Source organism: Mustela erminea, chromosome 16 (genome assembly GCF_009829155.1).
Source record: "Mustela erminea isolate mMusErm1 chromosome 16, mMusErm1.Pri, whole genome shotgun sequence".
In the NCBI taxonomy this organism is placed as follows: domain Eukaryota; kingdom Metazoa; phylum Chordata; class Mammalia; order Carnivora; family Mustelidae; genus Mustela; species Mustela erminea.
In genome coordinates, this window is record NC_045629.1 from 66,015,409 (window position 1) to 66,592,124 (window position 576,716).

General features: G+C 41.2%; 3 protein-coding genes across 6 annotated transcripts; 1 reads left to right on the forward strand and 2 right to left on the reverse strand.

The window, feature by feature from the left end:
- Positions 1-17,388: 17,388 nt before the first annotated feature.
- Positions 17,389-65,307, reverse strand: MRPL13 (mitochondrial ribosomal protein L13). Its single transcript, XM_032316329.1, has 7 exons — positions 65,025-65,307; positions 62,610-62,733; positions 49,472-49,565; positions 42,509-42,569; positions 35,660-35,746; positions 29,669-29,790; positions 17,389-17,678 (listed from the first exon to the last, which is right to left on the reverse strand). Exons 1-7 carry the CDS (start codon positions 65,049-65,051, stop codon positions 17,657-17,659), a joined length of 537 nt encoding a protein of 178 aa, XP_032172220.1. The 5' UTR covers positions 65,052-65,307; the 3' UTR covers positions 17,389-17,656.
- Positions 65,308-65,374: 67 nt separating this feature from the next.
- Positions 65,375-141,247, forward strand: MTBP (MDM2 binding protein). Of its 4 annotated transcripts, XM_032316324.1 has the most exons (22): positions 65,375-65,542; positions 66,392-66,472; positions 71,096-71,169; positions 71,265-71,413; positions 73,066-73,124; positions 75,441-75,585; positions 76,773-76,890; positions 79,421-79,555; positions 81,384-81,478; positions 82,283-82,355; positions 87,770-87,887; positions 103,193-103,366; positions 104,890-104,997; positions 112,638-112,799; positions 117,447-117,564; positions 123,744-123,899; positions 127,054-127,149; positions 133,701-133,967; positions 135,823-136,072; positions 136,666-136,779; positions 140,149-140,214; positions 140,980-141,247. In XM_032316324.1, exons 1-22 carry the CDS (start codon positions 65,425-65,427, stop codon positions 141,016-141,018), a joined length of 2,715 nt encoding a protein of 904 aa, XP_032172215.1. In that variant the 5' UTR covers positions 65,375-65,424; the 3' UTR covers positions 141,019-141,247. The 4 variants fall into 4 exon arrangements, with proteins under 4 accessions (XP_032172215.1, XP_032172216.1, XP_032172217.1 ...); XM_032316325.1 differs by lacking the exon at positions 127,054-127,149; XM_032316326.1 differs by lacking the exon at positions 104,890-104,997.
- A 12,322-nt stretch (positions 141,248-153,569) lies between these two features.
- Positions 153,570-384,550, reverse strand: SNTB1 (syntrophin beta 1). The gene is made up of 7 exons (XM_032316662.1): positions 383,654-384,550; positions 286,178-286,397; positions 243,036-243,243; positions 183,621-183,760; positions 165,688-165,884; positions 159,926-160,116; positions 153,570-156,828 (listed from the first exon to the last, which is right to left on the reverse strand). Exons 1-7 carry the CDS (start codon positions 384,204-384,206, stop codon positions 156,736-156,738), a joined length of 1,602 nt encoding a protein of 533 aa, XP_032172553.1. The 5' UTR covers positions 384,207-384,550; the 3' UTR covers positions 153,570-156,735.
- Positions 384,551-576,716: the final 192,166 nt, after the last annotated feature.

Below are 576,716 nucleotides of genomic sequence, written 5' to 3' on the forward strand. Positions count from 1 at the left end.
TATCAGAATATATAGCCTTTCTGAGTTTGGTGATTTTAAAAATAGATTTAGTATTTTCAGTGGCTTTACATGTAAAATAGTGACTTCCCACCAGTTCTGATGCAAAGAGATCCAATCTTGATGAACAACTCATCCAGCGGTATTCCAAGATTTGCCCTCTTTATCTACATGGATTACTTTGTACATGCAGATACGTTTTTTTTTGCAAACCCATTTCCATTCTCTTTTATAAGCAAATAAAAATTTAAAACAACATTGTGGATTCTTTTTACTGCATTAATGTCACCCTAAACTTCTATAGTCTTAGCTGATTTTCATTTTATTTTATTTATTTATTTATTTTTATTTATTCACTTGAGAGACAGAGACCGAGAGAGCACAAACACAGGGAAAGGCAGAGAGAGAGGGAGAGGGAGACGAGACCCCCCCCCCGCTGAGCTGGAGGCCTGACATGAGGCTCCATCCCAGGACCTGGAGATCATCACCTGAATCAGAGGCAGACACTTAACCATGTGAGCCATCCAAGCACCCCAGTCTTAGCTGAGCTTTAACCAGAAAAACAACAATTGGCTTCCTTTAGATGGGTATTCAAATTTTCATTCATTCATTCATTCATTCATTCAATCATTCCTTCTGAGTGTAGTAAGAAGTGTAACAGAAGAAGCGGTTGATTTGGGCCAAAGAAAGTGGTAGGTTTTTTTTTTTTTAAGATTTTATTTTATTTATTTGAGAGAGAGAGAGAGAGAAAGAGGGGAGGGACAAAGGGAGAGGGAGAAGTAGACTCCCCACTGAGCGGGGAGTCCAAAGTGGGACTCGATCTCAGGACCCCAGGATCATGACTGCAGCCGAAGGCAGTATCTTTACCGACTGAGCCACCCAGGCACCCCAAGACTGGTAGAATTTTATGACTCCTATATAACCCACAAGAAAATGCAAGACTGGTGCTAAATAAATGTTCTCCAATAACTTACCAACAGTTGACTGAAGAGCCATCTTTTTTCTAGTATTAAGAAGAGTCTGAAAAACTCTAGAAAGGAAGAAAGGAAATGAGATTGAACCCAACACACTCTAACACCTGAACTATAATATATTTTTTGCTCACAAAGGAGGAAAAATCTAGACACTTGAGAAAAATTTCAGTTCTATTATTTGCCTGTTGAAAATAAGATGGAAGAGAGTCATAAACTTAGTGTATGCTCCTTTTCCTGGAGCATCTCCCTAGGAACAGATAATTTTAAAGAGTAGAAATGGGGTCACTTATAACCAAAAGTTGGATTCTTCCTGGATCAGTAAGGTCTTCTGACCTTCTTTGGTTTCCTTCACTAAACAGATCTGATTTAAAACCTTTCCAGCCAAAGGATTCAAACAGTCAGTTCTACTTATGTGCCTTTGGGGATTCAGGCAAAGATTTTTTTGGTGCCTTTGCAGGAAATGAAAGAAGACTGTGAGCAGATAACCAACAGCTGTTCCATTTTAGTTATGGCAAATCCTTCCACATGTAGGAAGAAGGACTGATGAGATGGAAAGCTTGCGCAAGGTTGATCAGGATGACTAGAGCCAGAGTCACTTAAGAGAACTCCTCTGTAAAAGACTAGGTTATGTCGTTAGTCACTTCATACCTTTGTGTTCCATTCGTTTGGAATATGTCATCCCTTGGACCCAGTATTTCAGATTTCTCTTGAGTGAAATGTTCAAAATAAAAGGTGTAACTCAGATTCAGGACTTTGGTGGTTACAATAAATTGCCTTGTGAAAAACTGATTTTGAATTGTATTTTTATTGCCTTACCTATTTTGGCAGGAATATGCTTCTATCTTAATTTATAGTTTATCCTCTTTCTGAAAGTAAGAATATATTATCTCACATAAAGAAAAACGTTACTTTTCAGAATTCTCATCACTTCGATTAGAAGCTCTCAATGACTTGAGAAATAGTCCTTTTAGGGTAGTATCTTGTATTCAGGAAAACCTCAGTTGAATTGCAGGACAACACTCCCCCTTTCTTTCCTACCTCCTCTGCCCCCTCCATCCTCTCCTAACTAATCTTGCTGTGTACTAGGAGCTGTTTTTGTTCTCAGGATAAAAACATTAATAAGAGAAATGTGGGCTTGTCCTCAAGGAGCTTCCTTTCTAGTGCTAGAGAAAGATGGGAAATGAGTGAGTGAATCAAGAAGCAAAATGAATCTCAAATTGCGTCGGATAGTAGGAAAGACTCAGGAAAAGTGCTGAGAGCGGAATATGAAGAGATAAGGGCACATCTGCTTCCATCTGGGGGGACAGAGACAGCCTCTGTGAGGGGCTGATGTTTAAGCAGAGACATGAAGCTAAGAAAAGGCTTGGGAGGAGAGTCCCAAGCCAAGATCTCATCACATACAAAGGCCCTTTATCAGAAAGGTGCTTTCAAGTTCAATGAGCTAAAAGGGTAATGTGACAGGAGAGTGAACAAGATAAGGCTGACACCAGAGTAATGAGGGCAACGGGCCAGTTAGTGATTTAGATTTGAGGCCTTAACTAACTTAAAACATACACCTGAGGGGCGCCTGGGTGGCTCAGTGGGTTAAGCCGCTGCCTTCGGCTCAGGTCATGATCTCAGGGTCCTGGGATCCCACGTTGGGCTCTCTGCTCAACAGGGAGCCTTGCTTCTCTCTCTCTCTCTCTCTCTCTCTCTCTCTCTCTCTCTCTGCCTGCCTCTCCATCTACTTGCGATTTCTCTCTGTCAAATAAATAAAATCTTAAAATATATATATATATATATACCTGATTACGTCAGTCGTCTGCTGAACCCATGTTTCTCATGGAACTTCAAATCTCAATCACTAACTGGCACACTGCCTACCTTGGCCTAAGGCTTGGAGACTTTGGTCTCCAGCCTTATCTTGTCTCAGACAGAAACAGTGAGGAACAAGGATGAGCCAGGACATGGAGGACGGTTTCCCTGCTCTCTTTGGTAACCGAGAAATAGATGCATATTGTGTTAAGCTCTTGAGACATTAGGACCTAGAAGAGCCATGTTGCTGAACTTCTCTTCTGAAGCTTCCATTGAGCAGTTACTCTAGGCTGGGCCTACTCCAAGGGCTTTAAAGTCGAACCAGTGAGGTTGGGTTCTACTCTGCTGCGGTAACAACAATTTCTTTGCTACTTCCATATCAACATGTACCTCCATGATTGCCGAAAGAAGAGAAGAGGCGCCATGGAGAATCATCTCCCCCAACTTCCTCCAGAAGTGACACACGTGATTTCCACTCACATTTTATTGGTCTATGTAAATCACATGAACTCAGTGAACTTCATCGGGGTGAAGTATAATTTTCCCACATGCCAGGAAGCAGACAAGAACCAAAAATATTGGTGAGAAGCAATAAAAGCTACTCCTTAGGTCTTAATCATTTGGTCATCACTGCAACCAAAGAGCTAGTTCACTGTTGTCTTGATTGTCCTGGTGAAGAGACAGCAGCACAGAAAAGTTAAGTTACCTACCTGAGAACACACAGCTAGAAAATCAAATGTAGACATTCTGACTCAAAGTATCCCCTCTATCCCTGGGATACTCTGCCTCCACATATTGGTAATTCTTACACTTTAATGGTAAAAAGGGATGGAGATAGGGCTTATTCAAGTTCAGATTCCTGGGCCCTGAGGAATCACCAAAAACTGTGCTTCAGTAGTCTGGGTTAGAAACTCTGCATTTTTTTTTTTAACCAAGCACCTCAGTGAACTACAGTTTGAGAAACACTATTTTGACATCATTCTGGTTGCACAGTGGACAATGGGTTGGTTGGAGGAGATCACAGTAGATGAGGCAACGTGAGTCACACCATTGTCGTGGTCAGAGGAAAGCTTGTGGAGGACTGAACCAAGGAGGTGGAATTGACAGGTCTTGTTAGAAATGGAGATGAGGGGGAGAGATGTGACTAGGAAAACCCAGGTGTCTGGCATAGGTGACTGGGAGATGGAGACATCCAGCCCCCTGAGAATCACAGATTTGGGGCAGGGAAATGGAAGAGTTCAGTTTAGCAGAGAAACTGAGAGTTAAGTGCTAAATAGGTGATTTGGAGCTTCAGAGAGTCATCTGGGTCAGAGACATATACTTCAGGGTCATGTACATGTAGGTAGCATTTAAAGGCCACAGGAATGAAGGAGATCTCCTGGAGATTTTTCCCCATCCTTCTCCCCCTCTTTCATTTTTGTTTATGCAGACTCTTCAACCTGGTTTTTTCCTATTCTCTTTTGAAATATATTTTTCAGCCAAGTAGTCTCCAAACTACAGCCACAATGAACTAGTTGCAAAACTCCTGGTGCATGTTCTCTCTTGTTTCTCTTTGACTCCTTGCCTATTTTTCCCCCACTTGGAAAGCCCTTTCCTGCCCCACCTCAGTTTAAATGACGTATTTATATTTATACTCAACCTCCAAAACTCACCCACGTTCCTCTTCCAATATGAAGCCTTCCCTGAAACCCACAATGACCATCGGGACAACCTTGACAACCATGACATCAAAGTCCCCTTTTCTAGTTAGTTCTTTAACCTCTGTGCCCCCATACTATTTGTGTGCATTCTCTAGGAGTTCAACTGCCCACAGTGTGCTTAGCACTTGACAGCTGCTCAGTAAATGTCTGTAGGATCATTTTGTCCTGGCACAGTTTCATTTATAACCTGCCTGCAGTAAGAAGAGTTTTCTCTCTATATTAACAATAACATCTGGGAGACAGGAATAATGTCTAGGAACAAATGATCAGCTTCTATAGGGACTTGCAAATTGAGATCTAGTGAGTATTTCAGAATCTGAAGAGGAGGTAAATAAGCCATGTCTTCCTGTAAATCTAGTCATTCATGGGCTCATGTACTCCTCCCTCTCTGTGCACACAAGCGTGCATCCACCCATCCATCTGATTTGGAATTAGTATCTGCCATGGGTTCAGCCATGGATTGGGGTGATGGAGAAGAAAAGATGAATACGGAGTCATAGGAGCTTCCTCGCCTCCTGCTGGAACTGGAAGCAAGTAAGCTCATTTGTATCAGAGTGGAAGATCTATCCCAGGCTAACATGTTCGGAACTCTGGCTGACAACAGTAGGAAACCAGTGGGCACCTAAGCAAACGAATCATCTGGTTGTGCTTATTTTTTGGAGGCCAAATTTTGATAGAGTGTGTGTGTGACAGACTGGTGTCAGGGAAGAACAAGGAAGGAAAAAGACATTTAATGAAGACTTAACATTTGCTAGCTTCTGTTCTAGGTACCTGATATTCAGTTGATTTGCACAAGTTACTCCAAGTATTCCCTTTTTACAAAGGATCGTGTAAGGTAAGTAACACATCCCATGTTACGCACATACATAAAAAAGGCAAAGAAGGGATTCTTATCTGGTTGCCACCATAGCTCATGGCCCCTTGCCTGTGCATCTCATGCTGCGGTCGATGGGATGGAGAGGGCCTGCCCCCCACAGCCCTGCCAATGGGAATAGGAGGAGGGGCCAGCTCTGAGAACTGATGAGGAAGTCTGAGGAGCAGAACTCCATGACTGATGGGATGAGGGGCGACGGTGACGGGCAGAAGGTGAGAACGGCTTCCAGATCTGAAGTTTGGGAGATGGTGCGAAGGGTGATATCACTCAATGAGATAGAAACTTGAGGGAAAAAAATAACTTCAGCATGGCACATTGGCTTTTGAGGGTTTTTTGCATTTTCCAGAGTAAGTACAATATGAGCAGACAACAGGGATTTAAGGACAAAACAGGGCAGGATGATTTGGGATGACTAATTTAAACTACAGCAGCCGGGCAGGACTTAATCTCCTTGGGCTGTCCCCAACAGAAGGGCTGTTCAGATGCAGAGTGGAGGTTTCCAAGGTGTGAACCAAAATATTTAGTTCAAAAAAAAAATCATAATGTCATATTCTGATTTGATGTGGCCTTGGAAACACTGACGTAAAAGGTTCATTTGTGCTGGACAAGCTCCGAGTTCAGAGAATTCTTTTGCTACAAAGTCTGGGTTCTTCTTGACTCTTTAGAATGACTCTGTCACTAAGAAAAATTAACTACAGGAATGAACTTGCAATAATTTTACATTTGAGTAATTTGATCAAACATGTGGCCGACACAAGATATTCAACTGAATTGTTAAATGAAAAAAGCAAATTCCTGAACAGTATGTATGCTATTTATTGATTATTCTGCTCATCCATCCATAATGAAAGATTGGGGTGAATAAACTCCAGACACTTAGCCATGGTTATGTCCTGTGTACAGGATTTGGGGGAGCTTTTTTTTTTTTTAAGATTTTATTTATTTATTTGACAGAGATCACAAGTAGGCTGAGAGACAGTCACAGAGAGGAGGAAGCAGGCTCCTGCCGAGTAGAGAGCCCGACGTGGGGCTCGATCCCAGGCCCCTGGGATCATCATGACCTGAGCCAAAGGCAGAGAGGCTTTAACCCACTGATTCACCCAGGCGCCCCGGGGAGCTTTGTTTTTTAAGTAAAGTATTAATTTCACTGAAATGCTGATTTTTGACAATACTGTGCATGCAACAAACATGTGCTCTCGGAAGCTTAATACTTTACAGGGAAATCACAAAAGATTTTAAAATAAAATTCTGCTTTATAAAAACTTCTTAATATCCTCATCATAACTAATGACTTGGAAAAGATGAAAAATGAGTCATTTTAGACTATTTAGAAAGATCATAAGCAACGATAATTTTAAAAGCAGAATTAAAGGGGCAGGAGGCTAAACACATTACCAGGGGTAGTGGAATGATTTTCTTGTTTTGGTAGCATTTGTAAATGCATAAACGTTGGTAATGATTTATTTTTTTCTCTGTATCTTGCTGAGTAATAAAAAACATATGCTGCCATGACTTTCCATATTTTGTTAGTTTGTTTCTTCATTTAATTGTGTTTTATCTCACTGATTAGAAAAGATCTATGATCCATGTGGTGAAATTCGGCTTCATTAACTTAACCTAAAATAAGTTTTATAATGAAATCCAGGGAAGTAAACGTACTTTTTTTTTTTTTTTTCCCCAGATCTAAAATGAATGTTGTTGGTAACAGAGCAAAACTAAGTGAGCCCAACAGCAAAGTCTAATTACTGAAGACATTTATCTCTATTTTTCATTCTCCTGTCATCTGGCCCAAATCAGTGAATCCTGATGAAATTGTATCCCTGTTATGCACTAAAAACCATGTCACAAAATCATTAACCAGCTCAGCTTTCACTGGGAGGAATCATTTTTATTTGGATGTGTTAACGACGAGATGTATTGAAGAGAAATCAGTTCTTAGAAAATGCCCGTGTTTTCACTCTACCTGTCCTTTCTCACGTCCTGCTCATACAATACCTGTGAACTGGCAAGTCTGGAGCCGACAGGGTCAGACTTCACAAACCGAGTTCTTTTTTCGCACGTTGCAGCTGTCCTATTTGGACACCCCTGGTAGAGGGCTTGCTAACTAAATCTCCGTTGTCCACTGGCTGCCTGCTCATATCCTTGGAGCACAGCCAACGGGTTCTATTCCATTGTCAAGTGTGAGCGTGTCTTATCAAACCAGGACAGAGCCTCAGCTCTCGTGACTGTGAGAGCAACAGAAAAGCTGGAAAGAAAACAGATGCAACTCAAAAATGGGTTGTGCAGGGAGCAGGAACCTTCTGTCCACATTCTACAGGTTTGGGGAGGTTTACTTTTCTTTTCCTGAAATATCTACCATTCTGTAGCTGGGTGTTTTCCAAAGGAATTGTAAATATACCTGCATGGCTAAAGATAGCGTTCAAGGATGGGGAGTGATCTAAGGGACCATGAACCCAGCAGCCTGGCAGTGTGGAAATAGGCTGATGGCTTCTATCATCATATTTCTAGACAGCGGAATAATGACGTTTATGCTTACCAGGAAGACCATGGCTTGGACACCATTTTTGAATCTTGACATTTACTTGGTTTTTGAATTTTTGTTCCTATCAAAGCAAGGCCTAACTACAGCAAAGGCAAGTGTATCTGGAAGCAGTCACCTGCTTTGTTACTTGTTAAGGATTATATCATCTTGGACTTCTTGTCCACACATTCTTTCCTTAACTGATTAAAGTCAAGATTTCTTACCTTCCTGACTCTAATATCACCAAAGAGACAGTTATATTGAGTGTACCAATTATTTCCTATTGGCTTCTGTGTTAGACACTGGCTAGCTTCTGCCAAAACTTGATTCTCTTCTTCTTGAGTACGAAGTAGATTTTTTATTGCCCAGACCCCCTCAGTGTGGCTATATAACGTGTTCTCAACCAATGAAATGTATATGTGACTTCTGAGTCAAGGGAGTTAAGATGTGTGTGTATGTTGTCTACTTGCTTTTTTTCCATTTGATACCTGAATGCAGAGGACTCCAAGGCCCTTTAGGAGGCGGGAGTCATAAGATGGAAGGTGTTTGGGTTCCAGAATGACTTTGCGGAAGGCCAGCGACTGATCAGGAACATCTGCATTACATTGTTACATGACCAAGAAATAAACTTTTATAGAGTAACAACAGCCCAGAAATGTGTGTGTGTGTATTACATTAGCTAGCCTTACCGTGGCTAATATAGCTGCCGTTACTCATGTCACAAATATTTATTATAGGCCATGGGTTTATTATGTGCCAGACACTCTTTTGGGGGATTCCATGAGCCACACACTGTGTTAGATGCTGGAATACACAAGAGAAAAGACACTCTGCTTCAGTAAGCTCAACTCACCAATGGAGCACGAAACAGTTACAGCACAATAAGACAATGGTTATGGTGGATATATTACATGGGGCAGAGATAGCAAGGGAGAAGAAATACTTAAGAATGCCTGGAAAGAACAGAGGTATGAGCATTGGTGGAAATAGGATTGTTAGAGGAGAGTTGAAAAGAGTTTATTCCATGGCATAGAGACGTGAGGACATGCTTGTTTGGCAATTACCGATGGTTAAGAAGGACTGAAATGCAAAGTCCTACAACAGAAGTAGATGGAGATGAGCATGGAGAGATGGGTTTACAAAAATCTGACAGAGTCTTATAGGCATTATAAGGTGTGTGGATTTTAGGCCAGGTGGTAGGGACTCTCCAAATTAGTTTGGTTTGGGACCTCTATGTTAGAAGTATCTATTTGGCTTCAATGTGAGGATGGATATTGGTATGTGTTGGCGCGGGTTCTTTGGGATGAAACAAGGTTTTCGGGCAGGTAGATTATTTGGGAGATGATCTCAGGAGCAAGCAATGAAGAGCAGGGCAAATGAGACAGGGAACAGGGAAAGCCAATATAAACATATATAGCCAGGGTCACCATAGTAGGCTGTGGAGATTCTGTTCCTTCATGTCCTTTGAGGAGTGGAAGACCACTTTTTAGAACTGTCTCCAGAGGGCGGGAGGCTGAAGCTTTCCTCCTCTGACTCCCTGTGTCCCAGGGGTTGAGCCTTGGTTTGGGGGGTATTAACTCCTAACGTCGGGACTGTCTTTGCATGACAGTACTATGAGACAGAAAGAAGTTTCTAGCATACTCATGAGATAGGATGCTGCCAGCAGGGCTGAGTCTGAACTCGCAGAACTATCCACCCCAAGTCTGGCTAAGCCACGGGTGAGCAGAAGGGGTATGTAGTGTGAGGGTAGAAATGTGAGTCCGGGAGACAAGTCAGGAACCAGAGCGATTTGCCCAAGTTACTATGTACATTTGAACTATAGGAATGTGTTTATGGCACAACAACGATATCTCCCTGGCATATTTCAAGCACAATGGAATGTGCACGCAAGAGTGACACACAAAAACCGCTCTCTCATTTGAGCTTGTATTCTAGTGAGAATGACAGAAAATTAATAATAAACCTCATAAGGAAGTAAATGACACACACATAGGAAGAATGGGTTATGGAAAAGTAAAGGTAAGAAGATGGAAGGAGCTAAGGGTGAGAAGGGAGAGGGTTATAGTCAAATAAGGTGGCCTGAGTAGACTTCATGAGTACTGACATTTGAGCAGAGACCTGAAGAACGGAGAGGAGTAAGCCTGGAGGAAGAGACTTCCTGGCCGTGGGAATGGCAAGCGCACAGGGGCTCTCGGTAATAAGATGCCTGCAGTATTGCAGAAGCACTGAGGAAGTGAGCGTGGCCAAGCAGAAGGAGCAGAAGAATTGCAGGAGGTAAGATGAGAGTGGCCACTGGGGGCCGGATTACATTTATACCTTGGCCTATGGGCCGAGGTATACATGCTGGCTTTAATTCTGAGATAAATAGAAAGTGTGGAGATCATTTGAAACCTTCAAGAAGGAATTTTGGTAGAACGTCAAAGGCAAAAGTTTGAGAAAATTGAAGAGAAAAAGAGGGACTAAAAGAAACGGGGATAGCAAGTATATCCCACTCTTCGAATGAGTCTTGGTGCAAAAAGGAGCAAAGAAATAGGAGAAGGTGTGGTACAACAGCAGGGTCAAGAAAACCACATATATATTTTTTTTCACTCCCTTAAGAAGACTCAAGTTTGGGGGCACCTGGGTGGCTCAGTGGGTTAAAGCCTCTGCCTCCACTTCAGGTCATGATCCCAGGGTCCTGGGATCGAGCCCTGCATCGGGTTCTCTGCTCAGCAGGGAACCTGCTTCCTCCTCTCTCTCTGCCTGCCTCTCTGCCTACTTGTGATCTCTGTCTGTCAAATAAATAAAATCTTAAAAAAAAAAAAAAAGAAGACTCAAGTTTGTTTCCTTTTCCTCCTTATTTCACCGTCTTGGCATTCTGGGGTGAGGGAAGCCGCAGGCGAGTGCTCAGAGGTTTGGTTAAAGGGGCAGAGTGGATCACCTCTTTCCTTCCGACTCTTTCAATCTGTCAAAAATCCTGCTGGCTCTGTCTTAAAAACCACAGAATCCGACATTTTCTTCCCTTTGCACTTTGGGTAAATTGTATATAAAATATAAATATATAAAATATCCACTTCCCCACCCAGTTCTTCTATCTCCAATGTAGCAAAATACCTCCCAGTCCCTCAACTTCGCCTTGGAAGACATCGGCCAGCATGAGACACAAGCATGACACACACTGGATGTCCCCGCACATCTCACCAGCAGGGGTCTGACATTTGCTTGCATGGTAGGCTTGCTTTCTTGTGTTTCTGCCTTTCACCATGAGAACGTGCCTCATGCCTCGGGGAGCCACTGGCCCAAGGATGGCCAGAGACGTGTGCAACAGACCCAGACTCAAACCGTGGCTGCACTCCAGCCGACTTGCACATGTGTGAGAGGAGAAAAAGCTGATGATCGCTTTGGAGTGGTATTCTGAAAAAGGGCTCTGTCGATAGCCGAGCGATCTCATACTTACCACCTACGAATATGACTTGTCTATAACCTCTCTCTAGGTCACGTATCCCATCTGCTCTCCGCATCACTTCACTAGAGTACAAGAGGCCAGTGCGAAACTGACAATGATTCCAACGTGTGCTTTTTCTTGAACACCTCAAGTAATGAACTCACTTCTCTGTGGACACTGATCGCGTCCTACAGATTCAACTCGGTTCTGATGCCGTTGACCTGGTGACAGATCCTATAGGCTAAGGGCTCAGTCCCCCACTCCATACCAATGACAAATCTGCATTGTCACCTGTGCCTCCTGCCTGGCTATAAATCAGAGGTTCCCACACCTCCCTCCTTGGGTTTGATTGCTTTGTTAACTGGCTCACAGAACTCAGGCAGCTAGTTGACTCTTGGGATCACCAGCTTATTAGAGAGCGTATTAAAAGGATACTAATCAATAGTTGGATAAAGTGACACATCGAGTCAGGTCCCCAACAGAAGATCTTCTGTCCCCATGGGGTTTGGGGCCCGGCATGTCGACCTGTGGCTGTATTCTGATTCACCAATCTGGAAGCTCTCAGAGCCCTGGCCTTTTGGGGTTTATGGAGACTTTTTTACAGAAGCACCACTAATGAACTCACTGGCCATTGGTGATTTACTCAACCTCCAGTCCCTCTCTCTTCCCTGGAGGTCAGGGTGGGACTGGCGGGTCCAATCTTCTACTTATGTGTCTGGTTCTCCTGGTAACCAGTCCCCATCCTTAGGTGGGAGCCCAAAGTCATCTCATTAACATAACAAAACACATATTTACTACTCTGCTCAGTCAGGAAATTCCAAGAGTTTTAGCTCTGTGCCAGAAACAGACCAAATATATACATTTCTTGTTATAAATCACAATAGCACACCATGAGAGCAGGAAACTTATTCCCATATCTATTTCAAACACCTAGAATAGTTTCCGGAACATAAATACTGTTTGAATGACTGAATGAAATACAGCAGCTGATCCTTTGTTAATCTAGACCCGAGAGCAGGTTGATGAATGGCCATTTCCAAAGTTTAGACTTCGGGGTCCAATTTTCTGGAGGATACACACATGGACGTTTCTCCATGATTTACTGCCCTACATATACATGGTGCTGGTAACGGTGCATAATAATGAAATAACGGGCCATATTTTCTTCACAAGTTGTAAAAATATTTTATTTGGATTTTGTGAATTTGCCAAAAAGTCAGACAGTTGCTTACATTATGCTCACAATTTTCTCCAAATACCAAGACCCCTTTTAGTTTTGTGATTGCGAAGGAAGGTGTCGGATGGCACCCTCATTCCAGAGTGTGAGTCTGAGCAGTTTAATGTAAGCTGACGGGCTGGAGCCCTGAAGCAGCAGCCCGGAAAGCACGGGGGTCGCACTTGAAACAGTAGGGTCTTCTAGCGACCTCTGTTTGCAAGGCTTCAGCGAGTATTAACTTTGGACTTGAAAGTGAGGGCAGTAAAAGCAAAGTTAAGCCTTGAAATAAAGATCTGTTTGAAATCAAAGGGTTTCTCATGGACCAAATGGCGTGGATACAAACGCATGTCTCCTTCTGAGATCCTGTTTGTGCTGTCTTCGTGTGGAAAATGTATCCGAAAACTTCTTGGCTGCCAGCCCACTAGATGTTGGGGCGCGGGTGGGGCCCCCGTCTGTTTTACCAGTAGCTGGTCTCAGATTTCCATTCTTCTAAGGTGAAGCCCCAAGCAGTCACGATGCTGCAAAACTATTCAACTCTCTTATTTCAGATTTTTGGACCAAGAGAAAAATACCATTTCTCTGTAAGGGCCTGTTTAAGTTGAAATGTAGCCTTCATGTCTGTCTTGGAAAGAGCCTACCTTCTTAAGGAGGGTTCTGTCCAATTCAAACTCAGCATTGTGGAGCTTGGCAGCACAACCCCTCCTGGGACTCGAAGGCTTTGCAGATTCAGACCTTGCTACCTGTTCCGCCAGGAAGTTTTCAGCCAGGAGGGACGTGGACAGTTAATGTTGCTCTTGGCTACACGTGGTACTAAGCCCCTTCTCCAGGAGGTCAGAAAACAAATGCAGCAGAGAGGAAAAAAAAGATGGGGCACAAGCATAGGGATGGTGTCTGAATGCAGCTAGCAGGGAATTCACGACGGAGGAGGAAGGAACTATGCTGGGAATCTGATCACGGCAGTTTGTATGCATTTTTTCAATCTTCCTTCATTTAAATTAAACCTTACAAGTAAAACAAAATGCTGCTTTGAAATCATTTCTTTTTTAAAGATTTTATTTATTTATTTGACAGACAGAGATCACAAGTAGACAGAGAGGCAGGCAGAGAGAGAGGAGGAAGCAGGCTCCCTGCTGAACAGAGAGCCCGAGGCAGGACTCGATCCCAGAACCCTGAGATCCTGACCTGAGCCGAAGGCAGAGGCTTAACCCACTGAGGCACCCAGGTGCCCCTGCAATTATTTTTAAAGATGGCAGCATTTCTTTGTGACCACAACCTTCGCCTCTGGCTCAGCACATGGCCCCACCTGTCTACACCAAGGGACATGATGAGTCCCACGGGTCCCAGTTCTTTAAATTAAACCTTACAAGTAAAACAAGTATTCACTTTGTAAATTTGGAGTAGCAATTAGGACAGGGAAGAAAAGGATTGCGTTCTGGTGCTTTTAAAAGGCCTGCGGTAGAACCGATGCCTTTAAAAGGCGTTCTGTAGAACCTAGTGTTATGTTGGCCCACCTGCGAGGGGCTGATCGAATCCCGGAGATGGCCCCCGCCTGGAGGGGAGGGCAGGCTGTGGTAAGAGCACCATTGTGCCTATAAGAGAGGCACCTCACGGGAGGTGCTCCCGACTCAGGCTCAGACTTGACAAGGGGATGGCACCGGACTTGAGCACGGTATCTCCCATGTGGCCACTTCTGTTGGGCTTGGAGAGTGTGACCTCTTAGGACCCTGCGAAAGTCGGCCTGGCAGAAGGAGGTGCCAAACCAGAGATTATAGTAAGTACAGCCGTATGCGTTCCTAAAAAAATAATCCCTGAATGGCGGAATTTTGCACTCCAAAAATAACAGGGCTTATGGGAAAAAGCGTTTGGGGCAGAAAGTTCAGAACTTGTACTGTCTCAAGAAAACTACCATAATTTTAAACATAGTTTCTAATAACCATTGTAGTAAATATAGAATGTTGTTTTGACAAGACATGAAGTTTGCTTAGTGGACGTGTTGATAGTGAGGGGTTGTGACTTTTGAACTATGGAAAATAAGTAAAAGGAAGATTCAGGTTTTTTGAAGGAATGGGATACCGGAGGTACATGGCTGTGGCTTGGTGGCCCCGCTTTTGTTCCTCTGCATAAGCTTCAAACAGAAATCCAACTTTTATCATTTTGTTAGTTTCTGCCTCCCATAAAGAAGCTGTTTGTGGGGCCCCACACGAGAGGAGATGACACAAAGTGCTCTCATGCTGCCTCAGATTTGGGGTCATCTTCAAGCCACAGCAAATGAGCGCTTTTCAGTTTTCAGTTGCCTGGAAAACAGGTGACTCTTGGGAAGTTTAGATTACGCTCTTCTTTTGTTTTCGGTGTTGTCTCCTATGTTTGTCGTCGTGCTGGCTTAAGGCTGACTGCCTACTGCAATGGCACAGTCTGATTTCAGAGCTTTGCAGTCCTTTGCAATCCATTAGGCTTTTCCTCTGCTGCTAATGGTCAGGACGCCTCCTTGAGTTATACTGAGAAAATACAGCAGGCAATGCACTTGGGCCAAACTGAGGGAGGTGTTTCGTATTATTCTCCCACAGGTCATTACGCGCAGCTGGGTGGTGTTTTTCACGTTTACCTGGTGTTGGCTAATAGTCCAAAACTGCATATAACCAATATAATTTTGGTTTTAGTCATTTGATTCCTTATCTGCACCGATTTGCATATTACACATAGCCATTATATCTATATATATTTTAAAGATTTATTTATTTGACAGAGAGAGAGATCACAAGTAGGCAGAGAGGCAGAGAGAGGTGGGGGGAGGGAAGCAGGCTCCCCGCTAAGCAGAGAGCCCGATGCAGAGCTCGATCCCAGGAACCTGAGATCATGACCAGAGCCAAAGGCCAAGGCTTAACCCACTGAGTCACCCAGGTGCCCTATCTAATCTATTTTGTCTACCAGCTTTCTTTTCCTTCCCATAGGACTCTTGAGATAATTACGGCTTTCTTCTTTTTCTGCAAGAACTCTTATTTTTTAATGCTCTCTTTTGTTTCTTCTATTCATTTCAGTCATAACTTCAGTGGGAGCCAGTGGGATTCCAGTGGGCCAGCTTGTCTTCCTGGCTGAGGTTACTGGGTCCCCTACAGCGAGCTGTGGTTTCTGTTTGGCTGCTGTGGCTGTGCTCTCGTAGTACATGCACAGGTCAGGCTGTTATAAACTCTCGGGCAATGGCAAAAGGGCAGGCAGCGAAAGGCCTAATAGAGTCGGCTTCGGAAGGCCATTTACCAAGTGCAAAAGCCTCCCGCTCTGCTTCTCTCCGCATGCAAAATGGAGTTAGCACCTAATGGTAAGGAGGAGCCACTCAGTCCAACATAGCCTTGGTTTAGTTCTAGATGGTTCTGTAAGGTCAGGTGGCCCCTCCCCCACCAAACAGGGTCTCCCATAGTAAGTGAGAGTGAGATTTATGGCGGTCAGTGTCCATCTTCTTACTGAATGTGATGAGGACTGGGCTCAATGTTATTGTAGAGCACATGGCTCTGTTCTCACCTCTTCAAACTCTGCGGCTTTGTCAGAAACCAGGGCTTTCCTCAGTGAGCCTTTCTCAGCCAAGGAACATGCACGAGACATTGTTTCAGGTGTTCAGGTTATACCAGCTCCTCTCTATTAAAGCTACTGCATCAGGAGCTGGAGGCTTGTTTCATACTGACTCACACCTACCCTTACCCCATCACGAAGGGAGGAGGCTTCTTTTTGGTCCAAAAGTTTAAATAGAACTGCCACTTCCCTGCGAATGGGAGCTGTCGACCTGTACCAGGTTAGGCTTGCTTTACCACAGACTTTGTGAGACCGAAACAAACACTCATGATCTCAGCTGGCAGCGGCTAAGTCCATGGGCTCGTGAACCAGACTGCCTGGGCTCAAATCCTGATGACCACTGAGCAGTTCACGTTTGTGACCTTGGCCAAGTCGCATAACTTGTCGCTACTTCGGCATCTCTGGTTTTAAACGGGGAGGACTGCGTTGTGTACATTATAGGGTTGCCGTATGGATTAAATGAATTTACATAAAGCTGCTGTGTTTGGACGTCTGCAGGTGCTTACTAGCAATACTTCCTCTTCTAAAAGTTACTGAATTTTCCCCTACACATACTTACATCTCAGCTTGTACGTGTTTACCTCTGTGTCTCTGACGCCCAAGTGCACTTATTGACAAGTCGCTCTAAAGCTCCTTTTCCACTCTGCAGGAGACTGTGTGCTCTTTGGTGGGGCAAGAGGTGCTGGGGGAAGAAACACGTGATTTCTGTTTTCCCAACACCTAGCACTGTGCCTGGCAAATATGTGTTTGCTGAATGAATGGGAAAAGTGGTGTGAAATTCACTCTTTGATTGGCTACGATAAGGGAAGAAAAAACAAAAACAAACTCCCACAAAAATGCCCAAATACAATGGTTTGGCATCTTAATTTCTAAAGAAGAGAGTCTGTGAGGGCTATTTATCTCAGCAGTCCAATCGAAGTGTCCAGCACAAAAGTGAGCCGGAGCCAAGAGGAGAAGATACGGGGGCATCGTGCAGGGGTCTGCAGGCGGCACCACAGGCAGGGCAGTGAGATTTCCAGGGAGCAGACAGGCCATAGTTTCTTTGGCGTCCTGGAGACCAAGAAGCTATATGGAAAAAAGATGACTGCACTTTGTAAATACCTTAGCGCAAACCCTACGCTTCTGAGCTGGAAGGATCAATGTACCGTGGGAGGTTAGACACAGTCATCGCCGAAAGGAAGAGCGGAGGTGGGGCTGTGTCCCCGGGGTGCGGGGCAGAACAGCGATGGCGGAACTTGAGGGAATCCGCACGGACGGGCCCTTGTCGGCAACTCTACCTGCACTGCTACCCAGGACGTGTGTTTTCATTAAATGAAAAATTGAACAGTTACACAAGTAAGCAGTTTTATTCTTAGCATCCCTTACAGCAATTCAAATTGGACCATATAATAAAATAATTCTATAAAATAATGTATTTTATTGCAATTTCCTATTAAGGAGTATCACCTCCAGAGCCTTCTCCATAGGCTTTCAGCGCCCATGTCAAGTTCCTTGTCAAAACGCAGCGGCTGTCTCCCTCCGCCTGGAGCTCCGGAGAGACTCGTCAGGCAGAGGCTGCTGTCACCGCGTCGCTCCTTCCTGCCATCGTCATTCTTCTAGAGTCGATAATCTTCAGGTCTGAAAGACAAAATCAACAAGTCTTTTCTTTGTGAAATCATTTTCTCCTGCCTGATGAAGAAGATTAGTTTTCAATTTAAAATGAAAGTAAACTGTTCATTGAGAAATTCTCTACAAATAGTAGATTTTTGGTGAAAACCACTAGAATCAAATCATCATGAAGCAACAATTCCCAAGCTCTTTTGAGAGTATAAATGTAAGCTGCCTTGTGCCTGTGCATGAAGGCAGTATTTAAAAACTTGAATTCAATTTCTGTTCCTTTTTTGAATACATACTTTTTTAAAGACCTTTTGATGGAAAGGACTGCTATGATCATTAAAAATCCATATCAGCATATGGATTTACCCAATCAAGGCAATTTCTGAATGAGTAATATCCCCATTTATATTATTTTATCAGGCAAAATTTAGTTTTCATTATGATACATACACAAATGTATAAACACAAGGCCTCTGATATTTTAATTACATACACATAACTGGTCTTTTCCTCATTCATGCATTTATAGGATTAACCATACTCGAAAGTTACTTCCAGCAGTAAATTAAAACAAAAAACACTTTTTCATTTTCTCCGTTGTTATGATTTAAAAACGGGAAATTACAAGATGTGAAAAATGTTAAAGTGTCATTTTATCTTTTCCATAGGTGTGTTTGTAGGTGTTGAGCTCACATGGGACTTTCAGAAGGAAGTTTGTAATCAGTAAACTAGATGTTTTTGAAACAGCTGTAAAAATATGATAGTTTGAATTCCTTTAAAAAGTAGATAAACTCTGTTTGCCCTGAAATAGCTTATCTAGTCCCTTTCTCCACTCACAGCATGTTTTCTTCAACAGAATACGCACAAGATACCAGACAGCTCAGCTATGAAGACCAACAGTCTAGTGTCTGAGTAAATAAACGACATTACAATTTCAAGTTAGTATTGAACTCTGAGGAACAAGGCTCTGATCTGGGAAACCAGCCAAATACGCTTCACCGTAGCAGCCATTCTGTAACGACTAGAGGAGAAACTGCAGAATTTTGTCACCGTTTCTGAAGTCTCTTTCCAAATGTAAAAACTGCATCCGAAGTCTGGGAAACGACAGTGTGGTCCGAGGGCGAATGTGGCTCCGAAACGCATCCTTCTCATCTTTGGCTTGTCGCTCAGTTTGGTGGGAGCAGTTCCCAGTCAAAGACGCCAGCACATTTCAAGAAACCACTTCTGCTGTCGAGCTGGTTCGTGTGATTATGACGAGCGGGTGGTGATGAGGCCACCAGAAAGGAATCTTCGAAGCTGAGGTCCCGACAAGAAGTCGCTGCAACTCCATTCAAGAACCCTCCACGTGCTTAGTCACAGTCTAGTTGTTTCCACACCAAAGGTTAATTTAGTAAGTAACAATGAGATGACAAAAACACCTTTTAGTGGGATTTACAAATAAAATTGGAAATGTGTGTGAAGGGTGTCATCTGTGATATAAAGAGTATGTAGTAGGCAGTGACCTGAAAGCTACAGGGGGCTAACAAGGCCGCAGTCTGTTTCCAGAAGATTTTCTGGTGGCAAGTGAGGAGGATAAAGAAGAGGGCTGTGCTGGGGCTGTAGTGGCGCTGAGCGGGAAGAAAGGGCTGGTTCAGGACTGAAGAGGCATAAAGTACCACATCGGTGGGGAGGGTGGGAAAGGACGGGGAGAGCGAAGGGGCCAGGGGGAGGGAGGAAGAAGAAACTGCTAGAAAATGAGGATTCGGGGATGGATCTGGATTCTTCCCTTCAGCTTGAAGACCTCTGTGAATGGCAACGGTGCTGATTTTTTCAGGATCGGGAATACAGGCAGAGGGACAGACCGGAAGGGAAGGACCTTGGTTTTGAATAGGGTAAGATTTGGACACGACAAGCACTAGCAGTTAGGAGGTGGAGATTAGGAGAAAGACATGTCAGAGTCTCTACCACAGATTCCTTCTCTTTCAGCCCACTTCTGCATATCAAGTGGCTCTGCCTAAAAAATCTTCAGGAGTCCTCCGCTGCTTTGTCACGAGTCAAACACCCTGGAAACCAGCATCTAACCCTTCATGCACGGCCTCAGCTAACATTTCTGGGTTATTCCTTCTACATCCCTTTCCTTTACATTCTGTTCCCATTACACGACTTGCTACCGCCCAGATTAAAACTTTCACACGTCTCGACCTGGGTACTTGAGCGTTTTTCTGCCTGGTAGACTTGACTAATCCTTCAAAATCCACCTCAAAAATCACATCAGCTGGGTAGCCCTCCACGACTTCCCTTTCTGACTTCGGGCTCCTCTTTGTAAAATTGCCAGAGGATATCATGCATACTTCTGTTACAGTGTTTCTCAAATTATACTTGCCTTTATTTATGTAAATAAATGTTACTTACGTAAGATGTGCTGAAGGTTAATAAGCCGTGAAGTGTACTAACCACTTCACACACATTATCTCATTTTATTCTGTTGTGAAAAAGATACTTTTATCAATCCCATTTTATAGTTCATAATACTGAGGCTCAGAGAAGCTGGATAACTAGCCTAAGGACACACAGCTAGGAAGTGGATGATAAGGACCTAGAGCAGACCTTCTGACTGCAAGTACTTGCATGTACCATTTCATTCTGACTTCTGGTGGGCTGCTGGTTCGTTTGAAGGCAGGGTCCCCATGTAACTGAGCTTAAGCTTCCAGCAATTAGCACTGGGCCCACCAAAAAGCAGACACCTGTAAGATACCTGTCATTACAGTACAGTCACTGCCTTGACAATGCCACTTTGTTTTACAAACTCATCCTTTCCTTTTTTTAATGGAAACTAATCAGCATCTTTTATGGATGGCTGATCTGCTTCCAGGAAGGGAAAACAGTATCATGGCCAAGGGTACTTCAGATGTTGGCAGAGCCAGAAACATCAACTCCTACTGGAGGCAATTAATGATATTACATGGCGTTCAGGAGGTACCGTTGTGGGGAAAGTGAGGTTTTTACACTAAATACGGTTTTATTTTTCCGCATGCACGAGCGCACACACACACATACATACACGCAAGGCCAGGCACGCATACAATGCATTTATACCGCGTACCTTCTCCCACTAAAAGAAATCCAAGATAAGAAAGGGAGAGGAGGTCTGTTTACCTGAGTGCCCCTCCAACTTCAGTGGGCATACACATCGCCTGGGCTCTTGTAAAAATGCTCAGTTAATCTGTAGAGGGGCTCACGATTCTACATTTCCAGCAAGCTCCCACGTACTGCAATGCTGGGTCCATGGACCACAGCGTGACTTAGCAAGTCTATAAGGTGAACGTAGGCCACGCACACAAAGCTACTCATAAGACAGAGGGGATGACTATTTGAAGATGCTGAAGGAGCAAATAAAGTAAATTTCTAAAACCATGCTGTGCCTAAGAGAAGGTAACACACTTCTTCCTTAGCTAGAGCTGATTTCATTTGCTATACAGTATCCTTTGTAGTTCTTTACCCAGGAGAGGACTTTATTAATAGACAGTTTTATGCTTTTCTGATGCAATAGTTAAGGAATTTTAAATTATGGTAACAGGTACTGAGGCTGGATATCCTTTTGGTATCTATCATCAAAGAAAGATTAAATTGTAGTCAATGTAGTTACTAGATTAAATAATTATTAAAAGGAAGACATCTAGCTTCTAGTATATTGCTTTTCATAGTACGGATGCTTAAATGTTGTTTGAAACTTTAATGAAGTTAAATAGCTTAATCCTTTGCTAGAAGGATGATGAGGAAATTTATATTCTGTATTTCTTTGCCTTAATTATTTGTCGCTGTTTCAGTGCAAATAAAAAATCATTAAGTTTTAAAATAAAAGATAGTCTTATGTAAGGTTAATGTTTTTGTAAATAACAGTATTCTAAAATAATCTCAGGAAATCTTTGAAGAGACATTTCAAATGCTGTTATAGAAAGGTAATCTCTATTGATTTTTATAGAAATGTTTTTCTTGACAGAAATAAGTTATATTTTAACAAAATTACCATAACCTTTTCTTTATATATGTAACACAAAGTATCCAAAATTAAATATATCAGAGTTACACTAAAGCACGGACTTTTAAGGAAAATTTCTATTTTAGCTGTAACTGTTAAGCTAGCTTTAAGAAAGAAGCAAGGACCAAAATAAGAATTTACCATACTTAATGAATTAAGTCAATTCCTCTTTCAGGAGATCAGATTCCACTCCTTTATTCATTCAACAAAGATTACTGAGTGTCATGTCTAGCTGTGGGCACTGGGAACACAACATCAAGCAAGACAAAGTCCTGTCTTTAGATCATGCAGTTTCCCTTAGAGGGAGATGCACATACAGTCACACACAGTTACACACACACATATGTACACTTTTACTTCTGAGATGAAGGCTAAAAGTGTCAAGCTTGCATATATACATTTAGGGTAATTTGGGAGATTAATGAATCTTCAAAGAATTAGCCAGCAGAAGACTTTCCTTAATTCATTTTCTAAACTGTGCTAAATTTAGATAGCTACTATATGTTCTCCAGCAGTAATTCATTTTGTACTGAATTCTTGCCACTAGCAGAAAACTGCCTTCAAACACTATAGCTTGAAAAAAAATCACTTTTTTGAATGAGGAAACAGAACTTAAATAAGGGCTGTCTGAGCAAGTATTCTATGGTACTTGTGATTGCTCAGAAACTTGAACGTTAAAATCATACCACCTCTCACAAAATTCTCTCTTTTCTATAGAAAATCCTTTACCACTGACATCTCTATTCAAAATGTTGTCAGCCACTCACTAAATTAAACAGGTAAAATACAGCAACTCTTTAAAATGAAACAAGTACCTCTCAGGAATTCAGAGATTCAAATTCTTAACAAAAAATGACAGAGGCCAACACATTTTAATTATCCTGAAAATGGGGACATTCCCGTAAGAGAATTTATCTTTTGACTTCAGGAAAAATCTTTAGGGAGACTTCAGTTTTCATTGTAAAATGATGAGAGAAATCCATTAGGTTTGTGAACAAATGAAATATAAAGCTATAAAACACATAGTTTATGTGATGTTTCAGTTAGATACTTAATATTATTTGTCCCATTAAGATAATTTATTTTTCAGAAGAAAAAAAATTTGAATTCCAGTTGTGAAACCATGAAATTTTGTGTAACTTAAGTGTAATAAATCTCAAAAATATCTTATTCTCTCTTGGGTCTTATGTCTTTTCACGCATAAATAATATTCGCCAGTATAATGCTTATTCCAACAAAATATTTAAACAAGAATATTTAGACAGTAGAGTAATCTTAAGAACAATAAAAGGTCAGTTTGATTGAGTTTTAAGTCATTTCCATTGTACTGGTGAAACTATTTAGAGTAAACAATGAGAGGAAATCTGGTGACATCGCATATTCCTTGAACTAAAATTCTTTGAACTGAAGATGTCAGCCATACAGGAAATTGTGAGGCAGAATAATGGCGCCTTTATCCTCATTTCTCCAGGCACTGTACCATGCACCACATCCTGATTAGAAAAAAGCTCAACTGTGCTTTAAAAAACAAACAAACAAAACCCAAAATTAATAGGACTGTTAAATTTTTTTAATCTACTTACTGCTTTTTTCAGTTAAAATAAAGAGGAATTGCTCTTACATTCAATTATCATTTTTAAGTCATAAGCTCTATTGGCTTGGAAAAACGGTTTGGTTGCTCAAGTAGAGATTCTTTTTAGTCCTAATCTGTTCATATCCAAAAGAACAGTAAAGTTTAGAATGTCTAATTTGAGCAAAATTCAGCACTGGAAATACTGAGGTATACAGTTTTTGCCAGTGCTGAGCTGGTTGAAATAATGGGAAAATTGGAATGTAACCCTGCTCCTCAAGTCCGGCTAATAACTTCTGTCTGCGAAGAGCAGCAAATTAAGTTAAATCTTGTAGGAAAATGCCATATGACCAGACTAGCATAAAATTATGGAAAATCTTGAAGATGTCCAGATCCCAATTCCTTATGGGTTTTGAAAAGGTAAAAATCCTTCTTTATGGTCTTTAAATATAGCCTCTGATGTGAAGCACTTTTATAAGAGAGGCATAGGTAAAAATACTGTTTTCTGGGTATTAATTTAAATACAACTGAAAATCTGGAGATTTTTCGAATTCATACATTTCCTATGGGAGGGCACGTATAAATTTGAATCACTGCTCTCTTCTAGAGCTACAGACTAAATTATACACGATGCTCACCACGGTCCTTTTCCAAGGCTAATGTCCCCGCACCTGTGCTCCTTCCACAGTGCTGGAGGCATCACGCAGGAAACACGCTAAACCGAATCCTGCTTTCAGCAGAGACAATTCAGGGCCAATCACGACTCTCTTCCTATCTCTCCACTTCCATCCCTGCCACCCTCTTCTTTGTAGGCGCACTTCCAACAGCACACTCTGTAGAGGATGTTAAACGCTGGGGACGTGGTTTTCTTATAAACATCTCTTTTCAAGATTTAGTGACGCTGAACTTTCCATACTTAGTTTCTATACAAAGATGAGGGTTTTGCTTAAAAGAAAGCATTACAAACTTAATGAGTGAGGAACACAAAAATGTATTTCTTTTTGGTATTGTTTCACCACTCACTCTGTGGACTATGTGAAGCAACTCAAGATGAAATTTTTACATACCTTATTTGTCCTAAGAAAAGCTCTCCTACAGAATTTTGTAAAAATGAAAATAAAAAAGTTTAAAATGATCCAAGTTTTATTTTTACCCTACATAATGAAAAGTTTCCATTACAGTGACAGCATTATAATTTCTATGATTACTGTGGTTTTGTAATGTGTTGGCAAAACTACAATGAATATGGAAATAATTATTGACAGCTTTAAAGTAAGTTGACCATTTGAAAGCTACAACCCAGGGAAATGAATTGTGAAGAAAAAACAGTGCTGTTGCTTTTTCTTTGACAAACAAATTCTAAGTGCACACCCTCCAACTATCACTTGCACATGGCAACCACACTTTTATTTTGTACCTTTAAGAAACAACGGATAACTTCGTAACCTATTCTAACACAATCTATGTATGTACATACGAGCTATAAAAAATACTAATACACCAAGTATATCGACTAATTTAAGAAGTGAGGTTTATAGGCAATACTTCTCATAGAAGAAAATGACTTTCAGTTATTAAAAAAAGTTGTTTTCTCATAAATATCAGTTTCTTTCCTTCTTGTTTAACATTGTTTTAAAAATGGCTACACAACTAGCATAAGAAAATCTGCATAAATTAGGCCTCAGAGGCTTTTGTAAATGATTTAATTTAAATGAAATCCCAAAAATGGAGCTTTCAATTAAGATTAAAAAAACTTTGTCAATCACCTAAAGGGTTCAAGGCTTAGTTTTGACTATCATCACTCTTTGATCATTGCTCAAAAGCTTTAGTTTCTACTAGAAAAGCTAATAAACTTACATTTGACGAAAAGCTAATAATAGTTCCAATTTTAAAATGTACATTTCTATACCATAAACCCATTTAAAATTTTATTACTAGGGAAACAAAAACCAAAGCAAGCTAGTTTTGTGTCTGCTGACTTAGGTGCAATCCAGGTACATCTGTTTCAGTCAAGTCTCTGCAGATTACACCATCAGATCTATCTTGACTAAATTCCAAAGACTACATTCCAAAGGAAGATTATATTGTTGGCTTAGCTATTTTGGGTGGAATGAGAGTGTATTTTAAGTAGCCTCCTTCTCCAAAAGGAGAAAAAAAAAAAACAAAACATTTTTCTCATGAAAGCAAATCTACCAGTAATGAGAAATCCCATTTTCAATGGATAGCCCTGCATAGTGTGTTAGGTATTTTCATTTTTACTCTAATGTCTGTAATATTTAATACTAGAACTTTATGAAATGGTAAACAACTAAAATGGCAACATTCACTAAAGGGGTCAGTAGCCACATGGGGCTAATGAAACTTAATTAAAATTACATAAAATAAAAGTATTTTATTTATTTATTTATTTTTTTACTTTAGTTTCTCAGTCACACCAGCCACAGTGTAAGTGTTGAGTACTTGAGTACATGTGTGGCCAGGAGCTACTGTATTGATAGCTCAGATATAGAGTTTTTTCATCACGAGGGAAATTCTATTAGACAGCCCTGACCATCTAAATTGTAATACGTAAGTATATACCACATTATCATCTGGGGAAGTTATATGGCTACCTGTAAGGAAAGATCATATTTTAATAAAGCCCAAAGGAAAGCCTGGTGCCTTAATGCATATTCCTGTCAGAGAGAAATCTGGGATGAAAAGAAAGGGCAGGAAAACACATCTCCACAGTAGTTACTAAAAAAATTCATCAGTTTACTCTAAGTTTCTCTAAAAGTCTCCTTAAAAATAATTACAGAAAAGCCCTTCCTAATTCCATTAATATAATAAAGGCACTTAGTCATCTTCTGATTTGTTTTAAATGAGCCAGGAATCACTTCGTGAAATAAGCAGTTTCATCAGTGCTCTTTATTCATGATACACAACTCCGAATGCATAATCTATTTGGTCACATATCTGATTAATAACACTTTTAGTATTTCTAGATTAAAAAAAAATAAAGGTACCACATATCCCCTTTGGTTAGGAATCTAAATTTATTTATGATGGTGTTTCTATAAAAAAATCAGGAATGACATTCTTAGGACCTCCAGAATTTCATACAGCCTGATAAACTACCAAAACCCAAAGACTACGTAAAATACTTTTTTAGGATGTCACTTTATAAAGCAAACTATCTGAGAACTACATATGACTTAAGTATACTTAACCAAGATGCTACAAGAGGTACTCAGGCAGAGTGGTTGGGACCATGACCCAGGATCATGACCTTAGGCTTGAATCCCTAACCCACCACTTAACAATCATGCAATCTTAGTCAAGTTATTTTTCTTTCTGTGCCTACATTTCCTTTTTAATGGGAAAAAAAAAAAAAAAAGACATTGATACACAAACACAAAGAAACAGTGGAAGCTAACACACCAAAATTAGTTAACTAAAGTGAGATTATTTACTCCCTTAATTTTGTATCTTATGCATAGTTTCTACAATAAACATTTAACACTTTTTAAAAAAAAAGATTTATTTATTTATTTAGTGAGAGAGCACAAGAGCAAGGGGAGGGGCAAAGGGAGAGAGAAAAGCTCAAGCTGAGGCCCTGCTGAGGGCAGAGCCCGTTGTGGGACTAAATCTCATGATCTGAGATCATGACCTAAGCGTAAATCAAGAGTTGGACAGTTAATTGACTGAGCCATCCAAGTGCCCCAAACATTTAATACTTTCTATTTATATATTTTTTAAAAAAATTTATTTATTTGAGAGAGAGAAAGATAGCACAACCAGGGTAAGGGGTAAAGAGAGAGGAAGAAGCAGACTCCCCTCTGAGCAGGGAGCTGGATGTGAGGTTGATCCCAGGACCCTGAGATCATGGCCTGAGCCAACGGCAGACACCAAACTGCCTGAGCCACCCAGGAGCCCCCATTTAATACCTCTTAACTTCCCCAAAGTGCAAGTGAATTTTTAATTGAATGCTTGAGTTTAAAGTCTGTATTATGTGAATTCTTAGTAAATTAAAGATTCAGGGTGGTAAATTTAAGCTAGTAAATGTTTTTCATAAATTAGAGATTAATTTCAATTTGTACATCTCTTTAAAAGAAGTTATAAATGTTTGTCTTCCTAGAAAAATGTTCATATACGTAGGTTCAGTTGTAAATGTAAATAAAAGTTCTATGTAGTTTAAGTAGGAAAAGGCACAATGAATATATTTGCAATAAATGACTATGTAAATCTCTAAGAACAAGTTAAATCAAAATTATTTTTATAAAAGTACAGAATTTATCCAAGTACAGAAGTCTCATCTCTCAGGTGCCAAAGCAGGAAGAACTGTAAAGATCATAGCATGGAAACCAAACGGTAAAAACTTTTATTTTCAGAAACTACTGATTTATCTAAATAAGTCACTATAGGGGCGCCTGGATGGTTCAGTGGGTTAAGCCTCTGCCTTTGGCTCAGGTCATGATCCCAGAGTCCTGGGATCGAGCCCCGCATCAGGCTCTCTGCTCAGCGGGGAGCCTGCTTCCTGCCCCCTGCCCCGTCTCTCTGCCTACTGTGACCTCTGTCAAATAAATAGATAAAATCTTTAAAAAATAAATAAATATAAATAAATAAATAAGTCACTACATAATTTGGATTAAAAAATGAATTTAAATAAAAAGAATTAAAATAGACTCTTGGGTTTTGAAAAGAAGGCAAATTATTAAGTAGGTATCTATAAAGGTCAAAAGAAGGAGAAAATCACCCTAACTAAACTTAGTTGTTAGACTCAAGTCATGTCATATAATGTATAGTTCTGGTCCTTGTCAAGCAATGAAAACCAGAACCTAAGGAGCGATAGAAAATGTACTTCTTTATTTTAGAGAAAAGTATTTATCAAGAGGATGTATCCTGATAACTAGCTGGTATGGATATCATTAGATATTATAAAATTGTTTTTTTCAGTTTTTCATCGAGTCTGTTAATCACTCATTTACTATCAACTGAAAATTGATAATTCAGATGATACAGTGAACAGAAACAAAAGTAATAAAGTGTTTTTAAAGCCAATCAATTTCAATGATTCTAGCATAAAAGACTAGTATTAAATTGGAGTATTTTACCACCGTCACTTCGTATCTTCTAGAGGTTCTTTCCTAATGTCATTTATAAAAGTTGATACCAGGAAACCTACTTTCTTCATTTATTTATTCAATAATTATTTGCTGAATGCCTACTGAATGTGCCAGATGTTATGCTCAGGTAAATAAGACAACCTGGAGTTCCCTCATAGAATCTAATTAGAGAAAGACATTAAAAAAAAATCACACAGGTACTTAATTACATTAGAATAAATGCAGTAAATGAAAAGGAAAGTGTACAATAAGTATACTTTATAGCACAGAGGGTAGTGTTTAGGTGAAGACAAGATGCCCAGTGTAGATCCAACAACAAGGATGTGTGGTTCCCTTTTTGATCTACTGTGTAAATTCTGTAAATGTTCCCGAGACCCATCAGATGAAGTACTGTTCTACGCACTGAGGACGCAGTGATGAACTAGACGCAGCCCCTGCCCCTCACGAGCTGACCATGGTAATGACAGAGTTACACAGCAGGTGCTATGGCAGAAGATGGCCAGGCGCTTTAGTCTGGTCTTGATGTTTACACAAGGCTTCTTAAAGGTGGTGGGATCTGAACTAAGGTCTAAAGAATGAGTGAGAGTTATTTCAGAGCATGGGGGAGGGACATGTTGTTTTAGGCGAAATAATGCAAAACGAAGACAAGGAAGATTAAATTGTGTGAAAAGGTAGACAATCTTCAAAGGCTGCTATTGTTAGACCAGTCAAGTGGAAAGAACTTAAGCTTCAGGGACAGAGAGGAGCCAGGTCACGAAGACCCTGGTAGGCCAGATAAGGAAACCTAGAAGTAATTAGATGGGAGGTAGTACGTCAACAGGAAGCAGCTTCCCGGAACTCAGAGGAAACTGTGTAGAGGATACCAAGAAGTGTCTGTTATTTTGTTTTTCTATTTGAATCAAGACTATTAATTATCCAGAATTGATGACTTTTCATTAGATGATATTCTCAAGTTTAGTGAAGCAATCTGGAAAATGGAGAATCACTCTGTTTTAGGTAATTATATGATTTATGATTCTAAGAGACCATAATCAACCCAAGTATTGTCATCCCAAACAAAATATCTGACAATTTATAGGCACTTATGAACACCCTTGCATGTAATGTACATAGCAAGGTTTTAAGACTTAAGAGACTTTTTGGTTCTAATATCAAAATCTAGAATTTATTCACAGGTAGAAGACGGAAAGAGTATCCAAGGGAGTAAAAAAAAAAGTTCACTCTTCCCATCTTCAAGATCTTTTCATCTGGTTAAGGAAACAGACAGGATAAACTGAGCTTAAAAAAAAGAAAAATAAAGGAAAGAGAAAAGACTTACGGAGACCACAGTCTTGGGAAAGCCTCTATTTCTTCCTGTGTGTACTCATCTAGACGTCTGGGTACTTTTCGTGGTTGAGGCAGCTCTTCTACTAAATTCTTACGAATATCTTCTGGTATGTCCTAGGTTAAATAAAATTTAGGTTTAATTTTCTTAAAATATATCCCTTAGTAATAAATTAGTAATATTTAATAAATATTGAAAAATAACAAAAGAATATTTACAGAATGAGGAAAACAATATAATCTTTACAAATCCATGAAAATCCCTGAAAAGTATCTTAATGATACAAGTAATTCATTATAATACTGTACCTTATATTTTAATTTTGACTAACCTTTTTCTCATGATAAATTAGACATCTTCAATTCTGAGGACCATTGAGTCACTAAATTCTATCTTTTTTTTCCTCAACTGTTTAATTTATTCCCTTCCTTTCAACCGCAGAAGGCACTGCCTTGGCTGATTCTTATGATTTTTCATCTGATTGAGTGGATGTACTGGGTCTGTGGCTTCCAGGGACACAACCTTTCAATTCAGACTCCATGTTGTTGCCAGAAAAACTTTTGGAAAATGAAAACCTGCTGGATCCTTGAGTCATTGAGCCAACAAACATTAACAGAACTCCTTCTACGAACCAGAAACTATGCTAGGTGCTCAGAATATAAAAGGAAATGAAAAGACAATGGCCTCTACAGGGCTATAATTTTAAAAATGTCACTTCTCAAACCAGTGTCCTCACTCCTAGGCCACCCCTGTGACTTCACCTCTTCCCACACAGCCGTCCACGGCGTCTGAGTCATCAGCCTCCTTGTCTCTCACGTTCTGTTCCACTCGGAAACCCTGGTGCCTTTACTGACAGCATTCCCTCTGCCCACAATGACTTTCCCCTGGTTAATATATTCAAATATTCAGAAAAATGAAAGGAAAGGTAAAATGCAAAAAAGTCTGAATTTGGGTAGTGAAAAGCCAACTAAAGAGTAAAGCATATAGTTGAGAGCTATTTCAAAAGAAGAATAGATGTTAAAGCAAAGGAAAGGATAAAATGAAGAGCATGAGTAACCAAAAGAATTTACATTTATATTGTGCTCATGATACAGAAATAGGAAAAGGAAATTGTCCTGGGAGTCTGGATGGTTAAGTTACTTTTGGAAACTCTACTGAAATAACGGTTGGATGTCAAGAGGAAAGCATCTGATGAGTATTTCCACAGGGATAATAGATATATTTCCCTCTTTTCGTAACTGTATGTTCCTAAACATTAAAAAAAAAAAATTATATAGTAAATTACAATTCTCTGCAAAGAGCTTATCATAATTGGGAATCAAATATCTGGGCAAGGACAAGGGACCAAAGCAGTCACTGTTTTCTATTCAATGTCTTACAAGTCAAAATATAATTTTACAATTAACTTTAAAGAATCTGAGCTCTATGGCATTATAAATGTATTCTAAAATCTAATATGGCAAAATTTTAATAATATTTTTAAAAAGTTAGGTGGGCTTTTTAAAATTATGGTTTGTACAGGGTGAGTCACTACCAGTATATAAAAAATACAATAAATACTACTGACAATGTGTTTCTTCACTGAGAAGCATTTTAAAAATACTTAACTTCCCTCCCCTGATGTATTCAAATCTTTAAGTTTAACTGCACAGAACTGGAACACGGAGAGGATGTCTGGACATATAAATATTAAGTTGCTCTAATTTTTTACTTCCTGGAAAAGTCTACTTGCCAGTTTGATATTTACAAAAGTTTATGAATATTTCACACTCCTTTGGGGAGCCATTAAAAAAAAATCCCTCTATCATTCACAATTTTAAAAGTTGCCAACTGCTTACACAGCAGAGGGTGTGGAACGTAGTGGGTTAGTAGATGTTTGCTGAACTGAAGGAATTCTGACTGAAATGAGCTTACAAATTTTCTCTACCAGTAGAGCAATTTACTGAAAGAATGGATTAAAACACTGCAAAATGAGGAATGAAAGTTGTTGATTGGGCATTACACATTAAACCAGGAAGAGGGGAAGCGTCTCCTTTAATCTGCGCACCAAGAAAGTAACCCACACACGCTAAGTGAATGTGCGCGTGGAGATGTGAGAGATTTCACCGTTGCTGCTGCATGGAGGGACTGATCAACCTAAATGGGGGGAATAAGGAGAAGAATGAGTGAAATAAAGAGGGGCAAGGTGATCAGTTATTAATGTTTTCAATTTCTAGAGAAATTTCAAACCTACAGAAAAATTGTGAGAATTTAGTGAAGACACCTAAACTCACCTAATTCACCAACTGTCAGAATAGGACATGTTTGCTTTCCTTTTCACCTATATACAAACCTACACACACAAACTTTCATTTTGGCTGAACCATTGGAGAGTTATTTGTAAATAGTTCATCCCTAAGTATTTCAGTGTGTATCTCCTAAATATAAGGCTTGTCTCCTATGTCACCACACTGCAAGTTCATGCTTCAGAAAACAGTGATGAAATACTTTCTATCTGATATATAAGTACATATTCAAGTTTTCCAAACTAGTAAAATATTGTCTTATGTATCTTTTTTCAGTCTAAGATCCAGTCAAGGATCACAGGCTACATGCAGTTATGATGCTGTGACTATGTTGTTTCACATACTTACGAAGTTCTTCAGTCTAGTCTCTCTTAACACAAAGCCTTTCCCTGCTCTTTGTCATTCCCTGAAATTAACACTTTTGAAGAGTCCAGGCCAATTATGTGGTGGAATGCCCTTTTCTTTGGATTTGTAGGATTGTTTCCCCATTAAAGTCAGGTTAAACATTTTTGACAGAACGCTATATATAATGTTGGGTCTTCGGTACTTTATTCATAGTGGGAGGCACGTGATGTCAGTCTGTCCCATACTAATGATATGTTTGATCTCTTGGTTATGTTGGTGTCCACCAGGTATCTTTAAAATAAAAAAGTATCTTCTCTCCCTTCAAATAAAGTGTCTATGACACGATGTTTTGAAATTGTGTGAATATCTTGTTCTACAATAATCTATTGTAGTGACTACAGAATATGCTGATAAAATGGTGGCTTTTCTAATTCAGTGTTATTTCTACATTTTTTAGATGATATTCTCTACGGAGAAGCTTTTCCTTCTCTAGAAAGGAAAGGGAAATTACTAAGTGTTAAATATAATTTTGGGGGGCACCTGGGTGGTTCAGTGGGTTAAAGCCTCTGCCTTCGGCTCGGGTCATGATCCCAGGGTCCTGGGATTGAGCACCACATCAGGCTCCTCTGTTCCATGGGGAGCCTGCTTCCTCCTCTCTCTCTGCCTCCCTCCTGGCCTACTTGTGATATCTGTCAAATAAACAAATAAAATCTTAAAAAAAACCAATAATAATAATTTTTGGACTATAATCGTGGGCTCACAAATTTTCACCTTCTACTCAACATAATCCATTATTATTACCATTCATTTTGAGGCTCACACTGTCCCATATGTGGTCAGTGGTCACCAATTCAAAATGCCTTCCATGTTCTCTTGATATTTTTGAGCACTGCCTCACTTTCTATTACTTATTATTTACCAGTATAAACAATATAGAAATAAATTAAGTGCATGTGTATACTCCATACTTTGTTCTTTCTCTGCTCCAGACCTAGAATCAACCATTCCTCCAATGAGAACCTGGTTCCTTTTAAAAAGGAATAGCACTTTGGGGCGCCTGGGTGGCTCAGTGGGTTAAGGCCTCAGCCTTCGGCTTGGGTCATGGTCCCGGGGTCCTGGGATCAAGCCCCACGTCGGGCTCTCTGCTCCGCAGGGAGCCTGCTTTCTCGCCCCACCCCTGCCTGCCTCTCTGCCTACTTGTGATTTCTGTCAAATAAATAAAATCTTAAAAAAAAAATAAAAATAAAAAGGACTAGCACTTAGAAAACAAGATCTGGGTACTAGTTGTGTTTACTTCTACTAGTCCTGTCATATAATATTTATTTATTTATTTTAAAAAAGATTTTGTGAATTTATTTTTAGAGAGAGAAAGAAAGAGAAAGAGAGCACAAGAGCATGCGTGAGCAGGGGGAGGGCAGAAGGAAAGGAAGAGAATCCCAAGCAGATTCCAAGCTGAGAATGCAACCGCAGGTGGGGCTCGATCTCACAACATTTTTAGATGATATTCTCTAAGAAGAAGCTTTTCCTTCTCTAGAAAGGAAAGGGAAATTATTAAGTGTTAAAAATAATTTTAACATCATGACCTGAGCTGAAATCAAGAGTCAGATGCTCAACTGACTAAGTCACCCAGGTGCCCCTTGAATAAAAATCTTACCATGAAAAGAAAGTTAAAGTAAAAAATAAATAATCTGTAAGGCATTCTCCAAAACATCTTAATTCTCTCTTCTCTAGTTCATTCCATCTCTTTGTCCCCATGCTTCAGTAAGTAGCCAGTTTCATTTTCTCTTTTTTCTTCCTGAGTTTCTTTACGCAAAAAGCAGCAGATATAGTATATATGTGTGTATGTGTAAACATATATATGTATAACACATACAGAAGGTAGTATGCTATCTGCATTTTCTCACCTTGCTTTTTTTCACTTACTAATGTATCTTGGAATACATCAATTCACAAGAATATATGGCATTCTTTTTTTATAATTACATAGTACTCAACTGAATGGATATAATATTGTTTATACAATTACCTATGAATAAACTCATTTCTATTATTTTATTACTATAAATAATGCAGAAACATTAATCTTGTGTATCTTCAGAGTAAACCGATTGCTGGATCAAGTGTGGCTCTCCTTATGTATGTCTGGTATTATATGCAATGTTACCTCATTCTCAGATTCCTTATGGGTTGCACTGTTTTGGACTTCTACCAGCAATCTATGAGTGTCTACTTCCCTTTGGCCTGGACAACAAAATGTGCTATAAAGCTTCTGAATGTTTGACAGTCTGTTTTGGGGGAAAGGCCCATTAATTTTATCATCTGAAATTATTTAAGTAATTTGATGTTCAACTGAACTACCATGAATACTTAAAACATCCACATTCAAACCTGACTACCTTACTACTAAAATTATCTATTTATATATACACATTTTGTGTGTGTGTGTCTTTCAGAAATTACGGACTCTAAAAAATGGGACAGTACAATCAGAAACAAGTTTTAATAATTGTGATTTCATGAAAGACAGTTATTCTTAGATGATGACATAGCTCCCATACTTGTCATCTAAGAGGTAAAGTGAATACTGGAAAATTCTACTCATTCATGCAAAGCAAAGGTAATATATTAACCATTTTGATAAAAGCATGAATAATTTACTCATGCAGTAAGCTAACTAAATAGAGCACTCAGTGGCTTAAATAGTTGATACAACTTGGTATTCTGGAATTAGTTTCCATGTTATTCCTCTAGCAGGAACTCTAAGGACAACAATCACAACCGTGGTAATGACAGCCACGGCACTTCCTGTGTCAGGCCTGTTCTAAGCATTCCACAAATGTTATCTCATTTAACCCTTACCACAATCTCGTAATCCAGTCAGTACCCTTATTTCCATTTTACAGATGAGAAAACAGGGATAGTAAGTAACCACCCATGGCCATAAAGTCAATAAATGGTGGAGTATGAATTCTACTCCAGACAGTCTGATTCCAGAGTCTGGACAATTATTTTATTATAGAACTTCTACTGTTTCATTACATTATACTAAAGAGAAAGCCTAAGGACTTAAAATAGTTTAATAGTAATAAGTAGAACTATTTTTTTCCCAAGTACGTTTTTAGCTGAATAAATTTTGAGTTAGGAACAAGTATTCTAAAATTAAATCAAGGAAAATAATTAGCAACCAAAACTAAGTTATTAATCCATGATCACACAAGATTTGCTACTAGTTACAAAAAATGTAAATGAAATTCATGCTTTTAATAGCTGATAAAATTAGCAATGAGTACCCTCAATTTAACAGGCTCTGGTCATGTTCCTGCAGCAGCATCGTTACCAACGACCACTGACTCACCTCATCTGGGAAAAGATGCAATCTCTGCATCAGAGTTCTTCTGTGAAGGTTTTTTGGCAGCATGCCATAAATAGCTAGTTTCACAATCTGAAAAACAGATATATGCAAGACTCAATAAGAAAAATCTGACTTGGGATATAAGAAGGCAACCACATTTAGAGATCGTGACGAAAACAAAGTGGGTTAAGACTCAAAAGAAATGAAAGAAATTAGGACCTAAGTAGATATGTGGCAGCAACAAAGGAACTGTCATTGTTTTGTGCATTCCTATTTTCTTTAGGCTCTATCTGGTTTAATTTATGTTTAAAGGATAAGGACAATAGGAAGAGGTTAAAAATAATCTATATATGTGATGTTTGCTAGAAGAAGCAATTCTCTAGGCTTGTACGAGAACCTATGGCTCCAATCTGTCATATACTGAAGAGAGCAGAACCCAGGGAGGCCTTAAGTCCTGTTTCCTCCAGGCAGGTCAGGAGGTTTCACATTCATAAAGTAAGCATGGCCAGACAGTTCTGAAACGGACTCCCTAAGCTGCAAATCTACAACAATGGTAACAGTTAACATTCACTGAAAACTTACTGTGTACACAGTGGCCAGCTGCACCCCATTTATTGTCTTGTTTGTGACGCTGAGTCTCATTGCACACACAAGAAAACAGATTCAGTGAGGTCAAAGAGCCTCCCAATTTCACGTTAACAACTGGCAGTGCTGGAATTCAAACCAGGCGGTGGTCTTACTCCCAGAATAGACACAGTACACGCAATCACGGCCATCATGTGTTTGTCTCTCTAACTTCTCAAGAAGACAAAAAGTCCCTTTCTCTCTACCATACCCATTCCCAAGATGGCAAACTAATCTTGCGCAATTTACTTTTCTCTTTTTAAGATTAGGACCTAAGTAGATATGTGGCAGCAACAAAGGAACTGTCATTGTTTTGTGCATTCCTATTTTCTTTAGGCTCTATCTGGTTTGTCTTTGTTGGTCTGAATGTGATTTGATATAAACGTTGTCAAGAGAAGGTCACACAGAGTCACGCTATGTCCCATAATCTCCTGGGGGCCTGCTGGTATACAGTATATACAAATACACTGCGAGGTCTTCAGTAAGCCACTGACAGGGACATTGGAGCGCTGCATCAATTTTTACCATCTATACACATAATCCAAGAATGTAACTTGACATACATTAACCCCACTAAAACTATACATGTTAGAACAGTGTTGCACTATAGGAAGATTTCTTATTTCTTTAATTTTAAATCTTCAACTACATACAAAAGCAAATGCAATCCTATATATATTTCCCAGTTTAGTGCTGTTAATACTTTATGCACTGGAGATCTTAATAGAGATTTCTATTGTTAAAATTAAAAGCAATTAAAAATTCGGGGCGCCTGGGTGGCTCGTGGGTTAGGCCACTGCCTTCGGCTCGGGTCATGATCTCAGGGTCCTGGAATCGAGTCCCGCATCGGGCTCTCTGCTCAGCAGGGAGCCTGCTTCCTCCTCTCTCTCTCTGCCTACTTGTGATCTCTCTCTGTCAAATAAATAAATAAAATCTTTAAAAAAAAAATTCAGTCAGTCACACAAGCCACATTTCAAGTGGCCAACTGCCACATGTGTCTAGTGGCTTTCATGTTTGACAGTGAACATAGAACATCATGACAGAAATTTCTATTGGAAATTTGTGTCTAGTGGCTTTCATGTTTGACAGTGACATAGAACATCATGACAGAAATTTCTATTGGACAGCAGTGGTCTAGCTTTTCATCTTTAAAATTTTAATTTTTAAAAATCTTAAGCAGAAACTGACAGTGTTAAGTCTACTGAGCATCTTCTCTGGCTAAACTAGTCATTATGTCCTCAGAATATCCCAACAGCAATTTTATTGTTATGGCAGGGTTATGTGGCATTTAGGGTTCATGTTCTTAAAAAACTGTAGTTGTAGTCACCCGAATTAATAAGTTGGTTTTTTTGAACTTGCCCTATTAAAAAATGCAAATGTAACAGTCAAATTAGAGAAAGCTAGAAAGTGTAGAAAGGTTTTAAGCCAACAGGGAGAGAGAAAAAAGGAAGACATACAAACAATATTCACTCCAAATAATAGAATACAACATGTGCATGCAATCAAGTAATTATAGCTGTACAGGCTTAAGTGTTAAGTTCTAAGGAATTCAGAAAGTGAGAAAGACAGAATAAAACGAGGTTAATAAATATTAAAGAACTTCCACATCTGTAGACCAGGGCATATACCATTTGTTTCACACAAAATAACTTCATTAACTATGGGGGTGGGGGGAAGATAAGAAAGAAACCATGTTAGGAAAAAATATAAGGACAAAGATGTGGAGCATCTGGTTGGCTAAGTCAGAAGTACATGTAACTCGATCTTGGGGTCGTCAATTGAAGCCCTACATTGGGTGTAGAGATTATTTAAATAAATAAAAACTTAAAAAAAAGAAAAAAATGTAAGCACAAAGAAACTATTAATGAAACTAAAATATATGATAGAGGGATAAGGAAATGCTGAATCAACATATTTATTTTAGTTTACAAATAAGGACCTGTATATTTATAAAAATACTTTGAAATATTTAATAACCTACTAATAACTATTTAAATGTATTAATTAATGTATTTTACAAACAATATTCTAGGACCATACTGAAATGAGAAGCACGCATTATGAAACAAATTCTCTTACAAGCCCATACACCAAGTACTGATTAGCAAATTATGTCTGCTGGCAGAAGACCTACTGCTCCAGACAAACACTTAAATATTTGATTTGGAAGTAAAATAACTGACCTCTTCCTTAACAAGCCATTCTTTTTCAAAATACAAAGTCAAAGTTAAGATACAAAAAAAAAAAAATTAACATTGTTTAAGTGAGGTAATAATTCAAACGGATTTAACTTTAAACTATTTTCAAGGCCTTCATAAACATTTTGTAATACATTTTAATCTTTGTTTATAAAACATAACTTGAAACAATTTCTATAAATGTTATCTATTGCCAAACCCTTATAAAAAAGTTGGAACTATACTGCCGCCTAGTGTATAGTGAGTATGCCTAAATAACACAGAAATTTAAATTTTAAAAATATTTATTAAATATTAAAACTACAATATGTTGTGGCACTTACGGTATATAAGCATGGTACATATGGCACCACATGTAGCACATATGGTACAGAAGCCCTTATAAGTTTTTAATACCATTAGATGCAATCCATAATAACAGGATATTTTATTTCCTGTAATAGTCTAAAAACATGTTTTGAAACAGAACATCAAATATTTCTTGAGCAACTTCTGAGCATATTTTTGTAAAACACCTATAAATGATAAGAAATAAAAATAAACAGTAAAGCATGGAACTTCCAAATGTTACTTCAGGACTTACTATAACAAAATACGTCCTTCTCCCTCATCTCCAAGAAAGTTTTAGGCAGTATTACACCAAACAAATGACTGTATCCTGACAGTAGATAGCTATTTTTATTCACCATCGTAGGGAAATAAAAAAGAATGTCTTCACAGCATAACACTTTTTCATTTATGAATATATTTAGGTATAAAGCTAAAATAGTTCCTAATGGGGAAAACTATTATTTATTCTATGAGTACAGTTCAAAGACTGAGTTATGAAGAATTAAGGAAGGAAAAATAAAATTGTGAAATGGCAACGGGAGACTTTGTTTTTAGTAATATCGACAGCTAATATTTAGATTAGAAACTTCTAGTACATAACTCAAATGACAAATAAATATTAATGAAATTAATAATACTGTTTTAAAAAATCTTTTCTAAACCATGGAAGCAACTAGAGGCCAGAAGTAGGAGAAAGTAGTACAAAAGAGTCCTAAGGCTGGCATTTGCCCAGAGGCATCAGCTTAGTGCAGGGCTTGCATTTCAAAGGACTACCCCTTTTTTGGTCAGGAAGTAGGATCAAAGACTTCCTCATAAACCTAGATTTTCAACAGAAGTCAATACCCACGGTACAGAGTAGGGAAATTAAAAAATCAAATCTTTACTGATAGGAAACATTAGAACTATGAACCTGACTGCACAAGGCCTCAAGGCCCCAAATTCACCTTTTTTTAAAAATGGGGATCAAAACCCAGACGTCTATAAAGTATAGCTTAAAGAGGCCTTAGGTTGGTATAGCCCCATGCACCTGTCAGGAGCTAAGACAATCTTTTTTTTTTTTTTTTTTAAAGATTTATTTATTTAGTTTAGAGAAAGAGAGTGTGTGCACATGTGCAAGGGTTAGGGGAAGCGGCAGAGTGAGAGGGAGACTCTCAAGCACACTCCAGTTGAAGCAAAGCCCAACCTGTGGCTCAACCTCACAACCCCGGGATCATGACACGGAATAGAAGCAAAGAGTTGGGCACTTAACTAACTAAGCCCCTGCCAAGTAAATTTATGACAAAATCTACTCTGGAGATATAGGTCCTAAAGAATTCTCAGGGATGAACTTTTAAGGTGCATGAGCTTATCAAGTATCCTGAGCAGAAACAATGTATTACAGACCCACAAAGACCACAAATATCAGAATCAGATATAAACACTAAGAATTATGTTTACTCTGCTTAAAAAAATAAGAAGGAACCAAAGTATGACAAAGAAACAGAAAAAATATCAAAACTGACCAGCAAACTTGAAAAAAAGACAAACAGTAAATCTTCAAGAAAAAAAATAAAAATTCAAATTAGGACTCAATAAAAGGATGACACATAAGTAAAAGTATGTCTCAGATGAGACATAAGCAAAAAGATAGAGAACTAGAACACAGAAATAAAGAAATTATTGGGTGGGTTAAGTGGGTTAAGTGGGTTAAGTGGGTTAAGCTCTGCCTTCGGCTCAGGTCATGATCTCAGGATCTTGGGATCAAGCCCCGCATCAGACTCTCAGCTCAGCAGGAAGCCTGCTCGCCACCCCCCCAACCCCGTGTCTCTGCCTGCCTCTCTGCCTACTTGTGATATCTCTCTATGACAGACAAATAAATCTTAAAAAAAAATTATTGACAATGCAGCAAAGACAGGGAGACACAAAATATGAAAGAGAACTAATGAATCATGTACAATGAAATAATACAACTACTGTAAATTTATCATATTTCCAAAAGGAAGGAACAGATAAAAAATAAAGGCACCAATATTTAAAAGACCTAAGTGCTGACAAATTTTCAGAACTGAAGATACCAGTCCTCAAGCAAAATAAATAACAAGACTTGAATAGAAACAGAAAAACCAACACCAAAAGAAACAAGACAAAATATATACAAAGAAATAGTTACATTGACATGTGACTTGTCAACAGCAATAACAGACGCTAAAATCTGTTTGAACAATAGCTTCAAAGAGGTGAGACCAAAAAAGTTATGCTAGAATCGCATATATTGAATAAGCAAAACTAACTTTCAAGAAAGAAGGCAAAAATAAGATAGTTTCAGACAAAAATGAGTTTACTATTAAGAGAATGTTATGACAGGAATGCCAAAAGAAATATTTCAAGAAGGAAATTAATCCCAAAGGAAGGCTGTTATGTGAAAGGATTTATAAGCAAAGAGAATCATAAAACATCAGTAACTGTGTAAAACAGTAACAAGAATGTTGAACTGGAAGGGTTTTAAGAATTTCTGAATAGAGAAAGAATCATAACTGTGAGGGAGAATAGGGGCTGAAAATCTTCTGAGGATCTTGATTTGATCTGGAGGAAAGTAAAGATACTGATTAATCTTAGACTTATAATAAATAAACTCAATCCAAGAGAAGGCAAGAAAGATAGAGAGGGAAAAAATAAAACAAAATCTCATTCAATTTAAATGTAAAGTAAAATGACATTTCAGGCAAACACTACCAAAAGAAGGCTGATACAGCTTATTAATATAAAAAATATATATACCTGGAGTTAAAAAGCATTACTGGAGATAAAAAGGGCCAGTATATATGCTAATTAATTCTTAGGAACAGGATAATTCCAAACTTAAATTCATCTAACACTAAATCTTCAAAACATATAAAGCAAAAATTGACAGAACTACAGGGGAAAAGTAAATCCGCAATTGAGATTGTAACATAACTCTTTCATGTAACCAATACATCAAATGAACAAAAAAAGGGAAGACTTTTTGTTTTGTTTTGTTTTTAAGATTTTATTTATTTATTTGTCAGAGAGAGAGAGAGAGAGAGAGAGCGCGCACAGGCAGACAGAGTGGCAGGCAGAGGCAGAGCGAGAAGCAGGCTCCCAGCTGAGCAAGAAGCCCGAGGTGGGACTCGATCCCAAGATGCTGGGATCACAACCTGAGTTGAAGGCAGCCGCTTAACCAACTGAGCCACCCAGGCGTCCCAAAAAAGGGTAAGACTTTTGACTGGAACATATTTTGCATATTTGATATAATGAATATATAAGCATACATAGATACAAACAATGCTCTGCAAGATGTTTTCAGTGAACATATCATATTCCAGGTAATCAGGCTGGTATCAAGTAATTAAAAAGAAAAGCAACAAAGCTGTTTGGCTACATGTAAAACATAGTAAATAGTGCTTAGAAAATATACAGAATTGAATAATAATATATATAATTGAATAACTGAAAACAGAATTGAATAATTCAATAATAATTTAATATATAGAATTGAATAATTAGAATTTGAAAAATATATAGAATTGAATAATAGTAATAATGATGGGTTAATACTTAGCAAAACTTGTGAGACACAGTTGAAGTGCAGAATTTATAGCCTTGCATGCCAGCTACATTAGAAGAGAATCAAGACTGGAAAAATAGTTTCTGAACCAGTTTTTCCACAGATGATAAACAATAAAAAATACAATAAACTTACTGCTACTGGATCCTTCTGGTGTAGCTGAGCAGCTGTTACTTGTTTAAATCCACCTGGATAGCTGTGAAAAGCAGCAAAGACATTAAAACTGAGAGTAGGCTATGACATAGTATTCTTGAAATGAATACTGTTTTATAATATGAAAACTATTTTTATTATGAAATTATTCTTGTTTTAGGAAAACATGATGTTCATTAGTGTCTTAAAAAAATTAAGTAGTGGGGCGCCTGGGTGGCTCAGTGGGTTAAGCCTCTGCCTTTGGCTCAGGTCATGGTCTCAGGGTGCTAAGATTGAGCCCCGCATTGGGCTCTCTGATCAGCAGGGAGCCTGCTTCCTCCACTCTCTCTGCCTGTCTCTGCCTACTTGTGATCTCTGTCAAATAAAGAAATAAATAAATATCTTAAAAAAAAAAAAATTAAGTAGTAACCCGATGCTATTTGAAGTGCTATTCTTTTTAAGTGGTCAAATATCATTATTTCATAAAAGTTCCATATCTTGGGAGATTCTTGACATAATTATCTTTCTAGGGAATTAAAGTTTTCATTCATTCATTCACTCACTCATTCATTCATTATGGGGCAGTTTATCATTCTTGAATTAAGAAAGAAAAAGCAGTAAACCAATATGCTTCACATTTCCTACCAAGTCAGAATGTCTATATAACCTAGGGGTCAAGTTTGGAGAAAATAGTGGTAGACCACTTTGGTTCTAAAGTGGAGTTCAGGGCGCCTGGGTGGCTGAGTTGGTTAAGCAACTGCCTTCAGCTCAGGTCATGATCCTGGAGTCCAGGGATGGAGGCCCACATCAGACCACAGCTCCAGGGAAGTCTGCTTCTCCCTCTGACATTCTCCCCTCTCATACTCTGTCTCACCATCTCTCTCTCAAACAAATAAATAAAATCTTAAAAATAAATAAATAAATAAGTAAATAAAGTGGAATTCATACTCTGAGCAGGGAATGATCCTGTTTCCGATTAAAAGGTGGTAAAAGATCACTAAGAATAATATGCTGGTCCTAAGTAATAAAATATTGCATTGCATTCATATAAAAATATATATAAAATGGATAAATTAGAGGTTAATAACTATGTATGTATATATATGTGCATATATACATATACACACATATGTATATGGGATACACACACACACACACACACACACACACTTGGGACTGTACTCGTTGCAGCTTGGTAACTTGGATGCCCCATACCCCAGTCTAGAATCTAGATTTGCCAGTGGCTACCAGTATATTATTTAACTCATTTTACCTTTTCATATAAGAGTTTATTCACATAAGAAAATGAGGGGTGCCTGGGTGGCTCAGTGGGTTAAGGCCTCTGCCTTCGGCTCATGTCATCATCCCAGGGTCCTGAGATCGAGCCCCACATCAGGCTCTCTGCTAGGCTGGGGGCCTGCTTCCCTTCCTCTCTCTCTGCCTGTCTCTCTGCCTATTTGTGATCTCTCTCTCTCTGCCAAATAAATAAACAAAATCTTAAAAAAAAAAAAAAAAAGAAAGAAAATGATACTATCTGCTCCATCTACCTCTCAAGATTTTTACAAGAGTCAATGAGAAAATGTTTGTGAAAGTGCTTAAGGAATTTAAAACAAAAACAATATATAGATGTAAGGTTTCCTTAAGCTGAATGGATAAATACAGCCTAAACAATTTCTGAGGAAGGGGAAAGGAAAACATAAACTCAGTGCACTCTACAGAAGAAGTTAAAGATTACCTAAATGTAATTCCTTTCATAAGTTTCTTTCGACAAGACTTGAAAACATTTGAAAAAACCACATTTCAGGAATAAAATTTAAGAAGCAGATTTAGAAGTCTGCTGAGAAAGACGGATAATTTTCAAAGTGATACTCTTGCATTTGTTTCAAGGAATTTCAGTTTCAGAAAAAGAAATATCTGTCTAGACTTCAATTACTATATTCATTCTCTCCACGGAAAAAAGTACTTATACCTTCTATGCTAAAGATCACCTTTCTGTTTTGAACACTGGGATGCCAAATTCTAAAGCATAATACCATCTACATTTTATTTCAGGAGAAGAGCATAAAATTCCGAGCAGATGAATGACTTGAAGAGTATAATAAATACTCTGTTGGTTTTTAACTGGTGAAAAAGTAATTACACTTCCTCCTCCAGGGATAGCCTGAAGGAAGAGAAGAAACTTTGTTTAAAGTGAGATTTTTTTCAATTCAAATTAATTCAGTAAATACCAAATGCCTATTGTGCTGAGTGCTGGGGATATACAATAAATATAACAGTATCCTGTCCACAGGAAAAATGACTGAGTTAGATGCCTTCTGAGGCATCTAACAGTAGGCTCTATTTCTAACTCATACCAATACATTTTAGATGACTGAGCAGTTAGATGTCAAAGTTCAAGGTACACACATAACACATCTTGCCTGACCTCTAAAACCACGAGAAATGAATGTTTATGAAATGTTTAGATGAGAAAAGATTTTCTGAGACTGGAAAACACAGAAGAAACTATAAAGGAAAAGAAATTTAATTATATAAAAGTTAAATAACAAAGCACAACATACAACAAAGCACATCATAAAGAAAATTCATAAAAACTACATGCTAATGGTGGAATAGTATTCTTAATAGATTAAATATGCACAGAAAGTGCTAAGGAAAGTATTGACACCTTATTATAATGCAACGTAAACAATCAGATGCCCATCAAAGTAGCAGAATCTTATTATTAAATCGTTTTTAATGACAGTACTGTGTCAGCTGTTCTTTACCACAGACACTTTTGCGCTCCTAGTGCAATATTACAGTAATGTTTGGAAATACCTTTTAAAAGGTATTTTTAAATAGGTATTCTTTTCAAAGATCTATTATCATCCCTTAAATCTTGAAATTCATTACATTCTTCTTTTTATTTAGAATACGCTATATACTGAAAAAGCCTAATGGATAAAAATGTTTTTCAGCTCTTTATGAAACTAAAAATATTAATTAAAAAAACAGAACAACATTTTCTATGCAAATTGTACTGTGTACTACTACATAGTGACTAATAATAATATTAATCAAAAAGCTTTCTGGGAATTTTATATAAAATGAAAAAGGGTGTAAACTTGTATGTGAATTAAAATGTTTAGTCCACAGGATGAAAATGATTTTTAGTTCCTTCTTTTACATTTTTCTGCATTTTCTAAAATTACCATATATTAACATTTTTACAACTAGAGAGTTAACTTTCCAATACATGATGTAACCGTGTTATGAGCATATTAAGAGTGGTACCTCTAGTGAAGTGAAGGAACAAAGAGTCAAGAAAAACAGAAACAAAAAGTGACTAACCCTATGGGGGATGAGGAAATAGGGAAGGCCTTCCAGAAAAGGTGACACCTGAGTCAGGTTTTAATAGGAGAAATAGGAGAGGTCTTGAGAAACATTCCTATGAAGGAGAATAACACATGCAAAGGCAGAGAGGCAAGAAATAGCAATATGTTGGCTAAAATGAAGGATTCTGAAGCAGCAGGGGTAACTGGGTACCAATAATTTACAATAGTTTAGGTTTTCATCCTTAGAAAAGAGAACTTGACTGAAGAGGACACTGCCAGCAGAGGGCATGACACCAGCTATTTGCTACTTGGCGATGCTATTACTTTCCTTCATTTGCAGTTATTACTACAGAAATTATTGCTACAGTAATTACTACAGCATTTTGGTCAATACATCCCTTTCTGCTCTTATCACATTATGTTATTCTGACTTTTCATATTTCCTTCCCCCCATTATCTTTTAATTTTATAGAATTTGGTTTATCCGTAGAGATTTCCCAATAGTAGAAATTACTAAAGCTCAATGTGAATTGTTTTGGTTATGTTAAATAACAATTTCATAATAAAGCATACGATGGCTAATGGAAGCAGAAGTTACTGCCAGCATTTGAGACTTACTTAGGCAAGAGATGAGAGGAAACAGATGGGGACATAAAAGTCTGCTTGTCTAAGAAGAGGGTGCAACTGGAAATAAAGTAATTTTAACCAGGAATAAAGGCCAACATTTCTTTCTTTCTTTTTTTAAAAAGATTTATTTATCTTGAGAGAAAGAGGAACAGTATGAGTGGGGGAGCGATATAGAAGGAGAGAAAGAATCTCAAACAGACTTAACACTGAGCATGCAGCCCAATGCCCGGCTGGATCCCAGGACCCTGAGATCATGACCTGAGCTGAAATCAAGAGTCAGCTACTTAACCTACTGAGCCACCCAGGCACCCCTTTCCAGGATATCTTGCATGATAGTATGGAAGGAATGCTTAATTCAAAGTGTATGCGACCTGAAGCAGGAGGGTTAACTACCACATTACATGACACACTCAAGATCTCAAAACATTTGAAAAGGCTGGAGATAAAATTTAACTTAAGGTACTGCATTTGTGTTAAAATGTAACTAAAACACACAGGATGGAATATACATGGCTGAACAGCAGCATGTTTAAAACAGACTCGAGAATTTCAGCTCATCATGAACTCAGTATACTACTCAATGATATGGCCTTGAAGAAAAGTTCTATTGCAATAAAGGGCTGCATTGTACTACCCATTATACTGTATTATACCAGACTATCCCACTATACTTACTAGAAAACCATCAGAACATAGCCAGGTGAGTATATTTAGTTAAGAAAGACACTGACAAGAAATAAGTCTTTCTAGAGTGACCAGGATATAAATGTGATAGCTGAAATGAGGCCATATGAAGAACTCTGAAGGAGCTACAGATGTTTAGCCAAAAGGAAAAGACAAATCAATGGGCTCTTACTGATCCTTGTCTCAAAATTATGTGAAGGATGCCCTGTGGAAGAGATAGATTTTTATACTCTCCGAAGAGGAGAACTAAGACCAGTAGGAAAGCTAGAGAAAAACAGATTGTGATTCAACAGCATAAAGATCTTTCTAAAATTTAAACCATTTTTGGGCTCTTGGGTGGCTCAGTCAGTTAAACCTCCGCCTTCAGCTCAGGTCATGATCCGGGGGTCCTAGGATTAAGTCCCACACTGGGCGCCCAGCTCATCGGTGGTGGGGTGGGGGGTGTGCTGCTTCTCCTTCTGCCTGCTGCTCCCCTGCTTATGTGCTTGCTCTCTTTCTGTGTCTGTCTCTCTGACAAATAAATAAAATCTTTAAAAATATAAATAAAATAAAATTTAAACCATTTCAAAGGTGGAATGAATGGGCTGCCTTACAAGCCACGAAATGGCTGTTATTCCAACATTGGCAGGGAGACCCAGATCTTGAAAGGTACATTGTGGGGATTCTAGGTTATCTTCCAAATTTGGGATTTTGTTCATCACTCCTTAAACATCTCACGTGTTTTCAGATATTGAAGGTGGTTCAGGAAATAGCAGTAACATGAATGATTTATAGGAAACAAAAAGAAGACTGACTAAAAAATGAGAATAATTTAAACCAGAGAGGTTACATCCACAGTTTCTAGGAAAAACAAATAACTAGTTCTGTGGGTTTTTTTGATTGAGTAAATGTAGCATATGCAAAATTAGTATTTTCTTAAATGCCAATTTTTGAAAATAACTCTTTAAATTAGATCTATATTACTTTTTTAAGGGTTGGGTTTATTTATTAAAAAAAACATTTTTTTTTGACTTTTTTTTTTTTTTCCAGCATAACAGTATTCATTATTTTTGCACCACACCCCGTGCTCCATGTAAAAAAAACATTTTTAAAAAAATTATCTCTACTTTGAATATGGAGCTCACACTCATAACCCTGAGGGGAAGAGTGATACGCTCTTTGAACTGAGCCAGCCAGGTACCCCCTGGTAAGACCAATAGTATTTTTACAGTAATATATTTTAACTGCTTATTTTCCTTGACAATGGCATTATCTTTTTTTTTAGTTTAGTTGACAAAAAAGATTACATTAATTTCTGCTGTACAACTTAGTGATTCAACAACTCTGTATGTCACGCTGGGCTCACCACCAGTGTAGCTACCCTCTGTTACCATACACTGACTATATTCCCGTTCTGTGCCATTTATCCCCAGGACATAGTCATTCCGTAAATGGAAGCCTGTATCTCCCATTCCCCTTCACCCACTTTGCCCATCCCCTCCATTCTCATCCTCTCTGGCCATCACTAATCTGTTCTTTGTACTTATAGCTCTCATTCTTTTTGTTTATTCATTTGTTTTTCAGATTCCACATATAAGTGAAATCATATTATATTTGTCTTTCTCTGACTCTTCACTTAACATTATACACTCATGTTGTTGCAAATGGCAAGACCACATCCGTTTTTGTGGCTGAGTAATATTCCAGTGCATGTGCACATGTGTACATCATTACCCATTCATCTATCAGTGGACACTTGGAGTGCTTTTCTATCTTGCCTATTATAAATAATGCTGCAATAAACATGGGATACATATGTCTTTACAAATTAGTGTTTTCATTTTCTTTGGGTAAATACCTAGTAAAGGAACTACTGGATCATATGATAGTTCTATTTTTAATTTTTTGAGGAATCTCCATACTGTCTTCTACAGTGGCTGTACCAGTTTGCAATCCTAATAGTTCACGAAGGTTCCTTTTCCTTCACATCCTCACCAACATGTATTATTTTTTGTCTTTTTGATTTTGGCCATGCTGACAGGTGTTAAGGTAGTATCTCTTTATGGTTTTTTTTTTTTTTTTTTTAAAGATTTTATTTATTTATTTGACAGAGAGAAATCACAAGTAGATGGAGAGGCAGGCAGAGAGAGAGAGAAGGAAGCAGGCTCTCTGCTGAGCAGGGAGCCCGATGTGGGACTCGATCCCAGGACTCTGAGATCATGACCTGAGCCGAAGGCAGCGGCTTAACCCACTGAGCCACCCAGGCGCCCCCTCTTTATGGTTTTAGTTGGCCTTTCCCTGATGGTTAGTGATGCTGAGCATCTTTTCATATGTTTGTTAGACAATGGCTTTATCTTACCCAGTATGTGAGGAGTAAACTTTTTGTTCCCATTTATTTCCAGAAAATGCAATGTGCCTTGTGTTCATTATGACCACATGATCCCCACAGTCACCTAGATTTAAAAAGAACAAAGAAAAAAAGATTTTATAATGAAAGTCATGACTTTAAGAAAAAGTGATCTTGGTTATTTATAAAGCTTTTCAAAATCTAAACAATACATTAAAAAATATAAAGCAAGTCACAGTGCAACACCAAAATCCTTGAACAGGATTTTGCTGTTCTGTTCCTCTTTAACATAACATCTAAGTATAGAAAGAATTGGCCAGACATTTGGAAAATCTCAACACTGGAAGGTAAAAGAGAATATAATAAAGATGCCAATAATAACAACACATCTTTGAAAGGCAAACTATTGTTTTTTTTTGTTTTTTTTTGTTTTTTTTAAAGATTTTATTTATTTATTTGTCAGAGAGAGAGCGAGCGAGAGCGAGCACAGGCAGACAGAGTGGAAGGCAGAGTCAGAGGGAGAAGCAGGCTCCCTGCGGAGCAAGGGGCCCGATGCGGGACTCGATCCCAGGATGCTGGGATCATGACCTGAGCCGAAGGCAGCTGCTTAACCAACTGAGCCACCCAGGGGTCCCAAAAGGCAAACTATTGTTATTCCTATTGTCTTTTCCCATTAATAATCACACTTTGCTAAAATGTTTATATTAACATACCTTTAAATATCTAATACAAACTTTCCCTTAAAAATACACGACAAAATTAAAACAATACGCATATAGAAGTAAAAAGGTGTTTTACCAATAGGCAAATTGAAAACAAATGTAAAACATCACAATTGAGTATTCTTCCCAAATTCAGAGAACAATAGAGTACTATGATCTTATGCTTAACTACTAACCCATGGCTTTTTCCACCTATATTTTAACTAGCTACATTTAAACTGCCACTCTCAATTACGACAACATGCATATCTGAGAAGACAGATGACCTGAAAATGAAAATATATGGATTAGATTAATTTTCCAGTGAAAATACCCCAAATTTGCCTGTTCATCTAAAAAAAAGTAATAAAATAAAAAGTCAGCATGCGGTTTTCACAGAAGTCACTATATATCATAAGATCAAATAATCAGAAACTTTTTTTAAATGTCTATTTTAGGGGTGCCTGGGTGGCTCAATCATTAACCATCTGCCTTCGGCTCAGGTTATGATCCAGGGTCCTGGGACTGAGCCCCACATCGTCAGGCTCCCTGCTCAGCAGGAAGCCTGCTTCTCCCTCTCTCACTACCTAGCTGGTGATGAAGTTCTAGAACCTAGGTGAGGTTCGGTGGGATATCAGAGGCCTACTGGAGGCCTTGCCCTTGCAGGCCTTGCCCCTGTGGCTTGATCAATGTTGTCTTCAGACCAGCCATTAACATTAAAATAGTTGGGAGACTTTTTGGAGGGATGTCACAATCCTGCTATCAATCGTCTTTGTTAGTGAGATTTAGGACATTTGCAAGCCAAGGGAGACTCCTGTCTAGCAGGATTGTGAGCTCTGCAAGTTAACTATTTGCTTATTGTTCATGGCAGTCAGGGCTGCCTGAGGGATGCTACACAGAGGACTGAGGGGAAGCGGATGGAGGGGGGGTGTACAAGGCGCCAGCTTCTGCTTTGTCCTCAGCCAGCCTCGTGCTCCCTCATCACTAACAGGGAAACTTTTAAAAAGATTCTAAAAGCTTATTTATTAAAAAAAAAATGAAAAAATAAGTATAAATAAATATCATATATGGAAACTAAGGATTACATGATCAGATCTATGCAAAGCTCTGAATTTGAATGATTGCAATTTCAGAGAGAAGTACATAGTCTGTGGAACAAGGGTAAAGGAAAGAGGATAAAGCAGTAGGTTTTCTTTACCACAGTGAAAGGGAATCTAGAAATATAAAGGAAAGACCCAGGAACCTTACTGTGAGTGGGCTAAAAAAACTAAAAAGAAAGCTTTGTGTTTGGTGAATTGCCTGAAGTTCCTAAAAGTGACCGACAGTAGACTACAAAGGCAACTGGGCAAATGAATGAGAAAAACAAAGATGGTGAGAAGAGATCTACACCTTTTCAGAGAATGCTGAAGTTACCTTAGTTTTGGAGCAGACTTTTACAGCTGAAGAAGCTAAGGCCTGCTAAGATTAAGTGCTCTGCCAAAGCTCATGCACTGTGTTATTTAACACCTGTTCTGGCTCTTTCAGTGACACTTATGTGGAGGAAAAATGAAATTTTTACACAAACAAAAGCTGAACTTACTTATAAAATGTTACTTAAGCTTTGAGGATGCAAAAAGCACCTTAAGCTACTCCAAACAAAGCTACTCTCATTTGTAGAGATCAAAAAGGATCTTTCAAAGGACATTAGAAAGAATACCACAGAGCAGATGAAAATCACGTTTTTTCATCTCTAAGGTATGAACATCTAATCTGGGAAAAGTTAATCTCCCTCAATAACTTACGCCAGATCTCTATTAAATATATTCTTAGAAGCACTTCTCTGACTCTAAATAAAACTAAACAGCAATTAAATATTTGGGTTTTTTACTGCATTACATATTAAAACAAAAGCCAATATCATTAAAGGCTAAAATCCTGAATACAGCATAATCATTTCTGTTTAAATTTCAGTTAAATGGACAGATTTCATTTTAAAGTTTTAACTAAAAAATTATGCTTTATAAAATGCACCAAATGAATATAAATTGGAACCCTGTTGCCTGATGAAGAGATGTTCCAAGAGAAATTTCTTCCAGATTAAAAAGAGTTCAGTAAGTAATTTTTAGAATAGGAATTGTGATTTTAGTTGTAAAAATTCTCACCTTAGAGAATTTTTTGTAATGTTATTTGACTCTTTTTTATAATATTCAGTGGTAAACTAAATAAATAAAATTAATTAATTACTTTAAAAAAACAGGTGCCGAATAAATTCAGACCAAATCAATCCAATGTGAAGGTCTCATGAGGAGTTACAGATCAGGGGTGTTTCTCAGTCCTATAGCTTCAGTATTTTGGCTCGTTTTCTCCCCAAAGCCAGAACTCACATTTTTTTCCTCCAAATTGCCTGGGAGAAAGGAAGTAACATTCAGTCTGTATCCTCCACGTGCGAGGGCCTATGGAGGCCTCTCATGTTCACTTTCTGGCACTGTAAGTCTCACAATCATCGAAGTGGGCTTTATCCACCTCCTCCCTCCCAGCAGCTTATTTTTTAATAAGCAAACGGAGTCAGAGGTTGAACAACTCCACTATGATCGCATGGTTAATTAAGTGGTGAAGTTAAGATTCAAATACAATTCTAGTGACTTCAAAGACAAATTTTATCCTCTTTACTACACCAGGATGGCAAAGAGGTGGCAGGGGGAACGGCATTTGGAGGCAGTGATCTCAGTCACTAACTGATCACGCACACCTTTCCACTAAGTTCTGAGGACAGCTCCGAAATCCTTCTCATCGGACTCCTCCTAGCTTCAAGTTATGTGTCACTGATGGGGGAACAGAAGGCTGGCTGAGGACAAAGCAAAAGCTGACACCCTGCAACCTTCCCCCCACTCCCTAGACATATGTGACATTCTTTAGAAATCTCCCAACTATCTTAATGTTAATACCATGCTAAAGGAAAAAACCTTGATGATGACAAGGCCTCAAGGCATCCAGTCTCTTATAGGTCCTTGTGAGCATATGAAAGTACTACTGAAACCTCCCTTTTCCTTACCTCCCTCTACCCCACCCTACATAACCTGCCACCCCTCACAACCCTGGGGCAGCAGCTCTTTCTGCCATGGGTCCTGTCCCGGTGCTTTAATAAACCACCATTTCGTACAAAAGAGGTCTCAAGAATTCTTTCTTGGTCATCTGCTCCGGACCACACCCCACCAAATCTCACTTATATTCTAAGACTTCATTATCACGTTTGTACTTCACCACGTACCAATTCTTCAGATAAGGTATTCAAAGAGACCTAGAGCATAGCCTCAAAATTTCTAGTCTTACTTACCAGTTCTTTCCTACACCAAAGTTCGTAGAAGGTAAGCCATACTACTTGCTATACTTGCTATTCCCTGAAGCATTATTCCATTACTTCTATTCAAAACACACACACACACACACACACACATATACAGTCCTATCTTTTCTTTGCTCCTTCTACTAGAAATACTCTCCTGACTTATTTCCACTTGCTGAATTTTAGCCATAAAATTTAAGTTCCACATAAATATCAAGTTCCAAAATAAACACCAGTCCTTCCATAAAGCCTTTCTTAACACCAAAGCCAACGTCCTTTGAGTCCACAAAGATGCCTGAATTTCTCTTACGATACTGATTTAACTCTATTTTGTCCTATCATTTGCACATTTTATTCTCCACCTATATCACAAGTTTCCTTCTGAGGATTCTTAATGTAGACTCTTACATAATGGTAGTTACCAGTCACAATAAGTGTCAAAAAAAATTCCTGGCGTTCACTTTAATGTAAATAGGGCTTGTTCTATGATGCTTGGCTCCCATTCAATTCCTTTCCTAGATTACATGGGAGACACTCCTGGTTCTTATCTTTGAAATAGGACCATTCAAAATTGTCTGAGCTACTCAGATTCCATACAAGGGTAGACTCAGATGGAGACGTATGTAAGCTTGGTAGGATTCTCTTCCCAAATCTGCTTTATATTCCTTTTCCATTGACTGATTAATTAATCCACTTACCACTTACTAAAGCCAGGTACTGACTGCTCTTGATGTTGGGAATATAGCAATGAATGCAACCAAAATCCCTGTTCATAGTAAATCTTACATTCCAGTGGGATGAGCTAGGCAATAAACAAGTAAGTAAAATACACAGTATGCCAGGAGCTGATAAATATAGGGGGATAAAGAGTAATACAGAAGTATTATTAATTGGCACAGGATTTTGTGTTTTAACTTCCCTGGGACAAAGGTCCAGAAGTGCAACTGATATATGGTAAACTTATGTTTAGTTTTCTAAGAAATGGCCATGTTCTTTTCCAGACTGGCTCTACCATTTTACATTCCTGCCAGCAATGTGTAAGTAATCCAGCTTCTTTGCATCATCAATAGCATCTGTTGTTGCCACTATTTTTCATTTCAGCTGTTCTGATAGATGGGTAGTGATATCTCATTGTGGTTTTAATCTCCATTTCCCTAACTAATAATGTTGAATTTTTTTCGTGTTTATTTGCCAACATGACCAACATAATTGGTCATGTCCTTTGCTCATTCTCTAATTATATGTTTATTTCTTGTGGGCTGTATGGTTGGCAAATATTTTCCTTCAGTCTGTAGCTTATCTTTTCATCCCCATTCACAACACCAAATCCTTATTTAAAAGTTCTTTGGGGGTCGCCTGGGTGGCTCAGTGAGTTAAAGCCTCTGCCTTCAGCTCAGGAAACGATCCCAGGGTCCTGGGATCAAGTCCCGCATCGGGCTCTCTGCTCAACAGGGAGCCTGCTTCCCCCTCTTTCTCTGCCTGCCTCTCTGCCTACTTGTGATCTCTGTCAAATAAATAAATAAAATATTTTTAAAAAATAAAAAGAAAAGAAAAAGAAAAGTTCTTTGGTTTAGGGGTACCTGGGTGGCTCAGTCAGCTAAGCATCTGCTTTCAGCTCAGGTCACGATCCCAGGGTTCTGGGATTGAGCCCCGCATTAGGCTCTCTGCTCAGTGAGGAGCCTGCTTCTCCCTCTCCCTCTGCTGCTCCCCCTGCTTGAGCTCTCTCTTTCTCTCAAATAAATAGAATCTTTAAAAAAAAAAAAAAAAGTTATTTGGTTCAGCTCAGTGGTTTTAAAACTGTATTTGATAGAGATCTCAGGTTCTGAGGTGACTCACAGGAGCAAGGATCCACCATCTTCTCCCTCCTTTGGCCAGCGCAGCACTGCTTTGCCTGGTTTTATTTTTTTAAAGATTTACTTATTTGAGAGAGAGAGAGAGAGCGCGAGCGAGCGTGTGGCGGGCAGCAGCAAATGGAGACGGAGAAAGAGTCTCAAGCAGACTCTGTGCTGAGCATGGAGCCTGATACGGGGCTCTACTTCATGACCCTGAGATCATGACCTGAGTTGAAACCAAGAGTCAGACAGACACTTAACCAAGTGCACCACTGATGCCTCCCAGTGCAGCACGGTTTTTATATACTGGGTCTCTGTACTTCAGTTTCAGAAATGTTTAAAAAATAGCTATTTCAATTTAGTGATAAATAACAAAATTCGCTTTGGTCATTATGTTTGTTTCCAGCCTTGAAAGATAAACGTCAAAATGCCTAATTCAATGTTATTTTTGGCATCCCTGAACTTGAGCATAGCCAGCATGACAGATGACCATGTAGGTTACCACAAAATCTACTGACTGTAAAGACACTGTGATAGGAATTAAGGTGTGTTGTTTAAATTTACTGTTAATATCTAAATATTCACTTCCTAAAGGAGTTAAATATTCTGGATGTAACCTGGAACAAAACTCTCCTTCACTGTTTGGTACCATGATATTCGAGGAGTGGAAAAATAAATGTGTAATTAAGACTGCAAAATTAATGGGGCGCCTGGTTGGCTCAGTTGCTAAGTGTCAGCCTTTGCTCAGGTCATGATCCCAGGGTCCTGGGATGGAGCTCCACATTGGGCTCCCTGCTCCTCCCTCTCCAAGTCCCCCTGCCTGTGTTTCTGCTCTCGTTGTCTGTCAAATAAATAAATAAATAAAACCTTAAAAAAAAAAAAAAGATTGTAAAACTAAGATGATGCAGTAATTGATACCTGAAATAAATTGACACTTGAAATAAATTGACACTGAACTCAATACTAAGAGAGAAAGATGTTAGCTTGGTACCTTTTAAAACAGCATCCTAAATTTTTTTTCTAAAAAGTTCTTTCAGGATGTAAATTAGTAATACAAGACAGATGCTAGATGTTAGACTAGAGCTAATCTAATCTTTGTTAAACTGGTGTGCTAACATTCATAAAGTTAAGAACTGTGTGCAACTTTTATTGTTTCATTTCATGCAGATCAGGAATATTTTTAAGATAATCTAATAACTAGAAAATGCTGAAAAAAAGTTTCTGCTTCTTTTTAAAAAATTATTTATTTATTTATTTTTAAAAGATTTTATTAATTTGAGAGAGAGAGAAAGCATAAGCAGGGAGAGGGGCAAAGGGAGGGGAAGAGGGAGAAGCAGGCTCCCCACTAAGCAAGGAGCCCAATGTAGGCTCGATCCCAGGACCCTGGGATTATGACCTGAGCTGAAGGCAGACATGCTGAGCCAAGCTGCCTTTCTCTGCTGCTTTTAAATGATCAGACAGTCCTCCTCAATATTTTGATCTGTAAGCAGCAAAAAGAATGGAATCCTCATGAAGAGGAAGTTGTAATCCTAAATTACCATGTGTCCTTTCTTTTCATTTACCAGTGACAAAGAAACATGCTCAAAAAGCTCTCGGGTCCCAAATTCAGAAGGACAGCTCTAATTAGAAAGAGGAAGGAATGCTTTTCCTAGTTCCACATTATTTCCAGCTCAACCCAGACCACATTTTCCATAAAAAAAAGAAAGTCTTGTAAGTGAAAAACTGGTTTTCTACAACACTTGACAAAGTCGACTCAACCTATAAAGGAATTCAAATGTTGTATATATCATGTTTAGATATATTACTGGCTGACTTATTTTTTATTTATTTATTATTTTGTTGGCTAACTTTTAAAATCTCCTGGATATACGACCGTCACTTATAGTGTTATTCTTCTGGGAAACTATGTCAATTTTCAAAAAAACATGTTTCCAGTGATTGTGAGCACATAATACATGCTTAATAAGTGCTTATTAAGCCAATAAAGCACTGGGTGTGGTGCATAAACAATGAATTTTGGAACACTGAAAAGAAAAAAAAAAATGCAAAAAAAAAAAAAAACCTTAGAACGTGAACTGTTTATTAAGTTAAGAATTGTTTGGGCGCCTGGGTGGCTCAGTGGGTTAAGCCTCTGCCTTCGGCTCACGTCATGGTCTCAGGGTCCTGGGATCGAGCCCCACATCGGGCTCTCTGCTCAGCAGGGGCCTGCTTCCTCCTCTCTCTCTGCCTGCCGCTCTCCCTACTTGCGATCTCTCTCTCTCTGTGTCAAATAAATAAATAAAATCTTAAAAAAAAAAAAAAATTGTTTGCAATTTAAGTCTTGACTTTAGTGACATCTTGTGGATATAAAGTTTTGCTGATTATGTTATGCATTAAAATGTATAATGAAACAAAAATAACTCTTTGTCTTTAAAATGTAAATTTTTAATTTCAGAGAAATGCTATTCTCCTTTACTAGAAAAGGATGAACCAGATAGGCAGCCACAAAAGCTCATCTGGTTTTCTAGCAGAATGTTCTCATTAGGTACCTAAGGAATACATTTCCAATAATGACCTGCTTACCGGAAAGCAGAACTTGAATTCAGTGAACCGGTAAGTGCTATACTTACTACTATTTCTACTTTTGCCAAATTTTGTACTGTTTCTATTTCCACAAAGACAACCTAAGAGATCTTGTATATCACCTTGTTAATAACACTGCTAAGGTTAAGAAGAAAAAAAAAAAAAAAACCAAATCAGCAAGAAAACACAGTTTAAGCAGCTAAGAATCAGCATACTAAAGTGGAATGGGTAATATTACTACCTGAGGAAACAAAGTACTTGGGTTCTGGTCCCAGTTCTATTATAATCTAGCAGCTAAGTGACAGTGAGAAAATCACTTTATTCTTCTGATTTTAGTTTTCTCATATAAATGAGGCAGGAAAACAAAATATCTGAAGGCCTAAGGAATTAATTTCTATGACTTGGTAATTTGAGGACTATAGCATTTTCCTTGTCTGCCAAAAAAGATTTTTAAAGTAAAGAAATTTCTAATCAGTCATGTATAAGTTTGCTGGTCACTATTTTACTTTGGAAGTCCAAGTGCTCCTCATTATTCACAGATTCTACACTACGAATTTGCCTATTCTCTTCAAATTTCTTTGTAATCTTAATGCCTACAGTGTTTTCTCAGTCATTTGCAGACACATGCACATCAGTGAAAAATGTGAGTGGCTTGATGCACTCGTTTCAACTGAGGTCAAATAACGTAATGCACTGGCTGTCTTTTGTTTAGACTCTTTTACCATAAACAAGTGTCTCTTTATGGTCCATTTAATCCTAGCTTTTTGGCATTTTAGTGCTTTCTAAAGTGCCTTTACTTTTTAAATATCCCTTAAGTCTGATGCTCAAGTGCTATGTAGTGTTCCTAAGTGCAAGACGGTTCCAGTATGTCTTACAAAGAAAATGTGTGTTCGATAAGCATTATTCAGTCATGAGTTACTCTGCGGTTGGCCGTGAGGTCAACAAAATGTGTATTAAATAAGGTGTCTTTAAACAGAAACACACATAAAACAAACAAGACTATGTATTGACTGTGACAAGCATCTCTGAAGGACCAGACATTGTACTATGTGCTTGCAGAGCAAAGATCACCAAGACAGAATCCTTACGTTCAAATTCCGTACTTAAAGACTGCACGGGCTGTGGGCTTACTGTGAAATTTTCATTAAGGGAAGAGAAAGATGAGAGCAGCAAGTAAGAGAAATGGAGGAACTCCTATGTTCTTGCTCTTACCCAAATCAAACCATCTACACGTCTTTTCCTCCTCGGTCCACAGATCCCAAATCTAACTTAGCTGAAATGCTACAGCCCTGATTAAAAGTAATTTCTTCATTCTCAAAACTGGTATTCATGAATGCATATATCCACTCAGAAAACATTTATGCTGTCCAACTATGTGTCAAACACCATTCTAGGCATTTCTAGCTGTGAAAAATTCAGGCAAAGTTCCTGTCCTTTTAGAACTCATCTAGTAGAGGGAGGTGGATGATGCGCATTTATATAATATGTGTGATCAGTGAATGCTAATGTTTTTTAAAAGGCAACATAAAGTATAGTAAGTGAAAGGGGGAGCTGACAGAGGAATCGGGTAAGGCCTCTCTCAGGATGTAAGTAGAAGTCTGAAAGATGTGAAGGAGCAATGCATAAATCTGGAAAAGCCATAAATCTGGAAAATCCCATGCAAGCAGAGAAAACAAAATGTAAAAAGGCCCTAAGGCAAAAATGTGTTGGCAGGTATATTAATGAAACAGTAGTAAGCCTTAAGTGGATTACTCAAGAGAGGTAGGAAATAAACTCAGGGAGGTAACAGGAGCCACACCATGTAGTTCCTCGTAAGGTACTGACAGAACTTTGGCTTTTGCTCTGACTCTCATTTGGAAAAGATAATTGTAATTGATCTGGGGAGAAAAGACCCTACTGGGGCAAGAACAGAAGCAGGGAGATCAGTGAGGAGGCTTTTGGAATAATCCAGAATAGAGAGTACAGTGGTTTAAAATTACAGTAGAAGAGAGAGTTAATGAGAAGTGACTGAATTCCAGATATATATATATATATATATATATATATTTCTTTCACGTACATATATTTTTTCATATATATACACACACACATATATATACATAGAAACACTTTACAGGGAGTTGAACAAAGAGCAGTCAAAAATGAAGATAAGACTTTTGACTAGAGTAAGAAAAAGACTAGAGAAGCTGTTAATTGAGATGGGGAAACTAGAAATAACAGGTTGGTATGAGTGGGGGAAATCCAGGAAGTAAGTTATCTCCAAGTTAAATACACAAAACATGCTAGAGATGTCTACCACACACCTAAGAAGATCTGCTGAGTAGCAATATGGTTATATGAGTCTGGAATACAGGAAAAAGGTCAAAAATGAAGATATAAATTTGGGAGCTATAAGCATAATAAAAGATATTAAAGATAGAGATACGAAACTGAATGTGACTGCTCAATGAATGTGACGGTATCCAAGGACCAGGTTCCAGAGCACTCCTAATTTTTAATGAGAGAAGACTGGGCAATTAGAAAGTTGAAAAGAATAAAGGAACTGGGAAGGAGGAACTAGCAAGAGAATGCATCCAAGAACAAATGAAGAATGTGTTTAATAAGAAAGTTCTTTACACGAAAACTAGCCTGGACTCCCCAGAAGGTTAACTGCAAGAAGAAAATAAGACAGGGGTTCTTCTTCTTTTTTTTTTTTTTAAGATTATTGTGCTTGCTTCGGCAGCACATATACTAAAATTGGAAAGATTATTTATTTATTTGGCAGAGAGACAGGCAGAGAGAGAGGAAGGGAAGCAGGCCCCTGCTGAGCAGACAGCTCGATGATGCAGGGCTCGATCCCAAGACTCCAGGATCATGCATGACCTGAGCCGAAGGCAGAGGCTTCAACCCACTGAGCCACCCGGGCACTCCAGACAGGATTATTCTATATTAAAAAAGACTAGGGGCGCCTGGGTGGCTCAGTCATTAAGCATCTGCCTTCCGCTCCAGTCATGATTCCAGGATCCTGGGATCAAGCTCCCACATCGGGCTCCCTGCTTGGCAGGAACCCTGCTTCTCTCTCTCCCACTCCCCCTACTTGTGTTCCCTCTCTTGCTGTCTCTCTCTCTCTCTCTGTCAAATAAATAAATAAAATCTTAATAAATAAATAAACAAATAGACTGACTACGGGAACATAACGACTGACGGCAATACATAAACCTTGGCTGGATCCTGATCTAAAAAAAATTCACAGCTATAAAGAGCATTCTTGGAACTACTAAAGAAATTTGAAAATGCACCAGATATTAAACTATACAATTAAATCATGTTTATTTTGTTATGTGTGATAATGGCTTTTTGGTTATATAGGGAACTATTCTTATTCTTAGAAGACATAAGCTGAAGCATTCAGGGGGATTTACTATGACATCTGCAACTTATTTTCCAATGATTGTGTAAAAAATTACATGACAAATTATGTATTAAATATAACATATATATTAGGTGGTAAATTATAACTGTAATCTGGCTGGAGGGTATAAAATCACTGTACTATTCTTCGAGCTTTTCTGAAAATGTGAAAACTTCCACAATAAAAGTTACAAAAATGTAAAGGGCCAATAACTCAGTGGAAATATGATCAAAAGACACGGACATTTCACAAAAGAAATGATAAAAGGCCAATAAAGAGAAAAGGATACACAGCACCAATGCAATCAGAACAATGCAAAGCCATCAAGAGAGTGTATTTCCCATCTACCAGAGTAGTCAAACTTAAAGAGAATGAAAACATCAAGTGTTACTGAAGAGGAGGGATAATACAAATTCTCTAGGACATCAGCATAAAGACTAACTAGTTCCCCATACACTTTTGAACCCAATAACTCCTGTCCTGCAGACACACCTTAGAGAAATTCTTCCACATATGCACTGGGGAAAAGGTACAAGAATGCTGACAGTAATATTGATTGTAATGAGAAAAAATATTGGAAATAACCCAAATGTTGAGAATGTGTGTGTTTACTTCGTCATTGTAACTGCTGATTTTCTTTAAAAATGTTACCTATATTTAAATAGGGATTTATTTACAACTTCATGATTCAAAAAGTTAAAACTATGATTAACTGCAAAAAATGTTGTTGACAGGTCAAAAAAGATGGAACAGTAAGAGTTGACACCTAGATCTTACTGGATGGTCCCTGAACTGCCAGGTTAAGTGAAATCAATCAAAACATGTAATAAGAAGTCTTTTAGTATCAACACAACTTTTTTCTTTTGTTTTGGAAAAAGGTTACAGAAAATCAAATTTATCAATTAAAAACAGTAAACTTTTCCTGTCGAGTTAGCTCTATCCATCTTTCTAGAGAAAAAGGTTTTTTAGAAGAGAGGGCAAACTTATTTCTTCATTTTCAGAAACTCTACTCAAATGCACATAACCATATGAAGAAACACGTAAGAGTGAACATCTGATTTATAGTCCCAATCAGGATATCTGAGAATGAAAGGAGGGCTTCTGATAATTTGCTACTGTAATGGCATGAAATGGGGTTGTCTCAGGCAAAGTGGTCTGTATGGTTTTTTTATGAATAAACCAAACTCATTTTAGTGCCCCAGTAGGTTTTTTTGCAAGAATGGAATAAGGGATCGTAGCAAAAAAAAGAGGTTCCTCAGGAGTAGTTCTGGCATATTTCTTCAAAATTCTATTCTGGGATGAAAATTATGGTTACTAGTGACAGATCTAAAATGATACTCACTCAGTTGATGGTATATAGGTTTATGCAATCCTTGAAGTTTAATTGATGCCACAGCAGCTAGTTTGCCAGGGGGCTGCATTTTCCCATCTAAAAGATACCAAACCCGAGCAAAAGTGGCCCATTGCTGGGGGGGGGGGGGGGGTGGAGACAGAGAGAAAACAAAGAAAATTCTAATTAAAATGGAAATAATCAAATTTATTATTATATACTACCACATAATATTCTGCAGTTAACATCAGTAATAGATCAAAAAGATCCTTTGATTGCTTAATTAAATTTTTTTTTTTTTTGGTTTTGTTTTCATCTCTATTTCTGGAAAAGGAGGTTCTTTTTTCGTTCTACGAAGTTTAAACACAGTAATTTTTCCTGACTGCTTTTCTATCTGCAATGTGGATGCTTTATTTATTTATTTATTTATTTAAGTTTTTAAAAGATTTTATTTATTTGACAGAGAGACAGCAAGAGAGGGAACACAAGCAGGGGGAGTGCGAGAGGGAGACACAAACTCCCCGCTGATCAGGGAGCCCGACGTGGGGCTTGATCCCAGGACCCTAGGATCATGACCGGAGTTGAAGGCAGACACTTCATGACTGAGCCACCCAGGTGCTCCCAATGATGCTTTATTTAAAACATTTCAAAGATATATTTTCCTTTATACTACGGCATTTTCTGGAATGGTAATGAGAAACTCTTATGAAAGTAGAAACTGTTTATAAAGGTCTTCAAAACTGTTTCGAGACTGAAACATATTAAATGGAAAGATGAGTGACCAAGTGGGAACTGAAGACTATTCAGAAGTTCAATTCCATGGGAGAATACAGTAACAGAAAATAGGTAGACAAGTATAGACGGATGGTGCTGAATAAACTTAAATTTTAAATAGCTGCTTAGACATTTTTAAGCTGCCTCAGGCACACACCATTGTCTTTGCGGTACTCACCAGTAACTTCAAATTCTAAGAAAATTCCAACCCAGAAAGATCTCAACCAGATGTTTTCTCTATGCATATAATAAGTTGCTGAAAAATGCTGGAAAAAATACAACAAGACTAACTGGTTTTACTTTAAGTTTTATTACAAACTTCAAATCCGCTTCTAAACTGCTCACCATTTCTGTTTTTCTCCTCTCTCACTTTTCTAGTTTCTATCTTGTTCTCTTCACACATCTTTTGTCAGGTTTATCTCTTAAGTATTTCGTGTATATATATATATTTTTTTTTTTTAAAGATTTTATTTATTTGACAGACGGAGATCACAAGTAGGCAGAGAGGCAGGCAGATAGAGAGTGAGAGAAGGAAGCAGGCTCCCTGCTGAGCAGAGAGCCCGATGTGGGACTCGATCCCAGGACCCTGAGATCATGACCTGAGCCGAAGGCAGCGGCTTTACCCACTGAGCCACCCAGGCGCCCAGTATTTCGTATATTTTGATGCCACTGTAAACAGCATTGTATTTTTAAATTTGATTGACTGTTGCTATAGACATGCACTTCATTTTTCGCATGTTGGTCTTATAACCAGCAGCCTGCTAAACTTATTTATCAGATCTAATAGCTTTTCTTAGATTCCATCTGATTTTTTACATAGATAATCATGTTATTATGTTATCAGCTGAAGGGAGAGAGAGGGAGGAGGCTCCCTGCTGAGCAAGGAGCCCAATGCATGGTTCGATCCCAGGATCCCAGAATCATGACCTGAGCTGAAGGCAGATGCTTAAACCGACTGAGCCACCCAGGGACCCCCAAATATTATGCATTCCCTATCTCAGCTGAGGGCACACCCTTCCCCTCACCGAAACAGAAAACCTTGGGGTAACCCCGGTTTCTTCTTTTGCTGTCAGCTCACATTCAATCCTTCAGGAAATCCTTTTGCCTCCACCTTCAAACAGAACCTGACCGCTTCTCAACACTACACTGTTCCTAGTTTGGTTTGTGCCACCATCACGTTTAGCCTCAATTACTGCAGTTGGTCTCCAGACGGATTCTTCCACCAATCCCCGTTTCTGAACAGTCTAAGCTCAGCGGCCAGAGCGCCCCTTTTCACACCTAAGTGACATCACGTTACTCCCTGACTCCAATTCTTTTCAGCGGATCCTCGTTTTACCCAGTAACGAAAAAATCCTCACCATGATCCACAATGCCCCTGTCTGATCCACCCTATGACTCTGACCTTCTCTCCGAATACCCTATCCGGGGACGGGGAGCGGGGAGACAAGAAAAGTCCTGGCTGAAAAGAGAAGAAGCGCCCAGAGCACGACGAGCAGCAGCCACAATCACGACCCTCGCTGGTGCTCTCCCGAGGCATCCTGGCCCAGAGACTCAAGCTTTCCTACCGACTCAGCATCACTAAGTCCACCTAAGCCACTGCCTTCCTTCTGCCGGAGTAATGCATTCCTTCAAGCTACAAGATTTCGAGCTCACCTGTGGAGCCTTAGAAAAACTGGACATGTTCCCCCAGGAACAGCACCGTCCTGTCCTCGGGATCAAGGCCAGACCTCAGCGTCACTGGCCCGGCGGGAAACGTATAAACCCAAGCATGACAGTTCCTAGGTCAGCCAGGCTTCGTCGGCTTCTCTGCTCTTCCTGGGTCTCCTCCAATCTTCCCATGGTAGCAGTTTCATTATGAAAGGAGCAAATAATGCGGTTACAGAAAGAATAACTCCCCGAAAGAACCCACCGGCCGGAAAAGCTGCAGCAAACAGACGGAAAGTGCACAATTTCCAGCCGACCTAAAGTGGAAGGGAACCGGAAGTACATCAGTAGCGCGCGACGATTTGGATGTGGAAAGCGGGACTTGACACAGTAGTTCAGCTCTGAGGAGATGGATCGGTACCTGCTCCTTGTGATCTGGGGGGAAGGAAAAGTCCCGTCCGCAGCAGGTGGGGAGGCGGAGCATGGGCCTGGAGGGTCGTCCGTGGAGGGTACCGAGAAGCTGCCGGGTAAGCGCGGGGCTGAGGATGAGCGGGAACGGCTTGCGGGGAGGGAAGAAATTTAAGTTTGCGATCAAGTTCTGCAGGGGAGGGACCTATCTCGAGTTCTCCCGGGCATTTGTTTCTCTCTGCGGTCGGCCCAGTAAGGGCTGGCAAATGTCGTTATCTTCATGGAAAAACAGGGACAGATGTGTGGATGCAAAATTCCAGCGCTCAAGTTCTTAGCACAGTAAAAATTTAACTGAACAATTCTCTGCGCCTTAGCAGTGGAATGTGTGCTTGTTGGAAATATATGCATTCAGTAGCGTTTCCGCCTCCTGTGTGTTCCAAAGGCGGGTAATGCAAAAAGGAACAAGATGGAAAAGGGTCTTACTCGCCTAGATTTTACATCCTAATGGGAGGAGACATCCCACACATAAACTAAGCTAAAAAAAAAAAATAATAATGGTAAATTTAAAAACAGTTGTAACCGTTTGAGATTGCACTCCCTTTTGGTGTTTCTGTCTGTAATCCGTATTGCATTTTATTTGTTTTGACTGAGCAAGCGTTTTGAGGAGAAAATGAATGTGGTTGTGTACAGAGTATTGTGACAGTTTCTATTCTCCACTTTAAATTCTTCGGGGAGATTGTTGGATTGCTGTTAACTGACTAGCATGTACAAACTGGACACCTTTCCTGTTTTCTCTGTTTGCATTTAATTTATTATATTGAAACTAAGATAGTTTGTAGTTCTTTTATGTACAACATAAATTTTTATGTGTACCACATATTCTTGAGAGTCTCTGATGGTGAAATTGGAATATGCCTAGATTGCATAACTCTCGAGCCTAATGAGTTAGTATGTCTTTGCTTTTTCAGCTTTAACAGCAGCAAATGTTTATCATCTCCTGAAAAGAAGCATTAGAGCTTCAATGAATCCAGAAGATAGTACTTTTCCCGGTAAGTGTAACAGAAACCTCTTATTTCTCTGACTGTGCCTTTGTACTGGAAGTAAATGTAATGAATTTGATCACTTAAAGGTACAAGAGATATTTGTTGACTGTGCATAAGCCACTGGGATAGTGGCTGAAAAAACTGAACTGAAAACTGAAAAAAATCCCTCTCGTTGCTGCTTGAATGAAATTAAGTTGTATGAAATTTATTTTAGGTTCTCAGCTTAACTTTTGTTCCCTTTTTTTTTTTTTTAAAGATTTTATTTATTCATTTGACACAGAGAGATCACAAGTAGGCAGAGAGGCAGGCAGAGAGAGAGAGAGGAGGAAGCAGGCTCCCCGCGGAGCAAAGAACCCGATCCCAGGACCCTGAGATCATGACCTGAGCCGAAGGCAGCGGCTTAACCCACTGAGCCACCCAGGCGCCCAACTTTTGTTCCCTTTATAGAATTTTCTTGCCCATCTTTAGATCCATATAAAATAGGGTTAAATGGCATTATAAGAAGGATTTGCAATTTTTTCCTAAGTACACATACATTATTAATGTTTTTACATCCATTTCTTACCATTTTTTCCACCCTTACCTCTTACTGATTCTCTTAAAAGCACAATGATCTTATCTCCATTCTTATCTGTTTTAAATTTTTCTAAGTATTTGTCTTTTGTGACCACCATTTGTTTTGTAAAAATCTTTTTCTCAAAAAAAAAAAAAAAAAAACCACAAAAAACGTTTTCTCCTGTGGTTTCTATTGACATTATACAAATCCATCAGCTTATTTTTTTTTTTTAATCAATATCTTCTCTTTTACTCCCTCTTCTTGGCCTCTGAGAGTGTCATGCAAAGACTCAGAGAAAGAGATAAGCAAAACAGGCCAAGGCCTACAAGCTAAAGGAAGCTTCTCGAGATGCTAGGATAGGGTGCTCATTTTGATAATGTTGTAATTCTCGTGACTGGACTGCCTGTTCTTTTCTGTCTTCTTTCATTAGAGAACCTCTAGTTTGTCAGGTTTAAACTGTCACCCTTGGGAAGTTATTTCTAATGTTTTTGTATTTCCCAAGTCCATTTGCCCAATTGCGTAATACTCATTAATTTTTCAAGTTGGTATGATTTACGTCAGTAGTACTATTACTGCAAGAAAGATTTTTCACGTGTGCCTTGAAAGTATATGTTAAAGAGCTTTGGGAGCATTCTAGGAATTCTCACGGTAACTTTCACTTCCTATTTGGGTGGATAGACATTTCTTATCCATTCAGTCCTTGTTTGCCCAGTAATCTGAGCCTATGTCGGTGACTGCACGCTGAAGCCATGCAAAGCAATCCTAATATAAAATCAACGGGACAAAAATCACAATTGTTCCATGACATTTTTTTGTCAAAACATTAAAAACTCTCTCACTGTTGGTTATACATGTAGAGGAAATGGAGGGAAAAAAACCCACAGTAAAACTTATACTTATTTCATAGGCTGTAATTGAAGCATTAAAAGCATTGAGAATTAAACTTTTTTCTTTTTCTTTTTGTAAAGACTTTATCCAGAGTAGTTTGAACAGTGCTTGTCACTTTCTTGTCATCGTATAACTTAGGATATAGAGTGAGCATCTCTTCTATGTTTTGGTGAATTGCCGTACTCCTGAGTTTGTATTGGCTTCTGAGGTTTTATCCTTTGCACTTTCAATGTTGTGGCATTCCTTTAATTCAAAGGTATTTGCCAGCGTCATTTTCTCTGAAACGTTTTTGTTCTTTTTGTCACAATGTGGTTTTTGTTGTTGTTGTTGTTGTTTTAATTTTTTATTTTTTATAAACATATAATATATTTTTATCCCCAGGGGTACAGGTCTGTGAATCGCCAGGTTTACACATTGCACAGCACTCACCATAGCACATATCCTCCCCAATGTCCATAACCCCACCACCCTCTCCCTACCCCCCCCAGCAACCCTCAGTTTGTTTTGTGTCACAATGTTTTTATTACAGCAGCTATTTCTAGAATCTATTTACATTAGATTTGAAAATCACTTTTGGCATTACCACTTTTTGTGGGTTTTTTTGCTGCGATTTTATTTGTTTTTTGTTTTCCTTTTGCCCATTTCCTCTTCCTATTACCTATTTTTGTAAAATATCGTAGATTTATCACTGGGAGAAAACAAGGAAACACAATTACACATTTGTCCTCTATTCATATGAACTGAATGAATAACAGATGTGCAGTGATCAGTCAGCAAACTTGGACAGTAGCAATGCGATTGGTCGCTGATCGTGATACACATCTTTGATTTATGTAGTGATTTGCGATCCGAGAAGCTAGCAGTGAAGTTTTACTTTATGTGATTATGGTTAATTAATAAGCCTTGGTAACTGGAGTTTGAACCATGTTTTGGGAGACCAGGAGTTATTGAAACCATGGTAACTGAAATCTGCTTATTGGAACCATGCAAAGAACTGCTCGCATTGAATTTCTTACCCTGGGAGCATTACTGCTTTCAGTAATACGGCAAGTCTGAGAAACTGAAAGTGTAGTATGATTATAATTGAGCTAGGGCTGGAGAGGTAGGCATAGCTAGGTGGAGGACTTTGTAAATCATGTCAGGGTGTTTGGACTTTTTCATAACAATAATTAGACATTAAAGGCTTTAAGGAAGGAGGAGACGTGGTGGCATTTGTGTTAGTGAAGTAGTCTGGCTACAGCAGAGTAGACAGAGTTGAGAAGAGTGTAGTTATGAGTGGGCTGCTGCAGAAGACCAGCTGAGAAATGAGAGAGGCAGTCAGGGTAGAGGAAAATGGATAGATCTGAAGGAAATTATAGAGGTAGAATCCACCTGACTGAGTGTTACACTGGTGTGGTTTAGGAGAAGGGGAAAGGGAGAAAGCAATCAAGAGTGATAATAGGGGACGTCTGGGTGGCTCAGTGGGTTGGGCTACTGCCTTCGGCTCGGGTCATGATCTCAGGGTCCTGGGATCGAGCCCCGCATCGGGCTCTCTGCTTAGCAGGGAGCCTGTTTCCTCCTCTCTCTCTGCCTGCCTCTCTGCCTGCCTCTCTGCCTGCTTGTCATCTCTCTCTGTCAAATAAATAAATAAAATCTTAAAAAAAAGAGTGATAATAGGTTCCAGGCTTGGCTATACTGTAAATGGTGGCATTTAGTGACCTGTCCAGTTTAGAACATGGAAACACTTTAAAATGTCAAAGTAAAAATGTTTTTTAAAAGTTGGATACATGTGTTCAGAATTCAGAAGGCTGGAGATAAAAAAAGAGTATAGAATCATCAGTGTATAGATATCAGTTCAAGCCATGAGGAAGAATGGGATTGCTTAAGGACAGTGAAAAGAGCAGAAAATCTTGAACTGAATCCCAGTATTTAAAGGAACTGAGCACTGATTTTTAAAGGCATGAGGAGCAACTGGAAAGATAGGTTCCAAGTGTTTTAAGGAGAAAGATGACAACTTTGTCATCCTTGATTCCTTTCTTACTCTTAAGTTGAAAGGTCAAGTAACAACAGCAGTAAAAACTGTCACATTTAGTAACATGCCTTTGTGGGTGTAGTTACAGTGGCATGTTGGAGACAAAAAACAAAAACAAAAACCGACTGAAATGGATTTAGAGGGCAGTAGAAAATGTGATGAGGACATAGGGACTGTCAAGTGTTGGCAAAACTTCCAGTTTATCCTTGAAGTAAAGAAATGGATATTCCTCAATAATTTGAGGAATATCTGTACAAAGTTAAATGCTAGTGGGAAGGAACTACAGAAAAGGAGAGCTGGAAGGTGCAAGAAAGATAATCTAATCAGAGTTTGGGATCTCTGGAAGACTGAGGGATAACTTTGAATTGAAAGGGCAGTGCTCCTCATGTAGTCCCAGGAAGAAATGAGGGAAGACTAGTGGGAATGCGAATAGTGTCCTATGTTTGCTGATGGCCTGTTTGGGAGTAATTACCTAATATGGTTTTTATTTTCTTAATGAAGTAGGAGGTAAAATCTTTTGCTGAGGCTGTTGGCAGAAAGTGGTAATAAGCACTTACCGTGTTACCTGGCTCCCATGAGTTAAGCTTCAGTTACCACATTTCTCCTCCCTCCTGGGAATCCAGTTTCTTTACATAGTTCTACATTCTTTGTGGCTCTAAATGGACAAGCATCCCGGGGATGACTCTTAACTTCATATCCTCATGTAACATTCCGGTCTCCAAGAAGAGAATCTTCCCAACGTTTAGGTTGTAGTTTTATCTCCTCTCCCCCTAGCCGGGATGAATCAGACCTTCATGGTCTTTGAAGAGGGAATCGCTCTTCCTAAAATGACTGACACACTTTTGTGTGACTCAATAGTAAGTGAGTGGGTGTATTTTGGGGGGTAAATTTTAGTGTTTAAAATGATGAATAAAATAGTATGGGTTTTGATTTTGACAAAATAAAAGTATTCATTGTGAATGAATGCTTTTGCTCATCAGGCAGATTGTTCTGTTTGAATTTTGGGGGATTTTAAAAAGACCCATGTTATGTATTTGTAAATGCATATATGCACACACATATCTTAACTATGTAGTATGTATCAAAAATTACATAATTCTCTAAGTATATATGCTATAACATCTGCTTGTTTGTGGTATGCCTTTCTTCTGATAAGCATTGTTTTGTTTTCAAGCATGTTCTGTAGGTGGCATACCCGGTTCCAAGAGGTGGTTCTTTGCAGTGCAGGCAATATGTGGATTTTATCAGGTAACAGAAATGCAAAAATAGCCATTAGCAAATGTCTTTGTTAATATAAATAATTTCAAGAACCCATCATTTAATGCAATCTTTTCATGTGTTAGTTTTGCAGTTCTGACTGGGAAGAGATACATTTTGATATAGAAAATGATGAAATTGAAAATGTGCTTCAAACAAATATTGAAGAATGTCTGACTGCTGAGTGTTTTGAGGAAGAAGATAGTAATAGCAGAGAATCATTATCCTTGGCTGAGTATGCTTACAATATCTTACTTTCTATAATATATTTCTATAATGTCTTTTTTTTTCTTTCTATAGAATCTTTAAAATGCTTAACATTAGACAGTATTTTAGCCACAAGAGTGAAGGTTAAATGTTTTAGCAGCTATCAGAAGGCAATTTTAGTTAATTGAAATTGTCAGTTCTTTATCTTGGAAGATAGGCAATTTGGGCCTTTTATTTGAATAAAACTATTTAAATTGGAAAACTGGGCATCTGAAAATGTTTAGTTTCTTAAGCTTACAAAATTGCAGGAATCATAAAAAGTGATACTCTCATTAATATGTTATTTTCCTAAAGATAAATTCTGCCTGGGATTATAAATTTTAAGAGCTCAAATAGAAACTTTATTTAAAATTAAAAACTGGCATTCAAACTCACTCTAAAAATGTGATTTTCATTTTGCTATTTGAGGTTGAAATATATGATTTCTTCAATTTATATATATCTTGAACATTTAGACACTTTAAAATGCGTAGTTCCTGAGGATTGTATAGATGATTGGGTTCACTTTCAGGTCTTTTGAATTGTGGTACAATATACAAGTTGGTCCAGGTGACAAAAGTTGTGATTATTTTTTCCTTCATGAAATGTCCCATCTTGAACTCATCATTAGTACCTTTCATTTTAGTCTTCTATAATATTTCATTACAAAGCCCACTTCTGTTTCTTGCAGGATTCATGTATTATAATATTTCTGTAAATTACTGGACACTTTAAAAATTCTGTTTTCCTCTTTTCAAATTATATTTGTTTGTACAATTAATGAAAGGAGATTTTGTAGAACTGAGCAAAAGATATTGAACCAGGGGTCATTAAAGGTGGTTTCTAGGTACATGATGGTGGGCCGGTCACTCCATTTCTCTGGTCCTTTATTTTCTCGTTCATGAAGTGTTGAGATCCTTTCAGGTGATTTCTAAGGTGCCTTCCCCTCTTAGAGTTTTTATCATCCCAGGTTTTCCCACCATTATTAACAGATGGTGAGTAATTATTTCTAGTAAGTGACCTAATAATTATTTCCACAAGAGGGAGCTTGAAAACTATACTTTATCAGAAGATACCTTAAGTTTTCTAGACAAAGGATTTAAGTAACTTTATGTTATGTTTATGTTTATGTTTATGAATTTTTGAGGAAAAAAATCATCATTTGGATAAAATGAAAAGATTTTGAGGAATTGGAGGACATCATCATATTTTCCAACTGGGGCTATTTTATGCCTTTCAGAGAAAAGCAGTATCCTTCTTTATTAAACCCTTAGCAATACTTACTTTTAGGGTTCAGAAAAATGTTTGGTCTATTACTTAGGATTTATGTTTCATATACTAGGTATAATTTAGAGGTTCCCCCCACCCCCGTTTTGTTAGTGTTGTTTGTTTTTGATGGTGTGGCTAAAAACTTGGACTCAGTGTGTAAATCTTAGCTTCTACACCTACTAGTTATGCGACTGAAGCAAATTTGTTTAAGGATAATAATAGTAGTAGTGTCTCATGGATTGTCATGAAGATCACATAAGATAATGCATTTAACATACTTAATAGTATCTGGCACATGGTCCATTTAATATTACCTATTATTATTATATGTAATGTGAGGATGTGTTTTTCTAACTTACCCTTTTATTTTAGCCTATATGAAGAATCTGCAGAAAATTTGCATCAGCTGTCCGATAAACTTCCTGCTCCTGGTAATATTTTCTGACTGTTTTCAATAATTCATATCTTATCTTATACTTTCTGTGAATGAGTGATAAATTCAGTCTTTATGCTAGTGTTCTCACTTCTAATTTCAAAATTCAAAATGAAAAAAAAAATTTTTTTAGAGGGAGTGAGAGAGAGAGAATCTTAAGCAGGCACCACACCCAGTGTGGAGCCCAATGTGGGGCTCCATCTTGGGACCCTGAGATCATGACCTGAGCTGAAATCAAGAGCCATGGATGCTCAACCTACTGAGCCACCCACGTGCTCTGAAAAATAATTTTTTAATTGAAGTTGATACAAAACACAATCCACTACTTTAATAAAGTATATTACTGAGACATTATAGTTCTCATAATTGTTTTTATTTAAACAAAAATTAGAACTTAGAGAATTAAATACCCATCGTTTCCTTATGTAGTTATTACTGAGGAATGTTTCCTCTACATACCCTTGTTTTCCACAGTATGTTCTATAGAATACTAGTCCTATGAACACCTCTAGGAGAAAGAAGTTCTTTAACCTACATCGTTTGGATAACATTCTTATAAGATGTGAGGTCACTGTATACATTATCGAGTAGAATGTTATACGATAAAAGAAGCCCTTTAGTCAGTTGTCTTTTAAAATGATTTTATTTATTTGTTTGAAAGAGAGACAGCAAGAGAGGGCACAAGTGGTGGAGAGGGAGAAGCAGGCTGCCAGTTGAGCAGGCAGCCAGGGCTCGATCCCAGGACCCTGGAATCATGACCTGCACCGAAGGCAGCACTTAACTGATTGAGCCACCCAGGTGTCCCTACTCAACATCTTTTTTTACAGAGCTCCCCGCCTTTTTTTTTCTACTATAATGGAAAGCATATTTTTTGAAATACTGCACCATACTTTTCTTAAAACTGTATTCTGTCTTAAATTTATCTTTCTTTGTGTCAGTCACGCAGCTGACAGCTAAAGCTCAGTACAGTTTGGCATCTATAAATAATTTTGAAGAGATTTCTTGAATATTGTCGTCATTGAAGGTCATTTATTAGGCAAATGGTTGTTGTGTCTATTATATGTAATGTATTGTACTGGGAGCAGAGTATGTGATGAAGAGTAAAGCATATGTGATACCATGAAGGACTTGATAGCTTACCATCTAATCCTTATATTCAAGATCCTATTTTAGTGTAAAGGTCCCGTATGGAAAATAACTGAATACATAGATAAATAAACATCAGTTTTTTAAATGAAATGTGTAAAATTAAAAATATGTGTTGAAATATATAGTTGCTGTTTTGGCAAATTAGAATGCTTTCATTATCAAATTTCTTTTTTTTTTTTAAGATTTTATTTATTTATTTGACAGAGAGAGATCACAAGTAGGCAGAGAGGCAGGCAGAGAGAGAGGAGGAAGCAGGCTCCCTGCTGAGCAGAGAGCCCGATGTGGGACTCGATCCCAGGACCCTGAGATCTTGACCTGAGCCGAAGGCAGAGGCTTAACCCACTGAGCCACCCAGGCGCCCCCATTATCAAATTTCTATTTGGTTTCTGTTTCATTTATATTATCTTGGTCCTTTGGCAAATTTATAATTTTATAAAATGTGAAGTTTCATGTAATTATACTTTTTTTCCTTAAGAGCTAATGATGTTGTCAGTGTAACTGAGTTTTCTGAGGGTTTTATTGTCCTATAAAAAGAAATAATGTATTTGAACCTTATAATTTTATATTACTTCATTCTCTTTTGTGTAAATTAAGTGTAGAAAAATATACTGAAATTGCCCAGGTTTTTTTCTCTGTTCAGTACAACAATAGCATTGGTGATCTCAAGAGCAACATATATAATTAAGCACTGGCACATAATTGGCAAGTAATTATGATAGACTCCATTGTTTCCTAGTATATGCTAGCTATTAAAGATAACATGCCTTTAAATCAAATGATTAACATTTAGAACTTTTGAACTTCTAAAGATATGTTTTGTTTTAAAGAATTTCAGAAGTTAAAGTTAAAATCCTTCTTTGTCTTCCAAATAAACATAAAATTCAGTGTTTAGAGTACTATTTTGAGACATATATGATTTTTTTTTTTTTTAAAGATTTTTTCTTTATTTATCTGACAGAGATCACAAGTAGGCAGAGAGGCAGGCAGAGAGAGAGGAGGAAGCAGGCTCCCTGCTGAGCAGAGAGCCCGATGTGGGGCTCGATCCCAGGACCCTGGGATCATGACCTGAGCCGAAGGCAGAGGCTTAACCCACTGAGCCACCCAGGTGCCCCGAGACATATATGATTTTTAAAAAAATTATGAAAATGCCTTATTCTCTTTCTAGGTCGAGCAATGACAGATATAGTACTGTTGCCTTCTGAAAAAGATCCTCCTAGATTGAAAGACTGTCTGCCTGCTGTAGGAGCACTAAAACATCTGAAGGAATGGTATTCAGCAAAGGTTACCATAGCAGGAAATCACTCTGAAACGTAAGCTGCTTTGTTCGTATTTGCTCACAGTGTTTCTGTTTTTACAGTTAGCATGGTATCCTGTTTTTAACAGACTTAGATTTCAAGATAGTTTTATGTCATACTGTTCTTAGAGGTTTATCTATTGAGAAGAATCTAGATTTTTCTCGTTTCGTACTTTATAGTCCTGAGACATTTAAGTTTTTAGTAAATATCATCAGTGCTGTTTTATAACTATTATTGAGCATTAATTATCTAAACACACTGTGTGCCTTTAAATAGGTACATATTGTCCATTGAGCACCAGGATGAATACCCTGGATACAGGGATACACAAGATTTGTTACTTGTTTGTTTTATGTGAAATGTAGAAACAAGTATGTACTGTTATGTTTTATATTTTAGTAAGGACTAATTGTATCCTTAAAGTATTCAATTGGACTTAACTTCATGATTTTATTCATTTAACAAGTGTTTATTGAGCACTGACTTTATGCCAAGCACAGCAATAGATGCTGATGAGTTAAGAAAGCGAGATTTGATCTAGTTCACTGAAATACAGGGAGAACTAGGAATGCTAATAGCCATCATCATCTGTGGTAAGTGCTTCTATGCAATTCCATACAGAGCTGTAGGAGAAAAATTTTAGGAGCACCATTCTCCCTTTGAAGATAAAGGACTGATAACTAAGTCTGTGTATCTGTGTACATGTGTATATATCAGGCACACTTCAGCTAATAAATAGTAATAGGAGAATCTGTTCCTTCATCTGTAGTGTTAAGAGTAATTCCTCTTGGGCGCCTGGGTGGCTCAGTGGGTTAAGTTGCTCCCTTCGGCTCAGGTCATGATCTCAGGGTCCTGGGATCGAGTCCCACATCGGGCTCTCTGCTCAGCAGGGAGCCTGCTTCCCTCTCTCTCTCTGCCTGCCTCTCTGCCTACTTGTGATTTCTCTCTGTCAAATAAATAAATAAAATCTTAAAAAAAAAAAAAAAAAGAGTAATTCCTCTTAACAGGATAATGAGATTAAACAGACATGTAATAGTGACTCCCTCAGAGACTGACTTAAGGAATGTTTTATAATATTAGTAGATAAAAGCCATGATAGAAACTTTGCATTTTTGCCTGTTAGGATTATAGTTAACTATAACCGTTAAATCAAAGGAAGATATAAAACCCTGTATTTAACCATCATAATCTTTTATTTGTAGAAATTGTCAGAAAATTGCAGAATACCTCTCTGCTAACGTTGTATCTTTAGAAGATCTCAAAAATGCTATTGACTCAAAGGAATTATGGAGGGGAAAGATTCAGATATGGGAAAGAAAGGTAAGTGGATTTCTCAGTTATCACGGTTTGTAAAGCAGGCCTTTTAGCTTTATTTACAGCACAGATACTTGAAATGAATTTGAATGACAATGTACCTCATATAGATGTTCTAGAATAGCTCTAAGAATTTTGTGTGATAATAGGAATGTTCTGCCTGTGCTAATAATACAGTAGTCACTGGCTTTATAGTGCTACTGAGCACTTTATGTGTGATTACATTAGTGATTATTTCAACCAACAAATAGAATTTTTAACTTTATTTTAATTATATAGTCACCATGGTTATCTTTTGGACACTGCAACTCTAGAATATAAGATTCTTTAAAAAATACAGAATTTGACATTAGTTGAGTTCATGTCATTGATCCAAGATGCCTTATTTCATTACATGTATAGACTATTAGAAACCTGCTTAGAACATCTCTTAACTGTAATACCACTTTTTTTTTTTTTTTTTTTTAGATTAAATATTTATTGTTAGGGAGAGAGTGGGAGGGAGCAGCAGCCCGGACATCGGGAGAGGGAAAGAAAAATCTCAAGCAGACTCCTCACTGAGTGCAGAGCCCAGTACTAGGCTCAGTCTTACCACTCTGAGATCATGACCTGAGCTAAAATCAAGAGTCAGACGCTTAACTGAGTGAACCACCCAGATGCCCTGTTGTAGTACTACTTTAAGTGTTCATTACTTTCTACTAATCGGCTCTCTGATTTTGAATAACTTTTTTTTGACCTCACAAGATCCTAGATTTCTCAACTACAAGATGAAAATATTAGATTAGTTTAACTTCTCTAATCTTAAATTTCTATGAGGTTCCAATTCTATTTTGGCATCTTTTATGATGAATGAATATGTTTAGTGGCTTTTATAAGTTGTGTGCTTGTTAAAGCATGCATCTAGTATTTTACATATTTTTGAATATAGGCAAAACTAAATAAAATTTCTTGGGACACCTGGGTGTCTCAGTTGGTTAAGCATATGCCTTTGGCTCAGGTCATGATCCTGGAGTCCTGGGATCGAGTCCCACACTGGGCTCCTTATTCAGTGAGGAGCCTGCTTCTCCCTTTGCCTGCTGCTTCCCCAGCTTGTGCTCTCCCTCTCTCTCTGACAAATAAACAAGTAAAATCTTTAAAAAAAAAAATACCAAAAATCATAAAGTTTCTCAGTGTTTGTTCAGGGTGACTTGGGAATATGAGTTGAGTCTTGTGTTTCTATAAAGATTTATTGCACTAATTACTAGATTTTTTTTCCTTTTCAATTCACCCTTGACTATGGCTTAATAAAACTTCTAATAAGACAATAGGACTTAATGTGATTGGGTCCTTCTTGCTGATTTACATGCTGTCTCATCCTTACCTTAGGAAATACCAGTCTGCAGGTAATCCTTCTGTACAAGTGGTTTTAATGTAAACAAACCACATAGCCATCTGGAAGTGTATAGGATAGAATTAGCTAGAATTGTTTTTGTATACATTTTTTGAAACTACATGTTTGCATATACAAAATAATGGCAGAGTTCTCCTCATGTGATTCTTTTACTCTTTTATGAATAGGAAATTAAATGTTTATATCGCCACAAGATGTGTGTAGAACTTGAAATCACTTGTTTTGGTGGAGAATAGCTTTTAGGGTAGAGGCATTATAATGATTAAAGACATAGATTCTGGAGTTACATTGTCTGCATTCAAATACCTACTCTATTTCTTGCTAGTTTTGTGTGACACTTTGGGTAATAGTTAGCCTTTTGGTGCCACAGTTGCTTTCATGTGTAAGATAGGTATCATAATAGCTCCTATCTTATAGATTTTTATGAATGTTAAATTATGTAAAGCACAAAGTAACCACTCATTAAATGTTAGTATCATTGTTACCATTACTATGAGTACCCCTACTAATACTGCTTCTGCAGGAATTGATCTTTTCATCAACAACTTATTTTGAAAGCAAACTATGTGTTAGGCCCTGTCCTAAGAATTTGTTTAAATAAGACAGACAAGCGCTGTTAATAGGAAGTGATAGGAAGTGATAGGAAGCCAGATATTGAACAAGTATATGTAAAGGAGATTGTCTGGCTCTGTGGTTGCACAGAATGGGCTTAGTATACTCTTGTGGGCTGGTATAGAGCCGAGGAGACCTTTTCATGAGAAGATCTATATGTAAGTTAAAACAGGAAGGATGTGTACATAAATGGAAGAACCACATTTTGAGTTGAGGAATCGAAAATGTTATTTCTTGGGGCACCTGGGTGGCTCAGTGGGGTAAAGCCTCTGCCTTTGGCTCAGGTCATGATCTCAGAGTCCTGGGATAGAGCCCCTCATCAGGCTCTCTGCTCAGCGGGGGGCCTGCTTCCTCCTCTTTCTCTCTCTGCAAGCCTCTCTGCCTACTTGTGATCTCTGTCAAATAAATAAAATATTTTAAAAAAATGTTTTTTCTCGTGGTTTTCTTCTCAATTTTTACATTGCAATAAGATGTATTGGTCTTTGCAAGTTTATTCATGGTATTTATAACTGTGTTCTTTTGGTTTCTTTTCAGTTTGGATTTGAAATTAGTTTTCCTGAATTTTGTTTAAAGGGAGTCACACCTAAGAATTTTAGTACATCTAATTTAAATCCTTGCATTCTTGCCAAAAAGGTAATACCATCAAAGGATAAGAATATTTTACCAAAGGTAATCTATATTTAATTCATTTTGCAGTCATTCATTCATGCACATTTTTGTTCTTAAAAGACATGTTTGACTCTTGAAATTACTGTTTCTAATATATGTGCTTAAATGGGCTCACTGGTGTAATTATTATTATAATTATAATTAAGCACTTAAATTATACTATGTTATCATCATTGAATGTTGGCAAAACTATTATTATTTTATTTTTAAAATGGAATGATCCTAACTTTAGATCATTATAGGCCTGAAACTTCCTTTGGTGAGGCCTTTGCTATGGGAACTTTCTGAGACTCAGTGTGGAGGGAATATGATACTCTGGAAAGAGAACAGGCTTTGATGTTAGGTAGACCTGGGTTTGAAATCTGACTCCGTCACCTCTAAGGCGTTGTAACCTGCAGAGATTGACTAACTCATTTGTGAAATGAAGACAGTAACATACGTACCTTACAAAGTTATTATGAAGCTTAATTGAGGAAAGGGATCACAGTACCTTCATTCACAGTTTAATAAGTATTAGGTTGTATCCCATATCTCCATAGATTCATTCTTAAAATGTAAATAAATATGAAATACAACAATTTAAAAGGGTTTAGTTAGTTGACTTTTTTTTTTACATTTGAAAAAATAACATAAGAAGAGGTGTTTATATAGAAGCCTTTAGAAATTCACTTTAAAAGACCCAGTTAGAAAAAAATTTTAAAAAGACAAAAAAAAAAAAAAAAGACTCAATTCAAGAATGTGCAAAACAATAGTCCTTGAAGTTACAAGGATGTCAGATCAATGGGTAATATTTTCTGATCAAAGTGTAATACAAAAAAGGGCATATTTCTGATGGGAACATATTTCCCGATAGTTGTTTGGAATTGCTTACTTTAAGTAACCTACCATGGCCATCTTTCACAGGAATATTAGATTCTTTTCTAAAGATTGTAAGATCGATGACCTCAATGTCTCTTCTTTCGTGGTACGCCATTTAAGTATGAATAATGTATTTAAATGTTGCTGCTATTGACAGGAATCTTAGGGTACCATCTCTCTCTCTCTCTCTGTCTCTCTGTGTGTGTATACATATACTGTATATATATGTGTGTGTGTATTTATGTACACATAATATACACAGAATTATAGATGGTGAAATTACTCTGCTTTCTTCAAGTTTAAAACTTTGGGTAGTCTCCTCAAGATGGTTTTGTTATTCTTTGCCCTTCTTGGGAAGTATTGTAGCCTCCACTTCTAAAATATTTGTCCTCCTTCGCTAGCTCACTGGGAGCTTAGTTTTAGACTCTGCCCAAAGAAATACTGCAATTTTATTTCTCTGAGTGGAGCTGTCTTTGTTAATTAGGACACTTGGCTTCACTAGCGCTGTTAACTTCTTCAGCATTTATTTCAAGGATTTTTTTTTAATCTCATCATACCACTCAATCTAAGTTCATCCTGGAGAATCTTCTCTTTCTCTCAGTCTTGCAAATCCTCTAAGTCTGGTTTCTTCGGTATCCTAGCCTCTTGGGCCACCTGTCTGTCTTGCTGAAAATAATCACAAAAAGTTGAGAACTCTTGTCTTCCTTTGCTTGTCTCTTTCTGGACTCATTTTTTTGTCTGTCAAAACTCTTTTCAGTTACTGAGAAATGTCTATGTCTCTACTCTGAAAGACAGAATTAAAATAGAAAAAACTCTTGCCTGCTATAAAGGATTTAATTTTTGGCTTGCATAATTTGTAAACACCTGCTTTTGAAGATCCATTTTAAAGTTTTAAACTCTAATCACTAATTTGTTTGCCTTTATTTTATTTATAGAATTTAAAGTTTACATAATCTTATTTCTTTCCTAGGTTTTCCATTATTATGGCCCTGCTTTAGAATTTGTGCAGATGATAAAATTATCAGATCTACCCTCCTGCTATATGTCGGATATTGAATTTGAGTTGTATCCTTTTATTTACATGTTCATTTTAGATTACATTTTCTTTGTCAAGTGGAGTGTTGGAATGTTTCCTCCACATCTAGATATTTGACCATGCTGGGTTTTTTTTCCCCTTTAATAACATTCAGTATGTTTTTTGTTGCCATGGCTTTAAGAGAAGTTGTGCAACTTTCAAAAGGAAAAAATTCTCCTTCAAGTACTATATGCTTCTAGAATAGGCATGATATTGCTACTTATTGCTAATAGGGTAGGGAGGATAGAGAAATGTGAGGAATATGTGGAGAAAAACAGAGTAATTTACAGACTCCTGAAATGTACACGTTTCTCTTGCCATTGGCAGGATGCATAGATAAGCAGCAGTCCACTGTATCTTCTTATATACTTCAGTAAATACAAATGCCATCTCATATATCTGCAAATATTCAACATATTTTAGACTCTCTTTTAAGACAAATGATTTTTCTTAATACACCTAAGAACAGAACATTTTATATAAAAAGAAATTGTTGCCTGGAAATGGAACACTAGCATAGTGTTCTTAAAATTTGTGTAGAAATTAAGGTTTTTACAAATCTCTTTTTCTGATAGTTTCTAGGGATGCTCTTCATAGAAGCACTTTCTTCTTGGTGTATTTTCAGCATTAGAAAATTACTTTTCCTTAAGAAAAGGAGCAATTGTGAATTCCTACAGTTAAAATTTTTAGTAAATTAATCTAAGCACCTTGTGAATTAGACCACCAGACTGGTTTTAAGGAGTAGTATTGTTTCACAGTCACCATTCTATCATTTCTTTAACTCCTTAGTTCAGAGGGTTGACAAAAAACAATACCAGACAGAATTCCATGTTGTTTCTCGAGCAGATTTCTTCTCTGCGTGGGAAGGTATAGGTTTTTCACTTTGGTTTTTTTTTGTTTTTTTTTTTTTTTAAGATTTTATTTATTTATTTGACAGAGAGAAATCACAAGTAGTTGGAGAGGCAGGCAGAGAGAGAGAGAGGGAAGCAGGCTCCCTGCCGAGCAGAGAGCCGGATGCGGGACTCGATCCCAGGACCCTGAGATCATGACCTGAGCCGAAGGCAGCGGCTTAACCCACTGAGCCACCCAGGCGCCCTTCACTTTGTTTTTAACTTAACATTTAAGGGTGGGTGAGAAAAGGGACTATAGTTTGTTAATCTGTTTTTGCATAATAATTTTGCTTCTTTAATTGAACAAAGGATTTTGGTCCTAATAGATATTAAGGTAACTTTGAACTTCCCATAATAGCACCAAAGTCCTCTGCAGACATGAAATGATGTTAAGTTTTTAGAAGAGATTTTCAAAGATAAGCTTCATGACTGGTAATTTTGTTAGTTTTACATTTTTTTTTTGTTCTTTTTTTGGTTTATTTGTTTGTTTCGCTTTGTTTAAGATTTTATTGTATTTATGTGACAGAGAGAGAGAGACATCGAGAGAGGGAACACAAGTAGGGGGAGTGGGAGCAGGAGAAGCAGTCCTCCTACTGAGCAGGGAGCCCCATGCAGGGCTTAATCCCAGGACCCTGGAATCATGCATGACCTGAGCCAAAGGCAGACGCTTAAGTACTTACTGAGTCACCCAGGCACCCTGTTAAGTTTTAAAATTTGAAGACATGTTAGATTATTGTTAACCTACTCCTTCAACATCTGATTTCAGTTATGTGAGAAGATATTCTCATGCTTGCATTATCTTTTTTATGGTAGGCAGGTGGATGGAAGTGAGAAAAACTTCTAAAGCCTCACTGTATTATCATTTGTAAGTTTTCAGGTTTTTTTTTTTTTTTTAAGAACTTATTTATTTATTTGTCAGAGAGAAAGAGAGAGAGAGAGCAAGCACGGGGAGCAGCAGGCTGAGGGAGAAGCAGGCTTCCCACTGAGCTAGGAGCCCCGTGCAGGGCTGGATCCCAGACCCTGGGAACACGACCTAAGCCCAAGGCAGGCACTTAACTGACTGAGCCACCCAGGCATCACTCCATTTTTCTTTCTTCATTCTGGTGGTGTTTATGAGATTTGTGGCTATTTCAGTAATTTTATATATATATATATAAATATACTTGACTGAATATACTACTGTACTTGACTTTACTAGATTACATATATATAATTAAAATTATATTTTTATATATTTAACATATTAAATATATAAAAATATATATGTAAATATATAAATATATATGTAAATATATTTATATATTTAATATGTTAAATATATAATTAAAATTATATATAATAATATTTAATTTTTATTTTTTAATTTTAAAGATTTTATTTTTATTTATTTGACAGAGATCACAAGTAGGCAGAAAGGCAGGCAGAGAGAGAGAGAGGAAGGGAAGCAGGCTCCCTGCTGAGCAGAGAGCCTGATGTAGGGCTCAGTCCCAGGACCCTGGGATCATGAACTGAGCCGATGTCAGCAGCTTAACCCACTGAGCCACCCAGGCGCCCCTATAATTTTAATTATATATATGTAATCTCTGTAAAGTCAAGTATAGTTTTTAATGGAAAAAACTAAAAGTTTGCTTTTCTTTCTGGTTGTTTACTGTGTTTTTTTTTTTAAGATTATATTTATTCATTTGACAGAGTTCACAAGTAAGCAGAGAGGCAGGCAGAGAGAGAGAGGAGGAAGCAGGCTCCCTGCTGAGCAGAGAGCCCGATGTGGGGCTCGATCCCAGGACCCTGAGATCATGACCTGAGCCGAAGGCAGAGGCTTTAACCCACTGAGCCACCCAGGCGCCCCACTGTTTGTTTGTTTGTTTGTTTGTTTGTTTTAAAATTTTATTTATTTATTTGACAGAGAGAGATCACAAGTAGGTAGAGAGGCATGCAGAGAGAGAGGAGGAAACAGGCTCCTCCAGAGCAGAGTGCCCGAGTCGGGCCTTGATCTCAGGACCCAGGATCATAACCTGAGTCAAAGGCAGAGGCTTTAACCCACTGAGCCACCCAAGCACGCCAGTTTACTGTTGTTTCTATGAAAACAATTTTTAATGTACAGAATATTCATGGGCAGTATTTACTTAACATTATCTTACTGCTTTAACAACAAATAAACTATTTCGAACAATTCTGTAAGGAGGAAAATGATTATTATAGTTTCCCCATGGCACTATAGTCAAATACTGGGTTATAATTCCCTTAGAAAATTGACACAGTAAAAGAAATACAATTTGAGCCTTAAGATGCTTGACTATAGATAATTTAAAATTTTGACTTTCTTGGTTAAGCGTCTGAGTCTTGATTTTGGCTCAGGTCATGATCTCAGGGTCATGTGATCAAGCCACATGTTGGGTTCCATGCTGGGTGTGGAGCCTGCTTAATATTTTCTTCTCCCTCTCCCTTTCCCCCTCCACCCTTGCATGTTCTCTCTCTCTGTCTCAAATAAATAAATCTTAAAGTTTTGACTTTTAGCCTCTTTTTCCATAAAATTAAGTTTTTGAATAGTGTGCCTAAGTGTTTATTTGATGAAGTATAATATTAGCCTGTATTTTCATCCTCTAAAGAATACCTCTAAAGAATGTGAATTTTTAAAAATTTATATTTTCTTATTCTTCCAACATGTATCCTATTATGTGCTAGACACTGTGCTACTAGATACGAGGGATCCAGTGATGGATTGCACAAATGAAGACTATCCTCACAGAACTTACATGTTGGTGGGGAAAAGAGAAAATCATAAGAACTATGAAGAGGGGAGCCTGGGTAGCTCAGTCAGTTAGGCAGCTGACTCTTGGCTTTAGCTCAGGTCATGATCTCAGGGTCGTGAGATCCAGCCCACTGTGGGGGTCTGCACCGCGTGTGGAGCCTGCTTACGATTCTCTCTCCCTCTCCCCCACCCCTCACACTCCCCACCCTGCACCAAAGGAACTATGAAGAAAACAAGCAGACTGCATGCAGTAGAGTGATCAGGTGGACTTACTTTAAGCAGATTAATAAGATCATATATCTCTATAAAAATATGCACATAGAAATCTTGCAGAGTTGTATAGTTAAAAAAAAAAAGAAAAAGAAAAAAAAAGCACAAAGAATTTTAATAAAAATCTGTTCCTATTTTAACCCAATTAACTAAATAGTTCTCCATGTAACCTCATCTAGTTCACCTAATGGGGGGGCTCTCCATTCTAGGAAATGAGAATATCATTGATCATTAATCATTTCACCTATGTTTTCAAATAGGGAAGGAGAAGAGTATGGTAGAATAGAAAGTCTCAAGTAAGAATGAATGTACTTTAGAAAACTTAGATTTAAATCCTAGTTCTACCATTCACTGGCTTATAGCTTTTTAAATTGTGAATTCTAAGTAATAATCCCTGTTTTACCTATTGCGAAAGTTACAGTGAAAACCAAATTGGAGTATGTTTTATAAACTGTCAAGTATGTTATAAATGATGGTTGATAACTGATTTTAGTGTCTTTGAAGTTTATCTAGCCCAAATGATAGGCAGGCATATGTGAAATATTTTCCTTAAAGGTATAAAGCTCCAAGTATCCTCTAGATATTTTGAAGATAAAATATAATATTTAGGAATTACTTTTATAGGTAATTTTTCAAGTCAAAATCAGACACATGGGGCACCTGGGTGGCTCCGTGGGTTAAAGTCTCTGCCTTCGGCTCAGGTCATGATCTCAGGGTCCTGGGATTGAGCCCCACATCGGGCTCTCTGCTCAGCAGGGAGCCTGCTTCCTCCCTCTATCTCTCTGCCTGCCTCTCTGCCTACTTGTGATCTTTGTCTGTCAAATAAATGAATAAACTCTTAAAAAAAAAAAATCAGGGCGCCTGGGTGGCTCAGTGGGTTAAGCCGCTGCCTTCAGCTCAGGTCATGATCTCAGGGTCCTGGGATCGAGGCCCGCATCGGGCTCTCTGCTCAGCAGGGAGCCTGCTTCCTCCTCTCTCTCTGCCTGCCTCTCTGCCTGCTTGTGATCTCTCTCTGTCAAATAAATAAATAAAATCTTTAAAAACAAAAAAGAGAAAAAAAAATCAGACACAAACCTGTAATTTGTTTAATACAGGTATAAAATAATCCTTAATGCATCTCGTTATTGAAGATAAGGAACACTAATATTAAATATATATATATAATAAACATTTAATTTTCCCTTTTTTTTTGCTCCTAATATACTTATTTGTATATCTAAGGACGCATAAGATAACAAATAGCAGTAAAACTAATACATTAAAGTATTGACTTAGTATCATATATATGTCATGAGACTCATTCTTCTACAAGTGCTGATTAAAAGTGATTTTTCATTAGATTTGAGATCTATAAGATATCTTACTTAAATTTCCCCGGAGTTTAAAAAAATATTTATTGGGATTTGCTGATTGTTGTAGCTTATAGTTCTAAAATAACAGGCAAATGTAGCTTTCAGAGTGTAGTTCATTTTATTCAGTACTTAATCAAATTGAGATTTTGCCTAAATATAATATGCTGGCTTTGGGAAAAAAATATTTAATAAACATCTGTATGCCCATTCCTGGCAAGGCAAAGATGAATAACCTGAGTTTTCTCATAAATCAGTCAGAAGCTGCTGTAGGTTTTCTGGCATATGATTCATGGTTTCTTTGCATTTTATACCTTGTTAGGATTAATTCTCTGATTTCTGGGAATAGACGTTGAAATTACCTACAGATGTATTGTAATTTTGAAACCAGAACAATAATTTATCCAGACAAAAGGTTATAAAATTATAGCTAAGTATGACAAAATCTTTTGATGATGGCTTTCCCAGGCTCTCACTGGTTTGCAGATATACAAAGAAATATACCACAACCTGAACTTGAAGCAAAATTGTGAATAATGAGGTGCCTGGGTGGCTCAGTGGGTTACGCCTCTGCCTTCAGCTCAGGTCATGATACCAGGGTCCTGGGATCTAGCCCTGCATAGGGCTCTCTGCTCAGCAGGGAGCCTGCTTCCTCCGCTCTCTCTGCCTGCTTGTGATCTCCGTCTGTCAAATAAATAAATAAAATCTTAAAAAAGACTTGATGAATAACAAGGTTTTCAGAGATCTATAACTTAATGGAAAAGGGAGCCTATGTTTGTCTACCTTTGTCTAGTTTTTTACTTTTTTTTGACAGTTTAGGTATTGTTTTTGTTTTTCCAGGGGCCTTGTGAGAGAGCATTACAAAGTACATATTAGGTGAAATTCAAGTGAAAAATTGTCAGGTGACACTATTTAAGAATTAATCTCAGTGTGTAGTCACTTTTAGTGATATATATTTATATATATATATAATATATATATTTATATATGTATATATTTTTTAACATATTCTGTTTTATCCAGGTTGGTGCTCTTTTTGTATTGCCATGTACTATTAGTAACGTACTTATTCCACCTCCCAGCCAGCTCAGTTCAAGAAAATGGAGAGAATATATAGCTAAAAAGCCCAAGACAATCATTGGTAAGTAGTAAATACTTTAAGTTGTTTATGAAGTGGAGATGACATTCTTGATGAGAAAATTATATTTATTACTACTGATTAAAAAGAACCCACATCATTTTAAGATTTTTTATTATCTCAGTAACCTACTGTTAGTATTAAAGTGTATGCTACCTTATTTAGTCAAAAAAATATCAGTAATCTAAAGGCAGAAGTTTTGATTAAGTAGATAGCTAATTGTATTGAACATGGGTTTCTTAGAGACCTTTCAAGAATGAAATTGATGAAAATTAAGTGGTGAGGGGTACCTGGGTTGCTCAGTAAGTTAAGTATCTGCCTTTGGCTTAGGTCATGATCCCAGGGTCCTGGGATAGAGTCCTAAGTCAGGCTCCTGCTCTGCAGGGAGTCTGCTTCTCCCTTTGCCCCTCCCCCTACCCATGATCAATCTTTCTCTTTCTCTCTTTTTCTCTCTCAAATAAACAAAATCTTTTTCTAAAAAAAGAAAAAGTGGTTGTTTTATTATATGGTCAGTATATAAAAAAGCAAACTTGTGATTACAGTTTTCTAGAGAAATTAGAAAATATTTAACAATTACATGTTATGCAGTGTTCTATGTACTTTAGAAATATTGGCTCATTTAATTCTTATTAGTCCTATAAACTTATTTTTATATCCATTTAACAGACTAGGAAATTGGAGCTTGAAGAAGTTACAGAGCTGTTAATTGGCAGAATCTTGGTTAAAATCCTGGCTCTAACAGTTAATAACTCTCTAACTTTTCCAAGGATTTGAACCCAGGCCCTATGCTCTTAAGTACTGCACTGTATTGCCTCTAGTAATTTATTACATTCAAAATGTCATCACACAACTGAAATCTTAATTTCTGTTGTAAAATCAGATCATTTATATCCAAACTTTAGTATTTTATGAGGTAATTACAGCTCAAAATATTATTACTTGCCCAAAGTCATATAACTAAAGAGTCATACTTTGCTTATATGTAAGTGTTGTTTTTATTGGACAATAATTTGTTTGAATTATTATTGAGCTTGTAGTTAGTTTTCATCACCCATGAGTTAGTTTTCATCACCCATGATATGATGGGACTAAGAACTGAAATTAAAACATGTCCACCTGCGTTGTTCTAGAAGAAATCTCTAGAAATAGTCCAGAGCCATAGAATCCTGAGGAATACACATTTAAAATCAGCAGCTTACACAGTATTATATAGGTAAGATACTGAAATCCATTTTAGCAAATGTTGAATTTGAAATGGAGATAATATCTATGTGGAAATTTAAATTCAGAGTTTGAAATTAGGTCCAGTATCTCCAGAGGGTGGTCAGGGCTAGAGATTTAGATTTTGAGTTTACCAGCCATTTTATCTGTTTTATAACAAAGCAGTGTAAGACTAAGTGGCTTCAAAGAACAAATGTTTTTATTTGCTCACAGTTTTGCAATTTGACCCAGGTTCAGCTGGGCGGTTCTTCCATTCTCACCAGTGGTCGCTGATGTGGCTGCACTGAACTTGTGGATTGTTCAGAAGAGCTGGGTTTAGCTGGCATGCAGGGACAACTGTCTTTCTCCAGGCAGTCTCAGAGCCTTTTCCCTTGCCCCATGGTTTCTTCATGTGATCTCTAGCAGGTTAGCTGGAATTTTTACATGGTGTCATAAGACTCCAAAACATACAAAAATCAAGCTGCCAGGACTTTTAATGCTTAGTCCCAGAACTGGCCCAGTGTCACTTCTGCTGTATTCTTTTATTTAGAGCTACTCACAAGAATGGCCCAGATTCAAAGGGAAGGTGACTAGACAAGGGTGTGAATACTAAGAAGCCACCAATGTAAAAGCCTGCCATGACTGTCTTTAGGTAATAGTTGAAGCCTTAGGAGTGGTTGGACAAAACCATACAGACAGCATGACTAGAAAAGAGAACCATGGCTAGGATCTTCAGAAATACCTGATTTAAGGTAAAAGTGGAAGAAAAGTTAGGAAATGATTTAATAAATAGTGGTTTGAAGACCCTAGATAGCTATAGTCATTAACATCAACATCAAAATACCATTTATTGCATGATACAGTGTGGGAAATAAAGGGGAGTCAAACTGGGTCCTTACACTTGAGGAAGTAGTTGCACAGCCCTTTTGTTTGTGAAATTTATAGTCAAGTGATGAAAGCACTTTGATAAATCATTATGAATCTGTTTAGTGGACACTGTGAAGGTGAAGTGGAGGGTGTTTCCAGAATGTATGACCTAACATAGTCTCAGGAATTCAGAAAAGCTTCCTGGAGGAACAGATATTGTTAATATAGTTTGTTGCATTGTGCTAGTACATAAAGAGATGCAGCTTTGACCCTTCTCAACTCCTCCCAGGGAATAGATGTATATGTGATGATTCTGGCAGAAACAAAATCAGAAATAGATTTGCTAGGTGGCAGCAGAGCCAATTTCACTTATTTTACATGAAATCATAGGATAATATTTATCCATTTCTCAATATTACACATGTTTAAGGCTTGAATTGAATATTAGTATCTCCTAACTAAACTAAATATTAATATGTCCTAAACTAATAGGAATATTAAGATCTCCTAACTAAACTAAATATACTGTCCAGTATATTCTGGAGAGCCCATTATTTATTTTGCCTTTGTAACTTTTTCTAACATAATTTATTGATCTAAAATTTATTCTTAAGTGGGTTGTTTTTTTTTTTCATGATTTTTATTGCAACTTTAAGAAACTACCTTAGTGTGTGGCTTGATTTGATTTCTTTAAATTATCGCCTCTTGAAATTTGGAGTTTAATATTGGTAACTTCTGAAAATGAGACATGTATCACATGATAATCTTCAAAGGCAAGTTGTTGATTACTGATTAGGCTTTATCATTAAGTGCTGATTAAGCTGACACTTTACAGTATTTTTTTTTAATCTTAGAAGTAGAAACAATCAAATTGTACAGTTGATTATTAAGTTCTTTTCTACCCATAGCCCTTTCTGTAGGGGAAATTCTTTATTTATCTCATTGACAGAACTCCTTTTGTTAAAGAGGAGCCAAGTTTTAGTGAGGATAAAGTTTTAATAGCTCTCACTTAGGAAAACCTCGTATCGCATTCATAGTGCCACTACCAGTAGCCTCTCACTATTCCAAATAAGATATCAGCTTTCAGATCAGACTCTTAAATCAACATTGTTTCCTATAACTTACTGCATTGTGTCCAGCTGTGCTGTCCTGTTGGCCCTGCATGTCCCCTGTCCTCCAACCTAAACTTTAAAATGTTTCCTTCAGCTCTTGTCTCAATTTAGTCCTTCATGACCTTGTTACTCATTCATTCATTCCTCCAGTCAGTCATACCTTTCCTTCATTTTTTTCTTTTGAGATTGAGTAGATACTGTGTATCAGGCATGATACAATAATATGGAGATTAATAATGAGCAAGATAGACGTGGCTCGTCCTTTCCTGGAATGTGAACTGTAATAGAAAATAGATATTAAGAAGTCATTAAAAGTCTGAATTATAACATTGTATTCAGTAGCAACCAACTATAAATCCACAAGAGATAGTATCTTGAAAAAAGTGAGATGTGGAAAGGCTATTATGCTTACATTTGTGGTAAAAACAATTTGAGGGGGTGTGTAAGCACTCATACGTATTTATTTATATAAATACTATTTTGCATTAATTATTCAGTTTTTCAACAGATATTTTTATCAGGTGTCTGCAGTACAGCAGGCACCGTTACACATGTTGGATGAGCAGTAAATGGAACACAGTTCATGCGCTTAGGACGCTTACATGACAGTGGAGGTATTGGGTTTAGATTTTAGATTTTTTCAGAAACCCATATGTTTATGTCTTTCAGTTTTGATAGGCCTTTACTCCGGACATTTTCTCATTCAGGACCTAATTTGCCATCCCATCTAAAATTGCAAATAGACTATTCTCTTTACATTATATCCACTTCCCCAGCTTTATTTTTTCTCTTTAGTACTTATCACTATCTAATATACTAAGTGTCTTTTTCTCTCACTCAAAGTGAGGAAGAGACAAGATGGAATTTTTAAATTTTTATTCATTTCTTTCTTTTCAGTGCCTGGAACAGTACCAGATACTTAGTAGGTACTCCAAAATAGTTGTTAAGTAAAACATGAAATATATATTTCCAGGTAGTAATAACTGTTGTCTGAAAAAGTAAAAAGATTTTGAATGGATTCCATCCATGCATTGTGAATCAAAATTTGTGCCCCAATTTTTATCAGTTCCTTAGGTTTAACAAATCATCTCTGATGAAATAAAATACGTACATAGTTTGAAACATATGGTATTGCTTATTTGTATATCAAAAATTGTCAAGTATCAGCAATTTCAGATGACTTGACCTAAAATGAAAAACAATGTGCCATTTGAATTATGCCTAAATTAAGCATAGCCAAAGAATGATTTTTTAAAAATCTTTCTTTTCAGCATAACAGTGTTCATTGTTTTTGTACCACACCCAGTGCTCCATGCAATCCGTGCCCTCTCTAATACCCACCACCTGGTACCCTGACCTCCCACCCCACCCCCGCCCCTTCAAAACCCTCAGATTGTTTTTCAGAGTCCATAGTCTCTCATGATTCACCTCCCCTTCCAATTTCCCCCAACTCCCTTCTCCTCTCTATCTCCCCATGTCCTCCATGCTATTTGTTATGCTCCACAAATAAGTGAAACCATATGATAACTGACTGTCATGATTTTTAACAGTGATTTTCAGCGAGATACTCGGAAAGTATTATGATACTAGGAAAAATGCAAAAGAACTATGTGAACAAAGGCAACTGAGCTAAACCCAATTACTCTGAAGAAAGACTTCTATATTTAAAACGTGTACTGAACAGCCAGTTGTATAATGAAAAGTGCCTGGCTTACCATATGTTCACAGAGAAGTTTTACAGAATTGTCAAAAATTTAGATGTTGCTCTTTGCCTAACTGTGCATTACAAATGAATAAGCTAAAGTATAGAGAAATCAACAAACTTCTCTAATATCACAGGGTGAAGTCAGAATTTTCACCCAAGTCTCAATGCATCTGCAAACCATCCATGATGGTTACAATCTTGAGTCCTGTTGTTGCCTCATTTTGTTTAAATTGGAATTCTTTTGAAAGGAAATATATTTTTAAAGGGTTTTATTTATTTATTCGACAGAGAGAGAGATTACAAGTGGGCAGAGGGGCAGGCAGAGAGAGAGGGGGAAGCAGGCTCCTCACTGAGCCACCCAGGTGCCTATGAAAGAAAATATTTTAAAGGCACTCTTGAAAAAAGTTACTGTTTTGTTGACTGACAACTCTCCTAATAAAAAATATTTTTAAAGAGACTAGATTAGTAAGGACTAATGAAATGTTTTGAATTGATGAGGCATGTACCTTTATTCTCAAATCAGGGTGATAACAATGTTTCAAAATACTGAGCTGAAACTAGTAAGGTTAAAATGACACTGTGTAACTGATCTATAAATTCCACCTTGAGAAAAGGTAAAGGACTCAGGTAAAGATTTTGAAAGAGACTATAGTGGCCAAGACAAAGTAATCTTTTAACCAGCAAATATTTATAGTTTGCCTGCTGGGTTCAGGGCATTTTTCTAGGTGGTAGGAATTCAGTAATGAACACTATCAACCAACTTTACTGTACTAACTTTTATTGAACACACCATTCAGCAGCGTCCTCGTTCTCTTCAAGCACATATGAAACGTTCTTGAGAATAGACTGTATATATCGTAGGCCATTAAATGAGGCTAATAAATTTAAAAGTGTGTTCTTCAGTTACAGTCGAATTAAATTAGAAAAGACAACTATCATATGATCTCCCTGATATGAGGAAGTGGAGATGCAACATGGGGGGTTAAGGGGGTAGGAGAAGAATAAATAAAACAAGATGGGATTGGGAGGGAGAAAAACCATAAGTGACTCTTAATCTCACAAAACAAACTGAGGGTTGCTGGGGGAAGGGGGTTGGGCGAAGCGGGGTGGGGTTATGGACATTGGGGAGGATATGTGCTATGGTGAGTGCTGTGAAGTGTGTAAACCTGGTGATTCACAGACATGTACCCCTGGGGATAAAAATATATTATATGTTTATTAAAAAAAATTAAAAATTAAAAAAAAAGAAATCAGCAACACAAATGTGAGGAATACTTTAACTATTGGAAATTAAATTAAATTAAATAACACACTCCTAAATAACCCATAGGTCAAAGAAGAGAAACCAAAGGGGAAATTAGAAAATGTTTTTAATTGAAAATAAAACCAGGGCACCTGGATGTGTAAGTGGGTTAAGCCTTTCTTCGGCTCAGGTCATGATCTCAGGGTCCTGAGATCTAGCCCTGTATCTGGCCTTCTGCTCAGCAGGGAGCCTGCTTCCCCTCACCCCACCCCACACCCACCTGCCTCTCTGCCTACTTGTGATCTCTATCAAATAAATAAATAAAGTCTTTAAAAAAAAAGAAAAGAAAACCAAAACTTGTCAAATTATGGAGAGCATCTAAGGCAGTACTAAGAGGATTGTAAATGCTTATGGAAGATACGATCTAAAATCAGTTATCTAAACATCAACCTCAAGAAGCTAGAAGACTAATTCCAAGTTTAAGTAGAAGGAAGGAATTAGACTAGAAGTTAATGAGGGCTACATCTAACAAAAGAAGTGCAATATCTATACACTGAAAACTGTAAAACTTACTGAGAGCAATTAAGAACATATAAGTAAGTGGGGAAATGCCATGTTTGTGATTTGGAAAACTCAGTATTATTAAGATGATACTTCCCTCCAAATTTACCCATAGATTTAATTCAATTTTTAGCAAAATCCCAAGAGGACTTTACATGGAAATTGACAAACTGCTGCTAAATTTATATGGAATTGTAAAGGACCTGGAATGGCCAATTTTGAAAAGGAAGAACAACTTTGGGGAACTTATAGTACTTGATTTACATCCCAAATATAAAGCCACAGTATTCAAGACAGTATGGTATTGAATTAAGAATATGCATGCATTAGTGGAAAAAATAGAAGTAAAGGTGCCAGTGGGAAAAAGAGAGTCTCTTTAACACAGTGCTAGACGAACTCGATATCCGTATGTAAAACATATATATATAAGATTTTTGTATAAAAATTAACTCAAAATGGATTATATAACTAAATGTAAACACTAGAACTAGAAAATTTCTGTAAAAAAATACAGCTACCAAAAGGATCTATAAAAAGAAAAAAATCTATAAATTCACCAAAACTAAAAATGTCCACTTTTTGAAAAACACTAAGAAAAAAATTTTATTTATTTTTCAATTTTACTTTATTTTTTTAAATTTATTTATTTTAGGGAGAGCTCATGTATGCTTGAGCAGGGTTAGGGGCAGAGAGAAGGGGACAAGCAGACTTCCTGCTGAGCGTGGGACCTGATGTGGGGCTCCATCCCAGGACCCTGAGACCATGATGTGAACTAAAATCAAGAGTGAACGCTTAACCTACTGAGGCAGCCAGGAACTCCAAAAACAATTTTTAAAGGTTACTTAGAGAAAACATTTCCAGTCATGTCCAACAGTAGCCAGATACATTAAAAAAAAAAAAATTCTTACAACTCAATAATAAGGAGACAAGCCAATTAATAAGTAGGTAAGAGACTTGAATAGATATTTCATTAAAAATACGTGAATAACTAATAAAGCATATGAAAGATGCTCAACATTATTTGTCTTTCGGGAAGTGCAAATTAAAACCACAATGTGATTCTATAATACACTTACTAGAATGGCTTTATTAAAAATAGTGACTATCAAATCTTGAGGATGTGAAGAAACTGCAAATCTCCCACATTGCTGGGGATGGTGTAAAATGGCTTCGATACTCTTGAAAACAGTGTGGCAGCTAAACTTATACTTCACTCTGCAACCCAGTATTTCCAATCCTAGGTATTTATCCAGGAGAAATGAGAACATATGTTCACATAAACACTTGCAAGAAACTGTTAATAAAAGGCATATTTATAGTAGCTAAGAATTGGAAACTATGCAAACATCCATCAGCTGGTGAAGAGATAAACATAGTTCGTTTTGTCCAGACAGTAGAATATTGCTCGACATATTGCATGAAAAGTTTTGGGTGTACCTATATGTGTTAAGTTTATATGGAATTTCTATAAAAAGCTTAAGGACCAGAAAGCAGATCAGTGGTTGCTTGAGGCCAGGAATAGGAGGGGAGATTGACTGCAGAGAGATAATGGACATTCTCCAAAACTGGGTTATAGTGATGGATGCCTAATTACACAATTTACTTAAATTAATCACATTTATACTCTGACATATGCATATGCATATGTTTGAGGGAGAAGGGAGGAAGGAGAGAGGCAGGGAGGGAAGGCAGGAAGGAAAGAAAATCAAAAAGGAAGAACATCAAACAGGGACCGACGGAGATCAGTTAAATACACATCTCTGGGGAGGAAACCAGACCCTCAGTAGTTTATAAAAGTACCCAAGTGTTTCAAGTGCATCCAGTATTAAGAACTTCTGCCCTAGATGTGCTCTTTTCAACCCTAGGCTAGAGAATCAATGTTACTGAAGAGAAAGACCTTCAGATGCTCTGAGGCCAAAAAGGAAAAAAAGAATCGCTATTTTAGGCTTTTCATTCCTTGGCTAGAAAATCAGGATAGTAATACTTGCTCAGTGTATCTCACAAACTTGTTTCAGTCACAGTTAGTGATGGTAGACACTTTGTAAACTCTGCGGTAGCTTTTTGTTATTCTGTCCAACCTTAAGGATTCATCTGTGGAACAATAGAGATCATTGTTCTTCATGATAATAAGATCTTCAAATGTCTTCTGAAGTTTCTCTATTCATTGTAGCTTTCAAATTGTCTATTTTACTGTGTTGTAACTAAAGGGAAATATACACTGTTTTTGATCTGAACGTTTCTTGTTTAAAATAGTCATGGTGCAATTTATAAATTTTTCTGCAGTTTTGGAATCTTCACAGTAGGAGGTGTCATACAGCCATTCAACAATACTATCATTTCTTAAACCATTTCAAATTATCTTTAGAGTTGAGCCAGGGCATTTTCTTGGCTAGTCTCATTGAAGCTAAGTTTTATGCCTAATCGCTCAAAGCCTGGTCTGATGAATAAAGTGGAAATCAAGGAAGGCAATACATTTTTTGAAAATGCTTCGTGAATATAATTACCTCATTGTTGTCGGTTTTTTTCCCCTTCTGATTCCCCAGCTGACCCTAAGGACCATTTCAAAAAGTTGAGTCTAGAATTGTTTGAACAATGATATCATTGATAGTGTGTAGCCTCCTAAAATGCCTACGTTGAAGGCTGGATTTTATTTTACCATTTAATGTTTAACTTGATTATCAAAATAATTACGTTTATTATTTTGTTGTTTCTTGAGACGTACGTATATATAAAATATTTGTCAGTAAGTCAGAAGATTTACTTAACTAGAATACTTTACTACCCTCATCATCCTGAGATATTTTTCAATATATCGATATTATTTCTTCTTTACATAAATACTATCTTATATTTTATATTGTTAAACTTTTAAAAAGAGGGGATATTACAGAATTTTAAGGACCACTGAGAAACTTACTGGTATAAAATATGACTTTATTTTTATTTTGCTAGAATTTTGATTGCTAATGAAACTAATAATGATCTATCTCTTCATTATAGTTTATATGTTATTTGTAAAATTTGATACAATTAAATGGCACTTGTATTCTGCCTCTCTCATTTTACCTGTATAGTAGATCCAAAATAGGTGTTTGTTTTGGTGAAGAGAGGGCATGCAAGCCAATCTCTTACAAGTTGATGTTATAAAAAATAACAGGAAAATATATAGGGACCCCTGGGTGCCTTAAGTCCATTAAGTGTCTCAGACTTGATTTCTGCTCTGGTCATGATCTCAGGGTCATGAGATGGAGCCCCACACTCTCAGCGGGGGAGGGTGTCTGCTTGAGGTTCTGTCTCTCCCTGTGCCCCTCGTCCTGGTGTGTGCTCTTTCTCTCTCTTTCTAAAATAAATAAATAAATCTTAAAAAAAAAAAAGGAAAAAGAGAACAAATTTTCTGTTGTAATCACTTACTGTTATTTCATTAGGGAGAACTATGAAATTTGAGTGACAATGCTAATTGTAAATCTATTACTCTCCGTGATATTTACATAGAAATTACTTAATAAGTCTTCAATTAACACCTGCCAAACCTGGAACATTTTTTAAATGACTTCATAGTCATTATGGTTAGGGGAGTTCTTTAAAATAAATATTTTTCTTTTGAGGAAAATAAGATTGCTGTAATTATAGGCTTCCATGATTAAAATGCTAATAGAGGGGTTGGGATTTAAAATAAACGTGGAAAGAATGCCATGGATTGAAGGGACACCGGTAACTTGAATTGGCTAAGTGCCAAGTTGGTAAACAAATTAAAAAGTCACTATAAGTCTTAGCAAACCTTAGTTTCAAATGCAACTGGTAACAACAGTGTTTTTCCTTCCTAAAACCTCTATTTAAATTCCTTTTTTATGATTGATGTTTATGAACAGTATTAATATCTATTGCATAAATTTATTTTTGTACTTCATGGTTGTTTGGGGGAATAAGCTTTAATCACAGTATGTTCATCTGTGCAATAAATTGTTTTCTAATAAAATTACAGTTTTCTTAGTGTACAGTTTTCATAGTGTACATACACATACACTATGTTCATACAGATATGTACATAGAAGCGTACATATGTATACTTATATACACATACAGACACACACACGCATATAAATTCCAAAATGCTAAGAACTTCTTTTGTGAGCAGACCTTACATTTCTAAGATTATTATAAATTAAAACAAAAAGCTATGTTAAGATACAGTTCACACACTGTACAATTCAATCATTTAAATCATACAATTCCATGGTTTTTAGCCTAATCATAGGATGGATTGTTTAACCATCACCACAGTCAATTTTAGGACATTATCTCGTCTCCAGAAGGCTACTCCAAACCCTTGAGCAGTTCCTCCCTATACCCATTGGCTGCTCCTCCCCCCAACCTTTAGGCCATCACTCATCTACTTCCTTCTGTATAGATTTGCCTATTCTGGATATTTTATTTAAATGTAATCATACAATAAACAAGTCATCTTTAATGTTCGACTTCTCTCACACATAGCATAATGTTGTATGACAACACCAATACTTCATTCTTTCTGTTGCTGAATACAACTCCTCATTTGGATGTATCACTTATTATTTATTCATACATCAGTTCAAGGACACTTTAACTGTTGACCCTTTCGGGTAAATAATGCTGCTGTGAATATTTGTGTACATGTTTGTTTGTTTGTTTAAAGATTTTATTTATTTATTTGACAGAGAGAGAGATCACAGATAGGCAGAGAGGCAGGCAGAGGGAGGGGGGGGAAGCAGGCTCCCTGCTGAGCAGAGAGCCCCATGTGGGGCTCGATCCCAGGACCCTGGGATCATGACATGAGCCAAAGGCAGAGGCTTAACCCACTGAGCCCAGACGCCCTGTGTACATGTTTTTATGTGAACATATGCTTAAAATAATTTTGGATAAAAACCTGGGAGTGGCAATTTTGAGTCATATATTGATTATATGTTTAACTTTTTTGAGGAACTGTCAAACAGTAGCTATATCATTTTTATATTCCCAACAGTATGAAGAGTTCCACTTTTTCTGCATCTTTATCAGTACCTGTTATTGTCTGTGTTCTTTGTTACATTCATCCAAGGGAGGTGAAATGGTACTTCTTTGTGGTTTTGATTTACATGGCCTTTTTAGCTAATAATTGGTAGTGCTTACTCAATAATTAGCATATGTCAGGCATTGATCTAAGGACTTTCCCTACAGCATCTTGTATTTAATTCTCATGTTTATCCATGTCACATAGACACTTTTTAAAATTAATAATCTTTATTTATTTAGAACAGTTTTAGATACTCAACAAAATTGAGTAGAAAGTACAGAGTGTTTCCGTATAGCCGACGTCCTCACACACATATAGCCTCCCCTATTACTGACAGTCAACCCTAATGGTACATTTGTTAAAACTGATAAGCTTTCACTGACATATCATTATTACCCCAAGTCCATAGCAGGTTGACTTTTTGTTCTCTTGATGGTGTACTTTTAAGCCCAAAAGATTTAATTTTGGTGAAATTCAGTTTTCTCTCTCTTTTTTCTTTTCTTCACTGTGCTTTGGATCTCTTCTTTAACAAGCCATTGCCTGCTCCCAAGGTCAGGAAGATTTATGCCCTTGTTTTACTGTAAGGTCTTTACAGTGTAACTCCTAAATTTATGTCTATGATCCATTTTGAATTAATATGTGAGATAGGTGGGTAAGGGTTCAACTTCATTCTTTTGCATATTGGTCGTTCGGTTGTTCCAAGACCATGTGTTGAAAAGACTATTCCTTCTCCCATCATATTTTCTTGGTGCCTTTGTTGAAAATCATGACTGTTTACTTTTGGATTCTCAGTTCTGTTATCCTGTATGTTGTTAACACCAGCGCCTCAGTGCCTTGGTTACAGTAGCTTTATAGTAAGTTTTCAAACAGGGAAGTATGAATCCTCTAAGCTCCTTTGCTCTACAGACACTCAAATTCTTGACATTTCCCTCTCACAGTAATTTTTTATTTTAAATTAATATTAATTTTTCAATTATTATGATTATATAATCACTCTTCACAGTTGAGCCATGTAATATATCTTATTTTCCTTTCCTGTACAGTATTCCATTTCAGCTAGATTCAGTGAATCTTTTTTTTTTTTTTAAGATTATTTATTTATTTATTTGAGAGAGAGACAGTAAGAGAGAGCATGAGCGAGGAGAAGGTCAGAGGGAGAAGCAGACTCCCCATGGAGCCGGGAGCCTGATGTGGGACACGATCCCGGGACTCCGGGATCATGACCTGAGCTGAAGGCAGTCGTCCAACCAACTGAACCACCCAGGCGTCCCTGAACCTTTTTTTTTTTTTTTTTTTTTTTTAAATCTAGCCACAAAGCCTTCCCCCAGCGGCGAAACTCCTTTCAGTACCTTCAGGCACATTAGGTATTCTATCAATCATGGATATGTAAGAAATCTCTTCCAGCTCTTTGTGACCTGTCTAATCCAGAATGGTTTCTCTAGCTTTGTTCTATAGCTTTGGATTTAAAAGACTATTTTTTCATCGTCATGGAAGTTTCTTTTGCCCTTTCTTTGTTGGTGCCTTTAATCTAATTGTCCTTATTTTGGTGGAGCAGATATGTTAAAATCTTCCTGAAATTTTGAAGGTATTGCCCCGTTGTCTTCTAGCTTTTAGCACTGTTGTTTAGAATTCTAGTGCTCTTCTCATTCTTATTTTCTCTAAAGAAAACCCATATTTTCTCTGGAATTTTGTAGAATCTTCTCCTTATTCTTAGTCTTCTGAATTTTCATGATGATGCACCTTGGTGGGTCTATTTTTATTCTTGTATTGGGCTCTCAGCATGCCTGGAAGCTTGTCTTTTTATGGAGGAAAGTGTTCTTATAGCTGTTTTGTTGGAAATTTCCTTCCTTCTGTTTATGTTCTCACTTCTGTTAGTGCTATGTAGCTGTTCCTCTTGATTTGTGTGTCCTTCTTTATCTTCTCTTTTATTTTCCATTTCTTCATATTTTTACTTTACATTTTGTACATTCCCTTAACTTTTTCTTCTACCCGTTTTCTTAATTTTAATTTCCATGAGCTCTTTCTTATTAATGTTCTTATAGTCTCCTGTTCTTGTTTAATGTATGCAGAATCTTCTCTGAGGAGTGTAGTGATCCGATTGGTTGGTTGGTTGGTTTTGTGTGTGTGATTTCTTTTTACTGTGTATTCTTTATTTCCTTGCAAGTCACTTTTTTTCCATGTTGACATCTAGTTCTCATACTAGCAACCTTCCTTGAGATCTTGTAACATTTGTCTGCCTGCTCACATTTAAGGGATAGTACCAGAAAGCTAATGGGAAGATTTGGGTGCATGAGTGTAGCTTGTTGACTCTGATCTTTGTTTTAGGGTGAACTCACCTTAGCTGACTCCAACGTTGGGATTCTTCAGTCGTTTTTCTAGGACTGACCACATTTCCAGGAAAGCTCAATTCTTTTATCTAGCTTGCATAATTCTAGAAGTTATATGGGTGAAGAAGGGTACAGGGTCTCAATACTCAATATACAAGTACATGCTTAATCCACTGAGAATTAACTCTAACCCTGCTCTCTGTCCACTATCTCTCAGGCCAGAGACACCTTGTTTTACTTTCAGCAGTGAATAAACCACTTGTTTTCTGGACTAGGAAAAGGACAATCATGTGCCTCAATAGAATAAGGACTGGCCAGGAGGCCAAGCTGCTCAGACACTTCAACCTATTTTCCTGTTTCACCTTCATGTTGCTTCCAGTGCCTTCTGGGACCATCAACCCAGAGTCTTGTCAGGGGTTGTAATATAAATTATGTTGCTTCTAAGCCTTCTCCACTGTTTTTCTCAGCTTCCTTAGCAGTCTGTACCAATTATTCATTTGCTTTCCTGCTTTCAAGATTAGTTTCTGTTGTCTCTTCTGTCAGATATTAGTCCTTGTAGATTTATGCTATTTTTAAAATCTCTTTATTCTCATTTTGTGGAATTTCAAGAGATAGTGAAAATGAATGCTTATGTCCAATTTACCATCTTCAACAAAAAAGGGACTCTACTTCTATTTTTAATCTCAAAGGCTTCACAGTTTTTCTTTGACCTTCGCTATAACCCTCACTTGATTTGTTTTTAAAATACACAAGAAGCTGTCTTAAGTGACCTTCATGTAACTGGAACACCAGATTAATGAATGCTCTCCATTCCCTCTGTAAAATACATTATGGATGGCCGCTGCAGGGACCAAAAAGCTACCCTGGAGTGCATCTGTATACTTCTTCTCCATCAGTGGAATTGTGTGTGTGCTCACAGGGTCAGTTTATTCTCTTTTAAAGAGACAGAAGTTGGAAAGAGTAGTTGATACGTTATGAGTGTGGTCATGTAAGAAAGATATCATGGAACTCTAGTGGGCAACATCAAAAGTTAATGAACAAGGACACATCATTTTAAGGTAAAATGTGTACGCTTTATATCATTTTGTTATGATTGTCTGCTTTCTGTTTTCTGAGTTAAATGAACAAGTGCTACTTAAAATGGTTGCTTAACAGCTTGTTTTTAAATAACAGAAAGTCATTATGCCCTATGGGTCAAATGACTGATTCTGCCCTGTTGCATGCATACATGCACATACTTAACATGATCATTGTTTTTGCTTAGTTCCAGATGTTGAAGTGAAGGGAGAGTGTTCTAGCTATTATCTCCTGCTACAAGGTAATGACAACAGAAAATGTAAAGCCACATTGATTCACTCGGCCAACCAGATCAATGGCTCGTTTGCACTGAGTTTAATTCACGGAAAGATGAAAGCAAGGACAGTAGAAGCCAAACTGAGTAAGTGTTAATTTTAGGTGGAAAATATTTCTATATTTGTTAGTATATGCAGTTAACTTCTGTGGTTTTTAATGCTTTTATTTTCCCCAAACTCCATTTCATTTTCAATTTACCTTTTATTTCGAACATATTACAGCATGTACAAACAGTTTAGAGTACAGATAATTCATCCATTTTTCATTATACTTAGTATAATTTAGTAGGTCAGCTTTTGATTCCAAAAAAGGAAATGTTTAGTATTTTGCACTTATTTATTTTTAAAGATTTTATTTTTTTACTTCAGAGAGAGAGCTCACGTGTGGAAGCATGAGGGGGTGGGGCAGAGGGAGAAGCAGACTCTCCACCGAGCAGGGAGCCTGACAAAGAGCTGAATCCCAGGACTCTGGGATCATGACCTGAGCTGAAGGCAGATACTTAACTGAGCCACCCAGGCACCCTGTTTGTATTTCCACTTTATTTTTTTAAGATTTTATTTATTTATTTGTCAGAGGAGAGATAGCACAGTCAAGTAGAGTGGCAGCAGAGGCAGAGGGAGAAGCAGGCTCCCCACCGAGCAAGGAGCCCAATGTGGGACTCGATGCCAGGACGCTGGGATCATGGCCTGAGCTGAAGGCAGCCGCGTAACTGACTGGACCACCCAGGCATCCCTGTATTTTCCACTTTAAACATATAATATTTTTCTATAATTTAGCTCTCATTTTACTTCCTTCCTCTCAAGTATCTTGTTCCATTTTATTGCCCTTTTTTTTTCTCTCCAAGTTCCAAGTTTTTCTTATCCATCAGTGTATGCCAAACCACTCCAAAGTCAGCTTAAAAAATGACTATTTATTATTTTCCATAGTCCTTTGGGTTGACTGGGCTCAGCTGGATGGTTCTATTTTGAAGTCCCCATACATGTGCAGCCACTTAAAAAGCTAGGGCTCTATTCTCCTGCAGACTTAATGGAGGTTGTGTAAGAATGCTTCTTCACCTACCTGTTTGGCTCCTGGTCTATTTTCTCACAGACAGCTTGGGCTTCCTTACAACACTATAGTCTTGGGATAGTCTGATTTCTTACCTGGTTGCTATCTTCTCTTAGAGCATTGTTCTAAGAAGCCTCCAGGTTTTTTGACCTAGTCTGAACTCATTCACTGTCACCTTTACTGGAGTACCTTATTGCTTTCATAGAGCTAGCCTGGGTTCGTTGTGGAAGGACACAATGGGTGACTAGTAAGTGTGGTTGATTAGGGAGTGGCCATACTCCCTGCTTTGTATAGGAGTTTCAGTAGCTGAAGCCATAAAAGAAAATGTGATGGAGGAAATTCTACTCTGTTATCTAAATTCCCTCAGTTGAAGAGGGAGATCAGAGTTTAAAATGCAAAATAATTTAGTATGCTTAATTTCTTCATCTTAATTATTATTTTGAGATGAGCAAGAGAGATGAGTAACTGACTTTTATTTTTTAAAATTATGTAATAACACATTTTCTGGGAACTGAATATTATTGTCATAGAACATCCTTAACACTTTTCTCTATTTCTCAGGCTTTCCTTTTGACTTCTTGTCACTTCCACATTTTTCTGGTGAACAACTTATACAGAGAGAGAAACAGTTAGCTAATGTTCAAGCTTTGGCTTTGAAAGAATGTCTGAGTAAGTAATGATTTGTACATTTCATTTTACTGTAAGAATGTTGACCTGTTCAGACATAATGCATTGTTACTGTCATTCTTTTCTTACTTTGTCTTTTAGGTATAATCCTCATTTTTAGAACTATTCTTGATAGAGGTGATGCAGAGTAGAAAAGGTCTGCAACATTTTTTCACCAGATTCAGAATCTTCCTATTTATTCATACATTGCTAATAACATTTATAAGAGTGTATTTCTTAAAGACTTATTTATTTAGGGAGAGAGAAAGAACAAGGGGAGGGACAGAAGGAGAGAGAGAGAGAGAAAATCTCAGGCGGACTCCTTACTGGGTACGGAGCCTGGCGCCGAGCTCGATCTCATGACCCTGAGATCACAATGTGAGCTGAAATCAAGTGTCAGACCCTCAACTGACTGCACCACCTAAGCACCCCATAAAAATATTTCTTTAGGAAAATTTTGTATTCCATTCTTTTTAACTGTGTACTGGAAAAGGTAGCTATGGTTTTAAAATTCTGATTAATATAGAATTTTTGTAAAATTTCTCATTTTATATTTTTGTTATTAGGAGGATAAAGACTAAAAATACAAGGAAATACAACTATAGAGAAATTAATGTGCTAACTTAAGCATTGATTCTTAGACTTTAACCATGACTATTAATAATAACAAATATCACATATGTGCAGAGTGAAGTTAACATTATGGGTTTTTCCTTATTCAGGAAATTAACACTTTTTCCAAGGGTCATAGTTGAAGTTTTACAGCTATTATTAAATGTTTAGTTCGTATCAGTCTTAACAATCTTCAATAAATAATCATTCATTAGTACCTAATGTGAACTTATTTTAAGATAACTGATAGGGAATTTTTTAAGAAATTGAGTCAAATTGTGAGGCCTCTTTAGTAGCGTATAGAAAAGCGTGATACTAGAATTAAGTAGATACATTATAAAATAAAAGCTATCATCGTTTTTGTAAAAGCATTTTAAAAATATCTGGAATTCAGTAGCCTATTTTATTCAGTGGAAAATAATTTTAGAATACTTGGTCTCAATTGTTCTTTATATTAACCTACTTTTTCAGTTGTACAAATCAGTGTAATTGTGTAGTCTTGAACTCCTCCAACCATTGATTTTTTTTGTTTTAGTGATACTAGCTCAAGGAAAATATAGTTGGAAAGGCAAATCAGTTTCAGTAAAAAATAGTACATGTTAAAACCAAGAAAAAGGAAACATACTGAAATAGTACTTTTGTGGCTGGAAAACCCTAATTTCAAATATCAGCCTGCAGTGTTACTCATCTCTTGACTTCGCTCCGTCCCTGCCAGAGTCAGCAGGCCCTGCTCCATTGCCTTAAGCCTGCTGCAGCTTTGTAACTCTGTTCCCTCACCGTCTCCTCTGTCCTTCCTCGTCACCTCTCTCCCTTAGCCTCCCAACCAGAAAACCTGCCAGAGTGGAAGAATAGGCTGCTCTGGAAGCTGACTCGTTTCTCCTTTGGGTAGGAAGGGTTAACCTTCCTGTGGCAGGCCTGACTGACCGCTCTACCCAAGCGCTAAGTAAAGGCTCCACGTGTAGGAGCAGGAGCAGCTGAGCCTTAGGTATTGCGGCTGTTAAGGGTGCCACAGCTCCGCCCCGGGAGCCTGGTGCAGAGGCAGGTGGGGGTCTGAAGTTGAGGGAAGGCTTGCAGCTAGTCGCTGCTGGAGAAACCAGCTCTGGGCCTATCCACGAAATGACCAGTTTGCAATCCAAGGCATGTAATCTTGATGAAAATTAGTAACCCAGCTAATCAGTTTATGATGGAAGTACTTGCTGAACCAAGCTCTGCTCTATCCGGAGAGTTAATACTGGATTAAAAATGTGGGGTAAGGTTGCATCTGTTAAGAATTCCTGTATCTTAAAAGACAAGAAAATGACAGCAAAACAAAGTTTCTTATGTAAGCATGTCTGACTGTATTTCAGTGATCTTCAGAGAAGTGAAATGTAAATATAAAAGTGCTGAAAATGGTATAGTTAATTAACTTACACATGGTGAAAACTACTCTACTAGGAACAGCTTTCTTTAGAAAAAAATAAACAATTCAGAATCAATACAAAGATGATAGCCTTTGGTATAAAATAAGAAGTTGTTCAAGAAGATTTTTTTTTTCCCAAAATTATCAACAAGATAAGGAGTAGACTTACTATCTCTCCACTATTTCTCTGACCAGTATTGAATCAGAAAGAGCAACTGGACAAGTTTGCATGAAAATGTACATACATTACTGAGACACTTTGTTGCTTAAAATAACACAAACATCAAAGTTTCTGTTCTGATTTAATTTTTTAGAATAATTACTTCCAGTAGTTTTATTTTATTTCTTAAGATTATATTTAATAACATCATATTAGAATGATATTTATAATTTTATAAGTTTTTCTACTTGATTTTTTGGTAGTTTACAGTTTTTTTATATTTGGAAATATCAACTGTCTTGTTTCACTGATTTTTAAAGAAAAAGTTTAAGAATGCTAGACAGTTTTTAAATTAAAGACCATTCAGCATGATGCCAGACAAATAGCAAAGCAACAACAGTGTTGTCATTTTGCTCCAGTATTCTGGTCACACCTCTGAATTCCCCACATCTTTTTTAAATACATAGAACCTGGGGTGCCTGGATGGCTCAGTGGGTTAAGCCTCTGCCTTCGGCTCAGGTCATGATCCCAGGGTCCTGGGATCGAGCCCTGCATCAGGCTCTCTGCTCAGCAGGGAGCCTGCTTCCTCTCTCTCTGCCTGCCTCTCTGCCTACTTGTGATCTCTCAAATAAATAAATTAAATTAAAAAAAAAAACTTTAAAAAATAAAATAAATTCATAGAACCTAGTACAAACCTGATTGACCCTCAGCCTCCAGTACTTTTGGATATTCCACTGTCTTTTTCTTTACTAAATCCTAAGTAATTGCTAGCTTTTTTAGGAATAACATTCTTTTGCTGATCCATTTTTAAGACTTTAGTCCAATGTTTTTCTCCCAAACCTTTGCCACTTATGTGTACATTCATTAGTGTAGAGAATAATTTTTGCTTAGGTAAATTATTTTGCTCATAACCCTGTTAAACTTCATCTGTTTCCTCTTCTTTTTTGGTCATTAAGGCCAGGAGGAAGTCTTACCCCGCTTTCCAGATAGCCCGATGTTGTAATATAATTGACTATTTTAATAAGCATGGGTCTGGTTCATGATTTAAGGTTTTTTTTTAACATTAATAAAAATATAGAGCTGAGTTCCAAAGCGCATTACCTATTGTGTATATTTCAGATGAAAACAAACCATCGATAACTTTTCGTTTAGAATGGCTCCCAGCAGATTGTACAGAAAATAAAAAGCTTCATTACTTTTTATTTTCTCACTAAGAAGATGTAATAACAGCAGCATATTTTACAATCTTACTTTACCATTACTAATGTTCTTGAGTGCAAGAATCTTGTGTTCCTTATCTTGGATCACAACTGGAACGACCCTACCAATATCCACATTACTATAGTGGGATTTTTCAGAGGTGTCCTCGGAGAGCCCATGTTCCAAAGTAGAGCCTCTAGGCCAGCTGCTTCCTTCTCAGCCTACTCTCTTGCATTATTTGTGTGTCAACCTCATGAAATAATAGGTTCTAATCCTCTCTGTCCAAGGGCACAGCATAGTGCTTTATAGACAGCACATAATGTTGAATTGACTTCTGTATGAATTTATAATTTACTGTTTTATTATAGAAGAAAATGTTATTAGTCCACAAGTGTTTAGAAGTGTAATATTTTTATAAAAGTAATACAGGGATCTATGTTTAAGATGCAAATGCTACTGAAAAACTTCATGTGGAAACCAGCAGTAGCCTACTGCCTCCTGTCCATCTTTTAGTCTTGGTAGGCAGCGACCCGCAGCTGTTCCAGCTGGTTTTCCTAACATTTCCGCCAGTTCTGTTAATAGTAGGTGGATGCTGCTGTTTCTTAATTTGCCAGTTTCAGACATTATCTTAGCACCTAGCTCTGAAAGATAAACACTTAGCTTTCTCCTATCATCTTCACATTCTCTTTCCACCCTTTACAGTGAAGTCATAAATTTTGGTTAAATCAGTGGCTAGTTTTAACATTATTACCACCGTATACATAAGCTTACCACTGAGTCATGTAATATATGACGATGATCACCTCTTGTATTATCTTTGTTTTTCTTATGGTTGGTGATCATTTTCAATTTACCCACTCCTCTGTACAGGCAAATGTTTTTCTAGAGGCTCCAGCATTTTTTACACACTTAACATTAAATTCATTGTATGTTCAAACACAGCAGTTCCTTTTTACTTCTCTATTTCTTTCCAGAGTGTTTAATATTTCGTTCTGATAACAGAACATCTTAGAGACTTCTCTTTCTTCTTCCCTTCTTTTAGATTCTCCTTTTTTCTAGACCACCTGTCCTTCTTGGTTTACTCCCTTGTTTGCTTGGAGCGTATCTTTCAGCAACCACTTTGACTAAAACTTTGTGGAATGTAAGTTTTTTTAACCTCTTGCATATCTGAAAATATCTTTACTTGACTGATAGGTCATAAAGAATCCTAGGTTGAAAATCATCTATCTTCCGAATTTTGAAGACATTGCTTTATTATCTTCTGTGTGACTATTCCTATTGAGAAACCTAATACTATTCTTATCCTTTGTAGTATTTTATTTTTGGGATATTTGTTTTTACTCCTTTCTCGAATGTTTATCTCCAGAAGCCTTGTCCCTGGAAGCTTTACTCTGATTCATGGTGTGTATGTATTCTCCATGCTCTCCCTCTGTCCTCAGTTTATTAAGCTGTATAAATGATGAGCCATTTCAATAGAAGATTCACATTCTTAAATCTGAAAACCTTTATCTTTAGTAATTTTTCTTTCTTTTTCAATTTTTTTCTTTCTTTCTAGAACTTTTATTAGTTATATAGAAAAAAATACCTGGACAGAATACCTAATTTTCTGGACAGAATACTTAATTTTTTTTCCTATTTCCATATTGTTTTCTTTTTGTTCTAGTTTCCAGGCAATATCTTCTGCTTTATTTTAAGCCCCTTTATGGAATGTTTAAAATTTGAGCTCTCATGTGCTTAATTTTTAGAAGTCTTTTCTTGTTCATCATCTGTTCCTTTATTAAAGAACCCTGTACTTGTTTCATGGGGTGTAATAGATTCTCTTAGTTCTATGAGAATATTAATCAGAGCAAGCTTTCTTTTGTTCCCTGCAGTGTTTTTGTTTCTGCTGGGCTCCTTTTTCTTTTTTGCTGGCTTTAGTCTCTCTTTTTCATCTTGGACTTTTGCTCTTTTGAGGGTCCCAAAAAATAAACCCCTTTACTCTCCCAAAGTTGAACCGATTGAGAAATAAAACTGAGCAACACACGGATGGAGATAAGCAACAGGTAAAAGCTGTATTGAAGGATATGACTTTCTAGATCTATGCCTAGGTGAGTTTTCTGATACACCCAGAATTGAATTTCCTCCCCTTGAATGAAGAACTAAGCAAATGAAGATCAACCTTGGGAGAGCAGGGCCTCTTACCACATAGAGAGCATGCGTCCTGAGGACTTGCTAGCTCAGAGGAAAGTTGGAGAGAAGGATCTGATCAGAGCATGCCTTATTTCTTCTCCAGGCTGGCTCGGTGAGGGAGGGAGGGCCATGGGAGCTGGAAGTATATACTGGATCCAAGTCCGTCCTTCTAGTGTAAACATAAGACTATGGAAATGCAGAGTCCCCTCTTTCCTCAACACGTTTTCTTTTTTGTTTTTAATTCTTTATTTAAATTCAGCATAGCTAACATATACTGTATTATTCATTTCGGGGGTAGAATTTGATAATTCATCAGTTGCATACAACACCCAGTGCCCATTCCATCGGATGCTCTCCTTCCTGCCCATCACCCGGTGACTCCTTCCCCCCAGCCACGCCCCTGCAGCAATTTCCAGTTTGTTTCCTGGAGTTCAGCGTCTCTTATGGTTTGCCTCCCTCTCTATTTTCATCTTATTTTTCCTTCCCTTCCCCTGTGTTCATCTGTTTTGTTTCTTAAATTCCACATATCAGTGAAATCCTATGATATTATTCTTTCTCTGACTGGCTTATTTCACTTAGCATTATACCCTCTAGTTCTATCCACATCATTGCAAATGGCGAGATTTCATTCTTTTTGATGGACACACGCGCGTGCGCACACACACACACACACACACACCCCGTATCTTCTTTCTGTACTCATCTGTCGAGGGACATTCCCATTATTTGGCTATTGCGGACATTGCTGCCATAAACATTGAGATGCCTGTACTCCTTTGAGTCACTATGTTCCTTTTTTTTAAAAAAAGATTTTATTTGTCACAGAGAGAGAGAAAGAGAGAGCACAAGCAGGGGGAGCAACAGGCAGAGGGAGAAGAAGCAGGGTCCCCACTGAGCAGGGAGCCTGACAAGGGACTCGATCCCAATATCCTGGGATGGTGACCTGAGCTGAAGGTAGAAAACTTAACCAACTGAGGCACCTAGACTTTCCAAATCACTGTTTCCTAAATGTCCGGTGATTCTTTTCTGTCTGTTCTGTTTTAGACGGGAAGCCTTACGTACCTTGCTCTAATATACTGTCTGGCAAGCTGTGGCATACAGCAGGTGGAGTGACAAGACATCCTTGGTCGTGAGCTCCTTTCCCTACCTCCACTTCAATATCAGGATCGTGCTCTTTTCTCAAGGGGCATTCAGTTTTTCCAAAGGGGAACCCCTTTGCTCTTTCTAGTGGAGCATTTATATTATAGCTGCTAGCTTCCCAGCTCCGGGGCTTGGAGTCAGACCTTTCAGTATGTACACTTCCATTTTGTCCCCCAGTTTTAACCCCCATTTCAGGGCTGCCTTTCGGTGTGCCTGATGCTCCATGGGCTGGGACTCTTTTTCAGCTTCTACCAAAAAAAAATAAAAAGAGAGAGAGAGAGAGAGAGAGAACAGAGTTTCCAAGCTGTGAGGGATGTAGGGTGGTGTAAAGACGTTTAGTTCTAAGGTCTTTACCCTGCCCCTTCCCTAAACATCCATGCATGCTGTCCTGTTTCAGCCTGTCCCGCCAATCATCTTCCTAACACCTCACAGCAGTGCCTCTGCGGGGACCCACTTGACTTTCCTCTGCTGGACCAACTCGGCTACCCCTCCACCATCATCTTACCTTCCAAAATGTCCAAAACTGTCATTATTTATTGTTTCCGCTTTGGTTGTCCTTTTTTAAATTCCTTTGCTGTGAGTTTAGGTTTGGGGAAGAAGAAGAAAAAGATGGAAGTGGCCAACCTACCACATTTAACTCAAAGTTTTACAGGTTTTACTTTTCACATAAACACCAGTGTTCTTAATGCTCTGCGGTATATTCTGAAAACTTGCAAACTTGCCTTTACCATTCATCACTTCATGGTGTGAACAGATTACTCTATTTTTGTTTATCTCGTGTAGCTGGGAATTCTATCATTACCTACAGATGGGCTGAAAATGAAAACAGGCCTACATAGGAATGTTGATTTGCTGGAGAAATTCAACTGTTTTACTTTTGAAAATATTTATCGTAAGAGTAGTAGATGCACTTCTTGAGAGTTTTTTAAAGTAATAGTTGCATGGTTTTCCTTTATCTTACAGAAAGGAGAAAGTTGGCCAACCTGCCTGAAGTAGTTTCTATTGATGAACTCAAAAGTCTATTAATACTCATAAGGGAACGCTTTTTAGATCATTTTGACGCTTTTATTCCTAAAACAATTCCAATAAAGACGGACAAAATTAAAACCGCCAATATGTTAAATGGTAAGTTTTTTGTTAGTTTAAATATTAGTTCTTTTCGTACGTATTTCTCATCATTTAGACATTAAAAGCTTTCTGGCACTTCTTTCATTAAGCATGTTTAATATAATTGTTTTGAGCAGAGGGAGAAGCATTTGAAGGTGAGTCCTCTTAGTAATTGTACTCAGCTGGATTTCTACTAAGCTATATTTTCCTAAGATGAGAACAGTAGAACCTACACAGTAAGTTTACCATAGTTAAAACTACCTGCATTAAGATGCTCCCTATTTGCTGTTCATTGTAGCAGGAATAGTCCCCAAACTTCATCGAAGGAACAGGAAATCATTTCTCTATTAACTTACAGCTCTGTCTTCCTGGTTCCTATTCTTGTGATATGTTTGAATACAGTGAAGCTTTACAAGATCTAACAAGAAAGCATTTGATGATTGCCCTGCATTTTAAATGTACAGGGTAATTTTTTTTTATTATTCCATGAGAATCATTTTTATTCCATTGGTTAATAAGAAAATGACCAGAGTCAAGTTAACAGTAATGTTTGTCAGATGCCTTTCTCTGTTTGACATCATAGAGGTACACAAAGAAATAAAAATGTGGATCCTTGACTTTCAGCAGGTTATGATGTATGTCGGAAGCTAATTACAGATACAGCACGCACTGCCGTTTCAAGAGCCCAGGCTCTGGAGCTCAGGTGCCAGGGCTCAAGTCTGAGTTTTGTTACTTGTTCGCTGGACATCATTGGGCACTTATTCCACCTCTCCCTGCCTCTGCCTCTTCGTGTTTAAAATGAGCTAATAATGTCTCCCACTCACTAATTGTGAGGATTGGATGAGTTGATGTATGTAAGAACATAATAAATGCCAAAGAACTGTTAGCTGTTTGTATTATCATGATCATCATCATGCCGTACCAGGAAGAATGTTCCATAACAGTGCGGAGTAATCGGACGGGTGTTGGAGGCAGTGTAAGAGTCCTTGTGAATGGGGGGGTGTGTTCCGTAAATGAGAGACACAGCTTCTTGGTTGCAGCATGTGCTCCGAAGCCAGACGGACGAGGCTGGATGCGGCTCTGCGGCTTACTTGCTGTGTGACTTTGGGCAAGTTTTCTAACCTCTCCGAGCCTCAGGTTTTTTTCATCTTTAAATTAGAGATGACATAGGTTGTTAGGAGGATTAAAGGAGTTATTTATAAGTTGCTGAGAAAGTTGCCTGGTGTGAAATGCTGTATATTTGTTTTTAAATAAATGAATGTGAATTTAGAGGAGAGGAATAGAACTAGGGTAGGAGAGTCACAGAACACTTCGTCAGGAGCAAAGGGACTTGGATGTAGGTCTTGAGCAATGCACAGGGTCTAGGTAGAGTGGCGAAGATAGGATTTTCTTGGGGGTAGAAGCTGCGTGCCCGTGGAGTATGGAGGTAAGAAAGGGCAGACTGAGATCCAGACAGAAGCTGGCTTACTCAGAATTTGTGCAGGAGATAATGGTTACAAGGCAGGAAGGGCTGCAGTCATTGCATGGGTTTTTCTGTAAGTATGGACACGTGTCTTACAGTTATTCATACAAGATCAAGTCCTAGAACACTATTAACACCCTGAGCTTACTGGGGTGCTCATCTTAAAATGTAAATCAGATTATATCACTCCTTTGCTCAGAGCTTTGTCATTGCTTTCCATTGTACGTAGAATGTGTCATCCTTAATACGGCTTACAAAATTCCTAAATGATGTCCACCCTCATACTCATTCTGGATTCCTCCAGTGTCACATTTCTGCTTCCTTGGTGCCACAGTCTTTCCGTTCCTTGAGCACGTCACCTTCCTTTCCACCTCAGGACCTTTACACATGTGGTGTCCTCTTTCTGGAATATCCAATCTTTATCTTGACTTAAATGTTACTTCCTCAAAGAACCTTTTCCAGACTTTCCTCATTTTAAATTGTTTCCAGTGGTCCTCATCTTCTGTATCTTTCTTTTTATTATTTTTCCTATTTTAAATTATATACTGTAGATGTAATTATTTATTAATAACAGTTTGTCTTCACTGTGAACCATATGTTCTCTGAGAGTAGAGTGTGTCGGCTTGCTTTCTCCAGTGCCCTGGAGCCCAAGACCGTACCCAGCATAGAGGAGTTGATTCCTCCCAAAATAACATTTAACAAATGAAAGAAACCCTGAAGGTTTTTTTAGAGCCTGAACTGAAATTTGACAGGTTATACGTTTGAATATGACTCCTAATAATGAAGCTGTGATTTTTAATATCCTTGGTAGCTTTTATTTGAGTAAATACATCTAGATGTAAATTATACAGGAAAAGAAGCAATAAAGTCAATCATGTTTCATATTCTGATCCCATTATTTAATAACCATGCTCATTATGAATTATTGGCAATCATCAGGATTATTGTTGTCCTTTTTTTTTAAATAAAAACTCTAGCACTCTAGCATGTGTAACATGAAAATCAGCAGGGAGAAAATGTCCTGATCAAACCATTTTCTATACTCATTGCCACAAAGTTGCTAAAAACTTTCACAATGCCAAGTGTCATATCTGGACTCAAAATACAGCAACTGTCTCCTTTACCTCAGGCCATGGGGGCACATAAACACACTGCATAAGTGAGTTTTCTAGGTAATTTTATAAGATCACGGTTTTATTATTTTAGATATTTTAATAAGAATCTTCTAGTATATGTTTATAATTCTTACTTTATTAAACAGAATATGCCGACTACAATATAACCTTTTCTTTGTGATTTATTCGTATTTATATGTGTAAGGCTGGGATGGCTGTGCACGTATTATCATCTGTAGTATTACTTCTTTTTTGTTGGCCTTGATTTGTGTAGGGCAGGTTTTGAGTCCCTATTTCCCTACTGCATTGCTTTCATTTCTTTGTTTCTCCTGTAAAGTAAAACACTTAAAAAAAGAAAAAAAAAAGCAGCATTCTTGGTTTCTCAGAGGCCCTTTTTGTGCTTTTTGGTTATCAACATGTCCTAGTGTCCTGACTGCCACATAAATAAAATATTGTGTCTTGCTTTACTGTAAGAATTATATTAAATTATACCCCAAAAGTACATATGAATGTTTGTCCATGCACTCCTTACTATTTAGTCTATGTCATTTATATTTATGTAAATTGTGTAGTCAACAATAATTAATAATTAATTATATTGTCATATTTAGAACAATTAATGTCTACTTTTATTTAACCTGACTTGTGTTCTTTTGAGTTCTCAGCATGTATCTGTTCAGATCTGCTAATGATATTTGCTTTGCACTTCTAGTGGAAAGCCATGTCAACATTAAAAAGTAGATTATTTCATCTTAAATTTTATTGCCATATAAAATAGCATTTCACTGCCCTTATTATGAGATGGGAAGTAGTATATTTAGATGGTGTTTGGAGGGGGCAATCCAACGTAGTCATTAAAGGTATTTTTAAAATGTTCAAGGTTGAGTAGTTTAATGAATAAAGGGAAAATAACATGCAGTTGGCTTTGGTTTTATGTTTTTTCTTTTTTTGTATAAAAATGCATTTACCAAATTATCATTTTGTAAGACTTCAAAGTATAAAATGGATATTTTAGTCAGAACTGTTGGTTAGTCAGACCACTAATGTCCAGTAATTTTCAGCTAATTTATTAGAATAGTATGTAGTAGTTCAAAACAATATTAAAAACCAGATGGTTTGAGAATCCCCAAAGTAGTACAGTTAGTAATTTTGACAGTGCTGAAATAGTTTGGATGTACTCATAATTTATAATGCAAATGGAAACTGTCCCCTTTTTTTTTTGTAAATTTTTTTTAAAGATTTTATTTATTTATTTGGCAGAGATCACAAGTAGTTAGAGAGGCAGACAGAGAGGAGGAAGCAGACTCCCCACTGAGCAGAGAGCACAATGCGGGGCTCCATCCCAGGACCCTGGGATCATGACCTGAGCTGAAGGCAGAGGCTTTAACCCACTGAGCCACCCAGGCACCCCTGTCCCTTTGTTTTTGATACAGACTGTAGTGTTATTAGCAATCTCGGTTCATTGCAGCATACTAGCTAGAAGAGTAAACACAGTTAGTGAAATAACATTTAATGTTAGTGATTTACTTGAAGATGTATATGTATATAATGTATAATATATGTATAGTATACATAAATGGATAAGTGAAAATTCTTCCTAAGGTAACCTTTATCTGAGAACATCTTATGTTATCTATTATATTATTATACTTTTGAGAATGAAATAATCTCTTTTAAAAACATGAACTTTTCGGGGCACCTGGTGGCTCAGTGGGTAAGTATTGCATAGCTTATCCAACACAGCTTTTTTTTTTTTTTATAATCAAGTATTTTGTTCTTGCCTTTTTTTTTTTTAAAGATTTTTATTTATTCATTTGACGGAGATCACAAGTAGGCAGAGAGAGAGAAGGGGGGAAGCAGGCTCTTCATTGAGCAGAGGCTCCATCCTAGGACCTTGAGATCATGACCTGAGCCGAAGACAGAGACTTAACCCACCAAGCCACCCAGGCACCCCCTAACACAGCTTTATATACACGTGTGTGCATGTACACATGGATGGATGGATAGATCTATATGTATATATTTTCATATAGCAAAATTCAATATGTTAACAATTTCCAGTACTTACTTAGATTTCTTTCCCTTTAGACACCAGTTCAGTGGAACCTACTTCTTCAAATCTAATGGAAAACAACCCTCTAGAATGGCCAGAAAGGCATGTTCTTCAAAATTTGGAAAATTTTGAAAAAGCTAAACAGAAAATGAGGTAACATTTAAATAACTCAGTATTTTTAAATGAGCATTTTTTTCTTAATCCTTACATTGTGTTTATGAAATGTACATACTTTCTAGTTTTCGTAGGAAATAACATTTCCCTTATTAAAGGAATGTATGCATACTATAAGTAGATAGAGCATTACAGAGTAGGATGTTGAGACCGTGCTGCCCCTTCTCACCTCTACTTGTACTTTCTGTGTGTACATATTCACTCTTAACGTTTTAGTGGATCCCTTTCCAGACTATCTTTACTGCTGTATGTTCTGGGTATTAGAAGGTGGAAGAGGGACAGTAAAGTATCCTCCAAACTGAGAAGGCACTCGGAAATGTAAAAACGAAGCAAACCCTTCCATACCTTCTACACAGTTTTATTCAGAGTAACTTACTGACGGGGTTTCAAGCAGATGACAGTCCAGCCCTGGGCAGCTGTTCTCCACAAAGTCCAGACCATAATCTGCAGACTTTGTAGAGTGAGGAGGTGAGCAGAGGTCGTCGTAGTGAGGTCAAAATGTTTAGCATATCTGGTGGGACCATCTGGGTGCCAGAAAGGAGAAAGGGGAAGAAACTAGGCTGTCTCTGCTAGTTACCTAAACAGTTTCAGGGATGGTCGGAACAAGCCTTTCCAAATCCTGGTCAGGGCATTCATCAACCTCCAGGGGACCCAAAACACATAGTCCCAAGAGAGGTCATTGCATGAATGGGATGGAGGGCCAAAGATGGAGTCAGTATCATCAGCACTCCCACATCTGGCATATTTTCTTGACCTATGCTTTCATCTTTTAGTTTTTTGAAGGTTATATTTTAAATTCCTAAAAGGTTTTTTTTTGTTCTCAACTCTGTTTTTTCATTAGCAATCTCTTCTTTTATTAATGATGAGAATTCCGAAGATACTAAAAGCATGTTAATTGGAAACTTCTTTTAACTTGTTTTCTCTGTTCCTTAGATGATCTCATTATCCCTGGACCTGTTCTGTTTTTAACTCTGGTGTTTTTTTCTTATGTGTAGCTTTCCTCCCATGTCTGATGGTCCTTGATTGTTACTAGGTTGGAATTTAGTACGAAGCTGCTTTGTATAGGTAGTTGGTGTTAATTTTCTCTCTATATGTGTCGTCCTGTTTCCTGCCTGTTCTCATCTGAATGTCATGGGGAGGGAGATGCAGGGTGGGACGTACCTAGAAGACTTCACGTTGGGACACCTCTGGGGGTATCAGAAGGTAGGCAGCCTTGGTCCTTCACTCAATACTGAATAAATACTGAATTCACTTTATGCTGGGGGCATCAGCACTGAGACTGGTACAGGCACCTAGTTTTGGATCTTCAGAGAGCAATTTCTCTGTTTTTCACTTGAGGTAAAATTGCAGGGATAAGGGGAGGTGTGGTAGCATGGTACTTGAACATTTGTTCTAGTAGGGCTCTTAAAATGCATTGCTGGATTTCTGCCCACTGCCACTCCGCCTCTCTGTCGAGTCTTACCTGTGGCATTGTGGGATGAGAAGAAGACAGAGGCCACATTGTTCTGTTTCTTTCTCTAGCTCTAATTTACATGCTTGCTCTAGTTTATCACTTTTTTTTTCCCACCATTTTTTCATCTAACATTTCTCAACCTTTCTATGAATTTAGTGTTTGGTACTTCCTCATTGTGATTTCTATTTGTTCGAGTGGAGAGGTTAATGTGTATGTTTAATGCACCATCATTTTGAACTAGATTGTTTGTCACTCAAGGTCTAGACCAAATATCACGTTTCTCTTAAGCCTTTTATAAATGTTGCAACTCAGTGTTCTCTTCCTTCATTAAGCACCCAAGGACTAGATCATTACCTCTGTCATGAAGCTTATTTTATTGCACCTTTTTTACCTCATTCTACATTGGAACATCTATCTCCTTTTACTCTCCTTACCTCCTTTCTCCTACTCAAGTCATACCTATATTACTAAATTACACGCAGTGTTTATGAGTCTATACATTATCATCAGTGAACTCTTTTTAGTGTCTTCCAGTGATATTTACAGAGTCAATGCTCAACTACATCTCAGTGCGTCACAATATGGGCAGATATCATTGAATTCTTGGTTGGGAACAAAAATTACTTTGCATATTTTCAGAATTTGTATTGTGTTAAAATAGACTTCACTGGTGAATTAAGGAATCTTTACATAGTGAAATTCAGAAGGCAAGAATTTGATTTTGGACACATTCACCTATTCTGTCACTTTGTTACCTCATCCTTAAGATGGGGATAACAATTCCAGTTCTAATTCAAAGTTGTCAATGCTTAAAGAGATGATTTATGAAAAAATACTTTGTAACTTTGCAAACACTGGACAAAATAACATGCTATTATTTTATTGATTGATTGATTTTAAACTAAGACATATCTTGATGGTGTATTTGTCACAAACTGTGCTTTGAAATTGCTTTGATATCTTTGTGTCCAGGGTCCTATGTAAATGCAAATTACACATGCCCCCAATGCATCTGGCCTATAAAATTTGACTGGGAGTAATACTCATTAAGAAACCTTTGTGAATCACAATTAGAGAATAGCTGTGTAGAAATTAAATTAAACTCATAATGTAGTTCCTACCCTCTTAGGGTATGAAGTTCAGAGAAAACATTTGTGTATTTTCTTGTTTGACTGTTTTTATTAGATTTATATTTTCAATTTAAAAGTCAAGCTGTATTCCAAAGCTGTAATCATCTAAACAGTATGGTACTGGCACAAAAACAGATATACAGATCAGTGGAACAGAACAGAGAGCGCAGAAATGGATCCTCAACTCTATAGTAAACTAATCTTCAACAAAGCAGGAAAGAATGTCCAATAGAAAAAAGACAGCCTCTTCAGCAAGTGGTAGTGGGGAAATTGGACAGCCACATGTAGAAAAATGAAACTGGACCATTTCCTTACACCACACACAAAAGTAGACTCAAAATGGATGAAAGACCTCAATGTGAGTCAGGAATTCACCAGAATCCTTGAGGAGAACATAGTCAGCAATCTCTTCCTCCTCGGCCTCAGCAACTTCCTCCTATAAACATCTCCAAAGGCAAGGGAAGCAAGGGCAAAAATGAACTATTGGGACTTCATCAAGATCAAAAGCTTTTGCACACCAAAGGAAACAGTCAACAAAACCAAAAGACAACTGACAGAATGGGAGAAGATATTTGCGAATGACATATCAGATAAAAGGCTAGTATCCAAAATCTAAAAATTTATCAAACTCAATACCCAAAGAACAAATAATCCAATAAAAAATGGGCAGAAGACATAAACAGATATTTCTGCAGAGAAGACATCCAGATGGCCAACAGACGCATGTAAAAGTGCTCAACATCACTCAGCAACAGGGAAATGCAAATCAAAACCACAGTGAGATACCACCTCACACCAGACAGAATGGCTAAAATTAACAAGTCAGGAAATGACAGATGCTGGCGAGGATGCGGAGAAAGGTGAACCCTCCTACACTGTTGGTGGGAATGCAAGCTGGTGCAGCCAGTCTGGAAAACAGCATGGAGGTTCCTCAGAAAGTTGAAAATAAAGTTACCCTATGTCCCAGCAATCGCACTACTATGTATTTACCCTAAAGATACAAATGTAGTGATTCTAAGGGGCACGTGCACCTGAATGTTTACAGCAGCAATGTCCCCAATAGCCAAACTATGGAAAGAATTTAGATGTCCATCAACAGATGAATGGATAAAGAAGATGTGGGGTGTGTGTGTGTGTGTGTGTGTGTGTGTGTGTGTGTGTGTATGCACACACACAAATATATATACAATGGAATACTATGCAGCCATCAAAGGAAACGAAATCTTGCCATTTGCAACAATGTGAATGGAACTAGAGGGTATTATGGTGAGAGAAATAAGTCAATCAGAGAAAGACAATTATATGCTCTCTCTGATATGAGGAACTTGAGAGACAGGGCGGGAGGTCGTGGGGCTAGGGTGGGAAAAATGAAACAAGATAGGACCAGGGAGGGAGACAAACCATAAGAGACTCTTAATCTCAGGGGCGCCTGGGTGGCTCAGTGGGTTAAAGCCTCTGCCTTCCGCTCAGGTCATGATCTCAGGGTCCTGGGATCGAGCCCCACATCGGGCTCTCTGCTTAGTGGGGAGCCTGTTTTCCCCTCTCTCTCTGCCTGCCTCTCTGCCTACCTGTGATCTCTGTCTGTCAAATAAATAAACAAAATCTCAAAAAAAAAAAAAAAAAGAGAGAGACTCTTAATCTCAGGAAACAAATTGAGGGTTGTGGGGGTGGGAGGAGGGATAGGGTGGCTGGGGTATGGACACTGGGGAGGGTATGTGCTATGGTGAGTGCCGTGAATTGTGTAAGACTAATGATTCACAGACCTGTACCCTTGAAGCAAATAATACATTATATGTTAATAAAAATAAATAAAATTTAGATAAATAAATAAAAATAAAGGATAGGAGGGGGAAAAGGACACACTGTTGGTACGTTATTGATCTTTATAGAAATAGAAGTCTAAAACCATAATGTCAACATTTTAATTATATAATAACCAATAATATGCTCAATTGGAGTGATTAAGTAATCAGGAAGTAGTTGTAGTAATAGAAAGTCATGAATTTAATTTTTTGTGCAGGTATTGAAAGATTTTATTTCTGCTTTGTGGCAGATCGATAGCATGATCTGTGACTCAGTGCTTGATAAAACCACTACCGTTCTCTGCAAGTATTTTCCTTTTTCTGGTTTTTAAACTTCCCGTGAGCTTTTTGGGTTTACAGAGTGAGAGTGTAGGTAGAAATAGTACCTAATTCAGAGTCAGTCTGGTTCTGACTGTCATTTTAAATGGCTCTGTTGTCCTGGGCTTGTAATAAAACTAATGTGTGGTAGTATCTTTTTCTGAAAATTAGTAATAATGATTCTTTTCTAGATCTGGTGACTTTCACTTTAGAAAGTACTAGTTTTCAGGTGTTCATTTTGAGATAAGAACTGTTCTATCTTTGTCAAGGAAATTTGTAAGGATTAAGAACAAATAGTTTGAGAAGTATAAACTCTTGTCTATATTTCAGGTATAATGATTCAGTGCTTATTTGTAATGTTATAATCATGGCTAGGAGAGACCTTGGGAGAGATTTCTGATTACTGTCTCATTTCATGGTTGTGCTTCAAGTAATCTTTCAAGTTCATAGAAAATTGGAACACTCACTTTCTACCATCAAAATTTTTGAGATTATGGGGTTTCAGAACATACAAAAACATTTAGATTGAAATTTTATAGAATGGATAACTTCACATTACTAAATAATCATGCCATCATTTATTTATCTTTTAAAATTTTTTTAATTTATTTTTTTTCAGTGTTCCTAAGTTTATTGTTTATGCACCACATCCAGTACTCCATGGAATACGTGCCCTCCTAAATACCCACCACAAGGCCCACCCAACCCCCCACTCCCCACCCTCAGTTTGTTTCTCAGAGTCCACAGTTTCTCATGGTTTGTCTCCTCCTCTGATTTCTCCCAACTCACTTCTCCTAGTTTGTTTATTTTAGAGAGAGAGCAGGGGTGAAGGGCAGAGGGAGAGAGAGAATCTCAAGCAGACTACCCACTCAACTCAAAGCCCAGTGCAGGGCTTTGATCCCATGACTCTGAAATCATGACCTTAGCCTAAATCAAGAGTCAGATGCTCAAGGACTGAGCTGCCCAGGTGCTCCTTATGCCATCATTTATAAAGAATGTAATTATGCGGGGCGCCTGGGTGGCTCAGTGTGTTAAGCCTCTGTCTTCGGCTCAGGTCATGATCTCAGGGTCTTGGGATCGAGCCCCTCATCGGGCTCTCTGCTCAGCAGGGAGCCTGCTTCCTCCTCTCTCTCTGCCTGCCTCTCTGCCTGCTTGTGATCTCTGTCAAATAAATGAATAAAATCTTTAAAAAAAAATTTTTTTTAAGAATAATTATGCTTATTTTAGTCAAGTAGTAGCATTATTGACATGGTTAACTATAAGTTTCACTTTGACTTACAGATTTTTAAAAATATACTTTTATACTAAATAATTCACAAAGATTTTACTTTATTTACTTTCCTCAGTATATAGTTCTGTAGTTTTCTTTGTTCTGGTTTCTGCTCATATCACCTTTTCCTGACTATGGTGAATTCTGATCTACTTTTAACAATCTATATAACGTTATTTTTTCAGAACTGGTTCATTACCTCGTTCATCTGAACAGTTGCTGGGTCACAAAGAGAGTCCACGGGACTCGATCACATTATTGGATGCAAAAGAATTACTAAAATTCTTTACCTCAGATGGATTACCAATTGGAGATCTTCAGCCTTTACAGATCCAAAAGGGGTAAGTGAAAAACATAATTGCCAATTAATTTTTTTAAAAGATTTTATTATTTATTTAACAGCTAGGGATCACAAGTTGGCAGAGAGGCAGGCAGAGAAAGAAAGAAGCAGGCTCCCTGCTGAGCAGAGAGATGGATATGGGGCTCGATCCCAGGACCCTGGGATTATAACCTGAGCTGAAGGCAGAGGCCTCAATCCACTGAGACACCCAGGCACCCCATGCCAATTAAATTTTTTTTAAAGATTTTATTTATTTATTTGACAGAGCGAGAAATCAGAAGTAGGCAGAGCAAGCGGTGGGGAGGGGGAAGCAGGCTCCCTGCTGAGCAGAGAGCCCGATGCGGGGCTCTATCCCAGGGCCCTGAGATCATGACCTGAGCTGAAGGCAGAGGCTTAAACTACTGAGCCACCCAGGTGCCCACCAATTAATTTTTTAAAAATCATTTAAAACACATTGCATCTCATTTCCTTAGTTAATTGATGCCTATGCTCCTTGGGCTCCAGGGATTATCGGTTGGATTTAATCCTCACATTTTACTTTAGCCAATGTCCTGTTATTTGGTATTATTGAATATAAGGAAAACAAGGATAGTAAAAGCGAAAGCAACCTCAGTTTATTCCCTATAGAAGTCAGTAGCTTCTACTTTGTATACAAAGAAGAAAAAATTGTAATTTGACTTGCAAATTTTTTAAACTTTTTTCTACATTATTCTCTAGTTCTGAGTTTTGCCATTACCTGTTATGACATTGTCATGTCATGCCTAATATTAGTAAAAAGCACAGCCTTCAGCTGAAGAGAACAGAAAAGTATAATAAAAATGCTTTTGAAACTATAATATTACTGAGGACTCAGTGTCTATGTGAAGAGTTTACTGCTAATTTGACTTCCAAGACAACTAAGTTACTAGTTAATAAATACCAGATGTTGCTAAAGCTGACTTAATTACAGGTAAAATTCTGATGTCAATTACCAGTGAGATTTGAATCGTTTGATCTCCCATCTTAATCATTAATCCATTATTTTGAAGACCTCCCAGAGAACCTTAAAAATTATAGATCATTTTAATCACTTCTACAAAACTTGTTTTGGCAAATATTGATTTTAAAGGTACACTTGGGAAGCGATTTATTTGACATTAGTTCTATCTCATAAATCATCCCGGAGCTTATTGCCTTCATGTGAATGTTCACTCGAGAGAGAGAGAGAAGAAGCAACTTTGAAAACTTGAGAATCTTAGTAATTATGGGTTTTAATGACTTAATGATCTTAATGACATAAAAGTTGTATAATTTTTCTTTCCTCATAGCTTTGAGATATTGATACTCTTTTTAATGGGAATCAAGAGAGTGAAGAAGTATATCCACATTTTTCATCTTGTTAGCTATTGGATATTGTCCTTCCGGATCATTAAGTGTGAATTGACAAAGTTGAACAGATTTGCCAAAACTGAATTTTATATGTTGTACTCTTTGAAGAGAGCATTTTTCTAGATGCAACATTAGGGGATATACTTATAGAGGAGATACTATTTTTTCTGTAATTTATAGGTATTTTATTTAGAGAAATTTGATACAGTTTCTTCATGTTAATAAAGAATGACAACATTACCCAATAATCTTCTATTAACATTGAAATTGAAGAATGAGCTTTCCTAACAATGAATCAGGAACCTGTGGGCTCTTATTAAAATGTCTACCTGTGTAAGGAGCTATTGAAATGTTGAACAAACCACAGGCATGACTCCTGTGTGTTTACCAAAGAAATACTAAATGTCGACAAAATACATATTTGCTAAAACATTTCCTTTAGAAAGAATAGGTTATGAGTAAATCTAAAGAAAAATACATAAAGTTGCTGAGAATATTGAAATAAGAAATGGAAGACACCGTGATTAGGGAAGGAAGTGAAATGCTAGGTACCTAAATCGTTTTACATTAGGAAATTATTCACTTGAATAGTGAGTCATCAAAATACTGGGGTCATTGCAATTTATTAGTGTTATTTTTTGTGGAACACTTAAATGGGTGGATTAGATTATAAATTCTATTTTCTAAGGTTCATACTTGGTATATGCCTTATACTTTAATGTAATAATTTCAAATGCTTATTATAGTACCCTCAATTTTCAGTGGCAAGTGGGTAGTTTTCATTATTAAACCATAAGGCAAAAAATGTGAGGGTGTACTTACTCATGGAACTATACTATCTGCTTGCATTTCCGTATACCGTCTCCAAGTCTTCTGAATTCAGGCGTCTGGTATTGCATTCTCTTGACTATGTTGCATAGTCATAGAGGCGCCGTTGCATTCTTCTCCCATTTCCATCTAACCTGTTCTGAGCTTCAGAAACATGATCCGTTGAATTGGAACAGTGCCTCTCAACTCAGGAAGAGAAAGGTGAGGGTTGCAGGGAGTGGGCACCTCTTAGAATAAGCAGGAGAGTTTAACCTAATTGCAGTGACCTTCTTCTTCCTGAGATTTTGATATACCCCTGCGGGTCTGAGTATGGAAGGGGTTGAGCATGAATATTTACTGTAAGCTCACCATATGATTACTTCTCCCATACCTGCTGATTGGAACCTACTTCAAAAGCATAACCGAAGTCAGCAGTTTCCATATCCTTTGATATCTAACGGGTTGCTAACTCTTAAAGTAGGTGTCAACATGACTATATTCCCAGGGGAAGAAAAATCTGGATACTTCATGTGTTACAGTAGAAAGTAAATACTTTTGTTACCAAAAGATTTGAACTGACTTTAATTATCCCCCTCCTAAGAAGAACCTAACTAAATGCAACAACATTAGTTCACTATACCAACAACAACAACAAAAAATTCTTCTGGAATAATGCTGCTTCTTGAATTTCCACTACAAATCATTTTTCATTCTTGATTTAGCCATTTCTCCGAATAGTCTTGTGAAATAAATAACATCATAACTTCAGAAAGTTGACGTGCACCGGAAATGTAAGAGACAGAACCTACTTAGGCTTAACCTTGTTTGATTTTTCTTATGCTTTCTTGATGTTACATAATTTTTATCCCATGTAAGATTCACTTATAGAGAAGGAAGTCAGATTTTGTTTTCTAGATGCTTTCTTGAACTCTATTTTTCACTAAATAAACTAAATACAAATGAAAACTTTTTTGTTTTAGGGAAAAGACTTTTGTTCTGACACCAGAACTTAGTCCTCGGAAACTTCAGGGTTTACCTTTTGAAAAAGCCTCAGTGTGTCATTATCATGGGATTGAGTAAGTTTTTATTTACACTTTATTCTTCTGCATGTTGCTGGTGAAGCTTTTCTTTTTTCATTGTGAAGAGTATCTCTAATAAAATATAAAGATAAAAAGCTAAAGAGAAAGTGTATCACTCAGAGAACAAAGCAGTGTGTACACAAGTAAGAGTTTATCTTCTGTTGTTAAAAAAAAAAAAAGTATTTGATGATTGATCAGTTTTGTAGCATTTAAATATTATATTATTAATTACCAGGCATTTTAATCAAAAATATTTTCATCCCTATGTTATAAATATGTATTTATACTACTGGTTACATTAATAATCCTTGGTCACTAATTACATTGTAATTACTCAGAAACTATTAGATGAAATGTGTTCCCATTTGCACTATGTTAATTATCTGTAAATTTTTCTAGAATTTTTATTGACCAGTTGAATAAAAGTTCAGAGAATTCTCTTGTATAAAGGGATTAGCAGTTTCTGAGGCTATGTACATGCACATCTACCATTTTCACAAGGACAAGAAATTCAATAATGGTGATAAAATATTTTATGATGAATTTTTAAGACCTTGGTGATTCATTTTGTAAAATAATTTGCCTGAAACATCCTATTTTGATCGGCTTATAAACTTAATCTTCATTTCATGTATACTTTAAAAATACTGACCGTCTTTCACTCAGAAGCTAAAGATACAATGGACAATTATTTCTGCCAGTTAGAAGCATATACTCTACAGGGGAGAAAGAAAACACATAATTTTAGTAGACTATAAATATGTTAAAATACAGATATCTGCCCAGTGGTTGGAAGAATTAAATGCCAAGAACTACCTGAGAGTGTTTCCAAGAAGAAATCTGAACTAGGTTTCAAAGAATGAATTGGAGTAAACCTGGCAGAAAAGGCAATGTCTAGGAGAGAAACAAAGTACAGAGTTACAGATTCTAGGAAGATAAATTACATTTTTTATTTTTTAAAGATTTTATTTCTTTATTTGAGAGAGAGAGCTTGATTGAGCAGCGGGGAGGGGCAGAGGGAAAAACAGGGAGCCTGCCTCTGGGCTCCGTCCCAGACCCTGGGATCGGGACCTGAGCCAAAGATACTGCTTAACCGACTGGGCCACCGAGTCACTAGATTTGTATTTCTGAACAGGAGTGATAAATGTATTGTACTATAATAAGATGAAATCATGAAGTCACAAAGGTCACTAGTGACATGGGAGGGAGATCGATCTTTTTTTTTTTTTTTTTTGAGGAGTAAAAAAGCCTTTATTTTTAAAGCATGAAATTATATGCTTGGCTATCAAGGCCGTGGAAATAGGAAAGAGAATACAAACTTATACCTGTCTAAAGAACCTTAGACCAGTTAGATGTTAGAGATGAGAAAAAGGAGATGACAAGAATTCAGGGTTTCCAGCTTGGGCAGATTGGAGAGATGGTGGTACAATTGAGAAAATATGGAAGGTGTGGAGGGCCAGCCAGCAAGTCATTCTAGAAATGTTTACTTTCCTTGTTGTGTTTAAATAAGATTTATTTCATTTAAAGAGTTTGTATGTAAGTTTGACACTAGAGGCAAAATATTTGGTTATTTTATTTTCAAGCATCAGATTTAAATTCCCCATTAAAGTCAGATGCAAGAGTTTAAAAGATACCTATGATCACTGCTTTTTTCTTTTTTACCCATTGTGCTGAATGTTTCTGTTTTAATCACTGTTTTGGCTAGTCAGTTAAAATAAGTAAATCTAGATAGAGAGCTTTGAAGAGTTATAAACTCAAAAGAGTATATATATCGAAAAGGAGATCGTAGAAGTATTTTTTTGTTTTTATTTTTTGTTTTGCTGAGAAGAGACCTGAAAGATGGTTAGAAGTAGTAAATTTGAAAAGTGACCAGTGATAAAATACATGCCTAGTTTACCATGTCCAATTTTAAACACTACGAAAAAAGATCTTATTGAAAATAGCAATAAAACCATAAATATTAGAAGTAGTTTTGCAAGAAATGTAGAATGGAAAAAATTGCAAATAACCTATATCAGGGGCATAAAAGCAGCGTTGATTACTTCAGGGAAACATGCCTTGTTTCCCTATGCACATATCATATTCTAGAGGCATTAGTTCTTGTGGAATAAATGTAAATATTTAATATAATTTTTAACAACTTTGAAACTTTGGCTGAAATAGTTCTATAATTAATCTGGTAAGAAACCTCCTTCCTTTTATTTAAAGAATAAGATTAATTTTATCATATAACCAGAAAATTGTATTTTAAAGCTATTATAATTACAGTGTAGAACTAGAACTAAATAGGAAATCCAAGGAAAAAAGCAAATATGCATAGGAATTTGATCTACTAGAAGAAAAATTTCAAATCATAGGGCAAAAGATGAAATATTCAGTAGATAGCAGTGAGAATATGATTAAATATGCAAATAAAAATAAATTAATTTAAAATGATTCTTGGTTCACACCAAATATCAAAATAAATCACAGAGTATTCAGAATTAAAAGTGAAAATCTGTGGAAGGAAAGGACTATCATGAAATTTAGGGGAAAATCTGTTCTAGGGGTGGGGAAGACTTTTTTAATACATTGTCAGGAAGAAACCAAACAAGAAAAGAATGATAGATTTGTCCTGATTTTGAAACAGCAATGTCAATAATTGATAGAAACCAAAGAAATCCTTAAATTAAGGATTGAGCTGAGGAGAGTATTTTTAAGCATAAATTCGGAGGTATTTTCTTTTGTAATTAAAGAATGCTGGGGCACCTGTGGGGCTCAGTCAGTTAAGCATCTGACTCTTGATTTCGGCTCAAGTCATGGTCTCAGGTTCATGAACTTGAGCCCAGCATCAGCTCCATAGTCCACTTGAGTCCACTCCGCAGCACTGAAGTCCACTCAAGATCGCCCTCTGCTCCTCCCCCTGCCTACGTACCCTTGCTTTCTCTCTCTCAAACAAATAAATAAATAAAATAAAAAATTTTTTAAAGAGAGATTGCTTACAAATCAATAAAAAAAAATAAAATAAATGCTCCTATGGAAAAGCTGGCAAAATCTTGAACCATTTGTTTACCCAAGAGGAAGTACAGATCACTGATATACATGACACGTTTTTATCAACTTTTTAAAATCTGCTTTTTAATTCACGTTCTTAATGTGAATTGAAACAACAACGAGGACACTTTTCACTTACGAAGTCATGTTAGTGGTGAAGAGACATGAATGAGTAAGCCAGCCCATAGAAGTATAAATTGCTACAACCTGCCTGGAGGGCTGCCCAGTAATTTACCAAAACCCACGCAAATGTTCATAACATCAGATTGATTAATGTAGCTTAATGGGAAAAAAAGTGTGTACACTGAAAGTTATTATGCAAGGGTATTTTCCATAATGTTATTTAAAATAAGAAACATTGGAAATGTTTAACCGTAGGGGCTTGGTTAAATACATTATAGTACATCCATAAAATTCCGTACAGTCACCAAAATGGCTGAAATTGAAGACTGATAGTGACAAGTACGCGCAACAGCTAGAACTGTAGTACATTGCTTGCGGGACTATGAAATGATATCTCTACTCCAGAAAAGGATCTGGAAAGTTCTTATAAAACTAAACATACTCAGATCCTGTGGTTCAGCAGTTCTAACACTAGGCATTTTCCCGAGAGAAGTGAAAACACAACTCCACAGAAGACTGGACCAAGGAGCAGTTTTATCTGTAACAGCCCCAACTGCAGACAGCCTAGGTGGATGTCAACAGAGTGGATAGACCAGCTGGTGTATGAATACAGAGCAGGACTGTCAGCAGTAACAAGGAACATACAGTAACATACATGTACATCAGTACATACAATAACATTACCCTTCTGTCTGCATGTGGAAACAGTTGAAGTCAGAATCTGAGGACTTTAAAATGACTAAGAGGAACTACCTACCCCTTTAAACGAATAAGTCTTTCAGTGACTCCGTTTTCTTTACTCTGAATTTGTGTTCCTTAACCTGGGGGGCATTGAGATCGAACTAGGGAGGTTGTAGGAGGCGAGCACAGTGAATCCAGGAACGTGTTTTTTTTCAAGAAGACTTGGGCATGTGGGGGGCGGGGAGGGGGCCTATTTGTTTTCAACATAGATAATGACTCCACTTGTAACAAAATTCGAGTGTGATGTCAAAGTAATTATGAAGGTGAAGAAGAGTTCTGTCTTCCTCATGCTGCTGTAGCCATTGGAATCTTTGAGCTCTTCCTATACCAAACGTAAAGAATATTTGGAAAATAGATATATATAACTGCTCAAGCACAAATCAGTATTTTCTTAAGGCAAAATAAAACATATCCCATGTAGCTTGTTTTGTTTTTTCACTCATTTTATCCTGGAGCATTAGATACCATTGATTGTAAGATGCACAGTTTTCTTTCACAAGAAATTAAATTCTGCTGTGAAACTATGACGGGTGGCCACACCAGCCTCCTTTTGGTTTCAAATTTATTTCATCTGTTCCAAGAAATTTGGCAATTTCTCCTGCCTGCATTGACATTGGTGTGTGCTGGGCAGTATCATGCCTCTTATGTAGTTAGCAAACAAAATAGCTTCATCTTCTTGAAGATATTTTTCTTTCTTTGGATGCACAAAGCATTTGGTTATTGTTTTGCAAGAAAATACAGAAGTGTAGTCATTTATTACTTCACTAATATCAAATATCCACCGTTCCTCTCTGTTTCCATTGCTTTATTATTTACAAGTACTTTTTGTTTCAGTGCCAGGTCATAGTGTAATCATTTGAAGACATTTTAAATGGCAAAGTCAACCGGCGCAGTACACATAATTCATTTGAAGGAGTGACATTATGAACAGCTGTGATCAAGAGATATTAAAACTGGAAGGAAAATACCTGCATGTTAGATTCAAAATCCGAGTAGAAAAAAATACTCATTTGAAGTCAGACTGTATCTTTTTTTTCTCAAAAACTTTCTATAGGCTCATCAGGCATTACGTTGCCTCTTGCCTAGAACCTTTCTTAACATTCATGGTTCTTGATTTTATTTTCGATTCCATCAGTTGCCCAGGAGAGAAATGGAACTCATCTGTAATCCTTAGAATTACTGTTGGTTTTCAATGACATGTGTTTTATTAAAAAACAGACTAGAGCAAGAATGTCACAGAACTGAGAGACCTCGGTTCTAGTTCGAGTTATGTCATGGCTGCACGTTCTGACTTAGGATCTCAGTGTTCTCCCCTGTTAAATCAAATTGTTGGGTTAGATTGGAGATTTTTCAGGCCTAGCTATGCTTTAAAATCACCTAGACAGCTTTTTAAATAATGTGCATACTATAAAATTTGGTGTGGTGGCAAATAAACCTGCCAGTAATAATAGTAACACTAGCAACAGTAGCACGCATTTTCTGACTGCTTTGCTTCCATGTTCTAGGCACTGCTTCTGAGTGCCTACAGGTGCCCAGGGCACATGCAAGGAATCCTCATGGTAGCTCATGGAAATGACTGCTATAAATCTCAGATTGCAGAGGAGGCCAGCAGAAGCATAGATAAAGTTAAGTAATTTGGCCAAGTGTAAACAGCTCATCAGTAGTGGAGCCAAATTTAAATCCAGGGATTTTAGCTCTTAGAAATCAAATATGAAAGTGGCAAGGGAAAGAAAAAGTCCCTACACTTTGACCAGGCAGGCATCAGATATTAGGGTAATGATACACTCGTTAGGAGCTGAACTAAAAGCTTATGGACCCAAAGTTCTGCTTTTAGGGAGCATCTTAGAACTTTACAAGGCAAGAGGATGGCTAACGAGGAAGGGTTTAATTTTGATCGCCTCCCATGACATCCGTGAAGCCGTTTGTGTTTCCCTGATGCAGCTGTAGCAGAGAAGAAAGTGAAGAGTTGTCCAAGGTCACGCATCTCATAGGTGATGTTCCTGCTGTGCCTCTGTGTTGTACTTAACAACACGGGATTTCTTTTAGTCCAAAAGCATTTACTGAGCTAACATCTCCTTGATTCCTTGAATCGGATTTCGCTAGAAACCAGATGTACAGGGACAGCCAAAGTGTTTGAAGAAAAATCTGTCAATCAAGCAGTAAGAGGGGAAGGGAGTTTCAAAGAAAAATTCCAGATGTTCTGAGCTGTCTTTTTTGAGCCAGTTAGAATACCTTTATACCCTTTTCATCTTTTTGTTGAAAATAAACTTGCCCTTTCTAACAGAAGTCAGCATTTCACGTTGTTACATATTAGCTGTGCTGAGGAATCAGAGGTTGGCAGAGATTTAAAGAGTATTAAAACAGCAACTCTATTATTCTGAAAATAAGCCAGAGCATTAACTTAATCTGTTGCCCAGAAATAGTCAAAGAGGAATCAGATTATACTTCAGATTTTTAAATCTTTTGCCATATCATCTAGCAGGCTAGGAAAAAACTGAACTTGTAGGAAAGTCGGCCACTCATTAAGCCCTCCAACAATTACTAGGAAGTTAAGAGGTTTTCAAGTAGGTATTTTGCTGTTTCCTCATTGGCAGGGAAAAGGCTATTGCTTTCGTGGAGCCTGTGATTTTAATGGTCTTTCTCTTGTTTAGATACTGCTTGGATGACCGAAAAGCTTTAGAAAGAGATGGGGGATTTTCTGAACTTCAGTCTCGTCTTATCCGTTATGAAACCCAAACCACCTGCACCAGAGAGAGTTTTCCGGTATCCACTATGTTGAGCCCTCTTCCATCCCCTGCCGTCTTGTCAGAGCCTGGAAGTGTCCCTGATGGAGAAGCGTTACAAAGCGAGCGCCGAGCTGAAGTTTCTCGATTGAAAAGGAGATCAAAAGATCAGAATTGCTTTTATCCACAAAAAAGGTGAACTATTAAATGCATTAAAAATAGTCTCATGACGGGAGCACCTGGGTGGCTCAGTGGGTTAAAGCCTCTGCCTTCGGTTCGGGTAATGATCCCAGGGTCCTGGGATTGAGCCCTGCGTCGGGCTTTCTGCTCAGCAGAGAGCCTGCTTCCCCCTTTCTTTCTGCCTGCCTCTCTGTCTACTTAAAAAAAAAGGTCTCATGACAGAAAGTATGCTAGTGTCCACCCTTTTTTTCAAATTAGTCTTTCCTGTTTTTAAGTAGCTTTCTGCATAGATCTTAGATTAATTCCTTCATATCAGGAATTTTGGGGGTTTTTTTGCGCACTTATCATTATGCTCGTAAGTTCTAAAAGAAATGATTTGGGAAAAAAACACAATTTCTTGCTTTCTGTTCTAATATATAATCCATTTGCATGATGGATCGTCAGGTTGTTAAGCCCTGGAACACTAGAGATCTGGTCCAATAGATTCAGTAGCAGAGCTGCCCTACTGAAGAGGGTCTTTCTTTTTTTTTTTTTTTAATATTTTATTTATTTGACACAGAGAGATCACAAGTAGACAGAGAGGCAAGCAGAGAGAGAGAGAGAAACAGGCTCCCCGCTGAGCGGAGAGCCCGATGCAGGACTCGATCCCAGGATCCTGAGATCATGACCTGAGCCAAAGGCAGCAGCTTAACCCACTGAGCCACCCAGGCACCCCTGAAGAGGGTCTTTCTTGCTAGCTCTTCTCTTCCTGGCTTCTTGCACTGCTTTCTGCCTGCCCAGGCCCCTGAAACATTGGTTTTGTAAAATATAGCTTTAAACACTTCATAATATTATATGAAACTTTTTCTGGTCCTTTTTTTGCTATCTAATAAGTAAAATGTCCATATACTGGAACAGAAGTTTTCATAAACACTCTCATTCCCATTGAATTTATATATCTTTAGAACCTTGGTCAAAGTTAGGTCTTTAGCATCTAAAGCACTTTAAATTTTTACTGTATGTAAATCCTTCAAAAAGTATAAGATATTATTAGAATGATACTTTTAAATCTTTTTTTACCATTTGAAAATGTGACAGTATTTTTTAATATTCTATTATATTCCATTATAATAATTCTACTATATTCTCTTATAATAATAGAACTATTTCTCTAATATGGAATAACTAAATTATTTTTATGGGGACTTCACAAATTCATGGTACTTTTTAAATGTGATAAAGCTAAAAAGCAAATCCATTAACATTTCCAATACTGTACTTTATAACAATAACTTCCTTATTTGTGACTTGTGACTAATAAAAAGACATGTGTTCTAGAAAAGAAAGTACACTGTGGCCTGTGGTTTAGCAGAATTGAAGGATGTCGGACCCTATCTTGTGAAAGGAAATTTAAACATTTTAGAAAGAGCCAATTTTATAGTTTTATTTGTATTTAATACTTACTTATTTTGTCCACGTAATTGCATAGGTACAATAAGTATAGACTATGGTGTTTTTGTCAAAATTATCTTCATAGAAAAGTATTAGTACTTAACAGATGATTATTAAATTTTCACATTTCACCACCTAGAATGCCAGAGCTGATTTATGTGAGAAGTTATAAGGCAACGGTGACACTGCTTGTTGCTTTTCCTATTGACTGAAATTCTAGTTATTCTTTGCTTTGTATGTTTTAGTCACTCATTTGAAGAACAGAGCAACTTTATAGTATGATGTCACATTACTTCTTTAAAGCAGTAGTAGCAAGAAATTTTGTTTGCTTTTCTTGGGTTTATGTTTCAGTGAACATACTTGTCACGTTTAGGACAGAAAAATGGACCTCATTGTTGATTCACTTAATCTGTGTTTTTAATGTATTTTTCCACAATAGACTTGTGAAGTCTGAAAGTTCAGATTCTCTTCTTTCTCAAACAAGTGGCAATACTCATCATCATCATCGTGCGGTGACATCCAGAAAACCCCGAGCAGAGCCATCATTACCTGTGACTTGTCCATCAGTTCCAGTTCTAAGCTGTGAAACTCCAAAAGTCACTACAAAGGCCAGGTCAGGTCAAAAAAGTGTGCATGGACCAAAAACATCAAGACAAATGAAGGAATCGAGATCACAGAAGCACACACGGGTAAAGATTTATTTCCTGTTTCTTAGTTCTACATGGGAAGAAATTCCTTTATTTGGTTCACTTAAAATATATGTCTAAAATTTTATGAGTGAAATGAAATGGTATGTGTAATGTACTTTAAAACAACCCTGAATAAGAAGGACAATGGATAAGTGGGCAGAGGTATAAATGAAACCAAATTAGCCACAAATTGATCCTCATTGAAACTGGTTGATCTACCAAGATAGAGATTTGTTAAAAAATGTTCTCTCTACTTCTCAGTGTTTGAAATTTTCCATAATAAAAAATAAATACACCCCCATATTTATCCCTAATACATGTAGCTTTTACACCCAGATTTTGATTCAGAACTCATGATTTGAATTCCTCTTCAGATACTGCCATCATTTCTTTCTAATAGGTATCTGGTGACATGTATGACCATGTAAATGTTCCAGATTTCTTTTTTTTTTTTCCTAGTTGTTTTGTCCTAGTGAACTTGTCTTTCACATAGTTACATGATGATGTAATTCACACAACTGAACTCTAAAGATGAAATAATAGGTTTGTACCTTTTCCAAGAAATATTAGTCATATGTTATGTTCTATCCAAGATACTGAAAGAGGTGGTTACAGAAACCCTGAAGAAACACAGCATTACTGAGGCCCATGGATGTTTCTCTGCATGCAGCCAACGTCTCTTTGAGATCTCCAAGTTCTATCTGAAGGTATGGTGTCTTCTCTACTAACAGTAAAATTGAAGTCATGTTCTGATGTTCCTCGTTGACATAAAGTCATTTTTAGTGAGTTATTTTTATACTGATAGCTAATAATCTTTCCCAGATATTTTTTTAAGTGGAGATAGAAAAATTGGAGCCAAAGTATATCAGACTTGTTTCATTTTTGTCTTCATATGAAGAAAACTATATTTAAAATGTATCCTCAGTATTTCCCTAACAAGTCTTTGACTTAAGTTGATAATAAGGTTTAAAACATGTTTTTTTTCTTTTTTTAAGATTTTTTTTAATTTATTCATTTGAGACAGAGTGTGAGCACAAGCAGGGGCAGAGGCAGAAGCAGGCTCCCCACTGAGCTTGGAGCCCTACGTGAGGGTCTGTTCCAGGACCCTGAGATCATGACCTGAGCCAAAGGCAGATGTCCAACCATCTGAGCCATCCAGGTGCCCCTCAAAACATGTTTAATTAGTAGTTTTAATGTATAGTAAAAAGGCAACTGGAATGGGTATCAGAATACCTCATTTCTAATTTTGAGTCCATTATCGCCTAGTTGTAACACACTGGACAGATCAGCGATTCAGATGACGCTTCTGTACAACTTAGATGATGTTAGGTTATGTCCAGTGAAGAGTTTTTGACTCAAATCGCAGTTTTGTGTGGGTTCTTAAAACTGCAGATTGACCACATGCATTCAATTCACCTTCTTTTTAAAATCTCTCAAGAAAGATGGTATTAAAGTGCAAAAACAAAGAAAAGAAGAGAGAAAAAAATGTTTAGTCCCTTGTGGATTGGACAAGACAAAGCACACACAAGTGTGGTATCTCAGAGTTAAGGAAGTTAGAACCTAAGTGCCTGTGCCGTGGAGCGCCAGTGAGACCCGAACCTCTTCAAGGGACCGTCTCTGAGGTGCTTAGGATTTGAAGATACCGGGTATCCTGGAGAGCAGGGGTGTGTCAGGTGGAAGATAGGGGAATTGAATAAAACTTACAAAGTGAGCCCTCAGCTTCCTCCACAAGCCCTCCCACGGAGGTCACTACGAGGTACGCTGCACGTTCGTCTCTTCCCCCACCTCTGTGACGCTGCCGGAAAGAGCCTCTGGAGAAGAAGGAAGTAAAGGTCCCAAGGGAGAAGCCGACGGCCGCCTTAGCACCCTGCCTCGTGAAGCCGCCAGACAGAGCTTCCACTAAGATTCAGGTCTCATTTTTGTGTATGATTGGACTGCCAAGGATTAGCAGACTTTTGAGACTTTTTCAAAAAAAGAGATATCAGAACATAAAGGAATGAAGGGAACTCTTAAGGGGCAGAATGCTATAAAAGACTTTAAAAAACTATAATTTTCTCAGAAAGAGAAAATGTAATGTAATTGGATCCATAAAGCTAGAACAGGATGCTGTTTCCAGAATCTCTGTAGAAGATGGAGGCTCTTCGAAATTAAAAATACAATAAAATCAATCCAACAGAGAGGCTGAATAGTTGAGATTAAGAAAGTTACCAGAAATTAGAATCATATGACAAAAACATGAAACATAGGATCAGAAAATGGCAGGACTAATCCAGAAGATCCACTATGCTACTAATAGAAGTTTTAAAAATAGAGAATAAAGGAGAGCCAACTATCAAAAATCTAACCAAGTTTTCCAGAACTGAAGAACACAGGAGCCATGGTGGCACACAGCTTGTCCAGCCCAGTGAATGGCAGTTCTACAACAAGCTGCCTCATTGTGGGATTCCATACCTCTTGCAATAGAGAGAACACTTCTTAAAAGCTTCGCAGAAGGGAATTTTGCATATGAAGAACTGAGACTCAGAATGGCCATGGATTTCTCCACATTGAGTAATGTCGTATGCTAGAAGACAGTAGAAAAGTACCTTCCAGTCTGAGGGAAACGGAGTGACCTACTTTGTTATACCTGGTCACAAATTCAGTCAGGTATGAGGATTCCGAGATAGTTCAGATGGGGAAGGTCTAAAAAAAGCAGTCATTCGTACACCCTCAGAAGCATGGGCAAGAGAACGAAGTTCTGCAGAACAGGGATGGAGTCCAGAAAGAACTAACCCAGGGAGCAGTCAGACCAGATCAGAGCAGACTGTGGGAGAAGGATCACCAGAGGGAAAAATCAGAATAATAATGAAAAATCAGATTTTTTGAAAAACTGAACCAAGAGGTTAGCCAGTGTATTTGAGCATTTGAAACAACTTTGCTATTTGTACATTTAATCAGGCGATTGTAGCATTTGGCAGGGGGACCCAGAATTACATATATGTCAAACGAAGCAAATATTATTTAAATAGAGATTAAACAAACATTAGATCATTAGAATTAATCGAATCATTAGATCATTAGATTAAACATAAGATAATTAGAATACCATCACTTAGCTCAGGACTGAGCTGTATGTACCTAGGTTTAATCATGCAGACATGGACTGTTTAGTGATCGAAACTGGTGTAACAGTTACTGAGAAGGAGAGCGAGGTGGCCGGATTCAGAGACCGGAATCCACTACCTTTGTAACTGCTAACCACGATCATCATCTAAAATTGCGAAATCCAAAAGCAGCAGCATAAGCGTATTATTTAGAAACATGCAGGTGTACATAAGGGAAACAGCTGAAAAAACTGAAAGCGGCTTTCTCCCCTCTGGGAAGCCTAACTTAGAAGGGAGAGCCAGAGGACTGCTTTTTTTAAATACAATTAGATTTTTTTAATTTACTTTGTAATCTAATTTGATACAATCATATTTTCTAAAAGTCAGAGGTTTCAGTTTCCTTTCCTATGTGACTCCCTCTTTGTTGTGGAGTAAAATAACCAAAAAGAAGAGAGAAAAGATATTTTATCTGAAAAGTAGGTATAAATGCTGTATATTCATTTCCCGAGTACCAAAGCATTTGTGGACATTTATAATCAAGGATGGGGCTTCGATTTGGTTAGTGCTTCTGGGAATAGGAGGTTAGAATCACAGAAATGTGGGGGCACCTGGGTGGCTCAGTTGGCTCAGCATCTGCCTTTGTTTCAGGTGATGGAGATCCTGGGGTCCTGAGATCTCCTCTCCCTCTGCCTCTGCCACCCATGCTCCGCCCACCCCAACTTGTGCTCTCTCTCTCTCTCAAATAAATAAATTAATTAAAAAAAAAAAAAGAAGGAATGACAGAAACTTATATATGTGTGTTTTGTTGTTAGAGAATCTTGATATTTGGGAATAAAGCTAAATTATAATAATACTTCAATTTTTTTGTAGTATTTCCTGAGTCACACTGATACTTGTAGAATGATTTAGGATAATCTCAAGTTTATTTAATAATGACTTATTCTCTGTAATTTAACGTACAACTTGTGAAATACTTTATTTTGTTATTTTTAGGATCTTAAGACTTCAAGGGGTCTATTTGAAGAAATGAAGAAAGCAGCAAACAACAATGCTTTGCAGGTAAATAACTGATCCCTAAGAAACTCCATTCAATTAAATTGCTGTTTTATTTCAGGACAGCTACGATGCAGTCACATATGCTGTGTGAGAACTCTCTTTTACATACTTAATAATAGGCTAATGCGAACAGAGCATTTAGGAGTTCTTAACAGACAGCTTAGTTAACAAAAGGGTTTCTTTTTTTTTTAAGATTTTGACAGACAGAAATCACAAGTAGGCAGAGAGGCAGGCAGAGAGAGAGAGGTGGAAGCAGGCTCCATGCTGAGCAGAGAGCCCGATGCGGGGCTTGATCCCAGGACCCTGAAATCATGACCTGAGCCAAAGGCAGAGGCTTTAACCCACTGAGCCACCCAGGCGCCCCAACAAAAGGGTTTCTAAAGGTGATGTTAAGAAAGAAAAACTGTTAAATAATCCAAAGTGCTGGAAAAATTAATCCAATATCCATAGTTGTTTTCAAAGTTTGATTTAATTTCTTTCTGGTGACCCTTGGGAAACAACTGGAAAAAAAGGTGAGAAAACAGAGCAGAATCTTCATTGTGTTGGGTGAGGGTGGTTATCGTACTCTACAGTAGGAATCCAGCTTCAGTTTTATTTTCTTCAGTTAGAAAATAAAATGTGTTTTTTAAGATAAATTGTGTTTTGAGATTTTGACATGTGACTTTGTTTAAAATTTTCTACCACACTTTAAAAGTTTTAACTGTATCTTTTTCTGTCCCTTGTGTTTTCAGTAGAAGTAAACAATTATCTTATTTTTTCTCCTTCTAGGTGATTGAGTGGGTATTGGAAAAGACAAGCAAGAAATAGCACAGGATCTTTCTCTTTGGACACTTATAAATTGGACAGAGCTATTGCTACTTCGTTAGTTTGAAAATTATAAAAATATTTTAAACTTTATTCAGAGAATAGATATTGCATCTCTAAAGAATTTCATAAATATCCAATATTTATATAGTTTTGAGGATGCTCAGTTAATGCCTTCTTTAATTGTATACTTATTTTATAGTTTCACCATATTTTAATTTTTAAAGTTAATATTTTTATATATGTGTTTAAAATTTTACTCTTTGTTATTTAATAATTTCCAATAAATTGAAAATGGTATTTCTTTTCTTCTTGGTAAATGTCTTTGTTTTTAGGCTTATTGAAATTACTGAATTTCAAGTGAGATATTGCCAGTGGCTTTTCTTATGTGACCCAACAGCATACTTAATTGGACGATTCCTGGTTTAGAAAATATTGGTAAAAAAATTCACACAGGTAGCCATCTTCCCTTACCCCTGCTCCAGAGCCACTGCTCTTGGAGCTATCAATGTTTATTTGGGATTAAAAACAAAGAAAGGGAAGAAATTGTGAAAATAAGATATAGTGAGAATGACTAAGTAGAGATTACCAGAAAATAAGACCTTTTCCCATGGTACAAAATCAGGGAAATGCAGAAAATACAAAACAGAGTAAAAAACAAATTCCAACATTGCCTCACTGTCTTATGTAACCACTGTTAATATATTTTTTAAAGATTTTATTCCTTTATTTGAGAGAGAGAGAGAGAGAGAGAGCAAGCATGAGCTGGTGGGGGAGTGTCAGAGGGAGAAGCTGACCCCCTGCTAAGCAGGGAGCCAACTCTGGCTGGACCCCAGGACCCTGAGATCATGACCTGAGCCACCCAGGCACCCCACCACTGTTGCTATTTTAAAAAAATATATATAGGGACGCCTGGATGGCTCAGTTGGTTGGAGGACTGCCTTCGGCTCAGGTCATGATCCCGGGGTCCCGGGATCGAGTCCCGCATCGGGCTCCCAGCTCCATGGGGAGTCTGCTTCGCTCTCTGACCTTCTCCTCGCTCATGCTCTCTCTCACTGTTTCTCTCTCAAATAAATAAATAAAATCTTTAAAAAAAAAAAATAAAAAAAAAAAATAAAATTAAATTAAAAAAAAAATAAAAATAAAAAAATATATATAATTATTTTTAAAATATTTTTTAAATGGGGGTCATCCATATGTGTGTATGTGTGCTCATACACATATGTGTATTAATTTATAGCTTGCTTTTCACTTAAAAATGAACCATGAATTTTATATCATGTATCATTTTAATTACTGCATAATACCAGGGAACCACAATTTGTTTAACCAGTCCCCTTTATTGGACATACAGGCTCACTTTTTCCCTATTATAAATAAAACTCTAATGAATCTTCTAATACATCACCAATTATTCCTTAGTATAACTTTTTAGGAGTGGAATCTGTGGCTCTTAAGATTGATGGTAATATTTCCAAATTGCCTGTCTGAGAAATTAGTTTGGACACCGACCAGCAGAGTCCCTGTTTCCTTTTTTTGAGGACGGAAAATAGTGATGATGAGCATTTTATTTAAAATATATAAAGAACCTTTACTGTTTTACATTATCTAAGTTTTTGTTTTCGTTTTTTTTAAATAGGCAAGGAGTAGAAAAAACATTTCACAAAAGAAGATATAGGAATGGCAATAAACACATGAAGTGATGTGCAGTATCATCAGCCATCAGGGGAAGGCAAATTAAAACCATAATGAGATGTCACTAAATACCCACTAGAATGGATCCAATTTTAAAACTGATGATACCATGTCTTGGTGACTATGGAGCATTTGGAAATCTCATGTATTGCTGGTGGGAAAGGAAAATGCTATAATCATTTTGAAAATATTTGACTTTCTTATAAAATTCAACTTGACACTCATCCATCCCCTGTTTACCCAAGGCAAATCATTACTAAATACTCACACCAGCTTAATTTTTTAAAAATTTTGTTATTTAATTTTTAAATTTGTTATTTAAATTCAATTTAGTTAACATACCCTGTATTGGGGCACCTGGGTGGCTCAGTGGGTTGAGCCTCTGCCTTCAGCTCAGGTCATGATCCCAAGGTCCTGGGATTGAGCCCCACATCGGCCTCTCTGCTCAGCAGGGAGCCTGCTTCCTCCCCCGCCCCTGGCCTGCCTCTCTGCCTACTTGCAATCTCTCTCTGTCAAATAAATAAGATCTAAAACAAAAAACAAAAACAAACAAAAAAAGAAAACATACCCTGTATTATTAGTTTCAGGGGTAGAATTTAGTAATTCATTAGTTGCGTATAACTAACCCCCGGTGCTCATTACATCAAGTGTCCTCCTTAATGCCCATCACCCAGTTACCCCATCCCTCCTCTCCTCCCCTCTAGCAACCCTCAGTTAAACAAACTCTTATAGTTAAGAGTCTCTTATGGTTTGCCTCCCTTCGATTTTTATCTCATTTTATTTTTCCTTCCCTTTTGCTTTGTTCATCTGTTTTGTTTCTTCCACATATGAATGAAATGATGCCATTTTTTTTTCTCTGACTGACTTATTTCCCTTAGCATAGTACCCTCTAGTTCTATCCAAGTCCTTGCAAATGGCAAGATTTCATTCTTTTTGATGGCTGAGTAATACTCCATTGTAGAGGTATAACATCTTTTTTATCCATTCATCTGTCAATGGACATCTAGGCTCTTCCCATATTTTGGCTATTGTGGACATTACTGCTATAAACTTTGGGGTGCGTGTACCACTTTAAATCACTATGTCTGTATCCTTTGGATATATATTTAGTGCAACTGCTGGATCATAGGGTAGCTCTATTTTTAGCTTTTTGAAGGACTTCCATATTGTTTTCCACAGTGGCTGCACCAGTTTGCATTCCCACCAACAGTGTAAGAAGGTTCCACTTTCTCTGCATCCTCGCCAAGACTTGTTGTTTTCTGACATCTTAATTTAAGCCATTCTGACCAGTGTGAGGTGGTATCTCACTGTGGTTTTGATTTGTATTTCCCTGATGTCGAGTGATGTTGAGCATGTTTTCATGTGTCTATTGGCCATTTGTATGTTTTCTTTGGAGAAATGTCTGTTCATGTTTTTTGCCCATTTCTGGATTGGATTGTTTGTTTTTTGGGTGCTGAGTTTGGTAAGTTCTTTATAGATTTTGGACACTAGCCCTCTATCTGATAAGTCATTTGCAAATATCTTCTCTCATTCTATAGATTGCCTTTTAGTTTTGTCAACGGTTTCCTTTGCTGTGCAAAAGCTTTTTATCCTGATGAAGTCCCGATAGTCATTTTTGGTTTTGTTCTGCTTGCCTTTAGAGATGTGTCTAGCAAGAAGTTGTTGCAGCTGGGGTTAAACACGTTGCTGCCTGCATTCTTCTCTAGGATTTTGATGGATTCCTGTCTAACATTTAGGACTTTCATCCATTTTGAGTTTACTTTTCTGTATGATGTAAGAAAATCATCCAGTTTCATTCTTCTGAATGTGGCTGTCCAATTTTCCCAACACCATTTGTGGAAGAGACTGTCTTTTTTCCATTGGATATTCTTTCCTGCTTTGTTGAAGATTAGTTGACCATAGAGTTGAGATCAGTTTCTGGGTTTTCTTATCTGTTCCACCGATCTGTGTTTCTGTTTTTGTGCCAGTACCATACTGTCTTGATGATTACAGCTTTGTAATAGAGCTCAAAGTTCAGAACTGCGATGCTTCCAACTTTAGTTTTCTTTTTCAACCGTACTTTGCCTATTCAGGGTCTCTTCTGGTTCTGTACAAATTTTATAATTTTTTGTTCCAGCTCTGTGAAAAATGTTGGTGTTATTTTGATAGGTATTGCATTGAATGTGTAGATTGCATTTTTGTCTTTTATCTCTTATTATAGTCTTTGGTTTAAAATCTAGTTTGTCACATATAAGGATGGCTGTTCCAGCTTTCTTTTGATGTCCATTAGCATGGTAACTTGTTCTCCACCCCCTCACTTTTAATCTGTAGATGTAAGTCTAAAATGAGTCCAGCAGCATATTGATGGGTTTTGTTATTTTATCCAGTCTGATACACTGTGCCTTTTGTTTGCAGCATTTAGTCCATTTACACTCAGAGTAAGTATTGATAGGTACAAATTTAGTGCCATTGAATTACCTATAAAGTCACTGTTCCTTTAGATTGTCCTTGTTCCTTTCTTATCTTTGTTACTTTTGGGCTCACTCTCCACTCAAAGGATTTTAATATTTCTTGCAGGGCTGGTTTAGTGTTCACAAATTCCTTTAGATTTTCTTTGTCCTAAAAACTCTTCACTCTCCTTCTGTTCTGAATGACAGCCTTCCTGGATAAAGTATTCTTGGTTTACCATTGAGCACACTTAATATATCGTGCCAGTCCTTTCCAGCCTGCCAGGTCTCTGTGGACAGGTCTGCTGCCAGCCTTATGTGCCTGCCCTTGTAGGTTAAGGACCTCTTTTCCCAAGCTGTTTTCAGGATTTTGTTTTTATATTTGAAATTTGCAAGATTCTCTATTATATGTCAAGATGTTTACCTATCTTGATTGATTTTAAGAAGGGGTTCTCTGTGCCTCCTGACTTGAATACCTGTTTCCTTCCTCAAATTAGGGAAGTTCTGAGTTATAATTTGTTCAAGTAAACCTTCTGCCCCTTTCTTCTGCTCTTTGTCTTTTGGGACCCCTACTATATGGATATTATATCGCTTTCTGAAATTGCTGTGTTCTTTCAGTCTCCCTTAATGATCTAATAGTTTTCTTTCTCTCTTTAAGTTCCTTATTTTCCATCATTTTATCTTCTATATCACTGCTTTGCTCTTCTGCTTCATTCATCCTCATTTTATTATAACCTTTACTTGGGATTGCATGTCAATAATAGCATTTTTAATTCAGGTCTGACTAGATTTTAGTTCTTTTATTTCTATAATAAAGGGTTGTCTAGTGTCTCCTCTGCTTTTTTAAGCCCAGCTAGTATCTTCATAATCATTGTTTTAAATTCTAGTTCTGACATCTAACTTATATCCATGTTGATTAAATCCCTGGCAGTGAGTCCTACCTTCTGTTCTTTCTTTTGGGGTGAGTTTCTGTGTCTTGTCATCACATCCAGAAAAGAAAAAAAAGAAAAGGCACAAATAACAACAATGACAGCAGAAAAAAATGAAATAAAACAGAAGAAACAAAACAAAAACTACACCCTGAGTGTATTTTGATCTGCTTGTGAAAAGAAACTAGATCTTAAATTAATAAAGGAAGAGAAACATATGTATAGTATATATTTAATAAATTAATAAAAAGTATTAATACTATAGTATATAGTTATATAATAACAATAATTTATATATAATAAAATAAAAATAACATAAAAGTAATACAATGAAGGGGGACAAAAATAAAAATATCTGTATACAACATAAAATTTAAAATTAAAAAGTGATAAAAATGAATTGAAAAAAAGTACTGAAAAAATAATACTGAAAGACTAAAGAATAAAAGCACAAAGAATGCTATCTAGTGTTTTCCCCAGGAGCCGAAGCTTTGCAGCCCTCTATGATCAATAAACTTGCTGAGAGCCAGCTGTCCTGGCTGGTTTTCTGAAGGAGGGGCTGTTGGTGGACTTGCCCAATTGCAAATGCACCCAAGGCCAGTGTGTAGGGAAGCGGGGATCAGTGTAACAGGCTCCCGTTTCCACTAGGTGGCGCTGTTTTGCTCCCCGAAGACTTTCCGCACTGATGGGCGGGATGAATATGGCAGCCCCCCCCCCCCCCATTTAACCCCAGGACCAAAAGTTCATGCTCCCCTCTCTTCAGTGAGCCCTGACAGAAAAGCAATCACTCTTGTCTCTCCAGTTTGTCAGGACTCTGTGTCCACCCAGCCTGTAACAGTTTTGCCACCGAGTTTCAAAACCGCAGGGTTTGTGGACTCCTCTGGCGCGCACCTGTGCTGTTCCTCCTCTGAGGAAGGGGGTGACGGTCCCGCTGCGCTTCTGCCTCCTGCTGGGCGCCTGCCAGGACAGCGGGCGCCGGACTGTGGAGCCCCTCATTCCGCACAGAGCAGAATGCCGGCGCCTCGATTCACTCTTCTCAGCCGGCCTCCCTGCTCCTGTGCGTGGAAACGGCCACACTCAGGCACCCCCACTCTTCTCGTCCTCAGACAACGCCGCCCACCTGGGCTTCCGTCCCCCTTCGTCATCCGAGCACCTTTAAGCCCGGGACATCCCCCTGCAGCAGGCTTCCAGAAGGTCCGACTTTGTGCTCCGCTGCTTGTAATACTTCGCGTGGCCTCCTTGCGCAGGTTGCCTCCCCTCCACCGTATCCTCGGCTTTGTCACATCGGATTCCAGTCCCCACACCTCCTACCCTCCTAAAGGTAGTTCCTTTTCTCCTGGGAGCATCGCAGCATTTCTTTTCTCAGGTCTCCCATTGATTCCTCAGGTGTTCGGATGATTGGAGAACTCCCCGGCTATATCGGAGGCCCCAGACGGACTTGAGCGTTTCTCCTCCCCCACCATGTTGGCTTCTCCTCCCTGGCTTAATCATTGTTTCTTTTTAATTCTTATTAAGTTCAGTTAGCCAACACACAGTACATCATCACTTGGGCAAACCGGGCATGGGTTGGCCAAACAGCCCAAAGGCACGTCAATAAGGGAACGGATAAACAAATCATAAAATGTGTATATAATGAAATACCACTTACCAGTACAATAAGACAAACTCAAATCATCAGCCGCATGGATGACTCACAATACACTGAGAAGAAAATGTCAGATACGTGAAATTCTAGAAAAGAGAAATACAGGGTCCAAATAGTTTCCTGGGGCCAGAGGTTGGGGTGACTGGAAACTGGCACCAGGAAACTTGGTGGTGATGTAGATGTTCTATATCATGCATGGGATGGTGGCTACACTGCCTACACACATTTTTTTCTTTTTTAAATATTGAGTACTTTTATTATTGTGCTGCATTTTTTAATTTTTTAAATTTGACTACATATGCATTTATCAAAACTCACCAAACCGCATACTTGCAATTGGTGCATGCTGTGTAACACGGCTACTAGAGTGTTCTCTGATACTTCATAAAATCACCCTGCCTTATTTCCTTTTAAAATACCATTGTCCTATCAAAGTCATAGTCCCAGATGATTAGTAGTAGATCCAATCTACTTGATGAAACTTGCGTATTCTCTGTTAGGTTGAACTGTATGAAACTGCTGATCCCTAACCAATTTTGCCCCCGAAAGAGTCATCAAATGCAGTTTCCAAAGCGCTGCGCACTCGCTACAGCTCTGTTGGCTGTGTGAGGCCTGTGAGCCTGAGGAGATGACTGGGTGGCGAAGGGTGGGGGGTGAAGGCTGTGGAGAGAGACAAGGGAGACCAGATAGATCCTCGCCAAGAAAACACAGTAACTCCATCCGTGTTTTGGAGATTTTGTTGAGCTCAAGTTACATCCCCAAAGCGAACTGGTTGTTTTGACTTGGAAAACTCTGTTGGTCTTGTCAACTGATCGGAGAAATCGGTTCCTAAACTTTGAGTTGCCTTCCCGGCATGATCTCCACATTGCCTACCTCAGGGCCTGAATTCCCAAGTAAAAAGTGGTTCAAGAGACTTCAAATAAACGTGAAGATAAGCACAAAGGAGAGACCTAACAGGTCCAGAGACGTAGGTCAGCTTTTGACCGTGCAAAATTTTTTAGCCGGGGAGCTTCGGGCAGATTGCACTTCGTGCAAGCTGAGCTCCCAGCAGAGCGGGCTGGCCTGGAGGGCAGCTGTGCGAACTTGGGGGCTCTGCTTCCCACGAGGAGCCCCGCCTGCCAGGCAGTTGCTCTGCCTTTACACAGGGCGAGCATCACAGGGACCTTCCAAGGGAAACGCAAAAGAGGGCAGAGACGGGGCTTCGACGGCAGCTGTGCTGGGGCATTATTTCCCAGGGCTGGGAATGATGCTGAAAGCTCTCACTCCTTAAGATGAGAAGTTCAGAAGGAGGGAAAGGAGGAGCCACTGGGTCCCTCCGGCTGAGCTGCATTGTGCAGAGATGGTACGTTTGGCAACACTGTTGTCTGCTGGAGCTGGAAAATATGTTGCATCTAATGAACTCCTGGATTCTTCTGGTTATTTCTAGACAGAATGTTAAAAAAAAAAAAAGTGTCAGTGGACCCTTTGTTCATTCAGCTGAATGTGGTATGATGCAGGAAAAGAGAGATGAGCCAGAGAAGGAACTGTGCGGCTTTCCAGCGGCTTCAGAGGAAATCCTGAGGGATGAGGGCATTACGGATCTGAAAATAAAATGGTTTTCCACGTCCAGCATCTTTGATAGCGAAAGTCTCTCAAAGGAAAAAGATCGAATTTAAGGTGTGCTTATATAATCCTTGATTAAGACCTTAGAAATATTTATAGCTAGTAATTTCAAAGCAGACCCTTCTTAAAAGCAGAAGGGCTTTTAAGAATCTCGGTGGGGGGCACCTGGGTGGCTCCGTCGGTTAAGCCTCTACCTTCGGCTCAGGTCATGATCTCAGGGTCCTGGGATCGAGCCCCACATCGGGCTCTGTGCCCAGCAGGGAGCCTGCTTCCTCCTCTCTCTCTGCCTGCCTCCCTGCCAACTTGTGATCTCTGTCAAATAAATAAAATCTTAAAAAAAAAAAAAAAAAAAAAGCCCACAGCGTATATGTTTGAAATGTAACTCACACATCATGAAACTCACCCTGTAGAGTGGATAACTTGGTGGGTTTGGTACACTCACAAAGTCGTGTGGCCATCACAGCTATTTCCAGAACATTTTCATCCCCCAAACAGACATGCCGTATCTACTGGCCGTCATTCCCTAGTCTCCCTCCTCCCAGCCCCCGGCAGACACTGATCTACTTTATGTATCTCCAGATTTGCCTCTCCCGGACATGTCATGTGCCCTGACTCCTACAAATTATGGCCTTGTGTGTCTGGTTTCTTTCTCTTAGCGTGAGGTTTTCAAGGTTCCTCCGTGTTGTAGCCTGTGGCAGGCCCCGTCCTGTTTCAGAGCTGAATCGTTCAAGGTGTGAATCAGCCACGTTTTGCTGATCACCAACTCGCAGACATCTGGGCCGCTTGCACTTTTCGGGGATTACAAATAAGGCAGCTATGGACTCTGTGAACAAGTGTTTTGCAAGGACATACATTTTGCATTATCTTGGGTAGGTGCCGAGTAGAACTGCTCAACTGTACCATAACTCCACGTTTAACCTTTTTGTTTTCATGGTTTTCCAAAGCAGCTAGCGGTACCATCTGACCTTCCACCGGCCATGAACGTGTTAGGGTTCCAAATTCCCAGCATCCTTTCTAGTACTTGTAATTATTTGTCTTTCTGACAAATGACATGAAGTGGGAGGAGGGATCTCACTGTGGTTTCGATTTACATTTTCCAGATAACTACTAATGCTGAGCATCTCTTCATGTGCCTGTTGGTCCGTTTACGTATCTTCTTTGGAGAACTGTCCACGCAATTCCTTTGACCATTTTTAGTTGGATTATTTGTCTTTTTGTTGTTCAAATGTCAGAGGTCTTTACATATTCTGGATTCAAGGCTCTTCTCAGATATATGACGTATAGACATTTTTCTCCCATTCTGTGGGTTATCTTTACACCTTATAGTTTTATCTCCTATATTTAGGTCTGTGATCCATTTTGAGTGGATCTTCGTGTAAGGTACGATTAGGTGCTCACGCTGGTTGTGGAATGTCCAGTTCCAGGTCCCCAAGAAGTGAAGGGGAAAAGGGAGAAGAGGTGGGGAAGGCGGCCAGCAGAGCAGGTGACACATGACTCCTGGGCCACGGCTTGCCCTGTAACCGGCTCAAAGAACACAGCCCGTCGTCCCCTGGCGGGCGTGTTCTCAGTCACAGGGAGTGTCTAAGGGCACACGGAGTATGCAGAAACCATGTCTTGGGGGAAGTACACAGAAGGACAAAGAACATTCTTTTCCCACTTGGCTCCTTCCTGTTATGAGCTCCTGTTGGGCCCCCCAAAGCTTGAAATCCTGTACAGTGCCAGACTGCTCAGGTCATTCGTGGCCACCCAGGACACAGTTCTTAGGGTCTAGGGTGTGTGGCTTTTCACCCAAGTCTGGAATTGATGGCAAAACCCAGAGATGCGAGGATGCATCTCCTCTGCTGGCTGCCTGGTGGCGGTAGCCAGCGGACACGGGGCTCGGAGGGGCAGCATTTCCGAGCAAGCGGCCAGTTGGGTCTCAGCGGCACAAGCCCTCGGGGCAAGCAAAGTCGGCTGTGGTGGGGCCTCAGGCTGGGCCAGCAGCGGAGCATCTCGGACGCCAGACAGTGGCCTGGAGGGAATCTGCTGTGCCCAGTAGTAAGCCTCCGTACGCTCGGGATTGTTTAAAATCGATATTCCCTAACTGTAAGGTAAAGAAGTTTAGGAAAGGAAAGTCATAATCATAAAATACGATGCACTTCAATATGGAGATGCTGGGGCACAACCACACTGAAAGGTAAAATAACTCAGATGCTGAGTCTCTGAGGTGCGTGTACACGGAGTCCGGTGTTCCGTGTCGATGACTCGAGCACCGCGTACACACTGGCTCTAGGTGACTCGTTCTGATAAAATGTTTGATAAAATGCCCTTAACGAACCAAAACCACAGTCTTCCTTCCATACACGTGCTAGGTCCATACCTAGAAAATTCAGAATGTATTGAATCGGTCAAAACATGTTTTCCTGTGTCAGGTGTAGTCAGGGTCTAGGCTCAGATAAATCATGGGTTTCACCTACCCGAACAACTCACAGGACAAAACAGTTGTGTGGGAAACAGTCCCCCGGGATGCGGGGACTGTCCTCCTGTTGCAGGACATCTACTGGCCGTGGCTCCTGTTCAGTGAAGGCCAAGTGTCTCACCCGCCCCCCATCATCGTGAAGACAGCACGAGCACAGATTCCCAAAACGTCCCGGCAGGTGCCGTTCTTCCGGAGAATCACCTTTTAAACAACACATGGACTCCATATCCGTATCCATACATCTGTGTTTTTATCTGTATTTTGCAGAAGTTGCCCTTAGGAACTTTGTCACAGTAGCACTTAGGAGATGGGTCCTTGTCACGCTGCGGAATCTAGTGCATCTAAGCGCTGGGATTTGTTTGGCTTTTAATGATCTTCCTGACCTTTTTAGCTTTATTTTACAATGAATGCCACCAGGATGATTCTTCCATGTTAGTCTTTGTGCACTTTATCTCTAGAATAAATTCTTTTTTTTTTTTTTTTTAAAGATTTTGTTTATTTATTTGACAGACAGAGATCACAAGTAGGCAGAGAGGCAGGAGAGAGAGAGAGAAGAAGAAGCAGACTCCCTGCTGAGCAGAGAGCCTGATGCGGGGCTCGATCCCAGGACCCTGGGATCATGACCTGAGCCGAAGGTAGAGGCCTTAACCCACTGAGCCACCCAGGGACCCCTCTAGAATAAATTCTTACAGTGAAAAGGTACATGTATATTAGAATTTTTCTAGATATTGCCAGATAACCTTGCAGATAGTTGCCAAATGTAGACCTACTAACGGCCTTATAAATAAATGCCTGCTTTCCCATTACTCTCCACCACTAAGTAGTATGGAGAGTTTTAATCTTGGCCAATCGGTTCTTTAAAGATAAAAAGAAGGAATTTGAGGTGTCCTATTTAAAGCCACTTTCAGATCATTTTCTATTCCCTGGTTTCCCCCAGCCCTGATATGTCTTTTTATCCTATAAGACATTCATGTGGAAAAGAGATCAGACTTCCAGTGTTTTCTAGGGTAGAACAGGGTCATGACTAAAAGGCAGACCTAAATTTTGGCTCTAAGAATAAGAACTTTGCAACAACTCTCATTATCCAGCAGTGGAAGGACCTGCCTTGGGAAAGAAGCTCTCATCCCATAGCTGGGAACTTTCCATGTCAGGCAGAATGAACCGTAAGGGATACATATACAAGGTCGGCATTCCCCCAAATGTACTACTTAGACCAGGAGTGTATGTGGGATGACTCTGGGTGGTACAGACTTCTTAAAAAATTTTAATTGGTGCACATTCATTTTTATATGTATATATTATGTTGCACTGTTACTAGCAAGTCATATACCCTAAGATCCTAGGGTAGTATTGCTAAAATTATAAATAAACTTAGGGCACTAATGGGCTTGATGACCTCTGAAGTCTCTTCAAAAGTGAGATTCTACAGTTCTAAATGTAATCTCACTACTACTCAATTTTCAAATAGTAGAAAGACTTCTCAGCCGTAGACTAAGATTAATAATAAGCAATTGAAACACAAACCAAGTTGTAGTAGGACAGAGAACTTAAGTATTTGGAGCTTGGCGTACAGCTTAAATTCCATGAAACTTTTTAGTTAAAATGAGAGCCAAGATCCCCAAGTCCCAGATGCAGACACATCCTGAAATTATACACAACCCTACTCCCCCAAAAAACCAGATTTTCCAGTGGCATCCTCCTTTACCCATTAGCACCTTCTGGAGCCAGTCCTGGAGGAAGAGAAGAGCAGGTTGTGTCTTCACACTCCCTCTATGGCTTTGATGAAACCACCAGCCAGCCGGTCCACCATATTCAGAGGTGAATATTTATTTAATTCATATATAAATTTTACATGACATCCATGGTGCTATAAACATAGGCACATTTTTTTTAAACTCAATGTACATTCAAAAATTACTCCCTCACCCCTGTCCACTCCAATCCCCTCAAGATGGAATACCTCGTATTTGTAAAAGGCAGGCCAGAAAGGCTTCTCATTAATTTCAGGCGAATGCATTTTTTAGCATTTTAATTTTATCAATTGAAAGAATTAATTAAACGCCCTACCTGGGTGTTTTTAAGAGGTTTATGGTTTTTTTCTTCTACTTAGTTCAAGTCGGGAAGGAGATTGGTAACTATATTTCTATTGGCCTTCTTTAAATCCCTGGGATGCTTAGAGCTCCCTGAACCTCACCAAGAGCAAATGGGTGGCTTCCCACAAGTACAGCTGAAACATCAGTCATTAGTATTGGTTGACCCTTAAAGGGACAAATGCGAATTTAATAATTCATTGATACCAATAAGAAACGGATTAAACACAGAGCAGATTGGACAAAAACAAATTCCCCCAAATGAATCAGTTGATTCTCCAACTCTACCCAGGCATGATCCAGACATCTGATTGTGTGTCATTTACAACATTCAAACACACATCAAGACAAGATTAAAATCTACAGTGTAAAATCATTATGTAATTTCTTCAATTCAGAAACAAGGAAAAATGAGTATTTGAAATCGATTCACCATAGCCACTCTGATATGACACACTTAACTTTGAAGGAAAAAACAAGGATTCATATACATAATTCTCTTAGTAAAATCGTCTACTTCTTGCTAGTACATTTTAATTCAGAAAATGCATTAATTTATTCAAATGTATTTTTTCTAAAATATAAATATTTAAATTAAGTTTTTATAAATGCAGAGAATGTAATTTGTTGACCCCCACCCAGATATTAATCAGTCTAAAACTCAAGTGATGAAGAAATATTTGTAATTATGATCATTTTAATTCATCTATAAATATAGAATAGGATCTTTGCAATTTAATTATGAGTAATTAACTCATACTTCCTGTAGTACTGAGCACCTCAGATTACATATTGTTGAACTATTGGCCTTAATATATGTATTTTAATGTTATTTACAATGCATAATTCTCTTGTATGACAACATTCCAGTGACTTCAAAAATACGTAATGAAAGAGTGCAGTATAATTCACAAACGAATCAAAGCTTCCCTATAATATTCAGGTGGGACTTCACTCTTGAGCATTTTAAAATGGGAAACGGAAACAAAAAAAAAATCAGTGACCTAAAGCTGTGTTTCCCAAAGTGTTTTTTGTATTTTATTTTATTTAAGTAATCTCTATACCCAACATGGGGCTTGAACGGAAGACCCCGAGATCAAGAGTCATATGTTCTACTGACCGAGCCAGCCAGGCACCCCTGGTTTGTTTGTTTGTTTTAAAACACCTGCTTCCCAAAATGCTGTCAGAAAGGAGCTCTGTAAGCTTTAAAGTGTAGGAATGGTACAGGGGGTCCCCCCTTGAAGAATCACAATGTAGACATTGACGTCTTTGAGGAGGCCCACAGTCATGATATCTGTTTCACTTTCTTACCTCTATTATTTAACACATTTTTGAACATCAAACCTCTTATTCTCACTGCCTCCCTCCCCAACAAAACACAACAAAACACCACTCAGTCAATGCCCTTTGGAACTAGTATTACTTGATACACACTTTGGATGCTGCTTTGTAACTCAATAAACGTATGTGTCTCCGTGGGCAAAATTACATTCCTTTAAAACAGTTTTGACTTTAAAAGCTCTTTGCATAGGTAGTTGCTGAAAGACAATTCTGAAAAAAACACACAGATCGAATCCAGAGCATTTGTTTACGTAAAGTACGAGGAAAAGGAGAGTTACAAATGCTTACAGAAACTCTAGAGCTAATTTTTAAGTTTGAGGAAGGCGACTCCAAAATCAAATAATACAGGTGTCTTTTGAGTGAATTTGAATTGAAAGGTAAAAATAAAAGCATTAAATCAGCAATACACTCTATGTTGTCTGAAAATATTCTTGTAGAAAAATACTAGGTCATTATATTATTTCCCTGCAATTCCTAAGAGCTGTGGAAGCTGTCAGAATTCTATGAGGCTACTCTAGGACTGGTCTGAAAACACATGCACGCGAGCACAGGCAGAAACAAGGGTCAGTCAACTGCTCAGTACTTCTGCTGAAAACCACAAAATGGGGATAATTAGTTAACCTCATGTGAATTGTTTATATATATATGTATATATATAATATGTTACATATATGAGATATATATGCCACATATATCTCAAGTGACAATCTTTTAAAAAAATATCCGTAATTTCCTTTCTCTAAGTGAAGCTATCAGTCTTGGCTCGGAGACAGCACGCGTTGGTCTGAGTGCAGGCCCCCGCTGAACCACTTCTCAGGCACACCACCCTTCTGCACCGCAAAGCTTTGCGACATAAACAGTCTACTTCGGCTCAGATTCCACCAGCTTCCAGCTCAGATCAGTAGCTGAGGCTTTATTTAATTCTCACTCAGCATACGCTAATGAGAATACCGCAGGGTCATTCCACGTCACTGAAAGGTAAGTCATTAGGAAGAGAATTATAGCCGCTTCATACTTAAAATTGAAAAGGTGGGTTTCCCTTTGAAGCACTGCTCTTTCATTACAAGCGAAAGTCAACTCAATTGGAAGGAGGCAGTAAATCACAATAAAACAAAAGATCACTGTCACTGGGGACAGAGAGGTGAAATGTCCATTCTTCATCTACTGAGTTCTTGCTTAGCTGGGTGAACCAGTTGCCTAGGACTGGTAGACGAGTTCTCGTGGTCATGATAGCCTTGACTGTCATTAGTTCAAAACCAGGTTGTGTATTTATTCCCATTCGCCCTCACCTTGTTACCCTTCTACTGTTCTAGAAAGCCACTTTTCTTCTGATATTCCTCGTGGTGTTTTCTTGCCCTCCCCTCCCCCACCCGTTGTTGGCGAAGCGGACAGAGAAGTCTGGGGCAGTGGAGAGAACTCGGGGATCCAACGCCGACCTTGGCATGCCACACCTGGTGCGCCGTTCATGGTGTCTGATGGCACCCGCTGGGGGCGCAGCCGCCCTCCTTTTCTCGAAGGCAAATCCCCCCTTGGTTCAGGCCACCAAGCCCAGTCTTGTGATCTTCGCCGACAGGAAGGAGTGAATGATGAAAACAATTGGCTTGGGGCAGGAATGAAGGTCCAGTTGCTGAAATCCCAAAAGAAGAGAGCATGTGAGCGATTCTAAATCAACGCTTGATGCAGAATTACGGTTTTTAAATCCTTGCCTCGCCCCCCAGTGAGGTTTAAAAAAATAACTCTGTGAACTTATTTTTTACATCCATCTTTGTTCCTGAAATAGGTTCTGTGAAATTTACATATACCAATAGCATAAATGTTGATGTTGCCTTTCTTGACTATCGAAACTGTTTGTTTTTGGTATCCCAATAGTGAGAGGTAAGCTTGAAGCAGGACTCAATGTCACATCAGAGGATTCAGTTCGAGTCCCGGTTTTAACATTTTAGGGAAAAAAAAAAAAAAGCTTTTGAGATATGTAATCTTGAACAAGTCACTTAAAATTTTTCCTAGTCCTACCTAATTCACAGGGTAATTAGAGTATTCAATGAGATAGCGTGTGAACCCTCAAAATGGGGAAGCCACACTGCTCAGCGGCTGTGTCCCCAGTGTCCTGTGCCCTTGGACTGTTGTAACATGTGTGTCGCCTGTCCATTAAAACCCCACTAAAGTCTTTCCCTTCTTAGCAGTTCCTACATGTGGCCCAACCTGTGATCAGAGAGAATGAGAGAGAGGAGTTGTCCCCAGTCCTCTTCTGCTGACGACACTGTTGGGGGACAGCCACCTGAGTGTGTAATAACACCTAGCAAAGTTAGGGTTGTATTAATTATGAATCAGGCTGAGTATTTCCTCTACATCATCTTATTTAATTCTCACAAAACCATTATGAGCTAATGGCCATTATCTGCACGTTTTATAGGGGAAATTGAGATCTGAAGAAGTTCTAAGACTTTCTGTGACGCCAAAGTTGGGGAGAACCACAGTGTTCTGTTTCACTAACACGGAACGCAACTTTTGGAAGGAATCTAATTTTATGGACTGAGACCCAGCTCCAAAGACATAAAAGGACGTGCCCAAGACATTTAGTGAGTTAGTTACAGAGACAGAAAAAGAACAATTTATTCCATTTCCTGCAGCCCATGTCTGCTCCCTTCTCCAGAAAGGGAGAGGGAAGGCCTGGCGGGGCCTGCCTCCTGGGGCTGGAGAACCAGGCCTGGGGAAGCTGTGTGTGAACTTGCCCTTCTCAGCAGGATGGACTGGTGGCAAACGCGAAGTCCTGCCTACATCTTCCAAGTCAGGTTGTAATTACAGGCTTCAGAAAGGCAGAAATTTAGACATAAGTGATTTTCCTCACTGGCAAAAAGAACCTTGGTTTTTCAAGCCAAGGCTAAGGCCAAGAGCCTTTTGTTTTTTTGGTTGTTTTGTTCTTGTTTTTGTTTTGCTAGGGAGCCGTCACCTTCAGGAAAGAGCACTGGGTCGAACAATGGATAGAGCAGCAACTGAATTACAAGTATTTCGAGTAAAATGGACTTTCAGATCACTTGTGTCTTTCCAAACTGCTGCTTCAGGCTGAACTTACTGAAATACAAACAATAAGGCAAAAATCCTGTAAAGCCCTGCAGATCTATTTTTTAAAATATTTTTACTTATTTATTTGACAGAAAAAGGCAGAGAGGCAGGCAGAGAGAGGAGGAAGCTGCCTCCCTGATGCACAGAGAGCCCGATGCGGGGCTCCATCCCAGGACCCTCACTGAGATCATGACCTGACCTGAAGGCAGAGGTTTAACTCACTGAGCCACCCAGGTCCCCCACAGATCCATTTTAAAAGGAAGATGATGGGCTGGGAAGTGTTTTCCGAAAGCAAGTTCTGATGGGGGGGTTGCTGTGAGGCGCCCCTTCCACAACAGCCCTGCTCAGACTTTGAAATGAAGGCCTCGTGCTCTCGAGTGTGGTCTCGGTTCCACGCTTCCATCAGCCCCTGAATTCTTTCCAGAGAAGTCCCAGTCCAGTCCCACTGGAGAAACCACTGAAGGGGCTGGAGGCGGAGGGAGGGATTGTGGAAGGCCACAAGTTTCACTGAAATTACTTTGAAATTGAGGTTTACCTGCATTTTATATATTCCCCATCCCTGTAATCCACAGGAGTCAATGAATATTTGTTGACTAACCTAGTGACTTAGGAAGGACTTAAAGAGAGCCTAGTTATTACAGAATCAAGGTCCTCTTAAAAGTTCAGCATTTGACAGCTTAAATGAGATGCTATGTCTTCCTGAGAATGTCAACAGCTGCGCTGGCTGGAAAGAACACGTAATTCTCACCCTTCACGGAACTGAAGAAATACACTTTTTTTATTGTAATAGGCAGTGACGATCGATCGCAGGAAATCATGAATTTAAATATCCTGGCTATTTGCATATTATTGATAGAACTCTAAAAGCTACTTTAACTGACAAATTTGCTAATTTTGTTAGGCATTATTTGCCATTAGCCCGAAACTTCTGGGCCCTCGTCTGGCCTTCTCTGCACGCGGGTATCACTGACCAAGTTTCTCTTTGTTCCCCGCTGCCCCTTCTGCTCCGCCCCTGTTTCCAACCGTCCACCTCTGTTCTCCATGTGCTGTGCTCCTCGGAGACCTGCCCCCGGGCTGGCCCTGCTCAGCGTCCATGCTTGCACCCCCGACACGAGCACAATGCCACGGCTAGATTAGAGACTTGGTACTTTTTAAAAATGAATGGTGCAGGGGCGCCTGGGTGGCTCAGTCAGTTAAGCGTCTGGCTTCGGCTCCAGTCAAGATCCAGGAATTATGAGATCGAGCCCCATGTCGGGGCCCCTGCTCGGTGGGGAGTCTGCTTCTCCCTCTGCCTTCTGTGTGCTCTGTCTCTCAAAAAAAATAAATCAATCTTAAAAAAAAAAAAAAAAAAAAAAAAGAATGGTGCATTTTGAAGCCGGTGGGACCCCATCTGATAAGAATTTAATTTTAACTTTCTGAAAGACTCCTTGGTTCAAATATTTAGGTGGTATGCTAGTGGGAAACAAGACCGCAGTAAGGAACTTTGGAATAATTGGATCTCATAGTTTTTCAAGGATCAAAGAAGACATGAACTTGCAAGTACTTCGTAAACAGTCAACGGCCACATAAATAATAAGGCCATGGTGCATTCACAAGCCCTCACGGATGTGCTGCCCAATGAGTAACATAGGAACTCAGGCTGTCTGTAGAAACACACTTACAATCTCTCCATCCTTGCCTCCAAAATCTAGATACAGCATCCTGATTCCATCGTCTGAAGACATTTTCAGCTTTTCATAGGGAGACTGGATGATTGTCTTGGGAAAGGAACCCTCCTGTGGCTCAGTGGTAATGGAAAATCCGTTCTCATAATGTACGGTCAGGCGGCACTCCTGGTTTTTGTAGGTGCAAGCTGCAGGGGAGAGAGGAGAGAGTGCAGTGGCCACAGCCAGGTCCGTCCATTTTCCTACGCGCTTACCCCAGCCCATCTCCTCGGTCCCGGGACCGGCCGCCCATTTCTCCCCAAGTTGAAAATTAATCGTTGCTCACGAAAATATTCTCCTTGGACTGATTTGGATACTGTCATTTAACTTGACCCATGAAACCAAGGGAAATAAGCTGAAAGAATGCCTTTTGCTGGGATTTACTGAATTTTGTCTGGGCTCTAGCCTTTCCCTGACCGTACGAGGGTACCTACCTTCTGCTGGCCTTGTCAGGGGAAAAAAGACCTGACATCTGATAGAGGGCGAGCCAGCTCTGAGTCGTCGTCATCACACACACACACACACACACACACACACGCAGGCACGCACGCCCGTGCCCCCCCTTGCCACGCCCCCACCCGGTGAAAGGAGTGCGCATTCCTCCATCCTGTTACTAATGTGACCCACCGAAGAAGTCGGGAGTGAGCAGCTTAAAAATCATCCCATTTTTATTTTTTATAAAAAAGTCCAACAAATCTCATCTTATAAATAGAAATGAGTGTTTCAGAAGGTCCCCTGGCGATCTGAGGATCGTGGGTCCTGGGGAAGTTGGACTGCAGAGCGATTCTCAGACGGGGCCCCTTCCATGGAGGAGGCTGCTTCCCGTCTCTGCTCAGGGGGTGGTCACAGGGGACCCTCTGATCCCGAGGAACAAAACTAACACCTCTTGATCAGAACAGCCGTCCGCTTTCATGTGTGGTCCTCACTGCGTTTAGGAAAAGATATCAGTGCTCGAAGCATCTGAGCTGACGGAGGACTGCCCCAGAATCCTAGTTCCTATTTAGGAAGACGTGCAAAGGTTTAAACCTTTGATCAAAGAGTTCTGGAAAAGGTTATTAAGTATCAGGTTGGATTTTTCGGCTCAAAGAACAACGCATTTAACAGACCCCAGCAGGCAAGTAAATTGGCTGAGACCTTCATATACATCTGAAAGCTCTTTAGGGAAACCAGACGTTTTCCTGGGAGGGGAACCGAGTCAGGGATGGGGTGGAGGGTGGGGGTGGGCGGGGGGGGGGGGTTGGGAGGAGTAATGGAGCATTAAGACTGCTCTGTCCCATCCTTAGCTCAACTCAGCTTTATAAACCTCACCTTACCACCTTACCACCAACTTCTAAATCAGGACCTTAGCTAATATATTATAGGTGAAATGTGGCCCAATTGAGGTGGCTTAGAATTCGAAATTCAAGCTCTTTCCACTCCGTGTCATGTATCTTTCTCAAACTCTGGCAGTCGGGGTGGAGAGGGACCTTGAGAGTTGACCTTTGGGGACAACTGTAACGGCTGGGGGACCTTCCAGGTTTGGGGGAAAGGGACAGGGGACTCTATCTGCTCACAGAATAAGGTGGCCTTTAATTGGAGCTCTGGTTAAAAGTGTACCCCCTCCTCCGACTTCCCACAGGCATCTTTCAATTTGTAACTAAGGATTACTATTTCCCAAAGATCCACTACATTCTCTACTAGAGTTCTGAGTCCTTCTGAGCAGAGCCCCTCCACAAATCTCATCTCAGAAGTCCCCAGACCTCCGCCATCCCTGCCGTCCCGGGATGGCCAGAGACAGTGGCATGGGTCTAGGTATGGTTTCCCATCTTGAATCCTTATTTCCGACCCTCTTTACTTCTACTACCTATAGAATAAGTGCGCGAATGAGCTTTAAACAGGTTTTTCTTTTTTCTGCCTCTGTATTTGAACTTTAAAGCTATGCCCTCAGACATTCCGAATCAACTGATCGTGGTTACTTTCAATTCTAGCTGACCTCAGCTGGTGTTCATGGCCTTCCTGTAATGGAACTGATTATCTGAAGATGTTCTCAATCCACACAGGACAAATCCAACACATTAGCAAGTTAATTGAAGCTCTGATTAAAACACAAGGCCCATTCCTCCACTCCCACAAGGCATCTTTCTATCTGTAACAGGGATGCACCTGCGGTCACCGCAGAGAATTTCTTCTCTCCCACCACCGGGCTAGCTCAGTGCACACAGTGCTTTGTTGTTTCCTTTGGCTGGTCCACCAACCGCTCCGTGGCTTTCCTGTCTAAGTAGAGTTCAGCATACTGAGAAAGAAAGATTTTGCAAAATCTGCGGAATGTAAACTAAACCAAATCCACTTGGCCTTTTCCATTCTTTCCTAGAACACTCCTGAATTTGTGGCAAGGGGCGTGGAACTTCTCCAGCATTTTCACGTGTCAGTTCATTAGGTCTAGTTTTCTAACTCTCAGGTCCAAAGCTCTAATTTTTCTTGCTGTACAGATGCAGCATAAGAGTAAGAGCTTTGGGGACACTCTCAGAAGGTTTCCAGCAATGACGGGAAATGGCACCAATCAGTTTCAGGGTAATTACAAAAAGGCAGCCATTTTGTTGGAGTTTCTGCAGCAGACAGTCGACAAAACATCTGGTTTTTCATGTTTGCATGCGTAGAGATTCGGAATGTGGAGAAACCCTGCCACACACTGACGCGTGTCCCGTCTTTTCGACTACTCCTGAGTGGGAGTTGCTCCTGGGGGAGGCTGCTCCCTGGGGTGGTGCTGCTCCCAGAGGGCCCCACGGCCCAGGAGCAGCTGTACCACCTGGGATGTTACCAGGTACAAATTCTCAGGCCCCAGCCCCAAACGGCTGAATCACAGCAATCTGAGGTTTTAGGAGTAAACCAAAAAGAACTTTACTTCTGTTTGGAACTGCTGCACCTAAGATGTCTTACGGGAAATCTGTTCCTCTAGAGCACAGCAGTACAGTAGCACTCTGGGCCATGACGGAAATGCTCTAGATCGGCACCACCTTTCATGGGAGCCGTTAGGTAGACACAGGGGGTGACTGAGCCCTGGAAATGGGGCTCAAGTGATTAAGGAATTCATTTAGTTTTAATTCATTTAGTTTTAATTAATTACATTGAAATAGACACACAGGACCAGAAGCTAGCATACTGGACAGCACAGGTTTGGGGACATAATGACAGGGTAACAACTAATTGTTAATAATAATATGTAGAGAGAGCTTATGTGTCAAGCACTGGGCCAGGAGATTCATGTGGGTTATTTCTCTTCGTTCTCGACAACAACTCTGTGAGGTAGATACTATTATTTCCTTCTTTTTACAGATGAAGAAAACAAGAGATTCGAGTAAGAGTAAGTAAGAGATTAAGAAAGAAATAGGAGGCATCCCTGGGTGGCTCAGGTTATGATCCCAGGGTCCTGGGATCGAGCCCCACATTGGGATCCCCGATCAGTGGGGAGCCTACTTCTCCCTCTGCCTTTCTCTCTCTGTTTGTCATGAATAAGTAAATAAAATCTTAAAAAAAAAAAAAAAAAGAAAGAAAGAAAGAGAGAGAGAGAGAGGACTGGAATTTGAATCCAGGGCTTTCTGGCTTACATCCCACACCATGGCTGTTTCCTTGTACTGGCTCCCCAGAGACAAAGAGAAGTGAAAGCACAGGAGAAAACACGACAGAAGAGAGAAAGGGGACAGTATTGTAAGAAGCAGCCGGAGAGACTGAAAGGCGGATTTTCGGGAAGACTGCTGCTGAGGAGAGCAGCTACTCCGTCACATACGCCCTTGCTATGAGTGACGGCAGGAGACATGGAAGAGAGGTTGGCCTTCAATCTCAGAACCAGAAACAATCCTAGATCTCAGGACCAGGAGCAACAGCATCAACGACACTGTTAACTGTACATGGTGGGGGCTGCTGAAAATCACCGGGTTCATGTGGACTCCACCTTAGCAAATATACACCATTTCTTAAAAAAAAAGATGTATTTATTTATTTTAGAGAGGTGGGGAGGACCCGAGAGAGAGGGAGAGAGAATCTGAAGCAGACCCTGTGCTTAGTGTGGATCCCGATGTGGGGCTCAATCTCATGACCCCAAGATCACGACCTGAGCCAAAACCAAGAGTTGGTTGCTTAATGGACTGAGCCACCCGGGTGTCCTGATGTCCAAGATTTTACAGTATATACTTAGCTTATTCACTTTAGCTGAAATTCATATTAGTTTCTAGTCTCTAATTTTATCTTTGGCCAATAAAAAATTAAATTATCTATATATTTATATACAGATGCATTTCTATCTATCTGTCTGTCACCTATCAATCACCTATCAATCATCTGATTTGGAGAGTGGCATGAAAATCATTCATCACAGCTGCCTGAACAGAACTGCTGGGTTTTGACCAGCGCTACAGCAGTGCGTCCAGGCCTCGGTAGGCCCTGGAGTCAATGAAGAATGGGCTTTAGAAGGACACAATGTAGTGTTCAAGTTGGTCCGGACATTTATTAGTTGTGAGATCCTGGACAAGTTACTTAACCTTTCTTAAGGATTTGCTTCCAGATTCGGTAAAGGCAGACTGGCAAGGGAATTGTGAGGATTCGATGAGAGAAGGCAATGATTTGTGTCGCGGGACACACGCAGCCCTGAATCCAAAGTTCCACAAATCTAAGCAGTATTTACACTGATATGTGCATTCCATTTAATTTAATTTTTTAAATGTTGGTCTTGCCTCGACTCATTGAGTTCTGGACCCATAATAGGATTGTTTCTCATAGTGTGGAAAACACCAAGAGACATTATATGAAATGCCTGGCATGTCCTGAGAACACTCAATAAATAGGATGGTATAGAAGGAGTCTTCCTGGGGCGCCTGCGTGGCTCGGTCCTTAAGAGCCTGCCTTTGGCTTGGGTCATGATCCCAACGCTGTGGGACAGAGCCCCACATCAGGCTCCCTGCTCAGCGGGAAGCCTGCTTCTCCCTCTCCCACTCCCTCTGCTTGTGTTGCCTTTCTCACTATGTCGCTCTCTGTCAAATAAAAAACCAAAATCTTTAAAAAAAAAATGTGTGTGTGTGTGTGTGTGTGTGTGTATACATATATATATGTGTATATATATGTATATATATATATATGTCTTCCTTCTACAAACATGTAATCCATGTAAATAACCCATGTAAATAGTCCTTTCTCAGAGCTCTGCATGAACGGGGCCGCTGTGCGCTCCTTCTGTCCCGCCTTGGTGTCAACACTCAGACCAGGGGCACCGGTGTCTCTTCTCAAGGCTCTGCCCTTTGCTGTTGAAACCCACCCCCCACCCCCAACCCATGCCTCTGCTTTCTGCTTTTTCAGAAACTGGTGCCCCAGTTTCCCCCATCAACTCCGTGAGCTAGCAGAATTATTATTTCCAAGAATTTTACTCTGTGATAAATGACTCAGAGTCAGTCTCCGCTGTTAAAAACAAGAACCCTGCTAGTCGGTCTGAGTGCCTCAAAGCTTGTGCCTGCAGGAAGCCCCCCGGGGGGTCATAGGTAGGAAAATGACCTCTGACTCTCTAGGTGACCAACTCTTTTTTGAATGGAGATGGGAAAAGACTGACATTGGAATAGGGCACACGGTGCCCTAATCTGAAAGCATTTAAGGTCACTTCTAGAATTCCAAACAGCCCAGAAGGCCAAGCCTGGAACTACGCTGAGGAGGGGTGGAGGACGGGGCGCGCTGTTGCCCTGAGATCCGGTGGGACTCACCTGTGGTGACTTCGGTGACCAGTTCCGCCGAGTTGTGGCAGCCCTGCACGATGGTCCTCGTCCAGTGGGAGAGGTCCCTGCTGGTCTCGGCCCTGAACAGGTGCGTTTCAATCCCCTGCCTGGTGCCCGTTCGCGTCGCGAAGGACAGATCCACACCAGCCTGGGGCGAGCCTTTGCCCGGACCTGAATGGACCAGCCTGTTGAGACAGAAACAGATAAAGAGAGAGAGAGAGAGAAAATCATCAAACCGAAAACCACTGTGTTCCCCTGACTTGTCACCTGGTAAAAAGCTCCCAGATTGGTGATTGGCTCTCGGTTTTCCGCCCTAAACCCAGAGGGTCTGGTCTCGTGCTAGTGTTCCTCGTGGTTTTTCTGCCTTCTGTGGAGCCAGCTTGTCTCCAGGACTAGAATGGGACTTAAAGGTGCCCAGGGGGCCTGCTTCTGGTGACACATGCAGAGGTGTTGAATGACATGCTTTTAACGAGACAAATTCAACTACGCTTGCTCTGCCAAAAAGAGAATTAAGAAAGCGCAAAAGAGAACAATTGGAAGAACGTGTCAGTTCCTTGCTCTGTTCCATTCCTGGGCATGTGTATGTCCCAGGGAGAGCGTGACACTGTTTCCTGCATCAGACTGCCTTCCCCTGTGTTCCTTGTGGTTCGCAGCATCTGGCTGCGCCCAATGTTCTTCTGGGGACAGGTCCAACGGGCGCACAACGTCCAAGTACAAGCAAACCAGCAGGAGTCTCAGTGGAGGAAGCAGCGATCTGTGCCCTTGTGAGAAGCGATCCTGTGTCCAGGAAGAGCTGGTGATACTGGGCTTCCTGAGAAAAGGAGAAAAGTGGGGCACCTGGGTGGCTCAGTGGGTTAAAGCCTCTGCTTTCAGCTCAGGTCATGATCCCAGGGTCTTGGGATCGAGCCCCGCATCGGGCTCTCTGCTCGGCAGGGAGCCTGCTTCCCCCTCTCTCTCTGCCTCTCTGCCTACTTGTAATCTCTGTCTGTCAAATAAGTAAGTAAACCTTTATTTAAAAAAAAAAAAAAAAAAAGAAAGAAAGAAAGAGAAGCAAGAGAACTGTACTTTATGGGAGATTTCAGGGGATTCCGAGGGTGATCTTTACTGCGTGATGTTCACGCTGGCTTTAAAACACGCCCAGCATAAAATGTGACTCGCGCAGTAGATATTTTCCGAGAAGCCAGACGGAAGAAAAGAGAACTCTCAGATTCCAAGTGCTACCCTTCTGAGCAGCCACTGGCTCCTACTTCTCACGTGTCCCCTTGAGCCCCCTGGGTCTCTCTCTCCTGCTCTGTCCTGCTCCTTGATATCTCAACCTCCTTTGGAGAGAAATGCCGCTATCAATAATTTGCAGGCTGGCACGAGTATAATTTAGTAAATGTTACCTCTCCCCAGGATATTTGCATTTCCAGCCTTATCTTTTAATACAGAAAGAAACACGACGATTTGTTAGAGGAATTCCTGGTGTCTATTCACTTGGTGCACGGGAGAGGTACTTTCTTAGGCAAAGGGCTTATTCTCTCCAGATTAAGAACTGCACAAAGGAAACCCAAAAGCTTATTTTCTCTCGTAAGCTTAAATATTGTAAAGCAAATGTACTGGTGAAATAAAACATTGCATGCTGTTGAGTTTCTAGCAACGAGCTTGCGGTATAACTCCGAGGAGCTTTCTTTTGTCCACAAATTGGTGGGAGGGTTGTTTGGCAATGCTGACCTGAAGAAAAAGGTTCGCTGAAAAGCTTTTTGGTTGCAAAATTCATTGAGGATAGAAAAGTATCCAAGAGACAACGAATGTGGGCAAGAATAGGGAGAAAAGGGACCCCCTGCACGCTGCCGGTGGGCATGGAAATTGGTGCAACCAGATTGCAAAACAGTATGGAGGTTCTGCAAAAACAAAATCAGAATTAGCACTACCAGATCCCCCAATGCCACCTCTGGGACTATGTCTGAAGGAGGCAAAATCAGTATCTGAAAGACAGATCTACAACACCACGTTCTCTGCAGCACTATTCACAAGATCCAAGATACAAACAACCTACATGACCACTGATGGGTAAATGGGTAAACGGGGCACGTGTGCCCAAGCATGCTCACCCGCACACATGACATGTAGTAGTCAGCCTTAAAAAGGAAGGAAATCCTGCCATTTGCAACAGGATGGATGAGCCTCGAGGGCATTATGGCTAAGCAAAATAAGGCAGACAGAGAAAGACAATGTTGGGTGTGACCATTCAAATGTGGGATCTGAAAAAGGTCCGGCTCATAGAAACAGAGCAGAATGGTGGCTGCCAGCTGCTGGAAGGTGGGAGAAATGAGGGAGATGTTGGTCAAAGGGTATAAACTTTTAGTTATAAGAGGAGTAAGTCCCGAGGATCTAATGTACAGCATGATGACCCTACTTAATGATAATACTGTATTACATACTTGAAATTTGCTAAGAGAGTAGATCTTAAGCATCTCCCCACACATACATGCCCCAAAAGTAACTAGGTAAGGTGCTAGGTGTATTAATTAACTTGACTGCAGTAACCATTTCACTATATATGTATAGGAAATGATTATTTTATGTATTTTAAATTTTATCGATTACACCTCAACACAAAATAATAATAAAAGAGAAGTTCCACGAATCTCATGGAGAGAAAAATCTGGGACGGTGTGCTGACATGGTTTCCAAATTCTAGGAGAGACTAAAGGAGAAGTAAAGCATTTCTCAAAAGCCTGCCATAGGTTTTAAAGGGACTGAGGGCCGGGTAAAAAATCATTAAGAACAGGTATAAAAAAGTGAGAGTTTACAGTGTTTTCTGAGTTGCTCAGAAGTGCTTTTATACTGAATGGTGTTTACGTTTTAGTTGCTTCAGGAAATACACCTAGTTCTTCCTTTTTTAAAATCTTAAAATCTGTATCAGTTGGGGCGCCTGGCTGGCTCAGTCAGAAGAACATGCAGCTCTTGACCTCAGGGTGGTGAGATCGAGCCCCACGTGGGGTGTACAGATTACTTAAATAATTGAAATAATTTGTGAACTCTATGAAATAACAGTATTAATAATAATACTGTAAACTGTCCACGTTTGGCACAGACCTAGCGTACGGTTTGTACTAAGTATCACTCCCATAACCCCTTCCCTACCCTTCATGCCTCCACCTTCAGAATCCTTATTTTTAAAAATGCAATTCTTGCCCCCATGCTTGGGATTCAATAACATAAAATACATTAAGCCCTTCATCCAGTGTTTAGTGATCATAAGAAGCATTCCGTAAACAATAGTTCCCTTATGCCTTCTCTAGCCTGGCATGTTCTCGCTTTCCATCCCTAAATTTCCACCGAGGGGACGTCAGCTCTGCCACAACCCAGGGCCAGCAGAAATGTAACAAAGAGGCACAAGTGAAGGGAGAAGATACACTGTCCTCGTGGAGAATGTCACTTGTTTGTGAATTTCCTACCAATATTAATTTTCCTCCAGGCAGACTATAAAATTGAAGCCAATAACTGGAAAAATGCGATTTATTGTAAAACTTGCTATTGGCAGATCTGGGTATAGGGAATGAAATTATTAACCCAGTGAAACAAGGTATGAGAAAGGCCTGTATCCAGCTGTTGGGTACAGGGCACAGGGAGTCCTTGACGGGGAGACTTGGGGTGTTACAGGCAGCAATGATGAGGAAAGAGCCGTCGGAAGGAAGGCTGCTGCCGTAGTATTCGTCTCATCACCAAATTTCATTCAGTGAAAATAAAAGAGAAGAGGAGAAATGGATTTTTCCACTAATCAAGCATGGATTATCTAGTCTCTCGGTCAAAGAACAAGTTGATTTGGTATCTGAAGAACAGACATGCTGAATAACGCGTTCCTTTGAATACACCAGCACCGGTTAATGAAGCGTGCAGCGCTGTCTGTAAACAATCGGAGAAAGCAAATTTCCTTTTCCGCTACCTAATGTGCATATTGGTAACAAAAAGATACTTTTCTAGATTAAAATCGAGTGATCTACAGGCACACCTGGGTGGCGCACTTGGATAAGCATCAGACTCTCGATTTCAACTCAGGTCCGGATCTCAAGGTCCTGGGATCAAGCCTTGCGTCGGGCTCTACACTCAGCACGGAGTCAGCCTGGGCTTCTCTCTCCTTCTCCCTCTGTTCCTCCCTATTCCCCCCTCAAATAAATAACTAAATCTTTAAAAAATATCACGTGAACTACACCCAATATTCACACAATGCGTATGGGTACACTCCTCTGTGTGGAGTATTACACAGACCTTGAAAATTATTTTATAAACACATATGACCAGTGTGGGGAAATGTATATAGATCGATGGAAAATCTCTGGGTATGAAATTCAACTATGTACAAGAAAAACTTGGAAATAAATCCATGAAAACGTTGGGCGATTTACTAGGTGATTTCATTTCTTCTATAAAGTTTTCCATTCCACTGAAAATTTCCACTCCGCTGAAAAATACATACGTTCCAACACCGAGCGTCATACGTGTTTTGTCTGTCGTTTGTTTAACACTGGTGTCAAGTCGGGGTTGGAATACCAGATGAGCTCTTCTATGTTCTCCTGCACGTGCTTATGTCGGGGTGGATCTAAATGATCCCCGTCTAGCTCTTCAGACTTAACACATGCAGTGGAATTGCCTAACTCAACGTGAAGCTAACTGAGCCACATGGGATGAAACCTACACATCATTAATCCCTTACACAAACCAACGGGCCTCCAGCAAATGAGACAGAAGAGATGCTGAGACCTGCCAGTTGAAGTTACAGGGCACTTTTGGATTTGGGGGTGCTCCGAGGGGCCTTAGAAGAGCTTCCTGCTCTGTTCAAGTCTTTTCTGTTCAAATGACTACTAAAAAAGTCCCAAAGTCATTCATTCATTCATTCAATCAATAAAGATCTTGCCATTCGCCCACTGACAGAAGAGATGCTGAGACCTGCCAGTTGAAGTTACAGGGCACTTTTGGATTTGGGGGTGCTCCGAGGGGCCTTAGAAGAGCTTCCTGCTCTGTTCAAGTCTTTTCTGTTCAAATGACTACTAAAAAAGTCCCAAAGTCATTCATTCATTCATTCAATCAATAAAGATCTTGCCATTCGCCCACTGATATATCCTACCCACATTTATGGGACACTGCTATGGACTGAATTCTGTCCCCCTAAAACTCATAGGTTGAAGCCCTGACCCCCAGTGTTGACTATATTTGGAAATAGGGCCTATAATGAGCTAATAAAGGTTAAGTGAAGGCACAGGGATGGGGCAGGGCCTCAGCCAGTAGGAGGGAGGCTTTTTATGAGAAAAGAAAGAGATGCCAGAGATCTCTCTCCCTCTACACACACACAGTGGAAAGGGTAGGTGAGGACAGAGCAGGAAGGCAGCTGTCTATAAGACAGGAAGGAAACGCTCACCAGAAACCAACCCTGATAGCACCTTGATCTTGGACTTCTAGTCTCCAGAATTGTGAGAAAATAAATTTCTGTTGTGTGTGCCACCTGCTTTGTAGTATTTTGTTATGGCGTCCTAGCCAACAGTAAAAGCACCTCCTCTATGCAAACCCAAGGCTAGCCATGGTGTGAGTAGAAAAGATGAGTCCAAGTTCAAGAGGAGAAGTGCCCTCTTCCCCCTGATTCTCATAGACTCGTCACTCCAGGTTCTGTCCCCGTTCTTGGGAGTCTCACTCCTAGAACATGGAAGAAAGTCAGAAACAGCCTCTGGCAGATGTCAAGTGGAAGAAACGAACCAGGGTCAGGTGGCCGGGTGGAGAATTATTCCTCTTCAGTGGGGCAACCTGATTACTATGGAGGTCTTTCTCCAGAGGGTGAAGCTGAACCTGGAGTAAAAGCCGTCCCATCCCAACAACGGAGAGCAGTGGATTCTGGCACACGGACAGAGAAGAACCCTACATTTGTCAACATATTTGTCATTTCATTCCTATCGAGGTGTTGGAAGGATAGATTTCTTTGCTCTTTATATCACTCCCAACTAATTGCTTCTGTCAACAGTAGTAAGCCGGAGACAAGCCACAGAGATGTGGACGTGTACTGCTACGCTATCTTGAGAAGTCCAAACAGAGAGGTTTTATAAATCAGTGCAGAAACGAGACAAGGCCACCTGACAAGGTAAGACCAAGATCCTTTCTCTTCCCTCTTTTTAGTCATGTGGGCTGCCACGGGAGTAAGTGGCAGCTACAAGGAAGATATAGAGGAAAACAGTGGCCTGATGACATTTTTAATGTTCCGTGAAATCTTTCGCTAGATGAATTTGTATTGGCATCCGAATCCAACCAATTAAATAATAATCAGCTGTACAACAGTGGATACTGTATTGTCCAACTGTTCCCTGAGCATCACCACTCAGGGCTCGCAGGTACCTCCAATCAACAGAGGCTGAAGCCACATTGCCCAAGTTCCTTGAGATCTTAAGAACCCAATACCTGGGTTCCAAATGAAGAAACACCAGGACCCACAAGCACCACGTCCACTGCGAAGGACAGGTTGTTTTCACTGGGAGTCAAACCGCTACTCAAAAGAAACAGTCATGCAGAGGGGAGATGGAGGCTCCACGCAAGGGAAGGTTTCCTGACGATGGTAAGGATGACTCGAGTCGCTCTGTTTAGATGTCGGTGGTGTGCGACGATAAGGAAGACGCAGCTGGCCTCTCCAGGCTAACAGGGATATTGACAGATGCCTGAGGGAAGATAGGACTTGAAAATCCTTGCTTTGCTGCTTTAATGAAAAGAATGCTTTTGAGATGGGAGCCTGAGTGAAGTGACACAGAAGCGGAGAATGGAGTGGCACTTGGAAAAGAGCTGCCTGCTGCTTCCGATGAACTCGAGTCCTTGCGGGGAGGCTTATATACACCAAGGAACTAACTGTAAGGGCTCACACGCTGCAGAAGGGAAACTCGGGCCGGGGCAGGGCGCTGATCTTTAGGAACTCAGGGAGAACAAGTCAGAGGTTCCAAGACTGGAAAAGTGAAAACGATATCCTGATTTTCAGAGCATGGAATAAAGTAGATTCTTAGACCTCATTCCCAGGCCAAATTCAGTAATGGATTCCTTTAAAGTAGCCTTTAGTAAGTAGACTTACGGCATCTCTCCCTGATTCTGTTGGCTGAGTAACTCCATGAATACAAATTTTCAAAAACGTTCTAAATATGTGATGAGTTCAGGGGCGCCTGGGTGGCTCAGTCCGTTAAGCCTCTGCCTCCAGCCCAGGTCATGATCCCAGGGTCCTGGACTGGAGGCCCGCCTCGGGCTCCCTGCTCAGTAGGGAGGGAAGTCTGCCTCTGCCTCCGCTCATGGGTGTTCTCTCTCAAATAAATAAAATCTTAAAAATAAAAAATAAAAATGTGAGTTCAATTTTGGAAAGGAAAACACACACACACACACACACCCCGACCTATTCTGAAATGCTACAAAACACGGGGCAGCAAAAAGCCCCCCCCCCTTAATGGGGTCTTTGTTTGCAGGCCATACTGGGGAACACATCACTGTAGCTGGATTCTGGACACTAAATAGCAGGTGAAGGTCAGGCGGACATTAAGATTTTTTAAAGTCATCAGGTGCCCATTCAGAAAGGCAGGGCGTCAGGAAAGAACGCGTCCGCCAGAATTTGTTCCATTCTGCCGGGAACAGCCTTTTGACGTTCCTCTCAAGATTCTTCCCAAAGATTTTTTCTGATCTGCAGTCTCAAGGGAGACTCTGAAATAGCTATTATTTATGTTTCAATTATTTTACATTTTAAGCTATTTGTGTAGTTTAAAAATACGACCATCTGTCTCTTATCTGTGGCAGGGACGAAGCAACAGCAACCAAGAAAATGCTCTCTCCCCAGAGAAGATAACTTTCTTACTCAGTTGGAAGAAGACACGGGCAGGCAGCCCGGGACAGGCTTTCAAGTTGCAATTCACACCCAGTTTCTAAGTTTTATCGGAACCTGCGTGAGAAGCCCAAGGACAGGCTTTGTTCCCTGGTTATAGAATTCAAACACAAGTTCCCATGGTTGGAACCAAAGCCACGGACTCCAGCAATACTCTATATTTCCTATTATCGGGTATATGAGTTACTGAACCACTGAAAGGTCCATATAACATGAGTGGGGCAGGAGAATGAAGACTTGGATGTGAGGGGACAGAGCAGAGTCAGAGAGCCCAACCCGGCTCTCTGCCAATCGGGTGACCTTGGCAAGTTACCTACACCCTCCATGCCTTCGATTCCTCGAATGCAAACTGGGGATAGCTGTATGCCTACCTCATTGTGTTGTTGCTAAGGATGAAATGAGTTATGTGAACGCTGCATGGAACAGCACCTGGAACAGAATACACAGGTGAAGCAACTGTTAACCATAAACTCCATCAGGGAAGCGATTTTTATTGGATTGTTCCGTGCTGTACGTGTACAACCCAAAACAATTCCAGGTCCGTGGCAAGCACTCAGTAAATATTTGCGAAATGAGTAGCCAGAATACAAGGTGGACTCTTTTCCAAGAAGTCTGTGATTAAGGGCTGCCATGAGATACCCTGACTTCTCTCCCACCCCGGGTCTTCTATCCACGTGAAACAGTAGCTGATGCTGGATCCAAAGACTTGGATTTTGATCCACGATATGCTCGTTTCCAGATTAATTCAATCCTGGTGAAAGGGATCTAGAAAGGTAACTAGGATGTGATGTTTTATGGGATTAGCCTAACATTCATTTCCTATTCCTTCCTTCCAATCTGCCTTTAGCAACTAGTGTTTTCAGCAGTGACTTGGTTGTTTAGGGAGTCAGAGTTATCTTCTTTTCTTCTTTTTTGGTCTTGGAGTAGAAGGTGACCATTTTGTCAAAAACAAAAACAAAAACAAACAAGTCCTTAAGATTTCACATTCATGGTTAGCTGGATCCAAGCCACCTATATTTAAATATAAATGGGTCCCTCACCCACATTAAAAAAAAAAAGGGTGAAATGTTTCTAAATTACTGCAATGGCCCAAAGTGGCTCACAAGGAGGATTCTACATGGCTCAGTGTGGCTGTGGGATAAACCCATTCACTGGTCAAATTCTTTGTCTGAGACTTGTGGGAACTTGGCAGTAGGAAATCCTCTCATTCCCACAGAAGGCCAGGCAAAATGCATCTCTACCAATAACCGAGGTACTAGACTGCACACGGTTTCTGCCTCTTCAGATATATCCCTCTGCCTGACTGGTTTTGAGAAAAACAGAAACAAAAAAAACCTGTCTCACAAAGGATGCTCATGCACTAATCTAATTCTGGATGGGTGTTAGAGAGTGCTGCATAAAATGTTCCATACAAAAACATTATTATTAATATCCTTAATTAAAACAAAAACAGTTGCAGCACACAGATTCCGCCAAATTAGTGAAATTACATATTAGGTAACTGGGTTGCTAAGCAATATTACATTCTCATTTTACTTAATTGCTGTAATTAGCATCTCCCGGCAGATGTCACAATGCAAGCCACACACACACACACAAAAAAAAAAAAAGAAAAAGAAAGAAAGGAAAACAACTGGTCCGATGTCGTAAATGGTTCAGGTGCTCTTGAATACTTCTATCCGTTGGCCACCCCAGTGGGACCCAGCCATCAACAGGGTGTCTAGGCAGGTGAGGGGAGAGTCACTAAAAAGCCCACAATACCAGGAAGAGGGGCCACACTCCAGCTTGTCAACTATATGCAGAAAGGAAATCACAGTGAGAGACACTAATGAGCTCTTCAGGTCACCCACAGATTTAATTCACCTCCACACCCACACACTTGCTATGTCTAGAAATGAACAAGGGTTACCATCTGATGGGTCATCTCACATCGTGACCGTCCATGGTCTTTTTATCATTTTAAGTTAATAGCTTTTTTTATCATTTAGCGATCTTAGAACTTTTTTTTGGGGGGGGGAGCATGTGGAAGGAGAGGAAGAAGCAGGGGGAGGGGCAGACAGAGGCAGAGGGGGAAGCAGACTTCCTGCTGAGCAAGGAGCCTGATGCGGGACTCGATCCCAGGACCTTGCGACCATGACCTGAGCTGAAAGCAGATGCTTAACCAACGGAGCCACCCAGGTATCCTGCGATCTTAGAACTTTAATTTTTAAATATATTCTTTGGGTTTTCTGGTTATCTCTTCTATATTCCCTTATCCCATCCATGTTTTAATTACTTCAACGTACATCACCATGAGTACTGAATATGTATTATAAAAAGACCTTCAAGAACTCCATGGAAGAGAATGACAATTAAAATCTGTTCTCTTTTACTGGGAAAACGAAACCACGAGTGGATAACCTGAACAATGAGCTTTTATAACTCTTGGCATATTCAGCACTCTTTTAAATCCCCTTACCATCGGCACTTGGTACAATGCTGGCCCCTCACAGGAGACTCTTAAACATTTCTTAAATTGAACCGGACATCCCTGCTCCAAGGAAGAAGCCATCAACAGGCCTGCCGTGTTGTTACAAGCATCATTCAGAGCTGGCTTTCTGGAGCAGCGGGGGTGAGGAGTTCCAGTCTCCCTACTCACCTCTCTACTTATCTCCCCCACTCCTCACTCACCCAACTCGAAGAAGCTGCTGGATTAATAGGAGGCAAGACAGGAGGCCGGCAGCTAGTGTGAACCCCAGGATCCCGGGGCCAACGGGATGGGCAGATGTGAAGGCGGCCTCTGCACTTCTCAGTGTGACAGAGTGTGGACCTAGGGGCCACGCATGCTACCCTAGGGAGTGCCCATGGTGTACCCTTGCCCACCTTCCCTCCCTAACAGAAGAGGCCTCCCAGGTTTAGCGTGAAAACCACAAGCTGATTGTAATTTAATGTCTGACCCACACAACTGGCCCAACTTTCCCTGGTGTAAAGAAAGCATTCCTGAAATTTCCAGGCTGGCCTGAGGCAGAAACTACTTTTAGCACTCAGAAACGGGTTAGTTCCTAAGGCACCGAAGATAACCCAGCGTGGTTAAGCGAAAGGCCAGCATCTTTGGCTCCCTGTGGAGTCAGAGCAGAGAAGGACACATTCATCCACTCCGGTCCCCAGCGACCCCAGCCTTCTCCGGGGCCCCCAGGTGGGAGAACCGGACACAGAGCAGCATCCCCACCACCGCCCTCCACCCCCGCAAGTTCTCTGTCGGCCACCGGGACCGGGTGTGGCAGAATTTCTGGGTTGCATCTCCTCTAGCATTTCAGAAGCACTGCAACCTTAATCCTTATTCTCTGTAGGCCTAGCTCACTCGCCAATTCTGACGACGGTGACAAAAACAATAAGCTTCCTCCATATGGGCAAGAGTACCTTTTTTTTTTTTTTTTTTTTAAATGTTCAGCAACATCAAAGCAGCTTTGGCTAAGCAAAAAAATGTTTTCCCAAGGACTCATAAAAGCTGAGGGATGAGAACAGCTAAAATTCGTGTTTGAAGACTTCCCAAGCACACTGTTACCAATAATGGAGCTACTGAGGCACACAGGTGCCATCCCTGTTTTCCGGCAGGAGAGGTGACGGCTTGGAAACTTCGCCACATAGGTGTTGACACCAAGAACACGTCACGAGCAAGGCTAGTGCCCCTCTTATGAAACACAATCAAATTTTCTCTCTTCCAGAAAAATATAAATTAGATGTGCCTGGGACTACCAAAACAAAACAAAACAAAAAAAAAACCCAAACAAACTAAACAAATCAACTATGAACTGTCTGAGGGAATAACTCGATTTTCGAAGAACCCTGTTTCCTTCTGGCTCTGGCCCTGCCGGTTCTTGTACAAGAGGAAAGACCATGTCTGACCTTCTGAACGAGGCTGCCCAGCCCTGCTAAGGGGGAGGGAAGGGGACTGGAGGTTGCCCATCACTGCTGGGCCCCGTGATGCTAAATAAGGCGGTTCTCCTGTCATGGCTGTGGACTGAATCCTTTCCCGTTGTCACCCCGTCGGCTCGTAGGTTGAGGCCCTAACCCTCGGTGCGTCTATGATTCAAGATAGGGCACGACAAGGTGATCATGAAGGTTAAATGAGGTCCTAAGGGTGTGGCCCAGCTCCAGGGCAAAGAAGTCACAGCGGCACACAGCAAGGGGGCAGCCACCTACGTCCCGAGGAGAGGGCTCTTTCCGGAAACCAACCATGCCGGCGCTGTGGTCTTAGCCTCCTTAGCCTCCAGGACTGTGAGAAAAGAATTACCAGTTACTTCAGCTCTCCCGAGCTGACCGACACAGTCATCAATTCCGTCATTTTCCTGATCACTGCAGTAGGGATTCTGATCCCAGTTTTCAGGTGAGGAACCAGGATCCGAGGGGCGACAGGATTTGCTCACGGTCACACAGCCTGTAAACTCTGGGGCTTGACCGGGCGAGCCCGGAACGTGAAGCCCGGGCTGTCAAACCCAATACTGTGACCTCTCCTCTCCACCAGCAAGTTAAGTTGCCGTTTTTCCTTTTTTTTTTTTTCTCTTAAATATTTTATTTATTGGACAGAGAGAGAGAGAGAGAGAGAGATCACAAGTAGGCAGAGAGGCAGGCAGAGAGAGAGAGACGAAGGGAAGCAGGCCCCCTGCCAAGCAGAGAGTCCCATGTGGGGCTCGATCCCAGGTCTGTGAGACCATGACCCGAGCCGAAGGCAGAGGCTCAACCCACTGAGCCACCCGCTGTTTTTACTTTTTAAGGAGTTGTTTTTTCAGGCTGTTTGCTTGCTTGCTTGCTGACTGACTGACTGATTGATTGCTAGGATGGGCTTTAAAAGGTTTCTTCCAAAATGCTCCAATGATAATCTGTGCATTTCAGTTGCTCCCAAGTTTTTAGTGTGATGAAGTTGTTTTTCAAATGTGGCCATTGTACTGTTAACCCCCCAAAATAGAGAAAGGGTTTAAAAACAAGAGTAATAATAACTAAATTTATTTAGCACTTAGCAGGCAACAAGCATTACCTTATGCCTTTATGTTATCTAATGTAACCTTCTAACACCTTACCAAGGTAGGTACAAATATTATGCCCGTCACAGAGGAGGGACATGAGGCAGTAAGAGATTACAAAATTTGCCCAAGTTTCCGCAGTTGGTACGTAGCTGGGATTTGGAGCCACGCTCGAAGTTTCCAGAATCTGTACCTGGGAGCATCTGTGCAATGGAACGGGATGCAGGGTGTCAAAGAAAGCTAAGGTGGAGTACAAAATATCAGTGGAAAATTCCTACAGGATTATGTCAAGTGAAAAAGCAGGACGAACAAACGGCACATTTGAGGAGCTTCCGATGACTCGGCGAGCACTGGATCCAGGACAGCCTCTGAACGCATGCATCGGCGGTCGTCACTACGTGGGGCGAGACGGTGCTTCTGCAGGACCGCAGGGAAGGAAGATCCACGTCCCTGCTCAGGGTCTTCCAACCGGAGGCTCTCGAAATGGAGCCTGGGCCGGAAACACCTGGGGGGCCTCGACTCGCAGCGAGGCTGGGCTCCGCCTCCAGTGCCTGAATCCACTGGTCTAGAGCCCCGGCCGGGGTGGGGGGACATCTGCACCCCTAACGAGCTCCCAGGTGGTGCTCGTGCCCATGCTGAGAACTGGTCACAGCCCAGGTCTCCGATGGCATCTACAGCCCTGTCCTCACTCTGTCGTGTGATCTGGGTGGCCACCTTGTGCATGACACAGTTGTCAGGAGGGTGGAGGAAAGATCTACATAGCTCTCCTCAGCTACTTCAAAGAGCCACTAAAACTCCAGGGAATAAGAAGGTGCTCTTTTGGGAGGCTGCAGGGAACAGTGGTTAAAAAAAGTTTGCTCAGTTTGGGGCACCTCGGTGGCTCAGTGGGTTAAGCATCTGCCCTCAGCTCCTGATCCCAGGGCCCTAGGGGATCGTGACCGCGCTCAGCGGGGAACGTGCTTCTCCCTCGGTCCCTCCTGCTCCCTTTCTCTCACTCGCTCTCTCTGTGTCCAATAAATAACATCTTTAAAAAAAAAAAAAAAAGGTGCGTTCCGAATCTTAGGTCCATCTCTTACTAGCTTATGACTTAGCCTCTTAGCTCGTCAGTTTACTTATCTGTGAAACAGGAATAAAACCTACACCTGAGAGGGCAAGGGGTGGGGGGTCAGTTAAACGCGGCCATTTGCCTGATGCTTTCGGAGAACACTTGCTCCTGAACCTCACCTACTGAGCCACATCTCCAGGGCAGGGTCCCCAGGACCGGCCTCTTTAGTAAACAGCCAGGTGATTCTTAAATTGGGCATGTTTTGCAAAATTGAATCGAATCCATGTAAAGCGCCAGGCCTGTATGTAGCCTCCTTCTACGAAGGTCAGCCACTGGCTGATTAGCACCTGGGCCTGTTTGCAAGTAGTCTCACCAGAGCCTTCTGGATAATGTCACTCAGCATGATTAATTAGTAGATACTCTGTAATAAAATTTTAGAAGACATAGCTCTATATCCATAAATAAAAATTACTTGAAGTGTACATTTTAGATTTGTGTACATTACTATTTACAAATCATATTTCCTTTTAAAAGATTTTACTAGACAGAGACACAGGGAGAGCAGGAACCCAAGCAGAGGGAGTGGGAGAGGGAGAAGCAGGCTCCCCGCTGAGCAGGAAGCCCGATGCGGGGCTCAAACCCGGGACCCTGGGATCAGAACCTGAGCAAAGGCAGACACTTAACACTGAACCACCCAGGCGCCCCTACAAATCATATTTTTTTTAAAAAAGATTTTATTTTAGAGAAAGAGAGTTCGCCTGTAGGGAGAAGAAGAGGGAGATAATCTCCAGCAGACGCTGCACTGAGCTGGGAGCCTGACAAGGGGCTCAATGGGGGCTCCATGTGGGGCGGGACGCAGGGCTTGTTCCCACGACCCTGAGATCATGACCTGAGCAGAAACTAAAGTTGGATACTTAACCCTCTGAGCCACCCAGGTGTCCCTATAAATCATACATTAACAAAAGGTTTTAAAAGGAAATTTTAAAAAGTCATTTGAAAAATGCACTCGGGGTACCTGGGTGGCTCAATCAGTTAAGCGTCTGTTCGGCTCAGATCATGACCCCAGGGGTCCTGGGACTGAGTCCACATCGGGCTCCTTGCTCAGCAGGGAGCCTGCTTCTCCCTCTGCCAATCTCTCTCACTCTCTCTGTCAAATGAATAAATAAAACCTTTAAAAAAAGAAGAAAAATGCATGCAAAGACAAATCACGCTACTAGACAGGCGACGTGTCTGAATGCTCATCTGTGCAGGAAACACTGCCCCGTGCGACCGCATGGAACATGGCAAGTCACTCGATGGACTTAAATATGTGGTTTTGGGAAGCAGCCAGTGGAAGTACTGGGGTAATGTGGTAATAGAAGGATCCAGAATTTCCCTTTGACTTCTCCCTCCTGTGGCAGTGAGTTCTCTGCTGGAAGTGAACAGCTTCAGCCCAGCCTCCCATCTCCAACAGCCCAGGGGGAAGCACTCTCCTGGTCGGAGGAAAACAAAGATGGAAACTCCAGCTCCTGCAGGTGGCAAGTCCACCATGAACTCTAAGGGACGAAATAAGAAGGAACCACCAGGGCTGCCATAGCAACTTGGATGTCCTCTACCTCCCGGGCTACAGCTGGAGGTCAGGGGCATGTCGATAAGCCTAGGCTCCCCATTGCCCACAGGGCTCATACGTGCCAACAACACAGTCTTATTCTGCAGTTCAGCGGCGAGGCAGGGTGATGAGGGAAAGAGACAGTACACTGAGAGGTCAGTTACCGTCGCTGCATCTGCTTTGCATTTAGACGGTAGGTGCCGATTTCTTATGATGCCTCTTGTTCTAGACAAGGCCAGGTGGCACTGAAAGGGTTTCCATTTTTATCTCCACGGTGGATGCAGGCTCCTGGTTTCAGGCTACTCCTGTGCTTTGCTCACAGCCCAGACAGACCTGGCATGCCCGTGGCTCCTGAGCCTGTCACAGGTACTTTCGGTGCCCCCAGCCGAACCTCCTCAGATGGCCTTGGCTGCACCTATGCACCCCTCTCCCCGGAGACACTGATGGTCTGCTCTGTGGATGGCCAGAAGGCCCTGCAAGGTGACCTCCCGTCAGGCAGCCTGAGCTCTGGACATACAGTCACTGGAGTGAGTCAGTCCAGTCACTCGCCTGAATCAGGACAAATTCAGAGATAGTCTGAATTAGTCACCACCTGAGGCTGCAGGGTGGTGCTGTCCATCAGAACTTTCTGTGGGGATGGATATGTTCTAAGATCAGTGTTGTCCAACACAGTAGCCACCAGCCACAACTACTGAGTGCCTGGAATGTAGCTAGTGTGGACTGAGGCGCTGGATTTTTAAAATCCCGAATGCAAGCCTGCATGAATAAAAAGGCAGCCTCCGAGTCAGAATGCCTAGAAACTATGAGGAGAAAGCTATGCCTGAGGGTAAGTTTTATCTTCAAGTTGCCTGAGAGTTACAGAGAAACTTTACCTTTCTCAGACTTCTGTTCCTGAAAATCAGTCTAGGAGGCATGAGGCCAGTTTCTCTTCTTAGTACCTGGAAGGCAGTGACTAAGGTCTTATCTTTCTTTGGTTCCAGTTGGGAGAATGTCTCAGAATCTGCACATCAGTGCCCGTAGGCGAGGGCTATGGAAAGTGCTGGTGGTTGGGCTGAATTTGAACGGACCCCAAGACACAGCCCAAAGCTCCAGAGGAACATTTTAGGATGTCTGGACTCTGATTGTTGTGATTTTATTGTAAGCATCCAGAGTGTTTTCATAGCTATCCTGACAAAGATTTTCAGGCTTAGGATACTCAAAAATTAAATTACTGTTTCGCTTCATTTCATTTCATTTCATTAATATCTGAATGATCTAGGTGTGGCCCCGACCCCTGCCTCCTTGAAGGCCTCCTCCTCTACTTACCTCTGGGGCCAATAATCGCCTTCTTCGGGTCACCCTAGCTGTTCTCCATAATCACCGTAAGTGGAAGTAAAAGGGCTGTGAAAGGCGTTTCGGCTCCACACATCATTGCCATTTTACTCTCCTGTCCCCTCATGTTCTGCCCCTGGGTCTCATTCTGCTCCCTGCGCCCAAGCCTTGGCTATATCCCGTCTGGCACAACTCAGTCCCTTCAGAACTGGAGAACCCACCTTGCTTCTATCTCTCTCTCTTGCTCAGGACTGATGCCCCCAAACCTCCATCTGCTATGTTCTCTGTCTGTCGGACCAAACTCCTTCTAGAATCTGTCCCACACAGTAATTCATTCCACAGACATTTTAGGGCCCTATATCGCCAAGCCCAATACCGGGGAGGCCATAAGCGTCACGTTGGCATGCCTGCCTTCTAGGTCAAGAAGGAGAGATAGAGGGGTAATGAAAGCTATGCCCATTATCCTAAAGCACATACGGAAAGAGCCGGCAACAGGAGCCAGGAGCGGTCAACTGCCTGGACCAAGAGACTCCGATCTGATGCGCTTTTGTGCTCAGAATACAGACCTTCAAAAAGAGGGTGAGCCCATAGTGCATTAAGACAGTATGTCACATGAACAATAAATAGGCACTGAAGGTCTTACGAAACAGAAAGATGTGGCAGCACCACCAACCAGAAGCTGTGGGATCTTGGGCCGAGTAAACTGTAGAAAGCCCAGTCCCGGCACACTCCCGCGTGACAACCTCTGCGCCCCACGTTTGAAGACCCTTGCTTGACCATGCTACCTGAATCTCAAGACTGCGAACACAGGGGCATAGTTCGTCTCAAAGGAACCGGGGAAGGTGACAAGGTGCAGGCCATCTCCCAGATGTCACCGCTCCTTCACGATGGACAAGCATTTTGTTCTGTGGCCCTGTGTGGCCCCACGCTGGGCCATAAAGGGTAATTCACCTATCTGGGTAGAAATGTGTGGTTACATTCTGGAAGACCTCTCTGTTCCCAATGCAACAGGAGGCGGGAAGGTAACATGCGGATATACTCGTAATTGACTAGAAGGGTTTCAAATAGAAAAGACATCAGACTCACACACAAGGCCAAGGCTACCTGGTGGCAAGAAGAGGGTACGTGTGAACTGGGCTGAACCAGGCTTCCTTCCTCCGCGGCATGCTGTCATAGATTAGAAGGTCCTTCTCGGTCAGCACCACCAGGGCTGGCTTCCACTGCTTCTCGCTCTCCCCGGGCACCTGGAACAGAAAGCAGGGTGCTGCTGAGTCACAGCCTGAAAGGAGCGGGGACTGGAAAGGAGAAGCTGCCTGCCCCCACTCCCCCAACACCAGTCAGAAGACCCGACCACAGGAGCCTTGTGTTCAGGTCATGAAATAAAAAAAGAAACCATGCTTGATTCCGGAAAAGATGTTTTCTCCATGGCCCTGGTGTGGATCCTCAGTACAGCAAGAAGGAGCCCAGCTGCCGAACATCTGTCACTGTTTCTCACCTGCCAGTCAGCACTGAAATCATTATTTCAGAGTGGGATGCAGGTGCTTGGGGGAATAAGCACGCCCAGATGGTTCTCTGATAGAGCGCATTGTTTTTATTAGGAAACGGTGAGGTTTGAAAGCTTTTGAAGAACTATCCAAAGGCTCCGAAAATGTATTATGGAGGCAAATGTCTGTCTGTCTGGAGAGGTAGGAGACATCACAGCCTTTCATTGACACTGTTTCTGCAACTCAGGCACCACCTTAAAATTCTTTTAGTTCCACATGGCACAGAAATGAGGGGGTGAAATGAGCCAGTGGGGATAGGAGAGGATTCAAACGTCTAGTTGGGTGTTTGGATCAGGTGACCCTTAAGGCCCCTTCCCATTCTGGGAGTCAGGTAGCTCAGGTCTTATGAGCCAACCCCCACTCCCACCCCGGTATTGATCATCCCAAACTCTATACATGTTTTTCATCTATGAAAATTCCCTCTTTCCAACGTGAACTCTGAGCCCTGTGATAAGTCTTTATGCTCAGTCTGAACACACTCAGTGTGTTAACCCTGTGACTCGAAGCTCAGATCCTACGGCAGAAGCATGAGCTTCACATGGGAGCCTGCTAGAAATGCAGAGTCTCAGGTCCATCGCAGACCTATTGAATCAAATCTGCATTTTAGCAAGACCTCGGGGTGGCTCATTAAAGATTAAGAATCACTGCGCCAGATGAGGTCAAGGTCGTCTTTGACGCTGGCGATTCAGTGAAGATTCCACCCTTTCATGACAAACCACAGTCCAAAATCTATTCAAAATTAAGCTAGGCAGCAAGCTGCCTAAGTGATAAAGCTAATTTCTTCCCTTTGTATTTTATCGTTACTTTTCTTAAGTGCCACAGTGACATCTGTATTGAAGTGACTTTAAGACAGAACGATCAAAGCCGAGAAGATGGGCAGGATGGCAGAGGGGGGTTGTGGAAGGATCCGTGGTTTTTATGGGCTGCCTGAATCTGGGTCCCTGCTCCATTATTTATTGCCCGGGTAACGCTGGGAGACTTATTATTCTCTGTCCTTCTATTTCTTCACCGATAATGATAGTATCATTCACAACAGTGGTTTAGAATGTTGCTTCTGGAGCCGGAATGCCTGAACATAAATCATAGCTCTTTCCAATTTACTAGCTGGGGGATCTCGGCCAAGTCAGCTCATCTCTTTGTACCTCAGTTTCTATACCTGTAAAATGGGGAAATAACAGTATGCATATGAGAGGATTGTGGCGAAGGTTGAGTTAAAATGTCTAAAATGCTTCTCACATGCAGAATATGCATACCTCTTAGTAGCGTCTACCTCATAATGCTAGAGGGGAGATTAAATGAGACGGTACTTGGGGGTGCCGGGCTAGCTCAGTCAGTAGAGCATGTGACTCAATCTCAAGGTGGCAAATGCAAGCCCCCAGTTGGGTGAGAAGCCTAATTAGAAAGAAAGAAAGAAATACAGAGAGAGAGAGAGAAAAGAAAGAGAGTCTATAGTGTGCTTAGCATAACATCTGGCAGATGGTAAGGCCCTCAGTGAACCAGAGGGTGGGAAACTGACTCACTGGTTTCTAAACTTGTCAAAAGGAATTCTTTGGATATGGCAACAATATGTCAAAGTACAGACTTTCCTTGGAAAAAAACATATAAGGAAAACCAAGAATATCTTTGGTGCTGTATAATTTCTACTCATGCTTTTCCCATCCATCCCAAAGTTCTTCCAGGAAGAATCCATAACACAATGACCATGCATCCCTTCCAACAATTTCAATAAAAACTCCCTTTCAGGGGCACCTGAGTGGTTCAGTCAGTTAAGTGCCTGCCTTTAGCTCAGGTCATGATCCCGGGGTCCTGGGATCAAGCCCCACGTTGGGCTCCCTGTTCAGTGGCAAGTCTGCCTCTCTCTCTTTCTCTGCTCCTCTCCCCTGCTTATGCTTTCTTTCATTCCCTCTCTCAAATAAATAAAATCTTAAAAAAAAAAAAGCCTCCCTTTCTAGAAAGAAGAAACCACTGTAAAGTTATTTATACTAGAATGTGAATGACTAACCTGATTCATTTCTTCCATTAAGCATTTGATACATAATTTTAAAAATCTAGTTTTAGCTTAGTGCTTTTTCCAACAGAACAAAAGCATCTTTTTTTTTTTTTTTAAAGATTTTATTTATTTATTTGCGAGAGAGACAGTGAGAGAGAACATGAGCAAGGAGAAGGTCAGAGGGAGAAGCAGACTCCCCATGGAGCTGGGAGCCCGATATGGGACTTGATCCCGGGACTCCAGGATCATGACCTAAGCCGAAGGCAGTCGTCCAACCAACTGAGCCACCCAGGCGTCCCAGGAATTGTTACACCGCATCTTTAAAGAGATCAAAATGAATTGTTACAGCAGACAATGTACTAGACCTCACAAGGTAACCAAGCTATGTTCTCAAGACATAGTATCTGGGGGGTTTGGAATAAAATTTTTCCAGTCTATATGTTACACTTAGTAAATTTCCTTTCCAGTTCATTAAATTGGACTGAAAAAGATACAAATGATCCTCCCAAAGTGCCTTTCTTACCTAGTCAGATCTGATCCATTAACTTTGCGATCATTTAAATGTGAAAACAACTAAGTATCATTCTTCAGAAACAGTTTTAAGTTTGCAAAACAAACCCCAACAGTGAATGCCAAGAGTAAAATGCAGACCTTTCTAATGGTGAAATCACCAGCTCAACCACATGTCAAATAGTATATATAGGTATGAGTAATTCTAAAGCCCTATAACATTTTTTGTCGTTAAAGAGAGCTTCGTGGATTTGTTACCTGTGCTGTGAGAATACTCAGTGAGCATTTTCCACAGCTTCTGTGTGGAGAGCTTTCATTTTAATACTGTGTGAATGCTCGAAGCTAGAAATCTGCCCATAAGGACAACCGACTTTGCAAGGAGAAAAATGTTATGCTGAAAATGGGGTTTTAATACCATTTTTTGTGCTCTGTGAGCTTACACTGCAAAGTCTTCCAAGAACACTTTCTTTTTCAGGCTGGAGCATTTGTGCTATTGTTCGGTGACAACTTCCATGACAAATCCCAATTTCCAGGCACCCAAAGATTCTCCAGCATGAATGCAACCATTCTGGGATGTGTCTACATTTTATTAAGACGTGACTCCTGAAACAGATGTGACAACTTCCATCGCGATCCCAGCCACCTGCCGCGGCAGTATCTTACGAATCGAACGTGCTTCTCATGAAGAAGGCGAAGGAGAAGACACGGAAACAGACAAACTGTTCTGAAATGACCCTGAAGCACAACCGGGTCTGAGCTGAATGCTGTCCCCTCAGTCCCTTTGGCAGAGCCTGTTTACAAAATGACAAGAAGAAGGTGGGGCGCCTGGGTGGCTCAGAGGGTTAAAGCCTCTGTCTTCAGCTCCGGTCATGATCTCATGGTCCTGGGATCGAGCACCACATTGGGCTCTCTGCTTAGCAAGGAGCCTGCATCCCCCCCATCTCTGCCTGCTTGTGATCTTTCTCTGTTAAATAAATAAATAAAATCTTTTAAAAAAGTGATAAGAATAATTTGAGAGAGTGGGAAGAAGTCACTGGTAACAACTGAGGGAAGTAGAAATAAAGGTAGGAAATCAGCACATTTTATCTCTCAAACTTACAAAATGTTACATGTCAATTCTATTTCAATTAAAAAAAAATGAAGGGAAGTAGAATCATTAAATCCTCTATTTGAGACAGGTCTCATACATCATCTACATCAGCAGCTTTCAAACATTTAAAAGTCTTTGATCGCTCTGATCAGATTCAATCACTGGTCAAAGAGCAAAATATAGGACAATTGAAAGAGGCTCTATATGAGGTTACAGCCTGGCGGAGATCTGAGACTTCATGTCATTCTTTTTCCTACCATGTCTTTCTTTGTCCTACCGCCAGCCACACGCCAGCCACACCTCTGAGCGAGCTTCCTAGCAACCACTGGGATACAGCTGGAAAATTTCTGACCTCGTTTTCCCTAAAATATCTAGAATCTGCAGATCACTTTTAAAGAGACTGTTGTGCCAAAACCTCTCCCTACCTTTTCTGTGGTTATTTCCAAAAAAAGAATACTACTGCAGTTGCCTAGACAAAGTTGTAATGATACAATCAATAATACATATGGAAAGCTTAGAAAAGTGTCTCGCATACAGTAAGCAAGCAAACCTTTAAAAATAGTAGTTATTCCAAATTCTAAAAGATAGACACCCCTATATTTATAGCAGCATTATTTACAAAAGCCAAAATATGGAAGCAATCTAAGTGTCCATTGCCAGATGAATGGGTCAAGAAGATACATGTGTGTGTATACACACATATATAAGATGGAATATTACTCAGCCGTATAGAAGAATGAGATCTTGTCATTTGTGACAACTTGGTTGGACCTAAAGAGTATTATGTAAAATGAAATAAGTCAGACGGAGAAAGACAAATAATGTAAGATTTCACTTTTCTGTGGAATCTAAAATACAAAACAATGTTAAAAAATACAGAAGCAGACTTAAATATAGACAATAAACCTGTGGTTGTCAGGGGAGGGGGGATGGGAGAATGAGGAAATAGGTAAAGGGGAGTAAAAGATAAAAACTTTGGTTATAAATAAGTCATAGGGATGAAAAGCACAGCACTGGGAATATAGTCAATAATGTAGTAACTTTCTATGGTGACTGACAGTAATGGCACTTACCGTGGTGATAATTTTGTAATATATGTAACTGTCCAATCACTATGCTACATATCTGTAACTAATACAGAATTGTATGTTGTCGACTATACATTAATTTAGAAGAAAATGCTAGATATTCTACTACCACATCAAAGTAGGAGTAAGTGTTCAAACAAAAGATCTGAATAAACGTGGGCATGAATTCCTTGCCTTTCTGGGTCTAATGTCCTCCTTGGCCAAAGAATGTGGTAAGACAGGGGCGCCTGGGGGAGGGGGCTGTCAGTTAAGTGTCCAACTCTGGGTTTTGGCTCAGGGAGTGATTTCAGGGTCCAGAGATCGAGCCCCGAGTCAGACCAAGCTCAGCGCGGAGTCTGTTTAAGACTCTCTCTACCTCTCTCTCTGCGCCCCCCACCCCCCCCCACCAAAATAAATAAATAAATCTTAAAAAAAAAAGGGTAAGACAAAGTTATTGCTAACAGCCTTCCAACTTGAAAGTCAGACGGTCTTTTTCAGTTTAAAATGCCCTGCTCCCAGGCTTGGACTGCTTTATAGGACTCTTGCTTTATTATCTCTTCTTTGTTCTGTGGACTCTGTTTACAGGGCAAAACCCCCAATGTATGGATTCTTTTTTCCCCACCCAGGCCAACCCACTCTTCCTAACACGGCGATTTTCTGCCTTCTACTTGAGCACAGGGCGGAGGTACAGCTCCGAGGCTTTGGAGCCAAACCACAACGTCTTGGAAATCTGGCTTTGTCACTGCTCAGCTAAGGGATCTGAAGAGCTTTCTCAACTGCTGTAAGCACTTGTTCACCGATGGGTAACACGCCTGAAACGGCCTCCTGTGCATGTATTATGAGGATTAAATGAGACCGTGTATACAAAGTCTCCCATATGGCAGACACTGGAGGTGCTCGACTATCCCCATCAGACGGCTCCCGTGCACGCTTGCTTCCAGCTCCCCGGCTCCGGGAGGAAGGTCTGGATGCGAGGCGAGTGGCTAATGGCAGAACCAAGAAAAGTTCACGGAGAAAGAAGGTCAATCGCAGCTTGGGTTTGGGAGCTCACGGCTATCTCGGCAACTTTTTAATTTAAGTCTTTTCACCTCCGATGGCGAGGAATGTAGAACAAAGGATGAGATAGCAGGGTAATAATAATGAGCGGTTATCAACTTCCAAATGCTTTACAAACAGGAGATAATTAATCTTGCACCAGCTCTCCGAGAGGCCGATGGAGACCCCCTCCCCTTCACCGAAGGGAGAGGAACACGTCTCAGAGCGGCCACGGGAACATGGGCAACACGCGAACAGGCCGCGGTCCGCAGCCCTCTTCTAGATGGTCCCCAACATCACCGGGACCCAGCGGTCGGGAGCCAGGGGGGACCTCCACACCGGGATGCGGAGCCGAGTGGGAAGGAAGAGAGGGCAGAGAACGGGAGCGGGACCAGCCAGCACGCTCGGAAACGGGGCTCTGTGGGCGCCTCAGCTCCTCGGGCCTCACTACTGGGTTTGCTTCTCTCTTCTCGCCCAGCTCCCAAACTGTTGGCACCTGGACCACAGGCTGAATCCACAGGCGGATGACATTGGGGGGCACATGGGATGAATGCGTCCAGTTCACTAGATGTCAAGACAATGCTGACAAATGTTAGAGCAAGCAGAATGAAAATAAGGAAAAGAAAACACGGTTTGGCTGCGGGACGTTTCGGGAGGGTATCATTTTTACATGCCAGCGTTCCCAACAGCAGCAGTCCCCAATTTCCAACATGCTCCCTCCTGCCAAATTCTGAAACTGGCTCTGCAATTCTGTAAGCTGTCTGCAGTAAAGCCCCAGATTCAGGGTTCGTAAGTAGGACTTGCACTAGAGTCAACGTACGAATTAGCACAGCAGGATCGTAGATAAGTCACCCCCGGGGGGCGGGGACAGGACCACGCTCCCTCTCAAGGCTCTAGAAGGAAGAATTCTCCCCTGCCTCTCCCAGCTTCTGGTCGCCACTGGTGTTCCTCGAAGCTGTGTCAGTCCCATCTCTGTTTCCATTGTCACATAGACCTTCTGTGTCTTCTCGTGGCCTTCTCATCGAGACACCTGCCACTGGATTCAGAACCTCCTCCCCCCCAATTCCAGCATGAACTCAACTAATTACATCAGCAAAGACCCTATTTCCAAGTCAGGTCACATGCTGAGGTCCCGAGTGGACATGAATTGGGAAGGGGCGGGTAAAGCCAAGACATTAATCCTAAGACAACAGCAAGAACCCACAACATTTTCAGTTAGTTTTCCAGTTCTCTCTTGGAACATCTGGCAACATGGAGTATGTTTTTTGAAAGTTATCTTGTCTACTGAGTACGCAGAAGGTCAGATGCTAATGTACTCTAACAGGAGCCTTTGATGGCTCTGTTAAAAGTAATGCTTTGGTCCCCGGGATTTCACAATGAAGCCAACCTAAGGGCAGATGGCACATATCCAAGGAGATGAGTGCAGAGCCTGGGTTTTATATCTTCTTTCGTCATACAGCATCATGGAAAGAGGAGACAGAAGGCACAGAGCACTTCAACCACGTGAATCTGGCCTTTCCACTGTTCTGTCTCATTTTGCTTACTGCTAATGAGACGGATGCATTCTAAGATATGTTCCAGGAAGTGATTCCGAGGTCTCTTCTTGCTTCCTAAAGACTGCTGGACTCTATTCAGGTAACTCTGTATCTCTGTGTCACTCCCAGCTCAGGCTACGCACAATCATTTCGGACTAACAAGTTGGAAGAACCAGACCAGCCACCCAAGCCGCTGTCTTGTTAAGTTGGGTCTGATTTTCTACCCTACACTCTTCTCTGCCTTTTGAAAAGCAGAAAGACAACCTTACCGGAGAATCCAACCACAGGAAGGGGGAGAGGAGCTCTCTGCCACCCTCCTTTTGCCCATTGTCTCTCTTAGTCTAATTAACTTCCCCTCTAAGGAAAGAGGGGCTGTGACTCTAATTGTTTGGATCTAGACCTGTCACGGGGTCTTTTTTTTTTTTTTTTTTTTAAAGATTTTATTTATTTATTTGACAGAGAGAGACCACGAGTAGGCAGAGAGGCAGGCAGAGAGAGAGAGAGAGGAGGAAGCAGGCTCCCGCCGAGCAGAGAGCCCGATGCGGGACTCGATCCCAGGACCCCGAGATCACGACCCGAGCCGAAGGCAGCGGCTTAACCCACTGAGCCACCCAGGCGCCCCATGGGGTCTTTTTTTTTAACAGCGGGCATTGTCATCTTCATCACAAGTGGGTGACTGTGGTCACTACTCACTCACTGCACATCATCATATTTGCATGACGGGAACACATATGCTGGACTGGTCCTAGGACAGACTGGTCTTTTTGGTCCACACTGTTCACTCACTTCAATACCCAAGCATCCTAGATTCAAAAGAGGCCACAGGAGGAAAGACACATCACTTCAGCCATGTTCTACAGGATGCAGCGTTTACCTGAGCTTGGTATTAATTAGGGTTTATTGGGCACTTGCTTAGCTACTAATAAATATGGGGTTTTCTTTTCTTGTTTCTCATTAGTACATCATTCCCTCTCACTCTCAGCTGGGAATCCCAGAGAGGAGAAGGGGTGTGTGGTCACACTACCTAAATTCTACTCTGAACCACCTAACACTCAGCATTCTGGAAGAAAATCTGGCCATGAACTTGGACGCTCCAAACTGGATTCTGCTGTGTGTTCCCTTGTCATGCCCATTTTGAATAATTCTGCCTGTCTTTTTTTTTTTCTTTCCCTCCCCTGCCCAAATTAGTTTTTACCACTAGACAGTTGATTCTCTCCTTCCTTCCAGAGATGCTCTGGCTCCGCGGCCATTAGCTGTTTTCACCCCCCTCACCCAGCTTCTTGAATCCTGACTTGCCCGACCTGTCAATTCCTTCTCTCATTAGGGAGCCCCAACTCCTGGGAGCCTATCTCACCAACCATTCCATTTAGAGTCAGAATATATTTGCCTCTCCACTCGGTGTCTTGGCTCAACTGGGAACAACCCGAGTTTCCCCCCAGGACCTGGCAACTTCCTTTGGACACGTCCAAACACCAGCTGTTCGAAGTGGAGACCGCCGCGGCTACGAAAATGAATTCCTTACACGGCTTCGTATGGGTTTGTTCTTTGAAACTTGTAAACATTCCCTTTCATCTTGTTTACTTGTGTGCTCAGCTCAACCTTTTCTGAGGGAAGTCCAAAAGTAAATTTCAACGCTGTGCCCTGCCTGAATTATACAATACTGTAATTGAGCAGTGTTGGAATTGTTTGAGATTTGCTCTATCTTCGGACCTCAAGAGTAGAAGTAAGTTAGAAGGGGCACTTAGGAGAGAAAAGTTTAGAGAGAACGTGACATGTTGGATTCTGAGCCTTTCAATCTGATGGTTTCAAAATCTACATCCCAGGAAGATAATTCTTTTATTAAGGGGGGCTAGACTAAAGGGGTAAATGTGTATTAAGAACTGGCCATGTGATGAGCACGGCTGTGGGTTACATGGTGTCCCTCTCTCCTCCAAATTCAGATGTCGAAGCCCGAACCCCCAAAACCACTGAATGTGACCATTTTGGGAAAGATGGTCATTGCAGATGTAGTTCATTAAGACGAAGTCATACTGGAAGACAACAGACCCTAAACCAATATGGCTGATGTGCTGATAAGAAGGGAAATGTGGACTTGGGGAGAACGTCATGTGAACATGAAGACAGTAGTGATCAAGCCCCAGGATGCCAAAGCTGGCCAGCAGGGAGGAGACAGGCATGGAGCGGATACTCCCTCACAGCCCTCAGGACCAAGGAAGCCTGCCAGTGCCCGACTGGTGAGTTGCTGGCATCCGGAACCTCGAGACAATTCATTGCTGTCGTCCGATTGCTGTAGTTCCTTATGGCGGCCTTAGGAAACAATACAAGTGCCGCGCTCAGCTTCCCCTCCCTCAGTCCCTTCGACACCTTGAGGCGTGCATTATTATCTGTGTTTTACAGAAGGAGAAACTGTGGCTCAGAGAGGTCCCACACTAGCCGAAGTTACGCAATGATAGTTACAAAGCCACTTACGTGCCTTCCTGACCTCAAAACTGTGATATTATCAGATCACAAAGCTGCCTCTCAGAAGAAAGGAAAAGGGGGGTGATGTGGGGACGGGAGGAAAAGGCAGGAGGGAAGAAGACCAGCTGGGAACTCGGCTGTAGTGTCTCCCGCGGACTGGGGTGCACGGGGTCCAGCTCTGTGCAACTCGGCAACACACTCCTCCTTCCTTCTTTCCCACCTCCTGGCACACGGGGCTCCACTCCGGCCAGACGTCGGCTCAGCACAAGTTCCTCTGAGTAATCAAAGCTCTTTATTCCCCAAGTCTCACATCTGATTAAAGTAATTCAAGACTAAGTTGTAAATGACTCATAACCCTTAATACGTCTTTCCACTGAGGGATATTTCTATTTATAATGAGTAGCTGGGACAAAATTAGTCTCCCATGTTTATTCTTCATTGCACAATTGAACGGCTAGTCAATGAACCATGTCTGTTTTCTAAAGGCAGTGAAATATTCTATTATACTATAAATTTAATTTGTATGTTTTTGTTATTTTAGCACACCTTATTCTTTGCTGGTGGTGTTCACTCTGGTACAAACGTCTGCCAGTTTTAAGTCCAAATTAATGAGCTGTGCAGTTCTCAATCAACCATGTATCCTATGTTCAGCAACAAAGAACAGAGCACAGTAGGCTATGAAATTTGGATATCTGTAGCTACCATACATTCCTAGATATTTGAATCACTAGGAAGTGAAGCGGTTCCTGGCCCTTCTAGCTCCTGGCTGAGAAAACTCCAGATTCAAAGTACATGCTTTCAGCAATGTTATAGTGGCTGTATTAACCATAGAATCTTCTAGACAAGGAGTCACAAATTTAGAGACTACAGAGAACCAGATGTAAAAAAGAAAAAAGACAACCCACACCCCATTTATGGGGGAGATTCTTTTTAGCATTGGCCAATCATTCATTACCAGGGAAGGTAGTAGACACAGTATTGCCAAAAGAAGCATTTCAAGAGAGTTTGTATTTTTTAATGTGAATTCTCCCTAGTTTTAGAAGTTCACATATGAGTTTCCTATCGCTGCTCTAAGAAATCACCACAATTTATTTATGGTATTTATTCTTTTATAGAGAATATTCTGGTATTTATTATTATATTGTGGTATTTATTCTCTTATAGTTGTGGAAATTTTAAGTCCTAAAATCAAGGTGTTGGCAGGTCTGCTACTTCTGGAGGCTCTAAGGGACAATCCATTTCCTTGTCATTTCCAACCTCTAGAAGCTTCCCTCCTTCCTTTGGTGCATGACTCCACATCAATCTGCCTTTTCATCCTTTGCTTCCATCACCTACCCTTGACTCTGACCTTCCCACCTTCCTCATTTAAGGACCCATGTGACCAAACTGCCCCTCCCTCTGGGACAACCCGAGATAATTTCACCATCTTGAGATCCTTAATTACATCTGCAAAGTCCTTCTTCCTATGTAAGACAATGTATCTACAGGTTTTGAGGATTAGGATGCGAACATCTCTGGGGAAGCATTATTCTGCTTATCAGTTGGCAACTATTACAAATTAGAAAAACAGTAATATGAAGTGAAGTCGTATGAAGCCCGGCACTTCTTTAAGAATCTCCAGCATGTCCTCTTCCCTCCATCCCACCCCCAAAATGGGTAAATGGAGAAAACAAGATAAACAGACTCTAGGCAGCCATAAAAATTGGGTTATGTGTGAGGCACCTGAGTGGCTCAGAGGATTAAGCTTCTGCCTTCGGCTCTGGTCATGATCTCAGGGTCCTGGGATCAAGTCCCGCATCGGGCTCTCTGCTCAGTGGGGAGCCTGCTTCCCCCCACTCCCCGCCTGCCTCTCTGCCTACTTGTGATCTCTGTCAAATAAATAAATAAAAATAAAATTTAAAAAATTGGGTAATGTGCACCTGGAGGTTCATTATTGGTTTTTTTCTTTTTAAATGAAAAAAAGTTCCTTTAATAAAAATTAAAATAACTAAATAATATGGGGACTGAGAAAATACCCCTGCAAGGCAGCCAGGCATGGCCCACGGACTGCCAACCTGCTGTTAAGTAAAGACACCTACTTGAGAAATACACAATGCACAGGTGCACAATCCTGGCAAACAGATTTGCAGAACTCACAGGCAGGGTTCCCCCGAGTGCCTTGTGTTCCTCAAGGGCCCCCAACAGTCCACTGAAGTACAAGTGTGATCTGAATTATCTGAAGGCTGAGGTATAACAGGTGTATAAGCTGTTGAGACAGATTGGCTAAGAGCAGCCTCCATCCTCAAAATCTGTGTGTGTGTGTGTGTGTGTGTACGCGTGCACACGCGTGTGTTTATTCATCGTGGCCGAGCTCGTGGCTCCCTTGAAGAAGTACCTCCTCTGTCTCTACATGAAAATGGATACCAAAAAAAGTCGCCATCTAGTGCAGGGGATCAAGTGAAGGGTCAGGGAAAGATGTAAGTTAGCGATCTTGCAAAGCTGAAGTTTATTGGAGAAATTCCTATACAGCGGCCTCAAGATCTGGGGATTCTCCAAAATAATCCTCTGGCCCTAACATGCTACCGATTTCTGCTCCTTACTCCTTCCTTCTAACTTTTGAAAACACTGCCTCCGGAAATTCTCATCTTGGGTGGGATGACTGTCCCTATGGGCTCTTGGTTCTGTATCCAGAAGGTGTCCATGGTACGTGCCTAACGCCTGGGATCTAGGGGGTGTTCAACAGACTCCAGCTGAACTCTGAAGGATGGAAGTCATACCCAGATAATAGGAAACCGTCACCATCCAGTCCTGTCTAAAGAGCCCAGGCGTCCGTGACCTCTGTGTCTCTCATGGGCTTTCTTCAACCAGCCAGGGCTCCAATTCCCTGTTTCTTTCACAAGGAGTGAGCTGTCCAGACTCAGCTTCCAGAAATGGATGAAAAGCTGCTTCTAATCTGTGACCCTCACAGATAATTAAATTAGACTCTTCTCAGTCTGGTGGGGAAAGCTATTTTATATTTTCATTAACTCCAAAGGGCCTTTTCAATTACAGTCCCTGTTTGGTAAACAAGTTATCTTTGACTAACAGCCTTTCCTTCTCTAACACCCAGGAAACATGCCCTTTACAGGGATGCTGATGTGCAGCAGAAATTCATAATTTGGTAAAAAGTTATCTTTTGAAAGGCAGTTGACATTATCATTAAATCCGAAAGGAGCGAGTTCTTTAAAAAAAAAAAAGTCTCTGCTTCAGCATCTTGTTTTGTTCTCACTGGGTGTGTCTGTGGAGAATTTTATTTCTCCTTCAAAGGAGAAAGGAAGGGTGCTTTGAAGGAGGAAACCTATTAAAATGTAGGGAGTATCTAGCTTCTCAACACCATGTCAGCATTTTCTGAAGTCATGCCGTGGTCTTACGGCTCTCCAGTAACGTCAGCCACCATAACACTATTTACTATATGAAAGAAATACCAACATGTTTGCTTCCAGTTGGCAGATTTTTAAAACTAAACAAACAGAAGCAAAAAATAATTCATTTCTTAGAGATAGCTCAACATTCGCGTGACCAAGATCCCAGTGACAACTTCCAAAGTCCACTTATCCTACTTTTAGTTTAAATGCCTTCATAAAACCTGCCCCAACTAGGAAGATTCTTTTCCCCCTCCCCCCCTTCCCGACCTCCTGGAAGCAAAGATGCAATGTAGTATTAAGACTATAAATCTTGCTGTCAGTTCTGGTCTGCAAGTCAGCTCAGCTATCCGCAGTGTGATCTTGAATGAGTTACTTATCTCCTCCATGCTTCAATTTCCTCATCTGTAAAATGGGGGTAATAAAAGTCCCTCTCCCGTAAGACCATTAGGAAGATGGAATCACATAATGTGTATAAATGGCTTATAGTACAGTGCCCAGCAAAGATCAAGTTTTCAAAAACGAGTGTTTCTCGAAATTTGGTCTACAGATAACTTGCATGGAATCAGCGAGGCTGCGAGTTACATATTCTGATGTCTGCACCTTCCAAGACCCAATTATTCAAAAGTGCTAGGGGTTGAAAAAAGAAAAGGCGGGGGTGGGGGGGAGTGCTAGACGTAGTATCAGGAACTTGCACTTACAGCAAAGGCCCTGGATAAGTCTGGTGTGTGCGACTCTTCGAGAACACCTACAGTGAATGTTAATTACAGTCACCATGATTATAATGTATATAGAACTCATTTTCCAAAGACCAGTCCCCTCGGATTCCCTGCCTCTATATCACTGAGGCACTTGGTGGAAAGACCAATTCTTGAACCCCAAATCCGCTGAATGCTGGTATCTAGGACTGAAACTACACATCTCTGTTTCTGCGACTTCTCTGGAGACTGTGATACACAGCCTGCTTTGGGATTCCCTGGCTCATATAACTCATTGTGATACCGGCTCCTAGCCCTTCATTTTTTAATCATTTAGCCAGTGTCCATGATGTGATGAAAATGCCTGCTGTTAAAATCAGCTGACCTGTGGGGCGCCTGGGGGGCTCAGTTGGTTAAGTAACTGCCTTTGGCTCAGGTCATGATACTGGAGTCCCAGGATTGAGTCCTACATCAGACTCCCTGCTCAGCGGGGAGTCTGCTTCTCCAGCTGACCTCTCTCCTCTCGTGTGCTCTCTCTCTCTCTCTCAAATAAGTCAATAAAATCTTTTTTAAAAAATCAGTTGATCTGAATAGAGGTGTGTCTGCCCGAGTATACCTCTGAGCTACGATGGGCTCTTAGAAGAGGAACCCCTCCCCATTTCTTCCTAATGTGACATCCATGAACATTTGATTCCTGCATAGTTTTTCCAAACCCTAGTCATTCAGGTACCATTTTCATGATTTTTGTTGACTTCACTTATACCATTAATGGGATTCACCACTAGCCGCTCACCCAGTATCTATTTTCTTCTTCTTTTAAGTAAAAGGACTCCAAGATTATTAGAAGTGACAATATGTCCAGTTACAAAATTCTATTTCCCAGATCCCAATTATACTTCCTGTCCCCCTATCCAACAATCCCAACACTGACGTCTTCTGTCTTCACCCAGTAGGCTTGTTTCTATATCCAACCTGACACTCATTGGGTTGGACCATATGCACAGACACATCCCTCACGCCTCTTTCAAGTCCATTGGCATGCTCTTTGTAGCCGTCCAACGAGAGATGATATAAATGTTATTTCTGCGCAGTAAAGTAACTGTGAAAACAGGGTGACGTGTTCTCCCTCCTCTTTCCAGCCCTGCATTCTCTTCCTCAGATTGCCTTTCTGCAACACACAACCTATTTGTGGCCGACATGTTCCCTTCTGGAGTAAAAGAACCACAAGGAAAATTCCAAGGGCATTCGAACATTCTATGGAAGCCCAACAGCAGCAAATGAGACATAAGAAGGCAGTGAATGTAGTACCATGTCAGTATGGAGATCGTTCCAGGCATAAACATTTTTCTGGATGATCTTGGACCTCTCCAAAGACTTATAATTACAAGTTTCATACAAAATTACCTTTATACTATTTAAATAGTAGATCCAACTTCAGATTTATAAAACTGTAAATGAAGTACACTGTTAAGAATCTAAAAAACAGGGTGCTGGATGGCTCAGTCGTTAAGTATCTGCCTTCAGCTCAGGTCATAATCCTGGGATCAGCCCTGCATCAGGCTCCCTGCTCAAACTGTAAATGCGGTACACTATTAAGAACCTAAAAAATGGGGTGCCTGTGGCTCAATCATTAAGCACCTGCCTTTGGCTCAGGTCATGATCCCAAAGTCCTGGGATCAAGACCCGCATCGGGCTCCCTGCTCAGTGGGAAGCCTGCTTCTCCGTCTCCCACTCCCCCTACTTGTTTTCCCTCTCTCTCTGTGTCTCTCTCTGTCAAACAAATAAATAAAATCTTAATAAAAAAAAAAACTAAACTAGAAAACGTGGCTTTCTGAATAAAGAACACTTTGTCATTTTTTTTTTTTTCCTGTCCGGCTTTCCAAACACATTCATTGATTCAATAAACATTTTTTTTAAAAGACTTTGTTTATTGAGAGACAGAGCAAGCAGGGGGAGCAGCAGGCAGAAGAAGAAGCAGGCCCCCCACTGAGCAAGGAGCCCGATGTGGGACTCTATTCCAGGACCCTGGGATCATGACCTGAACTGAAGGCAGATGCTCAACCCAGATGTCCCTCAGTGAACATTTCTATAGCATATAGGTGTGCTGGGTCCTCTGCTCAGTGCCTCGCTGCCACTGAAAGGAGGTATAAGGCAGACAAGCCAGGAAAGAGTAAATAAGCAGAAATATAAAAAAGTAACTGAAGCAAGTGTTACAAAGAAAAAAACAGGCTAATATGATTTGAATACGCTATAAAGTGTAACAGAAATTTTCTCTTAGGAACAGTTCAGTTGCTGTCCTCTGACAGTTCAATGCTCTAGCTCTGTGGAGAATTTTTCTAAATCTAAATTTTGGCTTCCATGATATTAATCATCCATTAGTGTCACTTGCAAAAGTACTAAGGATTTCTTTCATGTTTCCAAAATAGGGATAAACACTTTTAAAAGGACTATCTTTACTTTGATTTAATAATCTATAGTCTTTGAGGATATTTACACAGCAAGTCTGAAGTCGACCAAGTATTTTTAAGATATGAAATCTACAAAATATTATGGTAACTCTTATAATAATAGATGGTTATCCATCCATTCATTCAATTACGTAAGGAGTCCTTACCAAATTTCTACTACAAGCCAAGCCCTGGGCCAGGCTTCAGGGACTAAACAATGAGTACGACTTCACCCTTACATCTAAGGGGATCATCATCTCAGGAACACAAGCAGGAGGAGACCCGAAGGGCTGGAAGAGGAAACGTTCGGTGTTTTCCAAGTAGGAAAGATGAGGGTTAGAATGGAAGAGAAGTCATCTATTCTGAAGCGACAGCCGGGACTCTTCTAGACACAGAAGAGGAGGAGGAAGGTCCAAGAGTACAGTTAGTGGTGTAGGGAAAGCTTAGGAAGAGAAATAATGTATCCAGAGAATGGTCGCCAGTTCTACTGGGCAGGCGTGTTGGCTGAAGAGGAGAAGAGACGACACAGGAAAGACAGCAGCAATCTGAGGGGTTACAAAACCACTAAGGTTTTTTTTACAAAACATGACTTAACTTCCCCAAACCCACATGTTCTGTGCTTACAACATACTCTTGGTGCAGGGTCTCGCCTTTTAAGCCAGGCAGTGTTGCGGTGAGTGAGTAGGTCCTTGGGATAGTTTTGGTGAGAGTTGTCTCTCTTGAACCTGGAGCACAAAGACCGCACCAATGGTGGAACCAGGCACCATCAATAACGCCTGCTCCCCTGCAGCGTGGAACCCCCTCATCAGAACCCTTTTGGCAGCTCCATTACCTTAACAAGTTGAGATTCTGTGCCCTGGTTATACCGGACACGTGACCAGGAACAACCCTAAACCTTTCTCATAACACAGCCATGAATTCGTGCCTCATACAGGGTTGGGCACCATGAAACTATCTGAGCCCTTGGTTTTTTTGGCCACGTGGGGTGGCGGAAGCAGAAGATGGGCAGAAGAAAGGCGGGGAAGGCATCTGGCTAGCCACCTGATTGGTGATGCTGGCTGAGAGGCCAGCCCTGTAGCAAGATCTAATCTACATCATTTTGACTCCTCTCCCCTCTCCTCCTGCACCCCTCACTCCCTCTGTATGCCTTGCTCAACTGGCAGCAGGAATCCCTTAGGACATCTTGCCGAGGCAGAGTCAGGGAGCTGGCTCTCTATCTCTTGAGCTACTTTCAGAGGACGCTTGCGGAGCTTAGCCGGTGCTTCCCACTCAGGCAACACCCTGGACTTCTGCGTGTACCCCAACTGCGTAGCTCACTCCATTTCGCTTTTCTTGGTATCGTAAATAATTTTTATAGACTGGACCTAGCGCTACCCCTCAAATGAAGCCCTACTGCCTGACTCAGCCTTATTCCTACTAGAATGAGCTACATGTTTTCATTTAGCTCTTCTCCTTCAGCCCCAACTTCCACTGAGGTACCACCCCTGTTTTACTGAATGAGCATTCCAACACTGCGGCAGAAGGAGTTTCCTCTGTGAGAATTTATTTGAGTTTTAATTTAAACATACGGTAAACTATCTCCACGGTGGTTCCTGAGTATGTATTTAGGCAACAGACTCTACAGTTTCTTACCACTTTAGTCTAGTTAAGTTGCTATAATAATAATAATAATAATAATAATAATAATACTTTTTTTAGTATTTACCAAACACCAGGCATAACTTTATAAGCATATCTCATTTAACCTTAAAACAATCCTGTGAGGTATACAATTACCATCCTCGTTATAAAATTAGGCAAGCTGTTGCTCAGAGATCTCGAATCCCATACCCAGTTTATACAACTCTACTTTATTATTTATTGTGACACAATATTCTGTGGTTTATTATTGATGGATACACAAAGGATGCCTGACCCCAACACTTAACAGTGCCTAGCACATAAGAGACACTCGCTATGGTCTATAGAAGGCCAAGTGGTAACAGGGAAATCCCTCCCTGAGGAAGAGGACCACAGTTACAGAATAGCTTTCCTCTACGTTTTACTCCCACTGGAAGAAGAGGACCAGAAATACCTACTTCTGTTGGGTAATTGGTCAAGGCCAGATCACTGGACTCTACGCTAGCTTCAGAGGCAAACGCCCTGTGTTTAGAAGGGTCTCACACTTGGTTTAATGCCTTCTATTGCTGTCCTGGAATTCTTAATACCTTTTTTTAAAGATTTTATTTATTTATTTGACAGACAGAGATCACAAGTAGGCAGAGAGGCAGGCAGAGAGGCATGCAGAGAGAGAGAGAGGAGGAGGAAGCAGGCTCTCCGCTGAGTAGAGAGCCCAATACGGGGCTCGGTCCCAGGACCCTGAGATCATGACCTGAGCTGAATGAAGGCAGAGGCTTTACCCACTGAGCCACCCAGGGGCCCCGAAATTCTTAATTTTTTTGAAAAAGGGGCCCCACATTATTACTTTGCAGTAGGCCTCGGAAATCATGTAGCCAGTCCTAACTACTCTGTAAGCTCCATAAACACAGACACTATTTTGTTTACTGTTATATCCCCGACATCCCGGACATGTTGGGTGTAGAGCAGGTGATCTGCGTGTGTTTGTTCATACAGTAGTTCTTCCTTATTTGTGGTTCCAGTTGCCTGAGTCAACTGCAGTCCAGAAGCAGATGGTCCTCCTTCTGAATTATCATCACGAGGTCATACAATAGCCTAACACTGTTTCGTGATGTCCCCATCATTCCGCCCACTTCACCTCATCACACGGGTGTTTTATCATCTCGCATCAGAAGAAGAGGGATATAGTATCATATGATAGGGGTACAAGGCAATAAGATATTTTGAGAGAAAGAAACCACATTCACGGAACTTTTGTTATATAGTACAGTGTTGTAATTGTTCTACTTTGTTCTTAGTTGTTATTAATCTCTTACCGTGCCTAATTTTTAAATTAAATGTTACCATATAGATATTTATAGGAAAAAACAAAGTTTATATAGGGTTTGGTACTATCTGTAGTTTCAGACATCTAGTGAGGGGAGGGGGGGTCACATCCCATGGATGATGGGAGGAGCTACAATGTATATTTATGTGCGCGCGTGTGTGTGTGTGTGTGTGTGTGTGTGTGTGTGTGTGTATTGTTGGCTTAATGAAAGATTAACTTGAAGAAGAAGCCAATGACTTACTCAAGAGACTCTAAATTTTTGGCAAGAAGCTCAAATTAGATTGAAGGCAGGAGAGTCTAGAATGTTCAGGAAACCACAAAAGAGCCCTTGGCTATTACCAAGACTACTAGACAAGGGGGCACTGGTCTCAAAGGGAGTGACCTAAGAGGTAGATAACCTGTAGACTTCACAGACAGGGTTGAGACTGCCATCACTGCTATAAGCATACCTGTGCTCACATTGTGTTTTTGTAACAGTGTGTGTGTCTTCAACCAGACAGTGAATCACTTGTCTGTTTTCTCTGTTCCATTTCTTGCTCTTCTCCAGTGAGATGGTTAGTTTTATGTGTCAATGTGGCTGGGTTATGCTATCCACTTAATCGATTAAACACTAATCAAGGTATTGCTGGGAACGTATGTGTAGATGTGACTTATATCTATAATCAGTTGTTTATATTATACTCCATGGTCCTCTGAGGTCCCTCTGATGCTCAAAACATCGCATGGCACCCTCTGCCTGCACCCCCCATCTGGACCCAAACTTATTCTTCCCAATATACCCAGAACCACCCAGAATCACACCTGAGGGCTCCAGCATGCCCTGCTTCCCTTCCTGGGAAGGGAACACTACACCCACCTGGACTATGCCCTGGGTCATGAGCATTTCCCATGACAGATTTTTTTAAAAAGGAGATTATCCTAGATAATCTGCGGACCCCATCTATCAGTCAGAAAGTCTTATCAGCAAAACTGAAATTTCTTTGAGGAAAAAGAGGTTCACCTGTGGAAGACAGCTTCGGGTCCACCCATAAGTCCTCTAAGTCTCTCAGTGTCCAGCCTGTCCTTCTCAACGGTCTACCCTATTGATTTCAGATCTGCCAACCCCCACAATCACACAAGCCAATTCCTTGAACTGAATCAATCTCTCTTTCTGTCTCTTTCTCTGGCTTCAGAAGCATAGGTAAACACCTGTGCTCCCTGACACTCAAAAGTCATCTGGAAAGTAGTATTTACCTTGAATGTAATAAAAATCAGTCTACGATGTATTACTCAGGGGCCAGTCAAGAAAACAGAGCACTGCCTGGTAGTCCAGAGGACAGATTCTATGGAGCTGGTTACAAAGTCTTTGGAACAGCTGAAAAGTCAAAAAGTCAAAGTCAAGATCCTAGAATGAAGGATCAACCCTAGGCCAGCCAAGGCTTGAAGCTCTTCCCATGGTACAGCGAACAGGACAGAGAAAGGGTAGTAACAAGAGAATAGCTCAGGAGGGGGAGCTTTTGAGGACCAGAAAAGGAAACAGAACCATGGAGGGATGACAGGGAGCTGGCCCATGGAAGAAGGGACTGTCAGGAAGAAGCTAGAATGAGACGAGGCATAGCTGCTCTAGGAGATGGTCCTCCAAGCAGAGAGAGGGAAGAAATAACCTCAGCTCCTCCATGCTCCTGCCCTCCAATTTCTACCTGTACGAAAAGGAGCAAGCACGATTAAGTATTACACGGAGTGTTAACAGGAGGAGTACATGAGGTCAAACGTTATCAACCATGGTTCCTCTGCTGGCCTTGCAAGACTCATCAGATAGGAAATGACATCACTGTCCTATTGGCACACCCCTAACCAAGTCTGATCCCCGCTACCCAGTGCTAATCACGTGTTTTAACGACAGGCCTTGGATTGCCTGGAATGGGTTGTCTGCAAGGCATCCTACTTCCCTGAAGGAAGCCTCTGTAGAGGAGGGTAATGCACAAAACCTAGACCCTAAGCCGCCTGGCATTCAGCATCATGGAGTCGCAAACACACTTCTGTCCTGGGTCCTTGGATCATCAGTAAGTCCTGAAAATTAGCCATTTCAAACTCAAGAACACACTTTCCGTCTTTTCATCTTTCGCTTCCAACAGTTTATTTCTTCCTACAGCGTCTTCTGATGTGCTTCTCATTTACCACGCTGTTGGATTTAGTCCGCTTCATCTCTGCCTTAGAGAATTGGTGACCTTTTCCATTATACTCACTTTTTCCCTCGAGCCATCTTAAGACCTGAGGATCAAAAGGCTCAAAAGGCATTCATGCCATTCTTGATAGATTGGCCAGAGATGCACAGCAACTCTGGGACCTCCTCACTCTCTCCCAGGAAGGAGTATCTCAGAACAACTCTGGCTTTAGACTCACAACGTGGGGAGTAGGTTTTGGGTGGAAAACACATTAACCAAATGACAGCATCATGGCTCCCTGATGTACGGCAGCTGCTTACCTACCGCTCTCAGTTTTATGAGTCTGTCAATACACTCCTTTGGACCTCTTTGGCCTCAGACAAGCCTCACCTCCAACGAATTCTGGAGTCCTTTCCTCCTTGTCCTCCTGAGTGTCCCACACAGTTCTATCTGCTCTTTCTCTCCCGCCCCCATAAGAGCTCAGTTCTCTGTCATTTGCATTTTGTGCAAAGAGGTGTAACTTAGGTTAAAGAAGTGCTTTACTTGATCAGCAAGCATTTTGGTTTCAGTGGCTGCAAAGATCCATTCTCATTAAATTAAATTGAAGAAGGGATCATCCAGTTGACAACGACACGATACAAGTAAAAAAAACAACCCACAAACAACAGACCACTACTTTCTCATTAAGAGGATATTAGGGAACAATCTCTTCTTACTACTTCTATTATAACAGTCACTAATTATCTACAGTTGACCCCATGCGTGAGAACAACGAAGTTATCTATAAACATAGATTTTTTTTTTTTAAGTGTGGAAAAAAAAAGGCTGAAAGCCTTGCTAGAAAACTACCTAGACAAAAAAAATATGAAGAGTCCTATGTCAAACTAAGATGTGGAGCAATTTTTACAAATCCATTCACGGCGGAACAGGCCATCCCAGCTAAATGAGGTGATACGTATTCAGTCACGGGACAGAGATTCCCGAGCACACGCTGTATGCCAAGTGCTGTGCGAGCAACTGGGCACGTTGTGACGAGCAGAACCAGACAGCGCTCCCCAGATGGAGCTTCTAGGCTGGAAGAGGGGACAGATGCTCCATAAAGCATCAAACAAACAATAAATATACAATTACACACGGTACTAACTGCTGCCACTTACGAGGCTTACACAGTAGGAGTGCAACTGAGTAAAGCCCAGTTTCTCCTACTCTGGATGCTTTGCTATTCTCTTGCTTTGTTCTATTTTTTTTTTTTAAGATTTTATTCATTTATTTGACAGAGAGGGATCACAAGTAGGCAGAGAGACAGGCAGAGAGAAGGGAAGCAGGCTCCCTGCTGAGCAGAGAGCCCGATGCGGGGCTCGGTCCCAGGACCTTGAGATCATGACCTGAGCCGAAGGCAGAAGCTTAACCCGCTGAGCCACCCAGGTGCCCCTATTTTGTTTTAATTTTTATTGAAGAACAGTTGATGCCAGGTTATGCTCGTTTCTCATGTACAAAGCTTTGCTATTCTTCATTCTGCCGTTCCCTCTGCACTGATCGCCATTAATGGCAAGTGTTAACCAGGTCAGTGAATCCGATATGCCACTTGGAATAAAGGGGACAGGGGTGTTGCCAGCTTTCTGGATGTATTTTTGCAAATAGCAGATCCTTCACCCACACCCTGTTCCCATGGCTTTTTCTTTTTCTTTCTTTCTTTTTTTTTTTTTTTTTTTTGGCGAATGTTTATACAGCTGTTTAAAAGAAAAAGGGGGGAAGAATCAGCTTTTGGGACTCACTCAATAAAACAAAACACAATATCCAACCAAAATAGATACTCCTGTCCTGCTTTGATTTTTCCACCTTCTCAGACTTTAAACAATCAGTTCCAGAGGGTTTTGATTTGTAGGGTGGAGAATGGCAAGCACTGTGAGGTCAGTAACATTTCGCTCTGACACCAGGAGTGACAGTCTAACTATTTAACAAGAGCACAGCCACCAATCGAAGAGGGGCGGGGAGCATGGAAGCAAGCCCTGGGTCCCAAGCGGGAGGCACCAGCCTCGGGGCCACCTGGGAGGCAGCCTCACCAGCTCACATGGCACTTTTCTGGCCTTCCATTGTGTTCCAGCACCCATGCCTGAGTCCTGTAGTCCAAGGTCTTTCATCCAATCAAATGCTGACAGATCACAGCCTATGTCACTATCGCCCGGTAAGTGGTTGGGAAGAAGGCACAAGCACTCCCTGTCCTCACGGGACTCAAGTCAGTGGTGGTGACAGAAGGAAAAGGCAATGGGGCGCCTGGGTGGCTCAGCAGGTTAAAGCCCCTGCCTTCAGCTCAGGTCATGATCCCAGGGTCCTGGGATCGAGCCCCGCATCAGGATCTGCTCAGCAGGGCGCCTGCTTCCTCCTCTCTCTCTCTCTGCCTGCCTCTCTGCCTGCTTGTGATCTCCGTCTGTCAAATAAATAAATAAAATCTTAAAAAGAAGAAGAAGAAGAAGAAGAAGAAGAAGAAGAAGAAAAAGGCAAGGGGACCCGCAAAGTTGCGAACTGCGATCGTGACCAAAGACGAGATGAGGGGGCAGAGAGAGGGAACGGCTCCATTTAAACACGCTCCTTCTTACAAGGATTGTTAGGGCTTACAGGGTTAGTCTTGTACGAAGTATTTGCATCTTCAGAAGGGACAAACCACTAAGCCAAAGAAATGAATCGTTAATAATGGGATTTCAGCCATAAAATGGCATAATGAGAAAGTTATTTGGAGAGACAGATGGCACATCAGACAGGGGTTTTTCCTAATCCCATAAATCACCTCATCTAGGAAACCATCCGGGGAGCCTATTTTTAAAGCTTGCCCGAATTCACAGATACAAAAAAAAGTCCTTGTCTAGAAGGGGATAAATATGGAACTGTTCAAGGCGTTCCTTCTTAGGATCACGCAGGAAGGGAGGAGGCCTTTCACTGTTTATTTTACCCAATTCTGTATTGTTTGAGTTTTTAATGAGTCTTTATGATTTCTGTCACTCACAAAGTACATGTGTGTGTGCGGGAGGGGCGTCTCTTCTAAAGAGCTCATGTCTTGATGTAGGAACCTCAAAAGATTGTGATATTTGTGTAGAATTTCAAACCTTAACATTTGCGGTAATTTGTTACAGCAGCCATCAGAAAGTAGTACCCCATGTGGGATGGGGCATTAATTTGCCTCCCACAAGTAGTGTGAAGGATTTTTATAAGCGTGTGTGATTTGCACACATCTGCTGAATAGCCAGTGCTCTTGCTACACTGGCATTTTTTTTTTTTTTTTTTTTTTACAGAATGGCAGTTTTCAGGAGTACCAGTTTAAAAAAGAAAAGAAAAGAAAAAAGAGTATCCTTCACAACAGAGCCACAAAGAAAGATCCTAATGAATGAGTTCGCTAACTCATCACCACTTTCACTGGTAAGCCCTTAATGAGGACTAAGTCAGCAGCTAATTATGCAAAGCGAGGGTGCGGGAGCACCTCCAAGAAGGAAGCAGAGCGAGCTCATTTGCTGATCTCTGCTGACTGGGCTGACTGGGAATCGTGCGGTACCCCGTGCCACACGCACAGCGACGGGACCCGGCCTCCTACCATGGACCATCCCATTCTGTGGTCTTGAAGGCCTGAGATCTGCAGAGGCCTGAAATCCTAAGAAAGGTTGTGTTGTGGTTCTGCTTACTTACACATAGTTCAAACTAACATCAAGACTTCACTTCAAAATAGAACATATATTGTATGCTGAAGGAGGAAGAGTCTCCTGGTAGATTCTTTCCAGCTGTAAAATTCCTCATTCATTCCCCAGGGCTCAACCTCTCTCTTTTTTGGAGAGTACCACTTTGCTGGTGCTTAGAAATGACCACCGGGTAAGCCAGCTGCACATGGACCAAAGCCATCGGCTTTTACCACATCCTTTGCTGCTACTCCCTGCTCCTCATGGTCCTCGAAGTCCTTAATCTGGCCTCCTGTTTTCCTTCCGGGGGTCTCTCTGATTTTCCAGGCTTATCTGGTCTTTTTTTCTCATGGGATTCCTCAAACCCCACATTAATTCTCCATCCTCACATTTTCATGTTTGTTCACAACAGAACCATCTGGAATGCTCTCCCCCACTTCTTACCATCCCTATCCCTTAATGTCCATGCACCCTCTCCAACTTGTCCTTAGCTGCAAAAGCACTTGGCATACACTTACTCTGTGCCAAGCTCGTAACTCGGTACTGGGGCTACAGCAGGGAAGACAAACCAGGTCTCTACCTCCAGGAGCTTAGTGTCCAGCAAGGGAGATAAAAATTAAAAACGGTAAGTCAATAAATAATTCAAATTGTGACAGGTACTGTATAGGTTTCCTATGGTTACCACACCTTGGTGGCTTAAAAAACAGAGATCCGGGGACACTTGGGTGGCTCAGTCAGTTAAGCGTCTGCCTTTGACTCAGGTCATGATCCTGGGGTCCTGGGATGGAGCCCCACATCAGGCTCCCTCCTCAGTGGGGAGCCTGCTTCTCTCTCTCCCTCTGTCCATCCCCCACCCCAGGCTCATGGTCTCTCTGTTACTTCCTTTCAAATAAATAAATAAAATCCTTTTTAAAAAATCCATTCTCTTACAGTTCTGGTCTGAAGTTCAAGTTCAAGTCTGAAAGTACTGACATTGAGCTAAAGTCAAGGTGCCTACAGACCCGAGCCCATCTGAGGCCCTAGAGAATAATTTTTTCTTTGTCTTTCTAGTACCTACAGCTGCATTTTTGCAGGCCTTGGCTCAAGGGCTCCTTCCTCCACCTTCAAAGTCGGAGAGTACAGTGTCTTCTCGCCCTGAATGCTTTCCTCTGCTTTTTTGTGAGTTTCTCTCTGCCCACCTCTCAGAAAGACAAGAGGGATTGTGATTGCACATGGGCCCACCAAAATAATCCAGGATTACTCATCACAAAATCCTTAACTTAATTACATATTCAAAGACCCTTTTTCCATAGACGATAACATTCACAGGTTTCAGGGATTAGGACAAATACACCTGGAGGCCGTTACTGAGATGATCACACGGGCTCTGCGGAAAACCATCAGGATGGGAAGAAAGGACACTGCCTCTGAATGACATGGCCAGGGAAGGTGAATGCCATGAGGGACATTTAGGTCAAGAATTAAAGAATGAGAACAAATCTTGGACCTTGATTCTTCATCAGGGCCCATCTCGAAATATAAATGTGCATTAAAAGTAAATCAAAATTCTATGCAAATCATCTGCATAATGGTGAGCTGTAGAAACGTGTCATTTCTATCTCATGAAAATCAAGCTTACTGCCTCTTGAAATGGTAAGATGGACAGAAATGACACTAGTGCATATGAGGATTTGTTTTTTCTATGTTCCTGAAGCTAATTGCTGGTTAGAGGCTTTTGCTAAAAACCCTGATTTTGTCTTTATTTATGCCTCACTTCAAAACAAGTTTGAAGAATTAAATAACCGTTGACAATGATAAAAGCTTTGATAAGGATATAGGCCATCGGTCAATTCACTAAATGTTCAGATTAGCCATTCAACTGTTGGGAAAATCCACTTCTTCTATTCATTTGTTGCAAATTATTGGATATTAGCCAATTGAGCCTTGAAATCTATAATTTAAAGAATCATTAAGGGCTTGTGGTTATTTTGCAAATGTCAAAGATGTGTTTTACTTGTAAAGAATAGAAGATTGGTAAGGACTGTTGTTTTTCTTATAATAGACGCTTCTCTTTAAATATTAAATGCTTCTTGTCTTAGCAAAAAGTAACAGCTATTGAAGAAGATCTCTGGAATGCAGATAATGTTCTCTCTACTGATCTAGATGCAAGGTACAAGGGCGTGCGCAATTTGTTAACATTCGCCTCACCATACTGATAACATATGCACATTTATGTATGTATGATACTTATCAAAGTTAAAAAGCCGCAATTCATTTATTGCTAGAACAATCAGAAAATGCAGTACAACAACAAGAATTACATAACCACCACCATTATTTCCTGAAAACTGTAGTTGGAATGTTTCAATTCAGCTATTCTTTATCTATCTACGTGTATTGATGTGATGATAGATTAAAAACGTGACAGATTAAAGACAAACCCATCTAGAAGTGGGATCTAGTTTCCTTCTGCAGGCTAGCCCTGGGACTAGTTTTGCCTACCAGGGTGCAGCAGACTTGATGCTGTGTTAACTTTGGAGGCTGGGTTCTAGAGGGGGGAAACTTCTACGTTTGTACGCTTGGACTGCTTCCCCCCGGGGATCCAGCCGCCATGCTGCAAGGAGTCCAGATCATATGGAGAAGGTACATGGAGAACCCATGTGATCCAGTCGACAATCCCAGCCGAGGTCCCAGCTGACAACTGCCTGACATATGTGAGCGCCATCTTGGATGGGGTGACTCAGTCAAGCCTCCACACACTGCTGCCCCAGCTGATAGTAAATGGAGAAGTACTTTTCAGCTAAGTCCAGTCAGCTCACAGAACTGTGAGAGGTAATAAATGATTGTTTTAAGCCACTGCAAACTGCAATCAATAGGTAGAGATATTACTGAGGAACAGATAGCTGAAATTCTCCACTTGTCTCTTCTATCTACAAATTCATCATTGAATTCACCTACAAACTGTCTTGGTCAGCACAGTGTTGTGTCACTATGGTTGTGGGCTGGCCAGGAGAGGAGGGAAAACTGGGGTTGGTCCTCGGGAAGTGGGATGGACCACAGCTGCAAGCCTGTGGAGTGAAGAGGCAGAAACAGACACCGCAGAGCAGGGCCATCTTGGAAAATCTGACTAGAGAGGAAGACAGAATGAGAACCCAGCATAGCTGGGCCCAGACCGGTTAAGACTAAGAAAAGGGACTTGGTTAGACTGAAACTGGAAGAAAAAGCACACAGTTCAGGTGGGTGGGAAAACATGCTAACACTTCTCCACACTCAAGCAGGTGAGAGAGCTTGGTGCCCAAGAGTCTCAGACAAAGGACGAGGGTCATAGCATTTAGGCTGGGTGCTGTCTCCCAGTCCTTCCACCCCACTCTGGGGAATAATCCTGAATCTCAGCGAAGAATGGGGCCAGCTCCTGCTACTTATCATTAGGGTGGTCTCGAGGTGGGAAGGGGGAGGCAGCATGCGGGGTGCATGGGGAACTTGGATGTTAGATTTAGATTTAGATTTAGATTTAGATTTAGATTTCTCAAGTCACATGAGGATAAAAATATCTGATATCTGAAGACATCTTACTTGGATGAGACCATCTGAAATTACCATAAAAAATGTAAATTGGAAGGGTGTTCCCCAAAATACCTCACAGACATCCTTCTGTCATGCTGAGCCTGACCCCATCTCTAACCTCATCATTTCCCTCAGGCTAAAAAGCAAAGACCCTCATTGTGAAGCCCTCTCCAAAACAAAAAATAAAAGTAATGTATATCATGAACCATGTCGTCCACTTCCTGCGTCTCACCCCACCCATTGTCCACTTCCTGTTCCTCACATCATCCACCATCCACTTCCTGTGTCTCAACCCATCCACCACTCGTATAGCAAGCCCTGTGTGGGGATGCAGTGGGAACTCAGGATCACCAGCCAGGCACAGAACTGCTTAAGAAAGCAGAGCACAACAGCCTCCTCCAAAGGAACTGCTTTGGTCACATGTTAATGGCACAGGGAAGCTCTGCTTAATCATCTGGATCTGTCTACAAGATGTGCCTGCCAGCCTACACGCGTTTTCCACTCGGTTCAATCAACCCAGACTTGGCACTACGAGCCCTCAGACAGTCACAAGCATATGGCTGTCTAGAGTAATAAAGGTGATAGCCAGATAGGGCTCTCGGAGTCTGGGGACTACTTTTTTTCAACCGAGTCTTTAAGCTCAAGGCGTAAAAAGATTCCATTGAGTTCCATTTAGTGTGCTTTTACCAAGAGTATGAAAGCCGATCTTTTGGTTCCTGGCTCATCTTGTCTATTTTCTGAAGAAGTGTTCTAAAGCAGAGGCTCCGGTATTTTTTCAGCAGCGACTCACAGTGATCAAGACATTTTAAACCACTGGCCAGTTCACCCAGATGTGTGCCTCTGTGTATGTGTGTGTGTGTGTGTGTGAACGTGTGTGTGTGTGTGAAAATGGAAATGACCATTTTGCCCAACAGTATTTTTATTGTGTCTGATGGTGAATTTTCCACGTCAGGCCGGCGAGGCTCTGGTGCACAGCTGTTTGATCCAACAGTCTAGGTGTTGCTGTGAAAGCATTTTTTTTAGATGTGATTGTTTAAATCAGTGCATTCTGAGTACAGCAGATTACCCTCCATAGGTGGGAAGGGCTCTGAGATCCCCCGAAGAGGAAAGATTTGGTCTTGGCTGCCTTTGGGCTCAAGAATGCAGATATAACTCAAGCCAGAATGGCCAGCCTGCCCTGCAGATTTTGGTCTCTCTCATTCTGCGTGTGTGTGTGTGTGTGTGTGTGTGTGTGTGTGTGTGTGTGAGAGAGAGAGAGAGAGTATCCTATCAGTTCTGTTCCTCATACATTATGTAAAACACAGGGTATTTTCTCTTTCATTCTAATTAATTGAAAGAAAAATGTTGTTTGCCATTCACTCTAGGAAGTAATGACTTTCAAAAACCAGCTTTATTATCATGATTGATGTACCACAGACTTCGCCCTTTTTTTGTTTTTTTAAAGATTTTGTTTATTTATTTGACAGAGATCACAAGTGGGCAGAAAGACAAGTAGAGAGAGAGAGGGGGAAGTAGGCTCCCCGCTGAGCAGAGAGCCCAATGCCGGGCTCGATCCCAGGACCTGGGATCATGACCTGAGCCGAAGGCAGAGGCTTTAACCCACCGAGCCACCCAGGTGCCCCTGGCATTCGATGTTTTAAAATGTAAAGATCAGTGAGTCTCACTGTATGTATAGCATTATATGGCCACCACTGTATTCTGATTTTAGAATATTTCTGTTATCCTCAGAGGAGCCCCTGGATGCTTTCTTGGTCATTCTCCAGTTATCACTTGTCTTCTGAAAAGCACTGTCTAAAGCGGTGTTTCTCAAAGTGTGATTCAGAACCGGCATCATTAGCATTGGCTGTGAGCTTGTTAAAAATGTAAATTCTTGGACCCTCAACCCAGACCTCCTGAACCAGAAACTGCTGGGGTAGGGCCCAGCCATGTAGGTGGTGATTCAAGAAATTTTCCAGGTGATTCTGTTGCAAGGGAAAGTCTGAGAAGCCCTGCCCTGTGGAACATGACCTGAAAGGAGGGGGGCCCTTGCCCATGTGCTCGAGTGTTCTCTGCTCAAGGATGAGAAGGGGCATCCACTGAGTGCCCCAGTGCCCAGAGGTTCTGTGGGATTCAAGTTTCATGCAGAAATCGCCTCAACAGGTTCAGACCTAAAATTCACTAATCACTTGCAGGAACAGCTCATTCTAACAGGATTAGAACGTGTTTGTGTGAAGTTCCTACCTCCCCACTGGTGGGTTTTGAGTGTGAATGACGAAAAAGAGGTGCTGCTGCCCTTCTCCAGAGGGACTAAGAGCGTGGTCAGGCTGGGGCTTTGGGGAAGGGAATCCTGCTCCCTCCTGGAGGGTCCATGTCCAAGTGTGCAAGGGGCAGGTTGCTTTGGTAGAGACGCTGTGTGAAAGAGGAAAAATTACTCATATGGGCCAATAAAGAGAGTAGGAGGTGAGGATGCAGAGGCTTCATGGAACCCATGAAGGGGAAGCTGAGCCAGGCCTTCTGAAAAGGGGAAAGCCAGCAGAGTACTTCTCCATCTCTCCCTTCGCCGGTCTGTGCATATGGCGTAGGGCGCAGCTTTCTCAGGGCTCATGGAGGAGCTCTCCTACCTGAGTCTCCATCATCTGTCCATTAGGCTTCCACTGCTAAGTGTCCCATTCTTCTGTCTCCCCAAATATCAACTCTTCTTTTCTCACGTGGTCTTGTCATAGGCCACTGATCAGCCTATGAAGGCTTACAACTTTTGTGTCTTCTATTCATACATCCAACGATTCCACAAATAGAAGCATCGGATCTAAAGACTGAACAACAGTAATGATTTCTGGGTAAGAAAGTTAGAAATCAGGATTCAAAACCAGGTACTTGTGTCTAGTAAGACGTGCTTCTTTATTCAAGCTATCGCGATTCCAGAGACAATGAACGCACACAGTATGTATGTCATAAGTTTCTACTGAAGGAGTGAAAGTGCTTGAAACCTCACAAGGAGTGACATCTTGAATCTCAAAGATGAGGTCCATACTGTGATTTTTTTTTTTTCAGAGAAGAGAGAGGGTGTGGGGGGAGAGGGGCAGAGAGAGAGAGGGAGAGAGAGAATCCTAAGCAGGCTCCATGCCCGGTGTGGAGCCAGATGCGGGGCTCGATCTTATGACCCTGAGATCATGACCTGAGCTGAAATCAATAATCAGATGCTTAACCCACTGAGCCACCCAGGCATGCCCACACTGCATTTTTGTCTCTACTTTCCCACTGACAAGCTTATGCTCCTGGGATGGTACAGAACATTCCCGAACCCACATTCCTCATATCTGAGGAGTACAGTACAGATGATGTATATGATTCCTTCCACCTCTCTATTTATCAGACTCATCAGTGCTGACTCTGCAGCTCCCTTTCTCCAAACTGTGGAGGAACAGCAAGAGATGAGCTGAGTCCTCCTCAATGGACAGAGGCACAGGACCTCTATCAGGAGTCAGTGTGCTCCTCATTCTTCATGACTGGCTCTGGAAGGAGAGTTTACTTACTCATTCTTCCACAAGGCTTGCCAAACTCCCAGGAAACAGCTACACAGCTAACGGACTATGTAATTCCCTTACTGCATCTGGTTGTGCTTCTTCAGAAATTTCACTTTGGCCAGGAGTAATGTACATTCACAAGACCACCCATGACATACAGCCTTGGCTAGTGCTTGTTACGTAGCCATGCGAAGCTGTGTGGTCAGCTCCTTTCCTACCCTGTGCTCATTAGGGATCCTTGCTTCACAGATGCTAAGTTGATGGCAATGGAGACGGCATTGTGTTGCAAAGCAGAGAGGGTTATAAAAGAGTTACAAAAACTTCTATGAAGATTCTCCCATATTTCTTAAAGTTGGAATGAGAAAAAACCTGCTACAGCTCTAAGGAGAGACTGCACGGAATTAGGCTTTGGGGGGGTCAGTTCAACCCATGGGTTGTAATTATCAGCCTTATGAACTCTCTAAGAGAATTGGGAAAGGCACCCTCTTCTGGACGCAGCCCTGCAGGGCAGACCAATGAGCCTTTATGTTGAAAAACAGAGCCCTTTCCTCTCCTGGGGGTCAGGCACCCGCCACCATCTACAACAGGAAGCTTAGCAAGTAGAATGTCAGTGGATTTTTCTGGATTTTTCCCCAACTAGCCCCCACTGCTGGGCACCTCCGAGGAGCTCAAGGAGGCTTACAAAGCAGCTCCGTGAATGCCAACTGCATAAAGACAAACAGACCAGACCGGGGTTTTAATACCCTTTAAAGCAAGAGAGACTAAGAGTTTATATTGAGACATATATATTTCAGTCCAAAACATTACACTGCTTTTTTGAAATTTTTCCTAGGTGCTTTTTAGTTGGAGAAAAGAAAACCAGATTTTGGTTTTCAATATGAAAACATAAAATAGGATGTTTGTGACTACGTAGGTCTTATCACTCTACCTGGTAACCAAAAGTGGATAAAACCCACCTGCCGGGACAACTGAAGATCACTGGCCACTCAGGGAAAATTTTCAATAAGCTGTCTTTAAAAAAAATTGATCAAACTGAGTATTTTCCGTGTCCCATAAAACCAGGTGGGGGCAAGAATTCAACATGACAATGTGCATGAAAGTGCTTTTAAATTCTGGAGACTTACATAAATGGCAGTCACTTTAATTTGTGAGTTAGCCAAAGCCAAGCTTAACAAGACACCAACAGCAGCATTCCTGTTTAAATTAGGAAAAATATAAGAATGCTTTCTACTCTTGGGGCACTAGGGTGGCATCCAACTCTTGGTTTTGGCTCAGGTCAGGATCTCAGGGTAGAGTGAGATTGAGGCCCGAGTCAGGCTCCCTGCTCTGTGGGAAGTCTGCTTGAGATCCTCCCTCTCCCTCTCTCCCTCCCTTGCATGCACCTCTCCCTAAAATAAATAAAATCTTTAAAAAAAAATGCTCTCTAGTCTTACTATTACATAACATTGTTACAAAAGTACTATCAATATAGTAAAAGAAATAAAATAGAGGCATAACAAATGGGGAGGACAAGTGGTAAGAGTGTCATATTTTAGGGCTGAGATAATTGCATACCTGAAAAACCCAATAGAGGGAATTAGAAAACTGACAGAAACAATAGAAGAATTCAACAAGTTAGCTAGGAACAAGATTAACATATGGAGATCATAGCCTCACATATGCAAAGTCAGTAAGAATCAAAATGAAAGAAGATCCTATGTGTAATAGCTAAAGATAACTAAGAAACAGAAGTACAAAACCACACAAAGAAAATTTTAAAAACCTAGTGGAGGGACACCAAGAAAATCTAAACAAATCTCCACTTCTTGGAAGGGACTACTCATTATCATAGAGATGTCACCCCCTCCTTAAATTAATCTATACGTTTAAACCAATCTCAATAAACCCCACCACCTAACTTTTCGCTCTGGTAATGGAAGACCAGATGTCTTGAAAATCCTTATGCTCCAAACACCTGAACATGCTAGACAAAACCGGATTTGAATGAGTATGTGAAAGCCTCGGGTGCAAGAGAAAAAGAGGGAAGTGATATGAAGCAATGAGTTGATGCTATGACCAAGCAGGGATAGAATGAAAGAGAGGTAATTAGTCTCTATAACCCCAAACAGGTTTCAGCATCACGTATGATTATTTACTGGGCAACTCTGTGGGTGGCCACGCTTACAAGGTGAGAGGCTGTAATTAACGTCTCTGCATTAAGGGTTTCACAGCTAGTGAAAGAGTAGAGAGAAAAAACCTGTCTTCATAGCATCTTATAATTTGAATAGGATAAAAGTTCTCCTCTGATGCTTTAGAACCACAGGCTTAGAGGATTCATGAGGGTCTGGGGTTGATACTTCTATAGCCTACATGATCGGGGAAACCCCAAGCAGGGTAATTATCATAAACATTGGCCTGAGCCACTGAAACTCTGGCAGCACCTGTTAGATCTTTCTGGATACAGCTGCTCCATAGGGACACACCTTTCACCCACACACATGACATTCCCACGGTTAAACACCCAGCAGAGATGAGCTCACAGTCCAAAATTTCAAAGCACATGTGATGAAAATCCTCCATGAGAATGAGTCAACAGACACATCACATGAGGGTTCTTAGACCACTACAACCTTATGGTATGGGCTAAACTGTGTCTCTGTTGGCCCCTATATCCATATGTTGAAGTTCTAACCCCTAGTATCTAAGAATGTGATTGTATTTGGAGACAAGAGTTCTTTAAAGAGGCAGTTAAGGTAAAATGAGGTCATTAGAGTGGGGCTTACTCTACTATTTGTGTTTGTTCTTGTAAGTAGAGCGGTTAGGAGGTAGACACACATGGGTAGAGGAACATGTGAGGACAGAGGGAGAAGATGGCCACCCACAAGCCAAAGAGAGGTCTCAGAAGAAACTAACACAGCGGACACCTATTGTCAAACTTCAAACCTCTGAAAGTGTGAGAAAGTATGTTTCCAGTGTTTAAGCCATTCGGGCTGTCCTACTTTGTTATGGCGGCCCCGGGGAAACAAATACGATGCACTATAACACAAGAAAGGACAGACACGTAGCAGAAGTCTGTTTAAAGCATTAGAAGCCATACTCATAGAATAAGACAAGGACTCTTACTGAAAAGCCAAACAAGCACTAAAGAAGTGCTTCAGGAGAAAAAGAAACTGAATCCCACAGAAGGAGTGGGAGTGGAGAACAACAGGGAACAAAGAAACCAGTCAACTTATGATAAAATCCAAGCCAATATCACTGCTGGGTAACAAGAGTAACAACCAGTCTGGGGAATGTAAAAGGAGGTGGTGAGTAAGATCCTGAACAAAATAACGTGGAAGACAGGAGTGGCGTGAAAGCTTCCTAAGATCCTTGTATTTGAGGTGAAGGGGTTAGAGATAATAATTTTGTTTCGATTTTAAATCATATACACATACCAAAAATTAAAGGGTAACTATTAAAACAACAGGTGAAGACTATACGATTACCAAAATGAGCAGAAAGGAAAAATAAGAGGAAGAACAAAATAAAAATAAGACATGGGCAAGAAAAGAAATAAAACAACAGAAAAAGCAAAGATCGTAACATAGGAAGAACTCAGTGTCGAATTGCCTGCTTCCTTCCTCTGTGGTTCATGTTCCGTGTTCCTTAAACTGAGGGAAATGACCGGGTAGACCACGTATACAGCTTTGTGCTAGGGCATTTCTCTCACCAAAGACCTACGCGGGGGATTAAGTGACCACCAGCCAGAGTCCCGCCACCAGGCAGGATTCCCTGAGCCATCAGAAGACTCTGGTTCTGCAAGGTGAGCAGTTCTAACCCATCCTACCTCCCATCCCCAAGGGAGCCACTCTTGCAATATCCAAATCACACTGAAAAATGAATGGAAAATAGTGTTCACAATGGGCACACATTAATTTTTAAAAATCAGTTTAAAAAAAATCACCAAAATGGCTTAAAGCCAAACCAAATCAATCCTCTCATTTATTCTTCCTCCTTTTCTGCTTGGGGGGAGGGAAGAGAGATGTGTCTCAATTTATCTCCTATTTCCTGTCTGTGTGCATGGACATTGCAGCAACGCTGGGTCACTGCTCTGCCTGATGTTTTCCAATCTTTGCATAAAATACTTGAAAAATTGGCTCCATCTGCTCTGGAAACATGGCACAGACCAGCTGCCCCACGAGAAAATACGCATACCTCAGAGGGGCAGAAGGGAAACTTACTAAATTTGTATTTTCCACACAAATCTTTTCTTTTGGAATACTGCACAGGGCTGGACCAATGTACTTAGCCCACCTGATTTCATAATTAATCATGGAAAGACTCTGACAGTTATTGAATTGAATAGGATTATATTTTGCCTTGCACAGTTTCTCTGTGGATCACTACTTGACTCTGAAACTTCTCACTTTGTCATTTCCTTCTTTAATCAGCTACCTAAGGACAGGGACTATGCATTTAGAGCCTACTAACACCCTTGAGCAAGACTGATCCTATAGCAGGCAATCAACTAAAATTGGCTGAATTTTCTTATTAATGCTAAATAGAACACTTATGAAATTAATGCCAGTTGTTATTAGTCCTATCCACCACTCAGCCTGGAATTAATTAGATCTTTCTTCATGGTCATTTTTAGCCACCTATTGGCAAGAGAACCAAGAGTGCAAAAAAGAGAGAAGCCACAAAATCAAAAGTTATCAAATCACCACCAGAAGCTCAGGGTCGGGGGAAGAGTCAACAAAGAAACTAGAATTATTATTTTAAATTATTTCTGAATATTTGCAGAGTTGTGTTTTTTTTTTTTTAAAGGAAAAAGTATTCCCTATGACAATCTGTGAAGAAAATTAAATCAGAGAAAGAAGACCTCTGAGACATAAAGTGATGAGTGGGAAGGCAACTGCCAGAGTTACCAAAAAGGCAAGGCCAAGTTCATGGTGACGTTCTTTCTGATGTCTCTTCTAGCAAGAGTCCTGGCTCGAAGGACTCTTCATGGTTTTTTCTTCTATGTATTAGCAGGGTTGACTGGTTCTTAACTAATGACCCCTTCTTCTAGGTTAGCTCAAATATCTTCTGTGTACAGCCTTCCATGAGCCCCTCTACGCAGTGCATGTCTGGCTTTCCATTAGATTTCACTCCTATAGCACATAGATCATGGTGTCTGTGGTTGACTGCTAAAATTTCACTCCAGGGCTGGACAGAACACTGGAGGACAGTGATCATGTTTATTTTATGTCTCCACCTGTATAGTGGTCCCAGGAATAACATTAACAACAACAACAACAACAACAACAACAGCTGTTATCACCATTAATGAGATCTCACTATAGCAGATGTTGCTATGGTCTGAATGTTTTGTCCCTCCAAAATTCATATGCTGAAATCCTAATCTCCAAAGAGATGGTACTGGAGATGGGGCGTTTGGGAGGTGATTAGGTCATGAGGGCAGAGGCCTCCTGAATGGAATTAGCCCTCTTATGAAAGAGATCCCAGAAACCCCCTTCCCCCATGTGGGGATCCAAGGAGACATCCAGAGCCCAGAAAAGGGCCTTCTCCCTACCCACCTGGCACCCTGGTCTTGGACGCCCAGCCTCCAGAACTATAAGAAATGCATTTCTGTGGTTTATAAGCCACCCAATCTGTGTTAATTTGGGTAACAGCTGCCCAGAAAGACGAATACAGATGTAATTAGCACTTTGCATACATTATAGCATTGAATCTTCACAAAAGCTTCATGAAGTGGTGATACCCCTTTTCACTTTTCTTACAAAGGAGTTCAGAAACATGGAAGTAGCTTGCCCGGGGTCACAAAGCCAGTAACTCATAAAGCCCAAGAAACCAATTTCTTCTTTAGCACAGCACACAGGAGTGGTTACCATACCTCAGCGCAGGTCCGGGTCACCAGGTACTGGTGGAAAATGCATATTCCCAGGCTCTGACCCTGGAGTTATTCTGATTCAGGAGGTCTGGGGCAGGACCCAGATGCAATTTATCTAGCACCACTCCCTCTCTGGGCAGTGCCGACAGAGAAACAGTACAGTCTGCTGCTTGCCCACCAGACACTCAATCAGCGATGGTGAATGAATGAATTTAACAGTTATCAACAGTCACACAAAATAGGTACGTGACATTCTTCACCTCTGTCTCTCCGTGGGTAAAGATGGAAAATTATAATGGTTGAGATTGATTTAAGTCATGGTATTCAACATATTCAAATGGACGCACCCAGGTGGCTCAGCTGGTTAAGTGGCCGACTCTTGGTTTCAGCTCAGGTCATGATCTCAGGTCATGAGATTGAGCCCCATGTCAAGTTCCATGCTCAGCACAGAGTCTGCTAAAGTCTCTCTGTCCCTCCCCCTGCCCTACATCCTACCCACCCTCCCCGCCCCATGGCCTGGCTCATGGGCTCCCTCTCTCTCTCAAATATATAAATAGCTAAATCCTTAAAACAAAATAAAAACACATTCAAATGGGTTTCTTTATATCAGGACTTCTCAGAGCCCTTAATATAAGCAAAATGTTAATGGCAAAACGCAGCATTTGCTTCAAGGTAATTTTTAAAAAGATTTAGTTATTTATTTATTTGAGAGAGAGAGAATGTGCATGGGTTGCGGGGAGCAGAGGGGAAGGGAGAGAGAATCTGCAACCGCAACGTCATGACCGGAGCCGAAACCAAGGGTCAGAAGCTCCACTGACTAAGCCACCCAAGCACCCTCACTTTAAAGTCATTTGGTCATGGATTCCACTCCCTCCGTTACTCTTACGTGACCCCTTCAAACAAAGACCAAAACAAAAGCAAAAAGAAAAACAACTGTAATGACAGAGTTTGGGGAACGGTGCCTTGGAAAATCAATCATCACTTACATTTACATGGGGCTCTGCAGTTTACAAAGTGCCTTCACATGGATTACTACCATCGCCATTTCTAGGGGTGGAAGCAGAAGCTCAGAGAGACTAGCAAGAGTTCATCTAAGAAGAAAGAGCTCACAAATGCAGTGCGAGCATCAGACCTGGGCCCCTGGGCTTGGGGTCCACTGCTTCCCCAGGGCACAGGCAGACACGCTTCCTTCCCATATAACCTTAGCGCCTAAGGGAAGCTGAGCAGTAAAAGTGCAAAGCTCTTTACCTTTTCCTTGCCTCAGTTTTCTCATCTGTGCAATGAGTCATCTGGAACAAACTTAAGAGCAGTAGTACCTCACCCGACATCAAATAGCTATCTTTAGTAGCAAGGCTCTTACAGTCCGTTTTCATAGCTCCTTAGTGAGTCCAAGAGATCTGTCTTGAACTAGGAGGCAGTCACCGTGCCAGGAACTCTGCTGGCAATGAGAGAGGCACAGCTCCTTTCTGACACAGGATTAGGTCTCACGGAATGTGCCGGCAGAAATGTTTGTGTGCAGCTGCCTTTTGAAAAATTGCTTCCCAGGCCAGAGTACCATGCCCTCTTGTGCCCTGACTCTGGCCTGCCACCTCCGGGGGGAGGGGGGCTGGACAGCAGGGACAGCAGAGCATTGCAATGAAATATCACCGGTGTCCTTGTGGTCAGTGCCACATGGCCATGCCCGAGGCTTTGAAATCTACCGTGACTCACCAGCAGGGCTGGAAGTCAGCTTCCCTTTGATAATAAAAGCTATTACCTGACTCTTTAAACATTTCAACTTTCCTCCCCATTTCACAGCTCATAAAGCACCTCTCTGATGTGGGGGGATTTTTTTTTTTTTTTTTTAATTTAAGAGGAGCTAGAAGACAGCATGTTTTTTTTCCACCTCCTAATTGCTTATGGCCTCCCCTAAGCTACGAAATGGTGATTGGGCAATGTCGCTGTTCTCACTGCTCATGTCTCTTCCGATGCCCCTGCACGGGGCATCTCGCTGCCCTCCTCCCAAGCGCATCTCATCGCGCGTCTGGTGTAAGCGTTGCCAGAGCCCGGGTTCCTCTGGACGCCGTGCAACTCAGGAGCTGCCCGTTAGCATCGGAGCCAAGAATCAACCCGACCGCTCCAACGATATGTTAGAACTTGGGTCAGGCCTCAACTGAGGCCTCATCAGACGCAGAAGTCAGCAGGTTGGCACTGGTTCTAGAGCACACGCTGAGTATTCTGGGCTCAGAGCAGCCATGGGGGAAAAGGCAAATGTGGGGCATTACATACTGAGGGGAGGGAAAATCCCTCCGCGGGACCCATGGGCCTTCGTGGTTATCGATGTGCCTTTCTGCTCACATGAGGAATGTGCTGGGTTTATCACCCAAAATAAGAAAACAAGTGGCATTATCATATTTCCAGGAATCAAACACCATTCATCAGGGATCCAAGTAAGCAGCCCCAAGGTCAGGGTGAAAAGATTTATAGCACGTCTCTTACATCCAAATGTTATTTCTATCCTTTAACTGATGTAAACTGGTTTAAATCCAATGGAGGTAAAATGATAATGGCATGTGTTTTTCCTATTTATTTCCCCCTTCCTTTCTTTTCTTTTGTCTGTTCTTTTTTGCTTCCTACCAATTTCTTCCTTAAGCTCTTACTAAGGAGACAGTAATAAATAGCTCTTTAAAAAACGTGGGGTGCCTGGGTGGCTCAGTGGGTTAAAGCCTCTGTCTTTGGCTCAGGTCATGATCTCAGGGTCCTGGGATTGAGCCCTGCATGAGCAGAGAGCCTGCTTCCTCCTCTCTCTCTGCCTGCCTCTCTGCCTACTTGTGATCTCTGTCAAATAAGAAACTAACCATTCAGGGGCGCCTGGGTGGCTCAGTGAAGCAGTGGACTCTTACTTTTGGCTCAGGTCATGATCTTGGGGTCCTGGAATTGAGCCCTGCATCCAGCTTCCCAATCCCTGCTCAGTAGGAAGTCTGCTTCAGGATTCTCTCTCTCTCCCTATGACCCTCCCCCAGCTAACTTGCACACGTGAACACATGCACTCTCTCTCTCTCTTAAATAAATAAATCTTAAAGGAAAAACTAACTGTTCTCCCCAGAGTCAGGCCTCCCAAATCACCCCCTGCCATGCCTCATTTGGCACATAAATCCTGCTCTCACGCTTCTTATCACCCCTTCTGGAGGACAAAAAAATTTTAGTAGAAGCAGGAAAATTCTATTAGGAAAGAAGGGCTTCCTCAGATCTCCATGCCTGTCATGTTTCTAAGCAATGATTTGCTAGGTCATTTTGGGTAGGACTCTTATGCTTTTACTAACAGTTTCCCTTTTTGTTAAGGCTGGCAAAACGAGTAGACACCACCAGAAGCTGGTGATTTTGGGAGATGATTACCCGACCCACATGGGTGTTTAAGATTAGCTTGAGTTTCGTAGGCCTGGTTTGAAAAAGAAGAAACAAACAAACAAAAAAAACCTCCATGTTTAAAATTACAGAGCACGCAGGGCTCACATTTTCATAAAACCACTTAAAAATGAAAGGTCAAACTAATCACTCCAACACCGAGAATCAGCCTTCTTGTCAGCACGATTCAAAGAGGAGCTTCTGTTCTCCATGATCACACCTATCTTGGCAGAATCCCAATAAGCACTTTGCACCATGACAACCGCGAGGCAGGCACAACATCTTGGATGGTGTCTGTGTCCCTCCTGAAAGGGAATGTGGCTTCTGCACGAGAGCACAGGAGGAATGAGGCTCACGTCTCTAACCTGGGCACACCCGCACACAGGCATGGGCTCACACGTGCTCTGGGAGTCATGGGCCACAGACTCAGGGCATTCTCAGGAGTGCTAAGGGAAACAGACATGAAATCACTTCATAAAGCCCTAATGCAAATATCTCATTGTTGCTATGGTCTCAATGTTTACGTCTCCCCCAAATTCATATGTTGAAAAGCTAATGCCCAAGGTGACAGTATTAGGAGGCAGGGGTGGGCTCTGGGAGGTGATAAAGTCACGAAGGTGGAACCCATGTGAATGGAATTAGTGCCCTTATGCAAGAGACTCCACAGAGGTCCTTTACCCCGGGGTTCCTCCCCCTGTTAGGACACAACAAAAAGTCGACAGTCTAGAAGACAGCCCTTATATGCCCCTGCTGACACCGTGAACTTGGGCTTCCAGCCTCCAGAACTGTGAGACATACATTTCTGTTATTTATAAGCTTCCGAGTCTATGGTATGGTATTTTATTATAGAGAGCAGCCCAAACAGATCAACACAACTGTTTATTATAACTTCTGCAGCTCTGAGTTACCAAGGAAGAACACTGGTGTGGGAGAGACACTGAAGTGCTCACTTCTAAATGGATTTGGGACCAATACACGAGGCCCTAGGCTGTATCTCATAAAAAGCAATATGCTACAGCTCTCTAACTTTTTAAAAGAAGGAGAGTCATGAGCTTGCAGATTTGTGTTATGGGGTGAAGATGGAATTAGTAAGTAAAGCTCACCAGAATTAGGAGCGAAGCAGAACAGAGCACCCGGCCCAGTGGTAGGCACTCGCAAATGTTGTTGAATTATTTTCCTTAAAAATTTATGCCATTCGGGGGCACCTGGGTGGCTCAGTGGGTTGAGCCTCTGCCTTCGGCCAGGTCATGATCTCAGGGTCCTGGGATTGAATCCCGCATCAGGCTCTCTGCTCAGCGGGGAGCCTGCTTCCTCCTCTCTCTCTCTGCCTGCCTCTCTGCCTACTTGTGATCTCTGTCTGTCAAATAAATAAATAAAATCTTAAAAAAAAAAAAAAAAGAATTTATGCCATTCGGTTTCATCACGCATTTTGGGTGTGGTGTCCCTCGTGGTCGGCCTCAGTTGGCACCACACCATTGCCCAACTATATTCCAAGGCTCTTGGCAAGACTCACCTTCAGGCACCTGGGTCTGAGAGGCGGGAACCACTGTCTACAGGAATGGAGGGTGCTGAGCTGAGCCAAGCAGGGTGAAAGTGAAAAACAGAACACGTTCAGACCAGGAGGGATGCCCACGTGACCGTACAGTAGATTTTCTTACATTACTAAGAAATGGTCTTGGAAGGCAATTCCAAAGAAGAATTCTAAAAATGTAATACAGCAGCATGGGAGTGAAGGTACAACTGCCTAAGGGTGTTGCTAAGAAAGGTAGCATCACCTGAATATATATATTCCGCGTTCCAGCCACCCAAGATTAATGGCCATTCTGAAATGAGGCCATGCATTATGCGCCTTTTGCACACGCAATTCCTGCTACCAAGAAAGTCTTTCTTTTCCCCATCGTTAAGATTCCACTTAATACCGTTCTTAGGCTCCTAGGCACCATTACAACACAGAAATTTAGAGCAGGTATATTTAAAATTCTTAGTTTCCACATCTATTGTTCTCATTTGTCTGTGAGTCAGAGAACATCTTGGTATCTTGCCCTTTATAAACAGTTATCTAGAATAACTCACCTAGTCCCTTAACTTCACATTCCTCATTCCCCTCCTAGCACTTGTATCTGGATTGTTTTTCGTGTGTCCTCTATCTCGTCTGCCGAAATGCACGCTCCAGTGCAGTGAGAACTTGGCCCACTTGTTCTCTGTTCTATTCCCACAACTTGAACCTGCTCGCATATTGTGTGTGCTCCACAGTTATTTACTAAATGAATGAATTACAGGTACGAAAACAATGTTTATCGAATGAACGAGCAAATAATGAATCATGCATTTGATTTTAACAATCACTAAACTATTTATAATCAAAAAAGATGTTCAACCTCTAAAAGATGATGTAAAATCTGTATTTACACAGTTCTACTCTGGACTTGGAGCTACTGGATTTTAGACAAAATTATCTTTCAATTCAGTTATTCCAGCTAAAGCTGTTAAGCTTAAAATGGAGGGAAAACAATATGGCAGAGGAGTGGAAAACCAAATTCCAGGAGAAGATGGCTTCTAGGGGCACCTGGGTAGCCTGGTCAGTTAAACGTCCGCTTTTGGCTCTGGTCCTGATCCCAGGGTCCTAGGATCCAGCCCTGAGTCTGGCTCCTTGCTCAGCGGAGAGTCTGCTTCTCCTTCTCCCTCTGCTCCTACACCCTCCTCCAACCCCACCCCCCCTCCGCTTGTACACCCTCTCTCAAGTAAGTAAAACCTTTAAAAAAAATAAAAAGTTGGGCTTCTATAATTCTAAGGTCTGCTTTCTCAAAATAATATAAGGGTACAGGGTGAGGTTTTTAGAAACCTGAATAACTAGCAATTATTTTTAAGGCTCTCTTTTGCTACCAAGAAAGTTTAAATACAGGGGCATCTGGGTGGCTCAGTCGGTTAAGCGTCTGACTCTTGATTTTAGCTCAGGTTGTGATCTCAGGGTTGGCAGATGGAGCCCCACGTCAGTCTCTGAGCTGGGCGCAGAGTCTGCTTAAGATTCTCTCCCTCTCCCTCTGCCCTTTCCCCACCCCCTCACCACACGCACTCTCTCTCTCTCTCAAAAAAAAAAAAAAGAAAGCTTAAATATAAAATGGAGAAAACAACAAAATACAACTTTATGTATTAGAACCTAAACTTTGAACAAATACTTGTTCAACTTCTGATCTCTTCTAGGGAAAAGAAAAAACAAGGATTATGAATACCTTTTTGTATGCTTTTGCTTGAAATTCATTTTTACACGTTTAGTTATTTAAACTTTATAATACTTATTATTTATTGCTTTATTTAATTGAGTTTATATAAACTTTAGAAAGGTGTTTTTATAATTTATAGTTGGTTAAATATGGAATTACTTCTATAAGCTTAATAAATAGGGTCTTAGTTAAAATTACACATATATATGAATTTCATATTGTGTTTACAGGGAAATTGAGACAGATTCACAATCAATCAATTGTACTTATGACTTATGACCTCTTTCCCAGGCATCATGTAATAAGCTCCTTTATTTACGGACTTTCTCTGTGAAATTAAAAAGTAGGCTAAGTACAAATCTTTTCACTTTTTGAGGACCAACTCAAGTCTGGTTTTTGCCACGAAGCTTCTCCTAGAAAACACAATTTATACTGTTCTTTCTCCTTTCTTAATTTTGGCAGCATTAATGTTGGGTATATATTTTTATTCAGGTTTCAGTCCACCACAGACAGCAGATCTTTGGCCTTCACGGATTTAATACAGTTGTTACCGTGCGTGACCCCAAATGCCGCTGGCTTGCAGGCATTTGTAATTTTGCTAGGGACCAGTTCTAAAGGTGCAGGCTGACTTCCCACCACAGACCTGTCTATCTGGCTCTGCTGTTCTCTTCATACGTGGCGTCATTAAAGACACACACACACACACACTGGGTGCCTGGGTAGCTCAGTTGGTGAAGCAAGTGCCTTCTGCTCAGGTCATGATCCCCAAATCCTGGGATCGAGTCCCGCATCAGGCTCCCAGTCCACAGAGAGTCTACTTCTCCCTCTGACCTTCTCTCCTCTCATGTTCTCTCTCACTGACTCTCTCTCAAATAAATAAATAAAATCTTTTTAAAAAAAAAATTTAAAAATTTTATTTATTTATTTGACAGAGCTCACAAGTAGACAGAGAGGCAGGCAGAGAGAGAGGAGGAAGCAGGCTCCCCACTGAGCAGAGAGCCCAATGCGGGGCTCCATCCCAGGACCCTGGGATCATGACCTGAGCTGAAGGCAGAGGCTTTAACCCACTGAGCCACCCAGGTGCCCCAAATAAATAAAAGCTTAAAAAAACAAAACAAAACAGAAACCTCACACACACAAAAAAATGCATACACACCATGGGTGTACACTCTACTCTGTTCTTTTTGGAAAACAGCCTAAAAAGGCAAATGATAGTACTGATTATGAAAGTGATGGTTTCCTGCCAGAAAACAGAAGTTAAAGACAAACGAAACACTAGAACACTGATTTGGTAGTTCTGAGTTCACCGTGAAGTCAGTACTTTGTGAAAGAACCAGAGCAAATCCTTTTTACCACATTTAATAAAAGAAAATATATATACATATATTTTATTAGCATTCACAGATTTGGGGATTTCTAAAAGCCTCTATAGACATCCCATTTCAAAACAGCTGCTTTGGAAAGAGAGCTACCTTTCCAGTAAAATACGCGGGTCGGCCTTCGTAGACTGCTTTCTTAGACTGCTTTCGATCTACAGCCTGCTGTGTGTCAGGCCCTGTACCAGACAGCGACATAAAATATTTCATTTAAACCCTATAAATTCTCTTTTGAGGTAAGTATTAGTGTCTTTTTTTTTTTTTTTAAAAAGATCTTATTTATTCATTTGACAGACAGAGATCACAGGTAGGCAGAGGCAGGCAGAGAGAGAGGAGGAAGCAGGCTCCCCACAGAGCAGAGAGCCCAATGCGGGGCTCGATCCCAGGACACTGGGATCGTGACCTGAGCGGAAGGCAGCAGCTTAACCCACTGAGCCACCCAGGTGCCCCAGTATTAATGTCTTTTTTATAGACACAAAGGATCAGAGACTTAAAAAAACAAAACAAACAAAACTTGTCTGAAGTCATTCAACCAGTAAGTAACAAAGCAGGGATTAAAATGCAGGTAGGTCCCGGTCCAAAGCCCTGCGCTCCTCTTCGAGATCCTGCTTCATCACAACCCCTCCTACACATTCACTCAGTCAGTTCTTACTTGATTCATTTGACTCCAACCTCATTTCAAGGCCCTAAATTCACCTTAGCCAAAATGCTTGGTTCCTGAATTCAACAGCTAAGCCAGAGACAATTACAGTGCCCACTGTGCTCACACACACACACACACACACACAGACACACACACACAGACACACACACACACACACACACACACACACACACACACACACACCAAGGACACTTTATGTGTTCTGAGCGCTGACACTACTGACTTCGGGCTGTCTTTGTGCTGTGTGTCTGTGTTGGGAGATCTGCGTGCACAAAACAGAATGTTCATCTGAAGTTTTTGTGAAACACAGACAGGGCTTCATGCTCCGTCTTCACGGACAGAGTCCCCTGACACATTTTTTTCCCCATTGCCTCTGATAAAGATCGGGTTCATTTGCATTTCTCCCTTTCAAACCCATTACTTCTAAGGAGCAGAAAGCAGCCCTAAAGTAGATGGCTAACCAGGGAAATGAGAGTCTAGGGATGCTGCATCTGAGAGGAAACCAGGGTAGGCTTCCCACAAGACTTAGTCCCTCTGTACGTGGAGCAAAGAAGAAGTGACGAGTGGGGAGGCTGGGGGTAGGAGAGGGAGACTGGAGAGGTAGATGAGCTACACAGACATGTTTCCTAAGCCCAAACAAAGTCTCGTAGACAAGTGCAGTAAGAGGCATTGCTGGTGCTACTCTAGAAGTCTTTCAGGACAAGAGGAAGGTGTCCATACTAATTAGGGAGAGAGAGGCCTTGGCCCAGGGGCCATCATGACCAGAAACCTACACTCCCCTATCTCCTCTTCCTGGTACTCCCCAACGTTTTACTCTTTCCTTCTCTATTTTCCCAGAGATCTCTTCAACCCTTTGATCTTCTACTCTAGAAGGTACTCCCAATCTCTATCCCGACCTCTCATCTCACCAAAGTTCCAGACCAGCAGGCCCCCTCGATCCCCAAAGGCAAAACAGCAATCAAAGGATTTTATATTTGCATAATTCTGAACCGATCTTAGGACAATTCACGTGGATGGTGGGGTGTCCTGGGTGGAGCCAATCACGCGCTGGGCTAAGAGTCGGAGATACACGAATTTTAGTCTCACATTTCGAGTAAACTAGCTACATGATTACGGTCAAGTGACATGACACTGCCAATTCATATTCTGTTTTTTTGTTTTTTTTTTTCTGTCCCTCCTATAGCTCTAAAGTTCTGATTCTTAGAACCCATGGAATAAGTAAATCATGTACCTGAATTGTGCTACTTACTGGGGGCAAGAGAGCCCAGAGCCGCCTGAGTTCAGAGACCTCCTTTCCGTTTTTATTTTTATTTTTTAAAAATATTTTATTTTTCTATTTGATAGAGAGACAGAACACAAGCAGGGCAAGTGGGAGAGGCAGAAACAGACTCCCCACTGAGCAGGAAGCCTGATGCAGGGTTTGATCCCAGGACCCCGGGGATCACGACCTGAGCCGAAGGCAGACACTGAATGACGGAGCCACCCAGGCTCCCCCTTTTCTGATTTTAAATCTAGTGCTCTCATTAGGAAGGATGATAAATTCATAAAACATTAAAGGCACTCAAAGACCACCACTCATCAGTCCTGCATCTCACTCAAAATTGAGAAGCTTGACATTTTCAAATAAAGGTAGCCCTAAGTCATACCGAGTTTATGGTCCAAGAATCCTCATGTGGAAAGATGATTTTTTAAAACACAGAAATGAGGGTCAGGTGCCTGGGGTTGCTCCTCTCCTCTGCCAACAAAGCCGTGTTGAACAGGCAAAGTGAGACTGTATTTTTTCTCAGAGGACTCTATTGCAGGGTCTGCTGGCAACGGAGAATACGTTTCTGGCTACTGCCACTAGTCCACTGACTCACGTCACGCATCTGACGCTACAGACACTGTCTAGGCTCTGGAGCAACAAGCCTCAATAAGAAATTGCCTCTTCTCTCTGCCAGATTGTACTTGCATGACCAAGACAGATCAAGAAGTAGTTTAGGGTCTCTCCCTGAATCCTTATGAAAGGGCAATGGGTAAGAGTAATTCTGAGAATCTCTCTTGCCCTCTGAAGCTCCGTAAAGACCCTCATTTTCATTTTGTCTCAGGCCCTATGATAATATGGGTGTTCTTAAATCGGATTCTACAACTCTAGATACATCTGCATGCCTGTTCCTAATTCTACCTAAAATCAATAAAGGACTTCAAAGTTAATCACTCTGATTCAGCTTACAAAACCTGAAAATACCAACTTGAAAGAGTTTCAGGCTGAAAAATGAAACGTGGTTATTTGCATTGCATTTGTAATATTGCAACCTAGTCCTATCAGAACTAATAAAAAGCCCACGCCAAAAAAGTAAGGCTGTGGAGGGACTCTGAAAATGACACTGGGAATTTCAAAGCATTAGAAAGTAATTCTTCCAGGGTGTGGGGGATAAAGTCATGAGTAAATGCCAGGGTGAGGTACTAGGATTTGACTATAGTTGTAAAGAAAAGGAAACTTCTAGGTGGTGGCCAGAGCCCTCTGCGTGTCCCAGAACTGGCTATCAGTATCTCTTTGCCCCCTGAAGATCTTATGTATGTGGGCTGGAATGTTTTTTCCCTGCGTGAACACACCAGGGATTATAGCAGGTACCCCTTGGTCCTCTGCCAAAATTCCCTTCTCTAGGTTAGAGCCCTCAGACTTCATGGTATGTGAATAATGACTGCCCACAGTAGAAGCCTTCTCTTCCTCTCGAGACCTGCCCCTGGCCCACAGGAGTGGCCTCTCTTTACCTGCAAAGTAGCCTACAGCCAGTGGCTGACTCATATGGGGACATAAAATCCCAACTCTTCTGTGTAAGGTGGGGGTGGGTAGTCTGGGCTGCCCATCCTGTTCCAGAGCCCCCTGTGGGACTGGGATGACACTAGACTCTAGCTGATAGCACATTTTCTTAGCTTCCTCCTCAACCTCTCTCGATTTAACCATTGCCTTACAGATTTCTCCTGAGTGCCCTCTCTGTAAGTCCCTCCTCTAGAATCTCCATCTCCAACTTGGCTTCTAAAGAATCCTAAGACACTGAACATGCCGTACGTGCTGTCTTGATCTCTTGGAGCCTCCCAGGGCTCCTGCTCTCATTGGATATGCCTCCCAACCTCCATTCCCTGCACTCACCCTAGTCCTAACCCTAATGGGTTTTACTTCTCTGACAGCCCGCAAAATGATTCAAACAAGCCAACTCCATACTCCCATTGGATCCAGAGACCATCTCGCCCTCTAGTTACTACAAAGCCTGTCTCACAATCCCTGCTGTTTCCCCTGCCCCCTAGTAACCCTACGGGGTCCTGCGAGGCTTGCAGCATTGTCCCCAGGCTCTCAGTAAATGTCAGTAATGAGCTGCCGCCAGGCTCCTCTGTCCAGTGTTTGCGGTCATGGGATCTGCCATCTCCTGCTGTTCAAGGTGAGGCTCTCTCCCTCACCAAGGGGGTGAATAGAAGGTGATCAGAATAATCAAGTAATGGAAATCAATAGGAAAATCTTTTTTTCTTTACTGAAGAGAGGAAGGTTTTCTGGAAGAGATCTATTTCATAAAGGCACGGTGATCGGTGATGACCAATAAGATAGAGTTGAGCAGAGTGTGCTGGCCATACAGCCAGGCACAGAGCTTTCCATCTTGAGGTCTACACATGTCTCCCCAGAGATCAAGAAGGGCTCATATGAATTGGTGGGAATCAGCCCCACAAGGCCTCCCATTACCAAATTGTGCTGTGAAGTCACGCAGCAAAGTGGGCATATTTCCATCTTTCCATTAGAGCTGCCTCTCCGCCCACCTAGCCACCCCCATTTTAGAGCCCCCATTTCTCAGAGAATGGCAGATGGGCGCAATCTGCATTCACATGTGTGCGGTGGCTTTGAAGACCAACAGGAAGATAACCAGGCTGTTGCCGGTTTTCCCCAGTCTTGATCCATCTCAGAGGTGAATCACTCCGGAACTGGATGACTTGCCTTTTAAAAGCAGCACAACAGGCCCATTAGCACTTAATTGCATTAACAGTCTGTTTCCTAGCATAACAAACAGACTTGATTTAGGGATGAGGCAAATCAGGGGTAGCCTGGACCATAGTTCTATTTCTACTTATCTGATGGGAGTTCCCTCAGGTCAGAGACTATTTTCACTCTGGGAAGTGGTGGGAAATTCCTACGTAGGTGATTTTTAGGCAGATGGTGAAGCTGATATATTTAGAGGCTCCAGAAATATCGTTCCCTTAATTACACTGTCAAGATCTTGATTACCGGCAGCCTGTTTCACTCTGACCAAGGCTATTGCACATTTGCATTTGAGATTCCTCTAAGGGAGCTGGGCCGTGCAGCCACAGGATGAAACTGGTGATATTCACGTGGCATTTGGGTGGATGAATAAATTGTTATTGTTGGAGCTGAAAATTAATGACGGTCTAGGGAATGATGTGAGCTATAGGGAACATATGTTGACAGATGGGAGACGGGTAGATAGAGGCGGATGGATAGGGACAGACAGAGAGCCGGATGGATGGAGAGAGGGATGAGAGAGAGACGGAGGATGACACGGAGGGATGAACAGGTATAGGGCCAGATGGATAGGTGGAGAGAGAGAGAGAGACAGTTCTGCCTTGGCACAGCAGTGCTGGCCGGTAAAAATGACTGTGCGAGCTGAAACCACACCGAGTGCTCTCCATCACGTGGAAAAATTAGTATTGTTCTCTGGACACTTAAAATTTTTTATTGAAACGTTAAAAATGGTCTTTCTGTCAACTGTAGATATACAGGGAAATGGAAAAAGTAGTCAAACCTATTTACTTAGTAACCTATCCCTTAAGACATAAGGAAGATTGAGAATTCATCATGTATTTTATTCCTTTGTCGAAAACTTGAGAGCAGTGTGAACAGTGCTTGTTGCCTTCTCCTCATCACGTAAGTGAGGTTCTCAGTGAGCGTCTTTTCCAGGCCTTGACAAGCCATCCTACTCCTTTCTAAGTCTGGATCAGCCGGCAACATTTTATCCTTTCTACTTTCAGCGAGGCGAAATGTCTCGGAGCGCTCCCACACTGGGAAGCTTCTCACTTCTTCTGGGGCATCTTCATCCTTTCTTCACTGCCTTCTGCACGCAAAGCAAGATTCTCTGGAACAGCACTGGCCCCCAAACTCCCAGGGTCAACCAGTTCTTCCATAATTCTATTCCCGTTTGATCAGAAGCTCACTTCCACAATGATACTTTCTACTTGACCGTACTTTCATCTTTTTTGGACAGCTCCCCCTTTCTATTATCCATGCTTAGCAAACGTCATAGATTTATCACCAGGAAACAAGGAGGAAACACCAAGACCTGCTTTGCAGTCTGTGTGAATGAACACACATGTGGTGACCGGTCACTGACCGACTGCGAGAGAATCACGGGATTGGTCACCAGGCAACACACATTGGCTGTTCACGTAATGATTTTCTGAATGAGGAGCTGGCAGCAAGGTCTGTACTTTATAAAATTACTCGCAGTTATTAGACCATAGTAACTGAAATATGAACTGTGTTGTTGAGAGACTGTGGGCATTGATTTGAATCATGATAACCAAATTCACAGTGCCTGCTTCAGCAGCACATATACTGAAATTGGAACATAACTGAATTCATAGATATTGGAAACACTCAAAGCAAGGCCAACTCTGTGTGTGTATGTGTGTGTGTGTGTGTGTGTGTGTGTGTGTGTTTTAGTCTTCCCCTAACCTGTCCTAACAAAGACCGTTTCAGTCTTTGTCGGTCCTGTTCATTGGACTTCTATAGCACAAAACAGGAAGAAAGTGGAGAAAGGCAGAGGACCACGGTGTGGACAATAAAGACGGAGACCTGCCGGCTAGGTGTGACAGGAAGAACAGAGAATGATCTCTTTCTCTTGGATTTCCTTTTTTAGGATCGTGAAAGGAATGAAAGTAGTTCAAGATTAGGATGAAAGTGGATAGGAGCAAAAAAAGATTTTAGTAAGGGTTGCACTGTGCTCATTGGAGCATGTCCCCTGCTATGGACTGAAAAGCTTCCCTTCCACATTCACAGGTTGAAGCCCTAACGTGATGGTATTTGCAGTGGGGCCTTCAAGGGAGGTGATTAGAAGGGTGGAATCCATGATAGGATTAGCGTCCTTTAAAGAAGAAGAGAGCTACCATTCCTTTCTCTCTGCCCAGTGAGGCAACAGTGAGAGGGCTGTCTATAAATCAGAAAGAGGGCTCTACCAGTATTCAGTTCTGTGGGTGTCCTGATCCCAGACTCCCAGACTCCCAGACTCTGGAACTGCGGGAAACAAACTTCTGTGTATAAGCTACCCGATCTACCGTACTCTGTTTCAGCAGCCTGAATGGATGAAGACCCCCTTTATTTTCATAAACACACATAAAATATTTGAGTTCTTTTGATATGTCTCTTTATGAGGAAACAATGCTTTTGGTATGTGATAATGCTCTAACTTTGGATTCCGGTGGTTTCATGTAGACGGACACATGTTCTCTGGGTCCCTGTAGGAGCTCAGCTTAGTGGAAAATTCTGGACTTGAGGAGTGGAAAGAAGGGTTCACATTGTCCCTGCCACTTGCTGGAGGAGTGAATTTACTCCTGCAGGCTAGCCTCATAGGATAGGAATTATTTAAACACATCGCCTGCGACAGACTAGGCACACAATAAATACTAATTACCAACTTCCCTTCCTCCAATAACACCCTGGGGAGGCACAGCTATATAAATGTTCCCATTTTTAAAAATCTGAAGTGGAAATGAGGAAAGCTGAGAACTGAATTTGCATCTCAGAGCTCCCAACTGGATTTTTTGTTGTTGTTTCCCTGTGCTGTGTCTGTGTTTTTAATCCGATAAGAAATAGTTTGCAAACTAAGAAAACAAAGTAAAGCAAAGGCAACACCTGATGAACTGAGCAGAAAAGAAAATCCAACAATTCTGCCATGTCCCTGTTGGTTAGCGTTTATCTAAGTAGCAAGAATCAGAGCCTAGCTTCTTTCTCTCTTGTTTGAAACTGGACCATTGAAACACCTGAGTAATAATGACTGCAAAAACATGAAAGAACAATGACTGAAAGACTGTGTTTGGGGCATATAATATTTTACAATTCCAGGTAGAGATCAGCATTGATAGGCCCTTTGGGTATAGATAGGCCCTTTGGATATAGGGCTTGGAAGGAGGTAAGAGGTTTAAGACCAAGAAAAACAAGGGAGCAACCACACTGGTACACTTGACCCATCTACAGCTGAGTGTGCACACAGGGAAAGCAGCACAGGGCCTGGACTGTTACTGTCACAGTTCAGAAGGCCAGGAAGTGAAGGAGAAAGAAAAAAAAAAATGGCCCCAGCCCAAGGGCAGTTGGCCCAGTGCTGACCTTGACACTGTAGGAAGTCTAGAGAATGGCTACGAGAGTTCAAGGAAAGACTAAAATCAACTGCAATGGATAAGCTGCAGTGGATTCTTTTAAAAATTAGAGAAATAATGATATCATCACATTTTCCACTCTTTAATTATTCCTGTATCTTGATTTAGAGTGTGACTTCAGATCAAACACTTTACATTCTCTGGGTCCCAGATTTCTCATCTGTACAAAGAAGAGGTCAGTTCAGGTCACTGTCGCAGTTCAGGCTGCTATCACAGACTACCACAGACTGGGTGACTCAAACAACAAGCACTTGTTTCTCATAGTTCTGGAGGCGGAAAGTGTAAGAACAGGGTGCTGGTGAGGGTCCTCTCCCTGGCCTTTGGAAGGCTACCATCTTGCTCTATCCCACATGGTGGAGAGAGAGTGGTCTGCTCTCTTCATCCCCAAGAAAGGCACCAGTCCCTTCGTGGGGACTCTACACTCATGACCTCATCCAAGCCTCAAGACCTCTCAAAGGTCTGACCTTCAAATACCATCACATTGAGGATGACTGCTTCAATATATGGATTTGGGGAGGACAGGAATGTTCAGTCCCTAGCAATTACCTCTGAGTCCCTTCTCTCTGATACTGTAGATGAAGGTTCCCCTCTTGTCCACCAAATCAAATTCAAATCATCTATCCAGCTTTTAAAGTCTTCCATAATTGGATGCCACCCAAGGTATCACATGTGTCTGATGAACCTTCACCTGCCTTAAGATCAATCTCTAGCATGCCTTCACTACAAGCTATATTAATCTACTTTTTTCCATGTTCATTCTCCTCTCTTGGAGACCACTGAACTCTCTCCATTGCCTCAAGGACTAGCCATTTTGTGGGAGCCATTCTTCCAGTCCTCAGACCATCTCAGAGGAAAGAATAACATTAATACAAAGTTTTCCTTCTGTGTACTATAGAGGAAATTTTAGGATTGGCATAGGCAGGATCTTATTTATTTATTTTTAAGATTTTATTTATTCATTCATTCAAGAGAGAGAGAGAGACAGAGACAGAGCACACAAACAGGGGGAGAGGCAGAGGGGTAAGGAGAAACACACTCCCTGTTGGCCTGGAACCCCAATGTGGAGCTCAATCCCAGGACCCTGAGATCATGACCTGAGCCAAAGGCAGATGCTTAACCATCTGAGCCACCCAGGTGCCCCACAGACAGGATTTTAAAAGGGAAGTTGTTGTTGTTGTTTCGTATTGTTTTAGCTCATGTAAATGCCAGTTCTAAAAATCTGAAATTAAATTTAATATGTATAAATCATGGCCCAGAGCTGCTGCTATTAATCACAAAAATCAAAGATTAACAGCATAAGAAAAGACAAAGGACATCAATTTAAGGTAAATTACAGCTGAATATATATAGGATCACACTTTATAGCTTTACAAATACCAAGCAAATTCTCTGATATTTGTGATAACATAAGAAGGCCACAGTATTAAGGATTTGCCTTTCGTTGTAACATTTTGCTGAAAACCATTTGTATGCCTCCACACTAGGATTCAGTATTAAATATTTAATCAAAAAAAATTCCAGCTTGGATTTTTTCCCTAGGACTTGATCTGTGGTAATCTTTTCAGAAGTTCTGAAGCTGAAGGCAATAAAAGACATTCTTGCTTCTGGTAATTGTCCATGGTAAGTCATTACCGCTCTTAGGAATACAACACATAATACAATTTGAAGAAACATCTGTAATGATTACCTGAAATTGGAAGAACAATACTATTCTAAAACCAGAAAGAGTTTTTATGAGCCTTTATTCCTGCTCCATGGGAATGCCTAATAATGACTCTACTGATAATATGGTATAAGCAGACAACTTATAAGCGAGAAAATGGAAACTTTGGGGAAAATTTCAACATTATTAATGACACAATTTTATTTTCCAGCTACACAAATAGTAATGAAGTTTGTGTTAAAAGAGATGGAGGGAAAAAAGGAAAAAAAAAAAAAAAAAAAAGAACCTCCAGGAGTTGAGAGCATCTCAGTCTCTTTGAAGTAGAGAGATGTGTGGGCTCGACAGCACCCTTTGCCCCCCCAGGTCTAGTCTCTACCCATTTTCCCCCTGCTTATGCCTTTGGAGACAGCTTATCCAGATGCATCAGAGGGGCTCCCTTGCCTCTGGCCTGTGGGCAGCCTCAGCCAATGGGAGACATCAGCAGGAGATCAGTGGGCGGGGTCACAGGGGTTATACTTCCTCCCAAAGACCATAGTTCTCAGTGGTGGCCCTTTTCTATAGCTACAAGTCTAGCTAGTTTCAGGTAACTGCTCCTTTTCTTGCCATTTCAGATTAAGGGGTGGCTGTGGCCTCTTGCTGTTGTTAGAGCTGGAGTGCTTCTCCATCTCTTCCTGGTTTTCCTTACCTTGGCCACAGTTTACAAGTTATCCCTTCATTAAATCCATTCCAATCACTTTTGAGTTTGCCATCCACTTCCTGCCAGGACCCTGAGATCTCCAGAACATCTGCCCATCTACTCAGGCCCCTAAGCAGTCGAGGACATCTTTTCATCCCAATCCTTTTCTCCTCCTCTAGCAGATAATGTCTGTGTTGCTTTGGCTTCCCCAGAATCCATTCAGTCTGTTCCTTGTACAACAGCCAAACTTTCCATTAGAGAACCACCTCTCCTCATTTCTCAGGGCACAAGGTTTGGATGAGACTGATCTCAGCACAACCCAGGGTGAACATCTGATCTAAGTCAGTTCCATTAGGCTTAATCTCAGGACTTCTGTTGGAACCATGAGGGCAAAGAGGCTTTTATTCGGGTAGACAAGTAGCCGTAATGGAAAACATAGGCCTGGAACTGTCGGGCCAAGGATGAGGGCTTGCCTACATGTACACCAATGAAGTGGGCAGGGTGCAAAAAGATGGAGAAGCAGGCCTAATAACATTATTTGGATCACTGGATCCCACCATGCCTGAAGCTGATCCTTGGGTACTGTTCTCTATGTGTTCTCAAAAGTGATACATCCCTTTTTTGCTCAAGCTGAGTTGAGCTTTCTGTCATTTTGAATGGAAAGACCCCCCCCACATATTTGGAGGAAGTAAAAAGCAGAGAGTGTTGGAGACTGTTGACTTAAAAAATGATGCCATCCCCAACTGCTGTACTGTTTTCATCGAGAACCCCAGCACACAGGTCATGAGAGGCTACCTGGGTTGTTTATTACACTTTCAGTGCTACCACCACCTGCACTGTTCCTTTCATCCTTTGAACTCTGTTTGAGATGGGACAACACCAAATCAAACAACCCACTCTGTGTTGAACTTTGTGGCTGAGACCCAGGCATGAACTGGTACAAACAAAGAACAATGGTGTTCAAGTATTATTTTCAAGTGCTGTTTGACTGGGCCTTCTCAGATGACATGGTTCCCCCGCAGGAAAGCTGTTTATTGCGACAATCATCATTCCCATTTACTGCCTATTACAATGTGAGTCACTGGGAGGTCAGACTGGTCCAAAAGCCCAGTGTTCCTGAGCACTCCAGGTCAAGTTCAAGGGACAGCAGTCAGGTATAGATAATGGCAAAGGCTGAATGCTTTGACATGAAGAGAAGGGTTAACGCCCAGCAGACGGCTGCAAAGTGAGTTTTACTGTCTTTAAGGTATCATGTAGCTTGGGAAAAGAAATCAGAGGGACAGTGTTAACATGTCCCCAGGTCCTTTTCCACAGTCGCTGTCCTCCCTGAGAACAAAGATTAAATCTTCATTCATCCTTAAATACTTTACTCCTGCCTAGTACCTGGCCCTGCACAAAACAGGAGCTCACAAATGACGACCTTCAGGGCCTGCTGGCTTTAGAATACAGATAAAATATAAGATAACATATCAAAAGAGTCCACACCTGGTAGTTGCTAAGGCTCTTTGTTATTATTGCTATTACTTTAAATGAACGTATCTACATTATTTTTTTAAAAGATTTTATTTATTTATATGACAGACAGAGATCACAAGTTGGCAGAGAGGCAGGCAGAGACAGAGAGGGGGAAGCAGGCTCCCCGCTGAGCAGAGAGCCCGATGCGGGACTCGATCCCAGGACCCTGAGATCATGACCTGAGCCGAAGGCAGAGGCTTTAACCCACTGAGCCACCCAGGCGCCCTCACATATCTACATTATTAATAAGCAGGTTCATGAAAACTCACAGGAACCCCCTTTTTAAGCAAGCTTTCCACTTCTTCACCTCACAAGGCAAACGGTCCATTGCACGTTTGAGTTATTTTCCCTCACCTTCACGTGTGTGACAGTCAAGCTACGCGTCTACTCCCTCATCACTCACCCATTCACCAATCTGCTAACACCTGAAATCTGCAACATACTGAACTCTACAGTGGGGGAATCAAAGCTGATTAGGACACAGCGCCCCACCCACCGCCATGTACGACACAAGCCTGCTGGAGCTGGACAGAAAGTCCAAACAGTGCGCAAATGAGAGATCCAAAGTCACTTATGGTTTGTCTCCCTCCCAATCCCATCTTGTTTCATTTATTCTTCTCCTACCCACTTAAGCCCCCATGTTGCATCACCACTTCCTCATATCAGGGGATAGAGTATTATGCCTCCATCAGAAAGGATGAATACCCAACTTTTGTAGCAACATGGATGGGACTGGAAGAGATTATGCTGAGTGAAATAAGTCAAGCAGAAAGAGTCAATTATATGGTTTCACTTATTTGTGGAGCATAACAAATAGCATGGAGGACATGGGGACTTAGAGTGGAGAAGGGAGTTGGGGGAAATTGGAAGGAGAGGTGAACCATGAGAGACTATGGACTCTGAAAAACAATCTGAGGGTTTTGAAGGGACGGGGGGTGGGAGGTTGGGGTACCAGGTGGTGGGTATTATAGAGGGCACGGATTGCATGGAGCACGGGGTGTGGTGCAAAAATAATGAATACTGTTATGCTGGAAATAAAAAAAATAAATAAAAATAAAAACAGAAATTTAAAAAAAAAAAAAAATGAGAGATCCAGCCTATGGAACAAGGCAACTGAAAGCATGGTTGCCACAAGTGCTGGGCGTACCCAGGGGTAGGGGCAAGGGGGCGGGAATATCTACTCCCGAGGGAGCCTTTTCCTTACCTTATCTGCAAGCCAGCCCAGATGCCTGATCTCTCGGCTCCCAGCAATGCCCGTTTTCCCCAGCTGCTCTCTGACCTCCGCGATCACTTGGGTCAGCAGGTCACTAACGTTGGAATGGATGGCACTGAACCAGGCCTGGGCGGTGGCGGAGTCCTTGCTCCTTAGGATCACCGTGTGCTTTGCATCTGGAGAGTGGATTTCAAGCTGCCTAGAGACACAGAGAGAGAAGGGTTAGAATGCTCCCTAGTAGGTCATGCTTTGCCAAGTCCTGGGACACAAAGGTGAATTAAATTCTCTGCTCTTGCTTTCGGACTTTGCCAGCTTTGCCTGGTTTATCTTAATGCTCCCCTCATTCATTCATTCATTCCTTCACTTATTTGTTTATCCACAAACATCCACGGAGAGCTAAGGCATTGGTCTAGATACTGGGGACAAAGTTATTCAACCCCCAGATCACCTGAATTAAGGATGTCTGGTTTTCCTGTTATTCAGCTGACTGGCTTATCCACAGTATCATTTCAGGACTTCCAAACTTTGAGCTGATACTAATTTGCTTTGCCTCTCAATCCTCAAGATTTTAAGAATATACTTACATGCTTGCTGCTAACACAAGAAGGCGACTGGAAATAGCTAGCACATGCTTCATCCTACTGTTCAGAGGTAATTGTCAATATTTAAGAACCAAAGATGACCACACTTTGCGTTCCTTCGGAATCCTGTCTGTGGCACACTTCCTACCATTTAATCCTTGGGCATGTGTAATGAAGAAATGAATCGGCCTAGGAAGGGGTAATAGTGGAGGAGAGAGGTACACTAAGGGCTCTCTTTAAGGCAGAAGAAGAAAGGAAAGAAGGAGGGTGCCTGGGTGGCTCAGTGGGTTAAGCCGGCTCAGGTCATGATCTCGGGGTCCTGGGATCGAGTCCCACATCGGGCTCTCTGCTCAGCAGCGAGCCTGCTTCATTCTCTCTCTCTCTCTGTCTGCCTCACTGCCTACTTGTGATCTCTCTCTCTGTCAAATAAATAAAGAAAATCTTTAGAAAGAAAGAAAGAAAGAAAGAAAGCAAGCAGGCCAAAGTCAAACAGCAAGCCTACCCTGGAGGTCCACAGGGACCACCTGAGATATAAATGAGATTTGCATACTGTGATTGTGGTAAAAGGAAGTTCTAGATAGATTTTTTTTTAAGTACTCCTAGATTAACAAGATATTGCAAAAATAGTATATATGGACTGTATAATGGAACCCTCTATCCATTATAACCTCCTCCCAGTTTTTCCCTCAGGTTATGGAATACAATATGGAAACTGACATTGGTACAACGTAGGTGTGGTGTTTTTGTGCCACTTAGTCTCCTGTGAATCACAACACTCGGAACACCCAACTATTCCAATCCCACAAACCCTCCCTCCAGCCACTCCTGATAGTTACAATGCTCGCCTCGCTACTGTCACCCCCAAATCCCCAGCAACCATTAACCTGTCCTTCACGCCTGTACTTTTTACACAGCTCATTTGTATTGCAGGGAGAGAAAAAAACCCACATTTATTCATTCATGTATACATCCAAGTAAATATTTTTACATTGACGTTTGCACCAGAAAGAGAGGAATTGGGAAAATTCAAAACTGAAGAAAAATGATCCATTTGTTACTTCGTCCCTTAATTATTATGCTACCAAGCGTTGAATGTTTACTATTTACTTATGGATCTCCTCATTTCTCTAGGACTGATTATTATTAGTCCAATTTAATAGAAGGAAAAAACTACAGTTTGGAGGGAGAGAGAAGTTACCCAAGGCCACAAAGTGATGTTAGGATTCAAATCTAGATTGGTTAGGCTCCAAATCCCAGGAATTTAGCTACTGTATTACAGTGTCTCTCCTTTAAAAGGGACAACATCCCATAGGGGGGCACTCGTTTTCTTCCACAGCTGTCTGAAGTCTCATTCTCATGCTCAGTAGTGTCCTGAGTTTCAAAATAACAATTTGCAGATCCCCTGAAAATCAGAAGTCCCAACGCAACCTGGCCTCGTTAACATTCGAAACCAAACTTTTAGAGCAAGTAAACCTTTTTACTCACAAACTAAAATTGTAGAAAAGGAATGATTTAGAAAGTAGAATGTCTCTGGGGGAGTTTAGCAAAAATTAGTGCTTTTTTTGGTCAAAAATTTGCAAAACGAGGCTCCTCACAAAGACTCCAAAGGTTTTTGGCTGTGTGTGTGTGTGTGTGTGTGTGTGTGTGTGTGAGATAAAACCGGGACTTCTTCAGGTGACATCTGTCCTCAGAAGAAAAAAAATCTCGTGCCTTTTGGGCACTTTTCAAAGAAACAAGAGGTAATTCTTGCTTGCAGATCTCACTCTTCAGTAAAGTTACATAGTCAAATACCAACCAGGGTTCTCAAAAAGCATTCATGCGCTTTTCTTTTTCTCTTTTTTCCTTATTTTAACGATTTTTTACTTTTTTTTTTTTTCAAGTAGGCACCCTGGCCAGCATAGAGCCCAATGTGGGGCTCGAACTCACGACACTGAGATCAAGACTTGAGCTGACATCAAGAGTTGGACACCTCACTGACCCAGGCACCCCAGTATTTTATTTGTAAGTCCTCCCTACCCCCACATGGGGCTCAGACCCACAACCTCCAAGACTGAGAGTTGCAGGACTCCACTGACTGAACCAGCCAGGTGCCCCTCAGTGTTTTTTCCAATTTATTCTAACATGATCCGTTATTCTAGAAATTGAAAACCTGCAACTATTTCATTTACGCTATTTTCTTTTGAAGATCCGGATTTGTTTTTAAACAAATGATGGTTTGGGAAGCCGCCACTCCCCAGATATCACATACACAGACACAAATGATATTCCAGCCAGGAAGAAAGGAAACAAAGAGCATCTTTGTTGGGTCGCCAGCCTGTCCCCAGAGGAAAGCTGACTTGTAAACAAAGGTACAGGCTAATGATACAGAGACCTGTTTCTCCCAGGCCCTCACAGCATTTATCATCACTGATTTTTAAGTAAACTTTTCAAGTATAACCTGCAGACAGAAAAGTGTACAAATCGCAGTGCACAAATGTACTTTGGCAAAGGGAATACATTTGTGGAACTGCCACTCAGATCAAGGAACGGGACATGACACGCGGGGTCCCAGAAGTCCCCTTCATGCCCCCCTTTCCAGTTATTACCTCCCCACCCCCAACCAAATCGCCCCTATTCGGATTTCTATTACCAGAGATTACTTTTATCTCAGCCAAAATGTGTTTGTTTTAGTCTTCACTGGCTGCTGTTGCCTGAAATACAGGGAGGATCTTGGACTATTTCCGGGGCAAACAGGTCCTGTGCTTTTAGTGGTGGTTCTCAAAGTGATGCCCACCGGCAGCAGCACCAACTAGGGAACTTAACTAGAAAAGCAAATCCTCGGATCTAACTCTGAAGCCACAGAATTAGGAATTCTGGGAGTGGGACCCAGGAATCACCCTCCAGGTAAGTTTGATGCAACTCAAGTTTGAGGGAGGTTGCTCTAGGGGTTCATAAGAAGCCCTGAGCTTGGTTGGTTGCCAGGGTTCCCAGTAGCCAAAAGGTGCACTGAGCTCCTCCAATCAGTCTTGCAACCCCAAAGAAAGAACTCAGAGGACACAATAGAGCGACCTGTGGCTTTTTATAGTTAAAAAAGGAAAATGAAAAAAGATGACAGACATTCTCAATCAAAAGTGTTCTTCAGAAACCCCTGAATAGGTTTTTGCTTTTGTTTTGAATCACTAAACACAGATGCTTTGGACCCCATTCCAGATCTACTGAGTAGGAATTTCCAGAGGTTGAGGCCTGGGTATTCACTTTAAGTGTTCCATAAATTAGGGGCGCCTGGGTGGCTCAGTTGATTAAGCGTCTGTTTTCGGTTCAGGTCATGATCTCAGGCCCCTGGGATTGAGCTTCTGCATGGGGCTCCCTGCTCAGCAGGGAGTCTGCTTCTCCCTTTCCCTCTGCCCATACCCTCTGTTTGTTCTTTCTCTCTCTCTCTCAAATAAATAAATAAAATCTTTAAAATAAAAAAAATAAATGTTCCATAAATTATATTGATTAAGGACCATGGCAGGCCTCTCTGAGCCCAAGTTCAAGTCCCCTATAAAGCTGTGCCTATAGCTGACTGTTACCAGAAGACTTCTGGGCAGGCAATGTATCAGCTATCCACTGCTGAGTAACAGCCTCCCCCTGAATTTAGTGGCCAATGGCTGCAAAACATTTATTATTTCACAGTTTCTGTGGCATGTGAATTGGAGAGTGGCTCAGTTGGGTGGTTCTGGTTCAAGGACTCTTGTGAGTTTTCGGGCAGGGTGTCAGCTGCAGCTTCAGGCATCTGAAGGCTTACTTGGGGCTCCACTTCTTAGATGGTGCACTCATTTGGCTGTTGGTGGGAAGGCCTCAGTTCCCCGCAATGTGAGCTCTTCCAGAGGTCACTGAATTTCTTCATGGCATAGTAGCTGCTTTCCCCCAGAAAGCAAGAAGGAGTTGCTCTTCTTTTTATGACCTGGTCTCAAATACACACACTTTGGCCTAATTTGTCACTGAAGCTCCCTTTACCAAAATGTGATCCTGTCAGTCAGTGTACGTTTTAGAGTATGAAGAGCTAGAGAAAGAAAGTCCGTAATTCCATTCCCAGCAGGCAATGTCATCCTTCCTCCTTCACCAGCCTACTTTCTCTCCAAATTAAAGCGCACGTGCCAGATGGAAGCTGTGAAGCACGTGGGGTTTGGGGTCAGGCTGGCTCTAAAGTTTGTTGGCTTCTGAGGCATCACGCAAGTCACTAACCTCCCGAAGCCTCAATTTCCTTATCTGTAAAATGGCTCAGTAACCTTGCCTCTTACGATTTTTGGAGCGACCAAATGAGATAACGTGTACACGAGCTGTCACAATGCCAAGCTGGTCTTGATCGGTTCTGGTTTGCAATGGATAGTCTTCCCAAAGGCGTGCAACACAAGGAGAGCCCCCCCACCCCCCATGGCAGGGAGAGTCCTCCACGATTGGCTTTGGTTCAACTCTTTCCCCAAGTCCAGTGTGGACTTGAAGGAAAATCCAGATGCAGGAAAAACAAAAAAGTAAACAAGGACTATTCCTAACATCCTGGGATGGAAAAGGAAGGGTAACTTTGGGGAGAGGCATGAGTGTCTTCTGCAAGAGCTTGGATGATTTGGGGTAAACTTGAGAATCCATCCCCTGTTATCCCCTTTACCTCTGTTCTACCTAAAAGAGCCCCATGAGACCCACGTTCAGGATGCTGATAGGAATCTGGGCCAACACTGGAGCTACAAGAATCTGCCAAGGCCCCTTTGTTTTCTCAATGGCTGAACTAACTGGCAACGGTGAGGGTGAAAGGAGATGGGGAATTGTTTTACCTTCTGGAAATATTTTGCTGATAACATATATAAAAGAACCATTTTCAGATATTTCACGTAACCCATTTTTCAAAAGCAATTTCAACTCCAGTAAGTACTTTATCCATCTGTAAATGTATGGAAGGAGATAGAGATGAAGAAATGAAGTAGAAATAGAGGAGGTGAGGTGTGCGGAGAGCAAACAAAGGGAAATAAGAAAAGGCCTAGGGTGGAAATGCTACTGTGGCTGGGGAGCTGACGTCATTAAAGTCGGGGGACCCCAAATGCATGAGACAATGGAAGCAAAGAAAGCACAGGGCAGGGGTGTCTGGGGGGGGCTCAGTGAGACAGGCAGACCAACTCTTGGTTTTAGCTCAAGCCATGATCTCTGAATTGTGAGTTCAAGAGCTCCACACCATCAAGAGCAGTGTGTGTTGAGTGCGGAGTTTGCTTAAGATGTTCTCTACCCACTTCCCTCCAGCCCACCTCTCTTAAAAAAAAATAATAATAAATAAAATCTTTTAGAAAAAGAAAAAGCACGGGACAGAACAGTGAGAGTAGTGTCCTATCACTGATGTCAAGCTGGTTTTTATAAATGCTTGTAAATGTGGACACTAGGCTGGGAAATGTATCCAGGAGGGTTTGACGAGGAGGGAAATTGGGTGAAAAGAAGACAAGATTAGAAAGGAGACTTTGCTGTCTCATATTCTGTCTTCTGAATTTTGTCCCAGGTATCCATTGTGTATTCACTGTATTGGGATGGCGGAGGAGGAGGAGGAGGAGGAGGAAGAGCAGGAGGACCGGGCTGTAGGTTCCAACAACCTTGTCTCAAATCCAAGCTCTGTCACTTGTGAGTGACACAATCACATCTGTGATTCTGTCTACCCAGTTTCCATTCCCCTTTCTGGCAAAAGGCTTTATCCCCATTCTCAGCCTCAGTGGTTTGGGGGCTCAATGGTTTGAGTGTTGTAGGTGTGATCTAATTTGCCTCGTGGAGATCTGGCCCAGGATTTCTGTAGGAGTAACTGCCAAGGAGATGTTTTTTTCCTTATCACATCTACTGTGGGGTCAGAGAAAATCATGGATCTACTGAAGGCCATCTTGCCATCAAAAGGAGAGGGTCTGCCTACAATGAAGCCAACACAAAGGAAAACAAAGCTGAGAGACCTGGATCCAGCCATACCTGATACACAGCATATCCTTGTACTTTTCTCCTATGGTCCCCTTTTTGCATAAACCTATTTGAATTGGATTGTCAAGTACAACTACGAGTCCTGACTCACTGACCACAAATAGGTCACATAATTTCTATGAGGCTCGAGTTTCTTTATCCCCTGGACAACAGGGGCGGGATGGTGATGATGATAATGATGATGAAGTGATAATGATGATAATAACGGAAGTGATAATAATAAAACCTTCACGGGGTTACTAGAGCATCAAATGAGATAATAATTGTGAAAGTGCTTTGCGACTTGTAAATCCTGACATTAGCAGGTGCCATGTATGCTTTCGGCATTTTAAGACTCTTCTGTAGGCTCAGTAGCTGGGAAAAGGCACTATATTAGTGAAGACAATGCTTTTGAACTGTCGGCCCATATGAGCAAGTTAGTCCTTTCCTAGCTACACCATTAATAAAGAGACAAGGCATGCACATTGAAACAAAATCCAAGTAAATCTCTTGAGTTACAAAATGGAGCTGGAAACATGCAGTGATTTCTTAATACATGTACACAAAGATATGCTGTGTCTACACGTGAGTTTTCAAGAGAACTTGTGGTGTTTATAGCATGTGTTGGGTGTCCCTATCCCCACGAAGCTCACCATGTATATAGCAGGATGCATAGCATCATTCCAAATTCATGACTGCCCAGAACCTCAGAATGTGACTGGTTCGGAAACAGAGTCTTGGCAAAGTAATTAAAGCAAGGACGGTGAGGAGATTCTTATCTCACTCAGCTACCCACTGAATTAGAGTGGGTCCTAAATCCAAGAACCTGTCATTGTAAGAGACAGAAAAGACATGGAGACACAGAGAAGAAAGGCAATGTGAAGATGGCCATAGAGCCTGGAGTGATACGTCCACAGTCAACAACTGCCAAAGATCGGCAAGTACCGGAAGCTAGGACAGAGGCATGGGGTGGTTTCTCCCTCAAAGCTTCTGGAGGGAACAGCCCCACCAACTCCTTGATTTCATACATCCAGCCTCCAAAACGGGGAGGGAGTACATTTCTGTTGCTTTAAGCTTCCCGGTCAGTGCCCACTTTGTCACGGTGGTCTTAGAAAACTCATACGCGGTATAACCATCTTTTTGCGCATAGTTGAATGGAAACTGCGTTAATGTGTGAAATATGGAGGTGTTGAAAGTAACTCGTAAGATGCAGATCACTTAGGACTACGGCAATCATGCTTCCATTTCAATGCCATGTGGGAGTTACACAATTTTTTCCTTGGCAAAAACAAAAACAAAAACAAAAACAAACAAACAAAAAACACCAAAAAATACTCTTACCCCCACCAACATTCAATTCTACAACCAGAAAGACAAAGGAAACCCTCCTGAAATGAGGGACATAGTAACCCCTGCTCAGTAAATCAGGGTGCCTTCTACTTCCCTCTTGGCATTAAAAAAAAAAAAAAAAGAAAAAAGAAAAAAAAATCTAGACAACCTCCTTGCGAGCTGATGAGTCCTACATTTCTGGAGCCGGGAAAGAGGAGGGAGGGAGCACCTCAAGGAGCAATAAAGTTAGGACAGTTGATTGGAGCTATTTTCGGCAGGACAGGTTTTTACGTTCCCCAGTTGAACTGACCACTGCTTGATGAATTGTATTTATCTGTAGTTCAGCGATAAAGTTCTTTTAATTCTCCGCTGAATAGAAATATTTAGGGCAATGCCACAGCTGTGTTTATTCTCACCCTCCACCACAGTTATGTAAATACTGCCTATGGAACTATTTCTGATAAAGGCCCATACCAACCCCGAGGAATTACACGCTCACTCGAGATGTCTGCCAAGATGAGCAGTTTCGATCCAGCTTGGCACAGCCTGTGAATGATATCACAGCTTCTCAGAGATCATTTGGCAAACCTCGCAATAAAAGAGTAATTTTCTTACCCTCTTACTCTTTTAAAGGCTCCCGCTGAGACAAATAACATTTCCCAGAATTCTCTGCTCCCCTGTTCAGGAACATGAGGCTGCCACATAAAATTTGAAGCCTCCCAACACAAAATTGATGATTAGAACCTGCAGCCTGGCAGCAAAGGCTTCACGTGACCTTTCCCCTCCAATGGGAGGCTGGAGAAAACACAGATGAAGGTAGTTCTGAAGAGAAGGCCTGAGGGCTTGCTGCCACCATTGGGAATGGAGGGGAATTCAAACCACCTGGTTCCTGGTCATTATGGTTGCTCCCAGCTCCATGAATCTGTGATTCCCAAGGCTGATACAAAAGATTTCCTCACAGACAAATATATGTCACGCCATGAATACTGGCTATCTCTAGATAGTTGAATTTTGAGATATTTTTTATCTCCATCTTTCTGCTTTTCCTGCATTTCTAAATTTTTTGCAATATAATCAGACAGATAAGAGGAAAAAAGTTTAAGAAAAGGAATGTTGGCATCCCTTTTTCACTAGGAAAAGTATCTTTAGGTGAATAAGAAAACACTACAGAAAAATAAAAAATTTAGAATCTTTTCTTAAATCCTCAAATTGGTTAACTAAAAAGACTTCAAAAGAAAGAGATAAGAGATCTATATTTACAATATTCATAATGAGGAGGAGAAGCTGTCCTGTGGGGATGAAAACTCCATCACCGCCAAGTGAAAGGATGCTCACTTTCCTCATTTTGTCCCTTCCACCAGCCTGTGAGATGAATGGTATTAGTGTGTCTACTTTACAGATGAGAAGATGGCCCCACAGCAGGGCTAACTTGTTCAATCTTCCTGTAAGTAAGAGGAAAACCTGGAACTGAATCCCTAGCACGTGACTACACAGCCTGTGTCTTAATCATCAGCTCCATTGAGCAGGGTGTTTGCAAAATGTGGTTTGTTGCTTACAAGAGTAGAGAACATTTCTCCTCCTCTTGGTTGCTACTCAGTATCTTTCAGACACCCTTCCTGTGTATTTGGAAGGTTTTCAAAATTATGAGTTGTGCTTCCCCATGCTAGAAGCCAGAATTCGAGTTCCCCATCTTTCCTGCTGGTGGGGCTCAGAGACCCTCACCCAAAATGGCAAGGAGGCACCGTGAGAAAGTGGTTGTGGAGGGAAGACATCTTTGGCAAGTATGGCGGCGGCGGCATCCAGCTCTAACTGGCAGTGGCGGCAGATCTTGGCCAGTCCCGAGCTGTTACTGGTGCAAGCTGAGGCAGTTGCCTAACTGTGGCATGGTTGTTAGATGGCAACAGCAGTGGGATTTCTTCTAGAACGGCATTCACAATGCAAATGGGCATTGAGCTTAGCCTGCCTCTCTGAACTCTTTGGGAAATAGGTGACCACTCTCATATCCTCAGCCAGAGTTGATTCTATTGCCTGACACTACAATCCCCTGCTAAGAATGCAGATTTCAGAATCTCATTGCCATGATGGGGGCTACTGGGATCACTTAAGGAATATGTCAAGTGTGAGCAGTGAAGAGAAAAGGAGCCAGAAAAGGTGTTTTGCTATTTTTCACAAAATCCCATTTCAAAAACAGGTCATGCATGATGTAGTATTCTGCTAGGCTCGGAGGGAACCTGACGGTATCTTTCATGTTGGGTAGCTTTCAGTTTTTCGGTAACACATAAATTTACAAAATATGTGAAGAATTTCAGCACTTCGACTTTCCTAGGGGAATGATATCATTATCAAAGTTTTAGGAGACGAGTCAGCTAATGTCAAACTACAGAAACATTTTGTTTTTCCACTACTGACTTCATCTGTACCTCACAGAATATTCTGTGATTTGACCTTGCTCAACTGATTTTTTTAAAGCCATTTAAATACACAATGTGCTATGCAGGTCAAATAAATTTATATTTGTCTCTAGATTCTTAATATCCTACACTGACAGCATAAATAGTCCATCCCAGAGTCCGGTCCAGAGCAAAGCATTTGCAGTCTGAACATCTATTTTTGCTTCCTTCGAATTAGATTATTTGGGGCCGGAGTTAGTAAATAAAAATATACAATGCTCAGTTAAATTTGAATTGCAAGTAAATAACGAAAAGTTTTTAGGGTTAAGTACGTCTTGCGCCATAGTAGTGGTAGAAGTGGTATAAAGAACAGGGATTAGAAAGTGCATAGAGGGCGCCTGGGTGGCTCAGTGGGTTAAGCCGCTGCCTTCGGCTCAGGTCATGATCTCAGGGTCCTGGGATCGAGTCCCGCATCGGGTTCTCTGCTCCGCGGGGAGCCTGCTTCCTCCTCTCTCTCTCTCTGCCTGCCTCTCTGCCTACTTGTGATCTCTGTCAAATGAATAAATAAAATCTTAAAAAAAAAAAAAAAAAAAAAAAAAAAAAAAAAGAAAGTGCATAGAAAATAAAACTGATAATCTTCATGATGGATTAGCTCTGAGGGATGGGGAAGAGGGAGGTGTCAACGAGTTTTCCAGCTTATGAATGAAGGACAGTGTCTGTCTAAGATTAAAAACTGAAAATGGTCCAGATTGGGCAAAAAACACGAGTTTGGGTAAATTTCTCCATCTTCACTTAGGTATCTTGTAATAACCTCAAACTTGTAATGTAAACATAGACCACCTATGCCCCAAGGGTCTGTCTCTTCTATGTTTATTTTATTTCCACGGAATCAACATCTTCCCAATAATCCAGGTTAGATGACCCAATCATTCTTGATGTCTCCAGTCCTCTTCTCCCAGGATCCATCCAGTCTCCAAGTTTTATCAATATTATACTGGTGGTATCTCCCTTTCAAAAGAGATGGCTACACTGTAAATTAGCAAGTTTTCGCAGCGAAACTAGGGTAAGCGCTTGTCTAGGATGGGATGTAAGGTTTACTTTGTAGGCCAGCTTTCAGTTGCCTGAGATGGTATCAGAGAGCCTGAGGACTCATTCTAGACTCAACAAGAAAAAGGAGCATCATCATATACTGACATCTGCCATGGACATGGGAGTGGGGACTGGCAGCACTCATGCTGTCTAGTTGATATTTCCAGAAAGTGTTTTGAAATGTAGCTCTCACATGTAGTTCCCCACTACCTCAAGCTTGGAGAGAGTCGTGGCTTTCCATCATCCAACAGTTTCTCTTTCAAGGCTTATCCTTTTAGATTGTATCTCTCTCTCCAAACCGTAAATTCTCTGAAGGTGTGATATGAATTCTGTTAATCTCCTCCTGTTGCCTGACACACACGAGGGGCATAATCCATAAGTTTCTTTCTTTCTTTCTCTTCCTTTCTCTATTTTTATTTATTTATTTTTTAATCCATAAGTTTCTCCTGGGCTAAGTGAACGGACGGCTCTATTACTAAAAGTTTGCCAGACTCGATGGTGGCTCCCTTTCTAATTTCTTCTTCTTCTTCTTTTTTTTTTTTAAAGATTTATTTATTCATTTATTCATTTATTTGTTTATTTATTTGACAGACGGAGATCACAAGTAGGCAGAGCAGCAGGCAGAGAGAAAGGGAAACAGGCTCCCCACTGAGCAGAGAGTCCGATGCGGGGCTCGATCCCGGGACTCTGAGATCATGACCTGAGCTGAAGGCAGAGGCTTTAACCCACTGAGCCACCCAGGCGTCCCCCACCCCCCTTCTAACTCCTTGTTAAGGTTCTACAACCACTTCCCTTTATATTATGTTTTCGCCTTACTACATGTGAACTCTTTCGGTCTTGAATAATGAAATTTAATTCTATGGTACAAAGTGCTTCAGTTTTAAATCACAAGATTTATTTACTATAGTTAAGTAAGTAAAGTCAAACATGTTTTAATGTCCCAGAAGGGTAGTTTCCACAGATGATGTGCAACAGTCAATTCTGAAGCATTTGGTTAATTTCACATTACCTTGTTTATCAGACAATTTGTCATACGTAATTTTCTTGGGCTAAAATAATCGATTTGTGATCTTGCCAGCCTTGCCATGTTGGATGTAAAAGCAGACAGACTTGCAACTGTGTAAATCAGGGTCAAAAGATGACACAAAATTAACGCAACAAGGAATCCTTCTATCTCAGAGGTAAGAACAGGAGTGGATGCCCTTTAAGTCATTTCTGTGGGATGTTTGGACAAAATTACAGGACGGCTTGTCATTCGTTAATCGATTATTTTGAGTGCCTGGCACCTAGCCGTGGAACGAGGCACACGAGGGGAAGGGAAGTGAACCCAGATATGGTTTCTGTGGTTCCTGAGATTCTAGGCTAGCAATCTTGGACAAGCACACACTTTCTAAGTTTTCAAATAACATGCAAAATTCCTACCCTGAGAGAATAATTTGTATCTGTTTTAGGAACAATCTTTCATTCAGTTCTTAATAAACTAAGCAGTAATTCACCACCGTGATGTCCGCAGCTGCTTAGACATAGTAATAGTACTTCACCAAAGCCAAAATATCCCTCATCCGTTCTGTTTTAATTTCTACTAAGTCTTTCTATTTAAGGGGGGAGGAGAAGAAAAGGGCAGAAGGACAAAAGCACTGTCTCTCCAGTGCCCCTATACAGAGAAAGATGTCACTGGTGGAGGGCCATGAAGCTGTCACTGCCTTTCCGTAAGGATTCTTGGTAGCCCCCACTCAGCAGAGAAGAGGGCCCCGGGAGAAGGGAAAAGACGAGGGAAAAGCTGGATGACATGAGAAGGATCTGAAGAGGATCTACGCCACCCAAAGGGACTACAATAGCCACGGAACTGGGGTTCGGAGAAGTGGAAAGGACCACGGGCAATTTTAGTTAGCAAGGGAGCACTAGAGGAAGAGAAGCAGAAACCAAAATGAGCCAGTTAAATGGATGAACGAGCGAATGATCAAAAACCGAATTAGCAATCCAGAAAGAAGTCAAAGGTCATTTAACCCAACCACTAATTTCAAAGGTGAAAAATCTCCAGGAGGAGAAGCCATTTATTTATCTGTGGTTACACCTGCAGGTAGTAGAATTACTGAGCCTGGAATCCAGAATTCTTAACAAGGATGTTTATTCAAGATCAGAGGATGGGCACAGAGAGCTCACACGCTGGAGACCACCTTCCGTTTCTTTACAGTCTTCCAGAGGGCTGGTCCTGAATTTGGGGCCAATACCTCTTTCTGCATTTGAAACAGTCACTGTAATACTTTGTAGATATTTCACTGTCAAAGTATTTATAGAAATGACAGCTTTATAATTATTTTCTCTGTGAGGTCTTTGCTCAAAGACATGTTCACCTCTTCTGTAGATAGCAATAATCATTTCATTACTTGAAGGATTTAAACAAGCACAAACAAATCAGCTACCCACAAAATTGCTATGTTAAAAAAAAATCTGTATCTGAACTATCTAGACAAGTTTTAAATTGTCATGCAATTCTGTACTGGCTGCAAGAGAGGGTGAAAATCAGAATATTGCTAATGATCATCCCAAGTTTCAAAAGGTCACGCTACGTGAAATTCAATCTTCTTCATTCTTACAGTAAATGCCACGGTGCCAAACAAGTTGGGAAGAGAGTCAATCTCTCTGTGAAGGAGCAAAGCTGTGGGTTAGGTTTGTTTAATTTTGTTTTGATTTTATTAGGTTTTTTTTCCCCTTAAAGAAAATATGTGTTAAGACAGTAGAACAGAAAAGTTGTTACCCATGAAGGAAATTTACTTAAAGCTTCTACTTCTTGACATGGAGGTGCATGGGGAGGAAGAAAAGGGGGGGCACGCCATGGAGGGGAGAGGAGAGTGCCCTGATTCTGTGGTTGCTACCTGGAACAGATGAGCTCCTGGTCTGCTCAGATGCCTGCCTCTGCCTATAGCATTCCAAGTATGTGTTCCCTCCAGATGTGCAAGTCAACTGATTGAACTTTCTATTTTCGGCTTTGTACCCCTGGGTAATCTGCACGAGGGCTGATTATCAATTAGCCTGGACTGATCTAATTATGTATTTATTTATTTCAAGATTTCAATATATCCCCTCCAAAAAAAAAAAAACAAAAAAACAAAAAACCTAAAAGAAACCAGATACTTATGTGGGGCAAGTTCCGATAACCTTAATCACATCTGAATCACTCATTCAAAAATATTTATTGAACACTTACTCTCGGCCGGGCAGTCTGCTAGGTGCCAAGGACACTGAGTCCAACAACATAGCCATGGCCTTCAAGGAGCTTATTGTCCATGGGGTGGAAGGGATGTGCTAGCAGACAAGAACCCAGTGATCACCCTTCAGGAGCGGCCACATGGGACAGTGGTTAGAACGTCATTAATGGAGTCAGTTGGCCTTGGTCTGTGCACTGCCTATGAGATGAGCATCCTTGAGTGAAGACCTCAACCTCTCTGCATCCTAGTTTCTTCATCTACAAACAGGAGTGGGCTGAGTTCTAAACAAATACAACCCCTGGAACAGTGACAATCCTAAGGCTTAATTAGTTTGAACATTTTTTATTTAAATTCAATCTAGATATCATATAGTGTATTATTAGTTTTGGGGCAGAAATGAGTGATTCATCAGTTGCATACAACACCCAGTGCTCGTTACATCAAGTGCCCGCCTTAACGCCCACCACCCAGCTACTCCATCCCCCACCCACCTCCCCTCCGTTTGCCTCCTTCTCTGTTTTTATCTTGTTCTATTTTTCTTTCCTTTTCAAGGAAGGGGATAAGTTGGCTAAATCAAAAAGGAGGAGTAGCCAAGGGGAGTATCCCAGGGAGAGGGGCAGCCTGAGCAAAGGGCAGAAGGGGAAAACTGCATTGTACATTATGGAAAGTGTGTACAGTACTTGAAAGGCTCAGACAAAATTTAGGGGAGAGGTAGGCAAGGAAGTGGGAACAGAAATGGGTGAGTCCAGAGAGGACACACCGACAGAATTTCATTTAAGCAAGGGACGTGATCAAGCTGTATTTTAGTGAGATCACGCTGGGAAGATTGGATTGGAAGGGACAGAGACTGGAGGCGTGGAGACTTGCTTGGAGATCTTTGAAGGGAAAGGGGTGGCAGCAGTAGAAATGCAAAGGAAAGACCACTTTAGATATTAAAGGTTAAACTATAGCAGAGTAAGAAGAGCATTCTATTCTATTCTATTCTATTATGATCATCTGATTTATGAATACTTTGATATACTTAGTACAAAGATTGAATTAATTAATACTGAATCTTATCTTTGTATCTTTGGGAAAATGTTTCCTCCAAATATTGAATTCAAAAATACCCAGGCATGGATGCAGGAGTCTGGGAGGCATGGGAGGAGGCCGTGGGATACAAAGATAAGTTGGATGGAATCCAAGCCATTTATAGCCTAGTGAGGGGGATGGTACCAAAATAATTATAACACAGGGCACAACAGGTGTGCCATTAAAGAAACACACAGTATCCAAGGGAGGCATGTTGGAGAGTAAGGATCAGGAAATAGCTCAGGAAGAGAAAGGCATTTGAGATGGGGCTCTCATATAAGAGGATTTTGATAGGTGGGGAAGGAAGCGGGGGCATTCCGGTTTGTGGGGACCACCCATGACCAGGGACAGAGATGCTAAGGGTATTTAAGAATAGCAAATAGCCCAGTTTTTCTGGAAAACTATTTCTGTAACTGCACTGTATTTTTTTTAACAGTGTTGCTGAGATCTAACTGACATACAATGAAATGTACTTTCAGTAGCAATAGGTTTAGACATATGCACACCCACTGTGATGACTCTGCTTCCCTCCATTTCTCTTACAGCTCAGTTTGCATGATCTCGAATCTCAATAAACAGAATCATTTAGTATATATTCCTTTTTCATACACAGTATAATTATTTTGAGATTCATAAATGTTGTAGCATGTATCAGGAGTTCATTCCCTTTTGTGACCAAGTAGTAACCAATGTACGATACAGCCCTGTTGATTTCTCTGTGCACTTCTGGATAGACGTGTGGGTTCCTCCTAGTCTTAGGTTATTACCAATAATGGTGCTGGGAACATGTGTTTTTTTTATGGACACATGCTTTCATTTCTCTTGGGTAAACAGCTAGGAGTAGAATCACTGATTCATACTGTAGGTAGGTTTGTGTTTAACATTTTAAGAAATTACACAACTGTTTATCAAAGTGGTTATAGCAAAATGTCTGGAAGGCTCAGTCAGTTAGGTGGCCGGCGCTTGATTTCAGCCAAGGTCATGGTCTTGGGGTCGTGGGATCCAGCCTCATGGTGGGCTCCAGGCTCAGCTAGAGTCTGCTTGAGAGTCATTCTTTCCCTCTTCCTCTGCACTTCCCCCCTAATGCTTTTACTTTTTCTCTCTCAAATGACTAGTAAAATCTTTTTTTTTTTAAAGTGGTGGTACAATTTTTCATTCCCATTTAGTAGTGGATGGAGGTTCTAATTCTTCCACATCCTTGTCAACACTTGATATGATCAGGGTTTTAATTCTAGCTAAATTAAACTGTGTCGCGGTATCACACTGTGGTTTTACCTTACATGTCTGTAATGACTGATGATGTGTATCTTTTCTTGTGCTTATTTCCTATTCAGCTATCTTCTGTGGTGAACAATATTTTCTCCCAGGTTGTGGCTTGTGTTTTCATTCTCCTAAGTTTTAAGGGCTCCTGGGTGGCTCAGTGGGTTAAGCCGCTGCCTTCAGCTCAGGTCATGATCTCAGGGTCCTGGGATCGAGTCCCGCATTGGGCTCTCTGCTCAGCAGGGAGCCTGTTTCCTCCTCTCTCTCTCTGCCTGCCTCTCTGCCTACTTGTGATCTCTCTCTGTCAAATAAATAACAAATAAAATCTTTAAAAAAAAAAAAGTTTTAATTTTCATACAATCTAATTTATCAACATTTCTTTATGGATTGTGATTTAGGTGACATATAGAACTCTGACTGATCTAAATCCACAAAAGTTTTCTCTTACATCTTCTTCCAGAAGTTTTATAGTTTTGGGTTTTACATTTAAATTGATGACACATTTAAACTTGTTTTTGCTTAGGGTATAAGGCGGGGATTGGAAGTTCATTTTGGGGGGGGGGCATCTGAATACACCATTTTTGCTACACCACTCACAAAGAAGACTACTCTTCCTCTACTGAATTGCCTCTGTAGTTCTCTTGAAAAATCAGTTGTGCACCTATGCAGGAGTCTTTTCCCAGACTTTGTATTACATTTCATCAACCAATTATCTATTCAACATCAGTATCCCACTTTTTTGATGACTGTAAACTTTATAAAAACTCTTGAGTGATATGGTTCGAATCACCCAACTTTGTTTTCTTCAAAGCTCTTTGGCTATTTCTGTATGCATATTCTATTTGCATTTCCATATGAATTTTTTAATCGATTTTCCAATTTCTGTAGAAAAACTCATAGTGATTTTGATGACTGTGGTGATGCCCCCACAGATCAATGAGGGGAGAGCTGTCTTCTTAAAGAGACAGTCGTTCTTTTCTGTAGGCCCATATTTCTATTTGCCATCATTTTCTTTCTGCCTGAAGGACTTTCTTTAGCTACTGTTGCATACACCTGCAGGTAACCAGTTCTTTCAGTTTTTTTTTTTTTGTATGTCAGGAGAAATCTTTATTTCACCTTAATTTCGGAAAGGTATTTTCACTAGATATAGAATTCTAACTTGACAGTTTTTTTTTTTCTTTCAGTACATGGAAAGATCTTGCTTGACTTTCTCATTTGCATTGCTTCTAAAGAGAAATAAGCTGCTGTCCTGGTTGACTCATGCTGCTATCACAGGGGACCATGGACTGGGTGGCTTATAAACACGAATTTACTGCTCACAGTTCTGCACACTGGGAGGTCCAAGGTCAAGGATCCTGCAGATTCCATGTCTGGTGAGAAGACATAGTGGAAGGGAGCAGGAGTTTCTAGGATCTCTTTAAAAGGGCAGTAACCCCATCATGAGGGCTCCAACCTCATACCTGAACACCTCCCTGAGGTCCCACCACCTAACACCATCACACTGAGGATTAGGTTCCAACAGGGAATTAGGGACGGGGACCCAAACATTCATCTGGAGAAGTTGCCCTTTCTTTGCTGCTTTTTATGTACTGTGTCTTTTTTTTTTTTTTTTTTTTTTGGCAGCTTTTAAGCTTTTCATCACTGGTGTTGAGCAATTTGATAATAACGTGCCATGGTGTCACTTTCTCCATGTTTCTTGTGTATAGAGTTTATCGAGCTTCGATGGATTTGTGGGTTTGTAGTTTTTATCAAATTGGGACAATTACCAGCCAGTTATCAGCTTTTCTTTGAAAGTTTTTCTTCCTCTGCCCACTTTGAGGAGCCAACCATAGGTATATTAGGCTGCTTGAATTTGTACCATAGCTCACTGATTCTCTGTTCACGTCTTTATGTATTTTTTTGTAAGATTATTTATTTGACAGAGAGAGAGACAGAGAGCAGGAACACAAGCAGGGGGAGTGGGAGAGGGAGAAGCACGTTTCCTGTTGAGCAGGGAACTTGACATGGGACTTGATCCCGGGACCCTGAGATCATGACCTGAGCTGTAGGCAGATGCTTAAGGAATAAGCTATCCAGATGTCCCTCTGTGCATGTCTTTAAAAAATTATCGTCTTTGTTTTACTATGGACAGTTTCTGTTACTGGGTCTCTTCTGTTATTAATGTCATCCAATGTGTTTTTCATTTCATACAATGTAGTTTTCATCTCCAGGAGTTTGATTTGGATCTTTTTTGTATCTTTCAAGTCTTTGGTTAGCTTTTTGAAGGCATGGAGTACAGTTACGTGAACTGTTTTAAAGTCCTTGTTGGCTAATCCTAATATCCGGGTCGCTTCTTGGTCAATTTCAATGGACTGGTTCTCGTCTTCATCAGGAAACATATTTTTCCTACTTCATTGCATGCCTGTTCATGTTTTAGTAGATGCCAGACATTATGAATCTTAGCTTGTTGAGCACTGGTTATGTTTATACTCCTAAAAATATTCTTGAGATTTTGTGTTTGTTTGTTTGTTTGTTTTTTCCAGGACACAGTTAAGTTACTTGGAAACCATTTGATCTTTTCAGGTGTTGTTTGCAAGACTTGTTAGGCATATCTGGGGTGGTGTTCCACCTAGAATGAATTCTGTCCCTCTGTGCATTCTGGACTCTCTACTCCTGTGAATCCTGACATCTTCCAGTCCTGCCTCAGGAAAGGCATTATTCCTGGCCTTACGTGAGTGCTGAGCAATGTTACCTCTAATCCTTTGGGGGTAGTTTTCCCCTTGGTCTCTCGAAGTTTGCTCACATGCTTGCTGATCAGTACTCCGCTCACCTTGAGGGGATCCTCTTTAAATCTCTTTAAAATCTCCAGATTCCTTTAAATCTCCAGATTCCTCTCTGTGCAGCTCTCTCCTCTCCACCACCTGTCTTGTGGGGGCTCGCTGTGCTGATCTTTCTGGACTCTCTCCTCCTTGTCTTCCCAACTTAGGGGGCCTTTTAAGCTCCACTGGGGAGCTCTGCCGCTGTGCCACTGCCTGAAAACTCTCAAGGCAGAAAGCTAGGGCAATCTCAGGGACTGTCTTGTTTCCCATCTCACAGGAACCGCTGCCTGAAATCCAAGGTCTCGAGCACACATTTCGGCTGTGTTTGGATGTTTCAGGTAGGAGGGAGGATAAATCAACTTTCTGTTACTCTGTCTTGCTCAGAGTGGAAGTCTTGTACCTTGCCCAACAATATAAGCCTTTACGATAAAGTCTTTTCAGCATGATAGTCTTCATAATGAAGGCATTATGGCATTCACCATCACTGATGTATAAAGGAACAGATTAGACTGTCCTCACTTCATGTCAGTTCAAAGGCATTTATTAGGTAGTTACTGTGTTTATAAAGATGAACCCACCCAAAACGGGCTCTGCCTTCCTGGCCCCAGTTTCTAGATACAGCAAACAACTTTGGAAGGAACCAATTATAGGGCCTGTATATTATCCATGCTTTTAGCATTTCCTCTTTCTGAATGGCACCTGCCAACACCATCGCTAATTATGCATAAAAGACAGCTGGAGGGAATAAGAAACTCGAGTCACAGGATTTTGCTAATTTTAAGCAGCCCTTAGGCTTAAACTTAGGGGCAGCAGTTGAAACTCTAGAGGGAAAGGCTTTATGCTGATGAGCTGTCGACTTCTCTAGTTCACGCTACTGTTCTGCTCCCGTAACCAGGACAGAAAGCTGGCTCTACTTCAGACAGGAGGAGATAAAGCAGTAAATGCTCCCCCCACCCCCGAGGATCTGAGGGAACAAAACAGGCTGGGGTAAGGTACAAGGTTGAGGACATCGAGGAGCTGGATTACATAGAGCCATCTCCATGGTGCTTCCAATTTTGAGATGAGCATTTCATAAAAGTCATTCGAAGCAATATGTTGACCTTTCAGGAGTTGGAGCAACTGACATTTTGCCTGGATCTCAGCCAGGGTGGGTGCTATTCTAAACCAGAAATCAGTTATCCCATCTGCACTGAAGGAACTTTTCCTGATCATTTGTTAAAGCTTTATTTCCAAGGCACTGAGTGCATTTAATTTTCCCATCACCATCCCCTCCTTAATAAATTCCTCACACCTGTGGATTCACTAGGAAATTAAATTTCAGCTCTGGAAAACAAACCAGAAAAAAGGACATTTGAGGGTGCCTGGGTGGCTCGGTGGGTTAAGCCGCTGCCTTCGGCTCGGGTCATGATCTCGGGGTCCTGGGATCGAGTCCCGCATCGGGCTCTCTGCTCGGCGGGGAGCCTGCTTCCCTCTCTCTCTCTGCCTGCCTCTCCGACTACTTGTGATTTCTCTCTGTCAAATAAATAAATAAAATCTTTAAAAAAAAAAAAGGACATTTGACCAAAGGAGGAGAGATAAGTTTGGGGAGAGTCCAGTGATCGAGTCAAAATGAAAGTGCCTCTCCAATGGTAATGAGATGGATTATTATTAAAATGCAGACCGTGGTTCAACAGACCTGGAGTGGGGCCTGAGAGTCAGTGTTTCTCACAAGTCCTTAAGTGATGCTTTGCTGCTGGTTGTCTCTGTCGCATGCTTGAGTCACAAGGAGCTGGAAGATACTGAGACCTCGTTCGTGTTTCATTTTTCCACTAAGTCACTGTCATAACCTGGGAACCTTCTCCACTGAGCTTCAGTTTACTCTGATAAAAACTGTTCTCGAAGGTTCCTTCCAGATCCTAAGAATGTATCGTGTTCCTGAATGTACAGGTCTAGCTTCCCGGTACATGTGAAGGCTCGCATGCTATTGGCAGATGTGCCTTGAGCACCTACTGTGTGTCAGGCCCTGGCTAGTCACGTATGCACTAGATCAAACCCCTGCACTAAGAAATCAGTTCAGAGAGAGAAACAAGCAATGAGAATGTGATGCCACGCATGCTCTCAAGTTGTTTCAGCAGTGGCTGTACGAGGACACAGACGTCTGAGAATCTCGCTGTGTTCTGGAAAGCAGGTAGCAGGGGATGTCCATCCTACAGCGGATCTCAGACTTTAGTGTGCATGTCGAACTACAGATCACTGGGTCCCACCCACAGACCTCTGAGAATTTGTATTTCTAACAAATTTCCAGTTGATGCCAGTGCCTCCGGTCTGGCATCGCACTATGGGAAACACTGTTCTGGACTCCAACACACACCAACGAATGGAACAGGGTTTTTGCTTTGGAATGTATGATTGGGAGGGGTCACAGCTCAGTAGAGGAAACCGGGCTTTCCTTCCCTCAACGCATACGGAATGGTTAGGGTGACACTGGGAGGGGTGGGTACAGTCATACTATGCTGCATGAGCTCGGGAGTCAGAAAGGGCTGGGCTCAAATCCCAGTCCTGTCACTTTACTGCTTGGTCTCAGTATAGACAGCAAGGCCCCCCTCCACCCCAAAAGGCTGGGGTTTCTCAGATTAACAATAGCAGTGATCTGTCTGGGGGGAGGGAGCCAGAAAAGACTGCCCAGAGCAGGTAATACCTCTTGATGATTTGAGAACGACTGGTAGCTTGAGAAATAATCTGTTAGGGGTTAGCAGGTAGGGAGGTAAGTAGATGGTTCTAGGAAGAGGGGTCACCATGATATCAAATTACACAGTGCTCTAGTCGATAAGTGCTTTCTGGTACGTGTGCATATATTATGGCCTTGTGAATAGAATCTAATTTAAGATTCCTTGAGAGAAACTAGGTCTTTAAAGGAGTCCTATGTACAATTCCTCTAAGAAGTCAAAAGCAAGACAGGTTTTAGTGCTAAGCGCACAATGAACACAGACTCAGAAGTGCCTCCTAGCAGTTAGTTCTGCGACATCTTCAGTTCATGTACCTGTGACCTTTCCGTTTCTATCAACCTTACAATGCACCTACCATTATTATTATGGCCATTCTACAGATAGGAAGACTGAGCCCCAAAAGGATTAGATAAAATGCCCAAGGTTATTAACTAGTAAATACTGGCTGAACCAGTATTTACTAGTTAATCACGTCTATTGGATCAAGTTTTATGCTTTGGGATTTTTTGCTTTTGTTTGATTATTTTAAAAGAGGATTTTCTATACGCTACCTAATAATTAGACACAATGAGAAAATCTGTTAAAACTATAGATTTCAAAGCTCTTTCTATGGAGGTTCCCATTCTGTGGGTCTGAGATGGGGCCAGGAATCTATATTTTTTTAAATTTTTAAAATTTTTTAATTAACATGTCATGTATTATTAGCCCCAGGAGGAATCTGTATTTTTTTAGAAGATTTTTTTTTAAAGATTTTATTTATTTATTTGACAGACAAAGATCACAAGTAGGCAGAGAGGCAGGCAGAGAGAGAGGAGGAAGCAGGCTCCCTGCCAAGCAGAGAGCCCTATGCAGGGCTCGACCCCAGGGCCCTGGGACCACAACCTGAGCTGAAGGCAGAGGCTTTAACCCACTGAGCTACCCAAGTGCCCCGGAATCTGTATTTTTAATCACTGACTGCCCCCACCCTCATCGTTGCCATTATATAAATTTGGGGAAATTTAAAAAGCATCATTACCTGTTGTAGTGGGTTAAAAATGCCCCCCCCCAATTCTTATCTACTAGAACCTCAAGGTGACCCCTTACTTGAAATTGGGTCCTTACAGATGTAATTAGTTAAAACGAGGTCATCAAGGATTAGGGTAGCCCTAAATCCAATGACTAGTATTCTTCTATGAAAAGGATACAGGGTGCCTGGATGGCTCAGTCAGTTAAGCATCTGACTATTGATTTTGGCTCATGTCATGATCTCAGGGGTTATGAGATCGAGCCCCGTGTCAGGCTCCACGCTGGGTGCGGAGCCTGCTTAAGATTCTCTCTCCCTCTGCCCCTCCCTCCCCATTCATGCCTGCATGTTCTCTCTCTCTCTCTCTTTCTCTAAAAATAAAAGAAAAAAAAAGACGATACAGAGATACACACACACAAAGGCAAGGTTAGAAAAGACATACAGAGATGGAGTGTTGTGACCAGCTATAAGTCGAAGAATGCCAAGGATTGCTGGGAGCCACTAGAAATGTGAGAAGCAAGCCGCCCCCAAGGCCACCCCCTCCTCCCCACCAGCTCCTAGATCCTTTGGGAGGAGCAGATTAAATCTCTCCAGAACTCTGAGACAGTAAACTTCTGTTGTTTTAAGACTTTCAATTTTTAGTAATTTCTTATTACAGGCCTAGGAAACAAATATATTTGCCTCGGGGTAATTGTATTAAATTAACATTCTGACATGAAACTCTGGCAACAGTGGTTGCTTCTTGGGAGGAGAACCAGGTGGCACGGACAGAGGAATTAAAGGTTATTTTTCTCTGAATGTCCTTTTGTGCATAGTAAACTGGATGTATGTATTAACTATTAAAAAAATAAAAGAACAAATAAATAAATTATTAACAATTTTAAAGTGATGCCCTCGAGCAACACACTTGGGACCAGAGCCATGAAGTGGCTCTCCATCAAAGAAAGAAATCCTTTTAAAGCCATTTGACATGAAGGGCTCATTCAAGAGTGATTTCCAGAGTCTGTCTTGGGGGTCAGGGTGACAACGCTTGTACAATGAGAACAGAAGCTCTTGAAGGTGACACAGAATTCTGGCAAGACACGGAAGATCAGAATCATGTATTTGTTAGGATGAAAATGGGGGACCCAACTGCCACTCCTTTATGTTCAAGAACACACTCCAAGAGATAAACTGACCTAAGTCAGGTAACACACATGTAACCTCATGAGTATGAGAGCCACGGGATCATTCATTCTGGTCAGTGTAATATTTCTTGGGCACTTCCTGTGTGCTAACCACCAGAATTATCGAGATGCATCAGGTGCCTTCCTGGGCCTGTCCTGGGCCTGTCGGTCCTCAAATACATTCCTTGCACTTTCCCTGATTTTGCTTAGTATCACCAGGGGATCCGTACTTGAGGCTTCTATGTCACATGGCTTCTGCCTGCAGCAGACAAAGGGGGAGACCAGAGGGCAAGAGGGAGGGAAAACTCAAGCTGGCTTCTCAGCTCATCTTTGAACATTAAAACCAATTCACTGCATTCCATTTGCTGTTTAAAATGCACCCCCTCCCCCCCAAAAAAAGCCAAATAAAAATAAAAATAAAATAAAATGCCCAGAGTACTCTGTTTTCCTGGTTGGACGCTGACAGAAATGCTTCTGCCGGCTGGATGTGGATTTCCTATGGCTGTGAGCCATCCTCTCTGCTTGGGCTACACAGGTCAACGCGGGGACAGCTGGACAGTCTGGAACAGCACAGATCTGCCAGAGTCCCAGAAGTGCATGCAGCTGGGGCCCTCTAGACCCACTATGAGTGCTTGGCTCCAGGGCCTGCACCTGAAACCCAGGGGACAGACACTGACCTTCCCCAAGCTGCCCCCAAGGCCACCCCCTCCTCCCCACCAGCCCCTCTGGGCTTGAGTTCACAAGCATTTCCCTTTCTTTGTTTTCTTTCTTTCTTTAAGATTTTATTTATTTATTTGACAGAGAGAGAGAGAGCACAAGCAGGGGGAGCAGCAGACAGAGGGAGAGGGAGAAGCAAGCTCCCAGCTGAGCAGGGAGCCCGATGTCAGGCTCGATCCCTGGACCCTGGGACCATGACCTGAGCCAAAGGCAGTCGCTTTACCAACTGAGCCACCCAGGCACCCCTCCACAAGCATTTCTAGGCTTCAGGTCTGCCCCTGCAATCAGAACACTGGTCACATAGAAGTCGTCGGGAAGCTCTCTGGAGCTCATCACAGTAGGAACGCCACCCAACTCTTACAAATAAGCTCACAGAGGTCAAGGTCCACGCCACTCTAGATAGGGTTGTTTTCCTCTCAGAAATGGTGCGCTAGGGCTTTTGCAACCCAATATAGTGACTGAGGCAATCATGGTAAAGGATTTTTCCATCTGGGGACCAAGAGTATCTTGGGGAACTTCCAAGGCTCCACAGAGATCACAGCGGCAGAAATTCTAAACATCTGTTTGGCCCCATCAGTGGTAACAGGCAGACGGTAGGAATGCAGAGTGGGGAAGCTGAGAAGCTCTGCCCTATCTCCTGGGTCTTCCTTGAGTTCTCCTTCCCTCACCCGCTCATCGGTCCATTCCTTGGCACACACTTTTGTCCATGGACTATGCATTCAGTGAGTGTCCTGAGCCAGTCACTGACTGGGCTGGGCGCTGGGGAAAGCATGTCAAGCAGGGGCAAACCAGATCACTGTACTCATGGAGTTAGTGAGAGTAAGAGGTCAGTCAAATCAAGATACAAATAAATGTCAAAACCACCACATGGCAAGAGGTATAAAGGGTGACACAGGGGGACTCAAGTTGAGGAAGCCCTGGGTTTCTCCTGGGTCCCAGTGAAGGGGTGATGAAGTGCAGCCTTCTTTAGTGAGGCGTATTTTTCTCTTACATTCTTCAGCTTCATACCTTATGAAATAATTCAACATATACCATTTTATTTTCATACCCATGCTGCAATGACAAGAATTTAAAAAGAAGGTTGCGGGTGCCTGGGTGGCTCAGTCGGTTAAGCGTCTGCCTTCGGCTCAGGTCAGGATGCCAGGGTTCTGGGATCCAGTCCTGCATCGAGCTCCCTGCTCAGTGGCTTCCTTCTCCTTCAGCATGCCCTCCCCCAACTTGTGCTCTCTTTCTCTCTCTCTCAAATAAATAAAATCTTTAAAAAAAAAAAAAGTTTAAAAAAATAAAAAAGGTTGAGAATTATTGCAGGGGAAGCTCATCTGCCTGAAAATAAGAGACTGGTAGAGGTGAGGGTAAATAAGAGAATAGAGCATTTTCAAGTCTTTTCTTCATTTATCAAAAATCGGTGGTCTTGGCCAATATTTCAAATGTAAGCCGTTATAATCTAGAAAGGCAGAAGAAAGGCCAGAAACAAACACACAAATCCTAGCATTTCAGCTGGGACAGAATCTGGTTATACTCTAGTGGCATCTACTTTTGCTGAAACCAACAGAGGCGAGACTTCCTTTTGGACAAAGGTATTCTCTAAACTCAAAGGGAAAGAGCATTATCCACAGATAATAACAGTTCCCAAAGCAACACCTCTAACCGCAGTAACACAGCATGCTTTTCACATGTTCTTAGTGTGAAAAGGCCGAGTCGTCCTTTATCAGGTACCTCTAGGTCATGTTCACTCACCTGGATAATGTCAACTAACAAAGAAGCCATATGATTGCTTTTAGACTCTACATTAAAAACTATATAATGTGGGGGGAAAACTATACAAAGTGAGAAAGAGAGGGGGAAATTTTTCATTTACTAACAACACCCAGCTGCATGAGAATTACTGTTATCTCCCAGTAAATATCAGCTTGACTGAGTTGTCTGGACATTTCCATGATGACCATATTGGTCACAAGAGGTTTTCACTGTGGTGTCAGACTGGCTGAAATCTCAGTCATCTAACATAACCAACGTTTATGAAAATAACATGTTCATCCCCTGACGTGAGTGGGGTGGGGATCTGCTCCAGTAGGTCACTCAGGACGCCCGGCGTAAGGAAACGCCGCCATTTCAAAGCTGCAGCTCCAAGAGCACATGTGCCCATCAGGGCCTCACCCAAAAGCACACACATCATTTCTGCTCATGTTTCATTAGCCAGATTTCGTCACAAGGCCCAACACAGCTACAGGAAGACTGGGAAACTCTGTGGGAACAAAAGGACTATTCTCTGCCACAGCAACCTATTTCCCAAACTCAACAAAACCGATGCAGTAGGAGAGGTACTATCTTTGCCACAATTCCTCCAACCATATCAAGGTGCAAAGTCTCCTTTAAGCTCTTATTTTGAGTCTTGGCGGGGGAAGGAAGAGAATTAGCCTTTCTTGAGCTCCTACCATGTAACCAAGGCTGTGTAACGGGTACTGTGAGTTGGCTAACTCAACCTCATTGTACCCTCTTTAGAATGTAGAATTCTAAAGTAAGTAAACAAATAAATAAATAACTCATGTTCCCAGATTCCCTTTTAGGGAAGGTTTTGTAAATATAATAGACCACATATTATTATATATATAATAAAAATTGCGAGCTCCTCCAGCAACTTTCTGAGAACTCTTTTCTGAGAACTCAGCATCCTGGGTGTCACGAGATAATCCCAAAATGCCAATTCCCTTATCCCAGTTCCCTGATTCCTGGATCACTCCCCTGGTCCTGCATCATTTTAAGGGTTCCAATGGCAACCTCCTAGTTCTCTACTTTCCTGATTGTATCAGTTTTAGAGACTCTTGGGGGTCATTAATGGAGACCTAGTCTAAGGCCTTCCCATTTTTTGCAAGCAACTAATTCCTTAAATACATTTCTGCTTAAGTCACCTAGAACGGTCTCTTGTTTCTTTCATGGCAACCTGACGGATGACATTTACCACATTTTTTTTTTTAAAGATTTTATTTATTTACTTGACACAGAGAGAGAGATCACAAGTAGGCAAAGAGGCAGGCGGGGGTGGGGAGCAGGCTCCCTGGTGAGCAGAGAGCCTGATATGGGGCTCAATCCCAGGACCCTGAGATCATGACCTGAGCCAAAGGCAGAGGCCTAACTCACTGAGCCACCCAGGCGCCCCCATTTACCACATATTATTATATATATAATAAAAATTGCGAGCTCCTCCAGCAACTTCCTGAGAACTCTTAAATGTTGAAATGAATAAACCTGTACTTTTAGGGAATCTAGGTTTGAGCGCAAATAACTGCAGGCATAAATTTGTTTTAAATCTCACATTATAGCTTTACAATGCATGGGAATGAACTCTGTAATAAACTCTGTTCTCCCAAAATTCACAGGGTAATTCACGTTCCCGGAAGTACACCTTTCGGTTCAGTGGCTTTACATATTCCCCGATTTAACCAACCTTATCCAAGATGGTATACACTCCTCATCTTTTCAAAAAATACATTGTATTTATTTATTTGACAGAGACAGCGAGAAAAGGAACACAAGCAAAGGGAGTGGGAGAGGGAAAAGCAGGCTTCCTGCTGAGCAGGGAGCCCGATGCGGGGCTCGATCCCAGGACCCTGGGATCATGACCTGAGCTGAAGGCAGACGCTTAATGACTGAGCCACTCAGGCACCCCTACACCCCTCATCTTGAGCACATCTAATCTGTGTAAAAATTCTAAAAAGTGGCCCTTACTATGCTTTCATTATTTTATTATTTACAGATGGATTCACTGGGGCTTATAGGGTTAAAATTAGGTGTCCAAGATCACAAACAGCCAGGATTTAAACCTAGGTCTTTCAGTTTTCAAAGCCACGAGCTCTTTCCACTGCAACACGCAGACTTCTAAGAGAGCTACAGTTCATTAGTTTTCAGCCACTCCAAACACTGGTTTATAAATGGTTTGGTTAGTTCACTTAGCTCAGGACTGGTATTACTAGTTAGCTCTTCTCTCTTTTCCAAGACCTCAAAAGCTATAAGCATCTGTCTCAAAATGGTGTACTTCCCATTTTAAGAAGGATTAAAAAGAAAACATGGATGGAACACAGCAGAAAGATCGTAGAACTGGAACAAAAAAATGACTGAAACCCATGTTCTCCATTGCTGGTCACCCACGGACAGTATTATTCTAACTCTGGGCACTATACCTCATGGTAATAGACTCGTGAAGCCTGGAAGCCCCGTAGCAACTGAAGTCAACAGGATTCTGAGAGGACTACGGCATCAAGAGAAATGTTGCTTCCAATTCCTACGCTGGCTCATGCTCGCACACGCTGTTCTATCTGTCCCTCTCCTTCTCTGTGTATCTGACTGCAGGCTGGTGAATTCTGCCATCAAGGCTTACTGGAGTATTTCTAAAAAACTGTGTGGCCGTGGTAAAATTCCACCCCTGCTTAGTGATTCAAACCCTGTCTCCGTCTTTCCTGGAGAAATTAAAGATACTATTTGCAAATTGACCCACTTCTTCAAGCTGCCAGCTCCTACGGCTGCGGCATCAGACAGAGAAACGTATAAAGTCACAGTGTGGTTTTCATCTGTCCCAACAGCTGTCGTATACTTTTCAACTCAGTATTCTACCCAGGGTTTTCCCGGCACTTAATAAAACTATCTAAAAAAAATGCTTAACGCATCTTGCTGCCACTGAAAGAATCCTTTGGTGATCTTTTGAGAAATGGAGATTTCTAGAATAAAAGAGGTAAACGGAAAGAGGTTGCCATTTGCTAAGTGCCTACTTCAGTCTAAGACATTAGGTACGTACCTTAAAACGGTACATACATAGAAACACTATCTCCCTAATTTTATATATTTAAAAAATTCAAAGAAGGTACGTAAATTGACCAAAGTCATGCAGATAATTTATAGAAGAGCTAGCAGGGAAACTCAGACTGGCCTGGCCTGAAAGTCAATCATCTCCAGATTGCATAACACATCCCACAAAAAATATTGCCAGAGAAAACCAGCTCTCAGAATTCTAACGGCCGGATCTAGTGTTTTGTTTCCAGGTAACATGAGGAAACATCTTCTGATTGCCTGAATATTTAACAGTACAGGAAACAAAAACAAATTGCACTATTTGGCCTTTCCTGTGTGTTTCATAACAGAGGTGGAGGAGAGGGTTTTATTCTAAGGGGAAGAAAGGCACCACATTCCAGCCGCAAGTGTGTCTCTTCAGGGTAAATGATCTGGCATTTTAGATGAGAGAAAATTAACATGAAAAGGATTTTGCAGTCTTCACGCCACTGATCAACAGTTACGGCACAAACAACAGTTCCTCACATCTCCGTCTGTCTATGGCAGTGTCACTGTTAAAGCCGGCTTGGTGCAGGGACTGCAGCACTCCTACCCCCATTCCCCAGCTTTGTCCTAAAGGGGACACTCCCACTGCACGTCTGCTTTCCGAGGAGAGGACGGCCATCCATCAGGAAAGCCATTCATTTCTCGGCTAAGGCGCCCTGACCACGTCTTGCCGCCGGGCCCATCCTCAGCTCCCGCCTGGAATGAAGTCAACAGGCTTTTTTCCTGAGCATCACTGGCCTAAAAGAAATCTCGATCCGGGCGGTGGGTGGCTCAGTCGGTTAAGCGTCTGCCTTTGGCTCAGGTCATGATCCTAAGATCCAGGGATGGAATCTCCTGGTTGGGCTCCCTGCTCAGCAGAGAGCCTGCTTCTCCCTCTCCCACTGCCCCCTTTGCTGCTGTGCTCTTTCTCTTTCTCTCTCTCTCTCAAATAAATAAAATCTTAAAAAAGAAAATCTTAATCAAAACTTAGAAGAAGCATAGCACCTTTTTATGTAGCAGCACCTTGTAAATAAGGATTTGGGGCTGTCCGAGATGTTTTTATCCAACAAGGTCAGGAAGTGAAGTGTTTGATTAAACTACCTTTTTCTCAGAACTAGTTATCATTTGTTGCATATACATTAGACCCATTCTCTGAGTAAATATGCTTCTTGTGATTTTAGTTTTTCTGTTTTTTGCCTCCTCCAGATTTGTTCTCTGCTCTTGTTTGCCTTGCTCAGTGCAGTAAGTACAGCTCCACCCAGCATGTGTCTGGGCAGACACATGTCTACACATGTCTACTCTGGTGTCCAGTTGTACGTAGCCAATCAGAAGCACCAAGAGGAGATGCTAGGGCAGGAGGGGGTTAGATTAGGGATACAGCCATGCCCCGAACCCTCCCTGGGTCTCGGTGCACCTCTCAGGGTTCCAGGCCTCACCAGGTGGCAGGAATTTCTCTCTCTGCTCTGGCCCCAGGGCAGAAGCAGAGTCCCGTGGTGGCTGAGCCCTGGGTGTGTCTCCATGTGTCCTTGGTTCCGCTAATACAACCTGCCCTTCTGGAAATGGTCCCTTCACCAAACACTCTTCAGTTAACCTTTCAGGAGTGACACCAGCCACCCTGCCTAGCATCACTGCAATTGCCATTCTGTATTTACTGAGGGACTCCTCCATACTGTTCTAAGAACGGGGGCAAGTACAGAAGAAATGCAGGGCACGCTGCTCCTCTCACCGTGCTGGAGAATCCAGGCAGGGACATAAGACCATCAAAAGACAGTCAGACTCTGACTCTGAATCAAGGCAGTATCTCCAAAAGCTGAAACTTGTCCTGTGCTTCTAGCGACTCCCACCCTCCACCACAGCACACCTGTCCTTGGTCCCTCCACTGAACGCCAGTGTAAGCACCTAGCAGTAGGACTCAGGGATGACTGACCATAGCCCTATGTCCACAGGTGACAGAGCAAAACTACTTCTGGACTTCTTTTGCCTCATGCCTTGAAGCCCATTTTTTTAAATTTATTTTTTATTTTCAGCGTAACAGTATTCATTATTTTTGCCCCACACCCAGTGCTCCATGTAATCCGTGCCCTCTATAATACCCACCACCTGGTACCCCGACCTCTCACCCCCGCCCCCTCAAACCCTCAGATTGTTTTTCAGAGTCCATAGTCTCTCATGGTTCACCTCCCCTTCTAATTTCCCTCAACTCCCTTCTCCTCTCCATCTCCCCTTGACCTCCGTGCTATTTGTTATGCTCCACAAATAAGTGAAACCATATGATAATTGACTTATTTCACTCAGCATAATCTCTTCCAGTCCCGTCCATGTTGCTACAAAAGTTGGGTATTGGTCCTTTCTGATGGAGGCAATACTCCATAGTGTATATGGACCACATCTTCCTTATCCATTCGTCCGTTCAAGGGCATCTTGGTTCTTTCCACAGTTTGGCGACCATGGCCATTGCTGCTATAAACATTGGGGTACAGATGGCCCTTCTTTTCACTACATCTGTATCTTGGGGGTAAATACCCAGTAGTGCAATGGCAGGGTCATAGGGAAGTTCTATTTTTAATTTCTTGAGGAATCTCCACACTGTTCTCCAAAGAGGCTGCACCAACTTGCATTCCATTTTATCAGGAACTCCTGCAGATTTTGGTCCTTAAAATCTCTCTAATTCATCCAACTTCTCTGTAGTGCTCCTGCTCTGCTCTAGTACCGGGCGGGATGATGTCTCACCTCCATTTCTGCAGTAGCCCTCTGACTGCTCCCCCAGCCTCAGTCTCCCGTCTAACATAGAATGGCTTAGCTCTGATCATGACCATGTCCACAGACACTAGACACATTCTTCCCATGGAGTGCTCCAAAGAGATGGAACTTCCAGTTCTTAAACAGCGCTATGCGTTTTCTTGCCTCGGTGCCTCGACTTATTACTATCTCTGTTGCCAAGAATACCCTCTCTGTCTGCCATCCCCAATTTTATTATTTACTCTCAGCACCAGACATCACTTCCTCTGACAATCGCACCCGCCACCCGCCTCCAGAAACAGAACTTTGGATTAGGTAGTGTGCCCGTGAAGGAGCTTCTAGAACCTCCTTCCTCCTGCCTCGCCTTTTAGGGTCTGTTCTGTAACTGCCTGCTTGTCTGCACACATTCCACCCCCTCTCCCAACACTAAGGTGAGTCAGGGCAAGCACTCTGCCACTGCGGCAGCTCAGGACCTAGCTAGCCCAAACCCCGAAGGGTCAAGACTGTCCATCAAAATGTTGAAATTTAAGAAAATGAAAGAAATCTCAACCAGGCTGGATGTCGCAGCAATGTGAAAATTCCTATCCTAGTATTGTTTAGGAGCAAAGAAGGCACCTGTCAACAGACACAGGAAATGTATGCCTAAGTAGATATTGTCTAATTGTATCTATGCTTCTCTGTGCCCCCAAACCATCCACGCTGAGGTAAGTAAAATTACATGTGCGAGCTGAGGAAGGAGGGGAGGGCTTGCTCTGTGGGTCCCCCTCTCACCCTCTTGTACCCATCCCACGGCAGGTGATACCTGATGAATGGAAGATGCCTGCATTAGAGCACTGGGCTATTTTCAGAGGCTTCATTATCTCAGCTGGAAAATCCTGGGGCAGCTTTTTGTAAACCAAATGGAGTTCAATTAATGTATCCAGAGCAAAGGATCAAGACCTAAATATTGAGAGTCAACATTAGCAAAAGTCTCTCAGCTCCCAGATGGTCAACTTCAACCTCCTGAAATGCTCTTAGAAGAGGGGAAACTGAGATTTTCCTGGAATGGTGCTTTGAGGCACGGGAAAGAACTAAAATGAACTCATCTTATTGGGTATTGATGAAATCATGGAACCATGGTTGGTAAGCATTCTCCTCAACTCCTTTTCTCAAGGCTACCCAAAAATAGTTAAATGCCCCCTTTTACTAGCTTACCATTGCCAGGGAAACCTTACTAATTTATCTCCCACTGATTAAAAATATATGATAATTAGGATGAATACTCAAGTTTATCTATGGAGGGAACAGATTTTCTTAAAAATAACAAGGCTAGGAAAATGTTTTTTAAGCTCATTAAAATGAACCTTTTGTGCACTCTGTTGTATACAAAGATGCAAATCATGCAAGGGTTCTTTTGGGAGGGAAACACAGTGACTTGGCCATTCGTGTTCATCGCCACTCCCTTAAAAGACCCCAGTAAAATATATCTAAGCCCAAGAGAATGAGTGCTCATCACGTGTCTGGAGGGCAGATAGCAATGGATCAGACAGTGTCTGAGGACAGACAGCCCAGTGATCAATTGCAGAGTGAAAAAAGAGCCAAGAACATTACAATCTAAAGGGCTTGTATTCTCTGTAGAATTCTAGAGAAGTGTGAGCTCCTGGCTCTGGACACCTGCAGAGGCTTGGAACCTTCTGAGAGAAAGAGAGAGTTAAGGGTGATGCAGGTCTAGAAACAAGGTCCCATGTGAGGTCTGCAAGCTGAGTGATGGGGCTCTCAGAAAGCTTTCAACCAGGTGTTCTCCTGGTTGGACCCACCCAAAGACTGGATAATTCTCGAAAGTAATTCAATGGACCCAGACCAAAGTTCCAAACACCAACATCTGCAGAATTGAAAGAGGTCTCTTGGTAAAGCTGACTTGCCAAACAGTAACTGTATAAGAATTTACACCAACAGATGATTCCTCCCCCGCCGCCCCACAGAGGTTCCAATAGGTTTCTTCATCCCTCAGTGTAAAAAAAGAGCAGATAGCAAAGGATCACCAAACACCTGAGGAAAACTCCAGCAGGTCTGATGAAGATCCAAACAGATCCAAAAAAAAAAAAAATACTAACAACAGGAGAGACAACGAGCACAAAGAAAACAAAGCTAATGAACCGTCTTCAACACGTAAGAAGAAAATACAATATCCCTAAGAACAAAATTCCTTTAAAAAGGAACACCCAGAGAATAATAAGCTAAAACATAATAGCTGAAATTTAAACACACCGTGTTCATGGGAAAGGTCCCCAAAATATAGTTAAAAAAAAAAAAAGTGACAGAGGTAAGAGAGAAAGAAACAGACTTAGAAAATCAATCCAGGAGGTCATCTTTGCAACAGGGGACGCAGGGAAAAAGAAAACCGAGCAGGACATTGCCAAATACATAATATGAAAAAATCTCTGAGACCTCAGATATGTGTCTCGTGATTAGTTTACAAACAGGTTTCAAAAAGAATGATAAACACCCGTTGTTTTTTAATAATAAATCTTTTAGACCTATTTGATTTTTTAAACTGTCTTTATTGTTTTAATAACATTTCAACTGTAATTTAAAATAACTTTTGAGGGCGCCTGGGTGACTCAGTCAGTTAAGTGTCTGCCTTTGTCTCAGGGCATGATCTCAGGGTCTTGGGATCCAGTCCTGCATCGGGCTCCTTGCTCATTGGAGACCCTGCTTCTCCCTCTGCCTGCTGCTCCCCCTACTTGTGCTTTCTCTCTCTCTCTGAGAAATAAACAAATAAAATCTTTAAAAATAAAATAAAGTAACTTTTGAAAAGGAGTATCTTTTCTATTTTCTTAGGACTATTGTGAATGCTAAAGCCATGTCCCCTTACTTTGCCTAACTATGTATACTTAAAAAAGAACACAACTATTTAGGACATTTCCTTTTTCAGATGTTTTACTAATTCAGCCCTACCTCTCTGAACTTCCCCTTCCCAACCACCTTTAAGCAAACTGTTGAACTTATTACTATGTATTTCACTTCCTGAATTTCTCAAAAGCAGAATGTGAGCACGGTTGCATCAAACACAAAGGTCATCTCTCTTTTTATGTGTACCCTTCTAGAGGAATAAAAAGATTTCATTTTATTTCAGTGGTTGTCTAGGTAAGAAGCAAGAAGAGATAGATGATAGATATGTAATAAAGGCTGTAGTAGATAGAGGTGACAGACAGTCAGACAGAGAGAGGGACAGAGGTAAGAGACAGAGACAGACAGATGAATAAGCATAACCAAAACTGTGCTCTTGGTGGTGGAGAGAAGTCAGCACTTTCTAATAAAAGTGGTAGATCATTCAAAAGATAATATTCATGGGTTTTTTTGTTTGTTTGATTTTAGTTTTATACATGATTGTAAAAGTTTAACCTAGACATGTGAGGAAGCTTCCAGGTCCATGGTGGCCTACACAAATTCAGAAATCCTTTTGCTGTGAACACCTGGATATACTAGGTAAGATGTAATAAGAAAAGTTTGCTTGTTTGGGCTTTAATGTACTACCGAGCTTGCGAAAAAAGAAAAGGAAACCCTCAGATGTCAATCAAAAAGGAGATAGGTGGGTAGGTGGATGGGAAGGCACTCACAACAACAGTGGTGGGTATTATTCAAGTTGATCATAAGGCATTCTTAGAAAGTAGAGTGGAGTGGGGTCATGGCAGGTAGTGGGTCAGTAGTGGGAGGCGCTGAGGACTTGGAGTTCAATACATACATGACAGTTAAGGGTCTGTGAGCCCATGACTTGGGAAACTGGAATGAGTTTCCTGCAGAGAACCAGAAATCCCAAAAGGATAAAAATCTCTGTGAAAGAATGTCTTACAAAATAATCTCTGCTCAACAGTTTGGGGAAGTGACCTGGAAACTCCTTTCTTCTGGGGGAAAACAAAACAAAACCCTTCTTCCTCCCCTTGTATCCAGGACGGAGGTATTCTGATTTAAAGTTGCATTCATGGGGTGCCTGGGTGGCTCAGTGGGTTAAGCCTCTGCCTTCAGCTCAGGTCATGATCTCGGGGTCCTGGGATCGAGTCCTGCATGGGGCTCTCTGCGAGGCGGGGAGCCTGCTTCCTCCTCTCTCTTTCTCTCTCTGCCTGCCTCTCTGCTTACTTGTGATCTCTCTCTGTTAAATGAATAAAATCTTAAAAAAAAAAAAAAAAAGAAAGAAAGAAAGAAAAAAGAAAGTTGCATTCATGGCACAGTTATGCTGCCTGGAATTAGGGGGATGTCTACACTGGCACCAAATCGTCAAAACAGTTAAACATGGTCAGCTTAGCAAGCATACTGTATACATAAGGAAGCCAGAAATCAGAGAGATTTGGTAATTTATCTAAAGTGAAAGGACCAAGTGACAGAGCTGGGATTCAAACTCCTCTCTTCTAACCTCAACTCCAGAATTTTATTCACTGATATTAGCAGGTGGTTAATTTGGGCCTCTGTTTTAGACACTAAAACTGTGTCCACTGACCATAGTGCCACTGTAAATCGATTTTATATTTTCCCTTTGCAAAATGCAAAATGCAATGCCATCATGGTACACTGGCAATACTTTCCATTATGAGTCCACCATGGTCTGTCCATCTGAGAAAACAGAACCAAGAAAGTACACACTGCATGAGCCTCTTAAGAGAAGCCCTTTTCACAACTAAGGATTTACTGTGGAGAGGAGATGGAGAGGAGAATTGTGTGAATCTTCCTCATTCCCAGATGGACTAACAGAGGGGCCTTTTCAATAGTATTCCAAGTTTAAAGAGTATGGTTGAAAACTTGACATAAGCTTTGGGTGAGGGAGACAATACAGCACTCCCAAACACTGGGAAAAGGAGGAAATAAGGCTAAAATGGTAAAATGATTACTCTTTTCTGGTGGTCGCCAAAAGACCATGTCTTTACAAATGTGAACTAAAGCACTCAGGATTATCTAAGACTCAGAATAAAGTGATACGGGAGCAATGCTGGGGAGTCAAGAGTAGAAAGCAATTTAATTTGATGAGCAAAAATGAAATCCAAAATTCTGATCCCCATCAGGAATCAAACCGGGTGACCACAAGGGGAGGGGGGCATCTACCTGGGGAGTCCCGTGCCCTTAGGAACAGCCCAAAGGAGATTGGGGGGGGGGGGTCTCGTTAATATAGTAATTTCCATAATGGCCACCTTGGCAAGGCTCTCCTGATCCCAGGAGGAGTGGCTTCCAGCTTCCTTGTCTAAAATACGCTTTTTTTAAAAGATTTTCTTTATTTACTTGAGAGAGTGAGAGAGAGAGAGCATGAGAGGGGAGAGGGCCAGGGGGAGAAGCAGACTCCCTGCTGAGCAAGGAACCGGATGCGGGACTCGATCCTGGGACTCCAGGATCATGACCTGAGCTGAAGGCAGTCGCTTAATCAACTGAGCCACCCAGGTGCCCTAAAATACACTTCTTAAGGTCTGTTAGCATCTCTTGTATTGATAACCTTGGTGACAAATTTAATTTCTTGAATGGAGAGAATGCATTGCTTAGGCTGCCTTGAAAGTCCAGACTGGTTTTATTACTTGAACAAAATTCACTAATGGGTTTTTCTGGTTTATTTAAGTTTGCTGAGCCTGGCAGAATAGAAATGCATTTTTTTCTTTTAAAGATTTTATTTATTTATTTGACAGACAGAGATCCCAAGTAGGCAGAGAGGCAGGCAGAGAGAGAGGAGGAAGCAGGCTCCCTGCTGAGCAGAGAGCCCGATGAGGGGCTTGACGTGGGGCTTGATCCCAGGATACTGGGATCACGACCTGAGCCAAAGGCAGAGGCTTTAGCCCACTGAGCCAACCAGGCACCCCTAGAAATGCATTTTTATTTGTTCTTTTATTCTCAAGGTTATTTAATGGAAGTTTTTTTTTTTTTCTTTTAAAGTTTGAGAAGATAAGAATACTGAAAATGGACAGGTGAATCTGCCATTTATCATTAACATATATTTTTGAAAGCCTGCTTTGTATCAAGCAATGCTCTAGAAAGCTGAGATTTTAAAATGGTAACAAGGGTGTTCCAGACCTCAAGGGTCTTAATGACTTTAAGATCTAGGTAGGTACATAAGAAAAAAATCTCAAGTCATTATAAAGGGTGACACGATAGATCTACACACAAGGTAGAGTGGGACCAGTGCCTTACCTATGCTGAATTTTAAAAGGTGACTAGGAAATGTCAGGGAAGTGAATTATTTAAGGGTGACTGGGACATAAATGATGACATGGGTAGAACTGGACACTTAGGGAAGATCTAGATCCTTATAAGGTTTTTATGTAATACTGTAGAGTTTTGAGATTAGTGAAGGGGACATGGTAGAGGATGGGGAAGAGGCAAGTTAGAAAGGAAGTGCCTTGTAGGGAATAGGTCCAAAGAATCTACAGAACGGGGGATATAGCCCTGGACTAGGGGAGCAAAGAGCTCAATATGAACAACGAGGTACTTATGAAGCAGAATTTTTTAAAAAGTGTTGTAATCATTGACAACCACTAGCAGTGGCATATTTTTGTGGATTCGGTGCCTGCTGGGTAACCTTTTCCATAGAAAGAGCAGCAATCCTGCCTGCTGTTCTATGGCTGTTGCTATTTGGGAAATTGAACATTGGAGTTTTTAATGCAAACTCTAAGTAGCTGTGTGTCACCAGCCAAGGGAATTAGCCCCAAGATGCTGTGGCATTTGTCATCAGCGCTCAGGTTTTAGCATCCAGGAGCCCATTAAGCCCTGGCTATTGTCCCTATGGTTCAGGAGAGCCGTTCTGCCAGGTGCTGAAGTCACAGGGAACTAGGGTATCATGACTAAGAACCCAGGCTTCCTGTTGGAACCCTAGACCTACCGTCTGTTTCAGCTCTCATTTCTGAACTAAATTTCACTGTCTATAAAATAGAGATTAGAGTACCTACAACCCAGGGTCATTACTTAGACTGAATGAGATAGTTGCTTAAATTCACACATAAGTGGTAGAACCCCGATTCCTTCGTGGATCTAGCTGATGCAGAGTCAACTCTCCCTTTCTCCTTCTTTCTCTTTCATGGTTAACATATGCATTATTTTCAGCTTTTAAGAAATGTTACAATTTCAGTTTCTATCTCTCCTTTGACCCAAGAGATATTTCACAAAGAGCTTTTAAAAATCCAAGAAGAAAGGCTTTCTGTGCCTTGGTTTTGCAAATAATTTTCTCCTTTGATTCCACTATCCTCAGAGAATGCTGTTTATGGTATTCCAACTCAGGAGATTTATTGCATTTTTTGGTGAGCTAATCTATAGTTAATTTCATCAATGGTCTATCTGGGATTTGAAAGGAAAATGTATTCTTTGTTATCAGTGCACAAAGTTTGTGATGTATCCCTATCTCCCTTATTAATTATGTTGTTTGGGTCTTTTGTATCTTCACTGACCTTCTGTCCACTTGGATGGAGAGTGTGTTGAATTACCTGCTATTAGTACATTTCTATTTCGTCTCGCATCTTCTACAGTTTCCGCTGCAAAGGCCACTGCTGGGTTATTTGGTGCGCATTCACAAGTGGTCAATGTTCCTCGTGCACCCTGGCCTTTAGCAGCAACCTGTCCTTTGTCCTGTTTCATGCTTTCAGTCTGCATTTTACCTTATCATGTTTCCAGATCAAAACCGGTACCATTGGTCAGCGCTGTTAGTTTGCATTTACCTTGTACGCTTTGCCCATCTCTTTGGTTTTTGCCTTTTAAAACCACTTTGTGCTAGGTTTGTCCTGGGCTCAGCCCCGAGTCGGGGTTTGCAGAGTCTGCCTTGTACTTGGCTCAGCATGTAACCAGAGTTCCATAAAATATTTGTTTCCTTTTTCCTTTCTTCTCTTCCTCAACCGGGGTCAAGACTCACCTAAAACCATGCTCTTTTCTCACCCGGCCCCCGGCTTAACTGAGGTATAATTAACAAAATGTTAAGATCTTTAAAGCGGACAGCATGGTGATTTGATACACACGTACACTGTCAGAGGTCAGTCTCATTATCTACAGTTCTGGGTCTGTCCGGACGCAAGTCCCCTTCGGACGCTCTGGTTTAGCTGGATTCCCGTTTTCAGTCCTGCCCTGTGGTTTTCACACCCTGGCAGGAGAGGGCCTTCCATACCTCCCATCAATGGTGGCCTTGAAGACCACGGATATACCACTTTAAAAATACATTCCTTCTTCTGGCTTAAAGATGGAAGTCTACAATGTTTGAGCCAAGACCTGATGTCTCCCAGAATATTCTTTCAAACAGAATATTCTTTCAAACACAATTCAATGCCTTAGTTATAGCATACAGTCCACAGCCTAGAAATCATTGACTTAAACTCTCTCCCCAGGCATGAATCTTTTCTACCATATTATTCCACACTTTCTAGTCTCTGCATTTTTCTGGTATTGGCAAGCTGATGCTCTCACCCACGCCACAGGCCTGAATTTGAAACCCAGGAAAACCACGTATTAGGTCTAGGATGTTTGGAACTTATATAAGAGCTGAGCCTCTGTTTTTTTTATCTACAGAATAGGGACAAAGCGAAACTCAGAGGGCCATTAAGAGGGCCAAGGGGGTCACAGATTCAAGGACTGGACAGGAGATGTGAAGAAGCAGGCAGGTAGCTAACAGAATTCGCCCCGCCCCCAACCAAGGGTACAGCAATAGGAGCGACCAGGAGAGTCCGTCCCCCTATACAAGGGAGAAGCCTCTACTGGGCTCCCGCCTGCAGCAAAATGGGCCAAATCATCTCACCAGATCTTTCGATGGTTCTAGAAAAGCAGAAATCTGGCTTTCTCATGTGGAACTTCCCAATGATTCGATGTGGTAAGTAATTCCAATTTCTTTAAAACACCGGACAGGCCATATCTGTGGGCTGGGTACACCTGTCAGCGGCCACGTGGCAGCCTCTAGGCTGAAGTAATTAGCGTAATGCCCAGCACGAGATAGGTACTTGGTAAATTATGAATGCACCAGATCTTAGACACCTTAGACATCAGACTCTTGGAAGAAAGGACTTGTCTGATTGGGTAGCCTGGAGACCAGGAAAGATCAGGCCCCGAGTGAACAGAACATCCAGCTGCAGGCCCAGGACATCAGCAGAAACCGGGCAGGACAAAACAGAGAGCAGGTTGGAGTAGCTTATGGCAGAATTCAGCTGAATCCTTTCCAGTCTGCCTGCTCTGACTCCTCTTGGGCTGACACTCCCCTCTCTCTCCTGCAACCGCAGCTCTGATCCCCGGGCAGACCTAACTGGTATGGGAGAGGAGCAGGCTAGATCCTGCAGCCGCTGGAGTCAGAAAGGCTAGCGGCTTCCTTCGAGCGAGCTTATTAGGAAGAGAGCAAAAAAAAAAGCTCTGAGCTCTGAGCCAAGGAGGTAACTTCCTCTCCCTATTCCCTTTGGCTTTTCCCCATCAGCGACTCAGAACAGAGCCAACTACATCCTGCTCGGGTGGGTTGCAGCTGTCCCACACATGTTACAAATAAGGGCCAGTGGAGCTGTCCCTATTTTTAGCACTTGAATGCGGATGCCAAGAGCTCCAAGATTCCCCATTCGCTGGCTCAATGCCGCTCCCTCTCCTCCACATAGCTCTTATTTTTCCTCTCAGATAGATGTTTTCTTGTTCCAAGGAGCTAAAGTAAGATATCTAGGGGAACAGGGACCCCAAATATTTGCTTGTCTCGCTAAACTTTTTATAATCACCACAAACTAGGTGATGTATCTCTCCCATGGTGTGAGAAATCATGTGCGGACTTCGAGAAACATCACTCCAGGGTTGGATCAAAGCCACTCCTTTTTCTCTCTTGAGCAAAAGAGAGGTTTAGAGCAGAAAACGGCATTAAGGATCCTCTCATGGAAACTTCTGAGTACGCAGCTGAGGGCACCGAGGTCCGGGGGGCTGACGCGCTTACTACTACCCGATATTAATAATAAATATTATTACCTCATATTCGTGAAGGTTTTCCTGCACTAAGCACTTCACATGGATTTCTGGCTCAGTGAGGTATCTATTTCAACGATTCCCATTTTACAGATGACAAAACAGGGTTACTGGTTTGCCAAACTGGCCCAAAGTCACCTACACTAGCAACCAGGGAAGACCAACTTAGGATCCTGACTCCAATTCTTAACTCTTCCCAGAAGCAGAGCTCAGCACAAGATGAGTCAGGAGGATAAAAGGAAGGACGGAGGGCGGAGGAAGAGGGCGAGGCCGGCCGCGGCTTCAACATACACGTGATCTCGGGGGGCCCTTCCAGGCTTTTCTCTGGGACCTGCTGAGTGTTTGGCGCACACGAGCACGGCCCTCACACCCTCAGCGGCCGCCCCGTGGCTGAGACCCAGAGACCCCTGGCCTTCTTTACCTGTTCTCAGGGTCAGCAGAGGCCAGACTCCGGGTGACAAAGCACATCTTGAGGGGGATGTTCTTCCGATCTCTGTGGAAGGAGCAGGGCTGGGCGGCCGACAGGGCGTCCGAGGACCCGGCCCCGAGGCGGGGGGATTCGGGCGGAGGCGTTTCCCAGCCAATCTCCGACACCGGGGAGCCCTTCTTCACATAGGGGGTGGCTTCTCGCATGTATTTCACTGCAAGGAAACGGACAACAACGGTGCTTTTAAAGTGCGTCAGGGGGAATTTCTGGAAAGTCTGATTGTGTTGCTGAAACTTGCATTAGACGAGCTCCTGATGCCCAACCTCTTAATTTCTGAACAAGACTCACAAGTTCTTTTCCTCTCAAAACAATTTTTCTGTTATTTAAATTCTATACCAAAGTGGTATTTATTTATTTATTTATTTTTAAAAGATTTTATTCATTTATTTAACAGAGAGGGATCACAAGTAGGCAGAGAGAGAGAGAGAGAGAGGTGGGGGGAAGCAGACTCCCCTGCCGAGCAGAGAGCCCGATGCGGGACTCGATCCCCGGACCCTGAGATCATGACCTGAGCCGAAGGCTGAGGCTTAACCCACTGAGCCACCCAGCTCCCCGCAAAGTGGTATTTAGGACTTGCTATTACAATGAGCTGAACTTGAGAATTAATTTCAGCTTTTTTCAATGATGGCAACTTTTATCTTTTCTGACTTTAAGATGCATTCTGGTGAAGAGGCTGAAAGACAAGTGGAGGAGAAGAGGAGGAGAAAGCATAGGGCTTAAAGACACGTAATTGTTCCATACAGAAGCAGGGGTTCTGGTCACCATGTTCTCTAACCACGCCCCTATTCAGAATTAAGAACAGGCTTTTCAAGTTAAGGGTGCTGAGAAAACATATATGCAAAGAAACAAACAAATGAACAACAACAAAAAAACCCTCACATAAAAGGATACTTATTTTGCATGGAAAAAACTTGAAAGAGCAAAAATACCTTCTGTAAGAGCTGAAAACTAGGGCCAACCTAAATGTCCATCATAAAAATAATAAATTGTAAGACATCTATAGTCATTTTTACAAATGAGATAGATTTAGATGTGTTGATGAAGAAAGACCTACAAGATCTATTATTAGTTTAAAAATGGTAGAGAGAAGTGCACATACTGTAATCTTTTGGATCTAAATCATACATTCATAGGCTAGCATATATACAACCATTTCCGGATAGGAACATAAGAATATGTTAACAGCAGTTAGCTCTTGGGAGTGGAAATAAAAGCCAAGCTGATGGAAAGATAGACTTTACTATTCACTTATTAACCCATTTATACTGTTTTTATGTTTGGCCAATATGCGCCTATTACTTCAATAAAATTTTTAAAAAACAAAAATATTTCCAGAGCTGAGTGGAGCAGACCAAAAGTCTGCTCTTTGATATGTTTCCTCGGGCTTAAGAAGTTATTTGCCTCTTCTGAATTTAAGCCTTTGGTCCTTAGATAGCTTTTGTACTGAGAGGCCAACTAGATTCTTGGAATGTGCAACAGGAACTTCCATACCCTTCTCCCTGTCGCGCACATAGTTTGGTTCTGTGCTGCTCTGCAGAGGGGAGTGTGGCTAAGTTCCTTACTGCTATCTGTTAGTACAAATGGCAGTGGACTGGAATGGGTACACACTGGAGGATATTTACTCCAGATCTTTGATGATTCAAATCCACAAACGAACACCTTTATGGGGCAAGACATGGGGCCAGGCTTATAGAGCCTACCAAAACAAGCAATAGGTAGTTTCCATCCTCAAGAACCCAAAATCATGGGTGACTCTAGTGGATGCTGCTGGGTCCCCTCTGATCCCTTCCACCAGCCTGAGCACGTTTTTCTTAGATGCTCTGTATTGGCTGAGAACAACTCTTAGCTGCCCACCTGTTCCAGAAAACAGGTGTTGACCCAACAGAAGCCAGCAAGTTTGGGAAGCTACAGAGTCACTGCTTGATCCCCCAGACAGAGGATCTGCTTCTCAGGAACCCCACCTAAGACAGGGACTTCATACAAATCCATAAACGACAGCCCAAAGCAGAATGAGCTGAGTGTTATAACAGGAATAAAGTATGCCAGAAGAACTCACAAGAAACTGAATCCAGGCGTATGAGTGACCAGTTAGGTTCACAGTGATTTAATAAAGCCAAACACACCAAGATGCAAACTATATGGACAAGTATTAGGGAACTCGACTACAGGTATCAAAAATAGCCATACTAATTCAAGACGGAGATGTCATTTAGTACCAAAACATATTTGAAAAGAAGATTTCAGGGTCTTAATATAAGTGAATATAATTCACTTAATATAAGTGAATATAAGTGCAATTAGGAGAAAACAGCTCCAAGGTCACCACAAACCTGTTAGCACAAGGTGCTGTTAGAGAAGAAGAAAGGACAGGTGTATTTTTAAAGAATATTGTTTATTCCTGGGCAATATGCTTAAAGAGGAACACAAACATACCTAAGAACAAATGCAGAGAATTTAGGGGGACAGATGTAAGCTGTCCAAAGCTGGAGTAAATAGACCTGTTTTGAAGACACTGAATTTTTTTTCTCTCTAAAAACATTTTAGTAGAAGCTAGAACACTGCTTAGCTTTGTACATTATAGACTGATACTTATTACATGCAGGAAACTCAAGTATCGGCTGAGACAGTTTGAAGGCTCTCCTTTGGTTGTATTATTATTCTTCCGGATGGAAGAGGGGTGAGTGTGGTGAAGTGGGAAAGCAGAGATGCTTCATGAAGCAGGTGTCATTTGAACTTGGCCTTAAAGGGTAGAAAAGACTTTAAAAAGTAGAGATAGGAATAACAGTCCCTCTTTTATATAATGTACTCTGATTTACAGATCATATTGCATCCCATAAGAAAGGAAAGTTGGAGGCGCTTGGGTGGCTCAGTGGGTTAAAGCCTCTGCCTTCAGCTCCGGTCATGATCCCAGGGTTCTGGGATCGAGCCCCATGTCGAGCTCCCTGCTCAGTGGGGAGCCTGCTTCCTCCTCTCTCTCTCTGCCTGCCTCTCTGTCTACTTTTGATCTCTGCCTGTCAAATAAATAAATAAAATCTTTTAAAAAAAAAAAAAAGGAAAGGAAAGTTGGGCCTCGGTTTGAAGGGGAATGAAGAACCAACATTTCTTATATACCTAACAATGTATGGAACCAGGGACTTAACATGTCTTTCCACATTTAAGCTTCAAAATGACTATTCAAAGCACCACCATATTTATAAGACAACAAAGATCCAGAGAAAAAATGGGTAAGGGATCTTTCACTTTCTGAATATCCACATACCCGCAAGCAATGAAAGAGTAAGTTGCTATTCCTTTCAGACTCTGCTAAAAAGAAATGTCGTGGAAGGCTATTCTTATTCTGATGGACACCAGGAACTTTACATATATTATCCTTTCCAAGGCTAGCATTATTTTACGCATAGCACAATCATGCACAGAAGTTTAACTTATGTGGCTAGTAAGTGGTGGAGCTGGTCTGACTTCCCAGAGGTCACATTTTTTTTTTTAATTATTTATTTAAAAGACAGAGATCACAAGTAGGCAGAGGCAGGCAGAGAGAGAGAGAGGAGGAAGCAGGCTCCCACTGAGCAGAGAGCCCGATTCGGGGCTCGATCCCAGGACCCCGGAATCAATGACCTGAGCCGAAAGCAGAGGCCTTAACCCACTGAGCCACCCAGGTGCCCCCCAGAGGTCACATTCTTTAATGAAATCTGGCTACCGCACCTCGATAACGGAGGCAAAAATGACAAGCTAACAGGTGTGGACTTTATTCCACAGGCAGTGGTGATATCCATAGTGGTCTTGGTCAATGAGTGAGGCGATGACAGAATCAGAGGTTCGCTATAGAGAGAACTCTGGCAAAGTAAGATCAGGTGTACTAAGAGAAAAGACAGCAGAAGTAGACCCACTAATTACAGAGCCATGGGGAGTTACTGTCAGAGGTACCTGGAGCTATACTCAAAATAGCCATGGAAAGCATGATGAATCCCAGAAATATATGGTTTGACCCACCTATGGGCAGAAGCATGGGAAGTATGGCAAGTCCTAGCCTAGAAGCAAATACTGACCAGGTAACCACTTCCTATATGGATAGAACTTGGGGAATTTATGAAGGAGAGAGAGAAGATGCAGCAACACCTTGAAGAAAGGACTGGAAATTCAAAATAGTAATTTTGGATATTCAAAATAGTAATCCTTTTAACTGACCAACTGAAAATAAGGACAGAATACATTAACAAAGTAGGGATGATAATTTAAAGGTTTATGCATTCATCTAAAATCCACCAGTCATTCATCATATGCTGAGGACTACACTGCCCATGTGTGATGATCAAAAATATATGTCCCTGTTTAAAAAAAAAAAATGGAAGCTTAGAAAAGGGGTAAGGGAAGTGAGCAGGTGACATGAGATCTTAAGTTAATCTTATACCTGGTTTAAGGAGGTCCCAAGATAGACAAGTCTAGGACACTGGCAAAATCAAATGCAAATCCCTTCTAGAGGAAGCCAATTTCATCCTAGGCTTCAAAGAGTCCCTGTGAATCACTTTCAAGGGCAATAAGCAGCATAAATTCTAAGAAAATGTTGTTCACATAGAAATGAGGTAGTATGAGCAAGAACTAGTAAAAGTAATGGAGAGCAGTGACAGTCCCAACAGAAACTACAAAGCAACAAATCAGTTTACCATGTAAGGAAAGTTTGAGAGAATCTTCTGGAGACTATTTTTTTTACAAGATTTAATTTATTTATCTGCGAGAGAGAGAAAGAGTAGGGGGGGAGGGAGAAAGGGAGAAGGAAAGTAAGAATCTCAAGCAGACTCCCTGCTGAGCATGGAGCTGGACATGGGGCTTGATTTCAAGACCCCAAGATCATGGCCTGAGCCCAAATCAAGAGTCAGATGCTCAACCGACTGAGCCACCCAGGTGCCCCTTTCAGAGAATATTTTTTAAAAAGTGACCTAACAGATTGGTAAAATAACCAAACAGAATATCTAGTAGTAGTAGCCAAAATAAGAAGTATTGCTATATAATTATAACTTCAATAGTAGACATATCAATGAAAAAATTAGTGAATTGTAGATCAGAAGACATTTTATAGAAGGTAGCATGAAAATATAAAAACATGGATAACACTGAATAGAAATGTAGAGGATTAAGTGAGAAGGTCTATGATATGTCTAACTGGAGCCCCAGAAGTTAAGAGAATATGCCAGAGGCTAAGGATTTTCCTGAGGGACTTCAAGAAACCTGACTGAACTTCGATAAACAATACCCGTGTTCTTCCCAGTCAAGACAAAGAGAAGTAAGGGGTCATCCTGCTTTCAACCTCAAGTAGGCTAATCTTCTCCTTAGAATCCATGCTTCTTCAGAGAACTTTATCGATCACCTCTCCCTCTCACAAGTTTTGTGAAGAAGATTCAGCCAAATCCCTAAATGAGTCCAGAGGTCTCTGGTACGACCAGAAAACAAGTTTGCAATTCCAAGAGGAGGGGGAAACCAACAAGGAAACAAAGAGATTATCATTACCATTCCTGAACAAGATAGGCTGAAATCACCAAAATATTTTCACATCAGTCTTGAGGAAGAACAGGTAACATCAACTCATCCCTGCATAAAGCCCCTTTGTTCAGGAATCTTGCTTCTTGTTGACATGCATAGAAAAGAGAACTTGGTTTTGTGTATAACAAAGAAAGCAACAGAACATTGCCACTGGATTTCTCCAAGGGCCCACAGCTTCTGGTGGGTTTTTGATGATAAAATTGTCAGAATATCCCTTCTTGCTACAAGCTTGGTCATCAGTTATGAGGAAAATTCTACTGTTGAGCTGTCCCTCTCTAATCACCAAGGGAGGCCTGAGGCTAAGTCCCTTCTCCCCTCAAGCAGAGAGTAAGAACAATGCGGTCACTCCTGGGTGTGGTAAAGTGGTGCCTCTAACAGAAAACAAAGCAGGTGTGAAACCTTTTCTTTTCTTTGTGCTTCAGACTCTTGAGATAATTCCTCACATTGCAATCAAAATAAGGAGAGGACAGTCTAATTCAGGGAGGGTAAAGTGTTACCCAAAGAGTAGATTTGACTGCAACAGGTGTCCCATATTATAGTGTATTAAATGATAGAGAGGTTTGTTTTTCTTTTACTAAAAGTCTAGAGCAAAAGAAAAGGGCTGCCAGGATAGCTTTGCTCCCTAAAGCTGTCAGGAGCTCAGCCCTCTGCCCCCTTCCTGCTCTGCATCTCTAGCCTGCCATCTGATAACCCAAGATGGCTGCTTGAGTTCCAGCCAAAATGGGAATTTTGACCAAATTCCCATCAGCAAGAAGGAGGAAGAAGTGTAGGACACACCACGCTTCCTCCCTTAAGAAGCTGACATACTCTATCTGCTTACAAACCACTGACCAGAATTTAGCCACACTGCCATGTCTAGAAGGAAAAGAAATTTTACTCTTAACTCTGGTGCCAAACCAGCTAAGCGCTGTTGGGGAAGGGAGGCTATTGTTGCAGAAGAAGAAGAGAACAGATATTAGGGGAGGACTCTCAGTTTCTACCACACAAAGATGCCCCTAATTCTGTTAGCCCATCACAACTAGACATTATACCGCATCCGTACAAATAAATGCATTGCAGAGATCCATTAAAAGGCACAATGACTAGATTTCAGAAACTCTACTAAGTATTTTTTGTGTACTAACTCATTAGAACTTCAAAACAATTCCGTGATGGGAGTCCTCATTTTACCAAGGATGCAGTGACAGGAAAGGGTTAAGTCATATCCCCAGATTACAGGGCTAGAAAAGGCAGAAGCATGAGTCAAAGCCAGTCGGCCTGGCTCCATAGTTCATGCTTTTAACGATGAGGTACTACTGTTTCTCACACTTTTTTTTTTTTTTTAAATTAATTGAATGTGTGTGTATGTGTGTGTATTTAAGCCAACATTTTTATGCACTGGGAGAAAACATCCAATTAAGTGGCTATTGCCTGTCACATAAGAGAGCTTGATTCTGTAAGCCTAAACTATTAAACTATGGCATTTCAATAAATGCCTTTTAAGATATTGTAATACGTATGCATAATAGAGGGTTTAAGAGCTAGTGTTTGCATAATTACACCTCCATGTGCTTACAGACCGTAATTTCAGGCAAAGAGCTGTTGAAACCGATCAAGAAGCAGCCAGGCCCCAGTTCAGGGTGCTCATAATCAGAACTAATTAATAAACCATGCCCTTTCTGGGCATCATGAATTAAAAAACTGTGGTGGAGCAATTAACATTCCAGTCTTCACGTGCAAAAAAATAAAGCGGGAGGGGGACCGGAGCCCAGAACGAGTGGTCTTCAAACCAATAATCCACCAAGTCACTTTCAATATGTTTCTGGTTTGTCATCTCAAGGACGAGCAGCGGTGAGGCTTTCCAAAGAGCCTTCCGCAGAGCCCACGTTTGCGAAGGCCCCAAGTTGCCACAATTAAATCTTTGTTGAGGCGGCCAGATGACATTTGGAAGGAGAGGCAACATACAGGCTACTAATGAGGAAATGCTTGCGGCAAATCCAATCAGCTTGCCAACCAGGCTGGTTGCTCCGGAGCCAGCGAGTCCCTCCGACACGACACGTGCAAATCTTCTTCTTAAAAATAACAACAGAAACAACAACAGACAAAAAAAACGGATTTCCAGATTACAGGAAGGGAAAGAAATATTTCATTACTCTGGGGGAGGTGAACACAAAATGGGCATTTTCTAATGTGAAGGAAGCCGAGAGGGGACCAGCCGGAGGCAAGAAATCTGGGCACTGGGACTGTGGGTGAAGGCTGCAGGTTGGGGACAGGTTGGTGACAAGGGGATTCGCTAACAGAAATGTTAAGATGTTCCCTTCAAGGCATTAGCCTAGGTCATCTCAGAGAAGCAAGGAGTGGGAGGGAGATCATCAATATTTCCAAAAAGGCCAAGAAATGATGAAGGAAGGAATAAATCTTCAGGATTGCGAACCTCAGGGGAGGCAGTCTTGAGCTGGCAAGAGAATTTGGCCGCGGGACTTGGGGACCAGAGTTACAGCTTCAGCTCTGCCACTAACTAGCTCTCCAGCCCCGGGCCAGTCACTGCCCTCCCGGATCTGATTTTCCGTACCCGTCCAGAGAGGGAAATGAGGTCCCTACCCTTCCAACGGTCTATAATTCTTTGGGAAGCTGCCTCTTCTGACAATATTTTTTTTTTTTTTTAAGTTTTTTCTTACCTCATCTTGCTCTTTGTATCTTCACCAATAAATAGCTCTGTTAAAATGTGGGCCCCATTCTTGGATTTTAGGTGGATGTATCCTGTGACTTTTTAACCAAAATCTATGGGCATCTGACACATGTGACAGGAAGTCTATGTGGAGATTATGTACTCAAGTCACTTTTCCTTTGGTTTGCAGAGCTGTCTAGAAGGATCATTATTCTCATTCTCACTTACCAGTATTTATTTCTCTTGCCTTCCACTGGGGGAGGGAGTCCTTCAAGGCAGGATTCTAAGGGACATTTGAAGGATGACCCCAAGTCACTGGTGAAGTCATAAGGACATTCTGGGTAATTTTATTTTATTTTTTTTAAGATTTTATTTATTTATTTGACAGACAGAGATCACAAGTAGGCAGAGAGAGAGGAGGAAGCAGGCTCCCTGCTGAGCAGAGAGCCCGATGTGGGGCTTGATCCCAGGACCCTGAGATCAAGACCTCAGCCGAAGGCAGAGGCTTAACCCACTGAGCCACCCAGGTGCCCCTCGACTTTTATTTTTTATTTATTTTTATTGTGTTATGTTAGTCACTATAAAATACATCATTAGTTTTTGACGCAGTGTTCCAAGATTCATTGTTTATGTACAACATGGTACTGAGTTATAATGTGTGGCATCAGGAGTAAGATAAACTGGTTATGAATTTGCTTAGTAATTGTTGGCCTCCTATTAAAAATCTATCTCAAAATTACCCTATTTTAGATAGTACAGTGATTCGATGTATTCTGCCCTAATTTTTCAACGAAGCAAAATTATTGCCCCCAGAGATGCCTCCAGAGACCCAGGGGGTTATCCTATCCCATGAGTCCTCACATGGCTCAGAAACACACTGACTGGTTTGGTTATCCATTAATACAATATTTAATGAGCTCCTGCTACGCACAAGGCCCTGAGTGTTGGAATTATCACAGTCAGCAAGACAGACTGGGTGCCCACCCTTGAGGTGCCTACGGTGAGGTGTCCATGTGCATGTGGGGGGTGGGGCGGAGCAAGCAGACCAATAGATAAATATAGGGCACTGCTCTGAAGGACACACACCCTGGAGGACTGGGGTCCGTCCCCAGTTCACACAGAGCCCCTCACAAGCCGGCTCCTGCCCACGTCTTGTCATCTCAGCTGACTGACTCCCTCTTGGTCTCCACAGTTCACACACCAGCCATGAAGAAATTACCTTTCATTCTCTGAACATGGCATGCTGGCTCTCCCCTGCCTCTGCTCTTTGCACATGTGTTTTCTTCTGCAGGGAAACATCTTTCTGGAAAACTTTCCTCTCTGCATCCTGTAAGCCTCAGTTCAGGTAAAACCTCCTCCAGACCTCCAGATACACCAACCTGAAGCTCCCTGTGACCTCTCCTGGTAGCAGCAGCGTCGGGACAGAAATGTTACGGGAGGGCTTATGCCACGCAACGCACCGTGGTCATGATCTTACGCACACTTGAGCACTTACACATCACGGTTCTTTATTTATACATAAGTCTCTCTGGTGCAAGCATGAAGCCCTCCCAGCTGAGTGACTACTCTACAGGAGAAGTTAAAACTCTAGAGTCTGGAGTCACAGTACATAGTTTCAAATCATAGGTGCCTCTGCACCTATGGCAGGCAATGAACTGCGAGGTTGCATTTCCTTCCTCCATTTGTCCATCTGTAAAATGGGGATAAATAGAGGTGCCAGCCTCAGAGAGCTGCTGGTGGATCAAATGACAGAGGGCTCCGAACTGTGTCGAGCACATGGTAAGTGCTCACTAGAGAAAAAGAAAACGCGGTATTCACATCTATATCCAAGCAATGAACACAATGTCCGGCTGTCAAACGTGGAATTGTTGAGCAAATGAATGGCAATGTTAATAGGATCTTTTTCACAGATTTGTTCTTAGGGAGGAGTCTTATAACTAAGCAGAAGAGGCCAGAGGATATTTGTCACATGTCCAAAGTTTTAAGACAAAGAAGCAACAGATGAAGGTCAGAAGTCTATATCCACTATCCTGTAGAATGGGGGTTGGCAAGCTTTTTCTGGAAAAATCAAGAAAGAAAATTTGGCGGGGCCTGTGGACCTTCGAGTCTCTGTCACAATGATCCCATTCTACCATCAAAGAGCCACAGACTATATGCAAACAAATCAGCCTGGCAATGACATTTTCTTTACCAAAACAGGCAGTGGGCCTGATTCAACCCTGGGAACTTTAGAAAAGTAGCAATAACTAGCAATTATTGGCTACTTACTATGCATGGGGCCTCACTTAAAATGTCTGAGGTCTATTAGCTTATTTAAAAACAATTCTATGGGGGCACCTGGGTGGCTCAGTGGGTTAAAGCCTCTGCCTTCGGCTCAGGTCCTGATCCCAGGGTCCTGGGATCGAGCCCCACATCGGGCTCTCTGCTCAGCAGGGAGCCTGCTTCCTCCTCTCTCTCTGCCTGCCTCTCTGCCTACTTGTGATCTCTGTCTGTCAAATAAATAAATAAAATCTTAAAAAAAAAAAATCACTTAAAAAAAAAAAAACAAAACCAATTCTATGAAGTAGGTTTATTGTTATGCCTACCTTACAAGAAAGGCGAGTGGTGTGGAGGCTAGAGAGACTTGCCCAAGGTCTCAGAGCAGTGACTGACAAGCTAGGACCTGGACGGATGCATCCCAGCTCCAAAGCGTCCAGTCCTGATCACTAGAAAGGGAACGAGCTCTTCCCTTGCCCTCTCTACACTGCCTCCCCATGCAGCCAAATGCTGCTGCCTGAGTCCTGATGTTCAACCATGAACATTTTAGGAATCAAGCTCTTCAAACACCATTTTGTCTGAAATGTCTTCCATAGATTCCTTCTCTCATAGTGAACCCAAATCTCACTCCTATACTGAGGGTTCACTGATCATGGCTCGACTCTGCAGAAATACACAAAGCATCCTGAGTGGTGTATAAATTAATTATTAATACGTAAGTGTTTGGCCTTCTTTAAAGTAAAAGATAAGCCAGATTACTTGATAAATAAAAAGATAAGCCAGATGTTGCTTTTATACTTCAGGTTCCTAGATAAAGCTGGAAGAGGCACCCAAAGCCTTAGAAGATAAAACTAAGATTTTAAGAGTTTCACACAGGCGCCCCCCGCCCCCGCCAAAATATATATATAAAATAGGGATAAGATGGAATATTCTGTCACTGTGGATTCAAAATAAGCATCACTGTAGCATGCAGGATAGGAAAACCTACATTATAGTTACTGTGAAGGAGAGTTCCAGGGATTTCCATAACGATGGCCCCAATAATAAATAGGACATTAGGCTCCAATGATCGAAATATGGTGATCACAAAAGGAGAGGATGGCTCCCCTCTTTATCACCCTCATTTGTCCATACCTGAAACCCTAATAGGTTGGACAATGTTTAAGATTTATTTATTTTTATTTGTGAGAGAGAGAGAGAGGGTGCACACCGTGGGGAGGGAGGAGGGCTCGGTGGGGAGGGGCAGAGGTAGAGGGAGAGAGAAACCTAAGCAGACTCCACACTGAGCACAGGGCCGGACATGGGACTCGATCTCACAACTTCAGGATCAGACCTGAGCTGAAACGAAGAGTAGGATACTCAACCAACTGCATCACCCAGGTGCCCCAGGTTGAATAATGTTTACATGAGGGTAAGAAGAATCACCAGGTTGTGGAAAGGTTCAAGAAGCAAAGAAAACATAAATTAAATGAGAGGCCCTAGAGCACAGAAGGGAAGGGTCTGGAGTCTGATTGCTGGGGTCCCATTCCTGGCTCTCGTATTGCTGAGCTCTGTGGCCTTGAGCAAATTACTTAGTTTCCCCATATGTTAATTCTTTCACCTATCTCAGAGGATTGTTGTGAGGACAGAGTGACTTAATTCAAACTAAAAAATGTACAGGGTACTTGGCATAGTAAACACCATAAGAGTCAGATACCATTGTCAGGAGTTAGCCTCAGAAAGAGATGATGGGACCTAACAAGTGGTGGGTTGGGCTAAGCTCACTCTGTGCTTCTCTGTAGGGTAGCGTCACAGTTTGTGAATACAGATTATCAGGGTAAAATCTGGGCTCAATGTAAGACAGACTATGATGTAGGGAATTCCCTATTGCTTGTGACATTCAAACAGAAACCAGAGGGCGATATGTTCCATGTTTCAGAAAGGATGTCTCCTCCTTGGAAGGACAGATTGTTTCTAAACCCCCCTCAAGTTCTCACATTCTATGTTCCTTCTGGAATGTGGGTGATTAAGATGTCTACTCCAAAAAGACTCCAATACAGTGAGACAGGACATGGTTGTATACCAATAAAATCATGCCATCCATTTCTTTACTCTTACGTGCTTATTAGCTACATATTAGTTATATGACATGAGGACAGTTCATTGAGCCTTAGAATCCTCACCTGTACAAAGAGAACACAGTGCCTTCCTTAGGGAGGCCATACAATGCATTACTTCAATAAATGAGCTCCAGAGTCAAAGGATTTCGGTTTAAACCCCAACTCTTCTATTTCCAAGCTGGGCTTCTTTGAGCAGGGTATGCAATCTCCTTGTCTCTCAGTTTCCTCACCTGATAATAACAGGACCTATCTCAAAGAATTGTTAATGAAGATTAAATAATTTTTTTTAAATGTATACAGGGCTGCCTGGGTGGCTCAGCTGGTTGGGCGTCTGACTCTTGGTTTCAGCTCAGGTCATCATCTCCTGGTCAAGAGATAGAGCCCAGCATCTGGCTCCCTGCTCAGCCTGGAGTCTGCTTCCCCTCTTCCACTCCTTCTGTCCCTCTCACCACTCACACTCTCACTTTCTCTCTCTCTCAAATAAATAAATAAATAAATCTTAAAAAAAAAAAAAAAGTATGCAAAGCTCTTAGGACAGCGCCTGGCATGCTTGACATACTTAGGATATACCTGACACTCACATTTAACTACTATTACTATTGTGTCGTTGTTGCTCTTCTGAGATTTAAATGAGAAAATGCATAGCAGGAACACCGATATCTTTTCTATCAAAGCTATCAAAATCATCAATGCTTGAAAGTATCATTTCATTACTTATTCGCTGCAGATAAATTAAGCCCCTACTCTGTGCTCAGTGGGACTAGACTTAGCAAGATGGATAACTGGTTAGACTTACAAGTTACTGCTTCTGAGAATTTTATGATCGTGCCAATCAGAGAAGACACCAACCAAAAACCTGGGGATTGCTATTGAATGTAAGTCAGCACACACACAGACAGCCTCATATGTATTCGTCAGAGTGGCAAGCACTGAGAAGACATGGATTCTGATGTCTGCAAACTTGACCTCTCAACAGTTTGCTGCAGGCTCTTCACCGCCGCAAATAATCGTAATTTCTCCTCCTTGGGAAAATACAGTAACTATTTTAACAGCTATCCCCTGACATCTGAAGACAGGAAGTGAGTAACGGGTAGAAAGGATGTCTGATACTCAAGTCCTAATATTGTTTTTACTCTTTCTTATACAGAGGATCCTATGTGAATAGGACTTTACGTCAAAAGGCAGGAAGCGCTGCTCTCACTCCCTCTTTACAGGCATCTCTGGAAAATAACCCTCTATTATTCCAGGTGTAGCTTGGTGAAAACATCCTGCAACTCAAACTCAGCCTCAGTAAATTTGCAGCTACTTTTCGGTGGCAGAGGCCCAGAGTCATAAAGCTTTTCCAAAGGAAACCACATTAAGTAAATAAAATGTCATTACCAAGAGCAGACTCAGGCCAGGACTGAGAATTTTTTGTTCTTGTTTTTGTTTGTTTGTTTGTTTATTTGTTTTTTACCCTAAGCTATGCTATGGACCCAAAGCAATTATACAGGCGTAGGGAAGAAAGGGAGACTGCAGGAAGGGATTTTGAAACATCAGGGTCTCCCCAACTAGACGATGTTATGAACGAACACCCACTAACACACTGTAAGTGTGTTACAGTTTAAAACACTTCCTGTGCACAATCTCACTGCCTGCTTACGGGCCTCCACAGAGCCACGCATGAACGAAAAGTCCTTCAAGAGGCTGCCTATGCACGTATCTGCTTGAGACCTCTATACCTCGGGAGGTAAGAGCCTAGCAACCTTCCCCACCAAATTCTACACTCGGTCAAGCATGTGTATTATGCACACCCAAACACATCTTGCTCAACAGAACGATGCCTACAGAACCCACCTGATGTACTGGATTTTCTCCTAAAGGTCAAATGTAGCTTGGCCTTGTTTGTAACTCTTTGGTGCAAGGAATTGCCAAGAACTATAAGAAGTCAGTCAAGATGGCCGAGGAGAGACCTACGAGCAAGCTTCTTGGATCTGCCTGTCAGAGCCAGGGGAATAAAACCTAACACGTTTTTCCTCTGAACTTCCAGAAGCTTCAGTGGACTCTGACCAGTCAAGATAGAAGGACTTGTTTTTGTTTGTTTTGGTTTTTAAAGAAGTCTGGAAGGGATGCTGGTGAGCACCAGAGAAGAGGTAATAAAACTTTTTATAATAACTAGACCCCTAGGGAAATTTAACAATAGAAGAGGTGGGGGGAAACTGAGCTTCAGAGAGTTTAAATATCTTACTTCCGGGAAGCAGAAGCCCTGGAATTGGGTCCCTTATGTTCTAAATCTAGTATTTCATCTAATAAATCTAATAACCACAGCCGTAACAATACAAGAGATCCAGTGCCATGGAGATACAGGCTAAATGACTATAGCTAAGGAGTAATCAGTTGCTAGGAAAGCTGGCAAAGTCTATGGATAGGCAGGGGTTAAACTAATAAACATTCTCTAATGGTCCTATCAGAATTCAAATTATCAAAATATTCTACATCTGTCATAAGGGAAGAATCTAGAGGTAGCGTAGGAAAAACAAACAAATAAAAAAACAGACAACCCCCTGCAGTATTTGATGAAATAAAAAAGGTAACAGAAAACCAGTATTCTTTTTTGGTGGGGAGGGGCAGAGAGACAGGGAGGAGAATCTTAAGGAGGCCCCACACCCAACATTGAGCCCTACACAGGACGTGATCTCACATCCCTGAGTTCATAACCTGAGTCAAAATCAAGATTCAGATGCTTAACTGAATGAGCCCCCCAGATGCCCCAGAAAAACCAGTATTCTAAATAGAAGGGAAAAATAACAGACACAAAAGAGATTAAAAAGATAACAAGAGAGGAGAAGGGAGTTGGGGGAAATTAGAAGGGGAGGTGAACCATGAGAGACTATGGACTCTGGAAAATAATCTGAGGGGTTTGAAGGGGCAGGGGGTGGGAAGTTGGGGGAGCCAGGTGGTGGGTATTAAGGAGGGCATGAATTGCATGGAGCACTGGGTGTGGTGCAAAAAATAATGAATACTGTTCTGCTGAAATAAAAAATAAATTTTAAAAAAAGTAATTACAATGGAACACTGAAAAAATAAAATAAAACAAATTAAAGTAGTTACAATAAAAAAAGATAACAAGATAACACTTTTGACAAATTTATAATAATGAATTTGAAAACTTACTAAAACTGACCTAAGTAGAAATAAGAAGTGTGGCTAGTCCTGTAACACTTGGAATGGAAACCCTGGTTAATATTTTTCCCACAAATAAAACACCAGAACAAGATGTTATCAGAGAATTCTACTAAATTTTCAAACACAAATCATTCAAATATTACTCAAACTATTTCAAACTGTGAAGCTAGTATAATGTTAATAACTAGACAAAGAAAATTTCAGAAAGGACACTTGCTTTCCTTTCCAGAAAGGAACTCACTTCATTCATAAATAGAAGTCCAAAATTCTAAACAAAATATTAGCAAACCAAATCCATCAATATATCCAGAAGACAGCACAGCTTTGGCCTGGGGGGTCTGGGGGACCTTGCCTCGGAGGCATTTTTGACAGACTTTGCCTTAGTGCAATGAAATTTAAAGTAAATATACATTTTTCATTATTTTTTCAAATTATGCAATATTAAAGGTGTTATATACATTTATATATTTCAAGTACTCTTTCGGCCTATAGTATACCATTGAATTTAATACCTAGAATAAGCAAACCTTACCACCATATCAGTACTTGTCTATAAAAGCCAAATCATGAATCAAAAAAATTGATCTGAGATATTTTTCAGGTTGCTGGCCCCAGGCTTGTTAAAACTCTGGTGTTGGCCTCTATCAATAAATATCTATGGTTTCCAGTATTCTACCACAAACGATGGTTCGTCTGTTGCACAAGACAATAAGATTTCTGGTTTAGATCCTTTTCTAAGGGCTGACAGATACGCCTTAAAACATTTTCTGGTGATTATTTTGAGGTTCATATTGGTACTCAGGTAAAGCTGCCTTTTGGAACATTTCTGAATGTGTGCTAAATACTACCCAGTTGAATATTTATAGCAAATATACGAGTTATGGGTCACTAGCCCCATTTAACAGATGCAGATACTGAGGCTTGGGGAGGTCAGGAAATGTTCCATGTAGCCATTTGCGGAGGCGTCAGAACATGAGCCATACTGGTCTGATTGGAAGCCTGTAATCCTGTAGCTAAACGATACTGGTTCTTGAATAACCCAATAAGCTTCCTGTTCAGTTTGAGCTTTCCGTTCACAACACCCACAACCTCCTCCCTCATCTTTTCTGCTCCTAGATTAGATCTCAGAGCAGAGACAGTGTTTTAGAACAGGAGGAAGGCTTTAAGTCATCTGTCCAGTTCAACGGCTACTTCCCTTTTGAGCTCTGAGCCTCACTGTGCCCTTTGCTTGGCCCTTGGCTGTCTGCAAAGAAGGTGGGAGAAGGGAAAGATGGTGGAGATACAGATTAATTCAAACAGGAAAATATCACTAAGGCTGCCATCTCTACAGTGATCCTAGGGTATTCGGTACCTGCCAGTTCCCTTTGTCCTTGCTCTCTGTCTGTTGTTGGAAGGTCTGCCTTGGTTGGAAACGAGAAAGGGAGATACCATTTATGGTACAATTTTTTTTTTTTTTGTAAGAAGCTATAAATATATTACCTGGTTTAATACACACAGTAACCCCACGAGATTAGTATTGTGAAATGGGAAATCCTGGCTATGAATTACAGACTGAACGCTCTCACTGTTCATTGACCTGGCCATCCGGGTTTCCCTCCATGCAAACTTGCTGTGGAGAGAGCTGCAGATAGATCCAAAGAGCCTGAACCAGAGAGTCCAAAGTATTTCTGCTGGAAAAATATAAGCCCTTTACTGTCTATTAGGCTCTAAACTTTTCACTCCTTCTTTTCTGTTCAACAGATAATGCTTATCTAAAATATATTACCTTTTAGGATAAGCTGACAAGTCATACAGGATTTGTGACCAGAGAAGGTCCAAGAGGGTTCTGATATAAAATAATCAAATACTTCTAGTCCTACATGCTTAAAATGACAGATGCAGAACTTACGCTATTACAGCAGTATATTCTGTTGGTCAAATATATATGTTCAAAAAAAGACTTCCTTTGTCTTCTATTCTTGAGTAATGCCCTCAAATACTTTTTTTTTTTTTTTAGATTTTATTTATTTATTTGATAGAGAGCACAAGTAGGCAGAGAGGCAGGCAGAGAGAGAGGGAGAAGCAGGCTCTCTGCTCAGCAGGGCGGGGCTTGATCCCAGGATCCTGAGATCATGACCTGAGCCAAAGGCAGAGGCTTAACCCTCTGAGCCACCCAGGCACCACCCCCCCAAATACTTCTTAAATGGATATTCTGCTTTAAGAAAGCCCACCCACCTTAAACTATATACCATACTAATTACTTCCCAGAAATAGTTCTTTCTAGTTCAACAATCATTTACAAACATTAAGACATATTTCAGTGAATCATACCCAGAGTTCATGGAATCGTAGGTTTATAAATGCATTATACTTGGAATGAATTTTCTACCAGAACTTAGAAAAACATGGTATTATTTATACAGTGAATGAAGTACATCCAATTCTAAATTATTCAGTAATGTCCACTGCCAAAACAAAGATGTAGGGAGAGAAGCACTGGAATTACTAAATCTTAGCTATATACGCATTTCTCTAATATGATGAAAAATTAATTATGTGGCTACTTGGAAAGGTACAGCACAAAGGTTTCACACTGTTAAGACACAGAATAATGATAAACCCATTAATGCCACAGGATCATTTATTTCTCCTTTAACCAAAACTGAATAATAGGAAACATTCATTGGTAATTCACAGACACTTATGAACTATCTATGAATGACCACACTTATGCCTTCATGACAACGTACAGCACACAGGGAGAAGCTGACGCCCAGACAGGCTTGCTGGTGAATCATTACACACACAGGTAAGCTGCAGAGTGGGAATCTGAACCCACTTTATCAATGTAGGTCTAGCCATTAATCATTACACGTGCTGCACACCTTAGATGCCAGTCTTCTCTTGGCTCTTTCTAGCATCCAGCATGTGCTTTCAGAAACCCATCTCTACTCCCGGGATGAAAAGCATCTGAAAATGCACTGACCGAAGACTGGAGTAATGTAAGTATCATTACTCTTGGACACTGAGCTAGACTGGAAAACCTTGGACTTGAGAGTTAGGATCCCTGGCTGGAGGCACAGCTCTCTCCTTCAACTGCATGACGATGGACAACACATTCCATCTTCCTAAAGCTCAGCCTCTTCGTCTATATATACCAATAGAAATGGTAATTTTTAAAATTTAGGCATACTTTATATACGGCAAAGTGCTCAGGTCTTAAGTGTATCATTCAGTGAGTTCAGATGAAAGCATATTAAGATACAGAACATTTCTGTCGGTCTAGAAATTTCCCTCATGTTCATCTTCAGTCAACTGTCCCTCAAGCCATCCCACAGAAAGGCAACCTGATTTGCTTACTCTAGAATTTTCTATAACGGAATTGTACTGTATGTAATTGTTTGCAGCTCTCTGGCTTCTTCCACTGCGCATAATGTCTTTGACATTCACCCACGCTGTAGTGTGTTATTAACTGTCCATTCCCAATAATAACACCAGGATATAAGCATTATAAGAGATAATGTATATTATTACCAATTAAAGGCTTTCCCCCCAAAATAGTTATTATTCAAAAGAGGAAACCCAGGAACAGAAGGGGAGGAATATCTAACTCTGTCACAGGCTGAAACACATTTGGAGAAAGGCGTTCATTATTAGTGGCTCTCATGTCACACTCTTTATATATTTAAGGGCACCGATGGCCGAAACACTTACATTTGACGTTTTGGGTGAAAGTGGATTGAATTTAGCCTACCAGACCAGAAATTAATTTTCTGCCAAGCAGAGACAACTCTGATAACATACTTTCCCAGTTCTGCCCACCACAGAGATGGAGGTCCACCTACGTCAGAAGATCACATTTGAGAGACCAGCATACGCAAAGCCACGCATTAACACTAGCCTGCAGCAGGAAGCGAAGTTTATGCTGTCACTTCTGCCCAGCTGTATCATTCAGTGTTCACAAGGGAGCAGGAACCTGCCCTCACAAGCATGAAACCAATACTGCATTTCACAGAAGGCAATTTGGCCACAATAAATAAATCCACGCTCTAGAAGGAAACAGAATCACTGAGATGCATATCTTAAGTCCTTTCTGGCAGAGGCATTCTTCACTAAAAGCATGCTGTAAAGGTGAAGCAGGTATCATTCCCAAACGGAATTTTTCCCCAAACTATCCTTAGCAGAAGGTGAGGCAGAAATATTCCAAGTCCAATCGCAAACTCTCCAGCAAAAAGTTCAGAAGCCAGATAAGTTTTGGAAATGACCCCTTGTTCAGGTGGTAACTCAGGCAAGAAGGACCCCTTGCAGGGAAACATGAAAGTATACAAAGTTTATCAAAATATCAAGTCACAATTAGAGCAAGGTGTAGGAGAGATCTCCCGCAAGAGAGAAGGTGTAAGCCTGTGGGTGTAAGTTTCTACCCTGCTTCCTGCAGGAACATCTGTTCTTACACTCAGCACAAACCACCCCTGATATTTATTGCATTGGCTGAATGCTGAAAGCAACTGAAATGTTAAACCTCTTGATCTGTCAGCAGTGAAAAGATGAGCTACATAATAGCACAAAATGGAGAAATTCCATGTACCCCAAAGACATAAATCCCCATCACCACTGAATTCTTTCAATACACTACTCTATTGAAGTTGTAGAAGACATCCAGCCTTTATCTTAGAATGTTTTCTTCATTTTCCTATACACGCATAGCTCCATCCCCTTTAATAAGTTACCTCCAAGGTCATTCAGTCATGACTTAACCCATTCACTTCTCCAAAACAGGTTTAGATTAAATGCAGGAAAAGTAGAAGCATGTGTTTGGTTCCCATTAAGCTCACAATGTCCCTCTGGGAGAAACAGAGAGTTTGGTTCATTATCCTGTTAATGAAGGATAAATTGCTTATAGTTAAGTGGGGGTTTACATTTTATTTTTATCCACTGCTCCAGTGTCTCAATTCTCATCAAAATGTGTGGCTGGCAGTTACTCAGCAGAGCCAGAAAACATCAGCAAATGAGTTTGTATCATGAGTTGTGGATCTGGGGGAGAAAAGTGGTTAAGAAAGAAAGAAAAAAACAACCGACTTGGGTTTTATGATTTAAGGATGTCCCCTTTAAAAGAGTAATAAACAAAAGATGCCTAGAACATATAGAAAAACAAAGAATGTGGGTAGGAACTTGATTACATTTCTATGCAAGATTTCATGTGATGTCAAGCACTGAGACAGTTACTTGGCAGGACCCAAGGGTCCCATTACTGGAGGCTGAAATGACAAGGAAGGGAGGGGGCACTGCTTCTCCATTGTCTTCTCCTCTTCAACCATCTCCTATCTTGGAAGCACCCCTGGGTTCACCATCCTGTCCTGCTTGCACAGCAGTGGCAGGAAATATTTTGAGAAACTAATCAAGAGTCTGGACTAATTAAAAAGCCTAGTCTCAAACTCATCAAGGAACTAGGCTTTCTAGAGAAAGTGATGAAGAGAACCAGCTAATAACAGCCTGTGCTGGTCCTATTTTATGTTGGGAGATTCCTTCTGATTTAATCTAGACACAATCCCTCGGTCCTCTTAGAACCCCGGGAATCTTCTTCTTGGGGAGTTACAAGGGATGGTTTAAATCATCCCTCCCGCTGGATTCTGGGCTCCTTCGCAGGGGAGAAAACTCAGGTCTTCCATCCCTGTTGTTTTAGGGCTGACCTCATCGTCGGTGCCCAATAAATGTTTGATGAATGTGTGAATAAATGAACGAGAGAATACGGGGAATGAATTTTTCCACCCCAGGCACGTCTGCCATAGACTGACTGCCTGGGGATAGAGAATACACTCTGTGCAGAATTCTCTTATTATTGATTATTTTCACTCAAAATACACTTCAAAGTGTTTGCAGATACTAGTAACTTTAAATTTGCATCCCTTTTTAAGCTGTTCACCTAATAACACTGTTGTTTTCTTCACACATTCATACAGGAAAGAAATGATGTCTTAGCCAACATTCTAGGCAAACTATCCTATCCTGTGAGAGCCAATGCTTGGCAAATTACAGATGTCCCTCCTCCCTTGTGGAGGATACAGATACAGATTAAACGTTAAGATACAGATCCCCGGTTCTGGACAGGTGATGTTCAGGATCTTAACACGTGGTAAGAAGAAATTTAACAAGGAGAAATGCCCACAGCTACAGGCAGAGAGAGCTCCCTCTCGCTGGAGGTTTCTGGATGAGGCTGGAGGCGGGCGGGCAGCACCTTGGAGAGGAACCCAAGATCCCATTTCAGTTGAGATTCCCTCGACCTTCTCTTCAACCCGAAATCCTAACATTTCACCATTTGGCACTGCAAACGGAAGTTTTTGCTAGTACTGTGAAGTAGTTTCGGGGACGGGATAAAGGGAAAGACAAAGAGGACTCAAGCCTGGGCTTCTATGAACAGCAACACCCTTCCTGATCTCCTCTCGGGAACCTTCATGAACTTCACTATTCTAGTATATGTGCTGCCGAAGCGAGCACATGAACTTCACTATTCTAGCCAAGGGAGCCAGTCCTCTCTGCAGAAATCCTCTGGTAGCCCCAGAAGTGACCCTTTGGTTCACAGTACAAGGCCCTCCAAGATGTCATTGAATCTTTCCCTGGATCAACACTCTACACTTTCCTGTCCAGCTCTGTTTCCCCTGGGGAAGGGGGTTCAGCCTTCCTTGCAAACTAATCTCGGGCCTGCAGGAGGCTGCGCAGAACAGGAGGCAGACTGATTAGAATGTTCTGATTCTGGTCCTCGGGCCACTAAGGACCTCACTGATAATGGAAATGCAGTTTAATGTTCCTCTCAGTTCTGCCTAGACGATAGGAAATATCACCTGGTATCTTGGAGCCTGAGATGCCACCCACTGAACCCCACTCAAATGGGCCCGCTCTCCATTAGGGCTGCTCTCCCAACCACGCGAGTGGGGAGCTGAGACACTGGGCCCTCGCCGAAAGGCAGCCCAAGTCAAAGAATTGCTTGGACGACTCCAACGGCCTAGGGTATGTGACTAAAACTCCCTGCTCATCAGCTACATTTTTTTTTTTTCTGGTTCCAGCTTTGCCAGCACACGTTCTCTCTGATTTCGGTTTTACTAACGGAGATTCTCGGCTAGCAGATAATGCTAAGCCTCCAGCGCACTCAGGTTTGCCTTCTCCAACACGAGGAAGTTCCCAGCTTTGCTGCAGAGGCTGGACGGGGGTCTCCACGGTTGGGTTCAGCCTCAGACGGGTCCTTCCTCTGGCCCAGATGGTCCAGGGCCAAGGACGACGTGCAGGGTGGAAGAAAGCTGAGGAGGGTCAAGGCAGACTGTCCACTGTTTGGCTCAAAACAGAAACGGGGCCAGGGTCAGAAACTACTTATTCAATCCCCACGCTTTGAGAGCTCCTCAGTGCATTCTAGAGAAAACAAAAATGAAATGGGAAACAGAACCTTCTGTCCTCAAGTGCTTCAAAGAAGAACATCCGTGGTGCCTGAGGACAGGCTCCAGGTAGAAGGCAAGAGGTTCTGGATGTGTCTATCCACCAGCCTGGTGCAGTCCCGCCCTCTGAACCAGGCAAGAGAGGCCATGCCCCTGAGTTCTACTCCCAGAGGGCTCTGCTCTGGTCCTTCTCTGGCCACACTCCTCCCCAAGGGCTGAGGAGTCCTCCAGGCCAAGGGGATGCACACACTTGGAGCCTGTGTCCCTCCTTCAGGACCCTGAAATTTCCTGTCCAAATGCTTCCAAGCTGGCTGAGGGCATGTAGGCATCTCTCCTCCCCGTCTGTCTTGAGGCCCACGGAACCATCCTATGCCACTGTCCAGGCTCAAGAGGAGCAAAAGGGACACTAGCTTGCAGGGGCAAGGTGTGGACAGAGCCTGTGTGGACTGGGGGGGTCCATACATGTGGCCCAAGAGCTCTGTGGCAAGCTTCAGGCCGGGCCCACTGCTCCCCTAGCCCCCCCACCAGCTTTCCCCTCCACTACTTCCAAGAGTAGAACTCCAAGGGATCTGAGGTTTCAAGATAGCCAGCCCTGCAGGTGGCCAGACAGATTTCCTCTCATGTTTAGGAGTTTGACTGATAGTGCTGAAATAGTACGTGAACCTCCGTTTGTACTCACGCGCAGAGCTTTGAAGATACTAGGGTCTGGTCCTAATGCTCGTCCTGCCCCACCCCCCACCTGCCCACTTCTGGGAGGGAAGGAAAGAGTAAGCGTTATTCGGAAGGTGGGGCGTGAGGGTTAGAGGGCAGGTGGGAGGTACTACAGAGCGCCTCGAACCCACGGGGAAGTTAAGGAAAATGAAAATTGCCAGGAAGAAATCAAAACAGAGCACCTTCGCCCCCTGCATTTCTAACTCCAGGTGTTACGAGCGTTCAAGCAGAAAGGTGTCGATTCTGTATAAGGAAGAATATGCTCTTCTGCCTCGACAAGCAGCGGGGTGACAAAAAGCCTTGTGTCACACTGGAGAGAGTCAACAGAAAAGCAACATACAATAATCCGAGTTTTCCACAGCTGGTTCCAAGTGACCATCCCCCATACAATAATCCGAGTTTTCCATAGCTGGTTCCAAGGGACCAACCCCCAAGTGCCTCTCGCTCACGGCACCCCGCACAAATTCGCACCCCAGGCACACCCCTACTTTGTGGACACACAGATGACTGGTGGGCCAGGCCCCTCTCTGGCTCGCTCAGGCTGAGAGGGCCCATGGGCTGACGTCACTGCCTCGCCTTTGCTCTATGCAATGTCCCGGTGTGAGAAGATGGTCTCAGTGCCGAACTCACCGGAGTCTGGAGTTCTGCCCCCAAAAGCAGAGCCTGAAACAAGGACTTGGGGGCAGGTGGCGTATTTAGGAGGTGATATCAAGAAACTAAAGTGAGGATGTGGAGAGAGAGAGACAGGGAAGGGAGACAAGGCAATATGGCAGGCCAGGGGCTACTCTGAGCTTTCACCTTGGCTATGCTGGGAGGTGCCTGACCTTTTTTTCCCTCCTCTTTTATGCAGGAATCCAATTATGTGAGTCATGGCAAATGCTCAGAGAGTTAAAAGCTCTCATCCTCATGTGTGGAAAACGATTTCGAATTATCCATATCTTAATAAAAATTGTATACTCACTGCCAAGTCTAGACCACAGCTGCAAAGTCTCTTTGAAGTCTGGGCTACCACCACACCTTCTGGTGATGGGTCCTACAGTAACTGCATGGGCGAGGGTAAAGGGACTGGCAGCAAGAGAAGCAAGAGCTCATGAAATAATTTAGATCACCTCCTGGCGTGACATGTCCACAACAGCCCGAGCTGTACCATATGCTGCGGGGGGAAATCTCCATATGCCCAAGGCTAAGCCATATTAGACCTTGCCTCCACCCATGCTCTCAAGTCTCCTCTCCCCCTGCTCCCCACTCTGCCCCCGTCTGAGGCTCCAGCACACAGGCCCAACATGAGCCAGAAAGGACAGATTCCCTACCCTCCTGACAACACACAGTCAGATGTCAAGTCCCTTGGACTCTCTGACCCTGTGAGCCCGTTCTGACAACTGGGGGGTCTTTCTTTATTCATCAGATCTGCCTAGGACCTCCTGCCCCGCACTTCTGAGTGCATCCAACTTCCCAAGCAACTAGTTGACTCAAGTGGCCGGATCACATTACTGGCTTTCCCCTCTCCACCTGACCCATGGTGAGGACCGCTAGCCCAGCGTGAGTTACGACAAGGCAAGTCAGAGGGACACACACGAGTGCTGTGAGGGCTTCAGCCAGGATCTTTGACAAACCCAACCTCTGAAAAGACACTGAGTGAATCAAGTGTCGTCCATACAGAGGTGACTTACGAACGTCGTTACTGCTCTGGCAGGACGTTGGGCTGATCAGAAACTAATGCTGCCTAATCTCGGGTAATCAGTGCCCGGCGGAAGCAGGAGAACATCTCAGAGTTACCTGATGTGAAGGAGGGTGACCCATGACCAAACTCCTCCAAGACACCTCAGTCTACCGGACGTCAAGTATTTTCTAAGAGCTTCTATACAGTAAGCTTGGGCAGGAGGTGAAAGGACTCGAGTCAAGCATGAGGAACGATTTTCTGACCCTAATTACAGGATTTAAATACCTGGGTGTGTTCCTGGGGCGCTCTTGGGTAGCCTCCCTGTTTTCCCCGCTTTGATACCTTTGTTGAGACTTCCGGGGGTAGCTAAATCAGTGGTTTCTAGCTAAGTTCCAGAAACCTCTAAGGTGTCATGGAATCCCTCATTTCTACAAAACGTGCTTTAAGGGGTTACAAGGATATTTGGTTAAGATTTCACTTTTTAAGAAGAATTTACTTTTGACTATTTGCAAAGCGGTAGTAAAAAGGAGTGCTCGTGTATTCTAATGTTTCTTACCCGGAACTCTGACACATCGGAGCACACAAGGTCAAGACTGCTCTTAACGCGGCTAATTCACTTCTGCAGAAGCTCTGACATCGAGCTTCTTCTGCAGCACATCTCTGGCTAATTGCTGTGGGCTCTGTTACATAATGAGGACCACTTCCTAATCCTTACCTGCGTGGCTGTAGTCTTCCCATCAGTACACAATCAACATAAGGTGCTGAGACACACAGAAAACTACAGCTGGCATCCCCAACTTCCAATTACAAAGAGTGGCTAATTGGAACAGCCTTATTACTCTAATTGGCTTCATAAGCTGCACTTACAGAATAAATTCATACAAACACAACCCTACCGCCATTTTTATTAATGCCCTGTCTTTGGGGGAATTTTTATTCCTGCTACTTACTTGGAAAAGAAATAAGTCATGGTTAAAAATTAGTTTGAGACCATTGGTTTAGATAAAGGTGGGTAATAACTTCAAATAGTCCTTTCTGGTCTGATTTTGTTATCTCACCATTTGTTCCAACCGTAACAGAGACATGAAATTTTAATACGGAAGTATATTCATGGTGATGTGTTGTTGTTAAATGAGCAAAGAGGGCTCCAATGAGTCCTATACAGCATATTTTATATATAAATATATGCACATAGATACACGCATGTACGCTACATATTATATATACTCAGAAAAGTCTTAAAGGGTGTATGTCAATGTTATATGTTATACAAAAAGCCAATTAGAATTATTTTTAGAATAAAGCAAAGCAAAGAAACATGACATTTCTCAATGTAGAAAGATAGGTGTGATTGGCACGTACTTCCAAATGCAGCAAGCAAACAGATGTGTGAGATCAGCCCGGGGTGTGCGAAGTGCCCTCTCTATCCCTTCATTCTCTCCCAGTTGGCTGCTTGGCGAAGAGACACATGGACAGACGCAGTGAGGACATACAGAGCAGTGGCCTGTGTGCTGGCTTAGACGTAGAGACAACTGGGTCCAAGTTCTAATTCTGTCCTGAAAAGCTGTATATTCCCATTCACGCTTGACCATTCTCACACTCAAATTTCCTCAACTACAAAATGAATATAGGAATACCTACCTAGGAGGACACTGTATATTAAAAAAAAAAAAAAGACGAGATACATTTATAGCCTGAGTACTATGCCTAGCTCATAGTGAAGGTCCTAGGATGTGTCTCCGGCTGCAAGGTGCTTTCAGTCCAATGGGAGAGGCAGCTGAACTTCTCGCTCATTCACCATGAAGGAAAGAGATTACTTCTGGCTCTGCCAAACCTTTTAGGCCCCCCGAAGCTAGAACGCCAGGAGAAACAGCAAAGAGCAGAAGGCCCTCGGCTGTCTGTCAGTCCTTCAGCTTAGGTTCCCAGCAAAGGTGCCCTGTTTCAGGGGACAGTGAACAACACGTGCCTGGGTAATACGACTGTCAAAGCTCTTGGACGCCCTGGCAAGCTGTGGGCGCGGAATGACAGCTGCGGGCCCAGCCCCGCCTACTTTCACTAGTTCTAGTTGGCGTACGTTCTTTGCTGCTGCTATGGAACACAGAGTCCCATCGTCGTGTGTCACCTGCTACGCAGGGGTGTGTGTCTCCTGCAACTCTCAGAATAAAGTTCTCTCCCCAACAAGCTGAACTCCTCAACCCACACCCTATTCCAGCTTTCTGACTCTGACAGCTATTTTCAGGAGTGAGTCCCTTCTAAGGAACATGGAATACAGGAGAGTTTTGAATAATTTGATGGCAAGGAAGCACTGGATTTTAAACACAGGGCTGCAAATTAGCTCACGGTATCTCATACGATCTCTAACCCAATGTGAGATTGGAGCTTTGAAAACCACTTTTTGGCGGGGGGTGAGGTCTTTCATTGTTTTGACGAAATAGAAAGCAGATAAGAGAAAAGGGGCCCCCAAACAGGGATGACATCAGCTAGACAGGGAGAGAGGCAGGGGTGGCAGAACAGCACAGCGGGGCGAAGCAGGGAGAGGTGGGCTGGGAGCACCAACGGTGGTGGGAGAAAATGTACCAGGTGGAGCCTGACTAGGGGGGAAGCGGGCGGGGCGGCGGGGGGAGCAGGCGGCGAGGGACAGGAGTCAGCATATCACGGCAGCTGCTGCTGGGGTTTCATGCGATAGCCCTCCAGCCACTTCTGACGTGAGCCACATCTGGTTTCAGGTCGGGCTGTGGCGGGCCATTCCCTCAGACCCTGAGAACATCCCCCTGCCCCCCCCCCCCCCCGACCCCGTCCTTTTATTAAGGATCCTTGACACACGATGTTACATTAATTTCGAGTGTATAACAGCGACTACACAAGTTTACACGTTACGCTATGCTCGTCAGGGGTGCAGCCACCATCTGTCACCACAGGACGTCATCACAGTATCATTGACTATATTATATTCCTTATGCCACGGCTTTCATTCCTGCGACTTATTCATTAACTGGAAACCACTCCCCTTCACCCATTCTGCCCACTCCCCTCCCCTCTCCCCTCTGGCTGCCATCAGTTTCCTGAGAGCCTCCCATCTTGAAGCTTCCCATCCCCTCTGCTTCCGAACTTTCTCCAAAGCTGCAGAACCCACTCAGCCAAGTGTGGAGGATTTAACCTGAGGCAGGGAAGCGGGAGGCAGGGGGACAGAACAAGGGTAGGGGGCGGAGTTGGTGGGTCACACTCCAGCCTTCCAAACCAGGGTGGTGGGGGCGGGGTGGGGGGAGCCACTCTAGGTGCACTCGGAGCACTTCCTCACAGGGTCGCCAGTGAGACTGAGCCCTACCTGCCCAAAGCGGTAACCAGCTCAGTATCTCAATATTGCACTCGCCAAGGACTTCCCATTCTTGCCCCCATCCATCTCTCTGCCCTTACTCCAGTTTCTGGAGGTCGCCTCCCACGGAAACGAGCTGCACCTCAGTCCTCATCTCAGACTCTGCTTTCAGGGGACCCCAAACTAAAAGAGGATGGAAGGAAGGAAGCTGTTGGTGGCAGCAGCCACGAGAGAGAAAGAGCACATATTATGTCCACGTAGGTCCTACAACACCCAGTATTAATCACGGTGACATTGGGCTGAAAGCGATCTGAAGACACTACCTATGTCTGTCTTCTTACCTTAAGGCAGCTGCTACTTCATCATGCTAGACGGCAGAGCCTTTCTTAAAAGTTGCTGTGGGAAAATTCCTCAACATCATTCACAAACTCTATGAAGTTAAGGGTTATCATTATCACTGATAATGAATTAGATCACCAGTACCAAAAGCCTAAAAAAAGATACTGTTCATAGCTTGTTATAAACCAATCCAATCAAGCTGATTGATGGCCACGTGGAAGGTCAGGGTGTGAGTTCAGGGCTCATTATCCTGAATTACGACCTCCTTTCCCACCTCAGTAAGGGCGTCTGCTTTTGTCATGTACTGGACAAAAGCTAAAGTTTTCCCTGCTCACTGGTGCTGTATAAGCAAAATGATTTTGCTCAGTCTTATTTAAAAGCTCTGTGCTCACTGAGTTTTGAAAATCTATTTTTTAACACTTACATTAAAAAAAATTATTAGGTATCACTTAACAACCTGAATATTATTTTAGCTCTCAGGCTCTCTTCTCCAGCTTCTTGGATGTTCTCAGAGACATTGATAAAAATTATAAATTTTATTGGATAAGAATTCATTTTGTTGCTCTGTAAAAGAAAAGAACCATATATTTTCATAGCAAAGCTAGTTTCTTGATAAAATCACCCTCTGTGGATTAAACTTCTCTTTCAACCTTGATGTCAAATATGCAATTCCCAGAAATATTCAAGTGACTAAACAAATTTACGAGTAAATTTCAGATAGCATATAAGAATGAGGGTAGACATTTTGAAAAAGACTCCTATTTAAATAATCATTAAAGGGAAAAATCCCACCTTCAGCAGAAAGAAAACAGTTCCACCAGATTTTTTTTTTTTCCTTCTCATGGTACAAATTGGGGAAAAAAAAAAATCTGAGTTCTAAAAGGGAAAATTAGAGCCGTTATCTGGACTATTGGTGACAGTCCTCGGAATGAAAAAAGCTATTCAAATCCAAAATGCAAAGAGTGCGGGTAGCGGGCTGTAATTGACAATGAACTTCCAGTGGTGTTTCCAAGAGGCACATCCTGGCACTGTGCAATGGTGGAGGCAATTAAACAGTCATAAACATCTGAAACTGGAATGCTGACAAGAAAGCAGCCTGGCATTACTAGCACTAATAGTCTAGCAGTCCATCTGCAGTGCCCCTCTTCAGCTTAAATAATGTTTGCCAGGATTCTCAGTCAACACTGTCTCTCTCTCTTCTTGTGTTGAGCCTCAGGAATTGTATGGATCCTGCTGTGATCAAGAGATGAAGAGGCACCGGGGTTCTCCTGATCAGGGGGGCTGGAAGGTGGGAGTAGGAGAGATCAGAAAATGCATCTCAGTACATGCCCTCCCCTGCTGACCAACATGGGAAGAAACAGTATGGGATCTCTGACACATGGGGGCAAAGTGAGTCTCATCTTGTTTTTGCATTTGCAATAACTTAAAAGCTCCAGAAATCTTCCTGGAACTTCAGGGATGTCTGCTGGGACCTAGGCTGAGGTAGAAAGTTCACTTCTCCTCTTTGGTGTCCAAGGGCTGTATACAGGGAGTGTAACCATCTAATCCAGAGAAGGGGCAGGCGAGTGGCATTAGAAGTGTGCAGATCAGGGTCCAAGTTCCTTAGCTGCTGTTTACTTGAGGGGTCACTGGGAGAAAAATATTTTTCTGCTCAGTTTCCGGTCTGAAAAATAATGGTAATAACCGTAACGACCTCGTAGGGTTGCTGTGAGCCTTCAACACGATCAGTAGGCAAAGTGCTTCCCATGCCACCTGTGAGTAATACTCATGGCCGCTGCTTTCAGAGACAAGGAAATCTAAGGCCAGATTTTCTTCTCACAATATGTAGAATATTATGACAAGACTCACGCTAAAGTACAGACAAAATGCTGTAGAGAAGATTCATGACACAATGGAAGTTTCTATCATTCCTGTGTAAAACCCACCATGTGCCTAACACTGGGCTGGGTGGTTTCCTATGAGAATTCTCAGATCACTGAGTGAATAACGCCTAACGAATTCTGTGTGAGTGTGATTCCAAGCCCTCTGGTCTTCTAGCTACACCTCCTACCTTATATCTCATAGCTTAGAAGCCAGCTTCCTGGGCAAATCTTTCTTGAGCCTTACTGTGGGATGGTGTTACCATGCAAATATCATTTCTCCATTCCCTCTCTCTTGCCTGTAACCTTTGTGAATTATTAGTTGAACAAAATATTTATTAATGAACCCCTATGTGCTGGAAGCTTTTTTCTTTCTTTTCTTTTCTTTCTTTTTTTTTTTTTTTAAAGAAAATCCTATTTCCTAACCAAGGTACAGAACTGTGTAAAATGTGTTTTACTTTGTGGAAAAAGAATACATACATACAGAATGTTCTGAATATGTCTTAAATAGTTCTGGAATATTCTGGAAGAGACTGGTAATTGTGGTTGCTTCTAGGGGTAAATGAGAGAGAGAATGGGAGGTGGAACTTTTGATTCTTGTTGAATTATGTACTCGAGCATGCGTTCAATACTTAGAATTATTTTTTAAATGTTTCCCTATGGAGCTATAATTATTATTAGATTATTATTTATTATTATTAATTTAATTATTTAATTATTAATTAGTATTGTTGAATTATTAATTATTTAATAATTTAAATTGTTAAATTATTTTTTAAATGTTCCCCTATGGAGCTATAATTATTATTAGGTTATTGTTAATAACTCCATATTCTACCCATATGTTCTTATGCTTATCAAAGATGCCCACAATGAGAGTCCTGTCACTTTTGGAGCCAGCTGAAGGAGGGCAGGAGCCCTACCTAACTTAGCATCAACCTCACAAAATGACAGTGCCACTGGAAATCATGCCTGATGTGACATTCCATTTGTTGGATCCAGTATTTCTACCCACATACTTTTTTTTTTATTTGAGAGAGAGAGAGAGAGAGCATGTGCAGGGGGAAGGGCTGCAGGGAGAGGGAGGAACAGATGCCTCACTGAACATGGAGCCCGATGTGGGGCTCAATCCCAGGATCCTGAGATCATGACCCAAGATGAAGGCAGATGCTTAACCACTGAGCCACCCAGGTGCCCCTCCACCCACATATTTTTAAGCAGAGAGTGAGGAGTAATGTCCCAGAACCCTGAATACAATGGCTACTGTCCCATGGCCACTGTGCCAATGACTGTTGCATCAGGTCAAGTTGCAAACACAGAGATTGTAAAAACGATTATCTCAACATACAACGATGCACTGGCAAGTCTATCACCAACCCCAGTGTGACGGCCCAACCACAAATTCCATTGTTGTAAATCCAAGTATCTGCTCAATTGAGCTAAGAACCTGCCATAGACACCAGGGGCTGTTCTAATGAATTCTAGACCTTCACCTCAAACTGAACCTCAAAATGAGTTTCATTCTGCCACAAACTGTTTTGCAAACAGTAGTGTTACCGTCACTCACGCCTCTTCAGTATGTTTTATGTACACACGCATAATCATTGGGTACAGTGTCCTGCAGTTAAGGTCACTGGGTTGAGTTGGAATCTCAGTTCCACTACAAATGGAGCAAGTTACTTAGTATCTTCCCCTTCAGTTTCGTCTTCTATAAAGTGGATATAGTGGCATCTATCTTTCATGGCGACTTAAAGATTTCAAATAGTGTGTATCTGAAGAGAGCCTGGCTTAGCTCAGCCTGCCACAGGGTGGCTTAATAAATCTAGCTATGAAGAAAAAGTACAGGTACTTTCAGTTAAATGAATAAACTGCAGTTTTATAAATCTAAGTCAAATTATACCTTGTCTATTTTAGTTTGCTTAAGAGTGGGGGAAAGAATGCTTCATTCTCTCAACTTTTTTTTTTTTCCCCTACCAGTTAGAGTAAAGAAAATACATGACCATGATTATTAAGAACCACACAATTCCAGGGGTGCTGGGTGGCTCAGTTGTTAAGCGTCTGCCTTCGGCTCAGGTCATGATCCCAGGATCCTGGGATCAAGACCTGCATCGGGTTCTCTGCTCGGCAGGAAGCCTGCTTCTCTCTCTCCTACTCCCCCTGCTCATGTTCCCTCTCTTGCTGTGTTTCTCTGCCAAAAAAGTAAATAAAATCTTTAAAAAAGAAGAAGAAGAAGAAGAAGAACCACACAGTTCCATAAAATGAGGCAGCAGCTCCTGGTCAACAGCAGGAGAATGGGAATGGATCAACAGAGCAAACATCAACTCGGCTGGCTGGTTTTGGAAACCCCCATGGGCCAGGTTTGCGAGAGCTGACTTCTGACACTTCTTGACTATTTAGTGTTTCATCAGAAAAGCCTGGCGACTTGGCCTTTCCAGGAGTCATAGGGTGTCACTGCAGAAAAGGACCCGAGTGAGCACTCAGACATCAGGCTCCGGTCACCAGGGAGGAACCTGGGGCCCACGGAGGGGACACTTGCCCTAAGTCACTCAGAGAGCAAGTGCCAAACCCAGAAACAGAAGCCAAAACTGCAAGATGCCTGCAGCAGAACCTTTCCCTCTGTCGTTCCGCACCTCAGCTGTTACAAGATACCATGGGTTTAATTCTGTGAAATTATCATGACTTGTTAAATTTTTAACTTCCCCCTGAAACGAACTTCAACTGAAAACACTCAGCATTCCCAAATGTCGTATTATCTCTGCAAAGGCAACTAGTACGATGATTTTATTTCATGAAAATGGGGGGGGGGGTGTAGAATAGCGAGCAGTGATTCAAAACTGGAGTTTCCTCCCACAGCCGCATGAAGCAATTTGGCTCTTTTCAAGATGCTTATCTCTCCACGAGGGGATGAAAATTAAAAGTTGGAAAGCTCAAAAACCTCTGTAAAGAGCTTTACTACTGACACTTTCAGTAGGATATGGCGGCTGTGTTCTCTTCTTCCAAGGGCTCATATGACTTGTGGGTAAATTGATTACTTTTTGAAGTCCCCTCTGGTTATCAAATAGCTTCCGACAATTTGTGTGTTTACTCATTTCTGCAACCTTGAGCCACTGAGGGAAAGACAGCATTACAGTTTATGATTAAAAAAAAAAAAAAGGCGAAAACATCCAAAATGATGTTTGCCATCTCCAGCAGAGCTCACATTTAAAGGAGACTTTTCTAGAGACTCTGAGGATGGGGGTTCTGGGGTCTTGAACATGCCAGTTTTTCTTTTGCTTTCAAATCATTATACCAAATCATTTCAAATCATTTACTTCAGTTCAGAGCTGATCATTTTCTTTTTGAAACAAAGGAATAATCTATGAATAGGGAAGGCATACAGCGCTGCTTTGAGACACCTGCAGGCCGTCAGATTGAAAGGGCATGGCTGCTTCCATAATGGGCATTAAGTCAACTTTATCTGCTTTCACTTGGGGAGTTTGTCCATTGCGATAAAACACATTGCTTTCAAGGGGCAATTCAAACCATAGCTGTTAGCAATTATCAGGAATGCTGGTCCAGGGGACGGACATCAATCAGAGGGAAGTGACAGAAAAAACTAATTTTACCTAATAGACCCTGATTGGGAGTAAAATTATATGTACGCAAAGTATGAGTTGGCCAAATATCGTCTCTAAGAGGTACTTACAAAGTGGTTAAAAACACACACATGATAACTGATTCCAGAATCATTTGGTGGCCTGTTCCCTTCCTTTTCCTGAAATGAATCATCATACCTAAGGACTGCTCTGCATAAGTCAGACTCTATCTGTGTTAAAAATCTGGTTGTGGCTTTAAATTGAGGGGTAGGAAGAAAACCCAGGGCCAGCCACTGGTGGTATAGGCATAGGTGTTGGTTTCATTTTTTTCTTAAAAAATCGGTTCTATGGTCAATACATTGCTCGTGGAGTTGCAGGGCCCAGGCTCAGTGACACTGAGTCTGTCTTAAACTCCCACTTAGCCAACCAAGTAACCTTTCTCTGTCTTCACCTGCCTTCCCTAAGGATGCTGGCTCAGAATTCCAAGCTCTTTGGGCCCTGTGGGAAGAAGGAACTGAGCGTGGATCTGTGTCTCTTGCTTACTAGGTAATGAGGAATAATTACCTCTAAGCTCCACGTACAAACGACCCCATCTTTTCGATCCCCTGCCATCTCTACACTTTCACGGATAAGCTCCCTAAGGGACACAACTGGTGATAAATTTCACAACTCCCAGCACTTAGCAAGAGTCCGGCAAACTCTATTTAAACTTCAGGATCCAGTAATCACTCTGGAGAAGTAGGCAATGCTTCAAGGAGGAGTAGCTGCCATGATGACTTTGTTGCAATTGCTAGTTTAAACTAGTTAACGCCAGACTTGCCCACTGTACTGCAGGAGGGCATAGTATCTGTCTAGTTCAAGGCTATCACCCCAGGATTATAAAGTTCTGTTAGTAATAATATCAACCTGGAGGCTCATCATGAATTAAATACCAGCGATGAATGTAAAGACCTTAGCACAGTGTTTAGAACATATCAGATATTCGATAAATACTTTGTTGAATAAAAATAACAGACACACAGAGAGGAAGCAGGCAGATTATAACTTGAGAAGTTCAAGACCAGCGCTCAATTTTATTTGCACAGTAGTCCTGAAAGCTAATATTTACTGAGGGCTTACCACGGGCCAGGCTCTCCGCTACCTCCTCTATCTATGCTTGACAGCAATGTTAAGACCACTTTATAGATGAAGATGTTGCGATCTTTGGGACATAATACTCCTTTAGTTACCAAATGAGCAGATGGCAACTCTCGGGTTCACGGGAGGCTTTACCAGTCTGTGGCAAATTGTTAGGGCAGCCCCTAGCACATCCACGCACGGGGGAGACATGCGTCAGGCAGGGATTCTCGTAGGAAGGAAGAAGAGCCGGGAGGAGGAAGAAGCAGCGTCAAAGTTAGTTCTCAACGATTCTCCCAAGCATTTTTGTTGTTAACCTTGCCCTTTGGAAGATACCCCTTAGACTAATGGATCGTGGGGAGCGAGAGACAGAATAGCTAAGACTCGGGATATTCTGAAGAGACCTTTGGCAAGTATAAGGCTTTGCAGCAGGCAGACGTCAGCTCAAAGCATGGTGGTGGTCCAGGGGAGACATAAAGAAAAACTGTGAGGGGCACGTGAGTGGTTCATTCGGTTAAGCTTCTGCCTCGAGTTTCAGCTCAGGTCATGGTTTCGGGGTTGTGAGGTCCAGACCCACGTAGGGCTCCACACTCGGCACGGAGCCTGCTTCTCTCCTTCCCCCTCCCCTCTGGCCCTCCTGCTCGAGAGCGCTCTCTCTCAAGTAAATAAATGAATCTTAAAAAGAAAAGAAAAGGAGAGGAGAGAAGGGGGGGAAGGAGAGAAGAGAAGAGGAAAGAAAAAAGAAAAGGAAAGCCGAGAGCCAAGGAACATGAATCTGCTTACCTCAAAAGTCTATCAAGAGCTACTTTCATTTGAGACCAAAACTTCTGTGGCGGGAAATAACATTTCCATGATGTGTGTGGGGAGGTCAGGAAGCCAAGTATATGCCAAAAGGCCTCATGAACACCTTCACGTGAACCAGGCTGGATTTGATGAGGGCGCTTCTCCCTCAGCCTGCGCCCCCCAGGGCTTGCCATGCCAACCAACCACCTATTAACCTGCAAGGGCTGACGTGGCTGGGCGAAAGCATGGAAGCCTTGCAAGCCAGAAGCTGCAGGAAAATTAAACCCACTTCATTCCCATAAGCCCTCTGATTGCATTACCATACGGAAGGCGCAGGTGCGCCTGGGCGTTTCCCCTCAATCACACCTGGGTGAAGTACTCATTAGCTCTCACCTGTGTCGTGACGTGTTAACATTTTCAATTCTCTCTGTCTTAGTCTGTTTGGGCTGCTATAACAAAATCCACAGACCTGGATGGCTTGTAAGCAACAGGAAATCATTTCTCACGACTCTGGAAGCGGAAGTCTGAGGTGAGGGCCCCAGCAGGGTCCCGTGAGGCCTCCCTTCCGGGCCCCAGGGTTTTCACTGCAGCTCAGATGGTGGAAGGGGCTAGGGAGCCGTGGGATGTCTCTGTCGTAAGTGCTAACCCCATCGGTGAGGAATCCATCCTCAAGAGCTAAGCACTTCCCGAAGGCCCCACCTCCTAAAACTCTCCTGTCAGGCATCAGGACTTCAACATAAGAATTTGGGGGCACACAAACATTCAGACCACAGCATCCTCTCTCTGCTTCTTCTATCGATCTGTCCACATCTCTCTCTCTTTCTGCTTTCTCTTCTCTCTCTCTTTCTCAACAGTTTGAAACATGGAATCCAAACTTAAATGTTAAATGGTTTGCTTGTCCACTGACACACTAGCATGGAAAAGTGGCCACCTAAGTGATGGGTCCACCTTCAACTTGTTCTGTGACCTTGAACATATCACATAATCTCCCTGAATTTGTTTCTTCACCCATAAAATAGAAGCATTAGTAATAAGTGTTTTCTATATGCCACGGGGCTATGGAAAGTTCTTTCCAAATGTTGTTTCATTTAATCTTCTCAATTTCATGAGACAAGTATGTATTATGACCTTCATTTTTCCAAAAATATTCAGGGTACCTATGGCACAGAGTTAATGCTCTAAATAAATTATACAACATGAAAAAAATACTTTGTCGACTACGGGGCACTAAAGAAATGTTAGTTAGCTATCAATTTGTTCTCAGTTTAAACAAATCTCATGATTTGTATAGTGGATGTTCCTACTGGTGCTTTCTAAGGGGAGGAGGAAAAGCAATTTATATCCAAACCTAACATCATCTCCTATAAATTACCAGTTTTTTTTAAACTAGCAATTTTTGATAAAGAAATGAAAGCCAAAACGAAAACAAGCTCAGAAAAACCTACTGCTAGCACAGTCTCCGGAGAGACTGGAGGACACTGGAGTTCTGATGTCGATTAGGAGAACAGGGAGCTGCTGACACTTCTATGGCTGCGGGCAAATCCAGGGCCAACCATGCCAAGGTCCATCTTCATGAAATGTGGCTTCAGCAAGCTCTCCACCTACTCTTGTAATGCAGTCCTCACTGGTTCCTTGTGATTCTCCAGTTCAGACATTTTCTCAAACCTCTGTCATCTGTAATAAGTATAATCCCATTTTTCATCTCTAGTAGCTCCCCCTAGAAGACAACACATAAGTGGCTAAACCAATCTGGTTGAAGTGTTGATGAGTGCTAAGCAGGTACTGTGTTACCCCCCAAAGTGGGAACCTGACCATGTGGTAGGCCAGTGAATGAAGAATTTTAGGTAGGCCTACTTGTCATGAATCATCCCGATATAGGCTGTAACATTCACCCAAACTTGCAAAGCATGTTTTGGATGAAGTAGCACTTTCATACAGAGTCTATGGCAGATGATCCAAAATCTTATGCAAAAAGTAGGATAAAGATTATAATTTTCAGGGTGCCTAGGTGGCCCAGTTGGTTAAACATCTGACTCCTGACTTTGGCTCAGGCCATGATCAGGGTCTGGAGATCAAGCCCTGCATCAGGCTCTGCAGTGGGCATGGAGCCTGCTTGGGATTCTCTCTCTCCCTCTTCCTCTGCCCCTCCCTGCCTACTCAAGCTGTCTCTCTCTATCTCATTAAAAAAATTAAAAAAATAAATAAAATTTTTAAAAATACATATTTTTTCTAATAAGGAAAGCAAGTCTTGGAGAGGCTAAGTGATTTCATCCTTCCTGCCCTCCCTTAATACACCTCTTCCTTCCTTCTGAAATGTAACAGAAACTTTCCCCCCTACAATTCCCCATTCATCCTAGCTCTGTCCTCAAAAGCTGTCACTGAATCATCAACCAAAAGCCTCAAAAACACATCAGGTACCTAAAAGCCCTATGTAAATTGCAAAATGCTATGCAAACATAAGCTATCTAGCTTCACAGAACGCATACCTCAGCATCAGTTTTTCATTTTTGTTTTTTTTCAACAAAAATGACAACGTTTTTATTGTTGCTTGGGGGTTGTTCTCCTTCACCGAACAGGGCAGCTCCAAGAATTCCTACATCTGGGCTCCATTCTGTTCCAGTCAAAAGTAACCAGAAGACTTCACTCGTCAACCATTTCTGCAATTTAGGAATAAGCTAAAATTGCAAAGCAAATCATTGTTCATAAGAATTGTTCCTCTGTCTGGCAGCCGAGGTGGGTGTGATATGGGCACAGCAGAGAACAACAGAAGCAAAAGCCATCCTCAGACTGGGGCAAGTCTTCCCCATGAAACTGTGAACAGAACCGTGTTTACTGAAAAGCTCTTGTAATTTCAAGAGAAAGAACAGAGTTAATCTGGAGAGAGCTCCAGGCATTATTGAAATTATTGTTAAAATGATCCCTCTCCCTCCCCAATTTACCTACACCCTTTGTATCCTCAATCAGGGAACCTTGCTGGCGGTAGCAGATGGAGGGTCTCATTCGGTATCAGGACCCAGCGGGGTTGTGAAGTTGAGGGGAAACTGTCCCAGCTGATCCAAGGAAGTAAGCTAGCTAAGAAGAGAGGAATTCCAACAGTGGCTGTGGTTCTGGGACAAAGGCATTCAGTCTGGGTTCAAACACAAAGGGGAACTCCTGTCAAAAAAGGGAATTTCCCAAGGAAGCCTTAGTGTATCTGTGCAAGCATTTAGAGAACAGGACACCGAGGCTCCTAATGAAAGAAAATTACCTTCTGCAGAGGAATTAGAATGAACTGTTAATTTGATGTTGGATAGGAAATTATTTGGGCGTCGTGGAAAAAGGAAAAGAAGAAAGGGTCAGAGGAGTTTGGGGTCCCCAGTGTTTGGATTGGGGAATTAAACACACCTCAAGGGCTTCTGGAACAAAAAGATTAATGCTGAGTTCCACACTCTCCTGACATTTACCTCAGCTACTAGGTATTAAATATTTACAAATCACTTAGGCTTGGATAGCGCTTCCCAATTCTTCTTCAAATTTTTGCCTTCCTCACAGAGAGGGGAGTGTTGCTATTACTCCTATGTTATTGGTGAAGAAATGGGGAGAGGGGGTCATAAATGCCAAGTGACTTATTCAAAATGGCAGTTAATGGAAGTTGGGGCTGGTGTGAGGGAAAATGATGCAGTCAGGCATGAACCCATCTTCCCAGAGGAACCAATCCAGACCCAGGAGAAATGTGCTAATGGGCCTAAAAGAAATTCAACAGGAAAGCAGTTGCCTGCTTCCTTTCTATAAAGAAAAAAAATTTCTATGATCTGTGTTTGCCACAGGCGAGATACTGGATTCTTACCCCACCCCCCCCACACACACCACCTATTTTTAAAATTTCTTTAATTTTAGTGACATGAGAAGAGCTGGAAGGGAAGGGGAGTGATGTACCACTTACAGATACGGCCGAAGACAAGGCGGAGTCCACAGCGAACATGGCCGTGATCATGCTCGCCATGTGCCGAGCCATGAAACCGTCATGTGAGAATGGGACACGTGCTAGCTTCTGTATTTTGCACAATAAAGTATCCAAGTTCTCCATCACCTGCACCTCTTTCTTCTATAGAGTGATCCCCTCAGGGAGGCATCATCCATTTCCTTTACCGGATTTTGCCGTCAAATGATAATAATAACTAAGAGTTATGAGAGCATTTATACGTGCTAGACACATTCTCAGCACATTCAATCTATTGACTCCATCTTCACCACAACATGATGAGGCGGTTACAATGATTACTCCCATTGTACAGATGTGGAAATGGAGGCCCTGCGCCATTTTCACTCACACCAGCTCTTCCATTAACTTTGCCGTTTTGAGTAAGTTGCTTGGCATTTATGACCCTCTCCCTCACTTCCTCGCCAATAAAGTAGAGGAGGAATAGCAATACTCCCCTCTCTGTGGAAGGCAAAAATTTCAGAATTAGGAAGCCCTACCCAAGCCCAGGTGATCTGTAAGACTGGTTCCAGCACAGCTGGTCAGCGGCAGAGCAAGGACTTCGATCCACAGCTCAAGCTCTCAATCCCTTAGGCCCAGTTATAGTCTCTGCCCCCACCCTTAGGTGAGGCCATAAGTCTGCACACAAGGACGTATCTTCTTGGTGTTCTGTGCACCCAAGTCCACTTCTTATAGCTCTTTTCCTTTTAAATGAGACATTATCTTTACATGATGCTATTCCCAAGGTGTGTCCAAGTTTCCTAAGTCTTAATGGCAACCGTTCAGTGATTTTATTTCTTTGAATTAAAAATTTCTAGGTAACTTTGATTCACGTCCTCTACACTCATACTCAGATACACATGGTTAAAACTGTAACCATATAATATGGTATTTTACCCTATCCTGGTTTTTAAAAATATGAATCTGAGCATCTTGCCCATTTTTACTTTTCTGTATCAAGGGGGCTGCAAGCCAAAGCCCATGGGCCAGTTTGGCTCTTGGCTTGCATTTGTACGGTCTGCTTGCTGAGAATATGAGAAAAGTATTTTTGTTTTGTTTTGTTTTGTTTTTAATGTTTTTGAAGTTGTAAAATAGAAGGAGGAGGGAAAAGAAGAAAAAAGGGGAGGAGGAAGCAAGAAGAGTGTGTATTAAAGAGCGTATGTGACCTCCAAAGCCTGTGATATTTACTCTTTGGCCCTGTATAGAAGAAAACTGCCAATCTCATATTTTATATAATTTCTAGAGTTTGCTGGAGAAAGGTATGTCCCTTTGTCCCTAGGCATTTTGTTCTGTCCACTGCCATAATCAAATATCTTCTTTATCTGATGAGCCCCTATCTGAGTACATCAATCAAAGAGAGATGGTAGGTCTGATGTGGCAATATTTACTGGGATAGTGGAGCATAATGGATCACGTGCACGTCTGCCCAAGTCAGCACTGGATGCCTTTGTCCTGGTACCTGGCATCAGCCACGGTGGGAGTATTTACGGCATGGGAATCGGCAAACACTGGCACATTTTACCTAACCATATGGGAGAAAAATACATCATAGTAACTCCTCATTCTCCAAAACCATCCCAGGGTCAGGATTAAAGTTGGGTATGTGTAGGAGATACATACAAAGACTGCCTTTTACTTTAAAAAAAAAAAAAAAAAAAAAGTTGTTGAGAAAGTAGGAGTTTAAATCAAGAGTCACAAACCCAAATATCCACAAGGGCTGGGAGGGTAGATTATGCAAATGAATGGCCTGGATCGGGGGAGACAAACCATGAGAGACTGTGGGCTCTGAGAAACAAACTGAGGGTTTTGGAGGGGAGGGCGGTGGAAGGTTGGGTGAGCCTGGTGGTGGCTATTATGAAGGCACAGACTACTGGGTGTGGTGTATAAACAAGGTATGCTGGAACACTGAAAAGAAATAAAATAAAGTGGAAAAAAAACAACAATAGGAAATGACAAGTCTGTGCAAACAAGAGGACAAAATCTAAGTTCAAATTTTTAAAAACGAAAGGAAAAAAGAAGAAAAGCAAGCCCTTTGCCACTCAAGCAAAACACTGCCTGACAATTTATGGCCAATGGCTTCAGGAAAACATTTTGAGATAGAAAACTGTGCCTTTAAAAACATTTTCTAGGGGGCACCTGGATGGCTCAGTCAGTTAAGGGGCTGCCTTCCGCTGAGGTCATCATCTCAGGGTCCTGGGATCGAGCCCCACCTGGGGCTCCCTGCTCAGCGGGGAGCCTGCTTCCCCCTCTCCTCCCTGCTTATGCTGTCTCTTGCTATTTCTGTCTCTCTTGCCAAGAAATAAATAAAATCTTAAAAAAAAGAAAAAAGCAATAAAAAGGATTTTCATGAGCTATAAGGAAAAGTGCACCGATGCAGGATTATTGAGTAAGAGAAGAATTACTGAAAGAGGTAACAGGCTCACCTGTCCCAGAGGATGTTTTTCAACTGAAAGGATCACATTTGTCAGAGGCCATTTATTTTCCTACGGAAGGCAGAGGGATTCACTGGTGAGACAGCCCCTAAGTACCTGCTCCAGCTGTAGGAGCTTCTGCCTATAGTTAGGGTAGACGTTCTCCCCTTTTTAAACATTTGTTAACTCTTTCAACCATATGGGTGGCATTTCAATAGGCTGTTCCATTCATGAGCTTTAAATGATCACAGACAGACTAGAATCATGGGTTTTCCTTCCTCTTTCTGGAAATTATTAGACTGATAGGTTTTGGGTTTTGTTTTTGATGGGGACCCCCACGCAAACATCAGAGAAGGCCCCAAACACAGCACGAATGTCTCAAAATGAAGCAAGGGCTCTCCTGTGGCTCTTGCAAAAGAGAGGGAGGAAGACAGGTCAACTCAAGTCTGGTAGCGGGTATGGGGACAAGTAAAACCAATAGTGACCCCAGAGATCAGACCTACGCCAAGTCTCAATTAAGACTTCTTTAAAAGAACTTATTTATTTATTCATTTGACAGAGAGAGAGTGAGAGTGCAAGCAGAAGGAGCAGGAGGGGGAGAAGCAGGCTCCACACTGAGCAGAGAGCCTGATGTGGGGCTCGATCCTAGAACCCTGGGATCATGACCTGAGCCGAAGGCAGATGCTTCACCGACGGAGCCACCCAGGCACCCCTCAATTCAGGTTTTTAATAATGACTGGAAGGAGAGAAAGTATAAAGATTTCCAAGTGTGCAAAAATAAGACATTCCAGAGAAATATAAAGTGAGGTGACGTAATCTTCAGGAAGCTCTCTGGGGCCCCAGAGGGTCACTGGAGAGGCTGCCCCTTCCCTGAAGGTGAATAGAACAGTGCATTTAGGGAAAGAGGACACCTACAGAAAAAGGTGGTTTGGAGGAAGCAAGGACACTGTATCCTAAAGACAGCTTCTAAGGTCGGCAAAAAATTCTGCATCACAAATAGTCTGTTTTATTCTTTCTGCCCCCATCGACATTATACCTATTCTGTGTTATGATCGGAAAAATACCATAACTAAAGTTGTTTAAAACCAAAGGACTAAAAAGCCTTTTGTCTATCTGCTTTTACAATCGCTGCGGACGGACTGTTGGTGTCCCCCTCAATGCCTATGTCGAACTCTTCATCCGCGGGGTGATGATGTTAGGAGGTGGGGCCCCTGGGGGGTGCCCCTTCTTCGTCAGTGACATCAGTGCTCTAATAAAAGGGGCCCGAGATATAGGATTGTTAAAATCACTATATCATACACCTGAAATTAATATAACACTGTATGTTAACTATACTGGAATGAAAATGTAGGATTAACAAAATAGAAAATAAAAAATAAACAATAAAATTTTAAAAGGCCCAGAAAACCTCCTTTGTCCCTTTTTCCGTGTGAGGACACAGTGAAAACACCGCTGTGTATGAAACAGGATGTGGGCTCTCACCAGACATTAGAATGAGCCAGCATTTCGATCTCAGGTTCCCCAGGTACTGTGGTAAGTAAATATTTATTGTTTACAAGCCACCCCATTTATAGGTTTTTATTACAGCAGCCTGAACAGACTGAGGGAACAATCCATAGTTACTGATTAGGATACTGGGGACCTTTAGGAGCAGTCATAACCCAGGACAGAATCTCTGTGTTGAATGAGAGTGAAAGCTCACCACATGCCAATGGTGGGGGCTGGCATCTGGTTCCCAAATTCAAGACAAAGACCTGAAGGAGGAGAAATTTCTCAGTGTTCTCTCCGTGGCACTCTGCAGGCAAATCTAACATTGTTCTTGTGCACACTCAAGTCCTTAGAACAACAGAACTCCTTAAAAAAAAGTCAAAAAGTTCTACAAGCAGGTGTCTGGACAATAGAGCCAAGATTCTTCCTTTAAGACAACTACCAAAACTCAAGCTGTTCGGGGAAGACAGGTACAGTCTAAAGTGATCTTACTTGCCTGCTGGGTTTCTGGTCGTTCCATTAGCATAACCCAAAATGCCAATTCACAGACTTGATTTTCTCTCATGAGTGTTAAGGAAGGTGTGGAGTTGGCAACTTTGCCTGGCACCTTTGGGTTCTGGGACAGCGACTTGCACTATGGAATCAGAAATTCTTCTTTCTGGACCTTTCCATTCAGTTGCATAAGGAAACCTCTGATTTGTAGGAACAGAGTATGTGAGGGCAATCCCAATGAAGCTTCATCTTCAAAGGACACAGATCTTAAAACGACACCGAGCCCCTGACTGTGTTTCATTATCACTCAGAGTCTGGAGATTGCAAATAACGCAGAGGTAATTACGGAAGCACATTTGACACCCTTTCCTTGGCTTCTTGATCAATGTTCCTGCTACCTGGCCAGCATCACTGTAGTTAACGGATGGCTGTATGCAGGCAGAGTGACCAGACCACAGGAACGAAATCCTGGGTGAAGGGTCATACACGGTTCTATGTTGACGGGCCTGAGCATCAGTGAAGGAAGTCAAAATCTAACGGAGCCTGATCTGCAGCAGGGGTAGAAGGAGTGATTCTCCATCTCCTGATAGACCAAGACCCTCCCCTCCTGTAGTCTCTGAATGCAACATTAAAGGAACAGCAAGTAGTTAGGGACTGAGGCACACTGAGGGGGGCAGGACTTCCTGGGTTTCGTGGGTGTCATCATTACTATGTTGGCAGGTGGTAGAGAAACAGCTAAAATCTCCTTAACATGCGTGTCTCATACTAGAGCACGGAGCCCCAGGCTTGAAAGTACTTTCATAGTGTCCGATGAAAGAAACATAGGGCTTTTTCTTTATTCTGGATCAGGCAATCCCTCCCACAAAAAGCTAATGTGCTAAGGAAATTCATGTCTTTGCCTGCATTTATTTCTAGTATTATTAGGAAAAGAAACTGATTCAATCAGCCTTGGAAGAAGGGCATTCTACTTCTCTCACACGAAGAATTAACTAGTACTTCTCATTTCCTCTAAAAGCAGACAGATCCATTTAAGCCAAGATCAATGTTAATGCAATTCCCTGAACTAGGAAGACATACGGATTCCTGGGGCTACACAAGATGATGATTATGAATTATCACTTGTCTTCATCCTTCTACCCAGCCTTCAGGCTGACTCGTCTGGAGAAGAAGGATCATCTCATTCACTCAGATATAAAACAAAACTTTCCGGTAACTCTTCGTATGTTTGATATGGCATTAATTCCATGGTTTACCAGCAAGTAGAATGCATCACTGTAATTGCAGAGGACTCAATAGGCATAACTTTTTCCTTTTATTTCAATATCTTACTACTTATTTTTTAGACGTTGGTAGAGTTTTTCCTGGAAAAAAGAAACTCTGGATGCTACACATAGATTAATCTGGGACATATTTCAGTCTCCTGAAACCAAAACAAGGGACTAAGGGCAGTTTAACCTTGAATATGTGCAGAGCTTTTAACCCATTAATGTCACTTTTATTAATCTGCCCTAAGAAAATTAGTAAGTACTGCATAAAGATTTAGTACATCAATGTGGATACTTAGTAATAGGAGAAAGCAATGTCTATAGCCAACAACTACTGGATATTCATTCCAGTAATACTCTAAAGCAATGAAGAATAATTAAGTACTTTTTTCCTTTTTTCTTTTCTCTTCTCTCCCTCTCCACTGCCCTGCTCCCCACCCCCAACTTCTTCTTCCCCCCCTTTCTTTTAACCCAATAAAGATGTCCATGGTGTATTTTAAACTAAAAAAAAGCAGGTGAAAATACAGAATATATAGTACAGCCCTATTTTTGTTTTAAAAATATATAAGCATATCCATGCTCCCTATGTACCTATACAAACAAAATAATCTAGAACAACACACCAATTTTGAAAACATAGTTGTCACTGGGTGGAGAGATAAAAAGTGATTATTTTTTCCTTTTTCTTCTATTTTTTTTTCCCCACAAGAAATACATTTCACACATTACTAGGCATTTTCTGTTGAATGAGATGCTGAAGTGACTTGTCTGCCAGTTTTAACTATTCAAGTCTTGCGAAAGAATGTCTGTTGGCTTCTCTAAGTCACCCAAACCTTGCACTCCCCTTTGTCCTGGGCAACTGGGCATTCTCTTAGGTAGGCTACCCTGAGTCCACTCAAATAAGCTCTGTTGTAGCAACAGCTGACATCCTGCCCCACTCTCCTGAACGTAAGGACTCCTGTAATTCTCTGTATTTGCAGCAGGGAGTTGTTTGTTTGGGAGTGGGTTTTTCTCCCCCCTCCTTTTTTAACTTGTTCTAAAAATATAGGCACAAAAATAAAGATGACGGAATAAAAAAAAAACAAAAAAAAACTTGGTCCTCATCCTTCCGTGGTCTGGGAATTGTGGTCTGGAAATCCAACACAAAGGATTTGTTTTCTGAAGCATCTGGCACATGCGGGGAGCGTGGAGACGAGAGGGGTAGGGGGGTTGGTGAAATGATCTGCTGTCTGGGAAAAGCCCAATTTCTGCAACAGGAGGCTACAGGACTGCTCTGGAACTGCCCAGAGAAGGGGAGACATGGGAAGTTTCCTGAATTTGCTGTGTCACTTTGAGGCAGAGAATTCCACAGAACACTAAACTACAAGAATTTCTTCTAAGGGCCACATGGTTACTACTACTGTGCCCAACTACAGACTAGAATGGCACTGATGACCTATGTTTGTGTCACTGCATACGGCAAGCGTTCTGGTTTCAGTGAGCCTGCTGTGGTGACCACAGTCCAGGTTGAGAGCCACGCAGTCTCGGGCACTTAGGTCCCCGGCCATGTCACTTTGCAGCTGCAGGACGCTGAGTGAGGTATTGGCATCCATCTCTCTGGGCCTCAGTTTCTTTTCCTGAAAATAACAGACATACTGCTCCCACCCTTGTATGGATTTTGTAATTGTCAGTAATTATATACGTAGTGGGGAGCATCGTATCTGACACCCAAAAGGAAAACAGTAAAGGTTAGCTACTTTACTAATAAAAGAAATATAAGTGATAAAAATATGGTGTGTATGTGGTTTTTTTTTTTAAAGATTTTATTTACTTATTTGAGACAGAGAGAGTAAGAGAGAGCATGAGAGGGGAGAAGGTCAGAGGGAGAAGCAGACTCCCCATGGAGCTTGGAGCCTGATGTGGGATTCGATCCTGGGACTCCAGGATCATGACCCAAGCCGAAAGCAGTTGTCCAACCAACTGAGCCACCCAGGCACCCAAAAAATACAGTTATTTCTAACGCCGGTTATATAATATCATCTTCTAGCTTGCCTGTTTTTTTAAACTCTGAATCAGGGAAATGCCTGAAAAAAATTCAGAGAACAGCCTTCCAGGAATTAAGTCAAGAAGGTCTCGGTCAAAGCCTATTTCTAGCTCATTCTTTCAATGACCTGTTTTCCCCAACTTTATAAATTAACTGCTATGGCAAACCTTCAACAGCCCCACGACAGAGGGAGGAAGTAAGAGAAAGGATAAGCATGCTCCTTCTTTTATGCAGGGTTGCAGAGTCTAGCTGCAACAGAGGCCAAGTCTTAAATTACTCCTTTCGTCGTACGCTATTAGTTGACCAGACTACTAACTGAAAAGCCAAATCTTTTTTTTTTTAAGACTACTTAAAATGTATTGATCTTTCCATGTCAAGAGTTGGATCAATATACTCTACAAAAACTACTATACAGTCCCTCTATGTTTCTGCCAAGTACATTTCATTCTCCTTCTCTGGTGGTATCTGTGGTTGTCTGTGTGCTGTGAAGAGGCTCTCTCTTGGGGCTGATGGCAGAGTGTTTTGGTTACTCTGAAAGTCTTATGAAAATATGTTGATAAACGTTTGCAAAGAAGAAAACTGAAACAGACTTAGGGGAAGTTAGGAACCTAGTAACTTCCTGTCTTTCTATTTCCACTGAAAGCAGCAGCAGCAACCCTCAGGTCAGACTGAAACAGTAGGGCAAGGTCTGCACTGGCCTTTGGATCCCTGTCTGCTGAGTGTTTACTTGTGACTCACCTAACTCCTCATTTGTCTAGGTTCTGTTTCCTCCTTGGATGAACAGACTGTCCAAGTCTTTGTACCGAAGACCTTAAATGGTCCTTTCCAAGTTTTAAAGTTTTTACTTTATAAATCTCTAGCAAACACAGGATGTGAACAGAAATTTCTACTTCTGGTTTTTCAAATAAGTCATCACATACATGATGATTTTCATTATTAACAAGTATTAAGAAATCTCATGTGAATTTTCAAGGCCAACCTTCTCTACCAGAGACAAATTATTCCATTACTGAGGGGAATACGCCCGCCTTCCTTCCTTCCCTCCCTCCCCTTCCCCGTTCCCCCTCCCATCCATCCAACCATCCATCCTTTTCTGCCTCTTTCATTCACGTATTCATCAAAATGCACCCTACAGAGTCACAGAGTCCTCTAATCCCGGTCTCCTAAAACAAATCCAGGCACATAATGAGCCTCATTATATACTGTTTGAATGAAGAAATAAATAAGAGGGGCGCCTGGGTGGCTCAGTGGGTTAGAGCCTCTACCTTGGGCTCAGGTCATGGTCCCAGGGTCCTGGGATGGAGCCCTGCATTGGGCTCTCTGCGCAGCAGGGAGTCTGCTTCTTCCCCCCTCTCTGCCTGCCTCTCTGCCTACTTGTGATCTCTGTCAAATAAATAAATAAAATCTTAAAAAAAGAGAGAGAGAGAAAGAAAGAAGGTCCCTTTGCTCATATAGCCATACTGCCATTACTCCTCCGTAATGCAGTAAGCATTACTATACCACAGTATTGTTTTGATAATTATTTTGTTTTGATAATTATTTTGTAACTATAACTTCCCAGGGACAATGCCACTGACCCCTGCTTGGGGTTGGGGCAGGTGATGCAATGGGCAGGCCGGATACAACTTAACCCTTGTTCCCTCGGAGCTAACAGTTGAAAGATGGTGAGAACCACTGAGCAGATAATTACACAAGCAGTACCATTGTTACATGTTCCTGGGTGGAGAAGCATAAGGATGTTTTGAGAACATACAGAGGGAGACCCAGTCTTGTGAAGAAAAAAGTAGAGAATGGGGACGGGTCAGAGCAAGGTACCCTGACTTAGTGACAATTAAGCTGGAAGCGAAAGGGTGGGTAAGAGCTTGTCAAAGTGAAATTAAGACGGAGGCAGGGACACAGCAAGCAGGCAGCCCTGAGGTGAGAAGTAGCACATCTGGGAATGCACAGAGCCTTGGCAGGAACGCGGCCGATGGGGCAGAATGAGATGGCGAGGGGCGGACACTGAGGGATATTCAGAAGGTGGAAATGGCAGAGCTCGAGAAATACATTCATGAAGGGGCAGGAACAGAAGAATCAAGTAAAGCCTCACGATTCTGGCCTTAGTAACTAAGTGGCTTTATCTTGAACTCATTTTTAGAATTTTAGTTCACTGGATTAGTGTCTTTGGGGAGGGAGGGTTGCAGAGAGAGAAACGCTGCAAATGGGTCCCAATTCCTTAGCTTGTCCAGCAAAGCCCCCCAGTGATCTGACCTTTCTTTCTCTCTGGCATCCCTTTCCCAACACTACGCTTCAGGCAAAAGCTCACAGCTCCCACGCACTTGCTCGCCTTTCCTTTCCGAATCCCGTTTGGGGAAGTCCGTCCACCTTCTCCACCTAATTAACATTTCAGCTTTTAACAACATCCGACAGTCACTTCCTCTCCGACACCTCTCAGAATAGGACTGACACCTTCCTCCTTCATTCCCTCCTGCACCTCCCGGCCGCCGACTTTGGGCTTAAATGCTAGACTGGCCAGGAGGCATATTTGCAAAAGAGGGTCATTTTGCGCAGCAATGAATGTGTCCGAATTATGCACTGGGTTGGGGTGGGGAAGCTGCGGCTCCTCACGAAAGGCCCGGTCTAAAACGTTACTCAGCTTTAACTAGTCTTTACCATGGGAACCGGGGCTAAAATTAGCAGATCTGAGCTCTTCCAAACCAGCTCGAGATCAGAGGGCATGTATGTGTTTGTGTGTGTGACAGCACGTATGTGTTAGTGTGTGTGGCAGCACGTGTAGGCACGGACGCGGCAGGGTGCAGTTGTGCAATTACTCCATTATTTTTCAACTTTGACTTAAAAGGACATTTCCTTTTTAGACCGCGTGGGCCATTATGCATATACCAGTTTATAACCTCTGCTCTTGACATTCCGTCTTCACTCGGCTTCCTCTGTTCATCTCTGCTAATCCTCTTTATCACGTTTCCTGGGTCTTCTCATAAGCCTCCTGAAGGCAAGCAGTGTGGGATATCCGTTCACAACTCTATGCGCCAGCAGCAGCCCAAGCCTCCCTATGCCCAGGGCTGCACAGACCCTGTGTCTGGCTCATCGTAGGCGCTGAACAAATAGTGAGAATTAATGCATTCAAAACGTTAATCAAGCCATAGAGATCTGCTAAGTGTCCCCAGCAAGAGATCACTTGCTGGGCTCTTAACTGCCCCCAACACCAACTGGCTTGCCGGAAACGCTTTCGTTTGTGATTTATTTGCTGATCTGGTTTCTCCCGGTGTCACTTTCTGCAGGTAACGCACAGAGGGCTTATCGTTCCTTGACCAAAGTCAAATCCATCTTTTCATGTTCCCTCTCTCCTAAATCATGGTCCTCAGATGCCGGTCACTGGGCTCTGACTTCTGAGCCCATTCTGTTGCCAATACAGTTTGTAAAGCGCTCTCTGACCCTCAGAAGAAAGATGCTGCAGAGGAGAGAATTGATTATAAAATAATTGAATACACCAGGGTGTATCTGGCCTTCTGTTTCAACGGAATGGACTCACGAAGGGTCACGGATGCTCATTTGTTCACAGAAGAAGGATGCTGAGAGATAAGGATGAGAAGCAGAAGGGACATTGCCATCTGTCATGAGGTGTCAGGTGGAAAACGAAGGGCTGGTTTCTATTTTACAAGCAGAACCAGCTTGATGCATAAGCAGAGGGAGCCGGGATTGAAGACTGGGAAAGGCGTCTGGTGAATTTATAAGAACCTTGCCCGCCGCCCTTTATCCATCCCTCCAACCCAGTATACTACAGTTCAAACTGCAAGCACACAGAATCAGCCAGCTCCCTCAACGTTACAATGCTATTTTCTAAGGAGAGGAATCATAACCAATGGCTAAGGGGTTCCATCTAACGACAAACCCATGAGGGCCCACTGCAGCTTCACGGAACAAAAGAGGGAGGGACAGAGAGTCACAGGAATGGAGATGTTCTCCTGGAGAGGACAAAGCAGCGAGAGCGTGTGAGCAAAAGGTCAAGGAAGGACCTGAAGTTATCTCAGGGTAGGGAACAGTGGGGAGTCGATGTGAAAAGACGAAATGTACGGCCCTCAGGAACAGGACACCTGGAAAAACTATGCGAGGATATTATCTCTAACAAAAGCATTTCAGACATGACACCCTGGCAGAGGAGGTAATTTGGGACAGGAGGGTTGGATGAAGCCCCTCAAATGACTCCAAATACATGTTTATTTCTGCTTCTTTTTCATACAACCTTTTCAGATAGCCATACAACGTATGTCTTAAAAGCTAGGTTTTGGGTATTCGTCCTTTCTGACACTATGGAGTATTATGCCTCCATCAGAAAGGACGAATACCCAACTTTTGTAGCAACATGGACGGGACCAGAAGAGATTATGCTGAGTGAAATAAGTCAAGCAGAGAGAGTCAGTTATCATATGGTTTCACTTATTTGTGGAGCATAACAAATAGCATGGAGGACATGGGGAGATAGAGAGGAGAAGGGAGTTGGGGTAAATTGGAAGGGAAGGTGAACCATGAAAGACTATGGACTCCGAAAAACAATCTGAGGGGTTTGAAGTGGCGGGGGGGTGGGGAGGTTGGGGTACTGGGTGGTGGGTATTATGGAGGGCACGGATTGCATGGAGCACTGGGTGTGGTGAAAAAATAATGAATACTGTTTTTCTGAAAATAAATAAATTTATAAAAAAAAAAAAGAAAAAAAAGCTAGGTTTTGCATGCAAGAGGTCTGTCCCCACGACTGTGTCTCTACCCGCAGAGCTGGCACTATTACTATTGGCCCTGGAAGAAAATGTCTGGTCTCACAGCTGGCCCCATTTTTCCTTCTCCCTCATGCATTTGGCTCATGATTACAGCTTTATTCCCTTGTATGCCAATGGGATATTTTATTACAAATAAAAACAAGTTCTCATCCCAGCAGTTCCTTCAGCTCTTAGTTAGATCATCCTGAGCTACTAACTTGGTTCTGTTCCATCCCTTTTTCTGTAACATGTGGATACTAAGAGTATGAGAGTTAGTTGAGTACAGTGTCTGCCCACTACGGGCGCCCAAGAAACGTCAGCCATCATGTTCACGTAGCTTTGCCCACTCATTCGCATTTATTCATCTTGTTCTAGCTGACAGCAGTTAGCCACAAACGGTGCAACTCAGCACACGGCTCGCCATGTCCCTTAAAATGTTTTAGGGAAGGTCGGCATTATAGCCCGCTACCTGTTGTTGGTGACAGGCTCCTTTTTCTCTTGCCTATAAAACCTCCCCAAAACACTGTCTCATTAAAAACAACATGCAAAATAAGAAAAAAAAAAGAACATCAAGTTTGAAGAGATAATTAACAAAAACCAAGCTTAGCAGAAGGCAGGTTTACTTGGTTCATTAGCCAAAAAGGCAATGAAAAATCCAATTTGATCTTAGGCCAGACCACCTGGTTAAGTTAAACCTACCAGAAACACTAGGATTAGCAATAAGCAAACAAACACATATGTATACATGCATTATAAGTAAGTTTAAATAAATATTAAATATATAATTAATATCATATATGCATATAATTTTATATATTTTAAATACATCATTTTAAATGATTTTAAGTATTTTAAATTTTATTGTTTATGTTGATTTATACATTATCTATATGTTTATATAAGTGATATATATATATATGTGTATATATATATATATATATATAAAATGATACATATATTATTTAAAAGTCGCATCTCTGAGATGGAAGTTGTAACAAGCAATTGAGCTAGAATTCAGACTCAGGTTAATCTAACTCCAAGACCTGTGCTCTTAATAGCAACAGTGTATTACCTCTATGGTTCATAGTATTTCAGAGATGCTGTCAAAGAGATCCTGAAATTAGGAGGTATTCTGGACTAGATGCCCTTCCACTTCCCAATCCTCCAAATCCTTAAGACTCTAAAATCCATGATGAGACTATCTGAAATTGTCATTCCCTCCCCTCTCCCCAACCCCAACGGCATCTTCTATTTTCTTACTTTGCTTTAGTTTTCAACACAATACTTAACACACCTGGCATAAAGTATCTATTTGTGTGTGTGTTCTGTTTCTTTCACTAGAATGTAAACGCCATGAGGTCAGGAACTCGAGGTCATTCATACCCACATCTCTAATACTGGAACAGAACAAGAGTAATACGACAGAACAAACATGGGTTCATTCAGTGGATGGCTGTTCATGGAGGGATGGGGGCATAAGGTGCAAGAATTTATTTTGTGGCAGGAAACCCACTTGGGTAATGATGTGGGAAAATTTCAGAGGGGGGCTTGTATTCAAAAGGCAGGGTCTGGGAACATGATCTGAATGGGTAGAAGGCGAGTATAAGGGGGTATAGGGAGTTAAAGTTGGAGAAGTAGGCTAGAGACAACATATGGAGAGCCTCAAATGCCAAGATACTTGGCAGAAGCAGGAACATGAAAACCATCTTTCTTCCGTTGAATTGAACAGGCTGAGTGGGCCCTTGCAGCAAGGCCTGGGAAGGAACCATCTATACCTTTAGGGTCCATAGTAGCTGACCTAGATGGCATCATGTTCTGTCCAATTCCCTAGCTTGGGCTAATGGGGCTTTAACTTTCATCAAGACAATTAGCTCAGGATCCGAGGTAGAAAAGAAGAGAAACTCAATCAACATCTACATTCCCTGTGGACCAGGTGTCTAAGGCCTCCAGGAGAAAGAAACTTAAGTCCAAAGGTCCAATTTTTGCCTGCCTATACAGTCAGGTCTCATCTTCAAAGTTGTCCTTCCCAGGCTAGAAGGAATCCCATCTTTTTCTCCAAGGCACAGGATGGAATATAAGGTCTCTAAATACATGTCCCTTTCCTAGGAGATGTCAGAATTGACAGTAACCAGGGCCACAGTTTATTGGTGCTTGCTCATACGTCCGGCTTTGGGCTGGGGACAAGGTGGTAGATATTAATTGGTCCACAATCCTATTACAACATTGCAAAATGCTAACTTTCAGCTTCTCAAGGTCACACTTTTACTCAGTGGGGAAGATGGAATCCAGACAGATCTATCAGGTTCCCAAACCTGTTTTCTACTGAAAGGACTGCATTCCTACATGATACTGGGTAATGGGTCCTCAGCTGTCAAAGGCCAGTGAGCAATGATTAAGGGGAATTCTGGGGACAGGAGCAGGGTGAGGAGCAAGGGCACGGTGATCAAGGAGGCTGAAGGAGAGGAAGCAGGGAGGAGCCCACGAGGGTCCTGCTGGAGTGGAAAGGAAGAGTGCACAGGAATGCAGACACAGGACACCTGGGCCAGGAGCTTGCCATAAAAGGCCAAGTGGCCAGATGTGGCAGCCGTGTTCAAGCAATGGAAAGGTCACGCCGAATAAAGAACTCATTCATTCTGTGTTTCAAGAGAAGGCAAAATGAGGAAGTACAGCATTCATGAAAGCAATCCCAATCACCCAAGATGTTTCTAATGTCCATTTCTAGTCTCCTTGGCCTAGCACTCTTTCCCTTCGTCTGTGAAAAACTTTCCTGTATGCCAACCATACCCTGGGGGTGTCCTTCCTTCCTGGCCACTGGGACCACAAAGACATAGACACTAGAGGGAGGTGAAGTTAGCCAGATCTCCCCACCCCCCCGCCCAGGGAACAAGGGAAACAGAAAGAACAAATATCTAAGCCTTTATTGGGAGCTGGATGTGTATGTGAGCTTGGGAAGTTACTTGTGTGGCTGAAGTGTTCTGCTAAGTGGAGAACACCAATCTCACAGAATGAAGATGAGCAGAGAAAATTCCAGACTGAAAGAGGAAAGGAGGAGTGTTAGGGAGGCAGGGAGAAGGATGGAGAAATTGAAATTGACTGATTCGTAGTAGTCAAGCCCAGATTCTACTCACCCCTGAAATCTACCCTTCCACGTTTTGTCAAGAGATTTAAAAAAAAAAAAAATGCTGATTTTTTTTCTTTCAAACCAGTTTGAGTTGGATTCTGTCACTTGCAACCATAAGAACCCTAGCCCAGTCATTAGCGAATGCCAGTGCGGGTTGAGGTAAGGGCACGAGCTCCCCACCTCTGGACATAATTAAGGAAGGCGTAAGACACAACTCTCATTAAGGAGATCTTAGCATACTAATTTGGAGGTCCTCTTAAGTCTAAATTCAAGGAGAGCTGCGAGATGGTCAAGAACATGCTCTTCATTTGTGCCTCTGTCCCTTCTGCATGGGTCATTGGCTTCATTATCTCCAGCCCCATTAATGTCTGATAGCATCTGGCGATGGCCTCCTTACAAGACCTCCTGGGGAGATTTCACAATCACTCTGATTAAAAAAAAAAGAGAGAGAGAGAATTTACCTTTGTTTCCATGCCAAACCAGGGCCCAGGGTGCCAGGGTTTCAGTCTCAGGACATAGCCAGAAAGACTTAAAGCTACTAACTGATCATGAACCTTAATGCTATGGTCTCCAAAGAGAGCTCAAGACGCTAGTGTGGCCATCTTACTCTCCTCAGGGAAGTTGTCTTTAGCGAATAAGGCCATTGAGATTGTGTATCTGCTTGCTGCCTACATCCATCTTACTCTTTTGGGCCCACACAGACCCTCCTCGTCAGCGTCAACCCACTCAAGAGGAGGAAGTGTTTCTGATGTCTTACAGCTGTTGCTCATAACAATAAGGGCTGTTTACAATAAGGAGTTAACAGCAGGTTGTGGCCAAGAGTTCGAAAGTTCTAGCATCTCCAGATGTTAGAGCTTGGTTCTAGAGAACTAGGTTCCTGTTCTCTATGGAGATCACAACAGAGCCACCCTGTGTTAGAGGACATACCCGAGCTCAACAGTTTGAGGCTGAGCTTCTTTCCTACATGACACCTTCAGAGGACAGAGCGAGTGGAAACACTACTGACAAGAGTCAAGACCAACCTAAAAATATTCACGCATGTCTACCTCCTTATAAATGCTTAGGAGATTCTCCCTGATCATTGGCGATTATCTGAGATTCGACTGGCGGTCCACTTTGAACTCTTTTTTTTCAGAAATGAGCCCACTTCCTTCCCAAATGGGAGTTACTTCCTGGTTAACTTTAAGAATTAAAAATCACACTGAACATAGTTGTGCATATTCAGAAGTGGCCTTACAATACTGAGGGGCCCACAGCCAGCACTGGGTGTGCATAACTGTTAACAATCACTGCTTGTCAGAAACGGCAACAGAGACCTTCTCTTACAAGAGGCAGCCCTTAGCCCATCCTCTGGTACTTCCCATTTTATCAGATCGGCTGAGCTCTACTGACTCTCTCTTGTCCGAGACTAACGCCAGTGGTTTTCGTTCTGAACCAGGCCACTAAATGCTGCTTTGGTTGGCCCTCCAGTATACCCCACAAGCCTGTAAGCTCCTTGGGGGCAGGCCTATGTCTTCATTCATCTCTGAATGTAACAATCCTCTCCAGCACTTCACAGGGGCTCAGTAACTGTTCGTTTTCAACTCAAGCGCAGCACCAAAGAATTTGAACTTACCCAGGACTTGTGACCAGACTGGGGTAACCTAGGGCTCAGCAAACTTTTCCTGGAAAGGGTCAGATAGTAAATACTTTGGGCTTTGCTGGCCGTAGAGTCTCAGTCACAACTACTCAATTCTACCACAGACAATACACAGATGAACGAGAGTGCCTATGCCTCAGTAGAATTTTACCTCTGGATACGAAATGTGAATTTGATATAATTGAAATTTGAATTGAAATTTACCAAACCGAATTTGATATAATTTTTACATGTCATAAAATATTTTTTCCTTTTATCAGCCATTTAATGATATAGAAACCATTCTCAGTACAGCTGTACAAAAAAAAAAAAAAGATGGTGAATTTCAGTTTCTGATTTGACATGGGAAGAGCTCAGATGTCATCACTCCCATACTCATGGCAAGAACAAAGCTGAAAAACTGGAAATCAACAACTCTTCTCAAGTCCCTTAGAGAACTGAGATCATAGAGCAAATCAATACCCTCAAACCTAGAGAGATGGGTAGTTACAGAGAATCACATCTTACCTGAACAAGGACTTTGCTGGAACCAGCACTGGGTAAGAACATTTAATAGGTAACTGGCTGACTATCCTTTAATTATTAATTAATGGATACTGAGAGATTAAAAACTCCTGAAGCCAAGCCTTGAGGGGCTCCCACAACTGCCTGGGTTTTATCTCAAGGAACCTCATAAAGTTTCTCACTGTAACTGGTAGAAATTCTCCTCAGGCTTCAAGCAGAGTGAAGGGGAAGATGCCATTCTGAAATACACCCAGACTGTTCTGTTCTCCTTAACAAGACCTGCCCTCAATGGAAACTATTTTACCAGAGCCTAAACCACTAACAGGGGTTTTATCAGAGCCTAACTGACGTGAGAGAAGGGAAATACCCAACTTGAGCCCCTTTTGGCTTCCTGTCTCGCCCATGGTGTGAAAAAAAACTCATGAGAAGCACTTGTGAAGAATTTTATGCAGTCAAATTTATTAAATTTTTTTTAACTCTCTGCATGGAAAATAAAAAGTTCATAAACAAAACCAAAAGACAAATGGGAAACATATTTGCAACTAAGGGGAGGCTAATTTCCTGAAACTATAAAGAATGCCTACAAAAGGTAATCAACACAACAGGAAAAAATGGGCAAAACATCTAAACAGGAAAAGAAATGAAAAAGCTCTTGAATCTGCAATGACAAAAAACTCACTGAGAGTTATCTGTTATCACGAGATAACAGAGTGCTTCCCCCCGCCCCATGTCTTACCACCGTCAACAGGGCTCCTGTGTAATAACGGGATAACTGAAAAGAAATGCAAGGCTCAGATTCTACTTACGAAGGAGTCTCTAGGGAAGCCCAAGACAACAGGGAAGATCAAAACAAGGACATCAGAGGAAAGTTAGCTTCTGACATGGAGAGCTCCTATGGCAATCAGTAAACTCGGCCCAGCTCCCAGGCAGGTGAACAAAAAACCCAGGTGGTAGGCCAGAATTGGCCACAGTTCTCCCACCCCTATGCAATGGTCTGGGAAAGCCAGGCATTCCCTGCCACTCTCTATAGAAGCAAATAGGACGCTCAGGCCCACATGCAAAAACTGGCCTAGTCCATGCTCATAAGGGAGAATGAACAGGGGCCTACAGACTTACCCAAACACAGTCCTTCTCTTTTAAGTCATTTTTTCCTTATTTTTTACAGCACATAAAATTTTAAAAGGCAAAGAGAAATCTCTGAACACGTTCCATTACCTAGACATACCGTACATTTTTAACTGAAGAGCTCTCTCCTAGACCTTCTCCATACAGATAGTGGTGATCATAAGGTAGAGGCAGCTGGAACAGGCTTTTCAAAAGCATCACTTCACAGATATTTTCCATACTGCTGTACAATCTTTATACTTGTAATTTGGAATAGGTAGAGGACATTCTGTGGAGCGAGCAGACACTTTTAGTGGGAGGGTTTCTTTTTATCAAAAGCATAACCTGGACTGTGACACAGGTCTCACATGAAGGCTGGGTTCCAGCTATCCATGTTGCCATAGTCTGACTGTGGCCACCCCCCGCCCCCGAAACTTCACATATTGAGATCCTAATGTCACAGGTGATGGCCCCAGGAGAGAGAGGCCTTTGGGAGGTGCTAAGGTCATGAGGGGGCCTTAACAAGAGACCCCAGAAGGAATATTCACCCTTCCCTCCACTGTGTTAAGAATCCAATGAGAAGTCTGCATCCCAGAAGAGGGCCCTCATCTGATCTGCTGGCACCCTGATCTTAAGAGTTCCAACCTCCAGAGCTGTAAGAAATAAATTTCTGTTCTTTATAAGAAACCTAGTCTGTGGTATTTTGTTACAGTAGCTGGAATGGACTAAGACACATGACCTTCAACTCCTGGACCGCTGGTACCCAATAAAAATAAAACCACTGGAAAAGAACCCAAAAAATTCTTTACAAAAATATCTCGATACCTCTTCAAGAACAACCTGTTTTTCTCAACTTCTCAGAAGTCTTGGCCAACTTCAGTGGGACAATACCCATGTTTAGAAGCCACCGGTACCATGATCCCAGAGAACTGAATCTCATTACTCATTAGGTCCTGGCTAAACCTTAAGGGCTGAGTATTGGGAATTTCAAGAGTCACATCAAAGAGCGTGGCACCAGCTGGCAGGGAACGTGAGCCAGGCCAGCATTTTTACAAATGTCCTCCCTGTCGCCACAGCTATTTTGACTGACAAAGACCCTGCTGTTTTCAACCCAATGCAGGTCCAACAGATTGCACTTAACTAGGATAGTGGTTCTGCAAAGCAGGCAAAATGCTGACCGGGATGAGACCAGCCAGGAAACCCACTTCCTTTATCCCCTGATCAGGATGAAAAGAGGGACGGGGTTCATGAAAGGCTGTGCATTAGGGTCTGATCCCTGTGCTGTCATCTCGTGTTACCTGCATGAAAGAAGGGGGATTGTTTGGGTTTGGAGGGTGGGGTGAATTTCCAATCCAGTTGCTAGTCAGCCGTGGGCTCGCTGCCAACGTAAGTGACTCTACCATAGGCACCATTCCTTCTCGGTTTAGATTGGACTGTACAGCGCTTTTGGCTTTGTTGATCTAAGAGTGGATTTTATTAACACTTTGTCCCTACCTCTGTACAACCTAAGGCTGTGGTCTTTGGGGACCGTTTCCTTGTTTAATCTTATTCGTTCATGCCCCAGAATCCAATACAGTGTTCGGTTTTTTTGTTTGTTGTTTGTTTTTAAAGATTTTATTTATTTATTTGAGATAGAGAGCGAGCATGAGTAGGGGGGAGGGGCAGAGGGAGAAGCAGTCTCCTGCTGAGCAGGGAGCCCCAATGTGGGGCTCAATCCCAGGACCCTGAGATCATGACCTGAGCTGAGGCAGCTGCTTGACCCACTGAGCCAACCAGGTGCCCCTCCAACACATTGTTTAGTACACAGTGGGTACTCAATAAATGCTTGCTGGAAGAAAAAGAAAAACAAAAACAGAAAAACTAGGCAATGGAATTTTGCCTAAATAGGATAAACATAAAAATAGCTAATAGGTATTGAGCATTTAACCTTCCAAGAGTGCCTGACTACAATCCCTGCTAGTAAGTAGGATTAACATCCCTATTTTTCAGATGGGCCTACTGAGAAATGGAGGGACAGAGCCAGGCACAGAGCTGGGAGTGAAGACCGGTCTGTCAGCACAACACTGAATGATTTTAGAAACTTCTACCTCCAGCACGTACATGATTCCCATGAAATTACTTTTGATATTTAGACATGAGAAGCCCTACACCTCTCATTCCTACACACACTTATTTCCCAAGAACTGCTTGCTAATGACGCCCATTGTAAAATGCAAAGCTCTTTATGAAAAATCAGACAGAGGACTATAGTAGTAAGAAATGCAGGCTTCCCGGAATACTCAGAAAACCGTTTCACTTACTCCACCACCATCAATGAAAGAAGCCGATTCTATTGTTGGGCTCTGTAATTGCTAAAATATTCTTTCTTCCTGGAGGAGCTGAACTCTGCCTCCCTGTAGCTAGCTCACAGTTTCAAGGGCCTTTGTCTTTTTTTTTTTTTTTTTAAAGATTTTATTTATTTGACAGAGAAAGAGAAATCACAAGTAGGCAGAGAGGCAGGCAGAGAGAGAGAGAGGAGAAAGCAGGTTCCCTGCAGAGCAGAGAGCCCAACGACTGGGCTCGATCCCAGGACCCTGGGATCATGACCTGAGCCGAAGTCAGAGGCTTTAACCCACTGAGCCACCCAGGCGCCCCTAAAGGGCCTTTGTCTTAAGGGAACTGACATACCCCCTTTCCACAACCAATCTGGAGCTTATTGCCTGGTCTCCCTACATTTATTTTATTTTATTATTTTTTTAAAGATTTTATTTATTTATTTGAGCTAGAGAGACAGACAGAGAAGGAGAGAGAAAGGGGGCATGCAGAGGAAGAGGGATAAGCACATGCCCCACTGAGCAGGCAGCCTTACACAGGGCTGGATCCCAGGACCCTGAGATCATGACCTGAATGGAAGGCAGACACTTAATCGACTGAGCCACCCAGGTGTCTCTAACATTTTTCTACAAAGTCCCACCCTTTTTAAGATACCAAATGGCATGATATTAATAAAGAGCACAACTTATTTTTAGCACATACAGTTTATAGGGCATTTTAAAATAACATACCTCTAACAAAATAAATCACAGACGGATCAAGATATAAACTTAAATATAGGAACCATACAAATACTAGGAGAAAAATGACCTTCTAAAATTATCTTAAGCTGAGGTAGCCCTTTGCACATATGACATAAAACCAGAATACCATTTAAAAAGATTAGTAAGCTTGACTATATAAAAATTTTTTAATTACTGAATGAAAAAAAAAAAAACACTAAAAACAAAGTCCCAAAACAAATGGGAAACTTACTTGCAAATAAGGAGAGGCTGATTTCCTTAAACGATAAAGAACCCCTACAAGAGTTAATCAGGCTAACAACAAAAACAAAAGGAAAAAAAAAAATGGGCAAAGAATATAAACAGGAAAAGATATTTAAGTCTCTTAAATCTACAACACGATACTCAACCTCACTCAAAGTAAGTGAAATGCAGATCACACCTACCATGCTGTTCCTTTTTAACTGATCAGACCAGCAACGATCAAAAAGTTTGATAATGTCACGTAATGGGCTGATATCAAAATGCAACGATGTGACGATGTGACGATGTGACGATGTGACGATGTCCACGATGTCGGTCCTTCTCTCCCTCCCTCCCTTGCTCCGTCCGCCCTTCCTTCCTCTTTCAAAAAGTAAAGGACCTGATGGGGAGGAAAGGCTGACTACTCTGGGCCACTATTTTATCCACTTTCCCTTACTTAATCTTCACAACAATGAGGTTACTTCTATTTTTGTAACTGATGAAAATGAGGTTCAGAAAAGAGAAATCATTGACTCAAGCATAGGCAGCGGAGCAGGGATTCAAACCCAGGTATGACTGATTACAAAGCCTAGCCTCTTCCCGCCCATTCATCTCTGTGTTCCTAACAGTTTTTGCTCCATATATTTTACAGCAATGCTCCTTGGCACATAAAGTTTTGAATCTATTATATCTTCACTAATGATTGTGCCATTTATCAACGTGAAATCACTGTACAGAGTACTTTTTGATTCAATGCTATTTTTCTCATTGTTATCCACTTACCGTCTATTTTATTATTAAATCATTTCACACATATTTGAGTACCAACCGTTTACCAGCTATCCACTGGCAATACCAAAGTGAATAAAGTCCATCTTCAAGGTAACTGAAGACGGTATTAACTGATAGAACACTGTACAGTGCAGTAATGGACTAGACAAATTTTATTCAATTGGCAATGAATGCAGATTACTGTCTTTTTAATCCACTCAGCAATATTCTCTGCGCAGCAGGGAGCCTGCTTCCCTCTCTCTCTCTCTGCCTGCCTCTCCAACTACTTGTGATTTCTCTCTGTCAAATAAATAAATGAAATCTTTAAAAAATATATATATATTCTATGTTTTAAGAGAAAAATGTAAACCTATGTATTTACCATAATGCACACACTTTGGGGTTTATTGTTAGTGTTCGTTTGTTTCCTGGCTTTTTTCTTTTCTGCTATTTTTTTCCTGTATAACCTATGTTCTTTTATCCTAAATCCACTTAAAGACAAGTATCCTATTTTCAGTTATAAGAATGGTTATCACAGAGATTTTTTCCACAAATACACACCAAAAAAATCATATTTATCTGATCAAAACAAGTAACAAGAAAGTGTTAGGCCGTGTTTTACAGGATACCAGAAGTGCACTCCCCTCCATTATCCAGCCGTAATTAGTTAATCTGGGTTCCCAAAACTAGTCATTACCTTGTGCGTGTGCACTCGTGTGTGTGTGTGTGTGTGTGTGTATGCACATGCACACATGTTGTTCACTAGCTTTCAAAAACCTTTTTCGTCCTTTGTATCTAGCTTGTTTCCATAGTTACAGCAATTATTAGCATCAGTTCTTATGCTGACCATCAGTATTTTTATTCGCCTGACCTTAAAGTTCAAACAAAGCTGAACAAGGATCCTCTGGGGACCCCTGCAGTGGGTGGGAAGCTGGAATCAACTGCTTCTAAAATCCCCTCCTGCCCCAAGGTACTTCATAGCTGTCCACAATGTGTATTAAGTGTTAAGACGCACCCCAGGCTTATGTAGCTCAACAATACAATCAGCTTCCTGTTGCAGTGGAGCACCTGGCTTGCTTATATACTCTTTAGACCTTGCAAATGCTAACAGTCACAAACAAAAAAGGCACTAGAAGGTTCTAGCAGTGGAGCTGTTAACAGGCCCTAGAGCTAGACTATTTTGGTTTAGACCTGGGCTCTGATGCTTATTACTGTGTGACCTTGGGGAATTCACTAGCATCTCTGTACCTCAGCCTGAAATGGGGATCATAGCCCCTCAGAGGGTCGTTCTGGGCCTTCAGTGGGATAAAACACAGAGAGTCCTTCCAAGACACCTCCCTAAAAGTCTTATCTGTTCCTCGGCGTTCAGCAAGCTCTGTTGCTTCTTGAGCACCGTGGCCTGATTCTTACCACTCGTAACTGCAGTTTACCTTTCTGTCCTTTCTGACACTAACCTGTCTCACTCCTGGGACCTTGGCAATGAGGACTTGAGGAACAGAAGGAGAAACGCTACCCTCTGTCCCCCCGCAAGAGTCCCGCTGCAATCCCTCAGAGCGAAGGGGGTCACAGCCCAGCCCAGCAGCGGTATCTTGCTGGGGCCTGGATCATTTCACGGCAGCCGCACTCAGTGGGTTTGCTGAGCTTCCCAAGAGCCACACGATCATTCTGATGATCTGGGGCCTCTGCTGGAAAGACAGCCAGTGGTTCCTGTGTATGAAACTCACCGAAGAAAAGAGCAGCAAAGCCAGCAACGGCTCACCTGGGATGGAGGCTACCCCGCTGGCACACGTTCACACCCCACCAGTCGTGAGGCCCCTGGCCATGTGTCGGTACCCTAGAGCCAGGAGCGGCTGACGCAGCCCGCAGCCTTCTTGGACTCTCCTGTGGAGAGGTGGGGTTGACTTCTCTTCCTCCTTCATGTGGATGGACACTAGGACTGCTTTCACTTACTCGGTGCACGGCTGAAATGACCTGTTGTGCCAGTTTCTGGGTCCAGACTGAAGAGACTGGCAGCCACCCCCTCCTGTCCCTTGGAACGCTTGCTCTAGGGGATCCCAGCAGCTGCCTCAGGAGTCTGTCTGCCTGAGCCCACCACACTGTGAGCTCAACCAATAATAAAACAACAAACCACCAGCACACACATAAAAACACCTACCAAACGTTCAAGGTGGTCCTAACACGTGATGTTCTTAGTATTGTGTGATCTACCCAAACTCACATAGCGAATTTACTGTTGGGCAGGGCCTGCAACATCAACAGTCACGCACCCCTGGCCCAAGGCTCGCTCTCTCCTCCAAGTGGCTGTTCTCGCTAATCCGTGAGCAGTTGCTGCCACGACAATAACCACTCTTGCGAGGCTCTCTCCTGTTAGTCTCACACGGCCAGGTGGTTTTCTCTTCCCAGCAAACACTGATCCTCATAGAGGGACAGACACAAAGAGACAAGAAAAACAAGGGCCGTTCATTCTGCCAAAAGGCAGGTCTGTGTGGATCCTTTCCTTAAACTTTCCTCACCTCATTCCCTATACCCATCTCTGCCTTCATGATATGAGCTATGCCTAAGAACTGGGCATTCTTTGCCTGATGTCAAGTGCTTACTGAAAAACATTAGACCTTAAAACAACTCAGCCTTCAATATTAAATAGGAACATATAAAATTTGCATGTATGAAGTTCCTCTTAAAATACAGTCTCTTAAATGGACCATGCTTAATTTTCTCAAGCAGTGTATTTCTGGTACCAATCTTTGCCTCTGTTTTCACTGGGCTGGGGAATGGGAAAGAGAGAAGTATGGAGGCACGGTGGAATTCTAGCAGGAAGAGGCACGGTACACTATCTCTCTCCAGACTGCTCCCTCAATGGAAGGCTGAAAGAAGTTATCCTGGGGGGAGGCTGGGCAGATCTAACAGCGACAGTGACCCCGGATTTGTGGTTGGAAGAGAATGGAGCCAGCAGCCCCATATCCCCAGGAAAGGAAACTGCTCTGTCCCAGGGGGAGTTGAACAAGGTTTTGGGAAAAGAGAAAGGTCGAGACCCGGTCAAAAATTAGAATCTCAGAATCCAGAGAGTGAGAGAAAAGATCAGAATTTATGGAATTAAAATTTATAGAAACTCTGGGAGGTATTCTCTTCCAGCCTCTATTATTTCTGTTTTCTGAAGAGGAGAGAAACAATTGTTTTTCAGGAAAAAGCACGTGGAAAATTTGTTGCCATACAATTATAAAGAAAAGGATTTAGGGGAAAACGTATAAGTAATTTCTGTTCCCTTAGATCACAAGTGATTAAATTTCTTTGGTAAGAAGTGAATACAACTAAGATTATGTAAATGCTTACATGTTTTTTCTTAGTCAATCGGTTTGGACAGGAGAAGACTTTTATTGTTTTCAGCCTTCTTCCCAGTCAAGACTCATTTTCAGCTCAAGGGTCTGACTTGAAAACAATGGAAAACATGCTTAAAACAAAACTGTGCCCTTTTCTTTGAACACTTAACACCAAATAGAGCTGTAATCAAGTTCTCTAAGCATCTTTATATCAGAATTTTGCCCTACTAACAGAGGTCTCCCAAAATATGCTACTCTCAGGAATTCTGCTGGGTAACAATGTTACACGTTTTATCTCTTTCCTCTATTTGTGCTGTCAAGAACTCTCTAGACTGCGTAGATATGAGGTGAGGGACACACTTTCTTAAAATATGTCTTAGAACCAAGGAGGCCGATAAACATCTCCCGGCATCCAATACCACTAGAGTCAACTCAACTGAAATGAGAAGGCTGGGGGACACCCAAATTGCTGTGCACCTGCCACAGAAAGGAAAGAGGAGAGAAGAGGCCCTAAACTGGTGGATTCTGGGGTCCAGAGCAAGAATGGAAGTGCTCTAGCATTCATTCAGGGCTGGAGGGGTCCCTGGAGGGAAGGGACAGAGAAGAAAAGAAAGGGATGGGAAAAACTTCAGAGGAGATGCTCCTGGCTTTATCCACTCGAAGAAACAACTTCTGAATGCTTACTCCAAAATCTTCCTGGTAATAGTTGAGGATACAAGCATAAATAAGATACGGTCTGGTCCCCTCCGGAATCCTCAAGTTAACAGGGAAAGAACCACGTAAAGAAATAATCACAATCCAGTATGGCAAACACAGGAAAAAATGATTGCATCCAACATCCACTATGTGATTGCTGCCTGCCAAACATGGTGACTTTACACCGATCCCATTTAATATTTCCAAATACCCTACATCACAGGTACTGTGACCATCCAGATGAAGGCACTGAAAGGTGAGTTATTTGCTCAAGCAAATGTAATTGTTCAAGGTCACCGATATCAGTGGGGAGGGGTTAAAGCCACATGTTCTGAATTTGAGGCCGCATTTTCTCTCTCTCTTTTTTTAAGATTTTATTTATTTATTTGACAGAGAGAGAGAGAGAGGAGGAAGCAGGCTCCCTGCCTAGCAGACAGCCCAATGTGGGACTCGATCCCAGGACCCTGAGATCATGACCTGAGCGGAAGGCAGAGGCTTAACCCACTGAGCCACCCAGGTGCCCGATGCGACTGGTTTTAGAAGAATATTCCAGGTGGTGCGACTGATGCGAGCAAAGACACAGGACTCATAAGCACACCTGATGAGGGCACAGGGAGACATTCAGGGTAGCTGCAGAGGGGTTTACAACACAGTAGCCTTAGTAGCTGAGCCCGGGTGTGGAGGACCACCCAGTTAGCCCATGTTCAAGGGTATGGACGATGGACGTGATTCTCGGAGCCTGGGGGATTCTCAGACCTTTTTACAGAGGACGAAAAGCACAATCAGATTTGCATTTTAGACAGATCTCCCTGGCAGCCATGTGGGGTTCAGAGTGGCTAGAATGCAGTAATTGCATTTGCAGACATTTGGGGGTTAAATTGACAGAACGCAGTGCGTGAGAGAAAGGAGTGTAGGATGAATCCGAAGTTTCTAGCTCGAGAGCCTGGTGGCAGATTACAAAAACTCGGAAGGCAGAGGTTTCTGGGGGAAAGTGGTACGCGCCGTCCTGGCCTGCTGAGTTTGAAAAGCCTTTGGCACATCAAGTGGGGCTCCCATGAGGCAGCCCAAAGATAATTACAAAATTCCAGGGAAGACTTGATAAAAGTCATGGAGTTAAACTTTTGTCATACTGCATGTGTCTAAGACCCAAAGAAAAGGAGTTAATACGAACAGGACGGGGCAGGTAAATGGTCCCTTGCGCCTGGTTTGTTTCCTGCGTGTTTTGCTGGGAGGATGGGGTGGCTTGTGTGCGGGGGCGGGGGGTGGGGGGTTGGGGAGGGTGTGTTCTTTCCTCCGGCTCTTCCTCATATAGTTGGGATCTACTGAGAAAAACCAGTTGCAGGCTTTTGGTCCAAGGGATATTCATTCCGCAACAGGCTAACCGCACCCTGATGATCCCAGCTCCAGAAAGAACACGTGGCCCCAAGTTCACTGTTGTGGTGAAGTCCTGCTCTGGCCTCGGGCAGGAGAGCCAAGATCAAAGCTCACAACATAAATATTGTGCTGATTAAAACCAAACTTTCTGCTTTTGATGTAAGCTAGCCTCTATTGTTGGTAGGAACAATGCAGTAGTGTAGCAAGAGGACCCTAGCTATAAGTATAAAATAGAATGTACTCGATAAAAGAGACAGAGACAGAAAGGGAGAAGAGAAGGAAGGAAGGAAGAAAAAATAGAAGGAAGGAAAGAGAAGAAATAAAGGAACTAATGTCATTCCCAGGGAGTGATGCAGAAGCAGGAAGTATCTTCTGTTGAGATCCACTTCTGTGGCGGAAAGAGCAGAGCACATTGGATCAGGAAACCTTCCTTCTAGCCTCATTTTGCCATAAACTGCCTGTGGGGCGTTAGGACGCCCTGCACCTTTGCAGGCTATAGAAACTGTTTCCAGTCCCTTCCAGCCATCCCACATCCCTGTTTCACGGCTGCTCCCAGGAGATGCTCTTTCTCCTGACGTGCCACCTTCTTTCTCTCTGGCAGGGAAGGATGTCTGATCTCTCCTAGGGGTAATGAGACACAGGGAAGGTGCCTGAGCCATTTCGGAAAACTCTCAGAGGCTGTCAGGGGCCCAGCTCACTTCCACTTCTGAAACTCCCAATATGCTATGAAATTAAGAAACGCCAAAACGGGGACGCCTGGGTGGCTCAATTGGTTAGCCAGCTGTCTTCGGCTCAGGTCATGATCCCAGCGTCCTGGGATCGAGTCCCGCATCGGGCTCCTTGCTCGGCGGGGAGCCTGCTTCTCCCTCTGCCTCTGCCTGCCTCTCTGTCTGCCTGTGCTTGCTCTCTCTCCCTCTCTCTCTCTGATAAATAAATAAAATCTTAAAAAAAAAAAACCAAAAACAAAAAACGCCAAAACGGGACCAACAAAATTCTCGCATATCCGCAAATGCTTGTATTTCACAAATGACTCTTATTTACAACCAAAATAAAACTTCATTTGGGAACAGTATCAGAAGTCCCAATTTGAGTCCTTTTATGAATCTGAGGCCTAAGGCAAAATGGGCCACCTGCTCTTCTTTCATAAACCGGGTCATTTCCGTACCGCCAGGAGCTGAGCACATCGCTATCATGTGGTTCATAAAGAAGTACTTAAAATTACGTGGATAATAAAGAAGTACTTGCTAAATGAAAAATGCACACATGGATGAATCAATAGTCTGCATGTCCTAGGGGTCTGCATACTTCATTAGGAAAATGGTAAGATGACAATATGGTTCTCTGAAAAGCATGCTGATTATAGTCGGGCCCTGTAACTGGGTAGATCCTCAGAAATCCCCTTTAATCTATAGATCTAAGGGGGCATAAATTAAGACTCTTACCTATGACGTAGAAACGATATCCCCATTTTCACTGTAAGCCTCCAATACCAATCTTCAACTGGGATATATTTCTACCATTTAGATTTACAATGAGGAAGGATAGAACTCTCCAGAAGCCAGAGACTAGGTCCCCAAGAGAGTACATGCCAGAGTTTTGTTCATAAATGTTTTTGAGGGGATTAGGAAGAAACCTATGTTGAAGCAAAACTTTACCCCATGGATAAATAGGACAGCCAAAGACCGACAAAAATGTTGGATTCGGAAGAACTCCAAGACCATGCTTATTGTTTTGATGTTATAAGTATCTAGTCCCCACCCAGACAAACAGTTGCAATTGCTCTCAAAGTTTTATTTTTCAGCCAATGTCTCCTGCTAGATTTTCCCAGTTGGTGGCTATGGAGTGGAGAGCCATCTTGGAGAGATAGGTTAAAAAAAAAAAAAAAAAAAGGTGAGAATCAGCTGCCCAATGTTGATTTCAGACACCTCAAAATGGGAGGGTCAGTTCTTGGGATTGTCCATGGGTGGCCCAAACTGCCCATGCAAATCTGTGCTTCAAATTCATAGGCCTTGGAAGGAAGAAAACATGACTTGACATGTACCTTCCTCCTAGGGTTCATGGAGAGGATTAATGAGTTAATAAGCATTTAGTACTCCGCAAGCCACAGGTGACTGGCAAATATTATTAGGACCACATTTTTTCCTCCCCAAATGGTTCAGGCTTTGATCAGAAGGTAAAAATCCCAAGAGAAATGTGTCCTTCAGATACGGGAAACTGGATGTCTGGTCTTGGGTAACAGGCCGCCTGTAAAAATGCCTTAGGTTGCCCAGTCACTGGTGGCAGGGACAGATTTACCCAATATGAAGGCAACGGTATTCCCCAAAGCACTATTGAAAGTAACCGAAGTAATAAGCAATTCCAATTAACAGTGGCATTTTGCAGCAGCAGCAGAAACACTTTGGTGAGACTGATGTTTCCCTGAACTCTGTCCCTTCTCAAGTCGGAAACTTATTTAGCTGTTGTGCAAACTACAGCTCTGTGAACACGGTGCACTCGTTTGCTTTGGCCACATCCAGACTTTATGCGCACGCGGACATAATCTAGTCAGACTGCAATAACTGTACTTATTTGATATAACTCAGGTGGTTTCCAAGACTCCCATTAGCAGGGAAAATACAGAGTTATTAAGTTCATTTTAGGCTTAAATATGTCTCCTTCCTGGAACATTGCCTCCTAACTAACTCTATTTACTCTCCAAGCACAAATCCTGTGAAATGGTTAAGCAGCTAAAATTTACTGAAGGATCTTCTGTACCCTGCAAAATGATACTCTATTTATCTTGCTACGGAGCATGCCTGAAACTCTAGAATGATCAGAGTCACCCCAAAAAGGGAAAATGCCAGTTGCTTTTGGGAAGGCAACAACCTCCAAATCAAGAGTCCCAACTCCTATTATCATCAGGAAGAACTTCACAAAATGACACACTGAACAGAATCTCACTCATCTGAAAAGGAGGGAAGTAGCTTTTCTAGCATTTCTGCAAACCTTTCCATTTTCTAGACAAAAAAAAAAAAAAAAAAAAAAAATGAACCTAGCAGGGCCGTGAAGAGTAGATTTCAGGATGAGAGAATGGAGGTGGGGAAAACACTCAAGAAGCTATTGCAGAACCTCGGAAGAAATACAGTGAGACTCTGAAAGAAAGTGGTCATGGTGGGAATTCAAAGGTGGACAATTTCCGGTGTGTGTCGGGTTTTGTGCTAGGGGCTGAGTCTTTGTTGCCATAGAAGGGTCCAGGCTCTATGAGCAGCCAGGACACACATACATCACCAGGACAGGGACACCAGGGTGGCTCAGCTGGTTAAGCGTCTGTCTTTGGCCTCAGTTATGATCCCAGGGTCCTGGGATGGAGTCCCGCATCGCTGCCTTGCTCAGCAGGGAGCCTGCTTCTCCCTCTGCCTGCTGCTCCCCCTGCTCGTGCTCTCTCTCTCTCCCTGACAAATAAATAAAATATTTTAAAAATAAATTTAAAAATAATAAATCACCATGACATCTCTTAACTGCTATGACTGTGGCGTAAGTAAAATGTCCCCAGATCACACACTGGGAGGACGCTGAGACTAGACAGTCAGGAAGAACTTCACAAAATGACACACTGAACAGAATCTCACTCATCTGAAAAGGAGGGAAGTAGCTTTCCTGGCAACATGAGCCACGCATGTTTGCCAAGCTCAATACCTATCACCTGCTGAGTCATTCATTCATATATTCATCCAATCATGCCTTCATGCATTATTCATGCGTTCCCTAGGCCTCTACTGTGTGCCAGGCTCCACATGGAGCCCTGGACATGTTATACTGAATGAAGCCCAGTGGGGACAGATGAAAACGTGGCGGATGTCAGGCTATACAGTTTCATTTATATCCTGATGTCACTAGGGATCCAGCCAAGGATTTCTGAGCCGCCAATGACATGATCACAACTTCTGTCGAGTAAAATAGTTCTGGCCAAAACCAAAATATGAAAATGAAGGATTAGAAAGGCTGGTGAGTGATAGACCAGACATGAAGACACTGACTGCCACAGTGGAGAAACAGGATGGTAGGACCCGACCAGGGCAAGAGCCGTGGGCACAGAGGCAAGGGTAAGGATTTGCACACTGCCTGGGGGCAATGAACAGAGCTCCGAGAGATGGGCGGGTAAGAGCGCCCGAGCCTCAGTTTCCTGATTTGGATTAGTGGGAAAAGCGTGAGTCTGTTACTCACTTGACGGGCCTTGGAGGAGGTAAGTTTGAGCAGGAAAGTGAAAGACGAGCTGGGGGCATACCATGTTTGAGAAACTTCTGGGTCACTCACGCAAGAATGTCCAGTGGGCCTTCGTGAAGCTCAGGACAGAGGCAGTTGCTAGAGAAAGGGATTTGAATGTTGTGTGCAGAGAAGGACAGGTGAAACACTGAGTAGAAAAGAAGCAGAAACAGACAGAATCTTACCAAAGCCCATTAGAGACCTACGGAGGATGACGACCTTGGGAAAAGAGATAAGCGGCAGAACAGGAGAACTGGGAAAGGCTGCTAGTGTGAAGTTAACGAGTCAAGAGAGAGATTCCAGAAAGAGGGCTGTAAGTAGCAATCAGCACCGAAACACAAGCCTTTCTACTCCTTTCACCACCCCAAGAATGTCCAGTGGGCCTTCGTGAAGTTCAGGACAGAGGCAGTCCTGAAAAAATAGTCCCCACGAGAAGTCCCCACAAAATTTGTTTGTCCCTTTTTCAGACACATCCTTTAACATCTTTTCCAGCTATGCCTGAATACTGATCTGTGGCTACAGTAATTGTAATAGTTGAGACCAAGACCCCATGAACACCAGTGCTGGTGAGACACCCAATGTGATCAAGGGCTAGAAATCTGACTGGGCTCAAAGGAACCCCAAGTGGTGAACAGGAGAAAACCCTGTTAAAGTGTATCTGACTTGTCCTCATGGATGACCAAGGCATTTTCTAAATTATAAGTCAAAGTCATTTGCTTAACAGCATTTCCAGAAAAATCTGAACTACAGAAATGCTGTGTTTCCAAGAAACTGTCATGGTTTCTTCAGCTCCCTGTCTTTGGATAGCCAACGGCAGTTTTCTGGAAGGGGTAAGGTACAAACCAAATCAGGCTAGTGCCCCCAAAAACATCAGCTGACAATTTCACAGCAGTCTGGTCAGCTCTTAAGTCTGAAAAAAGAGTATCTTATCTCTGTTAAACATCTATTTTTCCAAGCTTTAGGATAGATATTTTTCCTTTTATAAAAGTAACATAGGATGTTCCAAGTTCAGTTTGTGCCTTATTTTGTTTCATTTAAAATAAATATATGCAGACAGAAAAATATAAAAGAGCAAAGACATAACAAGTCAGGCCCAGTTTGAGCTTGAGTAATTAAACCAAACTCTTGTCATCTTGTGTTATGCCCTGTGGAGATCATCTCATCCCTGGGTTTCCTTTGACTGACGCTAAAGCTCTTTTCTCAAATTAGATCCATAGAGAATAAGAGCCCTAAAGAGGCCCGATGACCTGCAGGCTATCAGGAATGTCTGCTGAATCAGTGATTCTTCACTTTTAAAACTAGTAAGTGCTGGGGGAGTGAAGAGATAATGTCTAGAGCTGATCATCAAGGAAATGTAGCATAAGCATATCATTAAAGTTAGGGTGGTAACCAGTAAAAGAGCTAAATATGGAAACTGTTAAAAGTGGTTTCCTCTGGGAAGTGGGCTGGTTGGTGGGGAGGGTGGGGAAGGTTGAGGCAGGAGGCTGTGCTTTTCATTATAAGACATTTTGTACTTTGCAATTTTTTTAACCAGTGACATTTTTATTTGGATAGTACGAAAGCGAGAAAAAGCACTGAAATGTTACTATTGCATGTACGCTTACTTCATCCTGCGTGATATAGATTTTTGGACTTGCAACCACAAAGCGGAAAGATAGAGATTTTCTTTTATTTTAATAAACAGTCTTTAATAGAAAGACTGAGATCCAGGTAAGTTAAATACACTACCTAAGGCCACAAACAGTACAGCCAAAGCAAGAATCCAGCCACTCTAGTAGGTCTGTATTTTATCCACAGACTTCCAAGCTGCCCCCTTTGGATGAATTTCCCGAAACAGGAAATAGATTTATTTTTATTCGGGAAGTTCTTAGGCTACACTACAGGTCCTCCTGGACAATTATTCTATCACAGTTCAGCCTTATTAGACATCATAAATGTTACAGAGAAGGGGCGCCTGGGTGGCTCAGGTGGTTAAGCATCTGCCTTTGGCTCAGGTCATGATCTCAATGTCCTGGGATTGAGCCCTACATTCTGCTCAGTGGGGAGTCTGCTTCTCCCTCTCCCATCTCTCTCCCCCTACTCATGCTCTCTCTTGCTCAAATAAATAAATAAACGCTTAAATAAATAAATAAAATAATATTGAGAAGAAGGAAAGTACCAGAGGCCGGGATATGGAATTGATTTCCAAGAAGTAAGCATATGGGGGAAGGAGGAGCACTGACACCCAGTATGATCGCCTCTAAGCAGCCAAAGTCTACCAATCTGCTACAGCTGTTTTTTTTTTTTAAAGATTTTATTTATTTATTTATTTGACAGGTAGAGATCACAAGTAGGCAGAGAGGCAGGCAGAGAGAGAGAGAGAGGGAAGCAGGCTCCCCACTGAGCAGAGAGCCCGATGTGGGGCCGGATCCCAGGACCCTGAGATCATGACCTGAGCCGAAGGCAGCAGCTTAACCCACTGAGCCACCCAGGCGCCCCTGCTACAGCTGTTCTATTGAAGTATCACAAACTGGGTGGCTGAAGCAACAGAAATTTATCGTCTCCCAGTACTAGAGACCAGAAGTCCAAAATCAAGGTGTCGGAAGTGGCTCCCTTTGAGGGCTGTGTTCTAAGGCTCTCCCAATGGCTGGGAGCCACCCAACTTCTCCCTGTGACCCTTCACAGGGTCTTCTTTCTGTGGCTGGCTGCCTGTCCAAATTTCCCTTCTTATAAGAATTTTGTAATTATTATGGGCTCACCCTACTCCAGTATGACCTCTTAACTAATTACATCTGCAACAATTTAAGTTTTCAAAGAAGTTCCTCTTTTGAGCACAGGGAGGGGGAGGGTTAGGACTTCAAGATATGATTGGTGGGGAGAAGGGGACATAACTCAACCCATAACACTAGGAGAAAACCAAATCCTTGAAGCTTTTCCCCAAACATTTACAGAGTTTTCTAAAGATTTTTTTCTTCTAGGAATATAGCCCATTAAAAGTTAAACTCAAGTGGATAACAAAATTTACTGGTTAGAAATTCATGTTACATTATCTAGGTTTGAACCTCCACTAAATAAAAGAGACTGCTAAACATAGTATTATGGCCTCTAAGTGACTGTATACTCTAGGATGCTTTGGGATCAAAGGAAGTAATAATAATTTAAATTATGAATAAATATGCATATGTTTATCCACACACATGGAATGTTATAAATGTAACATCTGTTATCCAGTGAAGTCATTGCCCAACAATGTAAAAGCATTCATCCTATAACTACATTAGAAGAGTCAACCCTCAGGTGGATATGTCACATTTTAGGGGGTCTTGTCAATTATAACCATAGAGCGGAATGAAGTCAGAGAGCCTTAACCTGGGGAGACACACATAAAAATTTAAAATCCAATTTACTTTTTCATTTGACCATGATATTTACCTTTTGCTTTTCACCCAGAAAGAAAAACAAAGACAACAGGTTTCCTTTTGATTCCTAGTCAAATCTTCTAACTACAGGTCTTTGCAGCAAGGGCACATCACAGAAAACTTAAAAGGGGAAAATTTTCCTTTTATTCAGTCTGTCTAATCAATAGTTCTCCTAAAATAAGCAACTGTTTATTAGCTTAAAGAGCATTTGCAAACCTATCTAACTTGGGAGAACTCTTCAGGTTAATTTTGAAAACAAATGCTGGCAGAAAACTCAGAGAGAGTAGGAAATATTTCTCATTAGAGTAAATTATAAAACTGATAATTTTCCAAATACACCTACTCTGCACTCTTCGTTTGTTTTTGCTAACTCATTCATTTATTCACTCACTTTTCACTGAGTCACTCAACAATTATTGACAAATCCTAACCAAAAGTGGGTCACTTTCCTCAAATTTGTAATATTACTGTTTAAAATTGGAAGGCTCTGTTTAAATTAAAAACAATATTATATATTAGACTTGGCCCTGAATACTCACTAAACACCTGTGTAATCAAAAATGAGATAATGAGCAAAAAATATGTCAATACGTGTAATGAAAGCATAAAATAAAATGAATTATGTTTTGTCATAAAAAATTCTTTCTCCTTGGGCACTGGGGTGGCTCAGTGGGTTAAGCCTCTGCCATTGGCTCAGGTCATGATCTCAGGGTCCTGGGATCGAGCCCCACATCGGGCTCTGTGCTCAGTGGGGAGCCTGATTCCCACTCTTTCTCTGCCTGCCTCTCTGCCTCCTTGTGATCTCTCTGTCAAATAAATAAATAAAATCTTAAAAAAAAATTTTTTTTTCTCCTTATCTTAAATCTTTTTTAGATACTTCCTCCTCCTCCTTCTACTTGCCCTGACGGAAGCCTGGCGTTCCCTTGAAAATACCACTTCCTTTGTAACTCTTTCCAGTTCTGTACCATTTCTTTGACTTCTGTCCACCTTCAAAGGCAAAGAAGAAAAACCAGCAAACTCCTCGTTCCCTGTCCCTTCTCTATACTCGAACCCCTAAGATCTCTCAATGAACTCTGCCCCAGTGAGCTCTTTGGAGGCGTGGCCAGTCATACTCATGATACCCTTTCTGGGGAATGTGCTTAGAACCCCCACTAAGTGAGCTCCTGGCCACGTGCCCTTTCCTGGACACGGCTCTCTGGGCAAAGGAGAGCTCCCTGACCCAGGTCACACCAAACAGAGTCCCTCTCTGTGAGGAATTTGGAATTGCAATACTCTCCGCTCAAAATGCGAAATGATGTGAAAAAACAGCATGGCCCAGGAGACACCTACATCCGTATTCATTCATTCATCCTCCGAGCACTTACTAATTGCCTGTGGCTAGCCAAGTACTAAGGTCCTATATGGCACAGGGTTTTCAAGAGGTAGGAGGCAGAAGAATTTAGCTAAAGCATTGCCTTTACCTGGAAAGTTAGAAAAGTAGGCTGAGGCTAAACCTGTAGTTGGTTCAGATGGCAGACCAAAGACTTGGGTTTTATGTTGCAGTTACAATGAAATAGAAGCTGGTATTACAAAATGTTTCTGAACTGGTTCGTAAAGAGAAGCCCTCTGCTTTCCCATCACTTGCCTTTTATGACTCATACTTTGAACAGAACCAAAATGGACTGAAATACAATTCCAACCCACCTTTTTCATTACTAGGTCTGAACTATCTCTCATACCGTGGTTCTCCCCATTCAGTGCAAGGCAAACTCCAATGGAAGCAGAGAGAAGAACATGGCCTCTCTAGGGGGCTCCTGGCCCAGGGATCGGAAGCACCTGGGGGGCAGGGGGGTGCTTTGTTAATAAGCTTCTATCTCTGTAATCTGCTCTAATGCTTGGAACACTGGAGATCCTCAGTCAACATGTGCGGACCCAAACCCAGTAAGAAACATGCATCGTTTGAGCTTGGAGATGCAACAGGGGGGGAATGAGTTAAAAAAAAAAAAAAAAAAATCACTCAGGGTTTCTGAACGAATACCTTGCTGGGTGTGGAGAGTGAGTCTGGGAAATGCGCCTTCTTTGGCATAAAGAGGGGATTGGAGGAAAAAGGGGGAAGGAGAGCCAAATACTTTCAAAGAACAACACTATGTCCTAAGGACAGAGTGATTTAACGGTATGCAACACACCTGTGCTTGCCCAGCGGCACCGTGATTAAGAAATACTGTTATCGCCTTCCAAAGGAAGTTTTCTGAAACATTAAATATGATAACCTCCTGGTGGATTTTTCCACAGCAATTGCAGCAACCACTTCTAATCATGCTGCTAAAAAGATAAGGCAGGCTGGGGTCTGAAAGGGAGGACACAGGCTGTCCGTGAAGAAACGCTGTCCCCAGATGTGATCTATCAGCACACAATCTATCCGAGTCACAAACTTCCTTTTTAAAAATGTTTGCCCCCCCCTCCAGTCCTAGGTCTCTGACAACTAGAATTACAAAGATTTGGGCAATCAGGGTCCAAGTTTTTGTGCAAACCAGCTATGTAACTTCAAACTCTACACTGGTTTAGGTAACAAAACACTGATTTTTCTTTTTTTTAAGATTTTATTTATTTATTTGACAGACAGAGATCACAAGTAGGCAGAGAGGCAGGCAGAGAGAGAGAGAGAGGAAGCAGGCTCCCTGCTGAGCAGAGAGCCCAACATGGGGCTTGATCCCAGGAATCTGGGATCATGACCTGAGCCAAAGGCAGAGGCTTTAAACCACTGAACCACCCAGGCGCCCCAAAATACCGATTTTTCTAAGGTGATTTAAAAAAATCCTGTTTACAAGATTCTAGAACACCTTAACAATCAAAGATTTGATCTGAATTGTAATGCTGCTGCCAAAGAAGAACAACGAAAAAAACTGGAGTTGTTTTGCCATCTTCATACATACATGGGATCAGAAGCACATGAAAGAACTTTTTTGTTTTAAAAAAGATTTCATGTATTTATTTGAGAGAAAGAGAGGGAAAGAGCAGGAGCAGGGGGAGGGGCAGAAGGTGAAGGAGAAGCAGGCTCCCCGCTGAGCAGGGAAGGAGGGGGGACTCAATCCCAGGACCCTGAGATGAAGACCTGACCTGAAGGCAGACCCTTAACCGAATGAACCACCAAGGCGCCCCTCAAAGAACTTTGTAACTGTGACTAGTTTACAGTGTCTTTCTCGGTGATAAATACATCCCTCAACTTATTTTTAATACAGGTCAAGCATGATTAAAAAAAAACAAACAACTTTTTAAGATGTAGAAAGAAAAAAATCCTGCAGCTGGGTTGAGTTGTGACAATAAGATCCAGGAAATGAAATCTTCTTCCCACGTGTCTCCTTTCCCCTTTGTGGATCAAACTAGAAGAAAAGTGCAAACAGCTGGTGGATTTAGTATGAGAGAAGGGCAACTTCTCCACCAATCAGTAAGAAGCTGGAGAGACTGCAGAAGTCCCTTAGACCATACAATGTCCCAAAGCCGGATACAACTCACTGACTTCCAATGGAATGCTGGAAATTTTGGACAAGGGGATCTGCTCTGTCTAAACTCTCCCCATGGCTCTCAGACCCCCCCCGCAGCCCAAGTTAATTCACAGTGGAAGAAACTTCTCAGGCAAAGCTCAAAGGGTAAAGCCCCTTTTTTAAACCAACTGGAGGTGCTCTGCAAAGCCGTGGGTTAAAGAAAGCTATTGGTTGGTTCATCCATTCAACTGGTATCTACTGAGTGTGGCAGTGAGTTCCATGCAATACTCTGAGCACTGGGAATATAGCTGTGAACAGGGGAGACAAATAAGAAACCAATAAACAATATAGAGTATAGCATATGTGTGTGCATATATATATACATATACGCACACACATATAGATATGTATATAAACATGTACTTCGAGGTGCCAGAAAGAAAGCAGGGTAAAAATAAAAGGGGTGGTTGTTAGTAAGAATTAGTTTTTATTAGTTTTTTTTTTTAACAGTTAGTTTTGTAGCTACAACATCAAGATACCTACTCTTCAATTCTCAGAATTCTTCTACTTCACATCATGTTAGTAATAATATTAGTTTTTATGAGTAATTCAGTCCATGCTGATTCTGGATTTATGGCCATCTTATTGCTTGCCCTTTGGCCTCATTTCTTAGGGGCTGCTTCTAACTCTGGTCCTTCTAAAATTGGGGATGAGGCACAGTCTTTGGAGAAGGAACCACACCCTCATTCTGCTGCTCTTTTCTTCTGAGAAGGGCCTGAGAAAGGCCACAGCCACACCTTCTGAGCAGCTCCTTGGTTTACTTTCATCTTTACAAAACCATTTTCAATGATCCACCCGCTGATCAGTCTCTCTCTGCTGACTCACGGTTTTGTCACTGGTTGGCAGCAAGTCCACGATTTTGAAAGCCATGTAAATAAGGAGGCCAGTTCTAGCATGTAGAAACATAGGATGTCCGGTTAAATTGGACCTGCAGGTAAGCAACAAATGTTTTTGAGCCTATGTATGTCCCGTGCAATATTCGGGACATATTTATACTTGGAAAAATGCTCTGTATCCAATAACTGTGTTTCACCCAGGAACCCTGCATATGAAGACTTTGGGAACTAGATTAATGATCTCAGAAGCATGGATCTCGAGTTCTGGCTCACACAAAAAATAGAGAAACTGCTCCAAAGTAACAGTAACATGGCAAAGCTAACATGCATGAGAGCAAAATTCAGTGGTGCCATATGTATGTCTTGCAGCAACCTCGAACAACCTTTGCCAGTACCTAGCCCTCTCAGCACTGACTCACAGAGAAATCTCTGAACACTTAGTAAACGACAGATGGTCTCATTAGACATTTGACAAAGAGAAAAAACTGTGCTAGGTCTCAATTACTATTTGCTCACTCCCTAAACTCCCTGCCAAATTTTTATGAACTGTATTCCAAAGCCTCCTATGGGAGGTGTAATTTTTTTTCCCCCTTTAACGAAGTGCCACCAACTGGGCGGCCTATAGCACAGAAGCAATCTCTCCCAGCTCTGAAGTCAAAGTGTTGGCAGGGTTGGTTCCTCCTGTGGCGGCGAGTCTGTTCCAGGCCGCCTCCAACTTCTGATGGTTTTCTGGCAATCTTTAGAGTTTCTTGGCTTTAGATGTCTGACTTCAGTCTCTGCCTTCAGGTTCCTATGGTATTATCTGTGTGTGATGTCTGTGTCCAAGCTTCCCTCTTTCTAAGGACAGGAGTCTTCTGGGGGCTCACCCTGTTCCAGGGTGACTCCATCTTGACCAACCATATCTGCACTGACCCTATTTCCAGATGCCACATTCTGAGGTATGAGGGGGATGCACTTTAGTGTATGAATCTGGAAGGAACACAGGCAACCTATGAAGGGCGTAAATCTGCAAAAGTGTCAGAAAGACTGGAGAGGGAAGCCAAAACCCAACCAAACACATCTGTACACGAAAACGAACAGGCAGGGTGTGGGAAGTGGGAGGCTCCCAGAGCCCGAGTCCTGCCACAAGAATCTGTCCATCACACGCCGGGAAGGGGCTGGTAAGTGGACAGAGGAAAGCTGCCGGCATGGCAAGGATACTGTCTCCACACAGCCTGGAAGCAGGCAGTGCTAGACAAGAATGACTTCTTCCGGGTCCAGTTCAGGCCCTGCCCTGGTTCTGCACAATCATTCCCCACCGCCCCCACTTTCAGGATCCCTCCCTCACTCTACGGTGACACTGACTGTCTGTAACACACCCCTGGCAAAACTGTTCTATGTGTTTCCTGCTGGACATTCCGTCACTACAACTGTATCAGGGAAACTTCTGATTGTCCCAAAGTGTATTTTGCGTGCATGTTTGACATTAGATGCACACAAATAGACATATATGAACACATCTAAAAAAATAAACTAGCTGAGAATGGAATTTTACAAATCAGTGTCTGATATTCCTTCTTTAAATAGTTTCTTCTTGGGGTGCCTCGGTAGCTCAGTGGGTGAAGCATATGCCTTTGTCCAGGTCATGATCTCCAGGTCCTGGGATCAAGTGTCAGGCTCCCTGCTCTGCGGAGAAGTCTGCTTCTCCCTCCCCTTCTGCCTGCCGCTCCCAGGCTCATGCTTGCTTGCTCCTTCATAAATAAGTAAAATCTTAAAAAAAAAAAAAAAAGGTTTCTTCTTTCAGATCATTCTTCCAAGCTTTATGGGCTTTTTCTTTTTTTCTTTTTTTTATTTTTTTTAAAGATTTTATTTATTAATTTGACAGGCAGAGATCACAGGTAGGCAGAGAGACAGGCAGAGAGAGACGGGGAAGCAGACTCCCCGCTGAGCAGAGAGCCCGATGCGGGGCTCGATCCCAGGACCCTGAGATCATGACCAGAGCCAAAGGCAGAGACTTTAACCCACTGAGCAACCCAGGCACCCCGGGGTCTTTTCAAAGAATACACAACTTAAGTGAGTTCTTGGAGCAGTTATAAAATTATATTGATTATTTTTCCCTGATAGATATAGATTGATACACATACCATACCAGGAACACAAGGTCTCCTGTTACTTCATTATTACTGAGGTGGAGAGTACATTTTCTGGCAAAATAAGAAATAATGATTCTGATATGAGTTATAACTCAAAATAAAATGTGCCCATATAAAATAAAAAATTTTTAAGTTTTTAAAATATTTGAAAATTAGTAAATCCATTACAAAATTCTATTTTCCAAGTTTTAAGGGGAAGGATCACCTTTGTTACCTTAGGCCCTCTTTCAACTGAGAATTAAAATAATAAAGGCCTATGGCCTGAAGACCCTCTTGAGCAGCTATGGACCCAATACCATGTATGTTATTTTATAGTCAGCAAGTTTCACCAGCCAAAGCTGTTTCTTGCTTTTCCCCAAATCCTGCCATGTTAGGGCCACCACTAATGACCAACATAATTGCCATAAGTGGGCCAATTCTCTTCGGTTCTCCGAGGTTCTAAGACAGAAAAGACCTGATTGATCCCTTCTCTTAGAAACACAGTCTAGTGGGGAAAGACAAACAAACATACTTTAAAGACAGTCAACACACTTTGAACTCTTTATGTACTGAGTTCTGTGTTCCCACATCAGTCCTATAAAGAAAGTACTATTGTCCTCCATGAGAAAATGGAGTTCTAGGCAGGTAAGGCTATTGCCAAGGTCACACAGCTAGTTGGTCCACTTTGCTCACGGCCAGTCCTTATCTAAAAAGGTCAACAGGACCGAAGCTGAGAAACACTACACTCCCCTTCGACTCAATTAATCTAACTTGTGCATCATCGACTTACAGGAACTGCGATCAACTAACAGGAAAGGCAAAACTCTCTATTGACCACACATTAAAAGAAATTAAAAGATAGGCACAGGTAGCCAGAGCTCTGCTTCGCAAAGTTTCCCAGGGCAGTATATGGCAGGCATCTTGATCGTGCCCAGACCAGCCTTTATGAGAGATTTGGGATGGAAGTCTGTCCGGATCTGAGCGCAGTCCATCTTCCACCAGGTTTCCTCTGAACACTCTTAAATTAGGCCACGTGGTCCGGCTGGAGCCCGCTGGCATGTATCTCCTCTGCAGTCTGGTCCACACCAGGGAGGCTGCTGGCAGGGAGTGCCGGCAGTTCTCGGCCTGGGGGCATCTTTTGGGCAGGGGAGTACTCGTGACCTCAGGGGGATGCCCAACAGAAGCACCGGAGAGGTATGCCCCCAGCAATAGCCCTTAACAAAAGGATGAGTGGAGAGTGGGTAAGTTTTACCTGTTTCGTCCCACCTCAGGGGGAAATATGCTAAGCTCCAGAGTGACCAAGTGGCCCACTGTGGGGCCATGATGGCCTTGATGGGCTCATTCCCTTTACTATCTCCTGTCCCCACTCTACCACCAGCACTTCCTGGGATCGTATCCCAAGTAAACATCTTACCCTGAGATCCTCAAGTCAGTTCCTGCCTCTAGGGGAATACAAAAATGGAGCAAATCTCAAAATAGATTGAAACTATTAAAATAGTTTGAAATAGATGAAACTATTAGATTATGCAGACGTAACACACTGAAAAGCAAAGCAGAGGGAAAGGAACTTGGAGACATCCGAGTCAATACTAGTGGGAAAAAAATCTTCAAAAAACTATTAATTCGTTCAGAGAGATCAGCAAAGACGTGGCATCCACAAAACAAGAGGGTGCTATTAAAAAAATGAGCAATGAGAATAAGAAAATGTTCCTGGAACTCAGTGATATGACAGATGAAATGTTGAAAAAAAAAAAAAAAGATCAATATAAGAGTTGCAGATAAAAATCTAGTGATTCTCCACGAAAAAGAACAAAAATAAACAGAAAGGGACAATTGGAGAAACAGCAAGAAGACAGCAACAAAAAATCAGTTTATTTTTCAGCACAGTATCAATACAGAGGGTCCGACACCAACCAAAAGAATTTCCATGCACAGAGAGCAAAGAGAGGGAGGAGGAGAACCGTCAAAGAAATAAAACAAGAAAATGTCCCAGAAATGAAGTGCAAGAGTATTCAGACCACAGGTCCCAGTCTACTCATTAAATGGCACCTTTAATGTCACAGTTACCTTTTTGATGACACCCTGGGGCCCGAGGAGATACTTTCCAACTCAGTGTTTTTAAGTAGTTAAATCCAAACAATGTACTACATCTTTGTGTCCTAAAAATGTAGCACCTGCTGGACATTATACAACTCCCCAAAAGCTGGAATCCTACCGGATGCTGCCACCCTCATTTCCTATTCCACACTACTTTTTATTTTGTGTGGCACTTGTTTTTGTTTGTTTTGAAATCACAGCAACTGCAAAAAACCAGTTTTGCAAAGATACTGACATCATAAAAGGAAGGTAGCAATCTCCTATTGAGTCGCCAGTTAATGATTTTCCCAGTGTCCATAAGATGTTGCTGTTTTCCCCCAAATTTCAAAATATTCCATGGCCCCCTGGTGAGTTCACTGGGGCACCCTATGCCATATTGGCACACGGTTTGGGAGCCATAGTTTTAGCTCATCTGTGTCCATCCAGGGCTTAGAAAATTGATGAATGAAAACCCCACACCAAGGCCAATCACTAGATGCAACTCAGAATATCAGTGATAAGAAGAATTTAAAATTTCCAGCAAGAAAAAGGAGGCCACACGTAAAAGAAAGAGAATGAGACATTTCACTGCAGAAAGACTTCTCACAGAAACTCTGAAAATTGCTGAGGGAAAACGTTCATTCAGACTTTTCACACCCAGAGTGTAAGTCCAGTGAGAGAACCGATTAAAGATATTTTCACCTATTTACCTCCCACACATTCTTTCTCAGGAAGCTACTGGTGAATGTGCTCCAGCAAAAACTAGGGAGTAAACCACAAGTGAAGGGGACAGAGGCTCCACGGAAACAGAGGAGAAAGCTCAGGATAGCCTGAGGAAGATGGCCACGCACCAGACCAAGGGAGAAGTCGTCCGTTGACAGAGCAGGAAAATCAACAGAATGGGGGTTTGATTTGCCATGTAAGAGTGTCTGAAGTTATTCTTAGAAATTTGATAAAGTTTGATAAAGTCTGAAGTTATTCTTAGAAATCTGATAAATCTAGTACTTCTTTTGGGGAAAAAAAAATTAGAGAGGTATATGAAAATGACGCAAACGGGAAAAAAAGAGAAACTGTTAGAAACTGCAAGAAACTTGATCAAAACTATCCTGTGGCCGGAAAATGAAACAATGTTGACATGATGACAATTTTATAAAAACAGAATGATTTAGTCAATAATGGCTGACACTGTGAAATGAAGAAGCAGAACATAGGCATATTATATTTGGAATATTAGAATATACTTTATATATGTATATTAAAATTAGAAATATATTCAAATATTCCAAATATTATGTGCCTACTGTGCTAATATATTCTAATAATAATTACTAAATTATTAAGTAAAACATGTATTCTAACATTCTGGGGGACAATAAAGAAGGTATTGGGCAAGGGTGGGCAAAGGAATGCTATATTATATTTATATTATATATTATATAGCATTACATTATCTTGATTTAGACAAATTCTAAACATGAAGTAAAGAACAGAGGATAGTTTGTGGATACTGCAAGCAAAAAAGAAAAATCATTAAGCTTGATTTTTACTGCAGATAAAAAGCTTTCAGATGAAAGCATCTGAAATGCAGGGTCCCAAATAGCCAAGTAATTACCTATATTTTAAGCTTCACTTTGCTTATGTAACCCCACTGTACAAGTCACCTCTTCTGTAAGCCATTCCTTTGCACACCAGGTATCCTTAGTAGCTTCTGATACTCCCTAAATTCCGCTATAGTATTTACATAACTTATAATTATAGAAATAGTTGTAATTTATATAAATGTTGATTTATTACTCCACACCTGTCTCCCTCTGGAACGTTCGATTTCAGAAGAGGAATTTCATCTCATCCCCCCGCAGATTTTTACTTCAATCTACTGACAAGGCGCCACCTTTCAAACACTACAAGAAAAATTATTTTAATAACTAGTTGTGTAATTATTATACACCATATGTCATCAATCCAACTGTCCTTTCTTTTTTTCAGATTTTATCATTTCTGATTTGAGGAATGTGCCTTAACACTGCTGGAGGCCCAGATGGAAGCTGAGTTCTTGCAGACAGAATTTACAACTACTCCAATCATTCATTAGGGGCCCTCCCCATCTGAAACCACTTTACATCATCTGCCTACGTCCTTTTTTTTTTAACTTACACTGACACTGTACATTCAGACCTCAATATTTATTAGAACCAACTTGCAATTCAAAACCTCAGTAGATAATATTTTTCCTTCCTTCTACCAAACCCAATCTGAGATGTGTGAGTTCCTTTGTTGTCCCTTTCTGTGGGATGGATTTATTTTTCACTTATCCCTGTATTGAAGGGATAGCCCCGACACCGTTAATTCTAAGCAGATATCCTATTAAGATACGCCCATCTTAAACACTATCTTTTCTTTTTCAAGGGCACATGAACAATGATCTGTCTTCCACTGGGTTGTCTCTTGGATTCCATGAAATACAGTATTAAATAAAAAAATAAAAAACCAAAGTATAATGCTGGCTTAGTAACAGTTAACGTAAATATTTCACATTTTAACAAAATATAAAAAATGCGAAAAAATATTTCACTTTTCACATTTTAACAAAGGAAATATTGGGGTTTTTTTGGGCTAATAAGATCTCCACATTCCTATAAGTCCTAGACAATTTTTCAAAGAATTCTGAATTTTGCTGTGTAGGTTAAATCTGTACATGCCCACTTTCCCTTTACAAAACACTTTTCTGCACGTTCCTGCAGATCAGCATTTTAAGACAAAGTTCGCATTTGCCCACCAGAAACCACAGCAGCCTACACTGTGATTTGGCTGATGGAAAACATCTGATGCTGCTAAACGTCATCAATGAAACAGACCCTTGCGGGATCCTAATTCACCTTTACAAGGCAAACTAACTCTCCCGGGGCCATCAGTTGCATCCTTTGGTTCTCAAACATGGCAAATCCCAAACTCTCCTTTGTGTCCCCTAAAAGACGTTCTATCACGTATGCTTGACCCCCTCATTTCCCGTCTATGCTTGGATCCTCTATCTGCAAACCGTACTTAGCTAAGCGTGCGACATGACATATTTTAATTAGTAAATATTTAGTGCTTACTATGTTCCAGGCAATGAGCTAACCACTTTCCATCCACAATTGCTCTCCTCCTAACAATGAACCTACTGATTAAGAAATTGAGGCTTGTAAGTAGGTCACTCGCTCAAGCTCACACAGCTAGGCAAGAAGCAGGACAAGAATGTAAGCCCAGTTTGAGCAAATCCAAGGCCCATCCTCTAAACCACAGCATTATACTGCCGTGAGAAGGAAACTGCAAGGAAAAGAACCAAGAGCCGGCCCAAGAACAGGATCTACCAACTATGGTAACACTCAGCAACCGGTCCTCAAATCTGAGATGGAGCTTCCCACATTTATCAATGAGCTACAAACGACGCTTCCAATCACAGGCAGGGGAAGTAGTTTTAAAGAGCATTGAGCCACGGGATGGGTCATCATCTTAATTTCCGTCATAATCTCTACTGAGCGTGAACTTTCCCATCTTGTCTGTCCCACTTTGGGAGCGGGCCTCATCTGCATGGGTCTGTTAGGACACTACTTCGTGGTGTTACATATTTTCTCTGGAGTCGCACTCTGCAGGCCGGAGCTGAAGGCAAGCGATTATTATAGATCAAAGCCAGTGAAGTGGGTAATGAGGTCTGGTATATAAAACATTTGGTATAAATGCAGGGGAAATTCTGGCCTTTCTTTAACATGAACTGCTTTGAAATGCATCATTTGCAATAGAATTCCTAGTAGGCCACTAGCTGCCGGAGAATAATTTCCCTTCACCAAACAGACCACTGGTAGCTTCGGCTAGATGTCTTTCACAAATGTGGAGCTGTGTGCAGTGAGTTATTTTTAAAACACACTCCATGGGGTGAGTGCTACAACGCACCACGGAACGTGAAAAGCATTTCCCTCCACGGCAGAAACACGAAACTGAAGGACAGTCCTGATCCACTTCACATAAGGAATATGGTCTGAATTTTCAGGCTGATACATCAGCTTTAAAAAAAAAAAAAAAAAAGAAAAAAGAATTAAAATATCTAAGCAGACAGTTTTCATCTCCCTAGGTGGAAAGTGTTCTTACATATTCAGACTTGTAGGTCCCTGAACCCCAGGGGGGGCAGAGGAAAGGTGGTTATAAATACAACATTAAAAGGATAATTACATTTTCCAATAACTTTTAAAAATCATGTCTGGCTCCTCTTTTGCCTTTCAAGACCGGTCTATGTTAAGTAAGCGCGTCCCTGGCTATAAAGTGGCTTCTGTATTCTTCGCTACAGCCCCGGATCGAGTTTTCATCATCGACGCTAAAAGTGGATCCTCACCACAGTCCAGCGGCTCCAGGGCTGGGGGATGGGCATCATCCGAAAAGGTCAGCAGGTCCCCAGAGTACTTTCCCTCTTCCCTTCTTCCTTCCTTGCTGGCATTGCTTCCTCTTCTCCCCCCCTTACGCCCCCACTGACTCTCGTCCCCTTCTTCCTCCCTTCTGTCCTTCTAGTCTTTTCCTTCCCAAGACATTTTCCCATCAGCCTAATACATTGCCGCGTACTATGCCACACAGGCTGGGGTTAAAAAAAAAAAATCACACCCTTTCTATGATGAATCTCAAGAAATTCACCGTCAGCCTCAAATGCCCCACCTCCTCAGTAACCGTCAACTCCCCAAAATCAAGAGGCCATGCCTTACACCTGTCAGACTGCCTTCCGTCCACTGTACAACGTCTTGACACGATGTCTCGTGCAGTAGTTAGAGCCTGGCGGGTGTGAGGGAATCCGATGTCCAGCTCCCCCATTCACAAGGTGACCTTGGACCAGTCCCCTCATCTCTGACTTCCATTTTCCTCCTCTACAAAAAGGGGGGCTCATTCCCCCAGCCCAATCATCCACAGAGGGTTGACCTGGTGACAAAATCACAATGTGCGGGAAGCCACTTTTACAAACCTAAGCCCCGTGGCGGAGGGGGCTCCTTCCTAAGCCCAAGTCAGGGTGGAGCGTCTGAACCCCGGGCTGCTGTGGGCCCGTGAGGCTGGGTCACCTCGAGAGAGCCTCGCCTACCTTGCACTTCTTGAAATGTGAAACTCAGCATGACATTTCCCTGCCTCGCACACTTCACCCTGAGAAGGAAATCTAACTCTGTAACAAGGCCTAGAAGCCGCAGTTCCTGCTCAGTTCTCCGGTCTTTTTTTTCCATTCTCGCCCTTTAGCAAGGCCAGAAGGCCACACTCCCCCCACCTCTACCCACACGGAGCTACAGCTGAGAGCCAAGCTCTCTGTCGGGCTGCCTTGAGACCTTTGCCTTCCACAGTCCTGTCCAAGAATGGGCCGGATGCCCTTCCGAGGCTCCCACTGCGTCCCATAACGCCTGTGATGTAGCACTTTCCCCTGCATCCTGCAGCTGCCTGTATGGGACTTATCTGCGTTGGTCACTGTGATATTGTCCGTCATGCACAAGCTCTAGTGGTATATGGCACACAGAGGACACTCAGTAAGTTACCTGTTAGGCAAATGAATGAATGAATGAATGAATGAGGAACTCCTCTGCCACGTGACAGGACAGGACTGTTTACCATGGTGGAGGACATTCCTGAAGAGCTACCTGGGAACTCTGTACCATTACCATTTCAGCAAACCAGATGCAATATGCAGAAAAATACCCCCTTCCGCCACCCCCAACATGCACACCTCCTAGTCTCCAGATCCCAACCATAGGTTACCTTGCCTGGCAAAGAGGAAGGAGGGTTGCAAAGTGAATTAAGGTTGCTAATCAGGTAAGTTATAGTTTAAAATATATATATTTTTTAAGATTTTATTTATTTATTTGACAGAGAGCAATCACAAGTAGGCAGAGAGACAGGCAGAGAGAGAGGAGGAAGCAGGCCCCCTGCTGAGCAGAGCACCCGATGCGGGACTCAATCCCAGGACCCTGAGATCATGACCTGAACTGAAGGCAGAGGCTTTAACCCACTGAGCCACCCAGACACCCTAAAACAGATTTTAAGAAGGGAAATTATCCTGGACTATCTATGTATGACTGAAGTCATCACAAACAAGTCCTTAACAATGCAAGAAGGAGGCAGAATAAAGTTTGAAGTGGTATTTTTTTTTAAAGATTTTATTTATATATTTGAGAGAGAGAGAGAGAGAGAACAAGTGGTGGGGAGGGGCAGGGGGTGGAGAGAGAGAGAGAGAAGCAGACTCCCTGCTGGGTAGGAAGCCCCAATGTGGGACTAGATCCCAGGACCTGGAGAGTGTGACCCGAGCTGAAGGCAGATGTTTAACCGACTGAGCCACCCAGGCGCGCTGGCTGGAGTGTTTTGATGTGGGAAAGACTCAAGCTGCCACCACAGGCTAAAAATATAAGGGAGTCAGGAGCCAAAGCACCTGAGTGGTCTCTAGAAGCTTGTGGAAAAAGCAAGGTGACAGAGTCTCTCTTAGGGGCTCCAGAAAGGAATACAGCACTATGAACACCTCGAAGTTAGCTCAGTGAGATCTGCATCAGACTTCTGACTCTAAAAAACTATAAAATAATATATTTGTGTTTTAATTTACTAAGGTTTTGGGTAATTTGTTAGAGCAGCAATAGAAAAATACAGTAGACAAGAAAGCAAGAAGACCTAAATTGGACAAATCATGGGACCTCTTGGAGCTTCACTCTAATCAACAAACCAGGGATATGCATCCCTAACCTGCTTCTCGCATAAGGCTGTTCGAGAGACTTCAAAGCAATAAGTCTGTGTTTGAATTTCAGCATTGGTACTTATTCTCTGTGTTTTTTTGGCAACTGACTTTGATGATCTGTGCCTCAGTCTTCTCATCTGGAAATAGTTTTGGTGACTGTGAGAATCCAATGATTTAGTCCACATAAAGTGTTTAGAAAAGTATCTCATGTGATGCAAGGAATATATAAATGTTAGCTTTTATTACATATGTAAAGAGTCTGCAAAATGGTAGGCACCACAGGGTCCTGCAGAGGATATGGTCCGAGACCCCCAGGGAATGCCTGCCTAAAACCACAGACAGTACTACTGACCCCTATATATACTACGGTTTTTTCCTATACAAACCTAACTATGGTAAGGTTTAATTTATGAAACAGGCAGTAATAATAAATTAGTTAGCACCAACAATAACCAATAAAATAGCACAATTACAACAATATACTGTCATAAAAGTTCTGTGACTGTGGCCTTTCTGTCTCTCAAAATATCTTACTGTCCTGTACTGGCCCTTCCCATGATGAGGGCAGATGCTAAGAGGCCTAGGTGAGGAGGTGAAGCCGGGGGAGTGACGCAGGCACTGTGACAGAGCATTAGGCTACGGTGACCTTCTGAGAATTTCTCAGAGTGAGGACTGTCTGCTTTCCAGGCTGTGGTGAACCTCGGGAAACTGAAACCGTGGAAGAGCAAAACCCCGTATAAGGGGGACTACTATATAGAGGGGCAAAGCCAAATCAGCGTTCCTTTTCTTAAAGATCTGTTTATTTATTTGAGAGAGAGAAAGAGAGCACGCATGCGTGCAAGAGCGGGTAGGGCAGAGGGAGAGGGAGAGAGAATCTGAAGCAGGCTCCTTGCTGAGCACAAAGCCTGACACAGGGCTCAAGGTCATGACCCTGAGATCACAACCGAGCTGAAAACCAGAAGGTGAACGGCTTAACTGACCGCACCACCCAGGTGCCCCCAGAATCAGCGTTCTTATAGAATACTGGCTCATCAGGAGAGTGGAGGGTCGGGGTGCCTGGGTGCCTCCGTGGGTTAAAGCCTCTGCCTTCGGCTCAGGTCATGATCCCAGAGTCTTGGGATCAAGCCCCACGTCTGAGTGGGGAGCCTGCTTCTCCTTCTCCCTCTGCCTGCCACTCCCTCTGCTTGTGCTCTCTCTCTCCCTCTCTTTCTCACTGTCAAATAAATAAAATCTTTGGGGGAAAAACAAAAGGGTGTTGGGTCTGAATTTATAGGATATAAAGTGAAATAAGGTTTAGCCATGGCTTAACTTAGCTTCCTAGCTTCCCAATGAAGAAAATCAAGGCCCAACAAGAAAAAGCATCTTGTGAAAAGAGTAGCCGCTAGTTCAAATGTAAGCACCCGAGTTTCAAGACTCTAAATTCCACAGTTCTTGGATATTCTTTAATAATCCGTACATCCCAGGGGCGCCAGGGTGGCTCCAGCTCATGCTCTCTCTCTCAAAAAATAAGTAAATCTTTAAAAAAAAGATCCTGTATCTTAAGTAAACTAAGATTCTCTAAAATGCAAGTTCTTGTCCAGTCCTGAGATTTCATGCCAACCAAACCACTGCCTCTGCCTTGCGCCGCATCTCCCTGCCCTGCCGTCCCTACTTCTACCACTAAGGAACTGACTGTGCAAGTGACATTTTAGATGATCTCAGCAGCCAGGCATTCCTGGGAGCAGTGCTAGGGGAGGAGCTTTGATGGACAGGGTTCCTGTCAACAAGAGTCTCTGACCTTCTCCATTGAATTTCTACTTCTTCTGGTACAGCTCCCTAGGATACCTTCTGGACCCAGATAAGATTCTTTTCACCACCCACTCCCACCTTCCCTATCCCAGTATGAGTCTTCCAGAACATTCTGCACTTTCCAATCTGGACAAAGTTATGGAGAAACTAACTTTATTGTAGTTTCAGTTACAAAAATGTTGAAAGATTCCAAATTACTATTTCGCTATCAATCTAAGGGCAAAAAAACCTCATCCCACCCCTGACTCAGAACTACCAGGATATTTCTGCAGCTGGGCCCAGCTCCACTTCACAGGGAGCCATTCACTCCGTGTCTGTGTACACCGTGTCCCCTGATGGTATGGGGTTCCATATCTCCATGGCTGAATGCAGGATCCCTGCCCCTACTCCTGCAAATGGGAACTGAGTTCATAACGTGAAGACAACTGGTCTTAACTTTGATGACTATCTGGTGAAACACTGACTTCACTAGCACAGTATATTCACACTTTATTTTCAGCTTGAATTACAATGTAATCTCCTTGCAGGCCAGGTGTTCAAATGACAGAGACCCTGCCTCTTTGCAAAATAGCTCCATTGTGGCAGCCCCTCCCTTTTTTAGGGAGCCAGGCACTCGGTGCCTTAAGGTTTTTAGACTCAATCCTCTTCCCTGTTCCTCCCTTTTGCGTAGCCCACACAATTGCTTCTCCTGCTCAAGGCTGTCTCGAGCATTTCAGCATATTTGAGAAGTGGGGAAGAACATCCTGAGCGCAAGAACTGAAGAAATCTTCAACTGAGTTAAGTACATAGTTGAAGGAGAAGCTCCGAGTATCAGTTTCACCCAGAAGTTACAAGGATGAGCTTTGAAGTCTGATAGACCTGGAAGCCTCCTCCCTGTGTTACTTTAAGCAAATAACCCACTGTCTATAATCTTGTTTCCTCATCAGTAAAAGGAACAACAGTACTGGCCTCACAGAGTTACAAAAAGTGTAAGGAACAAATGCAAGTAAAGCCTGGCACATAGAAATGCTCAAGAAATGTTAGCTGTTGCCATGATTCCCTTCCCACAGAGGAATGGTCTCCTAACATTACAGTTACGTAATAATAATAATAATAATAAAAAGTATACTAAAAATAAGAACTGTAAACCCTAGCACAGTATGAGGAATGGACTATCCCTTGGGAGGGACAATTTCAGCTTCGTTTCATGTAATTATAACTAATCATAGCAGCCATTTGATGCATTTTTTTTTCTTTTACTCTCAGATTCTCTTCCATAGAGCAGCCCTGCAAAGCAGGAATGTCCAGCCGAGTCTTCTTACTGCAATTTTTTCAGGAGACACTAAGGCTCAACGCGGTTCAGATAACTCTGTGACAGACTGGAACTAGAAGGCAGGCTTTTGAAACTTGCTCTTCAGCTTTTCATTTCAGGGTGTTCCATGAGCAGTGGTGCTGATTCTCCACTAGAGGGTGCATGTCATGGAATGGGGTGTGTTGGCTGCCCGCTGGCCCAAAAAAAAAAAAAAAAAAAACCCACCAAATCCACTCCAGAACAAAAACAACAACAACAAAACAAAAAACAAAACAAGACCCGTCTAAGTTAAAAAACTGCATTTTCCATATAAACCTATCTTTAAAACATCTCCCTAAGCCTCCTGTCCCAGCTGATTACATCTGCAAAGCCACTCCTATGTAGAAATTCAGCCATTGAGATTGCACTTCAGAATACAGGCAAGAAGGTATGTGATTTTAAAAAGCCCTTCCGGTGGTTCTGATATGCCCCTTCAGTTGGGAATCCATGTATTAAGCTACAAAAGAGATGTGTGATACTGGCTTTCATGGTCTATGATCTCTCCTACTGCATTTAGAACCAACACTGGAACTCAGAACAAGAGACACTGTTTCAAGGAGGGCCTCTGTTTGCTTCTCTAGATTGCAGTCGATCTCTGAAAACACAGGCTGGGGTAAGGGATAAGACTGCTGCCCCAAGCCCAGGTGGTTCACGTCTAGGAGACTCACAGGCCTTCCCCCAGAGGTCCTGTCTGCAACACAGCATGACCTGTTGCAAGAATGTCACATTAGAGGCTTTTACAACACTCACTCTTCAGTTGCTGCATCTGTAAAGTCACATAACTGATTCTTTTTCTTTATTTTCAACTGCAGGGAATCACCTTACCTTCCTCTTTTTTTTTTTTAAGATTTTATTTATTTATTTGACAGAGAGAGATCACAAGTAGGCAGAGAGGCAGGCAGAGAGAGAGGAAGGGAAGCAGGCTCCCTGCTGAGCAGAGAGCCCGATGCGGGACTCGATCCCAGGACCCTGAGATCATGACCTGAGCCGAAGGCAGCGGCTTAACCCACTGAGCCACCCAGGCGCCCACCTTCCTCTTTTTGAGAGGTATTTTTTATCTCTTTGCTAAGTCATTATTCATTAAATTGAAACCAAGGAAAAGAAAAGACATAATGAAGGGCAGTGCCTTGAAACAGAACTGACCTGTTTTTTGTCTCCTGGTCCCCTGATAGTTTATAGTAAACACTGCAAGCTAAGCAGGTGGCCCAGCGGTTTACACTCCAAACTACACTTGCCCCAGATCCCACCTGCCCCTGTCACACAAACCAACACACACTTAAGTCATGAAAACTTTTTTTCTGTTTACTTATGTTAATCATCAAGCCAAAGCAAATAGTCTTCCAGTTTCTGGATCCAGGGCAGCAATTAAATATGAAGACATCACAAATCCTCTAGGTAAATAAAGGTGTGTGTGTGTTGGGGGGGTGCCCTCTGTATTCCCAGCAGGAGGTAGACACCATGTGTTGCATCAGCTGTCACATGTAACAAAGCTGGTTTCCCAACTTTGAACTTTCTCAGTTTCACACACCAGCACCACATCTGGTAAGCAGGAAATTGACCTAAGTCCTTAATTTAGGATTTAAATCAACTACCAGTTTACAAGATCTGAGTTGAAACACTCTTGTTTCCATGGCTATGGGTTCATTGATTTGTTCACTCAGGACGCAAATCAACTCAGGGGAAATGAACTGTAACTAAATAAAAAACCCCAGACATCTCCACCTACAGTGAGGGGAAGCTGAATAAATAGACAAAAATAATTACATGATATTTGTACTGACTGAGGTTTGTACAAATTAAGTTATGGGCCAGGGAGGCAGATATCAAGTAAGAAATACAGATGAGGTGGGAAATGAGAGTGATTATCCACTTAATACCCCACTGCCTTTCTGCACATAACCGCAAAAGGATACAAAACCAGGGCTACTTGTTCTCTCCACTTGAAAAATTAGGAGGGTATGCACACAGGATCTCAAAGTCCATTCTTAGAAGCCTCACACTCAGGGTAAACTGTTTACAAATGCGAAACTGTTTCCACCCCACTAGGGAAAAATCCCGGGAAAAGGCAGGCAGAAAAACTGCCTCAGCAACCCTCCACCCAGAGCAGCCTGGAATCCAGACTGACCGGCCAAACACCTGGCACCGAAAGGGAACTTCTGCGTAAAGCTGCAAAATACTTCCCAGCTCAGGGCACAACTCGCCAGCATAACCCCGGGTTCCAATCCGAGAGGGGGAAAGTCCAGAAGGATAATGGGCTTTTAGCGTTCAAAAAGGGCCACTTCTGACTTCTTTAGGACTGAACCTTCTTAAATGGATTGCCCAGGCTTCTGAGAACATGGTGCCCAAGCGGAAAACTAAGAGAGTTGCGGTTTTTCAGGGAGCCCTCACCGCAGCGCGGACGGCTGCCCTTCCTCACCAGTGCCACGTTCCGGTCCGTACGCTACCCTCGGATTATCCGCGGGTAACAATAACGCACGGTGCCCTAAGCATCTGACCCTGCGCCTGCCACGTAGCTCAAGAAACCCAGCTCGCCGAGCCTCTGCACACACCCCTGCTGGGTCCAAGCCCGCAGCGACTCTAGGGTAGGGACAAGTGGCCCCCCAGGTGGGTTAAAGTTGTCCCAACTCCCCGCCACCGCCCCCCACGCAGGGCCCCCGGGTGGTGCCGGCACCTGGGTAAGCGTGAGGGTGCGGTGGGAGGGTGAGGGGGTGTGTGCGCGGCCCGCGCGGCGTTAACCCCTTACCTTCCAGCAGCACCTCCTTGCCCGCGCGCTTGAGCGCCTGCACCGCCTCGTCGTGGGTGGCGTCCCGCAGGTCGGCCCCGTTCACGGACAGGATGGCGTCGCCCACGTACAGGGCTTGGGTCTGGTCCGCCGCCAGCCCCTTGAAGATCTTGCTGATGAGGATGGGCATCTTGTTCTCCTTGCCCCCCTTGATGCTGATGCCCAGCCCGCCCAGCTCCTGCTTCAGCACCTTCACGCCGCGCTTCTGGTTGGAGATGGACTCGGGCACCTGCTCCGGCAGGTCGGTGAAGGCGGTGCGGACCCCGGCGGGCGAGTCCGGGGGCTGCGCGCCGCCGGCGCCCCTGCAGAACGAGCCATTGGTGGCGGTGCCGATGCCGTTGTACGCCGCGGCGCCCTCCTCGCAGCTCAGAACCAGGGCGTCCTCGCTCAAGTTCACCAGAACTTTGTGCCAGCGATCCCGCACCAAAACTTCCAGCAGCCCGCTCCGCTGCGCCCGGCCGCCTCCCCCGCCGCTCGGTCCCGCCGCCGCCGCCGCCGCCGCCGCTACCGCCATCTTTCCGGCATTCTTAAAATGCCATGTGATTGCCAAAGGGGGGAAAAGTGGGGAAGGGCTGCGGGGGAGGCCGCGGGCCCGGGGAGCGGGGAGCGCGCGCCCCGCAGGGAGGAGGCCGGGCGCGGGACGCAGCTCCGGGAGTTCGCACGCGCGCTCGGCGCGAGTTGGCAGACGCAGCCCGACCCGTTCCCCCTCGCCTGAGGGGTGGAGCGACCTAAAAGAAGGACAGACAGACTCAGGGGAGGGGAGAGGAAAAAAAAAAAAAAAAAAAACAAGCCCGGCGCCAGTTGCAAAAGCCCAAACCTAGGGGAGCCGCGCCGCAGCCCGGCGCGGGGAGGGCGGGGAGGAGGAGGTGCGCCCGCGGGGCGGGGCGGGGCCCGCGGCCCGGCGGCCGCTCACCTGTTCCAGCCGCCGCAGCCCCGGCGCTCCCGCTGCCTCGCCGCTCGCCGGCTCAGACCCCCGCCGCCGCGCTCCCGGGAGCCCACGGCGCGGCAGGGACGGCTTCCTCGCGCCCGCTGCCCTCCCCAGCACGGCCCTCTCCTCTCGAGCCTTCCTTCTCCGCCGGCGCCCACACCGCTCCCTTGCTGGGACCGCTCCTCCTGCCTGGGTCCCCTCCCTCGACGCCCCTACCCCTTCCCTTTCACTCTCCCCCTCCCCCGCTGGATTGTCCCTCAGACCTAATCCCCCAGCTCTATCTGTATCCCTCTCCTCACGCTGACTTCCTCCACCCGAGGCTTGGCTTCTCCTGCTGAGTTCTTACCTGTCTGTCCTTCGCGGGAGGACTGCCAGGTAGACTCAGACCGAGGCCCCGGGTTGTCCTGAGAAGCCAGCGTTTAACGTCAGCATAACCCGAGTGCCCACCGGAAACTTCCTCTCTTTAAACGCAGGACATCTTTCTGCCGGATCTCTGGACGGGTCCGTGCTGGTAGGGCTTTTCAGCAGGTCACTGTCTGTCCCTTCCCAGCTTTAACACCGAATATGCTCAGTGGTTCTGTCCTATCTTTTCCCCCACCAGTGCCATACCAAACGTTTCCTGGGACTTTCTCTTTTTTCCCCCAAGATCCAATATAGGAAGTTCACCATTTAAGAACTCAGTGCCAATGGATTATAACCGAAAAGTTCCTTCACTGGCTACTTATTTGGAGCTCAGGCTGCATTTTTTTTCCAGAAGAACAAGATGATAATTGTTGGTTACCTGACTAAGCCAATCCGGGAATGCCAACATAACCCGTGGCACAGCTGAACCTCCCAGAGTCCTCCTGGTTCTTCAAAGTCTTAGGTTCTCCCCCACCATAGTTAGGTGTCATGGCCTTGCCCACTCCCTAAAAACAAGAGTTTTAAGTCTCTCTTGAATCCCCCATTTCTTTACACCTTTCTCTCTTCTGTCCAAAATCAAAATAAAACTCTCAAATCTGCTCATTTCTAAAGCAAACCCCACCCAGCAAGGTGTCCAGAGGAAAGAAATCTTCCCCAACACATTCCCACTGACATGTATCACCACCGACATTACCCAGCATTCTCTAACCCTTCCAGAATGACCCAAACATTTTTTTTAAGATTTTATTTATTTATTTGACAGACAGAGATCATAAGAAGGCAGAGGGACAAGTAGAGAGAGAGGAGGAAGCAGGCTCCCTGCTGAGCAGAGAGCCTGATCCGGGCTTGATCCCAGGACCTTGGGATCATGACCTGAGCCAAAAGCAGAGGCTTTAACCCACTGAGCCGCCCAGGCGCCCCCAACCCACACTTGTAACTGACAATTCTTTAAAAGTCAGATGAATCCCTAAAAGGTAGCTGGAGTCCCAGGTAGGGTCCCCAGATGACATGAAAACATTTGAACTTCTCTTAAGAAGTCACTGAAGGCAGATGAGTGGAGACCGTTGGATTAATGCTTCTGTTTGCAGCTCCCTCCTTTCCTACAGTTTTAATCCACCAGTCTTCTACAAGATCTGTGTTCTTTCCTGTAAAAGTACCCACGGCTGCAGGGCCAGCAACCATAGGATCAGACAGGGAGCCTATAGGGTATACCACTGTGGGGTGGGAAAACCAGTTGGGACTGCCCTCTGCTTTAGAGGCCGAGGGTTCACTCTTATCACTCTTTAGGGAAATCAGAGCCTGAGTGTCTATGCAATAACCCAAAACATTAAGGAGGAGCTAGGCACCAGAACCCCACTGTGATGATTGAGAAACCCAAACAGATACCCTCCATTTCCATCATGGTCTTACCTCTGCTCAAGCAATGTGGGAAGCCCAGACACAACTCGAAGTGACTTATTGATTTGCCGTAAGATACCACAGGCTCTGGAATGGTACTTTCTCAGAATCTCTGTGATCAACACATTTTTTCCTGTGTAAGCTAACCTGCATGGGAAGGAGGAGGCAGCTTGTTGAAAGTGGCATCAAAAGGAGAGACAAACCTTGAATATCATTAGGCCTGAGGTGCACATGGTACCTGGAAGTGGCTTTGTCAGTGGAACTATCCAAACAGCACCTATTCTGCACACTTTGCACATACAAATTTATTCCTCCCAGGGATTCTTGGGGGTCCTTATCCCTATCATCATTCCCATTTTATGGGTGAACAAGTAGAGATACAGGTTTAATAACTGGCCGGGGCCTATCGCTGGTCAGTGGCAATCAGGATCTGAAGCCAGATATAAAGAGTCTGGCCCCTGAACCATGGTCCTACCATCTCCTGAAAATTCCAGGCGTGTTAGCTGCAGGGTGTATCCTGCAAGGAGGCTGGCCTTGCCTCTCTGGGAGGGAGCACCTAGCTGTCCTGACTGTAGAAAGGTAGCACCTGCCCCTGCCTCCAGCCTCTCCCTCTTTCCAAGGTTAGCCACCACTCTGCCTTTCCCTCATTGATCCTTTCTTAAAAATTTTACCATAGACATGTTCATAAATTGAAGCTGGTAACTGTTGTGGTCTTACAGGCCTAGAAGTCCTATCTCATTCCTCAAATACCTTTGCATCTCTGGCCTCTGATAGGCAACTCGGATTCTCAAGGGTAAACCTTTTCCTCAATTTCTTAGTTCTTCACAGAACTTGAGACTAGGGCCCAGAAAATCTCCTTAATATTTGCTGTGAGACAGATGATACCCTCCTACAACTCCTTTTTTTTTTTTTAAAGAACAATCACTGGAAAGTACTGAAAAGGTTTCCACCTTCCTCCTTTTATAAGGCATCTGAACCTCAGAGTGTAGCAAAGACGGAATCAAGGCCACAGAGTGGGTTTGGGGCAAGGCAGCCACTGGGCTCTCGTGACTGCTAGTCCAACTCCGTATTCCCGAAATTATACCTAAAGCTCCCTGACCCCCTTTTCCTTAAACCAGATTTCTTTTGCTTAGCTCTGTCTCCTGCTCTGTTTCCGCCTTCTGGCCTAAACTTTTGATTTTCATTTCCCACCAGCCAGAACTGGGAGGCTCCTCTGTGGGCCCCTTTCCTAGTGGGATGTGCATTTTGCTCCAGGGTGTGTGTGAACGTAGATTTGCAGAGCACATCACGGGATCCTCAGCCCCCCAGCACCAAGGGCCTAGGGACAAGGAACAGTGTATGTGCATCCATTCGTCCCACAGAGTTTGGCTGTGAACCTACCAAATCCCAGGCTGTGCTCTACATGTTGTCATCTGGGAGCAGAAAAACTGGCAAAGGTGCACCCTATGGAGCTTACATCGTAGTGGGTGGTAGAGTGGATGTAGAGAAAGACTACAAACTTGTAAGATATTTTTCTTGCAGAAGTAAACGCTGGAGAGAAAATAGAGCAGTGTGTTAAGAGTCAAGAGTAATCAGGGCAAGAGACCATGAGGAGACTGGGAGTGGCGCTGTTATGGAAAGCCTTTGGGAGGGGGTGACTTTGGAGAGAGACATGGATGGCAAGAAGAGGGCAGTCTTGCAAAGATCCCAGGAAGAAGGATGTGCCAGTACAATGCACCTGAGACAGAACCCAGGTTGTCTGGTTCATGGGACGGGAAGGAGGTCAGGGTGGCTGGGGCAGTCTGTGGGAGGAACAGAGAGGTAGGGGCAAGTTCAGAGAGGGAGGTGGACCAGATCACAAGGTAGGGCCTTGGAGGATTGCAAAACCGACCTTCCTCCTTGTCCTCTTTGAGCTTCAGCCGCAAAACACTTTGGATTGTCAGTGTCAGTCTTGATTTCAAATGTTGCTTACTATTACCTCCTGAGTAAACTTCTATGGGGTTGAACACATGACCCAACATTTGGGTTTGGAAAATATCATCACTGTATTTTTGGCCATGCTTCCTAAAAAGCAGGTAGCACATCTTTAGGGAGATTTGTCCAATATGCAGGATGGACAGTGCACCCAAGGTGAATAGTAAAGAAGAGGAGACAGAGGGCTTCTTCATATCTGGCAGGGGAGGGGGGAGATAAGAGAGGGGAACTAGAGTGAGAGAGAAAGAGTGAAAAAGAGAGAGACGGGGTGAGTTTGCAAGAGGGATGCTTGAAACGCAGAAACTCCTAAGGGGAGGCCTAGAGATGCCAGTACTATTGGCGAAAGGCTTGTGGAGTACAAGGAGGCAGCCAGAGGCCCACTCTGGGATGCAAAGACAATTCAGACAGGAAGACAGTCATGAACACGGAGTACACGGGGAGAAGGAGCTGGCCGCAGAGCTGGGGGTGAAATCAGTGGAAGCAGCTGTATCAAAACGCTGGCTTAGAGAGTCTCACTTCCGAGGTGAAGCCCCGAGGCTCAGGGATGGCACCGAACAGAAAGAAGACCGAGCAGGTTCCTTCTTCTCTGGTACGCCCCAGTTGGCCAACAGGTCTATCATCAACTTGAAGAAGGTTGGCGAATACCCTCTACTGTGTGTGCCCGGCTTTTCTGGGTGGGTCCCTGGTAAACTAGATAGACTGCCACCCAGGATGTCAGCTGGCCGGGGATCGGGTGAGAGTTCTGGGATTGCTCACACGGAGGTCAGTGCTGCACCTGGGACATTTCAAGGAGGAGCAGGGCTAGCCCCGGGCAGAGCTGAAAGTACTTCGATGTTTATCTTCCAGCTTCTCCTCCTGAGTTCCACTCCCTTCACTGCCCTTCCGAAACAACCCACCGGGGAAACAGACCTTCCCCCAGTCTTTCAAGACCTAGGATATAAATTTAAGCTATTTTTCCTAAGGGATCATACATTTGATCCTTTTTAAAACTGTGAGCAGTAAGTTAGATCTTATATTAAAGACACGTTGAACAAAATGGCTCTCTGAAATCCCGGTAGGCAAGAGAACCCTCCACATCCTAATTAGGCCACAAGTTGGCCCAAGTAGGCATAAATCATGTCCTGTTCCAAGGGTCAAGAGGAATAAGAAATCAAAGTTTCTTCCATACACATTTTTCAAATAGTAGGGAATGAAATAGACAGGAAAGTTCAAATAACTATTTCAGATCTTGCTAAACTGCTCCTTAGACTCCAAAAGAGGCTGGTTATTAAATTACTTTCAGAACCGTTGGAATCAGAAGTCTATCAATGAGGGAAACTCACTTTTCCCCATGATGTCTCCACTCCCTTTATGGAGTCATCCTTCTGTATTTGCCCTTGACCTCATGAGAAACTTCTCTCATGCTCTACCTCACAAGCTGACAGCCCTTTTTTGCTCATCACCCAATTCATTCCCTGCTTCTACAGCAGTGTTCTCGATCGTCTCCCTAACTCATTGCTCTGAACTCGGAGTCGTCAGCATGGCTATGCACAGATCCTCCTTGATCCCGGACTGATTTCTCACCCATTCCTTCTGTTCTAGCTGCAGCTGTAACTGAAACTTGGGCTACTTCCCCAATACTGTATCTCCCACCCACTGTCTTCTCTATCAAGACCCTCACCTTCACTGACTGCTCTGGAAGGCTCGCAAACTTTACACCGACATTTTTGATACCTAGTAATACCTCCAGATCACAGAACGTTTACGGGCTTCCATTTCCCATCCTTTAATAAACTCTAGCACTTTCTTTATGTTATGTTGTCTTTCCCCTCAATCCCCTAGCAACCTAGACATTTTTTGATAACTTAAGCTCCTGGTTCCTGTTTTTCCTTTTAGAATTCATTCCTCCAATATCATCAGTCAGACATGAGTACTTTTTTTTTTTTTAAGATTTTACTTATTTATTTGACAGACAGAGATCACAAGTAGGCAGAGAGGCAGGCAGAGAGAGAGAGGAGGAAGCAGGCTCCCTGCGGAGGAGAGAGCCTGATGTGGGCTCCATCCCAGGACCCTGGGATCATGACCCGAGCAGAAGGCAGAGGCTTAACCCACTGAACCAACCAGGTGCCCCCAGACATGAGTATTTTTAAGGAAACTTCAATATATTCTGCCTCAAATAGGGTTTGTGATTGGAACAAGTTCCTTCACTTCTAGACCTCAGTTGAAGTTGGAATTTTTATTTTAATTTGGTAGAAAGGTAGGAAATAACAAGGATGAATGACCCCATTAGTAACTAAATACCAGATGACTTCTAGGGTTTGGAATCTGAAGCTTAGATGTTAAGCTAAGGAAACACTCCCTAGCGCTCAAGAATGACAAGCTGAGCTCCAGGAAAGGCAAAGGTTTTGAGTTGAATCTTAGAGAAGCATAGACCTTGGAGAATGAGATAAGAGCAAACAAGTATTCCTAACAGGGGGGAACAGCTTGATGAAAGGCAGGAAGAAAAGCATGAACAAGATTATCTTCACTGAGCAGTGGGCTGATCAGCTTAGAATGGGTTTGAGAAAGAGGGAAGACAGAGATCTGGTGAAAAGATAGTATTATTAGTCAGAATGCTTGGCTCCAAGTGATAGAATCTCAACTGACACTAAACACCAAATGGGAAATGCATGAGCTCACATAGCCAATTTGCTAAGGGCAAGAGAAAGGCTAGCCTTGAGTACAGCTGGAACTGATACCAACGTACTTCATTCTTTCAGATTGCACAAGGCCAAACCATGGCCAATGGGAGTGCCAAGGTTTAGCGTACCCAGCTCAGCTTCCAAGTAGGAAAGGTCTCTTCCCCTCATCTCAATTAGAAAAGTATCCAAAGGGACAAAGACGGGTTCAGCTTGGATCACATATCTAGTCTGGTAGCTGAAGATAGGTACCATGATTGATGGCTCCCAAGGTAGCCCCATGGCTGGAATGGGGATGATAAGCAATTCACCAAAATAAAGGCATATATTTACTAGAATAAGGCAAGAAAGAGGACCGGGCCAGACCAAATTATAATTCTCTACTACAGAGAAGTTAGAGCCTGTTCGCCCCACATGTGGAATTTATCAAAAGTCCTGGGAAGCCGCTGATTCTTCCTAATCAAGGGAGAGTTGCAATAAAAATAGATCCTGGGGAAGATTAATCTGTTGACAGAGTGAGGAATGGGTTAGTTGGAGAGACTGAAGTGCCTTAACAAGATTCCTTGTGCACATAAGGAACACAAGTCTCCGTGGCTACTGAAGACAGGAGAACAACCTGGGAAGATTGTTCAGTAACCTAAGCAGAGATAACGAGCTGGATTTGTGTGGAAGTGAAAGAGATAGTTTAAAGAAATACTGAACAGACTGTGATAAATTACCATATAGAGAACTAGAAAGAGGAGGAGAAGCCAATGAAATAATTACTTTTTGTTAAATCTTTACACCATGTCAGGCCCTGTACACACAAAACATGTCGTTGATTGCAGACACCAACCGCTGGACATATGTCATGTTATCCCCATATTACAGATGAGAATGTTGAGCTCAAAAAGGTCACCCTGCTTACAAGTTGGGATTTAAGCCTCGTTCTAATTGTTCGGTCTGATTCCAAACTCACACTTGAAGTGTTATAATATACTAAGTATTAGCTTAGGTAGCCAGGAAGCGGGTGGCAGAGCAGGTCAAGAGGTGGTATGGATTCCTGTCAGATGTGTTGAGTTTGGGGGAAAGGTAGAGCAAGCAACGCGTAGCGTCCTAAAGGCGCTCAAGTCAAAGGCCTGGATAAGTGTATTTTGGTGTCATTTGCTTAGGCTAGAGTCTAATGTGATCAAAGGAGAAACTTTAAGGAGAAAACAACAGTGGCTCTTTGGTAATGAAAGCAAGAAAAGGAAGGTCAAAGGATGATGCTTAAAAAATGTTGAAAGCAGCATTACTAGGGTCTGGCCATTGATTTGGATGTGGGGAGCCAAGGAAAAGATTGATTATGGGCAGAGAAATTCATAACTATATGCTCACTTTTGAATTGCTTCGCTGCCTGATTATACTAGAACTATAAAATAAATAGCTCCAATTAATTACAAAATTTGGAAGCCCAGATGCAGAAGACACATTCAAAATCAAAGGGTTAGTGCCCTACTTCTGGAATGGAAATTAAAGCCCTCTGAGGCATCACAAGATACTGAATTTACATTGAGGGTCCATTGGACTAAAGTCCAAGGATGCCTTGATGCCTGCAAGCTCTTGTCTCACTGGTGAAGGGACAAAGAAAACTAGAACAAGCAAAAGGCAGAGTCTGGAGACAATCCCAGGCAGATGCTTCCTTTCCCGTTTCCATGGGGTCAGTATTTTGTACTGCAGGGGCAGGGGTTTATGGTGGAAGCAAGCAGGAGGGAATTCTCCTAGGACCATGTTAGAATAGAATGGCAGGAGTCAGGAGTAGCCTGGACGACTGGCATATTAAAGAGTGGGGAAAGGGGTGCCTGGGTGGCTCAGTGGGTTAAGCCTCTGCCTTCGGCTCAGGTCATGGTCTCAGGGTCCTGGGATCGAGCCCCGCATGGGGCTCTCTGCTCAGCAGGGAGCCTGCTTCCCTTCCTCTCTCTCTCCACCTGCCTCTCTGCCTACTTGTGATCTCTGTCTGTCAAATAAATAAATAAAATCCAAAAAAAAAAAAAAAAAAGAGTGGGGAAAAATACTTTCAGGAATATTTTACAGGAAACAAACTGTCGACAGGCTGACTAGAATTTCTATTTTTCCTACATTTCTCTTAAATACTAGTTTTTCCAAGGCAGGAGCTATGCTTAAAATTTTAAAGCTGTTGTAGAATTAAAGAGCTTCAAGGAGACATCTAGCAATTGTTCCCAAACTTGGGAGGGAATAAGAACCACCTGGGGAGCATGTTAAAAAAGCAGATATTGAATACAATAATTCCTTCTGCATTTATTAGCAGACATTGGTCTGAAATGAGGATCTTTCTTCTATATACAGTCTTTTTTTTATTGCTATTGCTTTTTAATTTCACTCTGATGGATTCTTATCTAATGTGCTATATTCCATTACTGTTATTATTCTGTTTTCTGCTTAGATACGCCAAATTTGGCCAGCACAAGCCTCCTCAAGCTGCCTCCTGTGAACTTTTGATATTGTCCCATTGTCTTTAGGCATACATTTTTTTTTTTCCTTTTTGTTTTCTGGCATAACAAACTATCAACTTGTATTTTATCTGCCTAGCCCTGGGATCAGCCATTCCTTAAGGAGCTCTGGTTCCCTTTAGTATGAAATGTAATTTAAAAACCAAGATCTGGAGACTAGAGGTGCCTATCTCTACTATGGTGGCAGGTAGATTGAGTTTGTACTTATCCCCAATTCGAATCCAGCACCATAAGGTGCTTCCTTACTTATTCTTATTCCATATTTTTGTCTTCCGATACATGAGAATCTGGTTTCCAACACTGTCAATGTACTCATTCATCTTGCTGTGTCCTGCAATACAGAAAGAAATTTTCAGAGTTACTATCACTATTCCAATACCAACCACAAACCTACCTAGTAAGTTCAAAATTTCTTTGCAATTCGTTTTGTGTTTAGAATATATTCCACTAAAGTTATACAAAGTACCACATAGAGGCTTGATCCAATTTATCATGTAAATATCTAGATAGGGGAAAACAGGCAGAACCAGAAAGGGGGGTGGGGGCTGCATTGTACAAAATGAGTGGCCTGGATTTCTTAAAATGTCAAGTCATGGAAAACAAAAACATGAGGGAATTTTCTAAATGAAAGGAAGCTAAAGAGACATGAAAACAAAATAAAATGAAGGACCTTGGACTATATCATCAAAGAAAAAATATAGAGACTTTTTTTTTTTGGTGGCAATCAAAGACATTTAAATATAGACTATCTATTTGATAATATAATTGCATCAATGTTAATTAAATTCCTTGGATGTGATAAGGGCATTATCCATTATCCTTACAGAAAGTTTTCATCCTTAGAAGATATGCATTGATGTGTTTAGGTGTCAAGTGATGTCTGTAACTCACTTTCAAATGGGGAAAGAGAGGAATTACCAAGAAAATGTGGCCAACTATCATCTGACTTCCAAATACAGAGACAGAAAAAGGGAACAAGAGCAAAGGAAAGATCTATGAAGCAAATACGGCAAAAACAACAATAAGTAAATCTAGTAAGAGGTAAGTGGGGGTTCATTGTATGATTCTTTCAACTTTTTTGTAGGTTTAATACTGTTTTGTTTTGCCTTTTTTTTTTCCTTTCCAAAATAGAGTTGGGGATAACAATGCAGAAACCTAAGCCTCATCCCAAAGGATTCTGATATCTTATGTAGGGTCTGGAAATACACATTTTTTCCAAAGGATTTCTCATGCAAATATGGTAGCATTCTTAGAAAGGCTGAGGAGATATATGTCATTTTACAGATATGAAAATCTAAAGCCAAAGACTCCATAAGGTCACACACATCCTTGGAGGCAAAGCCAAAACCAAATCTCCCTTCTCCTAGGATTCGGTGGTTCTAAAGCAGTCAAACTTGAATAAATAGCGGGTACTCAATAAATATTTAGTAATCTTGGATAATCTTGAATGCTAGGTAAAGAAAAAGGAGCTGGTTTAATGCTCCCTGATTCTGACCCAGGCACTTTCACATACTTCCACTGTTGCAGTCTTCCCAAGAACCCAACAGATATAGAAGGATAGCCCATTTTTTAGATATATAGAAATTCACTTTGAGGTCTCTTGCTATTTCTTCTGTCCCTTCCACTTTGTCTCCCTCCCTCATTCCTAAAACACACTGAAAATTTCAAACTATGCATTCGGACAGCAAGAACTGTGTAGGGATGCAAAGATTCACAGTCAAGGACAAGGGTTGGCAAACTATGGCGCTTGGTCCAGCTGCTTGTTTTTGTAAGTTAAGTTTCGCTGGAACACAGCCATGCCCGTCTGTGCACATACTGTCTCTGGCTGCTTTCACCCTCAGAGGCAGGCAGAGTTGAGTAATAGTGACAGAAAATGTAGAGCCCTCTGACCCTTGAGCCCTTTGACAGTAGAGATAGTCACAAATATAAAGATATTTCTAAGCTGGCCCTTTACAGAAAGGGAATGCCCCCTGCTCTAGTGCATTAAAATGCTGAGAAAAGTTCTGGAGCCACGTTAACAGCAAGGAAAGCTGGAACTCCGATGAAGGGACACTGGTCTGGGAAAGTCCGGGAGAGCTGCCATTATCCTATATCTAGGAGACACAGAGGAGAATCAGAACCAGCATTTGAAAGCACTTACAAAAGGCAGTTGATGTTTTCTTATGTACTATTCACATCAACTCTGTAGAAACCCACGCAAGGTTCACTCGGTTTGGGGTAGAAGGATAGGAATTCAGACTAAAGTTCGACAAACTCCGCATCGTGTCCCCTTTCTGCTGGATTACCGTGCCCTCTTCGCCACGTTTTGGGCTTCTGTTGACTGAAGCTCTGATTTTATACATGTGGTCCTCTGAGTGAAGGCCTTTAAGTCTTTCTAAAGGGAAGCCCTCGAGAGGATCAAACTCTCTTGCAGAGAGTGAGTCTTTGGCATCCTTAATATTGCTGTATTTTCAACTCTGTCCCACAGGCTTTCTGAAAGGTTAAAAAACTGGTTGTTCCTTTCGGTGTCAACAACATCACTGCCCCAAGTGAAAGCAGCTTTGGATTACAATCAGAGCAAGGGTGTCCTCTTGTTTTTCCCAATAGAATCTACTTAGAGTGAGCTTAGAATCTATCACAAAAACTCCAGTGTAACCAATGAGATCTAAAATCCTTTCAAGGCCAAAGTTATTGCATTTTTTTTCCTTTTTACTTTATTTTATTTTTTTCACTGCTCCAGCACTCACTGTTTATGCACCGCACCCAGTGCTCCATGCGATACGTGCCCTCCTTAATACCCACCACCAGGCATTGCAATTTTACGTTAGGGATGGAGAGGTTTGTGACAGTATAAATAATACATGCATTATTTTACACATATTATATATATTACATAATTATGTTACATTATTGTTTATTCTTGTTTATGTTCTTCTTCACCGGCAAAAGGAAGTACGGCCCCTTTCAATTGTTTTGAAATAATCCGCCTTCTAAATTTCTATACCGTTTTCCAAATTTTGATAGAGACAGAAGTATAGAAGAGATATTTCTGTACTGCAAGAAAAACCATGCAAGTGCTGTGATAAATGGCCCCACTGTTGGGTAATAATCAGGGATAAGAGATGGGCAAACCTAGAGGGCCCCCACTTCTTGAAAGGGCACCACTACTCAGCAAAAGCTGGGGATTGCTGCCATCCAGGAAAGCAGAGGCTCCAGGTCTTCTGAGTTCCCAAGACAATCAAGAAATCTACTTTTAATTGTTTCTTAAAATTTGGCTCAACCAATTAGAATGGCTACTATTGAGAAGACAGGAGCTAACAAAGGCTGGTGAGGATATGGAGAAAAGGAAACCCCTGTGCCCTGTTGGTGGGAATATAAGTTGGTACAGCCAGTATGGAATACAGCCTGGAGGCTCTTCCAAAAATTAATAATAGAATAATCATAGGACCCAGCAATCCTGCCTCTGGGTGTGTATCTGGAGGAAAATAAGATCATTATCTTGAAAAGATAAACTGTGCTCCCATGTTCACTGTAGTATTATTTCCAATAGCCAAATGTAAACAACCTAAATGCCAGGGGATGAAAGGATAAAGAATATGGGGGTATAGGTAAATGCAGTAGAATATTATTTGGCCATAAAAAAGGAAGTCATGTCATTTGTGACAACACAAATAAAACCTGACAGCATTATGATAAGTAAAATATGCCAGAGAGAGACATGTACCATATGATCTCTCCTATATGTGAGATCTAAAGAATGAACTCATAGGAACAGAGAGTACCCTGGTGTAGGGGGGCAGTGAGGAAAATGGGTGAAAGTGGTCAAAAAAAATGTAAAAGGGTACAGCCTGTGAAAGGGTACAAACTTCCAGTTACAAGATGACTGAGTTCTGGTGATGTACTGTACAGCATGGCGACTACAGTTACCAATCTGCTACCATGTACCTGAAAGTTGCTAAGGCAGTAGGTCTTAAAATTTCTCACCACAAAGTAAAAAAAGGTAACTATGTAAGTGATGGGTATGTTAAGTAACCTTAAAGTCACTTAATCATTTCACAGTATACATATATATTGTGTATATTGTGTATATATACACAATATACAACACAATGTTTTACATTGTGTACAACAATGTACACAATGTTGTATGTCAATTTTATCTCCATTAAGCTGGAAAAAATTTGGCTACAATTGTGTTGCATGTAATTTGGCCCCACAAATGAGAAAAAGACAAGCAAACCAAAGACATACACAGTCCAGGTTTGATCTTTAGATCATGCCTTTGTATCTCCCTATGAAAGGAACTGAAATGAGGGTCTGGACTCCTCTATCTGTCTCTGGGAAGTTTGCATACGACAATTCTACCCTCAGTACTCTGATACAATCTCCCATTCTCACAGAATCAAATCTCTGCACTCCAAGGTCTACCAATCCCCACTCATACACTATATGTAAAGCTCCCAAGGTAGGCTTTTTGGCAGCGAGCAAGCTGCCTATTATTCTTAGTGTTGGTATTATTCTTATATTCCTTCTGCTTCATGTTCTGCTCCTTCGACCTATACCCTTGCCCAAACTATTGGCAGAAATAAGGTGGCAGATGTTTTTTCTACTCTGTGGTTCAATACCAGACCAGCTGATTTTATATTAGGTTCTTACAACAACAACAACAACAAAAGGCACTGAAGAGCTGTCTGATAGTAATCTTTCACCTCTTGAACTCTCAGTTGTCAAGAAGCAAACACTTGAAAACACTTGCAGCCAAAGCAAATGAAGGGAAACCCAAACAACATGAACCAAGGGGTATTAAAATGGGACTTGTATAGAGGTGAAGTTTGGGTTTATTTGAACCTGTACAAGTTCCAGAATTCCGTGCACTTTCTATTCTTGGTAAATGTAGTCAACCCAGAGAACATTTCTGGACTTTAATCCCATTAAATGCCCCTAATATTTTAGAAATTAGGTTTAGCCATGTCAGAGGCTTAATGCAGGTGCAGGGGCAGAGTTTAAGGAAGGAGCAAGCTGATCCGGTCCTCAGCAGCCTTGGGAAGCACAGCCTGACCTCTCGTCATCCGGGGAGACACACATTTCAAGGCTACAGACTGTAACAATGCTCAGTGGTCTGGCAGTTTCCAGGAGAAACAGTCTCCCTCTTTCTTCCTTTCCTAGGTAATCGTAATAAGTCTAATTTACTTAACCATTCTCAGGTCTTTCATTTTTATATTATATTACTGTTTGACAATGTTTTCATAAACATCATGGCAACAGATCCTCAAAATGCCTGGAGAGGTGAATAGGTCACATATTGCGTTTTTTCTTTTTAATATTTTTACTTATTTATTTGACAGAGAGAGAGATCACAAGTAGGCAGAGAGGCAGGCAGAGAGGGAGGGGGAGCAGACCCCTTGCTAAGCAGAGAGCCTGATGTGGGGTTTGATTCTGGGACACTGAGATCATGACCTGAGCCGAGGGGAGAGGCTTAACCCACTGAGCCACCCAGGTGCCCAATGGGTCACCTACTGTTAAGCATTGTTTCTGCCAAGGACACAAAAGCTGAGCACTGTTGTGAGACTTGACAAAGGTTACTACAACTCAGGTTTTCTCAATTAAGCTTGAGCATTTTTCTTCAGTCTCTATACAATACTGTGATAATTCTGTGGAGGCCATCATCTCCCTTTAAAAATTTTTAATTTATTTTTTTGAGGCCATCAACTTTTAAACCTGATTCATATATCCCTCTCACCTTTGACCTCAAAATTATCTAAATACTTCAATAATTTCAGAAACAATTATCGACGAATCCATAAATAACCTGTGTTAGATGCTTTTATGGGATTAAAAAGCACAGGACTTGGTTTCTGTTTCAAGGGATGGACAATCTGAATTTTAAAAAAGTCATTATGTGACATTAGAAATGGGAGTAGAGGTAACACTAAGAATAATAGGTCTGACAGCGTGAGTCAAGAACAGAGCTAAGTACTTTACATGTATTATCTGATTTAATCCTTGAAACAACTCTCCAAGGCAACTGTGATTATCCATCTGACAGTGAAGGAAACTATTAAGCAACTTGCCCAAGGTCATAGCTGGCTACTGCCAGAGCTGGAATTCAAGCACACGTCTGCCAGATGTCAAAGTCCTGGAAAGTTCCACTGTGTCATTCTGACTCTCTGAAGACACACAGGAACCCACTGTGGTGGGGATTAAACACATCAGTGCCCAGGAGAATGTGGAAGGTGGGCATCCTCAGAGAAGGGCAGGGCCAGAGAAGTGAGCGTTGAGTTAGAACTTAAAAGACAAGGTGGGTATGGGCGGGCGCAGACCCGGTGGTGGTGCAGAGGGCACAGGTTGATTGGAGAAGCAGGAATCATGGCTGGGTGACTGGTTAAGCCTTGTGATGCAGTCCCTCTCAGAGCTCAGGTGGCTTACCTGGCGAGAGAGCTGTAGGTTAGCACAGTGTGTTCTTAGAGCCGCGTTTATCACTGTGCCTCTTTGTTCTGAAGGGGAATTTGTTGCTTTTGCCAAGTGCCCTCGCTTCCTGAGTTCAGGTACTCCCTGGAGTGGATCAAAAGCAAGATTTTGCAACATCCGTGGGAGAAGAGAGGCTCCCCTAAGTAAGAAAGGATGGGTTGAACCATGCCTTTTCTCAGGGGATGGTGAAGGAGTTTAAGAGGCCTCTGAAGGCTGTTACATACATAGACCTATTTCCCAACACAGGGTTCTGCACAAGTTCTTGAAAAAGGGCTTCAAAGTTTGTACCACAAATGTATTTTACTTGATAGGCATTATTTGAAAAGTTGGAACACAGTTTTCTGAACTCTACTTTCTCTAATATTTCCTCTGCTGTGAGGGAATGCCAAGAGCTCTGGGAAATGTATTGGCCAGGGTTAACTTCATGGGCTCTAAATGGCCCCAGGCTGGGGAATCCTTACTGCCCGGAGAACCCTGTTCCTCTCAGCATTCCCGTAGGGATTCAATTCTGGAAATTCTGGCATAGGATGATAGCAGGATGGGAGAACTTGTCCGTCTTTCTGAATAGTCCTCACTACAGAGTAATGGTTTCTCATGAGGCCACACTGTGCTGTTGGGGACTTTGGAGCTGGGTGGAGACTCACACCAGGTTGGAGATGCCTAGGACTTATATAACCTGTTCCCTCTTCCTCATGGAGGAGTCATGACTTAGAGAAAGTAGAGCTACAGTTTTTCATTCTGTCGCCTAACTCTCCTGGATGACTGTCCCAATCTACGCATCGGACCCCCTCCCCATTCACTTAGAACAAGAGCATTTGAAGCCAGTACATTCATGCCTGAAGGCCAACTGAGTGGCCGGTGTCAGAACTCAGAAGAAGACTGAATTACAGCAGGGGTCCCTATGTGAGGTGGCTCAGGCACAGAAAGCCAGAGTCCTTGAAGAAATGGCAATAAAATACACTTTGGGGAGCTTCCCGGCACTATGATGCACGTACACTTTGACTCAACAGTTCTGTTTCTGGGAATTTTTCTGACATCTATCCTCACACCAGTGCACAAAGTTACCATGCAAGGACGTTCACGGCAGCACTTCTAAAGATTTTATTTATTTATTTGACAGAGATCATAAGAAGGCAGGGGGGCAGGCAGAGAGAGAGAAAGGGGGAAGCAGGCTCCCCACCAAGCAGAGAGCCCGATGCGGGGCTCCATCCCAGGACCCTGAGATCATGACCTGAGCTGAAGGAAGAGGCTTTAAACTACTGAGCCACCCAGGTGCCCCTGGGCAGCATTTTTTACAGTTGGACAAAACCGGAAACATTTGAGGTGTCTGTGAATTGGGAATGCTAGACAAATATTTGTAAACAGGTCAAAATAATATCTAATCAAAAGGTACAGACCTCCAGCTATAAGATAAATAAGACCTGGGGATGTAACGTACACCACGGGGACATTACAGTTAATATTGCATTGGATATTTGAAAGTTGCTGAGAGAGTCGATCTTGAAAGTTCTCAACACATGAAGAAAAACTGCATCCAGGTGAGGTAACAGATGTTAACTAAACTTAGTGTGGTGACCCTTTCACAATATATACAAATATCAAGTCATTATGTCATACACCTAAAACTAATAAAATGTATGTCAATGATATCATAATTTAATCATATTTAAAAACAACAAATAATAAAATAGGAGACACAGGATGAGCTTTTTTTTTTTAATTTTTCAAATAAAACAACGAAAGGATCTGTGTATCTGTATACATCTCTCCTTCTCCCTACGCATGTCTCTGTGTGCTTAAAGATCACATGGGGAGACAGAACCTGAATTCACAATGTTCCTACACTGTCATTAAGATTGGGCATTATCAAACTTCTTAAATCTTTATCAACCTGACAGATGAGAAATAATTCTTTATTATCTTAATTTATATTGCAAGTGAGGCTGAAAAGCTTTTTAGAAATTTATCATATGTTTTATTTGTTTTCTTTTAAAAATAGGATATCTTGGGGCGCCTGGGTGGCTCAGTGGGTTAAAGCCTCTGCCTTTGGCTCAGGTCATAATCTCAGGGTCCTGGGATGGAGCCCTGCATCGGGCTCTCTGCTCAGCGGGGAGCCTGCTTCCTCCTCTCTCTCTGCCTGCCTCTCTGCCTACTTGTGATCTCTGTCTGTCAAATAAATAAAAATAAAATCTTTAAAAAAATAAAAATAAAAAAAAATAAAAATAGGATATCTTTTGTTTATGTTCTTTTAGTATTTGAATCTTGCCTTTTCTTCAAGGACTCTGGCTTTCTGTGCCTGAGCCACCTCACACAGGGACACCTGTATAATTCAATTCCCTCTGATTTCTGACACCAGCCATTCAGTTGGCATCTGGGCCTCAGTGTCTTGGCTCCAAATGCCCTTATTCTAAGTAGATGGGAGAAGGGATGAGATGGGCAAATTTGGACACATTTTTAAATGAAGTTATAAATAAAATGAAAAGCAATAACTCTATACCAGGAAGACAAAGTGTCTTCAAAGTCCAAAAAGCATCAAACACCCTAGTGATAATAATAATAGAAACAAACGCAGACTTAGCACTCCTTCGTGCCAGACACTGTCTTCAGCACATCACATCCACTATCTCACTTCAGCAGTATGATAATCCTAAGAAGTAGTTTCTACTCATGCCACCATTTTAGTGATGAGGAACTGAGGCATAAAGAGGTTAACTTACTCCCGGACAAGCAGGGGATAAGTGGTTGGGCAGGTATGGGCAAGAGAAGTCTTGAGTTTCTGCTCTTGGCCTCTCTCCTACCCTGTGTCTCTAGGTAAAATGGAAGACATCCAAGTTCAAAGCTGAGCTGAGGGCTGATCTGAAACTGACAAGTAGGAGCCAGGAAATTGCCATAACAGTGGCGGAGGTGCCCCCGATCACCTTTCCCAGCCACTTGGTTCATGTCGATATATGAGTTGGACTGCCTCAAAAAACCAGAGAGACAATACTGCTACCCACAGGAGTTTGGCTAGCTTGATTATTGTATCAGTTAGAGTTAGAGTTACCCCTCACAAAAGCAGAGCAGCTGTGAATAGCTGTGATGGAATGGGGTTGTCTCCTCTCTTCCCCCAAACTTCTCAGTTATCAGAAGAGTTACAGTTCCTACGAATGATAGGAATCCAATAAAGTGATTATTTAAATAAAATAAATTTATTTTTCCCCCATATACAAAAATCCAGTGGTCATCCAGAACTGCTTTGGGGGCTGTAGGAAACTGGGGGCCAGGAATCCTTCTTTCAGCTCTTCACCCACCCTTCCTTATATGTGGCCTTCAAGCCCCTGCTCAAAGTGGCTATTGGAGCTTTAGCCATAGCATCCTTATTTCAAGGACAAAGGGGTTAAAAAAAGAGACAGCAGTGGTACATACCAGAGACCTATGTGTGCTTCATGAAAGCTGCTGAAGGTCAATTTCCTGTAAATACTGTTGTTCAGAATACAGCCATTTGCTCATAGCTGGCTATAAAGAAGCTATGAAAATTAATCTTTATTTCTTGACAGTCATTTATCTGGGTAACGATCTGGGGTTCCATTACTAAGGAAGAAAAGGACAATGGATATTAGGGAGGCAAGTAGCAGTTGTGCCAAAACGATCCATTCTTGGGTGTCTGGAAGAGTTCTCATCCAACAGTTTCAAAACACTAAAAGCCGTTCTACTTATGACCGATCTGAGTAGCTGACCAAGGGACATTCTGAGGGTCCTGGGCACCTCAGAGTGCAGGTAGGTAAGCAGATACTGAGCAGGCAAAACAACTCTAAGAAAGGATGGAAGTGTTCAGAAAGTAAGTTCTATCCCTTCCTAATTTTTAAGAATCAGACTTCAACTTTGACAATTTTACATCACTTGGACCTTTCCTACAAGAAGGCTTCCATATTGTGGTGTATGAGAGCCTTTAATTCCCCATCTTTGGAAAACAGAAGGGATGTTCTCAGGCTCACCCAACATCTCCTTGTAGTAAAAACTGACAGGTCATTTTTTTGAAGTTGCCACTCTGCTTATTATCTGCCTCCCCATCTGGAATTATAAAGAAATGAACTTCTCGGGGTGCCTGGGAGGCTCAGTGGGTTAAAGCCTCTGCCTTCAGCTCGGGTCATGATCCCAGGGTCCTGGGATTGAGCCCCGCATCGGGCTCTCCACTCAGCAGGGAGCCTGCTTCCCCCTACCCCCTGCCTGCCTCTCTGCCTACTTGTGATCTCTGTCCACCCAATAAATAAATAAAATAATAATAATAAAAAAAAGAAATGAACTTCTCAACTCAGAGGAAATGTACCAGAGAATAGTGAGGAAAAACCAAAATGGGCTGAAAGAACAAGAAGCAAAGTTCTGCCAAATACCTCAGAGCCAGAGCAGGGCAGATAGACTATAATGGTTTCCAACAGGCACCTGCACAAGCTTCCTTACTTTCAGCTAACTGACACTTTGTATGTGCCTCTTCCCACTATGATCCATGAGTTTTTTGAGTACAGGGACCATGACTTATTAGTATATTCCTAATGGCTATCACAGTAAACAGAACATAGCAGTGTTGGGAGTTTTGTGGGGCCCCACAGTTGGGTTGGTGGATGTTGCTTCCTAACACTGAGCACAAAGATAAGGCAGACCTACCTCCTACTCATTCACAGGGTCAGTTGGTGCAAGACACCCTCTTACCCCTCACAAAAGCAGAGCTGTCCCAATAGCTGTGATGGAATGGGGTTGTCTCCTCTCTTCCCCCAGACTCCTCAGTTAGAGAACTCACTTCTCACATGGAGAGGAGTAAGAGGGTGGGGAAGGAAGCCAGGAGCATGGCTCTAGTGCAGCTTCCTATCTGTGGAAACAGGGAGTAGTATAAATAATGTTGCCCCTTCTCAAGTGGCTACTCTGATGTAAGAGCCAAATGGATGTCTCACATGTGATGGTGCTCTATGCTATCTCACTGTCTTCAATTGCTCTAGAACTCTGTCATCCTTGCCATGTGTAAACCAATGGCGCCTATTAGGCAGTCACATGCTACCCATCCCAAGCCTAGCTGGAGGCACTTGTTTTCAAAAAGAGAGGAAACATTTCTCATACTGAGGAAGATCAATGGAGAGAAGGATGATAATGGATAAAGTTCATCTTTTAGTCAGTGAAGTGCAAAAAAAAAAAAAAAAAAAAAAAAAGAGCTCTGGGAACCTGAAGATAATAGAGTCCTAGAGTCTCCCCTATGCTTTGTTCCATCCTTGTACTTATTGGTCTTTAAGTCAAAGCTGACGTTGCAAGGACTGTTGATCTAGAAGTAATGTGTAGGCTCTTCCTATATGGGGACTTAGCAGTCTTGCCATCAAAGCTCCTTGTAAGAAGTGAAATGAAAATAGGTCCACAGGGACACCTGGGTGGCTCAGTTGGTTAAGTGGCTACCTTCAGCTCAGGTCATGATCCCAGTGTCCTGGGATCAAGTCCCACATCGGGCTCCTTGCTCATCGGGGAGCCTGCTTCTCCCTCTTCCTTTCCCTGCTGCTTCCCCTGCTTATGCTTTCTTTCTCTCTCTGTCAAATAAATGAAATCTTTCCAAAAAAATCTTACTGAATACTCTTCATGCATTCTTTCATTCATTCTCTTATATAATCCATGCTTATTGAACCAAGTACTACACCAGTTACTAGAGACATATGAAAAAACAAAGAAGCCATTGTCTAAAACTGTGGTTTCACAATGTCAGGTAGGAGCCAGAGCGCCTTGGTAAAAGCAATTTGAAGTCAGTAACTCTCTGTCTCTTATATAAATCCTGTAGGTATTTTAAAAAGATCATATCCCAGAGGAAGAGATGAGAGGGTGAAGGCTTTTGAAGTCAAGGAAATGGAGATTCTCCTGAAGGGGGAAAGGGGGAGGGGTTTTTGTGTCCCCAGACCAATAGGGATCTGTATACTGTATACTGCTCTGTGACTGCCCCTGAAAAGGAGACACGAATTTAGAAGTTAAAACTATGATGAATGCCTAAGGAGGGTGGGACCTATATTGGGAAAGTTTTCAGCTTTATGAGTTTTCAGACCCCATTAGGGACACAGAAGTCAACAGCCATCAGAGGCCGGGGAGCTACTATGGGCTTGGACTCTGAGATATCAGTGGTCCTCATATAGAGTGGAGATTAAAATACCTCTTCTCTCTCTCTCTCTCTCTCTCCCTCCACTTCTCCCTCTGTCTCTGTCTCTCCCTCTACGTGTGTGTGTATTTTAGATATTTCTTATATATCCCATATTCTGGTGCAAACCTGGGACAGAGAGGGGACCCCAATAATGCCTGAGATGAGATATTCTGCCAGCCTGGTAGGATGAGAAGGAGAATCAGAATTAAGTTGAATTAAAGAAAACAAGAGAAGTTCTATTTCTTATAGGTCTCAATTTATGCATTCTGTATCACGTAAATGTTATCTCTCAGCATCCCACTCTCCTGACAAGTAATCTGAAGAACAGGTAACTTGTTAGATTCTCAGTAACTTCCCAAAGCTCTTAACCACCAAGGATTTCTGGGGAGAAAATTTTCTCTCTCCTTGTAGGGAGTATGACAATGTCATCTGTGGTATCAAGTGAATTATGGGAGAAGACGCTCTTTTCTTAGATGCTTAGGAATGATTCATACTGCCTAAGGCAAAGAGCTAAAAGCAATAATGTCTTCTTATTCCAACACCTTATGTTTCTGTGAGTATAATTTAGAATTATCTGGGAAGGCTAAGAGGCCAAAACTGGGATATGATTCCCCCTGCCCAAGGCCAGAAGAGGAAAACAGAACCAACATCTATAGCATCAAACATTAAAGCTAGCAAAACCAAATATTGACTTCTGTCTGAAGGGCAGAAGAGGATCCAAAACAAGACACAAGATTAAAGGTCAGAAACAAAGCACAAACTGGACTGAAATGGAAAAAAGTCTGGAAGTAAGTCACAGAGGGACCAGGAAAACTGTTTTCTAGGGAAGCTCTCAGTATTTGGTAGATGGGGGCTGTTTCCAGTTTTTCCATTGATCATACTAACTTCTTATTTATTTATTTTACAGCACAAAAGCAATAACTAGTAACAAAGGTTTCGGAAAAATGGATGAGCAAAAAAGAAAATTATTTCATTTGACTTCCTCCAATCCCAAAACCTGAGAAGAAGCCATTATTGTATTTTATCTGGTGGGTTACCACTGTCTAGTTCTAAGAACACCAGCGTTTAGAGAGAAATAGTTTGACAACTATCCTTTACTGTATTATAGAGTTCCTATAGAGTTCCAGGTGGTCTGTTTCCTTTCTGCTTCCTTCCTGAGGGGTATGAATAAAAGGGTATAGAAATAAGAAGCACATAGTCTAGAGGACTGTCCAATAAAAAGACATAAAAAATATAATGCAAGTCACAAATGTGAGCCACATGAAAAGAAACAGGTAAAATTAATTTGAATATATTCTATATCTATATATTTATTTAACTCAACGTATCAAAAAATATTATTCTAGGGGCGCCTGGGTGGCTCAGTGGGTTGAGCCTCTGCCTTTGGCTCAGGTTGTGATCTCAGGGTCCTGTGATAGAGTCCCCCATTGGGCTCTCTGCTCAGCAGGGAGCCTAATTCTCCCTCCCTCTCTCTGCCTGCCTCTCTGCCTACTTGTGATCTCTCTCTGTGTGTCAGGTGAATAAATAAAATATTTAAAAATATATTATTCTAATCTATTCAACATACGAATTACTGACACAATAGTCTATATATTTTTGGTAGCAAATTTGTGAATTCTAATGAATATCTTATACTATCTCTCAATTCTGACTAGCCACATTTTAAGTACTCGATAACCACATGTGGCCAGTGGCTACCATAAGGACAGAGCAAGGCTAGAGGAGCTCACTTTATACTTGTAACTTTACAAGGTCATGAACTCCTTGAAGACATGGACTAAGTCTGCCCTGATTGGCATCATGTCCTCAGTGCCTTCCACAGTGCCTGGCATGTTAGAAGTGTCAGTATTTGCTGAGTGAATAAATGGAATTTTTACATTTTTCTTCTCTCTAGTTTCAGTAAAGTCACCCTACATAATCACTTGTTGCTTTTGGAATTGCTACCTCTCTTGCTTTATTTCATACCTCAACTACTCCTGATCATTTCCAGAAGCCAAATAATTTCTACAAACTGCTGGATTCTCTACTGCGGACCATGGGAGGGGTTGTGATAATAGAATCTAATGTGACATTATCCCCTTTTTGCTTTACTTTAAATATTTCCTTTAGACATTTCTTATGTCAAACACAGAATTGATACTATTTCTAGTGTGTGAATTTTTCTAAACTATTTTGAGCACTGTTAGTTCATCAAATCTTTATTTTGATTTGAGAATATCTGCTATGTTTCTATGTGTCATGTTATATTTTAGGGCCAGTAATTTCCCAAAGGAATTTACCTCCAATTTTATAATATAAGTCATTGCAAAATTAGGAATTGAAAATAATAATCAATAATAATTGCATACCCAGTTTCTATTCGATTCCACTGAAAGATTCTTTCAAGCCCCCTGAGTCAGATACACCCCTCAATTAGTCACTCTTCTAGAATTCATCCCCTCCCCTTGATTGCAGGAAGAACTAATGGGTTCCATGCAACCAAGAACATGGGAGTGGTGATGGGTTATCACTCCCTTGATTAGACTACATTATGCAAGACTTTGTTTCAGCAGGCTGGAGAGAGACACTCTCTTACTGACCTTGAAAAAAGCATACTACCATATTATACACCGCTGAAGGAGAAAGCTGCATACTGTGGGCAGTCTCTAGGATGTGAGGGTGACTTCTAGCTATGCCAACAAAGAGAAGGCTCTCTTACAACCACAGGGAAATGATTTCTTCCAACACTCTGAAAGAGCTTGGAAGTGAATTTTTCCTCACATAAGCCCCAGGTGAGAATATACCTAATAGACATCTTGACTGTATCCTTGTAGACCTTGAGCAGAAGACCCCGCTAAGCCATGCCTAGACTCCTGACCCAGGCAAACTGTGAGATAATAAATGGGTGTTGTTTTAGCCACTAAATTTGTAGTAATTTATTGCCAGTATATCCTCCTTAACATAATCTGATCCTTGGGCACTTTCTAAAAAATGGCTGAAATACTAAAGTATAAATATACGTAGGTGTGTGTCTTTGGAACCTTAATTCCTACTGTTTTCCTGGGTTTATTTAATGTGCCAATCATACTGAAATTAATAATTCTCCAAATCAACCATCGTATTTCAAAATTCTGCTGGGATGCCTCTTGTCCCCCTTGCCTACCTACAAAATTCCTCCTTAGCTTTCAGTCTTAGTACAAATGCCTCCTGTGGAAGACCTCTCTGAGCTTCCCAAGTAGCAGTGATCACCCCTTTCTGCCATGAAGGCACTTTGGAGCATGTTTTGTCATTCTATTTATTACATTATTTATAATGGGCAGAAGTGGATATCTGCTTTCTCTCTTGGCTTGGGATTATTGACTGCAGAAGCTATGTATATTCACCCCCTATGTACCCAACACCCAACACGAAACACATCCAAATCTTCAATTACAGACATATTTGCAGCTCCCCAAAATGTATCTAATTAACTTCTTTGATGGTTGAGAATTTCTTTGCCCAGCTATTTAAAACTCCTTATTTAGCCAGTGTAGCTTCTGTAGGATGGAAACTCATAAGCCAGTCTGATCAATTTTTGAAATTAAGAAAAAAGATTTCTGTTTAAGAGCTAGATTCTCAACATTATATATCATCAGATTTTCAAAAATTTCAGTTGGATTTACTTTATATATGAACCAGATAGATTATCTCGAGATGGAATCTGGTTGTTGGCAGTGATTTAGGTGTTCCCTTAACTCTTCTGAACTTGGGGTGCCATTTTAGTAAATGAGTACATCATTCCGTTCCAGGGCACCTGGGTCCAAGAAAGAGTTAACTTACGATCCCCAAATGCCTACTTGACAACTGGTGAATTGCTCATATACCAGGCTGTTTTTTTATTATGGAACAAAGGCTTCAAAACTAATTTTTTTAAATGAGACATTTGGATTAAATTTATTTCTAGAATATTCTCTTAGAACAACTCTTTTTTCAAACAAGTGTCATGAAAAAGTTTATTTTTAGATTTAAGGTTTACAAGAGCTGCAGTGTACTTGGCTCTGTATGCTAGATTTTTATAGCCCTCTCACTTTTCTCAGATGAGAGGGCTATTAATGTTGCCTTCCAAATAGTTTTGTTTCTGTAGAGAAGGTTTAAAAAAATCATTTTAGCCCTTGGGAAAAAATTAAGTCAGTTCAAATGCCATATCAAACATCTGATAGCCAATGAAACACAGTGTGGCTAAAAATATAATTTTGAAAAAAATTGCTAAAGAATATTTGGATAACATTATATAGAGCATAACATTCTCTCTTTGCATGTTAGAAAAGAATTTGAGAGAAACCTTCTTCATGTTACTATTTAGCAATTAGTTACTGTTATTTTTATTTAAATGCTGAAAACACTATTTAATAGTTCTAGCTCCTCTATTGAAATAGAATAGAAATAGCATTAAACAATATTCATAAAACAGGTGTTGAGAATGGACTACTTCAATAAGGTATAGTCTGCTTACAAATATGGAAATATATATATATATATATATATACACACACACACACACAATGATATGGAAACAATGAGAATAATGGGTTTTCTCTTGCGGCTCTCACACAAGCAACATTCTATTTTCAGGAGGTGTACAGCATTGCCAAAATGTTCATTTTCATTGCAGTGAATTTTCATTGCTCTGGTAACAGTATAATCATACATATTTTGCCTATGAAGTCTTCACTTATGAATTCATAAGTAGGATACCTAGGTATGTTGTGTTCAGTCATTAATGCAAAGGTGAAATTGTTCTTTCATGGCAGGTGGGCCAATTAGCATCTTTAAAAGGAGCCATCATTATGATAACAAAAATCTTGGGTTTGCTCATGAATAATGGTTTCATCTCAAAAAGCACTTTGAAAACATTGACTAATTAATATGACTCAGAAGACTCCAACAAAAACATGTTTTCTATCCTTAAACTTTTAGCACTTTGGGAAACAAAGAATGATCAATAGGAAAATTACATTTCTCTTTTGCCAGTTGTAATTCTGGCTGTATTAGATTTTTTTTTTTTTTTTTTTTTTTTTTTTTTACAACTGCTTGTGTCAGAATGAGGACAACCTACTTTTTACTATGGGAAACATATTTTAAAATAACAGTTGTACCTTTATATCAGGAAGCATGGTAGAATTGATAACCTGAAACTCTTCTAATAAAAACACCTCAAAATACCAGTTTAGATACAGACAACATTCTTTTGAAGGTATAAATGGCTTAGATTAAAGTAAGAGAAGACACAGGATACCAAGAGAACTATTAGAAAGTGAGTTGATAACTTTGGACTGTGGACATCCTAAGTGAGAGGTTGTCAGTTTTAGTAACCTAGGGTATTAGGTGTGTACACTAGGACAAAAGAAAGTGAGCTCTCATGAGACAAAGGATTGTAAGTGAGGCTGCTGTATTAGGCCTAACTCTTCGAGGGCTATCATTCTAGAGAAAGGGTAGACTAGACAAAAATGGCCCATTGGCACAATGAGATAACAAGGAACCTTGTTGGTCAGCTTGGAATTTGAGTGGGAACAGTTTCTTTGGATAAATTTAACCATGGACATTTTCTCACTTGGATAAGAGATTGTACTTGTTACTGTCTGCATGGCTTGAAAATTCCGTGCTGAAAAATTAACATAAAAATGATTCTGACATTTTTCAGAAAGTCAAATTTTTCTTCTGAAGAATGTACTCTCAACTATGACACAGGATTTTTACAGAGAAATCCTTCTTGAAGAAAAATAAGCAATGAAAAATTATAAAGCAATTGAGGAAAAAATTCATCATGAGAATTAGCAGACACAACAAATAGCGGGAAATTTAAGTGATAGAATTGATGTATAGAAACTGCAACATATGTGCACTTAAAATGATCACAGAACTATGAAAGGACTTTAATAAAAGATAAAAGAATAAGAAACTATGAAAAAAGAACAGGAAAAATTGAAAATGAATCAAATAGAAGTTCTGGAAATGTAAACTACAGTTATGTATTTAGGAACTCAATGGGTGGATTAAATTCCAGATTAGATACATTGGAAGAGAGAATTAGGGAAAGTAGAAAGTATATCTAAGGAAATTACCAACATGGAGGAGTAAATAGGTACTAGGAAAGAGAAGTTAAAGAGATGCAAGTTAGAATGAAGAGACCTAACATATGTTTAATAAGAGTACAGTAGAAAAAGGTAGGGATAATTAGGAAGAAGTAATGTTTAAAGAGAAAATGGGTGAAAATATTCTAGATTAGATTAATAGATTCTTGTATCTGGAAGTTCAAGAACCTAATAGGGTGGAAAGGTGTTAGAGACATCTCTGTTAAACTGCAGAACACCATAGACAAAGAGATTCTCTTAGAAGTAGCTAGAGTGAAAATGACCAAGTACCCTCTAAACACTCCAGAGTGCAGAGACAAACCACTGCATGCTCCAGGGGGTGGCCAGGCATGCAGATTTGCAGGGCAGACGGTGATGCTGGTGTAGGCAAGAGGTCTGAAGCATTCTTGTAGAGAGGGCCGTTAATATTGAGAAGATTTCAAGAGAAGAGCCTTCCAGAGCAGGAGAAAGCAGAGGGATTCAGGAAGCCAGAATGAGTGGAGCCTGGTGCAGAGGCCACAGTGTCATAAGGGACACACCTCTGGGTGGGGGAGGTTATACAGAGGGAGCTGGGATGCCAGTGTAGGCAGAATTCAGGGTCCCTATTGAGAGGATCATGAAAAGTCATCACAGACCAGGTTGCAGCTACAAGATTGCCAAGGGTCCACATATTCTGGGTAAAGAATTATGAGGACACCACTAAATGTCCTCATAGTCATGTCACTGATTGATGGTGCATCAGAAACAGTAGAAATCATTTCTACTGTAATATCCCTCCTTGCCTTCTACTGAAAAGGTTAAAATCACATTCAACTGTAAAGAAATGCTTAAAGGAGTTTCTTCCATTATCACAAAGCAAATATTGAGGGGAGAAGTTGGATCTGATAAGCAATAAATTGATAGCTGACAATAAACTTCAGATAAAAGGAAGTAGCATAGAAGGACAGAAGGAAGGAGTGTAATACAAGAAGTAGATGAGCCAAAAACCCAACAGATAATACTGTAGTCAAATCTAAATGGCAGTGGCTATATACAAAACAATAAAGATAATGATTCACTTGGAGGGTATATAGCAAGAAAGAAGTAAAATCTTGGAAAATAAACATATAAAAAGAAAAGGCATGGCAAAGTGAAAAATTTCAAAGTCTCTTTGGTGTGACGCAGGGAGGGAAAAGATTAACTTCCCTAAGAATCATTTTTTCTTCCTTTCATACTCCAAGTCTAATCTGTTAGCAAGTCTTGCTAGCTATGTCTTCAAGCCATACTCAAAATACTTCATCTTACGACCTCCACTGTTACCTTCCCGACCATGGCAACAGTAAGTTTTTGCATGTACATTTCAATTACCTTCCAGCTATTGTCCCTGGTTCTGCTCTTTGCTCTCTCTATACCCGCCCTCCTTATCTCCAAAAAATAAGAAAGGCATCCAAGTGACCTGGTTATGATAATATTAATATTTATCACTCTGCATCTCTCCAATAATTTTCCATCTCAAAAATAAAACAAAATACTTCCTATCTCACTTTCTATCTCACTTAGCATAAAAGCCAAAGACCTGAAAATAATTCAAAGTCATCACATAATCTCCCTCCCACGTCCAACCCAGTGCCTTTCCTGCTGAACTCATCATCCCTTATTTTCTCCCTTACGTATTCCACTGTAGCTTCACTGGCTCCCGAGTGCTCATTGATCATACCAAGAATCTCCCATTTTAGGACCTTTGTACTTGCTAATTTTTCTTACTTCAGATATCTGCATAGCTCACATCCTCACTTTCCTAAGTCTTTATTCAAGTGTGCTTCTTTCAGTAAGCCCTTTCTTGTCAATCCTACTTAATATCCAGCCTCCTTCCTTATCCCACCCATTCTTATCCTTGTTCTTTATTTTTTTTCCCATGAGTCTTATCAATATCTAAATTCTATATACTTCATTCTTACCCTCCCTTCCCCCTAAAATATCAAGATGTTAAATATCTTACTTCCCCCCCATTGGAAATGAAACTTCATGATGTCAGGAACTTTGATTTTTTATTGATGTTTTCACTATATCTTAAGATTCTAAAGTAGTGCTTGGCATTACCCAAGATAGCAGTAAAATTAAATAAACATTTGTTGAGTAAATGAATCCATGAATGAATAAATCAAGGCAAAATAAAAGTGGGGAGAAATATAGAATAATTAAAAACACACAGCTAATAAGGTTAACCTAATGGACTTATATCAAACTCTGTATTTAGCAATTAGCAAATACACATTTTTTTGCAAAAATATATTGATTTATCTGCCAAAACCAGCCATGTATTTACCTCCAAAGCACATTTAGGTGAAAAACCAGAGTTTCACTAGTAATATACGAATTCCTTCCTGTAACCACAGTATAATTAGAAAGCAAAAACAAAACTAAAAAATTACTAGGAGTGCTTGGGGGGCTCAGTACGTTAAGCATCTGCCTTCCACTCAGATTATGAAACTAGAGTCCTGAGATTGAGTCTGAGCTGGGCTCTGGGCTCAGCCTGGAGCCTGATTCGCCTTCTTCCTCTGTCCCTCCTCCAACTCATGCTCCTGTGCTTGCCCTTTCTTTCTTACTCTTTCTCAAAGAGGTAAATAAAATATTTTTAAAAAATTTAAAAAATTACCAGATGTGATTGGAAAGCAAAACAAATTAAAAAACAAAACTTCCACATTACCACTGATTAAAAAGCAGTCATATGTATGGAGTTCAGAAAATATTTAAAATGAATTAATAAACTTCTTACATATCAAGAATCTAAAATAGTACTACAAGGAAATATTAGGGGGGGAAAATTCCAGCAATTTAAACACAAACAAGTAGAGGGAAAGAAATAATAAATTTAAAAGAAGAAATAAATGAAGTAGAAAAGAAAACAAAACAAAAAATAGAGAGGATCAATAAGCCCCAAATGGACTCAGTGTAAAGAATAATAACAAAGACAAACCTAGGAACCAACTGATTAAAAGAGAGAGAGAGAGAGCAAGAGACAGAGAGAGAGAGAATAAAATACATAAATATGCATAACTGGGATCAAGGAAATTGGGAATAAGTATACATGACAGAGTTTTTAAAAAGAAATTATAATGAAAAATTTTATGCCAATACTTTCTTAAAAATTAGAGGGACAATTTCTATAATGACAGTGAAATTATTTTCCCATGTTAGTGATTTCATTAACATTTTTTTAAAATATTTTATTTATTTATTTGACAGAGAGAGACATCACAAGCAGGCAGAGAGGAAGGCAGAGAGAGGGAAGCAAGCTCCCTGCTGAGCAGAGAGTCTGATGCGGGGCTCGATCCCAGGACCCTGAGATCATAACCTGAGCCGAAGGCAGAGGCTTAATCCACTGAGCCACCCAGGTGCCCCCCATTAACATTTTTAAAATAAAATAAAATATAGTAAAATCATTAAAATATCACTATATATTAAACTATAGAAGGCAAACATTTTGTTTTCTCCTTCCAGTCATCTTTGGCAAAATGCTAAAATGATATATTCTTCAATTTACAGAGGTTTAGAATTCTAAAGTGCATTAATCAAAATCCATTAAGTTGCAATTTCATATCTAACTTCTCTAGATAAAAGGATTTATTGGCTCATAAAACTACAACTTCACAAGTGTTTCTAGCTTCAGGAGGGCTGATCCAGTGGTTAAAATAAAGCCATCAGTAAATTGCCTTGTTCTTTCTGTGTTTTGACCCTGCTTTCTTCAGTTTTGGAGTCATTCGTATGAAACTGCTCTAATGTGCTCTAATGTGGTGGTTAACAAAGTCACCAGAATTTCTAGGCTTACATCATCCTCATAGCTAGGGATCCAGAGAACAAAGAACTCCTCTTTCCTGAGAGTTTCTGCAAAAGTCCTGAGGGTTAACACTAATTGACCTGCTGACATCATATGCCCATCCCTCAATCCATCCCTTTGACCACAGAAAGGAGTTGTTCGGCAGGCATTCTCTCTATTGGATCAGAGGGAAGGAATCCTCCTTTCTATACCGTATGGGCCCCAAGTAAGGAGAAGGCACGATTCTCCAAAAGAAAGAGATGTTGTGAGAGACACACACACAAAGATACCAACTGTCTCTTATAGATAGATGCCATGCCAGTAAAAATGATGCAGAGGTTACCAGATAATTATTTTTACCTTCTCTGTCCAAAGACCAGCAATGTCTAGAATGTAAAGGGCCAGAGAACAACTCTTCCTTCCTCTCCTTTTCTTGTCCAATAGCAGCAATGAAGCTGGAATTTGAATCTCATTTGAGTTTACCTTTCTGCATAGACAGTCATGTTTTGTGGTTATTTCCCCCCCATATTTCCAGGTGTCTGGAGCATGGTGCCTCTCCAACATCACCAACTAATATGAGTTGGGCTATTAACTAGCTGGACTCCCGGAACTCCCCTTCTCTTTAGGATCTTACAGAAAAGAAAGTACTAAACTTGGGATCCAAGAAGGAGGTCTCTTTCCCCTTGGCCCTGTACTCAGTATTCGGAGAAAAAGGAGAGAACATAGGGATAAAAAGAATGGGAGAAATTGGAGGGAGACAGAGGAAGAACTCTGCTATCGCTCATGGGGGTCATGAGCTGATTTCATTGGGTCATGTAGCATTAGAAGAAATTGGAGAGGGCAGGGAGATCAAATATCATACACTGAGATTATGTCAGTTAGGTATTGATAAACTAAATTACTGTGCAAATATGAGTAATTCAACTATATGTTATCTGAAGTTCTTATCTCTCTCTTTTTTTAGTTCTTTTTTTCTTACAGTTATAACTGAGCAAAGTGTGTTTCACAGAAATTCTGTGACATAGACTGTGAGAAAATGTTTCCACAATCACATCAGTTTGGTAACTCTGACATATTCTGTACTCAATTTGTCTTACAATTCTCATTTACATATTAAAGTTTATAAATATAGAAAACTTCAACTGTTATTTAGCCCAGTTATTGACTCTAAGACTTCCCACCCTCTTCCCCTCCTCCCCTTTCTTTGTAGTAAAGCCTGCTCAGTATCATGCCTTTACACATACTCTGGGAAAGACTAATTTTTCTCCCTCCAAGGAGGAACTAAATGTGGAAATCCATTAATGGACTTACAAGTAGAATTTTGTAGTTTCCCATGCTAATGTTTCTCATTTCTCTTCTCTTCTTTCTGTCTCCATCTCCTTGCTATTGATATTAATCAAAAAAATGCTGATTGCCTCCCAACAGGCTCATTCAGACTATACAATGAAGTCACTGATAAGTATCTTCCCTGCAGGAATGAAAGACAGAGGGGTCAGAAGCTTGCCCAAGGTCATGTGATAAAGAACAAGGGTAATGACTGCATTACTGCTAAACACAAAACATAGCTACATCATGAGGGTGGGGGGGGGTTGGTGGAGATGAGAGTGAAACCTCCATTTCATTCCTTAAGTCTCCAATGAGTCGTTCTCCAACATGGAAGTCTGCTCAGTTTATTACTTCAAACTTTGTAGTCTTGAATCACTGTTCTCAAGGATACTTGGAGACAAAAGAATACTTCTGTAATCACAACATAGTTGTGGTGAAATTATGTGCATTGAACAGTGTCCACATTTATCCATATTAGCCAGTTAAAATAGCTATAACAGCTAAGATGTGTAAGGTGAGGTCAACTTTTGGAAGATGTGATGGAGCTAAAAATTCAAGGTTGGCACAGATCAAGTTTGGCATTATTGCTTTTGGATTCATTATTGCTTTTGGATTACCAGATTACTGATTCATTTTTTTTTCATTCTTTTTTTTTTTTGAGATCTAGAAAGCACTTTAATACTCTATCCTTCTTCAAATGATCAAGAGATTCAAGAGAAATGGCAAGTCCTGTATTTACAAAACCGATGCAAATCACACTGTAATAATCAGTGAATGCAGAACCACCGCACAGATCTGCATTTCCAACTTTTCCCACCATGATTCTACATCAAGGTAAAAAAAGATTCTTTTGTACAAATCCAAGAAGGATGGAGAGATGGCGGCACACCTGCCAGGTGGTGCAGTGACTTACGACCGGAGCTGCTGATGGGGCGCGGGGGCAGAAGGGGCACAGTCCTCGAGACAAGAACCCTAGATCCTGGAGGCGGGTTAGTCCGTGGTGGATCTCCGGTACCAAAACGGTGCTCGGAAGTCGTCGCTGCACGTCATGAAGCCGGGGTTGGTGGGCGAATGCAGGATGCAGCGCACGATGTTGTTGTGGCCCAGGGAGAGCAGGTTGCGGCGCTCGGCCGTGCGAGAGTCCCAGCAACCAATCAACACCTGTAGCAAATTCTCTTTAGGGAGTTCAATAGCTATGGGCTAGGTGGAGAAAGGAGAGAAGGGAGGGATGGATAAAGGAAGAGAGGAAAGAAAAGCAGGTGTAAGGGCAGTGATGGGTCTTCTCCGCTCCAGAGTCTATGTTCTTCCTACAGCAGGACATTGAATCTCTTAGTCCTTACAAGGCATGTCACTTAGCCACTTGGAGTCGTCGTGTTCTCATCTGTAAAATGGGAGTGATGGTAGCCTTTTCAGTTACTTTACAGAAATTTTCATAGGCTAAACAGAAAGAGAGAAAATGTATGGGGTTTGCAATGAGTGAAAAGCAATACAGATGCCTTTAGACATTTCAGAACACAGTAATGAACACATTTCTCTCCAACTATTTGGCATGATAAATAGAACACACATGTGGCATGTAAACGGGCTAAATGAGGATTTGTGCCAAAGTGAACACTCTCTGTGGACTGGCTGATGGACTACACAAAGCACAGGGGAAAAAACAGCTAAAAAAATAGGATTTTTAAAAAAATTGAATTATTTTAATGAATTAAATAAAAGTCCCCTTCAGAGTTGAGAGATAGTGATGTTAACATTGGTTCTGGATGGTATTTGGAACTGAGTCCAACTCTTGCTCTTTGGCCTTGACTCACAACTTTGGTCTTTATGGCTGTTTTTTCTTTGCATTTGGTGTGTTCCCACCCTGATGGATGTATTTCAGGCTCCCCGAGGAAGCTGAAGTTGCCCAATAATCACATTTGATGACATGATTTCTCTGATGACCTCTTCTACCTAAGACATCCTGGAACGAACACTTCAAGGCTGCCACAGGCTAGGATTTGGTTTACTCTCCTGGCTGCAAATTTGCCCCACAACGATGGGAGTAAATGTCTCCCTGACTTCAGTCAAGGCTACCTGTAGGTTTATTTGTCTGCTTTCACAAGCAGCACCACTGATGACACCTTAAGGAAAGATGAGGGCAAACTCATGGACGGCTTTGTTTCCTGATCATTCTTCTTGGGTGTTTAACAGTCTAAAGAAGAGCTATTGAGGTAGAAATTTTTGATACCAGTTTTCTGGTTTTTTTTTTGTTCTGTTTTGGTTTTGACTTTTCACTTGTGATTTAAAAAAAAAAAAAAAAGTGTCTCAGCCTGCAAAGGCCAGCCAGTTCCTGAAAATCTCTGTAGGAGGCAAGGTAAACTTTATTCATCTGAGTTTATCATATTGAAATTGCTTGGAGCTACACACAAACACACACACATACACACGCACTTTTTTGACAGTGGAGACCACACATCTCTTGATTAAGCTGTCAAATTTGTAGACTGATTGACCTGGAGATATGATTTCAATTACAGTTTTTGATGGTTCTGGAATTTGTATCAAAAGATAAGATGTTTGGCTCTAGGAGGCAATTTCTATTGCTGGGGACAGGGGACGTACATCATCGTAAGTGCATGAAATTTTACAAACCGGTTTGGTTAGTTTACTCTACGGGTTTTACAGCCATTTATGTTTTTTTTTCTTGCTCAGTTGAAGGCAGGTGTGTTTTGTACAAGTCACATATGCATGGCCTTCACTGCAGAGCCTTCTACATCAGAGTGTTTAAATCCCAGATGCTCTCTCCCCTGGTCTTGGGAACTTGGACAAACACTTTACCTCACTGAGTCTCAGTTACTCTGGTTGTTAAGGAAGTAATGTTACCTACCTGGCAGGACGTTGAAATGGTTAAATTACCCTAAAAATACTGTGCCTGGCATATTACTATTATCAACTAGCATCCCCCAAAGAGCTTTATTTAAAATCTTCAGTGCATGTGAAACATGATTCACAGTTTATATGTTATTGATGTTCTGTGCTCATGAAGATCTCAAGGCAAGTATTAAAATGTCCTGTTTTAAAGATGAGAAAACCCAGGCTGAGAGACATAACATGGAGTTTTCAAAGGTCACAGTGCAAATCATGGTAGAGCAGGAAACCTGTCTAAGATCAACAATATCCTTCATTGCCTCTATCAAAGATTCTCTTCTTAAGCAAACTCTACTCAGGTACTCCTGAATTCTTTTCCAACTAGGCCTCAACTTCTGGATTTCCATGTCTGTTTCTGTACTGTCTGATTTTAGCAAGTATCCTGCCAGGTGCGTTTAGTCAGAATCTCCCATCCTCAATATCTGATCACCCGCGGTATGTAATGTGGTTCCTCATCTTCCATCAGATGATATCTGATCATCCTGCCCTGCCTTCACGTTAGGTTGGTTTAGCAAGAATCCTTCCTCTTCCCCAACTCCTGATGTCTCCTCTTAGTCCTTTCCTTCCTTCCTTCCTTTCTTTTTTTTTATTTTAAAGATTCTATTTACTTATCTGACAGAGAGAGAGAGAGAGGAAGAGAGAACACAAACAGGGAGGTGTCAGGCAGAGGGAGAGGGAGAAGCAGGCTCCCCACCAAGCAGGGAGCCCAACAAGGAACTCCACCCCAGGACCCTGAGATCATGACCTAAGCTGAAGTCAGATATTTAACTGACTGAGCCACCCAGGTGCCCGTCTCCCCCATTTAGTAATTTTCTATCCACTGACTTCCTACACTTCTCCTTGGCTGTAAAGTCCCACTTTCCTAGGCTGTATTCCGAATTGAGTCCAGTCTCTCTCTCCCACTGCTAGACCTCCTTACAGTTGTCCCCAGATCTGTCTCCACAGCCTCTGTTTGAATGAAATCTGCCTTCCATCTTTGACAAGTGTCATGAATATTTTTTTCTTTAATAGCCAGTATAGAGCTTGACTCTCCATAGGTCTTAATAATAACATTTTCACTGAACAAATGATGGAATGAAGTACCTGAAGCAAACGTTCTCTGAACTCTAAGTTCATTGCTGTTTTTATTGTTCTACACCTGCATGTCTAAATCAGGGGCCTTTTTTTGCCAGAGACAGCAGAATTATGGATAAGCAGATAAAATAAAGCTTGCTTAGTGTTAATGTAAAGCGAATTACACTTGCATTTCCCAGAATATTAGAGAGATTCCCCTCTCCCCTTTTTTAAAGATTGATTTATTTATTCCAGAGAAAGAGAGAGAGAGCAGGAAGGGCCAGAGGGAGAAGGAGAGAGAAGCCTCAAGCAAACTCCATGAAGAGTGCAGAGCTCACTCCCGGGACCATGAGATCATGACCTGAGCCAAAGTCAAGAGTTGGCCACTTACCCGCTGAGGGATTCCCTTCTCAAATGAGGCTCATTGAGTGCAAAGTCTTCAGCAATTGGAGGACCGAAGCATCCTCCCCTATCTGGAAAGAATGACTTACCCACAAGAAACACTAATCGATCTCTCAAAGGCAACAAACCCTTGATATCCAAAGTCCACATAAGCCACAGAACATGCTGTTAGGAAACACGCCTGAATCTGAAAGAGCAACACATTCCTTCGATTCCCTGAGGCCGTCTGGTGCACAAGGACATTCTTTCCCCAGTGGAAAAGGTAGCACCGATCCAACAAGAAGACCATGTGAAATTTGACTGGACTGCACGTTTGAGCCCTAAGAAAAGACTGCTGGGAGAAGATACTCAGCACTTATTTATGGCAAAGAAAATTTAATGGCGCACTGGAGATCATTCCAACAAAATAATTTCTGTCTGTGCAGTTTGGGGGGTAAATAGCGAAGAGGCTGCTTCCTCAGTCCTAGTTCCAAGACTCATTAAGTAGCAAAGTTGCTTTCACCACGTTCCTCAGCCTTTCTGTGCTGCGTTCTCTATAAATAAGTTGGTTAAACACTTAATAGCAAAGATTCCTGGAAGTTTAAAAATTCCGAATCTGTAGTTTCAGAAGAAATGTTTTCGATCCACTACAATTAAAAAAGACACAAGCCTGCCTGCTTTAAAAAAAAAAAAAAAAGAAATAAAGAAAGAAAAAAGAAAAGAACTGGTGACAATCAGCACTGAAAGAGAAATTAATTACATTAGCATTTTAAAAAATCTCAGTGGTAATATTTCCTGAACAATGACTCTCATTGATGGCTTGAGTGGGCCATTGTGCCTTCTGCCAGTTAAACAGACACCACTTTATTCTTAGCAGCTGTGATCCCTAATTGGAAAGGGGGACTGGTCCAAAAATGATAAAAGGGAAATCACATCACAGCGCTGCCGAAAATCAGCATGGGGCTTAGAAGCTTCTGCCACCCTGGTTACTGTTCTTCCTTCCCTGAGGCTTCTTGTCAAGAGAATTTGCCCTTTGGAGACTGAAGACCCACAGTGGCTCGACTTTTGCTTTTGGGATATTTGCCTGAAAAGCTTCCCTTTGCCTTCTTTATTGCTAAGAAGGGTAGAGAAGGGACTTACTGGCAGAACCAATTCTTCACCAACGTAGGACCCCCAACCTTGAGCTTTCCTTAGAGTTAAATAGAGTCTCATATTTTCCATTTCCAAATAATTGTGAAATACGGCAAAGCAGAAGAGAATACACTGATTTTTAAATCAAGTAATCAAGCTCCGAGGAGAGACAATTTTCTAGATTTATTGAAAACAATGGTTGTCAGTTCTTGTCACTCCCTTTGCTGGGGAAGTTCACCCACTTCAGGGCTTTCCTCAAATACATCTTCTGTGAGCCTTTCTCTGTTCAACCATGAGGACTACTTCCCACCATTTCCTGTTCCTCATCCCTGATTTATTTTTCATCACAGCATGTCCCTCCCCACTCCCCCTCCTGCCCCAGTACCTCATCAAGAATAGGATCTTTATGGATTTTATCTGGATTTCAAATTCCTAGAACAGTCCTTGATACACACTATGCTCCCTGTAGTATTTGTTGAATGACTGAATGTTGAATGGCACACAAGAAAGCACTCCAATAAATATTTCATAAACGGATGAATGAATCATTAAGAAAGGGAGTCCTTTGAATTCCTGCTGGTCCTTTGATTTTTATTCTGATGGAGCACAAAAGTAAACTGGCTTCCCATTTGATGTAGCTTTTCTGAAAGTCACCTACTTCACCAGTGTTTCTTCACTGTTAGTGGGGATTTCATTCACCTTCTCAAAAGAGCAAGGCTGTTGAACATTAAAGGGACATGCTAGAATTTGCTGTGATGCCCCTCTGACTCTTTCATACCAATCAGTTCTTGTCCTGGTTTCTCCTGGAGGCTTTCTTTCCCCTGGTCTTCCCTAGGGATTTCTTATTCCACGTGCAAATACTGTAGTTCATCGTGTTAACGTCCAAAGACAGAACCAAAGCATGTTAATTTTGCGAAGAGCCATCTAGCACAGTGGCTCCATACCTTCCATACCTTGTACCTTACAACAACTGTGTTTTTTTGTTTGTTTTTATTTTTTTAAGAGAGAGAGAGTTGGGTGGGGAAGGGCAAAGGGAAAGGGAGATACAGAATCTTAAGCATGCTCAGTGCAGAGCCTGATTTGGGGCTTTATCTCATAACCCTGAGATCATGACCTGAACCAAAATCAAGAGTCCAATGCTTAACCAACTGAGCCACACAGGTGTCCCCAACCCAGGGCTTTTAGAAGTACTGATACCAAGGTCTCACCCCAAACCATTAAACAGCATCTCTGGAGCTAAGGCCACATTAGAATCACTTAAAAGCTCTCCTGCTGATCTGCTATCTAGCCAGAGTTGAGAACCCCTGACCTATTTTGCATGCCAAACCCATTCAACACAGGAGAAACTTGGACTCAGATATATTGTATCAGTTTCCTATGGCTGCTGTAACAAAATGCCACAAACTTCATGGTTTAAAACAGTAGGAATTTATTCTCTTGGAGTTCTGGAGGCCAGAAGTCTGAAATCAGTATCACTGAGTCAAAATCAAGGTGCTGGCAGAAATGTGCTCCCTCTGGAGGCTCTAGGGGAGAATTATTCTCCTTGCTTTTCTCCAGTTTCTGGTGTCTGTGGGCACTCCTTCCATTCATGGGCTAATGACGAGGCCTTCTTCCATCTCCAAGCCCAGCAGTGTAGCATCTTCAAATCTCTGTCTGTCACTTTCTCCCTTCAGTGTATCTGAAATCTTCCTCTGCATATCTCTTATAAAGACAGTTGTGATCCAATTTAGGGCCCACCCAGATAATCCAGGATAACCTCTTCATCTTGAGATCTTTAGCTTGATCACACTTGCAATGATCCTTTTACCGTATAAGGTAACATCTATAGGTTCACAAGATTGGGACCCAGTGTCTTTAGGAACTATTATCAGTTGACCTGCAGGCATTCAGGGACCAGCCCCAGATCTCATAGCTAACATTAGCAAAGAAAGATGGTATCTGGGTTCCTGTCCCCGGTGGAAGCCTCTTTGACTAGATTTACATTAAATGACCTTCATGGAGTGAATCTCACTGTGAGTTGGTCTGTCTTCTAATGGGGCAGAGGAGTCTCCACTATGAATTATGTATTGACCAGTTTTTAATAATAATATATGTTTAGAGTTGATATGTATATATATGTTTCACATAGTCCTTTCTTTTTTTTTTTTTTTTTAAGATTTTATTTATTTATTTGATAGAGAGAGATCACAAGTAGATGGAGAGGCAGGCAGAGAGAGAGAGGGAAGCAGGCTCCCTGCTGAGCAGAAAGCCCGATGTGGTACTCCATCCCAGGACTCTGAGACCATGACCTGAGCCGAAGGCAGCGGCTTTAACCCACTGAGCCACCCAGGCGCCCTCACATAGTCTTTCTTTCCTTCTAAGGCCTAAAGCCCTTCCTATCACCAGGTATCTAAATATAGATTATCTGTTAGCATGAGGAAGGTCAATAGAGAGAATTAGAGAGCAGTCAAACCCTTGATTTCCTGCTTTGAAAATTTCGAAAAGAACTGGAAGGATATTTGATCCCCTCAAACTTCCCCCGCTCATACTGAAACGTTCCCTACTTCAGACTAGGTGAAGACTGCCTGGTATGGAGGGAAGAGAGAAGGGAAGGACTCTGCGGATAAGACAGAGTTCCAAAGCCAGTCCCGAGTATGGAACATCTGGAACTAGAGCCAGGAAGCAGCATGTGGTTCAATCCTTTTCCCAGACCATCTACTCTAAACAGGTGTCCCCATCCACAGCCTCATCATGTGCTGGCCATCAGCAGAAATGGTATCCAACTGCGCCTCAGATTTACTTAGTCCTTCCCCGACCCACCCCAAGTAGACAACACACTTTCCAGGGGCAGGATGCTCCGAAACAGAGGGGAGTGTTCTGAGCGCCTAGATGGTTGAGGTGGTGTTAGGGCCAGAGCAATTAGCTCAAATGCTCAGTGGAAGAAGAGTGGAATATACTTACTATTACATGAAAAGCTAACATTTGTATAGTGCTTTATGATTTATAAAATGCTCCTATATGGATTTTGATGGGTCCCATTACATCACTGAAATTATAATAAGTCTGAGTAAGTAGTTACAGATACTACATGGTCATGGTAAACTTTAGCCAGGTCCTGCCTCACTTCAAATTTTGGACTTTTCTACCTTCTATGTGATCTGCCCCTAGGGAACTGCAGAGATTCCATCAGCCAGATTCCCAGGGATACTCCAGTGACTCTGAGAAACCAAGGCTTGCCTTATGGTTTAGTGTCACAAACCACCTGATTTGCCTCCATGAAGACTCAGGACCTAGAGTCAATCTCTGAAAATTTTTATCTTGTTCTTCAGACCAAACAGGGAAACAAAAGATGACATTGAAATTTTTATGGGGACAGAAGACAGGCCAGGCTGAAAGTGTTTTGAACATTCAGTGTGGTTGGGAACTACAGCAATAGCAATAATGGTGGCTTAAAAAAAATAAATTATGTATGGAGAAGAGGCAATATAATCTAATCTTAGCGTTAAATCACTGGCCTGGAAATCAGGACACTTGGAAACTAGTGTTGGAAACAACTGTGTGAATTTAGGAGTGTCACTTTCCTATTTTATACTCTTCTTACCTCATATCTATAAAATGAAAATGACACATGATCTATCTGCAAAATATATGAATTTTTTGGAAAAGGAGAAGGTACTAGGTGAACGTAACATAGCAATATGTTTAAAAATAGATGAATCTGGAGTGTATGTTGTGGGTTGAATTGTGTCCTTCCCAGATTCATATTCACATTCAGAGCACGACTTTATTTGGAAATAGAGTTACTGCAGTTGTAGTTAGTTAAGATAAATTCATAGTGGAGTAGAGTGGGCTCCATAACTCAGCATGACCGGTATCCCCATAAAAAGGGGAAATTTGGACAAAGACATACACATACATAGGGAGAATGCTACATGAAGACTGGAGCTATGTTGCCACAAGCCAAGGAACTTCCAAAAGCCAGGAGAGAGGCCTGGAAGAGATCTTTCCTCAGTGCTTCCAGAGGGAGCATGGTCTTTGAATCCCAAGAGTTTCAGGACCACAGCTAAATGTGTCCAGTTGTTGGACTGCAAAGAGTGGCTGATTGCAAAACCCTCTAGTGTGGAGGGTGGTGGCATGGATGTAGGCTTTGTTCATTCATCTAATCAATTATTCCTTATTGAGTATTGCTTATGCAAACTCCTAGCCTCCTTCTTCAGAATAGAGAACATTTTCATGGAAAGAAAGCTGTGGTCAGGAAGCTGCCAGCTACTATTTATTTCCGCGACTGGGAATCCAGAGTTGAGAAAGTAAGGGGTGGGGACAAGATAAGCCAGTCTCTGTGCCCTCCTGTCCTTCATCTTCTCCTCATCTTCTTTTCCCCTCAGGATCCTCCTTTATATCAACCCTAACCCTAGATTTGGGGAAGAGGAGCCCTTGACCAAGGACTTCATTTTAGAAGGTCTCATGTGTAGAAAACCAGTTCAGGCCCCAGCAAAACAATACTCCACATTTCTGTCCTGGGTGGGGCAATATAGAAGAGATGGGTACTATATCACAGCATGGGAATAATTTGAGTGGCAGATCTCTTAAGTAAGAGAAAGATAAATTAATTAATAAAGCCTTCCTCTCCAGTAGCAAGAAGTCAATAGATTTTGCATAATAAAAGGACAAAGTAGGGACAAAGAGGCAAGATCTATGCTATCCAATTTGGTAGACTCATGTGACTATTTACATTCAAATAAGCTGAAATTAAACACAATCAAAAGTGTAGGTTGCTGGTTGCGCTCATCATATTTCAAGCGCTCCTTAGCCACACGTACAGCACGGTCGTTCATATTGAATAGCTCGAATAAGAACATCTCCAACATGGCAGAAAATTCTGGTGGATAGCCCTGGTCCAGATTTAGCAAACATGGATCATGATATGGATTGTTTACATTGGCAATTAGATTGGTACTGGAGCTGAGACATCTCCAACATGGCAGAAAATTCTGGTGGATAGCCCTGGTCTAGATTTAGCAAACATGGATTATGATATAGATTGTTTACATTGGCAATTAGATTGGTACTGGAGTTTTATTTTTATAAAAATATTTAATACAACTTAACAAAGAAAAACCATATTTGGCTAATTTAAGTAATTAAAAGATCACCAAGGAAAGGTGTAGGATAATGGCACAAACTTGGTGGGTAAGGGAAAAAGTGTGCAAAGTAGAATGTTGGCCAAAACACAGAAACATTTTTTGTGCCTTGTAAGGTACATAATTGGAATTTATTACTAGGAGAATGATCTCTACAATGCTTATAGTAATGACACTGGGAACAATTCCAAGATTATATGCAATGTTTTCTGGATCAAGTCAAAGGAGAGACATCTTGATGAAACACATATCAGGACTAATGTCATAACTACTTTCAGACATGGGCTGCTGAGAATAATGACTAAACACTGTTAAAGCAACTAAATTAAATTTAGATAACACATGAGATTCACTAGAATAGCTATATGAAGCACAGATCTTATGAATTTGACTATTGCATAAATAGATGATAAAATTACAACGTAATTGTACCTTATGTGATAAAATTAAGATATTTTACATTTTTGTAATGATAATTTATTATATGTTACCACATTAAAATGTCTTAACATAGTATATAAAATTATAATTTCTGAATCTAGCTATTGCTGAAAGAATTCGTTGACAATTCCAATTGCTATTGCCCCAGAAGAGAAAAATTTCTGTAAACTGAAGTTAATGAAAAAAAAAATCTAAGAACTACAATGCTACTCAAGAAAGTATGTCTAACGTGGCTTTGCTGTCAGTAGAACCCAAATTATGTGAAAAATCCTTAGCAATGTAATTAGTGATGTGCTGAAATAAGGCAAGAAAATATTTTTAGAAAAAAAATAATAATTTACAAACTATGGCTTTGCTTTAGTACTCCTTCTAACACTGGCAGTTCAGCAACAGAATACCCCCACCTGAATTAAATTCATTTACTTCTGATGTAATATTGACTTCCAGTCATTTTAAAATAGAGAGCATTAGAAATATTTTTCAATTTTGGCATTACAAAGGTATACTTTTCAAAGAAAGAAGAAAGAGCAAAGTTAGCTTGTTTTGTACTTTAAAACATGTTGAGGGGTGCCTGTGTGGCTCAGTGGGTTAAAGCCTCTGCCTTCAGCTCAGGTCATGATCTCAGGGTCCTGGGATGAAGCCCTGAATCGGGCTCTCTACTCAGTAGGGAGCCTGATTCCTCATCTCTCTCTCTGCCTGCCTCTCCACCTACTTGTGATCTCAAATAAATAAATAAAATCTTTAAAAAAAAACTTTTATTAAAAAAAAAATATGTTGAGTGGCGCCTGGGTGGCTCAGTCAGTTAAGTGTCTGCCTTCGGCTCAGGTCATGATCCCAGGGTCCTGGGGTTGAGTCCCACACTGGGGTTCTCTGCTCCAAGGCGAGCCTGTTTCTCCCTTTCCCTCTGCCTGCCACTTTCCCTGCTTGTGCTCATTCTCTCTCTGTCAAAAAATGAATAAAAGCTTAAAATATATAAATATATATTTATATAAATATACATATATAAATGTCATATATTTATATAAATACATATTTTGTATAAAATATATATTTCTACATTTTGTAATATGTATATATTATACATATACATATACGTGTGTGTGTATATATATGTATATATATATACATATATATATATATATGGTGGACCTGGCCCTGTCAGGCCTTTTCCCATAGATAGAGCTACCTGTTTAGACCCACAGGGAACAAACACACTGAGACAGATTCTTGTCCAACTTCATGGCTTGCTTAGAACAGCCATGTAATTCTAGACACTTGGGGATTGAGGATATTTACAGAAGAGAAGTCTGTGCTTAAAGGTTGGCGGTGAGTTATACTTCGGTGGACACTGACCAGTCTCATGCCATCTCCACAAACACAGAACAAGAGGATGGAGGAACTCTGAAGCTGTGGTTTTAGAGATTTCAATTATGCCCCAGGAGAAAAGCAGTTTTGCAGTGGATGTCCTTAAACCTTGGAATGGCTGATTGAGGGTGAAGGTGGGAGGTATAACTGACAAACGACAATTGTAAATATTTAAGGTGTACAACATGATGAAATAATCAACACAATCAAGCTAATTAACACACCCATCGCCTCTGTAGTTACCATTCTTCCTTCTTTCCCTTCCTTTCCCTCTTTTTCTTTCTTTCTTTGTTTCTTCATCTATCTATCATCCTTACAGGTCCAAAGTTTCATGGCCTATTGCTTAAGCATTGAGAAATTACATCACTGTAGCTCAGAGGCAGGAAATGCATTTTACTAGTTTCTAAGAAGTAAGGAAAGTCTGCATGAGCTATAAAGGTACACACTCATGCTGTTTTGCACTCTTGCTAAACGCCAAGGGGATCCCTTCCATACCTGGACCACTGTGGAGCCGGCCTTTGGGCTCTGTTGTACCGGGGGGGGGGCGGGGGTGACCACCAGAGAGCCACCTGAGTTATGCTCACATTGGACACGTAGCTGTGACATTTGTGACAGCTTCCTGAGACATGTGTCCTAAGGGAAAGCCAAGCTCTAGTGTGGGCCTACTTTCTGCTCGGCCCTGGCCCAGCGTGCACCGGTCACCGGAGGAAAGGGACATTGGTGGAGCGGCTGCTTGAAAGTGCTCCTGGCTCAGGTTTCCCCAGGGCAGCTGCTAGTCATTTAGGCATCTGAAACCTTGGAATCCAGTGTGTGAGGTGTCTGACTTAGAAGGACAGCTCTGCAGTTCTGAGCTCAAGAATGAAATGGCCTGGGAAGGGGAAGTCGAGGAAGCAAGAGGCAGAGGCTGGTGGATAAAAAGGGCTGGCATCTATGCGCTGAGGCCAGAAAGAGGAACATGCTTCTAAAAAGAAAAAGGAAGCACTTTATACTACTGTCCCCCTAGTTTTTTATAAACATGTTAGTGGTTAATTCTTGAGGGGACAGTTGGCTAAAATGAAGATAGGGGGCCCCTTAGAATGTAAGCTGTGTAAGACAGACTGAACGAATATAGAACCTATCTATTTAGTTCATCGCTGAGCGTGTGGGAGAAGGTCAATAAATTCTGTCTGATTAACCAATGAGTGACTGGCTCCACAAACTGGTGAATTTCATGAGTGGCCTTGTGGCCTGTTGGACAGAACTTGGCTGTTTCAACAGACATGTATGGATTTGAGACTAGTGGCTTCTCTTATTATGTGACCTCAATGCTTTCAGTCTCCATTTTTTCATTTTTAAAGTTTGCTTAATAATAATCACTTTGTTCAGCGGAGTGAAATGAAGTTTCCTATGCAAGTTCCAGATGTATATTTATACTGAGAACTTCATTCTTTTTTTGTCCCACTTTTTTCCTTTCCTGAAGTTGGGAAGTATCGTTGTAAGACCAGCTCTAAGAATCTGCTTTTTGTTTTCAAAATTAGATACTTAGAAACAAGGCAAAGAGGACTGCATGTCCTTTCACTGTCCTTTCAGTGTCATTCTGGACCTACCCAGGGACTATTCGATAATAAGGAGAAAATGCCTGTAGTTTGATAATTCTATTTCTTTGTGATGTTACATTTTAACTTGAAGATTTCTGTCAAATAGCGATGCATATTTCTGTCTAGTAGAAAATTAAACTGCAGAGGACAGTTTATTCATTTTTTATCTAACCTAGCAATTTTGCTTGAATATTCTTTCTTTAATCTCTGTAAATTCTCAGCTCTTCATATGCTCTTTGATAATGGTTCATGCTTTTGCTCATTTCCCCTTAAATTAGTCAAATAATCTAATCATTCTATGTAAATTAAGAAATTGATCTTCTATATTAAATTGGCTAAATACCCTGATCATGTGAGTCATATTTTAGCTTTTTGAAAATCATGCTTTGACAGTATTTAGGGATCTCCATCTTTTGCCAGCAATGCCTGGAACATACCAGGCACTAGTGTACATTTGTTGAATAAATGAGTGAAGAATCAACTAAAGCTTGAGTTACTGAAGAAAGCCTGAAGGACCTGCCAGGTCTTGATCCCACCCATTCTGGTACCTTCGTTGGTAACTTCGGACCCGGTCTTTGCATTTCATGTCACCTTAAATCAGATTTGGTTCAAACTTAACTTTACATCACTGTGTGAGCAGAGGGAGTATTGTATCCAGTTGAAGGATATGATCAGTTGAGGTCATGCTGTCTCCTTAGCTTTAGGTTGGGTGGGAGCCTCCTCAGTCTGTGGACTCAGAAGCCCAATGTTAATTCAGTCTAGACATCGATGGCTGAGGTTGTGTGTTTTCAGCTTTTAACACCTACTACTGGGTCCATCTCTTGATCTTTTCTTTACTCAATTTTCTTTACTCAAATGCACAATTTTCTTTTCTTTCTTCCTTGATCTGTTTTTCCACCTTATAAGGTGTCTTATTTACATCTGTTGACAATTCCCAGTGCCTACATTTATTCATCCAGATTCTTTACTTGATACCCTCATAATTCCTTAATGTGCACCCACATTTTCAATCCTTTTATTATTTTTTAAAAGGCATGTCCATATCATTGATCAGTTAGGGATTTCCCAGCATGTGGTCTTCATTTGCAAAATGTTGTTTGGCGTCGACAGATGGAATGCTCCTTGAATCGCCTGGGTGGTTCAGTCGGTTAAGTGTCTTCTTTGGCTCAGGTCATGATCCCAGGGCCCTGCAACTGAGCCCCATATTGGGCTCCCTGATCAGTGGAGAGTCTGCTTCTCCCTCTTCCTCTGCTGCTCCCCCCTTCTCAAGCTCGCTAGCTTGCGCTCTGTCAAATAAATAAAAATCTTTAAGAAATAAAAATAAAAAAGAGGGATGACTGGGTGGCTCAGTTGGTTGGGCGGCTGCCTTCGGCTTGGGTCATGGTCCTGGGGTCCTGGGATTGAGTCCTGCGTCAGGCTCCCTACTTAGTGGGGAGCCTGCTTCTCTCTCTCCCTCTGCCTACTTGTGCCCTCTGTCTCTGTCAAATAAATAAATAAAATCTTAAAAGAAAATAAAAAGGAAAGACAAATGCTCTTTTTTCCAACATCAAGCTTACAGTCTATGTAGAATGAAGGAAAAAGGTGAAGGGCAAGGAATGCATTTTAGCGGAGTGACTTTCCTATTAAAGAGCTTTCCCAGAATCCTTTCCTAGTGTTTCCAATTAAATATTTCCTCAGTTGCGACTGTGTCACATAGTTACCCTTAGTTGGAAAGGAAGAAGAAAAATATGAAGGTATTCCAAACCAAATATTTCTTGACCTTTTACTAAGTTAGAAGGAGAAACTAAATACAGGTTAGGTACCTGGCATGAATTTTCTTATTTTTAATCTTAACATATTTGACTTTATTTTAACACAAGATACTGTGTTAAGCACATGTCTCTCACAGAATTCACAATTACCAAAGAAATATTTATAAGCCATTGTTTTAAGTTAAATGATTCTATATTGTCAGAACAAATAAATTGGGACAATGAAAAATTGCAGAATAATCAGACATATTGGGCCAGCTGGAGTTGAATCCCAGGGATGCAGTTTACTGGCTATGTAACCTTGGACAAACCTGCTTGAGTCTCATTTGTCTTAATCTCTAAAATGAGGATAAAAGAATAGCACAGAATAAGCAGAATTTTCTTAGAAAACAGAGTCTATGCCAAAGCTCACAATTTAGATCTTACTGAAAGGTCCAGTATCAGGGCAAACAGAGTGGGAGTGAAATGAGAAAATAATATTTAATGAGTTTTTTATAATGTTAAATTGATAACAGAATTCTAGAATTATGAGATCATTTCCTTCCTATGGTATTAAAACGTTCTTTATACTTACAAAATTGTGTAGTAGTAGTTTGAGTTTACTTTTAAATGCTCTCCTTGGAAACAAAAAACTGGAAATTTGTCATCTCTGCATTGGTTCTTAGTTTTTAAAAATGTCCTGGCCCTTGTAATCATCTTGATCTCTAAGATTTCTTCTTCACCTGATACCATCATTGTGGGAAGATGAGCTCCTGTGTATTCTAAAAGAGTCATATAGCTTTCAGCAAGATTTCCAAGACTTGCTATCACTAAAAGAAATGGCTGTTTTGGAAAGATATTTTGCATGCAAGCCCATTTATTTTATTCCCATTGACTCCAGTTTTTAAGTAGCTTCCAGGATAAAGGAGAAAAAAAAATCTTTCACCATAAAAAGAAACAGGAATATCAGGCCTACGTCCAAGACCCATATAATATCATTAAGCAGGTACAATACCTAAAATATATTAGATGCTCACGATGGGTTTGTGGAATGAATTTAGAGGAGATGGGGGCGCCTGGGTGGCTCAGTGGGTTAAAGCCTCTGCCTTCGGCTCAGGTCATGATCCCAGGGTCCTGGGATCGAGCCCCGCATCGGGCTCTCTGCTCAGCAGGGAGCCTGCTTCTCTCTCTCTCTCTCTCTCTGCCTGCCTCTCTGACTACTTGTGATCTCTCTGTCAAATAAATAAAATTTAAAACAAAACAAAACAAAACAAAAATAGAGGAGATGACTTCTTTTTTTAAATTGAGGCTTAATTTCATACATTAGTTTCAGGTGTACAACATAATGATTTAATATTTTTATACACTGTGAAATGATCACAATAAGTCTAGTTAATATTAATTACCATACATAGTGAAAGACTTTTTTTCCCATGATGAAAATATTTAAGATACTCTTAGCAACTTTCAAAATTCAATGCATTAACTATAGTCTCCAGGCTGTACATTACATCCCCATGACTTATTTATTTTATAACTGGAAGTTTGTACCTTTTGAGTCCCTTTGCCCATTTTGCCCAACTGCCTTCCCCTGCTTTCAGTAAATAGAAGTCCATTTTTGTATCTATGAGCTTTTTCCCCCTTTTTTTCCAGAATTCATATATGAGAGATTATATGGTATTTATTTCACTCTAATTTATTTCACTTAGCATAATGCTTTCAAGGTCCATCCATGCTGTCAAATGGAAAGATTTCATCCTGTTTTTGTGGTTTAATATTCCGTTTCTCTCTCTCTCTCTCTCTCTCTCTCTCTCTCTCTCACATACACACACACGCGCGCGCGCACGCACAATTTCCTTATCCATTCATCCATCAATGGACATTTAGGTTTTTTTCCTTGTAAATAATGCTGCAATGAACATGGGATGCATATATCTTTTCAAGTTAGTGTTTTCATTTTTCTTCAGATAAAAACCCAAAAGTAGAAATGCTGAATCATACGGCAGTTCTATTTTTAATTTTTTTGAGGAATCTTCATAATGTTTTCCACAGTGGCAGCATAAATTTACATTGCCACCAATAGTTCACAAGGACTCCCTTTTCTCCACAACCTTGCCGATGCCTGTTATTTCTTGTCTTTTGGATAACAGTCATTCTAAAAGATATGAGGTGATACTTCATTGTGGTTTTGACTTACATTTCTCTGATGATTAATTAGTGAGGCTGAGTACTTTTCCATGTACCTGTTGATCTGTATTCTGTATTTCTTTGGAAACATGCCTATTCAGACCTTCTGCCCATTTTTCAATCAGATTGTTTATTGCTATTGAGTTGTATGGCTTCTTTATATATTTTAGATTTTAACCCCTTATCAGATAATATAATTTGCAAGTATCTTTTCTCATTTAGTCCTTTTCATTTTGTTGATGATTTCCTTTGATATGAAGAAGTTTTTAAGTTTGATATAGTCCCACTTGTTCACTTTTGCTTTCATAGCCTTTGTTCTTTTTGTGTCAAACTAAAAAAACTCTTGCTAGGATCAGTATCAGGGAGTTTACTATATTTTCTTCTAGGAGTTTTTAATGGTTTCACATCTTACATTCAAGTCTTTAAGCCATTTTGAGTTAATTTGGGGGTATGGGATAAGATATGTTCTAGTTTCATTCTTTTGCATGTGACTGCCCAATTTTCCCAGAACAATTCATTAAAGAGATTACAATTTCCCCTCATATATTCTTGGCTTCTTTGTCATAAACTAATTGACCATATATGTATGAGATTACTTCAAGGCTCTCTATCTGTTCCATTGATTTATGTGTCTGTTTTTGTGTTAATATATACTGTTTTGATTTCTATAGACTTATTACTCTAGACTTGTAATATAGTTTGAAATCAGGGCATGTGATGCCTTCAGCTTTGTTCTTTTTCAAGATTGCTTTGGCTATTTGGGGTCTTTTGTGAATCCATACGAATTTTAGAATTGTCTGTTCTAGTTTGGTTAAAAAAAAAAAAAAAGCCACTGGAGTTTTGCTAGGGACTGCATTGAATCTGCAGATTGTTTTGGGCACTATGGACATTTTAATAATATTAATTCTTCCAATCCATGAGCACAGAATATCTTTCTACTTATTTACATCTTCAATTTCTTTTGTCAATGTCTTATAATATAAATTATAATTTATAAATATAATTTATATAATTTATAATTAATATGTTATAAATATAAATTATAAATATAAATATAATATTCTTCAATTGTTTTGGGAACTATGGACATTTTAACAATATTAATTCTTCCAATCCATGAGCACAGAATATCTTTCTACTTATTTATATCTTCTTCAATTTCTTTTACCAATGTCTTATAATTTATAGTGTATAGATCTTTCACCTCCTTGGTTAAATTTATTCATAGGCATTATATTCCCATTGCCCTGAGTGGTAGTCTACCCAGAACTGTGTCTCCAAATGTTACAGCCCCACGGGAGTGCAAGCCCTCCTGGCCTCCTAAGCCAGGTGATCAAGGGGTGTTTCCCGGGTGGTAGCTACAAAAACAGGTCACCATGTGTAAATACCAGGGCATCAACCCTGGTGTGTGTAAGTTCCCGTCTGGAAGATAGAGGTGCTTTGGAGCATGGAAGAGGGAAAGTGCAAAGATGATGCCCACTGGCTGAAGCTGGGCAACTGGGGAGTACAAGGATGGCACTTGCCAAAAAAAGAAAAAAAAGGAAACAAGTGCCATCTTTTTGTTGTTGTTTCTCCTTTTTCTTTTCCTTTTCCCTTTTTCCCTCATGTCTATCTACCCACTTCAATGTGGTTTCTCTTTCATTTGCCTGATATAAAGGAGTTTTGTTTTTTTTTTTTTAAAGATTTTTTATTTATTTATTTGACAGAGAGAGATTACAAGTAGGCAGAGAGGCAGGCAGAGAGAGAGAGGAGGAAGCAGGCTCCCTGCTGAGCAGAGCCCGATGCGGGACTCAATCCCAGGACCCTGAGATCATGACCTGAGCCGAAGGCAGAGGCTTAACCCACTGAGCCACCCAGGCGCCCAAAGGAGTTTTAATTGTTTTACTTCTCAGAGGAAATTATCCTATACATAGCCATAGATTCAGTGTGTCTGTAGGAAGAGATGAGTTCAGGATCTTCCTGTGTCACTATCTTGAACTGGAACTGACAAGATTTTTTCCCGTCTCCTGTCTTTCAGTGGTCAAAACTCACTCTCTAGGGATTTAACTCACCAGTATTTGACATGTTTGTAGAATGAATAAAAAATGTAGACCTGGTTTGGGTATCTATAATATCTCTACATCATAAAACATAACCAGTAATAATCTTATAGGTATTACATGAGAAAATTATGAGAAGTATTTAAAAAATTTTATATCATTGTCATGATTAAAAAATGACAGAAGTACACTATAGCAATGACATGTAAAGCAAATGTTCTAAAAGAGGAATCACACATGCTTCACATTCCCTTAGGAGGTTGAAGCAAAGATAAAAGTGCCAACAGATTTGCTTTAATACTTCCTTTTACCACAACAGATGACAGTGCTTTGTTCAAAACAGTAGCTGAGAAAAGATAGTCTATCAGGAAACACAACAGAGTCAGAAGGAAAGTAATAAACTGATTGTCAAACAGCAAAAAATGACAAGTGATTATGAAAACTTTTCATGTCTCATAAGGTAATGATGACATATAAATAAATTTCCAGTTGGGTGGTGAACTGTCTATAAATATAGTGCCATCACCAGAACAGGTTCCCAGTCACCTCTGCCTACTCATATTTTGGGTTTATTTCACGTAGGCCATTGCAGCATCCAGAACATCCGACAATTAGGTTTAAACACAAATATTTCTGTCTTATTTTTTTCTCCTGGAAAAATGGCTTAAACTGTAGCAGCTGAACAAATATTTGAAGTTGATGAAGGAGTGGGGAAGAACCTCAGCCTTCAGCCAGCCTTCAGTAAGACTGAGCATCAGCTGATCCTGAGTATTTAAAGCAACAGTGTGTGTGTATGTGTGGGGGGGGATACACCTTGAACTTGGTCCTCATGACTGGACTGTGGAAACTTTCCTGTATTCCAAGGAAATGGAATATATACATGGAACTTTACAACATCCACTCTTCTAACTTCATGCCCAGTTCAATGAACACCCACCCGAAAGAAAACCCCAGCTACGGTAGATAGTCAGGTGTTTCTTCTGAGTAGCTCATAGCGTGTGCTGATTATAGACTATTCTGTTCTGTGGCCACAATGCTGGGTAGATAATAATTTGAGACCTTTTACAACACTGAAGTATCCTATGGAGAAGCCTCTGACTTCTCATTCAAGGATCAGTACCACCCCAGAAATAAAGTCATAGTCATAAAAATTATGAGTACATTTGGCAGAATAATTTATTCCTTTAATTTCTGGTGTATTTCTAAGTAGATTGTATTTATGGATAAGAACTTTTTAAGACACTCTTTATTTGTTCGATTACTTCATTGTTGCTTGTTTAAAAATACATATTTGAGTGAGAACTAACAGGACTCAAAATGAGCAGGTATTATTTTTTTCACTCAGGAAATAATATGTGTTCATTATGAAAAGAATGCTCTCATGAAAAGACAAAAAATCTCATCATTCAGTGATAATCCTAGCATTTGAGTGTATTCCCTTCGTGTTTCTTTTTTTAAATGAATCATTTATCTTTTTAACATAGTTCTGATCATACTGAATATATAAGTTTGTGCAGGACCTTGAAGTAGACCTTAATGATTCATGTTAATGAGTGACAGAAAATAAAGGCCAGAACAAATGAAAACCAAGGATAGACGAAAACTCTCATTGTAATCAATGGTCTAAAATACTGCTTCCACCCAATGTTTTTAGGAAAGGTTAAACAGCACCTTCTTTAAACTTCTGTCACATTTCTTTTCTTCTTCTTTTTTTAAATAAAGGAATTAATTATATTGTTCTTAGGATTTTTTTCTACTTTACATCATGTGAGCTTCCTAACAAATATGGTAAGTAGATAACTGTACCAGCATCTAACATTAATTGATACAGCTGGGTCTAAACACCAGGTGTCTAAACTCCTTTCCATTACATCAGACTCCCATCCTTGGGATCTGATCGGTTGTAAATACATTTTTGTAAATTCTGCCCCGGTCACAACTCTCTGAGTCACCTTGTTTGGCATCTGGGCCAAAACAAACTGAAAAGTCTTGGATACCTGGCTTACACCCTGAGGGTAATTTCTGGGCCCCAAGACTAGAGGTTCTCTGGGAAGCTAGTTGATTTATTCTGTTATGGCTGCGATATCAAAATTAGAATATCTGAAAGGCAGATATTTTTGGAATCTTGGTTCCATTATTTCTAGTTATGTGACTTTCAAAAAATTATTTAACGTCTCTGAGCCTTAATTTTCTCATCAGTAAAACTGGGAATAATATTATCTCTCCTATGGCATAATATTATCTCATGAGGTTCGAATATGATCACAGAACTTACACTGATAGGAAGTGACTCAACACATATTAGTGGGATAAATAAGGCCTAGCAACAAAAAGACAAACCCTTGGATTACGCTGATACATAGCCAAGCTTCCTAGAGACTCCTCTGACTAGGAGTCTTGGATCCACCCTTAGCCTTGCTTAAAAGGAGAGATGAGGGGACCTGGGTGAAAAAAAGGAGGTAATCCAAACACTTTTTCATTGCTTTCCAAAGACTTTTAGGTAACAGTGAACCATATTTATCTTTAAACCTCAAGTACCTAAACCTTTATTGAGTGAATATCACGTTCCAGACCTACTTTCCTTCCTTCACCCCTCCTTTTTCTTTCTTTCATTTTGCTTCTTCCTTTCTCCCTTTCTTTCCTTTCTTCCTTCCCTCCCTCCCTCTCTCTCGCTCTCATTTTCTTTCTTAGTTGTTACTGACCTCTTATTGATTGATTGCCATTCACAACAGGCAAGGAATAAAGACCTAAATATTTTTTTGACAACATTGTGGTATTTGTCTAGGCGCCCCTAGAATACAAGTTTTAATAAGGGTGGTATTTATCCTATGAGGCCTGAATTCATCCCTTTGCCCATTTACTTCACTTGTGGATGTTTTCAGGGTAGGGGGAAAGGGGTTTTGGCCAGGGACAGACAGCCCTCCAGGTAAAAGAATGCGACACTACAATTCTTCAAGAATGGCAAGTATGTCAAGAACAGATGGAGGTAGTAAAGGCTGGGTGGTCAGGGTTGGAGCCAGGCCTCTGGGGAGAATTAGACCCGGGCAGGGAAGGGGGAGGAGGAGATTCAGAGGAGGAGAAGAGTGACAGGAGACCTGACCGAAGAGAAAGGAGCTAAGCACGGGGCGGGGGGGGGGGGGGGGGGGGGGGGGAAAGAGCTGCCACACAGTAATCCACTTCAGCCTGGCTATTTAATCCTCAGGGTACATTACGTGGGTACTGTACTATTAATGTGCCCCCACCCCAAGTTCTACTCTCTACTCTTCCCTACCCTGCTCCTTTGTCCTCTAGCTTCCTGTTGGGTTTGGTTAGGTGAGAGCAGACTGAGGCCAGGTATTTACTTCTCTGGGTCTCATTCTGGATTGGCTGCATCCCTCTTCCAGAACATTCAGCTTCGGTTAAGCTCTCTTCTCCATACAGCTAGGTCTGGTAACTCTGTCCCCACTTCAGGCTCAGTGTCATAATTGCTCCACACTGTGGGTTCTCCTAAACCCTGCCAATACCACTGTGAATAGTCCTTGTATTAAATTCAAAATTCAATGACCAAATTTGGGATGTCATCAGTGTCCTGTTACCTTGAGTGACCCAGACACTATGTTTTCATTCTCCTTTCATAAATGGGATAAATGAATTTTTGAGATTTTTATGTAATATGCCCACACTCACGTAGCTAGAAATAGTTGGCTCTGGGATCTGAAGCCAGCTCTGTCCAATGCCTATATGCTTTGCATAATGCCAGCCTGTATGAGTTTTCATGGGTAAAATTAAGGGACTTTCTTTAGCTGGGAGGGATTCCTCTGTGAGATGAAGAAAAAATAAGTCATATTCTTTTTTTAAAAGATTTTTATTTATTTGTCAGAGAGAGAGAGAGAAAGCGTGCTAGAGCGCACAAGCAGGGGAAGCAGCATGCAAGGGAGAAGCAGGCTCCCCACTGAGCAAGGAGCCAGACGTGGCATGTGATCCCAGGACCCTGGAATCATGACCTGAGCTGAAGGCAGATGCTTAACTGGTTGAGCCACTCAGGGCCCCAAGAAAACGTCGTATTATATAAACATTAATTGGCTGCCTAACTGGGCAAGATGCTGTAACAACAGAACCACAGGACATTAGACCTGGAATGGTCCTTAGCTGGAAGTAGTTCTGATGCTGTGTGCTCAGTGGAGACCTAGCAGTTCCATCCAGGAGGAGCGAAGAGACACCAGGCTGGCCTTAGGCAGACAGACAGTTGTATTTTTCCTCTGTGCTCACTGAGTAAAATTATGAGAGAGAAGGTTCTAAAGCTTTCCTTGGTTTCTTCTTTATAATGAGGCTATCCTATCCCCTAAGATGACTGGGGCTGTTATTTAGCTGACACATAGGAGATACTGGATACTGATGGATGTGTATTTCCTCCATATGTTCATTCTTTCTGGGTATATTCAGAAAAGAAAATTCAGTTTAGGGTGTGAAGTTTTTCAGTTCAATCTCTGATTCAAAAGAGATAGATTAACCATCAATATTCCTTTACGTGGTGGCTTTGGTCTGAAAAAATTAAGCAACTGTAGAACAGAGGAGTGGGACATGAGCCCTGGCACTCCAGATATGTGTCTTCTCTGATCTGATTCTGGTGTAGCCACTCTGATTCTTATTATTGAACAGATGATCAAAACGTTGATCCATGAACTATAGGCCCTTACTCATTTATAAAAAGCTACTTCCTCATGGCCCCTACCACCTGAACAGCATTCTCTACTCTTTTCTTAGGCCTGGCTAGGCACATCCTGACCTGGAAAAATATCCTTTGGCAAGCATTTATCTTGATCAGGTTTTCTCCAACAACTGTCTTTGAGAGCTACTGATCTAGAAAGCTCGGTAGAGGGTAAACTCCATCTATACAAGTATACTCAGTCCTGTATGCACCCTAACACTCCTGTACCCCCAAATACACTACATCCACCCCTTCATAGTGTGGTGTCAGTCACTGACTACTTCAGTATACTAAATCAGTGGTTCTCAAGCTTGACTGCGGAGTAGAATCATCCAGTAACATCCCAGACTGTTTAAAGCAGGAACTCTGGTTGTTCCAAGTTGCAAACTAGTTTGAAAGCTAGGTTGATGAGACACTATGTTAAGTATGATGTTGAGACACTCTTGGAATTAATTTACTTTTTTGAAAATAAAACATTTAAGAATTGTTTAATTTAAAAATTAAATTTAAATTTTAAAAATTATTTAAAAATTAAAAATTTAATTTAAATTTAAAAATTTAATTTAATTTTCATTAAAAATTTAGAAGTACAACATTTTTATTTTTATAAACTGTCAGATTTTATGCAGGCTTACTTCTGCCTCTGGCTGTGATGGAGTCACCGTGATGGGCACACCTTCTCACAGCCAATGATGAGAAAACTTGAAGCTGATGGGATACCTGTTCCTGCACATTAGACCAGAGGCAGTGCAGGACTGTGATTCAGGAGAGAAGGGAAGCATCGTGGACTTTCTGAACATCTGGGCTTTCTGTCTGGAGGCACTTTTCAGATGGAAGTGAAGGCAGGAGACAGAGGTTGGAATTTTGGAAGAGTTAGGTGTCTGGAATTTGAGGGTCAGAGTTCCAGGGAGGAGGGAACCGCCTAGAGAAAGAGCTCCAAAATCTGCATAAAGGTCCCCTTGAGGATGGTGTTGACTACTAAGCCGCAGATGTGACCAGTGAGAGCCCACAAGGCTGGCTGGGCAAAGAATAACCACCCGACTGTAAACCGAGGAGTTCCTGGAACACAGCAGGGCTGCGACATGTCTGAGTCTGGGTCAACCAGAGTAAAGAGTCCTTGTTGAAACCCTGAGGAGTTCAGTGGCAACAGGGGAGGGTCATGTCTTACGAGAGAAAATAAACTAGCTCTACAGTCAAGGCCCCTCAAAACCTGCCTTAGAAAAAGCCTCTAAGAAAACTTTTAAAAGCTCAGGCTGAATAACAAATAATAGAAGTGCCTCCCCAAATAATGTCCAATATCTTTTAAAGGAATGTATATTTAAAAAAAAACCCCAGCACTCAACATCGTCAAAATACACAACACCCAGGAATTAATAAAAGAAAAAAATACAGGACAGGGGTGCCTGGGTGGCTCAGTTGGTTAAGTGACTGCCTTTAGCTCAGGTCATGATCCTGGAGTCCCAGGATCGAGTACCACATCAGGTTCCCTGCTCGGCGGGGAGTCTGCTTCTCCCTCTGACCCTCTCCCCTCTTGTGCTCTATCTCACTATCTCTCAAGTAAGTAACTGGAATCTTTAAAAAAAAAATACAGGACGTATGAAGAAGTAGAAAAAATACAACTGAATGCAAGGAGAAGCATCAGTCACTCACTATGAAGAATATAAACAATGACAAAGGTAATGGCATTAGTAGACACGGATCTTAAAATAGCTAATATAAATACCTTCACTGATTTTAATAAGCCTAATGAGGAGAGGAATGAAGGATTTTAAAAAATGAAATTTCTAGAAATGAAACAATACCTGAAATGGAAAATCTCACCAGGAGGATTAACAACTGATTAGACAGAAAGAAGAAAAGAAAAAAGCACTGAATTTGAAAGTGTAGTGATGGAAACTATGGGATCAGGGAAAAAAAGACCAAATCAGGGAAAAAAGACCAAATGAACAGAGCCTTAGTGGCCAGGAAAAAATATGAATTATCAACATATGTGTACTTAAAGTTTCATTAAAACGGGAGAGGGAGGGGCGCCCAGGTGGCTCAGTTGGTTAAGCAGCTGCCTTCAGCTTGCGTCATGATTCCAGGGTCCTGAGATCGAGCCCCACATCAGGCTCCCTGCTCAGCAAATAAAATATTTAACTCTCTGCCAAACAAATAAAATATTTAAAAAAAAACAAACACCAAACAAACAAACAAAAAAAAACGGGAGAGGGAAAAAAAGAGAAAATTATTTGAAAAAACATTGGCTAGTTTCAGGAAAAGTATCGATCCACACGTTAAAGATGCTCAATGGAACACCAAGCAGGTGCAGCAAGAAAAAGTCTCACACATTATAATGAAAGTTTTGAAAACCCATGATAAAAGTAAACCTTACAAGCGGCCAGGGAAAAGAAATACATATTCCATTCCGAATATAAGATACAAATCTGGGGATTTCTAATCAGAAACAATGTAGGCCAGAAGACTAAAAGGCTACATGAACAAAAGCCATCTAAATTCTCTATTCAGTGAAAATAACTTTAAAAAAATAAAAGAGGGATGCTTGGGTGGGTTAGTTGGTAGGGCATGCTACTCTTGATCTTAAGTTTTGAGCCCCACTTTGGGTATAGAATTACTTAAAAATAAAATCCTTAAAAAAATAAAATAAGGGATGTCTGGATGGCTCAGTCAGTTGATGTCTGCCTTTGGCTCAGGTCTTGATCCCCGGGGTCCTGGGATCGAGTTCCGCATCTGGCTCCCTGCTCGGCGGGCGTCTGCTTCTCCCTCTGCCTGCTGTTCCCCCTGCTTGTGTTTCCTTGCTCTTTCTCTCTCTGACAAATAAATAAATAAAATATTTTAAAAATAATAAAATTAAATAGAAATAAAGACTTTTTCGGATGAACACAATCTGAGAAAATTCATCACAGGCAAATCTGCAGTATAGAAAATATTAAATACTGGACATAGGATATATGAAAGAGTCTTGGTCTTATCAACATGCATAAATACATAAATACATAAATGAGATAATTCACCCTTTTTCTTTAGTACTAGTCTTTGAAATCTATATGTGTTTTACACACAGATCACAATTCAATTTATGCTAATCACATTTTAAATACTCAATAGGCACATGTGACTAAGGGTTACTGTGTTGGGCAGCACATCTTGGGTCCATCAGCCTGGTTTATTTCCTCATTTACTTATTGTCATCTGAAAACAATGCCTTTGTTTCTTTTCTGTATCACCCCACTAGAATACCAGTTCTAAGAGACAGAGGACACTGTTTTATTCACTGCTATATGCCCAGTGGCCAGAACAGAACCTAGAACGTGGGAGATACTACTATTTATTTCCTGAATAAAAAATGTCTCAAAGAAGATGACGTAAAATATTATACACAGCAGGTAGGGTTCCCAAAAAATGTATCTGAAGAACAAAAATGACCCTTAGAACAGGTTCAGGTTGTACAGACTTTGAAATTTGGTGGATATGGGTTTGAATTGCAGCTTGTGAATCTGTAGTTGTGTCACTCAAGGCTTTTTCTAAACTTCAATGCTGGGATGTCCAAAGTTCCTGGGGTACAGGAACAGTGGGAAAGTATTTTATCTCTGACATTATTTTGAATTACCAGGGCATGATGGTAATAAAAAGTCTGACTCCATTGTTGTTTTTTGTTTTTGAGAGAGAGAGAACGATCTTGAGAGAGAGGAGGTGTGTGTATACAGGGGTAGGGGAGGGGCAGAAGGAGAGGGAAAGAGAATCTTAAACAGACTCCACACTCAGTATGCAACCCAACACGGGGCTGGATCTCCCAACCCTGAGATCACCTGAGGCAAAATCAAGAGTCAGAGGTTTAACCAACAGAGACACCCAGCTGCCCCTTTTACTCTTCTAAAAGGAAAAAAAAAAAGCCCAAAATACAGTGCAGGATCTCACTGTCTGCCCCTACGGTGTAACACTCTCACGGCCTCACCTTTGGGGCACGTTGTTAGCACCATGAGCTTGCACTTTTCTCATCTTTGAAGTTACTTTTGTCATTTTATTTAGCAAATACATTTATAGCCCTTTGTATGTGCTGGGCATATTCTTGATGTTTTAATATGAATCTGTTTAATCCTAGCAACAATCTTGGGAGCAAGGTATTTTTTTTTATTCCCATTTTACAGATGAAGAGGCTAGGGTCCAAGTTTATACATTTGAAAAGAAGCAGAAGCAAGTTTTTACCTCAGGGAATCTGATTCCAGAGAATATACTCTTCTATTGCCTCTCTACCTTGGAGGAACTGTGTACAAAGATGCCAGCGCAGTGACCAGCACATGTTTTCAGAAGCTATTAGACAGGAGCTGTTCTCATTATTGCCAGTAACATTATTCTTATCAATCGATAATTTGAAATCACAGGGAGGGTAACTGACCCCTCCACATACACCACTACTCAGAAGTAGAGGGGCCTTAAAAGATAATCTGCTGATTCCCAGTCAGGACAAGATGACAGATGTCCACTGTCAACCCTTATGGGAAACTAAAAAGAAATAACCAATGGAGAAAGAAGCAAAGTTTTGACATTTTAATTTCATAAAATATGAGCTTTTTTCTCTTATGGCTTGCAGGCTCACCTGATCTGCTGCTGGGAATTCCCTAATACCCTCCAGAGGGATCTTTACAAAATGAATGTTCCAAAAGCATTCTCCCTTCAGGTCTTAACCACAGAACAAGAGCAGTATTTATCGGTCTAAGACTATGATTTTTTTTCTCTTTCTCATATTTTATTTATTTTTTTTTTTTTAAAGATTTTATTTATTTTTCAGAGACAGAGGGAGAGAGCGCGAGTGAGCACAGGCAGACAGAGAGGCAGGCAGAGGCAGAGGGAGAAGCAGGCTCCCTGCCGAGCAAGGAGCCTGATATGGGACTCGATCCCAGGACCCTGGGATCATGACCTGAGCCGAAGGCAGCTGCTTAACCAACTGAGCCACCCAGGCGTCCCACTTTCTCATATTTTAAAACATGATTTAAAGTTTCAAAATCTTTTAAATTATAATTCACACAAAAAGTGCCCCAATTTTAAGTGTGCACTTCAAAGAACTTTTTTTTCTTTCTTAAAAATTTTTAAAAATTTCTTTTCAGTGTAACAGAATTTATTGTTTATGCACCACACCCAGTGCTCCATGCAATCCATGCCCTCCATAATACCCACCACCTGGTTCCCCCAAACTCCCACCCCCCGTCCCTTCAAAACCCTCAGTTTGTTTTTCAGAGTCTATAGTCTCTCATGGTTCATCTCCCCCTCCAACTTCCCTCAACTCCCTTCTCCTCTCCATCTCCCCATGTTATTTGTTATGCTCCACAAATAAGTGAAACCATATGATAATTGACTCTCTCTGCTTGACTTATTTCACTCAGCATAATCTCTTCCAGTCCCGTCCATGTTGATATAAAAGTTGGGTATCCATCCTTCCCGATGGAGGCATAATGCTCCATAGTGTATATGGACCAACATCTTCCTTATCCATTCGTCCGTTGAAGGGCATCTTGGTTCTTTCCACAGTTTGGGGACTGTGGCCATTGCTGCTATGAACATTGGGGTACAGATGGCCCTTCTTTTCACGACATCTGAATCTTTGGGGTAAATACCCAGTAGTGCAATTGCAGGGTCATAGGGAAGCTCTATTTTAAGCCAACTTCAAAGAACTTTTACATGTGTATATGGCCATATCACCAGCACCCAGATCAAGAAAGAATATTTTCAGCACTTCAAGTCTCCCTCACGCCCCCTTCTAGATATTTTCCACCAAAGTCAGCACCATCCTGACTTCTGCCAACTTAGATTCATTTTGCCTATTCTTAACTTACTTTGAATGGAACTGGGGTCTCGCTTTTGTTTGTTTGTTTATTTAACATTGTTTATGATATTTATCTATATTGTTGTGGATAGCAGTCATTCATTGTTTTATCGCTGAATATTCCACCCACATTTTATTGCTGAATTTACTCCATTTTGTGAGTATAGTAGAATTTATTTCTCTATATTTTGGTTTTAGACATTTCATGGATTTCTTATTTGGGGGTGTTATGAATAAAGCATCTATGAAATTATTTTTTATTATTTTTTATTTTATTTTATTTTTTTTAAAGATTTTATTTATTTATTCGACAGAGAGAGATCACAAGTAGGCAGAGAGGCAGGCAGAGAGAGAGAGAGGAGGAAGCAGTCTCCCTGCTGAGCACAGAGCCCGATGCGGGACTCGATCCCAGGACCCTGAGATCATGACCTGAGCTGAAGGCAGCCGCTTAACCCACTGAGCCACCCAGGTGCCCCAGCATCTATGAAATTATTATATAATTTATTTGATTGAAGAGCTTTTTTTTTTTTTAAGATTGATTTATTTATTTTAGAGAGAGATGGTGTGAGGAGCAGAGAGATAGGGAGAGAGAGAGCATCCTCAAGCAGACTCCCCACTGAGCAGGGAGCCCGAAGCAGGACGAGCTCAGGACCCTGAGTTCATGTTCTGAGCCAAAATCAAGAGTCAGAAGCTCCACTGACTGAGGCACCCAGTGGCCCTGAAGAGCTTATTTTTTTTACATACAAACATACATGAAAAGGCATTGTGTCGGGCACCTGGGTGGCTCAGTGGGTTAAGCCGCTGCCTTCGGCTCAGGTCATGATCTCAGAGTCCTGGGATCGAGTCCCACCCACATCGGGCTCCCTGCTCAGCAGAGAGCCTGCTTCCCTCTCTCTCTCTCTCTGCCTGCCTCTCCATCTACTTGTGATTTCTCTCTGTCAAATAAATAAATAAAATCTTTAAAAAAAAAAAAAGGCATTGGGTCATGAGATGTGTTTATCTTCAAGGCTAATAGACAGCTTAAAAGAATTTTCCAAAGCTGTTGTGCCAGTTGGGTACAATTCCCATGGCAGTGTATGAGAGTTAGAGTTGCCCTATATCCTCAATGACACCTGGTGTCCGTCCCTTGACTCCTTAGAATAATCTGTATTTTAAGTACAGTTTCATTATCGTATCATGTGTCATTGCATGCAACTTATTGAACAGCAAAGGATTACCTTTTCAAAGTTAAGACAATCCACTGCCGATTACATTTCAACAAAAAATTTCCATTGACAAATCGCTACAGCTGCAGGCTTTTTTCTGCACTTTTAAAAGGTCAACATGATTGAAGTGTAAGTCACACGCAATAAAATTCACTAATTTCGGTGTAACACTTTCTGAGTTTTGGAAATTATATACAGTTGTGTAACCTTTATGGTAATCAGGATATTTTCATCCCACTAAAAAGTCCCGTTACATACCTCTAAAGTCAACCTCCTCCGGGGCGTCTGAGCGACACAGGCAGCTGAGCATCCAACTCTTGGTTTCGTCTCAGGTGGTGACCTCAGGGTGGTGAGATGGAGGCCGGCGTGGGGCTGCGTGCTCGGCACGGCGTCCGCTCGCGATTCTCGCTCCCTCTCCCTCTGCCCCTCCTGCTCACGCTCTTTTGCTCTTTCTAAAATAGATAAACCTTTTAAAAAAAAAAAAAAAATGAAGTCAGTCTCTTCTTCCTGATTCTTTGTAGATTTTTTTTTTTACTATAATTGTGGGTTTTCTAGAATTTTACATGAATGAAATTATACAGTATATGGTATATTTTTTGGTTTTTTGGGGCCTGGTTGCTTTTAGCAAAATATTCTCAAGATTTATTCATATCATTGGCTTTTTATCAGTTCATTCCTTCTTATTGCTGCGTTGTGTTTTATTACGCATATACACAGGTTTCCACACCTCGCCAAAAGTAGAGCATTTCCATGAGAACTTCGAAAGCCAAAATGGCATAAAAGCAAAGACGCAATTATGATTAATTGATATGGACAGAATTTTAAGCATTCTCAGACCCAAAGAAATCGCCTCTCAGACTTCTCTGATCCCTTTGGACACATCTTGCTAACACGGGCACAAAATACATCCGGATAAAGCACCGAAGGTCACCAGACCGGTGAGCGTCCGGCAACATGGCGCCCAACCCCGGCTACTGGCGTGCGGCGGCCTCTGATAACGGCTGCCGCAAAACCCACGCGGCTATTTTCGCTTTTCGCCTTTTGTCGTAAAAGTGAACATCCGCCTCGGATTTCTCTCCTTTCGGGAAATCAGGTTAGAATGCGGGCGTTTCAGAAGGGCAAAGCATGATGATGCACATTTTTAAAAGTGGAGGATACTACAGTCAACGTTTGTGGGGTTGTTCAGATGTGGATGAAAGCTTAGATTCTTTCCAATTTGGGTTTGTTAGGAACAAATCCGCTTTTTGAGTAAAAGGTAAACTAATGTTCTCATATTTCTTTACTCTGAGGTTGTGGGAAGGATACGCATAACTTTTAAAGAAATGGTTGCTCTTTCCCAGTGTGCATTCCCAGGAACAGTGTAGGAGAACCATGTACCTGTCCGTAATTGGTATTGACCCTCGTTTTAATTCTAGCTCTTCTGTTGAGTGTGTAAGGATATCTCATTGCGGTTTTAGTTTGTATTTCTGTGATGATGAAAGATAAGCATATTTTCACAGGCTCGTCTGCCATTTGTATACTTTATTTTGGTAAACTATAATCTTTTGTCCCTATAGATATTTTTGTCCCTATAGATATTTTTGGTGATATTTGTCTTCTCGTTATTGTAAGTATTCTTTATTGTTAACAATGTCGTTTAAAGAGCAAAAACTTAAATTTCAATGAAGTCAAATTTGTCAATTTTTTTCTCTTGTATCCCGTGCTTTGTGGGTCCTATTTATTAAATCTGTTTAATTTTTGCTGAACTTAGAGTTACTGAGATTTTTGTTTTTCTTAAAGCCTGATACTTTTAGCTCTTATATTTAAGTCTATAATTCATTTGAACTAATTTTTACATGTGGTATGATGCAAGGGTTGAGGTTCATACTTGTTTTTTCTTTTTGCATTTTGCATTCAACAATTCAATTGTTGAAACATTCTTTCTTGACTGTATTATCTTCCCCCATTGAATTACATTAGTATCTTAAAATGGATTGACCAGACAGATGCATTGATTTACTTCTGGGGCCTCTATTCTATGCTATTGATCTATACATCTGTCTTTACACCAATACCCCACTCCTTTGATTATTGTACCTTGGATGTAAACTTTAAAGTCAGGTTGTGTAAGTCCTCTGACTTTGTTTTTTGTCAATATTTTGGGCCATACTAGTTCCTTTGTCATTTCATATGCATTTTAGAATAGGCGTTCTAGTTTTCACAGAAGTGACTACTGGAATTTTGAATGTGATTGCATTGAATTTATAGATTGGGGAGAACTGACATCTTAAAGATTTTATTTATTTATTTGACAGACAGAGATCACAAGTAGGCAGAGAGGCAGGCGGAGAGAGAGGAAGGGAAGCAGGCTCCCTGCTGAGCAGAGAGCCCGATGCAGGGCTCCATCCCAGGACCCTGGGATCATGACCTGAGGTGAAGGCAGAGGCTTAACCCACTGAGCCACCCACGTGCCCAAAGAACTGACATCTTAATTAGCCTATGGTGTATCTCTCCATTTATTTAGATTTTTAATTTCTCTCAGCAGTATTTTGTCACTTTAGCTTACAAGTCTTGCATCGTTTTTCTTAAATTGATTTCTATTTTTTCATATTTTTGTGGTTTTGTAAATGGCCTATTATAAAATTTTCAATTATAATAAGATATAAGATATACAACTGATTTTCTGTGTTGATCTTGTTATCCACATCTCCAAACTCACTTAATATTTTTTGGGGGGGATATTTTGTATAGACAATTATGTGTCCTGCAAATAAGGAAATTTTACTTCTTCCTTTCCAATCTGCTGGCATTTTGTTTTTTTCTTGCTTTACTGCATGAACTAGCACCACCAGTACAAGGTTAAGTAGATGACGTGAGGGGAGGTATTTTTGCCTTGTTCCAATCCTTAAGGGTAAAGCATGAAGGATGATGTTAGTTGTAGATTTTTTTATGGATACTTTTTATTATATATAGAATTTTCCCTCTAAGGTTTCTAAGAGTTTATTTTTTTTTAAATCATGAATAAGCGTTGAAATTTTGTTAAATGATTTTTTTTGCATGTATAAGGATGATATGTTTTCCTTTCCTCTATTGATGGATTACATTGATTTTCAAATGTTAAATCATCTTTACATTCCTGGAATAAATATTTGGTCAGAATGTATTATCTTTTTCATGTATTAATGAGTTCAATTTGTTAAAAATTTTTAAAAAATGTTTGCATCAATATTCTTAAGGGCTATTAGTATGGTTTTCTTGTAACATCTTTGATTTTAGCATCATGGTGATTCTGGCCTCATAGAACTAGTTGGGAAATGTTTCCTTCCTTTCTTGGAAGGATTATTTCCTCTTTAAATATGTGGTAGGAATTTCCAGTGAAGCCATTTGGGGCTGGATATTTTGTATGAGAAGGTTTTTAATGAAACATTCAATTTCTTAAATACAGGATGTTTAGATTATCTATTTCCTTTTAGGTAGTATGTGTGTTTTATGTAATTTCTGTTTCCTCTAAGTTGTTATTTATTGTTATGCTATTTATTAACATAAAGATGTTCACAATATTCACTTATTACTATTCTTAGTACCTGTAGGATCTTTAGTGATATCCTTATTTTTATTATTGATTTTGGCAAATTGTGTCCTTTCTTTTTCTTGATCAATCTGGCTAGAGGATTATTAATTTCGTTGATCTGGTTTTGTGTTCATTGATGGTCTCTGTTGTTTTTACATTTTCTGTTTCATTGATTTTAAAATTTCCTTTATTATTTTCTGTTCTGCTACATTTAGGATTAATTTGTTCTTTTTTTTTCTTGTTTATTAATGTGGAAGCTTGGATCATTGATTTGAGGCCACATTCTTTCTTTCTCTTTCAGAATTTGAGGTATAAATTCCCCACCCCCACCAGCACTATCTTAACAGCATGCACATATTTTGATATGCTATATTTTATTCTCACTCTGTTCTTTTTTTTAAAAGAGTTTATTTAGTTATTTGACAGACAGAGATCATAAGTAGGCAGAGAGGCAGGCAGAGAATGAGAGGGAAGCAGGCTCCCCACTGAGCAGAGAGCCTGATGCAGGGCTCCATCTCAGGACCCCGAGAGCATGACCTGAGCCGAAGGCAGAGGCTTTAACCCACTAATCCACCCAGTAGCCCCTCTCATTCAGTTCTAAACACTTTCTAATTTTCCTTTTGACTTCTTCCTAGACTCCTTGGTTGTTTAGAAGTGTAATGTTTGATTTCCAAATATTTGGGAATTTTCCAGTTATCAATTATTGATTTTCAGTTTAATTTGTTGTACTTAGAGTATGTAATTTTTATGACTTCAGTAGTTACATATCTTTTTTTCAGGTCCATCATATATGGCCCATATTGGTCAATGTTCTGTGTTTACTTGCAAAGAATACATAGTATGCTTTTGTTGGTTGGAGTGTTGAATACATTACAGTTAAGACCAATATACAATATATTGTTAAATCTTCTACCTCCTTTTGATATTCTGTATACTTGTTCTATCAAACATTGAAAGAGGTAATAAAATCTCTAGCTATAATTAGCGATCCAAATAGTGGATTTGTCTATTTATTCTTTCTAATAGTTTGTCTTTCAAGTACATTGAAACTGTTATTAGGGGCATACACATTTAAAATTTTTATGCCCTCTTGATAGATTGGCTCATTTATCATTAGATAATGCTCCTTTATATTACTGATACTATTCCTTGCTTTGAAATATAAATATAGTCATTCCAGCTGATTAGTGTTTGTGTGACATATCTTTCTACATCCTTCTATTCTTTCTACCTATGTTTATTTTTAAAGAAGCTTTCTTATAGACAACATAAAGTTGGATGTTGCTTTTTTAAAAAATACAATCTGACTATGTTTTTTTGAGAGGGACAGTATATTTCTTGTGATTATTGAGATAGTTGGATTTAAATCTACTGTGTTACTATTTGTTTTCACTTTGTCCCATCCATTCTCTGTTGCTTTTTACCTCTTTTCTTGCCTAAAATCATTTTACATGATTTTATCATATTTCCACCATTGACTTATTAGTTATATCATTTTGCTTTGTATGTTTTGTAGTAGTCTCCTTTTCTGGTAGAAAAGGGTAAAGGGAACAGGGCTGCGGTTTATGAACCAAGTTCTTATTTATTATAATATTTCTGCGTGGAAACCATCAGAACATTTCTAGATAATATTATGTTAAACCTAAACCATATTAAACTGACATGAAGAAGTAATGACAGAATGGCTTAATGGGAAGGTTATTGGACTAGTGGCCAGCCCTCTTATAGCTATGTTTCAACCTAAATAATCATTGCTTATAAATGTGTACTTAGCTTTGCCTCTGCATTGCTTCTCTCAAGCTTTTACTCATTCCTAAAATGAGAAATTGTGGATATTTCAGTTCAGGAACGGTCTCAATTTAATATCTCTTGGGTTTTGCTTCTGTTCCTTTTAATATCTTCAGACGACCCAGTCTCTGGGATGTTTTTTCACAATTATTTCAAACACAGATAGATGGTATGTGCATCTCACACTATTTGGAGTTAATAATAGGTACTATCTTTCCATGATAAAAATCATTGTTACCATACCAGTATCTGCCAAAACCCAGGAGGATACCCTTGGTATTTCTGCTTTAAATGTTGTATTCTTCTCGAAGTGTGTTCCATTTCACTCTCTTTCAGATGATGTCTCCAGCCCTCTAAACATTGGCAGTGAAGGTATCCCTAATGTGTTGCTATGTTCCATTCCCATAGATCCATTACCTGCTCTTGACAGGCTGCTTGTTAGGACACCACTCAAGACTGAGGTATTATTAGCCCTGGGTTCCTTACTACAGTTTCTTGGTTTCCTTTAACTCTCCCTCAACTATGGAAATAGACTCTTCTGTAAAATCTTTTCAGTTAAACTCTTTGAGCCTGTCTGCTCTTTTACTGATAAAACCAACACACTCGAATGTAAGTCAGAGTTCAAGATTTATCATGTTAGAAGTACCATCCAAATTTCTTCTTTTAACAAAGTCATACAAAAATCATCTGGTCTTAAGGGATGAGGATACTTCCAAATGCTGTTTTAGAACTCTCCCTTTATACTCAGAGATTTTCTCAAGTGAAATCTGAAGTTTTGTTCCTCTTCTTCAACCCTCACACTGTGGGAACAAGAGAAAGTTCAAGGACCTGGATTCATTCACGTGTCATCCTTTCTCTCTGTCTGGATTCCTCATGAAGTGATTCAGTGGGTTGATCGGACAAATTGAGTGAGATATCATTTGCAATGTACTTAGTACAGTACCTCGAATGTGGTTGTTATTAAAAAAATCTTTGAACTCAAAACTCTGATGATTTTATTCTATTCTGTCTTGACCTTCATTTAGTTTAGGTTATTTCCTTCAGCTTTCTTTCTTCCAAATAGTTCCTGTAATCAGATTGCTTGCTTGCACTCATAATCTTTAGATATGTGTTTATAAACCTAGGATTTCTTTGCTTTGGGAAATAACATGAAAATTCAATATTATAAGTTTCCTAATTTTGTCCTTCCTCTGCTTGTCCATTTGATTGCAAAATGCAGTATTAAAGCAAGTTTCCACTGTGTTTGGGGGGAATTTTGATTAACAAGTAGGGGTAATTATTACAGACTATTTTTTCTTATTTAATTATATCAGTTTTGGGGGGCCATTATCTGTCATTGGCTATGAGTTCATACTGTTTAAATACAAAGATCTGCTTTATTTGGTTAATTTTCTCTGCCATTGTCTTCAGTAATATTATATTCCTTTCACTATAGTTAGATACACACATAGTTGAAGTTCTTTTGCATTTCAGCTCTTGAATGTTTAAAACAGAAATACAGGCAAGATTAGGGGAAAATTTAGTGTCCTCAAATCTAGGGAAATTAACTCTGAGTACTAGATGATACCAATGGCTAGATTAGGCTGTAAGAGAATAAAATTTCAAAGTCACTGCATAAAAAAATGGATACTTCAAGGCTCTTTATACTTGCAGAAATATAAAATGGAATTTCAAATTATTTTTTTCTTATTATAAGCAACATGTATGTTACAGAGAAGATTTTAAAATATACATATGTGAAGAAGATAGTCTTATTAATAAGACATTTATTTTTATTGAAAACATTCAACATTTGTTTAAAATATATACATAAGACACATAACTTTAAAAAAATTTAAAAAGACACATAACTTTATAATTCATAAATATGTTCATATTGTATCTATTGTTTTTCTGGTATAGTTTTTGTCTTTTTGGTTCCTTCTTCTTTCTTCATATACTCCCCACAATAATCCTCTTAAAAAATCTGATCTACATCCTTAATATATTTTTATCCATGTTTATGTAATAATAATATATAGCAGTTATATACATATTTTAAAAACTCACATATATTGAGCGTTTGCTAAATAACAAGGATTGGGCTAAGTGCTTAATGTGAATTTTCACATTTTTATCTGGTGAAAATACCCTAAGAGTTTTTTTACTATTTTTGTCCCCATTTAATAGATGAAGAAATTTAGTCGCATAAAAGTTGAATTGATCAAAGTTATCCAGTAAGTGAAAGAACTGGAATTTGTACTTAGGTTCACATGTGTATATTTCTAAAAGTAAAAAATACCATACATTACATAATGTAAATGGTATATAAATATTCATTGGATAGATACTTCCTACAATGCTACTCTGTACCAGATACCACTCTTGGGAATTTCTTCTTCCTAACTTCCACATCTAATACATACCAAGTCTACTAATTTCACCTCCCAAATATATCTCAAGTATTCCCTTTCTTTCTTTGTCCAACACCACCAATGTAATCCTTGCCTCCATTATCTGCCATTGAGGTTATGATCATAGTCAGAATCCTAACAGGCATACTGACATCTCTTCCTGGGTCCATCCAGTCCATCCTCTGTTCTTCAGTCAGACTGATCTCTCAGATCAAAAGTCTGATCACATCATCTCTGTGCGGAATCCTTCCATGACTATAGGGCTAGTATGCAAATCTGAACATTTAGACTTTTACTTCCTAGCCTTAACTAATCTGAATTTTTTCTCTTAGTGCTCCAATCACACTGACTCTTTTTCAGTTCCTTGAATCTGACCCTGGGGCCTTGACACATGCTGTTCCCTAAAATGGAGCATTTCCTCTCTGTCCATTTATTACCTCTTAGTCTCAGATCTCCCCTCAGTCATAATATCCTCCAGAAGCAAGAAGGTCTTCTTTGCCTGGGGCATCCTGACTAGGTCAATCTCCTCATGATAGGGCTTCATCAAGCCTAATTTTCCTTTGTAGTATTTACTGGAGTTCAGTTTTGTGTATGACCACTTGATCAGTATCTGTTTCCCTCAATAGGCTGTTAGAGACCCAAAGGAACTCACATAACCTGGTTTTGCTTTTTATTGATTGTAATTCTAGAGCCAGTACTACAATACTACTTGTTGATTTGATGAGTGGTAGACACAGACACAATATCTATTCTCAAGAATTTTATAATGCAGTATGTAGACATGTAACAGAAATTATTATGCCTTGGGTTGGGTATTATGATAGAGTTTCTAGATGTTTTGGGAGTAAAAAGAACCCCCCCAAACTGGACTTGTAGGCCTGAGGATACCTGAAAGGAGCAATATCTAATCTTAGTTATGAAGTGTGAGTAGGAGTTAGCCAGGTGCAGTTAGCAGGTATAGGAGGTGGTCTGGGAAGAAAGGAGAATGTTACAGGCAAAGTGAACTCCATAAACAACGGCCACACAGTGTGAGACAGAATGGATCACTTAACAGACTCAGAGATTTTCAGGATGTCAGGAACATGGAAAGGAAAGAAAGGGAATATTTGAAAGATGAAACTCATACAGGTAAGTAGGTATCACCCTAATATGGAACCCAGACACCATAATAAGGGTTTTGTAGCTTATTCTGAAGGCAGTGGGATGGCACTGAAAGGGTTTTTCAGGACGAGTGTGACGTACACTTTATAAACGCTATTGTGCTTGTTATATAGGGAACAGATATGGCATAACTGTGGCAGGAAAACTGGTTATGAGACAGTTTCAGGAACCCTGACAAGAGATGGTGGTGGCCTGAAATAGGGTACTGTCTATGGGGATGGAGTGATGCTAATGGATTTAAGAAATACTGAGGATGTGGATTCTGTATGCTATGATGATTGAATGAATATAGAAAGTGAGAAGAGAATTCGTTCTGAATTTCTTACTTGGATGGTGGTGAGACTGTCCATTGGGACAGGAAGCAGAGGAGGAGCATGCTGGGTACAGTGGGGTAGGACATTTACGGCTTCAGTCTGGAAAATGTTGGGATATGGCGCTCATAGGACAACCTCGTGGAGATGTCTAGGGGAGAGTTGTGTGTCAGAGATGGGAGTTGAAAAGAGTTGAAGAGAAAGGTGGTGAGTTTGGGAGTTTGGGATGGTTGTAAGTAGTTTGAGAAAGCTACTAAGGAGAAAAGAAAAAAAGTGATTACTTGGAAATCTCTTATGACTCATTTTAAATGACTTCAGAGTATTCTGTTTTGTGTCTGTGTAATAATTATTTAAGCAACACTTTGTTATTGGATAATTAGTTTGGGCTTGCTGAGACCTTATTAGTCATTGTGATGGCTAGTATTGATGATTTTACTCAAAAATGCTTATTAAGTGTCTGTGCAACACGAAGTATACACTGATAAGTACAACATTATTAAATAATAAGCTTCTAATTAAACAGAGGCGATGACACTACTAGCTCTAAATAAAGGCATAACAGGATACGTTCTAAAAGTAAACATTGAAACAACAGTGCTGTAGGAACATAGGGGAAGAAAAGAGTGATTCAGGTTCTGGAGGCCCTCCAGAGATTTCACAGACAAGATACTGGCTAGGAAAGACACCAAAGAATGGGCATATTATAAAAGGAAAGAGTTTGAGCAAGGGCATTTGTGTGGAACAATTAGCCTGAGTCAGTACATTTTAACAGAGAAGTACAGAATTCATTTGGAAATGTCACATAACCGGGGTTGCTTGGCATACAGGGAACATGGGAAGTAAAGGGGATGGTGCTGGGAAGATGGATCATTGCCACATCATGGAGGAATGAGAGTCAGATCTTTATTCTCTAGGTAAGGATGTGCATGGTTCTAGTCCTCAAGAAATGGGGACCTTGTTGAGTGGGAGGAGACATGCCAGCTGTTCAAGTACACGGCAGGGTACATCTTGACATAGCAAACCCTTCCTTTCTTTTTTTTTTTCCTTTCCCTAAAATGGAAACTAGCCACTGAAGTTTGCTTTCCTAATTTTTAGAGACTTCAAGTTTATGAGGGTCTTATTTATTACTACTGATGGACATATGTACTAACAAAATGTGGGGTTTTAGAGAGGGAAGCTGTTATCAGGAACCTTGATTTTAGACCCCAAAGATCTTTTCATATTGTAGGAGAAAATCTATAGCTGTACTCATCCAGACACCTTTTTCCTGAGATGTTGTATGTTATGGTGATAAGAAGTGATAAATATTGCATCAGTATAAAAAGAACAGGCATATGGTAACACTAAGTATTTCCTGTGATTAGCACTGATTCAGACAAACTTTTTAGTGGCATTCACCAGAAATAATGGAACTTGGCCTGTTTTGAAGACCTCCTCTCTCCCTATGTTCAACATTTCCAATCATGTTTTACATATTTCCCTGGAGTCAGTGGTTGTGTGTAACATCTGCTACTTTGGCCAAAAGAATTACTTTGGGAATCTGCATTCTCCATTCATTATGCTCTGAGGCTGCCCTAGAATTCTAATGCAGTTTCTTGAAGAGTGAATGGAAGTCCCCACTGGAATACACATTTGCAACAATGAATTTAACCAGTAGTTTAGGTCATTGTGTATTTTGGGGTTTAATTTATTTCACAGGGAAGTAACTAGCCCCTCGATGTTCCATTCAGTTTGACTTTAATTTCCATGAAGTCAGATTGTAGGATGGGGTATGAGAGTCCTTTTTCCCTTTGTGTTGAATAGCCTGAAAAGATACCATCTACCCTTTCTCTGAACAAAAGGGAAAGCAGACTAAAGGTGGTCAGGGAACAGGTAGCAATTTGAAGGGCTAAAAATTATGTCATACTTTGGTGAGCTTTCACTGCTTTGGCCTTAAAAACTCCTATCACATCAGACCCTTCCATTTCTCTATTATGGCCAAATATATGCCCCTAGTTAGACTGAGTCAGCTCCCAAAGGAGACAGATTTTTGTCTTTCTTATTTGTTCATACAGCTCCCCAACCCCAAGATGAGTAGAGTTGACCCTGAAACATTTGTTCCCATGGAAACCCAACAGGGACCTGGAAGGAGAATCCAAAATTATGCCTCTTTCAGAGGGCAAAATCCATTAGGCTTGGATATGCGGCCATGGGTTCCTTCACGTGGTTATTTGAAAGTAATGAACCTAATCTTTTCCAGGGCCTGATTTATGCTTTTAAAAAGTAGTAAGAACACTTTCTGAAAAAAAGGTTATCCTTAGTCTCTATTCATCAGTAAGGTAGACTGTAAGATCACACACTGGGGTGTGAAGCCCTGTCATCCTGTTATCATTTGAAAACTGACATCAGCTTAAAGCTTTGGCTTGACAGGATATGTGCAGAGACACTGCAAAGAGCTCCAGAGGTTTATTAGTTCTCTTCCTGATTTATTTCCTTCCCTGATGTACTTTTCTATCCCTTATTGTGTTCTTGGAGCCAAAGGATAGTTAGACATAGGATAGTGTGGGGGTGGGTGTCACATAAGGAAAACACTGTAAAGGCAAGAAGGTAACTATCATTCTTTGAAGGGCTACCATTTCCCAGGCCCTCTGATGGGGAGATTTTATATGTGTATACATACATCTATATGTATATACACACACATTATAAATAAATATATCAAATGTAATAATACATAATATATAATTATATGTGTCAATTACATATGTGTATATAATATTTTATTATATATTATTATATATTACACATATATGTGTTATATATATTATATAATATATTGCATAGATATATATTATATTGAATCCTGGCAGCAATAATTTGAAGTAGATATTATCTCCAGGCAGAGATAACATCTAAGAATATTTTTAGTACATATACTTGTAAAGTATTTGTATTTATCTATTCTTATGTGTGTGTATGTGTGTGTGTGTGTACAGCTACACATATATATAGGTCATACAAGGTTGACAAGAATTCGATTATATTTCTACCTCTTAAAAAATAGCAACCTAGTATTTTATCATACTGAGAGACAAAATTTATTTGCCAATCTTTTAGTTTTAGTCACTGAGGTCAGAATATTCTATCATATGCTATCACTGATTTATTTAGTCACACCTTCTTTTTTTATTTTTGTTGCTTTTTTTTTCATGTTATACAATATGGTGATGAATATTTTTGTATATATTTGATAATTTCCTTAGGGCAAACTACTGAAAGTTGAATAACTGGATTAAGAGACATGGCTATTTTTTTCTTTTTTTTTTTTTAAGATTATATATTTATTCATTTATTTGAGAAAGAGAGCAAAAGCACAAACAACTGGGAGGAGCAGAGAGAGGGACAAGCAGACTCCATGCTAAGCATGGAGCCAAACATGGGGCTCAATCTCAAGACCCTTAGATCATGACCTGAGCTGAAATCAAGAGTTGGATGCTTAACTGACTGAGCCATCCAGGCACCCCAAATTTAGTGACCTAAAAAAGTAACCTTTTTCTCTTTTGGCTTAACTTTCTATGAGCTGGCAATTTGGGCTGGGCTCAGCTGAGTAGTTCTTCCTCCAGCTTTTTTTTTTTTTTTTTTTTTTTTAATGTTCAATTAGCCAACATATAGTATATCATTAGTTTTTGTTTCATTAGTTGCATATAACACCCAGTGCTCATCACAACATGTGTCTCCTTAATACCCATCACCCACTTACCCCATTCCCCATCCCCTCCCCTCTGTAACCCCCAACTCGTTTCCCAGAATCCAGAGTCTTTCATGGTTGTCTCCGTCTCTGATTTCTTCCCATTCAGTTTTTCCTTCCTTCCCCTACGGTTCTCTATGCTGTACCTTATATTCCACATTTGAGTGAAACCGTATGATAATTGTCTTTCTCTGCTTGACTTATTTCACTCAGCATAATCCTCTCTAGTTCCATCCATATCAATGCAAATAGAGGTATTCATTCTTTCTGATGGCTGAGTTGTATTCCATTGTATATATGAATCACATCTTCTTTATCCATTCATCTGTCGAAGGACATCTCAGCTCCTGGTACTTCATCAAGATAAAAAGCTTCTTCAGGAAGCTTTCTTGAACCGGTCGCAAGCTCGGTGAGCTCGGAGTGCGGCCGGAGGTCAGGCAGACGGGAGTAACTGGGTGCTGTTCTCTGAGGGCGCACTGAGGAGTGCGGCCCTGGGCTCTCGGCTCCTCCGAGACATGGCTATTTCTTAATGGCCCTAAATATATATTGCCAACTCAGCCTGCAGAAGGAGTATAGTTCCTACATTTACCCTAAAGGGTAGTTATTAATCTTAACCTTTCCTCCCATTCTTGCTAACCTAGACACTTTCATTTTTAGCCCTTACAACCTGGAAGGCAAAAGGTAGTGTCTGATTGTTTTAAAAAGATTTTATTTATTTATTTGGCACAGAGAGAGAGAGCTCACAAGTAAGCAAAGAGGCAGGAAGAGAGAGAGAGGGAAGCTGGCTCCCTGCTGAGCAGATAGCCTGATGCAATGCACGGCTCCATCCCAAGACCCTGAGATCATGACCTGAGCCGAAGGCAGAGGCTTAACCCACTGAGTTACTCAGGCACCCTGGTAGTATCTCATTTTAATTTGCATTTTCTGATTAGGGTTTTAAGGATCTTAATTTTTTTTTTTTAAAGATTTTATTTATTTATTTATTTAACAGCAAGCGATCACAAGTAGGCAGAGAGGCAGGCGGAGAGAGAGGAAGGGAAGCAGGCTCCCCGCAGAGCAGCGAGCCCGAGGTGGGTTTCCATCCCAGGACCCTGGGATCATGACCTGAGCTGAAGGCAGAGGCTTTAACCCACTGAGCCACCCAGGCACCCCGGATCTTAATATTTTATCTTGAGCAGAAGTTTATTGGTCAAGGAAAACAGAAGTTAATTTCTATTAAAATAAGAGAAACTAAGAATGCCTCTGTCAGTACCCAGAATATATTTTAAACAATTTAACATCAAGTGAATTGATTAGAACTGTATTTTGGCTGTTCGTGGTATTTAGGGAATCTTTTTTTTTTTTTTTTTCATCTAATCATGCTGTGTATAATTGCGTAAAGACACAGCAGGAGATAAACTTTTTAGAAAAAAACAAAACAAAACATGAAACACTGAAACCAAGTAACAAAAGCATTCCTCATGATGCATGTCACTCTAATGCCATGTGGTAATTATTTTTGTAAGCATTTAGCACACGTTTGAACCTTGGTTCATGGAAGCCACCATTTTTTCCAGATAGGACAGAACTGTGTAGAGAATTTCTGTTAAAACTTGTTGCATAAAAATTTTAAAATTTTTGAATGATTGACAGATCCAATAAATTCTCTTTTCAGTTGACAATTGTCTGTTTGCTTCTGTATCTTTTACAATGTGAGGAACATATACAAAACTTGAGCAGCGATGTACAATGGGAAAAGTACTGCACTACCTGGAAGGAAACTTGGGTTTTAACCCAGGATTCATTCAGTAAAAGCTGCATAACCGAGCCAGCTAACTTCACTTCTCTGGTATTCAGTTCCATAACCTGCAAAATGAAAAAGATGAACCAAAGTATTTCATAGCCCTTTCCTAAACCGAATATTTAGCTCTACTTTTTTTTTTTTTTAAGATGGGAGGCTATCTGAATGATTAGTGTTTGCATAAGTAACCAAATTAACTACAAATTTGGCATTTGTCATTGAATATTTGTAAATTCAATTTGTCATTGAGTACCTGTAAAGAGGTATTTGACAGAAAGACTATATCTTGTGATATCTGTTGTTCTGAATTTTTAATTTAAAAGAGAGGAGGGAAAGTATCCTGAATTTGCATGATGGCTCTTTGATAGGATAGAAGTATTACTTAATATATCATGTGTCTAGCTGTGTATTAGGAATGGATTCTATTTTTCTATCTTTAATATCCTTTTCCTAATCAACAAGCAGAATGGACTGTGATAGTTAATATTTTTCTCTGCTCAGCATGTTTCGTAGCCCCTTTTCTGGTTTCTGGGGGAAATCCTTCACCACTCCTTCCAGGTCTGGTGGGATGTCAATCATCATATCTGCTCCCTCTCCCTGCACCCCCACCGGTATCCATTCACTGAAAGGCAGGTGACTGAGGGTAGGCCAGTTAGAATCCACTCAGGCTTTTCTATTGATGCTGTAAAGAAAGACTCTCTCTTCTCTCTGCATGTCAAGTGAAAACTTGTAGGGCTGGTGTTGCCAGTGGCCATCATTTTCGACATGTGGAAATGTCTGCAAGAAAAGGGAATCAGGACAGCCTAGAAAGAGAATTGAAAATTAGTAGACATGAGTGGTGGGCTGACAGCGCTTTGATGATACTGGATGTCTCTAAATCCTGCAATATCGACATGATTCAGTAGATTCCTTTTTTAAAAAATGAGCTAATTTGAGTTGTTTTCCATTGTTAGGAATTGAAGGAATTCTAATACAGCAAGTAGGGAAATTAAAAACAAAAACAAGCTACAGATACTTTTTTTTTTTTAGAAGACTACTTAGTATTTACGTAGTAAATACTTTGTGAAAAATAATTTTAACAATAAGCGTTCAGATGAAGGGCTCTGGATTTTTAATTTGGATTCCAGGAATGCTTATCTAAATATATACTTCCTGGATCAAAAGTATCAGCAAAACATCCAACAGTATTATATAGCTTCAGAGTGTTAAAAACTCGTGGAAATGTTACTATATCTTTCTACCAAATTTTTGCATACACATATTGAAATAGTGATGTATTGATATGAATCCTGAGCAGAAAAATTAAGAGAGCTGGGTTAAGTCCAAGTTTTACATTTAAAGATAATGTGGCCTTGGGCAAGTCACTTCTCCTCTCTGGTACTCAGTGTCCTTTGTGTAGTGAGGTGTGTGAGATGCATTTCTCCTCAGGTCATTTCAATTCAGAAGTTCTCTGTTCTCCTTTTACTTCCTCCTTCTTTATCCCTGATAGCTTGCCGTGTAGTTCTGCTGTTTCAGATCAGAGAAGTGTAATTGAGCTGGAGTATTTACAGGGGAGGGTGGTCATACAGTCATGGGAATAAAAGCTCAAAGGTACAGGATTCTTCAAACTGAATAATAGTTTAAGAAGGACTAGATCAGCATGGTTGAGCATAGCTGCTTGTCAAACCACTTTCTTGGGCTTCCAGACACCTATCTAGATTATACTCCTGGCTTCCCCCACAAAAGTGTGGCCCTATGAATGAGTACTTGGTAGTGAGATGTGAGAACATATTATGTACATCATCTGTGTGCCTCCCCAAAAACCTCCCACACAGTCCACCATGTTTATTCTTTTCCTTCATCTACTGGTTGGATACTGAGGATCCAGTGAAGGATTCCAAAGGCCACGGGAGAGATGGAAAAAGCCTAAGTCCCTGAATGGCTGTGTGGAGCAGAGCCCATTTCCACCAGCAGTATCAGAGAATGACATGGGAAGAAATAAACTTTTTAAAATCTTAAGTCACTGAGATTTTGTGGTTAATGTTAAAAATAGTTGGGCTATTCTAAACAATGTAGATAAATGATTATAAAACTATAAGGGTGTGCATATGATGAGTGCAGACATGCTCACTAAATCTCAGAATCCAGGATACAAAGTTGGGAATTGAGTTCGATGCTTTAGTTTAAATAAAAACAATATAATAAGATTTCACTATCATTAGGGCTTTGCTGCTCTGATAAGTATAATGTTTTGGTTAAACATTCTCATCTGTCTTAGTAATATTAAAATAGCTAATACTGTTTAATGCTTCTAGATGGAGACACTTATAATGCCTCCAGATTATGATTCTCACTGTCATATTCTCTTGCTCCTGTTCATGGGTCAGTTTTTTCTGTGTATATTGGACAACTCCTATATTTATTTTTCCAGTCTTGACCAGCTCTTTAAGCTCTATACCTTTTTGTGGAATTTTCACATAAACTGCTGTTAACTCAGATGCAGCTTAGATGCTGTGATGGCTAATTTTTGTTTTTTAAAGATTTTATTTATTTATTTGAGAGAGAGACAGTGAGAGAGAGCATGAGCGAGGAGAAGGTCAGAGAGAGAAGCAGACTCCCCATGGAGCTGGGAGCCTGATGTGGGACTCGATCCCTGGACTCCGGGATCATGACCTGAGCCGAAGGCAGTTGTCCAACTGAGCCACCCAGGCGTCCCTGTGATGGCTAATTTTATGTGTCAATTTGACTGGGCCATGGGGTGTCACCCTGGGGTGACCAAGGGGTGTATTTAGTCAAACATAATTCTGAGTATTTCTGTGAGGGTGTTTTTGGATGAGATTAACATTTAAATTGGTAGATTTAGTAAAGCAGATTGCTCTTCCTAATATGGGTGGGCCTCATCTAATCAGCTCAAAGCCTAAGTAGAACAAAAAGGCTGAACCTCCCCCTGAATAAGAGGGAATTCCTCCTGCTTTATTGACTTCAAACTGGGACATCAGTTCCAAATTCAATTCAAACTGAGACTTTGCTCTTCCTGGGTCTTGAGCCTGCCAGCCTTTGGACTAGAGCTATCCCCTGGGCTCTCCTGGGTCTTCAGCTTGTCACCTTACCCAGCAGATCTTGGGACTGTGTCTGCATAATCACATGAGCCAATTCCTTATGATCTCTCTCTCTCTGTCTACACACACACGCGCGCACGTTCATGTGCACATGCACACAGCACATGCGTGCGAGCACACTATTGGTTCTGTTTCTCTGAGACTGTGACTAAAATAGATATTCTTCCTTGTAAACCTTTTCTCCTGATTTCATTATTTTCTTTTATTGGCATGACTGAAGCATATTATTGGGCATATTTTCTTCCTAACCCCCTTATAAACCACTAGTCACAAAATCCCAGCTTTTCTTTAATTGATGTGCTGACCTTTTGTCTTGTAACTCTGATTTATTCCCTAACCTCCTTTTCTGCTTTGACTTGCAGGGAACTTTATTCTCCAGGATACCTTGCTAGTTGTCTTCTGTCTAGGGTCAACCAGTGGGGGAGACAGATGAGGGGAGAGGCCATGGCATTTTCTTCCTCTTGCTTTCTTCCTTTGGGCAGCGTCTCCAGCACCAGTTACAGCTGCTCCATGGCTCCGTTATCCCATAAACAGTTTCTGCATTCCAGCAGGCTCTCTTTGTTTCCAGCTTATGAGAAATAGTTCTAGATCTTAGATTCTAGTAATACTCTTCTTCCCATTGTTGTACCCATCTTGAGGATGGTAACAGCTGCTCTGTGTTCATTCCTGATTTGTCTCACCTTTCCATTTTACCTCTCAGCTTTTATATCATCTGTGTAGCCAGTTCTCTGCATTAAAATCCCTTTGTTTAAAGTACTTAGAGTGGTTTCTGTTTTTCTGAATGAACCCTGATTGATACATTTGAATTACACTACTCCTACTTCAACTACAAACCATCTGGATAAGAACATTAGCTTTGTTGAGAATCACCCCCTTTTCTGTCTTCTGTTTATGACAGTTCACCTATTCATGAAGAAATTCATTTTCCACAAATGTCATTTTCATAACCAAACCTTTTATAGTTTGTTTTTATGTGAAGCGTAATAAAATCTGGTCTCCTCACCCTAGAATTTAAGGAATTCCAGAATGCAGTTAGAATCAGTCTTTCAAACTTCCTCTTGATGTGGGCCACCATTGTGGCCTCTCTCCGCTGTTTTTTCCCAATTTTCTGTGCTGACTCCTTTATTATTTGTACTTTCTTTATGCTCTGCTATCTGCATGGGTGGACCTTCCTTCTCTTTCTACCTTCTGAAAGTCCCTCACTCTTTAAGATTCCTTTTAAACCCCACATTTCCTATGACGCCACTTCCAACCATTCACAACCAAACTGATTCCAGTTTTTCCTGATGTACATCTACATATGCTATTTCTTTTTGTTTTTTAATTGCCTCACATCTGCAGATGAGGAAGGACAGTTAAATAGTAAGACTTACTTTTCAAATTATATCTATCCCAGGATTATTGGAGGAATTATAAGAACTGATATTGATCCTATACTATCTGTGAGATAAGTAAATGTTAGTTCTTGTACTGCCTTTCAAGACCCTCCTGTTAAATGGCCTATTTTTTTTTAGTGTTTGGTTATAAATGTAAAAGATATAATTAGGGTGAATATTTATTGCCTATAGGTTATACCCTGAAAAATGTTGCTCTAAATGTATCCATTAATATAAACTTATTTTCTTGTGTTCTCCTCATTTTCTTACAACAGTAGTAAGAGGGGTGAGAATATATTTGTTTATTTGGCATTTGTTTATTTCATATCATGTTATAGTTACTATCCCTGAGGATAAAATAAGGAGCCAGGTAGACCCTGCACCTACCCTCATGGAGCTTGAGCTATAGTGTGAAGAAAAGAAAAAGCAAAAACATATACAAAAAAATAAAGATATTGATGGGGAAGAAAAAGTATTCCTTCTACCATTCTAGCTTCTAAGGCTGGTCTAAGAATTAAATTGACATAAGACAGATTAACAGGGGAGGAAAAAATAATTTTAATTATGCATGTACACACAGGAGTTTTGCAAAATCTCAAACTCAAGAAGGCAGCCAGATGATTGAGACTTGTATACTATCCTGAGCTACAGAAAGGAATAGGGGTTTGGTGCTTGGCTGGGGAGGTCACATTAGGGGAGGGGAAGGACGGACATATATGGTAAAAAATGATTGCCTTGTGAAGATAAGAGTCTCCTGTGGGGGGAAAAATTGCATCTCTGGGAGTAGGTTTCTTCTGAGTACAAATACCTTTACTAATGAAAATTTCCTTTATAAATATAAATTTCCTTTACAAAAGGGGAAATGTACACTTCATTTTAGGCAGGTACGGGAGAGGTAAAGAACTTTCCCTGTATTTTCTGTTTCTGATGATCTTTGGCTCAAACAACCCATATACTGAAATGGCATGCTTCAGGGCGGTATGTTCTGACCCCTATCGATACACATGATCAGAAGTGCTATGAAGAAAACAAAGGACTGAGCTAAGCGAGAAGGTCTACTGCAAATGGAGTGATCACAAGAGCCTTGTCAGCTGTGGTAATGCTTCTGATGAGCCTAGAGTCAGTCTTCTTGTTAGCGAGGGGCTGAAAGGCTGAGCGGTGGTAGGGATGAAGCACGGCCGGAGGAAAAAAGGATGTTCAAAGTCCCCGATGCAGACAGGAGCTGCATCTATTTAGGGAGTAGAGCAAAGCCCAATGTGGTCAAAGCATAATGAGCATGGGGGAGCGTGGGACACAGGAATGTTGAAAGGATGGGTACAGATCGTTAAGCTGAAGCTTCTGATAAACTGTACTCCATTTAGATAAGGTTTTCTGAAAGAACTCCATACCCTCTTAGAAGTCTCGTGCAATATACCCTCAAAACGGAATCCTTAGGCTTGAGGAGAGTGTAGGTCACTGATCTTCAACTCTTTTAGAATTTAAAATGAACTCCCTGAAAGATTCTTGGAGATGGGTGACAGGCAGAGGGACAGTGAAGCTGGCTGTTGAGTCTTTTAATCAATCAGGCAATCAATCAATCTTCCTTCTTTCATTTACTTACTATTTACATAATGTGGGCCAAAATCGTCATTCACCTAATACTTTTAAAGACCCTTCCAGGGACAGGATCCTTGGTTGAATGGACTGTAACAGTGTTTTATTTATTTATTTTAGTTTTACTTACATGTATTTTAAGAACATGCTACCCAAAGCAGGAGACTACAGTTTTGGGGAACAGTTACCGAATTTTGTACCTAGATATTTGACATTATGTATCTTCTGTAGCCATCACAAGTCTCAGCAATGCAGAACCCCCTTTTTTTTTTAATCTATCATTGCAGTTCAGAATCCTATTGTGCCTTTGTTAGTCTTCCTGAAGAGAGCTCCCAGAGTCTGGGAAACTTCAGTGACTCTTTTGTCTTCCCTCTGCAGAAATGGGCTAAATGTTCTTTTGAATGGCAGGGATTATTTATGACAAAGGTTCTCTCAATGTCAATTTGTCCACAGAGGGAAGTACAGCTCCAAGGGCATGTTCTCTCTGGATGCCAGACCCAGCTCCCATTAGCAGTAACGAGCATTATGTGTGTGACTCTTGCCTTTTCTGGGCCATTGCAGCATGGAGAGAAGCTTTTGTCATCCATCACATCACCACCAGCCCTCGCTCACTCTCTTCCCTCTTCTCTAAATAGCTTTCCAAACAAGAAAGTGGAAACATTCCATTGTTTATTTCTGACCAGAATGTTCTTTTCAATAACAGTAATGAGGTCTTCTGGAAGCACAAAGCACAGTTTGCTCTCCCTGGACACTGGGCAGTGATAAAAGGATGGACCTTATGGGAAGGTCAAGTTTTGTCCATTTTGGGGGTTGAATATGATTTCTTGGAACATAGGGACCCCTGACTTCTTTTGACCCAGCAAAGGACTTAACATGCTGCTAGGCAAGCTGTAGATGCTCCCTAGTGATAGCCAGGTTCTTCTGAGCTCTTCAGGTTCACTGCCAGAGACAATCCTCATACCAATTGGCTGGGTATGTCTAGTGGCTATTGTCCTTCTTTCTGTCTGCCCAGCTTCAGAAATCCACCGTGTGTGTGAATTTCCCACTTGGGAGACTCAGAAGGATATTAGATAATCATTTCTCCAGCCTCTTCTGCAGCTAAGAGGCGAGTGGGCGTAAAAGTCTTCTCTGACCATATGCATACTCTGCACACTTGCAATGAAAGTTGGTGACTTGAAAAAAGAGGGCTCACAAGGAAGTTGTTTTTCAGCAGCATTGGTGGAAGCAAGACTATCCCTGAATAGCGGAATATTGGAACTACTGGGAGGGTCCCAATGTCAAGGGTCAGTGGTGTTGGCAGTGCAGATTATAGTGGGCAGAGTTTAGAAGCAGCCATAATAATTTCCTCTCTAAACTGGTTCTGTGCCATAATTATGGGCATTGTTCTCTTGATTTCTAGATTCAAGCCGGGTTTTCTATGGTTTCAACATCTTTTCGTGATAAATTTCTGTTAGAGAAAAAATACTCAATAGTCACTGTAAGAAAGTCTTCAAGGAAGGGGGTTATGGTGATAACTTTAGGGATCACTGTGATGAATTTCGCAGTGCGTGAGAAAGATTGGGCTTAATTCTAAAAACAGCATGGACACGTGGGGATTTATATCTAGCTGGGGGTCAGCAGATGAAAAATTACTAAGAGGAAACATTAGGGATAAAACAGATTCTGTGTTTAACCCACCTAACAGGATTCTTGCTGAAAAGAGGCCAGAGTGCAGACATCACTTTGGGGATGGTGGAGGGTGAGGAATTCCAGTGAGATAGCAAAGGCGATGAGATCATTGAGGAAGGGGTGTTGTACCCTAGTGGTTCTGCTTCTTTGACTATGCCCTGATACAACCAGTAACATTTTTAATAGAAGCATTGTTATGGGAGTCACAAATTAATAACTATAAAGATTTTTAAACGAAGGGAAAAAGACACCTACAATCCCCTTAACTTAGAACAACTGCTTTTTTAAAATTTAAATTCAATTAATTAACATATAATCTATTATTATTTGTTCCGGCAATACAGAACTGTGATTCATATAGGATGTCTTATAGAATACACAGTGCTCATTATACTGCTTTTTTAGGGTGACTAATCACCTTCTTGTCCTTTTCCATAGGTATACATTAGAATGAAAAGTAAAGTGCAAACAAAAATTTGTGCATCTCTGCATCTCAGTTCTTTTTGCCCTGACTTCACCTCTGTTATAACCTGGTATCTGATGTTCCCTTGGCTGGTTTTTTTATATAGGTGAGGTGGACTTGCTTCAATATTCTGTTCCTGGCTTCAATATTCATCGCAGGAACAGGGAAATATCCCTTCCATGCTCCAGTATTATGCTGTGTTATAGCTATGACATAACTTTCCTTGTGATCTTAATTTATTAGAGAGCTTTTTGCTCTTTAATTAACCAATTAATTTTTTATTTTATTTTTTCAGTCTTCCAAGATTCCTTGTTTATGCACCACACCCAGTGCTCCATGAAATACGTGCCCTCCTTAATACCCACCACCGGCTCACCTATCCCCTACCCGCCTCCCCTCCAAAATTCTGTTTGTTTCTCAGAGTCCAGTCTCTCATGCTTCGTCTCCCCCATCGATTGACCCCGCTTCACTTTTCCTGTCCTTCTCCCAATGTCCTCCATGTTATTCCTTATGCTCCACAAGTAAGTGAAACCATATGATAATTGACTCTCTCTGCTTGACTTATTTCACTCAGCATCATCTCCTCCAGTCCCATCCATGTTGATACAAAAATTGGGTATTCATCCTTTCTGATGGCTGCATAATAATCTTTAATTTTTTATTCATTTTGTGTAAAAGCCTCACCAGTTTGAGAGATGGAATGAGGGGCAGGACCAAAAGAATTTGAGAAATCTACCTTCTCTTTGTTCAAAATTACTATCTCCCTGCTCTGATGAGCTGTAATTATTGTCCAGGCTAATGGACCCTGATCCTCTTTCCTCAGGGTAAAGTTTTATTGGATGAGGAGGATGACCATACAATTCATGTGCTTTCTGGGACTCTCTTGAGAATGGAAGGGGTAGTGTTGTGAGTAATTATGCATATTATTAATTGCATTATTAATTACACATAATTAAGTAGGCACAGATATCACTTTTCTCATGAGACTGCTTGGCCTCCTGTGAAATTGGCCATTGTCCTCTGCGAAACCTACCATATCTGGGACAGAGGCATTTTTACATATTTACAATCACAGTATGTATGTTGTATCTGCTTTATTCCATTTAGCATTGTGCTGTATTTCCTACATTCTGCAGTCCTCCATCTCTCACTTTTTAAATAGTTGCATATAATTACATTGGAGTACTTTTAAAGTCACTCCACCTCTCCTAAGGCTTTTAAGTTGTTTTTTTTTTTTTTTTTTTGCATTTACATTTAAAGCTGAAGTAAACATTTTTATGCATACAATGTTTTTCTGTTCTTTGGATTATTTTTATGGAATAAGTGGTCAGAAATGGAATAATTAGATAAAGGGTGAATATATATTTATGCCTCTTCCTGAAGAATTTGGGAATCTAACATTCCTGGAACAATAAAATGCAATGAGCTTTATCTGGCCTCTGCCTCTTTCTTCACTTCAATCTCTCATGGTTCTATTGGATACCGGTGAATCCTTCTGAAGTTGTGGCAGCCCGAAGACTTTGACATGTGTTTCATTTTGTTGTATGTGTTGCCCATATAAAGTCTTCTATTTCTTGTGTTCTTTAACTTTTATTGTGTGCGGAGAAATCCAGCTAATCCCTCTAAATTAAGTTGTGGTATCCGCTCCTCTGTGAAGGCTCCTCTAATCACAGTCGAAACCGTTTCCCTGGCTAAGGAGACCCTCTGGTCCAGTAGCACTTCTTGGAGTCCCCAGGTGCAGCACCAACATATTAATCCTTTATTTATTTATTTTTCTATTAGGGAATATCTTGATAGTTTGTGTTCTCTGCTGTCATCTTTCAGTCCTATTGTTTTTAGAGGCACTGAATAGGTTAATGATGTTTTTTTTCAGCTTTTGCTCCTGCAGAATACTGGTCTAAATAATTCCTTTCTTCCCCATCGGTTTTTTTTCCTCCACTAATATATTTGTTAAATGAGAAGGCAACACAGAACTCACCATAATTCCTGTCCAGCACAGATGTAAAACAATATTACAAACTAGGAGGTAGCATTTTTATGCTTCCAATGTATTGAATTGGTCTTAGCACATGCAACATACCTTGTCTTGATGAAGCCTGGCAATCCTAGAAAAAATGGCATTTAAAATGCTAAAATCACAGCAAAGTAGTCTAAATATCCCTCTTGAAACATACCTAAACATATTCATCTATAACTTACTGTACATAGCGTAGGGTAATTTGATTAAACAATTGTGCAGCTCAGTAGCGGCATTAAAAATGCATTTGAGTTTCTTTTACTTCTTCATAGAAAATGATAGTATGAAATTATTGTTATGTGAAGAGATAATTAAACAAAGAACACCCAGACAAAAATTATCGGGAGCAGAGTATAATAGAGGTATAGTATATTATGGTTTTTTTTTTGAGGTTTTGTTATATTTGTAGTATTTGTCAACTTAAAAAATTAATTAAGGTAAATTTTACATAACATAAAATTTACCTCTACCATTCAGTGGCTTTTAGTATATCCATCACTACTATCTAATTATATAGAACATTTTTGTTACCCATAAGGAAACCCTGTCATCACTAAACAGTCACTCCCTATTTCTTCCTACCCCCAGCTTCTGACAAACACTAATAGTATGCTTTCTGGGTGTCTCTCTGGATTTGCCTACTCTGGGCATTTCACATACATGAAATCATATAATATATACCCTTTAGTTTCTGGTTTATTTCATTAAACATAATATTTTCAAGGTTCATCCTATTGCAGCATGTATTAATACTTCATTTTTTATGGCTGAATAATATGCCATTGATTGTATATTCCACTTTTTGTTAATCTGTACATCAGTATCAGTTGATGAACATTTGGGTTGATTCACTTTTTGACTATTATGAATAAGACTGCTATGAATAGTCATGCATATGTCTTTGAACATATCTTTTCAATACTTTTGGGTATATATGGTATCTTTTGGAGATATGTTTGTGTGTGTATATATATGTATTATATATGTGTATATATATGTATTATGTATATACACATATATATGTGTGTGTATGTGTGTGTATCCCCACAAATATCCCCAAAGAGGGGAATTGCTATATCCTACAATGATCCTATGTTTTATTTTTGAGGAACTGCCAAACCATTTTCTACAACTGCATAACTGCACCATTTTATAGACCAGTCAACAATGTATGAGAGCTACAATATTACTACATTCTCACAACACTTGTTATTTTCTGTTTTTTTTTCCTCCTAGCCATTCCAGTGGGTGTGAAGTAGAATTTCATTGTGATTTTGATTTGTATTTCCCTAATGATAATGATTTTGAGCATATTTTCATATGCTCAGCAGCTAGGTGTATATCTAATTTGGAGAAATGCCTATTCAGGTTCTTTGCCCAACTTTTAGTTGGGTGGTTGTCTTTTTGTTGTTGAGTTGTAAGAGTTCCTTAAATATTCTTAATCAGATATATGATTATCAATATATTAGATATGTCATTTGTAAATATTTTCTCTCATTGTCTGGGTGTCTTTTCACTCTCTTAATAGTGCCCTTTAAATGTACATAAGTTTTTAATTGTGCTAAAGTCAAATTTACCTCTGTTTTCCTTCTGTTTCTTACGCTTCTGGTATCATATTTAAGAAACATTGCTTAATCTAAGGTCATAAATATTAAACCTTATGTTTACTTCTAAGAGTTTTAGCTCTTAAATTTAGGTCTTTGATCCATTTTGGTTAAATTTTATATGTGGTGTATGGTAGAGGTCCAACTTCATTCTCGGGTCATGTGCCTATCCACTTGTCCGAGCATCATTTGTTGAAAAGACTGTTCTTTTTCCCATTGAATGTATTGGTATCCTTATCAAAAAATTAGTTGGTCACAGATGTATGGACTTATCCCTGGAATCTTAATTTTTTTCCTTTGAGCTATATGGCTATTCTTACACTAGTAGCACACTATTTTGGCTACTATAGCTTTGAAGCAAATTTTGAAATTGGGAAATGTGAGTCTTTCAGCTTTGCTCCTTTTTTCAAGATTGTTTTGCCTATTCAAGGTCCCTTGCACTACCATATGTTTTAGGTCAGCTTGTTTATTTCTACAAAAAGATAGTTGGGATTTTGGTAGGAAATAGGTTTTGGAAGTCAATGGGTTGACTCTGTAGATCACTTTTTTTTTTTTTAAAGATTTTATTTATTTATTTGACAGAGAGAAATCACAAGTAGTTGGAGAGGCAGGCAGAGAGAGAGAGAGGAGGAAGCAGGCTCCCTGCTGAGCAGAGAGCCCCATGCAGGACTCGATCCCAGGACCCTGAGATCATGACCTGAGCCGAAGGCAGAGGCTTAACCCACTGAGCCACCCAGGCGCCCTGTAGATCACTTTTGATAGTACTGATATTTTAACAATACCAAGTCTTACAATGCATGGACAAAGAAATGTCTTTCCATTTATTTAGGTGTTTTTTAACTTCCTTCAACATGTTTTTTGTTTCCAAGGTATAAGTTTGCATGGTTACATTTATGCCCAAGTATTTTATTGATTTTGATGCTAGAATTATTTTCCTAATTCTATTTTTGGATTGTTCATTTTCTAACATGTAGAAGCAAAACTGATTTTGTATGTTGATGTGTCTTGCCACTTTCTTGGACTTGTTTACGTGTACCAATAGCATCTATATGGAGTCTCTGGGTTTTCTATTTATGAGATCATGTCATCTAGAGATAGTTTTATTTTTTTCTTTACAACTTGGGTGCTTTCTCCTTCCCTTCCCTCCCCTCCCCTTCCCTCCTCTTCCTTCTTTCCTCCCCACTTGTCCTGGCTCAAACTTCCAGTGAAATGTTTAATAGAAATGGGGAGAGTAGACATCCTTACTTTGTTCCTGATTATAGGTGTAAAGTATCTCACATTAAGTATGATAACTGTAAATTTTTCACAGATGCCCTTTATTAGGTTGTAGGAATTCTCTTCTATTCCTAGGTTAAGGTTAATCAATTTCGTTGATTTTTTTAAAGAATTAAATTTTGGTTTCATTTATTCTCTATTTTATCTCTACCTTTTAAAAGGTTTTGTTTATTTGAGAGAGAGTGAGAAAGAGCAAGAGAGAGAGAGCATGAGCAGGGGGAGAGGGAGAAGCAGACTTCCCACTGAGCATGGAGCCCAACATGGGGCTTGATCCCAGGACCCCAGGATCATGACCTGAGCCGAAGGCAGACGCTTAACCAACTGAGGTGCCCCTGTTTATCTCTACTTTACTCTTTATTACTTCTTTCCTTCTACTTGCTTTGTCTTGGGGCTTCTGGGTGGCTCGGTGGGTTAAGCCTCTGCCTTCAGCTCAGGTCATGGTCTCCGGGTCCTGAAAGCGAGCCCCGCATCGGATTCTTTGCTCAGCGGGGAGCCTGCTTCCCTCTCTCTCTACCTGCCTCTCTGCCTACTTGTGATCGCTCTCTGTGAAATAAATAAATAAAATCTATTTGCTTTGTCTTTACTTTGCTCTTTTTTTCCCCGAGTTTCTTAAGGTAGAAGGCTAGGTTATTGATTTCAGATCTTTATTCTTTTGTCATGTAGTCCTTTATAGCTATAAATTTCCCTTTGAGCACTACTTTCGCCACATCCCATAAGTTTTGGAATGTTGTGTTTTCATTTTATCTCCAAGTATTTTCTTACTTACCTTTTACTTTTCCTTTGACTCTTTGGTTGCTTAATAATGTGTTGTTGAATTTCCACATATGTGTGAATTTTCCAGATTTCCTTCAGTTATCCATTCCTAATTTTATTCCACTGTCATTGAAAAGATACTTCATATTATTGCAGTCTTTTAAAGTTTATTGCTACTTGTTTTGTTGCCTTACATACAGTCTGTTTTGTGCAGTGTGTGCTCCATGTGCAATGAAAAGAATGAGTGAATTAAGAAAAAACTGGTTATAAACCAGCCTTACTCAATTTGGAAAGGATTCTATAAATCCATAAATACAGGAAGACAAGAATCATTTGTTGAAGCCTGACAACCAGTCTTCTCTCTGGTTTCCAGTGATTCATAACCCTCACTCATACAAAATATACTTAACTTTTTTGGAGGCCTCATAAAGTCTCATCTTATTACAGCATCAACTTAGAGTATAGAGTCTCCTTCTCATTTAGATGGTCTAGTGGTCTAGGTGTTAATGTGACTTTTAGGATATTCCTTAAGAAAACATTCTTTGAGTACAGTTCCTCTCAAGCTGAAGACCAGTGAAGAGGGTTGCCTGGGGAGAGTCAGGCAGTTGAGAAGCTGCCTTTGGCTTGGGTCATGGTTCCCAGGGTCCTGGGATTGAGCCCTGCATCAGGATCCCTTTCTCAGCAGGGAGTCTGCTTCTCCCTGTCCCTCTGCCTGCTGCTTTGCCAGCTTGTGTTCTCTCTCTTTCTCTGCCAAATAAATAAATAAAATCTTAAAAAAAAAAAACCCAAAACCTATCAAGAAAGACAGCTTGTTTTCTCCCACATACCCAGCATTCAATAATGGTACTCCAATAGGATAACTGCTGTAGATGTTCCTGTTCCAAACAAGGAGTAATGGGAGGCATATAGGAGTCATAAATTCATAGTAATTCTGAAGTTTAGCAGGGCCCAAGTTGGTGGTTCCTTGAGTAGGACTAAATATGTGTTTCATGTTTCCAAGTTTGTAGCATTCTCAGGGTTTCTAAAGACATCTTTTCATTTTAGTCTGTGTTTGTTCCTTTTGATCTAATTTGGTGCTAGTGCTTTCCTTTTTTTTTTTTTTTAAGATTTTATTTATTTATTTGACAGACAGAGACACAGCAAGAGAAGGAACACAAGCAGGGGGAGTGGGAGAGGGAGAAGCATGCCTTCCACAGAGCAGGGAGCCCAATGTGGGGCTCCATCTGAGGACCCTAGGACTATGACTGGAGCCGAAGGCAGGTGCTCAATGACTGAGCCACCCAGCCTCCCCCAGCCTGGTACTGTTTCTGCCAATTCATTTTTCTTTAAAACTTTGTGAATCTTCTGGAAATCTTACTGGGGTTCAACTCAACAAAAACTACACCTATGGATATCTTTGTGATATCTTTCCTTTAGGTTCCTGTTTGAGACTGCTGTGGGTCAATATTACTCAATTTCTTTGAAGCCCTATTATTTTACTAAATGGGGGTGCCTTAGATCTTTCTGAGGTCTTAATTTAAAGGGGTATGCCCCCAAAGCAGCATCTTAGTGTGCAGTCAGGGGTTAGTGGTCAGAGAAGGTAAAGCATTCTTAGAATAAATCACCATTATGGCGTCTCGGGTTTTTACCTCTTAGGACTTGAGAAGCTTAATTAGTCATTTTCTTGCCTAACCAGAGAGCTTCCTCACGTGGAAAAGAGAAAAGGCCTCCTCGTTATCACCCACCTATCTCTGTTGAATGTTGTGACTCACATGTCCAGGCATAGTTGAAAGTCTGTTAAAATTCTGAAAATGAATAATGCATGATAGAATGCTGTGTTCTGGAATTTGTTTTATTATCTCAAATTTGCACACATAAATATGCCTCCCAAGAAGATTTCTTGTTTATTAAGTATCACAAGAAAATGGAAGAGAAACAAGAACTGCAGGGAAAAGGAAATAGTTCTGCCAAATTATTTCAGTGCTTTGGTAAGTGAATCTGAATTAGTAAGTGAATCTATTTTAGTGTAAATTTTCTTTAGAGAAAAATTTGTTTCTCCCTGCCCAGCTATATAAGTATTGAACATTCATTTGAAATAACACCAAATTACTAGCTACTCAGAGTGCCTGCCTATCAAACATGCATGTAAATTTAACATATAAATCTAACAAGTAGGCAGTAAAAGGATGGAACACAATTTGTGGACTTGGCCCCATACATTGTGTAAGTTGTCGGTGTGCCAGGGGTACTTAGGAACAAAGATACCATTCAAGATTTCACCTTAGAAAACAACTTGCTATGGACTGATTGTGTCCACCCACAATTTATATGTTGAAATCCTAACCTTGAGTGTGATGGCATTAGGAGGTGGGGGTTTGGGGAAATAATTACATTATGAGAATGGAGCCCTCGTGAATGGGATTAATGCCCCGATAAGAAGACCTGAGAGAGCTTGCATTCCCTTCCTCTGCTCTTGACTATGTGAGGACACCATGGGAAGATAATCTGTCTGCAAACCAAAAAGGGTGCCTTCACCAGACACTGGATCTGCTGGTACCTTAATCTTAAACTTCCCAACCTCTAGAATTGTGAAAAATAAATGTCTGTGGTTTAAGTCACCAGGATGGCATTCTCTTATAGCATCATGGATTGACCCTAAGACACTGTTTTTCCTTCTCATGTAAATACATGAAGGGATCTCACTGTTTTTTCTAAGAAGAATGGAGCAGAAGGTTTCAAATAAAATGATTCACCCACCTGTTTTTTCTTTTTATTAAATTTAAGAATACTTACTTGTGTATTTCTGACATCATTTTCCTAAACAATTATGAATTTTACCTTTGATAAAGAAATGACCTCATATATTCATGTATTCACAAATGAATTGAGGGGGCACCTGCATTTATCAGTATGTTAAGCATCTGCCTTTGGCTCAGGTTATGATCCAGAGTCCTGGGATCCAGCCCTATGCTGGGCTTCCTGCTCAGCGGAGAATCTGCTTCTCCCTCTCCTTCTGCCCCTCTCCCCTGCTCATTCATGCATGTGCTCTACCTCTGTCCCTCAAATATATAAATACAATCTTAAAAAAAAAAAAAGACTTGATAATCTACTATATGCCAGACTTGGTATTAACTTCTGAGTATACACGTATGAATAAGAAATACTCTCAGTCCTCAGAGAACATGTAATATAGTTTGGAAGACTATTTAAATATAATACAAAATCTGCTACTAGGGAAATGAGTCCTGGGGCACAGGAAATCATGAATTTGGTGTGAGGTTCAACTAAATGCTCAGTTCAGAAAAGTGCTAAGGGAAATCGGTCACCAGCTCAAGCTCCATAGCCACTGATACCTCCAAAAGTTCATTTCATACACATTAGGTTAATTTATGGACCCTGTTGAATAAATAATTGGATAACCCTGTAGGTGACTAATAGCTTTTTGCTTATTTTGGGATAAGCCCTGGGTAATTCTCAGATATCTCTTAATTGTTTGATTATTTAACAAAATGTTCTTGCCTGTTAAGACATCGAAACCTTTTGAAGTTGTAGTAAGAACTAGTTTTTCATGCTCAGTCATAATGGACTCGTTTTCTTCTTGTTCCTGGGAAGGGTGATAAGACAGGTTTGCTCTCAACAAGTGAGATAGTGCCTGATTTAAATGGACCCTCAGGGGCGCCTGGGTGGCTCAGTGGGTTAAGCCACTGCCTTCGGCTCAGGTCATGATCTCAGAGTGCTGGGATCGAGCCCCGCGTCGGGCTCTCTGCTCAGCAGGGAGCCTGCTTCCTCCTCTCTCTCTGCCTGCCTCTCTGCCTGCTTGTGATCTCTGTCTGTCAAATAAATAAATAAAATCTTTAAAAAAAAAAAAAATAAAATAAATGGACCCTCATTCTAAAGGAGTCCACTGTTTCCCTTTGTCTGTGATCAAGTTATTCCAGGTAGGGTCACAGTGATTAGCGCAGTAGATGATCAATAAAAGTGTGTAAAATGAACGAATCATTTACTTTGGGCCAATTTCTAAAGCCAGTTCTCTGATTCTGTTACTTCCATTCCCAGGACTGCAGCAGCACACCTTATTCTACACACCACATAGTTTAGTTTCCATTTTCAAGGACACAAGTACTATGCTTTTGTCCTGGCTCGCCCTGTATTGTGACACAGAGACTTCTGAAGGTCGGTATTATCTTGTGTTGATGCATCTCCACATTCCAGGACGTCTGGTCCTAACTACCAGGCAGCATACTTTGAAGATAAAGCTTCCATCTAAATCACCAGGCACTCGAGTGTGTAGAAGACCTTGTCTCCTGAATGACAGGCAGACACTTGCACTTGTGGTTTACTTTTTATCTAACATTCTGCTCCCCGTATTTTTTATACCCTAGTTGACTCACAGTTTATAATCTCAGGAAGCCAACTCAAATCCCAACACCACTTCTTACTAATCTCTTTATCAATCACTGTTTATAAGTTCCTATTGATCACCTTTCTGTAGAAGTTCTGAGAAACATATCCTTTTACTTTTTCAGATAATGGTTTAAACATCCTTCTGATTATAGCCTAAAGTAAAATGAATATAAAAGGCATATTAACTTGTCAACTTAATCCATTATAAGAGTTTGGAGATAACTACTGGTACTTACATCAAGTTGGACACCTTGTCATTGGCCACAAAATAGACATAGTTGTGCCTACTGTATTGGGAGGGCAGTAGCTACAATGGCCTGATAGATCTGCAAGCCTCCACCTTGAATAATCAACAAATTGTCAGCAAAATTGTCAATCCCACTATGTCCTAGTGCCAGGAAAAGAGATATCTTGCCAATTGTAGACATGACTTTATTTTTACATCTTAGTAGAAAGGCCTTAAAGGAAAACTCCAGATTCTTATCCAAAGCAAGAAAGTTCTTCTCAAGAGCAAAAATTTTGAAGACAGAATGATTCAGGCTTGAATTCTATCTCTGTATTTTGGTCAGTTGTCATAACTTCCCTGAACCCTAGTTGCTCATCTTCCTGTGAAAATAAGAATAGCTTATAAATAAAGAGCTCATTAACTAATGTTGGCTTCTCTTATCCCTGCCTTAGTCAAGGACTGGCTCACTCAACACTGATTCTCAAATGCCTCTCCTTTGCTTTCCTCTAGGATGTAGACTAGAGGGCTCAGTATTCAGTTTTCCCAGCTGCAATCTAGCAAGCAGTGGTGATGTGGTGATACTATTCTGACAAATGATTCTTAAGTTTAAGTTTGAGAGGAAGGGTTTCCAGTAGGTAGAAGGCATTTGGCCCTCCTACAGTCTTCTGCCTTGGAAGTAAGTGCGATGGCTGGATGTGCAGCAGACCTTCTACCACCATGGGGATGAAAATCACTTGATGTGGAGGATGGGATAAGAGAATAGAAAGCCTGGTCCTTGACGACATTATAGAATGGGTGTTCAAAGGTACTGGGCAAGCAGAACTTTCTTTTAGAAAAACTGTTATCATTCTGCATGAGAAATTCATTTTCTTCCTATTAACATACCAATGAATCCATTTCTTATAAACTAATAATCTGGTTTTGCTATGCTAAAGAGAACACTGCCTTGGGTTATATTTTAAGGTGATTGAATGCTGGAAACATCATGTGGCCCAACCTTAAATATTTGACAGTCAGCACTCAGACCAAGTCTCTGATTCTGAGGCCTATGTTACTAATCACTGCACTTAAAATGCTGCCCCAATGCCAGCTACTCAGCAAAATCTCAAAGAAAATCAAAGTTGATGATTGACCGATGAATTAAGTAGATTCTATTTTTACATTAAAAAGTCTCCTCTTTCAACACAGTCTCGTACTGACACCGAAATCAAAGTTTTCCATTAGCCAATTTGTCTCTTTGCAGAAGCGAGAGCTGAGCTGTGAGACAGCTGAAATAAGTTTTGTGTGGTGTTGGCCTTGAATGTACTGATGAAAGGCAAGCACTGGAGTTCCTTGGCTAGGCCCCATGGGATGCACACTTGTGGCCTTGGAGGCATGGCACAGGGGAACCACTCAGAGAAGACCGCCAAGTGTACATGCAGCAGGAATGAGCCTCTGCCTCAGATGGCCTTACTTGGCTCTATAATCATAGCCCTTTTAAGGGATCATAGCAGAGACAGCAAATTCCACATTAATCCACTTTTTAAGAACAGAAGAGATGCGTTTGGTAGTAGCCAATAAGCTAATGTGACTCAAAAATGGGTCACACACAGACACTGCCCTTTGCCCAGCCTGAAGGCCAAAAACATACTGGGTATTGTGTCCAAAATGGGATTAAATTATTCCAGGTCCACATACCTCACGACCTCGATTATATGGCTTAGCAAAGCACTCTGTTTATTGGAAACAGAATCTAGATTTCCTTCCACTTACCCAAATCCTGAAGTATTTACTTCAAACATAAAATGCCTGGGACAGCTATATATTTCCTTCTAAATGCTCTGTTGCCTGTTTCCATCATAGAATAAAGAAAGCCTCAGTTAGGCATTCATGGTAGTACTTTTTTTAATCAGGAAAAGATTATATGGTCATGGCTAAATTTTCAAATAATATTGAAAAGTAGAAAGCAAAAACTAAAAATCCCCTGATTTCATAGTCCAGTTCCTTGGAGGTTCTGACTGTTAATATTTTCTTGAGTACTTATGCAGAGATCTTCCATGAATGATCGACATATTGTTATGGGTTGAATTGTGTCCTCCAGAAAAATGGTATCTTGAACTCCCCAACCCTCAGTGCCTTGGAATGTGACCTTATTTTGGAAAATAAGTCTCTACAGAGCTGATCAGAGTTAAAACTAAGTCATTAGAGGGGTCCTAATCCAAAATTACTAGCATCCTTATAAAAAGTAGAAATTGGAATCCAGAAAGAGATACACAGGGAGAACACCATGTGAAGGTGAAAGCAAAGATCTGGGCAATGTTTTTGCAAACCAAGAAGAACCAAAGATTGTCCTCAAGCCAACAGAAGCTGGGGAGAGGCATGGAACAGTTCTGCCCACCCACACAGCCCTCAGAAGGAAACAGCCTTGGTGACACCTTGATTTTCAATTTCTAGCCTCTGGAACTGTGAGACAATAACTTTTTGTTGTGTAAGTCACACAGTTTGAAGTATGTTGTTAGAGCAGCCCTAGCAAAGGAATACACATGTAGAAGTTGATATTGATATACATATAGGTACCTGCATATTGTCTTATTTACTCTTTCATTTTTTTGTGAATTACAACTCATTCTGGTCCCTCTTTGCATCTGTTGGCTTCAGTAACTCTGCCTGATTTTTTTTTTTTAAGATTGATTTATTTGAGAGGGAGAGAGGGAGAGAAATCCTCAAGCAAGCTCCCTGCTGAATGTGGAGCCCAACACAGGGCTCTATCCCAGGAACCTAAGATCATCACCTGAGCTGAAATTAAGAGTTGGATTTTCAACCAACTGAACTACCCAAGCGCCCCATCTATGCCTGATTTTTTTTCTTCCAGTCTAATGACAGTTGAGATTTCAACCATGCTGTTAGCCTTATAAATCCTTCCATACATATGAATGTGTGAATCTCTGTGTTTGGATGTATGGCCACTATTTTGTAGTTTTTCATAAACTGCTGGGTGTCCAGTAAATGCCAAGCACTGTGCAATTGTCTTGGGGGATACAGAGATTAGTAAAATAAGGAGATGATGTATATCACTTTGTTTGAAGCTAGAAAGACCCTAGGAAAAAAGGAAATCCAGGGTGAAGTAATATATTCATGACCTAGGTACCTGATGCCAGCCAGCTCTTCTTAAAGTGACATACCTGATCAAAAAGAGTAGGAAAATGTCAGTATCAACCCATCAGAGTTCGGTGAAGTTATCCATTAAGATCATCAGATTCTATTTTCTCTGATTCCATATGCAACAAGCAATCTTTGCCATTTTTAGAAGTTTCCCACACAGACTTTCTCATTGGGGAAACTTGCCTCATGGCACCATATGATAGATTAGGCTGGATACAGACTCACTGTATCCCCCATGCTAAGTCCAGCGTCTGGCTCACAGTGGGTGCTCATTAAGTATTTGTTGAATTGACTAAATATTATACACAGTCAATAAATAATGTCGTGTGCCTACTGTGAGTCAGAAATTGGGCTAAGCACTTTTGTAAGTTAAAAGTTAAGATTTCTTATAATAAATTAGCAATTTGACACTCTGATTAATTAATCAATGATTTATGGATCAGATTAAGTGGGTTAAAACCCTGAGCATCTCATCATCTCATCACTGCAGATAAATCTAGTTCCTGAATTTGAAAACTCAAGGTCTAGGCACTTCTCTACGTATTCAGGCATTTTTCAAAGGAATTGTATCAAATTCTCCAATTCTCCCATCATTCATTTATTCAGTAAGCAACTCATTCACTTGTTTCCTCACATTTTCCTTCATTTAATTCTTCTTTCATGCTTTAATCAGACAACAACCCTTTTCACATGGGATGTGTCAGGAATGAGGATTTGGAACTAAGTGAGGATTCCAAAGTAGGCAGACAGTCTTGTCCTGAAAGAACCAGTAGTCTCTTTAAAGTGACTGCTGGGAGTTACACCCCTTGGCTGTATTTTCATTTGTTTGTTTTTTTTAAGGAGGCTCCACGCCCAGCATGGAACCCAACATGGGTCTTAAACTTGAGACTCAGAGATCAAGGCCTGAGCTGAGATCAGGAATCAGACACTTAACCAATGGAGCCACCTAGGTGACCCAGACCCTCGGCTGTTTTGTAGGTAACACACACTACTGAGGGCCTTTTGCTCCCCCACCAAGCCAGTTTCCAGACCAGGAGAAGCCAATGCAGGAGCCTGGATGCTCCATCCTCTTTCTATCCTTCTCTCTCTCCAAGTCGAATTCCAGGCCTTGGCATCCAAGACTCACAGTAATGGAAGAGGTTCTGGAACTCATTCAATTGCAAAGAATTTTAATGAGGAATTCAGGTCAGGAAGTTAATTTTATTTTTTGAACCCTGAAAGGGAAGCTATTCAGGCAGCTATTTTGAGGCAAACTCAATCATCCTCTGTTGTGCTGCTGTGTTTTCAGAAGCTATTTAAGACTATATGTCTCCTTTTATAATTATGAAGATTTCAGATAAGCATTGTACTGCTCCACTCTTCAACTGACCCTGTGGTTATAACAATGAGTGTATGGGTACCTCAGCACTCAAGGAGAGACCGGAGTCAGCCCATGCTCCTAGATTTGATGCGTTTTTGTAGGAACCCTTAAGTAAAATATGGCAGCTGTCGTGGACCTAATTCATGTAGCCTAGTTAATTTCAGGGTTTCAAGACTGAGGTGAAGTCTGATGGAGCCTGTAAAAATCTTAACCAGTTGGCAAAACCTTGATGATTTAAAATTCATACCTTACACCTACACTTAACTAACATTTATTGAGTGTTTATTGCATGTAATAGACACTTTGAGGTAGTAAACATAGATGTTAGCTTGATTCATTCTCAAACATTGACAGAATAATATACCAAATAACCCCATTTTAATTTTATTTATTTTTTTAAAAAATATTTTATTTATTTGAGAGAGACAGTGGGACAGAGAGCATGAGAAGGGGAGAAGTAGAGGGAGAGGGGGAAGCAGGCTCCCTGCTGAGCAAGCAGCGTAACGCAGGGCTCCATTCCAGGACCCTGGGATCATGACCTGAGCTGAAGACAGACGCTTTAACCAACTGAGCCCTCCAGGCACCCCCAAATAATCCCATTTGTACACACAAGAAAATTAGAAGTTCAGGTAGCTCAAGGAATGGTCCCAAGTTTGCAAAATCTATTGCATGCTGGCACCATGCTTAAGTATCATACGTACGGTTTCTCCTTCCATTGCCAATGAAGTTCTTCACATTTTTTTTGCTTCCTTTTTCAGCGTCCTTCTTCTTTCCCTCTCTGCATCCCTGCATCATGTCCTCCCTCCTCCTTTCTTAATGCACCCTTTCTCTCAATCACCCCTCTCTACTCTTTCTTTTTTGAATGTCTTCTTGGTGTCAGTGTCTTAGGGCTTGGAGATTCAGAGATAAAGGTACAGCCCCCGGTGAGGAGCAGAGGGGGTAAGCAAGATGAGATACTTACTAAGACATAGGTTGTTTGAGTCAGGCACCTAGCAGAAAGAAATTTGGGGACAAGAAGTAAAAATGCTTAGTTGGAACCACTCACAGTTTTAAGGCCACCAAAAAGTCTACCTTCCATCAGAAAAGGGCCAAGGACAGGGCCTTGAGAAACACTGGTTTTCATGAGGGTTTGTGGAAACTGGGAAGCCTCTGAATCAGAGGGGAAATGGCCTCAGAATCAAGCAGCAAACTGGAAGGTATTTGTGTCATTGAAAGTGTCATGAAATTCAGCATATCTCAGTGGTGTGGCTGAACTCCCATGATTGGAGTCATAGATAAATATCATCCTTAGGAGGAACATTATTTCCCATGTATGTTTCCACATGGTAGGTCATCAGTGTTTTGTTTTTTTCCCCCTCCTATTGTTAGACCCTCCATTTGGAGATGGAGAGGTGACATTTTATTGGTGTTTATGGAAGAGAAACTGGGCATTGCAAAGCTTTCTTGTCTTTGGGAACTGCTTGCCAGAAAAAAAAAATCACAATTTCCTGTCTGCTTTAGCCATGATATAATCTTAGCAGCAAAAGCCCTGTCCTGAAGGGAGGAGGTCTGAGATAGACCAGAGCTTCCTGCAACAGGGTCTATCCAATTCTGGGGTTTAGAGTGAGGAAATGCAGGGCGGCTGCATACCTAACATTTGTGCATCAGCTTTATCAGTATTAAATCTACCATTTTTCCTTCATTTACCTGATTTTTCTCTGATTGTCTCTCAGTGGATTCTCACCTTAGATCAGAAAGAAGGTGATGCTATTTGGGGCCCCTTCAACTTCAACAATCATAAAAAGTCCCTTCTTATTAACAGGCAACAAAGGCATTTAAAAATATACACAGCTATCAAAATGAAAAACAACTTACTTATGTCTTTGGTGGAAAGTAAAAATGAGTAGTGTCTAAATATACTTTGGGGAGCCACGTCTTCCTAGCTGGATACAGAATCTGAAGCTTCTCCTTCTAACTTTCAAAGATGCCGTGTTAGTACTTCTCAGTGGAAATTTCCATGCTGTATGGGAGCTAGGGCTTGAAGGAATGGGATGACAAGATACCTCCAAATTAAAAAAAATAATAACTTATTTAGCACGTTTTAGATGTTAGGTACTGTTCTAAGGGCTTTACGTATATTCATTTATATAGTTTTCATGACAGTCTCGCTTTACAGATGAGGGAACCAAAGCATAGCAAGATTAAGGACTAAGGTCACAGGGTCTAGGCAGTGGCACAATTGGGCTCAGCCTCAGTTGAGCTGTCCCGGCACTCATGCTGTTCACCACTATACCTTCGCCCCCTCTGTGCTGTACTGACTTCACCTAAGTCATCATTTCCTTAGGGCAGGACACCATAGCAGCACCTCCCCTGAATAAATGCCATGAAACATGAACTTGAGCAGTCAAAGAGCCCTAGTTTTAGCCCATCTCTAGGTTACTTGGTGGTTGAAGACATCTAGTACTAGCAGCACCTCCCCTGAATAAATGCCATGAAACATGAACTTGAGCAGTCAAAGAGCCCTAGTTTTAGCCCATCTCTAGGTTACTTGGTGGTTGAAGACATGTAGTACTAAGCGGGGCCCAGAGTGGCCATGCTCAGAGGGGAGGCAAAGAGGAACATCCACTCTGGGCCATTTGGTAGGCCAGGGTCTTTACCCATATTTGTGGTTTTCCCATGGATGGCACTCACTCACCCAGTTGTAGAAGATGGACTAGAGCCCAGGAGAGGGAGGTTTGCCCCTAGGTTCAGGGACCTGGGGGACTTAAGAAGTCATGAGAGAGAATGGGTTCTGTCGCAATGTGCTGTTGAGTTCCTACTTGGCCATGCTAGATTGGAGGTGTGCTTTGGGAAAGTGGCTGACAGTGTGTGTCAGCAAAAGCAGTTGCTAACCTAAGAGACTAACGTGGGAACTGATGCAAAAAGTGGGATAGACAGATGAAGTTTCCTTAGCAGCAGATACCTCCAGGGGAGAGAGACCTCCTGTCTTCACAAAGGTTATTTCTGCACCCATGGCACATGCCTGCTGACCACAGCAGCTGCATTGAGCTGGGCCCCTCCCTGACTCATGGGGCGGGTGGTTGGAGGCATGTGGCAGCTCAGTGGGATTTGGTAGTGAATTCGCCAAAGAAGCCAGATGGAATTCACCCTGAAACAGTGACAGCTGCAGCCGCGTTGAAATTATCCAGCCACCTGTAACACTGAACAGCTCTTGTCTTTGCAAATCCAGTGCTAAATATTTTGACTGCGAGAGCCCTGCAGAGGAGGGGGAGCCTGGAAGAGGCAATGACAAGGTGAGGGCTGGAATTAGGCTAATTTAATTTAAATATTCAAATAGCTGGTCTGAGCTTATAGCCCAACTGGTGAAGAAGGAGTATACACCTAGGATTGCGTTTACTCCTCAGGATATTTACTGAGGCACATATTACCACCTATATTTTGTGGTTGAAGAAATTGAAGCTGAGAAAGATGAAGTGACTTGCCCACAGTCATAGGGTTGGCAGGAATGTGAACACCAGTTGGCCTGTAAAATGTGTTTTTACCACAAGTTACAGCATCTCAAGACCAAAGCATGCACGTGCTAGTTTAAGGAATACAAGTGCCCATTTTACCAGCATGAGGCATGCGCCCCTCTGGGTTATCTGATAACCAGAAGGAGCATGCAGGTTGGCAAGGAGAGCCTATTATGACTGTGTTTTGTAACAGGCATTATTAGGACAGAGAAGGATGACCTAAAAAGTGAGATGGGATTGGTCCAATGCCTAGGAGTCATTCCTTTATCCTTATCCTTCCTTGAGATGCTCAGGCCAAGTCCAGCCAGGCTTTCATGATAAAGGATCACTTGCATAAAGGCCGTAGCTTACAGGGACACTGGCTAAGTGTGTTCAGAGACTATCTCCAAGTTTGTTCCAGGGGCCACCAGAAGCAATGGAATTATACCAGGCATAATTTCTGATCTTGAAATAGTGACAGTTCTATAGTCGGCGACTCTTTAAATGCCTGCCTCACCATAAACTCCTTTTTGGGAAGAGACTGCTTGCAACCACTCACTTTCGTGTTTGCCAACTCAAATGCCTACAAGAGTTAGGTGTGTAAGTGAATGAGTGAAGCTAGTTGATGGTGGGGAGATCCTGCAGCTACGCTCAAAAGGAGGGCACAGGGGCCTTTTAAATGGCTCAGTCACTACTCAGTATCCTTTGATGGTGGCTAGTGTTTTCTGATACCCCAGAATTCTTTCAAGAGAACTGGAAATCTGTGTTTTCACATAAAATCTTATTTTAAAACATTGGTTGAACATAAATTTTAAAAAAGTGGGGAGCACCTGGGTGGCTCAGTTGATTAAGCATCTACCTTGGACTTGGGTCATGATCTCAGGGTCCTGAAATTGAACCCTGAATTAGGCTCTGTGCTGGACATGGAACCTGCTTAGGATTTTCTCTCCCCTTGTCTCCCTGCCCCAACTCCCACTAAATAAATAAATAAATAAATAGTAAAAGAAAAAGAAAAGGAAATAAAAAATAAAAATAATTTAAAAAATCGCTGGTAGCCAGTATTGACAAATCAACCCAAAATCTGGGTGACTGGTTCCAGCCTGTTTGTTGTAATCATCTCCTTACACACAGGTTTAGTACTTCACCTGAGCACTGTGCTCCTTAAGCTAATTGGAGAAGAAATGGCACTGGAATGACAGCAGCCCTGTTTAGGTAAACCCTGGAAATGCAATGGTGGTGGGAAGTTTTCTCTTCAACTCAATCAGGTCCTTGTTCTTGGGAATTGGAACAGAAGACTCCAAGCGAGTTAAGTCATAATAATAGAAGAAGCAGAGCCTGAAGCTCCTAGAGAAACCTTAATGGCAGAACATTCAAATTGGATGCCTGCTGAGAGACTGATCACACAACTTTCTCTGTGTGCGTGGCTTGCTGGAGCTAATGTTTTCTGAATGAATGCCCGGTTTTTCTTAAAATCCCGTTTTATCTTTACAATAAAACCCACTGACTAAGCCTAATTTGCTTGGGAATACTATTGTTTCAGAGGTGCTGGTCAAGGCAGGAGTCTAGTCTGATACATGCTTTTGTTTGTAGTAGACCTCACCTTCTTCCTCACACTGGTGGACTTGGCCACCACGTGACTTCATACTCCTACTGATTGGATAACGGGGGATACCAAGGCTAACTTCAGCCAGACATTTTCCATACCTTGTGAGTTTGAAATTATGTTAGTTCATCTATGTTGAATGATGCTTGAAGAGGCGATATGTGCTCAGAACTTGAGACTCTTGGTGGGATGGCTGTTTCCAGTAAGACTCAATAATGTAGTTTGTAAGACTTACCAGAGGTGGCTTCTGCTTCCATTTCTAGCCTCTTCATCCACAGATCTCCCTTATACTCTCTCTGTTCCAGCCATTTTGGTCTTCTCGCACCTGAGGCTGTGATCAGTGTTGCCTCAGGGTCTTTGCCTGTGCTGTTCTTGTTTCCTGATGAGTAATTAGCTCTTATACAGCCTTTCAGATCTCAGCTCAAATGTCGCTTCTTCAGAAGGAACTAGTCTTATGCTTTAGATTAAATCAGAGCCCTACTATTTTCCCCTCTCCAGTCATTATACACTTTTATGGCATTACACATTTTTTGTTTCTTTTTGTTTGTTTGTTTTGTTTTGTTTTTTTGTGGTTTTTTTTTTTTTTTGCTTTAAAATGTTTTATTAGAATCTTTTTAATAAAAACAAATGTTTTTATTAAAGAAGTCTTATTGATCTAAAAATATTTAAGCATCTCAAAATTCCTGGGCAGTTTCATTTTTCCAGTAAGTTGACAGCTGCTGCTCATACAGGTCAATGCAAGGAGGTTAGATGGAAGTTCCTAGGATCTGCCCAACACCAGATAGGAGATAATCCTCTGCGTTAACACCATAGTAGCCAGAAAGAAACAGTGTGGCTCTTCTCAACACAGCCTGCAGGTTCAAGTGGCAGGAGCCATTACCTAGGCATTACAGACATCTCTCCACAGCATCTCTCCAAGAGGGCGAATTCAAAAGACTTCAGCCCTTCAGCCGCCACCAGACCGGTGCCTAATCTGAAAGGGAGCGACCCCAGCTAGGCTTCCAGAATAATCACGCTTTATTCAACGGTTAACACTCCCACGGACATCTTAAGAAACCCTCGCGGCGCTGCGGACACGCTTGCGGGGACCAGGGACTCGCAGGAAGCCGGGGCCATCGCCTCCCCGGGTGTCGGGGAGGGAGCCCGGCAGCCCCGAGCGGGGCGAAGCAGCACTCCAGAACCCGGTGCAGCCAGACAATCGCACAAAGAGCACATTTTTTGTTTCTTATAACAATTAGTTCACTGTGGCCCTTCATTATGGTTTTTCTTCCTGAAGACTTTTCCTGCCACAAAAGTGGTTAAAAGTATTGCTCTAGGATCACATTTATTGAGCTCATATCCTGGTTTTGCTATTTAGTAAGTATGCAAATTTTAGCTTCAGTTTGATCACCTATGAAATGAGGATCGTAATAGTAATCAGAAGACTTCCTGTATTCTCACTTGGGGTAACCATTGAGTTTGAGTGGTCTTCCCAACTTCTTTTTTTTTTTTTGAGATTTTATTTATTTATTTGACAGAGAGAAATCACAAGTAGACTGAGAGGCAGGCAGAGAGAGAGAGAGGGAAGCAGGCTCCCTGCTGAGCAGAGAGCCTGATGTGGGACTCGATCCCAGGACCCTGAGATCATGACCTGAGCCGAAGGCAGTGGCTTAACCCACTGAGCCACCCAGGCGCCCGGTCTTCCCAACTTCTTGTGTGCCTTTAGTTTATATTTGCAGAAGACTAATGCTTTTTGCTATAGCAAATTGAATTTAAATGTAAAAACATTTTTAAATTAATTTAAATTTAAATTTTTTGCCCCCATCATTTTTTTCTGCTATCTAGATAACAGAAAGGAGGGGCTGAGCTTATTGTCTCAAGAAAATGATGGCACATCAGAAGGAGAATCAGAGTCTTTCCTTGATTTTTATATTTCACAACTATCGGCATTCCTAGGGCATCTGGGCACGTGTGGAACAGGCCATCCCAGATCCTTTGGGGAGCACACGAATAAGGAAAGAGATATGAACAGCTCTGTTAAGTTTCCTGTGTGTGGCACAGGTACACAGAATGACCCCAAGTCCTTAGGAAGTTAGCCAGGAGAATGCCTGGTGGAGAATGGAGATGACATACCCCAAAAGCGAATGAGTCAGTGCTTGAGACCAGGGGAGACTCAAACAGGGAGACAGTTCCACAGATGTCTGTGCGGTTAATAACACAGACCTGTTGCCCTCACCCCAGCAATGCCCGGTACTCCATAAACTCCCCCCAAATTAGAGGTAACCCCTTCCAAAGGAGAGGGACCCATCAAAAGCTTATGATTAAGCCTCCAGTAATATGGGAACTAACTATGGAAATAAAATTCAGAAATTAAAACAACATATTTCTTACACATAAGAACTTGGAGACTAACATTCTTACATATTTTCTAAAGAAAATATACAAGGTTGTTTCAGCACCATTTGATAAGGAACACATCCTTTCTGCTGTCATTTGCAGAGGTAACCAGACCATATAGCTGCTTGAGCTCAAGTACCTCTCCCTGGATGATTTCGTCAGCAGCGGCAAGGGTGTAGGTGACTGTACCTTATTAACAGTAATGACAGGTCTGGCAAGGAAAGCCACTTGGGACCACTTTCCTGGAAGAGTGACTGGGTTTGTGGCAGGTACTTAAGGATTTATGAACTCCTTAGAGATAGGGTAGCCTTGGGCCATGAGGCTTTGAGGAGCAAGGCAGTACATTTAAGTAGATTAAGTTTCATAATATAGAGTCCCGTTGGATTGCTCTGATTAATTTCACATAAGATTTGCTTAGCATTTTTAAGAGAGCATTGTTTAGAGATTTGGCACTGCATGTGAAGGTTGAGGCACTTGAGGCAAGGCTGGGTGCCCATAAGGTGTAGGTTTCAAAACATGGGGTTGGTTGGTGCAGAGTATAGAAATTTTAATTTAATCTTTGCTGCATTAATAGATTAAAGCTGGTGAGATTTCTGGTCTTCTAGGTGACGGCAGATGGCAGCTGAATCTTTCAGGTCGCATTTTAAGAGGAACACATAAAATAGAAAGCAATCAAGAAAGTCAAACTATGTTGTATGAGAGATGGCTGAGGGATCTGGGAATATTTACCCATAAGAAAGGAGGCTTCAGGTGACATGACTGCCAGCTTTAAATATTCAAAAGCCTGTCACTGGGAAGAGGGATTACACTTATTAGTAAGGCCCCAGGCCAGATCTAGGATCAGCAGCTAGGAATTGTAGAAAGGCAACATTTAATTCACTACACAGAGCAGACAACTCAAATAGAGATGTCTGAGGGTTCAGTGGGCTGAGTTCATGATTAAACAAGGAATACAAGACCAGATTGACAGGAATATTAAAGAGATGAGGAAGGGTAGTATAGTATTTAAGACTCAGAGGTGGAACTGGGTTCCAGTTTGGGCCATTTACCCGGCCTAGGGCATGTAGCAAATTGCTTCATTTTTCTGCTTCACGTTAATAATCTTTAAATGGAGGGAATCATGTCTACTGTCCAACATTTGACAGGAATTCACTTAAATAATTAACCTTAGTCCTTAGTTATCTAGAGAGGGGACTCATGTGTTTGAGTGCATGTGGCATTTCTGGTCCTTCCTAACCCAAAGATCTGATTCCCATGGCTTTGGTAGAGAAAAGTTGAAAGAATGAGTTACTCCTTTGCATTCCTTAGGTACTCCCCAGTATTTTGAAACGAGCTTGAAAGCCTTCGAGGGTGCTCTAGTTTCTTACAAAATTGTTCGTTTCAGTGGGGTTTTCTCAGATCAAAAATTCGGTTTATAACAGGTGGAAGACGTTTGACACTTATTCTAGTGCCACCCAGGGCTGCAAAATGCCCCTCACTTTGCTTGTGCAGAATGAGGTATGAGGAAATTTTGCCAAGGAGTTGAAAAAGACAGAGAAGAATGAGCAATCAAAACCTGTTCCCTTGGTTAATAGCATGATTTGATTGTGTTTACATATCAGACTTGTGTTTGGGGACCTCTGAGCCCCTGTGCACATTTATCAAATTGCAAACAGCACCACTTGTGCACGGCTGGTGATAAAGCACTAGCACACAACTGAATAGCTCTCCCAGTAGAAGATGATTATTTCCCCAGATAAAAGCTGGCTACCTGATGCCAAAGCAATTCATCAATTCTGTGACACAAAAGAAAAGAAAGAAGAAAGAAAGAAAGAAAGAAAGAAAGAAAGAAAGAAAGAAAGAAAGAAAGAAAGAAAGAAAGTCAGACAAACCAGTCTTTTGGTGTAGCGTAAGGTGAACAATCGGTTGATTGACTGGGTTTTGGCCACAAGCACAGCCAAAGTAAACCTAAAACAGCATGAGGCGTTCATGGGAAGTTTTCATTATCATGTAATTGTTTCTGCTGAACTTTCTTGATGGTTTCCCAGTTTGCTCCCAAGTTAACTGTGGGGGCCGAAGTGAAGTGGTCACATCATCATGAAGGGTAATGTGTTTGTCTGCTAATGGGAATTGGGTCGTCATTTCCAATGTGATGGCACCGCGTCGTCTTCAGTGATAACTTAATATGGGGGGAGGTTTGGTTTTGTAAAGGAAGACATTCTATCCTGACACCAGTACCCTGCCAAGGAGACATCTCAGAACCCAAGGGCAACTGCTGTTTGAGTTTTGTTTTTCTATCCACAAGTAAAGTAGAGTAGAATTACCCTGGGCTTTGAAGTCAGAGAGAGCTCATTCATTTGCTCATTTATCCAGCGTATTTTCATTGAGCTCCTTTTAGGTGAGGCTCTGGGAATTCAACAACAGACTGACAAGCTATTTGCTCCCACAGATATTACAATTTAGTAAGACAGTGGAGGCTAAGGGGCCAGAGAAACATACAAACATTCTTCAAATCCTGGCCTTTCTATTTTCTGCTTTTGTGACTTCAGGTAAGTTATTAACTTACTCAGTAGGCCTCATACATGGCAGGGGGTTCAGCCAATGATAGTTTTCTTGCTTTCTCTACTTCCTACCCTACAGGGCCCTAGAAAAAGAATAACTGTTTACTTCTTAGTTTTGGTTGGTGCCTTTCTTCGGGCTACACAAATGAAGATCCTTGTGATCCTTACGAACTGTAGGTAGATCCAGGATGAGTTGGCTTATTGTCTAATGCTTCTGTGAGGGTCTGTCCTTTAAATCCCGGAATTAATCAACCCCGTTTTCCTCTCCACTTTGCCTTACCAAAGAGAATACTTCCAGATGAACTACTTTCAACCCATAAATGTTATTTTACAAAGCCTACGACAAATAGCTTGCTTGACTGCAGATTTATTCTACCTTTTACTGAGTTTCCACCAATTAAGGTGTTTTTAAAAAGCTGTGAAGGGCAGTGGTCCTTATAATCACCTTCCAGGAGGTAGAGCTTATTTTGGGGGTGCTGTTTGAATGGCTGTGTGGTTACCTTTTAGAGACTGGGATACAGATGATCTGGCAAATTTATTGGTAGGGAAATAAATACCACTCTTTTTTTGGTTTACTATTTGTTAAGTGTTTTACTTTAATTCCAGTGTAGTTAACTTACAGTATTATATTCATTTCAGGTATTCACTATAGTGATTCAACAATTCTATCCATTATTCATTGCTCATCATGATAAATGTCCTTGGTTTTTTGAGAAAGAGCACATGGAAGGGAGGGGCAGAGGGGGAGAAAGAGAGAGAGAGAATCTTAAGCAGACTCCAACCTGACATAGGGCTTGATCTCATGATCCTGAGATCATGACCTAAGCCAAAATCATGACCCATGATAAGCGTACTTTTTAATCCCTGTCATTCTTAATTAAGAATTATAATTTTATGTGCAAACACAGTTTATAATGGATAAAAGATATAGCCTATAATGATGTTTCTCAAATAAAATCTTGAGTTCCAAACAATTGAATTGAAACAAATATTCATACTACATGTAGCTGATTAGGAAGCTGTAGAGATGAAAATGATATGATATGAATTACATATTCTCTTCACACTCTCCCACTACCCTTCCCTTGATTGAGGTATATACAATTTATATTTCATCCTTGTTATAGATTTCATGTGAGGTACCAAAATCTTTTCTCCTTGAAAACGGAATAAATCTATATTATGTGGCAGAATAAAGTATTTTAATATATTAACAAAACTCCCAATCTGCCCAGAAGATGTGTGTATTGCTTCGGTACTTATGAGTCTAGTTCTTTAATTGTGCTAATCGAAAAAAAAAATGCCAAAAGAATGTCTGGAACAGCCTGAAAGAGATAAGAGAAATTTTCACTGGAAAAGGCAGAGAGTTATTGGCAGGGAGGGAAAAAAGAAATCCAGAAAGGATGAGGGAACTAGAAGACAGAGAACCCTTTGAGAGAGATCTTGAGAGTTCGGAGGTGGGTTGGAAAAGGTTTTGTGGGTAGCTGCCATACGTGAGATAGAGAGAGAATGATGAAGGAAAAACAGGCTTTTAGGAAATTTAGCTCTGTATTATAAATGTAATTTACTCCTGGCCTTCTAGAAGAATATAGTAAAGATGTAAATTACATTCCAATTATTGTGCCTGCTGGGTAGATTTTTCTTTTTCTTTTTCTTCCTGCCTGCAATACTAGGGAGAATTGGGGCCTCGACATGGCTTTATAATTTAAAAGATTTTATTTATTTATTTGACAGGCGGAGATCACAAGTAGGCAGAGAGGCAGGCAGAGAGAGAGGGAAGCAGGCTCCCCGCTGAGCAGAGAGCCTCATGTGGGGCTCAATCCCAGGACCCTGGGATTATGACCTGAGCTAAAGGCAGAGGATTTAACCCACTGAGCCACCCTAGCACCCCAGTGGCTCTGTAGTTTAACTTTGAATAGAACATTTAATCCATTCCGGCATCTTTGTGACTGAGATCTCCCTGTTTCTCCAAGCATCTTTTAAGACATTTCTTTAGTGTTGATAAGAAAAATGATGAAAATCCACGGCTTTAAAGTTGGACAATTAAGATTTAAACCTTTATTCCTCACTTGCTAGCTATGCCTCCTCAGGCAAGTCCTGTCACCTTTATAAGCTTTGGTTTCCTCATCTAATCATATGTGGTTATGACAACCTACCCTGGAGGACTATTGTGATCACTGAAATAAAGGAGCATCTAGTGAAGATCTTGAAAGGATTGGTCTCCATTTGTCTGAGTCCCTTTAGGAGACAGATGGTCCATTCAAATTAGGAAAATTTGAGGGAAGTGTGATAGAAATATATATATATTTTAAAATGTATACATGAGGTGTAAGAAAACCACAAAAAAGATAGTGCAATACTCTGGGGCTACCACCTTCAAGCCTGAAGGTCTGAGCTGACAGTGTTTCCTGGGACCTGGAGAAGTTGAAGGCCGTGAGAGAGCTATCGAAGAGTTGCTGAGACCTATAGAGAGATGTGGCCTGTTCTTAACCACCGTAGTGGTGATGATGATGGTTGGGGGTGGGGGTTTGGGAAATGAATAGTGCAGCTTCCCTCCCTCCCTTCTTTTTTCCCTCCACTTTCTCCAGGGCCCTCTGTTGGCCAAACCCAACTGGAAGCCATTTAGGAAGAGAGTCCACTAAGGTCACAGGAGGTAAGCTGTGGATCAGAGTGGAGAAGGATGGGGAGTAGATCTGGGGGCTTACTGAACATATCCATCATGCTCATTAACTGTTCTTTTTCTTTTCCTTTTTTCCTTCCAAGAGCATGGACAAGAGGGTATCTTTCCCATGGGAGAATAAGCATACTGTAGAGGTGCCACTAGTCTCTGGAAAACTATCTTATACAGTCAATACCAGTGAGTTCTGTGGTTTGTGACACATCACAGACATTGCTCTGGAGTTGGTAATGAACACATACCAATCTTTGTTTGAAGGACAACAGGAGAGGCACGGCTGGTCTAGTGGCAGATTCTCCATGAGAGTGAGCGATGTGGAGAACTTGCTATGTTGGTCAGAAATAAACAGGAGCTCTTGTTTCAACAGTGGCTTTTCAAGTTTGCCTCTTGGCATGAGGCTGACTCTGGCAGAGGGTGTCGTATAAATAAAGCACATGCCCAAGCATGTAGGCAAGTCACTAGTTGTTGAATACATTTTCACCCTCAAGCCCCTCACCTACAGCTCACTGATAAAGATGATGGCAGGGCATCTTTTCAGAGAATGTACTGTAGACCACTCGGATCTTTTCAAAATTGGTAAATGAGTTCACGACCAGCTTTGGAAAAGAATGCTCTGTTATCAGTGGTGGTGCAGATCTTTGATTTGTTCCACTTGTAAAGCTTCTGACCTTGGAATAAATTACTCTTCTAAAAAAAATAATAAATAACAGTTCTTTTCCTTTGCTTCTCTTAGTGGGATGAATGGTGACCCTCCCAAAAGAAATATCCATGCCCTAATCCCCAGAACCTGTGAATGTTACCTTACTTGGAAAAAGTGTCTTCACAGATGTGATTAAGTTAAGGAATTTGCGATGAGGACATCATTTTGGAATCTATGGGTTGGCCCAAATCCAATGCAAAGTGTTCTTATGAGAGACCAACAGAGAACAGAAGATGAGTATGAAGGTGGAGACAAAGATAATGTGATGTGACCGCAAGCCAAGGAAGCAACCAGCAGCCATGGAAGAGGCATGGAACAGATTTTCCCTTGGAGACTTTGTAGGGAATATGACCCTTGTTGTAGACTTCTGCCCTCCAGAACTGTGAGAGAATAAATTTCCACTGTTGCAAGGCAACAGGTCTGTGGTATTTGTTATCGTAGCCCTGGAAATTCATACAGCTCCTAGGGAAACTTCTATGCTGACTGCTTGACTACTAAGCCAATTGGGTCAGTTTGGTGCCTGAAGACTTATAGATTAGTGCAAAGAGTAAACATTGTAGAATGTATTTTTCTGAAGTTTATGAGAAGTCATCTCAAATCCTGGGCAATTTTACTAATTTATACTGTAGGCATTTGCAATGAAACATGTTATGTTAGAAAAGCAGAAGTAAGAGCACTGGAGGGAGGAATCACCTGTCCTATAGTCTAGTATTGGTTTTACCCTTCACTGGCTATTTGACCTTGAAGAAATCATTCCAACACTCCAAACCAACTTTTTTTAAAAAAGTATTTTATTTATTTATTTGACAGAGGGAGCGAGATCACAAGTAGACAGAGAGGCAGGCAGAGAGAGAAGGGGAGGCAGGCTCCCTGCTGAGCAGAGAGCCCAATGTGGGGCTTGATCCCAGGACCCTGAGATCATGACCTGAGATGAAGGCAGAGGCTTAACCCACTGTGCCACCCAGGCGCCCCCAAACTGACTTTTTTTAATCTCTAAAATATTTGTCCTACATACTTTACAGAGTTGGCAAGACGATTAAATTATACAAGGTGCTTTGAAATAGTAAAGTGCTATCCATTAAACTTGCAAATGTTATACATTTCCTTATTTATAATATAAAAATAATATATATTTGTTCAGTTAAAGTAGATCTCACTAACACAGAATTTGCAATTATTTGGAAAAGGGATAGATAAGAGTCAGGGAATCAGGGTTTTAATTCTGGCTGTCATGAAGTAACCTTGGACAAAGTATTGAAAATTTAGAAACACAATTTTCATAATTTAAAAAATATTTTATCTATTAATTTGCCAGAGAGAGAATGTGCACAAGAAGGGGGGAAAGCAGGCAGAGGGAGAAGTAGACTTCCTGCTGAGCAGGGAGTGTGATGTGGGACTCCATTCCAAGTCCCTGGGATCATGATCAGAGCCGAAAACAGACACTTAACCAACTGAGCCACCTGGGAGTCGCCGTTTTCATAATTTTGAAATGAAGGAGTTGGATTATATTATTGATACTGTTGCTCACATATCTCTTGCTTCTATAAAATTTTAAGAAAATTATGGTTATCAGGATGGTTTTCTCCCTTGGTGAGCTTTATCGTTCTCGTAGAGTAAATGTTCACTGAATTCTATCAATTCCAAACTTGTCCACTGAACTTCGGATTTATACAACCAAGTATCTGGGTGTCACACAGTCTATCAGTTGAGATTCTCTGAACATAGAAGAAAGACAAAACAAAATTTACTTACACTAAATAAAAGAAAAAAGAAATGAAAGAATAGAAGAAAAAGTAAAAGAATTTATTGGTTCACTTAATGGAAGTCTTTAAGTGGAGGTAATTATAGCTACAACTAGATTTATGGCTCAAATAATATCATCTAGATTTGCCTTCCTTCCATTTCTCAGTTCTGCTTTGTACAGGGTTGGCTCCAGTGTGTGACTTCATGACTTCTCATGGTGCAACAGTGCTGTTGCAATATCTTGTTTTTTTAATTTTTTTAAATTTTTTATAAAACATATAATATATTTTATCCCCAGGGGTACAGGTCTGTGAATCGCCAGGTTTACACACTTCACAGCACTCACCATAGCACATACCCTCCCCAATGTCCATAACCCCACCCCCCTTCTCCCAACCCCCCTCCCCCCAGCAACCCTCAGCAATATCTTTCAATTGCATGTATCTAGGAAAAGTAAAGACTTTTCTCAGGATGCTAGAGTCCCTTTGCAACTCATTGGCTCTGATTGACCGAAATGTTCATTACTGAACCAAAGACCATGACCGGAAGGAATTCAGTGTGCTGACTGGTTTAGGTCTGGGTCACCCATTCAGTACTAAGCCAAGGATATCAGCCCCGGGATGCTGGAGGCAGTTGATTACAACACTTTAGTAATTATCTGAGCTGGTTGTTACACTGTTGGCGGCATTAAATTCAAAGAGGTGAGAGTATTCACATCACAATTCAGGGCTTTATTTGTTTATTTACTTTGGAGAGCTGGTTTATCAGCGCACCCCTGGGTATGGCCCTGTTTACGCAGGGTAGGCGAGTATAGAATCACCCTCAAAAAAAGAGATTGTTATCAAAATAAGGCAAGAATAAATGCTCAACGCTAAAGCAAAACAAAACATCAACTATCCACCAAACTTGGAAGTTCAAATTCAAAATTTCCCTCCAGTGTTTTACTTACTCTAGTTCCTCAATCTGCTTTATCTCATGGATTTTCTGTCTTGATTGGCAGCCGTCACTCCACTCAGACATTCAAGTCTCATGTAGCACCTCACCTCTAATTTTTGAATTCTTTTCTTTTTCTTGTAACACAATTTGCCTCCTTACTATTTTTTAAACCCATCTTTTCTTCTATTGTCACAGCTCAGTACCCCGACTTAGACTAGTTTGATCCCTCCCTGGGCCATTTCAGGATTCTCTGTATTTGTCTGTCTGCCTTCAGTCTTGTCTTTCTATCACCACCAGGGCGATCCACGTAAACTACATCTGACCAGGTCATTACTTCCTCCTGAATCACTTTCTGTTGCATCATGGGTAAGGTTTATGGTGGTTTTAAAATATGTTCACAAATTCCTCACTATATCTTTCTTTAAGAGGTGGAGCTTCATTCCCTCCCCTTGAGTATGGGCTCAATGAATAGAACAGAAGGGATGGTGTGTGACTTCCATGACTAGGTCATAAGAGTATTATGGCAGAGGGTAGGTCCAGTAACTGCAGAATACTGCTATATCCCTGTGTGGTAAATTGTATTTCACAAAGATGGCTGCCACAGTGTCTCCTATTTCAAGTTCTCTTCTAGAAACCTTGCCACTTACCCAGTTTCTAGGTATCCTCCCTTTGGACCTGGATGGAACTTCGTGACTCAAAAGGTAGAGTAGAGTTGAAGGGATCCTATGTTACTTCCAAAGATAAATCATAAAAATGCCATGCTCTTCTGCTGCTCTCTCTTCAGATCTTGCTCTTGGGAGTCCAGCCACTGCACAGGGAGGGAAAACCCAGCAGTCTATAGAAATGCCTACCTGAAGGCATTTGGAAGGAAGAGCCCCAGATCACAGCTGGAGCTGAGCTCGTAGGCAACAGCCAATGCTAACGAGTAATATGTGAGTGAACCATCTTGGAAATGTACAGTCCTTAGTTGAGTCTCCCAAACCAGTGTCACATAGACTAGAGATGGGCTATTCCTGCTGAGCCATGCTCAAGAGGCTCAGATTTGTGAAGAATATAAATGATTGTGATTGCTGTAAGCCACTGTTTTGGGTAATCTATTATATGGCCATATATAAGTGGAATTTCTAGTACAGTATTTTTTGATGCCATACATATTTTATAGGTATTTGTAAACTGGCTGGTGATCCTAATTTCCCTGTAGAACTTCTTTCTGAGCACATTAATGTACTTTTTTTTTAAAGACTTTATTTACTTACCTGACAGAGAGATCACAAGTAGGCAGAGAGGTGGGGAGACAGAGAGATGGGGGGAAGTAGGCTCCCTGCCGAGCAGAGAGCCTGCTGCGGGACTCAATCCCAGGACCCTGATATAGGACCCTAGCCGAAGGCAGAGGCCCAACCCCCTGAGCCACCCAGGCACCCCCATTAATATACTTTTTTTAAAAAATTTATATTTCTTTTAATATACTTTTTAAAACAAATCTTGAACTCTTCTGTCTTAAGATAGATTCAAGCTGTTCCTTCTGCCATGAATTGTCTCCCTATGTTCCTGATACATTTACCTGCTCATGCCTTATGCTTCTGAAAAAAAAATATGGCGAATCTTTCTTGCTCTCCTTCCTCCCTTCTGTCCTTTTAATAAATATGCTGTGAACTTCTACTATAAGACCAGGGTATCATATAGAACAGTATAGACAAGATTCCCAATCTTCTTGGAGCTTTGTATTCCAATAGGTATCCAGTCAGTCCATAAATACATAATTTAAAAATTACGGAGTTGATTAGTTTCTTAACAGAATCGGCCCGTGTGCAGTAATAGAGAATAACTGTAGAGACAGGAAGGGCTGTGATGGGGCCCTATTTTAGATGGAGTGTTTAGGGAAATCTCCCTGAAGAGGTGATATTGAGATCTGGACATTAAAACGGAACCAGTCAGGAGGGAAAGACAATGGCATTTTGGACAGAGAAAACAGCAAATACAAAGACTTGAGGTGGGATAGAAGTATTTTCAGTCAGGTAAAATTAAGGTGGCATTGATCGCTGCAGAATAATGAGTAGCACGAAGTGACTTGATGAAGTGGAGTGCGAAAGGCAGGCAGGCACCAGGTCGTGCGTACCTAGAGCTCTGGTAAGGAATGTAGATTTCATTCTAAATGCAATGGATCATTATCGAAGGGCTTTAAGGTAAGGGAGTGCCATGGTCTGGCTGGCATTTTAAGGTTCCTGTTGCTGCTGTGCAGGGAATGATGATAGGTTGGCAGGAAGAAGGGCAGGGAGATCAGTGGAGAAATCATATACAAGATGATGGTACCTTGATTTCGTGTGGTAGCAGTAGATATATAGGAAAAAATGCAGGTGCAGGAATAAAATTCGTAGTTATAATTTGCAGGACTTGCTGGAGACTTACATATGCCGGCCAATAGGCAAAGGAATTTCTGGCTTTGGTAAGCATGCTTTATTGTAGCAATGGGGATTCATGGAAGGTTTAGCAGGAGAGTGTGTGCTCCAATTTCTTTCTGCAGGAAACCTCTCCACATACCTCCCGATGGAATTAATGCTTCCTCCTCTGTGTTTTCACGGCCCAATGGCTTTGACTCTTAACAAGGAAATGACCTAAGGTGTAGGTAAAGCGAGTGAGGAATTTGGGGGTTGAGTTGATGTGAATTGACGTGGACCCCATCTCTACTTTATGTGAAAAGTATGACTTGGATCAGCCCACTCAACTCTGTAGCCTCAACTTTTTCAAAGTGGGTAATATCAGTATCACAGGTTTGTTGGGTTAATTAAATGAAACATTGGAAGATACACTTTGGGAAGGATAAGGAGAGAATCTAGCTTTAGAATCAGGGGAGTGACAGTAATTAATTATATCTAATATTTATGGAGCACATTCCAGGTGTCTCACTTTTTCTAGTAACCTCACGACTTAGTTCCTTTCGTTATCCCCCTTTACAAGTGGATACATACAGGCACAAAGAGCTCAAAAATATACCCAAGGTCATAACACAACACTTAACTTTTGCAGAATTGTTTTTCTGTATTCATGTTTCTCCCTGTGGCTCTCAGACAGTAAGGAGTGTGTGTGTGTCTTGCTCACAAACATCTTCCCATCCTTATCACACTGAAGAAAGTAAATTCATATATGCTGAATAAGTGAACCTTCAGGCATTGACTCACGTGTCAACATTGCTGTCTTGACAAGATGGAGACGGGAGTTAAGAAGTGCTGGTTCTATTTGAGTGGGACCACACACCTGAGCTCCTAGTGTCCTAAGCCAGGCTAACTGGGAAGCTGGTCAGCTTCACAATGAGATCAGACCCACATGGTTAACCACTGTTGCTCGGTCCATAGGGCGATAATATTGTGGCTAATTTGCTTGAGCTGTTTGGTTTCAGAAGCTTAGCAGTGGCACAATACAACCTTTATTAACAGGACTACTCAGGGCACAGCATATTCCAACTAGTGAGGCAGAAAAGAAAGCTCCTTTGTTTAAACTCTTTTGGAAAATATCTATAAAATGTAGTGGCTGCCTGCTCTGCCTTGGTAAGAACTCCGCAGTGAATATGATTTGTGTCTTGAAATTGAAAAGCGGATGATCCTCCTCTCTTACAGTGTTTTTGGTCTTTATCCTAAACACGATTATTTTGGGGAGGAGAATGTGGGAGGAAATTGGGCTGAAAGTATTCTGGGACAAGGCCCTGCCTTGAGAAACTCATTTTAAAATAACCTAATGGTGTGGACTAATTAGCCCTCAGAATTGATTCTTGCTCTTAAAAAAAAAAAAAAAAATAGACTGATGGAAAAAGGGAAAATTAAGGAAAGATTCTGGCCGGAGTCCTAAGGTTTCCTCCAAATCTCAGCTTAATGTTTTCCCTTTAAAGACCATAAAATAAGTTTCACTTAGAACTGTGCTTGCTCTGTTTGGTTTTGTATGTGCAAATTTTCACTGGTCTGGAACAAGTGGGGAGCCGCTGGTGAGGGAAGGGTCAAGAATGGATTGTTCTGTATCTTTCAAAGGGAGTCTTAAGTGGATTTACCCTGGAAGCAAAGTGCACTGTGATAGAAGGGGACACGATGTGATTTTTAGCAGGCCCTGAGAAGGTCCTTTTGCCAAAAATAGACCCACCTGCTTGTGGATGTCTGGCATTCCTCTGACTGGGGACGATGCCAGAAAGGCCAGCTGTTCCTCGGATACTCTTCCCACAGGCTGGCCGCGACCTGAAATCCCAGCCTTGAACTTCAGGCTAAATTTTCCTCTACAACCTACCCCAAAGCATGTGCTTCCCGCTCTCTCCCCCTACTCTAAAATAAAGGTGTTAGCAGATATTTACACTGTAGCACGAACCATACACACTTGTGCAAAGAAGAGAAATTATGGGCCGTAGGAGAATCCTGTCTCTTGGAGCCTTCCCTAGCTCTGTAACTTTGGTCAAGTCCTTAACTGCTTATGCAGCCGATTCCCTCCTATAAAGTAAGAGTAAGGCGAACTGACTGGACTCTGGGGAGGGCTGAATAAGACGAACGTAGAGCACTTATTAGCAAAAGGCTAGAAACAACCGTAATGTCTATCAAAAGGAGACGAGTTCTGTGAAGTGTGTAAACCTGGCGATTCACAGACCTGTACCCCTGGGGATAAAAATATATGTTTATAAAAAATAAAAAATTTAAAAAAAATTACAATTAAACATCTAAAAAAAAAAGGAGATGAGTTAAATAACCTTTGGAGCTTTCGTACGATGCCATAATCTATGGCTGTGGAGAGTAGTAAGGAAGACATGAGGGACAGCTAGCAGCAAGGTTTTGTTAAGTCACAAAAACAAAATGCAGCATCGTGTTTACTGTATGCTCCAGTTAAGAAAGGAGGAGAAGGAATAAATTCATATTTATTTAGAATTTCGAAAGCAGGATGAACTGAAAGTTAATAAAAAATGGGGTGGCAGGTGCAGAGAAATCGGAGATGTGAAGGCGATTGCTTCCTTATAGACCTTATTGTATTTTTTGACTTTGGGATTATGTAAATGTTTCACATAAAAATACAAAGTTAAATAAAAAAAAATACCAACTTATTAAAAATCCTAAAAAACTTAAATAATCTGAAAAAAACCCCTAATTTATAGCAATTCTGTGGTATAACCATCTTGAGAATTATTTCAAATGACTTTAAAACACATATTTAAATTGTACATCCCTAGGGATATATCTTAAGGACCAAGAGAAGTATAAAGACTTCTTAGACTGAATTCTTTTGGCTAGTCGTTAGTGGTGATATTTACATTATTATTTTGAATACTATCCTGTATAAGAATACAGTAAAGCAACCAAGGCATTAATTTAATATCTTGAGGAGACAAAATTTTCAGAGTGAGAAAAGGTACACTTAAAATAAAATATTGAAGTAAAAATTCTGAAATCTTTGCTTTGAGTTAGAAATTGAATTAGGATTCATTTTTCTTTTGCTAAAAACTGCAAATTTGGGCGCCTGGGTGGCTCAGTGGGTTAAGCCTCTGCCTTCAGCTCAGGTCATGATCCCAGGGTCCTGGGATTGAAGTCCACTTTGGGCTCTTGCTCAGTGGGGAGCCTGCTTCCTCCTTTCTCACTGCCTGCCTCTCTGCCTACCTGTGACCTCTCTCTCTCTCTCTCTCCCAAATAAATAAATAAAATCTTAAAAAAATAAAAACAAAATAAAACCTACAAATTTCTTAGTTCTGTCCACTGAAAAAGTGTATAAGCACGGCCGACTCACTTTTAATTATCACTCCAGATACCGAGATTATAATATCTAAGAAACATTTCCAATGTGAAGGAACCAGCATTTCTTGGAGAAATGGCCAATTCTTGATCTGGGGCAAGAAATGTCTGAGATGAGCTTAAAACCTATTGTTATGTCCCAAAACAAGATTATATGAGCCAACTTGAAGGACCTCCCACTGGCCAAGTTTGGGAAGAATATAAAAGCAAATAATGACTGCAACATAGTGAAATACATCAAATATATAAAATCCACAAGTTCATTTGGAGGGAGGTTGGGTGGGCACCAGATCGGTATTTTGAAAATAGGTGAAAGGAAAGAATTTAGCATTTATCCTGCCTTTTTTGTTTGTTTATTTGTTTCGGGTAATCAAACAATTGTTGAGGGAAAATTTTTTAGTGAGGAATTCTAGCAATAAATAATGGGAAGAATGATTAAGATTTAAAAATCTCCATTCTGGGGTGCCTGGATGGCTCAGTCCGTTAAGGATCCAACTCTTGGTTCCAGCTCAGGTCACAATCTCAGGGTCATGGGATTGAGCCCTATATTGGACGTGGAATCTGCTTGAGATTTTCTGTCTTCCTCTACCTCTGCCCCTCCCCACCCACTCATGCACATACATATATATGTGCTCCCTCTCTCTAAACAAAACAAAACAAACAACAACAAAATCTAAAAATCCCACAAACTCCATTCTTGGTGGTAATCATTTCACAATATACAAATGTATCAAATTAACATGTCTTACACCTTAAGCGTACACAATGTTGTACATCAATATATCTCATAAAGCTGGGAAAGAAATGTCCTTTCTGCTAACTCTAATGAAATACAAGTCTCAGTAGCCATCATCAGTGCCAAACCGTTAAGTGAAAACTAGTGAGAAACTTCACAGTGGGAGTAGCCCTGTGATGCTCGAAACAAAACAGCAGCAGACGGTTTCACTGCCACAAGGGACAAGGTAGTAGGACCCGATTTCTCCACTGAAAACACACACAGCAGCAGCCCAGTCGCTGTGGGTGGAGGTGGGGTGCTGTTGCAGACTCGTGGTCTGAGTTTGGCATTGAGTTGGACCCACATTTCTCCACCTCCCACTTTTTTGATCTGTTCTATCAGCTAAAAGATCTGGGGAACCACCATGAGAGGTCAGGGGCCAGGGTCTGGGCTGAGTTCAGAGCCCTCAGCCTGTGGTCCCGAGCCTCTTCTTCCTTGACCTGGTCTGCCACCCCGGAGGAGGAGTCTTGGTCTTGGAGCCTGCAGTCCTTTACTCCTTAGGATTGGTGGAGCCCTGCACGTACGATTTAATGTCTCTGAGTGTCCGTTTCTTTTCTGTGGAATGAGGTTGATAACATGCTCCTTGCAGATAAGAGATGAGATGCTGTAATTCAAGGGCTTAGCACATGCAGTGCTTGGAGAGCTTTCCCCAAGGCCAGAAACAACCTGAGGATCGCTTACTTCCTTCAAAGACGGTGGGAGCTGGGGTCATGCAGTGGGTTGCTTAGCTGGATTGCTCAACTGCTTCTACAAGGCTTTCTGTGCGTGCTCCTTTTTTTCTCAGAGGGATAGTTGTGATCAGTCAGTTAGAGCAGGATGTTGGCTAAGAGAACTCAGCCCAGCTCAGCGGAAGTGAAGTAGCAGTTACCAATTACACTCTTGCAGAAAAATCTTTTTTCTTTTTTTCCCCTTCCCCTAGCTGTTTCTCTTCTCCAGGGGACCTTGATTTATTCAGGTCAAGTTTTACTTTTTGAAAATGCCTCCCTGCTCCCGTTGTGACATCGTCCTTGACTCCACGGAAGGGCAGCAAACTTAAGTCCTGTTTGTGAAGCTCGTCCTGTCAAAGTTTTATTTCGGTGAAATGTTTTCATTTGATTCCTCCGATATCATTTGAGTAGTCGAAGGCCAGTGCTACGGCAGTGGGCAGTTCTGCAGCGTTCTGTTCTTCTGGGGATATTGTTTTGTTGTTCTTTGGAATCCTCCCATACTGAATACCCAGAGGTGTTCTTTTCCAGGCTGGCTGTCAGATGGGGAAACATGGAGGAAAATGAAAAATCTTAAGCCTTTTGAAGGACTGTTTTAGGGTATTTATTCACCTTCCACCAAACAAACTGCTTTACTTCCTTAAAAAGAAAGAGAAAGAGAGAGGAAAGAAAGAAGGCAGGAAGAGAGAGAGAGAAAGGAAGGGACGGAGGGATGGCTGGAGGAAGGAAGGAGGAAAGAAGAAAGGAAAGGAAAGAAAAAAGACCCCCCCCCCCCCCCCAGCCTGGGCCGCTCAGTTATTTGCCACTGCTGCCATCTAATGGTGTCTTCTGGTAGCACAGGACAAGTGAAGAGGGGGTGATTTGCTGTTGCCAAGAATGCTGGGAGACTAGCATATGCTTTTTTTTTTTTTTTTTTTTTTCCCCCTTATTTGCTGCAAACATTTAATTTTCTCCTTTAGCAGTTCTGGCCCTCTTTGAGAACTCTTGGTCAGCTGACTAAAGCAATACAACATGTTAAGTTAGGGTGTGTGTGGGGGGGGGGCATTTAGTACTTGCTAATGACCATAGATACTAGACTGAATCTGTAACTGAACAGATTTGTTTAAATAGAATATATTTTACCTGAAAAGGCTTCCAGAGACAATTGGTTTTATTGTTAAGAGGCAATACTGCCACTTACCCAAATTGGTTGGCACTTCCCTGAACTTTGATAGATAAACTTTAGGAGAAAGTGTCAGTTGGAGACCACAGATCTTGTATATGTCCCCCAGGGAGTTAGGTCCCTGGTACCTTTCCCGATATTGTCAGGACTAGTTTCAGATCTCCTTTTTCCTTCCTTCCTTCCTTCCTTCCTTCCTTCCTTCCTTTCTTCCTTCCTTTCTTTTTTCCAAATTATAGTTGACACACAATGTCATATAGTTTCGGGTGTAGACCGTAGTGATTTGACGAGTCTATACATTATGCTGTGCTCATCACAGATCTCAGTTCTTGACGTAATAGCCTTGGATGACTAAGAAAGGGGGATAGCTGGGTATTTTCCAAAAAAGAAAGGTGGAATATTAAAAAAGCAAAAAATTATTAAGAAAAAGGAATTAGAGAAATACATCTTATGGAAGCAGAGCTAGGAGGAAAGTTCCTCCTTGATGATTCTCACATATCCTACTTATGGGCTTACTCTTCCAGCCCATCCTGACCAAATTTTGTTCGTCCATTCTCAATGATGACTACTCCCCCCCCAGTTCCCTAAAACCCTGCACATAAGTAATCTGGGCCCACCTTTCTGGTTATCAGCTCCTACACTATTATTCTTTTGTTTCTTCTCTGCCCCTTCCATACCACCATCAGAACTTTTCCAGTAGACCAACCAATCATACATTCTTACTCTTGAAAGTGATAGATGAGCACTTAATTATGATTATTATTGTGGCCGTCAGGACTTCTCTATCATAGTGGTCTTTCTATTCTTGAAGATACTTGTTGGAGCAACCTGATTTATAGGAGATTAAAAGTGTATAATGACCATTGTCTTGTTCCTTGCAGGAAAACATGTAGGGAGAAAACCCCTAGATACAATTAGAGGGTATGGATGGGATCTGAGGGTCAGCCACAGAGGCTGCCATGAGCTCAGGTTCGGAGGGAAAAAGTCTTGCCCCCTATACTAACATTGTTCTTTAGAATTATTACCGTGATTATGACTGATACTCTTTTGAGATAATTGTTCTTTTTTTTTTTTAAGATTTTATTTATTTGACAGACAGAGATCACAAGTAGGCAGAGAGGCAGGCAGAGAAAGGAGGAAGCAGGCTCCCTGCCGAGCAGAGAGCCCGATGCGGGGCTCGATCCCAGGACCCTGGGATCATGACCTGAGCCGAAGGCAGAGGCTTTAGCCCACTGAGCCACCCAGGCGCCCCTCTTTTGAGATAATTGTGATGGATGTGAATGAATACATGCCCAAAGTCATTTGTCAGGAAGTAAGCCCCTCCTCTTTTTGTTTTAGCTTTATTGAGATAGTCTTGGCATGTATAAATTGAAGATATACAAAGTAATGATTTGATGCTTGTATTTATTACACAATGATTATCACAATAAGGTTAGTTAACTCCTCCATCCCTCATACAATTGTTTTTTTTTTTTTGTGGTGATGATATTCAAGATCCACTCTCTTAATAAGTTCCAAGTACATAATATATTATTGATAACTATAGTCACCATGCTGTGCATTAAATCCCTACAACTTTTTAATCGTATGGCTGGGAGTTTATACCCTGTGACCAGCATCTCTTGATCCCTCCCTACTCCCCCAGGCTTTGACAACCATCATTCTACCCTCTGTTTCTGTGAGTTCTGACCGCTGGTTAAATTCTGCATCTTCCTACATCCAGCTTCCAACACCACACTTGGTCATGGCTGTCACTCAGTTATGGTTTGTGGAATAAAGAAATGAACAAATAAACAGTGTTTTAATAAAGCAAGCACATCTAGTTGAAATGGGGGGACTTGTAAAATAACTTAGCAAAATAACAAAATAATTTAGAAGGAAAAAAATGGAATTTGTGAAGTAATTATAAACAATTTGTTGTTTACTGTAAAAAAATAGAAATTACTATTTTGTTTTTTAGATTTTATTTATTTATCTGAGGGAAAGAGAGAGCATGAGAGGGTTAGAGGGAGAGGATCCCCAAGTAGACTCCTTGCTGGGTGCAGAGCCTGACATGGGGCTTGATCCCACAACCCGTGAGATTATGACCTGAGCCAAAACCAAGAATCAGACACTCAACCCACTGAGCCACCTAGATGCCCCAGTAATTACTAAGTTTTTATATTTAAAAACAAAGTGGAACTACAAATTCTACAGAGTAACAAAGATGATGGAGAGGGAGATTTCAGAGAGTTAAGTTTTTAGATTCTGGTCAATTTCTGGGTAAGGATAAAGGTACTGATAAAGCTACAAATACTGAGTAAAGCTAAAAAATTATAACTAAAATGTAAAGGTAAGTTTGCATATATGTTAAAAGATTACAGATAACCACTAACATAATTGCAATCCTCTAAGTTATAAAGCAAAATTAAGCTGACTTGTTAAAAGATAGTCAGCTTAGAGGAAAAATGTCCAATAAGGTGCTCTTTAGAAAAGATATACCCAAATCACAAAAACTCACTGTGTTTAGTAAAAAAAAAAAAAAGTTATGAGGAAAGATGTACCTGAGAAATCAGGAACAAAAATGAAAAAGAATGAAAAAGATCTAACATTATTAATATCAGATAAAATATATTTCAAACAGTGAACTAGACAAAGACAAAATATTTTATATTGATAAAAGATAATTTACCAAGATGATACATTAGTCAAGAATATCTGTGCATTTAACAATGTAGCATTGAAATAATGAAGCTAAAAGTTCAATATAATATCAAGGACAAATTGATAAATCATAGTCATAGTGGGTGATTTTAACACATTTCTCTCAAAAGCTTACAGATAATGCAGACCAATAATTAAAAAGATAGAGCTGAACAAAACTATTAACATACTCAATCTAATACTTTTCAGCACATGTGAAATATTCACAAAAATTTGTCACAGAGCAAGTTATAAAACAGGTTCCATAAATTCCAAAGAATTAGTATCATCTAGATTTAAAACATTAGAACCCCAAAATCAAAAGGAAGTCTCCAAGCCTTTTATTTTTGGATATTAAGAATATGTGTTTCTAAATAACTGGTTAAAAATTTGAAATAAAAGTGAAAATTACTAAAAGCATTAAAACATAATGACCTTTAGGTCATTACACACCAAATCCTCTGGACAGCGAGTTAAAGGAGAAATGAAAAAGGATGTTACACTAGAGATTTAAAAAATCTGCAACTATAAACAATGTCATAAAAATGACTTTTAAAGCTTAGATTAAAAGAGATATCTTTCTGAAAAGATAAAAGCAAATTGCCAAAAATTAATGAAAGGTCTGAAACATCCAGTTAAGTAAAATTTGCAGTCAACAATCTCAAAGTCATCAGCTCCCATGGTACTACATGTGCGTTCCAACATCATTTTAATTGCAGAGGACTCTTACCTTAAGTAAATTTTACTCAACACCTTTTATAAGGCTTTGGTAAATTTGATGCAAATATGGGACAAGGGCAATTGAAAAAGGAAGGTTTAGGCCAATCGAATTATAAATAGAGATGCCAAATACCTAAGTAAAATATTAATAATTGGATGTGATGGTATTTAAAAATGTATTGTGACAAAGCAGGATTTATTTGAGGAATTCAAAGATAGCTTGGGCTGTATGAATCTCCTGTTGTAATTTAGCAAATGGCAGATTAAATCTACGTGATGATCTGAAAAGATTCAGTGACAAAATTCAACCTTCATTCATCATGAAAAAAAAAATTCCCAGCCAACCAGTTAAAAAAGGAAACTTCCTTTAGTTACTAAAAAGAACTCACACCCCCCCAAAATAATAAAAAATAAATAAATAAAAAGAACTCACCCCACTCCCACCTTGAGCGCACCCCATTCCTTGTCCTTCCCCACCTTGTGCTGTGAATGCACCGAGACCTTGATGAGTCCTAAATGGGCCCGCCCCCCCAATCTTCTGGTTGCTGGACAACGGGGCACATTAGCAGGACAGGGTGAATGTCAAGAGCAGGGTGATTTTAGAGCACTGCATCCCTCAGCTCCCTCTCACCATTTTACTCAGATTAGTTGCATTCCTCTGCTCAAGTCAAAGCTTCCCCTTCACATAGCTGCACGCGCATCCTCAGGCCGTAGGTGGTAATCATTTCTGGCTTTTGCTGGCCCTGGGATTTTGCATGATGCCTGTTAAACCCTGTCCATGACCTTGTAAGTAATACCTTCACTAAATTCTCCTCAAATAACCCAATTGGGTATGCCTCTGTTTTCTTCCTGGAACCCAGCCAATACAGATACTCTGTATATATAGATATAGATATAGATATAGATAGATATATAGATATATCTATATATCTGTGTGTGTGTATATATGTATCTATATATATACACAGATCTGTATCTGTATATATATCTGTGTCTGTATATATATATCTGTATCTGTATATATATATATATATCTGTATCTGTATATCTGTATATATATATATATGTGAAAAATAGAAAGTTTATATATATATAAAGTTTATATATATAAACTTTCTATTTTTCACAGATGCATACATGTAAAATTACAAAGAAATGGTTGGGAAAAATAGGTACCGGGGCAGAGAGAAAGGAAAGGGGTTGGACTTGTGACGGTGGACAGGGGAGATTTCAGCAATATCCATAGTATTATATTCTCTCTGTTTAAAAAAATGTGAACATACTGACAATAATACTATTCAAGGTGGTGAGCAGTGGGTGTTTGTTGCATTATTCTGTGAACTCTGAACTTTGAAAAGTTCCTTTCCCCACCCGCCCCACACTTGTAGGTGAAGTGAGAGTGTGGTGTGTAGAGTGGCAATGACTGGTCATTTGGGGATGTGGGAGATGCAGAATATAGATAGCTTTCTTCCGAATAATACTTTTATTTTCAGAGCTCTTTGATGCGCCTCATTTCATTAATTTGCCCATTAGCTAGGAATGAGGATTTCCTGGAAGGAGCGAGAGACTTCTGAGAAGCCTGAGTTGCAAATAAGCAGAGCAGCAGTAATTAGATCAAAGACTATTTATTACCATGGTTAATGAGGAATAACCAATTTTGTGCTCCAAAAATAAATTATGAATTTTGCATACTTTCCTTGTGGTTCATTTTTAAGTAGCTACATAGCATTTTTTTATTTGAAGAATATTTTAGGTCTAATGTTGAAATAGTGGAATTATTCTATAAATTAACTCAGACACGTAATTTAATTTTCCTATCTGGAAGCAACCTTAATAATAAAACTTAATAAACTTGTTTTTTCTTCCCTCCATTTTAATAATCATAGCAAATATTTATTAAATAATTAGTATTTATTATTAATTAAAAATTAATTAATTGTTAGTATTTATTAAATAATTAGTATGGTATGAGGTACTATTCTAGGAACTATTCTAGGAACTTTGGATATTTTTTAGGTATAAAAGGGAATATAGTTGTGGTTACTCTAAGAAATTGTTGACTGACGTCGCGTATTCCTTTGGGAACCCATAGATGGTGTCTCTTCAACAGTGTGGCCTCTATCTCCTTAGCTCTTACCTAGCTGCTAAGTAATTAGATCTTAGATTTGGTGCGTGAACATTCCCTCCAGTCCACACCATGTGCCATTGCTGGAAACAGTGCTATTGTGGAGAGAGTTATTACTTTTTTTTTTAAACTGTCCTTGTGATGCTACCCATGGGGTACTAGCCACAACGGGTAAGACACAGTGGCTGATCAGTGGTCTCAGGGCCCGCTGGGTAGGTCCTCTAATGATGTTACTGCATAGTTGATGCAGAGCTGACACCCAAACTCTGGCCAGTGGCAAAGTGGTCAGTGGTGGGTGCTCTGTTGATGAGGGGACATGACACTAAATGTACTTCTTTGAGGAAGTCAGCTGTAGAATTAGGAATAACCACCTAAAATGATCTTTGCCTTTTCTACTCACTGGTTAGGGAAAGTCTCATAGTCATCTCCCTAAAAACATCTGCAAACAAGGAGGTAGTAATTAAGCAGATTTTGGTGGGACTTTGGCATTATTAAAAGTTTGGGATTAGCTACCGACATTGCAGTCTTGGTAACAGAGAGAGCTAAGGTTATGGGTATTGATCAAAATATTTAAATAATTATGTATCCATGTTCCTTTACTCTTATACTGAGCTACTTCCTCACTACATTTAAGGCTGAGAGCCGGGACATTATTTTGGTTATATGGTGCTTTCCTAGGGGAAAGGGCAGGGTATGTGTGCCATCTTGGAATTTAAAGAAGCAAATTCTGTGACTATGAGTTTGTGTACATACGATTGTGGTAATGTTTGGAAAAAGACCTTGTAATATATTCTTTTTCCATTCAGCACTATTCAGCTCTGGGAATCCCAAGTATCAAAGGTGTTCTGAGCAATTCTAAACAGTGTGGTGGAGGACAAAAGCTTTCTTCTCTATTGTCCTACATATTTTCACCCCCAAATCGAAGAGCCTATGTGAATCAGCCAATAACCATTTCATGAGCACCCACTATGTGCTCGGGACTTTGTGTATCATATCTCTAATCCTCAAAACAACTTTTATTTCATTTTAGTACGAAGGCATTAAAACCAGTCTAAATACATTGGTCAGGAACACACAACACAATATGGACATTGTAGAGCTGTTATTTAACTCAAGTATGCTAATTCTGCCAGGGGATCATGTCGGTTTCCTGTATTTAGCATCATTAATTGTGGAAATCTGATTGCCTTCCTCCCCCAAAACAAAAACAACAACTAACCACAACATATATTCTTTAAATTAAAAAAAAAACAAAATAAATAAATAAATTAAACCTATCCCTTCTTCTGAAAGAAACTCAAAGAATGTTCTCACTGAGCCGAATACTGATGTTGGGGTAGAGCAGAGATACCTTCTTCAGCTGGTAATCTGTCCCTTTTAGGGGGATCTTGAGCAAGACTGCAAACAGTAGCATCATTAATCATATAAGTCGTTCCATCTGCAAAAATGTAAATGAATCACGTTCCTCAGGTATTAAATATTGTGAACTGTTCTAAATTAGCGTGAAACTACTTTCAGTAATCCTTGACAGCAGAAGAAAGTAATGGGGCATTTAATTGAAAATAGCAGACAATATCTGGATCTTTGATAATTGCTTTTGGAATGTATTATATGATTTGGACAGGGGAGAGTTCCAATTCCTAATTATTTTCTTTGGCTTGTATAAAAATGAGTTTACAGCCCCTTGATTCTCCTATGAGAAAAAAAAGGAGTAACTGGCCCAGATGCACTGGTTAGCAAGGAAAAAAGTGCTGGGATGTACATGCAAATATAAACAAAAACCAACCTATTCTATCTTACCATCATTTTCTCCAAAGTATTTTGTTATTTATATGTGGTGTTTGCCCCATACTTATGAATGCATTAGAACCACTAATGATTTTTTTATGTGATTTTGCTGAACACCTTACTCACTACTTCTACTCTGTATGTGCAAAAGAAGACATCTTATGTTCAAATAGATCCTAATATATCTGAAAATATTTGTTGTCTTAGAGTAGTTAAAGCATTCTCCCACATCCTCCTCCTCCAAATCTTGCTAACAGAATTTGCGTAGTAGAAATTTTTTGGTTTAGCATTTGAAGCTGATGGTCTACTCCAAGCCTTGAAGAATTAGGATTTCTGTATCACTGTAGAAGTTGAAGGTTTGCTTTATTAAGGAATATCTTTGTAAGAGCAAGTGCTGGATGTGTGATTATATGTGTCTGTGTAAATAATATATTTGTAGGTACATGTCTAAAATACATAATATAGCTATATTAAATACATTAAATATTATACATGTAGTGTATACATTATGCATAAATTGTACCGTGTTGCCTAAATTGGATTTATAATTTATTTATTTATTTTATTTTTATTTTTATTTTTTTAAAGATTTTATTTATTCATTTGACACAGAGAGATCACAAGTAGGCAGAGAGGCAGGCAGAGAGAGAGAGAGAGAGGAAGCAGGCTCCCCGCGGAGCAGAGAACCCGATGCGGGACTCGATCCCAGGACCCTGAGATCATGACCCGAGCCGAAGGCAGCGGCTTAACCCACTGAGCCACCCAGGTGCCCTATTTATTTATTTTTTACTGGTGGAAGCATTCTCCACTGAAAGATTCTATTTTATAAAAATGAAGATTAAAAAAAAAAAATCTCTTGAGGGGGCCTGGGTGGCTCAGGCAGTTAAGTGTCTGACTTTTGATTTTAGTTCAGGTCATGATCTCAGGGTCTGAGATCAAGCCCCACATCTGGCTCCATGCTGGGGCTGGAGCCTTCTTAAGATTCTTTTGGGGGACCTGGGTGGCTCAGTGGGTTAAACATCTGCCTTTGGCTCAGGTCGTGATCCCACAGTGCTGGGATCCAGCCCCACGTCAGGCTCCCTGCTCAATGGGAAGCCTGCTTCTCCCTCTCTCACTCCCCCTGTTTGTGTTCCCTCTCTTGCTATTGTCTCTCTCTGTCAAATAAATAAATAAAAAAAAAAAAAGATTCTCTTCCTCCCTCCCTGCCCCAACCCCTCCTCTCTCAAATAAATAAGTAAATTAATAAATAAATAAAATCTTTTGAGATATACTGACAAGCAATTCAGGAAAGCAAAATTCAAAAGTTAATTTGTTAGAGTCTACCAAGTAAGCATGATTCTAGCAAGTTTTAATATGTGGGAATCTGTGAAGAGTTGGTTATGATTATCTGTTTTACTTAGATGTTTCATAGTGCTCAATTAGAAATGTTGTAGTGAATTTTGTACACACGTGTGTTTAGTAGAAACTTATTTCAAGCTGTTTTGGGAATGGGCAATCATTTGGCAAAAAGAAAAAGTACAAATTGAGCCAATTAAAAGTAAAAAAAAAAAAAGATATATTGCTGTGGCAACCATAATCAGCATGTGAATTGTATGTTTGGATGTGCTAAGCACGTCTTTTGTGTCCTATCTGGTGCTCTGAACAATAAAAGAAGAAAAGTAATCCAACTCTGTATTCATCAAACTTTCACTGTGAGTGGGTGCTCACGATGGGCTGGCTTTATTGCCTCTACGTTGGTGAGCCTATGTCTCAAGCATTTCTCAGCTTTTTCTCCCTCAATCCCTTTGGTAAGAGAAGATGGCTAGAGCCATAGGAGTTGGAAATGTCATTTGGTTGGTTCAGTGAGGCTCTGAAATGTCCTGGTATTGGGGCTCCATTTAACTAGTTTCTCATGAGGGCAGTCTTTGTTCAGAATGACTGGGAACTCTGGGGCATTTCAAATGGTTCCTTTCCCCATCCCACTGCCAGAAGCTGAGGTGGTTTTTCTCTGACATTTTCCTCGAGAACCTGATTGAGCTTCAGGAGGTAAATTCCACAAAGTCCTTGGGGAGGCGAGCTCCCTGTGTCTGGGTCCTCCTGGAGTTTTTAACTCTCAGAATTGTCTCATCTGAGTTTCCAGCAATTCATCAACCACAGTTCTCAAGTCTCCTAGCAGCACTGGGTCCCAGTGGTTTCTGCTTGTGAATCAGTGCTGTAACTGCCTGCATTCACCTGTTTCTCCAACCTGGGGGCAGCGGTTTGCCTGGTGTCCTCCCCTCTCCTACAGATCCAAGGAGAGTTGTTAATTTTTCAGCCTGTTTAAACTTCTTATTTGTTAGGCTGGAGTGGTGACTTTCAATATCCTTACATGTGGAACTGAAAACTGGAAGCGATTATCTCCATTGTACAAATGAGAACTTAGTCTAAAAGATGGTAAGTGATGCCCGGGTTACATAGCTGACAAATCAGAGACAGCGTTAGTACCACTAGTACTCCCCCTGTCTGATTCTGAATATAGGCTCCTTCATGGGTGTTGGGATTCTTTCTCCCTATAGTATAAACATTAGAAATGGCCAGTTCTGTGCCCTGACCAGAGCTAAGAGTGAGTCAACTTTCTATCATGCAACTAACCCAGAAATAAATTTGTATGGCATGTGTGTAGCATGTCTCTTGTCTCTTTCACAACCATCTTAGGTAACCTTGGGCAAAGATACTTAGCCTTTCTTTGCCTGCTTTCTTTCTTTCTTTCTTTTTTTCGATAGCCAGCTTATTTATTTTATTAACATATAAGGTATTATTTGTTTCAGGGATACAGGTCTGTAATTCATCAGTCTTACACAATTCACAGCACTCACCATAGCCCATACCCTACTCACTGTCCATCACTCAGCTACCTCATCTCCATGCCAGCAACCCTCAGTTTATTTCCTGAGATTAAACCAACCTTGTGGATATTGAACCAACCTTGCAGCCCAGGAATAAATCCCACTTGGTTGTGGTGAATAATCCTTTTAATGTACTGTTGGATCCTATTGGCTACTATTTTAGTGAGAATTTTTTCATCTGTGTTCATCAGGGATGTTGGTCTGTAATTCACCGTTTTGATGGGGTCTTTGGTTTTGGGATCAAGATAATGCTGGTCTCATAAAATGGGTTTGGAAGTTTTCTTTTGAATTCTATTTTTTGGAACAGTTTCAGGAGAATAGCTATTAATTCTTCTTTAAATGTTTGGTAGAAATTCCTTTGGGAAGCCATCTGGCCCTGGGCTCTTGTTTGTTGGGAGATTCCTGATTACTGCTTCAATTTCCTGACTGGTTATAGGTCTGCTCAAGTTTTCTCTTTCTTTCTGGTTCAGTTTTGGTATTTTTTACATCTCTAGGAATGCATCCATTTCTTTCAGATTGTGTACTTTGCTGGCAAATAGTTGCTCATGATATGTTCTTATAATTGTATTTCTTTGGTGTTGGTTGTGATCTCTCCCTTTCATTCATGATTTTATTTATTTGGGTCATTTCTCTCTCTCTCTCTCTCTTTTTGGTAAGTCTGGAAGTCTAGCCAGGGGTTTATCAACCTTATTAATTCTTTCAGAGAACCAGCTCCTAGTTTTATTCATCTGTTTTACTGTTCTTTTGGTTTCTATTTCATTGATTTCTTCCCTGATCTTTATTATTTCTCCTTATTATTTCTCTTCTCCTGCTGGGTTTAGGCTTTCTTTGCTGTTCTTTCTCTAGCTCCTTTAGGTGTAGGGTTAGTTTGTGTATTTGAGACCTTTCTTGTTTCTTGAGAAAGGCTTGTATTGCTATATACTTCCCCCTCAGGACTGCCTTTGCTGCATCCAAAAGATTTTGAACAGTTGTGTTTTCATTTTCATTTCATTTTGTTTCCATGAATTTCTTCAATTCTTCTTTAATTTCCTGGTTGACCCATTCATTCTTTAGTAGGATGCTCGCTAGCCTCCATGTATTTGAATTCTTTCCAAGTTCCCTCTTGTGATTGAGTTCTAGTTTCAGAGCATTGTGGTCTGAAAATATGCACGTAATGATCCTGATCTTTTGGTACTGGTTGAGACCTGATTTGTGACCCAGGATGTGATCTATTCTGGAGAATGTTCCATGTGCACTAGAGAAGAATGTGTATTCTGTTGCTTAGGGATAGAATGTTCTAAATATATCTGTAAAGTCTATCTGGTTCAGTGTGTCCCTGAAAGCCTTTATTTCCTTACTGATTTTTTGCTTTGATGATCTGTCCATTTCAGTGAGAGGGTGTTAAAGTCCCCTACTATAATGATATTATTGTCAATGTGTTTCTTTGATTTTGTTATTAATTGGCTTATATAATTGGTTGCTCCCTTGTTAGGGGCATAGATATTTAAAATTGTTAGACTGTCTTGTTGGATAGACCCTTGATAAGTATGATACCGTGTCTTTCCTTATCTCTTATTATAGCCTTTGGCTTAAAATCTAATTTGTCTGATAGAAGGAGTGCCACCCCAGCTTTCTTTTTATGTCCATTAGCATGGTAAATTGTTTTCCACCCCCTCACTTTAAATCTGGAGGTGTCTTTGGGTCCAAAATGAGTCTCTTGTAGACAGCATATTGATAGGTCCTTTTTTTTTTTTTAAAAAAAATTCATTCTGATACTCTGTGTCTTTTGATTGGGTCATTTTGCCCCTTTACATTCAGGGTAACTATTTGAAAGATACGAATTTACTGCCATTGTACTGCCTGTAAGGTGACTTTACCGTATATTGTCTCTGTTCCTTTCTGGTCCATGGTACTTTTAGACTCTCTTTGCTTAGAGGACCCCTTTCAACATTTCCTGTTTGGTGTTTGTAGATTCCTTTAGTTTTTGTTTGTCCTAGAAGCTTTTTATCTCCTTCTATTTTCAGTGACAGCCCAACTGAATATAGTATTCTTGGCTGCATATTTTTCTCATTTAGTGCTCTGAATATATCATGCCAGTCCTTTCTGGCCTGCCAGGTCTCTGTGGATAGACCTGCTGCCAATCTAATGTTTCTGGCTTTTTGGTTATAGACCTCTTGTTCTGAGCTGCTTTCAGGATCTTCTCTTTGTCTCTGAGACTTGTAAGTTTTAATTTATTTATTTATTTATTATGTCTATTCAGTGTAACAGTATTCATTGTTTTTGTACGACATCCAGTGCTTCATGCAATCCGTGCCCTCTCTAATACCCACCACCTGGTTCCTCCAACCTCCCACCCCCCGCCCCTTCAAAATCCTCAGATTGTTTTTCAGAGTCCATAGTCTCTCATGGTTCACCTCCCCTTCCAATTTCCCTCAACTCCCTTCGCCTCTCCATCTCCCCTTGTACTCCATGCTATTTGTTATGCTCCACAAATAAGTGAAACCATATGATAATTGACTCTCTCTGCTTGACTTATTTCACTCAGCATAATCTCTTCCAGTCCCGTCCATGTTGCTACAAAAGTTGGGTATTCATCCTTTCTGATGGAGGCATAATACTCCATAGTGTATATGGACCACATCTTCCTTATCCATTGGTCCGTTGAAGGGCATCTTGGTTCTTTCCACAGTTTGGCGACCATGGCCATTGCTGCTATAAACATTAGGGTACAGATGGCCCTTCTTTTCACTACATCTGTATCTTTGGGGTAAATACCCAGTAGTGCAATGGCAGGGTCATAGGGAAGCTCTATTTTTAATTTTTTTGAGGAATCTCCACACTTCTCCAAAGTGGCTGCACCAACTTGCATTCCCACCAACAGTATAAGAGGGTTCCCCTTTCTCCACATCCCCTCCAACACATGTTGTTTCCTGTCTTGCTAATTTTGGCCATTCTAACTGGTGTAAGGTGGTATCTCAATGTGGTTTTAATTTGAATCTCCCTGATGGCTAGTTATGATGAACATTTTTTTCATGTGTCTGATAGCCATTTGTATGTCTTCATTGGAGAAGTGTCTGAGACTCATAAGTTTTAAGATGTTGGGGTGTTGATCTATTTTTATTGATTTTGAGGGGGATTCTCTGTGCCTCTTGGATTTTAATGCCTGTTTCCTTGCCCAAATTAGGGAAGTTCTCTGCTATAATTTACTCCAATATGCCTTCTGCCCCCCCTCTCTTTTTTCTTCTGGGATTCCAATTATTCTAATATTGTTTCACCTTATAGTATCACTTTTCGCTTGAATTTTACCTTCGTGATCCAGACGTTGTTTATCTCTGTTTTTGTCAGCTTCTTTATTCTCCATAACTTTGTCTTCTATATCACTAATTCTCTCGTCTGCCTCATTTATCCTAGCAGTTAGAGCCTCCATTTTTTACTGCTCCTCATTAATAAGCTTTTTGATTTTGACTTGGTTAGATCTTAGTTCTTTTATTTTCTCCAGAAAGGGATTCTCAGTATCTTCTATGAATTTTCAAGCCCAGCTAGTATCTTTATAATCATCATTCTGAATTCTAGTTCTGATATCTTACTAATATCTGTCTTACTAATTAGGGCCCTGGGAGTCAGTACTGCCTCTTGTTCTTTTTTTTGAGGTGAATTTGTCATTTTGTCATATTTGTCATATTTGTCCGATGAAAAATAGATGAATGAGAGAACAAAATGCTAAAAGGGTAACAATGACCCGGAAAAATATACAGTAAACAAATCAGAAGAGACCCAAAACTAGGGAAAGAAAGGAAAACAAAAAAAGAATATGATCAGGCTGGTGAATAAAACAGAGCCACACACTAGATTTTGGGTATATTTTGGTCTATTAGAAGAAACTGCCTTCCAAAATTTTAAAGAAAGAGAAATGTATACATATATAAAAATAAGGATAAATATGGAAGTGATGGAATATGACTATAAAGAAATTAAACAAGATTTTTAAAAAGGAATTGATAAGAAGTTGATTGAAAAAAAAATAAAAGAATAAATAAATAAATAAACCCCCAAGAGAATGTGATCCGGCAGGGAACTAGAACAAAGCCATACACTAGATTTAGGGTATATTTTGGTCTGTTAGAAGAAACTGTATCCCAAAATTTTAAAGAAAGAGAAACTTATATATACATACAAAAAATAAGGTTAAATACAATGAAGGGATAGAATAGGACTATAAAAATGCAAATTTAAAAAGATTTTAAAAAAGGAATTGATAAAATGTTGGTTGAAAGGCAGAAGAAGAAAATTTTAAAAAATAGAAAAAAAAATAAATAAAATTTTAAAAATTAACTTGGAAAACTAAAGAACCATGTGAAAAAAGCCTTGAATTCTTTGTGCTGTATTCCCCTAGTGCTGGAGTTTTGTATATCTCATTGATCAGTAAACTTGTTCTTGGCTGGATGTTCTTGCTGATCTTCTGAGGGAGGGGCCTATTTCAGTAATTCTCTAATGTCTTTGCCCCAGGTGGGATTGCACTGCCCTTGCCAGGGGGCAGGCTCAGTAATCTGCTCGGGTTTGCTCTTCATGGGTTTTGTTTCCAGAGGCTTTCCATACAGCTTTGGAGCACGAGAATGAAAATGGCAGCCTCCCAGCCTCAGCAATCAGACAACAACAACAAAAAAAATTAAAGGCATCCAAGTCGGCAAAGAAGAGGTCAAACTATCACTTTTTGCAGATGATATGATACTATATGTGGAAAACCCAAAAAATTGTACTCCACTTCTGCTAGAACTTGTACAGGAATTCAGTAAAGTGTCGGATATAAAATCAATGCACAGAAATCAGTTGCATTTCTTTACACCAACAACAAGACAGAAGAAAGAGAAATTAAGGAGTCAATCCCATTTAGTTGCACCCCAAACCATAAGCTACCTAGGAATAAACCTAACCAAAGAGGCTAAGAATCTATACTCAGAAAACTATAAAGTACTCATGAAAGAAATTGAGGAAGACACAAAGAAAGGGAAAAATGTTCCACGCTCATAGATTGGAAGAACAAATATTGTGAAAATGTCTATGCTACCTAAAGCAATCTACACATTTAATGCTATCCCTATCAAAATCCCGTCCATTTTTTTCACAGAAATGGAACAAATAATCCTAAAATTTATATGGATCCAGAAAAGACCTTGAATAGCCAGAGGAATATTGAAAAAGAAAGCCAAAGTTGGTGGCATCACAATTCTAGACTTCAAACTCTATTACAAAGCTGTCATCATCAAGACAGTATGGTACTGTCACAAAAACAGACACATAGATCAATGGAACAGAATAGAGAGCCCAGAAATAGACCCTCAACTCTATGGTCAACTAATCTTTGACAAAGCAGGAAAGAATGTCCAATGGAATAAAGACAGCCTCTTCAATAAATGGTGCTGGGAAAATTGGACAGCCACATGCAGAAAAATGAAATTGGACCATTTCCTTATACCACACACGAAAAAAGACTCAAAATGGATGAAGGACCTCAATGTGAAAAAGGAATCCATCAAAATCCTTGAGGAGAACACAGGCAGCAACCTCTTTGACCTCAGCCACAGCAACAACTTCCTAGGAACATCGCCAAAGGCAAGGGAAGCCAGGGCAAAAATAAAGTATTGGGACTTCATCAAGATCAAAAGCTTTTGCACAGCAAAGGAAATAGTAAACAAAACCAAAAGACAACTGACAGAATGGGAGAAGATATTTGCAAAAGATATATCAGATAAAGGGCTAGTATCCAAAATCTATAAAGAGTTTAGCAAACTCAACACCCAAAGAACAAATAATCCAATCAAGAAATGGGCAGAGGACATGAACAGACATTTCTGCAAAGAAGACATCCAGATGGCCAACAGACATGAAAAAGTTATCCACATCACTCAGCATCAGGGAGATATAAATCAAAACCACAATGAGATACCACCTCACACTAGTCAAAATGGCTAAAAGTAACAAGTCAGGAAATGACAGATGCTGGCAAGGATGCGGAGAAAGAGGAACCCTCCTACACTGTTGGTGGGAATGCAAGCTGGTGCAACCACTCTGGAAAACAGCATGGAGGTTCCTCAAAAAGTTGAAAATAGAGCTACCCTATGACCCAGCAATTGCACTACTGGGTATTTACCCTAAAGATACAAACATAGTGATCTGAAGGGGCACGTGCACCTGAATGTTTACAGCAGCAATGTCCACAATAGCCAAACTATGGAAAGAATTTAGATGTCCATCAACAGATGAATGGATAAAGAAGATGTGGTATACACACACACACACACACACACACACACACACACACACACACAGGAATACTATGCAGCCATCAAAAGAAATGAAATCTTGCCATTTGTGATGACGTGGATGGAACTAGAGGGTATTATGAGACTGCCGCTTTTTGGGTCCCTGCTGGGAGAGTAATTCTTTGCCTCTTTTTTTCAACTGTAAAATGGGAGTAATAACAATGCTTATAGGATTAATAATACATGCAGAATCTGGGGGTGCATATTTAGTGCCCAATTAATGCTATTCCTAGGAGGAGGTGGAGGAGTCATTTCAACCCTATCACTTGTTCCCACAGCTCTTTGTGGATTTTATTTTTGCTCATTGGTGTGGCTCCTTTTCCTGTTCACTGTTATCTGTTAAAACTCTTCTGAGAAGCGTTTCAGAATTTTCCGACAGGATAATCTCCTGAACCAAAGGAGAATTCTCATATGTTGGATTGAACCACTATTACCGTGATCTAATTTAGGTCTAAATGGCTTGTTTTTGAAACATAACCCAGGTTGCTAAGGCCACGTTGTTTTCTTCTGAGAATAAATTTGGGTCAGGTGTGTCATTAACACTCAATATCTGTAAATGTAACCAGATGAACTGACTATGCAGACTTCTTACCAGGGCCATAAACTCTTACTGCAGAATATGACCAATAACAAGCATAGAGGCATTATCCTGACATTTTCTGATGATCTTGACTTAATTTCTGTGTATGTATTGAGGCCTGGCTTTAACTATTTAGAACTAGCTTTACAATCCCACATGAATAGCTTAAGTCTCATCACAGAAATTCCTCTGTCATATCCCCAAGGAGTGTGGTTTTGCCTTTTTTATTAAAAGACCATAATTACTGCTGGACAATGACAGACTTTTGTTTTGTGCTTTGTTTCTTTCAGGATCTTTTTTAAGACCCAGATTGAAATACAGGGGCCTCTTTTTCATAGAATAGTATTGGCGGAAGCAAATGAACCACAAATACTTTGCATTAAGATAAGGTTGTTAACATCAAAAAAGGTTAAGTGATAAAAGAAGATTAAGGAAAACAAAGTCAAGAGAAAGTTAAGAACAGAAAGGCGTGATGGTTAGAATTGGAGCAAGTAATTACAGAATATAAAATGAGGCCAGTACAGGTGCTGGATTCAGAAATAAAAATCATCTTGGTGGTACATCTGCAAAGGATCTAATACATTCCAATAACAGAGCCATGAAAATCTAGGCTTTTGGAGTGGTGTGAAAGTGGGGGTAGGAAGGAAGTATTTCATTTTACAAGAAGGAGCTAGTCAGAGAGTAGTATTTTTGTTGGCCTTAAAGGGAAAGAAGCTCCCGGATTACACCTGGAGGTTGTTATTTTTTGTCCATAGCGTAGGGTTTTCAAATACCCGTACATTTTGCAATAGGAGACAGAGGATGATTCCAGGGCATTGGCAGAGAGTTGCAAAAGGCCATTTTGCTAAAGTACGCAGAACATGTATCCAAAGTTATGGAACTATAGACTATCATGTCTCAGACATACCAAATTTGAGCAATGGTAAACAGAGGAGCTCAGAATAACTTGTGGTTAGATTTGAATTCTTTGGGAGACAGACATAATACAATCTGTTCCCACCAGATTGGGACTTGCTGATTCATTCATTTATTCAGTCAGCAAATGTTTATTGGGACCTTCAATATGCCAGCTACTGCGCTAGAATCTAGAGTCCTTGGCTATGTGGGAAGAATTCAGGAACTCAGACTTGATTTCTGGACCTCACATAATGGTGTAATTCTTACCCCTCAACACCCAGGGTTAAGAAATGCCACTTGTGTTTATTTATCCAAATCTAATATGATCAGTTCAGTCAATCCCACTTTTGTGGCCCTGACTGGCCAGCAGGAAACAAAATATTAGGATTTGGGAGGTCTTTTCCCACTCCAAGCTTAGGTAAATATTCTAGAGGCTCTTCTCAGCACAGAAGACTTGGCAAAGACACTTTGAGGTTAGTCCTATCTAGGCTCATGAGGTCTCCTGAGGGTGATTACTTTTTGATAAATGCCGGCTGTGTTTTTTCCTGGTCCATGCTTTAACATCTTGGAGCTGCTCTAGAAGAGGGCTTGTCATTTTGGAGCTAGGAGTGTCAGAGGAGAGGGTTCTGCCACCTATAGAATCAATCCCCAAGCTGCTTTCTCCATCTTTTATCCTGGGGAAAACTACCCACATCATCTTAATTCTTAATGTCTGGTTTGGAAGCTTATTTTTCTTTTCTGAGAAAATGATAGTTCTGTGTGCCAGACAGTAGAATATCCTGTACAGAAATGAAGGTAAAACTCAGTGACTCCATGGGATGCCAGTCGCCTTGATCAGGATGTCAGTGGCGTCCCCAGGAGTTGTTCAGTGCAGCAGACCTAACAAAACACCTTTTGTTCCTGCAACAGAAAAAAAAAAAAGTAATACTATTTGACCAAGTGGTCATTACATGAGCACCTACTGTGTGCTGGGACTCAGTGTTCATTATTTCTCATCCTCAAAATGACTTTTTCCATTTTAAAATGGAGGCTCTAAAACTCAGGTCCAGTGCATTGACTTACAAACGCACAGCATGTGAGTGGAGAGCTGTTAGTTAACTCAGGCATGTTGGTTTTATTAGAGGCTCCTATCAGTTTCCTGCATTTAGGATTTGGGAGAAGGGATCCAGTTGCTCCCCCCAACCCAATTCACCCAATGTACATCTAAATTAAAACTGTCTCCTCTGAAAGAAACTCAAGTACTGTTTTCTCTCAGTGTAAAGCTGATGTTGGGGTAGAGCAGATATTTTCCTCAGATGGGATACTATACCTTTTGTGGGCATCTTGACTACTTTACATGCAATAAAACATGAAAGCTTGTCTCCTTTTTGAGTACAGAGAGGGGTAAGGGCCGTAGTGTAGCCAAATATAAAATGTAAATTAGTCTTTTACATATATTATCTTGTCACAGTTGAAAAGTTCCTATTTCCTCCTAGCTAAAATTCTTTAAATATTTTTATTTATTTATTTGATAGACAGAGAGAGATCACAAGTAGGCAGAGAGGCAGGCAGAGAGAGAGGGGGAAGCAGGCTCCCTGCTGAGCAGAGAGCCCGATGTGGGGCTCGATCCCAGGACCCTGAGATCATGACCTGAGCTGAAGGCAGAGGCTTAAACCACTGAGCCACCCAGGCGCCCCTAAAATTCTTTAAAGTCAAATCCTTTTGAAGCCCTTTGGTTCCCCTTTGAGATGTGGCTTAGACTATATATACCCTCAGGGGAAAAGAAGATGTTGTCATAGCTTAAGTGCCAATTTTGTTCAGATCTAAAAATTCATATCTATCGATTTGACAGAAGTTTTAATTTTCAGTTGATCAATGGGGCAAAACCTTTGAAATGGGGACTGACTAGATTTCCCGCTTTTGGTCCTATTAATCAAGTCCACTTTATTCCAGAGAAACTATCTGTTCATTTTTTATGCAATATGTTAGGGCCCTCTCATTCAAATCTTAAAACCAAATGCCTTGTCTGACATTGATTTTTGTTCCTCTTTCAACTGCGAGGGACAGTTCGAGATATAGTTTATCCCAAAATGTTGATTTTAGACACTTTCATGTTTAATGATCAGAGGGGCAAATATGTTTACTCTCACGTGCACTCTGTTGAGTTGGTAGTGGTGATTTCCACTGCAGTGCTGAGGAGGATTCTGAAGGGCTGTCTGGGCTCAGCAGGGAAGCTGGGTAGATACCCATCACAGAAGCCGCATGGGGGGGCGGGTCTGGCACAATCTCAGCCTTTTTTCTCAGGATAGGAGGGCAAAGTATTGAGATGAGAAATTATCAGGGATATCAGGGCCATAAAAGGGGTAAGTCTTCTCTTGGCAGTCAATTTCTTGGGGTTTGTGAATAGAACTATAGAGACACAGAGAGCAAGAGGAATGGTCTATACATGGAGACTGATGGGGCTGGTGACGAGCCTTGGGGTCCTCACTGCTTTATCCACAGAAGGTTCTATACACTGGAGACATGGTAATGGTGGATTAAAGATGGCAGTGACATGGAAGGGGTGAGTGGAGAAGGATCTCTGAAATTCTCTGTTCTTTTGTTCCAGAAATTTCCCCGACACTGATAGAAGGATACCAAGAAAGGCCAACATGGAACCGAAATAGACACATTTAAGTTTTTCCAGTGTTTGGTTTTTGACCCAGATTGCCACATGACCAGAACTGATTGATGTTTTCGACTCTTGATTATTCTGGAGTATTGATGTTTTTGGCTCCAAATCATAATTCGGGCAGAAAATTCTAAGGTTATCAAAACCATCTTTTGCCCTGCGTTGTGTCTCTAAAAGCATGAGCTAAGATTAAATTTTGTTGTAAGGGAGGAAGCTATTTATTTTTTATTTTTAATAGGTGTTTCTAAATTATGTAAGTGCAAAAACAGTAATAAAATTTTATTTGGTGTCACATGATATTTTTTGCACCCTTAAATTTCACCCACTTGAATTGCTTGAATAAATTACTTTAGCAAATAATCAGACCATAATGTTCCAATTATTGTTAGTGCTTTACAAATAAACCATATAAATGCCTGACATTTCCAACTTTGAAAACTGCCTGAGGACAGCTGAACATATGGTCTATAAACTCACCTACTGGTTGAAAACCCAGCCTGTCTCTTTAAGGCCTATAATTTGTTTTTTGTTTTTTGTTTTTTTGTTTTTTTTTTTCCCCAGTGTGTGACACAAATTGCTTAATTAGCAAAATGAGGCAGAATGTTTTTGATGCTAAGATGACTTGTCTTCTCAATGAGAGACACAAAAATCTGACAGGTCTTTGGAGAGATAATTACACCGAAGAGTAAAAATTTCGCTCTTGTTGCAGGTTTGCTGATAACATACCAGTAAAGACTTGGTTGGTCTGCCCGCGACAGCAACATGTCTGAATAAAGAATGAAAACTCCATCTTTGTGATGTATGTTCCGATGTACATATCTGATTTCAACAGAGTAGACTGGAAAGCAAAGACCATTATTGCACGACCCATCATGTTTTTGAGGGAATTAATGAGCATCACCTAGATGAGTGTTTTTCGAGATATTTAGACTGAGACCCACTGTAAGAAGTGTATTTTACATCACAATATAGAGAGGGCTATGTACTTACATCTGTCTTCCATATGTATGAGCACTGTTGCGTGTGGGGGCCCAGGGAAGGGGGGTGTGCTCTCGCACACACACACCTGAAACAAAGGTTTACTTAATAATACCTGTCTTTGCTATCTGGATCTATAGGTGATGTCTTCCATTTTTTTAAAAAAGATTTTATTTATTTATTTGACAGAGATCACAAGTAGGCAGAGAGGCAGGCAGAGAGAGAGGAGGAAGCAGGCTCCCTGCTGAGCAGAGAGCCCGATGTGGGACTCGATCCCAGGACCCTGAGATCATGACCTGAGCCGAAGGCAGAGTCTTAACCCACTGAGCCATCCGGGCACCCCTGATTCATTCCATTTTTTAAAAGAATCTGGTTGTAATTGACCAAATCGATTTCACAGCTCCTGGACGGGTTGCTATTTTCCCTAAAGTGAAAAACAATTGGACTCCATGATTTGAAATCTGATTTTTCACTGACCAATTATTCCGGTGTCAGAGAAGAGCAGCAGTTTGGGCATAGCTGTCAAATTTGAATTATAGTGTGATTAAATCCGGTGATTCCGAATGCGAGTTACAAGGAGCAGAAAGAAATGAGAAGCTGGAGCTCAAATTTTGGCTTCGATCACTTGCCTTGCAGATGCCGCTTGTTGAGGGCTGGTTTCAAGGTCTGGCTAAAAGCAGAGTCTGCAGTAAGAGTAGGTGGGTCCGAATTCTGGCTCACTGCTTGCTCTGTGAGGGAGCGTGGGTGAGAAATTAACTTTTTTGGTCTTCAGCTTTCTCATCTGCAAAGTGGAAATACTATTACCGCTTTTGTTCACTGCTGTATTCCCTGCACTCGAAGTGGTATAGGAGGCGCATAGTATAGGCTCAATAAATATTCATTGTTGAACGAATAAATGAATTACTTGAGGTGAACGAAAGAGAAATAAGTTATGGAAAACTTGATATTAACAAACTTTGTTTACAAACTTCATTATTTTTAGGTTTTGAAATTTCTTGAGAGTATGCATCTTTTTAATACTTAATGTTTAGAGTATTCCCTGAGCCATTGTTTCTCCTAAGAAGAATTAGGGAACATCAGTCCACACATTGGCCTTTCCCTCTGTTTAATTTCACTTGGTTCTTTGCAAATGTACCGAGAAAGTGATGCTAGGGTTTGCAATTACTGAGTGGTTGAGGAAAAGGAACAAGGCGTCAGAAACCCTTAGCTGCACTATCTATTTTGTCCACAAGATGGCGATCCTACCCCATAGAAGATAGATTCTTGCCGTTCTCCAGTTTATTTCTGAGATCCTGTGTTTTTTCTTGGTTTGTCTTTTTGATTGTTCTTATCTCCGCTTTAGCCTGTTTCTTGGGATTTTTGCTTTCTGTTTTCATCTCTCTTTCTACCCTTCTGTGCAAAGAGAAGACCAGCTAGGTTTTAGTGAATGATGTACCTTTTTTTTTTTTTTAATTTTCTATTATATAGCTGATCAGATCACTCTGCTATTTTTTGCCTGATCAAACACTAATTCTCTGTGAGGTGGGGTGAGGTTTTCTGTGTCCTATTGGTACAGCCTTAGAGAAACTTGACATCAAGGTAGGTGATTTTTTTCGCCTATATATAGCCACTGTAATCCCATTATTGCCACTATAATCCCATTATAACATGATTTAATTACCTAGAATACTTGAACTGGGTGAGATGATTATTATGATTTTCATTTTTACACCCTAAGTCTGACAAGAGGTAGTTCTCCTATAGCCGATAGTTTAGGTACTGTTCGAAATACCGAGGCATAAAGGACCCCGTAGTCCAACTGTTTGCATTGTGTTTAAGTTTCATTACTGGTTTAAATGGTAATTTATTTTTTAAGATTGGGCCTAAGCTAAAATAACATGGCTGGGTAAGCAGGGGACAATCTAATCATCTGGTTGTTACTTAAAATGAAAAGTTTGGCAATTTTTTCCACGAAAATGACTGATTTGGGGCCAGGTGGTTTTAGAGTCAGCCTGACCTGGCCTGAGTGACTCTTGCAGTTTCAGGACTCTGTTAACTGCCCTCCTAATGGGATGCCAGAGGGCCTGCCCCCTGCCTCAGGGTCCGCTGCTATGCAGATGGCCCTGGGCCCTACGGAGCTGCCCCACGCCCACGGCCAGCTGTGTGTTCACGAGGCGCTGCTGTGCGCGAGCCAATGCCAGCACCTGGTGGCCCGCGCAGATGCTGCTGCAAAACGTCAGAAAGCCCATGTAAAAGTGGCACTTAAAAAAAAAAAGTACCAGTATATGAGCCTTTAACGCTTTATTACCTCTTAGGATTTGAAACCCCAAATAGAAACAATATTTCTTTGCTCAAATTATTATGCTTTCCAAACTTGGCGGGGGGGCTGTAATTAAAGATAAAACATCCAGCCATCTAAAAGGTTATGCAACAGTGAGCTGCAGGATACGTCGGAATTGCTTACAACCTGGTATGTGGCGCGTTGCAAACTTGGCCAAATCCGGAGGCTTAGAGTGAGCACGTTGGAATTCCGGAATGCAACATCCATGATTATAGCGTGCAGATGAGACAACCCTTGACATGGAAAGGACTTGGCAGTTTGGTCCATTCCCTTCAGAGCCATTCATTTCAGTACTGTTTCTTTCCATTCTTTCCATTTGCATTGGTGTTCAGGGCCCACGGTCTGTGTTCTGGGCACTGAGCGCGATGCAAAGAAATGCAGGGCCGAGCTGAGACTTTCCCCTGCTGGGGCCGCCTCCCCTCCGGGTCTGCTCTCTTCCACCAGGCACGGTGCCCTGGAAGCCTGGCATAGATGGGCCGCAGCACCGCTGTGCCGCGCCCTGTGGCTTTGCGTTGCTTGCAGTGGGCGACACTGGCGGGGATGGGTGGGCAGGAGGGAGAGTTGGGGGCTGCTTCCTCCCCGCCTCCCTCCTGAGCCAGCGGCTCCTGTCAGCGGCAGCTTCTGCTCGGGCCTCCTTCTCCATATAGCCTTTCGTCTGAGTAGATCTCCACTGAGGCTCCCCCCCACCCTTTATGCCCGAGTCGCAAGTGCCCCCCACTGTGTTCCTGTCCTCAGATGCTGCTCCTGCCCTGCTCTTTCCTTCGGCTGGGCCCACTGTTTGGAAAATACTCCTCTTACTCACCTGGTTTTGATTACTCAGCTTGTGTCCTACAGAGAACCCGGCAGATGCCCTTAAGCAGCCCGGAGTCTGAGTTTGTGAGTTCACTTACACTGAAGTGTTTATGATGGGGCACGGGACGAGGTGCAGGGTCCGGGAGTATAAACTCCTGTCAACATGGCAGATACAATTCCAGCTCTCAGTGAAAGCACAGAAATTAAATTAGGGATTGTAGGGGTGCCTGGGTGGCTCAGTGGATTAAACCTCTCTGCCTTCTGCTCAGGTCATGATCTCAGGGTTCTGGATTGAGCCCCACATCGGGGGTCTCTGCTCAGCAGGGAGCCTGCTTCCTCCTTTCTCTGCCTGCCTCTCTGCCTACTTGTGATCTCTGTCTGTCAAATAAATAAATAAAATCTTTTAAAAAAATTAGGGATTGTAAGCTATGCAGTGGGTTATGTGACAGGCCATGAAAGTACCTGGGTACCTTTTCTTGTCTCGGACTGGTGGCCTCCCCGAGGGAGTGAGGCTTAAAGTGAAATACAAGGAATGAGCAGGCGTTGATTAGGTGAGGGATGGAGGCCAGTGAAGACCAGATACAAGGAGTGGGGCCCCCTGGAGCGGGGTGAAATTCAGCAAGGCCAGGATGGGAGAGATGCGAGGGAGATGTTGGTCCATGGGAAGGACAGGCCAGAGGCCAACCTCATATCCTCTCTTAAGAGGTTTGGAGTTCGTCCTAAGGGTGTGGGAAATCCTGGACAAATTCTGAAGCACTAGGATGTAAGCTTTAGGAGTCCTCTGGCTGCGGGCTAGAGAATGGCTGGACGGAACGAGAGGCAGAGAAGTGGGGGTGGAAAGCTCACGGGGCAGGAATTAAGAGAAGCTGGTGGGTTAAGAGGCATTTGGTGTCGTTCTCCTTGTTGGGACTCCCTTGCTCAGCTCCCGTGATGGGTGAGCACGGGAGGCTTCTTTCCAGAGTCGCTTAGTTGCTCTGGTAGAAGCCCCAGCGGCAAAGGGCTTTGGAGAACCATCGCAGTGGGCAGGCAGGGGGTGTGGAAGAAGTGGATGCCCAGCGAGAGCCTGCAAATCAGGGCGCGCCAGGGGAGGGGCTTCTGCAGTGCACTCCACACAGGGCTCTACCAGAAAAGCAGGGGCAGCCAACAAAGGGAGACTTGGACCTGCTCGTCCTGGTTCTTTCCCTCCCTCCCTTGTCTGTCTGTCTGTCTGTCTGTCTATCATCCTTGTCCCTCAAAGAAAAAGAGTTAGGTCTGAAAGAGGGAGAGCAGGTAAGTGGCCCAGAAGCCCAGCCAAAACGCTCCATCCTCACTCCCACTTAGAGAAGGTGCCGACCGTGACCCCCTCCACCTGAGCTGGGATGCTGCCTAGCGCTGGGTCAAGGGAGAGCACCGAATCAGAGAAGAAATTCTGTTTTAAAACAGAAGGACCGAGGCACCTGGGTGGTTCAGCAGGTTAAACATCTGACTCTTGATTTTGGCTTAGGTCATGACATCAGGATCCTGGGATCCAGCTCTGCTTCCGACTTTGTGCTCAGCACCAAGCCCGCTTGGGATTCTCTCCCTCTGCCCCTCCCCCCATGCTCATTCTCTCTCTCAAACAAACAAATAAAAAAATAAAGTCTTCAACAAAAATAAATAAAATGAAAAGACCCAGTTTTCAAATAACCGAAAGTGCCCAGAAATTGTAGAATATGCTCAGGGTGTCAAAATGGGGGGTGGGGGGCAGATTTCAGAGTAGGGGGAGAATAGAATGGAAGCATGGTTTTGGATTTTGCCCCGCTGAGTTTGAACTTCTCAGTAAACACACACACATATACACACGTATGTAAATACATATAAACTTAAATGTGCATAAATTTTAAAAATTTTATTTATATGTGTGTCTGCGTGTGTGTATATATATATATATAAAATACATATATATGTAGCAATGTGCATGTACATATGTGGACACATTTTCCTGTAGATATTCACTGTAAAAACTTTGTAAAAGAAGAAGACAAAACCCAATAACTAATAATAATAACTAACTGTCACCCAATAACTACATCACATTGTATGATACAAATGTATTTTAAAATTCTTCCCCATTGAGATACATTGTATAGACATCACTTAAGACATTTGGTGCAAAGTCCCAAAGTGTTCTCTACACTGTCTCTGGGCCCTCACTGCTTACCCCGCTGTAATAGTACGGATACTACTTCAGGCTTGTTTATCGATATAGTGAGTAAGAAAAAGAAGCTTATAATTCCCTCAGTTTATACTTATCATTAGAGAACCTAGATTTTTTTATTAGATGTTTTTGTTTCCTGTCTATACATATTGCCTCTTCTCTGACCTGTCTGCGACTGTTGCATATTTTAAAAAATTGAAGTGTTTGTTTAATTTTGTTTTAGGAGAAATATGCATATACTAGACTGTTCACCTTGCATAATGTGTTTTAGAGATACTTTTCCTGTTTGTCTTTGAGTTCAATTTATAGTAGTTTCTGTGCCCCAGATGTTTTTAATTGGTATCCAGTCAAACATAATCAATAATTTCTTTTAAGGTGCCACCTTTGTTTTTTTTTCGGCGTAGAAGGGCTTTCCTCATTCCGTGAGCAGAATAATCTTGCCTATATTTTATTCTGTTTGGTTTATTGGTTATTTTTAAACGTTAAACTCTTTCATCTACACTGAATTAATATTGATTTACGTTCAGTAGTAGGGGTCTGCTCCCCTCACAGTTAAACCAATTATCAAGTAACATTTACTGAAAATTTATTCTGATTTAAATCCATTAATGGTTTCCCCTCTACCCCCCCCTCCCCCCCCGCCCCGCCATTGCTCCATTGCTGAGAATCCGTATGACGTAGGGTGAAGGACACAGACTTTATGGTCAAAATCCCCCCACCCCCCACCCCTGCGCACCTCCCGCATAAAGTAGCCTAACAGTGTCTTAGGAGGGCCATGAAAAGGATGAGCAGAGATAAGGCATCTATACCACCTCATTTGTAAGCGCTAAAGCCCTTAGTAGTATCCTTGTGTATCATTTGCTTGAGAGCATTCTGCGTTGGACCCTGATAATCTGAGGACGTTACACCCCACTGGTTTTCTTAGCAACTCACTTTATGTTTCATGTATGTTTCAGTTATAATTTCTATAAACAATATCTACTTTTGTCACAGAGGTTTTTTTAGTTTCAATTGAGAATGAGCCTCTGTTTCTCTCTCTGTTTCCCTGTTTGCCTGTCTCTCTCTCTCTCTGTGTGTATATGTGTGTGTGTGTGTGTGAACATGTACTTATATATGTGCACACCCATATGTGTGTCGAGAGAAAGAGAGTGAGGGAAACAGAGAGAGAAGGAGGAAGAGGGACACACAGAGAGAGGGAGAGACAGAGAGAGACACAGAGAGACAAACAGAGAAAGTGCTTTAAGACTGTAAGGTGCTACACGAGCACAAGGTACATTTTTAAAGACCATCTTTAGAGACCAGGTTCTTAGTTATATTCTTGAGAAAAATCCGACCTATTATGTAGCTGCTTAGTTTCAAGTAACAGAAACGGAGTCTGGTTAACTTGTGCAAAGAGGGAATTTACTGGAAGGACATGGTGTTGCTCAAGGAACAGGAGGGAGGCTGTAGCGCAAGCCTGCACAGCTGTCTGCGTGCTGCGGGGGCAGCGGCGGGGGAAGAGCAGGCACTGATTCAGTAGTTTCCCCTAAACACTCCTTTCCCTGAGAAAAAAATGTAAGTGTGCTCAGTTTGGGTTTGTTTTTTATCATTGTGATATATGTGATACATTTGATCGTTTTGTCATTTTTTTGTCATTGACGATTCGAGTTGTAGGGGGAGGACGTCTATGACCCCAGCTTCTGTCATGTGCTTGCCCGTTGGCTAGAGATGCGTAGGGTGATTCGCTGGCAGTGCAGGGGGAACTCCCAAAAAGGAAATTGGAGTAACATTCATATAAAAACAGGGACGTGACTATTGGGGGTCCTACACACAGCAAGTGTCACAAAGCCGTGTCAGGCCTGTTTCCCTGTCCAGTGTTAGGGGAGCCCTGCCGGAGGGAAGTAGTCAAAACTACCAGAGTCCCAGCCCCTAGGATGTAGCCAGCATTGCCCTTGACCCCGACTCCACAACACCCCCTCTTGAAGGAGGAGGATGGTAAGTCAAGAGATTTATGGAGCTAAGCCCCGAGGGCCCATGAGGTCCAACCTTAGGGAAGATTTGGTGTTAAGATTCTGGAGCCCAGGACCCACAAGCCCACAAGCGGATGCCCGATTCACCACAGCTGAGAAATGACAAAGGAGGAATGCAATTGCTTTGTCGAGGACTCAAGACTTTTCTGCTTGAGCATAATTAAATCTCCTTAAGTCTGTTCTAAAGACAAGAAATGGAAACATAAATTCATAAGGCTGTACCTTTCTCTCTCCGCACGGTCCTGAGGGAAGGTGGTCCATTAGAAACACAGGCAGACATGCCAAGAGCAATAACGGGGCGGGCTCTGTGGGCTAAGCAGGCTGTAGTTAAAGGCTTTCCCTGAGAATCTTGCTCATTCATTAATTCTAGCCTTGGAAGGGGGCCAAGCCGTGTGGTTTCACCGCAGCAAGGGGCAAGATCCTAATGATTAAATGTTCTTTGTTGCCTTGCATTTCACTTTTTCTAGTAATGCACTTTGAAGAATGGAAAATTGAGTTTTGAATACTTTGTTGTTTGCTGAAGCTAAATCTAGAGGTAATTGAAGCCAGTTGAAAGCCGAAGGGAACAGCCAAGGTAAAGCTTCGTGCACAGAGGAGGCTGGCAGACTCAGGCTTGGTGCCTCAGTGGATCATGCTGTCTCCTGGGCCACTTCTCCCTTTTTGTTCTCTTGGAAACTGTAGCTGGAATCCGAGTTGGAATCGGGTTATTCATTGGAAAATAATTCTTTTCAATGTTCTGTTTGGATCAATACTACTTTCATGTGTGTAGAAGACAAAGGACCAGAGTAATAAGAAATGGTTTTCCAGTGGACAGTAATGCATCACCATTCTTTGCTTAAAGATCTTAGGAGACTAAAGTATCCTTTTTGCTTTTTCTGAATGGCTAACCAAACCTTAATTTCATTAAATCTATATTCCCATTTGACTTCCATAAGAATACCTGGGACATCTTGAAGAAATGAAATGCTTCTGTTTGATGATACCCAAATAGATCAGTCATTTGAGCATATCTAATGGCAACTTGGATTAGTTCTTGGCACAGAGTTACTGATCTCCAAATGCTAATTAAATGAATGAATAAATTAGGCCACTTTCCTGACAAACTTGTAAATGTAGGGGGAAAATACATTCAAAGAAGGGTGTGACCGAGGAAGTAAAATCTTTTAGCCTGGTGGCCTTGTTAAAACATAGTTCTGTTCTCTAAACTGTGTATGAAAGAGAATGTATTTGTAGGTGAGACATTATCACTCTTTTAGACCAAACAACCACGGAACATGGGGTCTAGTTCCTACAACAATACCTCACTGCAGGAACAGAGTTTTCCATTTTGAGTTTCTTTAGGCTTGCTTTGGCCCTCGACTCAACCTGATTTCTGGTTGGGTAGCAAGTGAGGACTCAAGCAATAGCAGAACATTTCAGAGGTAAGGTCAGGCTTCTGTATTTTGCTCTTCATTCGATAGCTACATTTGGAATGTTTATAACACACAAAGCGATGTTGGGCATTCCAGCTAAGGACCTAGAGTATATATATAGTTACCATTACATATATTCTTTGTAAATAGCTTTATAGAGGTATAACTTAAATACCATAAAACTCACCTGGTTTAAGTATGTAAATCAGTGGTATTTAGTGTCTTTATATAGTTACGCAGTCATCATCATATAGCTGTGGAGTCATCATCCCGGAATATTTTCATCACCCCAAAAAAGAAACCCCCACACCAGTATTAGTACTTAATTTCTTTTTATTGCTGAATAGTAGTTGATAGTGTTTACCCCTTCCTCAGGTGATGGACGTTTGGGTTGTTTTCACATTTTGGATATTATGACTCCAGTTGCTATAAACATTTGCATACACTGTTTTGCATGGATGTATGTTTTCATTGTGGGGGGTGTGTATCTAGGAATAGAATTTCTGGATCACATAGTAATGCTACATTTAATTTTTTAAGAAACTTCCATAGTTACTGTGCCATTTTACATTTACGTTTGCTGTGTTTTTATTTCAAGAAAAAGTGAGAATCCATTGCAAGCCTTAAGGGATTTTTGTATTCATTGAAGTCCCAGTATGTTTATCAAGTGGTTTGCATGCTGTCTGTCACATCGCACTTAATCTTTATAGTAAGCCTATAGAGATGGATTATTACAAAGCCATTTAAAAATATGAAAGCTGAAGATTGGAGAAGTTCAGTGACCTACCTTCCCAAGCCCACACAGAATGAGACCCTTAGTACGTGTCTATCAGGCTCCGAAGCTGGCTTTTGGTAACTGCACTTTAAAGCCCATCTCACCCTTTTATTTTATTGTATTAAGATTTTATTTATTTATGAGAGAGAGAGAGAGAGAGAGAGCAAGCGAGCGCACAGAGGGAGAAGCAGGTTCTCTGCTGAGCAGAGAGCCCAATTTGGAGCTTGATCCCAGGACCCTTAACCAACAGAGCCACCCAGGCCCCTCATTTCATCCTTTTAGTTGTGGAGGTGCAAATTAGCATCGCGGAGGGAATGCACATTCCAGACCTATGGCGTGCCCTCTGAGACTGGACGAGAGGCAGACTCCACCCACGTCTTGACCTTCACTACTGTATTGAATGACGGGCCTGGGTGTCAGGAGCAGAGTTTTGCTTGGTCACTGTGAGGGTTCTAAAATGAAGATAATAAAATGCCGTTATCACCTTCCAGAATGTGGTGAGCCCTCACATGGGCCAGGTGTCACACTGAGTCACGTCTGACACACTCAGACCTTCCCTCTTCATTCAGAAGAGTGGGTTCTGTGATGAGGTCCGAGGTGAGCACTAGGGCTGGGGTAAGTATTAGGCGATGTATTGAATTGTTGAATCACTAGATTGTATGCCGGAAATTAAGAAAACACTGTCAGTTAAAAAAATAATAAAATAGGCATTGGATTTGTCCCCATTTTATAGATTGGGAACTACTGGGTTGCACAGCTAGAATAGGTGACAGAGCTGGGGTTTAAACACACACAACTGGTTCCGAATCCTCAGCTCGTAAGCACAATGCTGTGAAATCCCTTCAGAAGGAGAACCACTGGGAACTTTCCTCTGATATAAGACTCCGCCATAAAAAATTGGTCTGTGGTTACTTTGAAAATAGAGGTTTCTAAATCTATGTCCAGTAAATGCAATTTTAGTTTTCTACTTCAAAGTAGACTATGAATAGAATTATAGCTTTTTAGTCTTGACAAATGTCACCATTTTATGGTAAAGTTTTTGGGAGAAATGTTATGTTCCAAGAGCTTACAAGTACATTCAATCTTTGTGTCAAAAGCCAAAGCCTTTTTCTCGTAGTGGAGTGTTTTATTGTGGAATTCGGATAACCCGCAGCAAGGATTATCTGGAAAGTGGGATAATCCAATGAGGGCATCACCCAGGCCAAAATCACAGCCCGCAGGACATCTTGGGACCCTTGGTGGCATCGTGAGGAAGACAGCTCAATTCTGCTCCTGGGGTAAAGGGGGGAAGACATTCTGAGAGGTGATCTCAGAACTTGGCTTTAAGGGGCTGTCTGGGGAGCTGGAAGGGCACCGGGAAATTGTCCAGGCCAGAGACTGAGAAGCTGCAGGCTCTCATCCAACACATACTCTGTCACCCCAGTTGTCAGGAGGGAGCTCTTTAATTCTGGATCAGGTTTTTTATTTATTTTTTTTTAAACTATCAGATAACAGAACTCACTCCATAGAGTTGTTTTGAGCATGAAATGGTTTGGGACTTGTGCAGCACTTAGGGGCAATAGGGGGCCCCTAGGTGGCTCTTGTAATTATCAGTTTAAAAGCTTGGACTTCGGAGGCAGGGAGACCTGGGTAGAAATCATGGATCTGGTACGTACTTTTCAGTCTCAAGAAGGCTGAAGATATACAAGTATTTGGGCTCCTCGTTGTATAGCTAGGAGGCGGCTGCTGAGCCAGATCTACATTTGCCATTTCTCCCTGGACTGAATTCTAGAACTATGGAAACTTAGCAGACAGGGCACATACCACTCCCACACCTGGCCCACGCATCTTCCCGTGTCCTGGCCTCCATCCTCTTTCTCCTCCCTGTTTTTTTTTTTTTTAACACTTATTTTTTATTTTTATTAATTTATACAGTATTATTTGTTTCAGGAGTACAAGCCTGTGAATTATCAGTCTTCACAATTCACAGCTTTCACCATAGCGCATACCCTCCCCGATGTCCATCACCCAGCCACCCCTTCCCTCTCACCCCCCCTCCATCCAGGAGCCCTCAGTTTGTTTCCTGAGATTAAGAGTCTCTTATGGTTGGTCTCCTCCTCCCTGTTTTGTTAAAATATCCATGTTGACGGAGCATCTGGCCACTTGGGTCTCTGCTTTCTATTCACCAATCCATATTGTTGCATAGCAAGAGATAAACTTGTGGTTTTTTTTTTTTTTTTTTTTAAGATTTATTTATTTATTTATTTGGTGAGGGGTTAGGAGCAGATGCAGAGAATCTTCCAGCAAGCTCCTGCTGAGCGTGGAAACTGACATGGGGCTCAATCTCACAATCTCTGAGATCACTGAGATCATGACCTAAGCGGAACTCAAGAATCTGAGGCTTAACCCGCTGAGCCCCCCAGGCATCCCGCAAGAAGCAAGCAGTGGTTCTGCTGTGTCTGTGCCATTACACAGTTTTGGGTCTATCTAAACTGTTAGAACAGTTAGATTTGGTGGTGGAGGAGGTTATGGAGAGGACGTAGCCTTTTAACCTGCAAGCTGGTCCTGGGGCACCTGGAGGCTTCTCACCCCCTCCCATCCTTGTAACGTATAATCCGCCCCCCATTCCCCTGAGCTGAGCCCTTTCAAGAATTCAGCCTGGAAAGAGTGAGGTGTACTTGAGACTCTCTGGCCGTTGTATGTGACTGAACCCCATTAAGGCCTCTATATAAATATTTAGGATTCTGGCAGCTGGGTGTGGAGATCGAGTGGCCTCGTGGCTCCCCAAGACAAACATCATATGTAAGTTCCTTTGCTTATTAACCGCCATTCACCAATCTGGGGTCTCCGCTTGTCCTCCAGGTAAGGGTGAGGGGGCGGTTTCAAATTTACTCTGGGAAATTGCTAAGACTGGGGAGCCCGTCAGGAGACAGAGAAATAGGTCTTGGGGGAGAGGCATCTGCAGGAAATCTGTGAGGAGAGGTGACCCATGTTTTCGGCACTTGTGGACCAGATCTGAGTCCCAGACTACAAATGGGTAAACGTGGCTGGTCTGATGTGCTTGTTGGAGGAACTTCGCAGAGCAGGCTCAGCAAATGGAAACCAGGCTGCACAGTGGGCTGGCCTCCACCGTGGGCAGTTCAGCCCGATGCCCGTGTGGGACTCGAGGCTGTCTCCAGTTAGAAAGTGGGAAGAAGAGCTGAGGTTAGAGAAGGATGCGCAGGTGTCCACGACTCTGCTAGCTTCAGAGCTGGCTGACAAGGTGGGAGGGCTGGCGGTAAGTGGGAGAACTTAGTGCACCAGTTTTGCAAAGCTAGGAGAGTACACTGGCACAGATTAAGGTCTGTGCACTTGGGACAAAGCCTGAAGCTGGAAAGTGGGTCCCTGGGAAAGTGAGGAAAGCCTCAGAGGAGGATGTTGTGATTGACAGTGAGATGGGGAGGAAATGCCCCGAGCCGTGTGACCTCTACTGCGAAGGAAAGCAAGAGCACAGCTACGACAACCCCAGCCAGTAGGCCAGCCGCCTGTTCAGGACGGGTTCATAATGAGAGAATACGCCCGCCACAAGCTTATTGATGTAGCTGCCAAGTTCTGGCTTAAGGCCAGGGAAAGGACGGAGGCACAGTTTGTGCGGCTATGGGATACACCTAATATGTGACCTTGGGCAATTATTTGTCTTCTCTGAACTTCAATCTGTAAAATGAGGGTAACCATTCTTACTTGGCCATTTCATTATAAGGATTAAACATGATCAAATATATAATTTGCAGCATAGTCAGGTGGTGGTTGTTATTATTCTTGCTATTATTTATATCTTACTTACATCCAAGAAGTGAAGTATTTGGAGGCATTTAACATTCTACTTACGTGGTTCCTGTAAAAATCCCTTTTCTCCCAATTCTATGCTGGTCCAAAGTAGAGGGAAATTCTAATTATCCCTGTTTTCAATTATTCTGAGATCCTTTCTGCCTAGAATCTCAACTCCATTAGAGTTGGGATTGGGTCTTGCTCTTCTTCTGCCATAGCAGCTAGATGACTTTCTTGTATGTAGCAGGAGATTACCAAATGTTTCTTGTTTTTTTTTTTCTTTTTCTAGCATTTATTGAGTACTTACTATGTTCCCATCATCATATTTATTGAGTACTTACTATGTTCCCATCACCATATATGGATTCCATCTTCTTGCATTACCTTCAAACATACGATCGCATGTGAGTCTCACTGCAGTGTTATGAAAGTGAGCAGTATTATTTTCCCATCGTAGAGCTGATGCAGTGAGGTACTGAGAGGTGAATTATATGCCTGGGATCACAGAACAATAGTAGCAGAGCTGGGATATGATTCTAGGTAATCTGGCTTCCGTGTTACTGTTCTCCATCTCATAAACAAATAATGTAATTTTTAGCTTATTGAGGACATATCACGTAAACACTAAACTTTTCACAGGTGGTAAACCCACTTAATACTCATTACAACCACGCAAAGATTGAAATAGTGCATTAGGTGGAGTTGTGTTATTAAAAAACACAAAAGGAAGCCTTAGTATTATCTTTGGAGAACTACTTAGAGCAGAGGAAAAATCTACCCCTGCAAATTTGGGAGTCATATGGAAAAAACCTGGCTATGCATATTGTTCCAGAAACTCCTCACTCCTTGTCCATTCCTTCACCGTTGTTTGAGCACCGGTTGTATGTCAGGCACTGGACTAGGAGCTAAGGATACAACCAAGAAGTCAGACCCTGCCCTCAAGGCCTTTTCTTTCTAGTGAGAGATGGAGACGTATAAACTTAGTGAACCTGAGACATATTGGAGCAAGAGCCAGCTGAGTTCTTTATGCCAGGAACAGTTGGACTTAACACGGCCAGTTTATACAGTCAAAAGCAGCCAAGTAGGAGGTAACAACTGTGCTTATACATAAAATGGATGATTTATGAGTGTTTTTTGTTGGGGGGGTGAGGAAGCGAGAGAAACAAATGTGATTTACAAGTATTTGTTGGGTTCACTTATTTTAACATTTCCCATATGTTCAGAAGACAACGTACATGGAATGTATTTTCTCAGTTACATACTGAAGGCTCTGGCAGACCTTCCTATTTACTCCTTGTATTATGCAGTCTCTTATGATGTCTGCTAATACTTGTTACATGTTTGTCCAAAAACACCAGCAACAGCAAAACACACACAGAGTCTTAAGTGGTTTCTAGTCCACTTTTTCTTGGAGGTATATTTGCTAAAAGGAAGTAAATTAAAACTTTGGAGTCAAAAATTCCAGACCACTAAGGTCTGTAGGACAGCTAATAAGATCTTAGATTTCTAGAGTGCTTTGGAAGCCTTCAATGATTGCTGATCTACCCTATGCAATAATCTTGAGAAATTTGCAAAGCAAATAATATATTCACTTTTAAGATGAGAAACAAGAGAAGCTAAATTACTTGTCTCAGATCAGATCAATAGTGAGCTGCAAAAACCATGAATCGAACAAAGCTTTTTCTGTAAAACCTTTCTACTCTAATACACTGCAGCTATCTCGATTTGAATTATGGCCAGAAACCAATATTTTCAATTTTGTCTTCTATTTTTGAATCAGAAAACTTACACTTTGTTAAATTTCTCACAAACTGATGCTTTGGGTATTTTTAAAAGTATATTTTATTTATTTATTTGACAGAGAGAGAGAGAGAAACAAGCAGGGGGCACAGCAGAGAGAGAAGGAAAAACAGGCTCTCCACAGCGCAAGGAGCCCGAGATGGGACTTCATCCCAGGACCCTGGGATCATGATTGAGTGGAAGGCAGATGCTTAACCAACTGAGCCACCTAGGCACCCCATGCTTTGGGTATTTAAACAGATCCTACACAGGCATTTTTTTTTTTTTTTAACTTAAATTCAATTTAGTTAACATATAGTGTATTCTTAGTTTCAGGGGTGGAATTTAATGATTCATCAGTTGCGTATAACACTCAGTGCTCATTCCATCAAGTGCCCGCCTACATGCCCATCACCCACTACTTGAGCATTTTTAAATTGTTTTTTCTGGTTCCTACCCATCTATCAATTAAAAATGGATGCTTTTCTGAGTATTTTATGGAAAATATGTATAAAGATTTTCTGGCTGAGTTTACCTGAGCTTGCCTGGCTCTTGGCAAGGATTATGTGTTTCAGACCCGTCTACACCTCAATAGCCCAGCAGTCCGACTGGAACAAACATACAGTGACATGGGCAGCTCGGGGTAGGTCCTTCCATTCCTGCCATGACATCCATGACTTTACCTTGCTGACAGCTCCCCTGCCTAGAATGTGTTAGTGGGGGTCTGTACTTGTTCATGCTTGATGAGGCCAAAAACAATCTTCCTAAGCTTGGCATTGAGTTCTCCAGGAGTGCTGCATGAATATTTATAACCCATCTACCCCTCACTTAGATGTGGAGTCTAAAATAGTCAACCTCATAGAAGCAGAGTTGAATGGTGGTTGCCGGGGGCTTGGGGGGAGGGGTGATGGGGAAATAATGGTCAAAGGGTATTAAATTTCAGTTATGCAAGGTAAGTAAATCCTGGAGACCTCCTATAGAGCATAGTGCCGGTAACTAACAATACTGTATTGTCTACTGAAAATTTCCTAAGAGGGTGATGTTCTCTATTAAGCATTCTTACCACACACACACACACACACACACACACACACACACTAATAATGTTAAAGAGGGGCAGGAGGGAATTTTGGGACGTGATGTATATGTGTATGTTCTTGATGATGGTGCTGGTTTATGGCTGTAGATTTATCCCCAAACTCACCAACTCAAATACATAAATATGCACAGTTCCTTACACGTCAATCATACCTCAGTAGTTTAAGGGAAAAAATCCCATAAATTCCCAGGAGTTCTCTTATTTTATTCTATTCTAATTTCAGTATAGTTAATATACAGTGTTATTAGTTTCAAGTGTAGAATTTAGTAATTCAACAATTCTTTACATTACTCAGTGCTAACCATGGTAAGTATACTCTTATTCCCCTTTGCCTATTTTACCCATCCCCCAGCCTACTTCCCCTCTGGAAACTTTGTTCTCTATAGTTAACAGTCTGTTTTTTGTCTTGTCTCTCTTATTCTTTGTTCATTTCTTTTGTTTCTTAATTCTTCATATGAATGAAATCATATGGTATTTGTCTTTCTCTGACTGACATATTTCACTTAGCATGATAACCTCTAGATCCACCCACTTTACTGCAAATAGCAAGATTTCATTCTTTGCAGCTGAGTAATAATCCATTGTATGTGTGTGTATATATATATATATATATATATATATATATATATATATATATATATATAAAATCTTCTTTATCATTTTCTGATAGACACTTGGGTTGCTTTTTTAATTTGGCTATTCTAAATAATACTGTGATAAACCCAAGGGTGCATATATCTTTTTGAATTAGTATTTTCATATTCTTTGGGTAAATACCCAGTAGTGCGGGTCATGGGGTAATTCAATTTTTAACTTTTTGAGGAACCTCCATACTGTTTTCTACAGTGACCACACCAGTTTGCATTCCCACCAACGGTGTATAAGTTGTTTCTTGTATTTTTTATTTTAGCCATTCTGAAAGGTGCGAGGTGATATTATTGTGGTTTTGATTTGCATTTCCCTGATGACTAGTGATGTTGAGCACCTTTTCATGTGTGTCTTTGGCTAACTTGCATGACTTTGGAGAAATGTCAGTTCATGTCTTCTGTCCATTTTGTAATTGGATTAATTGGGTGTTTGCATGTTGGATTGTGTAAATTCTTTATATATTTTGGATACTAGCCCTTTATTGGATATGTCATTGGGAAGATATATTCTCCCATTCTCCCATTGGCTTTTAATTTTGTTGATGGTTTCCTTTGCTGTGCAGAAGCTTCTCATTTTGATGGAGACCCAGTAGTTTATTTTTGCTTTTGTTTCTCTTGCCTCTTTTTGCTTTTGCTTTTGTTTCTCTTGCTCTATGAGCACTATGGCCTGTGCTCTTGTCTAGGATTTTTATGGTTTCAGGTGTTACATTTAGGTCCTTAATCCATTTTTGGTTTATTTTGTGTAGAGTGAAAGAATGTGGTCCAGGTTTACTCTTTTGCATGCAGTTGTCCAGTTTTTCCAACACCATTTGTTGAAGAGACTGAAGAGACTGTCTTTTTCCAATTGCATATTCTTTCCTCCTTTGTTGAAAATTAATTGACTATATGATTGTAGGTTTATTTCTGGGCTCTCCATTCTGTTTCATTGACCTATATGTCTGTTCTTTTGCCCGTACCATACTGTTTAGATTACTATAGCTTTGTAGTTTATCTTGATATCTGGAATTGTGATACCTCCAGTTTTGTTCTTCTTTTTCAATATTTCTTTGGCTATTTGGGGTCTTTTGTAGTTCCATACAGATTTTAAGATTATTTATTCTAGTTTTGTGAAAAATGCTGTTGGTATTTTGATAGGGATTGCATTAAATCTGTAGAATGCTTCAGGTAGTATGGACATTTTAACAATACTTGTTCTTCCAGTCCATGAGCATGGAATGTCTTTCCATTGGTGTTAACTTCAATTTCTTTTATAAATATTTTATGGTTTTCAGAGTACAGGTCTTTCATCACCTTGGCTAAGTTTATTCCTAGGTATTTTATTCATTTTTGCTGCAATTATAAATGGAATTGTTTTCTTAATTTCCCTTTCTGTTACTTCATTATTAGTGTATAGAAATACAATGGATTTCTGTATATTGATTTTGTATCCTGTGACCTTACTGAATGCATTTATCAGTTCTAGTAGTTTTTTGGTGGTCTTTAGGGTTTTCTATATATAGTATCATGTCATCTGTGCATAGTGGAAGTTTTACTTCTTTCTTACCAATTTGGGTTCATTTTATATTTCTTTTTCTTGTCTGATTGCTGTGGCTAGGATTTCTAGTTCATGGTTAAATAAAAGTGATGTAGACATTTTGTCTTGTTACTAATCTTAGGGGAAATCTTAGGGGAAAGGCTCTCAGTTTGTCCCCATTGAGTATGAGTATTGAGTATGCAAATGCTAGCTGTGTTTTTTTTTTCTTTTTTTCATATATGGCCTTTGTTATTTTGAAGTGTGTTCCCTCTAAACCTACTTTGTTGAGGGTTTTTATCATGAATGGATGTTGTACTTTGTCAAATGCTTTTTCTGCTTCTACTTAAATGATCATATAGTTTTTATCTTTTCTCTTATTGATATGATGTATTACATTGATTTGCAAATATTGAACCACCTTTGCATCTTAGGAATAAATTCCACTTGGTTATGGTGAATGATTTTTTAAATGTGTTGTTGGATTTGGTTTGCTTATATTTATTAAGGATTTTGCATCATCGGAGATATTGACCTGCAGTTGTCGTTTTTGTAGTGTCTTTATCTGATCTTGGTATCAGGGTAGTGGTGGCCTTGTAGAATGAATTTGGAAGCATTCCTTTCCTTCACTTTTTTATATTAGTTTGAGAGGAATAGGTATTAATTCTTCTTTAAATATTTGATAGAATTCAGTTGTGAAGCTATCTGGTCCTAGACATTGGTTTGTTGGGAGTTTTTTGATTATTGATTCAATTTCATTGCTGGTAATCAGTCTGTTTAAATTTTGTATTTCTTATTGAAGAAGAAATTTTTGGGTTTGGGAGTATATGTGTTTCTAAGATTTTGTCCATTTCTTCTATGTTGTCCAGTTTGTTGGCATATAATTTTTCATAATTTCCCCTTATAATCCTTTGTATTTCTGTGACATTAGTTATTATTTCCCCTCTTTCATTTCTGATTTTGAGTCCTCTCTCTCTCTCTCTTTTAATGAGTATAGCTGAAGGTTTATCCATTTTGTTGATCATACTGAAGAACCAGCCCCTAATTTCATTGACCTCTTCTATTATCTTTTTAATTTCTGTCTTATGTATTTCTAGTCTAGTCTTTATTATTTCCTTCCTTTTGCTGGTTTGGGGTTTTGTTTGTTCTTTTTATAGCTACTGTAAGACAAGGTTTTGTTGTTTATTTGAGATTTTTTCTGCTTCTTGAAGTAGGCCTGTATTGCTATAAATGCCCCCTTTGATAGTTTGTGCTGCATTTCAAAGATTTGGGACTGTTGTGTTTTTATTTTCCTTTGTCTCTATGTAGTTTTTTAAAAATTTCCTCTTTGATTTCTTTGTTGACCCATTCATTGTTTAGTAACATGTTATTTAACCTTCATGTATTCTTTCTAGATTTTTTCTTATAGTTGATTTCTAGTTTCATAGAATTGTAGTTAGAAAAGACACGTGATATGAATCCAGTCTTCTTGAATTTGTTGAGACTTGTTTTATGGCCTAATATGAAATCTATTCTTAAGAATGTTCAATGTGTTGGGGCACCTGGGTGGCTCAGTGGGTTAAAGCCTCTGCCTTCAGCTCAGGTCATGATCCCGAGTCCTGGGATCGAGCCCCGCATCGGGCTCTCTGCTCAGTGGGGAGCCTGCTTCCCCTTCTCTCTCTGTCTGTATCTCTGCCTACTTGTGATCTCTGTCTGTCAAATAAATAAATAAAATCTTAAAAAAAAAGAATGTTCAATGTATACATTAAAGAAATATGTACTCTCCTGTTTTTTCATGAACCTCCTTGGCTTGATTTTGTTGGTGACTCTGTGCCTCCTGGATCTGGATTTCTGTTTCATTCCCAGATTTGAGAAGTTTTTGGCTATGATTTCTTCAAATAAATTTCCTTCGCTCTTTCTCTCTTTTCTCTTCTTGGGATCCCTAAGAGGTGAATGCTGTTATGCTTGATGTTGTTGCTGATTTCCCTAAGTCTACTTTCATTTTTTATTGTTTTTTTTTCTCTCTTCTGTTCAGTATGATTGCCTTCCATTGCTCCATTCTCCAGGTTGCTCTTCTGCTCCCTCTAGTCTACTGTTTATTCCATCTAGTGGAGTTTTAATTTCAGCTATTGATTTCTTCATCTCTGATTGGTTCTTTTTTTAATGTTTTCTGTCTCTTTGTTGAGGGTCCCATTGATGTGCTTCATTCATTTCTCAAGTCCAATGCATATCTTTTTGACCATTACTTTATTTATTATTATTTTTTTGGAAGCAAGATTTTTAAAATTTGAATTTAATTAATTAACATATAATGTATTACTGGTTACAGAGGTGGAGGTCAGTGATTCATCAGTCTTATATAATACGCAGTGGCCATTATGTCATGTGCCCTCCTTAACATCCATTATCCATATATTGTATACCCTCATGCCCCTCCCTCCAGCAACCCTCGGTTTGTTTCCTGAGATTAAGAGTCTCTTATGGTTTGTCTCCCTCTCTGATTTCATCTTATTTTATTTTTTCCTATCTTCTCCTATGATCCTCTGTTTTGTTTGTAAATTCCACATATCTGTGAGATCATATGATAATTGTCTTTCTCTGATTGACTTATTTCACTTAGCATGATGCCCTCTTTCTACCGTGTCATTGCAATGGCAAGATTTCTTTCTTTCTTTTTTTTTTTTTTTTGATGGTTTAGTGGTATTTCATTGTGTATATGAACCACATCTTCTTTATCCATTCATCCTTTGGAGGACATCTGGGCTCTTTTGGCTATTGTGTACATTGCTACTATAAACATTGGGGTGTAGGTGCTCCTTTGGATCACTACACTTGTATCTTTGGAGTAAATACCCAGTAGTGCAATTGCTAGGTCTTGAGGTAGCTCTATTTTCAACTTCTTGAGGAACCTCCATACTGTTTCCAGAGTGTCTGCACAACCTTCCATTCCTTGTAGGAGGGTTCCCCTTTCTCCACTTCCTTGCCAACATCTGTCATTTCCTGATTTGTTAATTTTAGCAATCTGACTGCTGTGAGGTGGTATCTCACTCTGGTTTTGATTTGTATTTCCCTGATATGGAGTGACGTTGAGCATTTCTTCATGTGTTTGTTGGCCGTTTCTATGTCTTTGGAGAAATGTCTGTTCATGTCTTCTGCCCATTTCTTGATTGGATTATTTGTTTGTTGGGTGTTGAGTTCTCCTACAGGCATATTACTTATCTCTGTTTCATTTAGCTCTCTTGCTGTGATTTGTCCTTTTCTTTCATTTGAGACATATTCCTCTGTCTCCTCATTTATTTGTGTTGTTTCTATGTTAAAGAAGTCAACTGCATCTCCTGCTCTTGAAGTAGTGCCTTATGAAAAAGACATCCTGTAGTGCCCTACAGTGTGATGTCCCCTGTTTGCCAGAGCCTGGCGCTTCAGGGGTTTCTCCTATGTATGTTGAGTGAGCCCTACTGTTGTGGCTGAACCACATTTGCCTTCAGTCTAGTTGTCTGTAGAGGGTCTCTTTGCCCATTGTGGGTTTGGCTCCTGTGTTATTAGTGGGCTAGTCTGGAGCCACTTTGGGCTTGAGTTGAGTCAGATGAGGGATTTGCCAGAGATGCAGTAGCACCAAACTACAGGGCACTTACCCTGTGTTGTCCCTTGACAAGCTTTCATTGGTGGCTGGAGCCTGCAGTCAGACCTGATGTCTGCCCCTAGCCCACTGCTGGGCCACAGTTGGACTGGTGTGTGTGGTTATCTTTCCCCCTCTGAGGGCAGAAGTCACTTTCGAGTGGTGCTGGTCCCTGTTGGGGCTGCTTGCATGCGACCAGGCTTGTAACACTGCTCTGGATGGACCCCAGCCAAGGGCACGTTGGAAGGGTTAGGTTTGCAAGAGAATGCATGGGGGGGTGGGGCTCATGGTGCCAGCAAGGTCCACAGTGATTTGCTGTGGGAGTGGACATGGAGCCACTCAGAAAACTCGTGCCAGGCCAGGCTGGGATGGAGGAGTCATATTCACCGAAGAGTGCTGGGTGGTAGGGCAGGGCACACTATTAGCAATAGATGGAGAGTGTTGGCACTGTGCTGTTTCCACAGACACAAATATCTGTGTATCTAGGCTGGGGGATGGGGAAGGGAAATGGTGTCTGCCAGCTCTTTTGTTCTTAGAGAAGTCTCCCAAAGATCTCTGCCTCTCCAGCATATGCTATAACATTAGTAAATAAATCTTCCCTTATACCCCAGGCACTTTTTAAACTGCTGCTTCTATGCTATATCTCAGCAGGGCTGTTTGGCTGTTTGTTGTGCTATTTAAGGGAGGGACTCCGTCCTCCTGTTTCTCCCAGAGCAGAGTTGCTGATTCTTTTTTAAAGTTCCAGGTATTAAGCCCCACTAGTTGTTAGGCCTCTCTGGTTTTCAAAGCCAGATGTAATGGGGATTCATCTTACCCACATGGGTCTCCCATGCCTGGGTGCCTGGATACCTGGTCATCTCCATGCCTATGGCGTCTCTCCCTCCTGAGGACCGTGGGTCTTTTTCATTCCCCATCATGTCTCTGCCCTTCCTACCCTCTTCTCTACATTTGGCCATGAAGAATCTCTTCTGCCAGGCTTTGGATCATTTTCTGGGTTACATACATTGATGTGGATATATCTAATTATATCCTATGGATATAATTAGATATATAATGCCATCTTCCTTGGAGGTCCCCCCTTTTCTTTTTTCAAAGGAGGAAGGGCACTGCAGTGTGTCTTCCATCTGTCTCCTTTTCATCTATAACACAGAGTATCATTTTATCACTCTGGGCGTTATTAACTATTTCCTAATAGTTTTCCGTCTCTAGTCCCTTTCTTCTGTGATCCATTTGCTACAATACAATCAGAGTTATTTTTCTTTCTGGAATCTAGAACTGATCACGTTATTCTCCTTCTTAAAAATCTTGGAAGTTTCAGTATATACAATTCAAGATAAAGTCCAAATTTAAAGAATTCAAGGTCTCAGTACACCCTAGTAAGTGACCTTAAGTGCCCTTTGTATGTTCACCACTACCACATCACCTACAGCACTCTCCATTCTAACCCTTGTGGTTTCTATTCTGTCAAAGTGAACATTATCACATCAGAAGAATTTTCTTTTCATGTTTCCCAGTCAAGAATGCATTTAGTCATACTCTCTACCTCTAAAGGTCCAATTTAAATACTTCATACTGTGGGTTGCCTATTCTGATTCGCTTTTAGAAATACATGACTATACCATATTACTTGTATAGATATTTAACATTATTGCCATTCTTTCTTGCTTTATCATGTATCTACTTTTGTGAACCTAGCCCATCTACCAGATTATGAGGGCTGCTTCATGGGCATGAACTACACAGTAACCCACTTTTAGAAGGACTTCATACTTGGTTGACTGCTATGCCATCACCTATCACCGTCTTGAAAATTTTAAGAATTTTCAAACAAGTAACCCTGCATTTTAATTTTGTACCAAGTTCTGCAAATATTGCAGGTCATGCTATCCTTAAGGACAAGGGTTATTTCAGATTCATCTTTACCTATACCAGTACTAAGTCTTTCACCTAGCTGTTGCTTATTTTAAAGTACTTGTTAAAAAAGATAATGGAAATGAGTAACAAAGTGACTTAATTAAAATGTGTCAAAGCAGGAACTGGGCATTGAACCTCTCTTAGAAGTCTGGGTATCAAGGAATCTAAGATTTCCCAAGGTCTTGTTTCTATAGCATTAAGTTCTAAAGATTTTCCACAAACCACACTTACTACTTACTGCGGAGTAACATATTTCTACCAGAGGCAAATAACAGGCTTCAAGAAGAAGCTACCTCCAGAACTTCCCAGTGATGCTCTGAGGCATGGGATTGGAAACTCTTTTAAAGATGGGAGGCAGCAAATTCCTTTCCCAAAGCTCACACGATGGGAGATTCTTGGCGTTCTTCTTGTACTAGCCACACATTTGGCCAGACTAGCCCACACATCTGGTTTCCTAAGGCATCATCTTTTGGTGGTTTCTAGACCAAATTGCTACAGGGAGAGGGAATGGGATTATTTCTAGGAATGATTGCCCTAGTGAGAACAAGCATGAAGTATAGGAAGTAGGAGGTAGAAATCTATAAAAGCAACAATACTTTTATTTCCAAACAGCATTCTTTACCCTTGTCCCCTTAGTCATGCCTAAATTAGTATCCCCAGGATGAACACAATGATTTCCCTTTACCATTCAGAGTGTTTGAAATTTAATGTTCTTGCTTTCGAGAAATGGAAGTTATTTTGTAAAAGCAGTTGCTAGTAATTTAGACTGATTCCTTAAGGGACTATAAAGACTATGAAGTTTTAAAAAAGAAAAAAAGAAGAGAAAATTAGACCTTTCTGAGTGGAGGGATATAGGATTTTTGTGTTGAGGACTGGGGAAAGGAGCCAATCAGGAGAGCAAATGGAATTTTGTGTGTAGTAGTGGGAAAGCAGCCATAAGCAAAAGCAAGTGAGTGGATGTGGCTACTTTCCAATAAAACTTTATTTGCAAAAAACTGATGACAAGCTGGATTTGGCTCTTGGGCTGTAGTTTGTCAACTCCTGCTCTAAAAAATTGACAATGGTAATTGGGAGAAATTGTACAGAAATCCTTCTTTTAAGATTGCTTATAATACCAAGGATCTGAAATGGCCATTGCCAGTGGGGTGGTTGCATACATTGTTTTATATTCACTTAGTTGAATGCTGAGTAATAGTGGAATGAAATGATGTCTAGCTACATACATTAGTGTGAACAAGTCCTAGACACAATGTGCAATAAATAGAGGAAGCCACAGAAGATACATATGTGATTCTAAAATTCAGAATAGGTTGGCAGAATACAAATTATTTAGAGATACATATACAGGTGAGGAAACTATAGAAGAAAGGAAGAGGATGATGAAGAGAGTCTCGGAGTTACCACTGGGCAGAAAGGGGGTATGGGAACAAGGAAAGTTCCAGGGGCATTGAGGGCTGGTCATTTCTACTTCTTCACCTGGGTTGTTGAACATAAAGATATTTATTATTTTTCTTAAGAAACACACACATTTTTAAACGCACTTTTTGGGCAAATATGTAATTAAAAAATAAAAGCAGATCTAAGTAGCTGGTGTGAGGCCATTCAACTAGGAAATGGCAAGATGGAGGTTTGAACTTCGGTCTCTTTGGTTCCAACATTCAAAATCTTTCTACCCGTCCCTTATGTGCCAGTATTATTTTATTGTCATCCTTTCACTTAATCACTTCTCTATTTATACTGAGACACCACAAAACAGATTTGTACAGCCTCTATTTCTATCCAAATCAGTGGAGCCTGTCAAGTTAATTGGTTGTGACACTCGGCTTCCAGAATGTGTAATTATCAACTGCATTGCGTGGGAAGCTCAGATGACAGTTAATAGTACATGTAGACAGAAATCTGTGTGTTGCTGCAACTGAAGAACAAGCCAAGAATGTAACATTAATCAGAATGCCAATGTAGTGCACCAGAAAATAGTTCTATGTGGAAACGCAAACCAGAAAGATCTATAAACATTCCTATTTATAATTCACAGTTACTCTCTATGCATCTTATTCTTTTAACCTCAGATATGGAAGACCCGTGTATCCTCCTGGGCACAGATGGAAAAATATCCTGACCCCAGCTCCACAGTGAAACCAGTTTCTGTCCTGACCCCCGCAGTAGCCGAGAGGTGAGTGTGGCTGATGTGTCAGCTAAGTTCACTTCCAAATAGGAGCAACCGAAGTTTTAGAAATAGTATCAAACAGCTGATTATGTGCCAGGAGCTCTGTATCACCTGCAGTGGAAGGAGTTTTGCAGCTAGACAACCAGAGTTTGTGTTCTGGCTTCACCACTTGAAAGCTAAGTGACCTTGAGCAAATGACTTCACCTGAGTCCATATTCTCATGGTAAACATTTGCAAGTAGCTCTTAGTTTTCAATCCTGGCTGCTCATTAGAATCTTCTGGAGAGATTTAAGAAAGATCAATACAATGGCCTCACCTGCCCTGGACCAATTAACCAATTTGGGGCTGGGGAGAAGAAGAGATTCCTGAGCCCTGCTGTTTTTGGAAAAGCTTGATACATTGTATAAAGTGGGCTAGGACTTCTGCCTTATGGATGGTTGTATGACTCCTGCCCCAGAATAAGGACATTACAAAAAGCATTTGTTTTGATTCTCTCGTTTTATCATGGGAAAGTGATATGTAGAGAGGTGATCCAGCCAATATCCAATGGCCAGTTATGTGGTGGAACCAGCTGTAGACCAAAGGCTTTCTAACTGTTAGCCTTATATTCCTTAAAGAAACATTAAGTCTTCAAACTAAAAGTACCAGTGACTCTTTGGAACAAATAGCATATCTTCTCACATAGTGGTTTGGATGATCAATGTTATCTTGCATTTAAAAATGTATTTCAGGCAAACAAATGAAACACACGAGTGTGTGTGTGTGTGTGTGTGTGTGTGTGTGTGTAAGTTCTAGCAGTGAAAAAGAGAACTGGGGGAGTTTTGAAAAATGATCAGTTTGGGCTGCCCTAGCAAAATACCATAGAGAGGGTGCCTTAAACAAAAGACATTTATTTCTCACAGTTCTGGAGGCTGGAAATCCAAGGTCAAGGTGTCAGCAAGATAGTTTCATGCTGAGGCTTCTTCTGGCATGCAGGCTGTCACCATCTTATTCTTTGCTCACATGACCTCCTCTTCGTGTGAATATGGAGAGAGAGAGAGAGAGAGAGAAAGCTCTCTGTTGTCTCCTCTTAAAAGGGCACTAATCCTGTCATGCAGACTCCACCTTCATGACCTTACCTAACCCTAAATACTGCCCAAAGGCTCTGCCTACAGAGACCATCGCATTGGGAGTTAGGCATTCAACATATGGATTTGGGAAGGATACAAACATTCAGTCCATATCAAACAGTATATGAATCTCCTTACTGGAGTGTTTTATTAGACTAAAAATCTTTTACTCTGGTCCGTGGAATATTGAAAACAAACAAAAAAAAACCCCTCCTATATTAGTGACTCTCAGTCCTGGATATAAATCAGAATAACCTGGGAGCTTCTAAATAGTGCTACTTATCAGCACCTCTTCTCCCAACAACTGAATCAGAATCTTTGGGGAGAGGTGGAGACTGGGCATGGGGGTTGCAGCCAACATTGAGAACTACTGATCTCCATGAAGCTGGGCCCTGGAAGGGAGTCAGGTCACCTAATGACAAGAAGGAGGTAACACTCAAAAATGTTTCAATATAAGGTGGGAACATTCTCTGAAATTCCCTTATGAAAGAGGCTTGAATTATTTTTGAGTTCTTACAAAGGTTCTTGTGTTGTTGGGCACTCTCAATTACTGTGTTTAGACCATGCCAATTTTACCTCTGTAAGTCACTGGCTTGGGATTGCTTTAGATTTAGACCTATGTGGTTTGTATTATTACCAACTACTTTTCCTTCAATCAGATGCCTATACTCTCACATTAGCAGGCCGTGGATTGGTCTACAGAATTCTGGGAACTTGGGCAAGTTACTTCCCTTCCTGGGTTTCAGTTTTTTTTTCATCTTATAAAATAAGGTCATTGGACAAGCCTAGAAAATTGATAAAATCGCAGAAGCCCTAAAGCGCAGTGACTCTAACTCTACCTTTTGCCCCTTCCACACACATGCGTTGGGCAAACTGTTTATTTCACTTTGTCTTCATGTTTCCCATCGTTCACTTTGGTAGGTTGTGTTTTGTTCAAAATATTTGCTGCCTCTCCTTGGGGGCACTTGTATGTTCTCACCACACTGAACTCCGGAGTAGATTTTAGCCGATGGAATGTGGCAGAAGTGACTTGAATCATTTTTGACCAGAAACTTTGAAGAGCCAGTTTGTGTTTTTTGCCATGTCTCTTTTTCCTTTGCCAGGAAATCATCAATAACCTTGATAAGAAAGATGACATGTAATTTATTGTCCAAACCAGGAATATTTGAAAGTGAGAGGGTATACAGGTGAGAGTGAAAAGATAGGCTATTAATAATTTCTCAGGGACAACAAACATGGCTAGGACTGCGTTGGATAAACTGGAATGTGTAATCCAGATAGAGGCTGCTTTGTCAGTTTGGTTCCCGGGGAGAAAACAACATGGGGCAGAAGCAGAGCCATTCCACGAGGGACACACGTGAGAGAGAAATCACCCTCTGTAAGCCTCTAAGATTTCGGGGAACATTGTTAGTATAGCACGACTTAGCCAGCTGATACGGAAGTTTAACCCGCGTAGCTGACTGATGCAGAAAACACATCGAAAAGTGGCTTTCTGTTGGTATACGTCACTGGGTCATTTGAGAGTTTGCTGGACACTGAACATATATGCTCAGAGGTGTCTGGAGTTGCTGGTAGCATCTTCCAGTTTAAAACAAGGAAAGCTGTTCTCTGCTCTCCAAGTGGGCCTCAGTTGTGTCCTGGGCAGGCCAAGTCTCAAGAGTGCCTATCTCACCCAAAAAGAATCAAGGGGTTTCTTTTGTAAATATCAACGTTGATTCAGTTGACCATTCTATTCTAGTCGAAGCTGTTGGAACCAGGGTGGAGACTCAAGTGGGAACCAGCCACAGGCTGGCTAGCAGCCTACTCAGTGGTATTGTGTAAGTGCTCCAAGGAGAGAATGTCAAGACTGGAGCCATGTTCAGATCCTTCCTTTGGAAAATACCTAATTAAGAGACTTAAGGAGACAACATGTGAGTTTGTAGAAGTTGAAAGTCACACAGCATAAGAGGCAAAGGATATAATTGAATCATGCTAACAGTGGACAGTAGGGTGTGGGTTATCAAACTGGGGCTGCCAAAGATACAAGCAGTTTACCTGACTCCTGGAGATGTTTCTAGGTGAAATTTGTGTTCCCGGTTAACATTCTGGTCTTGGGGAGGCCATAATAGTAGTTGTTCCAGAGTTCTGGTAAGACTTGACTTTCACTGTCCCTGGCTCTCCCTAATGCTGATCGCACAGAAACCATCCTCATCCTCATCCTCATAACTACAGAATTCCTATTCCTGAAATCAAGAAATGTTCTAATTCAGGCCAGAAAGGGCAACCAAGGCTAATTATAAATATTGGTAATTGGCAATAACAAAACCACGTGTGCAAACTTAAAATTCCTTTCTCTTTTGCATGTGGAGCTTCTGCATCTAACTCAGCAAAATCTTTGCACCATCTGACTGCCCCCGAAATAAAAATGCTTTGCATTGGAATGGACTTTCAGTCTGCTCTGCCTTGTTTGTATTTTGTTTTGTTTTGGGGGGTTGGCTCCAATCTTCCTGTAAAAAGAAGCATTTCCTTTTACTTCCTGTGGTTTTTCTCACATCCAGAGGGTGTCCTTTCTGTTTTGCTTCTGAGCCAATGTTCCTTTCTCATGTGTCCCTGAAGCTATTGCTTAGAAATGCTGTGGCTCTCTTCTCCTGGCCTCAGGAGAGGGATTTGTGTATGACAGACCTTCAGTAGCATGTGAATTGACTCTGACAAGTACAAAGAAAGACTTTGGTCATTGTTAGTTTGTTGTCCTTTATCAAGCCTTTTAGTGTCTTCAGGTTGGAAAGGTTGTCAGTCATCATCGAGTCTAAGAGTCGTGAGGGTATAATTACAACTTTCTAGCCCCGTGGCTGGTAAATGGCATAGATGGACTAACATCCCAGGTATATGGATTCTTAACAGTGCTTTTTCTACAAATCCGCTTCTCATTCTCTAGTGCAGCTTTTACATTTGTATGTTCTAAGGATCTCAAGTTGGATGTTTCAGCTTGAATTTGTAAAAAACTTCATTCATTCATTCATGCTGCTTAGGCTTTCCTCTCTGATACCTTTTCTAGCCCCAACAGCGATATAGCCCAGTGCTAAACACTGGGGATAGAAAGATACATATGACACAATATTTGCTCCCAAGGAATGGCAGGAATTCAAAAACTGATATTGTAATTCAATATATTAAGTACCTTGGGGACTGAGAGTAGAAATGAACCAACTGAGCTGTTGGCAATGGGGAAGAAAATCTTTTGCAGAGGAAATTATATTTGGTAGCATTTTAAAGTGTGTGTAAGAGATTGCTAGATTCCCAGAAGGGGTAGGGTTGGGCGGAGGACACCAGGCTGCTTGCACAAAAGGTCATGAAAGGGATGGTGGTAATGTCAGGATGACAGGAAGACAGGGTGTGAGAAGACAAGAGTGCTAGGTGCACTTGGAGAGGGGAGCATGGAGAGGGCCAGGCCTTCCTTGCCACCTCAGGAGTTTCGATCTTATAAGGATGTAGACAAGAGATCTCTAAGCAAGGAGAGGGGAGAGGCAGAAGCAGAGGGACCAGGTGAGATGTCATATACAATGAAAGGATGTCATATACAATGACATATGCATGTCATATACCTGTCATATACATGTGATCTCATATACAATTTCATATACAGTGTGACATATACAGTGTCATATACAATGAAAGGATGTCATATACAATGAAAGGATGAAAAGATCCAGATGTCCCAAACCGCCAGGGGTAAGAAAGTTTTGAGATGGTAGGCTGAACTTAGCATCTATCTTGTAAGAATGATTTTATGGGTTGAAGGTGAGAAACCACAGATGACTCTGGGTGTAAATGTGGGAACTGGGTGCATGATGGCAGCAAATTGTGCAAAAAAGAAAGGAAAAGAATAACAAGGTTTTGGGCAAAGATGACTGAAGACGCAGACATGTCACAAAGAAGGTGATGTGTAAGTGGTCGCTAGATTTATGAGATCCTCCATTACAAAAAAGATCAGGATAAGACCCAGAAGAAAAGGGAGCAGAAATGTAGCACCTGAGCATTGGTTCTAAGTGTAAAAGGAGAGAAATCAAGTTTGAATGTTCCTCCAAACTGTCCAAACTAGGTCACACAAAAAGGAATGAGGAAGGGAATTTAAGGCAGTTTGTAGAGTGGATAGGATATGAAGCTTAACTTAAAAATTGTGGGATCTTCTGGGCGCCTGGGTGGCTCAGTGGGTTAAAGCCTCTGCCTTCGGCTCAGGTCATGATCTCGGGGTCCTGGGGTCGAGCCCCTGCTCAACAGGGAGCCTGCTTCCTCCTCTCTCTCTCTCTCTCTCTCTCTCCTTGCCTGCCTCTCTGCCTACTTGTGATCTCTGTCTGTCAAATAAATAAATAAAATCTTGAAAAAAAAATTTGTGGGATCTCTTAGGTGAATCACTTCTCTACAGTGTATCCCAGGACTTGTGAGCGTTTGAAAGGAAAGGAGAGTGTGTGAGACAACAGAGGTTGTGCCCCACTGCAGCAAAACAAACAACACAAGCAGCAAACAAATAACAGTGAAAAAACAACCAAAGACAGACAGAAAGAAAGAAAGAAAAGAAAAGACAAGACAAGAACAGAAAGAAAACCTCCCCTAATTGCAATAGTTTAACGCATCTGACATTTTCATTCACTCAACAGCTTTATGAAGAAGATTGCTCACCTTCATTTCATAGATAAAGAAACAGATTTGTTGGAGGGCATACTAGAGGGAGAGTGGTGAGGCACCAAATCCTGTGTGTTCGTTTTCCACTCCAACATAGAGAGATGCCTCTCTCACGGGGATACCTCCCCATCACAGATTATGTGCTTCTGGCCAAAATGGAGTTCTGGAAACGAACTGTCTATACTGTTTGCTACCTAGCCCCTAACTGTGAAGTTCTTCCTTGGGAGAGAGGGAAGAGAGATTGCAACTCCCACTTCCTCTGTCTTGTTACCTCCCAAGGAGGAGGAGGACGTCAGAGGAAGTTCGTGTCCACAGAGCTGACAAGGTAAATTGACCTGTTGAGGTTTAGATCCTCATTCTAGACACTCATTAGCTGTGTGGACATAGACAAGATGCTCAACTTTTCTGCATCTCAGCTTCTTTAACCTGTAAAGTAGGGATACTAACAGCACTTACTTCAAACGTTTATTGTGAGGATGAAATAAAATACTACACCTAAAGTCCTTAACACACTGCTTATTGTGTAGTAAGTAATCCGTACATATTCGCTCTTACGTTGACTCTTGGCCCCTTGTTTCCCATTTCTGTATGTGATGGTTCCCACAAACCATTGCTTAGTAAAAGCTTAATTGCCCACAATAAAATAGACATATTTTTTAAGTGGTTTTGTGAGTATGGAAATGTTCTGTGTAGACGTGTAAATTCCAATCATATTTATAAGCTTATTTAAAGTCACAGGATTGGTTGAAAGGAACTCATGAGCCTTAATTAGAGGCAACAAGAGGATGTGCATTTCTTAGTATACTTTTTATGGATGTACAGCCTCCATTTGGTAAAGTGAACAGATCTCAAGGTACAACTCAATAAACTCTCATGAAGTGAATACACTTATGTATCACCAGGGTTCCTCCAGATGAAAATAGAGAAAATTGAGAACATCCTGCTATCCCCACTCCTCCCTCTCCCAGTCAGCCCCTTACGCCACCAAAAGTAACCATTGTACTAGCTTCTAGAACTCTACATTAGTTTTTTTCCCCCTCTTTGAATTTTACGTAAAAGAGATCTTAGATCATGTATTTTTGCTCAACATTATGTTTTTGGCATTCATTCATGCCACGTGTGGAACAGGAGTTGGTTTTGTTTTACTGTTTGATGTTCTGTTATAGGGCTATGCCACCACAATTTTCTTTTCTACTCTTCATGGACTTTTATGTTGTTTCTTGCTTTTGGCTATCACAGTAATCCTGCTTTGAATATCTATCTATCTATCATCTATCCTCCTATCTATCTATCATCTATCTATCTATCCTCTGATAGATGAACACTGTGCATTTCTTTTGGGAAAATACTTGGAGAGAAAGAATCACTGGGTCATAGGATATATACCCAGGTTTAGTAAATAGTGTCAAATAGTTTCTAAAGTAGTTGTACCAATTTCACTCCCACCAGCAAGAGATGAAAGTTCCAGTTTTTGGCACACTCACACTGATCCGTTCTGTGGTCATTTTTAAATTTTCACCAGTTTTATGGATATGTAAAATGTTTCCACTTTGGTTGGAATCAGCAGCTCTTTAATGTCTTGTAATGTTGAACACCTTTCCATGTGCTTATTGCCTTTTAGATTTCCTCTTGTGTGATATACCTACTGAAGTCTTTTACCTATTTTTTTAAAAATTGGGTTGTCCTTTCTTATCAACGTAACAAAGGTATTTTTAAAAATTCCGAAATAAGTTCTTTGGCAGATTTCTATGTTGCAGGTATATTCTCCAGCATTTTCACTCTCTTACTGATATCTTTTGATGAACAGAAATAGTTCTCTCTTTTTTTTTTTTAAGATTTTATTTATTTATTTGATTGACAGAGATCGCAAGTGGGCAGAGAGACAGGCAGAGAGAGAGGAGGAAACCTCCCCGCTGAGCAGAGAACCCGATGCGGGGCTTGATCCCAGGACCCTGGGATCATGACCTGAGCCGAAGGTAGAGGCTCTAACCCACTGAGCCACCCAGGCGCCCCGATGAACAGAAATAGTTAATTTTACTACATTCAATTTATCAGTATTTCCCTTTGTAGTGTCTATTTGTCCTGTTGTGTGTCCTGGGCAGTAGACATGTGCGGGACAGCCAGGCTGCTCAGGGGGATAGGAGGAGGAGGGAGGTGAGGAGAGTCACTGAACTGAAGGGAGTGAGGCGTATCTGTGAAGCCATCACAGAGGCTAGACAGTTCGTGACTTGGGGTCAGGGAGTTGACACCAGAACAGGAAAAAGTGAAAAGAGTGTCAAGGTCTGACATGGGCAAGGATATGATTACTCCTTTATTTCACAGAAGAGAGACATTTTCTGAAGCTTTTACCTCAGGACAAGACCCTGGATGGAGTCCAAGGTTATGGTTTGATTTTTCTTTTTCTTTTTTATTTGTGTCCAATCTGTGGCAAGGTGGCACAGTGCTGATTCAAAGCTTCTGAAGTCTGAGAGGTTGCAGATGGTGTAAAACTCAATCCAAATTGCTTTCAGGATCCAGTGAGTTAGCTGGGGCCATATTTCTATGCATTATATGCTTAGGGAAAGCCTCTTCCTTGCCTTGTATGTAATTATATTAACTTGAGTAACAACATGGAGGATCATTTCTACTGGTGATGGAGTGGAAGCCAAACTAAGGTGTTTCTTGCTGTTTTTGGTGTTCTTTTGTTTTATTTTAAAGCATGGGTGGACCATGTTTCTGTTTTATTTTTTAAAAAGAATATCACATTGATTTAATCAGTATTATATAACTTATTTATTTAATTGTACCAACATTATCCAGGTGCTTTTACATAGGTTATCTCCTTTAATCTCCACAATAAAGAGGGTTATTATCATTATTTTACAGATGAGAAAACAGAGGCTAAGAGAAATGAGCTAGTTTGTCTAAGAATGCTTGGCTGGTAAAAGAGTCCAGATTGAAGTTATATTTTTATTATGAAAGTCCCTGCCACTGTTTTGAATTTTAGGATTAAGAATTAGTCACAGTTGGGGCACCTGGTGGTTCAGTCATTTAAGCGTCTGACTCTTGATTTTGGCTTAGGTCATGATCTCAGTGTTGTGAGATTGAGCCCTGTATTGGATTCTCTCTCTCCCTCTCCCTCTGCCCTTTTCCCCCAGCAACCCCCAAAAGAAAAAAAAAAAACACACAATAATAAGTCTCTATTTTAATACCCCCCATTTTTGGAGCACATAGGAATGGTGACTTAGAGGTGAGCCCCCCACTAAAATTCTTGGTTGCTGACTTATGAGAACTTAACAAAGATATTCAACCTCTGTAGCTCATTTTCTTTAATTGTTAAATGGGATGAATAATGCCTACCTTAAGGAGTTGCTCTGCATTTGTTTATTCTTTCATTCCTTCTTGCATGCACATTAATGAAGGAATGATGACCTTTTGAAGCATTGTCACTAAGTTGCAACTTACTCAAACTTCCTCCCTAATGCAATGCCTGCTATTTGCTTTGTGGTTTAACAGGATGCAGTGTCCCCTTTTTATCTCCCATCCTCCATTCCAAGCCAATTCAGGGTCAGTTAGTCGGGTCATGTTCAACACGCTTTTGCCTATGTTCAGCAGCTGGTATTCATACCCTCGTGTCTATTGCTTCCCCTCTGCCCTCCCCCCAGCATCCCTTGTTCTAATAAAAGAAACCTCAGGTTTGACTTAGAGAATCAGTTCTTTTCCACTCTAGGTCTACATCATTTGGGCAGAGATGACCCCATCCTTGGACTCTAGCCTTAGGTATTGACGAATCAGAGAGCTGGCTGCATGGTCTTGGCCACAGTGATTGATTCAAGGATGGGCAAGGGACACAAGTGAGGCCAGTCGGGGGGAATCCAAGGACTTATCAGCTAAACTGGTTGGAAAAGAAGCCTCTTTACTCAGCAGCCTTGCTAAGTGAATCGATGTAAGTTTGAAGCTCCTGGAAACCTCTTTTGCTGGCTTGATTGGGAATCTATCTGAGAATGCAGCCAAGTGCAGAGAAATGCTGAAGCAGGAGCTGGACAGACCAGCAATGTCTTGATGACATTTTTTTGAGGCACTGGGCCTGGTGGTTCCCAAGTTGGCCCCATCTCTTGAACATATCAATTACAGAAGGCAATCATTGTTTCAGCCAGTTCGGGCAGGATTGCTATTACTTGAAACTGAATGAATCCTGATGGGACTCTAATCCTGTGGGCTGGTGTTCATGAACTCTGAGATGCCCCATTTCCTCTCATTTCAGGACCTTTGTTCTCTTCACCATAACCTTTGGAACTGCTGCTGTCACTCTGCCAGCCCCCTGGTGTGGTGGCCACTGGCTTTATCAGTTAAAAAAAAAAGCCTTACTCAAATGATTACCAGCAAAGCATATATGTGTCATGCAGGTCCCTGACCGAAGTCGGTGATAGCTACAGTTATAAAATCAGATTTAAAATGAACAAGACTCACCTGAACTATAACCTAATTTAGCTAATTCCAAATCCTCACTCAATTGCCTATTGAAGGCTCAAATCCTTTACAATAAAATCAGTCAACTCTCAGGCAGCTGGTACCGTCTGTCGTGCAATCTGTCCTCTGATGGTACTTTTACCTTCAACTGTTAACTGGATACTTAAGATGCAGTTAGAGTCTCAGTTCATCTGTTCACTTATTCAGCATCCACTGTACACCTCCCACGGCACACTGGGGACAGAATGGTGACAAGACATAGTGCCTGCCCATATGGGACTCCTGCTGTGGTTCTGAGTTCTTGGTGTCATAGTCTCGTGCAGCGGCTACAACTCTGTGTGCATATGTGTGTTTGCAATGTCAAAAATTTAAGTTGAGGCAGGAACTGGCAGGGTCGTTACTTAAATAGTCACAGCCATCTTAAAGCTCCAGGACTGTGCCGGCGGAAGGCCTGTGGAACAGATTCTGAGAACCTCTTGCCCTTGCTGTAGCTTTGTCACCAGGATCTCTGTCTCTGCCTTTCACAGAGGGAGTGTTGACTAGTCCTTAAGATCACAGTCTCCCTTAACAGGCTGGATTCAGTTCTCAGACCCACTGTTGACTAGATGTATCATTAAGCGTATTAGTATTACTTAACTTCTGTAACTCTCAGTTTCTGCCTGAAACTGGGCAAAATGGGGTAACATGCCTAATGATTTGGGTGATTGCAAGGATGACGTGAGGTCATACATCTGAGTACTCAGCAATGTGTCTTGTAAGGAGTCTGTCCTTAATAAGTAGCAACTCTTGTATTATTCCTAAATTATTCTTATTTGATTGGAAAGACCAGAAGTAAGATAGCAGTTTACTGGTCCTTCAAGAACCAGCTTTGATGCTCTATCATTTAGTTGTTTCATTCCTTGTCAGTCATTCTGCTCTTATGTTTCTTATAGAGGATTTAATAATTTTTCTGGAAGCTTTTCTGTTTTCTTTGCAAAAAGGCACCATGTCTTTATTAGCGCTTTATCACCATTTGATACTTAGAATCGTGTGATTTACGGTGGTCCTTCATTCACTTTAAATTTAATGGACAGATGCTTGAGGGCTTTACTTTGAAAGGATTCCTCTGACTCTGTTGTTCATGGACTGTAATGGGTCAAAGGTAGAAACAGGGGACTAATTAGATGATTGCACTGATCTAGGAAAAGTGATGGTGGGGTGGCCCAGGGTTGTACTGGAGCTAGTAAAGACTAGTCATATTCTGAATATGCTTCAGAGCTCCAGCTATATATTTAGAAGCAGAAGAGCGAGAGTAACAAGAAGTAAAATGAAGTGTAATAAGAAATTAAAGGAAAACCTTTCCTGTTCTATGATTACAAAGTCAAGGAATGAGTTTGTTTGATAGTAAATTGATTTGGCCTGTAGATGGCTCCATTTTCCCAAAGAAACTCACGGATTCTTTTTGTGTGTGTGTTCTAGAAGATTTCAGTGCTGCTGAACATTTGGTTTTCTCAGGCTGACGTGAAGGTTTCACTGTAAATTAATAAGCAGTTTTGACTTTCTTTGTTCAGATAGAATTATGTACACTGGCTCACATTTCTAACATAACTTCTTCATTTTTGAGCCACTATTTAAGAACCACTAAGAAACTCGAGATGCCAGGGAAACCTTGTGTAGGGTGGTTACTTGAATGGGTTTCAAGATGTTTTCATTTACTCATTCATTCACTTTTTGAATGATTGCTGTGTTCCAGGCACAGTGTTAGAGGTAGTGAGAAATACTACTATGGGTAAACTACCTTTGATCTCCTCCATCTATTAGGATTTAGATAAGAACACCACGATACACGTTTTTAGGTAATATTTATTAAACATTCACTGTAGAGCACAGAGCTTTCACACTTTTTAAACCTGCTCATTGAAATCTTCAAAATAACCCAACGTGGTAAATGTCTACATTTCAGAGATGAGAAAACTGAGGAACAGAGAGGTTCAGGAGCTAGTTGTAGGTTGAAGTTCAACCTGGGAATCTTATTTATGTACATTGGTCCTTCTAAGCCACCTGGTTCTCAGTCATCCCCTGAGGTCCTGCAGACCTGCAAAGTCTGAGTAACAGGGGCAACTCCTCTGATCAGCCCTTACAGAGGCCTGACTCCCTTCATCTGCCCTTCTTTCTTTCTTTTGCAGCCACGGAAGTCCTACCTTTTTTTACAGATAAAAAAAAAAAGAAACATTTCCAGATTATGTTCATTATTCCCCCTTCTCTGCACTCCTCTGAGGTCCTAGTATACATTAACAGGAAAGCCTCCTTCTTGGTGGTGAATGTGTCTAACAAAACCGTGGAAAACGAGACTAATCATTGAAACCTCCAAGGGGCAGATGGGTTTCTGTATGTGTAATCTGGAGAAACGTCCTCTCAGCAAACAAAAGGGAGAAGCTGTCACAGTGGGAACTTTTCCGTGGAACGGACAGCTTGAGGGCGTCAGACTTAAATCCAGCTCACGATAAGGTCCCTACTTCATCATCTGTACTGCTTTTCTCTGCGAATGCTGTATCCCCTCTTCTTCTTCTGGCTTCGATTCTGGACTGTGGGTCGTTGTAGTAGACGCTGCTGATTATTCATCACTACACATCCCCTCTTCTTTGGTAATAGAATGCCCCCATTTTCACAGTATACACGGCTCCCCATGTAGGGACTGCATTTTCCAGCTGTCCTAGCAGCCTGGTGTGGCCGTGTAAATAAGTCCTGCCCCACTGGATGGAAATAGAAAGTGTATGTGCTGTTTCTGTGATTTATCCTTAAGAGGAATACATCTGTGCTGTTTTGCCCTTTCCTACTTTCTGTCACTTGGAATAGTCGCTTTTAGACTTAGAATTGAAAGTTACACGGTGAAAATGCCAAAGCTGCCCTTCAAACCCCAGAGAAAGAAATGAACTTGAGTGTTGCTTATGCCCTGTGTTTTGTGTCTCATGCAATTGAGTTTGTATTCTATAATTAATATAGAAACTGATACTTAGAACTGGGCCGCTGTTGTTACAGATATGCAAAACCTATCTATGCCTTCAGCTTAGCATTTGATCTGGAGGGGTAGAGCACATACGTTGTAGGCTGGAAAGCTGGTGCTTTTTCCCTATGTGCTTTAAGAAAACATTGGTTAAAAATCCTCTGTAACACCTTGGAAGGCAAGTCTTATGTCAACAGAGGTCTCTGTCTAGCCAAACTTATTTGAAAAGAAAAAAAGTTACACTGTTACTGTATTCTGGCTTCTTTTTGCTACATTTAGCAAAATTCTAAAAGAGGTGATTATCAGGCTAGTTATGAGGGGCAGTGTTGATGGACCATTTTTATAAGAGTGAGGACATAGGCCATTAACACTTCCTTCCTATTATATGTTATTCAGAAATCAGGAGACAACCTAGTGCCGAAGATTAAATAAACAGCATTATCTAGCCCTTTAAACCCAATGTTTCAAATTATCTTAAGGTAGGTACAATGAAATGAAGAGAAAGAGGGACAGGAAGGAAAATTTGGCTGTGCTTACCTCTAAGAACTAACTGGAAACAAATAGGTCAAATGCCTGTAAAGCTTAGTAAGGGGTATCACCACCAAAGAAACCAGAAGCGTGGCCTGCAGAAGCCTGTGGCTCTTTAATAACTCAGCTCCCAAACGTACACAGTATGTAGGTGGACTAAAGGTTGTTAGTCCTCATGCCATTTAAAAATTACAGATGGAGCTAACAAAATAGGGAATAATGCTTTTCCTATCCTCCTACCTTTACAAACATATCTTCCTGATGGCCTGGATATCCAAGTTAAAATTTAGCATCCTGAAATTCATTTAGAGTTTTTCTGCAGCAGGGAATGGGTAACCAGCCCATGACCCATTGCACATCCTCATTTGCTTTCTACTCTTACTTCTGTCCTGCATCGAAGGGCCTTGTCACATATGTAGATATTCTACTCCTGCATCTAAGATCCACACACAACCCTGGTCTCTGCCACCACCACAGACAAGCTTAATTGCTTAGCAACTTACCATCAATGATGCTGCTGTGGCACACGTTTCTGGGTAATATGTCACAGGACAACCTTTTATACTTGGGTTCTTCCTCCTTCTGCTTCCTCCATTCTACTTCTTTGTTGTTATCACTGCAGGCATTATTAGCAGAAACAATGCACGTATTCTCTGAGGAACTATATAAATTTACCATATGGTGTTACAACAATTTGTTCACACATCTATGAAATCTTGTTTCCTGAAGACTGGGCTTATGGGTACACTCATGTCAGAATTTTGCAGCATCAATGATCTTGTCTGAACACAAAGTAAGTGTTCAGTGAATATTACTTGAGGATATGTGAATGAATGAATATGTCTTCATACTGCTAGGATCTATGCAATAAATTGGAAATGTACCAAGACTTCTAGGTCTTCTCATGTAAGAGGGACCATACTAAAATTTGGATAACTGGATTAGAGTAGAAGATTCAGAAATGTGTCATCTATGTAAAGACCTGAAAAATGGTCAGCTCTGTTTATATTTCAAATTACCCAGAAATATTTGGTTTTGCTTCAGTTCTAGGAAGGGCTCAGGTTTGGTGAGGTCACATTTTTATCAGTAACAGTTCACTTAATATTGCTTATACAAGCTTTCTAAAGCAATGACTAGAGCTTATGTTTAGACTTTCCCGAGTGTTTGGGCTAAAAAAAAAAAAAAAAAAAATCATCTATATGTTAGCACAGTGATTCTCAGTAGTTATTCCAGAGACTTCTAAGGTAAGAAGATCACATTGTGTGGTTTGTAACACTGAAATATTTCCATGCCCCCTGGTCATTTTATCTTTGTTCTCTTAGAAAAATTCAGGGTAGTACAAAATATATCTTTATTTTCACATTTCTAACATCACTTTCTTTATGCACATATACTGAAACCATCTGTCTAAATTGTGGCAAAATCTGCTAGTTCCAGATTGGCCTCATTAGTCATTTGAGAACACATAAACAGAGGGATTATGGAAAAATAAATAGATCTTGGATAGATCATCCTGGTCTGGGAAGGTTTTTCTCATCATCAGCATCATTGCCAGACATGAAAAGGGGCAGGTTTACATCTTTAAAACACTTGGAGGAATTTTTGCTTCAGAAAGTGGATAAACATTTCCCAGTGACACATTTGATCCTTTATCATATGATGGAGTCCCCTCAGCTATGGGCCAAAGGAAAAACTACTATCTTAAAGAGGTAGCAAGGTCTTTCAGAGTGAAATTATACAAATAACATTCCAATAGAGAGGAGTGTATCTAAAAGGTGAGATGAGGGGCACCTGGGTGGCTCAGTCAGTTAAGTGTCCAACTCTTGATTTCAGCTCAGGTCATGATCTTAGGGGTGTGAGGTCAAGCCTCACATTAAGCTCTATGCTCAGTGCAGAGTCCGCTGGAGATTTTCTCTCTCCCTCTCCTTCTTCCTCTTCTGCTCACTCTCTTTCTCAAATAAATAAATAAATAAAATCTGTAAAAGGTGAGTGAGAAATAAGGATACCGCAAAGGTAGGAAAAAAGGGAGAAGAGTAATTTTTAAAAAATTTTATTTATTTATTTGACAGACAGAGATCACAAGTAGGCAGAGAGGCAGGCAGACAGGGGGGGAAGAAGGCTCCCTGCTGAACAGAGAGCCCGATTTGGGGCTCGATCCCAGGACCCTGAGACCATGACCTGAGCTGAAGGCAGGGGCTTAACCCACTGAGACACCTAGGCACCCTGAGAAGAACAATTTTTAACACAACCATTGAAGATAGTGTCTTCCTAAGCGAGTCATGACCCCACCTCCCAGATGTCTGCATATGCTCCTAGCTGCTACCTCTTCCCAATGAATAGCTGTAGTTTAATTGTGAGAGTGAATTCTCTAGCACACAAGTGCAATCTCTGCCATAAGAGGAAGTCTTGCTAGCTAAGAGGGACTTGCTGGCTCTATAGCATGGTCTTCTAGAGACCTTGTAGCTTTTGTCTTTGTCCTTTTAAAATGCTATCTTGGGACTTACACATAAAGAAGCTAACTCTAGTCTCCTGGATGATGGGAGGCCACGCACAGGAAAATCAAGTAGCTCCAGCTGACTGGGAGCGTTGTCGTATATGAGTGGGACCAGCTTGGACCTTCAAGCCCATTGAGTCTCTTGAAGTTAACTGCATGAGTGAGCCAGATAAAATGAGCACAACCAATGGACAGAATAGTGATAAGTAATAAATCATTGTCATTTCAAGTCACTGAGTGTGGGGCAATTTGTTATACAGCAATAGACAACTGATACAGGTTTGAAATTTTTCAGACTAAAATGGGAGCGTCTGTCTTTGTGAACCTGAGACTAGTGGCTTATAAAGGTTCCCACTTCAATGTCCTTTCCAGTATTCCTGATGGGCATGTGGTTTCATGACTATGTACCTCTTAGATTTGGTTCCCCCAGAAGCCAAACCCGAGAAAACGATGTGAGTGTGAGTTGTTCATTTGAGAGGTGAGTCCATTAAGCTCTCGTAAGTGAGTGGGAAGTGATATCAGGAAAGGAAGGAAACCAAGAAAGGTATGTTATTGAACTTGTTATTACTGGACAACTAGGACCCAACTCTGTTGCAGAAATTTGGTGGATAGAGTAGATCCTACCTTAGAGTTATTCCAGCTGAGAGGTTAAAGTGAGGAATTTATCCATCAAGTCCCATCAGTTGCTGATAAAGGTATCTTAGGGGTAGGAAGGGTGTCTTAACACCTTAGCACTCCTGGCCTAACTTGGGCACAGGCCGAGTGGGCCCCAGACATTAAAGAAAGCCTTAAGGGAAGAGTTCCAGGGATCCTGTTTGGAAAACTTCTAGTTGGCCTTCTTTGCAGTATGAGTGCTTATGGGGTTAGAAATTGTTGTCAATATCTAAATATTCCCAACATTAATATCTAAATATATAATGTTTCAATCAAATAATAAATTATCAAGCTAAATATAAACTTCTAATAAAAAGTATTCTTTGGTGTTCTACTTGTTGAAATTTTTAAAGTCCACTGAAATATAGGTGTATATTCATTGTTGCAAAACTAAAATGTTGTCAATAAATCATGATGGTTTTAAAGTATGTTAACTTTGTGTTAAAAAATTAAGAACTTTATGGCACCTGGGTAGCTCAGTTGATTAAGCGTCTGACTTCAGCTCAGGTCATGATCCTGGGGTCCTGGGATCAAGCCCCATGTTAGGCTCCTTACTTGCTGGGAGTCTGCTTCTCCCTCTCCCTCTGCCTGCTACTTCCCCTTCTTGTGCTTCCCTTTCTGTCAAATAAATAAATAAAATCTTTTAAAAAGTTAAGAACTTTAAAATAATTAAAAAAATAAAATATTAGCATTTAATATGAATATTGAGAGTATTTTGGCTGCACAACTTGGAAAAACATTATTTTTGTATAAAAATATATGTAAAACATAAATAATACACAACCAAATAATAGATTATATTATATCTTAAACTTTATACAATTATCGGGTGGATTAGTGTTCTTAATGTCAAATAATTATCTACTGAGAACTTCAGTGAATTTTTGTTTATTTCATTTTATGTATGAATTTCTTAATGAAAAGGAATATTTAGGAATTCATCTCAAATAAAAATGAATATCAACTTACGTATCTCAAAATTTTAAGAGTCAGAAAGACCTGAAACTCATTTCTAAAACATCTAGGATATACATCTTTGATCTAAACATAATAAAAAAAAATGTAAGGGCAGGAAGAAAAATATCCTTTATTTCTTGAAATTCTAACAGTCCATTGAAATATAAATATATATTCCTTATTATAAAATCTGCCAGTGGTAGAGGAAATGGGTTCAAGGAAACACACACCAAAACACATTTTGTTCACTCAAACTTCAAAA

Coding starts and splice junctions, on each gene's coding strand:
- MRPL13 (XM_032316329.1), bottom strand. CDS start 65,051: ATGTCCAGTTTTTCTAAGGCTCCACAG. Junction 42,570..49,471: donor GTTTACTCCTCACATACTGG/GTAAGATAAAGC, acceptor TGCTTTTCACAG/CTATCCAGGTGGATTTAAAC. Junction 29,791..35,659: donor TGCATCTTTTCCCAGATGAG/GTGAGTCAGTGG, acceptor TATTTAACCTAG/GACATACCAGAAGATATTCG.
- MTBP (XM_032316324.1), top strand. CDS start 65,425: ATGGATCGGTACCTGCTCCTTGTGATCTGGGGGGAAGGAAAAGTCCCG. Junction 112,800..117,446: donor AACCGCCAATATGTTAAATG/GTAAGTTTTTTG, acceptor CTTTCCCTTTAG/ACACCAGTTCAGTGGAACCT. Junction 136,073..136,665: donor GATCACAGAAGCACACACGG/GTAAAGATTTAT, acceptor GTTCTATCCAAG/ATACTGAAAGAGGTGGTTAC.
- SNTB1 (XM_032316662.1), bottom strand. CDS start 384,206: ATGGCGGTAGCGGCGGCGGCGGCGGCGGCGGCGGGACCGAGCGGCGGG. Junction 243,244..286,177: donor TCTGCTGACCCTGAGAACAG/GTAAAGAAGGCC, acceptor CTGTGTCTCTAG/GCAGCTTGAAATCCACTCTC. Junction 160,117..165,687: donor GGTCACCGAAGTCACCACAG/GTGAGTCCCACC, acceptor TCTCCCCTGCAG/CTTGCACCTACAAAAACCAG.